Genomic DNA, 549,913 nt, shown 5'->3' on the forward strand with positions numbered 1-549,913 from the left:
TCGCCGCAACTAGAGAAAGCCCGCGCGCAGCAACGAAGACCCAACGCAGCCATAAATAAATAAGTTTATTAAAAAAAAAGAGAGAGAGAGAGAGCTAGAGGGAGATTACACAGACAGAAGAGGTGGGAGCAGTGTTGACCATGGAGCAGAGATTGGAGTGATGCAGCCACATTCTCAGGAATGCTTGCAGCCACCAGAAAAGACAAGGAACGGATTCTCCCTTAGAACCTCCGAGGAAGTGCAGCCCTGGCAACACCATCATTTCAGCACAGTGACAGTGATTCCAAACCCAGAGACTTGGGTATAAGTGGTTTGTTCAGGAAGTGATTCCCTGAAACAGAAATGAAGGAGGAAAAGAGTGGGACAGGAAAGGCAGAATCGAAACATAGGCTTGTGCTCCTTAGGTTACCGCTCTGGGTAACAACGCCTTCACTTCAGCAGGACCTCCTGAGAAGTGTACAGAACACCTCTTAGGATTGTCCGACCATTCCTCCACTGACTCCTGTCTCCAGGCCCTGAGGGTACCCCCCAGAGACCTAGGCTGTGCTGGTCAGCAGGCCAAGTAGGCTCCTGTGGTGTCGGAGAAGGCCTGGGGCAGGAAGTTCAAAGACACACAGCAGGTGCCAGAGATGCAGCTCTGTAAGTCCACTGCAATTAAAGGTGTGCTGAGGGCATCATTCAAGACACCAGCTCTTGTATCCCACAGTCTACGCAGGCACCACATGAAGTCCACGCTGCCATGATTCTTTGAGGTGAGGTCTCGAAGGTCACAACCTTTACAAAAGCCTTAATATAAGAGTGCTGGTAGAACAAGTACAGTCCCCACTGCCACACCTGCTCCTGAGGCTGTAACTAATATTGGTCATGTCCCTTCTCCTCTGCCCATTCTAGGTTTCCCTCACTGTCAGCCAGCATTTCAGCTGGTCCACATGGCTCTCCCGGTCAGGTTACGAGACCTCCATCCCTGAGGGGTCTGAGCCCTTGGCAGGCTGTGGCTGCTCTTATCAATTGGCATGGAAGCAACCAGACAGAACCAGACGAATCCTCCATGCTAGACCAACTCCTGATTGCCCCATTAAGTAGCAGCAACCCTATCTACGTCTAATAATCGGGATCTATTATCCCCTCCTTTGCCTGCTGGTTCACCAGCACAAGGAGCTCAAAGTGACCTGGTGGGATTTGCAGATTCTGCTTCAGTGGAGGCGTCCTTCCCTGGAATCAGTGGACGCTCCCTTGTGGAAGTGTTCCCTACCTGGGAACCAGGGGGTCTAATCCAGCAGAGCTCTAGGCTGCTCGTAGGTAATACAGGGTATCACAGAAGCGGTACAGCCCACAGCAATCTATACGTTGCTGTACCTTTTTCACTGTAAAATGAGTTTCTTGGTCCAAGGTAATGTTATACATGATCCCGTGTTGGTAAATCGAGCATTCTCTAGGCTGCTAGATAGTAATGCTACTCTAAGACCTTGTGGATAGGGAAGGCAAACTCATATCCAGAGCAGGTATCAATTCCAGTAAAGATGAATCAATCTCTCTCCTGGGTGGAAAGGATCTGCTGTAACGAACCTGTCACTGAGTCATCTAGGGATGGTACCATATCAGGAGCTCAGCACTAAGACTGCTAACAGGTCAGCAATTCATAGGCAGTAATAATTAGATAAGCCTTGATAAGAAAGAGCCTGTGTTGGTGGGCATAGCTTGCCACCATGGCAACTCCATTCACGGCCTCACCTTACAAGCACAAGTGTAGCCAAGGACAGAAGCTGACTGACATCTATCCATCCAATTTGTTACCCAGTGACCCCTCTGCAGTGGGTATTAACATGAGGCACAAAGATACACACACTTGTGGCCAGTGCTATAGGTCCATCTTCTTTCCCAGACCTCCTTGTCTCCAGTATTCCCCTCTTGCTCTTTCCAGGTCCCTGACCAACGAGCAAGACATCTGTCTCAACCCAGAAGTTTATGTGCACACCTTCCTTAGGCCACTATTCTGTCCACTCCCTTCCCTCCCTACAAAGTGAATATCCAAGTGTACTGCTCAAAGCTCTGGTCTCTGGAAGAATTCTCTTCATTACCGTCCTTCAGAGCCACCTGAAATGGGATGGTAGTGCAGCAGTACTTCATTTTCAGCTCACATCAACACATCAAGCTGACCCATCTGTGAACCAGACCTAAATTTTTCTTCCTGCCTGCTAAGAAGCACTGGTACAACAAGGTGGGAGATGTGCGGGGCACAGCCACCTCTTCCTATAAATGACCAGTACTCTCTGGACAGACTGGGGTCCAAACCTTTTTCATTGGGCAGTGAATTGCTACTGACCCTGGTGGATTTGCCAGTATCTAGTTTAGGACAGGCAGATTTGGTCACATGATCATTTGATGCCCCATAATCAGGCACCCAGTCTCTACTTGGGCCCCATAGTGTGCCAGACGCTGCTTTCAAGTGGTGAGTAGTTCTTCACTGTAGCTGGCATGGTCTTGCTTCAGAACCCTCTGGGTGAGCATTCCACATCTCCTGTTGGAGCCTACCAAAGGTGCCTCACAGGGTCCCTATCTGCCACAGATAAGCCATAACCCATTGGTTCTGTTAAGAGACAGGGGAACCCATCCTCCAGTGTGGATCTTCACCAGAGCCCTCCTTTGCTCTGGGACCCATTCAAAACCAGCAGTCTTCCAAGCCACCCGAAAAATGGGTCAGAACAGTATTCCCAAGTGTGGTACATGCTGACTCCAAAATCCAGAGGTGCATGGAGTGGTAGGCCTCATTTTTCATGTTACGGATGCAAGATGCAGTAACTTGCCCTTATCTCAGAGGTGATGGCCTGGTTTGCCCTACAACACTGCACCCCTGGAAACTTCACTGATGACAGGCTCCAGAACTTCTGAGGGTTTATCTCTCATCCTCTGACACGCATTGTCTTACCAGGGACAGAGCACTTGGCACTTCCTTCCTCACCGTGTCCAATTAGCATAATTTCATCAGTTTTATGGAGAATGTCCAGATGATCAAGGTCTCAACGATTACACTGTGACAGAAAGCATGACTTAAAACAGACTTGAAGTAAGACAATGTATATGCTTGGCTGTCCTTGCCATATAAAAGTGAACTGCTTTTGGAAACTTACTCTTTACTACTGGAAATTGAAAGGAATGTTCACCACATCAATTGCATTATCAGGTGCCAGAGGTGCATTAATCAGTTCCAGTACAGATACCTCACCTGACACAGCTGCTGTGATTAGCGATACTAATTGGCTAAGTTTGTGGTAGTCCACCATCATTTACTTGAATCCATCTGGATTTTGCAGGGGCCATTCAGGTGAATTGAAGGGGACGTAGTAGGGATTTATGTCTTTGAGAGTAAGCAATCTCTGCAATCCCACACGGAATGCAGCATTGGAGAGGGTGGGGGAGTTCCAGAGGCTTCCACTTCGCTCTTCCTACCGTGACTCTTATTCCACAGGTCAGGGATCAATGTACAGGCTTGCCCCACTGCTAGGTATAATTACCCCAGGTATGTACTGGGACCAGAGAAGTGACCTCAAGACTTGGGTCAGGACTCTGTTTATCATCTGACTTCCACAGCCTCTACTCAAACCAGTGACTCATGATGCTTCATGTACCCTGGCACACGTGTCACCTCAGATCTTGTTATCTAACAGCCCTTGAAAGGTCTGGATAGTCTCTTTTCCAAAGTAAATGTGTTACTTTGTTAGGAGGCGCTGGGTCCCTTTGGGGAAGGGTTAGAGGAATATTTTTTTATGTACTTATGGTGGCACTGTAGGATCCTTTCTGTAAGAGACCAAGCCTCCCTTTCAACCAGTGGACTCCAGGTCTCAGAACTGGCTCAGACTTCAATACAGAGTGAGGGATCATGATTTCCCATTGCAGTAACTGACATTCGCTTTCTGATCACCATTTCTTGATTTCTTTCTCGTTATTCAAATCAAACACCACTCAGGTCAGCTGTCCATCTATTTCACCCCAAAGAACACCATGGTCCAACAGTGCCACAGATCCCCGTGGATCAGGTCTTCCTGGTCGCCACTCCAGCATGGGGCACAAGAAATGCAAGGAGGCATTTCAAACTGCTGCGGTGGGACAAGGAGACGTGGTGCAGCCCCAGGTGCCTGCTCCAAGGTGTGAGCCTCTCCTCCTGGGCTTGATTTTAGGTCTGGAGGCAAGAGGGGCAGTGGAGCAGGACATGAAGACAGTGGTTTCAAGCAGGGTAACAATAGCGGCGGGCTTCAACTGACAAGGGAGTCTCAGCGGTGAGGAGGGATTTAAGGTTACGCATCCACAAATGTTTATTCGGCACTTACCAGGTGCCCCACACTCTCTCCCTTTCCCCCACACTCAGGACTCGCCACACTCATTCAACGGCCCTCTTCCTTGCCCAACTGCCCCGGGGGCCAAATCTGTCCAGTGAAGGGCTGCCGCCGCCGCTGCCCGCGCTGCCCTGTCCGCTCCCAGACCCTGACGAAGGCCCACCTCGCCTCACGGGCACTTTCCCGGTAACACCGCCCTTACGCGCCGGACCGGCTTCTCAGCCCGGTACGCGCCACCCGCCCACGTGGTTCGCCCACGTGACACGCCACTGCGCCGTGGGCCCGACCGCTCAGGACGCTTCTGATTGGCCCGCGCCATTTCCTGCTTCCGGGTTACGGTCCAAACAGCACTGTCTTTCGAGCGGCCCCTCCAAGAGAGAGAGGCCATTGGTCTTCGCTCTGAGCAGGGGCGGGGCACAGCCTTCGGAACTAGCACCCGGACGAGGGTCTCCGAGACGGCCGAGCGGCGCCGCAAAGAGCCGAATAGAGCCAAGGAGACCCGAGTACGACCGGAGCAGCGCAGGCTGGCCGGAAGCGGAGCCGAGCGCAGCCGGAAGGAGCCGAGCGCGCCCGAAGGGTCTGTGCGCGGCGGGGCGTTGGCCGGGCCAAGCCCCAGCCATGGCGGCCGAGGGGACAGATGTGGCCGGAGGCGGGGCTGTTGGAGGCCGCCTGGCCAAGGACAGCTTGCGGCAGGCTATGTGCCCCGACGCGGCCCCGAACCGGAGGCGCGGCTCGGCGCGGTCGCGAGACGCCGAGCGCCGAGCTTACCAGTGGTGCCGGGAGTACTTGGGCGGGGCCTGGCGCCGAGTACGGCCGGAGGAGCTGAGGGTTGACCCCGTGAGGTGGGAGGTCAGGGGTCAGCCCCTCCTGTGCGCGGGCCGGGGTCAGGCTCAGGCTCGGGCCCTCGGGACACTCAGCGTTCCTGGGCTGGGGCCGGGGGCGGGGCAGGGCCGGGAGCGACGGGGGAGTGCGGGGCGCGGGGGCTGGACGCCGGGCCTGTGGAGCGAATGGCGGGCTGAGCGCGCCCTGCTGTGGGTCTGCAGCGGAGGCCTCAGTAACCTGCTCTTCCGCTGCTCGCTGCCTGACCACCTGTCCAGCGTTGGCGAGGAGCCCCGGGAGGTGCTGCTGCGGCTGTACGGGGCCATCCTGCAGGTGAGGAGGGAGTGAAGGCCGCAGTGGCCTTAGGACCTCTCACCCAAGTGTGGCAGGAGGTATGGTCCCCACTAAGCAGTTGAGGACACTGAGCCTTAGGGGCTAAGTATTTTGTCCATTATGATACTAATGCCTGCGCTCTGGAGCCCCCGGGCAATAGAACAAGAAGTCCCAGATGTGGTGGGAGGAGCAAGAAGACCCTCGCGTGTGTCAGCGCCACTTTGCCTCTGGCCCCTTGTGACCGTGGTCCCTTCGCTGTCTGTTTTCCTTCAGGGAGTGGACTCCTTGGTCCTTGAAAGTGTGATGTTCGCCATCCTTGCAGAGCGGTCACTGGGGCCCCAGCTCTACGGAGTCTTTCCAGAGGGCCGGCTGGAACAGTACATCCCAGTACGAGCCCGGCCCCGACCTCCCCGAAGCATCTCCTTCCCCAGCCCCTATTCCCCTTCCCAATGTCTGCCTTCACATCCCTCACCCCAGGTAGGGAATTTTCCCCAAGCCCTGACTTCCCCCACCTCCATTGCCCCACCCTTCCCCCCTCCTGCCCCAGCCCCTTCACCACCCTGATAGGTTCCTGGGTGCAGAGCCGGCCACTGAAGACGCATGAGCTTCGAGAGCCTGTGTTGTCCGCAGCCATCGCCACGAAGATGGCCCAGTTCCATGGCATGGAAATGCCTTTCACTAAGGAGCCCCACTGGCTATTTGGGACCATGGAGCGGTGAGTCGGGGGCCTCCTCAGGGCTCCTGCACATAGGCTGAACCCTCATGTTGGCAGTTACTACGCTGGGCTGTGACTGAATGCATCTAGTGCTCTGTCCAGCTCTCCAGTTGAGTGGATCAAGTGTCCCACTGTCTAGCATGGTTTCTCACGCAACAGGCTTCCAAATGATTGCCAGACAAGTCATTCGGTGACCGAACGGGTAGGACAGCCTGGCCTGGGGTAGAGGAGAGGGATAGCAGAGTGAGTATATCCTATCCTTTGGGCTTCAGGTATTTAAAGCAGATCCAGGACCTACCCCCCACTGGCCTCCCCCAGATGAACCTGCTGGAGATGTACAGCTTGCAGGACGAGATGGGCAGCCTCAGGTGAGGGCAGGCAGGATGGGGCGGGGGTGGAGGGGTGGGGACAGAAGAGCACAGGAGATGTGCCACGCACCTAGTGGGGTCCTACCCAGGATCTGCTGAAGGCTGGGGTCAAGGCCTAGCCCATGCGGGTGCCTCTGACCCTCCTTTTGTCACTCCTGCTCAGGACCCATGCCCCTGTTCCCCTGCAGGAAGTTGCTAGACTCTACCCCATCACCAGTGGTCTTTTGCCACAATGACATCCAGGAAGGTAGGAGAAGGCATCTGAGTCTCCCAGCCTCAGGTGAGGGGGGCCAGAGGACCCTGCAGTGACCAGAGCCTCACCACATTCCTCCAGGGAACATCTTACTGCTCTCAGAGCCAGAAAACGCTGACGGCCTCATGCTGGTCGACTTCGAGTACAGCAGTTATAACTACAGGTGAGGGTAAGAGGATGGCCTCCCATGGGTCTGTTCCCACAGTGCCGTGGAAAAGCAGACCAGGCCTTCATCTCTGCATCCCAGCTGCCCAGCGTATTTGGGGATTGAGTGTCCACCTTATTCCCTCAGGGGCTTTGACATTGGGAACCATTTTTGTGAGTGGGTTTACGATTACACTCATGAGGAGTGGCCTTTCTACAAAGCGCAGCCTGCAAACTACCCCACCCGGGGACAGCAGGTATGTGGGCCAGAAGCTGGGGAGCAGGACCTGGCTTAGAAGGGAGAAGGAGGTTGAAGTCTGGAAGGAATAGCGAGCAAGGGTGTTAACTGGGAAATGCTCCCCAGTCTCCCCATTTCCTGACTCTTGTCTTTTGATCTCAGCTCCATTTTATTCGCCACTACCTGACGGAGGTAAAGAAAGGTGAGACCATCTCCCGAGAGGAGCAGAGGAAACTGGAAGCAGATTTGCTGGCAGAGGCTAATCGGTGAGGAAAGACATGTGGGGCAGGGGTAGAGCAGGGTGCAGAGGCAAGGGGCAATGTGGCAGGTAGACTCACTGGGCTGCAGGTTAGGTGTCAGTGCAAATTGGGGGCAGGAAACGAGCATGGGGTCTGAGGCTGACGGGGAAGAACAGTTTGAGAGTGGGAAGAGTCAGGACAGGGTCGGGGTTAGGACGATAGGGGAGAAGTTAGAGCTTTGGGGCTTGACCAGCCTGGGGAAGGGGGTTCAGGCAGTGCCAAATGTGCTCTGAACCCCCCTTTTCCTGCCCCCCTCAGGTATGCTCTGGCATCTCATTTCTTTTGGGGTCTCTGGTCCATCCTCCAGGCATCCATGTCCACTATAGAATTTGGTTACTTGGTAAGTAACCAGGTTCGGTGAGTTAGGTGTGGGGGTGGGGAGTAGCAGAGGCCTCGGACCCTCTAGGCCATCTGTGGGCAGACTCGGGGGTGTGGGGTGCTGGTCCCAAGCCTTCTCACCAGTGTGCGGGGTTCCTTCCCTAGGAGTACGCCCAGTCTCGGTTCCAGTTCTACTTCCAGCAGAAGGGACAGCTGACCAGCTTCCACTCCTCATCCTGACTCTCCACCTCCCAACTCCTTGGATTTCTCCGGGAGCCTCCAGGGCAGGACCTTGGAGGGAGGGAGGGACAAAGGGGAGGCCCTGGGGACTGGGCTGAGCCCGAGTGAGACTGGGGTTCAGGAGGCTGACCTCCCCCACCCACCCATCCCGAGTTTGAGCAGGTCCCCACCGCAGGCAAGTGGGCAGAAGCCCTGGGATGTGTACCTTAAGACAATAAACTAGCTTCTTCCTTCACACCGTCCTAACCCTGCTTGGGTGCGGCGGAAAGTACCAACCAAGGATTGCACACAGATTGACAAAGGGACCACTGCTAGGAGCCTCAGTTTCCCCTCCTGAGAAGCGTGGCTGTTGGGTGATCTGGGCTTGAAAGTGGTTAGGGGTCCATTCTGCTCTCCCCCACCCCGGCTCCAGCTTAGAAGTGATAAATACTCAGAGGACGTGGGTCGGGCAGTGGGGAGTTACGGGGTACAAACAGGGCCCGGGGGTGGGGCTGCCCAACCCTGAGCCCTGGAGATCAGGGAACAGGAGGCACAGCTGACACACTGGTGACCTTTTCCCTACATTCGGCTATTTTTAGCTCTAATGCCACCATCCTCACGTGAGACCCGTTGGGCGCCCCAGGCTCTCAGACCTTTGAGCCATCTTCAGCTTGCAGAAACCCGGCTCCCCCCCACTCCTGATTCCCGCCACGGAGCCGGGGTGATTCTGGTTGCTGCCCCCCCAGCTGTTCTCTCAACCCAAATTTGGGAGTGGGTGTCAGGTTCCCGGTGAGGGCGGGACTTAGGTGGCCAGGCCTGAAGGACGTGGGGACACGGGCCAGAGTGTCCCCACAAGCGGACAGGAGCACACCCGAGCCGTGAGTGGAGTTGGGGGGTGGCTCTAGGCTGCCGGCCTGGCCCGGGGCTCTGAGCCGGCAAGGGGGGCGGGGGAGGGGGGTAGAGGCTGGTGCCAGGGTCCCACGTGGCAGTGCTGGGGGTACGCAGACCCCCGCCTCACTCCAGACCAGACCGACTCCGCTTCCGGGGCCCCTCTAGCCCCCACCCCGAGGCTGCCCTTCACTGGGATTCCTGACGTTTTCAAGGCCCTGACCCCCTTCCGATCCCCGCACCATTGCGCGAAGGTTCTGCGGCGGTTGGCAAGGCTGGGGGGCCAGGGGTGGGGCCTCGGCGCTGCGGGTGGCCGACCCAGGGCGGATGGGGAGGGGGGCGCGGCCAGTGGCCGGGGGCGGAGCCTCGGCGCTGCGGGTGGCCGACCCAGGGCGGAAGGGGAGGGGGGCGGGCTGGGGGCGAAGCCAGTGGCCGGGGGCGGGGCCTCGGCGCGGGCGGCAGAGCTGCCCGCACACCCTCCTGCCACCTCCCAGGTGCCCAGCAACTCCCAGGTGCCTAGCAACCCACAGGATGGCGGAAGCGCACCAGGCTGTGGCCTTCCAGTTCACGGTGACGCCAGAGGGGGTCGACTTCCGGCTCAGTCGGGAGGCCCTGAAACACATCTACCTGTCTGGCATCAACTCCTGGAAGAGACGCCTGATCCGCATCAAGGTGGGCGCAGGTGGTTCTGGTCTCTTCCAGCAGGTGCAGAATCGAGCCTTCCAGGGAGGCAGAGGCTAGGTGTCAGCTGCTGCCCTTTGTCAAGGTCCTCCACCCCCACCTCAGCTGGCAGCTCTACGGAGTGACAGGCTCCAGCAGTGCAGAAATCAGAGGGGTGCTCAAGGCGTGGAGAGGAGATGGGTGTGCAGGAAGCGTCAGTGGGACACAGTAATCCGGTGCTGCAGGTGTGGGAGTGTGGAGGGGGGGCCACCAGACGTGAAGGAGAAGTGAAAACAGGCAAAGACTTCATAGGCGCCTGCTTACCCCAGTCCTTGCTCTGTGAGCATGCCTGTTTCTGCCCACAGAATGGCATCCTCAGGGGTGTGTACCCTGGCAGCCCCACCAGCTGGCTGGTCGTCGTCATGACAACACTGGGTTCCTCCTACTGCAACGTGGACATCTCCATGGGGCTTATCTGTTTTATCCAGAGATGGCTTCCTGAGGGGTAAGAAGTGGGGCCATGAGAAAGGGCTGGGTGGGCTCCAAGGCCAAGGTTCCTGAGCTGGGCAGTTACAGGACAACAGCCATTGGAGGTAATAGGGGCAGCCCTCCCCGGGGGCGACCACCATCTCAGTCCCTACTTCTGTAACTTTGCGTGTGATGCACTCAGAGGCTCAGATGTGAGTGTGTCCAGGGAGTTTTTCCTCCTTTAGTGTCTCCCCCAAGGTGGCTCACATACATCGGGACTGCAGGGTCAGAATCTCCCTGAGGTTGGTCTCGAGTGGACCCCCCTGCAGTCCTCTCCCCTTCTCTGATAGATGTGGCCCCTACCGGACCCCACAGACCCGGACACTTCTCAGCGTGGCCATCTTCTCCACGGGGGTCTGGATGATGGGCATCCTCTTCTTCCGCCAAACCCTGAAACTGCTGCTTTCCTACCACGGTTGGATGTTTGAGATGCACGGCCAGACCAGCCACTTCACCAAAGTCTGGGCTGTGAGCAGAAGCTGGTGGAGGGGTCCAGGCATCGGGTTTGAGACCCCAGGGCCTCACTTTGGGTTCTGAGCTGGAGGGGACAGTCAGGCGGGTCACTGGTGCCTGGCGGGGTTTGTCCCGGTTCTGAGGGTCTGGGGCAGCCCCTCCAGTGGTTGCTAGTTTCCATTCTTTCCCCCGGCTTCCCCCTCAGCATTCTCCACTCTGTACCCCCAGATGTGTGTCCGCCTTCTGTCCGGCCGGCGGCCCATGCTCTACAGCTTCCAGACATCTCTGCCCAAGTTGCCCGTGCCCAGCGTGTCAGCCACAATTCATCGGGTGAGGGCCTGGGTCAGACATCCCAGTGGGCAGGGCAGGCCGCACTCAGAGGACTTATCCAAACATAAGGGACTGTCCCCTACAAAGAGTCGGCTTGAGAGGGAGCAATGGGGCTGGGCTTGGAAGAAGGTCAGGACAGAGGCAGCTCTTGCTGACTGGCCCTCACACGGGCAATAACTTGGCTGGACAGTACCTAGAATCCGTGAAACACTTATTGGATGACAAGGAATATTACCGAATGGAGATGCTGGCCAAGGAATTCCAGGAGAAGACTGCCCCCAGGCTGCAGAAGTACCTGGTGCTCAAGTCATGGTGGGCAACCAATTATGTGAGTTCTACCTCCTGGGCTTACCCTCACCCACCCTGTGTCCTGGCTGCTCACACCCCACCCTCCTCCGCCCCAGCTCCAACCTCCCACCCACCCACAGGTGAGCGACTGGTGGGAAGAGTACGTCTACCTTAAAGGCAGGACGCCCCTCATGGTGAACAGCAACTATTATGTCATGGTAAGGGCTAGAGCCACACGGGCTCCTGTGTGCTCAGCTCTGTCCCCGGCTCTGGCCTCAGGGCAAGGAACCTGGAGGACAGTTCAGAGCCCTAGTGGTGGTTTCTGTAGGCAAGTGGGGGTTCTGAAGTGAGGCCGGAAGGAGAGGGAAGATGCGGGGTGGTCATATCCTGGAAGCATAGTCAGGAAGCAGCTCACAGGCGACGGGGATACTGAGGATGTGGAGAGCCCGGTAGACGCCATAGCCTGATACTGTCACTCCCAGAGTTCCTCAGGCTCAGTGTCCTGCCCAGCTCAGGCTCTCTCACTTCCTTCCTTGTTCCCTCGCTGGCTTTCCAGCCACAGCTTCCCAGCCGTCCTGATGCCATTACCAGGAAACTTCCTTAAACGTGTCTTAAGCAGATCCAGAGCTGCTTCTCATAGAGCTCAGGGGGTCACTGTCGATCCCTATCCCACGTGACTGGCCCTTTTCCTGCTCCTAGTACAAGACTGTGCACAGCCAGCTGGGAGAGGCTGCCCAGCCACTGCCCTGTGCACCTCTTTGCTCTCCCACTTCCAAAGCACGTTTCAAGTAGCATGCTGGCATTCCCTTCCTCCACAAAGCTGTCTTTCCAGAAACCTATATGCAACTTGTCTAGACCAGAGATTTGAAGCTGTTTTATAGTGCCAGAACTCCTTCCTCAAAGAAAAATAAACAAAACATCAACAAATATCATGGGTTTGGAAAAGCAGCTCAGGTCGAAGCCAGGGCAGGGGGTTATCTGATCAGTTGTGCATTTCACCTCTTGTACTCGGTTCTCAGAGGGTGTGCAGGATGGACTGGGTAAAGGGGGCAAGACACCCCAGACAGAGAGATGCCACTGTGCACACCTGTCGCAGCCTCCTTGCAGGCTCTGCTCTCTCCCTGTAGGACTTAGTGCTTGTCAAGAACGCAGACGTGCAGGCAGCCCGCTTGGGAAACATTGTCCACGCCATGATCAAGTATCGCCATAAACTGGACCGTGAAGAGATCAAGCCTGTGAGTTGTGTTGGGGGTGAGGGCGTGACCGGGAGAGGAGGCCTGCGTCTGAGCCGTGCTGGGCCTTCCTCCTAGGTGATGGTGCTGGGCATCGTGCCCATGTGCTCCTACCAGATGGAGAGGATGTTCAACACCACTCGGATCCCGGGGAAGGACACAGGTACTAGGCCGTGGCTGGGCGCCCGCGCTGGGGCCACAGGACGGAGGCCGCTCCTTCCCAGCTGTGGGCCCACCATGGCCAGATGCCCTACTGCCTGCTGGTCACCAAGCGTCCTCAGTGTCTCAGGGCCACGTAACTGCGAAAAATAGTCAGTTTGTGGCCGATACTAGACACCTGCTGTTTACAGGCACGGTGCTAGTACTGGGACCCTGGGAGACCCAGGTCAGAGCCCCTCCCCTGCAGGGGCTCACAGTTAGGCAGTCTCCCGCGCAAAGAGCAACAGGAGACCTAGTGGAGCTCCCCGCTCAAGGAGCCTGTAGGGGAGGAGGGGCGGGCTCGCCCAGGGCCCCCAGGGCCGCCAAGCAGCACCCGCATTTCTGATGCCAGGACAGTCTGTGGGATTTCCTAGAGCTTTGGTTTCCTCTTCTGTGAAATGCCTCATGGGACTGTGGTTGGCATTAAATGACAGACAGGGAGGCTCAGGGCATGGGGCCTGGCTTGGTGCCAGCAGATTCTGCCCAGGGAAGGGGCAGGGAGGCCAGGCGGAGGGTCCATGCGGTCACCCGATGTGAGGCTGGGGGGCCATCCTGAGTGGCATGGGGGGAGGGAGGAGCTCCCTACCTTCCCGCCTGAGCCCACCCATGGCCTCTGCCCCAGATGTGCTACAGCACCTCACAGACAGCAGGCACGTAGCTGTCTACCACAAGGGCCGCTTCTTCAAGTTGTGGCTCTATGAGGGCTCCCGCCTGCTCAAGCCTCGGGACCTGGAGATGCAGTTCCAGAGGATCCTGGATGACCCCTCCCCGCCCCAGCCTGGGGAGGAGAAACTGGCGGCCCTCACCGCAGGGGGAAGGTATTGGGGCCCAGGTTCAGGCGCCGTGAGGAGAGGAGTTGGGTCCTGTGTGCCACCCTGGAACTCGGCCAGAGCCCTCACCAAGGGAGGAGCGTGGGCCCCAGCGTCCTCTGCGTAAACCAGGACCTGCGGCCGTGAGGGGCGCTGGTGGTAACGGCAGGAGGGTAGCTGCTGTGACCTCTAACTGCTGGTGGCTAGATGGGGGTGTGTGGAGGGGGGGGACACAGATCCTGGGAGGTGCCCTCATGCCCACAGGGGCCCCCCCGCTCACTCTGCCCTCGCGCCCTCAGAGCGGAGTGGGCTCAGGTACGCCAGGCCTTCTTCGGCTCCGGCAAGAACAAGGCTGCCCTGGATGCCATCGAGCGCGCTGCTTTCTTTGTGGCTCTGGATGAGGAGTCTCACCGCTATGACCCCGAAGACGAGGCCAGCCTCAGCCTCTACGGCAAGGCCCTGCTGCACGGCAGCTGCTACAACAGGTACCGCACCCCCAGCTCCACTGCACGGCCCACCCCACCCACCCCCGGGCTCCTCCCCCTGCCCCCGCACCGCTGCCCCATCTCCTCCCGCTGCAGGTGGTTCGACAAGTCCTTCACTCTCATCGCTTTCAAGAATGGCCAGCTGGGCCTCAACACAGAACACGCGTGGGCAGACGCCCCTATCATAGGGCACCTCTGGGAGGTAGCAGGCCCTGGGAGGGGTCCCGCAGGGCAGGGGCGGGGCGGGGCGGGCACGGGGGCAGCCGGGCAAGGACGGCCTCTCAGCCTGACCTTGCCCCTGCAGTTTGTCCTGGGCACCGACAGCTTCGACCTGGGCTACACAGAGACTGGGCACTGTCTGGGCAAACCCAACGCTGTGCTGGCCCCCCCCCAGCGGCTGCAGTGGGACATTCCTGAGCAGGTGGGGGCCGAGAAGGGCCGGGGTGGGGGCGCGAGCGAGACAAGTGTCTGAGATGCCCTGCGGCCCTCCCCTCTGCCCCAGCCCCACCCCCACCCTCAGGGGAAGGGTCCAGACTGGCTACAGGGAGAATAGAGATCCCAGGACCATTTCGGGGCTGGAGGAGGTCATGAGGTGTGAGCTCGTGTCCGGGGAGCACCTGTCAGCGCCTTCCTCCCCGACAAAGCCCAGCCAGGCATCTGTGCTGATGCCCCTGGCTTGGCCTTTGCGTCTCCTCCTCCTGAGGATGTCAAGCATACTGAGGCCTACCCAGCCTTGCCTTCATCCGTTGCTAACCCTCAGGCCTCCTGGACGTGACCCTGGAGTCCTCCTGGAGAGCTCTGCCCCAGCTGACCCCTCCGTGTCTCGGCAGTGCCAGGCAGTCATCGAGAGCTCCTACCGGGTGGCCAAGGCGCTGGCTGACGACGTGGAATTGTACTGCTTCCAGTTCTTGCCCTTTGGCAAAGGCCTCATCAAGAAGTGCCGGACCAGCCCTGACGCCTTCGTGCAGATCGCCCTGCAGCTGGCACACTTCCGGGTAGGAGCCCCAGGCCACCGAGCAGGCGGGGGTGGCACCAGGGCACACCTGCAAGATTCACCCCTCTGTGTTCCCTAGGACAGAGGCAGGCTCTGCCTGACCTACGAAGCCTCGATGACCAGGATGTTCCGGGAGGGACGGACGGAGACCGTACGCTCCTGCACTTGCGAGTCCACAGCCTTCGTTCGGGCCATGGCGCAGGGGCGCCACCTGGTGAGCCCCCCACGGCCTCGTGCTGACGTGCCCGCTCGGCCTCCTGCCTGCTCGAGGGTCAGGGCTACTCTTCACTGCTCCATTTCTGCCCCCAGAAAGCAGACCTCCAAGATCTGTTCCGGAAAGCTGCTGAGAAGCACCAGAATATGTACCGCCTGGCCATGACGGGGGCTGGGATTGACAGGCACCTCTTCTGCCTTTACGTGGTCTCCAAGTACCTGGGGGTCAAGTCCCCTTTCCTGGCCGAGGTCAGTGTCGATGGGCGTGTCCTCTGTGCTCAGGCCCTCTCCCGGTGGGTCTCGGCCTGTCTTCTGTCTGGACAGCTGGGGCCGGTGTTCCCGCCCCACACCGCACCCAGGCCTGTGGACTGGCGCCAAGCAGCAGCCTCCCCCTCGTAGAGTTGCTGTTGGCGCCAGGGGGGAGGGACAGACAAGCACGATGTGTCAGGTGGTGGCAGCGCTCGTGAGAGAAGGGCAGAGGCTCCGGCGAATCGGGGCGTCCAGGTGGAGGGAACCTCCAGTGCCCGGACGCTGACACTGAGGCAGGGGTGTGGGGTGTGGGAGGGGCAGCAGGAGGGGTGGGGGGCGGAGCCAGGGGACGGACAGGCAGGTCCCCTGATGGAGGGTTTTGTGCAGAGGCTGTGATGGTGAGAATAGCCTAGGGGACCGTGGAGAGCAATCAGGAAGGTCCTGCGTCCTGTCCCTTCTGCATCCTTAGCCAGGACAGTGCCAGGCTCACGCACCTGTCCGCGGGTGTGCGTGGCACCTGACTGCCGGGCCTCCCTGTTGCAGGTGCTCTCAGAACCCTGGCGCCTCTCCACCAGCCAGACTGCTCAATTCCAGATCCGCATGTTTGACCCAAACCAGTACCCCAATCACCTGGGCGCTGGCGGTGGCTTTGGCCCTGTAAGTGCCCTTGACGGTGGACAGGTGGGAAGGGCCAGGGGCCGGGCTGTCAGGGGAGAGTGCAGGGCCTCGAGGAGGTCAGACCAGAGGCAGGAGCACAGCCCTGGACCTGCCCTGCCTGCAAACAGGATCGGTACCTGTCGACCCCAGCAAGAAAGGTGGCTGGGACCCCACCCGTGTTGACACCCACTGCTGAAGTGACCCTGCCTGGGGCTTCTGTACCCTCTGAAGTGGGCTTATGGAGAGAGTCCAATCTCCCACTGAGACACTCACGTGGGCTAGTTTGTCGGGGAGCTAAAGACCCCCTGCCAATGTGAGGGGGGCCTCCGGAGGGAACCTGAGGTGGGGTCTTCTCTTCTGTTTTCATACTGTTTCCTGGGGATGGGCCCTTCCTGTGAATCTTGTGGGCAGAGCAAGGATAACATCAGCTTGGCTTCCAGATCCTCAAGGTTCAGTTCACCTCTTCTTCTTCACCCCTTGTGCTGCCCTCAGGTAGCTAATGACGGCTACGGGGTTTCCTACATGATCGCGGGTGAGAACACCATCTTCTTCCACGTCTCCAGCAAGTTCTCAAGCTCAGAGACAGTGAGTGTCTCCTGCTCCCACTCAGCCTGAGGAGGGGTCGCCCCCCAGGGCATGTCTGGCGGGGGAAGAATCCTTCCCTGTGGGGACAGAGGGGCGGGGGCTCACCTGGAGGTTGGTCTGAGCTCTTGACTCCCACAGAATGCCCAGCGCTTTGGGAACCACATCCGCCAAGCTCTGCTGGACATCGCTGATCTTTTCCAAGTTCCCAAGGCTGACAGCTGAGGGCTGGAGAAATGCCAGCTGCCCTTCTGTCCCCACATTGTGGAGGAAGGGGCCTGTGGTCCACTTGCAGGCACAGCGGTGGCCGTGCACAGGTGCCCAGGCCCCAAGGGCACCTCTGGAAGCAGGTGCTCCCTGGGCAGGCGCTGCTCCCTGAGGGATCAAGTGGTGGAGGTAGGGCTGCAGCAGGGAGGGGATCTTCTTTTTTTTTTTTTTCTTGCTAGATGTTAATAAAAATAAGGCTGTATAATTCTATTTTAGCCCTTAAGTACCTGTGTTTTTTGGTGGGGGAACTAGGAGGCCCTTCCCCTGCTCCGGCCTCAGGCCAGGGATGTGGCAAGGGAAGGTCTAGGGCTGGAGACTATTTGTGAGAGGTTCTGACCTGCTTTGAAAGGTGGGTCTCTGCTGTCCACACCCACATACGCACTTGGAATAAATTCTTGCTTCAGAACCTCCACCTGTTCCCTGGGGCCATTTCTGTTTGTCTCCTGGAGAGTGGGGCCCTCTGTGTACGGACATGTCCTCTGCACCCCCTTGGGCTGGAGCACAGCTCTGTAGAGGCCCTCGGCATAGGGAGGAGCTGCAGTCCCAGGCCTGAGGTCTGGGTGCCAGGTGGTCATGTCTGTGCGAGGGCGCACAGGATAATCTGGAGCAACAGATGCTCCTTCCCTTGGGTCGGCTTTTTGATTAAAATAATACTACGAGTAAACAAAAAGTTATTATGGAAAGTCTAAGCAGGTACTCGATTACTATTGCTGCATGCCTAAACGAATCTACATCTCATTACTCTGCTAGGCGCTGAGAACCGGACATGAATTAGATACACTCCCAGGCCTTCTCTTATTAACCAGTGTTTATTGAGCAACCACTGTCTACTTGGCTCCGTGCTGGGGATTCAGTGGTGAACAAGGCACCCCCTGCACACGGGGAATTCACTACTCAGTGAGGCAAGCATGGATCAGGGGATGGAGCCGGTGGCAGGGAATCCAGGCTCTTGAATAATCCATTTAGCAAATACTTACTAAGTGCTACAGTGTGCTAAGCTCTGGGATACAGCAGTGAACAAAACTGGCAAAAACAATCCTTCCCTGTGCGGCTTAGAGTCTAGTGAGGGAGACAGGCAATAACGAAGAAGAATGAGCAAATGACATAGTAAGTCAGAGGGCAGTAAGTGCTAAGAAGAAAAGTAAGGGGAGGGAGCAATGGAGGAGTGGATGGCAATTTCAGACAGGGTGGCAGAGGCAGGCCTTCCTGAGGGGGGCCATTTGACTCAGACCAGCAGGAGATGAGGGTGCAATCCATGTATGTACCTGAGGGCGGGGTATTCCTGGCCAAGGGGGCAGCAACAGCCAATGCTTCGGGGTGGGAGGAGCTGCCGTGGTGCAGGAACAGTACCCGAGGGCCTGTGGCTGGCGTGGAGTCGGGAGCAGCAGGAGGGGAGAGGTGGGGCGGCGCAGCGAGGGCCTCGGAGGCCAGGCTCTGGGTTCTCCAAATGGCGGGGGAAGCCGCCGGGGCTGGAGCAGAGGGTGACATAACCTGTTGTAAATTTTTAATGGGATCACTCTGGCTAACCAGAATGATATTAGAACAAAGTCGGGTGCAGTCAGGATACAAGCAAGAAGGCCTAGCAGAGGGTACTGCTCATGGTGGTGGCAGAGTTGGGAGAAATGACGGGACTTAAACTAAGGGATGGAGATTCAGGATGCTAGGGAGCCCTCGAAGATAATTCATGTTTTCTATTTGGGTGACTGGGTGATTAAATAAGATTTTTAAATGTTGAGTTTAACATACCTATAAGAAATATTTGTGAAAATGTCTCATAGACTCTTGAAAATATAAATTGAAAGAAAGGAGATTTAGGTTCCTGATAATAGCTTTGAAGGTTGTTAGAACACTGAGAACATGAGAAGATTCCCAGGACAGAGGCTTCTAACCTCTTTTGAGTCTCTGTGAGAAGCTTATAAAAATAAATCTATGCTCACAAAATGGTACATTCCGTATCAGAGCTTTCCTGGGCTTCCAAAAGTATCATCACAGACCTTTGCCTCTCTGGTGCCTGCGTGACCTACCCTGGGAAACTGTCTGGGATCTGGTAGGCTTCTGGGAGACATCAGCTTGCCCAGGCCTGGGAGAACAGTGAGCAGAGATTCCAACAAGCTGGCTTTTAATTAATGTTAAAATTCAGTCAAAATTCTTTTATCTGATTTGTTCTTGGTTGAAATAAGAGAAGAAAACACAGTGCCAAACCAGGGTATAAACTTCTGGTGACCACCCACCAAATGCAAATCTGCATTAGTACCCCAGAGGTGTGCAGATCTGCATTAGTTAAGGCTAGTAGCCATAACAGATAAAGCTTGAAATCTCAATGGCTTAACCCAATAGAAGTTTAATTCTTGTTCACTTGGCTGAGAGGAAGACTCTGCTCCATGCCATTATTCAAAGACTTGGCTGTTAGAGGTCCTACCTTCCTCAGGTAGCTCCCAATTTGCCTTGGACATCAACATCCCGCAAGTACACGGAGGAGAGAGAGGGCTCACTCATGGGGGGCTTTTATGGACTCAGCCTGGTAGTGATACAGAGCATTTCTACCCACATCCCACCAGCCAGGACTCATACTGCAAGGGAGGCTGGGAAATGTAGTCTAGCTGTGTGCCCAGGACATAAAGGAAACATTTGATGAACAGTTAGCCAGTTTCGGATGCACAAGGGTATGGGCAGACCAGACAGATGTCTCTGGACTCCCTGAGGGCCCATCCTTCTTGGCCTGGGCTCTGCAGGGTGTTTCAGACGCCCACCTCCACCTGCTGGGCCCTCACATTCCAGACCAACTGATCTTCTCTGAGTCTCTTTCGCTCCCCCACAAGAACCCTGAGCCCCAGCTTCACTCTCCATTCCTGAAGGAGGCAGGCACATCCACACCCTTGCCTTTGCCGAACCTCCTGCCTGGAATCCTGTGCCGTTGTTTCTCAGCCTGGTAAACTCCTACTCTTCCCTGAAGCTGCCTTCATTACCCCTCAGAATTATTCCTGATTCATGTTTTTCTGGGGTGCTGTAACAGAAATCAGCTCTAGAAAGTCTAAGCAAATGGTGGAATGATTGGAAGTGTGCAGGTGGCTCACAGGTAGGAAGCAACAGCTGGAGAACCAGATTCAGAAGGGGAAGGAGCCTTGGAGAACCAGATTCAGAAGGGGAAGGAGGCCGGCAGCTTGGAGAGGGGACGTGGCCCAGACAGCCGACTCCTCAAGAGAGAGACGAGTCCGCGCTCTATGCCCAGAACTGTCTGGCTCAGCTCCAGCTGTATTTCCTACTCTGCGATCAGTTTGCTAAGGATCGGAATCCCTGAGAGAAAATGCAGTGGGTCCCAGGTTTGTCAGGAATCTCAAAGAGTTCAAGGTATTCAAAACCGAAGTTAACAACCTCCCAAACTGGCTTCTCTGCCACTCTTCCCCGTCTCAGCCGGCGGTGTCACCCTCCAGCGACTCAGCCATTCCTTCTTTCTCCCTCCCTTCCCACATTACGAAGCTTTGTCAAGGCGACCTTCTAAATGGCTTCTGACTCCGTGTACTTCCCTCCGCCACGACCACTGCCTCCCTGTCCCCACCTCCACCATCATTCACCCAAAAACCAGCAACAGCCCCATTTCTACTCTCCCTCTGGCAAGAGAGACTGCTTCGCCATGCCCCTCCTCTGCTTACCAACCTTCTAAGGTGCCCATCGCCCTCCAAATAAAGACCGAGCTCCCTGGACTGACCTATAGAGGCCAGAGTGATCTCTTTAGCCTCCTCTTGACCAGAGTTTTATGTGCAGCCTCTAAGGGTCGGGCAGCACGCTCACCTGGCCTTGCTTGGTGATCTGTGCTTTACTGCCTGGAGGCCAGAGCGCCTGGCAGACCTCGGCTGTAACCAAGGCCCGCACCTCCCAGGCGCATGGACCTGGGCCCCTGCCTCATCTCCTTGGGCCTCAGCGTCCTCTTCTGTGAGACAGCTGCAACAATGTCGGCCACCCACGGTAGCTGCGAGACAAAATACTTCGGCATTCAGCTACTCACTCAACAATGGTTACTAGCACTTGCTGTCCAGTATACTGGAGACACAGTGGTCAAGCAGACGCCCCGCCCCCCCCACCCCCGCCGTGCACGGATTTACGCTCCAGGTGCAAGGGGGAGAACACTCCCATAAGGACGGGGGCGTCCCCCCTCATCTCAGCTCTACCATCCCTCAACCTCAGCCACTCTTCAATCCAAGCACTCGGCCCACCTGAGACGGAGAAACCCAAGTGCGGGACCACGTGGGACCAGCCGGGACAACACCGCCCTTTCCGCTCCAGGCGACCAGCCAATGAGACCTCAAGGCCGGGACTTGGGACCAGCCTGAGGCGGGCGTAGTCAGGTGCTCGCAGCACCGCCCCTTCCGCTCCAGGAGACCAGCCAATGAGGGCCAGAGGCCAGCTCCGGGGGCGGGTCTGGTAACGGAAAGGGGAGGGGCGTCATTCTGAGGAGCCGCCTCAAGCCTCAGGCTGCGGAGGAGGAGGGCAGCCGAGCGGGAGCCCGAGCGCGGGCAAGCTGGAGGTGAGCGAGGCCAGCCCGCCTGGGGGTCCCGGACCCTCCCTTGGCGCCCCGACCCCCGAGTCACGGCGTCCCCAGGCGGTGCCCACCGCCTCACGCCAGACCGGTGGGGCGCCTACCGCTTCCTCACCCACCCGGCCCTCAACCCGGTCTCGTCACGCCGTTCTCCTCACGCCGCACCCCCGGCCCACCCCCGGCCCCTCACCCGCACGTCCTCCAGACCCCTCCCACCGCACATCCTGAACTCCATACACCTGAACCTCGCAGCCTCACGCCCCACCTGGACTCACATCACACACGTCGAATTCCCTCACATCTGCACCCCAGGCGTGGTCCCAGACCCTCACACCGCTCAACTGCAGGACCACCACCCCAAGCATCACACGCACACTCTATTCCCGTGCCGTTCACACCACGCGCACGCGCACGCCTCGCAGACTCTCCGGTCCAGGTGCCCCTCTCAGCCTCTCACATTTCTCACCGCAGGAAGGACCCCAGCCTCCATGACAGCTCTTCGTACTGGGCGAGCGAGGCCCTCAGAGCACAGAGAGGGCCCCAGGCCCGTGCATTTCTCATGCCTCTGAATTCCTCCGTCGCCAGCACCTCAGACCTTCACACCCTAGGGCGACCCTCCCACCCCCGCTTTCCCTTGCCCACCTCACCCCACAGGCAGCCGTTACCCTCATTCCCTTGGCTCTGGCGCTGGCCCAGGCCTGCTCTCCGTCCTAACCCTGCGGTCAGCCTCGGCAGCCTCACCAGGAAAGAATGCCATGGACCTTAATGCCGTGGTCTTCCTCCTGCGCTCCAGCTCACACCCCTTCCCTGGATCTGCTTTCCAGGCCCATCCCTCCTCTGAGGTCCCAGGGTGCCTTGCCACGGCCTCCATCCTTCTGGGTGTCTCGTGCTCCATCCCCCAGCCGACCCGCCCCTCAACTCCATGTCCCTCTAGGCCTCCGCTTTGTGTCCACCTCTCATCTTACACACGCCTTCGTTGTGCCTCCGCCGCGGGCACGTTTCTGCTCCCAGGCCAGTTGCACTCCGTCCATGTTGCCTGTGCCACCCCAGGGTCCTGAGAATGCCGTGCAGCCATGTGGCCTCAGCCATACTGCCACTGCTTCTCGGCTGCACCTCTGCCGAACGTCGGTTCTTAGGAAAAGACCTTTTCATTGCCGTTCGTAGGCAAGCTGGAGACCTCAGACTTGAACAGGGACTTACCTGGACCTTCACCTACCTGACGCCACCCGTACCTCTTTACCTTCCCTTCCCTTCGTAGGGTAAGGTGACCGTGCTCCTGTCTGAGACCAGTCCCTGCACCATCGGCAACGCTTTCTCCTGATTCTGCAGCCTTTTCTGTACAGCTAACCCTTTCCACACAGACCAAAGACAGGCAAGTCTCTGCCTTTGTTAATTTAAAAAACAAAAAACTTTTACTCTGTACCACCTTCTCACTATCTCCTGTTTTTTTCTACCCTCCTCGTCTAAGTCTGTATGCCCTATCTATTTTGTCTAGTGATCCATTAGTTCTTTTTTTTTTTTAATATTTATTTTATTTATTTATTTGGTTGTGGCAGGTCTTAGCCATGGCAGGCGGGCTTCTTAGTTGCAGCTCGCCGGCTCCTTAGTTGAGGCATGCATGTGGGATCTAGTTCCCTGACCAGGGATGGAACCCGGGCCCCCTATACTGGGAGTGCGGAGTCTTAACCACTGCGCCACCAGGGAAGTCCCTAAATAGGATTATCTTATTCTAAACTTTTAATCTTATTCTAGGTCTAGCATATTTTTAATAATAACAATGTTTTTGTTCCATTTACAGACTTAAACTTTTAATTATAAACTTAATGTATTCTACTTCTTTAAGTACCTCAGTTGTCTTAATAACAAACCTTCCTACCTTCTTATATAATTCTTTTTTTTTTTTTAATTAAAAAAAAAAGTTTTTTTGGCTGTGTTGGGTCTTCATTGCTGCTCGTGGACTTTCTCTAGTTGCGGCGAGTGAGCGCTTCTCTTGTGGAGCACGGGCTCTAGGCGTGCGGGCTTCAGTAGTTGCAGCACGCGGGCTTCAGCAGTTGTGGCTCCCCGGCTCTAGAGCGCAGGCTCAGTAATTGTGGCGCACGGGCTTAGTTGCTCCGCGGCATGTGGGATCTTCCCAGACCAGGGATCGAACCCGTGTCCCCTGCGTTGGCAGGCGGATTCTTAACCACTGCACCACCAGGGAAGTCCCCATATAATTCTTATAAAAATCATAAGTAAAACTTATAAATATTGTAAACCTCAAGTTCTCTTAAATGTCCTAGAACTCCTATAAACTTACTAAGACTGTGACTTAAAATTACAACCCATAATCAATTTCACATTTTAAACTCCAATGACAAAGCTGAGCTGCTACTCCGGTAGACCAAATTCTCTTAAACATTCAAATGCATACAATACCAGATAGTCAGGACTTCCCTGGTAGCGCAGTGGTTAAGAATCCACCTGCCAATGCAGGGGACACGGGTTCGAGCCCTGGTCCGGGAAGATCCCACATGCCGCAGAGCAACTAAGCCCGTGCGCCACAACTACTGAGCCTGCGCTCTAGAGCACGCGAGCCACAACTACTGAGCCCGTGTGCCGCAACTACTGAAGCCTGCGCTCTAGAGCCCATGCTCCGCAACAAGAGAAGCCACCGCAATGAGAAGCCCGCGCATCACAATGAAGAGTAGCCCCTGCTCGCCGCAACTAGAGAAAGCCCGCGTGCAGCAACAAAGACCTAACGCAGCCAAAAATAAATAAATAAAATAAATAAATTTGTAAAAAAAAAAAAATTCTCAATACCAGATAGTCATAGTACAGGTATCCCCTGCTTTGTGAAAGTTCACTTTACATCACTCCACTTTTATGAAAAACCTACATTAGTACCTGTTTCACTAACCAAAAGAAATATGAAGAGGATTTTTGCTTTTATTAAAAAAAAAAGGTAAAAAATGAAAATAGCGTCCAGCATTTGTTTTGCAGCGAGCCGTATAGAGGCAGTGTGCACCCCAGCACTGAGAGTAGCACCGCCAAGCTCATTCCCGGGGACCTACACTCTGCATCTCAGCATCAGGCTGCCACAGCTTTGAACTTTGTCTGTGAGCATCTGTGCTTTATCTTGGTTTATTTTGTGCGTTCATTAGCAAGATGTGTCCTAAGGTAATTGCTTCTTTGCCTTATGCCATTTTGGCTTATGAAAGGTTTTATACAAACACTCTACTTCTGGACAGTGGGGAAACCTGTAATTCTAGTTTTTATGCTCTTAATATTTCCTATCTTAATTCCCTACCTTCCCAGAATTATAAGTTATTTACCCATATGATTTTTAGAGTTTCCTTCTCTTGTACTTTTAATTTTTATTTTATTTATTTATTTTTAAATTGAGGTATAGTTGATTTACAATGTCGTGTTAGTTTCAGGTGTACAGCACAGTGATTCAGTTTTATGTATGTATATTTACATTCTTTTTCAGATTCTTTTCCTTATCGGTTATTACAAAATATTGAGTATAGTTCCCAGTGTCTTGTGCTTTTTAGAGTTGTCTTCTCAGCTTGCTGAGATTTCATAATGATCAGAGGACATTGGCTGGGGTTCAGTGACTCTGTAACAGTCTGCACTTGACTTCCAAAACATGACCCTCCTGGTTCTCCTTCTACCTCTCTGGCCCCTCTTCCTCAGTCTCTTTGGCTGGTTCCTTTGCATCTCCCCAGTCTTGATGTTGGGCCTCTTCTCCATCTGTGTTTTCTCCCTTGATCTCTCCCATTCTCATGTCTTTAAATATCGCCTATATGCTGATGACTCCCAAATTTCTATCTCTAGCCTACCTTCTCCCCTGAATTCATTTAGTCAGCTGCCTACTCAACATTCCCACTTGGATGCCTCATAAGCATCTTAATATGTTAAAAACTGAGTTATTTCTTTCCCATGCAAACTATCTTCTTCCAGTCTTCCTCCGTCTCAGTTAATTGTACCACCATTTCTGGTTGCCCAGTCAAATACCCTAGCGTTGTCCCTCACTTCACATTGACTCATCAGCAAATCTTGTCAGCCCTGCCCTCAAAATGTACCCTGAACGGTCCTCCTTCACACTACTTGCATCAGTCCTATGCTGATCTGAGCTGTTATTATCTCTCACCTGCATTATTCCAGTGATCTCCTCCTAACTAGTCTCCCTGCCTCCACCCATGTCCATATACACTATTTTCAATCTAGTAATTTATTAACATGTAAATCAGATTATCACCCTCCAGGCTCCCATCTCACTCAAAGAAAAAGCCAAAGTCTTTTCAGTGGTCTCTAAGGCCCACCTCAATTTCACCCACCAAGTTTTGACCTTATTTTCTACTACTCTTCACTTCACTCTCCCTACACCAACTATACCACCCTTATTGCTCTTCCTCCAGCTCATCCAGCAGACTCCTAGCTCAGGGCCTTTGTTCTTACTATTTCCTCTGCCTGGGATGCACTTTCCCAACATATACTGTATGGCTCACCATTCTCTCACTTCCTCCAGCTCTCTAGTCAAAATCACTTCAGCAAGGCCTTCCCTGCACCTTATCTGAAGTACAGCCACTACCCTGTGCATACTCTCTCCCACCCTCCACCTCCGGTTGACTTTTTTTCTTTAGTACTTATCCCCTCCTTATATTTATTTCACTCATTAATCTTGTCCAAGGATTTTAATGTTTTGTTCACTGCTGTATCTTCAGATCTAAAATAGTACTCAATAAATAAGTGTTGAATGTATGGATAAAATAATATAAGTGGAACTTCATAACTTAATGAATTGAGCAAGCAGTCCACACAACTTAGGTATGAAGTATGTGATTACCTATTTCTTTGCCTTCACGTAGATTTTTGTAACCACCCACATGATAGAATTATTTTACTCCATTTTGTACTTCCTTAGCTCTTTTGTAAGAAAACTGTAGAGATTTTTAACTTTCCAGAGTTTTGTGTTATTTTCATGGATATCTTTTCATTACATCTCTTGTAAATAATAATCTCCATTTACAAGAGATTATTATTATATTTAATAATATCTCATTACATTTTGGATCTCTTAAGGCTTTCAGCTATTTGGTCACATCTTGGAACTAGATGAGAACAGGGGCAGTCGGGAGCTAGATTATGAAGGATCTTATATCTATAGTAAAGAGATTGTATTTTATCCTGAAAGAAATAGGAGCTATTGAAGGATTTCAAACAGTGTGACATGGTTAGTTTTGTATGTTAGGAAAGGTCACTCTGGGAGTGAATTGGAAAATAGATTGGACAAGAGGAAGCTACAAGCAGGGAGACCAGTTAGGAGTCTATGACAATAGTCCAAGTGAAAGATGAAGAGAGCCTGTACCACTAGTTCCAAACTTTATATTTTTAGCTTCAACCTATCTCCTGAACTCCAGGCCCATGTATTCAACTGCCTATTTGTATCTCCAATTGGAGGCCTAATAGGCATCTCATAGTAGTAACATGTTCAAAATAGAGCACCTGGGAATTCCCTGGCGGTCCAGTGGTTAAGACTCCGAGCTTCCACTGCAGGGGTCACGGGTTTGATCCCTAGTCCAGGAACTAAGATCCCACATGCCACGCGGCACGGCCTAAAAAAAAAAAAAAAAAAGAAAAGCACCTGGTTTACCTTCTAATCTGCTCCTCTCCTACTCTTCCCCGTTTCAGTTAATAACACCACCATCCATTAAGTTGTTCTCACAAAAATTAGAAGTCATTTCACTTTCTCTCTTCCCATAACTTGCCCCTGCAAACCTTGACACAAGTCCTCTACCCAATTCTGTTGGCTTATCTTCCAAAATATAACCAGAACACTTCACTTCTCACTATTCATATTATCACCGAAGTCCAAGCCACTGTCATCTGTAGACCACTTTAGTGCTCTCCTGCGTAATTGGTCTTCCCACTCTTTCCTCCTCTCAACCTTCTGCAGCAGTCCATTTTCCAAACAGCAGCTGAAGTCTGCTGTCACCTTAAAATATCATCACATAATCCCCTGCTCTCTCAACCTCCAGTGGCTTTTCCGCACTCTCAAAATAAAACCAAAGTTCTTGCCTACTTAGTTGATCTCATGTCCTACCACTCTTCTCCTCAACCCCATTCTCTATTCCTTAAAACACACCAGGGACACTCCCACTTTTTCTTGAGCCATTCCCTCTGTCTAGAACTCTTCCCCTAGATCTTCACATGACAACTCCTTTTTGTCATTCAAATGGCAATTCAAATGTCACTTCATTAGAAAGGACTTCTTGGACTTTACAAGCCAAAGCATTTCTCCCCATGAAAAATCTTTATTACACCATCCTTTTTATTTTCTTTGTAGCAGTGACCACAAACTGAAGGTATCTTTATGAAACTGTTAAGTTGGCTATTATCAGTCTCTCTCCCTGGAATGGAAGCTCCATGACAGCATCCAGTCTATTTGGATCCTCAGATACACTGCAGTGTCCCCAGAGCCATAGTAGATGTCTGGCACATAGTAGATGCCCAGTAAATCTGTAATCAATGGTGGATAATGGAATGGACCTCAATTAAAGCAGCAACCTTGGAGAGAGGGAGGAAGGCACTGATAGGAGAGACTTTAAAGAGCTGGGCCAGGCTATGATCTCCACAAGGGCAGGATTCAGTTCACTGGTGGCTCTCAAGCACTGACCCTTCCTGACCCATAGATGATTTAATGTTTATTCCATAAACAAAACTGGTGAGTTTCAGTGACCCTTTAGGTCAGGAAGATAAGAGAAGGAGTTAAAGATGACCTAAGTTTTCTGGCTTGGGCTACCCAGCTGTGAGTAGTGGAGCTAGAATTGAAACACTGGTCTGTCTCACTGCATCTTCTTTCTGTGCACTGCCTAGATGGCTGATTCTGACCCTGGTGAAAGAAACTATGACAACATGCTGAAAATGCTGTCAGACCTGAATAAAGACTTGGAAAAGCTATTGGAAGAGATGGAAAAAATCTCAGGTAGGATGTTTTCCCAGACAGGGTACCTTCACCCTTCTTTCCAAGAGCTCAAATCCTCCCTACACTTCTAAGCTCAAATCAAGTGCCTTCTCAACCAGGTCTTCCCTGACTACTTTTCAACTTCTACACCATATAATTACTGTACCACAAGATTTTACACTAACCGCTGAATATTGCCTTGACTCGTTTTCTGATTATTTTATGTGCGTTTGCATCTTATTTCTGCAAATGGGCTGTTATCTTTTTGAGGGCAGAAATAGTGACTTCTTCTTTTGTAACTGGGCACAGTACCATACCCAAGCTCAAGTACTCAGCAAATGACAAATGATGTTAATATAACACCTGTGAACAAAGTTGGAACACACTTTCTGTGAATCATTTAAATAAGAAGAGTTCAGAGTAACAGTGCTAAGACTGGTGAGGTGCTGAAATGGGAGGTACAGCCAGTGTAATGAAGCAGCAGCAGAGTTCAACAAGTTTCTCCATTTTTGGAAAAAAAGTTTTTGTCTGTTATTTTATTCAACATGTTTCCACTAAGCGGTAACTAGCAGTGGTAGTGATACCATTATAATTCTTTAATTTGTTCTTTACTAGTTCAGAATATGTGTAATTCTTATAATTGTGTGAGCCTAAGTTTTGCTAGAGGAAATCATAATGTAAAACAAATTTTAGAAAGCCTGCATACTCTACTCAAACGAAAACAAATTATTTTTAAGGACATTATTAGTTTATAAATAATCTCCATTTATTACAACAGTCTTCAGAAAATTTCTGCTTAGAAATGTTTGCAATTTTGTGCCCATGTACTTGAAAGTCTTATATATACCTTGCTAAAAGGTTCTATAATTCATTTTCCACTATAAGTTATTTAATTCCTTCAATCTAATTAAATAGTATCTTATTTAACAGCATTTACTAAGCACCTACTATGTGCTTTTCTAGAATACAAAGTTGAATAGAGATGCTCCTTCATTAGAAGAAATGGGCAGGGGCCAGAAGCAGACATCAAGATGACTAATTATAATTTAAATATATAAATTAAAATTAAAGCACATTTTAACTTTATGTTAAAATTATAACCTGGGAAATGCTAATAATGGTGTATACCAAGTACCAGGGAGGGAGCAGAGAAGAAGGAGAGGCTGACTGCCTGGGGAAGCAAGTGAGGCTTTGAACAGAGCAGAGCACTAGGGAAGGAGCAGGGATTGGACAGATGGGGTAGGGCCCGTGGGTAGGAGGAGATAGGCAAGGCTGTGTGCCCGTGAGGGAAAGACTGGCATAGTCAAGAAGTCATATTAGTGCATGAGATTCACAAGGAGGCAGGCCAAAGAAAGAAGAGGCTGAAAAGGTGAGAAGAAGGGTCTTCAGTGCCAAGCTAAAGAGGTTTACCTTTCTTGTTCAGGTGATAGGGAGCCATTTGGGATTTCAAGGAAGACACTTGCCTTTTGAAAAGATACCTCTGGTAGCAGTGTGAGAGATGGTTCGGAGAGGGAAGACTAGAGGCAGGAAGGCCAGTTAGGAATGTTCTGCAGAACTAAAGGCTAAAAAGGAGCTAGCCTTACCTCAGGCTTGGCACTGAGAACAATAAGAGAATAACAGATTTCTGTGATAGCATCTCATTGATTTGTAAGAGCTCTTTATGTATTAAGACTTGTTCAAAATTGTAGTAAATATTTTTCCCAGTTTGTTATTTTCCTTTAATTTTGTATATGAAGCTTTGGTAAACAGAAGTCATATGTAGTAAAAATGTATCAATATTTTCCTTTCTGATTTATTCCCATTGCTGTGATGCCTAGAAAATCTTTCCCTAATCCAAGATCAGTGAAATAGTCATTTATATTTTCTTCTACTTTGTGTTTGGTCTTTCTTTTTTTTTTTTATAAATTTATTTATTTATTTTTGGCTGCGTTGGGTCTTCTTTGCTGCACGCGGGCTTTTTCTAGTCGTGGCGAGCGGGGGGCTACTCTTTGTTGCGGTGCGCGGGCTTCTCACTGCGGTGGCTCCTCTTGTTGCGGAGCACAGGCTCTAGGCGTGTGGGCTTCAGTAGTTGTGGCACACAGACTCAGTAGTTGTGGGTCGCGGGCTCCAGAGCAGAGGCTCAGTAGTTGTGGCGCACATGCTTCGTTGCTCCGCGGTATGTGGGATCTTCGCGGACCAGGGCTCGAACCCGTGTCCCCTGCATTGGCAGGCGGATTCTTAACCACTGCGCCACCAGGGAAGCCCTGTTTGTTTTTTCAAACATTTAATTCTAAACTATCTGGTGTGCCAAAGGAACCAGGCTGTGTACTGCGTTTTTGTTTAGATTCACTAGAGTCTCTCTTTTTGGCAAATAATTCCAACAGTAATTAAGGTAATAGTTAAGTAATTTATTAAGTAATAATAAAAGTTAATATTGCTAAGATGATATTACTAAGGTAGTAGTGTTGTGAGAAAATGCTCTCTCACCTTAGAGACAAGGTTGACAGGTGTTTATATGGAAACAAGTCACATAAAAGACTTAGCTTTAACAATTTTAAAAATTTGTCTTTTAAGTTTTCTAAGTAAACCTGAAATTGTTTGATAGATTCAACTATTGTATTTAAGCATCTGCACATCCTGGAAGGCTTGTGTACTTCCTTTCTCACAGAAATAAAACAAATGTAGCCTGCATCTACTTGGCATGAATGAGGCTTCTGTTGTGCATGATTCCACATCCCCTCCCCTTGGTGCTTTTCCACATCACATTCCTTGAATTGATGGAAGGTCCATTATTTCCCCTTTAGCTTATTCTTTCCTTCATTTTAGTTGCACATATTTTCCTCTTTTTATTATTCTATTTTTATATAAATGTTCTGCACAGTTGTCTAATTTGGGGGGCAATATACATCTTTCAGAATTTTTCTTTAGCAATTTATCAGCTGGTAAAGATATGTTTTTATCAACATATAAGCGACCACAGGTTAAATAGTATTAAAATGTTTTGTAAAATTTACCTTTTGTAATTTCTTAAGTAAACAATACGTTCTTGGGCCCACGGACTCAAATCCAATGGTTGAGAACAATAAAATATTTTTCTACCTGAAGTGTAAGCAGCAGAACTATTTTGTCATAGTGTCCCTAGGTCAAGTTAGGACAAATATTGTTGACAGAAGTAGCATGGTTTTGGGCCATGATGAATCTCACACCCTTACCCTTTAGGTTAAATTTAAAGTGAAGCCCAACATGTAAGTTCTTGGCCTCTGTTGCCCCTGGGAAGGCTCTTGCCCAATTTTTCCAGTGACCACACAGGGCAAGGAAAATCACCAAACAAGCAGTCATCAACTATCAAAAGCACCAACCAGCAAATAAATGTAAGTGTGCATATTTATATGTATTTATATAAATATATATGTTTATTTTAAACTATTAAGTATATATGCATAATTTAAGCAATATTAAAAAGCCAAATCATCTTGACTCCAAGGCTTAAAGTTTCTCTTTCTGTTCTCTTGAACTTAAGTCAACTCATGACCTAGGATACAGTACAAATTTAGCTGTAGAATGCCTTATGGGGGTGAGCCTTGAGAATGTAAAATTTCTCAGGTAGAAGGAGAGATTCTAACTTGGTTTCCCCCATCCCCAAATCCATCCCATCCTGTCCTATTAGTTTAGAAGTGATTTCTTTATTACTCATGAAGTTTTTATATATAGTAGAGCAGAGATAGCTAACCTGTTATATAATATGTTAGGTTTTATGGCTTATCACACTGGTTTCATTATTATTAATCAGTGAGTTCCCCTTCATTATTCTTTTTTCTTTTTTTACCTTTTCTCACATGTTTATTCTCCAGATAAATAATAGATTCATTTAATATTTTATTTGGAATTGTGTTAAACCTATACGTTAATATAGAAAGAATGATATATTTTTAACATTAAACATTCTCAGGTAGGAATGTGGTATTTCTCTCCAATTATTCCAGTGTTCTTTAACATGTCTCAAAGGGTTTTGCAATATTTTTCTCCAGATTTTTTTTGCCTTCGATTTTATTTTATTTTTTCCAGTTTTATTGAGATATAATTGATACATAATATTGTATAAGTTTAGATTGTATAACATAATGACTTGGTATATGTATATATTGCAAAATGATTACCATAATAAATTTAGTTAATATCCACCACCTCACATGGTTACAAGTTATTTTTTCCCTTATGATGAAAACTTTAAAGATACTATTCCCTTAGTAACTTTCAAATATACAATGCAGTCTGGTTAACTATAGTCATCATTGCTGTTCATTACATAAAAATGTGAAATACTTCACAAATTTGCATGTCATCCTTGCACAGGGGCCGTGCTAATCTTTTCCGTATCATTCCAATTTTAGTATATATGCCGTCAAAGGGGGCACTCTCCAAATTTTTCAATACATTTACTTCTGTGTTTCTGTTCCTATTATAAATGGGGTGTTTTTCTGTTTTATTTACTAAATAATTAATACTAGTGTACAGGAAGGCTGTAGATTGTTGGATATTTTGTATTATTCTAATAATAATAATAGTAGTAATTTTATTATTCATAGCTTATGTTTATTGTTTACCACGTATTGGTCTCTTTACCATATGTTTTACACACATTATCTCATTTATTCTTCCTAACAAGTTTATGGGGGAGAGACACTATTATTATTTCCACTTTACATATGAGGAGGAAATTAGAGCTTACAGAGTTTAAATAACTTGTTCAGGGAATTCCCTGGTGGTCCAGTGGTTAGGATTCAGCGCTTTCACTGTCAGGGCCCGGGTTCAATCCCTGGTCAAGGAACTAAGATCCCACGGGCCGTGCAACACGGCCAAAATAAATAAATAAATAAATAAATAAATAACTTGCTCAAAGGCACTTGGTCAAACTGTAGTAATATCCAGTTCTACTCAGCCTCTAGAGTCTTCTGTCTTTTTCTGTATTCTGAAATTATACGTATAGTATTTGGAAACAACTCTTTATTGAACAGTTAATGGTGAAACTACTAGAGATAACTTCTGATAACTTTTTCAGTGTCTTCTTTGGTTAATGCTTTAAGATTGTGTAGTTTGTGTATTTAATTTATCCTCCCACTTCATCCATTTCATCAGTATTTTCTAATTTATTAGATTACTGCTATATACAGCATTATTAGCATTTGAAAATAAATAACTATTATTAGATAATTATAATGAATAATCATGTTTATTATTTAATAAATATTATTAATAATTTGTAAGTTGATAATTATTAAATAAACAATGATTTTTAAAAGAAATGTTGCATGTACATTGTTTTTAAAATCCAAAGTAAATTCAATTAAAATAGAAAATTACAAGAAAAGTTTAAAATCAGCAAAATCCAGCCACTCAGAATTAACTACTGTTAACACTGGCAAACATGATTCCAAGTCTCTCTCTATGCAAAAACAGAATAATGGACCAATACGGGATGCATAGAGGAATCTTTTTTTGACAGATACACTTTAATGAAAATGGAATCATACTATACAAGCTACTTTTAAAATAAAGAGTACTACCTTTAATTTTACTTAAGACTTTAAATTGAAGTGAAACTGAAGAAATTCTTTACTTAAAATAAATATTTCTTCACCATAAAAACTATACTATAATTAAGAAAGTTTGTGGGGAAACATTAAGGAAATTAGTGTTATTTCTTCAGTTGTATCTTTTATCTTTATTCAGGATCTAATAACACTAATCAGTAATATTTATGCCTTACTTATTAATTGCTAGATCCTATACTAAGCACTATATGAATTTGTTCATTTAATCCTCACAACAATTTTTGAGATATAGGGATTGTTATTATCCCTATTTACAAATAAAGAAACTGAGGCACAACTGTCCTTCGTTATACTATTACCTGTATTTGTATATTATCAAGTACAAATAATGTTTACATCAACAATAACATTTACAACATTTACACTCTATTCTGTAATCATAATTCCTAAGGTTGTTGACACTCACACATTCTGTATTCAAATAATTCAAAGAGTTAAACCTAGTAACTATAGCTTTGGACATTGTATTCCTTGAATTCATAAATGCTTAAGAATATATCTATGTTTATAACTGGATGGTAACTTGGTTAGGTATATAATTATTTTCTTTATAACTTAAAAATATGCTTTCAGCATTCAGTGGCACTGTGAAGATGTGTGAAACACTCTGCCTCTTAAAAGTGACTTTTCTGCCTGTAAGATTCTTTCTTTATTCTTGGAGTTCTGTACTTCACCAGCATAAGATTGGTGTTAATACCCTCTAACATATTTCCTAGGACATGTTAGATCTCTAGAGCTGTAGATTTGAGTATTTTTTATTTATTTATTTATTTTATTTATTTATTTTTGGCTGCGTTGGGTCTTCGTTGCTGCGCGCGGGCTTTCTCTAGTTGCAGTGAGCGGGGGCTACTCTTCGTTGTGATGCGCAGGTTTCTCATTGCGGTGGCTTCTCTTGTTGTGGAGCACGGGCTCTAGGCTCGCGGGCTCAGTAGTTGTGACTTGCAGGCTCTAGAGCGCAGGCTCAGTAGCTGTGGCGCACGGGCTTAGTTGCTCCGCTGCATGTGGGATCTTCCCGGACCAGGGCTCGAACCAGTGTCCCCTGCGTTGGCAGGCGGATTCTTAACCACTGAGCCACCAGGGGAGCCCGATTTGGGTATTTTTATAAGATCTTTTTCATTTATTGTATCTTTGGGTACTTTTAATTCTATTTATTTGGTTTATTTCTTCAGAAATTCCAGTTATCCATATTGTCTTGTCTCTTTTTGTCTTATCTTCATCATCATCTCTGTAATCCATTTTATTTCTTTGTTATTTTCCATTTTACTTTGTGTCAGTGCCTCAAGACTGTCCCCCTATTCCCTGATTATGCTGTTGTATAACAATTTTCTTGTCTCTTTATTTTCAACCTCAGATGTAGAGAATTGATTTTATCCTACTCCTCAGTTTGTGATACATTATGATCATTGGTCCATGCAGGGCACTACTAGTTTAATTTTTTTATTTATCCCCTTCAGTCCCCATGCTCCATTCCCTTTCCTCTCTCCACCTGTAGGCAACAATTCTAATGTGTATTTTTTGTGTGTGTATGTTCTTGTGAAATGTATATTGCTGTTTTATACATTTATTTGAAATTTCTATAAATGGTAAATTTATGTTAAATTTCTATAAATGATTATATGTTTTTCATACTATTTCCTTTTTTTTTCATTCAGAATTATGTGTGTCAGCTCTTTCCAAGGTGCTATGTATACATCCAATCTATTGCTTTTAAATGTTGCGAAGTATGCAGTAGTGTACATCATTCATGAGTGGCTAGGCTAGGCCACATGGGTGATAATATGGACGTTTAAGCTCAGCCCATCTGTAGGACCTGTGGATGAAGACAAAGTCTCAGAGAAGGGCATATGGGCAGGGAAAGCATCTTAATATGCATTTGTTTTTCTACATTCTAAATTAATTGGATTTCTGGGCTTTTTTCATCCTGCCTTCCCTAAAATTTTATTATTGTTTTATTAAAACTTTGAGTTGAATGCTTTATTCATTTATTTTTATTCCTTTTTAAGTTATGAAAACATTTGGAGCTGTGCATTTATCTCTAGATATGTCATTGCAACCCATAAGTACTGATAAATAGTGTTCTTGTTTTTTGTTTTTAAGTCACCTTTATTTAGGTATAAATAAATAATAAAATAAACATTTTAAGTGTAATGTTCACTGAGTTTTGCAAAATGTATACACCAGTATAACTAACACTATTGTCAAAGTATAAATTATTTATATCCCTCCACAGCATTTCCTTTTGCCCCTCCCCAGTCAATTCCCACTCTTCCTTCCCCAACACCAGGCAACAACTGATATACTTGCCTAGAGTTTCATATAAATGGAATCACAGTGTATACACTTGTGTCTGGCTTCCTTTGCTCACCGGGTCCAATCAGCATAATATCAATATAATGGAACAGCTTGATGTCCTGTGGAAGGGAAAGGCAACTAAGGAGCTGGAGAGTCGATATACCTGAATTAGGATAATGAAAATGTATTGTTAGCTTTGTCAGTGGAAACCAAACTGCTTTTGGTGGTGTTTACTAAGAGGTATAGAGAAAACAGCATTTTTCAGATCAGTAGCTGCACACTAGGTACCAGGGGATGTGTTCATTTGTTCAAGCAACGAAACCACATCTGGAGCAGCAGCTGCAGTTGGAGTCACCCCCTGACTGAGTTTACAGTAATCCACTGTCACTCTCTAGGATTTGTCTCCCGTACAGACCAAACAGGCGAGTTGAATGGGACTGTGGTGGGAGCTACCCCCTGCATCTTTCAAGTCCTTAATGGTGGTAATAATCTCGGCAATCCCTCCAGGAATACAGTGTTGCTTTTAGTTTACTACTTTCATAGGTAGAGGCAGTTCTAGTGGTTTCCACTTGGTCTTTCCTACCAAATAGCCCTCACTCTGTGGATTAGGGAGCAAATGTGGGGATTCTCCCAGTTGCTGAGTATATATATTTCAATTATGCATCCTGGAACTGAGAAAATTACCATAAAGTGGGTTCAGAAACCCACTAAGCCCACTGTGAGACAGACCTCAGCTAGAACTCCATTGATAACCTGACCTCCATATGCCCCTCTTCTGACTGGTAGATCACTACACTGGTAGCGATGTTTTGGGTCACCAGGAATTAATGTCAGTTCAGAGCCAGCGTCTAGTAGTCCCCAAAAGGTCTGATTATTTCCCTTCGCACAATGTGCCATCCTCCAGCTGTACTATTGTAGGGTGCCTGTTCCTGAAGCTGATGATCACGTAAAGAGGAAAAATAACTAAACAAGTAGTTACAACGGATTTCTATGAGTGTTAAGACTGAATAATCTACATGGTGCTATGGGTAGCTAAAAGTGGAACCTAATTTGATATAAGGAGCCAAGGAAGGCCTCCTCGAGTAAATTACTTCTCAGCTAAGACTAAAATATGAACATGAGTTAGCTGAATGAAAGAGGAAAGGAGAAAAGTGAAGAGATGAGAGTTTCTGAATACAGAAAGAATAGCAGGTTTAGAAGGTTGTGGGGTAGAGTGAGTTCAGTTATGGATATGCTGAGTTGGAAGGGCCAGTTTTATATAGAGGTGGAGATATTCTACACACTGTCAAAAATATAATCACAGAGCCAATGCAAACGGTATAATGTACCAATATAAACTGGTGTAGCCATTATGGAAAAGAGTATGGAGGTTTCTCAAAACATTAAAAATAGAACTACCACATGATCAGCAATTCCCCTTCTGGGTATATATCCAGGAAATTATGCAAGAAGAATGCATTCCGGAGATGTAATGTACAGCATCATGACTACAGCTAATATGATATTGTATACTTGAAATTTACTACAAACGTAGATCTTAAGTGTTCTCTCCATACCAAAAAAAAAAAAAACCCCACATAACTGTGAGGTGATGGAAATGTTAATTAGCTTGATGATGGTAATCATTTCACAATGCATACAATATCAAAACATCACATCATACACCTTAAATATATACAATTTTTATTTGTCAATTATACTTCAGTAAAGCTGGAGAAATATAATCCCAGAGCTCAAAGACTGAGGGGTTAAAGCACCGTTCATTCATTCATTCATTCGTTCAACAAACACTATTTTTAAAAAATATTTATTAATTTATTTATTTAGGCTGCGCCGGGTCTTAGTTGCAGCATGCGGACTCTTAGTTGCGGCATGCGTGTGGGATCTAGTTTCCCGACCAGGGATCAAACCTGGGCCCCCTGCACTGGGAGCACGGAGTCTTACCCACTGGACCACCAGGGAAGTCCCAACAAACACTTTCTAAATAACCACCTATGCCAAGCCCTGAGCTCAAGTTGCTTATAATCTAATGGAGAAATAAATGTACAGGCACATAAATGCAATATACTATGTTAATTGCTATAATAAAAGGATATTAAAATTTCAATGAGATTTTGGATGAGTGGCTGAAATCTGTGTAGTAAATTATGGAATTTTCTAAGAGGAGGTATGGAGCATTTCTCTGAAGTATTGTGAGGAGTTCCCCAGATAGACAGGTGGTAGGGAAGGCTTTCAGACAAAAAGAACAGTTTGTGCCAAGGAACAAAAGTATAAGAAAGCTGGTTGGACTTAGGGTTCAATTACTGTTGAATACACTACAAGTGGAAGTGATAGAGAGTAAATCTAAATGAATCATCTGGGGTCAGATCATGAAAGATTTTGTGTGCCACACCAAGAAATCATCCTACAGGCAACGGGAATAACTGAAGAAAGTTAGGCAGTGGAATGACATGAAGAGATAAGTGTTTCAGAAAGATTCTGTAGCAGTGTAGAGGACATTGGGAGCTAGCTCAGCAATGACCTAACCAATAAATACATGAGATGATAAGCCACTGTTAGTGAAAGTCCACAGAAACAAGAGTCAACATATTTACATCTCCAAGGACTATAGATGATGTCAGATGCAGCCTCCTCAAAATCCAAAATCCTATGAACAGGGAGTTTGAGGCACTTTAAACTTTCATTAATGCTCTCCTCAAAATCTTTACAGGTTTTCTAGCTTCCAACAACTGTCCCATTCCAAAGCTACTCTTACATTTTAGGTTTTTGTTACAGCAGCACCATACTCTCAGTACCAAAATCTGTATTAGTTATCTATTTGCTGCATTACAAATTAACCCAAACTTAGCAGCTTAAAACAAGAAACATTTATTATCACAGTTTCTTAGGGTCAGGAATCTGAGAATGGCTTAGCTGCGTGGTTCTGGATGTGGTTTTCATGAGTTTGCAGTCAAGTTCTAGGTCATGGCTTCAATCTCTGGATACTTGACTGGATGCTGGAGAGTCTCCTTCCAAGCTCACGTAGCTGTTGGCAGGAGGCTTTCTATGTAGCCTCTCCACAGGGCTGGTCATGTAATAACTTCCCTCAGAGCAAGCGATCCAAGAAATATTTATATATATAATAGAGAGAGAACCCAAGACAGAAGATACAGTCTTTTATCATCTAATCTTGGAAATGACATACCATCACTTCTGCCATAATCTGTTGGTCACATGGATCAACTCTGGTACAATGTGAGAGAACTACAGAAGGGTGTGACTACCAGAAGGTAGGGACTACTGGGGCCAACGTGGAGCTAATTACCGAATTTATTATGTAGAACATAAAACACATATTATTGGAAATAATAAAGCTTAGCAAGGTGGCTGAATATAAAATCAATGTACAAAAGTTAATTGCATTTTTATATACCTGCAGCAAAGAATTAGAACATATTTTTTTAAGGCACCATTTATAATAGCAACAATAACGGTAACACAAACACATACATCTATGAATTACCTTGGAAGAAGTTAAACAAGAAATATGCAAGGCCTATATGCAGAAAGTTACAAAACTTGACTAACAGATATTAAAGACCAAAATAAATGGAGCTATAGCTACCTTCATGAGTAGAAAGAAAATATAATAAATGTGTTCATTCTCCCCAAATTCCATCCAAGGCTTCAAAGTAGTTCTAATAAAAATCCTAATAGGGTTTTTCATGGAACTTGACAGGTTGATTCTAAAACATTTATTGGAGACTTGGGCTTCCCTGGTATTGCAGTGGTTGGGAGTCCGCCTGCCAACGCAGGGGACATGGGTTCGAGCCCCGGTCCAGGGGGATTCCACATGCGACGGAGCAACTAAGCCCGTGTGCCACAACTACTGAGCCTGTGTTCTGGAGCCCACGTGCCCCAACTGCTGAGGCCCGCGCGCCTGGAGCCGGTGCTCCGCGACAAGAGAAGCCACCGCAATGAGAAGCCCGCGCACCGCAACGAAGAGTAGCCCCCGCTTGCGGCAGCTGGAGAGAGCCCGCGCACAGCAACGAAGACATAACGCAGCCAAAAATAAATGAATTAATTAATTTAAAAATAAATAAATAAAACTTTTATTGGAGACTTAAGAGCCAAAAGTAGCTAAGATACTTCTGAGGAAGACAAGGACAGGGGATTCACCCTACAATTAGCAAAGTTTATGATACAACTATATAATTGACAGTGTCATATTGGCTTAGGAATAGACAAGTTGAGCAACGGAGTACAACAGAGAGCCCAGAAACGGATACACACACACACACAAAGTTTTATACGTAACGCAGGTGACATGGAAGGTCAGTGGAGGAAAGAAGGGACTATTTAACAAGTAAGCTGGAAAAATTGGTTATGAATAAGAATAAAAATTTAAAACGGATCCCTGCACACACACAAACACACAGTAGCTTCAGAGTGATGAGAACTTAAGTATCAAAAATAAATTTTAAAGTTTGGGAAGAAAATAAGGGAGAATATCTTTGCGACTTTGAAGGTTGGGTAGAATTTTCTAAACAAAAGGCAAAAAGTGCTAAATACAGAATAAAAGATTGAGAAATTGAACTACACTAATGTTAAGAACTTCTATATATCAAAAGTTAATTTAAAGGTCACTTCCTCAGTGAAGTCTTTCCCGAGCACCCTTCTTGAAATTGCAGATCCTTTTTTCCTAGCATTCTCAACCCTCCTTCACTGCTTTATTTTTCTCCTCAGCACCTGTTACCTTCTAACACACTGTATAAGTTTACTATAGGCACTATGTAAGTTTCTCGTTATTTAGTATATAATGGTCATGAGAGCAAGACTTTGTGACATTTTTTCTCACTGCTCTGTCCCCAGAACTTAAACAGGTGCTGACCCATACTAGGTGCTTGATAGATATTTTTTCAGTTGAATGATGTGTCTTAACTCCCTGACTTTTTATGCATTTTGAGAAAGCTTGTGTCTTAAGCCTCCTGGCATCTCCCTTGCCTAGTTCAGTGCTAACAGTGAAATCGTATTTGGAATGTGCTTGTTTCCCTTGGTACCCACTTGCCTGGCACAGTGAAGAGAATATAGTATGTTTTCTATATTTGTAATTGACTTTGTTCTCTTCCACGCCTGTCTGCCATAGTGGATCCCCATTTGTTATTTCCTAATGAGTCTGGTTTATTTGTTAGTTTGTTTCTCTTTATGGTTCTCTGGCAGAAAGGTTGACACCATACTTCTCAATTCATAGCGTGTTAGCGTCACTGGCCCATATAACAATCCTCACTTATTTGTTTATTTATGCTCTTTTTTTTAATTCCTTTTTTTGGTATATCCCTTTTTATGTGTTTCTGTAAAATTCATACTTTTTGTTTTATATCTCCAGCTTTTATCTTACTTTTTAAACTCAAGACTATGTTATGAAGACCCATTTGAGTAGCCATGTGTACATGTTATCTATTACTTTTAACTGCAATATAGTATTTATTCCATGGTGAGCCACTGCTGTTTGCTTCTCCATTCTTCCCAGTGATGGACACCTAGATTGCCTACAACTCTTCATCACCAAAAACAACGCTACAATGAACATCTTCACACATCTATGCTCAAGGACCTGTGTAATCATTTTAGGGGTTACCAGATGACCTCACAGAACGGCTGAGTCAGACTCTGTTCCAACCAGCAGTGTCTGGGGGTTCTTAGATCCCACGAGCTCACAGACACTTGATATTATCCAGCTTTCTAATTTTACTAGTCTAGTAGGTGTAAAGTGATATCTGATTGTTTTAATTTTTACTTCTCTAATGAATTCCAGATTCTCTTCAAATGCTTGTTAGTCTTTTGGGTTTCTTCTTAGGGAATGTAAGAAGCAGTGTACCATAAGCAGCTAAAAACATGGACACAGGTGCTTGGCTACTTGGGTAAAATCCTGCCTGTGCCGCTTGTTAGCTGTGTGACTTGGGCAAGCTGCTTAACCTCTCTGTCTGTTTCCACTTTTGAAAAATGAAGATAATTATAATATCTACATCTTATATTTAAATAAATTTTTATCAAAGTGAATTCACATAAAATTAACTATTTTAAAATATACATTCAGTGGCATTTAATACATTCATAATTTTGTGCAGCCACCAACTCTGTCAAGTTCCGCAGCATTTTCATCACCCAAAAAAGACACTTTGTACCTGTTAAGCAGTCACTCCCATACCTCTATTCCCAACCCCTGGCAACCGCCAATCTGTTTCCAGTCTCTATGGATTTACCTATTCTGGATATTTCATATAAGAGAATCATATAATATGTGACATTTTGTTTCTGGCTTCTTTCACCTAACATAGTATTTTCAAGTTTCACCCATATTGTAGCATATTATGAGTACTTTATTCCTTTATATGGCTAAATAATATTCCGTGTATTCATCCACTGATGGATATTTGGGTTGTGTCCCAATATTTAACTATTGTGAATAGTGCCACTATGAACATTTGTATACAAGTATTTGTTTGAGTGCCCATTCTTTATTGTTTGGGACACTATCTAGGAGTAGAATTGCTAGGTCATATGGTAATTCTATATTTAGCTCTCTGAAGAATGTCAAACTGTTTTACACAATGGTGCATCATTTTACAACCCCACCAGCAATGTACAAGCGTTCCAATTTCTCCACATCCGCACCAACACTTGTTATTTTCCAGGGTTTTGTTGTTGTTACTGAATTTCTTTTATTGATTTGAAGTAATTTCTTGTATATTCTAGATATTAACCCATTATCAGTTTTAAGATTGTAAATTTCTTCTATCATTTGTATGAAAATTTTGTCCATGTTGTCCTTAGTTGAAAAAAAATTTTTGATAAAAAGAAATTCACCAATATTTTGCCTTATGGTTTTTAAGAAGTCCCTAGATCACAGGTATTCTGCTAAATTTTGATCTATAAATGCTATTTTATCTTTCATATTTATGTCTTTAATCCATCTGGAGTAAACTGTCCTTTTTTCTCCTTTTTTCAGGAGACATATATTTCTGAAGGATTTTTTAGTGTTACTTTCATCATATACTAAATTCCATATACACTTAGGTCTATCTCCGAGCTTACTATTTTCTTTCATTGGTCTGTTTGTCTGTACCACACTATTTCTTTTAAAAAGGGCTTTAGGGAATTCCCTGGCGGTCTAGTGGTTAGGACTCCACACTTTCACTGCTGAGGGCACAGGTTCAATCCCTGGTCAGGGAACTAAGATCCCACAAGCCACGCAGTGTGGCTAAATAAATAAATAAATAAAACAGGGCTTTATAGGATGTCTTGATATCTAATAGGGTATATCCCCCCCTTTTAGCGGTTATTTTTTTAAGATTGACTTGACTATTGGACCTCTATTCTTTCATATACACTTTTATAATTTACAAATACTGATAGTTTTATCTCTTACCTTATACCTCTTATTTCTTTTAAATGTTTAAATTCCATTTACCAACGTCTTCAATACCCATAACATTATTAGAGGCATCCTTGTTTGATTCCCAAAGGAATTTATCCACGGTTTCTCCATTAAGTATAATGTTTGCTGTAAGTTTTTGGTGTATCACCTTTACTAGGTTAAAATGTCTCCTTCTATTCCTAATTTGTTAGTTTTGATTTTCTGAAATCACAAATAAGTATTAAACTTTATTAACTGCTTTTTTTTGCATTAACTGAGATATTACTATGATTTCCCCCCTTTTATTAATGTGGTTAATTATGCTGATTGATTTTCTGATACTCAACTATCCTTGAATTTCTTTTACAAACTCTACTTGATCATAACGTATTATTTTAACACATTGTTAGGTTTGGTTAGATCATATTATATTAGGATTTTACATCTATTTTCATGTGAGACAGACCTATAATTTTTTTTATATAATCTTTGTCTGGTTTTAAAATAAACCAGCTTAGGGAAAATTATGTTTTTATTTTTGCTTATCTCTATTCTCAAATTTTCTACAGTGTAAATGGAATACTTCTATAAAATGCTTTTCTTAAAAAGTTACACCAGGGGACTTCCTTAGCAGCTCAGTGGTTAAGACTCTGAGCTTCCAGTGCAGGGGGCGCGGGTTCAACCCCTGGTCGGGAAACTAGGATCCCACATGCCACGTGGTGCAGCCAAAAAATTTTAAAATAATAATAATAATAATAAAATAAAATTTTAAAAAAGTTAACACCAGTCCATACATACAGTCAGCTTATCAGTCTTCCCTCTTTTTCTAATTTCTGGAATCACTTATGTTAGATAAGAATTAACTGTTCTTCCAAAGTTCGGTGGAACTCATCTGTAAAACCATTTGGGACCTGAGATTTGAGGAAGTAGACCTTCACCATTTACATTTTAAAATGTTGATTCTTCTATTTTGCCAGTGACGTGAATTAGCCTGTGGGCTGTAAACTCCAGGCTTATCTTCATCCCTTTATCGCCTGGCTCAACTAGCCTTGTCATTCTTGTTCTCTGCTTCTACCTCTTCTACTGTCAGAACAAATCTCCTCACTGCATCCCTCGTTAGTCCTCCCTCTCCTACACAGATTTTTGGAACACTTTATCCTCATCCTTTACTGAACCCTGCATCTAGTGCACATCTTGACCATTTTTTAAATTTCTGTGTGAGGACCTGGCCCTACCCAGCAGGTTATCAGAGTTTGTGGGGCGAGTCCTAACTAGCCTCTCAGAATATCTGCTGTTCAGGCCCCTCCAGAGATTAGGACCTTGGCTTTGCTACTGCATAGGCCTTACCAAAAGCCCTCTGAGAAGGCCTGCCCTCACTACCTGGTCTAAAATAAGACTCTTCCTATCCCATTTCTCTGTCACAATACACGTTGCTTCGCAGCTCCTTTCACAATGTGTAATTGTCTTATATGTTTATTATCTGTCTCCTCCCACTGCAACTAGTATAGAAGCTTACGAGGGCAGGGATGTGTCTATCCTGTAGTAGACAGCTGTATCATCAGGGCTGCCTTAGCAAAACGCCGACACAGAGCAGGTGCACAATAAACATTGAATGAATGAAAAACTCAGGCGACATATATTTCCGAAGGAGTTTCAGATGATTGTGAGTCCTTCCTATTCTATATTTTCTTTTTTTTTTTTCCCCTTGGATCAGATCATAAGAGGGCTATGCACTTGATATAGTGTTTTAGTGTCTCATTGAATTGCCTTTTCTGAAGTGTGCTTTGATACTGTGCCACCAGCTTTCTTTTACCGGTGCCTACAACTGTAAACATAGAAGAATGTCTTTGTATTTAAAGCAGGGATGTTGTCAAGGACATTTTCCACTATGTTACACACCTCTCATGAAATATACCTATAAGGAAGTTCTTTCTTAGGGTAAAAATGTCTTAAACAATGGGTTTGTTTTTATTTTATGGTCACTGAATCTTATAACCGAGCATGTTTCCTTCTCTGCTTTGACCTCAGGAAACTCAGGACTAGAATTTCAGCTGCTATGTAGGACTATATGAGATTCATTTCTGTGAGCTGTTTGTTTTGTTTTGTTTACCCACCCTAGTTCTTTGTCCTGAATACCTGAATTATTTATTTTATAGTAAGAGTTTCTCCTTTCTTGAGCACCTAATATGTTGGAGACAGGTTACATACATCATCAGTTTAATCTTCACAGCAAAGCCATGAGATCCGGACGTTTTCCGTCCTTCACATAAGAGGAGATGAGGTTAGTAAGTTTAAATCACTTACTGCAGGTCACGCAGCCAGTGAGTGGAGAGCTGGGAAGCAGACTCTGCCCTGCCTTCAAGTCCATGCTCCACCTGCTGCCCAGGTGGCCTCACATGGTGGTCTGCAGGCTTCCTGCACCAGAATTACCCAGGATGCTTGTCAAGATGCAGGTTCCTGGGCACCATTCCCAACCTGATACACAAGAACCTTCTTTGAGTTCTGAGAGGGGCCAGTGGTCTACATTTTAACAGGTGTCCCAAGTGACTCTCATACTTCCAGAAGATCGAGAATCCCTGTGCTAGCTATATATCATATGCCCTCTATCTGTTGAGGTGTACTGCATGTATCTTTTCTAACAATTTTTCCCTAACCAAACAGATGCCACTTTCTATAAAACTTCAAGTCTGCCACACTGCTGACCTCAGTTGTGTGTAGACATACATGTGCATTTGTTATTAATCATTCTGCCTAGCTCTCTTTTTTTTTTTTTCATTCTGCTTGCGGGATCTTAGTTCCCTGACCAGGGATTTAACCCACGCCCCCAGCAGTGAAAGTGCGGAGTCCTAACCACTGGACTGCCAGGGAATTCCCTGCCTATCTCTTCTTTGGTTAATTTCCTGAAGGACATAGTTTCCCAAAGTATCCAGCATTTTTTAACCCAGACAGGAGAAGTTCTAAGGAGATGTATTTACTGCACAGAGAGACAACCCTGTTCTTCGTAGCTCTAAAGGGGAGAACCACACCAGTGGGGGTCGGGTGCTGCAGAGGGAAGGGGTGGAGGTGGGGCTTCTGCACACACCATTGGATTTGTACAGGAAGCACATGTTCACCTATAGGCCCAGGGGATGTGGCCCTCAAGTTGCTCTCAAAGGGAAAGAGCAAGAAAGGTGGTCAGTGCAGTGGTGAGCACCAAAGGACACCTAACATGGAACTCGGCAAACCTTCCCAGAAGGAGGAGCCCCCGGACTGGCCTTACTGAAAGCAGAGAGGTGCCAAGGTGGAGGTGGGCAGGCATCCCAGGCCAATGACCATGAGATAGCCTGAGGCTCTAGCCTTGGAGGAGTGGGAGTGGTCAGCCCTACCTGAGTATGTGAGCTTGGGCGGGGTTATGACTTCTTGGGGGTCACCCGGCAACCACTAGCTGTGAACTGCAGATAGGTAAGGACCTGTGTTTACTCTCATTTTTCCTAACATTTCATGTCAGATTGGCCGCCAACCTTTTAGTGTTGTGGGCTGGTGTATCCAGAAGTTAAGACTTGTGTGAGATTAGGGAAGGTTCATTACTGCTCTGTGTAGAGAGGAATTTTAACAGGGTTGTTATGAGCCCTATAACACATGGCCGACCCGCTTTCCCTCCTTCGAGTAATCGGGTGACTCAGCACGTCCTGTCCCCAGGATGCTGGGCACGAGCGGAGGCGCCCAGCCCTCGCTGGGGGGCTCCAGTGCTGCAGCCACTGCCTGTGGCCTGACCAGGGCCTGTCTGGTTGTTGCAGTGCAGGCCACGTGGATGGCCTACGACATGGTGGTGATGCGCACCAACCCCACGCTGGCGGAGTCCATGCGGCGGCTGGAGGGCGCCTTCCTCAGCTGCAAGGAGGAGATGGAGAAGAATTGGCAGGAGCTGCTCGACGAGACCAAGCGAGCGCAGTAGGCCCGCCCGCCCCGCGCGGCCCGAGCGGGCTTGGCAGAGTAGCAGCGACCCCGGAGCAGGGCTGTGCGCAGGGCTTGTTTCTCAGTAAACTTCTTTCCAAGCACAACCTAAGGACCCTTTCTGTCCCACTCAGCTGCATATCAGACCTTGTGGACAGCACATGAGAAGGGCGAGATGCAGAGGCTCTCGATGAAGTAGACGTACTCAGTGCCAGTGGTGCCGAAGTTAGAATAAAAAAACAAAAAAGGAGCCAGACGGGGACAAACCAGGTCAGAGGGTGGGACAGGCAGTAGTATTCAGTCAGATTTATTTACCTTCCTACAGTGAGTTCCAAAGCGAGTAAGGGGGAGCATTAGTTATTCAGTTGTGTATTTGGGGCACCAGGCTGGGCACTCTCGGGTGTGTCCTTATGTTCTCACAGCCCCGTTTCAGACAAGAAAAGCAATGTTAGATGTCTCTTCCAATCCACACAGCTAATAAGGGGCAGAACGAGGGCGAAACCCAGGCCTCGCCTAGGAAGGGGGCTGGCGGGAAGTGGGGCGGGCTTCTGGAGGGGCTGAGCCGGCAGGAGAGACCCCACCAGGCTGCAGAGGAGTATGAGCTGAGTGGTCCTGCACGGCCTGGGCTGGGGGTCTGGGCAGGGGCTAGAGCCAGCAGGGCGCTTTCACAGACAAGGGTTCTAGGCCCTTGAGGTCAGTCAGACAAAAGAGGGCTTCAGAGCTGTTCCAGGGGAGAGCCAGCCAGGCTCCCAGAGGCCTCAGGACAGGTAGAAAGTCCCAGAGGCAAGGATGTTTTCCTGGGGACTTGTTTGCTCCCTGGTCCCCCTTCCCACCCCCTCGAGGGCTCCTTGCCTGACCTGGAGCCCCAGGGACAGACCCTAGGAAGCAGAATGTGTTCTCAGCCATCTCCTTCCTCGGTTCAGGGGTTGCCAGGCTCCTCAGTGAGCCAAGTCCTGGTGCCCAGGGACACGTCAGGCTCTCGGAGCCCAGGGGTCCCACGGGCAGGTAATTCCCAGGCAGTGGGGTGGTGCTGTGTGAGAGGATCTCTGTCTGGAGGAGGGTGGGTGAGCCAGCAGAGGCGCTGGGTAACCAGGGAGGGAATTAAGTCCTAGAGGAAGGAAGCAGCTTGGGTGTGGTGGGAGGTAGGATACCAGGCTAGGGACACCCAGCGACCAGCTCCCAGGTGCAGGGAGCCTGAGCTCTGAGGGGAGAGGCTTAGGGGAGGGGAGCGGGTGGAAGGCCGAGTCAGGAGGCTCATTAGAACAGAAAAGGAAAGTTGTCCCGGGAACAACAGCAGAAAGTTCTGGATCACAGCCTCCTCCCTGTGCCCCTCCTGCCCTCAGACTCCGCCCCAGGGTCTCCCCGGAGAGCAGTGCTGAAGTCCCTGGTGTTCCAGCAGCCACTCAGAGAGCAGTCTGCAGCGGGTCCACGGGGGGCAGCGTCAGGATGAATGGGCAGAGGACCCCTTTGGCCCCCGGGGGAAAAGGCTGTAGCCCCTTGGCCTGGAACTGGGCGGTTCCCTCGGAGACTGTGAAGGTGGCTGTGACCTGGTGGTTGAGGCAGTAAATGGTGTTGCCCAGCACGGCGCAGCGGAGCGGGGCGGGGTCGGGCAGGGGCAGGGAGGCGGCCCGGCTCCAGGAGCTTGTCACGGTGTTGTAGCGCATCACCGCGGCGCCCACGCCCCGCAGCAGGTCGAAGCGGTACAGGAAGCCCCCCAGAGCCACAATGTCGCTGGACCGCCGGTGGCTGGCACTGTAGGGGCACTCGTCCCACGCGTCCTTCGCGGGGCTGTACCTGAGCAGGCGGTAGAAGAGGTGGCCGCCGGTAACATAAATGTCCCCCCGGCAGGCCACAGCTTCGTGAGCCACGGGGAAGGTGCCTGCAGGGAGGGGCGCACGGGAGGTCCAGGCGTCTGTGCGCGGGTCGTAGCGCTCCATGCTGTACAGACACTCGCCCCCGATGGCGTACAGCAGCCCGTCCAGCGCCACCAGTTTGAGCTGGGCACGCGCCTGCTGCATGGGCCGCACCTGGCTCCAGATGTTGGTCAGAGGGTTGTAGCAGAAGACCTCGTTGGAGCAGACGGCCTCGGCACCGGATCCACGGATGCCCCCCGCCAGGAACAGGTAGTTGTGCAGCGTGCAGAGACCGCAGCCCCGGAGCGGGGCCTCCTGGGGCACCTGGGTCAGGGGCCGCCACGCGTTCTCCCGGGGGTGGAACACGTGCAGGTACGTGCGGGGAGGCGGGGGCGCAGGCCGCACCGCGGGAGCCTCCACCCCACGAGGGTCCCTTGTGAGCCCCGAGCGGCTCACCCGGTAGAGGCTGGGCAGCACGAGGACCCCCAGCACCGCCTGGCCCCGGCTGGTCCGAAGGCTCAGGATGCGCTCTCGGTCAGCCCCACTCAGCTGCCGGTAGAGGCTCGGGTCTCCCAGCACGTGTAGCAGATTGTCACTCATCCAGGCATAGGTCTCCTGGGCCAGGCTGGGGTCCCCGTGCTGCTGCGCAAAGGCCAGTGCCTCCAGGCAGCTGCCCAGGTCCAGCCATCGCTGCAGAGCCGCTGCCGCCAAGGATCTGGGCTTCTGGGGCCCCTCCACCACCCCCCAGCCCCCCGGCCTCTGCAGAAACACCATGAGTTTTCGGGCCTCCTTCTGCTTCTCAGTGAGGACCTGCCCGCTGCCTGCAGGGCTGGGCCCCTCCCCGGGCTCCTGTCCTCGGCGCTGCCCTGGGGCCGCTGGGCTGGTCTCACGCTCAGAGCTCTGGGATATTTCACACAAGCTGCGTTTCCGTGGCCGGGGGACGGGCTGTGAGTCCCGCCGTGTAACTGGGGAGGGTGCAGGGCCAGGCTGCGTCTGCTCCGGTGGCCATGAGGGGGCCCTGGGTTCTGCAGCTCCAGGTGGCAGCGAGTCTGGAGGTTTCTCCTCAATACTCTCCCCTCTTGGGCCTGAGGGCGGGCCTGCGGTGGGAGCCTCGTTGGTCTCGGTGCTGCTCTGCTGTGGCCGAGCTCCAGCCTCAGCCAGGCCCCCTGTGACCAGTCCAGCCGAGCCATGCCTGTCCTCACGGCTGGGGACGGCCTCTTCAGGGGAAGAGCCAGACTCTCTGTTCTCAGAGGGTGTGGAAGTGCTGGGATCTCTGGGGCTCTCCAGAGCTGCCCTTGGGACTCTCCCTTGGGGCCTCTCTGGCCTGGGGAAGGGGTGACTCCTAAGAACCATCGAAATAAGGTTTCCCCAGCTAGTTGAGAACTGCCCCTCCTGACTGCCCTTGCAGAGAACCACACTGGGCTTCTGAGATGCAAGCCTTGACCCACTAGCAGGCCCAGGGGCTGCAGCTGTGACAGGGGACGGGCCTGGGGCAGGGGATGGCACTGCTTTGAGATTTTCATCCTCAGCAGGGCCCTGGCCAACTCTGGGGGGCAAAGAGACTGACAGAGAGGAGGTCAGAAGAGTTGGGGCTACAGGTAAGAGACCTGGATGGGGACGTGCTGTGGGTGGGAGGGGGTTAGGGGTGCGTGGAGAGGACGTGAGGGAGGGGCTCAGGGAGGGCATGCAGCTGCGAACCTCTGCAGCTCGCTTCCCTCTGTCAGAGCCACCAGCCACCTGGCCTTGCAGGGATCCTCTCCCTTCTCTAACACTGTGGCCGCCTTGCTCCTTTGTCCCTCCAGGCCCTGAACTGAAGAAAGGGTGGTCTCCAGAGCCGTTAGCCCCAGCCTCACCCGCAGTGCTGGCCTCTGTGGTCCCCTCCCCTTGGGACAAGAGTGGGTGTCCCCCCTGTGGCCCCTCTTGTGATAGGCCCATGGACCCTGGGGCCTGGCTGAAGCTCCCGGTGACAAGGACCTCCCTCCTCACCCAGGGCCAACCTTCCATGGAGGCTGGGGACCTCTGAGACTCCCTGGGGGCCAGGGTCCCAGCCTCCCTGCTCTCAGTAGCTTTGGCTCCTGAGTCCAGAGCTAGGACTGGGGCTGGTTGGGGGCTGCTCTTCCCACGCCCCCTCTCTGAGACATCCATCGGGGGCCTAGTCTTCAGGGTGTACGATGGGGGCAGCTCCTGGGGGAAAGGGAGCCCCTGGGAGCCCGCGGGGAGGCTGCTGGCTGCACCCACAGAATCCCACACACTCACCACAGTGCCCAGGGACAGGGGGTCCAGCCTTGGGGAGCGGCAGGTTCTCTCTCCTGAGCTGCGGTCCACCTGCCACCGGCGGCTGCCTGGGCCCCTCCCCAGTGAGCCAGGTGACGCCACACCTTGCGGCCAGGGGCTGGTGTCCCGTTCCACCATGTGGATGAGGGCCTGGTGAGCTGGTGCCTTGGCTTGGACGCCTCCTGCTTCTACCTGCACCTCCACATCTCCGCCAGGACTCCGGGGGGTGAAGTGTATCAGGAGGGGGACAGACGTCCCCTCTGCTTTGCTCCGACCCAGGAGGGCAGCACCTGGCCTGCGAGGCTCCCTTCCTTTTCCTCGGGGCGCTTCTGGAGTGGCATTACCACGCTGCTGTCCCAAGGCCCCTCCGCTGGCCACCTCACCAGGTGTCTTGAGTGGAGGTGTAGCTGTAGCAGCCAGACCTCCACCTCGCGGGGGCTCCTGATCCTGGGCCCCTGCTGCAGCTGGACTCCCCTGGCCACGTCCTGGAGGGTACGGCTTCCCCTGCCCTGAGCTGTGTCCCTCGACACCACCACTGACCTTGGATTTCGGGGGCAGGGCTGGCCCAGGTCCTCCCACCTGTGAAGGTCGAGGGGCTGTGGATGCTGGACCTGCCGCCTCCTGGTCCTGCCCAGAGCCAAACCAGTGCAAAGCTAGCGCCGTGGCGGCCACCACAGCCAGCGCCAGCAGGGTCAGCACGGCGCCATCCCAGTCTTCATCCCCATCCCCGTCCCAGCCCCAGCCGGGGCCGTCAGCCTCCGAGACGCCCTGGGTCATGGTCTGGGCGGAGACCCCGCGTGAGGAGCTGGGCAGCAGGCTGGGAGCTATGTGCTGCACACACCAGGTCCTGCTTCAGGCCTGGGTGCCACCTGGTGTCGCGCAGATGGCATCCGTGACGTGCCCCGCCCAGAGGGCTGCCCAGTTAAGGTGGCCCTGTGCCGGGGCCAGTGCGCCGCCCAACCTGGGAGGGGTGGGCCTCTGTGTCTGCACCTGGGCTTGGGTGTTGTTAGGAGAGTCTGGCTGGAGGTGTTAGGAGGGTCTGGCTGGAGGTATCAGGAGACAGCATAACCCACGGCAGCTCCAGGAGCTCAGGGGCCTCCCCAGGCCCCTGCCCAGCTCCTGCCCCTTCCCTTTTCCATAGGTTCCAATGGCAAATGGCAGCGTTCCTCAGCACTATTCTGGCAGCCCAGCCGACCCACTTCTGCCTAAGAGGCCCTCACACCCCCAAACTCATCCCACACCCCCGCGTCCCTCCTCTGAGCTCGGGGCCAGCCTCAGGGGGCTCTGGCGGGGAAGAGTTACCCACAGGAAGATGTTATCTGTAGCTGCAGCAACACGATGAGGCCCTGATGAAATTACCAGAAACCAGAGAAGACTATTCCACTCTTGGCCAGGGTGGGGGGGGGTCTCCCTGAGGAGGGGGACCATGGGCGCGGGGTTCCTGACCCTAAGCACTGCCTAGCACACAGATGGGCTGCCGGGAGGGTGCACAGGTGTGAAGCAGAGGCTGGCGCTTCTCCCTCCCGGACACACAGGTGCTTGGGGGCGCCGAGGCTGACTCTCCCTTCCCCTCCTCCAGCAGCCTCTGGACTCTCCGTACCCTGAGTTCGGCAGAGATGGGATGGTTGTCAAAAGGAATTTTTAAGCTATCATGAGTAAAGAGTGAACAAAGTAAAGAAAATCCAAAAGTTGTGTTTTCCTCTTTATTGGCCTGGTTTATCACAAACTTCTAGAGCCCTTGGGCCTCCCTCTGGGCCATCTTGACTGCCAAACGCCACTCTCACGCCGTGGAGAACCCTGAGCCCCTGCCAGCTCCATCTCCCATCACCGCTCAGCCCTGGGAGACTTCACAAACCCTCCTCTGGCCCCGGGGCTCTATCAGTCTGACTTCTGGTGCCTCATCTCGGGCCTCGGCCTTCCCTCGTCCACCCCCCTCCCTCCTCGCCAGGATTCAGGCCCCTCACAGGCCGGCGTGTAGGTGCCCTGCAGCACTTGGCTTCTCAGGGGACAAGCCTTGTCTCCTCCGTCTGCTTCTCACTGAAGCGGAGGAGTAAGTCTCAGGACAGGTGCCATGTGGGACCCGTCATGAAAAAGAGCCTGGAGCTCCTGGGACAAAGGCAGGCCCCCACGACATGTACTTGTTCCTTCTTCAGGGACAGAGGACTCTCCCTGACTCAGGCAGCGAGATGGCCAAGGCATGTCCCTGGCACCCAGCCTGGGTTCTGCTGAGCCTCAGGTATCTCACCCACCTGTCCCCTCCCAGCCTCCCCCCTCCCCGAGTGTATTAAGTGACAGTAAGAGGAAGGATGGAAGGGGGCCCTGCCTTAAGGTGGACCTCAAGCTGGTGGCGGGCTTTCTGGATGCCGCCCTTATTCTCTGTCCTGGTCCCAGGCTCTGCCTCTTGGTTAAGTTTGGGGTCCAACAACCTTGAGAGGATGGAGATGACACCATCATCTGCACCTCTGTATTGGCCATGTGGTGTCCACCACGCATCTCCACCCAGTACCTGAAGACCCCTGTCGTCGGTCTGAGCACCAGGCTGCGGCCAGAGAACACGTGTCCACTAGGGATACCTTAGGACACCAACTTCACAAGGTGCTGAGGACCGTGACAGGTCCTAGAGACACACAGGTGACCAAGGAAGGGTCTAGTCCCCTCCTCTGTGGAAAGGAAACACCTGACTTTGTCAAAACCCTTGACTTTGTCAAGGGCAAACCCTGCCCTTCGTGGAGAAGCTCCCTACTGGGAAGGTCACTGGAGACATGTTACCGCCCAAAATAGTGGGAATTTTGCCCTCTTTCCATAGAGAGTAAAAATGTGGCACTGCTGCAAAGGTGACTGAACTTCAGAAGCACACAGGATCACCCACAGAAATTGTGAAACATGAGTAATTAATTGTTCTGGTTGTGCTATGATGGCATAAATACCACAGATTCCCATTGAGGTAAAAATAAAGATCAAAAATATGGGTCCCGGGAAAGTCTGACCTGTAGCAGCCTCCTCAGAGCTCCATTTCCGGTTGCCTGCTGAGGCAGGACCCCTGTCCCAGTCCCTCCAAGGAATAGAGGGACTTGGGCCTATGGACCCAGAGATCCTGTTTCCTCAGAGACAACACAAGCAAAACAGGAATGGAGGCAGTCACCTGCTTGCCAGCAACCATGACCAATGGAGCTGGGGGCCCGGGAGGTGGGGAAATCCATCCACATGAGCTGATCCACTGCAGCACCCACAGGAAGACCCCCCACTAACTGGTCACAAAGCCCCAACTACGCTAGCTCCCATGGTGCCTTTCTGAAACATTTGGTGGAGGAAAAGCCTAGTGTGATGAAGACATGATTCCACATGGAGAGCTAAATACAAATGGACAGCTAATATAAATAAGATGGTAGAGAGCTGCAAACTCCATTAAATGTAGGGTTTTTCTATTATTGGAATTTTTTAAAGGCAAGAAAGATTGCATAATCAGAAATGATATAAAACAAAGAATATAATATTATATAATCATGTTTATGTTAAAAGTATATATGTACTTTTATATAGGTATAAATAAATCTAGAATAATGTTTAAGGCTTAGAAAATATAAATCTCAGATTTAATAGTTATATAGTTATACCCAACAGGGGATACCTTTTAAGGAATCCATCTGAGGTGGGGAAAGATTTATGCAGGAAAAAGTTATTTAAAAAAGACAAACAAGGGCTTTCCTGGTGGCGCAGTGGTTGAGAATCCGCCTGCCAACACAGGGGGACATGGGTTCGATCCCTGGTCCGGGAAGATCCCACATGCCGCGGAGCAACTAAGCCCGTGAGCCACAACTACTGAGCCTGCGCTCTAGAGCCCGCGAGCCACAACTGCTGAGCCTGCGTGCTGCAACTACTGAAGCCCGTGCGCCTAGAGCCTGTGCTCCACAACAAGAGAAGCCACTGCAATGAGAAGCCCGCGCACTGCAACGAAGAGTAGCCCCCACTCACCGCAACTAGAGAAAGCCCGGGCTTAGTAACGAAGACCCAACGCAGCCAGAAATAAATAAATAAATAAATAAATATTTTTTAAAAAGACAAACAATACAATGTGATTTACAATGGAAAAAATTAAAACACATAAGCATTCAACAATATGGGAATGATGAAGAGAACATGTGTTTCCACACAAATTTAAAATTTTTTTGTTCTAGTTCTGCAAAAAAAAATGCCATTGGTAATTTGATAGGGATTGCATTGAATCTGTAGATTGCCTTGGGTAGTGTGGTCATTTTAACAATATTAATTCTTCCAATCCAAGAACACAGCATATCTTTCCGTCTGTTTCTGTCAACTTCAGTTTCTTTCATCAGTGTCATCTTATAGTTTTCAGAGTACAGTCTTTTGCCTCCTTAGGGAGGTTTATTCCTAGGTATTTTATTCTCTTTGATGCAATGGTAAATGGGACTGTTTCCTTAATTTCTCTTTCTGATAGTTCGTTGTTAGTGTATAGAAGTGCAACAGACACCAGTCAGGATGGCCATCATCAAAAAGTCTACAAGTAATAAATGCTGGAGAGGGTGTGGAGAAAAGGGAACCCTCTCGCACTGTTGGTGGGAATGTAAATTGGTGCAGCCACTGTGGAGAACAGTATGCAAGTTCCTTAAAAAACTAAAAATAGAACTACCATATCATCCTGCAATCCCACTCCTGGGCATATATCTGGAGAAAACGCTAATTCAAAAAGACACATGCACCCTAGTGTTCATAGCAGCACTATTTACAATAGCCAAGACATGGAAGCAACCTAAATGTCCATCGACAGAGGAATGGGTAAAGAAGATGCGGTATATTTATACAATGGAATATTACCCAGCCATAAAAATGAATGAAATAATGCCACTTGCAGCAACATGGATGGACCTAGGGAATTCGCTGGTGGTCCAGTGATTAGGACCCAGTGCTTTCACTGCATGGCCCCAGGTTCAATCCCTGGTCGGGGAACTGGGATCCTGCAAGCCGCACAACTTGGCCAAAAAAAAAACCCAAAAAAACAAACATGGATGGACCTAGAGATTATAATACTAAGTGAAGTAAGCCAGACAGAGAAAGACAAATATCATATGATATTGCTTATATGTGGAGCATATAAGCATATGATATTGCTTTAAAAAAAAAAAGATACAAATAAATTTACATACAAAACAGAAATAGATTCACAGACATAGAAAACAAATTTATGGTTACCAAAAGGGGGGGGAGTATTAGGAGTTTGGGATTAACATAAACACACTATTATATACAAAATAGATAAACAACAAGGACCTACTGTATAGCAGAGGGAACTGTACTTAATATTTTGTAATAACCTATAAGGGAAAAGAATCTGAAAAAAATATATGTATATGTATAAATGAATCATCTTGCTGTACACCTGAAACTAACATAGCATTGTAAATCAACTATACTTCAATTAAAAAAAAAAAAGATCACAGTGAGGTGCCACTTCACATCTACTAGGATGGCTGTAAATTTAAAAGATAGAGGGACTTCTCTGGAGGTCCAGTGGTTAAGATTCCACGCTTCCACTACAGGGATCACCAGTTTGATCCCTGGTTAGGGATCCCACATGCCGTATGGCATGGCCAAAAAAATTTTTTAAATTGATTATTTCCTCAAGGTAACCAGAAGGCAAAAGCCTATAGCAGATGTACAAAACATAATGAGAAAGGAATCTAAACACTAAAGAAAGTCGTCAAACCACAAGGGAACAGAGCAAGAGAAAAAGAAAGAAACAGAGGGCTTCCCTGATGGCACAGTGGTTAATAATCTGCCTGCCAATGCAGGGGACACGGGTTCGAGCCCTGGTCCAGGAAGATCCCACATGCCGCGGAGCAACTAAGCCCGTGCGCCACAACTACTGAGCCTGAGCTCTAGAGCCCGCGAGCCACAACTACTGAGCCCACGTGCCACAACTACTGAAGCCCGCACGCCTAGAGCCCGTGTTCCGCAACAAGAGAAGCCACGACAATGAGAAGCCCGCGCACCACAACGAAGAGTAGCCCCAGCTCACCGCAACTAAAGAAAGCTCGTGCGCAGCGACGAAGACCCAACACAGCCAAAAATAAATAAATAAATAAATTTATTTGTTTAAAAAAGAAAGGAACAGAGAACTATAAAAGCAGCAAGAAAACAACTAACAAAATTTTTAAATTCTTATGAAACTTACTACAAAATATTATATTAATGCAAAGCTAAAATTTGGGTTTCTCCTTGTTAAATGGTATACTGGTTTTAGAAATTAAACTGGTCATTTATCTGGAATATAGTACGTATTACTTAAATATATTGTGTTTTTAATGAAAAAAATAAAATAAAATAAAATAAAATGTAGAAAATAAGTGAATTGGTGAGGATGTGTAAAAACTAGAATTCTCATATATTGCTGGTGGGAATGTAAAACTGTTCAACCACTGTGGAAAACAATTTGGCAAAAAGCTAAACATGAAATTACCACATGATCCAGCAATTTTAGGTATAGACCTAAAAGAATTAAAAACAGGTACTTAAACAAGTATATGTACATACATAGCAGCACAATTCAAAACAGCCACAAGGAAGAAACAGCCCAAATGTCCATCAACGGATGGATAAACAAATTGTGATCTATACATACACTGGATCAGCCATCAAAGGAAGGAAATCCGGACACAGACTATGACATGAATGAACCTTGCAAACATTATGCTCAGTGAAATAAGCCAGACAGACACAAAAGGACAAATATTGCATGATTTCACTTATATGAGGCACCTAGAGTAGTCAGATTCATAGAGACAGAAAGTAGAGTAGAGGTTGCTAAGGGCTGGGGGAGGGGAGGCGAGTTATTGTTCAACAGGGACAGAGTTTATCTCGGCAATGATGAAAGTTTTGGGTACAGATCGTGGTGATGGGTATACAGCATTGTGAATGTATTTAATGCCACTGAATTGTCCCCTTACAAATGGCTAAAATGATAAATATTAACACACAGTCCCCAAACTGTCATTATTCTGCAGCACAGGCCAGTTGTCGATGTTCTGAAGACACCATGTAAGATCCCACCAGCGAGGGTGACCGGGAGTGCTCATCACACTATACATTTGTAGGTTCCTCAAGAGGGACTAGGCATGTCTAGTTTCTCCAAGAAATGAGAAATGAATCAAAGACTGTCCAAGCCCAAGAACAGCCCTCAGGAGTGTGCCTACCAAGAACTAAGGCTGCATATGACAGTCCTGGCAGTAGGACACCAGCATCAGCCAAGGCCTTGATGTCTCTGGGCAGAAGTGCCCAGTCCAGACGGGTCGGTTCTCAGCTAAGACGCCTGAAGAGGGAAGCAACGTCTAGATTCATGACCAACAACTGAGAAATCCCATTAAGAATCAACAGGCTAACTGTTAACATCAACAACCAATATTTAATAAATAAACAAGTAATCAAGAAGTAACAGTTGAGAAGACAAAATTATTATTTATTTAGAAGCATTGAGTGCAGAGAGGGAGGAGTGTTCTTCCCATGACACTGATTATAATGTCGAAGGGAGAACTCATACCACATGGATTTGTTTTTAAATTTGTGACAAATAAGAACAAAGTAAATTGGAAAAGAAAAAAAAAAAACTTAAATTTCCTCCTTGCCAAATACTATAAAAAATTTCACCAATGATAAATCCTGAACAATAATTAGACAAACTGAGCAATGGGGTGAGGGGGCATGGTGGGTTCAGAGTGCCCACTGGAGGTGGGTGCTGAGCATGGGGTCCTCCTAAATAACGACTGGGGTTTACGGAGGTGCCTCAGAAATAGTGTTCAAATATAACCTCGATGAGGACTTCCCTGGTGGCGCAGTGGTTAAGAATCCGCCTGCCAATGCAAGGCACACGGGTCGATCCCTGGTCTGGGAAGATCCCATATGCCAAGGAGCAACTAAGCCCGTGCGCCACAACTACTGAGCCTGTGCTCTAGAGACCGTGCTCTGCAGCAAGAGAAGCCACCACAGTGAGAAGCCCGCGCACCAAAACGAAGACCCAACGCAGCCAAAAATAAAAAATAAAATAAAATAAATTTATTTAAAAATATATATATATGACCTCTATGATGTAAAATTTTAAGTAGCTATTTGAAGACTAGATTTTTTTTAAAAATAAATTTATTTATTTATTTATTTTTGGCTGTGTTGGGTCTTTGTTGCTGCACGCGGGCTTTCTCTAGTTGCGGCGATCGGGGGCTACTCTTTGTTGTGCTGGGTGGGCTTCTCATTGTCGTGGCTTCTCTTGTAGCGGCGCACGGGCTCTAGGCGCACGGGCTTCAGTAGTTGTGGCACGTGGGCTCAGTAGTTGTGGCTTGCGAGCTCTAGAGCTCAGGCTCAGTAGTTGTGGTGCACGGGCTTAGTTACTCTGCGGCATGTGGGATCTTCCCGGGCCAGGGCTCGAACCCGTGTCCCTTGCATTGGCGGGCAGATTCTTAACCACTGCGCCACCAGGGAAGTCCCTGAAGACTAGTTTATACTTGGGACTTCCCTGGCGGTCCAGTAGTTAAGACTATGTGCTGCCAATGCAGGGGGTGTGGGTTCGATCCCTGGTCAGGGAACTAAGATCCCACATGCCACACAGTGTAGTCAGAAAAAAAAATATATATATATATATATATATATATATATATATATATATACACACATCTTTTAATATACATATATAGTACAACTCAACATCAAAAAAAAAAACCAAACAACATGATTTAAAAATGCACAGGAAAGTACTGAACCACTATGCTGTACACCTGAAACTGTACAGCAGTATTATATTACAATATAATATTGTAAATCAACTATACTTTCATTTAAAAAAAAGAAAAGAAAGGACTTCCCTGGTGGTCCGGTGGTTAAGAATCTGCCTTGCAATGCATCGGGGAACTAAGATCCCACATGCCACAGGGCAACTAAGCCTGAGTGCCACAACTAGAGAGAAGCCCACGACAACAACAAAGAGCCCATGCACCGCAACAAAAGATCCTGTGTGCCGCAACTAATACCTGACGCAGCCAATAAATAACTATTTTTTAAATAAAAAAATAAAAATTAGGGTTTCCCTGGTGGCGCAGTGGTTGAGAATCTGCCTGACAATGCAGGGGACACGGGTTCGAGCCCTGGTCTGGGAAGATCCCACATGCCACGGAGCAGCTAGGCCCGTGAGCCACGACTACTGAGCCTGCGCGTCTGGAGCCTGTGTTCCGCAATAAGAGAGCCGCGATAGTGAGAGGCTCACGCATCGCGATGAAGAGTGGCCCCCACTTGCCGCAACTAGAGAAAGCCCTAGCACAGAAACGAAGACCCAACACAGCCAAAAGTAAATAAATAAATAAATATTGAAAAACAAAAATTAGAAAAGAAAAGAAAAAGGAAAAAATGTGCAAAAGTACTGAATAAACATTTTTCCCAAAAAAAGACATACGATGGCCAACAGGCAACTGAAAAGACACTCAACATCATTAATCATCAGGGAAATGCAAATCAAAACCACACTATCACCTCACACCTGTCAGAATGACTATTATCAAAAAGACAACAGTTATAAAGCAGAAACTAACACACCATTGTAAAGCAATTATACTCCAATAAAGATGTTAAAAAAAAAAAGACAAGAAATAACAAGTGTTGGTGAGGATGTGGAGAAAATGGAACCCTCATGCACTGTTGGTGGAAATGTAAATTGGCACAGCAAGTATGGAAAACAGTACGGAGGTTCCTCGAGAAATGAAAAATAGAACATATGATGCAGGAATTACACTTGGGGGTATCTTTCGGAGGGAAACAAAATAATTTATTTATTTAAAAAATTTAAATTGAAGTATAGTTGTATACTCTAGCATGTCTGTGTGCAGGCTGCACTTGTGTCTTCTCATCATTTTGTTATTTGGAAGTTTAGCTGTTTTCTTCATCAGCAGTCCCATTTCATTAGCCTCAAGAAACTGGCTTTCCTCAGCTTCTTAAGAATATTAAACAGAGACCCAACAGCTTCCTGAAATGCCCTCTCAGCCCTCACAGTGCCCCTACCCTTTGTTTTCCTTCTACCTCACTGGTTGCTGGTTTTAAAAGAGAATTTGTTAATTTCTAAGTATTTAACCCTTTTAAAAAAACATTTGAGAGATAGCCTCATCCACCAGAGGGCAGACAGCAGAAGCAAGAACTATAATCCTGCAGCCTGTGGAAGGAAAACCACATTCACAGAAAGATAGACACGATGTAAAGGCAGAGGGCTATGTACCAGATGAAGGAACAAGATAAAACCCCAGAAAAACAACTAAATGAAGTGGAGATAGGCAACCTTCCAGAAAAAGAATTCAGAATAATGATAATGAAGATGATCCAGGACCTCGGAAAAAGAATGGAGGCAAAGATCAAGAAGATGCAAGAAATGTTTAACAAAGACCTAGAAGAATTAAAGAACAAATAGAGATGAACAATACAATAACTGAAATGAAAACTACACTAGAAGGAATCAATAGCAGAATAACTGAGGCAGAAAAACGGATAAGTGACCTGGAAGACAGAATGGTGGAATTCACTGCTGTGGAACAGAATAAAGAAAAAAGAATGAAAAGAAATGAAGACAGCCTAAGAGACCTCTGGGACAACATTAAATGCAACAACATTCGCATTATAGGGGTCCCAGAAGGAGAAGAGAGAGAGAAAGGACCCGAGAAAATATTTGAAGAGATTTTAGTCGAAAACTTCCCTAACATGGGAAAGGAAATAGCCACCAAAGTCCAGGAAGTGCAGAGAGTCCCATACAGGATAAACCCAAGGAGAAACACGCCGAGACACATAGTAATCAAATTGGCAAAAATTAAAGGCAAAGAATAATTATTGAAAGCAGCAAGGGAAAAACGACAAATAACATACAAGGGAACTCCCATAAGGTTAACAGCTGATTTCTCAGCAGAAACTCTACAAGCCAGAAGGGAGTGGCATGATATACTTAAAGTGATGAAAGGGAAGAACCTACAACCAAGATCACTCTACCTGGCAAGGATCTCATTCAGATTCAATGGAGAAATCAAAAGCTTTACAGACAAGCAAAAACTAACAGAATTCAGCACCACCAAACCAGCTCTACAACAAATGCTAAAGGAACTTCTCTAAGTGGGAAACACAAGAGAACAAAAGGACCTACAAAAACAAACCCAAAACAACTAAGAAAATGGTAATAGGAACATACATATCGATAATTACCTTAAACGTGAATGGATTAAATGCTCCAACCAAAAGACACAGGCTTGCTGAATGGATACAAAAACAAGACCCATATATATGCTGTCTACAAGAGACCCACTTCAGACCTAGGGACACATACAGACTGAAAGTGAGGGGATGGAAAAAGATATTCCATGCAAATGGAAATCAAAAGAAAGCGGGAGTAGCAATACTCATATCAGATAAAATAGACTTTAAAATAAAAAATGTTACAAGAGACAAGGAAGGGCACTACATAATGATCAAGGGATCAAACCAAGAAGATATAACAATTATAAATATATATGCACCCAACATAGGAGCACCTCAATACATAAGGCAACTGCTAACAGCTATAAAAGAGGAAATCGACAGTAACGCAATAATAGTGGGGGACTTTAACACCTCACTTACACCAATGGACAGATCATCCAAACAGAAAATTAATAAGGAAACATAAGCTTTAAATGACACAATAGACCAGATAGATTTAATTGATATTTATAGGACATTCCATCCAAAAACAGCAGATTACACTTTCTTCTCAAGTGTGCATGGAACATTCTCCAGGATAGATCACATCTTGGGTCACAAGTCAAGCCTCAGTAAATTTAAGAAAACTGAAATCATATCAAGCATCTTTTCTGACCACAATGCTATGAGATTAGAAATGAATTACAGGGAAAAAAACGTAAAAAACACAAAAACAAACAAACAAAAAAACACAAACACATGGAATCTAAACAATACGTTACTAAATAACCAAGAGATCACTGGAGAAATCAAAGAGGAAATCAAAAAATACCAGGAGACAAATGACAATGAAAACACGACGATCCAAAACCTATGGGATGCAGCAAAAGCAGTTCTAAGAGGGAAGTTTATAGCTATACAAGCCTACCTAAAGAAACAAAAAACAACTCAAATAAACAATCTAACATTACACCTAAAGGAACTAGAAAAAGAAGAACAAACAAAACCCAAAGTTAGCAGAAGGAAAGAAATCATAAAGATCAGAGCGGAAATAAATGAAATAGAAACAAAGAAAACAATAGCAAAGATCAATAAAACTAAAAGCTGGTTTTGTGAGAAGATAAACAAAATTGATAAACCATTAGTCAGACTCATCAAGAAAAAGAGGGAGAGGACTCAAATCAATAAAATTAGACATGAAAAAGGAGAAGTTACAACAGACACTGCAGAAATACAAAGGATTCTAAGAGACTACTACAAGCAACTCTATGCCAACAAAATGGACAACCTGGAAGAAATGGACACATCCTTAGAAAGGTATAACCTTCCAAGACTGAACCAGGAAGAAATAGAAAATATGAACAGACCAGTCACAAGTAATGAAATTGAAACTGTGATTAAAAATCTTCCAACAAACGAAAGTCCAGGACCAGATGGCTTCACAGGTGAATTCTATTAAACATTTAGAGAAGAGCTAACACCCATCCTTCTCAAACTCTTCCAAAAAATTGCAGAGGAAGGAACACTCCAAAACCCATTCTATGAGGCCACCATCACCCTGATACCAAAACCAGACAAAGACACTACAAAAAAAGAAAATTACAGACCAATATCACTGATGAATATAGATGCAAAATTCCTCAACAAAATACTAGCAAACAGAATCCAACAACACATTAAAAGGATCATCCACCATGATCAAGTGGGATTTATCCCAGGGATGCAAGGATTCTTCAATATATGCAAATCAATCAATGTGATACACCATATCAACAAATTGAAGAATAAAAACCATATGATCATCTCAATTGATGCAGAAAAAACTTTTGACAAAATTTGCCACCCATTTATGATAAAAACTCTCCAGAAAGTAGGCATAGAGGGAACCTACCTCAACATAATAAAGGCCATATACGACAAACCCACAGCAAACATCATTCTCAATGGTGAAAAACTGAAAGCATTTCCTCTAAGATCAGGAACAAGACAAGGATGTCCACTCTCACCACTATTATTCAACATAGTCTTGGAAGTCCTAGCCACGGCAATCAGAGAAGGAAAAGAAATAAAAGGAATACAAATTGGAAAAGAAGAAACAAAACTGTCACTGTTTGCAGATGACATGATACTATACATAGAGAATCCTACAGATGCCACCAGAAAATTACTAGAGCTAATCAATGAATTTGGTAAAGTTGCAGGATACAAAATTAATGCACAGAAATCTCTTGCATTCCTATATACTAATGATGAAAAATCTGAAAGAGAAATTAAGGGAACACTCCCATTTACCATTTCAACAAAAAGAATAAAGTACCTAGGAATAAACCTACGTGAGGAGGTAAAAGACCTGTATGCAGAAAACTATAAGACACTGATGAAAGAAATCAAAGATGATACCAACAGATGGAGAGATATATGATGTTCTTGGATTGGAAGAATCAATATTGTGAAAATGACTACACTATCCAAAGCAATCTACAGATTCAATGCAATCCCTATCACATTACCAATGGCATTTTTTACAGAACTAGAACAAAAAATCTTAAAATTCGTATGGAGACACAAAAGACCCCGAACAGCCAAAGCAGTCTTGAGGGAAAAAAGCGGAGCTGGAAGAATGAGACTCCCTGACTTCAGACGATACTACAAAGCTACAGTAATCAAGACAGTATGGTACGGGCACAAAAACAGAAATATAGATCAGTGGTATAGGATAGAAAGCCCAGAGATAAACCCACTCACATCTGGTCACCTAATTTACGACAAAGGAGGCAAGAACATACAATGGAGAAAAGACAGCCTCTTCAATAAATGGTGCTGGGAAAACTGGACAGCTACATGTAAAAGAATGAAATTGGAACACTCCCTAACACCATACACAAAAATAAACTCAAAATGGATTAAAGACCTAAATGTAAGACTGGACACTATAAAACTCTAAGAGGAAAATATAGGAAGAACACTCTTTGACATAAATCACAGCAAGATCTTTTTTGACCCACCTCCTAGAGTAATGGAAATAAAAACAAAAATAAACAAATGGTACCTAATGAAACTTAAAAGCTTTTGCACAGCAAAGGAAACCATAAACAAGACGATAAGACAACCCTCAGAATGGGAGAAAATATTTGCAAACGAATCAACAAAGGATTAATCTCCAAAATATATAAACAGCTCGTGCAGCTCAATATTAAAACAAACAAACAAACCCAATCCAAAAATGCGCAGAAGACCTAAATAGACATTTCTCCAAAGAAGACATACAGATGGCCAAGAAGCACATGAGAAGCTGCTCAACATCACTAATTATTAGAGAAATGCAAATCAAAACTACAATGAGGTATCACTTCACACCAGTTAGAATGGGCATCATGAGAAAATCTACAAATGACAAATGCTGGAGAGGGTGTGGAGAAAAGGGAACCCTCTTGCGCTGTTGGTGGGAAGGTAAATTGGTACAGCCACTATGGAGAGCAGTATGGAGGTTCCTTAAAAAACTAAAAGTAGAATTACCATATGACCCAGCAATCCCACTACTGGGCATATACCCTGAGAAAACCATAATTCAAAAAGACACATGCACCCCAATGTTCATTGCAGCACTATTTACAATAGCCAGGTCATGGAAGCAACCTAAATGCTCATCGACAGACGAATGGATAAAGATGTGGTACATATATACAATGGAATATTACTCAGCCATAAAAAGGAACGAAATTGGGTCATTTGTAGAGACGTGGATGAATCTAGAGACTGTCATACAGAGTGAAGTAAATCAGAAGGAGAAAATCAAATATCGTATATTAACGCATATATGTGGAACCTAGAAAAATGGTACAGATGAACAGGTTTGCAGGGCAGAAATAGAGACACAGATGTAGAGAACAAACGTATGGACACCAAGGGGGGAAAGCGGCGGTGGGGTGGGGTGGTGGTGGGATGAATCGGGAGATTGGGATTGACATGTATACACTGATGTGTATAAAATGGATGACTAATAAGAACCTGCTGTATAAAAAAATAAATAAAATTCAAAAATTCAAAAAAAACATTTTACTGTTTGCTAAGAATTATTTTGAATTGTGATCAAATCATGTGTCCTATTATATCTCTTTATTCATCTCGTATGGACTTTTTTTTTTAATTGAAGTAGAGTTGAGTTACAATGTTGTGTCAATCTCTGCTGTGCAGCAGTGACTCAGTTATACACACAGAGACACTTTTTTTTCATATTCTTTTCCATTATGGTTTATCACAGGATATTGAATGTAGTTCCCTGTTCTATACAGTAGGACCTTGTTGTTTATCCATCCTATATATAATAGTTTACATCTGCTAATTGTATGGACTTTTTTGTGGCCCAGTACATGATTATTTTCTGTAAATATTCCATGGGTTTAAATAGATGCAAAGTTCTCTCCCTACACATAACAATTAAATCAAGCTTGATTTCTTTATTCTCGCACTTGTTTTTTGTCTGCATATCTGTCCATTTCTGGAATGGGTGTATTGAAGCCTGGGGAAGGGTGAGGGCAGAGTTCTGGTCTGTGGCACAGCCTGCAGGACGCCTGCCACAGCCATGGACTCCAAGGAGGAGAGGCGGGGGGAGGGGAGAGGCGGGGGGAGGGGAGGGGCGGAGCCAGGTGGGACGGTCCGTCCGGTTGCCTGGAGGCGCGACCTGGACACAATGGGGTCTGGGAGCTGGGCCGGGCAGGGGCAGGAATCCAGACACCCCACCCTGCCTTCCCAGCCAGGAGACACAAGAGCAGGTCAGTGCATCAACTTCGGGGCCCCCCCTCCGGCACCAGGTCCCCCACGCCGCTCCCTCGCCCCGGTATCCTCCCCCAATGTCCCTAAAATATCCCAGTTCTCCAGAACCCCGGGGAATTCCTCTCCCGCAGTGTTGAATCCAAACTTGGAGCGCGCACATACACCTCCACTGAACTCATTTTGGGGGTGGGGGACGAGAGACGGCCTCGAAGCTCTGTCCCTGCCCCGCGCCCCTCTGGAGCCGGAAAAGCTACCGTTTGTTTCCCTGGTATTTGGGATAGGCGCGGGCCCCGCCCCGGAGTCCGGCCCGTCTGGAGGGGATAGGGAGTGAGGTCCCGCGAGTCAGGGTGGAGGGGCCGGGGCCGCCACCTGTGTCCGCAGGTGTTGCCGGCAGCAAGAGCTCCCACCGTACCATGGGCTCGGAAGTCTGGGTCGGCCCGTGGCGGCCGCACCGGCCCCGCGGCCCCATCGCAGCGCTCTACAGCGGCCCGGGGCCCAAGTACAAGCTGCCAGCCAGCACCGGTACCAGCGGCGGGCCGGGGGAGGGAGGCAGGCAGGGGCTAACCCTAACCCTAACCCTAACCCTGGTGATGCTGGGGCGCCCCGCAGGTTACATCCTGCACGACCCGTCGCGGCCCCGCGCCCCCGCCTTCACCTTCGGCGCACGCCTCCCCACGCAGCAGACTTCGCGTGGCCCCGGGCCAGGTCACCTGGTGCCCGCTCGCATGACCGTGCGCGGCCGCGACGGCGCCCCCGCCTACTCCATCTTCGGCCGCCCGCGCCACGCAGCGCCCTTCCTCACTCCCGGACCGGGTCAGGACCCTGGGACCCCGGCCTCCCCAACGCCGAGCCGCCTCCAGGGACGCCCACTCGGGAACCTCCCCCACTGAGCCCGAGTCCCCCTCGGGCACCCTAACACTCCAAATTCGGTTCCCCCATCTCCGGATCTCAAAAGAGCTCCAAGCCTCACCGGGCTTTGACAAATCGTGGCTCGAATTCCCCCTAATCCCTGGACTCCAGCCCGGGCACCTATCAGGTCCCCAATGCAGTTCCGGCCCACACCCCGGTCCGCCCCGCAGGCAAGTACTTCCCGGAGCGAGCGGGGAACGCGGCGTACCCCAGCGCGCCTCGGCACACCATCGCTCCCCGAAACTGGGGCCTCCGCGCGGAGTCGCAGACCCCAGGTGAGCCCAGGAAGGCCCACCCTGCACTGGCTGCGGCGGGGAGACCGGCCGGTCCTCAAAGACCCACCCTCGCTGGCTCCCCCAGGCCCCGGGACCTACACTGTGCCCTCGCTCCTGGGCCCGCGCGTCGTCGGTAAAGTTTCGGCCCCGATTTACTCCATCTACGGCCGCAGCGCGGTGGGCAGCTTCTGCGAGGACCTCAGTAAGGTGGGGAAGGGGCTGCCCGCACCGCGCGGCGAGGGGTCAGCGGTCGACGGGCCTGGAAGCCGGACACAGCGCCCCTCCCGCCCTCCCGCAGACCCCCGGGCCCTGCGCCTACCCTGTGGTGAGCCCTGGGATCTACAAGCCCCGGGCCCCCCAGTTCTCGATGCTGGCGCGGACTTCGCTCCCCCAAGGCAACAGCCTGAATCCCGGGCCTGCAGCCTACAACGTGGACCAGGTGCTCTGCAGTTCAGGGTCAAAGGTCAGAGGCGGGGTAAAGGGGTCCGGGTCGGGATCGAGGGTCTGAGGTGCGAGGTTGGGACCCGGGAGCCCTGCGCCGGCCGGCAGCGCCAGGCCAGCGACGTCTCCTGGATCCGCAGCACCGGAAGCCTCGCGGCTGGAGCTTCGGGATCCGGCACTCGGACTACCTGGCCCCGATGGTGATCGACGTAGATGACTGACCAGCCGGGCGGGCGCGGCCCCACGAATGTTTCTTAAAACCTCTGGAGCCAGCAGCCTGTCGGCCTCTCTGTGCTTGCGGCGAGGCGGGCGGGCAAAACGGGAAGGTGGGCGGGCCCGCGAAGTCCCGGACTTCTCGAGCTCCCGCAGGCCCTCGTGATTGGCCAGGACAGAAGTGAGCCGGGTCGTCCTGCCCCTCCGAGGCGGCGATTGGCCTAAAACCCCGCCTGTCGGGAGGCCCCGCCCCTCCGCGGCTCCGGCCAGGCGCGCAGTCCCAATGTTCCCACCCTGTGGCCTCCCGCTAGACGGGACGGAAGCCGGTTGGGATCCGAAGAGGACCGGCGAGCGCCGCTGTGCAGGACAGGTACGGCCCCGGATCAAGTTGTGAGACCGAGACGTGAGAGCCAGACACGGAGACATGCACACGGGCGACACAGACACGGGACTGAGGGGCGGACACGGGAGAGAAACGAGAACGGGGTCCGGACAAGGGCACTTGGCCTCAGTGACACGGACACAGGGCGGCGACAGGTTCCAGATGTGTGTCGCAGCCCAGAGTGGTGGCGGCCCCACCTACCTCTGTCGCACCTGCTGATCTCTCCCGGGGAGGGAGCCAGAGCCCAAGCAGCTGCCGGGGCTGATCCGCCTGAAACAAGGGTACATCAGAGGCTTCGTGCGCGCTGTGCTGGACCGGACGCGCAGGGCGCACACATCCGTGCGTGGGGACGGCTGGCTGCCCCTGACCCCGACCCAGAGGTCAGGCCCAGAGACTGCCTGCCCCCAGGGACGCCACAGCGCCCCACCACTGTCACTGACACTGAGGATAACCCATTGCTGTGGGAACGCCCCCTGCTGTCTACACCACCTTACCCGTGCCTAGGGGCCATGCTCTTGGCCATCTGGCGAAGCATGAATCTGGAGGAGACCGCGGCCCTGGCCAAGTCTGGGCAGCAGCTGGAGTGGCCAGAAGCCTTGTGCCAATAGCTTGGGGACAAACATGCCCTGAGGCAGAGTCCTGGCACCTGCCCTGGCTGCCTGTGGCTGCAAGGTTAGAAGACACTTCCTCTCCAGACCAGAACCTCTGACCTCAAAAAGGCCAGCAGCCACAGGCAGCTCCTAACCTCACGCCTGACCCAGACAGAGCCCCCAGAGGCAGGGCCCAGGCTTCTCACCCCCAGGACAGAACTTAGATCTCCCTTCCCGTCAGCCCCCAATAACAGGACCAAATCATCCAGCTGCCCCTTCCCCTTCGGTTCCCAAGGGAAGAGCTGTGTACTGCTCTCCCTCCATCCCCCAGACTTGTACCCCCAGCAATAGGTACCAGCCTCCTCCCCCCACTGACACCCCCCATCCCAAACCAGGACAATTTATTTTCCATTCCCTCTCCAGCTGGACACCCACTACACTGCTCAGTAAATACTTAACTCCAGCTGAGTCCTAACCAAGGAAGGTGAGGAAAAAAGTGGGGGTGGGGAGGTGACTGTGCACGTGAACAGCATCCTTGCCTAGCATGTACCAATAGTCAGCAGACGTGGTCTGGGGCACGTGGGGGGGCACCTTGGGTAAACTTGAGTCTATTCATGGATTCACTGTCACCCAGAGCATGTATAGGCGGGCCACTGATTGGTCATTGATCTCGGTTATTGATAGAAACATTGGCCAGAATCTCTGAAGGATCACTAGGGAGGATACTGATCAGTTATTCATGGGTCATTGGGCTTTGGTCAAGATCATCAACGGAAATTTGATTGGAGTCATTAATATGGACTTGGTCAAAATAACTGATGGGCCTCTGATCAATCATTAATGGGCCATAGGACATTGATCCATATCTTTGATGGGTCATTAGTGAGGACTTATCGGAATTGTTCACGTCACTGGTCATTATTTTGGACATTTGTCAAGGTTGCTGATGAGTCCTTGGTCAGGGTCAGTGATGCAATCACTGATCAGAGGCCACTGAGGGTCACTGGGAGTCCTGATGCAGGGGAGGTTGGCCAGATGCAAGGGCTGCCAGGGCAAGTGGGCTGCTGTATTGTGGGTCAGAGCAAGAAGCTTGTTCCTGCAGACGGAATCCTGCATGAAGCAAGAGATGTGACGGCCACTGTCGACAGCCTGCCACTCATCACGTGTGACCTGACCCCAGACTCCAGGGTCCACCTCCTGCATGTTAAAGACCCCTGACCTATGAACACACACAACCACAGGTGATCTGACCCAAACCCAGGGTCAGTGTCCCACATCACAGGATGCCTGACCACCCACTCAAGAAGGTGACCTGACTGATGCATCTGTCATCCCATCACATAGGGGACTTGACCTTCCATGCTCAGGGTCCCTGACCCCTCATGACTGACCCGAGTCAGCATCCCCCGCATCTCATAGGAAGCTGCAGGATCTCCATCACCTTAGCCTCCCCCACACAGCCTTCATCCTCAGGAAGAAGGCAGTGGACAGCCTGTCTGCTCTGATGGTAGGCAGGAAGTTCAGAGAGGCCGCAGTCCTCCCCAGCCAGGCACAGGCCCCGGAGCATCTGGAGCCTGTGTGGCCTCTCCATAGGGGTCCCCATGTGGCTGTGGCATGTCTGTTGGCGTGGATCTCCTTATGTGGCCCCAACCTCCCGTTCATAACTCCAGCAGCCTTGTTCCTCAAGGTGAGCCCTGTCTCACCCTGCCTCTGCCGGGACCGGCCTCACCGCTGGCAGTCCCCCCCCCCCTACTTCTTCAACTCCCACCCAGTGACCTTATCCGAGCAAGGCTAACCTGGCCTCGGGTCTGGGGAAACCCTCACGGCCCTCCCGCCCAGGCCGGGTACAAGGTCTTCCTGACCCCCACCGCTGAAGTCAGGCACACTGCCGCTTCACGTCTCCCCCGCCCCCTCACTCCAGGGGAACTGGCAACCAAGGGTGCATCAAGGGCTGGAGTTTGCACGCGAGACGCGGGGAGGGTCCACACTGAACCGTGTCTCCGCAGGTTGGCATGGGGCAGCCGCTCTGACCGCCAGGGACAACCCCGCCGTAGGCCACGCCTTGGAGTGGAGGAAGCGCTGCTGTGCTTGGACGGCCTGGGGCCACCGGGCCTGCGGACCCGGTCACCCATCACCAGGCTCGGTGAGGGGACAGGGAAAGGGGCACCCGCTCTGGCTCAGCCCTACGCCCAGAGACCCCCCTCCCCTCCTGAGCCCGGCTCCTCACTCCCCGCCCCACCGCGCGCGCAGGCCGACACGCAGCAACGAAGCCCGAGAGGCGTGCAGCCATGCGGGTACCTGGTGCGCCGGGGCCGTAAGCCAGAGGGCGATTAGGGCCGGCGACTAGGGACAGCGCCGAGCAAAGAGCCGCCGCCGCGGGGGGCGGGACCGCAGGGAAGCCCCGCCTCCAACACGTGACCTCTGGCGGACCCGCCACCTTCGGCGCACGCGCACGGCCCAGCGCCGGCCAGCTCCATGCCAGTCTGCGCGAGCGCGGTGCCGTTGACGCATGCGTGCTGGCGTGGGGCGAGGCGGATGGCCTCAGCAGCTTCCCAGGTCGCGTTCCCAGACTCCTGGCACCGACCCCGGCGCGCCGGGGGCCTGGAAGACCGGCCCGCGAGGCGCGTTCCGGGAGGGCGCCCTGAACGGGGCTCCCGGGGGAAAGGGGCCTCCCGGAGAGGGGCCCTGGAAACGTTCGCAGGCTGCCTCCGTTTGCAGGTCCATCTCGTGCACCGCTTAGAACACGGTTTGTAAAGGAGGAAGCTGGTGTGAACAGGGTAAGGGACGTATCCAAGGTCGCCCAGCCCAGGAACCGTCGGACGGGGCGGAGGCCGGACGTTTAGGAGTCTTCCAGAGGGTCCTCCCAGCAGCAGCTGAACAGGTGAGGCGGCGGGGGGGGCGGGGTCCTAAAACCTCCGCCTAGCAAACCTCCAGAGGGCCCTGAGAAAGGCACAGAGGACACCGAAGCAACAGCAGGGCGTGGGCCACGAGCTCAGAGCTGCTGTCGGGTACCCGGCTGTGAAGAGAGTGGGCTCGAGGCAAGTGGAAACCTTGTTTCTCTTCCAGGGTGACTGCCGGCCGGAAGGTTCTACGTGCGAGGGGCTCGGGGGGGAAGGCGCTGCAGGCTGCGGTGCGGGTGGCACAGGATTTCCGCGGGGCTGGGGCCCAAAGCACCACGGTTGAAGCGGCCTCAGAGGGGAGAGGCTGCAAAAGGGCCGGAGGAGTCAGTCTTGGGGAGGTTGAAGCCAGAGACTCACCTACCTCCTTTCAAGAAATGGGAGTTTATTGCAAACAGATAAATATGCTCAGGAATCCGGGCGAGGCATGCGTTTGGAATGCTCTTGGTCAGCTCAGACGCTCAGGTGCAGGCGAGGGCTGGGCTGGTTAGAGCTGCAGGCACAGGACCGGGGGCACGGTCCGGGTGGGATGCGATAGACTGAGGCTCTCAGGCTAAAGGACAGAAGAGGTAGGGGTGGACGCTTGATGACACCTAAGCTAGAGTTTGAGGTTTCAGAGGTGAAGCAGTTCTGATCCCAGGTGAGCAGCTGCTGATAGCAGAGCCTGTGTAGGGCTGGTCCTTCAGATGGCAGCAAGCATCTCCAGAATGATGGGGTATGACCCGGGAGGCCGAGGCACCTTCTGGCTCCTGACACCCTTGCTGTTTTCTAGGAGCGTTAGGCCATGCTGTTGCTGGCTCAGGCACCCAAGGCTTGGCACAGGCTCTTTCAGCTCAAGCCTCCAGCCCTCCCTAGGACCCCAGGAGAGGCCCAGCACGTGAGGTACCGGCTGCTATCAAGGCAGGGCCCTGCAGAGACAGGAAGGCAGGACCAGCCCCAGGGCCCTGGGCTACGAACTAGGTTGCTGATCACAGCCTTGATTGGGGCTGGGCTGGGCGGGGTCTGGCTGGCCATGAGGGCCGAGAAGGAGCAGCGGCAGCAGCAGCGACGGACAGAGGCCCTGCGCCAGGCTGCCGTGGGCCGGGGTGACTTCAGCCTGCTGGATCACCGGGGCCAGGCTCGCTGCAAAGCCGACTTCCGGGGCCAGTGGGTGCTGATGTACTTCGGCTTCACTCACTGCCCTGACATCTGCCCCGAGGAACTGGAGAAGCTGGTGCAGGTGGTGCGGCAGCTGGAGGCGGAGCCTGGCCTGCCCCCCGTGCAGCCCATCTTCATTACCGTGGACCCCGAGCGGGATGACGTGGCGGCCATGGCCCGCTACGTGCAGGACTTCCACCCCAGGCTGCTGGGCCTGACCGGCTCTGCTGAGCAGGTTGCCCAGGTGAGCCGCAGCTACCGCGTGTACTACAGCGCTGGCCCCAAGGACGAGGACCAGGATTACATCGTGGACCATTCCATCGCCATCTACCTGCTCAGCCCTGACGGCCTCTTCACAGACTACTACGGCAGGGCCAGGTCGGCCGAGCAGGTCGCAGACAGCGTGCGGCGCCACATGGCTGCCTTCCACAGCGTCCTGCACTGAGCTGGGTCATTAAAAGGATGTGGTGGAGCTGTGTGTGCCTGAGATCTATACCAGCAGCCCCTGGAGGCCACGGCAGCAAAGGGGCTGGAAACGTGGTTGCTTCCTGGGGTGCAGAGGACGGACAGCCCTTTCCTCCACATGAACAGTTTTGTAAAGGTTTTTTAAAGGGATTGGCGGGATGGCAACACTTTATTGGGCTGGGCGAGCCAGGAAGCAAAGTGGAGTGAGCAGATGCATGCCCAGCACCTGCGGGGGACAGGGCTCCAGGGCCCAACCCTGGTCTCAGTGCTCCCCACTCAGGGCTGGACCATGGAGGGGGCAGCATAGGTCTGGAAGCGCTTGTGGGCCCGCTGGTACGTGAGCAGTCTCAGGGACATGGTATCCACCGCCGCCTCTAGCCCAGGCTGCTGGGTGATCTCCACTGTGTAGTCATTAGCCTGTAGAGACAGTTCGTCAGCAGAGACCAGGGACCGCTTCCCTCCCAGGCTCCCAGGCCCACTCACCAGCTGCAGGGAGGCCAGCATGGAACGACACACCTCAAAGGCAGGCTGGCCAGCCACCAACTCCGCAAAGGGACACCACTGGTTGAGCTGGCTGAACCTTGAGACTACCTGGTCCCCGTAAGCGTGGATGTCAAAGGGCACGTGCTGCTCCTGCAAAGGGGAGGGGCAGGTCCTGGGGCTGGCCCGAGGCAGGCAGCAGGAGGCTCCGGCCCTCCACCAGAGGCCCTGGCCCGGCCCACCGCACCTGCTCCTGGAGCAGGGGCTGGATGACGTCCTCCCAGTCCCTGATGCGCTGGCTCAGCTCTGTCTCCTGGACAAACTTCTGCGAGGTGGCGATGAAGAGCTCCTGGGGGAGGAGCAGGGGCTATCGCCTCTGTGCGGGGCCCACCGCCCGGCTCCCCCACCCACTCTGACCTGAGCCTACCACGTTCCTCCGGACCAGCTCCTCGTAGCTTAGGGACGCCGGCATGGCTTCCGCTTCTGGAAAAGGGCAGCCATGAGGTGCTGCGGCCGTGAGCCTCACCTTCTCCTTCCTCCCCTCAGGGTCCCCTGGCCAGCAGCCCGCTCCCAGACCTACCCAGGTCTGCGTCTTCCCCGGGCTCGGCTCCTTCAGGCTCTGCGTACTCCTCGGGCTCTAGAAAGTCACCTGCTGGGAGGGGAGGACCCGAGCAGGAGGCAGGTTAGCCCACAGCCAGCGCTGAGCCCCGACACAGCCTGCCCCCCGTAGGCGCCCACCTGCCGCTCCCAGGTCCTCCAGGGAGTCCTCCAGCCGGTCCTCCTCCGCAGGCCACGGTTCCTCCTGAGCCCTCGGCCGCCACCGCTCAGCCGCCTGCGCAGAGAGAGCATCTGAGGGGCACTGCCTCTCCCACCAGGGGCCAAGGGGGGTCCAGGCGGTGGCCGGTACTTGCCTCCCTCCTCTGCAGCTTCCGGAGGCTCTCCAGCTGCTCCCTCACGTGCCTCCAGTACAGCGCCTCCATGTCTGCACACAAAAGCCTTGTGAGAAGGGCTCCCTCACCCTGCCCAGGTCCACCCGAGTCCACCCAGGCTGAGGAGAGGTGGCAGAGCATGGTGCCATCATCCCTCAGAAGAGCCCACAAGGCCCCGGTCTCACCTGCAAAGGAAGGGCCCTTTCGCCGGGGCCTCCTGCTGTCAGCGTGGTCAGCATCTGCAAGAGGACTGGGTCAGCAGGCGCCAAGCCAAGTCCCACAGCCACACCCGGGCCCTCGGGCCCTCTGGCCCTGGCCCAGCCCCCAGGCCCACGCACAGGCAGCCAGGTACCACTGATGGAAGTCCTGCAGCTTGACAGCACCCTTCCTCTTACGCTTCTGTCCTGGAGCCTCCTCCACACAGGGGGGCACAGAGTAGGGCCTACCTGGGGGCAAACAGACGGTCTCGGAGCACAACCATGGCCCAGGGCAGATCACCGTGCCCACGGGCCCTGGAGCCCCAGCCTCCACTCAAGCCAGGTGAGCCCAGCCCCGGATGCCCAGGGGCAGTGCCCCTCCCCCAGTTACCTTTCCTGAAGGGCTTAGAGTCCAGGGAGTCGAAGGGGTCCAGGCCCTGCCAGGGGTCTGGGGTCTCCTGAGCACAGAGCACAAGCAGACACAGGAGAGTGGAGGACATGCACCCTCCCCCCAGTCGAGAGACACAGGGAGGGAGGTGCCCTGGGGCTGCAGGAGAGAGGTCCAGTTCTGGGGAAGAAGACTGCTCAAAAGACAGCCACTGCAGAGGGGCCTCAAGCATACCCTCCCTGCTGGGGGTCCAGGCCCCACCACCCCTCACCTTCAGCCGGGACGCAGGCTCCAGGGCCTCCCTTCGCTCCCGTAGTGCACACCTCCTGGGCTGGGCCGCACTCTGCAAAAAAACGCCGAGGGTTCCCCTCTCCTCCTCCACCCAAGGCTCCAGGCACCCCAGCAGCCCTGCTCTGAGGCCAGACACCAAGAACCCTGCAGGGACCTTCTCTGGGGGCAGGAAGTTCAAATAGTTTAATGACTAAAAAGTAAAACAAAAGTTCTAGGAAAAACTTGAGGAGAACATACAAATCAGTAAACTAGTGGTCACGGGGTACTTTTTCTTCTTTAAAAAACAGAGAAAAAAGAATAGAACGATGTGATACCCATGTATCTACCAGGCAAAATTGACAAATGTTAATATTTTTTCCTATATGTGTCAAGATTTTTTCTTATAAAAAAAAAATTTCTTAGCTCTAGGCTGGAGCACAGAGCTGACCCTCGGGGGTGAGGGAGGCCGCCTGTCCACTCGTGCCAGCCTGGCCTTGGGAGAGTCAGCTCTGGAGACCAGCTGCCATTCTGGGTAGTAACCTTGAGTACCAGCCGCCCCCCTCTGACAGCAGCAGCTGCTCTGCTCGGAGAGGGGAGAGACATGAAAGCTGCTGCCCAAAAGGGCAGGGTGCAGGGCCAGGTCTAGGGCTGGCTGGGGGACGCACCCACTGCCCTGGTGTGCAAGGACCAGAGAGGGGGCAGAGACCAGGGGACTGCCTTCCCTGTGTAAGCGAGACTGTCCCCGCCAGGGCTGAGGGCTAGAGCTTTGCAGGCCGGGTGGTGGGTCCCACCTGCTCTGGGCTCCTGGGCTCCTGCGGCTCCATCGGGACCTCAGGGGCTGAGGCCTCGGGGGGCTCTGCTGCCCCCTCTGTATCCTCTTCCTCACCCCCACCTCCGGGCACTGGGCCTTCTGGAGTGGTGCCTGGGCAGGGAAGGAAGAGACCAGTCAGCCCCAAGGAGCCTGAAGACCAGACAGCAGAAGGGGGGCTGCCCCTCCGGGATGAGGGGCCGACCCAAGGAGAACCTGAGAGGCCATTCCTCTCTCAGCTCCGTTTGTTAGAACCAGAGGATGCGGCAGGGCGTTTTACACTCTCGTCATACTGCTGCTCTGTTTGGTTCATTTTATTTCTTAGTAATTTTTCCTTGAAATGCTGCCACCTCTGTCTGCCCAGAGAGGAGGGGGTGGGCCCAAACCTCAGAGCCCCAGAATGGTCAGGGGGTGGTCACTGAACCAAGACAGCACGTCTGGCCAAGGTGGGCCCTGAGCACAGAGGCCTGCTCCCCACGCCTCACCCCTCCATAGGCTGTACAGCGGTGGGCAGGCTGGGGTGGCTGAGTGCAGGGCCCCATCCCTCCCCCCCCCACCCTGCGGCTCCACCTGGCCGCTCGCTCCTCACCTGGCTCCTGGGAGGTGCTGAGCGCCGGGACGGGACTCCTGCACGCAGAGACTTCCATTGGCTGCTCCTCAGCCCTCCCGGCCTCTGGGAAAGACAGGGGATTGAACAGGGTCAGCCCTGCTTCCCCCGCAGAAGGCCCCTTCCTTCCCACCAACATCCGAGCCCTCACCCTTCTGGTTCCTCGGCAGCAGTGCCCCCATGGGGGACATGCCCACCGGCTCCAACATGAAGGCTCCTCTGGGGTGGGGGGTGCACGTATTCATCCTAAAATCCTTCCGGCTGGCCAGGACCTCCCCCCGACAGCTGTGCTGGCAAAAACACAGGTGCTACAGTGACCCTTCCCCAGCACAACCCACCCTCCACCCACCAGGCTCAGGCCCGCACCTGTACAGGGGGTTACTATTCTTCTCCATCTCATCAGGGGCTACCAGGGCCATGGGCAGGAGGGGGACGATGAGGGTCTCCTGAACAGAGGCCAAGAGTGGGTGAACCATGAGAACCCACGTGGCATGACACCACCTTCCAACACCCCCATCAGCTAAACGCAGGAGAGGGGCACTCACACTGGGGGCCTGGTCACTCCTCAGATCCACGTTAGCACGGGAATCAGAGAGGTCATCCAACGACAGGAACTGCGGGGGAATGGAGAGCTCAGGAGGGTGCCTGGCAAGCACAGGGGGCAATGCCAGGCACCCAGGAAACCTCACCTCATACTCCACTTCCTGGGGGGCCCTGGAGCCGGCATCCCCAATGGGCCCGTCTTCCCGCTCACAGGAGAGCTGCTTGGCCTGCCTGAGAGAGAATCAGTGCAAGAGCATCACAGGAGGCCCTGGGGCCTCCCGAGCTGCATGCAGGCCCCACCTCCAGTACTCACTTCTTGCCAGAGATGAAATCAAGAGCCTGGTAGACCAGCGAGTAGAGATATTCCACCTGGCAACCAGAAGCGGGCAGTGAGGATGCAGAAAGGAGGGGCCCTCCCCAGAGCCTTTCGAACTAGTCGTCCGAGTACACGGAGAAGCCCAGATGTCCTCTCCAAAACCCCCAGCACAATTCCTGCCAATGTGCCTGCCAAAAATACTTGTCCTATCAAACTAGTATGTTTCCCCAGAATTACCTAACAGCCGAAGCTCCCACTCCTCCTCCTGCGCCCTCACACCATGCCGCAGCAGGTGTGGCCACCTCCACACTGTGGCACCCCGCCCTGTGCCCCACGCAGCCCTGTCTGCCTTCACTGCTGGCACACCAACCAGCCTGCCTGCAGCCCGTGTCCCTGCTGCTCCAACCAGGGCCCAACCTGCAGGAGCACCTGGGGGTCTCTGCCAGCCCGTCACAGCTCCAGCCACAACCTGTGGGGCCCCACAGTTAAGGTGAGGGTTGGGATCTTCCAGACACCACAAAGCACCCACCAGGAGGGTGCATACACGGGCTGCCCCTGGGCCATTTCCTCTGGGGTGACAGCGCCTGGTAGAAGACAGCGGTGAGCAGAACAGATGGTGGCCCCTGATCGCATGGATCCCACTCACCAGGAATAAGAAACATTAACTTTCTCAAGTGTTTGCCACATACACAGACTGTGCTTCATGCTTCATCTCACTTACTCTGTCTGAATTAGGTGCCATCACTATTCTCACTGTATACGAGATAAACGGAGACTCCGAGAATCAAAGTAACCTCAATCAGTAGTGGGTGCAGGACTTGCACCAGGGATGTAGAAATCCAGTGCTGCACCATCTAATACAGCAGCCGTGAGCCACAGGTGGCACTATCAATTTAAATGTAATTAAAAGTTAATAAAACGCAAGATGCCTCAGTCACACCTGCCCTATTTCAAGGGCTCAGGAGCCGCACGTATTGGACAGCACAGATCACAGAACGTTCCCATCAGCTCGGAAGGTCCGGCTGGACGGCGCTGACTACAGCCAACGCTCCCCTCACACCTTCCAGACTTCGTGCTAACATTCTGCTACACCTGCTTTATCACATACCTACCCGTCTACATATTTGTCTATCGGTCCACCTTAGGGTTTGTGCTTTCAAAGTTAGTTGCAGAGATTCCTTCTTAGGACAAATGCAGGACAAAAGAATCCAATTTAATTGGATCATCTAGGACAAAAACCAATGAAATCTCAGACCATCTTAATAACTTACAGTGCCCAGAGGTAGGTCCACTGCACCCTGCGCCAGTTACCCTGCATGTAGGTTACTCCCCCTCCTCTGTCTGGTTGGGACCCCGTTACTGAGCTCCTCCACACACTTCTTCTGAACCCTTAGCCTCCTGTGCACTTTTTATTTTCCCCCCTCCCACTAAACCACCAATTTGGGATCAGTGCTGTGGTCCACTTTTCCATGCTCCTCCACTAGGGTACAGCTACTGCTGCTGGAGAAGAATTTCCAGCATTTAATCTTTTTTTTTTTTTTTTGTAGTACAGAGGTTTACTAACTCAGCCGATGGGAAGATCACTTGGCTCCCCAGTGTTCTTTTACACTTAGGTGGAAGAGTCTGTGGTGGAATCCACTTTTAAAATGAACATCAACATGTCCCACAGTTTCTAGGTCTGGGGCAAGGACCCAGCATCAATTCTTGTTCTAAGGTTGAGTCTCTGAAGAGAGAGAGTTCCTGCCAGTATGAGCAGGGAAGAGAGTTCAGCCAAGTGTGTCACTCCAGGGATGCTTTGACTTTGGTTTGTTGCTGCTGCTATTGGGGGCCAGCATTTAATCTTCATTAGACTACCAATGCTTTCAATTAATCTTTTATTTTGCATTCCCCTCAGCAAATATTTTGAACTTTCGCCAAACCTCACTCTCCAAATTTCCTATCCAGTAGCTGATTCTCAGTAGCTGACTTATATGCTCCATTGTGAAAACTGGGGCCGGCATTAGGTGTGAACTCTGCAAACCGTTGGGCCCACCTTCTCTGCATCAGTGTTTCTCCCTGCAGTCTCCTGAGATGAGTCGTCTTTTCTTCTTTTCTTCTGGTTCTTTGTTTCATCCATTTTCCTCTCCCAGCTCCCCTTTCCCCTCCCCCCACCCGGCTGGCCACCCCAGCTCCATGGTTTTCAATCCTGGTTGTCAGAGGGTAGTTCAGAAAATCCTGCGACCTGCCTGCCCCTCCGCCCCACCACCCGGGGATCTTGATTTAATCAGTCTGGGTTAGGCTGAGGCACTGGTGGTTAACTGGAGTGTAGCCTGGGTTGAGAGCCACCGATTTAGTATTTGCCCAATCTCTTTCCTTCCCTTTACAATAAAATGTCTTTCTTTCTTTTTCTTCTTCTTCTTCTTTTTTTTTGGCCACATTGCACGGCATGTGGGATCTTAGTTCCCCAACCAGGAATCAAACCCATGCCCCCGGGAAGCACGGAGTCCTAACTACAGGACCGCCAGGGAAGTCCCAACCCTGCAATTATTAAATCCAAGTTTGTTCTTCGGTGTTAAAAGGTGGCGAGGAATTGGGGGAGGAGGTGGGAGGCGCTGATGAGCCTGCCACCTGCCCCGGCAGGACATCAGACCTCGGTCCCACGAGACACTACACCACCAAGACCAGTAGCCAGGAGGGGCCCACCTTCTTACTGTAGACACACGCGGAGCCCTGGATCAGCAGTGCTGCCTCAATGAAGTTCATTGTGGTTTTGCCTTCGTCAAAAGAAATGCAGATCTGGTCCAGCTGCAAGACACAACGCAGGGCAGTGGGAAGTCTATGCACCCTTCTCGCCGGCAGCCCACCCGCCACCCCAGCTTCTCCCAGTGCCACTGGCCCAAAGTACCCATCACCACAAGCAGCCCCTCAGAACGACAGCTCTGGCTCTGCTTAGGGCTCACCGGTTGTGCATTTTTTTAGAGGCAAAAGACAGGTCTTTGTGATTTTCCCTACTTCCTGTAACCTCTGAGACCTAGTGTTTTGGAAGAGGGAGGCCCCTAGAGTGTATCATCCACAAACGGCCAGAGCTACACACCACCTCCTCTCCGGAGGTGCTCACACCTCACCCATCCTAGTCGGGGCCAACTCAGCCAGACTCCAGCAGGAAGACCCCCACCCCAAGAGAAGGGCTGAGGACCCTCAGGGGTGGGGGAGACAGAGACAAAACGCTGGGGTCTCAATCCTTGGAGCAGGAAAGTCAGGAAACACTTCCAAGTACATCCTCCTCCTTCCTCTGCAACCACCAACCCCTCAGCCCCTCATGAGCCCCAATTCCTACCACCCCTTAAATCTGTGTCCACCAACCATATGCCAACAGTCCCCAAGCCCACCTAGACCAGTTCTCTCTCCTAAGCTGCAGAACTGTGTTTATAGCTGCCCACTAGGTATGTCCACCAAGACATCCAAAGTCCCCAGACCCTATCTCCATACTTAACTCAGGATCTTCCCCACAACCCGCGCCTCAGGGAACAGTACTCTGAAGCCTCCACGTGGTTTTCAAGCCCTTTGCCCTTGCTCTCCATCTGCCTGGAACGTCCAGCCCCAGCGCGCTCAGACTGACCTCTCCAGCAGGCTCCCTAGGATGTGCCTCGGGCCTCGCCACCGTTAGGGTGGTCTTGTCACACTGAGTCTCTCCTCCCCCAGCGGACCGCGAGCCACACTAGGGCAATTCCAGCCTTCAGCTCAGCGCCCGGCACCGGCGTTCAATACACGTCTGATGAACAAGGGGGGACAACGGAGCTACGCCTGAAGACAGATCGATGCTCCCCAGACAGATGACGGGAACGGCATTTTAGGAAGAGCAAAGGCACCCACACAAAGGCAGTTAGCAGACACAGGTTTCAACGATTTAGGAAGATGAGTACTATGCCAACATGTCCAAAGCAGAGGGTGTGCTGGGGAATAAGGCGAGATGTTAGGTACTATGGTGGCACAACAAAGGGGGAGAGTCTGAGAGGAGCCACCATGGCACCACTTCTGCTAATTCCTGAAAGACAGAGGAAGTTTGTGAAGAGGACAGCAACATAAAATGTGTTTTTAAAAAAAAAAGAAAGAATGTTCTGGTAGCTATGTGGAAAATGAAAGGAGGAGAAAGACAAAACTAGAGGCAGAGAAATCAGAACTTCAGGGGGCAGAGAAGGTTTGGAAAAGCAGACACATGAAGCAGGAGGGGAGCTGACCAAGCAAGTAGGTTTACCAGGCATCCACAAGCACCCTGCTCAATGTGGAAGCCTGAATCCACAGCAGCCCCACCTAGCATAGCTCTCTGAATGTTCTCAGGAGACTCTATGTCCAAGCAGAGGTCAATTGCCAGATCAAGTGTCCATTTCACAAACATTTATTCTGCACCTACTATGTGTCAGGCATTCTATTAAGCAAAGGGGAGAGAGCAGGAACATAGTCCCTGCCCTCACAGAATTTACATTCTAGGGCGGAAACAAACCATAAACAAGTTAGAGAATAGCTTACGATGAACATTCTAAAACACAGAAGGTACTATGACAGAGAACTATTTTAGACATGGTGATCAGCTGATGTTTCAACTGAGAGATAGAGGATGAGAAAGAATTAGTCATAAAAAGAACTAGGCAAAGAATTTTTGCCATTGAGTGCAGAAAATATAAAGACTCTCAGCGAAGAATGAACTTGGGTGTTGTTGACTGACAGGTTCAAAAGAACAGGTGGAGAAGAGCCTGCCACAAGGTTAAGACAGTGGGCAGGGCCAGGTTCAGACAAGGAAATGGGGATTTTCTTCTGGGAGCAATGGAAAGCCACTGAGGGGTTTCAGGCAGGGCAGTGCTGCAGCCTGATTTTAATTTTTAAGCATCACACTTGCTGCTGGGCAGAGCATGAATTGGATGGGGCCAAAAACAACAGTAGGGAGGCCAGGAAGGAAGGTTTTAGCATGAATGGGAGCCAAATTGTGGCCTGGATCAGAGAAAATGGAAAATAGATGAACTGAAGTGAAATTCTGGTGGCATGAGAGAATTCACAGGTGAACTGGTGTGGAGTGTGGGGTTTCAATAGCTCTTAGCGTTCACCTTGGTGGAACAGTAGTGCCATATACCACGATCAGGAAGGCTGGGATTTGAGCAGGAAAACAAAGAGCTCCCCTTTATAATATATTAAACCTGAGTTGCCTGTGTGAAATCTAAGTGGAATGTCAAGATGAGCAGCTGTATACACAAAATAGATTCCGAAAAAAGACCTGGAATGGAAATATAAATCGAGGGAGGGGGGAGTAAATAAATAAACCTAGGAGTTGTTCTCATACAAGTGATACTTAAAATCATGGAAATAAATTAAATGGCTTAGGGGAAATGTGTAAAAAGATGGCTCAGGCCACACCCTGAGGAGCTCAACACTGAGACTGGATAGGAGAGAAAAAGTAGGTAACGAAATCGGAAGAAAATCAGAACACGAAAACCTGTTTCAAAAAAGAGGACGTGGTCAACCCACCAAATGCTGCTGAGTTGAATAAGATGACACTTCTGGTGACCCTTGGATTTGGTAAGAGGGATATCATTATTGATCAAGACAAGAGCAGTCCAAGCGGGCTGAGGAGTGAAAGTGAAGCGCAGAAACGGAGCGGACAGCTCCTTAACGACGTCTAGACACAGCTGTCAAATACGGGAAAAAGGTTAAATGCTGACAAGATGGAACATGGCAGTAGCTTGAAACTGGTTTGAAAATCTAACATCAGATATCCCTCTTACATCGTGATCCAGGCCTCTCACACACCCACACATGCACACAAATCGTATTCTACTCTATTAGAGAAAAATGCTGGTCGCCACTCACTAAATCGATTTCAAGGCTCACTAACGGGTAGTTAACAGGAGCTGTAAGGACAACTTCAGGCTAATCTGATAAAGGATGATTTCGAGGGGCAGAGACGGGGCTGGGAAAAAAGAAACGAGCCTGAGAACGAGTGCGATCAGAGCGCCAGACGAACACACAGCAGGAGGCGGCGGGGCCCCCGGCAGCCCCTGCCCCGCGCCACTCCCCGGGGGCCGCCCTCACCTCCTCAAGATATTCGCCCAGCTGGGCCGCCACATCCACCTCCCAGTTCTTGGTGAGGTCGCGGATGGGCTGCAGGAGGTGAGCGAAGCGCGCCTCCACGTCCTCCATGTCCGGGAGGGGCCGGGTCGGCCCGGGGACCGCAGGGCCGGCTTCGAGTGGCCCAGTGTGCTCAGCCCGCCACTAGTTCTGGCGCCATTTTACTGTTCCCGCCCAGGAAAATACGTAGCGCGCAGCGACGCGCGCACATCTCTGACGTGAAGCTGCGGAATCGCACCGGAAGGGTCTCAGGACGCGCCGGAGGCGGGGCCTGCGTGGGGACGGGGCCTGCGTCTGCGTGGGGCGGGGCGGGGCTTGCAGCTGCCGCCGGCGGGGAGGGGCGGGGCGGACCGGACCCTGGTATGCAGTCCAGCCCGCAGCAGCGTAGCGGATATGGCTGGCTCCCGGCTCCCGCGGCAGCTCTTTTTCCAGGGCGTGGCCGCCGTCTTCATGTTCGCCTTCGCTTCCCTCTACACGCAGATCCCGGGTGAGGGCGCCGAGGGCGGGACCCCCGCGGGACCCCCCCCAACCCGCGCCCTGTGACCCCTCATCTCCCCACCCGACACTCCGCTGTCTGGGGGCGGGAGTGAGGGCCAGGCCTTGATGCATGGGGTAGGGGGCTGCGGTTTGTGTCCTGCGGGCCGCGGGGATGTGGGCAGTGGGAAGGCGTGCAAGGGTCCCTTTTCAGTAGGGTTCTGGGTTCTGGGTTCTGACCTGGGGCGGGGGGCAGAGCCCTGAGGGGGGTGGGCCCAGACCTGGTGGGCAGGTAAGAGAACACGCTCTGGCGTGGAGGAAGGGGGAACAGGGCCCTGCCGGGTGGAAGATCCTGACCTGGGGGAGTCGGGTAGGCCTGGGGCCTGACCTGGGTGGGAGGGTCTGGAGGGTCTGCAGGACTTGACCTGTGAACGGGCAGAGTCAGCAGGTCCTGACCTAGATTGGCGGGGGTGGGGGTGGGGGTCTGCAGGGCTTGACCTGGGGAGGCGGGTCTGAAGGCCCTGACTGGTGGGAGGAGTCAAGCCTTGGAGGGCAGTGTCCAGTGTCCGGCGCTGACGTGCCTTCTCACAGGTCTGTACGGCCCTGAGGGCATCCTGCCTGCACGGAGGACACTGCGGCCGCAGGGAAAGGGACGCTGGCCGCAGCTGTGGGAGACCCCAACGCTGCTGTGGGAGACTCCGCTACTGGGGCTGGACACAGCGCAGGGCCTGGAGCTGCTGAGCCTGCTGGGCACCCTGCTGGCCCTGGGAGCCCTGCTGCTGCACCAGCTGCGCCACTTCCTCGTCTACCTGCTGCTCTGGGCCGCCTACCTGTCTGCCTACCAGGCAAGTGAGGGCTGCCTGCTGCCCCCTGCACCACTGGGACCCTTATCTCCAGCTCACTCCAGGCCCATGCGCTCTCCACCCCACCCCTGCCTCTGCCTTGCCTGCCTTTGCAGACACACACCCCCTGTTCCCTGACAGCCCTTCTCCCTGCAGGTGGGCCAGGTGTTTCTTTATTTCCAGTGGTGAGTGACTCTTGGGTGTGGGGCTGCAGGAGGCTGGGTGGGTGGATGGGGTGGGGTGTGTTTGTCTCTCCCGGGAGGACCCCCTTAGGGGAGCAGCCTTGATGGGGAGGAGGCTCTTTGTGCTATTTTTTCTCCCCACAGGGATTCCCTGCTGCTGGAGACTGGCTTCCTGGCCTTGTTGGTGGCCCCTCTGAGGCTGCCCCCACGCCACAAGCATGCCCAGGGCAGGCTGGCAGGAGTCTTGCCCCACGAAGACCTCCCCTTCTGGCTCGTGCGCTGGCTGCTGTTTCGCCTCATGTTTGCCTCGGGTGTGGTCAAGCTGACCAGCCGTTGCCCCGCGTGGTGGGGGCTCACCGGTGAGGTCTCTGCCTGGACGTGGGGCAGTCTTGGGGGACTCTGCCCAGCCCTGACCATCTGCCTGTCACCTGCAGCCCTCACCTACCACTTCGAGACTCAGTGCTTGCCCACGCCCGCCTCCTGGTTTGCCCACCATCTGCCCGTCTGGCTGCACAAGCTCAGCGTGGTGGCCACCTTCCTCATCGAGATTGCAGTGCCCCCTCTGTTCTTCGCTCCTGTTCGCCGCCTGCGCTTGGCTGCCTTCTACTCCCAGGTGGGTGGGGTCCTTAGCCATCAGGAAGACAGGCAGGACGTGGCCTTCCTCTGCACTGCCCAGAGGGTCCCACTGGGGATGGGGTGTCTGCTGCCAGCAGTCAGAAAGGCGTCACAGGCAGAGGAGCGAGTCAGCCTGACGTTGAAGGTGTGCCTGTGGGGCAGGGCTGCAGCCTCGCTGGAGGATGTCCATCTTGGGTCAGCAGGGGCAGGTGGGGAAGGGCCGCATGAGGCGTGCCGAGCTTGGGTTTTCTCCAGGTGGTGGTGGGGAGCCGTGGAAGGTGTGAGCCAAGGGGGAGGACAGGTGGAGTGGGAAAACAGAGGCCTGCATGCGGTGATGAGGGGGGCACAGGGGCCTGCAGGAGAGATCTAGGTGGGGGGGGGGGAGGGATGGTGCAGAGGGGCCTGGAAGTGGGCTCTGAAGGGCGCAGGAAGGGAGCGGCCCCTGCAAGCGCTGAGTCCAGACCCTCGCCAGGTCTTGCTGCAAGTCCTGATTATCATCACTGGCAATTATAACTTCTTCAACTTGCTCACCCTGGTGCTCACCACTGCCCTCCTGGATGACGCACACCTGGCTGCCGAGTCTGGCAACAGCCGCCGCAAAAAGACGCCCTCCTGTGAGTGTCATCCTGTCCTGGACAGACAGCCGTCCTCACCCCCGCTGCCCGCCAGAGTGTTGCCAGCACCCCCCACGTGACCCTGCTCTAGCTCCACCCCAGCGCCCTGGCCGTAGACCCTCCAGCCCTGTTCCCAGCCGACACATGACTGTCTTGCCCTGCAGCCTGGCCCAAGGCCCTGCTGGCCCTGCTGGCCCTGCTGCTGGAACTGGCCGTCTACGGGCTGCTGGCCTCTGGCGTGGTGTACTGCTTTGGTCTGGAGGTGGATTGGGAACAGCACAGTGTTCACTCCAAAACCAGTGAGTGCCAGCTGGGGGCTCAGGGCAGAGGCTGGGCCATCCCTCCTCACACGCCCTTCCTTCCACAGCCTTCACCTTCCACCAGTTCTCCCAGTGGCTGAAGATGGTCACCCTCCCCACCATGTGGCTGGGTGCAGCCTCCCTTGCCTGGGAACTGCTGACCGCTCTCTGGAGGTACATAGTCGAAGGGGGTGGGGTAGGGCTGTGCAGAGCAGGCCTGACTGCATTTCGGTCCCCTGCCCCCCAGGTGGACCCAAGTGCGAGGGTGGCTGCAGAAGTTCTGTGCTGCAGTCCAGCTGTCCGTCTTTGGCACGGCCACGGTGGCTTTGTTCACGATCAGCCTGGTGAGTAGTCCCTTGCGGCCGGGGTAGGGGGTCAGGAGAGGGCTGGAAAGTCATTGCTGAGCCTCTGCCTACCTGTGTTTAGGTGCCATACTCCTACATGGAGCCCTCGACCCATGGGCGCCTCTGGACTGGGGCCCACCGCCTGTTTGGCACCGTGGAGCACCTGCAGCTGGCCCACTCCTACGGCCTCTTCCGCCGGATGACTGGTCTGGGTGGACGGCCTGAGGTGGTGCTCGAGGGCAGCTATGACGGGCACCACTGGACGGTGAGAGCTCCCTGGGGCCCCTGTCTGGGGCGCGTGGCGGGCTCCACGGGGCTGGGGAGCCCACAGGCGTGGGGTTGGGGGGAAAGAGCTGGGAACCAGGTCCTGCTGGCAATGCTAAATCTAACTCTGCCTGGCAGGAAATCGAGTTCATGTACAAGCCCGGTAACGTGAGCCGGGCGCCCCCTATCGTGGCGCCCCACCAGCCGCGCCTCGATTGGCAGATGTGGTTCGCGGCCCTGGGCCCGCACACGCACAGTCCCTGGTTCACAAGCCTGGTCCTCCGCCTGCTGCAGGGCAAAGAGCCTGGTGAGGCTGGGCCGAGGGGCGGGGCCGTGGGGCGCAGCCTATAGGGAGGTCTGCGGGACCTGCGGGGGCGGGGCTGCTGGAGGTGTCACGGGGAGGGGCGGGGTCGGGGGGCTGTGGGGGCGGGGCCGCGGGGAGGGCCCAGGCTGAGGGAGCTGCCGGGTGCTGAGCTAGCTCCCCGCCCCTCGCAGTGATCCGCCTCATCCAGAACCACGCGGCCAGGTACCCCTTCCACAAGCAGCCGCCCACTTACGTGCGGGCCCAGCGCTACAAGTACCGGTTCTCGAAGCCCGGGGAGCAGGGGTAAGGCCGGGCGCCGGGCGGGGTGCGGGGCCTGCGCGCTGGCGCCGCCTGAGTGCCCCGTTTCGTTGCAGCCAGTGGTGGCGACGCCAGTGGGTGGAGGAATTTTTCCCGTCCGTGTCCTTGGGGGACCCGACGCTGGACACGCTGCTCGGGCAGTTTGGCCTTCAGGTGGGAAGGCGTCAACCAGCCTGGGGTGGGCGGCAGGGGTGGGCCCAGGCCTTACCCCACCCCCCCACCCCCTCCAGGACAAGAGCCCGCCCCGGGCCCGCAGCTCCAGCAGCACCCTGGCTCAGGCGCTCCGCTGGATGCGGAAACAGCTGTCTCCCCTGGAGGCCCCTGCCCTGCTCTGGGGGCTCCTCGGAACCGTGGTGGCCATTAGGGTCATGCAGGCCCTGCTGGGCCCCCAGTCCTCCCCTCGGGCCAAGGAGGAGAAGCACAGGCCAGCCCCCTCGGAGGACTCGGTGGCTGCCAGCAAACAAGCTTCCCCAGCCCCCGACGTAAGCAGTGGTTCCCAGACCCCTCGGCGGAAAAAGTAGCCCCATTCTGTCAGCCACACGTCCGGAGAGGGTCAGGGTCCCGGCTCGTCTCTGGCCTTCTGCAGCAGGACGTGGCCCAGCCACCGTGCCTTAGCCAGCTGCCACGCAGACGCAGATTGGGGTGCTGCCCTGTGGGGCAGGCACTGGCTGCCCTTTTGCTTCGAGGGCCCATTTGTCCACCCACGCTAACCACGTCCCGTCCCAGGGCATTCTCTGGCCTGATGGATGGCCCAGGAGGCCCGTGTGTGACTTGGCCCAGGGTCCTTCCCAGGACATTGTAATCAGGGCTGTGGGAGGTCCTTCCCTTTTGCTCCCACCGTAGGGGTCCGAGCCTGATGCCCCTGACGCGAGCTCCTGCACAGGAAGGGATGAGGCTGACCTGCTGCGGGAGAGGAGGAAAGATGGCCCTGAGGTCATCTCCACAGCAGCCTGTCCTGTCATTCGGATCCGTGAACGAATAAAGGCAGTTCGTGCTTGATCGTGTGCCTGCCCGTTTCCTTCCCACTGGGGAGGCTTGAGGGCAGTGGGCCGTCCCTGCCTTTGACGGTGGACACAGCCCAGATACTGTCCGGCTGATCGCTGACCAGTCTTCCTGGGTGCCTTCGCTGTGCAGTCCTCAACATTTTCGTCTATAAAATGGACGCAAGGGTCTGAGCTGGTGCTGCCTGAGGCCCTGAGCCTCAGTGCAGCACAGCCTGGCCGACCTGTCAGCTCTACACATCAAGGCTACGAGGTTGGTGCTGGAATGTGGGGCCTGAAACCATCTTGAGGGCTGGAGAATTCACCAGAACGCAGCCCCTTCCTACTCTCCTGCTCCTGCTTCATCATCTCAGGGCAGAATTGAAGGGTCAGCACACTGGCCCTTGCCTAGGCAGGGGTGGAGGAGAGATGGGGGAGGGAATTCGTCAGGCCGCTGACAGCAGAATGGGGCGTGGGTTGGGAGAGCAAGGAGGAGCAGAGGCCCTGGGCCGGGGGCAGAAGAGGGAGGACGCATATGACCACCTGTGTTCTGACCACTTCCTGGGAGCAAGAGTTGAAGGCGCTGTCCAGGTTTCGGTTTGGAGATCGGTTGTCAATCAGGAAGTCACTGCCTCCCCTGTCCCTGGCTCTGTCCTCAGCCCCTACCCCTCATGCTCTCACCTCACAGACCCCTGGAGAGCCCCCCAGTGTGCCCAACCCTTCCCCCCAAGTCACTGAGCCCCCCCCCCCGACTGACCCAAGTAGACAGTGCTCCACGCTCAGCCCGTGCCCACTGTCAGACGTGGCTCAAGGGGACCTGTGACCTGAGCTTTCGGATGCTCTTAGACACAATTAAATGCTCTATAAGTTGACGTTTGGCTTAAGACAGTACATAACAGCCCAGGGACTTCCCTGGTGGTCAGATGGTTGAGAATCCGCCTTCCAATGCAGGGGATTCGGGTTCAACCCCTGGTCCGGACACAAAGATCCCACATGCCACGGAGCAACTAAGCCCGCACGCCGCAACTAGAGAGCCTGCACGCCACAACAAAAGATCCCGCATGCTGCAACTAAGACCCGACACAGCCATAAATAAATAAATATTTTTTAAAACGAGCAAAAATCAACGGAATAGAAAACAATAAAGAAAACGAAAAAAAAAAAAAAAGTACAGTCGGCCCTCTGTATCCTCAGCTTCCGCATCCACGGACTCAACCACCCTCGGGTTGAAAGTAATCGAAAAAAATTCCAGAAAGTTCCGAAAAACAAAACTTGAATTGGCTGCACAATCAACAACTATTTACATAGCATTTCCCTTGTGTTAGGTATTATAAGTAATCTAGAGACGATTTAGAGTGTATGGAGGATGTGTGTTAGTTTATGCAAACACTACACCATTTTATGTAAGGGAACTTGAGCATCCGTGGATTTTGGTATCGGGGTGGATTCCTGGAACCAATCCCCCTTGGATACAGAGGGACAACTGTAATATATTTAAAATTTAAAAACCTGATCTTTTTCTTAGGCTTTTAAGCTCAGTGTATGAATCTCTTTTGGAGCGGGGCGGGGGAGGTGTTTTTGTTTTCCATAACAGCTTTGAGATGTAATTCACGTGCCATGCAGCTCACCCACTTAAAGGACACAGTTCAGTGGCTTTCAGTAGATTCACAGAGTTGTGCATCAATCACCATAGTCAATTTTAAATCCTTTTTATCATCTCAAGAAGAAACCCTGTTCTGCCTAGCTGGCGTCTTCCAACCCCTCCTTCCCATGACCTCAGCAACCACTAATCTACTTTTTGTCTTCATGGAGTTAGCTGTTCTGGACACTTCATGTAAATAGAATCATACAATTTGTGCCCTTATATGTCTGGCTTTTTTCACTTAGCATAATATTTTCAAGGTATGTCCGTGCAGTAGCCTGTGTCAGAACTTCATTTTTATGGCTGAATAATATTCCATTGTATGTTTATGCCACATTTTGTCCATTGATCCATCACTAGACACTTGGGTAATTCTCACATTTTGGCTGTTGTAAATAATGTTGCTGTGAACGTGGGTGCACAAGTATCTGTTTGAGTCCCTGTTTTCAGTTCTTTTGGATGTATACCTAGAAGTAGAATTGCAGGATCGCATGGCAATTTTATGGTAGACTTTTTGAGGAGCCACCAAACTTTATCACAGCAGCTGCATCTTTTAATTTTTACATTCCCTCCAGCAGTGTACCAGGGTTTCCGTTTCTTCACATCCTCACTAACACTTGTTATTTTCCCGTTTTTGATAAAAGCCATCCTCATGGGTAAGAAATAGTATCTCAAAGTGGCTTGTTTTTGTTTTGTTTTGTTTTTTAATTTATTAATTTATTTTTGGCTGCATTGGGTCTTCGTTGCTGCGTGCGGGCTTTCTCTAGTTGCAGCGAGCGGGGGCTACTCTTCATTGTGGTGCGCGGGCTTCTCATTGCGGTGGCCTCTCGTTGCCACACGCGGGCTCTAGGCACGCAGGCTTCAGTAGTTGTGGCACATGGGCTCAGTAGTTGTGGCTCGCAGGCTGTAGAGCGCAGGCTCAGTAGTTGAGGCGCACGGGCTTAGTTGCTCCGCGGCATGTGGGATCTTCCCGGACCAGGGCTCGAACCCGTGTCCCCTGCATTGGCAGGTGGATTCTTAACCACTGCACCACCAGGAAAGCCCTCAAAGTGGTTTTGTTGTTGTTGTTGTTGTTGTTTTATTTATATTTTATTTTTGGCTGTGTTGGGTCTTCGTTTCTGTGCGAGGGCTTTCTCTAGTTGCGCTGAGCGGGGGCCACTCTTCATCGCGGTGCGCGGGCCTCTCACTATTGCGACCTCTCGTTGCGGAGCACAGGCTCCAGACGCACAGGCTCAGTAGTTGTGGCTCATGGGCCTAGCCGCTCCGTGGCATGTGGGATCTTCCCAGACCAGGGCTCAAACCCGTGTCCTCTGCATTGGCAGGCAGATTCTCAACCACTGCACCACGAGGGAAGCCCTCAAAGTGGTTTTGATTTGCATTTGCCCAATGGCTAATGATGTTGAGCATATGTTCATGTGCTTATTGGCCATTTGTATATCTCCTTTGGAAAACTGTCTATCCAAGTCCTTTGCCCCCCCCCCCTTTTTTTTTTGGCCTCGCCACGTGGTGCGCTGGATCATTATTCCCAGATCAGGGATCAAACCCACTCCCCCTGCAGTGGAAGTGTGGAGTTTTAACCACTGGACTGCCAGGGAAGTCCCTCACACTGTTTTAATTACTGTAGCTTTATAGTGAGTTTTGAAATTGGGAAGTGTGAGTCCTTCAGCTTTATTGTTTTTCAAGATTTTTTGGCTATTTGGGATCCCTTGAGATTTTAGAATAGATTTTTTTATTTCTGCAAAAAAAAAAAGTGCCATTGGAATTTTGATAGAGATTGCATGGAATAGTACAGTTGACCCCTGAACAGCACTGAGGTTAGGAATGCCGACCCTAACCAGTTGAAAATCCGAGGATAACCTTACAGTTTGCCGTCCATATCCGAGGTTCCAAATCCACAGATTCAACCTACCGAGGGTCATGTGGTGCTGTAATATGTATTTAGTGAAAAAAATCCACATACAAGTGGACCGTGCAGTTCAAACCGGAGTTGTTCAAGGGTTAACTGTATTGTCTTCTTAACAAGAGTGAGTCTCCCAATCCATGTACTTTCATTTTCTCTCTTCTATTTAACTCTAGCAGGTTTTAGCAATAACTCTGAAGGGTTCCATTTATAAATTTTAAATGCCTAAAATATTCTAAGTGCTTTACAAATTTAATTTATTTTTTAACTGTTCAGTCATCTGACGCAACACAAACTTCCCAAGCTTCAAAAAAAACCCATAAGTGAATAAACATACAAATGCAATGAGCCAGTAATTCACTTGAACGTCCCTTTACCAAGAATAAACTTACTAAGATTGACCAGAGGCAAAACCTTACCACAGCCTGGCCTGGTGAGGACGCACAGTGCCGGGACCCAGGGCTGACTCCGGAGTCCAGTGGGGCTGGGATGTGGGCCCCATGGCTGCTGGGCGAGCACCAAGTTTCTCCCCTTCTTGGCTTCCAAAAGGAAAGGTGGGAGAGGAAGTGCAGCCCAGCCTCCCACCCAGACTCATGGAAAGGCAGGGCCTCCATCCACAGGAAGAGTGCCAACACCCACCCCCTTGGGTGCCCAGGCCCCTGATGAGTCCATCTTTCTGATTCACACTCCTTCCCCACTCCCACACAACGTTCCACTAACGCAAGGCAGCCACTCTACATCCCACTCGAAACCCCTCGCTCATGTCAGGTGGGGAGGCACCCACATCACTTCCAGGCTCCAGCTGGACACCCACCCCTGAGCTCAGTACAGTCGCATCTCAACATTCTACATCTCACATCTCATTGAACAGTGAAGTTAGCCACCAGAAGATGTTTGAAGGACAGCAAGGAAAAAATACAGCTTGTGCTTGGTCCTGCAACAATCACGAGGTAGGGCTGGTCGGGCCTCCACGCTCACCATCTTGAGGTATCTGAGCCCTGGGGCCCGTCTGCAGAGGGCGCTGCCGTCTTCCACTAAGCTGGCTGCTGGACTCAGCACTGCACATCTATGGGTCTCCAGGAGCTTGTTCCCAGTCCTGGCCTCTCAGTCGTGCACCAGCAGCCCTTTCCCAGTGGAGGTCAGCACTGGTCACGCCCCTCAGCTGCCTGCTCATTCAGCGGCCGAGGTGCTCAGAAGAGCCACGTGGCTGGCCTTGCCCAGCTCAGAGGGCTGTCTGTGGGAGAAAGCACTGCTTCCTTGAGAAGCGCATTCCACATGCAGCATCACCCGGTCACTGGGGCAGGCAACAACAGCTTCTCCAGGGGTTGCGGGTGCAGGAGTGAGAGCCACTTGCCCACGTGCACCAGATGGCTCCCAGACACAGGGCGTTTTCCACAGCCCGACTCCCAGGGGCACCGTCTCCAAGCTGGCACCACGGCTGGGGCTTCGACTGGTGGCTGCACCATTCCATCAGATCACTGATTTGGGGTCGTGGGGTGTGAGTGGTAGTTTCTTGGGGGTTTACTGCAATTTGGAATCTGAAACCTTACCAGTGAGCTTTCTGTCCTCTGCCATGTGAAAATCCATGTGTGCATCTTGTACTCTGAATGGATATTTTTACTCAGGCGTGATTTTGGTGGGTCACATATTGGTCATTTGGAAAATCTTGGCTCAGTGAGTTATGCAAATCTTCCAGATGTTGACACATTCCATCGTACAGTCTAAAAAAATCACACTCGTTAATTTCACCATCCACCTTATCAGACAAATCTTTAAGTATGAGGAAGCTGTCAAGTTCACGGTGGTGGACACAAGTTTTCCCAAATCCCAATTTTTTCTTGAAAGCTAAATGTTATCATTGGCAATAAATGCTGTCATCGTTTTCCTTTGTCCATTTTTTTAACATAAATTTATTTATTTATTTATTTATTTTTGGCTGTGTTGGGTCTTCTTTGCTGCGCGGGGGCTTTCTCTAGTTGCAGCAAGCGGGGGCTACTCTTCGATGCGGCACGCAGGCTTCAGTAGTTGTGGCGCACGGGCTTAGTTGCTCTGCAGCATGTGGGATCTTCCCGGACCAGGGCTCGAACCCATGTCCCCCTGCATTGGCAGGCGGATTCTTAACCACTGTGCCACCAGGGAAGCCCTCACTTTGTCCATTTTTGAGGAAATGATCACCAAATCCCCAAGGCTGAGTGACTCGGGTGTGTTTGTCAGTTGTTCTCCCGAGTAAGACTGACCCGCTGAGCTGGCAGCTGGGGCCACACCTGCTCTCCCTAGGCAGCTGTCCTGCTGATGCCCGCACAGAGCTTCCTCTCCCCCCCAGCTTAGAAAAGAGCTGCACTCAAGGAGGAGACCTAACAGTATCAATAGCTTTTACTACTCCATCAAAGACATTCTTGGGAATTCCCTGGCCGTCCAGTGGTTAGGACTCGGCGCTTTCACTGCCGAGGGCCTGGGTTCAATCCCTGGTTGGGGAACTAAGATCCCGCAAGCCACATGGCGTGGCCCAAAAAATAAAAAAAGACATTCTTAAGTAAAACTTACCTTTTTTTAAACTGCAAGAGTGAGGACTAGAGGGACACGGCCACGACCGCTGCCCCCATTGTGACATTCTGTCACCATGGGAATGTGGGCTCAGTGAAAAGGCAACGACGTCTCTGGGTGAAAACAGCAGTGACCTCACAGGCCCCTGACAGCCTGGAGTTTCGGGGGCAGCCAGGCAGCTGCCAACCAAGCCCTAAGGGCTGCGGTCTGGGTACAGTCACAGACTGTTTCTCTTTCAGTCCAGGCTTGAGCCTGAAATTTAGGGATTTGAACTCGTTGTTGTATTTTCTTAGGCCGTCAGTGCCCGTGGAAGCAGCCACCTTCCTCTAGTGCCCGCTCGCAGTGCCCTCGGCCTGGCCAGAGCAGCAAAGGCCATAATCAGCCGCCGCGCTCCTGCAGGCCACGAACCCGCCAGAGTGTCATTACCAGCAGGCGTTGCCAACTTTCAGCCCCAAACGGGCCTGATAACAAATTCTACATTCCTCTAAGACTCTGTGGCTTGCTACCACTCTCTTAGAAGAAACTGGCTCCTTGACAGAGAAACGTGGCTAGTTAGAAGGGTGCTGGAAGGCCTGACCCAGGCCGTGGGAGTCGGCGGGAGCCAGAGTTGGCTCAGGAGCTGCCGGAGGGGCGGGTGCAGTGAGGCAGCGGGGCGGTGGCGGAAAGCAGAGCAGGCTGGAGGGAGAGCCAAGCCCCTCCTCCTCTCTGCGGGCTCCTCAGCTGCCCCAGTGCCCTGAGGCTCCCAGCGGGGCCCTGGTAGACAGAATTACGGAAGCCCTGGCCCCCGCTGCCCTTCCCCCACGCTGGGGCCTTTTTGGAGATGGCCAGGTTAGGGTCTGCAGGGCCACAGAGAGGCCTGGGGACCCAGGGGCAGGGGCAAAGGTGGCCACTCCTGCTCTGCACTGGGGAGGCTCCCCCAGGGTGGTTTCAGGGTGATAACTTCGGGCCCAGAGGGGCAGTCAAACATCCCCCTGCCCCAGCTCCGGGGCTCATGTTTCTCTTCCCCACCCCAGCCTCTTCCCTGCTCTCGGGAAGGCTGAGAGGCCCCGTTGCCCACATCCAGTCCAGGCTCAGAGCCGCCTGCACCCCACAAGCAACTCTAGGGAGGGACCCCCTTGGCGCCCTGCACCTGCCCTGCCTGAGCTCAAAGGCTGAGAGGGGGCCGCAGCTGGGAAGGCTGCCCAGGGACGGTGCGAGGGAGCCCAGGGCAGGCAGGAATTCTCCAGAAGGAAGCACAGCGAGTGGGGAAGAGCTTGGGCAAAGCCTCTTGACACACTCGAGCCCATCCTCTCCTGACACCAGGGCACAGAGGGGCTGGGGTACACAGGGAGGGCCGGGGTGGGGTTTGAGCGGAACAGGAGGGTCTGACCGTGCAGCAGCCTAGGCAAGGCAGGGAGGGCAGTGGGCAACGCCACCTTTCATGGCTACAACCAGTGGACATTCAAGAAGTGATTGGGGGGCTTCCCTGGTGGTGCAGTGGTTGAGAATCTGCCTGCCAATGCAGGGGACACGGGTTCGAGCCCTGGTCTGGGAAGATCCCACATGCTGCAGAGCAGCTGGGCCCGTGAGCCACAACTACTGAGCCTGCGCGTCTGGAGCCTGTGCCCCGCAACAAGTGAGGCCGCGATAGTGAAAGGCCCGCGCACCGCGATGAAGAGTGGCCCCCGCTTGCCGCAACTAGAGGAAGCCCTCGCACGAAATGAAGACCCAACACAGCCAAAAATAAATAAATAAATAACTAAAAAAGCCTTCCCTCTAAAAAAAAAAAAAAGAAGTGATTGGGTCTTCAGCCCCAGCACGTGGATTTGCAATACCACCTCCCACTCAGCAAAACCAAGGTTCCTTGGAGAAAGGGCCAATTCTACGTCTAGGGCAGCCTCTGTGGTAAACTGGAAAATGGCCCCCAAAGATGTCTACATCCGATCCCTGGAACTTGTGAGTGTAACCTTACTTGGAAAAAGCATCTTGCAGATATAATTATGGACCTTGAGATGAGGAGGTCATCCTGGATAGTCTGGTTGGGCACTAAATGCCATCACCAGTGTCTTTATAAGAGGGGCAGAGGGAGACAGACACACAGAGAAGGAGCCGCGTGAAGGCAGAGAAGAGACAGGCATCCACCAGCCAGGGTGTGCTGGCTGCCACCTGAGGCTGGATCTTCCCGGAGCCTCCGGAGGGGCCACTGCTGACACATTGATCTCAGACTTCTGGCTTCTTTCCAGAACTTGAGAGAATAAATTTCTGTTGTTTTAAGGCACCAAGCTTGTGGTAATTTGTTACAGCAGACACAGGAAACAAACAGTCGGGCGTCTTGTTACACCAGACGGCAAGACATCCCAGAGACCCTTGCGATCGTCAGAAGGAGCCAGGGGCCCACAGGAAAGACCCTCCCCAACCCTGTCTGAGCACCAGTAAGAATAACTCACTGAAGCGCAAATATGCTGAAATCTACACTTTCTTTATTCAAAAACAGACAACTTGATCATGTTTGAAGGATGCTAGGGAACCAGCTCTTGCAAAATGGTAAATTAAGAGAGAAACAGGAGCATTTACTTCCCTTTCCTCCATAAACAGGAACCAAACAGCACCAGGGGAGCTGTTCTTTACTGCCCGGTTCTACCAGGTGAGTGAGGATGGAACTGGAGCCTTGCTGTTCTCACTCTATCCGGTGGAGGGTGTTCTCAGACCCGAAACTGCCGCACAGCAGCTTCTCACAACACAGGAAACAGCGGGGCTTCCTGATAAAGCACAGCCCCCACCTCTAGGGCACCCCTGCCCTCAACAAGTCAAACCTGAATCTGACTAAGCCTCTAAATTTATTTACCAATTAGCAAGAAAGACCGAGGAAAGTATATTAATAGATACCATGGGGACGCAACCAGCAAATCCCAACAGGAAGTCCCTAGACACATGAGCCACTTTCTTCAAAGGAATAAACCGCTAGTAGAGGGAAGGCGGACGCTGAACTGCAGCATGAGGGGTGCACACTTGGGGGACGAAACCACAAGGAAAAGAAGTTGATTGTCGGCCAAGGTGAGGGCTGCACCTTGGGGCCCACGGAGGGTTTCTTGGCGTGTTCTCGTGGGTCGTGTTCGTGGCAGTTGACCTGAGCATTTATCATGATGTTTCCTGTAGTGCGTTCTTCTAGCTATCAGGTATTTTGTATTGCTTTCTTTTTTTTTTTTTTTTAATTTATTTATTTATTTATTTTTGGCTGTGTTGGGTCTTCGTTTCTGTGCGAGGGCTTTCTCCAGTTCCGGCGAGCGGGGGCCACTCTTCATCGCGGTGCGCGGGCCTCTCACTATCGCGGCCTCTCTTGTTGCGGAGCACAGGCTCCAGACGCGCAGGCTCAGTAGCTGTGGCTCACGGGCCTAGCCGCTCTGCGGCATGTGGGATCTTCCCAGACCAGGGCTCGAACCCGTGTGCCCTGCATTGGCAGGCAGATTCTCAACCACTGCGCCACCAGGGAAGTCCCTGTATTGCTTTCTTGAAGGGGACTGAGCCCAGAGGACTTGGTGGCTGTTTTCAGAATGTGGAGGTGGGCAGGGTGACCCCAGCTTCTGACGCCAGAGCTGGGAGGACGAATGGCAGCAGGAATGGCCGGGCACGCGTGTCCACGAGGTCACGGACTTGCCTCTCCCACCCCCGCTCCCCCAAGCGACTGCCCTGCCACGACACGCCTCGGCCTCAATGAGGGTTTGAGGGTCAGACTCACGAGCTGCTTCAAAGTCTTTATTGCAACCGGGGAGAGGGGCCAACAGGGCAGGGAATGCAGGTGGGTATGTGGGGTCCCCTAGAAAGGCCAGGGTGGGTCGTCACTGTGCCTGACAGTGGCTGTCACCCCAGGGCACCCAGCCGGGTGTGGGCAGGCCGGTCACCAGTGGAGGACACCGGGGCAGTACTTGTCAATGAGCCCCTGGTAGTAGGGCCGCAGCTTGTCCACATCTGGCAGGTCAGAGCTCTTGGTGTAGAGATCGAACTTGCTGCAGCGCAGAGGGACAGGACCTCATGAAGCCCCGAGTGCCCTCCCCCCTCCCCCCTCCCCCTCCCCCCCCACGGGCATGAGCGTACTTGAACTCCTGCACCCAGGGCAGCATGGCCAAGTCCTGCTCATTGCACAGCTGCTGGTAATCGCCGCCCGTGTGCCACGGGTAGAAGGAGTGGAACCGGATGATGTAGAAGGCCTGGGGCAGGAGGAACCACACCCCACGCTCCAGGTTGGGCTGGACTGGGCTGGACTGGGCTGCACTGGGATGAACTGGGATGGACTGGGCTAGGCTGGGCGGGGCTCTTGGTTTGGTTCCTCCCCCACACCTACCTCCGGTGGGAGGGAGAATTTGTTGAACTTCATCATCTGGTACATGTACTCTGTGGGAGAGAGGGTGTCACCACCAGGCACCCAGAGGCGTGGCCCCCACCTCGGTCCCCACTGTTCCTGTCTCTAACTGGCCTCACCGTCATGGCCCCAGGACATGAGGACATTCTCGAGCCCACAGTGGGGCTGGTACATGCCAAGCTCTGTGCTGCAGGGAGAGACAGAGGGTGAGGGGGGCTCAGGAACACCCTGCAGAGCGGAGGACCAACGGCGAGGGAGGCATACCTGTACAGAGGATCCTGGAGGTCAGGGTTGTCCTGGAAGGTAGAGTCACAGAAAAGCACAGAGCCTTGGGGACGGCAGCCAACTGGGAAGGTGTCTCCAACCACTGCCCACTGGGGAGGGACAGGCAGCGGTGGGTGGGCCTGACTGGCCTGCCCACCAAGTGGGTGTCCAGAGCCCAGAGCCGAGGCCGCCCTGGACCCCGCCCTGCCCACCCCCTCCACCCCTCTCCTCACCTGGGGCTCCCCTGCCAGAGCCAGGACCTTCCCCAGGTCGTGCAGGAGCCCGACGAGGTGGAACCAGTCTGAGGGAGAGAGAGGGGCAGGGCAGGCTAGAGGGGGTGCAGGGGCCAGGGCAGAGGGACAGCCTTGGGGCTGGGGTGGGGGGCAGGGCCTGCTGGGTGAGGGCCAGACCTCTACCCTCCCCCACCACCAGCCGGGGCGGGTGGGGAGCACACCCTTGTCGGGATGGGCCTTCCGGATGCCCTCGGCCGTCTGGAAGGCATGGAAGGAGTTGGGGAAGTCCACGTCGGGGTCCGACTCGTCCACCAGCCCATCCAGCATGTCCACAGCCTCCATGACAGTCATTCTCTTATAGGAGAAGCTCCCAAACTGGGCATGCTGGGCCAGTAAGGGAGAGGTCAGCGTAGCCCCAGGGTCGGCCCTCGGGGGGTTCGGGTTAGGAGTCGTCCAGCTACCTTCCTCCTGACGAAGTCCACGGTCTGCCACGTGTGCATAAGCTTGTAGGTGGTGAAGACACGGTCCAGGAGAGGGCCGGACTGCAAGCCAGAGGGTCCGCCGGGCAGCTCGCCAACCCCCGCCCTTCACACCCAGGGGGCCACTGCCTCCCTCTCCCAGGCCTGGCCCCACAAGATGTGAACGGGGTATCCCCAGGGTGGCCCCTGGAGCTGTGCAAGGAGACAGGTGCTGCCCTTCCCAGGGGCGGGAGAGGCAGGGGCGGAGTGGGGGGCGGCCGCAGGTGCTCACCGTGTAGTTTCGGAAGCTGCCCTTGTCTTTGGCCGCCTCTGGCTCCATATCAGGCCGGTAGACCAGGGAAGGGTCCGGGTCCTGGTTGGGTGGGGGAGTGAACCCATTTCACCACAATGTCAGCTCCATGAGGAAGTGAGGACATCCCCAAGGGGGTACAAGACTGTCAGAAGTGGAGCAGCCGCGATGCAGTGGGCGCCCCAGGGCACAGCCCCTCCCAGCACAGGCGCGGTGGATACTCCAGGCTCCTGGTGTCCTTATCTGCAGGGTGGATGCCGAGGATGCCTGCTTCCCCAGTGATGCACGGCTCTGGAAGCACCCCTACCCGGCATCTCCTTCTCAAGGCCTGGGTCCGCAGGGAGCCCAGGGGTTGGGCCGACGACCCTTGCCCCAGCTAGACCACGACAGGAAGGAGGGAGACCTTTGACCCAGATGAGTGGGCCGGCAGAAACCCGCTGGGAGAGGGCATGGTGTTGCTGCCCTTTCCCAGAGGGAGCAGTCTGTGCGGGGTCTGGGGTACTCACCACAGCCACCTTCATCCTGAGAGGGGGCAGAGCTCCACAGGCCCGGGTGCCCGTATATATGCCCACAGGTTACATAAGTGACCGGACACCACCCAGCCCCTTGGCCTTGGCCCTCGGTAATGAGTGACCATCCACCCTCCTCCTGGCCTCTGAGAGTTAATGTGTCAGCACAGGAGCAGCCCCAGCGGCCCGGCCCCCCCCACCGCCAGCCAACCTCAGCGTCCCTGGAGCAACTGACCTGCCTGGGAGGTCGAGGCTGCTCTGTAGCCAGACTCCCACTCCTGCTTCCCAAGCTTTAAACACCTCCATGCCCCAGGCGGTAGGCCCCTCCCAACACCCCATCATCCCCAAGCACCTGGGATTTGGGGCGGGGCGGGGCTTATTTCAGAAAGTCATTTTGACACGTTAAAATGGGATAGAAGACTTTTATTCACGTTTCCCTAGAGGGGAGAGGTCGGGCTCCACTCTGAACACAGAGTAAATCCCCAGCACAGTCAGCTGGGGATTTACAGCCACCAGGCAGGGCGGGGGGCTGGGGTGGGGTGGGTGGGCAGGGGTCAGGAGGGAAAATTGCCAGCGGAGACATCAAGGGTGAGGGCGCTCTTGCTAAACCCCAGGATTCTGTCAAGGGCGTGATTCTCGCTAATACTGGGTGAGGCTGGAGCCTTGGGCTCACGTTTGGTCCAGGGGGTCTTTGTCAGGCTCTTGGAGTGAGGGGCTCCATCTCGAGTCAGGGCAGAGATGAATTCACAGCACTGGCCATGTGTGGGCTGAGTTAAGCAGGGAGGACACAGCAGGGACCGCACGGCCTGGAGCTGACGGTCCCGTCATTGGAAAGAGGCCGGCGCTCTGGCGAAGGACGGGGCACTGAGTGTGGTCAGGGTGCAGTGGGACGGGAGAGGGCAGTGGGCAAGGTGCGAGGGTGCTGGGCACTCCGCGGGGTTCCTCCTGCCCATGCTGAGAATCAACCGGGCCCCACTTAAAATGGCAAAGTGCTCTCGGCCCCTGTGAGCCCATAGTGCCTCCAGCTTCCCACGTGCATGTGCATCCCTCACGCACTGTACTTTTGAAGTTGGTTTCCTCTGCCTCCTCCCACTGGAATCTCAGTCCCTGGGGGTGGGGGGCGGGGCTTATTCGCTGTTTCCACAAGTGCTCAGAAAATATTTGCTGCAAGGATGGAGAGGGGACTGGGGAGGTGGGACGGGGACTGGAGCCATCACCCCAAAGCAGGTGGTGGCTTGGACCCAGAGAAGGGACAAAGCGCCGACCAGTGGATCCGGATGAGGAGGGAGAGGGGCAGGAGCAGGGGGAGGGCAGCGGGTGGGGGAGCTGGGGGGTCTGGGGGCTGCCACCAGGCCTCCAAGCGGGGTGCCAGATAGGCAGCCAGGACACGGTCTGGAGCTCAGGGGCCATGTGGACGACAGTGTGATGCTGTGACCATGTCAGGTGACCATAAGGAAAAACAGCCCAAGGCTCAGGCAGCACCTCAGCAAGGGTACCAGGTGGTGCAATCCTGGGGGCCTCCTGGCATTCTGTGTTGCCACAAGGAGGGTGCAGTGTGGGGTGGTGTTCTGGCAGGGGGAGCATCCTGCATGGAGAACCAGACCGCAAGGGACTTTGCCCCAGGGCCAGAGCCAGGGAGGGTCTTGGCCGAGCTGAGCTCCTGACTCTCCCTGACTCGGCCCTCCTGGAGCCCTCCTCTTCCTCATCCCCCAGTCGCCCTGGCCCTGTGCCATAGCCCCCCCTCCCTGCCTGCTCTACCGACACCCCTCGGTGACCACAGGCTACCGGCTCTGAGGCCCAGCCTGCCGCCCACCCAGCCCCCACGCACACACCTGTTCCAGCCTCCCCCCAACATCCACGCCTCCCCTGGGCTCAGGGCCTGGGTGCTCTCAGCTCCTCCCCTGGGGCCCCTGCCGTCCTCAGTTCATCTCCCCAGCGGGGCAGGGACCAGCCTGAACTGTTCCCACGGGGCCTGGTGGAGGGAAGGTGAGCCCTGAGCTGGAAGAGCAAGCACAAGGGTGGGAGGCCAGATGGCGCTTCCAGGAGCCTCCCGCCCTTAGGGGGCCCCCGGGGGTCTGAGGGGCAGGCCTGCCAGCGACCCAGGGTATGGGCTGCAGGGACCGCAGGCACCTCCCTGATCTCTGGCTGCAGAGCTGGGATAAAGGCATGCTCTCTTCACAGGGTGGCTGAGAGGGTGACAGGGCAAACGTCGACAAATTAAGTGCTGTATGAACATTTGTTAAATAACGGAAACCACCTTTCTGAACCCATGAGGCATAGGGTGCCAGTACTACAGGACTAGCAAAAGGCTCTGGTGTCACAGCACTTAAAGCCCCTCCCCCTCCCCCCATCCCAGGTCGGGGCGGGGGGGGGGGGTGGGTGGGGCAGACACACATCGAGATCTCCGCCCTCTGGCTGTGGACTTGTTCCTATTTGAGGCCAGTCCCCTCCCCCAGGCTCCTGGCAAGCCTGCTCCAGCCTCCTGTTGTCCCCACGCCGGGCAGGATGGGGCTCAGGGAGTCCCTGTGGCCCGCAGAGCCCCAACCCTTGTTCGGCCATCCCTACCCATCTTGAGGTGGTGGTGCTTCTGCCTTAACTGAGACATTTGGGCTGGGAGATTTGCCCCTCCCCACTCCCACCCTGCCCTAGGGAGTGGGAAGGGTGTTCTGCCCTGCTCTGCCCCGGAACCCCTACACCTTTTCCCCAGCTGCCCTCAGGGCACCCAGGCAGGGAGTCTCCATTGCGACCTTGGGCCCAGCTGGAACAGGGCAGTCCAGCCTTAATCCTACCATGTCAGGACCAGCAGGGAAGAGGCCATGCTGGGCCAACTCCGGGCCCCTCTCTCCTGCTTGCCCAGAGATGGCCCAGGGTGTTCAGGTCCCTGGCATCTGCCCTACGTGCTTGGGCAGACCCTCTCCTCTAATGCTGCCAACCGCCTCCAAGTGTTACACTCCCCAGGGGCAGAGCCCCTGGGTGTTCAGGCTCTGCTGGGTCCACACACGTGCACTGGCTTCTGTGTCCGCGGTCATTTGAGGTTGGCTGCTGCAGAACCTGGTGGGGGTAGGGTGGGGCGGGGGTGTCCTCAGGGGCCTGCACCGCTGTTCCAGCGACTGCTCTTTGCAGCAGCTTCGGGGCTGGTTCTGGGCTGGGGGCTCAGCTGCAGCTCTGGGATTAGGGCGCAGCATCCCAGCTGGGACAGGCAGGGGTATGGCCTGCCGCGCCTCAGCCGTAACTGTGAGGGCTGCTGGGGTCCACAGGGGCTGAGTCGTGTGGGCCGGCTGAGCCGACAAGCTGCCATAGGCGGTGGCTGAGGTTCTGCACCTGGCAGGTGCCCAGCACACAGCCCACACGCAGGAGCTGGGCTCGGGGCCTGCGGGGACCCAAGTGTCGGCGGGGGCCATTCCGGAGAGGCTGACCCATAGCAGGGGCCAGGCTGGCACTCCTCTGGGGCTGGAGGGCCTGGTGCAGCTTCCAGACCACAGGCCGGGCTGCAGGGTGCCGGGACTGCAAGCCACTGGAAGGAGTCCGGGCTGGGGGCTCCCTGCAGAGGGAGATGGAGGAAGTAAGCCCGGTGGGCCAGCCTTTCAGGGACCTATGAACCCACCCACTTTCGCTTCCACACAGGCCTGGGGTCACTGGCAGGGGAAGCCCACTGAGCTCAGGGCTCAGGGCCTGGCCCTCAGCCATCTCAGTAGCCCATTTACCTGCCCCTCCCTGGGCAAGGGGCAGCCCTGGCCTCTGGGGGCCACTAAGCTCAGGACTCAGGTGACTCCCTCTCAGCCCTTCCCTTGGAGTGGGGGAAGGTGGGCAGGCCTGAGGGCCCCTCCAGCCTCGCCTCCCACAGCTGACCTTTCCTTTTGAGGGGTCTGCTTGCCAGTGGAGGAGTGGGCATGCCTTAGGAGGAGAGGCAGAGAAAGAGGGGCCTCTTGCCCTGCTCAGGGGTTGCTTAAGGCCTGGGGCTGGCCCTTGATCCAGGGAGTGAGCCCCAGCAGCAGGTGGGGGGTTTCCCCAACCAGGGGCTAGAGGGCCTGGGGAGGGGGAGGGGTCGGAGGGAGGCCTCCCCCAGCACTCCGGTTTCCTGCCCCGGCAGCCAGGGTGGTCTGAGACCTGCTCACCTGGGTCGCGCGGGCGGCCGGCTCCGGGCCAGGCCGAGGGACAGCGCGCCTGGGAGCTGCAGGTAGAGGAAGCTGATGCAACCGAGGGTGACCGTCAAGAGCCGGGCCATGAGGGCGGGGCCGGAGGGGGCAGTGAGCCGGGCAGGTGTTGGGGGCGGCCCTAGGCTGAGCCACCGCTTCCGTCCGCACCTCGGGGCGCGCGGGCTGGCGCCGGTGGGTCGGCGAGGGTCTCCAACACAAAGCGACACGAAGTGGGCGGGCGAGTCTCCTGCCGGTGGCGCGTGAACCTCCTCGGTCAGCTGGCGGTCGGAGCCCTGCTGGGGCCGGAGCCCCAGCACCTCGGGGCTAAATAGTCTTCCAGGGAGGCGGAGCCGGACGCGCCGGCGGGGCGGGGCGGGGTGCTCCCGCCCGGACCCCAACTCCGCCCGCCGCCCGACAGAGGGCGGTGGCCGTAGGGAGCGCGGGGGGCTGGCCAGGCACCCCGGGCGGCTGGCCAGAGACCCCGGCAGGCCAGCCTCACCTCCGCCACCTTCTGGTGGGGGACACTGGCCCTGAGCCTGGAGGGGTAAAGAACTGGGTGCTGCGGAGTGCGATCGGCGGGGCTGGGTCCCGCCCACCACCTCTAGGTGCCTGGGCCTCGCCTCCCAAATGTCCGCGCCAATGAGTGGCAGGGGCCTGGCCAGAGGCGATTTTGAGACCCCTCCTCAAGAGGTCCTAGCAGCTCTATTACTAAAAACTCTACCCTCCCCGCTCCCCACCCCCCACTATTACTGAAGTATTAACTGGTTTTTGTCAAAAATTTAAATAAGTAAAAAGTGAGAACCTCTCACTGCCATCCGGTGGATTCCTCTCCCAGGTCCGGATGGGTGCCCCGTTCTTGACTTTCTCTTGTGTGCATTTTGTTGAGGGGGGGTTGCATCCTGTGTGTGTGCACTATATACAGACACATATGCATATATAGGTAAAAATACACGTAAACATAGAGACTGCCATTCTTTCTTATGGTTGATCCTACACCAAAATGTAGGTGTTCTGTGACTTAATTGATCCTTTACTGGGAAGCAATTAGGTGATTTCCAAGCTTTCCGAGAGCAAGAACCCTTCTTCATGAGCTCATGGATGTGTCTCTATAGGATACTTCCGCAGACGTGGGAATTCTGGCTGAAGGTGAGCCCGTGTTTGTGTTGACAGATGGAGCCAAACTGCTCTCCACAAAGCTGATGCACTGTCCACCAATAATGGACTTGGTGCCAGGGTTCTTCATCCCTTTGTCCCTCTGAGAGGGGACAATTATCCCATCACACGCTCAGACATTTCTGATCATCTGAGCATCTCTGCACCCATTTGTATTTCCTCTTCTGTCTTCCCTGCCCCAGTCTTGCTCCCTCTATCGGGTCATCATGAGTGACCTGGTCACTCTCCGTCCCTCCTTCTGCACACGCCATGGGAGCTCAACAAACATTAGCTGCATGAATAAATCAACAAGTGGTGACCACCTGCCATGTTAAAGAGCGGTAGGGAAGCATCAGCAGGTATTCCCGTTTCTATTTGTTTATTTATTTTTACCGGAAGGAGGGTGGGTGATGTGATCACATTTATGTTAGAAAAGTGGAATTCAGCAGGGAGGTGGGTGCTGAAGGGCTGGCAGGAAGGGTGCAGTGGGGACAGAGCGGATGGGTCAGAGAAACAGAGCAGAGCGGGGGGGGGGGGGCAGATGAGGAGGGTCAGCCCACCCATCTGTTTGCTGATGCAGGGAGAGTGGGGGGAGGGGTTAGCTACCTGGGGGACATCCTGGCAGGGATGTCTTGCTGGCCTCCAGCGTCCTGGGCCTCGGGCTGAAGAGAAAGCAGCCCTGGAACACAGTCTGGGGAGTTTCGGAGCTGGCAAGGCTCTGAGAGGTGAGGAGTGTGGTGAACATCACCCACAGAGAGTGAAGAGAGAGGACAGAACCCGGCGTGGGAAGAGGGGCAGGCAAGGGACCCCAGGGGTGGACCCGGTTCTGCAGCTGCTTCTTCTCCCACCAGCACCCCCGTCCTCCCTCAATCTGCCTTCCACAGTGCTGCCAGTACCGTCCTTCCAAAACACATGTGACCGTATCACTCACCCCACCAATAAAGAAGAAATAGATAAAAATTCGCAGTCTCTTAGGCCGTCGGCCACTGCATTCTTTCTCTCAGAACACTGACTGCCACCACAGGCCTAGGGTCTCATTTCCCCGACAGCCCATGGGCAGGGTGTCCTCTGGCCTCAGGCCTCAGCCTGGGAGCTTATTTCGCCCCTATCCCTCTTGACTGGATCAGAGACCCCCCTGTGATCCCACAGCCCCTGCACAGCACAGCTCGTGGCACTTGTGGTCTGTAACTGTCCACGTGCCCCCCAGGGGGAAATCCACGGGCTTCCCGCACTGATCCTCGGCGGAGGAGCCGCTGCTGTGGAGCTACCCAGAGCACCGCTCACCCATGGAGACACACAAGAAGCAGACCAGAGGTTCCCCTGGAGCAATGCTTTAGAGAGAAATCATCGTGGAGCAGGAAAAGCGAGGGTGGCAATTGGCTGGGCAGACAGCATCTAAGGAGGTTTTTCTCGAGTGTTTTAAGGTGGGAGAGATTGAGTGTAATCCCGATGGCGAGGGTCCATAAAGAGGGCAAGATTGAGGATGGGGGCACCTAGCAAACAGCCAGAGGTGGGGAGGGGGCAGGAGGGGCAGAGCCTCTGTGGTTGCTGTGGAGGGGGAGGCGGGGCTGAGGGGGGCAGACTTCGGGTGATGCAAGTCTGTTTTCTCTGTGAAGGAGGGCAGTGGGGTCATCTCTGAGACACGGGAAGGGGGTCAGAGGAGACTGCAGAGAGAACAGAGCTGACCAGATGTCAGCAGGCTGGGCAGTGGGGAGAGTGCATCCACAGCTGGGGCCGCGGTGTCACTGTGGCTACTCTGTACCAGCTGGCGCTGCAGGCCTCGAGGAGACGGATGGGCAGGACTGTGCGTGGCTGGGGTTTGCCAGGTGAGGACAGTGAAAACAGTTAGGGGGGGGGCGACGATGTTGGCAGGATGACAGGTGACTGGAGCCACACTGGGAGGAAGCGGGCGGCAGCGAGTGCCTCTGAGGGTAACGTGGACAGTGTGGTAGCCGGGAACTTGAGTGGGGCTATCATGGTCTAGAAGTGACCCCAAACCTACCCTTGACCCTAAGGTGCTCAAGGAATGGGCTCCTTGCCAGGAGGGCGTGAGGGTGGAAGAAAATGGAGTGCAGGGTCCCCACCATCTCTGTGGAAGAGCCAGTCCTGGGCTCATGTGCTAGGCCAGAGGGCTTCCCTGGGACACCGCCTGCCCATGCACAAGCTCAGTGGTGTGGTAATGTGGCAGTGAGGACCTTTCTGGGTGTAAGTGACAAAAACCAACTCAAGACAGCTGGGGCAAAAAGGAGGGGTTCTCAGCCTATCTACCCAGTACCGTACAGAAGCAGAGGAGGCTGTGGCTGGGCATGTGCCCAGGGGCAGGGAGGGGAGCCTGGTGGTCCTCCCCCTCAGCTCTTGTCTCTGGGTTGGGTTCCACTCATTCTCCAGGCGGGCCCCTGCGAGGGGGTGGAGGAGGAACGCCAGCAGTTTGTTCCTTCATAGGTTCTTGAAGCAGCCAAAGTCACCCCAAAACAAGTTCAACCCTGCCTCCCCCTCCCAGCCTGTCAGCGAGCAGCCCTGAGGCTCCCCCTCCCCCCACCACATCTCCTCTCCTAGCGTGTTCTGCCCTAGACTCTGTGTCCCCCTTGCCCATCCCTGTGTCACTGCGGGGGAGGCCCTGGCCGGCCCCGGCCCTGAGGGTGGTGGGCACCGTCAGGGACCCTGAGTGGTGCAGCCTTCTCCCAAGCAGCGCACCCGGGCCCCGGCGCCTCACGGCCTAGTACGCGGCTCTTTACAGCAGGACGTGCAGCGCGCCTTTTAAAAAGTACATGTGTTAAAAATGAATGAATGAATGAATGAATGAATGAATAGAAATAAAAAAAATAAAAGTACATGTGTTAAGCGTTTCACCTCACTTAGACTGGGCTTCCAAGTGGGGCCAGAGCCCTCCTCAGGCTGGGAACCCCAAGGGTAGGGCCTGGGTGGGTACTCCCCCCTATCACCAGGCTGGCAGCCCCAGAGGATGGCTTAGGGCCCCAGTTTGGGAGACCTGTGGGTAGGGCCGGGCCTTCCAGCTTTCCTCCAGACTGACAGCGCCGGGGGAGAGAGCCCCGGGAGCCGCGCGGACCCCAGACAGAGCTCCCAGAGGCGAGGCCCGACCCCTCTCCGCCCTGCGTGGGAGCCGCGACGGCGAGGCGCGCCCTGACCCGGCCCGCGCCTGCCGCTGACCCGCCCGAGCCGCCGTCGCTGTCACCGCTTGAGGGTGGTGAGCGGCTGAATCCCGCCCCCGGGAACCGAGCCCGCGCCTCTGGTCCAATGAGGGAGCTTCGCTCCGGACCCCGCCCACAGGGGGGCGGAGCGAGGCCGCGCAGGCGCACGGCGCGGCCGGGCGGGCCGGCTGGCTGGGAAGATGGCGGCGGAAGCCCTGGCCGCCGCTGTGGAGCGGGCCCGAGGCGTCCGGGGTGCGCGGGCCAGGGCCGGGGCCGGGCCATGAGAGCGCCGTCCTCGCGTCCCCGAGCCGCGGAGCCCGCCCGCGCCCCTCGCCATGGTGCGGCTCGCGGACTACTTCGTGCTGGTGGCGTTCGGGCCGCACCCGCGCGGTGAGTGCCGGCGCGCGGCCGAGGGCTGAGGGCCGGGGACCGGGAGCCGGGAAGGGTCAGCCGGGGCGGCGGGGCAGCCCCAGGGTCAGCCGGGCACCTGCCGCCCTGGTTCGGGGTCCGGGGTCGGGGGTCACGGAGGGCCGACCTCCCCGAGGTGGGCAGCGCGGCGAGATGGGGCGGGCCGAGATTGCCCACCCCAGTCAGGGCAGAACCGGGCCGACAGCGCCTCGGCGTCGCCCCGGAGGTGGGAGGGCCCTGGGGCGGCTCGGCCTCCCGACTCCCAGTTGGGTGGGATGGGCTCTCTCTGCCTTGGCGGACTGCCGGGCGACTCTGCTTCCAGGGGCACGGAACGTTCACTTGCAAGCCCCTCCTCTGACCCCCAGTGCCTCTGGTCTGGAGCCTCCGGCCCCTGTGCCGTGTCTCAGGTACAGGAGGCTGGGGGGCATGCAGAAAAGGGGTGGGGTTCAGGGACTACTGCTTGAAGAGGTGGTGTTTGAGTTGGAGGAACTGTGGAGAGGAGAGAGAAGAGTGTTCCTGGCAGAGGGCCTGCCGACTTCATGCCTGCAGCCAAGCCCTGGGTGGGAGAGTGGCGTGGTGACTGGTGCCGATGGCCAGGAGGTCTGTGTCTAGGGTCAGCGCCCGTGTCTGAGAGCCCTTCAGCCCAGGGGGTAGGAGAAAACAGCCTGACAGTGACATCAGCAACAGCCGTGGAGACAGCGGCATTGGGGTGTGCACTCAGCGTGCCAGGCCCTGCACAGCCCTTTGTGTGCGTGATCTCACTTCTTCCTCCCAGCAGCCCACCGAGGTTTCCCTGTCATTGCCCCCATGTGTAGAGTGCAGTCAGGGCAGAGAGGTTGAGTGCCTGGTCTGAGCCCCCAGAGGGGCTGGGACTCGCACCCAGGCTACCCCAGAGCTAAGCTGGGGTCTCAGATCCCAAACTGCAGGAGGGCACACGTGTCATTGGGGGGGTGGGGTGGCTGTGTGGTCAGGCTGGGGCTGAACCTTGAGCCTGAGAGTGGGGTCGAGACCCCCAGTCTACCCTGCTTCTTGTCACCCCAGCTGCCTCTATGTCACCATCCAGGACCCGGACTTGCACTCCCCTTTGCTTTTCTTCTTGCTGAGCCTATACCTGCTGGACTCCACACTCTCCAGACCCTCCTCATGCCCTTTCACTCAACACTCACTCCTCCTCTCCACTCCTCCTGTCGTATCCATCCCGACACCGTCAGTCATGAGCATGTCTCTCCCTTCAGGGAGGGCATTCTTGTGGGCAAGGACCAGTTGTCCTCGTCCTGCAGTCTGCACGTGGCAGGCTCACGGTCAGTGTTGAGCAGGCCCAGAGGGAGAGGCGTCTGCTCCAAGGCCTGTGGGGAGGGGGCAGTGAGGAGGACATGCCAACTGCAGCAGCGGGGTGCACTGGATCCAGGGAGGCGGGGCTGGCCAAGGTGCTGCCCCAGCGTGAGGGCCCCCAGGCTGCGTGCCAGGGCAGGGGCTGCATGAGCAGAGAGCTTGGAGGCTGAGGAGGCTGAGGGCAGGTGGGAGGCATGCTGATGGTGGTGGCAGCTGGAGTGAATGTGAGGGAGGTGAGAGGAGGCATGGGTGGGCTCCGTGATAAGCTGGCTGGAGCCACACGGGCGGTGGGCACCGCAGGTGTGTGTGGCCTCTGAGCAGAGCCGGGGAGAAGGCTGGTGCCACAGTGCCTGCTCACCCCGTGACTGGAAGGAGTGACTCTCAAGATGTCCCCTTCAGTAGGGCTGGGGGGCCATGGAGCCCCCTAACCACTGTCTTCCGGGATTGGAGCTGGTCAGCTGCTGGCTGGCTACCCAGCCTCAGGGCCTCCCTTGGCATGACCCGTCCATCCCTGTGAGGAGCAAGCCCACGAGCTGGAATCCCGGCTGTGGGACTGAGGGCAGAGCGAGGTGGTGGGGAAGTCTGAAGCAGAGGAACCCCACGTGAGGCTCAATGGTCCCTGCTTTGCCACTTGAACCTCTGTGACCTTGGACCAGTCTTTCGGCCCTCTGCACCTCACCTTCCTCATCTGGGGTAGGGTGGGTGACACAGACCTCCCAGGCTGCCGTGAGCGCAAGGTGGACATGCGCACGTGGAGCTGTTCACACGGAAGGCTCCAGGAAGTGATGGGTGTCTCGTTAGTGCTGAGCGGCCAGTGTGTGGACACCACTTGGCACAGACAGTGGGCACCTCTGCGGGAGGTGGGGACCCCTGCGTGCTGGCAGGCCTAGGACACTAGGGCAAGACATAGGGTCTTTTGGGTTCAGTGGAGGGTGTAGGAGTGGTAGAAGTCTTGTCCTTGGCCTGGATCTGGACATCCTGTCTGGAGCTTCTGGATGCAGGGCCTGGGTGCTGAGTCCCCGAGTCCTACCTGAGGAAGTATCCTGGCTTCATGGTTACTACCTGGCAGACCTCTCCAGGCAGGAGGGCAGGGAGGGGGTTGGGGGGTTCCCTTTCATTCATCTGAGAAGGTGTAGGCTCCTCCCTTGGTGAGTTGGGGGAGCTCCTTCACTAAGGACATGGGTTTAGCCTGTATTGCATCCTGGCCCAGCTCTGGGGACATCATGGGGGCCAGAGAGACTACCTTGCCCAGTTCCTGGCCAGGGAGTGCCCTGATGGTGGTCAGCTGATTTTACACAGTGTGACCAGTGCCGGGGTGTGTCTTTGATCTGACCAGATGGCCGAGTGCATGTCTGCCAGGGAGGAGCGGCTGGACCCCTCCTGGTGCTGGGGGTTCCGCCCCCAAACATCTGAGAAGAAGACTTTCCACCCCTGGCCTGGCCTCTTTTGGTCCTGACCATGTTGAGCTGGCCACATTCCTCGGCCCCATCTACTCTCCCCACCCATATTCCTGCCCTCTCTCTGGAGCAGGTTGGGGCTGTTTGGGATGGCCTTGGCTGGCTCCCAGCCCCACCCTGGGAGCCCGAGGGTCCAAGTCCTTGGGTCAGAGCCAGTCGGGTCTGACCGGAGAGGTTGGAGAGGTTGCAGCCCCTCTGCACATGTCCCGTGCTGTGGCCAGCTGGGAGCGGCCTGTGTGTTGAGGTTCGTGTTGAGGTGGGAGGTTGGGTTTGCAGCAGGACGGTGCCGTCCTTCCTACGGCCCGGCTGGTCTCAGGGCGTGTGTGCTGGGTGTGGGGAGGGGCGGGCAGAGGAGGCTGCCATCCTCCCTCGCCTCTGCCCACAGCACATGCTGGCCTGGGCCGGCCCAGGCGTCGGAGCCTGGCACTGGTGACGGCGTTGCCAGCAGATGACGGACGTGAGCTCTGGGTTCCCCGCCCCGGGGCTGGCTGTGGGGATACAGCTCTTGTCCCCGTCTGTGTCTCAGGGGACCTCTGTGCCCTTCCTCCTAGGGCCCCCCGAGTCCCGCCCTGTGACGCACGGCTGTGCTGGTTGGATTAGTCCTGTCACCATGGGGTGGAGGTGTCCTCTCTCCTGTCTACCCAAAGGTGGGGCAGCTCTGGTGGGGCAGGGGACTCAGCTGCTGTAGGTCCCCTTCACGGCCTCAAGAGCTCGACTGGGTGGGGGACACTGGGAGATGTGGCAGAGCCCTACCCCCACCCCCAGGATGCAGGCCAGCAGCCAGATTGCAGCCCGGCCCCTGTGCCTTGGCACAGAGCTGAGGCATGGGCTGGGGTCTCAGAGAAGGGTGAGGGAGTCAGGACACATCCACGGTGCACCCTTCCAGGGAGGGCCGGCGAGCGCTGGTGTGCCTTGGGGCTCCAGAAGCTGCCCTGGACTTCCTACTGAGGAACCTGTTTGCCTGTGGGGTGCGAGCGGGGCTGACGGTGGGGGGAGGGTGGTGCCGCGGCTGTCTACGATCAGGAAGCCCTAATTAGGTGGGGGGCTGTGCAGCGCTGGACGCGGAGACGTGGCTTCTTGCTCGTGGAGCTCCTGTCTGGCTCAGCTGGCCAACAGGTGCACCAGGAATCCCAGAAGGCTGTGGTAGAGGGTGGGAGGTTCTTGGGGTCCCACTGCAGGCCCCAGACTTGGGCAGGGTGCAGAGAGCTGGCTAGAGGAGGTGACGCTCTTTGGGCTGAGACCTGAGGGCCAAGTTTGGGACCATCATGGCCCAGAGGAGGAGCTGGCGGGGGAATGCTCACCTGCCTAGCCTAGCGCCATTCTCCCCCCCGCCCCCCCGCCTCTGTAGGCAGCCCGGACACCTCCAGGAAAGCCTGCGCTCAGTTCTTTGGAGGGTGGAGCCCTGCACGTGGGAGTAGAGTAGACGTTCCACACGATGAATGGGGTAGGGAGGGTGGGCAGTGGCCGGTGGCCAGCCACTCTGCCCACTTCCCTGGGGGAGAGGCTGTGGAGAGCAGCCCCCTGAAGGCCACCTGCCCACTGGCTTTGGGAGGGAGATGGGGCAGAGGCTACTGTCCCCATCCGCACACACCCCCCTTCCTTCCTTCTCCTCCTGCCTCGTGGCAAGAACTGGGTGAGCCCTGGGTGCCAGCCAGGGCTGAGCCCAGATGGTGGTTTGGGGCTGCACACAAGTTGGCCCTGGGGGAGGAGCCACAGTTCAGGGTGAGCCAGCCTGAGCCTGTTGAGGGTGGCCCTTGGGAGTGGGCCTGGAGGGACCCTGGGGGCTTCGGGGTGTGTGTGTGTGTGTGTGTGTGTGTGTAGGTAGGTGAGGCACCAGCAGACACCTGTCCTCCCCCACCCTGTCTTGTCTGCCGCCTCCTCTCAGTGTCAGTGGTGGGAGGGGGAGGGGAGCAGGAAGCTGAGGTTTGGTGAGGCGGAGTCACGGTCCCTCACTACCCCTGCTCCCCCAGCCAGCAGCGGCCTGCCTGCTGCTGACCTTTTAGGCCTTGCCTCCGTGATCCTGGAGGGTGGCGGGTTCCTAAGATTGCAGCCCAGCTCCTCTGCCTCTGGGGGCCTGGGGAGTGTGTGCTCTTGGGCTGCTGGGGTCCGTTTGCCAGTGCCCTTGGGTCCAGGCCTGTGCCCAGGCCCCCAGCTCGGTCTGAGGCTCCTGTGCCCACTCAGGTCACAGGTGGACCAGACAGGCTGGACGTGGGACTGCATCTCACAGGTCCTCAGAGGCTGCACACGGTGGCTTTCTGGGCCTTCCCTATCCACCCCTGCTCTTCTGCTGGTGTGGGCAGCAGTGTTGAGGCTGGTCTGAGTGGAGGGCTGGACCTGCTTGTCGAGTGTGGGAGGTGAAGGTGGAGAGCTTTTGTCTTTCCTGCTTCAAGCTGCTGCCATGCTGGGTGGGAGCTGGGGGAAGAACAGGGACCCCCGTCCTTCCTCCACGATGCCTGGGTGAGTGCTTCCCCGACTTGACCCTCGTCATGCCTCCAGGTTTGTCTCCACAAAGGGTGGGCAAGAGGCAGGGGCCTCCAGCTAGCCCTGCCAGTGTGGACTGGACCTGGGAGCACTGCCCTGGGCATGGAGTGGGGGAAGCAGACCGGAGGGGGCTCAGCGGGCCAAGTGGTTTCGGGAGTGGAGGGGGGTCTCTGGGGAACACATGGGGGGCTAGCAGGCTGGGGGTGCAGGGACATGCCCTTCTCCCTGGTCTAGAGGACCCTCAGGGCTGCACATGGCGACCTGGTCTGTGGCTGTGTGCAAGGTGGCCTTTGCAGGCAGGGAGCAGGCCTGTGTGCCACCATCTTCAGGGCTCAGGAGAGCACTCCTGGCCTTCCTGCCAGCCCCACCCCTCTCTGGCTGTCTTCTGGGACCTTTGCTTGTCGCGTCTGCCTCTTGAGGCAGCGGGGACAAGCAGCAGTTTGGGGCTGTAGGCACGGGTGGTCCTTCCGCCGGCACAGGTGGCAAGTGTGAGACCTCTGCACCTCTCAGGTGGGCCCAGGGCTGGCAGGTGAGGCGGAGGCAGGGAGCAGGGCTGTGGGCCGAGTGCCTAAGCCGGGCGCTGGCTGTGGAACAGTCGGGAACAGCTCTCCCCTTGCTGGAGGGGCAGGTGCTATGCAGTTGGGCGGGCATGCTGGCATGTGGCGGGCTGGGTGTGGGTTCTGGCTGGGGCTGTTGACACAGTGGGCGGGACCCAGGAGGGGGGTAGTGGGGGTGGGAGTAGGGAGTATCCCCCCCTACTCCCCTGGGCTGGGGCTCCTGTGCCCTTTTTTTTTTTTTTTTTTTTTTGAGGCTCTCACAGTTTATTTTATTTTACTTTATTTTTTAAAATTTCCAGGTCATTTTAAAAAAATTTTCTATTGGGGTATAGTTGATTTATAATGTTGTGTTAGTTTCTGCTGTACAGCAAAGTGAACCAGTTATACGTATACACATATCCACTCTTTTTTAGATTCTTTTCCTGTTAAGTTCATTATAGAGTACTGAGTAGAGATCCCTGTGTTATACAGTAGGTCCTTATTAGTTATCTGTTTTATGTACAGTGGTGTGTATATGTCAGTCCCAATCTCCCAATTTATCCCCCCCACCCCCTTCCACCCCCCCCCCCCCACCGGTAACCATAAGTTTCTTTTCTGCATCTGTGACAGGCCTCCTGTGCTCTTGGTGCCTGGCCCAGCCAGAGGCTTGCAGGGACCCCGACCCCACAGCAGGGGCTTCTCTCCATGCCCTCTGGTGGTCCTGGGGTCTGTGGCTGCCTAGCGGCCCCTCCTCACAGGACTGTCTTTAAGGAAACCATAGGTTTGGGAGCTGGGACTGGTCTGGTGCCACGTGAGGGCCAGGATGGGTGAGATGTTTCCACTCGGACCCTCGAGGCTCCTGACCGGGTGCGGGTGTGGGAGGTGGGAGGTGCTCTGACCCCTGCTCCTGTCCTCAGGGAGTGGGGAAGGCCAGGGCCAGATCCTGCAGCGCTTCCCAGAGAAGGACTGGGAGGACAACCCGTTCCCCCAGGGCATCGAGCTGGTGAGTGCGGGCGCTCCCCCGGGGCCCGGAGCCGAGGGCTGGGGTGCTGAGACGGTGGGGGGCAGGCACCATGAGGACCCCGCTGGGTACAAGCAGACATCAGCTGCGTTGGAGAACGTGGGGCGGGGGTGCAGGCTTGGCTGGTCGGGCGCTTGGTGCCCACATCACGTCCTGTTGTCCCTCCCTCGTGATGGTGGGGACCGTGCCCTGCGTCGCAGGGTTCTCGCCCCACACAGCGAGGCCGGGGGCTCTTACTCTCCTCTGTGGGGGAGAAGGCTGAGGTCCAGGAGGCAAGGCACATGGATCGCAGAGCAGGGCGCTGCTGGCTGCACTGGAGCCCGGCCTCCAGGCCCTGGCTGTGCAGTCCCTCGCAGGCAGGGGGCTAGAGGGAACTGACTGCTGACCCCCATCCCCTTCCTCCCCATAGTTTTGCCAGCCCAGTGGGTGGCAGCTGTGTCCTGAGAGGAACCCGCCGACCTTCTTTGTTGCTGTCCTCACCGATATCAACTCCGAGCGGCACTACTGTGCGTGCTTGACTTTCTGGGAGCCCGTGGAGCCCACACAGGTAACCCTGCATGGGCCGAGCCTCTGGCTGTGGCCGACTCCCTCTGTCCTGTGTGTGTCTCCCTGTGTGTGTCTGGTCCTGGTGACCCAACCCCACAGAGGCTGAAGTTTCAAGAGGGCCAGTCCTGTCTGAGTCACCTGTGTCCCGTCCGCCACCACCCCCCCCACCCCCGCCCCGGGCCTCAGGAGACCTGCCTGAGAGGCTGGCACATGGGGCTTCTGTCCACAGGAAGGGCTGTGCACCGAGGACACTGCCGAGAGGGAAGAGGAGGCAGGTGAGGGAGGCCCAGTGGGACTGTCACCCGCAGCTCCTGGCCCGCCCGGCCAGCTGTTTGCGCCAAAGACGCTGGTGCTGGTGTCTCGACTGGACCATGTGGAGGTGTTCAGGGTGAGGTGGGCAGCCAGGGCACAGGGCAGCATGCGGGGTGCTCCCGCTGGCTGGGCCGTCATTCCCCGATCTGTGGTCCTTGCAGAACAGCCTGGGTCTCATCTACACCATCCATGTGGAGGGCCTGAACGTGGGCCTGGAGAACGTGGTTGGGAACCTGCTGACGTGCATCATCCCTCTGGCCGGGGGCTCACAGGTGGGTCAGGAGGCAGCTGCTGTCCACCTGCAGCCACAGGCCCCGCTGGTGCCTGAGGCCACGGGGTGGGGCCTGCTAGGCATTCGGAGTCCAGCCTGGGCAGAGCACGGCCCCAGCCTCGGACACTGTCCTGCGTCTTGGTGCCGCCGCCTGTCCCCTTTCCTTGGCCCTGCCTGTCTCGTGTCCCATGTCGCACCTGGCTCTCTGCCTGGCACCCTTTGGTTCCTCTGTCCTTTCGCTCCTTGGGTGTGCCTGTCTCTGGGTGTCAGTGTTGGCTTATCTGTCCACCCCCCGTCTGTGTCCCCACGTGTGGGTGTGTCTAACTGTGTCTCTCTGCCTGTCTGTCCCGTGCAGCTGGACTCTGTTGGGGACGGAGTGGTATGGATTCTTTGTTTCTTCTGCCCACCCAGGCCCCGTCCCCACCCCAGGTCAGAGGCCCGGAGTTTTCTCTGCAGCACTGCTTGGGCCGACAGAGGCCGGGCGTGGCCTTTCCCTTGTGCCGTGCTGCCCGTCCCGGCCAGTCCCGCCTCGGGGTCTGTCCTTCCCCCAGGCCCGCCTGAGGCTGTGAAGCTGGGGGTGACCCAGGTCTGGGTGGAGCAGCTGAGCACTGGTCCCTCTCTCTCCACAGAGAACCATCTCTTTGGGGGCTGGGGACCGGCAGGTCATCCAGACCCCACTCACCGACTCGCTGCCCATCAGCCGCTGCAGCGTGGCCCTGCTTTTCCGCCAGCTGGGTGAGCCTGGTGCCCCCAGCCCCAGCCCCTGCACAGTCCTTCCTCTCCCCTCCCGGGGCCGGTGGACAGACATCGAGGTTTCACTGCAGGGCGGGCGCCTGCGCCCTCTAAGCCTGTCCTCCTCCTCAGGCATCACCAACGTGCTGTCTCTGTTCTGTGCGGCGCTCACGGAGCACAAGGTGCTCTTCCTGTCCCGGAGCTACCAGCGGCTCTCGGACGCCTGCCGGGGACTCCTGGCGCTGCTCTTCCCTCTCCGATACAGGTGCTTACCTTACCGCTGCCCACTGCCCCGCGGTCCCTCCGCTCGGCCCCGGCCCTCGGGCTGTCGCACTGAGCCTTGGCCTGTTGCAGTTTCACCTATGTGCCCATCCTGCCGGCGCAGCTCCTGGAGGTGCTCAGCACGCCCACACCCTTCATCATCGGAGTCAACGCTGCCTTCCAGGCAGAGGCCCAGGAGCTGGTGAGGGCCCTGCTTTGTGTCTGCCTCGCTGCTCCAGGCTGGGCCGACCCCAGGCCCCGCTGACCGGCCCGCGGCTCCCTGACCTCTCGCTCCCTTTGGTCCACAGCTGGATGTGATTGTTGCTGATCTTGATGGCGGGACGGTGACTGTGCCCGAGTGTGTGCACATTCCACCCCTGCCAGAACCACTGCAGAGCCAGACGCACAGTATTCTGAGCATGGTGAGTCAGGACCAGGGGCCCTGGGGACGCTGGTGCCTCGGGCAGGCTGGGGTGGGGTCCCTTGGTGGCCAGAGGAACCCAGAGCCTGGGGCTCGTGTGCAGCTGACCCTGCTCCCCGCTGCTTCCACAGGTCCTGGATCCAGAGCTGGAGCTGGCAGATCTTGCCTTCCCTCCACCTATGACGTCCACTTCCTCCCTGAAGATGCAGGTGGGGGTCGCTGCCCCTCTGGGGGTCCAGGCCCACCCGGTGCTGAGCGCTCCTCCAGGGGGTCGCCAGGGCCGCGTGGGGTGGGTGTGAGCCTCGGAGGGTCCTGCACAGGAGTGGCCTTCGGCGCCGAGTCTTAGAGGAGGCACTGTGGCTTGTGTGGAGGAAGGTTGGAGGGTCAGGAGGGCGAGGTGCCTGGAAGGCTCAGGGCCTGGCACTCACCTGCCCTCACGTATGCCCCAGGATAAGGAGCTGCGCGCCGTCTTTCTGCGGCTCTTTGCTCAGCTCCTGCAAGGCTACCGCTGGTGTCTGCACATGGTCCGCATCCACCCGGAGCCTGTCATCCGCTTCCATAAGGTGGGCACCAGGCGGGGTCGGGGGTGGGCAGAAGGTGAGTGCCCGAGGGGCTGACCTCTTTGTGCACCGCAGGCAGCCTTCCTGGGCCAGCGTGGGCTGGTGGAGGATGATTTCCTGATGAAGGTGTTGGAGGGCATGGCCTTTGCAGGCTTCGTGTCGGAGCGCGGGGTCCCCTACCGCCCTACGGACCTATTTGATGAGGTGCACCCCGACCCCACCTGGGAGGAGCCGCCATCACCCCCCTCCCTGCCCCAGCCAGCCCGCCTGACCCTGCTTCCTCCCCCAGCTGGTGGCCCACGAGGTGGCACGGATGCGGGCGGATGAGAACCACCCCCAGCGTGTCCTCCGTCATGTCAAGGAACTGGCAGAGCAGCTCTACAAGAACGTAAGGCAGGCGGCACGAGGGGGCGGGCTGGCCAGGTGAGGTCACTGTGCTGCCCTGGCCCGGGCTGCTCGCCCATCCTGCCTGTGTCCCCCCCCCCCCCCAGGAGAACCCGTACCCTGCCGTGGCTATGCACAAGGTGCAGAGGCCAGGGGAGGCCAGCCACCTGCGGCGGGCGCCCCGGCCCTTCCCTCGGCTAGACGAGGGCATGGTGCAGTGGATCGTGGATCAGGCCACAGCCAAGTTGCAGGGCGCACCCCCGGCCGTGAAGGCCGAGAAGAGGACCACCGTGCCCTCAGGGCCCCCCATGAGTGCGTAACCGGGAGGGGGAGCCTAAGTGTGGCCGAGGGTGGACGTGAGGTCAGAGGTAAGCACGTTCTCTGCTCCCCAGCCGCCATACTGGAGCGGAGCAGCGGGCTCCACGGCAACAGTGCGCGCCGGCTGGAGGTGGTCCGGAACTGCATCTCCTACGTGTTCGAGGGGAAGATGCTTGAGGCCAAGAAGGTGAGGGTAACCCGGGCACAGGGAGCGCTGTGGGCTCTGGATGGGGGCGGCCTGGGCCAGGGCAGCGGCTCTCAGAGGAGCCCTGGCCCTCATTCTCCTGCAGGAGGCTGGAGGGAGCTGGGCTGGCAAGAAGGGCAGGTGGACGCCAGGTCCGCCTCGGAACAGCTGGGTGCAGCCTGCTGGGGAGGCTCAGCGGGAGGAATTTACTTCAACTTTTAGTCATCAGAATGCTCTAAAAGTTTCTACTGTTAAGTTTCTTCTTTATCTCTCACAAAAACTAGTGTAGACTCACACGTGTGTTTTTTTTACTTGCAGAAAGTGTTCATTTAGCATTCTGCCCTCTGTGATGTCCACTGACACTTTGGGTCTTTCAGGACAGCCAGTTTGAGTCTGTCTTGTGTTTCACAGCCGCGTGGTTCTCTGTGAAGCACCTAGTTCTTAAACCAGCCCTTTATCGGGTTCCTGGTTGTTTCACAGTGTGCGGTAGTATCAGCAGGACAAGGGCAGCCCTTTCTGTGGCCCGCCCAGTGCCGAGCCGGCTGCTGGCTCTGCGTGAGGCTCGTGTGTTCCAGGCGCTGGGGCCCTGGCTGGCCGTGGGGCCTCGCTCAGAGCGCTGGCAGTGTCGTGAGCTGCGTGTGGGCGGGGCTGGCTCCACTAGAGCGTTGCTCTCTCTTGGGCAGTGAAGCGCCACGTCTGGGCACACCTGACCGGATGGCTTCCGGTCTCCTCTGTGCCGAGAGCCTGGGCTCTGGCCCCCACGTCTGGGCCAGGCCTTCCCTGTGCCTCAGGGCACGGTTGGGTCCACACAGGCTCGTGCCCTCATCCCCTTGTTTCCCCGTCCGCAGCTGCTTCCAGCTGTGCTGAGGGCCCTGAAGGGGCGTGCGGCCCGCCGCTGCCTTGCCCAGGAGCTGCACCTGCACGTGCAGCAGAACCGGGCGGTCCTCGACCACCAGCAGTTCGACTTCGTGGTCCGCATGATGAACTGCTGTCTGCAGGTGAGGCCGGGCCTCACACCCTGCGGGCGCTGTGGCCACAGGGTGGGGCCGGGCAGGGGTTCCCCGGCCCACCCATAAGGGTGCATCTTCTGGTGGAGCCGACAACTGGGGAGACCCCGGTCTGCCGGTGAGGGTGGCGTGGGGAGAATCCTTGTTGGAGGCTGGTGCAGGGGTCTCCTGCCCTCAACCTCCGAGCAGCCCTGGGGAACTGGTGCAGACGGTTCAGGGACTGACGGGAGGTGCTGCTCTGTCGGCGGTGCTGGTGGGGGTGTGAATGGCACGGGGCCGGGATCCGACGCCCCCGGCCCTACCGCAGGACTGCACCTCCCTGGATGAGCACGGCATCGCAGCTGCTCTGCTGCCCCTGGTCACTGCCTTCTGCCGGGTGAGTGCTGGGGCGGACAGAGTCTCCCCAACCCCCTCCCGGCTGCACCCGCTGACTCCCTCTTGGCTTCTGCAGAAGCTGAGCCCAGGGGTGACGCAGTTTGCGTACAGCTGCGTGCAGGAGCACGTAGTATGGAGCACGCCGCAGTTCTGGGAGGCCATGTTCTACGGGGATGTGCAGACCCACATCCGGGCCCTCTACCTGGAGCCTGCCGAGGACCGAGACCCCTCCCAGGTGTGTGGGGACTCCCTGGGCCCGTGGGGTGGGGCTGGCCTGGCTCTGGCTCACCCGCGGCCCCTGGGGCAGGTTGGGGAGGCACCCGCACAGGAGGACGAGCGCTCTGCCCTGGACGTGGCCTCTGAGCAGAGGCGCCTGTGGCCCACGCTGAGCCGCGAGAAGCAGCAGGAGCTGGTGCAGAAGGAGGAGAGCACCGTGTTCAGCCAGGCCATCCATTATGCCAACCGCATGAGCTACCTGCTCCTGCCCCTGGACAGCAGCAAGAGCCGGCTGCTCCGGGAGCGCGCAGGGCTGGGTGACCTGGAGAGCGGCAGCAACAGCCTGGTCACCAACAGGTGGGGTGTGGCCTGGGGGCGGGACCTGAGCGGTACAGGCCTTGGGTTGGGTGGCCTGTGCCCACTGTGCCCCTCCCCGGCCCAGCATGGCAGGCAGCGTGGCGGAGAGCTATGACACAGAGAGCGGCTTCGAGGACGCAGAGACCTGTGACGTGCCCGGGGCCGTGGTCCGCTTCATCAACCGCTTCGTGGACAAGGTCTGCACAGAGAGTGGGGTCACCAGCGACCACCTCAAGGGGCTGCATGTCATGGTGCCAGGTATGGGGTCTGGGCCTGGAAACACTCCCCTTGGATGGGTGGGCGCAGGCCAGGGCATCAGAGCTGCTCTCCCCCAGACATCGTCCAGATGCACATCGAGACCCTGGAGGCCGTGCAGAGAGAGAGCAAGAGGCTGCCCCCCATCCAGAAGGTGAGTAGGGGCCGGGGGTGGCGGGCACCAGGACTGGGCTATGTCTGAGGCGCCGCTCCTGTCCCCAAACAGCCCAAGCTGCTGCGGCCACGCCTGCTGCCCGGTGAGCAGTGCGTGCTGGACGGCCTGCGTGTCTACCTGCTGCCGGACGGGCGTGAGGGGGGTGCCGGGGGCAGCAGGGGCGGCCCCGCACTGCTCCCGGCGGAGGGCGCCGTCTTCCTCACCACGTACCGGGTCATCTTCACGGGGATGCCCACCGACCCCCTGGGTGAGCCTTTGGACCCCTCTGCCCCCGCTCCCCCGGCCCAGGTCTTCGGGCTAGTGGGACTTCTTCTGCCTCTCCCTCTCCCCTTCTCAGGGGTTTAGGGTCTCTGTGGGAGATAGGCTGTTGTCTTTCCTCCCCACCCTCCCGGTCTACCCCATAGCTCTGGTACCCTGAGACTGTGACCCCCGACCCCTCCCGTCCCCCTGACTCTGCACCCGGCTTGTTATAAGTGGGGGAACAGGTGGTGGTCCGCTCCTTCCCGGTGGCTGCGCTGACCAAGGAGGAGCGCATCAATATCCAGACCCCCAGTGACCAGTACCTGCCGGACGGGCTGCAGCTGCGCTCCTGCACCTTCCAGGTCGGCTGGGGTGTGGGCTGGGTTGGGTGGGGTCTGTGGGCCCCTGAGTTGTGGCCCTCTCCAGGATGCAGCATCTGAGCCCTAGCCTTGTTCTCGTGAGCGGGTGTTGAGCCAGCATTGAGCCCTTTGTGATTCCTGAGTTTACAGGGAAGTCGCTGTGCCTTAGCTTGGTGTCCTCTGCCTGCGCCATGTGCCAGTCTTTGGGGCTCTCCCGTTTCCCTAGCAAGGCCCGAACCCTAGAGACCGTGTCTGGAGCGTGCTGCGTGAGCCCAGCCCAGCTGAAACCTACACAGATTAGACGAAACACAAAGACTGGGTTCCTGAGTCTCCGGCTACATGCAGTCTGGGGAGCAGGCCCTCCGCTAACCCTCTGTCCTTGGGGCGCTCCTTCAGGACGTGTCCATCACCAGATGGAGAGGCGAGCCTGGCCCTTCACAGTCCCACGGTAGACCTAGCTGCCTTTCTCAGGGCCGTCTGGCCACAGAGCCCTCACCCGTCCATCCTGTTAGAAACACCCGAGTTCCAGTGATGCAGCATGGGGCATCCCGTAGGCCTGTCCACCTTTGTGGCTAGGGCTCAGGCCCGTGGGCCTCCCAGCCTCTGAGGGCCTTATGTCTGACACAGCTGCTGAAGATGGTCTTTGACGAGGAGGTGGGGTCTGACAGCGCTGAGCTCTTCCGCAAGCAGCTGCACAAGCTGCGGTATCCGCCAGATATCAGGGGCACCTTCGCACTCACCCTGGGTTCTGCCCACACACACGGCCGGCCGCCCCGTGCCACCAAGGACAAGGGTCCTTCCTTCAGGTAGGGAGCTGGGCTCCAAGGCCATAACACCTTCCCTTCGCAGAACCTCTGTGTGTGTGTCCCCTTGCCCATCTCCTCACCTCTGCTGACCCTGCAACTGTACTCCTCGGGCCCCCCCAGGACCCTGTCCCGGAACTTCATGAAGAACGCTAAGAGGACCATCGGGCGGCAGTACGTCACTCGGAAGAAGTACAACCCCCCCAGCTGGGAGCACCGGGGCCAGCCGTCCCCTGAGGACCAGGAGGACGAGATCTCAGGTGGGGGGGTGGGAGCCGTGGGCGGTCTGGGTGAAGACCCTCATGTGGAGGGGTAAGGGACCCGGGCAGCCTGTGGGTAATGACCCCCGTGTGCCTGGCCTGCCCCAGTGTCAGAGGAGCTGGAGCCCAGCACGCTGACCCCTTCCTTGGCCCTGAAGCCCTCGGACCGCATGACCATGAGTAGCCTGGTGGAGAGGGCGTGCTGCCGGGACTACCAGCGCCTGGGGCTGGGCACGCTGAGCAGCAGCCTGAGCCGCGCGAAATCCGAGCCCTTCCGGATCTCCCCGGTCAACCGCATGTACGCCATCTGCCGCAGGTGAGCAGTGAGTGCGGCAGGTTTGGTGGCCTCCCGGAGGCCGAAGGCCCAGGGGCGCCTGGCTGTGGGTCCAGAGTGCCTTTGGCCTGCTCTTCCCCTCACGTCCGCCTCCTCGCAGCTACCCGGGGCTGCTAATCGTCCCCCAGAGCGTCCAGGACAACGCCCTGCAGCGCGTCTCCCGCTGCTACCGCCAGAACCGCTTCCCGGTGGTCTGTTGGCGCAGCGGGCGCTCCAAGGCCGTGCTGCTGCGCTCAGGGGGCCTGCACGGCAAGGGGGTCGTCGGCCTCTTCAAGGCCCAGAACGCGCCTTCTCCGGGTAGGCTCCCTGCTCACGCTACAGCCCGCCCCGCCCCCGGCGCCCCCCGCCCCCGGCGCCCCCCGCCCCCGGCGCCCCCGCCCCCGGCGCCCGCAGCTCCACTTCCTCCCGCAGGCCAGTCCCAGGCCGACTCCAGCAGCTTGGAGCAGGAGAAGTACTTGCAGGCCGTGGTCAGCTCCATGCCGCGCTATGCTGATGCGTCCGGTCGCAACACCCTCAGCGGCTTCTCCTCGGCCCACATGGGCAGCCACGGTGAGGTTGCTCGGGGCGGGAGGACCTGGGGGGTTGTGATGGCATTTATGGAGGGCAGGCCAACAAGGGGGCAGAGTGAGGTGCAGGAGCAGGTGAGTGTCCTGAGGCCCAGCTCTGACCACTCCTCTGGGGGTTTACAGAGGAGGCAGCAAGCCCAGGAGTTTGGTGCATGCGCCCAGGGGCCATCCTGGGCCCTACCACTTGCCGTCGGGGTACTGGTGCAGGGTGACCCTTAGAAGAGCATGTTGTCCACAAGCGGTGGTCTGGTCTCCTGGGGTGACAGGCGGGGACCCTGTTGTGGCAGGGTGAGCCATGTGGATGCCTGGCGCTGGGAGAGGATTTTAGAAGACACCCAGGAGGGCCCCAGGGCGTGCAGGCAGGGGAGGGTTTGTGTCAGGATGGGCAGCCTCACCCCAGGGTCTTGCTCCAAGGCAATCGCTTCTGCACCCCGCTTACCCTCCACCTGACCCCATCCTGCCCCTGCATCTCCCCCATCTCCCCCCGTGACAGCCTCTCCCCTACCTGCCCCTGTCTCCCCCTATCTCCCCTCCTGGACCCTCCGTCACTGATCTTCTGGTCCCTTTTGGTTCATCCCCTTGGCCCTCCTGAAAGCTGCTGGGCCTCCTCGAAGCCGCCATCTAGCCCATGTTGGTTCTCATGTTGGTGATCAGCGAGCTGCCTCTCAGTCCGTGCTTGGAGGTTTCGTCACCCTGCTGGAGGCATGAGGGCTGGGAGGCTGCCCGCACTGGGCCTGACCATTGCCCAGATGCTGGCCTGAGCCAACCCCCGCCTGTACCTCAGCAGGTGTGGTGACAGTGTCTACCAGGGATCCGTACACACCTGGAGCCGTCCTGGCGGTTGTGTGTGCAGAGTTGGCAGATGTCACACGAGGGTCACTTCTCTCTGTGAGACCCTTCCCCCACCCTGGCTTGTGCAGGCATCACACCAGGGGTCACTTGTCGCTCAGGCCCTCCTGATTCCCTCCCTCCCCTCACACTTGTCTGCGTTTTTCTCTGCTGCTGCTCTAGCTTCCAGATGCACTGGCTCCCAGATGCATTGCTCTAGCTCTCAGGTGGGCTTGGGGGCTGGCAGACCACCTGTGGGGCTGAACCTTCTAGAAGCCCGGGCATCGTCCTTGATTCTTCCCTCTCTGCCCACCCTGAGTCCTGTGAGCTCACCACCCGAGTCTGCAGCCATCCCCATGGCCAGCTGCCCCCACGCTGGCCCAGGCTGCTCCTGCCCGGGGCACAGGGCCTCCTGGGGCAGCCGCCAGTCGTTCCTGTAGCTGGAGGGCCTTCACCCCTCCCAAGTGAGGCCTGAGGAGCACCCCAACCGCAGGCACCTCCGCTGCTGCTAGCGCACACCAGCCCCCAGTGCCCGTGCAGCCTGTAGTTCGGTGCTGCGTCTGCAGCTGTTGTCACCACTTGCTGGGCGCCGGGGCCAAGGGGGCTGGGAACGGGGTGGCCAGGCTGTCCTCACGGTAGTTAATGGGGACGCTGCCCTAGGAAGCGCTGGACGCAGTGCCACCTTCCGAAGCGGCACAGGCCTTCCTCCTCTTGGTCCTCTGCTGGGAATACCGCTCTCTAGTTTGAGTGGCTTTTAGTTTTCCAAACAGCAGAGTCCATCACTAAGTATGTTTCATGGTTACGCTGTCTTTCTGCCTTCTGCCCCCTCCAGAGGTTCTGATTGGCCCCTGCAGGCAGCACCCTCCCCACAGGATCTTTCATCTCCTAGTGCCTGTGTCTTCCTTAGTGTTGCTTGGGCATCTCTGACTGTCCCCACAGCCCACTGGTGGTGCTTCTTGGTGTCCCCCGAGTTCTGGGCATGGGCCTTCCCCCTCATTGCCTAGGGGCGTACAGGGTCTCGGCTCGCCTCAGCCGTACACCGGTTCCGGTCCAGACTCTGTGTCACGAGGACACACCATCCTCACTGTGGGTGACCGTGCTTCTGCCTGCAGTGTAGTGGGCTGGCGCCATGCTGGCCTCTGGTACCCTGCGCCCTCTCTGTAGAGGCGAGTGAGCCCGGGTCAGAGCCAGGTGCAGGCTTTGGAATCCAGAGGCCACTGTGGAGCCGCCTCCTGCGGGCTCCCTGTGCCTCCAAGCTGGGCTGTCCCAGCCCGTAAGCCTCGGGCCTGGTCCTCACAGGTGGCTCTGTGCTGGGACTCGGGCCTGCCTGTGTCCTGGATTGAACCACCCTCCGAGGTTCCAGGCTGGGAGCTCCCAGGCTGGGCCTCCTCTTCTCTGGGCTGCGCCTCATGGGCACCTCCTGCTGCTGTGTGCTGGGCAGAGGCCGCTTGGTGGCCGTGTGTCATGAGCAGCTTAGGCAGTGTCCATGGGGCTGAGGGTGCAGAGGAGGCGGCCCAGGGTCCTGCCTGTCCCCTGAGCCTTTCTACCTGCCACTGGGTCCTCTGTTCCCTAGTTTGCCCTGGGGGCCCAGAGGACCTTGGTGCTGATCCTCACTGTCTCTGGAGCCCCCGGGGGGTTTGGTGGCAACCCAGCCCTGTACCCAGTCTCTTTGGGCCACAGCTCCCCCCTTGCTGGGCGCACCCCTGGGCCTGGGGCCAGGCCTGAGCCTTCTCTCTGCTGTGCCCCCAGTGCCCAGCCCCAGAGCCAGGGTCACCACGCTGTCCAACCCCATGGCGGCCTCGGCCTCCAGACGGACTGCGCCCCGAGGTACCGTACTGGCCGTGCAGGCTGGCTCCCCACTCCTGGCACTGATGGCCCCGTGTGACTGCTCATGGGCACTAACGTCCCCCACACCTGGCACTAACGGCCCTGTGTGACAGACCAGCATAACCCAGCCCTCCCCACAGCCCCGGGCACTAACAGCCTGACGCCCCGAGTCCCGCCCTTGCCCTCCCTGGGAGCTCAGCCCCAGGTAAGTGGTGCCCTGGCCCTGCTTCGGTGCTCACCTGGTTTCTCTGTGCAGGTAAATGGGGCAGTGTCCGGGCCAGTGGGCACAGCGGTGGGCTCAGCACTGATGTAGGCACCCGGCTAGCAGGCATGGGTCCCCCCCAGGCCAACGGGGCCCCCCCCGACCCAGGCTTTCTCCGGCCCCAGCGTGCAGCCCTCTACATCATTGGAGACAAAGCCCAGCTCAAGGTGACTGGGACGGGGTCCTGGGGCCAGGTCGGGGCACGGGGCCTGGGCGCGTCTCACCACGGCCGGCTTCCTGCAGGGTGTACGGCCAGATCCCCTGCAGCAGTGGGAGCTGGTGCCCATCGAGGTGTTCGAGACACGGCAGGTGAAAGGCAGCTTCAAGAAGCTGCTGAAGGCGTGTGTCCCCGGCTATCCTGCCACTGAGCCGGGTTCAGCCTCCTTCCTGTGCTCGCTGGAAGACTCAGAGTGGCTGATCCAGGTCTCTCCACTGCCCCTGCCCCACCGTGGTGGAGGGCTACCTGGGGGGAGGGGATGCGATGGGCCGGGCCCCCCACTTACCTAGAGCCATGGGTGGGCGGGGTCTGGGCTTGCTCTTTTGATAGCATCGGGCTTCGGGAGGGGATGATGGCCACTTCCCAGTGTTGGTACCTGGACAGGGGAGGGAGGCCAGGGCCCAGCTGTGTCGGAGACCTCTGCTCTCTGTCAGGGTGGGGCTGGGCACGTCAAGGAGAGGGGGCGCCTCTTCAGGCCCAGAAGATGCTGATAGGCGGGTGGGTGGGCGGCCGGGCGGGAGGAATCACACCAGAGCATTTCGGGTCCATTCAGGCTGTGCTGCCTCGCGGCGTGTCCCCTGGCGTGGGCCCGCGTGGCCACCGCTCCTGTGGATGTGTGGGTCCTGGGGGCCCGGCTGGGTGCTGGAGTCTTAGGCCGCGGGCTCTGGGAGGTGCTGAGGGGCTGCGGGTCCCTGCAGATCCACAAGCTGCTGCAGGTGTCGGTGCTGGTGGTGGAGCTCCTGGACTCGGGCTCCTCTGTCCTGGTGAGCCTGGAGGACGGCTGGGACATCACCACTCAGGTGCGCAGTGGCCGGGGTTGGGGGGGGGGTTGGGCCAGGTCCCCACGCCCTGCTGACCCACGGCGCTGCTGGCAGGTGGTGTCCCTGGTGCAGCTGCTCTCGGACCCCTTCTACCGCACCCTGGAGGGCTTCCGTCTGCTGGTGGAGAAGGAGTGGCTGTCCTTTGGCCATCGCTTCAGCCACCGTGGGGCCCACACCCTGGCCGGGCAAAGCAGTGGCTTCACGCCAGTCTTTCTGCAGTTCCTGGACTGCGTGCACCAGGTGAGCGGGCGGCCGTGGTGGGGGGCGCTGTGCGTGCTGACCGCTGGCCGCTGACTCCTGACGCCCCACAGGTCCACCTGCAGTTCCCCATGGAGTTCGAGTTCAGCCCGTTCTACCTCAAGTTCCTCGGCTACCATCACGTGTCCCACCGCTTCCGGACCTTCCTGCTGGACTCGGACTACGAACGCATCGAGCTGGGTACGGCGGGGGCGGGGGCGGGGGCGGTGGGTACCGGGGCGCGGCGGCAGCCGGGGTGGGGCCGGGCTCAGCGCTGTCCCCCGCAGGGCTGCTGTATGAGGAGAAGGGGGAGCGCCGGGGCCAGCCGGCCTGCCGCTCGGTGTGGGAGTACGTGGAGCGGCTGAGCAAGAGGACGCCGGTGTTCTACAACTACCTGTACGCGCCCGAGGATGCGGAGGTGAGCCGGGGCCTGGTCGGGGCGGGCGGGCCCCTCCGCGCCCTGGTGCTCACGCCAGGCCCGCCCGCAGGTCCTCCGGCCGTACAGCAACGTGTCCAACCTGAAGGTGTGGGACTTCTACACCGAGGAGACGCTGGCCGAGGGCCCCCCCTATGACTGGGAGCTGGCGCAGGGGCCCCCCGAGCCCCCGGAGGAGGAGCGGCCCGATGGGGGTGCCCCCCAGAGCAGGCGCCGGGTGGTGTGGCCCTGCTACGACAGCTGCCCCCGAGCCCAGCCCGACGCCATCTCCCAGCTGCTGGAGGTGCGTGTGGCCCCTGAGAGGGGAGAGGGGGTCCTAGCGCACCTCAGTTCGGTGGCCCTGCCCCTGCCCCCCCCCCCCCGCCCCCCGCCAACCGATGTGGACGATGCTCTGCTGGGTTCCCTCCTGCCTGGTGGTGCCCCCTTCAGAGAGAGATGGGCCTGGAAGCTTGGGGTTGATGTTCAGGCTTCTCTCACCCTCCCTTTGCAGACTTACTGGGCGTGTCTGCTTAGCCTCAGCAATCAGGATTCAATAGGACACGGGCCCCCGGAAGAGAGAAAAGAGCCCCTTGGGGTTGGGGTTTGGGGGGAGGCTGGGGTGGCATAGAGGGTGGCTGTCTGGTGGCCGGAGTTCTCCCCCGGGGCCTCAGGTCTGGACCACAGGAAGGTTTGCATGCCCCTCCCCACCCCTTGGCTGGGTGTCTCTGGAGGGATATCTAAGCATCCTGATCTTTTGCTTCCTTGTGGGGAAAGTGGGGAGGCTGATTCCTGCCTCTCAGGGAGGTGGTGAGGTGTAAACAAGCAGGTGACAAGGTTTTGACAGCCCAGCAGTGGCCCAGGCTGAAGGCACTGGCCACCCAGGGTTTGGGGAGCCTGGGTAATGGTTTTGTGGGTGAAGGGGATCCACAAGCACAGAGAACAGAGGACCGTCCTCTTATCTTTGGTACTACTCGTGGTCTTGGAGTCGGTGTCCTTAGGCCAGCGTCTGTGTGGTGTGATGTTGTCTGTAGTGCTTTCACTTCTGACTCGTCTGTGTCTTTACAGTTAAGGTGAGTTTCTGGATGGTACTCAGCATGTGGTTAGGTCTTCTTCTTACCCATTTCTATCTTTCATTGGACTTTTTTTTTTTTTTGCTGCTTTCTTCCTTTTGTTATTTTTCCTGACAGTTGAGTATTACTTTTCCATGTTATCTACTTTGTGTGGCTTTTGAGCTGTATCTTTGTGTTATTTTTAGTGGTTGTCAGTGACTGCAGTCCCAGCCCATCTGGGATTGAATTGCACACCCCCCCACGGGAACTGCCCACTCCTGTCCTTCTGCCTTTGTCATCACGCCTTTTACTTTTACCTGTGACATCAGCACAGAGCATGGATTATGGTTGTTTTAAATGGTCAACTTTGTTTTAAAAAAATTAGGGAACAAGGAAAAAGCCTTCTATTTGCTGCGCCCAGTATTTTTCATTCTCAGTGTAGATCTGGTATTGTATCATTTCCCTTTAGCCTGAAGAACTTTTAATGTTTCTTGTAATCCAAATCTGCTAGTGACAAATTCCCTCAGCTTTTTTTTTTTTTACCTGAAAATATCTTCATTTTTTTTTCCTTCTTTTAATTTCACCATTTCTGTTTTTATTGTATAGTTAATTTACAATGTTGTGTTAGTTTCAGGTGCATAGCAAAGTGACTCAGATATATATATATCCTTTTATAGTGTCTTTTCCATTATAGATTATTACAAGATGTTAACTATGGTACCCTGTGCTATTCAGTAGATCTTTGTTGATTATCTGTTTTATATATAGTAGTGTGTATATGTTAATCCCAAACTCCTAATTTATCCCTCCCGCCATCCCCTTTGGTAACCGTAAGTTTTTATTTATTTATTTATTTATTTATTTATTTGCTGCATCGGGTCTTATTTGTGGCCCGCCGGCTTCTCTCTAGTTGTGGTGCGCGGGCTCCAGAGCACATGGGATCCAGAGCATGTGGGCTCTTTAGTTGTGGCCCATGGGCTTAGTTGCCTGACCAGGGATCGAACCTGCGCTCCCTGCATTGGAAGGCGGATTCTTAACCACTGGACCACCAGGGAAGCCCCCATAATTTTGTTCTCTATGTCTGTGAGTCTATTTCGGTTTTGTAAATAAGTTCATTTATATCATTTTTTTAGATTCCACATACGTGATATCATATATTTGTCTTTTTCTGTCTGAGTTACTTTACTTAGTATGATCTCTAGGTCCATCCATGTTGCTGCATATGGCATTATTTCATTCTTTTTATGACTGAGTAGTATTCCATTGTATAAATACGCCACATCTTCTTTATCCATTCATCTGTTGCTTCTGTGTCTTGGCTTTTGTGAATATTGCTGCTATGAACATTGGGGGGGGGGTGCATGTATCTTTTTGAATTAGAGATTTTGTTTTTTCTGGATATGTGCCCAGGAGTGGAATTGCTGGGTCATATGGTAGTTCTATTTTTAGTTTTCTGAGGAACCTCCATACTGTTTTCCATAGTGGCTGCACCAATTTACCTTCCCACCAGCAGTGTAGGAGGGTTCCCTTTTCTCCACTCCCTCTCGGCATTTATTATTTGTCGACTTTTTTAAAATTTACGTTTATTTATTTATTATTTTTGGCTGCGTTGGGTCGTCGTTGCTGCGCGCGGGCTTTCTCTAGTTGCGGTGGGCGGGGGCTGCTCTTTGTTGCAGTGCGCGGGCTTCTCATTGCGGTGGCTTCTCTTGTTGCAGAGCACGGGCTCTACGCGCATGGGCTTCAGTAGTTGTGGTGCGCGGGCTTCAGTAGTTGTGGCTCGTGGGCTCTAGAGTGCAGGCTCAGTAGTTGGGGTGCACAGGCTTAGTTGCTTCGTGGCATGTGGGATCTTCCCGGGCCAGGGATCGAACCCTTGTCCTCTGTGTTGGCAGGCGGATTCTTAACCACTGCCACCAGGGAAGTCCCTCCCCTGTAGACTTTTTAATGATGGACTTTCTCACTGGTGTGAGGTAATACCTCATTATAGTTTTGATTTGTATTTTTCTAATAATTAGTGATATTGAGCATCTTTTCATGTGCCTGTTGGCCATCTGTATGTCTTCTTTGGAGAAATGTCTATTTAGGTTTTCTCATTTTTTGATTGGGTTGTTTGTTTCTTTGATATTAAGCTGTGTGAGCTGTTTGTATATTTTGGAAATTAATCTCTTGTCCGTAGCATTGTTTGCAAATATTTTCTCCCAGTTCATAGGCTATCTTTTCATTTTGTTTATGGTTTCCTCTGCTGTGCAAAAGCTTTTAAGCTTAATTAGGTCCCATTTGTTTATTTTTGTTATTATTTCTGTTACTCTAGGAGATGGATCCAAAAAAATATTGCTGTGCTTTATGTCAAAGAGTGTTCTGCCTATGTTTCCCTCTGGGAGTTTTACAGTATCCAGTCTTACATTTAGATCTTCAATCCTGTTTTTTTTTTTTGGTGGCACCATGCAGCTTGTGGTATCTTAGTTCCCTGACCAGGGATCAGACCTGTGCCCCCTGCAGTGGAAGTGTGGAGTCCTAAGCACTGGACTGCCAGGGGATTCCCTTTAATCCATTTTGAGTTTATTTTTGTATATGGTGTTAGAGAATGTTCTGATTTCATTCTTTAGCACGTAGCACCACTTATTGAAGAAGCTGTTTTTTCTCCATTGTATATTCTTGCCTCCTTTGTTGTAGTTTAATTGACCATAGGTTCATGGGTTTATTTCTGGGCTCTCTATCCTCGTCTATTGATCTGTTTTTGTGCCAGTACCACACTGTTTTGATTACTGTAGCTTTGTAGTATATTCTGAAATCAGGGCACATGATTCCTCCAGCTCTGTTCTTTCTCAGGATTGTTTTGGCTATTTGGGGTCTTTTGCGTTTCCATACAAATTTAAAAATTTTTTGTTCTAGTTCTGTGAAAAAGGCCATTTGTAATTTAATAGGAATTGCATTGAATCTGTTGATTGTCTTGGGTAGTGTGGTCATTTTAACAGTATTGATTCTTCCAATCCAAGAACACAGTATATCTTTCCATCTGTTTGTGTCATCTTCAGTTTTGTTCATCAGCATCTTATAGTTTTTGGAGTGCAGGTCTTTTGCCACCTTAGGTTTATTCCTAGGTATTTTATTCTTTCTGATGCAACGGTAAATGGGATTGTTTCTTTAATTTCTCTTCCTATGCCTTTATTTATTTATTTTTTAAAGGAATATTTATTGATCGATTGATTGCCACGTTGGGTCTTCATTGGTGCGCTCGGGCTTTCTTTAGTTGCGGCGAGCAGGGGCTACTCTTTGATGCCGTGCACGGGCTTCTCATTGCGGTGGCTTCTCTTGCTGTGGAGCACGGGCTCTAGGTGCATGGCTTTCAGTAGTTGTGGTTCGCGGGCTCTAGGAGCACAGGCTCAGTAGTTGTGGCACACAAGCTTAGTTGCTCTACATCTATGCCTTTATTTATTATTATTATTTTTTAAATTTATTTATGTATTTATTTATTTATGGCTGTGTTGGGTCTTTGTTGCTGTGCGCGGGCTTTCATTGCGGCGGCGTCTCTTGCCAGAGACCACAGGCCCTAGGCGCGTGGGCTTCAGCAGTTGTGGCTCACGGCCTCTAGAGCACAGGCTCAGTAGTTGTGGCGCATGGGCCCAGTTGCTCCGCGGCATGTGGGATCCTCCCGGACCAGGGCTTGAACCCGTGTCCCCTGCATTGGCAGGCGGATTCTTAACCACTGCGCCACCAGGGATGCCCTATGCCTTTATTTTTTAAAGGGTGTTTTCTTTGGATGTAGAATGCTAGGTTGACAGCTTTTTATACTTGGCAGTTTAAAGATGTCGTTCCAGTGTTTTCTGCTTGCATTGTTTCTGATTGAGTGTTGGTGCTCGTTCTTATCCTTATAAACCGTGTGTAACATCACCTTTTTTTCCCTGACTACCTTTAAGGTTTTGTCTTCATCTTTAGTGTCAGCAATTTGGCCATCACATGGTTTTTTTGTGTGTTTGTTCTGCTTGGAGTTCTTTAAGCTTCTTAGATGTATGGGATGATAGTTTCAATCAAACTTAGTACATTTTAGGCCATTCTTTCTTTTTTTTAGTCTGTGCCCCGCGGCATGTGGGATCCTAGTTCCCCGACCAGGGATCGAACCCACGCCCCCTGTGTTGGAAGTGCAGAGTCCCAACCACTGGACCACCAAGGAAGTCCCTAGGCCATTATTTCTTTAAAATGTTTTTTCTGCATGATCTTGTCCCTCATTTCCTCTGGGACTTTTTTGCCCAATAGGTCACTGAGGCTGTATTTGGTTTTTTCCTCCAATCTTTCCTGTCTGCAGTTTTTTTATGATTCCTATTACATTGTTTTCAACTCTACTGCTCTTTTCTTATGTTTAATGTGCTCTTAAGCCTATTTAATGAATTTTCCACTTTAGATATTGTATTTTTCAGCTCTAGTGTTTCCATTTTTTTTTATAGTTTTTCTTTTCTGTAGAGATTCCCCATTTGCTCAACCATTATGTCCATCTTTAAATCTTAAATGTATTTATAACAACTGTTTTGAACTTCTGGTATGCTAATTGAGTGTCTAGTTCATTTCTGGATCTGTTTCTTTTAACTTTTCCCCTGAGGATGCTTCTTATTTTCCTGCGGTTCTGCTTGTCTAATAATTTTTTTTTTAATTTATTTATTTTTGGCTGCGTTGGGTCTTTGTTGCTGCACACGGGCTTTCTCTAGTTGTGGCAAGCGGGGGCTTCTCATTGCGGTGGCTTCTCTTGTTGCGGAGCACGGGCTCTAGGCACGTGGGCTCAGTAGTTGTGGCGCACGGGCTTAGTTGCTCCACGGCATGTGGGATCTTCCCGGACCAGGGCTCGAACCCGTGTCCCCTGCATTGGCAGGCGGGTTTTTAACCTCTGCGCCAGCAGGGAAGTCCCTTGATTATATTTTTGATGTCTCTTCAACTGTTGTCTCCAAACACTGATTTTGCCCAATCCCTCCCCCTTGCCGCCTCCTCCTCCTCCTGGACAACAGTTATACATTCGTTAGATCTTTTCCCTGTCTCCTTTCCTACATCTTCCATCCTTTTATCCTTTTGTGTTCTAGTCTGGGTACTTTCTTCTGCGTAATCTCTCACTGATTCTTCTCCAGGAGCTGCAGCGGCTGGAGACAGAGCTGGGCCGACCCCCTGAGCGTTGGAAGGACGCCTGGGATCGGGTGAAAGCTGCCCAGCGCCTTGAAGGCCGGCAAGACGGACGTGTGAGCGGGGGTGGGTGTGGGGGGCTGGGGTGGGCTTGCTGCCAGGAGGAGGTGGAGGCCACCCCCCTGACACGGGCCCACCCTCCTGCCCCCAGGGCACCCCCAGCTCCCTGTTGGTGTCCAGTGTGCCCCACCACCGCCGCTCGCTGGGTGTGTACCTGCAGGAGGGACCCGTGGGCTCCACCCTGAGCCTCAGTCTGGACAGCGACCAGAGCAGCGGCTCAACTGCGTCCGGCTCCCGCCAGGCAGCCCGCCGCAGCACCAGCACCCTGTACAGCCAGTTCCAGACAGCTGAGAGCGAGAACAGGTGTGAGAAGCAGCTCTCTCTGCACCACGGACACCTCTGAGCTAGGGGGGCTCAACTGGGGTCCCAGGCAATTCTCAGATGGGTGGGGGGCAGGTGCCTTTGGGGAGCTTCTAGTTATTTCTTAGGTGGACTGATTTGCGGGGGAGGCCATGATGGTGGCCTGAGCCTAAGCTGTGACCGTTACTGGGGAGAAGCAGGTGGGCTTGGAAGGGGTTTGGGATATAGAACTGGTGACCACGGCCAGGCCACGGTGGCTGTGGAGGAGGAGAGGGACAGGGACCATGGGATACCTGTGAGGGTGGGCCCAGTGCCCAGTGAGGTTGGGGCAGCTTCCGGCAGGCTGCATGCCACCCTCTGGGCCTGGAGGGGCCACGTTGCCGCGGTCGCCTCCCCAGACCTGCCTGCTCCGTGTCAGGGGCCCCTGCTCTGCACGTAGGTCTGTTTCCCTGAGACCCTGAGGCTCTGGTGTGGGACCCTCCCGAGTGTCTGTGCTGTGACGGGCGTGAGGGGGACCTTTCTGGGAACAACCCCAGGCTTCTTCATGTTCCCTTGCCCAGTGCTCCGGGCTTGGGTCGATTTGGGGACAGGGACCTCGGTCTTGCTGCTGGGGCTGGCGGGGCTGGCGAGGCGGGGCTGTTGCCGGGCCTTGATGGCTGTTCTGGCCGGTTCTTCTGCAAACGCAGGTCCTATGAGGGCACCCTGTACAAGAAGGGGGCCTTCATGAAGCCCTGGAAGGCCCGCTGGTTTGTGCTGGACAAGACTAAGCACCAGGTGAGTGGTCAGTGGGCTGGCAGGGGTAGGGAGTTGAGGGAGCCCTACCCTGACCTCCTGCCCTGCTCAGCTGCGCTACTACGACCACCGAGTGGACACAGAGTGCAAGGGCTTCATCGACCTGGCGGAGGTGGAGGCCGTGGCGCCTGGCACTCCCACTCTGGGTGCCCCCAAGACCGTGGACGAGAAGGCCTTCTTTGACGTGAGCTGCGGCTGGGGGACGGGGGGTGCGGGGGGGCGGCCCGCGTGGGGCCGTGGAGTCAGTGTCCCGTGTCCCCAGGTGAAGACGACGCGTCGTGTTTACAACTTCTGTGCCCAGGACGTGCCGTCAGCCCAGCAGTGGGTGGACCAGATCCAGAGCTGCCTGTCGGACGCCTGAGCCCGGCCCTGCTTGGCGGCTCTGCGTCCAGTCGTTACAGACCACTAGGGGTGGGCAGGGCCCCCCGGCCATGTTTACAGCCCCCGCCCTTGACAGTATTGAGGCCCCGCCCCCAAATGTGTGTACAGCCCCCCACCCCTGCCCCACCCCGCCCGGCCAGCTCTAACTTATTTTGGAGCCCTGGCTGAGCACCCGCCGGGAGCAGCCACGGTACAGCCCTCGCGGTGGGCCTGTAAATATCCCTCCTCCCGCCCTGTCAGCGTGCTGGCCCCGGCCGGCCAGCCGCAGACAACCTGTTCCTAGAACCAGAGTCTATAAAGAGCGCTAATGACACACCGCACGCCTGCGTCTCCTCCGTGTCCTGGGGCCGGGGTGGGCAGCGGGGGCCAGCATCACCAGGCTTTTGCTTGGTGCCCGGCCACCCATCCCTCCAGGCCTCAGAGGCGATCCCGGGGCTGGTGCAGAAGGCGCCACCTAGAGGTGTGTTGTGAAGAAGGGGGTACAGGGGAGGTGGCCCCCAGGAAGCTGTCCGGAGTCCAGACATGCTGGTCCCTCCCTGGTCAGATGAGTGTCAGTCAATGGGATAGGATGGGATGGATGGAGGAGTGGGACGGGGCCTGAGGAGGGGGAGACAACACCAAAGCGGGTGGGCTCTCTGGAGAGCAAGGGTGCTTGAGGACTTGACATGGGGGGCTTATGTATGGGGAGGTGGGTCCCCAGGGACCCAACGGCCTCCGTTATGGGCACTTTGCTCCAAACGCCTGTCTCTGCCTCTCCCCTGGGGTCCTGACCATCCTCACCCCGCCCCAGTCTTGGCTGTAATGCGGGTCACTCTCCCATTCAGACGTGAGTCCCACCCAGGCTAGGGCCTCACTCGCAACGGGTGCCAACCAGGGGCAGGGCAGGGCCGGGTGGGCAGCAGGTGGGGTGTGTGGGGCAGAATGTGGCACCGCGGAGGCTGGGAGAACATCCCAGAGTGGTCGGGGTGGCGGCCACAGCTCCTGGTCAGAGGGGCTGGTGGTGCGGGGGGGCCCGGCCAGCAGCGGCACCCGTCAGTGGGAGCCAAGGCGGGGCTCACCCAGGTCCTCCCTGGGCCCACGGACAGCCGTCGGGCTGACATTCCTGTTGCCCAGGAACCTGTGGGTTTGGGGTCCCTGCCCAAGACTCAACCCCCAGGCAGAGCTCGTTTCACAAAGAAAAAGCAGCTCAGTCTTTACTCAGGAGTTGACTCAAAGACGGGCCCGGGGGCAGCAGACGACCCCCGCTGCCAGCCAGGTTGGGGATCCAGGGCCCGCAGCGTAACAATACGCGGGTCTGTCAGTGAGAATAACAACTTTTATTGGGAGTCGTGGGGTCTGGGTGCCCTGTCAGGTCATCAGAACAGTAACATGAGATACCCCGCCCTTCCCGGCAGGTGCAGGGTAGCCCCCAACGCCCGGGCACTGCTGGGCCCTCCGCACCCCGTCCTGCACGCCCGTGGCCAGCTCCTGCCAGGCGCCCCCCACTGCCCACTGCGGACAGCTTGCCAGGCTGTGGGGGGCTTGTTTTTTTTTAAGGCAGTCAAGTTTGCAGCCTGGCTCAAGGCCAGCTCCCAGGGCCACCGGGCAGCTAAAACCCCGTCTGGCCAGCCCAGCTCCAGACCCACATTTGTCCCCAGAGTCTAGGAGACCCTCTCCTGCGCTAGATTAAAAAGTGCAAACACGTGGCTCTATCCGCGTTTGTTAAAAAATGGATAAAAACAGGCTCAGAGCCTGTGGCGCAGGCAGAGCCCCTGTCTGAGGCCTTATTGCTGTGCGTGGGGCTGGACCCTCAAGGCCCACCCGGAGTCAGGCAGGAGAAATGCAGGCTGGGCCGTCTGACTGGTTCCAACTGCCAGCTTTACCAATGCAGCATTTATTTTAAAATTAAATTAAATTAAATTAAAAAAGACAAACTGTGTCACCAGGTAGTTTTCTTGGTTGGGGCGCCAAGGCTGGGCGGCGGCAGCATCACACGAGGCCATTTAAGGCGGCTCCCGCGGGCGGTGGCCCGTCAGTCTGCCTGCGGGGGTGGGTAGGAGTCGCTCAGGGAAAGGGTCCCCACCCAGCCCCTCCCCTGGTCCGACCTGCTCACCTGTCCTTTGTCACCATCCCCAGGGTGGCCGCTGTGGAGACAGCTGGGCCAGCTGGGGCTGCAGGGGTGACGGCCGCGGCCAGCACAGGAGAGACTGCTGGGGTGGCCGGGGCGGGGCCGGCGTTGCCTGGTACTGTGGTGGCCGTCACGGCAGCCTCGGGGAGGACGGCCCCGACTGGGGCAGAGGTCACTTCCACAGGCGCAAGGGAGGCCAGGTCTGGAGGTGTGCTGGTGGCGCACTCAGCCCTGCGTGGCAGACAGGCTCCGGTTACTGGACCACCTCCGGTGGGGCTCCACCCTGCAGGGTGGCCCAGGCCCCTCTGCCACCCCAAGTTCCAAACACGCCAGAGACCGCCTGTCAGTCCACCAAAGCGCTGAGCCTCCTTCCCAGCAGCACTCATCCCGGGCATCCCGTCCCCCTCGGCCCCCTCCAGACGGCCCTCGCCACACCCCCACCCCAGTCTGGAACATGCCGCTTAGGTGCTCCCAGCAACCCTCCCTCACCACTCTGTGGACCACACAGGCCCAGGGCCCTTCCCTGGACACCTCTCAGGCCACGTCTGTCCACAACACTCCCGCCCACACCTAGAAAGGCTGAGAGCAGGAGGCAGGCGGCCTCGGGACACCCAGCCCTGGCACTCAGCTCTGGTCTGGGGCCCGGAGAGCAAGCCCATGGTCCCCCCACCAGCCCACACCTGCCCAGCGCCTGCTTCTGCTGTGTGATGTCTCCTCCAGCCTGGCACTGACCCTTGCGAGCCAGTGAGGGCAGAGCCTGGAGACAAGCCCCGCGTGTCCACCCACAATGGCCCAAGGCTCGTGAAGACCGCAGGCTGCGTGAAGACCACCCCGAGAACCAGAAGGCTTGCTTTCAGAACATCAACTGCTTCTTGGAGCCGGGTGGGTTTTTTGGGGAACGGGGAGTTAGGAAGAGGAAAAGGTTTTAAGAATTTCGATGACTCTTAAGCTTCAAGAAGGAATCAAACCGTTTGGGAGCCTCGTGTGCACCTTTACCCCAGCGCTGAGGTTCTCCCCAGGCCCAGGCGTCAAGCTCGCCCCACCCTGCAGCGGCGGCGTGACCCGCCCCTCCCCGGACACGCACTGCGCAGCTTGACCCTGCTCCCTCCAGGCTGTGCCCACTGCCGCGAGCCCCAGCGCAGGGCGCCAGCAGGGACAGGCGTGCCCTGGGGTCCTGGGAGCTGGACTGGACCCCCAGCATCAGCAGGGACGCTCCAGGGTCACTGGGTGGGGACCTCACAGGAACAGCACCGTCACTCTCTGCTCCTCGTCCCCTCGTGGGGGTCTGGCCTGGCCCCCCGGCCCCCCGGGCCCCCCCAGCCCCTTCAGGCCTTGACCCCAGCACCACCTTCTCCCTCACGTCCCACCAGCCCTCCTGCCCTGTTCCGTCTTCACCACATGCGGTTCCTCACGCTGCCCACCCGCCCCACCCACCCAGCCAGGAGGCATGTGTCCACCAGCCGATCCCAGAGGCCTGGACCTTCCCCCTGGGCGCAGGGGTGGGGTGTGCGGGTCAAACCTGCAGGGAGGACAACCTGGGTCAGGGCCCCAAGCAAAGTCCCGAGACACCCCTGTCCTACCGGTCCAGCGTGATGGACACGTGCGTCCGAGGCGCCCGGCTGAGGTGGGCGCAAGTCTGGAACTAGGCACCCGCCCCAGGAGAGCGGCAGCTCCAAAGCCCACCTGGAACCCCAAAAGCCTGGCCATTCTCTCCGATGCGGCCTGAGATGGGCTGGCCCCATGCTGTCTCAACGACCACCCCAGCTTCCGCTTGGACGAAGCAGTGTCCCTCCTGTCCAAAGCTGGCCTCCAAGGAGTCGTGGGGCCATCAGGGCAGGAGGGTTGGCCTGCTCCCAGGCCAGCAGAGTGCTGGGGACAGCCAGACCTCCGTGTGCACCCGGGGGCCCCCCACCCAGCCTGTCCTGCTCACCTGGGGATGAACACGGGCGGTGGGGGTGCCTCCCGACCGGGGCCCATCCTAACAGCCTCCGAGGCGACAGCCACCTTCTGCTTGTCCTCACGGCCGCTGGAGGCCACCAGGGGCGCCTTCCTGGCAACACATGCGTTCCAGGCACCCGGAGCGGCCGGGCCAGCTGCAACACCGGGAGCCGGCGACACCAGGTGAGGACAGAGGAACCAGTGCGGCGCACGCGAGAACTGCAGCCTGCAACTGGCGACAGACCTGTCCCCCACACCCCCTGCCGCGTGCGTGTGACGTGCACGCGTGCGTCTATGAATTCACAGGAACTTCAGGAGGAACGGTCCTCCCTGCAGGGAGGGCCACCACTCAGCCTTGCGGCTTCCAAGTCCCTCCCCGTGTGGCCCTGATACCCTGGGGGGGCTTCCAAGCCCATCTGACAGGGAGCTCAGGGCCAGGGCCCTAAACAGGTCCGAGGACAAGCACTGGGGTGGCACGGCGCACATGTGTGATCCACACCTAGAAGGCGGCCGGGCCTGGGGAGACAGGCTCTGCCTGGGGTCCTGGCAACACAGACGGGTGTGGGCTGGTCGGACCTGTGCGCTGAGACCAGCCCAAGGGCCTCGCTGGCCGTCCTGTGCCTGGAGCCGGGGCCCCGCCCCTTCCACACACCCACTCCAGTCCCCGCATGTGGCGCAAACCCCAGCATCACCAGGGCAACACGGCGGCCCTGAGGTCTCGGCCTCCCCCTCCCGCCCCCCTGCCCCTGGGGCCGCCCCTACTCACGGGTTCTCTCTGGGCCCCGGTTCAGGCCACCCTGGGCATCGCCATGACCTCTGTCCACGGGGGAGCTGCACCTGGGCCCCGACTCAGAGCTGCAGACAAGGCCAACTCTGAGCCCACGCCCAGGAGACCCGGCCGCCAGGCAGCCGGGGCCGCCCCCCGTCCCAGCCCTGCCTCACCAGCAGAAAGGCTGGAAGTCAGCGAACTTGGCCCAGCCTCTCTCCTCTGCAGCCGAGGCGCTGGGCGCGCTGGCCGCCCACACACTGGAACCCACATCCATCGCCACTGCCGGGGCCAGGCCCGAGGCCGTGGAATTCACCGGCTCATCAGACACCGTCCACGGGGCGCCTGCTGGGGGAGACGTGGTGTCCAGGCCCCACAGCAGTGGTGCGGGTGTGCCTTCCCCCACGGTACTGGGGGACACCCGCCTCTAGCCGTGACGGCGTGGCCACGAGTGACTGTGACGGGGTGGGAGACCAAGGGCTGAGCGTCACCACAGTCAGGGGCATAGGAGCGTGTTTGAAAGTGTGTGCCGGGGGGGGTCAGTGGGCATCAGGCCCACGGCAGCCCAGCCACGCACACACACAGGCCAGGGCACCAAATCCTCTGTCCCCCATGTTCCCACCCAAGCCCCTTGCCCGGCCCGCACCCTGTGGCCCCATCATCTACCTTCTGAGCCACCCTCAACACGAGGACCTTCCTTCTGGACGGCAGCCCGAAGGGTGCCCGCCCGAGCCCCGTCCCCGTCTGCTTCCGAGCTCTCCTCCCCACCTTGACCTCGGCGCTCCTGGCCGTCCTTCTGGCAGCTCTCCGAAGCGTGAGGGCCCCCGAACCTGGGGGGAGACCCACGGTCAAAGCAGCCCTTCCCACCCACCCAGGGCGCCACGGCACGGCTGAGACAGGGCTGGTGCCCATGTGGCGCCCAGGCCCACCTGGCCCACCTGGCTCTGGTCACTCGGGCCACACAGTGTGTCTCCTCGTCCTCCCAGAGGTCGTCGTCCTCATCGAAGGGCTGGATGTGGTCACTGCAGCAGGCCTCAAACAGAGTGGCACCGGGCTGCAGGAGAGCACACGTGGGCCACATGGCCCCCACACCCGGCCACCCCCAAGGGGCACCCACGGGACTCACGCTGTCCTCGTCAGCGTCGACGCTGAAGTTGATCTCCGCGATCCTGTCAAATGGGGCGCTGCGAGGACAACAGGGACACCGTCAAGTCCCACCAAGAGGGAGAGAAGGAGGAGGCAGCCCACCAAGGGAGGCAAAGGCAGGGGCGGGGGGCCAGGGCTGCAGGCCAAGCCCGGGTGGGTGCACGGGCTCCCATCCCCCACCTCCGGATGGGCAGCCAGGGGTGACTCCCACCCGGCTGCTCTGCCTCCCCAGAGGGCGTCTCCAGGCCGTTGGGTCACACGTGGCTTCCAGCTGAGGAAGTGGTGTGATGGCCCCGAAGGCCAGGCAGGCTGAGCCACAGGCCAGGGACCTGGTCACACCAAGCAGAGCCTGGCTCCCTCCCAAAGGCAGGAGGGTGGGGCAGGTGGGCACGTCCCACTGGGCTCACTTGACGCTGTCGTCCTGCTCAGCAAACTCCTCGTCACTGAAGCCAAACTGGTCCACGAAGGTGGCCGTCATCTGCTGGACCTGGTACTCGGAGAAAGCCTGGGCGACAGGACCCCGGCTGCTCTCAGGAAACCCCCCGGTACTTCAGTGGCTTCTCCCAAGTCCTGCCCTCTCGGCTGGGTGCCCGCAGGCAGCCACGTCCAAACAGCCTGTGACTCTACCTTTCCATTCGCCTACCACGTCCCCAAGGGTCTCATCAATGTCAAGTGGCCCTGGGGGCGCCCCCTGCAGGAGCGCGGGGATGAGCGCCTCCCCCGGCCCCGCCCGAAGCTCTGGTGACGCGGGCAGGACACTCTCGAGGCCGAAGCGCTGCCAAGAGTGTGGGGATGAGGGGGCCTGGCCTCACGCACCTGCTGAAGGGACAGCTCATTAGGGAAAACGCCCTCCATGTCCTCGTCTTCACTCGAGGGGTGAAGATGGTGGGTGCTAACCTGAAACGGCCAGGGTGGGCGGGCATGAGCCGGCATCCGGGGCCGTGCCGACCCACCCTCCCGGTGCAGGGCGCACCAGGTCTCGGGCACCAGGAGTCCCGCGAGCCCAGGGCGGGCAGGGACCAGGGGGAGGACAGCGCTCTGCCCAGAGGGCCACAAGGGCCCCCACTCTCGGCCGGCCTGGGGCCTGCTCACCAGGTCCACCGCGTTCCTGCGGTTGGCCTCCATCAGCGTCTCCTCCACAAAGCTCTCCCAGCGCCCGCGGCAGTCCGAGGGGAGCCCTGCGGGGAAGGCTACCCGGTGAGCCCTTGGGATGGAGCCAGCGGCTGCATCCTGGTCCCGCGAGGGCTCACAGGCCGACCGGGGAGCCCCAGGGACACAGGAACCACGGGGCACAGTCACGTCCCTCTTGGCCTCACAGGCCCAACCCAGCAGGCCTGGGTGTGTCTGTTTCTCTGGGGAGGTCGGAGCCCAGAGACATTCACAGTCCAGAAGGAGAGAGCTTCACGCTCGCCCCCAACCCCACAGCGGGCTGTCCTGGGTGCGCACAGGTGCCGATGGGCTGGGGGCCAGACCCCAGCCCAGACACCACTGACCGAGAGCACCCCGCTCGGGTCAGAAGGCCCTGCCCCCCCCCCGAGCCTCCTGGCTCACAGCTGCTCCGGGACCACAGGGGGCCACGGCCAAGGTCACCATGGGGGCAACTAGGCAAGGGCACGGGGGCGGGGGGCCATGGAGGCCACGCCCACTGCATGACCAACTGGACGTCTGCGGGGCAGCTTCCCCAGCCCAGGACAGGGACAGACCCAGCACCTTCCCTGCCTGCCCCGGGCTCAGGGCACCACGGCCCCCAGAGGGGATGGGGACCACCCCACCTCGACAGCACACACAGCGCTCAGGGGCCCCTCAGACAGAGCTCACTCCCGTTCGCTGTTCACTGAGCACACGCGCCCCCCCCCCCTCCCCCTTGGCCAGCCCTGTCCTCAGGCCCCCACACAGCGCGGGGGACAAACTGTCTTGGCTGTGAGACCAGCATGAGCCCCCAAGTGCCCTCAGGGTCCCAGCCTCTGTGGGTCGCCACTGTCCATCACCCTCAGGCCGCCCCGAGCGCCTGCCCCTCCTGCCACCCTAGCACGTGCAGCTCCTCCCCAAGAGGCCACACAGGCCCTTCTAAGCTGCCCGCCTTCTTCCATCTGAACCGAGACCCCTCGGGCTCTCCCCAGCTCAGGCCAGAAAGCCCAGTGCCTGGGAGCTGCAGACTGGGTGCCCAGGATGTGCGAGGGCTGGGAGGGGGCATGGGCGGCGGCCCCCCGGTCGGGGCCCCGGATCGCAACAAGGAGGCCCGGGGGTATGAGGGAGAGAAGGTCTGGCCAGGGTGGCCTCTGCTCAGGCCCTGCGGCCGCTCTTAGGACACAGAGGCCCCCTCGCCAGGCTCCCCAGATGAGCCACGAGCTCAGAGAAGAGCCGGACGGTGGGGCAGGAGTGCAGGCGTTCGGGCAGGCGCGGGTGGTCCAGGGCACAGAGGAAACTGCCGCCCAGGCCCAGGCCCAGCTGACAGGACAGCCCCCGTGGGAAGGTGGGCCAAGTGCCTGGTACCAGTGCTGGTCCCGTCCACTGAGGGGCCGAGGGCAGGGGCAGGGCACCTCGGATAGCGACACCTGGGCCTGGAGGCGCTCACCTCGGAGGACCTCGCTGACCTGGGTCTGCACGGGGCCCCCCTCCAGGCTCTGCACCACTGCGTTGGCGATCCGCGTGAGATGGCCCATGTTCCCGCGCCTCATGCCACCCGCTGCCCTGAAAGAGAGGGTGGCGTCAGGGCTGCCGCCGGCCCTTCTCTGCGGTGCTTCCACCCGGCCTGGCCTCAGCTCTGCAGCCTCCCGGGGGCCTCCTCCCCGCGGCCCCCACTGCCCTGCGAATCTGTCTCGTGGCCTCCCCTGCAGACTGCTTGTTTTTGGAGCACCTGCTCCGCACCAGCGTCACTCCACTCCCCGCCTAGAAGTGAGATGGGCATTCGCTGCTCCCACTCCGCGCAGACCACAGGCCTGCAGACCCGCGCCCAGTTGGGGCTGCGAGTGTTGACCAAGCGCGCCCCGAGCCCCCAGAGAAGACCGAGGATGGACCCAGGACCCGGGAGTGGGCAGAGCAGCAGGGGCAGTGGCCTGGCTCCCGTCCACCTGCACGTCCCACACGGCCGCAAACACATGGCTCTCCCTCAACTTCTCATCTCTCCCACACAGGACCCAACAGAACAGCAAGTTTTCAGATCCCTGATGCACTAGGAAGAGCATCAGATGTAAGACTTTCGCACATCTGTTACAGAAACACAGCCCTTGAATCCCAGAGTGGACAGCACTTGCTTTCAACAGTGTTCTCTCTCTTCAGAGCCTGACGACAACCAGAGAGGAAGCGAAGGTGGTCCTCAATCGGTGGGCCCACCCGGCAGAAGAAGGGGGTCAGGAGAGACTGGGCGGAACTGGCCCAGAGGTGAAGCTGGGCTGAGGGTGGAGGCCCGTGAGCAGCTGTCCAGGTCGCAGAGAACTGCGCTGAGGCCGCGGCCTGCAGGCATCCAGGCTCACACGGCCGTCCACGGCTTACTATGGCCCAGGGACCCCTCGGTGACAGCAGTGAGCCCTCCCCTGACACAGGCACACACACGTGCACCAACACGCAGAACACACAGGAGCAGATGCGGCACAGGACCCCCTGGGCACTAGGCACACCGGCCCCATCTTGCTTGTTGCTACTTGGGAGCGGACGCAGATGTGTGGATTCAGTAACAGCAGGACAGAAGGGATGAACTAGGTGAGGTCGCAGAGCTCTCCCCACCTGCCCAGAGCAGCCCCTGGTAGGGCAGAGTAGGAGCACAGGGGGGCCAGGGCTGCCCACTGGACCCTGCAATCACACCAGGGACCTGGGCAGTCAAGACTTTCAAGCAGGAGGTGACACCACCTGCTGGTTTCAGAAAGATACCAGCTTATCATGCAACAAGAGGACAGATGGGGCAAGAAGCAAGCAGAAAGTGGCCCTGATGCTCTTTCAAGGGTTTGAGTCTTCAGTAAGAGAAGTGGCTGGAGACTGGGATGGGGACGTGGGAGGATTCGGGACACAGTGCAGGCACAGGATTGGGGTCTCCGCTGATGGACGGGCAAGGAAGAGGGTGAGGGGCCCACGGAGCCAGGGGCTGGGGTGTGCAGGCCACGAGGAGCAGGACCAGGACCACAGCCCAGGCCGCGTTACCCTGCCCTGCGCCCCGGCCCCGCCAGTAGCACTGCAGCTGCTCCCGCAGCGGTGGGACCCTTCCTTGAAAACAAACCCTCCATGGCAGCCCTGGAGCCCCACGCCGAGCCCCAGTGGTCCTTACTGTGTGTGGTCATTGGCTTCCCAGGCCTCCAGGATCCTCTGGACCAGGCAACAGTTCTGGAACAGCTGGCAGACAGGCGGCATGAGTCAGGGCCAGCAGGGCTGCACACTCCCCTCCACCCACCCCTGAGTGGGCTCAGCAGGCAGCAAGCTCACACATCAGCCCCAAGTTCGCTGTGGGCAGTGACAGCATTACAGCCCAGCCCTGTGGTCCCCATCCGACACCCAGGCCGGCACTGCTCAGGGTCGTCCACATGGAGACGGGGGTCAAGTCAGGACATTCTCATTCCCCGCAGTCTCCCGGCCGGTCGTGTACTCCCCCTCGGGCCACTCTCCTGCCTTTTCTGTCCAGGAGGAAGGCCAGCGGCCCCAGGGCTCACTTGCTTCCAGGCCCTCACCACAGGCAGCTTCCCGCACCTGGAGTGTTTGTTCCGGGCCCCAAATCGCATGCCCACCCGTGTGTGGCCTAACCCTCTGAGTGAGGGTCCCTTGCTGGCCTGCATGGCCGCCGCACACGCCCATCCCCTGTGGCTCTCAGCACTGAAACCGCCCGCTCCAGGCCATTTACCCCCTTGGCTGTGTTCCGGCTCAGGCCTGCAGGTGCGGCCCTTCACGACCCTCTCCCAGGCCTCTGACCAGAGACCTAGGGGCCCCGTGGCCAAGCCCCTCCTGTCTGAGCCTTGCAGCCACCTGGGGGTGGGGGGCAGAGCTGACCCCCAGGGCCCCGCATGCATAGGTGGGCTCCTCGGCTTGGGGACCGTCTGTGCCACGTGCTCCACCCACGTGCTGCTTCCTTCTTCCTTCCTTAGCAAACATCCACTAAGGCCGACTCCCTGCAGGCCCCGCGCGGCCGCTCAGGATGCCTCTTGCTCGCGGCCCCCGGGAAGGGCAGCCCCAGGGGGTCTCCGCACAGTGTGCTCCGGTGAGCGGGAAAGCGTCAGGGAAGATGCGGGCCGTGCAGGACACCCACACTTTCCAGAGGCTCAAATCCCAGAAAGTCTTCTTGTGACAACTGGCCATGTTCACGCCTCCCCTGGCATTTTCCCGGCACGGCATTCACACCATGACGGGGCTGCTCGCCCTCAGGCCTGGAGGAGCTGACTCGGGGGCAGCAACGGGGCTTCTTCCACACCCCTCCCGGGCCCTCCACTCGACCAGCTCTGGGGCCCTGGCAAACACGGACACCTTCCTGGTGATTTCCCACCTCACGGGTGAAAGGAGAGCAGCGCACCCGTGTCATGGGAGGATTAGAGGAGAAAACACACGAGGGCCCAAAGCAACGTTAACGTCCTTATGGTCTGGGTGGGGTTCAGCTCACGCAGCAACACACAGGATGCACAGGACACGCAGTGACACACAGGACATGCAGGACACAGCTACACGCGTGACACTGGCTGGACTTACGTGGGTCACCATCGTGCTCTCAGGGCGGCTGGCGGCAGACTGGGGGGTCTCTGGGTCCCCGCTGGAGGGCAGAGGCTCCACCCCGCCCTCAGGTCCACTGGCCATGGCCCTGTCCTCCCGGGCAGCGTGGGACAGGATGGCGGCTATGCACAGCTCCACTTGCAAGTGCAGGAAGTTATTCCAGGCGTACTTAACAAACAGGTCCTGGGGAGAGAGAGGGTGAGGGAAGCCCCGTGTCCTGGCAGGCCGAACGTGAGGGGCCCTGCTGCCCTGCCCACCTCACACGCAGCAGGGGCCACAACTGCCTGCACCCCACACCCTCTGCTGCCTACATGGAAGGAAGCGGGGTGTGCAGGATGGGGAGACGGGGCTGGGGAAAGGGGTGTAGACTCCAGCCCAGGATATAAGTCTGGACCCTTCTTTCCCGCTAGGGAGTGGGGAGCTGGATAAGGAAGGAGGCCCGTCTGCCTGACACAGCTCTCCTCCCCCACAGAAACACAGTCTCCAGTCTCGGCTTCACCTTCTCTGCCTGTGTGACTTTGGGTGACACTGGAGGTGGCTTCATCCATGCTGCCTCGTCTTCAACAGTGAGACCCACCTCCCAATAAAGAAACACCCATACCAGTTGCCTCAGGCCAAACAACCAACAGGGAGGGAACCCAGCCCCACCCATCAACAGTCAAGTGGATTAAAGTTTTACTGAGCTCTGACCACCACAGCAACAGTCAGCTCTACCCACCACCAGAGCCTCCCATCAAGCCTCTCAGATAGCCTCAACCACCAGAGGGCAGACAGCAGAAGCAAGAAAAACTATAATCCTGCAGCCTGTGGAACAAAAACCACATTCACAGAAAGACAGACAAGATGAAAAGGCAGAGGGCTATATACCAGATGAAGGAACAAGATAAAACCCCAGAAAAACAACTAAATGAAGTGCAGATAGGCAACCTTCCAGAAAAAGAATTCAGAATAATGATAGTGAAGATGATCCAGGACCTCGGAATAAGAATGGAGGCAAAGATCGAGAAGATGCAAGAAATGTTTAACAAAGACCTAGAAAAATTAAAGAACAAACAAACAGAGATGAACAATACAATAACTGAAATGAAAACTACACTAGAAGGAATCAATAGCAGAATAACTGAGGCAGAAGAACGGATAAGTGACCTGGAAGACAGAATGGTGGAATTCACTGCTGCAGAACAGAATAAAGAAAAAAGAATGAAAAGAAATGAAGACAGCCTAAGAGACCTCTGGGACAACATTAAACGCAACAACATTCGCATTATAGGGGTCCCAGAAGGAGAAGAGAGAGAGAGAGGACCAGAGAAAATATTTGAAGAGATTATAGTCGAAAACTTCCCTAACATGGGAAAGGAAATAGCCACCCAAGTCCAGGAAGCGCAGAGAGTCCCATACAGGATAAACCCAAGGAGAAACACGCCGAGACACATAGTAATCAAATTGGCAAAAATTAAAGACAAAGAAAAATTATTGAAAGCAGCAAGGGAAAAATGACAAATAACATACAAGGGAACTCCCATAAGGTTAACAGCTGATTTCTCAGCAGAAACTCTACAAGCCAGAAGGGAGTGGCATGATATACTTAAAGTGATGAAAGGGAAGAACCTACAACCAAGATTACTCTACCCGGCAAGGATCTCATTCAGATTCGATGGAGAAATCAAAAGTTTTACAGACAAGCAAAAGCTAAGAGAATTCAGCACCACCAAACCAGCTCTACAACAAATGCTAAAGGAACTTCTCTAAGTGGGAAACACAAGAAAAGAAAAGGACCTACAAAAACAAACCCAAAACAATTAAGAAAATGGTCATAGGAACATACATATCGATAATTACCTTAAACGTGAATGGATTAAATGCTCCAACCAAAAGACACAGGCTTGCTGAATGGATACAAAACCACGACCCATATATATGATGTCTACAAGAGACCCGCTTCAGACCTAGGGACACATACAGACTGAAAGTGAGGGGATGGCAAAAGATATTCCGTGCAAATGGAAATCAAAAGAAAGCTGGAGTAGCTATACTCATATCAGATAAAATAGACTTTAAAATAAAGAACGTTACAAGAGACAAGGAAGGACACTACATAATGATCAAGGGATCAATCCAAGAAGAAGATATAACAATTATAAATATATATGCACCCAACACAGGAGCACCTCAATACATAAGGCAACTGCTAACAGCTATAAAAGAGGAAATCGACAGTAACACAATAATAGTGGGGGACTTTAACACCTCACTTACACCAATGGACAGATCATCCAAAATGAAAATAAATAAGGAAACAGAAGCTTTAAATGACATAATAGACCAGATAGATTTAATTGATATTTATAGGACATTCTACCCAAAAACAGATTACACTTTCTTCTCAAGTGCGCAAGGAACATTCTCCAGGATAGATCACATCTTGGGTCACAAATCAAGCCTCAGTAAATTTAAGAAAACTGAAATCATATCAAGCATCTTTTCTGACCACAACGCTATGAGATTAGAAATGAATTACAGGGAAAAAAACATAAAAAACACAAACACATGGAGGCTAAATACGTTACTAAATAACCAAGAGATCATTGAAGAAATCATAGAGGAAATCAAAAAATACCTAGACACAAATGACAATGAAAACACGACAATCCAAAACCTATGGGATGCAGCAAAAGCAGTTCTAAGAGGGAAGTTTATAGCTATACAAGCCTACCTAAAGAAACAAGAAAAATCTCAAGTAAACAATCTAACCTTACACCTAAAGGAACTAGAGAAAGAAGAACAAACAAAACCCAAAGTTAGCAGAAGGAAAGAAATCATAAAGATCAGAGCAGAAATAAATGAAATAGAAACAAAGAAAACAATAGCAAAGATCAATAAAACTAAAAGCTGGTTCTATCAGAAGATAAACAAAATTGATAAGCCATTATCCAGACTCATCAAGAAAAAGAGGGAGAGGACTCAAATCAATAAAATTAGAAATGAAAAAGGAGAAGTTACAACAGACACCGCAGAAATACAAAGCATCCTAAGAGACTACTACAAGCAACTCTATGCCAATAAAATGGACAACCTGGAAGAAATGGACAAATTCTTAGAAAGGTATAACTTTCCAAGACTGAACCAGGAAGAAAGAGAAAATATGAACAGACCAGTCACAAGTAATGAAATTGAAACTGTGATTAAAAATCTTCCAACAAACAGAAGTCCAGGACCAGATGGCTTCACAGGTGAATTCTATCAAACATTTAGGGAAGAGCTAACACCCATCCTTCTCAAACTCTTCCAAAAAATTGCAGAGGAAGGAACACTCCCAAACTCATTCTATGAGGCCACCATCACCCTGATACCAAAACCAGACAAAGATACTACAAAAAAAGAAAATTACAGACCAATATCACTGATGAACACAGATGCAAAAATCCTCAACAAAATACTAGCAAACAGAATCCAACAACACACTAAAAGGATCATACACCACGATCAAGTGGGATTTATCCCAGGGATGCAAGGATTCTTCAATATACGCAAATCAATCAATGTGATACACCATATTAACAAATTGAAGAATAAAAACCATATGATCATCTCAATAGATGCAGAAAAAGCTTCTGACAAAATTCAACACCCATTTATGATAAAAACTCTCCAGAAAGTGGGCACAGAGGGAACCTACCTCAACATAATAAAGGCCATATACGACAAACCCACAGCAAACATCATTCTCAACGGTGAAAAACTGGAAGCATTTCCTCTAAGATCAGGAACGAGACAAGGATGTCCACTCTCACCACTATTATTCAACATAGTTTTGGAAGTCCTAGCCACGGCAATCAGAGAAGAAAAAGAAATAAAAGGAATACAAACTGGAAAAGAAGAAGTAAAACTGTCGCTGTTTGCAGATGACATGATACTATACATAGAGAATCCTAAAAATGCCACCAGAAAACTACTAGAGCTAATCAATGAATTTGATAAAGTTGCAGGATACAAAATCAATGCACAGAAATCTCTTGCATTCCTATACACTAATGATGAAAAATCTGAAAGAGAAATTATGGAAACACTCCCATTTACTATTGCAACAAAAAGAATAAAATATCTAGGAATAAACCTACTTAGGGAGACAAAAGACCTGTATGCAGAAAACTATAAGACACTGATGAAAGAAATTAAAGATGATACCAACAGATGGAGAGATATACCATGTTCTTGGATTGGAAGAATCAATATTGTGAAAATGACTATACTACCCAAAGCAATCTACAGATTCAATGCAATCCCTATCAAATTACCAAATTACCAAATCATCTTAAAATTTGTATGGAAACACAAAGGACCCCGAATAGCCAAAGCAGTCTTGAGGGAAAAAAACGGAGCTGGAGGAATAAGACTCCCTGACTTCAGACAATACCATAAAGCTACAGTAATCAAGACAATATGGTACTGGCACAAAAACAGAAATATATATCAATGGAACAAGATAGAAAGCCCAGAGATAAACCCACGCACCTATGGTCAACTAATCTATGACAAAGGAGGCAAAGATATACAATGGCGAAAAGACAGTCTCTTCAATAAGTGGTGCTGGCAAAACTGGACAGCTATATGTAAAAGAATGAAATTAGAACACTCCCTAACACCATACACAAAAATAAACTCAAAATGGATTCGAGACCTAAATGTTAAGACCGGACACTATAAAACTCTTAGAGGAAAACAGGAAGAACACTCTTTGACATAAATCACAGCAAGATCTTTTTTGATCCACCTCCTAGAGTAATGGAAATAAAAATAAACAAATGGGACCTAATGAAACTTCAAAGCTTTTGCACAGCAAAGGAAACCATAAACAAGACAAAAAGACAACCCTCAGAATGGGAGAAAATATTTGCAAACGAATCAACAGACAAAGGATTAATCTCCAAAATATATAAACAGCTCATGCAGCTCAATATTAAAGAAACAAACAACCCAATCCAAAAATGGGCAGAAGACCTAAATAGACATTTCTCCAAAGAAGACATACAGATGGCCAAGAAGCACATGAAAAGATGCTCAACATCACTAATTATTAGAGAAATGCAAATCAAAACTACAATGAGGTATCACCTCACACCAATTAGAATGGGCATCATCAGAAAATCTACAAACAACAAATGCTGGAGAGAGTGTGGAGAAAAGGGAACCCTCTTGCACTGTTGGTGGGAATGTAAATTGATACAGCCACTATGGAGGACAGTATGGAGGTTCCTTAAAAAACTAAAAATAGAATTACCATATGATCCAGCAATCCCACTACTGGGCGTATACCCAGAGAAAACCATAATGTCAAAAAGACATGCACCCCAATGTTCATTGCAGCACTGTTTACAATAGCCAGGTCATGGAAGCAACCTAAATGCCCATCGACAGACGAATGGATAAAGAAGTTGTGGTACATATATACAATGGAATATTACTCAGCCATAAAAAGGAACAAAATTGAGTCATTTGTTGAGATGTGGATGGATCTAGAGACTGTCATACAGAGTGAAGTAAGTCACAAAGAGAAAAACAAATACCGTATATTAATGCATGTATGTGGAACCTAGAAAAATGGTACGGATGAGCCGGTTTGCAGGGCATAAATTGAGACACAGATGTAGAGAACAGACATATGGACACCAAGGGGGGAAAACTGCGGTGGGGTGGGGATGGTGGTGTGCTGAATTGGGCGATTGGGATTGACATGTATACACTGATGTGTATAAAACTGATGACTAGTAAGAACCTGCAGTATAAAAAAACAAACAAACAAAACAACTAATACTAAACTTTCATTGGGTTATTTGTATAGAAATATGTTAATATAAATGTTTCAGACATTACATGAAATTTCTAAAAATCTTATATGTTCTGGTATAACATTATAAGTCATAATTCTAGTTATTACTTTAAAATGTATATCTCAGAAATTAAAAAAAAAAAAAAAGAAAAAAAAAGAAACGCCCATACCAGATGGCTTCACTGGAATTCTACCAAACATTTAAAGAAGAATTAACAACACCAATCCTTCTCAAAGTCTCCCCAAAAAACTAAAGGGAGCACTTTCTACCAAATTCAGTCTGTGAAGCCAGCACTGCCCTGACACCAAAGACATCACAAGAAAAGAAAATTACAGACCAACATCCCTTAAGAACACTGAGGCAAAAATTCTCCACAAAATACTAACAAACTGAATTCAGCAGCATATTAAAAGGTCAAATACAATATGACCAAGTGGGATTTATTCCCAGAACGCGAGGATGGTTCAACATATGAAAATCCTTCAAGGTAATATACCACATTAAAAGAATGAAGGACAGAAACCACATCATCTCAACTGATACTGAAAAATCATTTGACAAAATTCAACACATTTTCTGGATAAAAACACTTAATAAACTAGGAATAAAGGAAACTTCCTCAACATGGTGAAGGGCATCTATGACAAGAGCACAGCAAACATCATATTCAGTGGTGAGAGACTGAAAGCTTTTCCTCTAAGACCAAAAACAAAGAAAGGATGCCCCTTTCGCCACTTGTATTCAGCACTGCACTCGAAGTTCTAGCCAGGGCAATTAGGCAATAAAAAGAAGTAAAAGGCATCAAAACAACAAGAGAAGCCACCGCAGAGATTGGTTCAAGATGGCGGAGTAGAAGGATGTGCTCTCACGCCCTCTTGCGAGAGCAACAGAATCACAACTAACTGCTGGACAGTCATCGACAGGAAGACACTGGAACTCACCAAAAAAAGATACCGCACATCCAAAGACAAAGGAGAAGCCAGAATGAGACGGCAGGAGGGGCGCAATCACAATAAAATCAAATCCTGTAACTGCTGGGCGGGTGACTCACAAACTGGAGAACACTTATACCCAGAAGTCCACCCACTGGAGTGAAGGTTCTGAGCCCCACGTCAGGCTTCCCAACCTGGGGGTCCGGCAACGGGAGGAGGAATTCCTAGAGAATCAGACCTTGAAGGCTAGCGGGATTTGACTGCAGGACTTCGACAGGACTGGGGGAAACAGAGACTCCACTCTTGGAGGGCACACACAAAGTAGTGTTCTCATAGGCACCCAGGGGAAGGAGCAGTGACCCCATAGGAGACTGAACCAGACCTACCTGCTAGTGTTGGAGGGTCTCCTGCAGAGGCAGGGGGTGGCAGTGGCTAACCGTGGGGATAAGGACAGTGGCAGCAGAAGTTCTCGGAAGTACTCCTTGGCGTGAGCCCTCCCAGAGTCCATTAGCCCCACCAAAGAGCCGAGTAGGCTCCGGTGCTGGGTCGCCTCAGGCCAAACAACCAACAGGGAGGGAACCCAGCCCCACCCGTCAGCAGACAAGTGGATTAAAGTTTTACTGAGCTCTGCCCACCAGAGCAACACCCAGCTCTACCCACCACCAGTCCTTCCCATCAGGAAGCTTGCACAAGCCTCTTAGATAGCCTCATCCACCAGAGGGCAGACAGCAGAAGCAAGAAGAACTACAATTCTGCAGCCTGTGGAAGGAAAACCACATTCACAGAAAGAGAGACAAAATGAAAAGGCAGATGACTTTGTACCAGAGGAAGGAACAAGAGAAAACCCCAGAAAAACAACTAAATGAAGTGGAGATAGGCAACCTTCCAGAAAAAGAATCCAGAATAATGATAATGAAGATGATCCAGGACCTCGGAAAAAGAATGGAGGCAAAGATCAAGAAGATGCAAGAAATGTTTAACAAAGACCTAGAAGAATTAAAGAACAAACAAACAGATGAACAACACAATAACTGAAATGAAAAATACACCAGAAGGAATCAATAGCAGAATAACTGAGGCAGAAAAACGGATAAGTGACCTGGAAGACAGAATGGTGGAATTCACTGCCGTGGAACAGAATAAAGAAAAAAGAATGAAAAGAAATGAAGACAGCCTAAGAGACCTCTGGGACAACATTAAATGCAACAACATTCGCATTATAGGGGTCCCAGAAGGAGAAGAGAGAAAGGACCCGAGAAAATATTTGTAGAGATTTTAGTCAAAAACTTTCCTAACATGGGAAAGGAAATAGCCACCCAAGTCCAGGAAGCACAGAGAGTCCCATACAGGATAAACACAAGGAGAAACATGCCAAAACACATAGTAATCAAATTGGCAAAAATTAAAGACAAAGAAAAATTATTGAAAGCAACAAGGGAAAAACAACAAATAACATACAAGGGAACTCCCATAAGGTTAACAGCTGATTTCTCAGAAGAAACTCTAAAAGCCAGAATAGAGTGGCACGATATATTTAAAGTGATGAAAGGGAAGAACCTACAACCAAGATTACTCTACCCGGCAAGGATCTCATTCAGATTCAATGGAGAAATCAAAAGCTTTACAGACAAGCAAAAGCTAAGAGAATTCAGTACCACCAATCAGTTCTACAACAAATGCTAAAGGAACTGCTCTCAGTGGGAAACACAAGAAAAAGACCTACAAAAACAAACCCAAAACAATTAAGAAAATGGTAATAGACATACATATCGATAATTACCTTAAACGTGAATGGATTAAATGCTCCAACCAAAAGACACAGGCTCACTGAATGGATACAAAAACAAGACCCATATATATGCTGTCTACAAGAGACCCGCTTCAGACCTAGAGACACATACAGACTGAAAGTGAGGGGATGGAAAAAGATATTCCATGCAAATGGAAATCAAAAGAAAGCGCGAGTAGTAATACTCATATCAGATAAAATAGACTTTAAAATAAAGAATGGTACAAGAGACAAGGAAGGACACTACATAATGATCAAGGGATCAATCCAAGGAGAAAATATAACAATTATAAATATATGTGCACCCAACATGGGAGCACCTCAATACATAAGGCAACTGCTAACAGCTATAAAAGAAGAAATCGACAGCAACACAATAACGGGGGGTCTTTAACAGCTCACTTACACCAATGGACAGATCATCCAGACAGAAAATTAATAAGGAAACACAAGCTTTAAATGACACAATAGACCAGATAGATTTAATTGATATTTATAGGACATTCCACCCAAAAACAGCAGATCACACTTTCTTCTCAAGTGCACACGGAACATTCTCCAGGATAGATCACATCTTGGGTCACAAATCAAGCCTTGGTAAATTTAAGAAAACTGAAATCATATCAAGCATCTTTTCCGACCACAACACTATGAGATTAGAAATGAATTACAGGGAAAAAAACGTAAAAAACACAAACACATTGAGGCTAAACAACACGTTACTAAATAACCAAGAGATCACTGAAGAAATCAAAAAGGAAATCAAAAAATATCTAGAGGGGCTTCCCTGGTGGCGCAGTGGTTGGGAATCTGCCTGCCAATGCAGGGGACACGGGTTCGAGCCCTGGTCTGGGAAGATCCCACATGCCGCGGAGCAACTGGGCCCGTGAGCCACAACTACTGAGCCTGCGCGTCTGGAGCCTGTGCTCCGCAACAAGAAAAGGCCGCGATAGTGAGAGGCCCCCACACCGCGATGAAGAGTGGCCCCCGCTTGCCGCAACTGGAGAAAGCCCTCGCACAGAAACGAAGACCCAACACAGCCAAAAATAAATAAATAAAATAAAGAATTATAAAGTAGTATAATTATTTAAAAAAAAAAAAAAAGGCTCTCCTCCCATCTCACTCTAAGTCTGCTCAGGCTACTCAAACAAAATACTCTAGAGTGCGTGGCTTAGACAACAGAAATTTATAAAAAACACACACACACACACACACACACACACAAAAACCTAGAGACAAATTACAATGAAAACATCATGATCCAAACCCTATGGGATGCAGCAAAAACAGTTCTAAGAGGGAAGTTTACAGAAATACAAGCCTACCTCAAGAAACAAGAAAAATCTCAAATAAACAATCTAATCTTACACCTAAAGGAACTAGAGAAAGAAGAACAAACAAAACCCAAAGTTAGCAGAAGGAAAGAAATCATAAAGATCAGAGCAGAAATAAATGAAATAGAAACAAGGAAAACAATAGTAAAGATCAATAAAACTAAAAGCTGGTTCTTCGAGAAGATAAACAAAATTGATAAACCTTTATCCAGACTCATCAAGAAAAAGAGGGAGAGGACTCAAATCAATAAAATTAGAAATGCAAAAGGAGAAGTTACAACAGACACCGCAGAAATACAAAGCATCCTAAGAGACTACTACAAGCAACTCTATGCCAATAAAATGGACAACCTGGAAGAAATGGACAAATTCTTAGAAAGGTATAACTTTCCAAGACTGAACCAGGAAGAAAGAGAAAATATGAACAGACCAGTCACAAGTAATGAAATTGAAACTGTGATTAAAAATCTTCCAACAAACAGAAGTCCAGGACCAGATGGCTTCACAGGTGAATTCTATCAAACATTTAGGGAAGAGCTAACACCCATCCTTCTCAAACTCTTCCAAAAAATTGCAGAGGAAGGAACACTCCCCAACTCATTCTATGAGGCCACCATCACCCTGATACCAAAACCAGACAAAGATACTACAAAAAAAGAAAATTACAGACCAATATCACTGATGAACATAGATGCAAAAATCCTCAACAAAATACTAGCAAACAGAATCCAACCACATATTAAAAGGATCATACACCATGATCAAGTGGGATTTATCCCAGGGATGCAAGGATTCTTTAATATATGCACTCTATCAACGTGATACACCATATTAACAAATTGAAGAATAAAAACCATATGATCATCTCAATAGATGCAGAAAAAGCTTTTGACAAAATTCAACACCCATTTATGATAAAAACTCTCCAGAAAATGGGCAGAGAGGGAACCTACCTCAACATAATAAAGGCCACATATGACAAACCCACAGTAAACGTCATTCTCAATGGTGAAAAACTGAAAGCATTTCCTCTAAGATCAGGAACAAGACAAGGATTTCCACTCTCACCACTATTACTCAACATAGTTTTGGAAGTCCTAGCCATGGCAATCAGAGAAGAAAAGGAAATAAAAGGAATACAAATTGGAAAAGAAGAAGTAAAACTGTCACTGTTTGCAGATGACATGATACTATACATAGAGAATCCTAAAGACGTCACCAGAAAACTACTAGAGCTAATCAATGAATTTGGTAAAGTTGCAAGATACAAAATTAATGCACAGAAGCCTCTTGCATCCCTATACACTAACAACAAAAGATCAGAAAGAGAAATTAAGGAAACAATCCCATTCAGCACTGCAACAAAAAGAATAAAATACCTAGGAATAAACCTACATGAGGAGGTAAAAGACCTGTACTCAGAAAACTGTAAGACACTGGTGAAAGAAATCAAAGATGACACAAACTGATGGAGAGATATACCATGTTCTTGGACTGGAAGAACCAATACTGTGAAAATGACCATACTACCCAAAGCAATCTACAGATTCAATGCAATCCCTATCAAATTACCAATGGCATTTTTTACAGAAGTAGAACAAAAAATCTTAAAATTTGTATGGAGGCACAAAAGACCCTGAATAGCCAAAGCAGTCTTGAGGGAAAAAAATGGAGCGGCGGAATCAGACTCCCTGATTTCAAACTATATTACAAAGCTACAGTAATCAAGACAGTATGGTACTGGCACAAAAACAGAAATACAGATCATGGAACAGGATAGAAAGCCCAGAGATAAACCCACACACGTATGGTCAACTAATCTATGACAAAGGAGGCAAGGATATACAATGGAGAAAAGACAGTCTCTTCAATAAGTGGTGCTGGGAAAACTGGACAGCTACATGTAAAAGAATGAAATTAGAACACTCCCTAACACCATACACAAAAATAAACTCAAAATGGATTCGAGACCTAAATGTAAGACTGGACACTATAAAACTCTAAGAGGAAAACATAGGAAGAACACTCTTTGACATAAATCACAGCAAGATCTTTTTTGATCCACCTCCTAGAGTAATGGAAATAGAAACAAAAATAAACAAATGGGACCTCATGAAACTTAAAAGCTTTTGCAAAGCAAAGGAAACTACAAACAAGACGAAAAAACAACCCTCAGAATGGGAGAAAATATTTGCAAACGAATCAACAGACAAAGGATTAATCTCCAAAATATATAAACAGCTCATGCAGCTCAATATTAAAATAACAAAGAACCCAATCCAAAAATGGGCAGAAGACCTAAATAGACATTTCTCCAAAGAAGACATACAGATGGCCAAGAAGCACATGAAAAGATGCTCAACATCACTAATTATTAGAGAAATGCAAATCAAAACTACAATGAGGTATCACCTCTCACCAGTTAGAATGGGCATCATCAGAAAATCTACAAACAACAAATGCTGGAGAGAGTGTGGAGAAAAGGGAACCCTCTTGCACTGTTGGTGGGAATGTAAATTGATACAGCCACTATGGAGAACAGTATAGAGGTTCCTTAAAAAACTAAAAGTAGAATTACCATATGACCCAGCAATCCCACTACTGGGCATATACCCTGAGAAAACCATAATTCAAAAAGACACATGCACCCCAATGTTCACTGCAGCACTATTTACAATTGCCAGGTCACGGAAGCAACCTAAATGCCCGTCGACAGACGAATGGATAAAGAAGATGTGGTACATATATACAATGGAATATTACTCAGCCATAAAAAGGAATGAAATTGAGTCATTTGTTGAGACGTGGATGGATCTAGAGACTGTCATACAGAGTGAAGTAAGTCAGAAAGAGAAAAACAAATATTGTATATTAACGCATGTATGTGGAACCTAGAAAAATGGTACAGATGAGCCGGTTTGCAGGGCAGAAGTTGAGACACAGATGTAGAGAACAGACATATGGACACCAAGGGGGGAAAACTGCGGTGGGGTGGGGATAGTGGTGTGCTGAATTGGGCAATTGGGATTGACATGTATACACTGATGTGTATAAAATTGATGACTAATAAGAACCTGCAGTATAAACAAACAAACAGAACAACTAATACTAAACTTTCATTGGGTTATTTGTATGGAAATATGTTAATATAAATGTTTCAGACATTAAAAAAAAAAAAAAAAAAAGAAGATGTGGTACATATATTCAATGGAATATTACTCAGCCATAGAAAGGAACAAAGCTGGGTCATTTGTAGAGACATGGATGAATCTAGAGACTGTCATATAGAGTGAAGTAAGTCAGAAAGAGAAAAACAAATATTGTATATTAACGCATATATGTGGAACCTAGAAAAATGGTGCAGATGAACCACTTTGCAGGGCAGAAATAGAGACACAGATGTAGAGAACAAACGTATGGACACCAAGGGGAGGAAGTGGGGGTGGGGGGGCCGGGGTGTGGTGGGATGAATTGGGAGATTGGGATTGACATGTATACACTGATGTGTATAAAATGGATAACTAATAAGAACCTGCTTATAAAAAATAAAATAAAATTCAAAAATTCAAAAAAATAAAATAAAAATAAAAGGCATCTAAATTGGAAAGGAAGAAATAAAATTATCTCTGTTCACAGATGATACAATCTTTTTTTTTTTTTTAAAGGTTTGCATTTTTTTTTTAAATTTATTTATTTATGGCTGTGTTGGGTCTTCGTTTCTGTGCGAGGGCTTTCTCTAGTTGTGGCAAGCGGGGGTCACTCTTCATCGCGGTGCGCGGGCCTCTCACTATTGCAGCCTCTCTTGTTGCGGAGCACAGGCTCCAGACGTGCAGGCTCAGTAATTATGGCTCACGGGCCCAGTTGCTCCGTGGCATGTGGGATCTTCCCAGACCAGGGCTCGAACCTGTGTCCCCTGCATTGGCAGGCAGATTCTCAACCACTGCGCCACCAGGGAAGCCCCAATACAATCTTATATGCAGAAAAGTGTACAAATTCCACATAAACTGTTAGAGCTAATAAACAAATTCAGCGAAGTTCCAGGATACAAGATCAACACACAAAACTCTGTTGCATTTTTTCCCACTAACGATAAACAATCCAAAGAACTAAATCTTCACACATATGGTCAATTTATTTTCAACAAGGGTGCCAAGACCATTCAGTGGGAAAAGGATAGTGTTTTCAACAAAAGGTGCTGAAAGAAATAACAAGTGTTGGCGAGGATGGGCAGAAGAGAGGACCTTGTGCACTGGTGGTGGGAATGTAAACTGGTGCAACCCCTGTGGAACACAGTGTGAACGTTCCTCAAAAAATTAAAAATAGAACAATCATATGATCCAACAATTCCATTCCTGAGTATTTACCCAAAGAATACAAAAACACTAATTTGAAAAGATATACGCCCCTCCATGTTCACTGCAGAATTATTTACAATAACCAAGATATGGAAATGACCTAAATGCCCATAAACAGATGAACGAATAAAGATGTGGTACATACATACAATGGAATATCACTCAGCCATAAAAAAGAATGATATATTGCCATTTGCAGCAACATGGATGGACCTAGAGGGTATTATGCTAAATGAAGTAGGTCAGATGGAGAAAGACAAATACCGTATAATTTCATCAATAAAAAACAAACAAAATAAACAAACCAAACAAAAACAAACATGTAGATACAGAGTAGTGGTTACCAGTGGTAAGGGGCGGGGTAGAGAGGAGGACGAAATGGGTAAAGGGGATCAGCTGTATGGTGACAGATGGAAATTAAATCTTTGGTGGTGAGCATGCAATAGGGTACACAGAAGTAGAAATATAACCTACGCATGAAACTTACATTCAAAAAACGAAACGAAACAAATGGTGCTGTGATATCCACATGCAAAAGAATGAAGTTGGACCCTTACCTTACACTGCATACATACACACAAACTCAAAATGGACCAAAGACCCGAAAGAGCTAAAACTATAAAGTACTTAGAAGAAAACACAGGGGGAAAGCTGCATGACAGTGGATTTGCCAATGATTTCTTAGGTATACGTATGACACCAAATGCACAAGCAACAAAAGAAAAAAACAGATAAACTTGGGACTTCCCTGGTGGCACAGTGGTTAAGAATCCGCCTGCCAACGCAGGGGACATGGGTTTGAGCCCTGGTCCAGGAAGATCCCACATGCCGCAGAGCAACTAAGCCCGTGCGCCACAACTACTGAGCCTGCGCTCTAGAGCCCACGAGTCATAACTACTGAAGCCTGCACGCCTAGAGCCCGTGCTCCACAACAAGAGAAGCCACCGCAATGAGAAGCCCACGCATCACAACGAAGAGCAGCCCCCTGCTCGCTGCTACTAAAGAAAGCCCACACACAGCAACAAAGACCCAACGCAGCCAAAAATAAATAAAATAATTAATTGAAAAAAAGAAAAAAACAGATAAACTGGACTTCATCAAAATGAAAACCTTTTGTGCATCAGAGGACACCATCAAGAGAATAAAAAGACAACTCACAGAATGGGAGAAAATATTTGCAAATCATGTATCTAAGCCCTTAATATCCAGAATATATAAAGAACTCCTTCAATTCAACAACAAGAAAAAAACAAACAACCCAATTCAAAAATGGGCAGAGGACTTGAACAGACAGTTCTCCAAAGAAGATACACAAATGGCCAGCAAAAGCACATGAAAAAATGCTCAGCATCACTAATCATTAAGGAAACGCAAATCAAAACACTGTGAGATACCACCTCAGACCCATCTGGATGGCTATTATCAAAAAAATGGAAAATACGTGTCAGTGAAGAAATTGGAACCCTCATACATTGCTGGTGCGAATGTAGAACAGTGTACCCACTGGGGAAAACAGTGTGTGGATGCCTCAAAAAGTCGAACATAGAATTACTATATGACCCATCAATTCCACTTCTAGGTATGTAGTCAGAAGAAGTGAAAGCAGGGGCTGAAACAGATATTTGTACATCCATGTTTATAGCAGCATTATTAAAAATAGCCAAAATGTGGAAGCAACCCGACTGTCCACCAACGTATGAATGGATAAACAAAACGTAGTATATCCATACAATGAAATATCATTCAGCCTTAAAAAGGAAAGAAATTGTGACACATGCTACCACATGGATCAACATTATACTAAGTGAAATAAACCAGAAAGAAAAGGCCAAACACTGTTTGATTCCCCTTACATAGGAATCCCTGGAATAGTCGGGTCCATAGAGACAGAAAGCAGAAGGGTGGGTGCCAGGGCTGGGGACTGGCGGGGGGAAGAGGACCGAGCATTTAATGCTCAGGGCTGGAGAAGATGACAAAGTCCTGGAAACAGTGGTAATGGTTATACAACAATGTGAACGTTGAACCATACGCTTGTAAGTTATTAAAATGGTGTATTTCGTGTTACATATATTTTGCCACAATAAATGAAAAGCAGAAAGGGGGAGTGGGAGAGAGAGAACTTTCTCGGAGAAAAGGAAAGGAAATGAGGTCTTTCCTAGTCGCCCTCTCACCCACATCCAGGTTCTACAGTCACAGCAGAGCCCAGTGACTTCCAAACGCTGGAAGGACTCCTGAGGCAGGCAGTCCTTCAGGCCCAGGTCCAAGGCAGCTCCTGGGATTGAGATTTAAATTTAAGGATATTTCAGCTTCCTGGGAGCAGAGGCCCAAGGGCAAGGCTGAGGAGAAGGCTGGGGATGCATCAGCCGGGTGCATAGCTTGGGCGAGGTCCCCTCCCTGTCAGCACCGCCCTGTGGTCACTGCCTGCAGACCCTCCCTCAGACCCCCAGGGCGTGCTCACCAGAGGAGCTCCCCACAGGCTCTGCCTTTACTGTGGGGACGAGGAGCTGCTCTTTAGGGCGTTTTAGGCTGAAGAGCTACAAAGTTCTCTACTAAGGCAGAAATCAGAAAGGGGAGGGACCATATTACCCGCCCCCTCTGCTTCCAGGGCAGCCCTGCATGAGCCTACGCGGAGGCGGGTCCCAGCGTCGCTCAGTGCACCTCACCAGCGACCTGGCGTCAAGCCTGAGGGGCAGGATGCAGTCTTTGCACAGACTGTGCCTGTCCCAGGACCGAACCAGAGCCTCCCTTCGGGCAGGCCGTCACCGGGGTGCCGAGGCCCCAGGCCGGGCAGGTGTCGGCTCACCAGCAGCAAGCCCATGGTGTTGAGCCGGCAGAGCTCCTGGTTGATGCTGGGCGTGTGCGTGTGCAACAGGGCAGCCACGAGGCGAGCTCCGTGCAGGCGGGCGTTACCCAGGGGCTCCTCCAGCACGCCAATGGTGGTCAGGATCGCTGCTTTCTGCAAACACAAAAGGACTGCCCAGTTAGAGCCTTGCGACCAGTGTGATCACCACCCATGTGTGGGCTTCTCTTTGACCTGGCCCTGCTCAAAGGGCCAGGGCCGCTGCTGCATGATGTGGCCCAGCCGGGGAGGGGTCCTCAAGGCAACGCGGTCTGCAGGAGGAAACGAGGGGTCAGTCGGGTTAAGAGCCCCACCGCTCCCCTCAGGGCTCACAAGAGTGACTGAGGGTGGGCCGCTGCTCCTGGGTGCCTAGGGCACTCTGGTCTCAGCCTGCCAGCCGAAGGGATGTGACCTCAGCGTACAAGACGGAGGAGACTGATGACAAGGCTGGCCTCGTGAGACGGGGTGATCCCATACACAAAGCACAGTGCGTCTACCTTTTCATTAGCAGAATGTTCCAGAATCTCTGACTTCATGAGTCCTCCTTTCTAGTGGGGAAGGCAGACCACAAGCAAGCTGATAAATGTAAGAAACAGTATGGTAGACCACGGCGGGTGCCAAGGAGAGGCACCAGGAGAGGCGAAGGGGCTGTGCCCGGGGCACTGAGGTGGAGAGGGACTGGGTCTTCCTCACCATGACCACCGCCGCTCAGCTGCGTGAAGGGTCTCCCCTGGGACCCCTTGACCCCTTGGCTGGGTGCCCCCAACTCAAGAGTCCGGTTCTCCAGTGCACTCTGGCTCTCGGACACCCCACCTCGTCAGAAGGCAGGAGTTGCCTAGGGGGGTGGCGAACCGTCCAACTCCCCAAAGAGAAGATGGACACTCGGCAGATGGGGTCTGAGTGCGCTTGTCATCCTGGGCGACGAGTGGGGTCCTTGCCTTGTAAGTGACCCAGCCCACGAGGTCTCCTGAGCCCCCGACCTTTGCTCAGGGCGCCTACCTTCGGCGGGCTGAGCAGAAGCTGGTGGAAGTCCTTCAGCCGTGGCTCGATGCCACGCAGGACGCCGGAGCTGACGGCACACAGCCTGTCCAGTCCCTGAGGGCAGGAGTCCAGCAAGCCCTCCATCCTGTGGACCAGAGGCAGCTGGACACGGGGACACTGGTCCCATCACACCACACCCCCTACCGACATGCCCACTTGTTGCCTCCAGGGAGGCTGCTGACTGTATGGGGGTGGGGGCTGTGCCCAGGTGATGGCCCTGACGGGCTGTGGGCGTCACACCCCCGAACCAGCTCTGCTCCCTCCTCCCGCCTTGAAAACCTTCACTGTCGACCCCACTCCTCGGCTGAGAAACAGACAGGACTGGTCATAAAAGAATAAAAAAGGCCACATAAAAGGATAAAAAAGCAGAGAATGAACCGGCTCGTCTGTTTTCTGCATTGTCATGCTGTCCCTGCATCGCAGGCGAGGCCCTCACCAGAGTCCCCACTTCCTGCGGGAAGGGCCCAGCCTTCCTGGGCTCATAAAGATGAATAAGCAATATTCTGGTTTCTAACTACAGAAAGCGATGATAACATCATAATTCTATTTTTAGGTAATAAACTAATAAATATGTATTGGGTACCAGAGTGAGAGAAAGAAACTACTAATAATCTCACCAAGATTAAGTCAATTTCTCGTCATTTTCTGGTTGTTCTTTTTCTTTAAAAAAACGGCACAGGCTATCAGTGCTGGGGGCTACAGTGAAGCTCCTTCCAGAGCGAGGACACGAGGGAACTGCAGTCTCCTTGGGAGTCAGACCACCAGCACGGCATGTGACAGGACAGAGCAGACAGAAGTGCACACGCAAACACATACACACGTGCGTGCACGCACACACACACACGTGTACATATACACACATATACACACAGAGACACATATACACACACACACACACACACACACGTGCTGGGGGTACTCATCGGGACAGTCCTTGGGGAAGCCCACTGGCCGTGCCTGTTCTGCACACACGTCTATAAACACTCTGCAAACTGGCGACAGGGGGTGCCTTTGGGCTGAGGTGGGAATGTGATTGATGGCGAAGGTCAAAGGGGACTTCACAGCCGTAAAGTTTATCTTTTCAACAAGGAAAATCTATCCCCGTGATTACTTGCATCGTCAGAAACATTAAAAACACAAACAGCACACCCGGCCAGCCCCCTGGGCCTCGCGGCACTGAGGTGGCAGCACTCTCCCTCTCGCGGGACACTCACCCTGCCCGCCTGGGCTCAAGCAAGCTCAGTAACACCTGGGTCCCGCTGACGAGGCAGAGCTCGGTCTGGGCTCCGTCAAACATGTTCCTCAGCAGCTGCTCCACGCAGCCCTGCCTGCCGGACACGCGCAAGGTCACTGCCTGGTGGAAGGGGCTGCCCGCCGAAGGAGCAGCGCCCTGCCTCCTGGAGAGGCCCCGCTCGGGGCTCAGGCCACGCACCCAGGGTTTTTAGGACACGGCTGCCCCGGGGGCCCACGCTCTCTGAACCTGCCAGGAGACACCTCCCGTGAGAAAGACGCCCATCAAGTTAACTCTGGATCGGGGCGAGTTCCTCAGAAACGATCAGAGGAGGTGGCGGTGCCCCTGGCCCCCAGCCCAGGCCCCCCAGTGCCGCAGCCCACACTCACGACTCCAGCACCGTGAGGAGGGGGTCTGGCTCTGGAGCCTCCTGCAGCTGGCTGCCTTGCTCCCTGCCCAGCCTGACGATGTCGCAGAGCGTCTGAGAAGCGTTGGACTGCCTCTGAAAAGACGGGGACGAAGAGGGGCCTTCAGGGCCAGCCTGCCGCACGGTCAGAGCGGCTCCTGTGGCGGGTCCGCTGAGGCGCTGGACTCGAAGCCGGTTCGTCTCAGAGACGCCTGGCCTGCCTCTCACCACAGGGCGCAGATCTGGCCACCCCCAAGAGCTCCCACGGGGCCTCGACGGTCGAGCACGCCACGCAGACACCGCTCTACCCTCAGACAGACACCGCGAGTGTGCCCGTGGTACTGACACAACAAGTGGCTATTAATACACAGGGTGGGTCCTGTGAGCTCATGAAAACAGGACAGTTGCTACAGAGAAAATAAAGGACTCAACTTTTCTAGAGAAACATTAAGCCCATAAAAATTCAGAATCTCTGATTCGGTGCATTTGCCAACCATGTGGGGGTGAGTCTGTGGAGCAGATGAACAGGGTCAGAGAGAAACTCAGGCGCCGGCTCGGTGCAGGGAGCACCTCACAAGCAGCCTTGACGTGCACGCCACGGGAAACCGAGCTGAAGGAAGTGCTTCGTGACTGTTTCAGGCAAGACTGAAAGCAGCCAGGTTGCCTCCGCGGCCTCCCAGCTGCCTCGGGGACTGGGAAGGGGCCAGTCAGCTCACAGCGTCCACACTGGTGGAGGGGCGTCTCCCTTCCCCGATCTGGAGCACGGACACCCTTGCCCGGCTGCCTGGCCAGGCCCGGGGGCCAAAAGAGCCCCAAACAGCACAGCCAGGCAGCAGCAAAGGCTCAGACACGAGTCAGCACCACCGTTCTTCAAAGTGCTGAGGAGACCATGCGTGTGCAGTTGTCACGTGTAGGAAAAGGCCTATCGGGATATACCCCACACTCTCAACAGTGATACCGCAAGGAGCGGGCAGGGGCTGAGAGAAGGAGCCCCACTGCCACCCCACTCGCTCCCTCCGGAGCTCACGCCCCTGCAGACCCCACCTCCTCGAGCGCAGGCTGGAACCAGCACTCACGGGAGCGGGATGCCGCCGGCGAGGACTGTCACCTGCAGGCCAGGAGCCTGCCCCAGAGGAGGCAGCAGCAGGCTGCGAGCCGCCCTGCGGAGAGGCCCGGGGGGCGTGGGGCCAAGGGCAGCCTCAGCCAGCAGCCCTCAGGAAGCTGAGTCCTGGCACTTCCCTGGTGGTCCAGGGGTTAACTCTGTGTTTCCAATGCAAGGGGCATGGGTAGGGGGCGTGGGTTCAATCCCTGGTCGGGGAACTAAGATCCCACATGCCACAGAGCCAAGAAATAAAAAATAAATAAAAAAATAAGGAACTGAGTCCTGCAGAGCCACCGGTGACCCTGGGGGTGGACCCTCCCCTCGTTGAGCCCTGAGGTGACCATAGTCTTGTGAGAGACCCTGGGCAGAGGACCCGTGACCCCTGGCCCATAAAAACTGAGATAAATAATACTTACTGTTATAAGCAACTAAGTTTTGGGGTCATCTGTTACTCAGCCATAGATAACTAATACAATTCTATTCAGATTGTTTTTTTATAATATGTATGTATTATATTTTAGGAAAAAAAAGTCTAGAAGTCAGTGCTTGATTAAAGGAAGAAGAGCGTCTGAGGAAAGGAGGGACTTGCCCCTCAGACAGCAGTGGAGAGCGCTCTCCGCCAGCCCGAAGCGAGGGGCTCCTGCTCAAAGGTGGGGTCCACGAGCCCCATACTCACATCTTCATCCTGACTCGGATGGATCAATTCCACGAGCCTCTGGATGATCTTCTCTTCATTAAGCCACTGAAAGGGAAAAGAAGGCCTGTAAGTGACTCTGCTCACACCTGACGAAGTGGAAGGAAAGTCCTTCAGTGCAACAGAAATCCACGCGCCAGGTTCTGGCACAGAGATACTTCACCCAACACGTGCGTCCACCCAGACCCGGAAAGCACAAGAAGTGGCCGAATTCTGGAGTGACCCAAAGATTATAAAGGAGGGAATCCCCTTCCACATGCCCTAATGGTTCAGACTCTTAAAACACACGCGAGCTCTGTTTTTAGGACGTCTCCAAAGCGGAGCCTGGAGCCACCCGCGCTGGTGGTGCTCTCCCAGCACACAGCCCAGCTGCTCCCTGCAGCACCCGGGCCTTTCCAGGTCAGTCCGGCTCCTCCACGCACTTCCTTATCCAAAAACGCGCTCAGTGTAGTCAGGGCAGGCTTCCCACTAACGTTCAGCAACGGCTGATGTTCACAGCTGCTCTCACTGTGCCACATCAGTTACGATGATTAATTCTTAGTGGGAGGCTGTTCCATAATGAAGCGAGTTATGAATCTAAGAGTGACAACTGTCACCTAATTCCAGGAGCTGGAAAACTGTCAAGAAGGACCAATGGTTTACTTATTCTGTTTTAAGCTGCATTACAAACCAAACCTGCCAAACAGCAGCAAACAGTTTGTCCAGCACTGATTTCCTGGGCTTCTCTGGGTTGAGCACCCTCCCCTTTTCTGGGAAAGCCCTCAGGGAGCTACGGGCAGCCCCTCTCGCTGTGAATACTGTCAGGACAGACACAGGCACACGCTCCAGGACAAACAACAGGCCAACCCTGGTCTTCGAAACTTCTCTGCATGGAATCCTCTTCGGCGACTGTTTCCTCTCCGGCACGTGCTCGGGCACAGGACCAGCGCCCGCTGGAGACCTAGCAGCCCTGGGGGTGGGGCACAAGTTCTCTGCTAATGAATGGACTGAGGCAGGACAAGAGAAAAGGTGCAGACGCCAGACCCAGTCTCAAATACAAGCCTTGATGAGAAGCCGTGAGGGGTTCTCATCCGGAGGGGAAGGTCCTGCTGGGTGGAAAGCTGGGGTGCTGGGCACCCCGGTGCTGCTTCACCAGCTCCAGCCTCCTTGTACCAGGCACTTACTCCACACTCGGAGAATGTGCAGAACCCACGCAGACAGGGAGGGGCTCCAGGGAGGAGGGGGCCCACACACTCACATGCAGGACCTCCTGCCGGAGCCCGGCGGGCTCTACGCAGCTGACCAGGCGCAGCAGCAGGTCCATGAGGGCCGAGGTGCCGATGTGCTTCAACACCAGGCTGATGAACTTGTCCTTCTTCCTCAAGAACACTATCACCTGCAACCAGACAGCCCCTGAGAGGTGAGCAGGCCAGACCCTGACCACCAGGAGATGCTGCCCCCAAGAACTGCCATGGGAAAGATTCATTTTCAACAACAGTGAGCAGAAATAATGGAAAGACGTGGAAAGAGTTGTAAGAAAGCCCCCCCCGCCGCCCCCCAGCAATGACTGGCAGAGACCTGAACACAGGCGAGTCCACGAGGCGGTGGGGGCCTGAGAGGACCCCGGGCTGGCGGAGTTTGCCGCACACCAAGACTGGGCACCAATGCAGCCCCAGCACCCGAGTGAGATGGCACAGCAACCGCTCCACATGCACCAGCTCAAGTCTTCCCAGCAGAAATGACCAGTGCAGATGGAGCTGAGCCTGGGGTGGCCGTCAATGACAGCTCCCGGACAGGGGACACAAACCCGGAGAGCTGACAGGCCCCACAGGTGGCTGAAGGGAAAGGACTGAGGTTTCAGAAAAGCAGAGGCGGAGGGGTGCGGCTGGCTGGTGACCAGAGCCGACAAGACACGACGCAGCTGGCTGGCTGAGTGTGCAGTCACAGGGTGTGGTGCCTGAGCGCAGAGGGATGGGAGAAGCCCAGGCAGAGGCCTTCTTGGCCACGTGTCGGCAAGCTCGGTTCAGTTGGCCACAGAGATGAGGTGCCTGCGAGTCCAGGCCACTGCACAGACCCAGGAGTCTACTGGGGGCAATGGGGACACGGAAGAGGCAAGGGATCCCAACCATACTCATGCCAGAAGTGAAGGGGAGGAGGGGAAGGAGGAGGAAGAGGGAGAAGAGAGGCAACAGGGGTGGGGAGGCGGGGGTGGGGGTGGGGGGGAGGGGTGGTTCTTTGAAAAGCGTGATTAAACTCCTAGAAAGACTGAAAACAGCAGAGAAGGCTCCATGGAACATCCCTACACACCCTACAGATATAAACACTATTACAAGAGGTTATCCGGAACAAGTTTATGCCAATTTCTGTAAATTTGGAAAAATGAAAAATTTCTTTGAAAAACTCACTTAAGTAAACTGACAAGAAGAAAGAGAAAATCTGGAGTTCTAGAGCGTCAAAAGAAACAAAATCTCTAATTAAAAGCCTCCCCATACAGAAGACTCCAGGCTCTAAAGGCTTTACTAGTGAATTCTATCAAACATTTAAAGAAAAATAACCCCAATCTTATGCAGGACTCTTCCAGGGAACATAAAATGAGAGAATATGCCCCATATCATTGTATGAGGACATAAAACCTTGATTCCAAAAACTTGATGTGGGCACTTTAAGAAAAGGAAATTATATAAGGACCTACTGTATAGCACAGGGAACTCTACTCAATACTCTGTAATGGCCTATAAGGGAAAAGAATCTAAAAAAGAGTGGATACATGTATATGTATAATAGATTCACTTTGCTGTACACTTGAAACTAACACAACATTGTAAATCAATTATACCCCAATAAAAATTAAAACACAAAAAAGAAAAGGAAATTATAAGCGAATCTCACTGATGGCCACAAATACAAAAATTCTTTAAAAAAAAGCAATATGGGGGGCTTCCCTGGTGGCGCAGCGGTTGAGAATCTGCCTGCCAATGCAGGGGACACGGGTTCGAGCCCTGGTCTGGGAAGATCCCACATGCCGCGGAGCGACTAGGCCCGTGAGCCACAATTGCTGAGCCTGCGCGTCTGGAGCCTGTGCTCCGCAACAAGAGAGGCCGCGATAGTGAGAGGCCCGCGCACCGCGATGAAGAGTGGCCCCCACTTGCTGCAACTAGAGAAAGCCCTCGCACAGAAACGAAGACCCAACACAGCCATAAATAAATAAATAAATAAATAAAATTGGAAAAAAAAAAGCAATATGAAAAAAAGCATAATATATCACAATCAAGTTGGGTAAATCCCAGGAAATCAAGGTTGGTTTAACATTAGAAAACCAATCAGTGGAATTTACCTATTAACAGAATAGAGAAGAAAAATCATATGATGAACTCAACAGATACGGTAAAAACATTTCATACATTTCAACATTCATGTTATAAACTAAAAAGACTAGGAATAGTCTTATAAAAAAAAATCTACAAAAACTCCACAACAAACAACATACTTAATTGTAAAACAGTGAAAGCTTTTCCTCAGAGGCAATAAATAAAACAGAGGCCCACTATCACCACTTCAATTCAACAATGTATTAAAGGTTCCAGACAATGCAACAAGGCAAGAAAAAGAGACTAAAAGTGTAAGATTTATAAAGGACAAAATAAAATTGTCATTAATCACAGATGGTATGATCTTATACATAGATTTAAAAAAAGAATATAAGGAATTCCCTGGCAGTCCAGTGGTTACGACTCCATGCTTCCACTGCAGGGGGCATGGGTTTGATCCCTGGTGGGGAACTAAGATCCCACATGCCGTGCGGCGTGGTCAAAAATAAAAATTAAAAAAAAATTTAAAAAGAATTTAAATTATTAGAACAGCAGCTTTATTGATAATTTCCAAAAACTGGAATCAGCCCAGATGTCCTTCAACATGTGAATGGTTTAACAAACTGTGTTCCATCCACACCATGGAACACTACTCTGCGATAAAAGGGAATGCACTACTGATACATACAGCAACTTGGATGACTCTTCAGGGATGTATGCTAGAAAAAAAAAGCCATAAGGCTATATGTTATATGATTTAATTTAAGTAACAGTTTGAAAAAACAAAATTTCTGAAATGAAACAGACTAGTGGTTGCCAGAGGTTAGGGATGGGTGAAGGGATAGAGGCCAGAGGAAGGTGGGAGTAGTTATAAAAGGGCAACACAAAGGATCCTTATGGTTTAAGAACCGTTCAGTATCTTGACTGATGGTGGAGACACGAACCTACAAAGTGATAAATTGTATTGAACTTAATACACATACACACACAAATGACTACAAGTAAAATGTCAATGTCCTGGTTGTGATCTTCTGCTAGTATTTTACAAAATGTCACCACTGAAGGAAACCAGGCAAAGTGTACAAAAGATAGCTTTATATTATTTCATAAAACTGCATGTGAATCTATAATTATCTCAATAAAATTTTTCAATAAAAAAGACACTGTTTAGAATAACATGAAAATATCAACTACCTAAGGATAAACATAACGAAAAATATGTAAGACCGCTACCCAAAGAACTAGGTTACTGAGAGAAATTAAAGAAGCCCTAACTACTCAGCTTTTTGCTATAGCACAAAAGCAGCCATAGATAATATGTAAACAAACGGGAGCAGCTGTGTTTCAGTAAAGTTTCTTTTACAAAATAGGGGCAGGCTGGTTTTGGCCTGTGGGGCATCATTAGCCAACCCCAATCTATAGGAAATGCAAGCCTAATCAAAATTTCAGCAGGTTTTTCTGGGGAACAGGGGAGAATGTGGAAACTGACAAACTCACTCTAAAATTTGCTCATCCTAAAATAATGCAAAAGGCAAAGAATAGTAAAAACAACCTTGAAGAAAAACAAAGTGAGAGGACTAATTCTACCGAACATCAAAACTTACAAAGCTACAGTAATTAAATAGTGCTGTGTTCATAATTACAAACAGGACAGTAGAACAGAAACATATACACACATGATTGCTTGATTTATGACAAGAGGGACACTGTAAAGCAATTGAGAAAGAACGGCCTTATCAATACAGTGCTGGGTCAACTGGATAACCATATTAAAAAAAACACTTCAATCTTACACCATTTACAAGAATCAATTCCAGGTGGATTGTAGGTAGAAATATGAAAGGTGAAACAATAAAGCTTCTAAAAGAGAACACAGAAGAGTAGTAAGAGCATTATCTTTATGATTTCGAAGTCGGCAGAAGTTTCTTAACAAAACAACAGCAACAAAAAAACCAAACAGAAATAAAGAGAGTTATGACTTGGACTATATGAAAATCAGGATCTCTGCTCATTAAAAGATACCATTAAGAGAGTAAAAAACAAAACAAAACCCAGCAAGCAGAGTGGGAAAAGATGTTTGCAACACAAAAATCAACAAAGGGGGAATTCCCTGGCAGTCCAGTGGGTGGGACTCCTGGCTTTCACTACCGAGGGCGTGGGTTCAATCCCTGGTCAGGGAACTAAGATCCCGCAAGCTGCGTGGCACGCCGCCCCCCCACCAAAAAAAATCAACAAAGGACTTGTATCCACGAAATAGAGAGAATTCCCACAAATGAAAAAAGAAGAGACAGCCTGATAGAAAATGGGCAAGAGACTTCACACAAAAAATATCCAAATGGCCAATTAATATATGAAAAGGTTCTCATCCTCACTAGTCACCAAGGAGATGCAAACTAAAAGCACAATGCTGTTATATACACCATCAGAAGAGATAAGATAAACTGACTGATAATATTAGTAAAGGCTGGAGAGGAAGTGGAAGAGCAGGAACTGTCACGCTCTGCTGCTGGGACTGCAAACTGGCTCAACCACTCTCACTTCAGCCATTCAAGCTGACCACACGTACATCCTAGTTACGACCACGTGGCGTAATGCCTGGAGAAAAGGAAGTCCTTATATTTTAGAGATACACACTGAAATATTGACAAAAGAAATGACATGCCGTCTGGGGTTCGTTTTGAAATAGTGCCCGGGGGATGGCGAGCAGGGATAAAGGTGAAAGAAGACTGACAAGGCCGACTCCTGAAGCAGGTAACAGGCACAGGCACCAGCAAACCTCATGCCCCTTCTGTGCCATCTACGGTGTGTGGTGCTGAAGCACGCCAGGGCAGATGCGAGGCAGGAGCAACCGTGGAGCAAGTGCGGCCTCCAGGAGGCCCACGCTCCAGCTGAATGAAACGGGTTCACTCCCTGCTTTACAGAAACGTATTACTAGACATTTCCTTTTTTTCTTTTTTTTCTTTTTTGGCTGCACCGCGCGGCTTGTGGGATCTTAGTTCCCCAACCAGGGATCAAACCCACACCCCCTGCAGTGGAAGCACGAAATACTAACCGCTGGACGGCCAGGGAAGTCCTAGGCATTTCCTTTTATTTGCTTTGAAACAATAAGTGCCCTAGACATACAGGCACCCGCCACCCACACAGATGCAGCAGCAGACACCCTAATGTCCTGCCATGATGCAGGCATGTCCTGGATCTCACACCCATGACTGGTCAGTGACAGGATGAGCTGGCCTAGTTTGGGGCCCTGCGCAGCTCCCAGGGGTGGCAGAAGTGCTGCTTATTCCAGAGCCGGCCAGAGGAAGTCTCTCTTGGGAAGCCACTTTCTTAATCAAATCCCAGCTCCCACAGCAGCAGCCCACACTGCTCCACATGTGTCCCACGGACAGTCAGAAGCCTGCCCCCCACAGCCTGATGCACGGGTCACACAGCAGTGGCTGAGGGCAAGATGCGATGGCGTCAGCCACGCCTCCCTCCCACATTTCGCGGGCTTGGCGGATGAGTACCTGTTCAGTTCTTCTTGCAATGAGACTGCCAATGGTCTTGCTGAAAAAACTGGCGAGGAGAGGATTGAGAGGCGGCTCACGGTTCAAGAAGTCGTAAAGAAGGTTGAGCAAAGTCTCGTCCCCTCCCAGCCTGTCATTGATCTGCGGCACGTCACACGTCAGCAGCTCACAGGCTGTGTTTGGGTACCTGAAGGGGCACAGTGCAAGCAACTGAAGGTGAATGAGACTTCTCCACCGCTCAGGAAGCTACTTGAATAATCTGCCTCTTAGGAAGCAGATCCACAGGCAAAAACCAAACATGGCTAGACCTTGGAACAGAATAAAAATGTGATTATTCTGTGACCAACCAGCATTTTTGACTACTAGAACCTCAATATTTTTATCATACCTTTTTCTGGCTCCTCATACCCTAAACTCTGACATCCCACATTTTCTGACTCTATTTCCATTCTCTACGGAACCTTTCCTGATCTTTTGGCTTCTCCTCTGCCCTCGTACTCAGCTGCCATGTCTCTCACCTCCATCAGGTTCGTCCTCCCCTCTCCACGCCCTTCCTGACCCCACGTGTCAACAAGCACAGATCCAGCTTGTTCCCAGACTGAAGAGATGCTTCATCAGCAGTTTACAATGCAGTACCAGTTCTGAAGTGTTATGCAGGCAAATTATTATTAAGAAATACCAATATATGTAAACTATGTACTATTCATTTGATAAAAACGATCAGACAGGGGCTTCCCTGGTGGTGCAGTGGTTAAGAGTCCGCCTGCCAATGCAGGGGACATGGGTTCGAGCCCTGGTCCAGGAAGATCCCACATGCCGCAGAGCAACTAAGCCCGTGCGCCACAACTACTGAGCCTGCGCTCTAAAGCCCACGTGCCACAACTACTGAAGCCCGCGCACCTAGAGCCCGTGCTCGTCAACAAGAGAAGCCACCGCAATGAGAAGCCCACGCACCGCAACGAAGAGTAGTCCCCGCTCGCCACAACTGAAAGCCCACGCGCAGCAACTAAGACCCAATGCAGCCAAAAATAATAAATAAATAAATGAATAAATTTATTTATTTACTTACTAAAAAATAAAAAAAGATCAGACACAAAATAATCCTGATCCCATTACGTGTAATCCCATACCACTGTGCTCCCTGCCTGACCCTCTGACAGACATGGGGTCACTGCTGTGGTCCTGGGACAGGCCTACCCAATGTCCTGCTGCATCCAGGACAGAGCCCACCATAGCAGTACAGTGACAATGCCTGGTGCCACACTCAGCACATCTGGGAACACAGGTGAGGGTGCCCAGGGCCAGAGCAGGCAGGGACCTGGCGGGAGCATCCTGTGGGGCTGACTACCCTGGAGCACACCTGGCACCAAGCTACACGGGACATGCTGTGCAGCCTCAGGCTCCTTACCTATGACGTCTCTGTGTCTAGGCTGCTCTATCTGAACATGGAGGTCTGAGCGTCCGCCTTCCCCGCGAGGCTGTGTATGAAGCAGAGCAGCAGCGCCTGGCACACAGTACGCCGGGATCAAGGTCAGCCACTATGACCCTCCGGCTTCGGGTAGCCACCCACACGGCCCCAGCAAGGGCCTAACCCCAGGTGGTCACTGGTCAGCTAGGGCCTGGGTTTGAGAGTCTAGAGGGAAGGTGGAGCGCACGGCCGGCCCAGCGTGGAGGGGAGGGGACAGGATCTCAGCCTGGCTGTGGGGTGGGTGCTCCCCGTCACCCAGAGAAGAGGGCCTTCTGAAGCCAAGCGGGCAGCCGGGTATGAGGGAACGCCCGATCCACACAGAGGGGCCCAGACGAGGTGTGGCCAGCGCCCAGCTCATGGGGTCGTGACGAGGATGAGATGGGGCAGCTCCGTACCGTGGACGTGCCCCACGGTGACCAGCACAGCAGACAGTGCAGGGCCGCCAGGGGCAGAGGCCAGAGAGCCTGCTCAGAGGGCAGCACCCAAGGCCGGCACGAGGTCCCACAGGACACGGGCGGAGAGGTGTCCACCAGACTCCAAACAACAAGACTCGCCGAGCAACAAGGGAGAAGCATGCCCCAGAGAAAGGCACAGAAGCTTTTCCAGAGCACACGGAAAGGCTCCCACCCAGTCTCTGCGTGTGCGCACACGCACACACACGAACTGTGCACGTGTGTGGCAAGCTGAGCCACAAGGCGCTGCTGTACTTAGACAAGGTTGCATCTAGGTGGAGGGACTGAGATCTCTATTAGTATTTTATAATTATTCTTCAGAAAAACAGGTACTGCTCTAATAATTTATATAATTTATGCAGGGAATAGCCATTCCAGTTAAACACGGCAGATGGAACATAGAGGTTTGTGGCCATAATGCAAAGAAGAAAAGACGAGAGAGGTAGAAACTACGCGGAATGAACCTGGAGGGTGGGCAGCCAGGGAAGCAGGCCAGGCGCACGAGGCAGGTCTGTGTCTCAGGGTCCTGGGGGAGGAGGGTGGACAACCAGACACACAGCTCATGAAGCCGAGAAGGACCCCGTGGAGCCCTCCAGGGCACAAAAGCCTTTCTGTGTCCACTATTTCTTGTTTGTAGGAAATAGGCTTCATTCAGCCTCCTTGACATTCCGCACGTTCCAAAGGGCAGGTTCCAACAGTTGCTAATCAGGGAAGGGAGGGGCTGAAGAAACAAGGGAGGGGCAGTCAAGAACCAATGGTGCCGGTCCTGCTTCCTCCTCAAGGGACACACGTAAGGTATCTTTGAGCTCCTCAGCAGAACTAAGGCCTCCATCCAGGAGGAGCACAGTAACTTCGGGCTGAGCCCAAAGGTTCCTGGAACTGCGCCCTGTCACCTGACTACCAACCAGCAAGAAGAAAGCCACACACCCCGCAGCCCTCAGCCCAAATTCTCCCTATAAAACTTCTCCCCTGAAATCAGGGAGTTTGGGGTTTTTGAGCATGAACCACCCATTCTCCCTGCAGAGCCCTGCAATAAAAAACCTTTCTCTGCTCCAAACTCTGACGTTTCCGTTTGTTTGGCCTCACTGTGCTTCGGGCACACACACTTGCGTTCTGTAACACTCAGGGAGGCCTGGATGGAGACAGCGTCCACCAGGCAGGTGGAGGGTCGGGTCGGTGCAGTGAGACTCCCAGCCCCCCCTCCTTGTTTTGTTTGCTTAGTTTTATACTTATTTACTACTAATTTCTCCCAAACTCTTTGACTATAAAACTCTCCTGGATTATTGGTGCTGCTTCTGAGATTCCCCTATCTTAACCCAGGGGATAAAGTTACATTACTGGGAAATTCCAAGCAACAGGATTAGAAAAGGCCCTAAAATGCCCCTAAGGAAAGCTGCACACCTGTGGCATCAGACTTGTCAGCAGCAGGGCTGGAACTAGGAACTAGAAGATGTGAATGAAAAATGCTGCTGCCCTGTCAGTAAACAAAGGATGCTGCAGCCATCAAGCCACTAGAGCCTCTCCGGCGGCCCTGCCCCGTGAGCCCTGAGGGAACTCAGGAGAGAGAAAAGCGGCTCAGCCACAGCAGCCACCCTCAAGGATGGGAAAAGCACAGGATCCTGGCCCTAGACAGCTGAGGTGCAGATCAAAGGAATGATTTCAATGAGCCCAGACTCCTCATTTTTTTTTTTTTTTGGCTGTGTTGGGTCTTCGTTGCTGCGCGCGGGCTTTCTCTAGTTGCAGAGAGTGCGGACTACTCTTCGTTGCGGTGCGTGGGCTTCTCATGGCGGTGGTTTCTCTTTGTTGCGGCGCACGGGCTCTAGGCGTGCAGGCTCAGTAGTTGTGGCGCACGGGCTTAGTTGTTCCGCAGCATGTGGGATCTTCCCGGACCAGGGCTCAAACCCGTATACCCTGCATTGGCAGGAGGATTCTTAACCACTGCACCACCAGGGAAGTCCCGAGCCCAGACTCTTGCATCTTTCCATACGCAGAAAAGTGCTAAATTCCTTAACTTAAGATGTCTGGTTTTCTTTAATGAACAGTAAGCTTTTCAAGTCCTGACTACCTGGTCTTTGTTGCAAAAACTCCTATATATCCTGGCCCCTCCCTCACTCTTTAGAGCTGTCCCTCAGAGCGATCTGAGAGTCCTGTCTCCAGGGCTTGAAGTCCTTAGAAATTCCGCCAAATAAAACATAATTCTCAGCTTTTAGGCTGTGCGTTTTTTTTTTCAGTTGACGAAGACATCTATGGAGTCTTCAAAATTTCAGGAGACGCATGTCCAGTCTGGACTGGAAACCAGAGGGAGCTTAGAGCCAGCAGGAAGGAGAACGATGCACTCAGGCTGCGCCCCAACCTTGCCACCCACGCAGACCTCCTCAGGAAGCTGCCAGAGAATAGGATTCACCAGGGGAAGGAGACAAAAAAGAGGAAGACGAAATCCTGGAGCACGGAAGGTGGACTCAGGAATTATCAGAGCGAGGATGGGAGAGTCCAGGAACCTTAACGGCGGGGATTCATTCCCTCTCCCCTCTTCACGCCTCCCTCTGGGCCCTGCCCTGCTGCTCCCCAGGGGCTCAGCTGGGCAACTGGGCTCAGCCGTCCCCTCTGCTCTGTCCCTTAGTGCGGCAGGCAGGGTTATTTGGTGGGGGTGGGGGTGGGGTCCTTCCTGGGGTCCTGCCCTGACCCAGCACTGCTTCCCGCTGGGTGAGCAGTTCTAACTCTGATTTGGAAAGAGGAAGCCCTCCACTCAGAGCTAAAACAACATACCCCCCACACCACCGCATGAGGAACAGAAGTGGTAACTTGGCAGCCATCTGCTGGCTTTTCTGTCTTATTTCTCAAATGGTCCAGAACTCCGCAAAGTGCACAGGAATCTCAAGAAAAAGGCCAGAAGCATCCGCAGGGTTCTCAGGCTGGACCAGGTGGCCAGCTCCCGGCCCAGGGCTGCTCCACAGAGGTCTCACCTGCATGGAGCAGTCTCTGGCTTTAGCAGAACAGCTAACCACTCAGGGCAGCTCCTCTGGACCCGTGTGGCTCGGGCACACTCCCTGCTCTCGGGAAGGGTCTCTCCGTAACCAGCCTGCAGCCACGAGGGTGAAGCCACACCAGCTGTGCTGCAGAGGCACAAAGGCGGCTGGAGGAGGTGCTGCCGCCCTGCCCAGGCGGCCTGGGGCGGCCATCTAGAGGCCGAGCAGCACAGGCACTCGCTCCGCGCTCTCCGCCGTGTCACCTGCTGCTGCCGCACGCTCCTCCGAGGGCCGAGCTGAGCGGCTCGACAGAGACCTACAGCTCAAAGCCTGCAACAGGGCCTATCTGTATCTTCGGCACCTTTAAAAAATGATCTTGCTAGATGCTGTGCGGAGACCCTTTGCACCCCTGCGAACATGGCGCTGCGAGTGGCGCGCAGCGTGCGGGCCGCGATCTGCAGCCTGCGCGCCATCTCTGCGTCCAACGCGCCCTGCCCGCCGCAGCCCTGGGGACTGCGGGCGGGCGCCGTCCGGGCGCTGCGCACCAGCCCCGCTCTGCTGTCGGGTCGTAAATTCACAGACAAACATGAATGGGTAACAACAGAAAACGGTGTTGGAACAGTGGGAATCAGCAATTTTGCACAGGAAGCTTTGGGAGATGTTGTTTACTGTAGTCTGCCTGAAGTTGGGACAAAATTGAACAAACAAGAGGAATTTGGTGCTTTGGAAAGTGTGAAAGCTGCTAGTGAACTCTATTCTCCTCTATCAGGAGAAGTAACTGAAATTAATGAAGCTCTAGCAGAAAATCCAGGACTTGTCAACAAATCTTGTTATGAAGATGGTTGGCTGATCAAGATGACACTCAGTAACCCTTCAGAACTAGATGAACTAATGAGTGAAGAAGCATATGAGAAATACATAAAATCTATTGAGGAGTGAAAATGGAACCCCTAAATAAACTAGTTTGAAACAACTTAATCTAGCATAGTTGTCTTAAATTAGTGGTGGATAGATTTTTAAAAAGCAACTTTTAGCAAAAGAAACTACTTGAAACAATGTTGCCTGAAGAAAATACCCCTTAACTTCCTAATGATTTCAGATAAACACTATGCATCTTTTTCACAACACCCTGTGATTTTTAGGCTAGCCTCCAGTTATAATACTCAGAATTCCTGAAATTATCTGTGGTAAAACTAGTTATAAAAATTATGTAATTCAAGGATAACATTGTATCTTAACCTTATATAATATTGTAACTTGCTTACAGCCATCCCTGGATTTGGGTCAAAATACTCAATGAACTTGCCACTGGAAATAAATGACAGTGGAGAAAAGTTTGTTAGTTGTATAGTGTCCAGTGAAGAACATTACTATCTTAATTTTGCAATATACTGTGTTTGCTGGTGCTATTTTTATACAGTGAAGCAACAGCCTTGCAGGAAAATAACAGTTTAATAATAAAATATTCAACTTCTTAAAAAAAAAAAAAAATGATTTTGACCCCACTTCTTCCTTCAGCTACTACCTCATCCATCTACCCAGCCTATTCCTCTTCTCAAAAAGGACGTTTTGATTTAATTTTAATTAAAAGCAAATAAATTTTTAATAAAAGCAAGTTAATTTTAAAATTACTTTTTAAATTAAAACTTTTTACTTTTTTTAACAGGTGAAATGGGGACTTCCCTGGTGGCCCAGTGGTTAAGACTCCACGCTCCCAATGCAGGGGGCCTGGGTTCAATCCCTGGTCAGGGAACTAGATCCTGTGTGCCGCAACTAAGACCCAGAGCAGCCAAGTAAATAAATAAATATTTTAAAAAACCAAAAACAAAAAACAGGTGATACGCACAAATGCTTTTAAGACTCTGTATGACAGGGCTCGTGAGGAAGAGCCGCCCCCTCCTTTCCCACTCCCACATCCCACTCCTGAGACAGTCACCACAGGCTCCTGGCATTTCCTGTATTACTGATCTCCATGTTTCCAAATAAAATACAAGTACACTTCTTCATCTAGCAATTTTAGGTATTACAAATTGACTTCTTATGGTGGAAGATGAAGATGTAGCTCTCACATCTCACATCACCCTGCCCTGCCACCCCACTGCCCTTTTCCCCTCTCTCTATAAAATTATACCACAATTTCTAGTTAAATCCATGTCCCGTGTTGCCCTCTGTATGAACATGCAAACACTGTTCTATTTGCTTACTTACATACATCCTTCCCTCAGAGTTAAAGGTTTTCTCACTGCCTTGTTTGCTTTGTTTGTACTCACCCACTGCTAACCTCTCCCAAACTCTGACTATAAAGCTCTCCTGGCTCACTGATGCCACACTGGGACCCCTCTACCCAGAACCACAACATCTGCCCCAGCCCTTCTCCCCGTCACACTGTCGCCAACACCCTCCAGACAGGGAGACTCTCGACGGGTCAGCAACAGGACACATTTGGAAGTGAGAGAGTGAAAGGAATGGGGCCCACTAATGGCGATGATGAGATAAGAGGCGCTGACCAGGCACATCTCAGGGACGATGGCCTCTGATCTATCACAGCTGATCACCATGGCCCCAAGCCCCTGGCTCCTCCACAAGCAAGCCCCCGCCTCTTTCCAGAGCTCTCCTCCTCCAGCGCAGGCTGACTCCCTGTCAGAGGGGCGCGGTAGACCACCACGACCACAGCACTACTCCCCATCACCCCATCCTTCTTTATTTGCCTCCTAAGTCATCAAAGACTTTCTGTAAAAAGTAAAGGGCCAGAGAGTCAATATTTTAGAACGTCTATGTTGTCATGGCCAACGGGTCACGGGTGTGTCCAACAAGACTTTACAACGAAAATGACGGACAAGGAAATGTGAATTTTGTCATTTTCATGTGATATTATTATTTTTCTATTTTTTCCAACCATTTAAAAATGTAAAACCATTCTCAGCTTGCAGGCCTCACAAAAACGGAATCTGACCTCAGGCCATAGTTTCCCAACTAAGACTTTACCACCACACGCCGACTCCCTGTGGGACACGTGAGCAGCTGAGGGCACCCTGTCTGCCCTGAATCCCTCTGCATCACTAGCCCCAGCTCCCCCGCTTCCCAAAGCCTGCTCGGGCCCAGAGAGGCACCCTCAGAGCCAGAGGCCGGCTCTGCTGTCCTTCCTGTCACCCGAGGCCCGACCCGTTCACACTCTGTCCTCACTCCAACCCTTGTCCCAAGTACTTGCCCTGTCCCCTTTGTCATCTCCTAACATCCCAGGCCGACTGTTGAATGGAACATTTTAGGAAAAACTCTGAGAACGGTCAGGATCACTAATGACACAAAATATGTCCTCCAGGCCCAAGACCCCACAGTCGAGCAGTCAGATGCCGCCTGTCTCTGGGGACTGGCTGTGTCACCAGTCAGGCCGAGGCTGCACCCATCGGCCTGTCAGGGCTCAGCCTTTCTTCAGCACATATTCACCCAAAACGCTCCAACACAGTGCAGCTCGCTATAACCCGGAGTGAGGAATCACACACAGGAGGTCCCCAAATCTTCAACATCACAAAGCAAAGCCCACTGGAGGGGCCTTCTCGCACGTCAGGCGGGGCAAACGTTTACGGTCAGCCACTCTGTCAGAAAGCCCGGCTCTGACCATCCTCCAGCCCTGCCCGCTGCCACCCTGCACACTGCCCAGCTCCAGGCCACTCAGAGCCGCGGTACGTACTTGAAGCGGACCTTCTCTTCCATGTCCGGGGCCGGGTCCTGGGTGACGAGGCTCACCAGCTCCTCCATGCTCTGCTGCCTGCACAGGAAGTCCAGCAGCTTCCGGTTCTGGGCCTTGCACTCCTGCAAGATGTCATCTTCGTCCATTAACTCTCGCAGCGTCACGTCCTCCTTATCCAGCAGCTTGTCGACGTGGGACGTGGTGTTCAAGTCAAACTTCCAGAACATGGTGACGGCCACAGAGCTGCAAGCAGACAAGAGGGTCACTGCCACCACGTGCGAATCCGCCTCAGCAACCCCCGCACCCAGGTCCCAAAGTCCACCCACAACGGGGCCTGGGCTGCAGGGGGCGCTCCCCCACGTACGGCAGGACAGCTCGGCCTCCTGTCCTCCTGGGGGGCCCCCGGAGCTCTCACCACTAGCCCCTTGGCTCCGAGGCCAACACATGCCGGTCTCCCACACGTCAGACGGGGGACGCCCCTCCACCCAGAAAGCGAGACTCGCAAACCTCCTCCCCAGTGCCCAGCCCCTCCTCAACGAACACTGGACATCTCTTCCCCAGACGTCTCTGTATCGTATGCATTTTTAATTTTCTGTATATTATGTTTTGACATCTTTAAAAAACTTTCTGATTGAGGAGAGACTGCCCCTCCTGGGCGGCCAACTCCTACAGATGGCAAAGGGCTCCCAGGAGCACTCCCGTGACCTGCAGGCTGACCCCCCGGAGCCCTCCTCCTCCGTGGGCCCACACACACCAGGGGACTCCATTCCACTGCCTTCATTATCCCAGGGCCAGGGGCCAGGCAACCAGGAGCCACCCATATAGCTTAGAGCCCGCCGAAATCATCCAAGCAAGCTGACCCGAAGCTGTGCACCCTGCCCAGCCTTGCCTTCCGCATGGAAACCCCAGTAAAAGCCGCAGCCTCGGCTCTGCCCTGGCTCCTCCCCCTTCTGCCTCCTGCCCCCCTGGGGCTTCCCGCACGTGGCCCGTGTGAGGTCGGTGCCTGCGGCCTCCAGGACCGGGGCGTGTAACGAGCTCTGCTCCCCTGTCCCTCCCACGCCTCCTCCCGCGGCCGCCCCCGCCAGGCCGTCCCCCACAGGACGCAGAGCAGCGCGCAGACCAAGCTCAGCACGAGCCAGACTCAGGGCAGCTCCTTCTGCTCGACGCTCTGCCCCTCCGCCGCCCCCACCTACTCGGCCCCTCGTTTCCTTGCGTCACCTTGCTGCGTGAGCCAGGGCTGTCCCTGAGGCCACCACCTCCCTCACACGCACACACCGAGTACTGGGTCCTGTCACGCCACCTAAGGACTCTCGATCCACCCACCCCTTCCCCTGCACCCCACATCACCCTCTGCGGGCTCCCGCTGTCTCTGCCTGGACTCAACAAGGTCTGAAGCACTCAGTGAGTCTCATATGTCAGTCTGTGGGCCTAGGTTGGTTTGCAACAAAGTTTTCGCTGTTGGATACAAAATGAAAAACACAAAGCCTGCATCTTCAACAAAGTTACACCTGTATCTTGAGATTATCTTTTCAATGTTACACAGATCACTATGTGCAAAATCATGGTAATAGTAGATGGGGCTTACCTAATAGTTTTACTTAGAAGAGCAAAGAACTTCCCACATGACGTGAGCCCCAGTGTGTCTGTGCATGAAGCCCAGCTGCCCAGGAGTCCCGGACACAGGCCCCTCAGCTATCCAGCCACACCCTCCACAGCCTCTTGTCTTTGCTGCGTCAAACTCACTTTCCCAAAACGCAGACACACGTCTTCACGTCCCTCTCACGGTGGTTTAAAGCCTGTGCTGGCCCCAAATGCCCACCGCTCACCAGGCCGCCTCTCCCAACGTGCCTCCAGGTCCTCTGGGCACTTCCCGCTGCCTCCCCGACCCCGAGGATGCCGTGTCTCTCTTCCCACACACACCGCACTCTCTGCCTTTGCCCTTCTGCGCACACTCCTGTGCTCAGTCCCTTCGCTGACAAAATCCCACCTGCCCCGCCAGACTCAGAGGTGGGGCCGCTTGGACTTGCAGCGCAAGGGACTCCACAAGCTGACCTGCACTCAGTTTCCATCTAGGTCCTAATATCTTCCTTATTTCTCTCGTGAGGAGTGCAGATGGGTATTTGCCGGTGTTAGTTACAGACTCTGGGGGACCAGAAATAATGATTACTAGATGTACCTTCAGGAAAAGATGGATGTCCCCACACACACATCAGGTGCCCTCTCTCCTAAGGCCCTACAGAATGACTCATGTGCTTGGATAACATACAATCCAGGGAAAGAGGGGAACCAGAGGGAGGACCCCCACCTAGCCAAGGCTTTGTTTCCAAACAAGAACTTGCCAGACATGGCAGCTAGAGGTGGCTTCTATGCGTCCTGTTTTCAGCGAGAGTGGGTGAGTGTCTTGAAGTGAATATAGAGTATCTTGAAGTCTGCCTTGTCTGACACTATTGCAGCATACCATTCTTGTGGTTTATATTTGCTATATCCTTTAACATCCTTTTACTGTCAACCTATTTGTATTTTTATATTTAAAGTGGTGTGATGAATTGGGAGATTGGGACTGACATGTATACACTGATGTGTATAAAATGGATGACTAATAAGAACCTGTTGTATAAAAAAATAAATAAAATTAAATTTAAAAAAAAAGTATGATCCTCAAAAGAGTCACATAATTCTAAAAAAGACTTGAGACAATATTTTATAAAATATTTAATTTTACTCATATGCTTTGTTAATTCATTGAAAAGCATGTATTTAGTACCTATTATAAGCCAGAACTGCATTATATATAGGAGTTATAACAGTGAGCAAAACACATAGTCTATGATTTCACGGAAAATTCAGCCTACTAGGGGAGTTTCGTAATGATTATATAATCGTGCAAATATATAATCAGTTATACAATATTTAAAATTTTATGTACAATAGGTATAGAGAGCTATGGAAATATATGATACAGGGGCAGAACTCAATGACTAATTGGATGTGGGAGAAAAAAGATCAAGGATTAATTTTGGTTCTTGACTGCATACATAGCTGGAGACGTTCACAGATATAAGAATCTTAAAAGATCATTACATTGCACAATTTCACAGGGCATCATTCACACGTTTGCAGTGAAAATCATTAACTTCTTTGGCTTTGTACACAAGCTTGATATTCATTTGAAAGACCTAAGAAAATCTGGCATGTAGGCAATTACATGTATGCATGGTAAACTCAGGAAAACAGTTTGAGGTGGAGAAATAAATGAAGCCACAGAGAATAAATGAAGCCATGATATTGTAGAGAAAAGATGTAGGATGAGAAGAAAATAGCACCTGTGAAGCTAAAATATTTTAAGGCCTAATAGTGGTCCTGAGCAAAGAATACAGACTAAGAATAGCCAGATAAATAAAATGAAAATCAAGACAGTATGCTAATTAGCTTAATAGTGGTAATTATTTCATGATGTATACATATATCAAAGCATCAGGTTGTACACCTTAAATATGTACAATTTTTATTTGTCAATGATACTTCAATAAAGTTATTCTTAATTAAAAAAATAAAAATAAAAAAAATAAAGTGTTTCTTTTTAAACAGCAAAGACTGATAAGGTCTTGCTTTGTTATTCCGTCTGTTATTCTCTGCCTTTTAACTAAAATATTTAGGTCATTTACATGTAATATGGTTGGGTTTGAGTAATTTGAAAAAAATGCAACACACTTTCATGACACTCTCAATAAATGAGGAATAGAAGGGAACTTCCTGAACCTGATAAAGGGCATCTACTAAAAAACCTAAAGCTATCAGCACACTTAATGGTGAAAAGACTGAATGCTTTCCTCCTAAGACTGGAACAAGAAACTCTAACCACTTATATTCAAGATTGTAGCGAAGGTCCCAGATAGTACTATAAGACAAGAAAAAGAAATAAAACACATACAGATTGAAAAAGAATAAGTAAAATTTTCTTCACTAACAAATGATATGATTGTGTAAGCAGAAATGCCTAATAAATCTACAAGGAAAAGAGCTACAAGAATTAATGAAAGTGAACAGCTAGCTTACCAGTTACAAGGTCAATATCCAAAAAGTAATTGTATCTCTATATACTAGCAATAAAAATTGGTAAATAAAAAATATTTAACTTCTGCTAACAACAACATTCAAAAACGTGAAATACTTCAGGATAATTTAATAAAATATGTGCAGATCTGCACACTGAGGGACTTTCCTGGTGGTGCACTGGTTAAGAATCCGCCTGCCAATGCAGGGGACACGAGTTCAATACCTGGTCTGGGAAGATCCCACATGCCGCGGAGCAATTAAGCCCGTGTGCCACAACTACTGAGCCTGTGCTCTAGAGCCCGCCAGCCACAACTACTTAGCCTGCGTGCCACAACTACTGAAGCCGGCATGCCTAGAGTCCGTGCTCCGCAACAAGAGAAGCCACCACAGTGAGAAGCCCCCACGCAGCAACAAAGAGTAGCCCTCACTCACCACAACTAGAAAAAGCCCAAGCACAGAAACAAAGACCCAACACAGCCAAAAATAAATAATAAATTTATTTTTAAAAAAAGATCTGCACACTGAAAACTACAAAACGCTGCTGAGAGAAAGTAAAGAAGACTTAAATAAATGGAGAGATATACTATGTTCATGGATGAGAAAATGCAATATTGTTAAGATATCAGTTTTCCTTAAACTGGTCTACTGATTCAGTGCAACCCCAAATAAATTCCAGCAGATTTTTAAAAACAGAAATTGACAACTTGATACTAAAATGTATATGGAAAAAGACCTAGAATAGTCAAAGCAATTTTGAAAAGGAAGAACAAACTTGGAGTGCTAACACCACCTATTTCAAGACTTACTGTAAGGTGAGATTAATCAAGACAGTGTGGTTCTAGTGGTTCTAGTGGTTCAACAGAACAAAGTAGAGAAGTCCAGAAACAGATGAACATATATATGGTCAACTGACTTTCAATAAATGTACTAAAGCAATTTGATGGGGAAAGTATAATCCTTTTCAACAAAATGATTCTGAAAAACTGAATATCTATATGTAAAATGACCTCAACCTTTACCTCACATCATATATGGATTCACAGGCTTAACCATAAAAGCTGACACTAAAATTTGTAGAAGAAAACTTAAGAAAGAAATATTTGTGGGGACTTCCCTGGCAGTTCAGTGGTAAAGAACCCACCTTCCAATGCAGGGGACACAGGTTTGATCCCTGGTCAGGGAACTAAGATCCCACATGCCGCAGGGCAACTAAGCCCACACGCCACAACTATTGGGTTCGCACACCTCAACAGAAGATCCCGCATGCCTCAACAAAGATCCCGTGTGCCACAACTAAGACCCGATGTAGCCATAAAAAAAAAAGATTAATTAATTAATTTAATTAAAAATAAGATTTGTGAACTTGTGGTAGATAAGATACAAGAAAAGACAAACTAAAAAAAAAAACAACTTATAAACAGCCAGTCCTGGTGTCTGAGGGATTCTCTGGGCCCAGCAAAGGGACCAAGTTTCCAGAGCCCTGAAGACAAGGGGTAACACCCCAAAATATGGACTCATTTTCCACTCTACCTTCATTGGCCGCATCTCCTAATACCTGGCAAGCAAATGCAGTATTGCCTCACAAATTGATTGCTTCTCTGAGGTACCCACCAGTGTATTTGGGGAGAAGCTTCGAGAACAAGTTGAGGAGTGGCTGTCCTTCTATGAGACTGGAGAGATTCCACGAAACAATCTGCGTATCATGAAGGAGGCGTTCAGGCAGAGGAAGCAGCTGCCGCGATTACTAGGAGGTTGGAGAAACAGGAGAAGAAATGCTTGAAGAAGGAAAACAAACAGCTGGCTGCGATTGCCCTGGCATCTTCAGAAAACAGCAGTAGTACTCCGGAGGAGTGTGAGGAGACAAGTGAAAGACCGAAAAGGAAGCAAAAGCAAAAGCCCCAGGAGGCTCCTCAGGAGAATGGAATGGAAGACCCATCTGTCTCCTTCTCCAAACCCAAGAAAAAGAAATCTTCTTCCACAGAGGAGCTGGTTAGTAGTGATCTTGAAGAGACAGCTGGCAGTGGAAGTCCTCCCAAAAGGAAGAAATCTTTCCCCAAAGAGGAACCAGTAAGTGACCCTGAAGAGTCAGGAGACAAGAGTGTCCCCAAGAAAAAGAGGACCTGAAGAGGCTGCTGCCAGCAAAAGCAGTGGCTCCAAGAAAACGAAAAAGCTCCGAAAGCTATCCCAGAAAAATTAGAAGGGACATTTCCCTAGTGGGGCATAACTTGTAGAGATATTTCCCAATCCATCCCTTATAGCCCAATAAAAATTTTAAAAAAAGAAACAAAACTAATAAACAGGATTTCATCAAAATTGAAAACTTCAATTTTGAATGATACCATTAAGAAAATAAACAGATAAGTCACAGACCAGGAGAAAAGTATTTGCTGTCTATATCTGACAAAGCATTCTTATCAAGAACGTGCAATGAACTTTTACAAAGCAATAAAAAAAAAAAATACTCCACTAAAAAAAACGGACAAAAAATTTGGACAGACACTTCATAAAAGAAGATATACAAATAGCCAATAAGCACATGAAAAGATGATCAACGTTGTTATCAAGGAAATGCAAATCAGAACCACAATAAGGTACCGCTAGAAGGGCTAAAATTAAAAAGCTATCAATACCATGTGTTGATGAGGATGCTGAACTGAAACTCCCATACACTGTGAGTAGGACCATAAAATGGCATGACCATGATGGAAAACACTTTGCCAGCTTGTTATAAAGTTAAGCATACACTTACTGTGTGACCCAGTAATTCCAATCCGAGGTATTACCCTAGAGTAATGAAATCATAAATCTAAACAAAGACTCCTTGTAAATGAATGTTCATAGCTGCCTTATTCATAATAGTCAAACACTGGAAACAGCTCAAATATCGATCAACAGGTGAAAGGATAAACAAAGGATGGTATACCTACAATGGAATACTACTCAGCAAAAAGGAACAAGCACATATGTAATAACAGATGAATCTAATAAACGTGGTAAGTAAAAGAAGCTGGACACAAAAAAGTAAAACTAAATGATTCCATTTATATGCAATTCTAAACAAAGCAAGATGAACCCATGGTGACAAAGAGACTAGTGGTTGCTTAGGATCAAGGGCTGCAGCAGGAGGGAGTGACAGGAGGGAGTTTTGGGGGTGATGCAAATGCTCTAAATCTTGATTGTGGTGGTATATTTGTCAAAATACATAGAACCACAAATATAAAATGGGTCCATTTATTGTATATAAATTACACCTCAATATTATTATTATTTTTTTTTTTCTGGCCGCATGGCATGCAAGATCTTAGTACCCCCACCAGGGACTGAACCCGTGCCTTCTGCAGTGGAAGTGCAGAGTCTTAACCACTGGACTGCCAGGGAAGTCCCTCAATATTACTTTTTAAAAAACATACTGTAGGGCTTCCCTGGTGGCGCAGTGGTTAAGAGTCCGCCTGCCAGAGATTGGTTCAAGATGGCGGAGTAGAAGGATGTGCTCTCACTCCCTCTTACAGAACACCAGAATCACAACTAACTGCTGAACAATCATCAACAGGAAGACACTGGAACTCACCAAAAAAGACACCCCACATCCAAAGACAAAGGAGACGCCGCAATGAGACGGCAGGAGGGGCACAATCACAATAAAATCAAATCCCATAACTGCTGGGTGGGTGACTCACAAACTGAAGTACACTTATACCACAGAAGTCCACCCACTGGAGTGAAGGTCCTGAGCCCCACGTCAGGCTTCCCAATCTAGGGGTCCGGCAATGGGAGGCGGCATTCCTAGAGAATCAGACTTTGAAGGCTAGCGGGATTTGACTGCAGGACTTCGACAGGACTGGGGGAAAGAGAGACTCCACTTTTGGAGGGCACACACAAAGTAGTGTTCTCATAGGCACCCAGGGGAAGGAGCAGTGACCCCATAGGAGACTGAACCAGACCTACCTGCTAGTGTTGGAGGGTCTCCTGCAGAGGCGGGGGGTGGCTGTGTGTCAGTGTGAGGACAAGGACACTGGCAGCAGAAGTTCTGCGAAGTACTCCTTGGCATGAGACCTCCCAGAGTCTGCCATTAGCCCCACTAAAGAGCACGGGTAGGCTCCAGTGTTGGGTCGCCTCAGGCCAAACAACCAACAGGGAGGGAACCCAGCCCCACCCATCAGCAGACAAGTGGATTAAAGTTTTACTGAGCTCTGCCCACCAAAGCAACACCCAGCTCTACCCACCACCAGTCCCTCCCATCAGGAAACTTGCACAAGCCTCTCAGATAGCCTCATCCACCAGAGGGCAGACAGCAGAAGCAAGAAGAACTACAATCCTGCAGCCTGTGGAACAAAATCCACATTCACAGAAAGACAGACAAGATGAAAAAGTAAAGGGCTATATACCAGATGAAGGAACAAGATAAAACCCCAGAAAAACAACTAAATGAAGTGGAGATAGGCAACCTTCCAGAAAAAGAATTCAGAATAATGATAACGAAGATGATCCAGGACCTCGGAAAAAGAATGGAGGCAATGATCGAGAAGATGCAAGAAATGTTTAACAAAGACGTAGAAGAATTAAAGAACAAACAAACAGATGAACAACACAATAACTGAAATGAAAAATACACTAGAAGGAATCGATAGCAGAATAACTGAGGCAGAAAAATGGATAAGTGACCGGGAAGACAGAATGGTGGAATTCACTGCCGTGGAACAGAGAAAGAAAAAAGAATGAAAAGAAATGAAGACAGCCTAAGAGACCTCTGGGACAACATTAAACGCAACAACATTCGCATTATAGGGGTCCCAGAAGGAGAAGAGAGAGAGAAAGGACCAGAGAAAATATTTGAAGAGATTTTAGTCGAAAACTTCCCTAACATGGGAAAGGAAATAGCCACCCAAGTCCAGGAAGCACAGAGAGTCCCATACAGGATAAACACAAGGAGAAACACGCCGAGACACATAGTAATCAAATTGGCAAAAATTACAGACAAAGAAAAATTATTGAAAGCAGCAAGAGAAAAAAGACAAATAACATACAAGGGAACTCCCGTAAGGTTAACAGCTGATTTCTCAGCAGAAAGTGTACAAGCCAGAAAGGAGTGGCATGATATACTTAAAGTGATGAAAGGGAAGAACCTACAACCAAGATCACTCTACCCGGCAAGGATCTCATTCAGATTCGATGGAGAAATCAAAAGCTTTACAGACAAGCAAAAGCTAAGAGAATTCAGCACCACCAAACCAGCTCTACAACAAATGCTAAAAGAACTTCTCTAAGTGGGAAACACAAGAGAAGAAAAGGACCTACAAAAACAAACCCAAAACAATTAAGAAAATGGTCATAGGAACATACATATCAATAATTACCTTAAACGTGAATGGATTAAATGCTCCAACCAAAAGACACAGGCTTGCTGAATGGATACAAAAACAAGACCCATATATATGATGTCTACAAAAGATGTACTTCAGACCTAGGGACACATTCAGACTGAAAGTGAGGGGATGGAAAAAGATATTCCATGCAAATGGAAATCAAAAGAAAGCGGGAGTAGTAATACTCATATCAGATAAAATAGGCTTTAAAATAAAGAATGTTACAAGAGACAAGGAAGGACACTACATAATGATCAAGGGATCAATCCAAGAAGAAGATATAACAATTATAAATATACGTGCACCCAACATAGGAGCACCTCAATACATAAGGCAACTGCTAACAGCTATAAAAGAGGAAATCGACAGTAACACAATAATAGTGGGGGACTTTAACACCTCACTTACACCAATGGACAGATCATCCAAACAAAAAATTAATAAGGAAACACAAGCTTTAAATGACACAACAGACCAGACAGATTTAATTGATATTTATAGGACATTCTACCCAAAAACAGCAGATTACACTCTCTTCTCAAGTGCGCACAGAACATTCTCGATAGATCACATCTTGGGTCACAAATCAAGCCTCAGTAAATTTAAGAAAATTGAAATCATATCAAGCATCTTTTCTGACCACAACACTATAGATTAGAAATCAATTACAGGGAAAAAAACGTAAAAAGCACAAACACATGCAGGCTAAACAATATGTTACTAAATAACCAAGAGATCACTGAAGAAATCAAAAAGGAAATCAAAAAATACCTAGAGACAAATGACGATGAAAACACAATGACCCAAAACCTATGGGATGAAGCAAAAGCAGTTCTAAGAGGGAAGTTTATAGCTATACAAGCCTACCTCAAGAAATAAGAAAAATCTCAAACAATCTAACGTTACACCTAAAGGAACTAGAGAAAGAAGAACAAACAAAACCCAAAGTTAGCAGAAGGAAAGAAATCATAATGATCAGAGCGGAAATAAATGAAATAGAAACAATGAAAACAATAGCAAAGATCAATAAAACTAAAAGCTGGTTCTTTGAGAAGATAAATAAAAATGATAAACCTTTAGCCAGACTCATCAAGAAAAAGAGGGCGAGGACTCAAATCAATAAAATCAGAAATGAAAAAGGAGAAATCACAACTAACACTGCAGAAATACAAAGGATTATAAGAGATTACTACAAACAACTGTATGCCAATAAAATGGACAACCTGGAAGAAATGGACAAATTCTTAGAAAGGTATAACCTTCCAAGACTGAACCAGGAAGAAAGAAAATATGAACAGACCAATCACAGGTAATGAAATTGAAACTGTGATTAAAAATCCTCCAACAAACAAAAGTCCAGGACCAGATGGCTTCACAGGTGAATTCTATCATACATGTAGAGAAGAGCTAACACCCATCCTTCTCAAACTCTTCCAAAAAATTGCAGAGGAAGGAACACTCCCAAACTCATTCTATGAGGCCACCATCACCCTGATACCAAAACCAGACAAAGATACTACAAAAAAAGAAAATTACAGACCAATATCACTGATGAACATAGATGCAAAAATCCTCAACAAAATACTAGCAAACAGAATCCAACAGCACATTAAAAAGGATCATACACCATGATCAAGTGGGATTATCCCAGGGATGTAAGGATTCTTCAATATACGCAAATCAATCAATGTGATACACCATATTAACAAATTGAAGAATAAAAACCATATGATCATCTCAATAGATGCAGAAAAAGCTTTTGACAAAATTCAACACCCATTTATGATAAAAACTCTCCAGAAAATGGGCATAGAGGGAACCTATCTCAACATCATAAAGGCCATATACGACAAACCCACAGCAAACATCATTCTCAATGGTGAAAAACTGGAAGCATTTCCTCTAAGATCAGGAACGAGAGAAGGATGTCCACTCTCACCACTATTATTCAACATAGTTTTGGAAGTCCTAGCCACAGCAATCAGAGAAGAAAAAGAAATAAAAGGAATACAAATTGAAAAAGAAGAGGTAAAACTGTCACTGTTTGCAGATGACATGATACTATACAGAGAGAATCCTACAGATGCTAGCAGAAAACTACTAGAGCTAATCAATGAATTTGGTAAAGTTGCAGGATACAAAATTAATGCACAGAAATCTCTTGCATTCCTATATACTAATGATGAAAAATCTGAAAGAGAAATTAAGGAAACACTCCCATTTACCACTGCAACAAAAAGAATAAAATACCTAGGAATAAACCTACCTAGGGAGACAAAAGACCTGTATGCAGAAAACTGTAAGACACTGATGAAAAAAATTAAAGATGATACCAACAGATAGAGAGATATTCCATGTTCTTGGCTTGGAAGAATCAATATTGTGAAAATGACTACACTACCCAAAGCAATCTACAGATTCAACGCAATCCCTATCACATTACCAATGGCATTTTTTTACAGAACTAGAACAAAAAATCTTAAAATTTGTATGGAGACACAAAAGACCCCGAATAGTCAAAGCAATCTTGAGGGAAAAAAACGGAGCTGGAGGAATCAGACTCCCTGACTTCAGACTATACTACAAAGCTACAGTAATCAAGACAATACAGTACTGGCACAAAAACAGAAATATAGATCAATGGAACAGAGATAAACCCACACACCTATGGTCAACTATGACAAAGGAGGAAAGGATATACAATGGAGAAAAGATAGTCTCTTCAATAAGTGGTGCTTGGAAAACTGGACAGCTACATGTAAAAGAATGAAATTAGAACACTCCCTAACACCACACACAAAAATAAACTCAAAATCGATTAGAGACCTAAATGTTAAGACCGGACACTATAAAACTCTTACAGGAAAACATAGGAAGAACACTCTTTGACATAAATCACAGCAAGATCTTTTTTGATCCACCTCCTAGAGTAATGGAAATAAAAACACAAATAAACAAATGGGACCTAATGAAACTTAAAAGCTTTTGCAAAGCAAAGGAAACTACAAACAAGACGAAAAAACAACCCTCAGAATGGGAAAAAATATTTGCAAACGAATCAACAAAGGATTAATCTCCAAAATATATAAACAGCTCATGCAGCTCAATATTAAAAAAAAACAAACAACTCAATCCAAAAATGGGCAGAAGGGACTTCCCTGGTTGCGCAGTGGTTAAGAATCCACCTTCCAATGCAGGGGACACGGGTTCGAGCCCTGGTCCGGAAAGATCCCACATGCCACGGAGCAACTAAGCCAGTGCACCACAACTCCTGGGCCTGTGCTCTAGAGCCCGTGCTCTGCAACAAGAGAAGCCACCACAGTGAGAAGCCTGCGCACTGCATCACTGCCCCCGCTCGCCGCAACTAGGGAAAGCCCATGCAGCAACGAAGACCCAACGCAGCCAAAAATAAATAAATTAAAAAAAAAAAATGGGCAGAAGACCTAAATAGACATTTCTCCAAAGAGGACATACAGATGGCCAAAAAGCACATGAAAAGCTGCTCAACATCACTAATTATTAGAGAAATGCAAATCAAAACTACAATGAGGTATCACCTCACACCACTTAGAATGGGCATCATCAGAAAATCTACAAATGACAAATGCTGGAGAGGGTGTGGAGAAAAGGGAACCCTCTTGCGCTGTTGGTGGGAATGTAAATTGATACAGCCACTATGGAGAACAGTATGGAGATTCCTTAAAAAACTAAAAATAGAATTACCATATGACCCAGCAATACCACTACTGGGCATATACCCTGAGAAAACCATAATTCAAAAAGACACATGCACCCCAATGTTCACTGCAGCACTATTTACAATAGCCAGGTCACAGAAGCAACCTAAATGCCCATCGACAGACGAATGGATAAAGAAGATGTGGTACATACACGCAATGGAATATTACTTAGCCATAAAAAGGAACGAAATTGGGTCATTTGTAGAGACGTGGATGAATCTAGAGACTGTCATACAGAGTGAAGTCAGAAAGAGAAAAACAAATATTGTATATTAACGCATACATGGGAAACCTAGAAAAATGGTACAGATGAACCAGTTTGCAGGGTAGAAACAGAGACACAGATGTAGAGAACAAACATATGGACACCAAGGGGGGAAAGCGGCAGGGGGGTGGGGGTGGTGGTGGGATGAATTGGGAGATTGGGATTGACATGTATACACTGATGTGTATAAAATGGATGACTAATAAGAACTTGCTGTATAAAAAAATAAATAAAATAAAATTCAAAACAAAAATTTGCTTTGAGGAAATATATAGTGCATACATTCGGGGCTAACTCTCCTTGTAAGGAGATATTTAATACAATCTTTAGATGTACTAATGTATTTCACGCTATGGGGTTCTGTCTGCTTAGCATTTGTCCATTTTTTTAAATAAAAACATTTTGCATTATTCAAACCAGAAAATAAACAATAGTTCAAAAACAAACAAACAAACAAAAAAAGAGTCCGCCTGCCAATGCAGGGGACACGGGTTCGAGCCCTGGTCCAGGAAGATCCCACATGCCATGGAGCAACTAAGCCCGTGTGCCACAACCACTGAGCCTGCGCTCTAGAGCCTGTGAGCCACAACTACCGAGCCCGCGTCCTGCAATTACTGAAGCCCGTGCGCCTAGAGCCCGTGCTCCGCAACAAGAGAAGCCACTGCAATGAGAAGCACGCGCACTGCAAGGAAAAGTGGCCCCCACTAGCCGCAACTAGAGAAAGCCTGTGCGCAGCAACGAAAACCCAACGCAGCCAAAAATAAAATAAATAAATTTTTTTAAAAAGTAAAGCTTTATTTAAAAAAAACAAAAAAAAACATACTGTATACAACAACAGAGAGAGAGAAAGAAATCAGTAAAACAAATAATTAAGGCTAAATAATTACGGATGAAAAGCTATGGAGCTAAGTGCAAGATTCAGAAAGAATCCATAAATTGGAGAGGCTTATTATAAAATAATCTGCAATTTAAAATCTACAGGATTTCAGTAACAACAACACAACAGAAAACAGCCTGGTCCAGTGCCCCCCTTCCGCTTCTCCGTCTGCAGCCTGACCTCAGTCTTCACACATATCCCACCAGCTTTCCTCAAAGTGGCAGCAAACCTCCACCTTACCACTCCCATCCAGAATCCCTGTTCTATTGCTATTAACAAGCTTTGTGTTATCTAGTAACGTGATAAGGAATCCTAATATATCCTTAAATCACTAATCAAATTTTTAAATAAAATAGAATGGAGGTCAAGAATTCTGTGGCATATCAATCATCAGGAGAGGAGCATGCTAATGTAGTTGTCTTACTGAAGGAAAGCAGAGATACTGTTACGCTTGAAAAGTCAGAGAAGAGATACCTGGGACTTTCCTGGTGGTCCAGTAGGTAAGACTCCGCGCTCTCAATGCAGGGAGCCTGGGTTCGATCCCTGGTTGGGAAACTAGATCCCGCATGCATAACGCAACTAAGAGTTTGCATGCGGAACTTCCCTGGTGGCACAGTGGTTAAGAATCTGCCTGCCAATGCAGGGGACATGGGTTTGAGCCCTGGTCCAGGAAGATCCCGCATGCCGTGGAGCAACTAAGCCCGTGCACCACAACTACTGAAGCCGACGTGCCTAGAGCCCGTGCTCCACAACAAGAGAAGCCACCGCAATGAGAAGCCCACGCACCGCAACGAAGAGTAGCCCCTGCTCACTACAACTAGACAAAGCCCACGCACAGCAACAAAGACCCAACGCAGCCAAAAATTTAAAAAAAAACATAACCATTATTAAAATTAAAAAAAAAAACAGTTCACATGCCACAACTAAGAAGTCAGCATGCCGCAACTAAAGATCCCTCATGCCGCAACGAAGCACCTGTGTGCCACAACTAAGACACAGCGCAGCCAAAATAAATAAATACATATTAAAAAAAAAAAAAAAAGAAGAAGAGAAGAAGAAATACCCATGACAAAAGATCTTAAGTTCAGGGAGGTCACACACACACAAAAAAATTAGAATGTGTAATTTTAATCAGCAGTAAAACAAAAACAAAACAATCTACCCAACGGAAAACAGAAAAGGGAGAAATAAAAGCAAAAGGAAAGTTTAGTAATTGAAAATGTGAAATAAAATGATAGAAATTAGTACTAATACACAACATTGTAAATCAACTATACTTCAATAAAAATAAATTAAAAAAAAGAAATTAGTACTAATATAATAATAATTTCAACAATTGAATATGGGATAAACTAATCACTGCAAAAGAGTTTTCTCAGATTTAATTTTTAAAAAACAATATCCAACAGAAGACACACTTTAAAAAAACTGAAAAAGGTAGAAATGAAAAGACTGAAAAACATACACAAGGCAAATGTGAACCAAAATAAATTTGAGCCACAATCTTTATGTCTGACAAACTAAAAGTTAAGATAAAATGAGATGCAAAGGATGTTATAAACAGGTAAAAGGGACAATAGGACAAGAATATATAACCATCACAAACACAGAGGCATTTTATAGTATTGTTCAACCTCTATAAACTTTATTGCAGCAATTGAGAGAAATCCATAGGTGAAAAATGCCTTGGCCCTGGGCATTTATTCTAGAGAATTAAAAACAAGTTCAAACAAAATCCTGCACATGAATGCTCACAGGAGCTTTATTTGCAAAAAGTCAAAAACTGGAATAGGTCCAGATGGTCCTTGACACATGAATGCTAAAGTGTGGTCCATCCATACCATGGAATACGACTCAGCAACCAAAAGGAACAAACTACTGATACGTGCAACAACTTGGATGAGTCTCTACGGCAGCAGTCCCCAACCTTTTTGGCACCAGGAACCAGTTTCGTGGAAGACGACTTTTCCACAGATTGTGGGGGGGTTGGTTCAGGCAGTAATGCGAGCAATGGGGAGCAGCGGGAAGCAGCAGATGAAGCTTTGCTCACTCGCCCACCGCCGCTCACCTCCTGCCGTGCGGCCCGGTTCCTAACATGCCATGCACTAGTACCGGTCCACAGCCCCGGGTTTGGAGACCCCCTGCTCTAGAGAATTATTGCTGAGCAAAAAAAAGCCAATCCCGGGGACTTCCCTGGTGGTCCAGTGGGTAAGACTCCATGCTCCCAATGCAGGGGGCATGGGCTTGCCCTGGTCAGAGAACTAGATCCCGCATGCACGCTGAAACTGAGAAGTCCACATGCTGCAACTAAGAAGGCTGCATGCCGCAACTAAGAAGTCCACTTGCCGCAGCCAAACATGCCACAACAAAGATCCCTTGTGCCACAAGTAAGACCCGGCACAGCCAAAATAGATAAATTTTTTTTTTTTTAAAAAGCCAATCCCCAAAGATTACATACTGTATGATTCCATTTATATATAACATTTTTGAAATTAAAAATTTTAGAAATGGAGGACAAATTAGTGGTTGCCAGTGGTTAGGCATGAGGAGCAGGTAGGTGGAGAGAGGGAAATGAGTGTGGTCATAAAAGCGCAACAAGAGAATCCTCGGGGCTTTGGAACTGTTCAGCATTTTGTCTTTGATGGTGGATACACAACCACACAGACGACAAACTATAGAACTAAACACCTGCACACACAATACAAATGCAACTCAGGAAGTATGAGTAAGATCAGTGGACTGTATCAATGTCAATTTCTGGTTGTGATTTTTCTACTATAACTCTGCAAAATATTACCACTGGGGGAAACTGGACAAAGGGTACAAGGGATATCTCTGTATTATTTCTTACAGCTGTAACGTTAAAAAGGTGAATACTATTAATAAGCTCAAGCTATAAAAGAGACACAAAATTCTACACCCAAAGGACAGAGAATACAAATTCTTTTTGAAAACACCATGTAACATTTACAAATACAAACCAGATATTAAACCAATAAAGGAAGCCTCAGTAGACTCCAAAAGACCACTGTCTTGCAGACTGTGTTCCCCAAACAATAAAGTATAGAAATTAATATAACAAGGATAGTTTTTAAAAATCAGTGATAAGCTGATCCTAAAATCCATATGGAAATGCAAGTGGCCCAGAACACACAAAACAATCTTGAAAAGGAACAAAGCTGGAGGACTCATTCTTCCTGATTTCAAAATTTACTACAAAGTTTCAGTAAACAATACAACGTGGTACAGGCCTAAGGAATGACATGTAGATTGATGGAATAGAATTGAGACAAGAAATAAACATTCATGGGCTTCCCTGGTGGCGCAGTGATTAAGAATCCACCTGCCAGTGCAGGAGACATGGGTTCGAGCCCTGGTCCGGGAAGATCCCACATGCCGTGAAGCAACTAAGCCCGTGCGCCACAACTACTGAGCCTGCACTCTAGAGCCCGCGAGCCACAACTACTGAGCCCGTGTGCCACAACTACTAAAGCCTGCGCACCCTAGAGCCTGTGCTCTGCAACAAGAGAAGCCACCGCAATGAGAAGCCTGCGCACCGCAACGAAGAGTAGCCCCCGCTCACCACAACTAGAGAAAGCCCGTGTGCAGCAATGAAGACCCAACGCAACCAAAAATAAATAAATTTAAAAAAAATAAACACTCAGATTTACAGTCAACTGATTTTTTTTTTTAATTATCATTTATTTATTTATTTTTGGCTGTGTTGGGTCTTCGTTTCTGTGCGAGGGCTTTCTCCAGTTGCGGCAAGCAGGGGCCACTCTTCATCGCGGTGCGCAGGCCTCTCACCATCGTGGCCTCTCTTGTTGCGGAGCACAGGCTCCAGACGCGCAGGCTCAGTAATTGTGGCTCACGGGCCCAGTTGCTCCGCGGCATGTGGGATCCTCCCAGACCAGGGCTCGAACCCGTGTCCCCTGCATCGGCAGGCAGATTCTCAACCACTGCGCCAACAGGGAAGCCCCTACAGTCAACTGATTTTTGACAAGGGTGAAAAAACAATTCAATGGGGGTTAGAATAGTGTTTTCAATATATGATGCTGGAACAACTAGATATCTGCATGCAAAACAATAAATGCGGGCTTCCCTTGTGGCGCAGTGGTTGAGAATCTGCCTGCCAATGCAGGGGACACAGATTCGAGCCCTGGTCTGGGAAGATCCCACATGCCGCGGAGCGACTGGGCCCGTGAACCACAGTTACTGAGCCTGCGCGTCTGGAGCCTGTGCTCCTCAACAAGAGAGGCCGCGATGGTGAGAGGCCCGCGCACCGCGATGAAGAGTGGCCCCCACTTGCCACAACTAGAGAAAGCCCTCGCACAGAAACGAAGACCCAACACAGCCATAAATCAATCAATCAAAAAAAAAAAACCAATAAATGCAGACCCTTATTTATACACTATATACAAAGATTTACCAACATAGATCAAAGACCTAAATTTAAGTGCTAAAACTATAAAACTCTTAGAAGAAACAATCATGTATTTGCCAATGGTTTCTTAGATATGACACCAAAAGCAACAAAAGAAAATATAACTTGGACTTCCTCAAACAAATTTTTGTGCTTCAAATGACACCTTTAAGAAAGTGTAAAGACAACACACACAATGGGAGAACATTTTCACAAAAGAAAATTTTTGCAAATCATCTATCTGAAAAAGGACTTGTACCTAGAATATATAAAGAACTCTTACAACTCAATAATAAAAAGACAAATTTTAGAACGAGTAAAGGATCTGGGCTTCCCTGGTGGCACCGTGGTTAAGAATCCACCTGCTAATGCAGGGGACACGGGTTCGAGCCCTGGTCTGGGAAGATCCCACATGCCGCAGAGCAACTAAGCCTGTGCGTCACAACTACTGAGCCTGAGCTCTAGAGCCCGGAAGCCACAACTACTGAGCCCACGTGCCACAACTACTGAAGCCTGCGCGCCTAGAGCCCATGCTCCGCAACAAGAGAAGCCACCGCAATGAGAAGCCCGCGCACCGCAACGAAGAGTAGCCCCCGCTCACCACAACTAGAGAAAGCCCGTGCACAGCAACGAAGACTCAACACAGCCAAAAATTAATTAATTAATTAATTAATAAAGAAAAAAATGAGTAAAGGATCTGAATAGACATTTCTCCAAAGAAAATATCCAAATGGACAAAAAGCACACAAAAAAATGCTCAGTACCATTAGCCATCCGGGAAATGCAAGTCAAAACCACAATGAAGGGACTTCCCTGGTGGTGCAGTGGTTAAGAATCTACCCGCCAATGCAGGGGACAGAGGTTCGATCCCTGGTCCAGGAAGATCCCATATGCCGCGGAGCAACCAAGCCCCTGTGCCACAACTACTGAGCCTGCGCTCTAGAGCCTGCAAGCCACAACTACTGAGCCCGTGAGCCACAACTACTGAAGCCCGCACGCCTAGAGCCCGTGCTCCACAACAAGAGAAGCCACCGCAATGAGAAGCACGCGCACTGCAACGAAAGAGTGGCCCCCGCTCACCGCAACTAGAGAAAGCCCGCACGCAGCAACGAAGGCCCAAAGCAGACAAAAATAATAAAATAAATTAAATAAATAAAATTTTTTAAAAATGTGGTCTATCCATACAATGGAATACTATTCAGTAATAAGAAAGAACGAAGTACTGATAGGCCCCCACGGAGCCTGGCTGGTTTCACCGCAGCAGCACAGAGGCGGCCTCAATGTGCCAAGCGCCTACACTATGCTGCTCTGCGTGATGCCAGCACTGCACACCAGGCCTGGGTCTGCACACGCCAGCCCACAGGCCACAGGTTCCTTCATGGTGGGGATGGTCATACATCTTATGTGTTCCACCAGACAGCACCGGAGCACACACAGAACAAATCTTGACCAACAGATAAAACCAAAATTTCACCCAAATAATCATCATCATGCTACTCACTTATTCATACCTTTTATAGTTTGAAAGAATAAACTAAGTTAACATCTACTTATTTACCCCTAAATCATAAAAGAGAAAGTCTAGGCAGGATTTCCACCCTGTAAAGAAGAGTGAGACACTCAAGGGCCTCTGAGAACCCACACCATCTGCAGAATCTGGTGCACCACCTTACCTACCCCAGGGCCCGTGTGCTGAAGCCAGCCCAGCTCAGCGTTCCAAGACACGGGGATTTCACAGGCTGGTTAAGTTCTTTTCTTTTTGTTTTTTTAATAAATTTATTTATTTATTTATTTTATCTTTGGCTGCATTAGGTCTTTGTTGCTGCGCGCAGCTTTTCTCTTGTTGTGGTGAGCGGGGGTTACTCTTCGTTGCAGTGCGCAGGCTTCTCATTGAGGTGGCTTCTCTTGTTGCGGAGCACAGGCTCTAGGTGCGCGGGCTTCAATAGTTGTGGCACACAGGCTTAACTGCTCCATGGCATGTGGGATCTTCCCGGACCAGGGATCGAAGCCGTGTCGCTTGCACTGGCAGGCGGATTCTTAACCACTGCGCCACCAGGGAAGTCCCAAGTTCTTTTATTTTAATTTAGAAAACTAACAGGGTTGCCAACTTTTTCACTCTGCCAAGGCAGGAGGAGGGAGGGAGGGAAAGAGAGAGAAAGAAAAGCAGACACAAAGGGGCTTCCCTGGTGGCACAGTGGTTAAGAATCCACCTACTAATACAGGGAAGACGGGTTCAAGCCCTAGCCCGGGAAGATCCCACATGCCGTGGAGCAACTAAGCCCACGTGCCATAACTACTGAAGCCCAGGCGCCTAAAGCCTATGCTCTGCAACAAGAGAAGCCACCACAATGAGAAGCCTGCTCACCACAACGAAGAGTAGCCCCCGCTCGCCACCACTAGAGAAAGCCCGCACGCAGCAACGAAGACCCAACGCAGTCCAAAATAAATAAATTAAATAAATTAAATTTTAAAAAAAGGAGGAAAGGATAAACTGTCATCTACAATCACCTTCAATTCAGACAACAATGGCTTTTTCAATATCAAAAGAAGAAAGCCATAATAACTGGATTGAGGATTATGTCTCACTTTAAAAAAATAGTTTTAAGAAAAGCTCACCTTTGCTCATCTCACCAATATTACATACAGACCAGCATCTGAGAACCTCTATTTACATTCCCACTGACACCTGAAATAAAAATAGGTTACTCTCAAAGTCATTCACTTAGACTGACTGTGTGCCTCACCAGCTCACACCTAGGCCATTAAACCAAAAATCTCTGTAGCAACATTTCTGTGCTTCCGTCAGCTATCCATGCATTTTAAGAAATACGTAATCTCATCAGTGGCATCCCTTAAAGAGTTCATAGCAATGGTACTGGTTTAGGTGCAGCTAATTTCACTGCCTAAGGAACTGGTTTAAACTGGTTCTAGAACTGTTACTCAGGTAATACTGCATACTTCTTTTCCAAACGTTTCAAGATGACTTTACTTTTTTTTTTAATATTTACTTATTTATTCATTCATTCATTCATTTTTGGCTGCGTTGGATCTTAGTTGCAGCACTCAGGATTTTTCATTGCGGCGAGCAGGCTACACTCTGGTTGTGGCATGTGGGCTTAGTTGCTCCGCGGCATGTGGGATCTTAGTTCCCCAACCAGGGATCGAACCCGTGTCCCCTGCATTGGAAGGCGGATTCTTAACCACTGGACCACCAGGGAAGTCCCTTCCAAACGTTTCTTGTATCCCAACAACTATGCACTATCCTCCAAAGAGATGCTAGCATCCTCTTAATCGGCCCTCACCTACAGGAAGGCTAATTTTCCTTCCTTAGATGACCTAGAGGCCCACCACCGACAGCATATCTTTAGAACAAGCTACTGGCTCACAGTACTGGCGTGTTGACTTGAGACGTCTCTGGTTATACGTGAGATGCAACACAGCACAAGGATTCCCGTCACATCCTGACAACAGCCTCCACAGTCTGTCTGGAATGCCAAGCAAAGTATTACCAGCATCTTCTAGACTCTTATCCAACAGCCAAATGAGAGGAACTTCAAGTTCCTCTTGAACTACCTCTCATTTACTTCTTCTGGTTAGTATAACCATCAGACACAAGGCAGCTTCCAAAGAGAAATGTTGTCCATACGATCATGCAGTTCCATGGACAGAGCCCTTCAGAAAAGAACATTCTGCAATAGAGACTGTTGCTAAGAGAAAATGAGAATCTGAAATGCACCCTATACTTGTCTGACCAATCGCTTTTTAAAAAAGTTTCACAACCAAGGTCCTGGCTCTGCTATGTGACCTGACCTCTTGTGCCCTAGTGTCCTCACCTGTAAACTGGGGACAAGGAGCACCCTCCACGTAGAGCTGCTGTGAGGATGAACTGAGCTACCCCGTGAGGAGCCCAGAACAGGGGCTGGCACACTTCCTCCTCAGTCTCCTGACTGCAAAGGAGAGAAGGAAACAGAGACAAGGTCACCCTGCCACAGAGGACGGGCTCAGCAGTGGCTGGGGAGGCATGACTTGCTCACGGGAGCTGACCGTGAGCCTCTCCCAGTGCCACCTTCAAGTGGCATCACACTGGTAGCTCAAGTTGGACATGACAGAAGCATTAGCACTGTAGAAATCGACAAATGCTACAAGCCAGGAGATTTTTGTGCTTTTGTTTTTTGTTTTTGACTTTAAAAAATTTTTTTCATTATTATTTTTATTTTTGGCTGCATTGGATGTTCTTTTCTGCACACAGGCTTTCTCCAGCTGCAGCGAGCGGGGGCTACTCTTCATTGCGGTGCACAGGCTTCTCATCCTGGTAGTTTCTCTTGTTGTGCAGCACAGGCTCTAGGCGCGTGGGCTTCAGTGGTTGCAGCACGTGGGCTCAGTGGTTGCAGCACTCGGGCCCTAGAGCATGTGGGCTTCAGTAATTGCGGCACGCGGGCTCTAGAGCGCAGGCTCAGTAGTTGTGGCTCACAGGCTTAGTTGCTCTGGGGCATGTGGGATCTTCCTGGACCAGGGATAAAACCCGTGTCCCCCACATTGGCAGGCAGACTCTTAACCACTGCGCCACCATGGAAGCCCCATGGCCAGGAGGTTTTTGACTCTCCCAGAGAGCCAGATATTAAACATTTACCAACACACCACTGGAATTCTATTGGTCTGGAAAAAAGCGACAATGTGAATCCATGGAGAGCAGTGGATACTTGCACAATCAGTCAAACAACAAACAAGACCATGTCTATACTGGGCACAGTCCACTGGGGGTGGCGGGGGGGTGGGGGGACCAAAAAGAAGGGGGTGGGGTGGGAGGAACAGATGAACAAAAATCTAAAATCAGAAGTGAAAAGAATAGCCACAGGACGCCCCTGGTGGTGCAGTGGTTAAGAATCCGCCTGCCAGGGCTTCCCTGGTGGCGCAGTGGTTGAGAATCTGCCTGCCAATGCAGGGGACACGGGTTCGAGCCCTGGTCTGGGAAGATCCCACATGCCGCGGAGCAACTGGGCCCGTGAGCCACAACTACTGAGCCTGCGCGTCTGGAGCCTGTGCTCCGCAACAAGAGAGGCCGCGACAGTGAGAGGACCGCGCACCGCGATGAAGAGTGGCCCCCGCTCACCGCAACTGGAGAAAAGCCCTCGCACAGAAACGAAGACCCAACACAGCCAAAAATAAATAAATAAATAAATAAATTTATTAAAAAAAAAAAAAAAAAGAATCCGCCTGCCAATGCAGGGGACATGGTGGAGCAACTAAGTCCGTGTGCCACAACTACTGAGCCCATGTGCCAGAACTACTGAAGCCTGTGCACCTAGAGCCTGTGCTCCGCAACGAGAAGCCACTGCAATGAGAAGCCCGCGCACCACAACGAAGAGTAGCCCCCGCTCTCCGCAACTAGAGAAAGCCCGTGCACAGCAATGAAGACCCATGCAGCCAAAAATAAATAAATTTATTTAAAATAAGTAAATAAAAATAAAAATAAAGAGTATGCTTATTTAATAGTCTGTTTCTTTTTTTAAATATTTATTTATTTATTTACTATTTATTTTTGGCTGCGCCGGGTCTTAGTTGCTGCACGAGGGATATTTAGTTGCAGCATGTGGACTTCTTAGTTGTGGCATGCAGACTTCTTAGTTGCGGCATGCAAAGTCTCAGTTGCAGCATGCATGTGGGATCTAGTTCCCCGACCAGGGATCAGAACCCGGGCCCCCTGCACTGGGAGCGTGGAGTCCTACCACTGGACCACCGGGGAAGCCCCAATAGTCTGTTTCTGATAATCCCCAAATCTAAAATCTCGGAGGGCTGTTTCTACTGGTTTTCATGCATGGTGCCTTATTTCCTTGTGTGCTTGTCCAGTTTTGTCTGTGTACTAATCAACATCCTTAAAAAATATTCATAGGTGTTTTTTGCATTTTAGGATGATGGTAACTTCCTCCAGAGAGGTTTTATGTTTGGTCCCACTGCTGCCTGAAGGCATTACCAAACCAGAAAACCTTAAATTCATGCTTCATTTCCCTGAACTACCAAGTAATATGAACCTGGGCTACAAATCCTCCCAAACGCCAATCCACAGCCACAATTTTCCCCCTTTTTTCCTGCTACATTTAGTAAAAAGGTGGGGGCAAAGATGGAGTTACGCAGGTACGCTTCTAGTTCACCCTGCCTCTGAGGGCACTGACTTTCAGAGCCCATTTAATACGAGGAGGGCCCCTTTTAGGTTCTCTACCTTGAGAGGACTGCAGATCTTCACTTCAGAGGCCGGCAAGGACTCAGAAATCAAAGCCCCACTTTGTCCAAATCAGCAGATGTCCTTAAGGCAAAGGCAGATTCCATCCTATGGTGTTTAAATTACCTTTCTGGGTTCTTTCTTTGTTATATTTTGGTTTAAAACTTCCTTGCAATGTTGTCAGTCTTTTGATTTTTCTCTTTTTTTTTCTTTTTGGCTGCGTTGGGTCTTCGTTACTGCGTGCAGGCTTTTCTCTAATTGCAGAGAGCGGGGGCTACTCTTCGCTGCAGTGCACGGGCTTCTTATTGCAGCAGCTTCTCTTGTTGTGGAGCATGGGCTCTAGGCACTCGGGCTTCAGTAGTTGTGGCACGTGGGCTTCAGTAGTTGTGGCTCACGGGCTCTAGAGCACAGGCTCAGTAGTTGCGGCACCCAGGCTCAGTTGCTCCATGGCATGTGGAATCTTCCCAAACCAGGGCTCGAACCCGTGTCCCCTGCATTGGCAGGTGGATTCCCAACCACTGCGCCACCAGGGAAGCCCTTGATTTTTCTCTTTAATCCAACAATTTTAATTGTTTTCCATAGGGTGGGGGATGGGAGGATAGCAGGTAGTCCAAACAATCTAGCCTAACAATTACCAAATACATAAAAACACTGATGTTTTTCTGTAAAATATATCTGATACACAATTCTATACTGAAATTTATATTCTCTCATCACTTTGAGGAGATACTCCACTCTCTAGTGGCCTCTATTCATGCTAATGAGACATCCATTGTCAACCTAACAGACATTCCTTTGTAGGTAATCTCTCTTACCTCTGGCTTAAGGTCTTTTTGTCTTTGTTGCTATACAATTTCAGTGTATGGGTGTGGGTTTCCTTTTACTTATACTGTTTAGGACATAGTGTGCTTCCTAAATCTACAGATTTATCTCTCATTAGTTTCTGAAAAGTCAATACTATTAACACTTTGAATAACGCCTCTCCTCCTTCTCCCTACTTTTCCATCCTGGGATTCCAACTACACAGTCACAGCACACTTTTAACCTACCCTCCACTTCTCTAGTCTCACTTTCCATCTCCCATCTCTCAATGCTGCACACTGGATAATTTCTTCAGGTATATATTCCAGTTCACTAATTCTGCCTTCAGCCACGTTTATTTAATTCACATTTATTGTTTTTAATTTCAACTTTTTTTCATTTCTGAAAGTTCTACTTGGAATCATTTTGATACCTTGGTTTTCATTACTAATTATTATTCTATTTTGTATTTCTTCAAAAATTTCATACATTATTATATATACTGCATCTGATTATCCAATACCTGCAGACCTTGGGGCATCTAATTGTGCCAACTCCTCACAATGGTGTGTGTCCTGAATATAGAATGAAGCTTGCTTGGGACTTCCCTGGTGGTGCAATGGTTAAGAATCTGCCTGCCAATGCAGGGAACACGGGTTCAAGCCCTGGTCCGGGAAGATCCCACATGCCGCGGAGCAACTAAGTCCATTCACCACAACTACTGAGCCTGCGCTCTAGAGCCCGCGAGCCACAACTACTGAACCCACGTGCCACAACTGCTGAAGCCCACGAGCCTAGAGCCTGTGCTCTGCAACAAGAGGAGCCACCGCAGTGAGAAGACCGTGCACCGCAACGAAGAGTAGCCCCCGCTCGCCGCAACTAGAGAAAGCCCGCGCGCAGCAACGAAGACCCAACGCAGCCAAAAAATAAATTCATTAATTAAAAAAAAAAGAAAAAAGAATGAAGCTTGCTTAAACGTAATCTACAGAAATCCCGAGGGCCTACAATGAGTATGCTTTGCTCTGAAAAGGATTTATCTTCTCTTCAGCAAGGAGCAAAAGAGTGCTATCATAATACTCACTTTTTCTTTTTCTCTTTTGGCTTATGAAGAGTTAGCTTAATTTTTAAGCACCAAAGTGCTCCCAGGAAGTTGTATCTACTGTAATTTATCCAGCATCTAATTGGATTGCAATGGGCAAACCTTTTAGGGGCATCTACTACAACTGGAGGCACAAGCCCCTCCCCGCCTTTTCAGCTTCTACTTGGAATGTGTTCTGACAGCGGCCATAACACATATAAGCCTATCTCACCTATTCCCCACGGGTGAGACACGGCATGTTCCTCACTACATATGCATGACTGTCCCTGTTTTATTAGGATTACCCTTTGGCTTGGAGAGACCAAGTAACTTTTCCACAACACAGCACCTCAAAACCGGACACAGGAGGGTCAAGAATCCCTAAAAGTCAGGACACTATATGCACATCTTCAAAACTAAAATTTTTGCTGTCATCCATCTTTGAATGTCCCCTTATACAGTATATTTGCATAAACTACACAATAAAACAGAATCAAAAACAATTATCTTACCTTCTGTGGAAACTCCTTGTTTAAATTTTGTATTTAGGCAGAATATAAAAACATTTGGGATTTTCTCTTGGAGTATATGCAACTTTAAGAAAAATTTTTTCATTCAGTAGACTTATAATCTCTTCACCTGAAAAATAAGAGGAAAAAAACTTATTTTAAGTTCTACTTCTGTAAAGTTAACTCACCAAAATGATAGGGAAAAGGAAAACAAAAATCATTAGCTTTACTTAGTATTTAAATTATCAGAACATTTCATGATTAAGGATCTAAAAACTCCCTTGTCCATGCTTGTTCTACAGAGATTGGTACCAATGATACACACCCATTTTAAATCTGGTTAACTAACTCAATGGTTGGAATTGAAGGACATGAGAAGGATCTCTGTGAAGTCGTCTAGTTTCATGCCTACACACTATAACTATCAAGAGACACATATCCTGGTCACAAGATGACTGGACGGCTCACTGATGATCCATCACAACTTCTAGAAGAAAAGTGTTCCAAAGTGCTCCAGGTGTGATCCCTAACACCATTTCCAAATAACGTGACTCGCGTTCCTTGGCAAAAGGACTGACTTCAAGGCATGCAGCAAAAACACAGACCAGGGGGCTTCCCTGGTGGCACAGTGGTTAAGAATCCACCTGCCAATGCAGAGGACACAGGTTCGAGCCCTGGCCCGGGAAGATCCCACATGCCGTGGAGCAACTAACCCCGTGCGCCACAACTACTGAAGCCCACGCGCCTAGAGCCCGTGCTCCACAACGAGAAGCCACCGCAATGAAAAGCCTACGCACCGCAACGAAGAGTAGCCCCCGCTCACCACAACTAGAGAAAACCTGCGTGCAGCAACGAAGACCCAACGCAGCCAAAAAAGTAAATAAATAAAATAAATAAATTTATTAAAAAAAAAAAAACACAGACCAGCAGAGCCCAGGACTGTTCATTCTGTATTTGCATGGAAGTCATGATTTTACCTTTTTTTAAATAATTAATTATTTTTAAATTTATTTTTTTGGCTGCGTTGGGTCTTTGTTGCTGTGCGTGCGGGCTTTCTCTACTTGCGGCGAGTGGGGGCTACTCTTCGTTGCACTGCACAGGCTTCTCATTGCAGTGGCTTCTCGTTGCAGAGCACGGGCTCCAGGCGTGCAGGCTTCAGTAGTTGTGGCTTGCGGGCTCTAGAGCTCAGGCTCAGTAGTTGTGGCGCACGGGCTTAGTTGCTCCACGGCACGTGGGATCTTTCCGGACCAGGGCTCGAACCTGTGTCCCCTGCACTGGCAGGTGGATTCTTAACCACTGAGCCACCAGGGAAGCCCAATGATTTTACCTTTTGAAAATTATACTTTAGCAATAAGGAGGGGTGACTGTTCTAGAATATAAGAGCCCTAAGAGACCTAATCATCAAATATAATATTTAGATCTTGTTTGGGTCCAATTAAAACGAATCAACTGGAAGAGTGTATTTTTGAAGCTATTGGGGAAATCTGAATATGGACTGGTATTAGATGGTATTAAGGAATTACTGTAAATCTCTTAGTTGTAAAAATGACATGACCACTATGTTTTCAAAAATAAAAACTTTCCTTATCTGTTAGAGAGAAAAAGTGAAGTATTCATGGGTGAAATGACATTATTTCTTGGATTTACTTTTAAAACACTCCACCGAAACACAAGAACGAAACAAATTTTAGAAGTGTGAGAGAGATATTACTCAGCCATAAAAAGAAACGAAATTGAGTTATCTGTAGTGAGGTGGATGGACCTAGAGTCTGTCATACAGAGTGAAGTAAGTCAGAAAAAGAAAAACAAATACCGTATACTAACACATATATATGGAATCTAAAAAGAAAAATGGTTCTGAAGAACCTAGGGACAGGGCAGGAATAAAGACACAGAAGTAGAGAATGGACTTGAGGACATGGGGAGGGGGAAGGGTAAGCTGGGGCAGGGCAGAAATAAAGACACAGAAGTAGAGAATGGACTTGAGGACATGGGGAGGGGGAAGGGTAAGCTGGGACAAAGTTAGAGAATGGCACTGACATATATACACTACCAAATGTAAAACAGATAGCTACTGGGAAGCAGCTGCATAGCACAGGGAGATCAGCTCGGTGCTTTGTGACCACCTAGGGGGGTGGGATAGGGAGGGTGGGAGGCAGACGCAAGAGGGAGGGGATATGGAGATATACGTATGCATATAGCTGATTCACTTTGTTGTACAGCAGAAACTAACACAACACTGTAAAGCAATTATACTCCAATAAAGATGTTAAAAAAAAATAGACGGTTCACAACATTAAAAAAAAAAAGAAGTGTGAGAGAAAAAGGGACAGATTAAAAAATAATAATAATAACTGGCAAAGTACCAATCACTGATAAAGCTGGGAGACGAGTACATGGGTGCTCATTATCTTTTCTGTACATTTGTGTATTTTTAAATTTCATATAAAAGTCAAGCAAAAAAAGGCACTCGAAGTTGTGCTACTAAGCCAGGAATAAGTCAGTGTTATCTCCTAAAATAGGAAAATCTTTTTACATCTGTGAAACAGAACAAAGGAAACTTCGTTTACAATAGAGTCAGGAGGCCAGAAGGGGAGCCCGCATCCACTGCTACTCAGCCTCAACCACAGACCCCCATGGAGGAAGGTTTCCTGTTTGCCCAGCAACTCAGCCAGTGAGAAACCATCACCACCCTGAACTCTCACTTTCCTCCAATGGACTTTTGTTCAAAATAGCCCCTCCCAACTTCCTCCTTCTTCTCTACAAAGTAACCTTCCTCTGCTTTGTTCGTGAGACATGCCTATGGCTTTTGCTATTGCTTGTTTGTCCTGAATTGCAACTCTCTGCTATTCCCAAAGAAACCCATTTTGCTGGTAAAATAACTAACTGGCTGTTTTACTTTTAAAGTTGGCACATCTAACATTTCAAAATTATTAAGTAAATAATTCAAAATTGGCTTTTCAGCACTTTATACACAGTTTCAAAATAAGTAAGTATCTCTGTAAGGGCCCTAAGACCTGTTTATTCTGACTTTGAACCAGTGCTTTTATAACATACATCTTCTTGACAAATTCTACTTAGTCTGAGCTGGAGGAAGCCCGAAACAGCCGGGACATCACGGGGGACATGCAGCCAGGGAATGAGTGACACCTTCTCCTCAGCGGGCACATAGCCTGAGCATCCTCCCCATGCTTGCACTCCCTGGCAGCGTCACCCTCTCCCACGTCCTCCCACTGCAGGTACGAGCGTTCTGTCACCTGTATCCTCCAGCCCAGACCCCGCGGGTTCTTCTTCTCAGCAGGCCCTCAGGATCTCATTCTGTAGCCTGGTTCTCCTGTGACACCTTTCTCCCAAGCCCTATCCCCACCTCCTTCCCTAAACACATGAATTCCCTTCATGTCCACCCAGGTAAGGCCACCTCTGCTCTCCCACCCAGGCATCCCGAACTAGAAAGGGGTCAGCATTCTCATAGGTCCCATCACTATCTTCTATGCTTCCTAATACCTTCATTCAAATACCTGTTTTTGATACTTTTGCTTCTGGCCAAGACAAAATAACAGGGACCAGATTTACAAATGAAATGGTTTTCAAGACACTGGCTATCCTGCAGTGAAGAACAGTGATCCCTGACAGGAGGGAAACAAGAGGAGCCCCTTAACTGCCCAGCTTCCTGCCTGACAAGTAGTTCTGGGTAACAGCGGAGACACCAGGTGGGGTCCAGCAGTCCCCCGAGGTGAAGAAACAGCACTGGGAGTCCAGGAAGGCCAAGGCGCTAGAGTCCACAGGCAGAGCACTGGAAGGGACAGAGTCGTAGACAGCGCTGAGGATCTGCTGGCTCCAGCCAGGTACTGATCAATGCAAGTGTGTAAGAAAGGCATCCAAGCCAGGGATTAGTGGGAACCGCCCTCCAAGTTCACAGGGGGCCAAGGAGAGTTACTCTTCCTCCCAGTCACAGCGGAAAATTTCCTAATTTCGGGGCACTGGACAAAGTACTCAGAAGACTTTTGCCTCAGTGGTGGGGCAAAGTGACAACACTGGACTCAACATCACTCTGGTCCCACCTAACAAAGCCTAAAAGCCAGACCCACAGAATCAAACTGTTTCTAAGTAATTTAACAACATTCCAGAACAAAGGTCAAGAATATTTATAGAAATACAAAAATACCCAGCATCCAACAATATAAAAGTCACAGTGTCTTGGCATCCAATCAAAAATGACCAGACATGCAAGGAAGCAGGAAAACACAAACCATAATCAACCTAGAAATGACACAGATGATAAAATTAATAGACAAGAATATTTAAGCAGTTGTTGTAACCATATTCCATATGTTCAAAAACCTAGAGGAAATATTAGACGTGTTAGAGACATGAAAGCTATATGAAGACCCAAACAGAATCATAAATATACTCTTAATCCAAAAAAAAGGCAGAAAAAGAGGAAAAGGGAACAGAGAGCACACTGCCAGCCTCGACACCAGGCCACGTTAAGTGGGGCCACCACTCGACACGGTCTCGGTTCTCTTTCCTCATCCCCACCCACCTCCCCAACCACACCAGCACCCACTACTTCTTAAATATGCTGCGAGTCTCTCATAGCTGACACCTTGGCACATGGGTCCTCTCTGCCTGGAACACCCTTCGTCCCATCTTCCTACTTGGCAAATTCCTCTCTGTTCCTCAAGTCCGAAATTCACCGAAAACCACTTTTGTCAGGTCACTGAGTCCCTCCTCAGTGCTCTCACAAGAGCACTTCCAGAGAATCAACACACTATAATAATCTGGTTTTACGTATTTTTATTTATTCTGAATTATGAAAAAATTTAAAATATAAAAAGGTCCAGAGAAGAATATAACAAATACCCATGTACTGAGATTTAATAAATGTTAACATTTGCTCACATATGTCACCTACTTAAAAAAAAAATAAATTGTTTCTAATACACTGAGGAATTGACAACCTATTCAACTCCCTTCGTCCACAGAGATAATCATTAATTTGCAGTATCCATAACTTCATTCTTTTACTACTTATATAACTGTAAGTAATGCATTACTTTAAGAGTATATTTAGGACTTCCCTGGTGGCACAGTGGTTAAGAATCCACCTGCTAACGCAGGGGACACGGGTTCGAGCCCTGGTCCGGGAAGATCCCACACGCCATGGAGCAACTAAGCCCGTGCGCCACAACTACTGAGCCTGTGCTCCAGAGCCCGCGTGCCTAGAGCCCGCGCTCCGCAACGAGAAGCCACCACAATGAAAAGCCCGTGCACCGCAACAGAGTAGCCCCCCCTCGACACAACTAGAGAAAGCCCACGTGCGGCAACGAAGACCCAACGCAGCCAAAATAAATAAATTAATTAATTTTAAAAAATAAAAAATAAAAACAAGTATTTGGAGGTACCGGAGACCAATCAAGAACATGCAGAAACTGGAGGGAACACAATCACTGGAAGAAGGAGAGCAAGGAGGAAAGAGGCCAGAGTTCAGGGCTACCAGCATGGCTGAAAATCGAACAGGAAAACCAGAAAACAAGGGAGCCCCCCAAACCTACATTAAATTCCTCCCAAATCCTTGGCTGACTCCTAAACAGCAAGTGGTGGGATGAGACACCAAGAAACCAAGCAGAAAAATAAGTCAAACTCAAAGAAATAGAGAGTAGAAAAGAGGCTGGGGGGCAGGGGGGTGCAGGGAGAGGTTGGTAAAAGGGAGCAAACACTCAGCTATAAGATAAGGTCTGAAGATCGGATATAAGAATATGGTGACTACAGTTAATAACAATGCATTGAAATTTGCTAAGACGAAACTTAACTGTTCTCACCAAATGTATATGTGTATGTGTATATATATAGCTCTAGCTGTGACAATTAACTAGTTAATTGTATACTTGCATCAAATCATCACGATATACTTTAAATATCTGAAAACAGCTATGTGAGGTGAAAGAGCTGAGCCAAGACTCAGCAGCCGTCCAGCACTGTGGAGACAGACTCTGGAGTTTAAGTTCTGCCAAACTAGAAGGATTTTCTATTAAAACCCCAGAAAGGCCATGCCTTAGGAGTAAAAAACATGTTCCAGAATTAAAAGCTATACTCTAAAACTTAGTACAAAGCCAAAACAGATCTACCCTAGAAAAAGCTCCTACAGGATCGAGATCATCTTCCAGTCATTTAACAGCCTGCCCTAACAAAACTCAACACTCTTTAAGGACAGATAACCTAAAACAGAGTTTCTAGAATATACTATCTACAATGTCCATTTTGCAATAAAAAATTATTACACGTGCAAAGAAGAAAAATATTACCCATGATCAAGAGAAAAAACAATCTACAGGAACCAAAAATGACCATACATTGGAACTGGCAGATGAAAACGTCAAAACAGCAATTATAAATATTTTTTAAAATTTTAGGAAAAGGGAACAGAAGAAATGAACAGGTGGAGAATATTAGCAGGGAAATGCAAACTTGAAAGAAGAACCAAAAAGAAATTCTGGAACTGAAAAATACAGTATCTGAAATTAAAATGTCACTGGACGGAATTAATAACCGAATGAGCACAAAGAAAAGCAGGGAATTTGAAAATAGATGAAAAGAAAATATACAAATATAAACAAAGAGAGAAAGAAGAATTTTGAAAATACCAACACATTCGAAACCTGTGGGACAACATCAAACAATCTAAAATAGATATCATTGGAGGGACTTCCCTGGTGGTCCAGGGGGTAAGACTCCACATTCCTAATGCAGGAGGACCAGGTTCAATCCCTGGCTGGGGAACTAGATCCTACATGCATGCCACAACTAAGAGTTTGAGTGCCGCAACTAACAGTCCGCATGCTGCAACTAAAAAAAAAAAAAAAAAAATCCTGTGTGCCGCAACTAAGACCCAGAGCAGCCTAAATATATAAATATTAAAATAAAATAAAATATATATCACTGGAGTCTCGAGAGAAGACAGATGATGAGGCAAAAGAATTATTTAAGAGGCAATGGCCAAAAAGTTTCCAAAGTTGATTAAATACATCAACCCACAGATCCAAGCAAATACAAAAACAGCACACCTAGAAGATTACAGCCAAATTGAAGAAAAGTTTTTAATAAAGAATTTATTTAATAAAAATAAATATACCTCGGAAAAAGGGTATCAGGTAAACAAAAGTAAGAATGATAGCTGATTCCTCATCAGAAACAACAGAAACTAAAAGACAACAGAATAACTTTTTCAAAGTGCTGGGAAAGAAAGCTGTCAACCTAGAACTTTCCAGCAAAAATATCCTTCAAAACTGAAGGGTAAATAAAGACTTTTTCAGACAAACAAAAGTTGAGTGATTCTGTCCCCAGTATACCCACAACATACAAAATACTGAAGGAAGTGCTTCAAGCCAAAGGAATATGATCCCATACAGAAATCCAATCTACGAAAAGGAATGAAGACCTGCCCAACTCACTCTCTGGGGCTGGTAGTACCCTGATACCAAAACAAAAGATATCATACGGGAGGGACTTCCCTGGTGGCACAGTGGTTAAGAATCCGCCTGCCAACACAGGTTCAAGCCCTAGTCCAGGAAGATCCCACATGCTGCGGAGCAGCTAAGCCTATGCGCCACAACTACTGAGCCTGTGCTCTAGAGCCCGTGAGCCACAACTACTGAGCCCGTGTGCCACAACTACTGAAGCCCACGTGCCTAGAGCCCGTGCTCCACAACAAGAGAAGCCACCGCAACGAGAAGCCCGCACACCACAATGAGGAGTAGCCCCCACTCGCCGCAACTAGAGAAAGGCCGCATGCAGCAACGAAGACCCAACACAGCCAAAAATAAACAAATAATTTTTAAAAAAAGATATCATACGGGGAAAAAAGTTCATACACAAATATCTCATGAATATATATGATACACGCAAAAATCCTTAACAAAACACTAGTAAACCAAATCCAGCCACTTTTTGTTTTGTTTTGTTTTGTTTTTTGGCTGTGCCACACGGCATGTGGGATCTTAGTTCCCTGACCAGGGACTGAACCCGTGCCCCCTGCAAAGGAAGCGTGGAGCCCTAACCACTGGACTGCCAGGGAATTCCCCTCAGCCACATTTTAAAAGGATTATACACCCCATACTAAGGGGATTTATCCTAAGAATGCAAAGTTGCTTTAACATCTGAAAGTTAATTAATACAACACATCATATTGATAGGATAAAGGACAGAAAACAAATAATCATCCCAACAAGTGTAGAAAAGGCATTTGACAAACTCCAACACCCTTTCATGGTAAAAACTTTCCATAAAATAGAACCAGAAAGCAACTTCCTCAACCAATGAAGACCCACTATCACCACTTCCATTCAACATTATATTAGAGGTTCTAGCTGGTACTACAAAGAAAAACAAATAAAAGGCATAATAATTGGAAAGAAAAAGTAAAACTGTCTTTATTCACAGATGATATGATTATACAGATAGAAAACCCAAAGGAATATACAAACCTACCATGAGAACTGATAAGTGAATTGAGCAAAGGTGCAAGATACATGATAAGCATACATAAACCAACTGTGTTTTTGTACATTAACGTTGAGGGACTTCCCTGGTGGTCCAGTGGGCAAGACTCCGAGCTCCCAATGCAGGGGGCCCAGGTTTGATCCCTGGTCGGGGAACTAGATCCCTCATGCATGCCACAGCTAAGAGTCCACATGCCACAACTAAGAAGCCTGCATGCTGCAACGAAAAGATCCCACATGTTGCAACTAAGATCCCACATGCCACAATTGAGACCCGGTGCAGCCAAAATAAAATAAATAAATAAATAAATATTTTAAAAAATACTTATTAAAAAAACAAGTAGTTGAAAAACAATATAAAAATATTTTAAATAACATCAAAAATATCAAATACCTACAAACATACTTAATGAAAAAAGTGTACTTTTCACACTGAAAATTACAAAACATTGCTGAGAAAAATTAAGGAAAATTTAAATAAATGGAGAGATATACCATGTGCACAGATCAGAAGACTCAAAGTTAATAACTCAATTCTAAAACTGATCTATAGGGCTTCCATGGTGGCGCAGTGGTTGGGAGTCTGCCTGCCAATGCGGGGGACGCGGGTTCGAGCCCTGGTCTGGGAAGATCCCACATGCCGCGGAGCAACTGGGCCCGTGAGCCACAATTACTGAGCCTGCGCGTCTGGAGCCTGTGCTCCGCAACAAGAGAGGCCGCGATAGTGAGAGGCCCGCGCACCGCGATGAAGAGCGGCCCCCGCTTGCCGCAACTGGAGAAAGCCCTCGCACAGAAACCAAGACCCAACACAGCCAAAAATAAATAAATAAATAAATAAAATTAAAACTGATCTATAGATTCAACGTAATCCCAACCAAACTCCCAGCAAAAATTCCTATCCAAATTGAAGAGCTTATTCTGAAACTGGCAACATAATTTTGTAGAGGAATAAAGGTGGAGGTCTCACACTACCTGATTTCCAGACTGACCATAAAATTACAGACATTAAGACAGCATGGGGGGCTTCCCTGGTGGCACAGTGGTTGAGAGTCTGCCTGCTAATGCAGGGGACACGGGTTCGAGCCCTGGTCTGGGAGGATGCCACGTGCCGCGGAGCAACTAGGCCCGTGAGCCACAATTACTGAGCCTGCGCGTCTGGAGCCTGTGCTCCGCAACAAGAGAGGCCGCGATAGTGAGAGGCCCGCGCACCGCGATGAAGAGTGGCCCCCGCGTGCCACAACTAGAGAAAGCCCTCGCACAGAAACGAAGACCCAACACAGCCAAAAATAAGTTAATTAATTAATTAATTAAAAAAAAAAAAAGACAGCATGGTGCTGGCACAGGACAGAAAAATAGACCAATGGAACATAACAGAAAGCCCAGAAATAAGCCTGCATACACATGTTCAATTAATTTATAACGAAGGCTCCAATGCAATTTAAAGGAGGAAAAAGAGTCTTCTCAACAAACGATGCTAGAATGATTGTATATCTCATACGGGGAAAAGGTGTACCCTTTTTCCACCTCACACAAAAAATCATGCAAGATAGATCATTCATAAAGGAGATCAGTATTTGCTTGGACGTGGAGGAGCAAAAAAAGGGTGTAAAGGAGGGATCCAAAGGGGCATTAGGAAATTTGGGAAATGATGGATACATTTCCTATCTTGACTGTGGTGATGATTTCACAGGTGTACACATATGTCAAAACTTATCAAATTTTACACTTTAAACATGTGCAGTTTATTGTACGTCATTTGTATCTCAATAAAGCTGTTTAAAAGAAAAAGAGCGGGACTTCCCTGGTGGTCCAGTGGTTAAGACCACATAGCTCCCAATGCAGGGGGCCCGGGTAAGATCCCTGGTCGGGGAACTAGATCCTGCATGCCGCAACTAAGAGCCCACATGCCGCAGCCAAATAAATAAATAAATACAAGACCCGGCGCAGCCAAATAAATAAATACAAAAATAAATAAATAAATATATTTTTTTAAAAATAGGGCTTCCCTGGTGGCGCAGTGGTTGAGAGTCTGCCTGCTAATGCAGGGGACACGGGTTCGAGCCCTGGTCTGGGAGGATCCCACATGCCGCGGAGCAACTAGGCCCGTGAGCCACAACTACTGAGCCTGCGCTCCGCAACAAGAGAGGCCGCGATGGTGAGATGCCCGCGCACCACGGTGAAGAGTGGTCCCCGCTTGCCACAACTAGAGGGGGCCCTCGCACAGAAACGAAGACCCAACACAGCCAAAAATAAATTAATTAATTTAAAAAAAATAAAAAAATAAAAAAAAAATAAAAAATACAAGAAAAAGAGGAATCATAAACCTGAATACCAAAGCTACCACTATAAAGCTTCTACAAAGACAAAACATTGGACAGTGTCTTCACAATTCTGGTACAGGCACAACTGTCCTACAACACGTAATAAACATAAAAATAAAATATGGACCAATTTTGACTTCATCCAAATTAAAATTTTCTGCTCATAAAAAAATACCATTGGGGGGACTTCCCTGTTGGTGCAGTGGTTAAGAATCCGCCTGCCAATGCTGGGGACACAGGTTCGATCCCTGGTCCAGGAAGATCCCACGTACTGCGGAGCAACTAAGCCCGTGTGCCACAACTATTGAGCCTGGACTCTAGAGCCCGCGAGCCACAACTACTGAGCCCACGTGCCACAACTACTGAAGCTCACGCACTCTAGGGTCCACGTGCTGCAACTACTGAGCCCGCATGCTGCAACTACTGAAGCCCGCACGCCTAGGTCCCGTGCTCCGCAACAAGAAGCCACCGCAATGAGGCAATGAGAAGCCCGTGCACTGCAACAAAGAGTAGCCCCCACTCGCCGCAACTAGAGAAAGCCCGCGCGCGGCAACAAAGACCCAACACGACCAAAAATAAATAAAATTAAAAAAAAAAAAAGATACCATTAAGAAACAAATAGGCAGGGGCTTCCCTGGTGGCGCAGTGGTTGAGAATCCGCCTGCGAATGCAGGGGACATGGGTTTGAGCCCTGGTCTGGGAAGATCCCACATGCCGCAAAGCAGCTGGGCCTGTGAGCCACAACTACTGAGCCTGCGCATCTGGAGCCTGTGCTCCGCAACAAGAGAGGCCCGCGCACCGCGGTGAAGAGTGGCCCCCGCTTGCCGCAACTAGAGAAAGCCCTCGCACAGAAACGAAGACCCAACACAGCCAAAAATAAAGAAAGAAAGAAGCTTTCATTAAAAAAAAACAAAAAACAAATAGGCAAACCACAAAATAGGAAACATTCACCCCTCACTTCCTCTCCTCCTCCCACTCCCTCACTGTATATGTATGTATGTACATACACACAAATATCATAAAGGACTTAAAACCACAATATTTTTTTGAATTCCTAAAACTGAATAATAAAGACAATCCAACAAAAAGTGGACAAAAGACCTGACACTTCGCAAGAGATACACAAATGGTCAAAAAGCATATGAAAAGTTGCTCACCATTGTTATTAAAACCTTAATGAAATACCACTACCACCTGAATTAAAATTAAAAAGACTGACAATAACAAGAGTTGGTATGCATGTGGAGAAACTAGAACTATCATACATTACTGATGGAAGTATGAAATGGTACCAGTTTGGAAAACTGTTTAGCATTTTTTTTTTTTTTTAATTTATTTGGCTGCATTGGGTCTTTGTTGCTGTGCACGGGCTTTCTCTAGTTGCGGTGAGCAGGGGCTACTCTTCGTTGCGGTGTGCAGGCTTCTCATTGTGGTGGCTTCTCTTGTTGCGGAGCATGGGCTCTAGGTGCGCAGGCTTCAGCAGTTGTGGCACGCGGGCTCAGTAGTTGTGGCTCTTCGGCTCTAGAGCGCAGGCTTAGTAGTGGCACACGGGCTTAGGTGCTCCATGGCATGTGGGAATCTTCCCAGACCAGGGCTCGAACCCATGTCCCCTGCATTGGCAGGCAGATTCTTAACCACTGTGCCACCAGGGAAGTCCCTGTTTAGCATTTTCTAAAAACAAATTAAACATATATCTATACTATGACCCAGCAATTCCACTCTTAGATATTTACCCAAAAGATATAACACATGTCCACAAAAGAACGTACAATAAACTCAGTGACTTTACTCACAACAGCTAAAAAGTGAAAGCAACCCAAATGTCCATCAGTAAGAAAAATATTTTCACACAAAGGAGTACTACTCAAATAAACTATAAAACTATAAAACTACAGACACAGGCATCAAAATCAATAAATTTCAAAAACATTATCTGAGCAAAAGAAGACAGACACAAAAGAGCATATACTTTATGACTCCATTTACATGACGTTCAAGGACGTGCAAAATTAATCTGTAAAAATAGAAATCAGAACAATTGTTGCCTTGCGATTTTGAAGGATGGCTTTAATACCTGAAAAGGGACACAAAGAAACTTTTAGGGATGACAGAAATGCTCTATATCTTGACATGAGTGATGGACACACGGGTGTATACATTTGTTAAAATTCATCAAACTTATATACTTAGGATCTGTACTTTGCATTGGGTGTAAAATACTCTTCAATAATTTTTAAATGGTGGAATATTTTTAAAGAAATAAAAGACTGCACATTCTGTGTTAAAAAGAGAGCTGCTTGCTGTATATGGACATGACATGATTTCCAAGAGGAAGAGGACAGCTGATGGACAGGGTGAGAATGATACACATTTTGGTGCCCTTTGAATTTTATGCTGAGTTCAGATTACCATGTACATAACCACCCACTGGAGTCTGACCACATGAGCTGAGTCCTGGCTCTCCCATTTATTTACCGCTACCCTTGGGTACATTACTTGTTTGTGCCTCAGTGTTCTCACATGAATATTAACAGGAATATTAAGAGTAACGACCTCATTAACTTGTTTTTAAGAATTAAATGGACTTCTCTGGCGGTCCAGTGGTTAAGGCTCCGTGCTTCCAATGCAGCAGGCGCAGGCTCGATCCCTGGTCGGGGAACTAAGATCCCACATGCCGCGTGGCACGGCCAAAAAAAAAAAAAGAATTAAATGATTACTGGGTTAGATGTCAAAATATAGAATTTAGCACTGGTTGCACTCTCCGGTCTATAGTAAATTCTGCACAAGTCACGTACTCACTTTATGTCAAAATGTTATGTCTCATGAAAATACAAAGCTAACAAAAGGTAAAGCACTTTGTTTAAAAAAAAAAAATCGGGAATTCCCTGGCTGTCCGGTGGACTTTCACTGCCGTGGACCCAGGTTCGATCCCTGCTCAGGGAACTAAGATATCACAAGGCGCGGTGCGGCCAAAAAAAAAGTAAAAAAGATTAAATGAGGCACTTTATTTTTTTTAAATGAGGTACTTTAAAAAGTGGCTGGGCTTGTTTTCTAAATGAAGTTTTACTGGAACACATATGTGCACGAACACCAAAGTGCCTAATACATAATCGATTACCATTATTATTCAAAAATGTAAAAACAGTACTTTAAAAGTTAGCCTTTTCCTTAACCAAAAAAAAAAGGGGGAGGAGAGGCTTTAATCAGCTAGTCTGGGATGCAAATCCTGGCTCTACCACCTATTTGTTGTATATCTTAGTCTCTTCATCTATAAAACAGGAAAATAATAGTTCCTATACCCTAGGGTTCCTGTGAGGATTAAATGAAATAATTCATATTAAGCATTTAAGACAGCAGCACACAATAAATGATCAAAGTGTTCTGCTGCGTGTGTGTGCAAATAAATAGCCATTTCCTAGGCTTCAAACATTATCCTGTGCTGAGGTCGTATACCTGCAGCCTGACCTCTCCTCTGGGCTCCAGATTCTTCTGCGAGATTCCTTCTCCCTAACGACCCTTTCACTTGTCAGACTTCTCCCACTACTTTCAGCCACAAGAAAGCCTTGCTTTCCGCCTCCAACCTAAAACAACTCCCCTGCAACTGCCACCACCATCCCCAGCTTCCCCATCCACCCATCCAAAGTGCCCCAGTCCACCCATGTATGCCATCAATAAGCCTAGAAATCATCCTGAGTCCTCTCTTTCCCTCACACCCCTCTCCTAATCCATCAGCACGTCCCAATAGCTCTACCTCCAAAATCACTCCCTCAGTCGTCACCAACGTCTAAACCACAAACACACTCACTCCCAATGCCTTGCCTCTCCTCCTCTTATTCATGTGTTGATGGCCCTCCCCAACTCAATCTCCAGCCGGGGTCCCTCAAACTCAGACTCAACAGCCTGCAAGGAACAGCATGATTGGAAGGCCAATGCCCCAACCAAGGCTCTTGTGTGTCTCCCCCTAACCCTGGCCACATATCAGTCTTATCTAGGTTCCTGGAGGTCCACCTCAGGGCCTTTGCATGTGCTGCCCCCTCGGTCTAGAAGTCTCTGTCCCCCACTCTTCTCATAGCCAGCTGCTTCTTGCCTTCTAGAGCTTAGCTGACATGACAGTCTGAGATGCCAAAAGGGAAGAGAAGCCAGAAAGGAAGGGACATGAAGAAGAGGTGAACAGCTGAGAGTGCCAGTGAGGGCCTGGGCACTGAGAGGCCAAGGGCATGGCAGGAAGAGGCCATGGGGGGAGGCGACAGGTGGGTGAAAGAGTAACAGGCTGGAAAAGGCCCTAAGGACAAGACAGGTGGGTACAGGGACAAAATGGGGGAGGGAGTACAGTGAAACGCAGGAACTAAGCGGAAGTGACAGACTGAACGAGCCGGTGGTGACAGGGCAGGGGCAGTAGCAAAGTGGGAGCGGTCAGTAACAAATGGGTGGACGATGCAGGTAGTCAGGCGGTAAGGACACAAAGCAGAAGTGGGGGTGTGTGGACGACGTCACAGTGATGGTGGGAGGACATTCAAGGGGCCCGTAAAGTACACGGGGGAAGGTGACAGGTGTGAAGGGAAGAGGTGATGGAGATGAAGGAAGAAATGGGGCTGTGAGGGGTAAGGAGGTGACAGAATGGGGGTGGGTGACTGGAGACACAGGAGCCCACATGGTCATGGAAAGGGGACAGTAGCAGGGAGAGGAGCCAGTGAGTGGATACGGGGACTGACGACAGCGGGCAGTGGGGAGGGGAGAGTCCCACGTCGGCAGGCAGGAGAGCGGCCCTGGAGGGCACTGCGAGGGCCAGCACTGACAGGTGGGTCAGGGCGCTGACAGGAAGGGTCCCTAACAGAGAGGCGTGAGGGAGCAAGCAGCGAGGAGGGGAGTGGGGACACCGGCAATCGTGGGCGGACTGATGGGGGATCTCGCCTTGGGGGGCACGATGTTGGAGGCATTGGCAGCACGGGGGGAGGAAGGACATTAAGGGGGAGGTTACTGACTGGGAGGAGGGCACCTGGGGGGTCGCTGATGTGGGAGACACTGACCGGAAGGGCACCACAGGTGGGGGTGAACACCGCTCTGGGGGACTCTGAGGGGGTAAAGGAGGCGGGAGGGCACTGACATGGGGCACGAACGGAGTGGCGCGGTGGACGCTGGCGGGAGGTCACTGGTGCGGGTGGACCGTCATGGGAGACACTGGCGGGGGACACTGACACGACGTCACTGTCGGGGTGGGCACTGCTGCAGAGGACACTGACGGGGCGGGCACTGCCACGGGGGAAACTGACCTGGGGGACGCTGACCAGGGTGGGCGCTGACAAGGCGAGCATCACGGCGGCAGCGACGGGCGGGGCGTGGACGCTGACAGAGGGGTGGACACTGAGGGGGCAGCGACAGGCGGAGGGTGGACGCCGACATGAGAACACTGACGGGGTGGCCCCTCCGGGCCCGGCCGGCCAGTACCGCCGGCTCTGAGCGGCGGCCGCACTCACCTGCCCCGCGGGCCGGGCGTCGCGGCGGCTCCTCGGAGGCCCGGGTGGAGGCCAGGGCGCGGGCGGAGGCGAAGCCCGGGCGGCCTGGGGCGGGCCGCGCGCACATGGGCCCGGCCGGGCGAGGCGCCCACGGACACGGCGCCCACGGACTCAGCGCGGCGGGCCGGCGGCTCGTGACCGGCTCGGGCCGCGGGCGGCGCTCCGGTCACCCCAAAATGGCGGTGGCGGCGGCCGGGCGCGCGCGCGAACGCCGGGGGGGCGGGGCCTCGTGCGGGGGGCTCGCGCTCGCAGCGGGGCGGGGCCTCTAGGTGGGCGGGGCCTCTGTTGGGCGGGGCTGCGCGGGGTGGGGCGGGCGCGGTTTCCTCCTCCGCTGGTCCCTCTGAGGTATCGCAAAATTTCTGGACGAGCGTAAGTAAGTTTTGATGGGATAATGCGTTTGCGGTGATAAATTTCCTAACGCAACGTCAGCAACAGAACAACCCCTCCGGAGGCCTGAAACGATTTGAGGATCACACATCGGGGGCGGGGTATCCCTGCTCCCTGGGAGCCTTCCTCTAAGGCTGAAGGCCTCTGCGACTGGGGCAGCTGGGTGTCTCCTGAACTCCTTGGGCACGTGGCGTGGACACGGCCAGAGCAACAGTGAGCAGTGGTCAGCTCTCCGTCCTCTCTGCTACCCGGACTGGGAGCGTCGGAGCAGCAGCCACCAGACCCATGGTTTTCTAGGTGCCCCCCAGGTTCTTGTAGTATTTTGCACATTAAAATATGTGCCCATTTGGCATTTGTCGAAGTTGTTTGACTCAATCAAACTGATCTCTAAAATGAGAATTGTTATTTCAGGTGGCAGCGTGAACCATGGGAGACTTTGGAAAAAGAAATGGAACACGTAAGGAACATCTAACGCTCTTGCCAGTCATCCCCTTACTGCCTCTCGGCTTCCAACGCACGTGGTCCGTGGCCGAAACGGATCTGACCCCTGGCCATGCTGAGCCTTGGCGGCAGAGGGCGCGGGAGAGGTTGTTGGAGAGGGTTTGCTCTGGGGCTGCTCGGCGGGCGGGAGGCGCCCGCTTCCCCACGGCCGGCTCCTGCGGAGACAGCTTCCCTGAACGTCTTCCCCAGGCAAACGGCAGGGCAGATTTCTGGCAAGTTCTGTAGGATGAACTTTCAGGAAGTGGGTATAAAAAAAGCGTCAAGCTTACAGCCGAGAATAGATTACAAGCCCTGCAAGCGCGGACCCCACCCCCAAGGCTGGAGGTGCGGTGGGTAGAGCTGCAGAATAGGGGCTCAGGGCTAGGAGGCCCAGTGCTTGAGATCCTCCCACCGGTTGTCCTGCTGTGAGTGCCTGCAACCCTCGTCCTGATCGTGATGTTCTTCTGGGGTCAGCCAGGGCGCCTCCCCTCTCCCACCCCACCCTTGGTTCATCGGCACGTCCCTCAACTTCTAACTACAGCCAGCTCTCCTCCTGCAGCCCTGGTCCAGGTTTCTCTCACCTGACTCACAGCAGCAGCCTCCCAACAGGCTCCCTGCTTGTATCCTGCCGCACTTGCTGGAGGCCAGCTTGTCGCAGTCAGCAGAGCACCCAGTGAAAAGAAGGCCAATCCCATCCCTCCCCCAGGGGCTCCCGTGTCACACAGCACGAAAGCCAGTCCTTGCTGCCACCCGCAGGTCCTACACAATTGGGTCTCATTTGTGCTCTGCCCCTTGTTCATCTAGCTCCAGTCAGGAGACCCTCCTGCCGCAGGCCATTGAATGTGCATCCTGTCACACCCTCTAATTGTCCCCATGCTAACTGACCTCCTACATCTTACTCCATTGTCCCCTTCTCCGTGAGGACTTCCCTGGCCTTCCTATTTGAAATCTCAAACCTACATACATGCTTGCACAGACACGCACATGCATGCACATGGGCACACTCACAGCCCCTTTCCCTGTTTGGTTTTTCCTCCTTGTGTCAGTAGTCAGGGTTCAATAGGGGACAGAGAGCACACAGTGACTTCAGAGGAAGTTTGATATAAAAATTACTGAGGGACTTCCCTAGTGGTGCAGTGGGTAAGACTCTGCGCTCCCAGCTTAGGGGGCCCAGGTTCGATCCCTGGTCAAGGAACTAGATCCCACATGCATGCCGCAACCTAGAGTTCACATGCCACAACTAAGGAGCCTGCCTGCTGCAACTAAGACCTGGCGCAACCAAATAAATAAGTAAATTTTTTTTTAAATTACTGATAACGGGATTAATTATAAAGGAGTAAAGAACTCTATATTCAAGAAAAGACAAAACATTCCCTGCTAAATGCTTCTGGGATCCAGCTCCATTATTGCAGAGCAGGCAGAGAAGTGGATTTGGAGCTGAGGCAGTAAGTGGAAAATGGGCAGAGTCCGACCTTCTGGAAAGTCAGCTTCTGTATGCAGCCTTTCAAGCATATTTGAACTTCCATACAACAACAAAACAATGCTATATTTTCACCTAACAAGGTACATCCATCCTTATTGCAAGTGAAGAAATTCTCACTTTCCCCCAAATGAGCATAGGTACAGTCCCAGCAGTCATTTTATCTGTCACTGGCTACATTCATTACTCCTCAAATTCTGTCACTGTCCCACTGAATACTCTCTTATGCTCTTAAAACTAAATAGTAGGGCTTCCCTGGTGCCGCAGTGGTTAAGAATCCGCCTGCCAACGCAGGGGACACGGGTTCAAGCCCTGGTCCGGGAAGATCCCACATGCCACGGAGCAACTAAGCCCGTGTGCCACAACTACTGAGCCCGCGTGCCACAACTACTGAAGCCTGAGCGCCTAGAGCCCGTGCTCCACAGCAAAGAGAAGCCCCCGCAATAAGAAGCCCGCGCACCGCAACAAAGAGTAGCCCCCACTCACCGCAACTAGAGAAAGCCCACGTGCAGCAAGGAAGACCCAACGCAGCCAAAAATAAATAACTAAAATAAATTTAAAAAAAAACTAAATAGTAAAGTTAACTTCTGACAACTTGTATATTTTTTAAAGTAAATTTGTTATTATTCAGTATAATATATTATTCCATCTCACTCAAATTTTTTAAAAAATTGGAGTATATTTGCTTTATAATATTGTGTTAGTATCTTGCTGTACAGCAAAATGAATCAGCCATACATATACATATATCCCCTCTTTTTTGGATTTCGTTCCCATTTAGGTCACCACAGAGCATTGAGTAGAGTTCCCTGTGCTATACAGTAGGTTTTCAGTTATCTATTTTATATATAGTAGTGTATATATGTCAATCCCAACTTGTATATTTTTAAAAAATGGAAAGCAGAGGGGACAAAATGGTTAGTTTATATATTATATATGCAAAGAGAAAATGTGCAAAGCTACTACAATCCTTTTTTCTGTAATTGGTCACAAGAAGTAGTTGATAGTTACGGCTCTTTAACAAAAAGATGAGTGGGTACCAAGGGGTAGGGGTTAGGAGAGATACACAGGTAGAGCACAAAGGATTTTTTTTTTCCCAAAGGAATTCCTTTATTCTTATTATTTATTTATTTATTTTTGGCTGTGTTGGGTCTTCGTTTCTGTGCGAGGGCTTTCTCTAGTTGCGGCGAGCGGGGGCCACTCTTCATCGTGGTGCGCGGGCCTCTCACTATCGCGGCCTCTCTTGTTGCGGAGCACAGGCTCCAGACGCGCAGGCTCAGTAGTTGTGGCTCACGGGCCCAGTTGCTCCGCGGCACGTGGGATCTTCCCAGACCAGGGCTCGAACCCGTGTCCCCTGCATTGGCAGGCAGACTCCCAACCACTGCGCCACCATGGAAGCCCAAACAGTGTTCTCTTCTAAACTGCCTTATAGTGTGCACAGAACAGTTAGAACAAAGCAGGCTGAGTTCAGTGTTTCTGACACAGAACGACCAAATAAAATAAATTCTATCACTACAAACACCAAATGCGAAATTATTCACCAGTCAATTAGAAAATGTAAAACTCTGATATAAAATGAGTGTGCCCTTGGAGCACCATCAGAACAGGAGGAACTGTGGCTCTGTCCTGTTCTTCTCTTCAAGAGCCCCAACGGTGCAGCGGGACACAGACTGGGACATCAGAAGACTACTGCTCCATAAACCAAGTAGGATCAACACAGAGAAGTGGGCTTCCCTGGTGGCGCACTGGTTGAGAATCCGCCTGCCAATGCAGGGGACACGGGTTCGGTCCCTGGTCCGGGAAGATCCCACATGCCGCGGAGCAACTAAGCCCATGCGCCACAACTACTGCGCCTGTGCTCTAGAGCCTGTGAGCCACAACTACTGAGCCCGCGTGCCACAACTACTGAAGCCTGTGCGCCTACAGCCCGTGCTCCGCAATGAGAAGCCCGGGCACCACAACGAAGAGTAGCCCCCGCTCGCCGCAACTAGAAAAAGCCCGTGCACGGCAGCGAAGACCCAACACAGCCAAAAATAAATAAATTAAAAAAAAACACACACAGAGAAGTCCACACCTATATACACCATAACCAAATTCCTGCATGCCAAAGACAAAGAAAACCATGAAAGCCACAAGAGAAAAGTGACCCATCACATAAAGGGAAAGAATGATACAATGAATAGCTGACTTCTCCCAAGAGATGATGGAAGCCATAGGCAGTAAAATGGCATACTGAAAGTGTTGAAGGAAAAAGCAAACCTATCAATGAATAAATTCTGTACTCAGCAATACTATCCTTCAAAAATGAAGGTGGGAGAAAAAATGAAGGTGAAATAAATACATTGCCAGATAAACAAAACAGAAAATTTATTGCTAGGAGATTTGCCTTACCAGAAATACTAAAGAAAGTTCTTCAAGCTGAAAGAAAATGACATAAGATGGTCACTCAAGTCAACAGGAAGGAAGAACCAAATTCAGCAACATGTAAAAGGCTTATCTACCAAGACCAGTGGGCTTTATCCCAAGAACACAAAGTTGGTTTAGCATCCAGAACTCAAATCATGTAATACACTGTATTAATAGGATAGAGGATAAAAACCACAAGATTGTCACAATAGCTGCAGAAAAGGCATTTGACTAAATTTAATACCTGTTCATGATAAATACTCTCAACAAATTAGGACTAGATGGGAAATTCCTCGACTTCATAAAAGGTATGTAGGAAAAATCTATAGCTAACATCAGACTTAATGGTGAAAGATGTAATGCTTTTTAAAGATTGGAAATGAGGCAAGGATGTCTGCATTCACCACCTCAATTCTACACTGTAGGATTCTGCATGCAAGGAGCTTGGAAGTCACCAATCCATCCTAAGAAGTAAAGGGCTAAACAGACTGAAGAATCAGCAGCTCTTCTTGGATCTATAAGAGAAGGGAGGACACAGAGCAAACCACTGCTCCCAAGGTAGGAGAGACAGGCAGGTGAATACATCACAGCTTACCAGAGCAAAGATTCATGAGAGAAACCGGCCTGAGAACCTGTGTGTGTGGGGGAAGCGGGGTGGCGGGGGACTGAACTGTAATTGATGAATTTCTGGAGGCTCAAAGTCAGCAGCTGTGAGAGTTAAAAACTCCGGGGGACCCAGTCATAAGGGAGCCCACACAATACTGTGCGATTTACCCCTGGAGCATGAGCAGGTTCCCAAGTAAATGTCAGAGCCACGTCCCCTCACGCTTTCTGCAGGGGGAGGGAAGGAGCCATTTCCTAATGTGACAGAGCACCCTGCTCTCCTTAACAAGGCTGCTCTCGAGGCAAACTCGTTAACCAGAGCCTGACCTGCTGGGGTGTTATCAGAGCCTAACTGACCAGGGGAAGCGAAATGCCCAGCTCCAGCCTCCTCTGGGCAGCCTGCCCCAGCCAAGGGGAGATAAAGGACTGAGAAACACTTGTGAAGTTCACAGTCCAGAGGCACAGGCTCAGTAAAAGAACTGAGGCCTGATCACAGGACCATAGAAGGCATCCCCTCTCCCACACCTCACCTCCACATTATTAAGGCCTACTTGTAGCAGTTCCTTTCACCCAGTACGTCATGTCTGGCTATCAGGAAAAAATTACAAGGCAAATTACACAATTAAAAGGCAAAAAAAAACACAATTTGAAGAGATAGAGCAAGGTTCAGAACCAGATATGGCAGAGATGTTGGAATTATCAGACTGGGAGTTTAAGCAACTATGATTAATATGCTAAGGGCTCTCATGGATAAAGAAGACGACATGTAAGAACAGATGGGCAATGCAAACAGAGAGATGGAAATGCTAAGAAAGAACCAAAAAGAAATGCTAGGCATAAAAAACGCCATAGCAGATATGAAGAATGCCTTTGATGGGCTTATTAGCAGACTGGATAACACTGAGGAAAGAATCTCTGAACTGGAGGATATCTCAATAGAATCTTCAAAAACTGAAAAGCAGGGGCTTCCCTGGTGGCGCAGTGGTTGGGAGTCTGCCTGCCAATGTGGGGGACGCGGGTTCGAGCCCTGGTCTGGGAAGATCCCACATGCCGCGGAGCAACTGGGCCCGTGAGCCACAATTACTGAGCCTGCGCGTCTGGAGCCTGTGCTCCGCAACAAGAGAGGCCGCAATGGTGAGAGGCCCGCGCACCGCGATGAAGAGTGGCCCCCACTTGCCACAACTAGAGAAAGCCCTCGCACAGAAATGAAGACCCAACACAGCCATAAATAAAATAAATAAATAAATAATTTTTAAAAAAGAAAAAAACTGAAAAGCAAAGAGAACAAAGACTGAAAAAAACAGAACATCCAAGGACTTTTGTTCTACAAAAGGTGTAACATACACATAATGGGAATATCAGAACGAGAAGAAAGAAACAGAAGAAATATTTGAAATGATTCTACATTGCACTAAAGGTTCTAGTCAGTGCAATAAGGCAAGAAAAAAATTAAAGGCATACAGATTAAAAGGAAGAAGCAAAATTGTCTTTATTCACAGATAACATGATCATCTATTTAGAAAATCCTAAGGAATCTATCAAAAAAATCTGCTAGAGATAATAGTTTAACAAGGTCACAGGATACAATATCAATATACAAACAACAGTTGTATTTCTACAATTAGAAACAAACAATCTGAAAATGGAATTAAGAAAAAAATTCCAGGGAATTCCCTGGCCGTCCAGCAGTTAGGAATCGGCACTTTCACTGCTGAGGGCCTGGGTTCAATCTCTGGTCAGGGAACTAAGATCCCACATGCCACACGGTGTGGCCAAAAAAAAAAAAGAAAAGAAAAGAAAAGAAAAAGATTCCATTTACAACTGCATCAAAATGAATAAAATACTTAGGAATAAATATAACAAAAGAAGTGCATACAGAAGAGTCAATGCAGCAGGCTAACAACTTATCAAAAAACAAAACAAAATCAAACAAACAAACAAATAAAACCCCTGCTTACACAGTTAGCCCTTGACTGACATCTGAGAACCTGGATTTCGGGAAAGTTCCCACCATCCCTGGAAATGATCAGAGTGGCTCTTTGAGCCAAACAATATGACTTATGTTGAAATCTGCTTTCTTTCCGGGTGCCTGGAATTTTGTTAGGCACCGGGCAGAGACTGCCTATCTGGCCAGCCCTGCAGTGGATTGAACAGTGGCCCCACCCAAAAGATATATATCTACCCAAAACCTGTGAATGTGACCTTTGGAAAAAGGGTCTTTGCAGATGTTATTAAGTTAAGATCTCAAGATAGATCATCCTGGATCAGCGTGGGTCTTATATCCAATGACAAGTATCCTTCTCAGAAAAGGAGAGAAGACACACGGAAGAAAGTGATGTAAAGACAGAGACAGAAATTGGAGTGATAAACCTACAAGGATTGCTGGAAGCAACCAGAAGGTAGCATAGAGGCTTGAAATGGATTGTCCCTCGGAGCCTCCGTAAGGAACCAACCAGGCTGACACCTTGATTTCAGGCTTCTGGCCTCCTGAACTGAGAGAGAACAAATTTCTGTTGTTTGAAGTCTCCAGGTTTGTATCAGTTTGTTACAGCAGCCTTAGGAAATAAATATAAGTTCCCAATAAAACCGTGGGTGCTGAGTTTCTGATGAACTTACCTGGTTGGCAACATTTCACACCCATTGTCACAACTCCCTGGGACAAGTAAGTTTGTCCTGTGTAACTACGTGACGACACTGGAAGCTGGCACCTGGTCTCCCCCAAACTTAGCCCCATGAGCCTTTTCCCTTTACTGATTTTACCTTGTATCCTTTACCTGTAATAAATCATGGCCATGAAAATGACTCTATGCTGAGTCCTATGAGCCCTCCTACAAATCATCAAATCTGGGGGTGGTCTTGCAACTCCCATGCAATAAAAACTACAAAACATTGCTGAGAAGAATTAAACAAGGCCTAAATAAATGGAGAGACATGCTATGTTCATGGATTAAAAGACTCAGTATTGGGCTTCCCTGGTGGCACAGTGGTTAAGAATCCGCCTGCCAATGCAGGGCACACGGGTTCGAGCCCTGCTCCGGGAAGATCCCACAGGCCGCGGAGCAACTAAGCCCGTGCGCCATAACTACTGAGCCTGTGCTGTAGCGCCCGCGAGCCACAGCTACTGAAGCCCGCGCGCCGAGAGCCTGTGCTCTGCAACAAGAGAAGCCACTGCAATGAGAAGCCCGCGCACCGCAACGAAGAGTAGCCCCCGCTCGCTGCAACTAGAGAAAAGCCCACGCGCAGCAACAAAGACTCAACTCAGCCAAAAATAAATAAATAAATAAATTTATTTTTTTTTAATTCCTTAAAATAAAAAAAAAAGACTCAGTATTGCCAAGATGGCAATTCTCCCCAAACCTGATCAATAGATTCAGTGCAATATCGGTGAATTTTTCAGCAGGTGGTCTTTTTTTTTTAATAGAAACTGACAAGCTAATGCTAAAATTTACACAGAAATGCAAAGGATTGAGGTAGCCAAAACAATTTTGAAAATTAGAGGACTCACACTTCTTGAATTCAAAATGTACTATAAAGCTAGAATAATCAAGACAGAATAGAATTGGCATAAGGATAGGCATATATATCAATAGAACAGAGTAGTAAAAAAAAAAACCCTCAAAAATATGACCAATTGATTTGTTTTATAAAGGTGCTAAGTCAATTCAATAGGGAAGCAATATCTTTTTTTTTTTTTTTTTTTGACCACGCTGCACGGCTTGTGGAATCTCATTTCCCTGACCAGGGATTGAACCCAGGCTGAAGCAGTGAAAGCCCGGAATCCTAACCACTAGGCCACCAGGGAACTCCCAAGCAATATCTTTTTTTTTTTTTTTAAAGAGACAGTCTTTGACTTATAACGATTTTTTAAAAATATTTAGTTATTTATTATTTATTTGGTTGCACCGGGTCTTAGTTGTGGCATGTGGGCTCCTTAGTTGTGGCATGTGAACTCAGTTGCGGCATGCATGTGGGATCTAGTTCCCTGACTGGGGAACGAACCAGGCCCCCCTGCATTGGGAGCACGGAGACTTAACCACTGACCACCAGGAAAGTCCCCGAAGCAATATCTTTTTAAAAAATGATATTGGAAAAATTGGTTATCCACATGCCAAAAAAAAAAAAGTTAAACCCTTACTTCACACCATACACAAAAATTAGTTCAAAATGGATCACAGCCCTAAATCTGAGAGGTGAAATACTTCTAGAAGAAACTTAGGAGAAATTATTTGGGTTAGGAAAAGATTCGATAGATATGAGACCATAAACATACTACCAAAAAGAAAAATATTCATAACTTAGACTTCATCAAAATAAAAAACCTTTGCTCTTCAAAAGATGCCATTAAGAAAAATAGAAGACAAGCCACAAACCAGGAAAAAAATTTTAAATCGTATGTCTGATAAAGGACTTGATTCTAGAATATATATTTTTTAAAAATCTTATAACTCATAAGACAAACGACCCAATTTAAAAAGAGGCAAAAGATTTAAATAAACATTTCACCAAAGAAGGTAATACAAATGACTTACGGGCACATGAATAGATGCTCAAGGGACTTCCCTGGTGGTCCAGTGGTTAACACTCTGCGCTCTCAATGCCGGGGGCCTGGGTTCGATCCCTGGTCAGGGAACTAGATCCCACATGCATGCCGCAACTAAGAGCCCGCATGCCACAACTAAGAGCCCACATGCCACAACAAAGATCCTGCGTACTGCAACTAAGACCTGGTGGAGCCAAATAATTAATATTAAAAAAAAAAAAGATGCTCAACATCAGTCATCATTAGGGAAATTCTAAATTAACCCACATGTCACTACACAACCCCTTGGATGGCTACAATTAAAAAGGCTGACAACCTCAAATGCTGGTGAGGATGTGGAAAAACTGGAACCTTCATACATTGCTGGTGGAAACGTCAAATGGTAAAGCCACTTTGGAAAATAGTTTGACAGTTTCTTATAAAGTTAAACATAAACTGAACATACAGCCCAATACTTTCACTCCTAGGTTTTTACCCAAGAGAAGTTAAAACAGGTGTCCACAAAAAGACCTGTACAGGAGTGTACATAGCAGCATTATTACAGGCAAAAACTGGAAACGTTCCAAACATCAATTGGTGTGTTGACTCTAATAACATAATAGCCAGTTGTTTCACCAGCAAAAGCAAGTTTATTCAGGAATAGCCAGAGGAACTGTAATTCATGATGTGGAAACTATGGCAGACTACAAGTAAATCCAAAAAACACGAAAAGGGAGTTTGCTTTTATAGGGAAAAGGGGTCAGTTGGGAGGTACTGTGATAACTAGAGTCCGCTGGCGGAGCATGGAGGCTTCCCATTGGTTGGGCTGTGACAGTCTCTGATTGGCTGGGATGTCCTTGGGCCGGAGGGATTTCTTCTTCCTGTTGGAGAGAGAGTAGAGGCACCTGTCTTCCTGTTTCTGGTAATTGAGGATGCACGGCGGGCATGACAGAGCCCCCTAACGACCTGTCCTGGCTCCATCTTCAACTGAGGTTTCTTTAAATAATTCCACTGTGAAAGGTTAAAGAAAATGTCATGTATCCAGACAATGAACTACTATTCATATAAAGGAACAAACTACTGATATATACAACATGGATAAACTTCAAAAATATTATGCTAAGTGCAAGAAACCAGACAGAATAGGCTGCATATTGTATGTATTAGCGTCCATAGGGCTGCTATAACAATTACCACAAACTTAGTGGCTTAAAACAATGCACACTTATTATCTTACAGTTCTGGAAGTCAAAAATCTGAAATGAGTCTTATGGGGCTTAAATCAAGGTGTCAGCAGAACCGCATTCCTTCTAGAGGCTCTAGGGGAGAATCGTTTCCTTGCCTGTTCTAGCTTCTGGAGGCTGCCTGCATTCCTTGGTTCATGGTCCCTTCCTCCATCTTCAAAGCCAGCAGTGTGGCAACTACCAGTTTCTCTCTCTTATTCCCTTATCACATTGCCTTCTCTGACTCATTTTGGCCTATGGACTGTAGGCAGAAGTGCTGTATATATCACTTGTCGGCCAACGCAATTAATAGCTAGCAGGCCTCCATTAATCTCTTTTCCACTGCCAGTGACCTAGGAGGCCATGTGTTCCAGAGGTAAGTCAAGGAGAGCCACCTGACTCTCCCACCAGTCCATGCACAGTGAAAATCCTGCTGAGGACTTGAGGGTTGTTACTCCGACCTAGCCTAGCCTAGCCTAACTTTGGAGTGGGGAGCTTTAGTTTAAAAAAAAAAAAAAAAGTAAAATATATATAGCGTGTCAGTTAAGTTATTGTCTCAGCTCCAAAGTCGCCCTTCCATGATCGGCTGTGTGATGCTGGGGGGTGGGGGGGACTCTGCGGCCACATTTCGAGGAGCAAGGGCTGGTGCCTGGCTCTGCCAAGAGGAATGCTGGAGGGAGATGCGACGTCAAAGAGGGAGGGGGACTTGCCCCACCCCCCCAGCCACACTTCGCCGCCGCAGCAGAAAATAAAACGGCACAGGTGGCTCGAATTATGTGTGTTATACGCTGTGTCTGGTTTCGACAGACAGGTCTGGGACAGTGTGCAAGGCAGCCCAAGAGGGGGCCCGGAAATATCTGGAAGAGCGCTGGACGCAAGAGGCGAGAAGGGGACTGGCGCGGGCGGGTCTGCACGCACTGACGACCAGGCCATTGGAAACAAAGATGCCCCAGTGGTCAGACACGAACCCCGGACGTGACAGCCCTCTGCAGGACCCCATATCCGGAGGCGACCCCAGGGAGAAAACTCGAGGGACTCCCAGAATCGCTGGAATCTGTGTGTGATAGTTGGTAGAATGGGAGCTCGTAACGACGAAATCCCGTTAGGAAAGCTGGCCGGGTAAGGTACCCACCAATCTCGACTTCGCCCGTCCTCACGGTGTCCCCGGGGGCCGCGACCCCGCCCTAACCCGTCTTCCCCCGGGCTCACACGCCCCGCCGGAAGTCCCTCCTCCAGGCTTGGGGCCGCTCTGGCCCGAGCGGTCCCTTCTCTTTGGTGGGCTCGGCGCTGCTCCGCCGCACGGCAGTCCTCCGGCCGCCAGGGGCGTGCGAGGCCGCGTCTGGGCCGTTCTGGTCCGCGACGGCCGCTCGACTGCTCCGCGGAGCGGTCCGGGCGCGCCCAGGCCACCGCCTCCAGTCCGTTCCCCCGGCAACGCCTCGGGCCGTTCACCCGGCAACGCGCGGCCGTTCTCAGTAGCCGGGGCCATGGACCAGGGGTCGGGCGCCGGGCCCCACCAGGCTCGCGGCCGCCTCGGCGCGCCGTCCTGCGGAGCGCGGGCTCCGGGGGCACCCTGGGCACGCTTCTCGGCCTGGCTGGAGTGCGTGTGTGTGGTCACCTTCGACCTGGAGCTGGGCCAGGCGCTGGAGGTGAGGGGGGCAGCGGGCCGTGGGGAGGCCGGGGAGGGCGGGTCCTGCTCTGTCGCCGCCGGCTAGTGTGGCTCAGGCATCGCCGAGGGGCGGCGGGAATCCCTCCGCAGGTGAGGTACCTTCAGGCAGACAGACCCCCCAGGTGGCTTCTTCCTCCCCAGAAACCCTGCACCTGTCACTTCCTGAAAGGTGCGCTCCCAAGCAGAAGAAAAAAAGTTAAGTTGCCAAGACCGCCCTTTGGGGTGGGGGAGCGAAGAGCCCTGCACTTCGGATACCCAAAGTGGTACTCTTGATTTTTCTCCCAGTAAAAAGCTGTCTCCTCTCCCTTCCTCTCCCCCGCCTTTCCCACACTATGATACCTTCTCCCCTCATTTACTCTAGCCAGAATCCCAGGGGTCACCCTTGACTCCTCCCCTCCCTCCACCCCACATCCCATCCGGGGACAAGGCTGACAGCTCCACCTACAGCAGGGCTGTCAGATTCATTACCATTGCTACTGTACCCCCAAGTCCAATATTTGTGGCTCTCTTGCTTAAATCTTTGGAAATCTCCTTGTTCACTTAGAGTCTGATCCAGACCCCTTGCGGGTCACAACCAGACCCAAGAGCCATCTTTCTGTTCACTGACTGCCCCCAGCCCACCCAGCCTGGGGTGTCCCCACTACCTGCAAGACCCTTCCCTACCCCCACCCACGTGGGTGTAGATGAAAACATGACAGACTCAGGGAGGAAGGCCTTCTGTAGTAATGCAGGCCTGGGGGGATGGTCTTCTCCAGGCCCTGAAGGCCATGACATAGACCATGGAGCTGATCAGGGCAGGGGAGGCTGGGAGGTACGCTTCAGCACGCTGTCAGAAGGAACTGTCTGAGAACCCAGGAGGTGGCGCATCCCATGACTGCAGTTGGCTGAGATGAGGCTGATCAGCCATCGTTGGAAAGCCAGCGTCAGAGTGAGAGGGTGTTTTCCAAGGCCTTGCTGAACTCCATGAGGCTGTGGGAAGCCCAAGTCCTAACAAACGGCAAGGGCTGACACTGCCCAGCTTGCTGTGGAGACCCCATTCCACCACACCAGTCCCCACGTGGCGCACCAAATTAACTTGACGCAGGGACCTGAGCACAGAGAGGTGAGGTGATTTGCCTAACGTCACAGAGCCCACATTCCTGCTGGTGCCCAAATTGTTCCCAATAAAATCACAAGAGAGTCGACTGTTTCCGTAAGGCGTTCTCGTGTATAATTTCCTAGGACGTAACCATTCAGGCAACAGCTGTTACAGGCTCCATGTGCTGGGGCTTCTGAGCTTTGCTGAGGCTGCATAGCTCAGGGAGGGGGCGTTGGGGGGGCCCACGGCCCCTCCTAATCATCAAGTCTGTGCAGGAATCGGGCAGTGCAACCACACGATGCTCATCAGGTTTGCATCTTGTCTTTCTTCTCTCCCCTGGAAATCATGGGGAAGATCAGGGGTCATTTCAGCTGCGTCCACAATCACTCACGGAGCATCTGCCCTGCGCTCGCTTATTCCGGGCTTGGCCTGGCCGAGCACCACAGAGGCTCTGGCACTGCGCTTGGCACTGGGACATGATGGAAGACCCAGGGACTGCCTTCCAGGAGCTCATGGATCACGGAGACTCCATGGACAGACGCAGCTCAGAGGAAGGAATGGGGGTTTGGCCATATCTTGGAGGATGAGAAGGAGGCAGCCGGGCGGGGGAGAGGGGGCTGTTTCAGGTAACCCCTCCCCCAAAAAAGCCAGCGAAAGCAAAGGCAAGGAGCCGATCATTCACTCATTCAATAAATCAAGTATTGGGCAACTGCCACCAGCCAGGCCCCACGGTACTGGTGCTGGACACATGGACACAGAGCTGAATGCGATGACAGGGCCCTGCCCACCAGGAGTTCACGTTCTGTGCTAGAGACGCAGAGAGTAAGTGGTTCAGGACCCCCTAGAGCGCAATGGGTATGTTGAGGGGGGGTCCCACCCACATGGGTGCACTGGAGCCTGCAGGTGAGGCAGGGATCAGACACGAGGGGAGAGCGGGCAAGGCTGTGCACATCAGCTGAGCAAAGGGCCTGGCTCTGCTGCCTCAGCCCTTGGAAACTCTCCTCTCGGCATCCCCGCTGACCCGAGAAGCCCATGCAGCGAACCGCGGCCCGGGGCCCAGAGGGTCCCTCCTCTCCCAGGTGTCCGCGTCCTCCCAGCTGCAGCTCCTGCACTGCCCAGTCTCAGGACCCTTTTAGTCTTCAAAAGTACTGAGGGTCCCAAGGGGCTTTTTATGTGGGTCGTATCTATCGATGTTTCCTATACTAGAAGTTAAAACAGAAAAATTAAAAATGCTTATTAATCCATTTTAAAAAACAACGGATACCATGTGTAAACAAGAGAAGCCACCGCAATGAGAAGCCCATGCACCGCAACGAAGAGTAGCCCCCGCTTGCCTCAACTAGAGAAAGCCCGCGCGCAGCAGCAAAGACCCAACGCAGCCAAAAATAAATAAATAAATAAATATTTATTTATTTTAAAAATATATATATTTCCACAAAAATAACCATATTTTCAAAAACAAATTCAGTGAGGAGAATGGCATTATTTGACACTTTTACATCCCTTTTTAAAGGCCAAATAGAAGGCAGCTGTATCTTCACGTCAGCTTCAGTCAGTTCCCCTTGATGGCCTGTGTCACAGCCTCTGGAAGCCTCACTGCACACAGTGAGAAGAGAGTGAAAAAGGCAGCTTCGCCTCTGGGAGCCTAGGGTACCCACACCACCCTTCGAGAAGCACTTTCCTAGAGGTACCTTCTCCAGCAAGGCGAGGCTCGCTGCATCTGTCTTCCTCAGGGACGACTGGGTTACAGGAGCTGCAGCCCCTGCAGACTGGCTCCCGTGGAAAGGACGAGACCCCTGTGGTTCCAGGGCACAGGGTTCATCGTGCGGCAGACTCCTCGCTCTCTGCCCCTCTCTGAGGGTCTGCTCCATTCCTCTCCTCAATCAGGCAGGGCCGTCCCTCCAGCTCTGCTCCCAGCTTGTGAACAGTGAACTTGGAGCCCTGGGCGTGGCTGCGGAGCCTGCTCAGATGCTACAAAACTCCTGACCCCTGACCTCAGCACCGAGGGCCCGTCGTGGCCCTGCCCCAGCTGCCAGGCACCCGCCTTTCCTCTGCCCTTCTCAACAAGGACACGCAGGGGCCCGAGTGGTCCTGTGGCCCCTCCTCTCTTGGAGCCATCTCAAGGTACCTCTGTGGGTCCGCCCCACAGACAAATACTGTTTGGCTGGCTCCCCTCCCTCCTCTTGGCCCTTCCTTCTTGGTGCCTCCTTAGCTGACATCTCCTTGAGATTTCCACATGCCCCACCTGTTCCATTATTCTTTGGAGACATGTTTTCACGCACTCCACAAATACAGGCACACCTTGGAGATGTTGCAGGTTCGGTTCCAGACCACTGCAGTAAAGCAAGTCACACAGATTTGCTGGTTTCCCAGTGCATATAAAAGTTATGGTTACACTAGACTGTCGTCTATTAAGTATGCAAGAAATACCATAATATCTTAAAAAACAATGTAGATACCTTGATTTCAAAGTACTTTACTGCTAACAAGTGCTATCATCTGAGCCTTCAGTGAGTTGTTAATCTTTTTGCAATAGTAACATCAAAGATCACTGATCATAGGTCACTGTAACAAATATAATAATGAAAAAGTTTGAAATATTGTGAAAATTACGAGAATATGATGCAGAGATGCAAAGTGAGCAAGTGTTGTTGGGAAAATGGCACCTATAGGGTTGCTACAAACCTTTATTTTGTAAAAAATGCAACATCTGCGAAGCACAATAAAGCAAAGTGTGATAAAACGAGGTGTGCCTGTACAGTATTTGGTGAGGGTCTACTCCCTGCCAGGGGCTGGGAGGCAGAAGTACCAGGGAACACGGTCCCTGTCCTTAGGACACTTGGTGGCAGCGGAGGAGACAGAATAGGCCCAGAGCAGCGAGCCCAGAGCAGCGAGCCCAGAGCAAACAAAGATAGAAGCTACATTATTACAACAGTGCAAGTCCCAGGGCACAGTACCTTACCATATGGGGGTTCAGGGCACACCCCAGAAGAAGCCTCATGTCAGCCAAAACCCAAGTCCTCCTCCGCATGGGAGTTTGGCCAACAGAGTGAGGAGGGGGCCACGCATGCAGGCCCTCAGCTCCTGGCTCCCGGCATAGCCGCTTCCTGGGAGAGCCGTCCTGCTGCATCTGAGCACGGGCCAGGGCAGCAGTGATGCCCAAGGCGCACCAGGTCCCCAGGAGACACCTGGGGGCCTGCAGGGAGTGAGGGCTCTGGAGGTTCCCTGCCTTTTTCGTTTCCTGCAAAGAAATCCATTCTGGCCATTTGCCTGTGTACAGGGCTACTGGCTCCCCTAGAGTGTGGCCTGTCTCCCAGGTAGAGCCTGTCCAGCTGGTCAGCTCACTGTACACTCCAGGGGCCTGGGTACTCCAGGGGTCACACTCCAAGCAGGGAGCAGGCCGGAAGCTCCCAGACCCCTGAGTAGCAGGGGTTGGAGTGAAGATGCTCAGAGGCAAGGGTGCCAGTGTCAGGCAACGTCTGAGTTAAGACGGGATGGGGAGGCTGGCCAGGCCGTCTGGAAGAGCAGGCCCAGAGGAGCCGCAGAGCCTAAGACCCTCTGGCTGGGGGTGGGGGGGGGGTTGGGTTTGGAGTGCTGAGAGGGTACAGGAGGTGGGGGCCAGCAGGCAGGGCCCTGCAGCCGCTCTAGGCGGGAGAGGAGGCTATGGGGACAGACTGTCGGGACATGGGGGCAGGGAGGCCCAGTCTGGGCGAGTGGCCTTGAGGGCGAGGGGTGTGAGAAGGGAGTCGAGGAGCTCACCCAGTTGTGCGCTGGCCAAGAAAAGGGAAGGATGGAGGCCAGGAGTGGCCTCGGGCCGAGAGGGGCCTGGGGAGGCGGGGCAGGGGGCTGGAGCCCTGAAGGGAGGAGGAGGGGTCAGCAGGGAGCCAGAGGTGGGGAAGAGCCAGAGGGTCTGACAGTACTGGGAGGTGGGGGGGGGGGGGGAGGACACACCTGCAGCCCAGCACCAAGCCTGCCAAGCCCACGTCACCGAGTGCTCTGTGTCCCCCGCAGCTGGTGTACCCCAGCGACTTCCAGCTCACGGACAAGGAGGTGGGTCCCAGCCCTCCCAGGAGCAGCCCTCACCCGGGGAGCAGGCCCTCACTGGCTTTCCTGTGTTTCAGAAAAGCAGCATCTGCTACCTGTCCTTTCCCGACTCCCACTCAGGTAGGCCACCCCGCCTCGCCCCGGCCTGGGTGTCTCTCTGGGGCTGTGGGGAGAAGAAGAAGGAGGGAGATGAGGCTGCCCAGGAGCCCCTGCAGCCAGGCCTGCACAGCCTGTAAGCCCCGGTCCCGCTTCCCGCTCCAGGGAGACAGCCAGAGCCCCAGGCCGCAGCAGCCAGTTTCCCCGGTTCCCGTGAAAAGAGGTGTCTCTGGGCAGTGGGGTCTCCGGCCTCCTTCACCCCAGCAGAGGGGTCACCAGGAGCTGGGTCCTGGCCTCTGCTCCTCTCCGGGGCTCGGGTGTCTGGGCCGGCCTGGTTTTCCGCCCCGGGCAGGCTACGGCGGGCCACACGCGACCCCCGGCCTCTGCTTGCCCACAGTGCGTGCGCTGCGGGGCTGTGGCTGTGCTTCTCTGTGTGCCGAGTTTAAACCCTTAGGTGCGGGAGTCTAGGACACAGGGACCTCTGTCGGGAGACACAGAGCCGGAGGGCTGGGCTTTTCTGAGGCATTTGCAGCCTGGCAGAGGCTTCGCCCCCTCCCTGGCCCCCCGCCCCACATGCTGGCAGGAGAGGCTCCAGCCCAACCCGGACACAGCGTGAGGGGACCACCTCCTCCCCAGGCTGCCTCGGGGATACTCAGTTCAGCTTCCGCATTCGTCAGTGTGGAGGGCAGAGGCGCCCCTGGCACACGGATGACAGGCACTGTGACAGTGGGGCCCCCGTGTCTCTGCAGGTGAGCCGGGCTGCCTCTCCACCGCTCCTCCCCTCCCCCTGCAGGCCAGGGTCAGGCGGGTGTGAGCGGCCCCTTCAAGGCGCCTGGCCAGCCCCAGCCAGCAGGGTCTCCAACTGCCGCAGGCCCGGCCCGGCACCCCAGCCTCGACTGGGGGTGGGCCAGCGCTTCTGAGGACTTGCCAGGGTCCCTGGAGCTTTTCCTGTGTGCCACGTGCGCCAGGGCGTGGCTCGGTGTGCAGAGGCCGGTGCACGCCTGCGGGTGCTCTCGGGCCCCTGAACCGCTGACCACTGTGTCTGCGGAGATGTCCCTGGAGAGCGGTTGCCTGCCTTCCGGGCCGTGACTCCCAGGCAGACCCCAGCCTGCGTGGGGGTCCGAGGGGGCAGGAGGGAGTGTGAGAAGTGGGCGCGGCCTGGCCGATACCCCTCCTTCCAGAGGGAGCCTGCACACTACTTTGGCTACGTGTACTTCAGGCAGGTGAAGGACAGCTCCGTGAAGAGGGGCTACTTCCAGAAGGTGAGCTGCTGGCTGCTCTGGGGTGGCCCCGCTGAGAGTTGGGGGCCAGCAGCCATCGGGAGAGGCTGATGGTCTGGGGGTGGGTCCTGAGCCTCCAGGAGCACCCACCCCTCCGCAGCCCTAGCCACTTGGCCCTGGGCGGGGGCCACCGCACCACCTCGGGGCGGGGGCGGCCTCTGGGGAACAGGCTCCGCTGCCCCTCCCTCGCCCAGCCCGGTCTCTGGCTCAGGCCTCCCTGCTCCTCGCTGTGGGAGGAGGGGGGCCCTTGTCACACTTTCAAGATTAGGACGACTTCAGTCTTGAACTCAGACACCAAAAGCAAAAGCTGCTTGAGCCCCGGGGAGACCATCCCATGATCCTGGCCACGTGCATTTCCCTCTGAAGGCCTGGGGTCCAGCCCTGCCCTGCTGCACCTGGGGTTTTCTAATAGCCTGGAGTCCCACGTCAGGCCATTCCTGGGAAGTCGGTGGGACACCCTGCCCTGGGCGACCCTGGATGAGCCAGGCCTCAGGGGTCCCCGCAGGGTCCCAAGGGGCTGGGGCGACATCTCACCGGCCCCGGGCCCTGCAGTCTCTGGTGCTGGTGTCCCGCCTGCCCTTCGTCCGGCTGTTCCAGGCGCTGCTGAGCCTGGTCGCCCCCGAGTACTTCGACAAGCTGGCGCCCTGCCTGGAAGCGGGTGAGTGGCCGGCAGGCGCTGCCAGAGCTGCCTCGTCGTCATCCCAGCTGTAGCTCCTGGTGGCTCCGGCGGGCAGCTTTCTCCAGGACAGTCTTCTGACGCTGGCCACCTGTGTTCACAGTCTGCAATGAGATTGACCAGTGGCCGGCCCCTGTGCCGGGGCAGACCTTGAACCTGCCTGTCATGGGAGTCGTCCTCCAGGTGAGGGCTGGCTGGCTGGGGTGGGACGGCCCCAGTGCATGTCGACACCCCACCCGGCCCCACTGGCAGCTGCTTCCTTCATCCATAGGTGCACATCCCATCCAGGGCAGACAAGCCTGAATCCGGTCCTCCAAAGCAGTGCAGCCACGAGGTGGGCGCCCTGCTCCCAGGCTGGTGGCCCCATACCTGCCTCAACCCTCAACCCTCCCACCTGCCTGGGCCTCCCCACCTCACCTGCTGGGGGCCCTGGGGGTCGGCCAGACCCCAGACACAGGGGCCCGCGTCTCCGTGCAGGGCCGTGGGGTGCGGGGAGGCATGCGGGTAGGGACTGCGGCCCCCGGGACTCTCCCGGGGTGACTGGTGCTGCTCGGGGCTTCTGGGGTGCCATCCTCCCCCTCGGCCTGACCCCACCCACCCTTCCTCTCAGAACCTGCTACCAGCCCCGGTCGTCCTCACCAGTGTCCATGAGCTGGACCTGTTCAGGTGAGCCCGGCAGGCCACCACCTGCTGCCCCGGTAGGTGATGAGTGATCCCACGAGGCCCATGGGGGCGGGGGCGCTGGGGGCCGTCAGGAGTTAGCCCCCAGCCCGTTCTGAGAGGGAGAGTCACGCAGAAGAGGAGCCCGGTGCCCCGATGTCTGCCCCCAGAGGAAGTGAGCACCGGGGGCAGGAAGTCAGGTCCTAGCAGGCAGGTGCAGGGAAGGGAGCAGCTGTGGTGGGAGATGCTGCCAGAGGTGCCCTCTGTGGGGGGCCAGCAGAGGACCCCACCTTTGGAGACCCTCTGGCCCCGTGCTGGGCCCAGCGGGAGCCAGGGCTGTCGGTTTCAGGCATGGCCTGGGCGCGAGGCCAGGCAGCACAGGTGGAGGGTCAGAACCGGGTGGCGGGGGAGTGCCCTGGACACGCCCTCGGCGTCTTCACAAGGCCTCACCGCCGCCTTCCCTCTGGAGTGAGGCCCAGCCTTCACCCAGACAGGGCCTGCCTGGGCCTGGGTGGGGGCAGGTGGGCAAGGGCTGGGGAGCCTCCCACCCGGCCTCCCCAACGCCCCCGCCGGCCCAGGTGCTTCCGGCCCGTGCTGGCCCACGTGCAGCTGCTGTGGGAGCTCATGCTCCTCGGGGAGCCCCTGCTGGTCCTGGCGCCCTCGCCCGCCGTGTCCTCGGAGATGGTGCTGGCCTTGACCAGGTGGGTCGGGCGGCAACGCGAGGGGCCGGGGGCCCTGGACCAGCCCTGCGAACTCACTGTCCCTGCGGGTCCCTCCCCACAGCTGCCTGCAGCCCCTCAAGTTCTGCTGCGACTACCGCCCCTACTTCACCGTCCATGATAACGAGTTCAAGGAGTTCACGACACGCACGCAGGCCCCGTAAGTGCCGCCCTGCCCACCTGCCCGCCCTGCGCCCTGCGCCCTGCGCCTGCGTCTGCCTCTCCTCCCTCCCTCCCTCCCTCTCTCTCTCTCTCTCTCTCTCTCTCTCTCTCTAGACCAAGCGTGGTCCTGGGAGTCACAAACCCTTTCTTTATCAAAACGCTCCAGCACTGGCCCCATGTTCTCCGCATCGGGGAGCCCAAGATGCCAGGTGAGGCCCCCGGCCTCCGCCCAAGGGTCCTGGGAACACGGGGCCTCGCCGGGTCTGAGCCTGCGGAGGCAGAACTGAGACCCTGAGGGCCGGCCATGGGGCGTGTCTCGTAGGGGACCTTCCCAAGCAGGTCAAACTGAAAAAGCCCTCAAGGCTGAAGACCCTGGACACCAAGCCAGGTCTGTGCCCCTCCTCTCCTCCCGGGACCCAGAGACACGCCTTGGGGCGGGGTGGGGCGGGCAAATGTACTGGCACAGCTGAAGGGGGTGCCCCGCCCCCGAGGAGAGCGCGCTGCCATTCTGCCCTCCCCAGGCCTCTACACTGCGTACACGACCTACCTCCACCGAGACAAGGCCCTGCTCAGACGACTGCTTAAGGTACCGCTGGGGGGCGCTCCGGGGGCGGGGAAGCTGGGCTCGGTGTGTGAAGGGGGCGCAGCCGGCCTGCTGTGGCTCAGCCCTCGCCCCCCAGGGCCTGCAGAAGAAGCGGCCGTCGGACGTGCAGACTGCAGTGCTGAGGCGGCACCTCCTGGAGCTCACGCAGAGCTTCATCATCCCTCTGGTGAGGCCCGGCCGGCGGGGAGGAGGGGGCCGGGCTGGAGGGGCAGGCAGCAGGCTGTGCCCCAGACTCCAGACTCACTCCCCTTCCCCCCCAGGAGCACTACATGGCCAGCCTCATGCCCCTGCAGAAGAGCATCACGCCCTGGAAGGTGTGGTCCAGGGAGGGGCTGGGAGGATGGGCCCTATGCCGATCCTTTGGTGGGGGGGGTGGGCAGGAGCCCCTGGGGCCAGCCCGTCCCCACCACACCTGCAGGTGGCCCTCACAGGGAAGAGAAATGCGGGCCACACGGAGGGGGGAGGGGTTCGAGGCCCTCTTCTCTGGGAAGGGTCACCCTGGGATCTGTCCCTGCAGGGTGGGGGCTGGGGGACACACAAGGGGTGTGTCTGCCAAGTGCCCTGGGGAGGGTCCTGACCAGCCAAGGTGCGGGGCCTGTGAGGCCGTGCCCCCCCCAGCACCCAGGCTCACCCAGCCCCTGTCTCAGACCCCTCCCCAGATCCACCCCTTCCACCAGGACGACTTCCTGCGTAGCCTGGAGCACTCGGGGCCCCAGCTCACCTGCCTCCTCAAGGGCGACTGGCTGGGCCTCTACAGGTGGGTGGACAGTAGGTAGGGTCCTGGGGCTCCTGCTGCTGGTGGCCACGCCCATCCCTCAACACACAGGGTCAGCCCACAGCTGCTGCCCCTTGCCCCCCACAGGCGGTTTTTCAAGTCCCCCCATTTTGATGGCTGGTACCGACAGCGGCACAAAGAGATGGCCCAGAAGCTGGAGGCCCTGCACCTCGAGGCCATCTGTGAGGCGGTGAGGGCGGCGCCTGGCTGCAGGAGAGCACAGAGGGCTGCGAGCCCCGAACAGGGGCTGGAGGAGAGTGCAGGGAGGGGCGGACACAGGCCCAGAGCTGGGCGAGGGCCTTGGCGACGGATGGCCTCATCTTGTCCTCGCAGAACATCGAGATCTGGATGAAGGACAAGTCCGAGGTGGAGGTCGTGGATCTGGTCCTGAAACTTCGGGAGAGGCTGGTGAGATGCCTCCCAGCCCTGCCCTGCCTCGGCCAGCCAGATGTGAAGGTCGCCTGCCCCTGACCACCGCTGCCCCTGCAGGTTCGGGCACAGGGCCACCAGCTCCCCGTGAAGGAGGCGACGCTGAAGCGGGCGCGGCTGTACATCGAGACAGTCATCGGCTCCCTGCCCAAGGACCTGCAGGTCGTCCTGTGCCCTCCCTAGGATGGGGCCCATGGCCCGGGGCCAGGGTCTGGCTGAGCTTCCCTCCCCCCAGTCAAGCACGAGCTCCCCCACCCAAGCTCCCGGCTGCCCCTGGCCCTGGCCCCCCACCTGGCACCACCATCATCCCAGCAGACAAGGTGGCATTTGGAACTACAGCCTGGCCCCTGACTGTTGGCGGATCACGTGCTGGCAGAGCCTCCCCTCCCCCTGGGCCCCACCTGCCCTCTCCAGGGTCTTAGGCAGGGGTGGGGGGCAGGCTGTGAGCCCTGCTGATCTGATCTGGGCCAAGGCCACGCACCCCTCCAGGAGCCCATCTGCCCGAGCCCTGCAGACCCAGGCGTTGCATCTGATGCGTCCTTTAGACCCACCAGGCTGCCCAGCTCAGGACGGAAGGAGGCGGCTGACAGGCAGACCCCTCTCCTCACACAGCCCGCCCCCCGCCTGTCTTGCCTGGGGGCTGAGGGGGGAACCTCACCTGCGGTCATCGCTTGGGAGGGGAGAAGCCACTTTGCCCGGAGAAGAGCTATGCCCTGTGGTTCGCTGGGATGCCGCCAGGACCCGCGTGGCTGCCAGGCGGGTCCAGGGCATTGTCTTTGTTCCACTCCAGGGACACCCCACTGGGCACCTTCTCCGTTCGCTCTGCCCTGCGCCGCTGCTCGGCTGGCAGGCCCCTCGAGTCGCCCCCGTGTCCATGCAGCCCCACAGGCAGCGAGGGGCTTGGACTCTAGCCTGACCAGGCCCCTGCAGCCAGAGCCCTTCACAGCCACCGCGGCCTTGGGGCACCAAGCTCCTCGGCAAGGAGTGAAAGTCCCTCAGAAGGGATCCACGCCCCCATGTGACACCTTGGAGCGCTGGGCCAAGCAATCACCGGTGCTGCCATCAGCACCATCAGAGCTCAGCACAGAGTGGCAGCACTGCCAGCTGGGGGGGGCGGGGGCAGGGGGTGAGGCGTGGACCCAGAGCTGCAGGCCTTTGGGTCAGTCCCACCGTATCCAACCCCAGACGCCTCACCTGAGGCACAAGGCCTCGTAGACGCCCGCATGGGCTCGGCGGCAACCTGAGCTGAGTCCTGGCTGCCCGAGGTGGTGCGGGAGGCAGGCCGAGCAGGGGGCTTTCCCTTCTCTCCTGAATCCCCACAGTCCATGTCCCGGGATGGAGCAGTGACGCAGCCACTCCTCCCAAGCGGGCTTTGGTGGAGCCGCCAGATGACAGCAGGCGCTGGCCTCAGAACTGCCAGTGTCGACTTGTCCGGCCCTGACCACTGCCTAGGACAGCCCGGCGCGTCCCCAGCCCGCAGACAGCTGAGCTCGGCCTGGTGTGTGACTGCAGTCAGAGGACAGAATCGAGGCAGCAGAGGGAGAGACGAGCTGGAGGCCCTCAAGTGAGGAAGGACTTTGTGGCCCCAGTGCCGCTTTGGACAGCCTGCCCTGCTGTCTGGCCTGGAGGGGTGGCCCACGGGCCGTGAGGGGTGTGCCCCAGCACATTGCACGGTCCCCTCCCTTGGCTTTCTGAGGGTGACTGCAGGTGATGGAGGGCTGCAGGGGAGGGGCAGCAAGGGGGCCTCCGCAAAGCCCTCAGGGACTTTTGCCTCCATCAACCCAGGAAGGCACAACCAGATTCCCCTGAATCCCTGCCATCTCCCTCGAGGACTCTGCCTGAGTCCACGCAGCAGCCCCTCACAGCGGCTTGTCCTCAGGAACACTGGTGCAGGGGGATGTCGGGGGAGGGACGCCTGGCAGGGTGGGCAACACTGAAGGGTAGAGGTGGGAGGAGGTCCCTCCCCTGGGGTGCCTGGGGCTGTGGAGGGGCCTCCTCCTCACAGCCTGACCCCCCTGCCCAGACGAGGCCTCTGAGTACAGCGTAGCCTGCGGGTGCGGGCCGGGGGTGGAGTCCTGCCAACTCCATCGTCTCCCCCATAAGCCCCCGGGTTCCCTCTCAGGATCAGGTCAGCTCCGGCTGGGCTGAGCCTCTGTCCCCCCACCAGGCTGGGGACAGGCAGTGAGGAGGGAGGAGGGGCAGGAGGGTCAAAAGAGGCAGACCCACCACCTACCAGAGCCCCGTGGACAGAGGGCCTGGGCGGGCAGGAACCAGTGGTCCAAGAGGGCGTTGTGGTCGGCGGCCAGTGTGTGAAGCCGCCTGCTTTTGGGGGTTGTGTGTGGGCCTGGTGTGGTGGCCGGGATGGGGGTGGGAGGGCAGTGGGCTGACCCAGGGACAGGAAGGACGGTCTTCACCCCCAAGCTTCCTGCGCTCTATTTAAAGACTCCGCTTTAGTCTGGGATGGTGGACTTCCCACATCTTTGCTATTAAAATGTCCTTCTGTGACACAATACTTGTCTTTTAACTTCCTTTTCTGATAAAAAGTTGGCATCCCTATCAGAGCCTGGTAACTTTAGGGTTCTCTTGGTGGGGCGTTGGGTGGGCCTTGGTGTGGATGGGTTCAGGGCTAAAGGGGTGAAGGTGTGGCCTGGCTGGTTGGGGGTGGGGGGGTAGCAGAAAGAACTAGTGAATTGATCCTCTCCAGTGGCTTCACCTGAGTGGGGCGTTCCTGAGCATCGGGGGCAGGTCCCAGGCCCGGGCTGGGTGGGGTGGGCAGGAGCAAGTGGGCTCTCTGCCGGGAACGGGAATGTCTGGGTGGAGGGCAGGTGCCCAAGGAAGGGGGGACCCAGTGTGGGAGTGCAGGTTAGGGCTGGGGAATGGCCCCACGTCCTCCCTGGGTCCCCAGTTGCTGCTTGGCACAGCGGGGCTTGTGACTGCAGACTGTCCTGCGGGGAGCAGGAGCGCACAGGAGAGCTGGCCCCATAGGGGTCCCCAACTCTGCTCGAGTTGTGGGGGGAGCGGCCAGGGGCGTCAGGACCAGGGCTGATGGGGGCTGGAGCGGCCAGAAGTGGGGCAAGCTCTAGTCCAGAGCTGGACGCCCCAGGGAGAGGCTCGGTCTCACCACCCACCTCCAAGCACTTCACCAGGGGTTGACGGGTCCTGGGTGTGGGGGGAGGGAGGTGGGAGGGAGGCGGGGGAAGGAGGGCGCTAGAGGCCAAGGACGGCTTGTGAGGGGACTCAGGGCAGGCGTCCTCTTCCCCTTGGAGGTTGGGGGACAAGGCCCAGCAGCCCCCAACCGCCCAAAGGGTAGGGGTGTGGCCGGCCTGTTCCCCAGTCGGAGGGTCGGGGTGCCGGGGACCTCGGTCTTGCCGGCGTTCTCCCCTAGAGCCCAGACTTGGGCTCCTCTGGCGCGAGCCTGGACGCGGACCGGGCCGAACCTCCCCGGCGACGCGGCGCATCCGCCCACTGCGGCCGCCAGGCGCCGGGGACGCGGGTGGGGGGGCGCGCGGGGGGCGCGCAGGGAGCGCTCAGCCCGGCGGGCTCCCCTCCTCTCCCTCCCCACCCCCGCTCTCCCCTCCCCCTCCCCCTCCCCCTCCCCCTCCCCCTCCCCCTCCCCCTCCCCCTCTCCCTCCCCCTCTCCCTCCCCCTCTCCCCCACCGGGGGCGGGGCCGCTGCTCCCGCGCGCTCCGGCCCCTCCGCGGCCACACAAAGGCCCGTCTCCATGGCAGCCGCGCTGGCCGCAGCGCAGCGCCGATCGCGGCACGGGCGCCATCGAGCCTCGGCGGCAGACGAGCAGGTACGGGAATGGGGTACGGAGCCCGCGGGGCGGCCGCGCCAGTGGGGGGCTTCGCCGTCAGCGCCGCTCCGCCCTGGCCTGCGGCGCTCGTGACGCGGGGACTCGGGCGGCTGCCGCCCCGCGGAGAGAGACTCGGGCTTCGGCCGCCGTCCGTGCGTCCGGCCGGCCGGGGCCGGGCCGCTCCCGCCTCGCGCTCTTCCAGGTGGCGGGCGAGGCCCGCGGGGCCGAGGGCAGCGGGCCTGGCCCGGCAGAGGGTCCCCAGCCGGGCGCCGCGCCCTCTCCCGCCGCCCGCGTCCCTCCGGAGCCGCTCGGACCGCTTCTCGTTCCCGATCCTCCCTCCCTGCTCATGCCCGCTGCCCCTCCAGCCACCGGGATCCGTGCACAGGGCGGAGATCGGCCCTGTTGTACAAGAGCTCCAGGCCCGCGCCCACCCAGCCTTGGTTCCTGGGGTGGCCGAGCCCCGGCTTTCCCTAGGGAGCTGGGCCCGCAGTCAGGCCTTGGCACCCACCAAACCCCTTGGGGACTTGTGAGGCGGGCATAAGCCAGGACCACCCTGGGAGCCCCTGGTCTGCACCTGGCCGGGCTGGAAGGCGGGTGCAGGGTTCCCGGTTGGGACTAGGGGTGGCTTGGCACCAGCACCAGCACCTGGCAAGTCCTGGTGGCCCTGGGCCTGCTTCACCACAGAGCCGGCTCCCACAGTTCCCAGTGTTTGTTGGTGTGGTGTTTGGGTGGACACTCTGGGACCCAGGAAGTGAGTACAGGAAGTCTCTGTACTCACTGCCAGGCCCCTGCCCCTCTATGTGCAGCCTCCTGCGGGAAGCCCTCCTAGATGGGCCCTTCCCACCCATCTGTGCTCAGGGTGCTTGGCAGATACGAGGGGGGTCCCTGAGCCCAAGAGCCTCAGCGCTTCCTGCCACTCATTGGCCTCCTCTTCCCAGCAACTTGGAAAAGGAAGGAAGGGGTCTATCCGTGCCCTGGGCCTGTGGTGGGGGTCAAGACTAGGGGTGAAGCTTGACTCCAAAGCCAGTGGAACGTTCTGGAGCTCGGAGGGCTCTCTGTGCCTGCCCTGGGGAGCCCCTGTCATGTCTAACTGCAGCCCCTGTGTGCCCCACACACGCCCGGGCCGGGCCCCGTGGAGATGGGAGAGCACGGCCCCCAGGGGTGGGAGCTCTCAGCCTGACCCCGTGCGGGATGTTCCCCGGGGCACAGAGGGGAGAGTCTGAGAGCTGGACAGCTGCCGGGGTGTGTGTGGGGGGGAGGCGTTCTTCTGCTCTGAGGTGAGGGTCCTGGGAGGGTAGGGTCAGCATCGGCCTGCCTGAGGCTCTTGGGTGTTTTTTATGGCATGTCAGCTTTTAGAAATCCCCAGAGAAGACTGAGGACGAGCAGGTGGTCTCGGCAGATCTGAGCCTGTCACCTTTTCCCACCGTACCTATAGGGGGCCCACCTCCGTCTGCTGGGTAGGGGGAGGCTTGAGGTCTGGCCAGGGGCTCCTTGCCCCAAGAAGGGAGGGAAGTTACAGAGAAAAACAAGGGTTTGGAATGCAAGTCCCCCCTCCCCCGCCGGCCGCCTGCCAAGAAGGAATTATTTTGGATTATCCAGCCGTGTCCAGCCACCCAAGGGGGGAGGCTAGAGCTGGGGGAGGCTACAGCCGTGGGAGAGAGATCCACTTCCGGGGCCGTGGGTTGAGAGCCCCAGAAGGGAGGGACGGGCAAGTCTGGGCAGCTCCACCACCTCCCATGGCTGCTCAGACCGGTCGGGGGCGGGGTGGGAGGGGATGCGTCACCCTTGAGATGGAGAACGCCCGAGGTCGGCCCCAGCAGGCCCTGCCCAGTGAGCCTGGAGTGGGCCCAGGCCCCCTGGGGGAGGCCGTGGGGCAGGAGGAGTCCTAGACTCCTGTTCTGGGGGCCCAGGGAGTCCTGTGTGGCTGCCCTCCAGCTCTGGGTTCAGGGACACACCTTGGGCTGGTTACTTACACCTGTGTGGCGCTTCCCTGGGGTGGCAGGGCAGGTAGGGGTGTGACTTAGGCTGCTTAGAGCGGTGGGGCACTGGGGTCTCCCTTGGGCCGGATCTCTGGCCGTTCTCCTGCCTCTTGACTGACTCACTAACCAGCAGCTGGCGGAGGCACCACTCCCCTCCAAGCCCCTCGGACAGCCCAGCCCTCACCCCCACGTCCCCACCCAACTTGGATGTGGCACCTGTTAGTCCGTTCCGCAGGCGAAGGATCCCATAGGGGAGGGGTCCCACAGGTGAGGAGCCCAAGGCCAGAGATGCAAGGAGCCGTCTGGGATGCTGCCTCTGCCGCGTGGGCTCCCAGGGTCCGTGTAGGCATGTGTGCAGCCACCCACCCAGCGGCCCCTGTAGGGGCCACGCTGCGAGGCAGAGCTGGCAGCTGGGGCAGCGTGCAGGAAACCCAGGGGCCTGGCCTCAGCCCAGGTGAGTAGAGCAGAAGAGATTGGACTGGAAGGCACTGGCGTGGGCCGGCAGCCTGGGGACGGGGCCATATGGCACGAGCCCCTCTCCCCCAGCACAGCTTGCTTGCAGGCACTTGAGCCGTCCCAGGACCCGGGCCATTCTGGGAACATCGTGATGTCCTGTTCCCTGCCTTGAACTTGCATCCTGGGGGCCGGAGCTGGTGAAGCCCTGGGACCAGGGGAGTGAACTGGTGGGGACAGGCCGTGGCCTCAGTGCCCTCCCACATGGCCCCTTCTCTGGTCTGGGCAGATCCGCGCTGAGGTGCCAGGTCCTCTGGTCCTCCTTCTGTGTCCTTCTTACTCACGTCAGGCCTCAGTCCTTTCTGCTGCAGCAACAGGCAGCAGCCTCCTGCCTTGGCTTCCTGGGTGGGGGGAATACGCTTTTCTTCCCTGCTGAGGAGTCTCTTGGGCCCAGAGCCTGCCCTGGACCAGGGTGTGGGGAAAGCAGTCAGGGGAGGAGGTGAGCTATCAGACCTGCCAGAACTCAACCCAGGCTGGTCTCCCAGGTGAGCTGGATGCAGGTTCACTGGGGGCCAGTCCCTAGTTGGCAGTGGGGGCTGGGCAGAGTCCCTCCCCCTGAGGCTAATGGCTGTTTGTGTTTGGGGTGGGGTGGGGTGGGTGGGGCCTCTAAATGTCTTTGGTCTCAAATTACAGGCTGGACCAGTGGTTGGTGGCCTGTAATTGGTGGGGGGCACTGGGGTGCATGGGGGCTGGGGGAAGCACTGTTGCTTCCCTTTTTCTCTCCAGGCCACATGTGGTCCCTTCATGGTTTTCCCTTCCGTGATTTCACATCCTCTGATGGGCTCCTGCTTCCCTCTGTCCCTGGGGCTTTGAGGACCTCGTTGCCCCTGCTGACCAGGCAAGAACCCTGCCCTTTCCTGGGCCCCCGAGCCAGACCGGGGCACAGCTGCTCCCAGCCCTTCCCTCCCATCCGGCAGGGCTTCTGAAGGGTGGGGCAGGGCCTCTGCTGTCCTGCCCCCAGTGCCTACCCCTGTGGTATTCACGAACCTGTGACAGTGACTGGACCCAGAACCCCAGACGGAGCCCGTGGTGGCCAGGGGCACACCTGTCGGTCTGCCCCTCCAGTCACAGGGAGGAGCCCAGGGCTGGCCCCCCACCTGGAGCTGGGGTGCTATTTCCCACGCTTTGTCACTCTTTGGTCCCCCATCTGCAGCTCAGCGCCCCCTTCACACGGAGAGTGGCTCCCCCGGCACTGCTCCCACCGTGACTGGCAGCTTTCCGCCCTGTGGGCTGGCCGCTGGCCCACCCGAGTGCCTGGTGCCCCTGTGCACTAGGCGGAGGAGGTGCTCTCCTGGGCTGGGGGTGGGGCATCTGGGAAGAGGGCTCAGCTTGGTTCCTCCGTCCTCAGCCCCTAAGATCACGTGATTTCTGAAACCTGGCAGTTCTCCATCCTGGTGCCAGGTGAGTCCTGGCCTGGGGACCATGGGAGCAAGAGTGAGGCCTTTGGGTGCAGCCTGGATTCTGACCCCAGCGCTGGCATCAGCCCTGCCCTGCACTCGTCCCTTCCGGATGTGGAGACCAGAGCCCTCGGTGCAGTTGGCCGGCAGTTCCCATGGGGGGTTCTGGGAGGAGGGGCACCGTGTCGAGCTCAGATCTCGAGCTCAGATCTCTGTGACGCTGCTCTCGCTGGACCCCCTCCACAGGAAGAGCAAGAAAGAGGAAAAAGGTTTGATGTCAGCCCTGCAGAAGGCCACCTGTGTCAACACAGAGTCTGGGCAGGGGCGTCTGCTCCCGAGGCAGGGACAGTTCCGGCTGCTGGCCTTCTCCTCTGGGCCCCCTGAGCCAGCATGCCACCTGTGCAGGGCATGGGCCCTGGGTTGATTGGGGCTTTTCTGGGGGGTGCCATCAGCTCCCCTCCAGGCACCCTGCCTGGCGCCAAGTTGGTGGCTGAAGGCTGAGGCGGCTCCTTGGCCACAGCCGGACGTGCAGCGTGGGTGACAGTGGGAAGAGGATGACTGGCTTGGTGCCCACCTGGGTCCTTGAGTGCTGGAGGGGGGGGGTGCTGGAGGGGTCTGGGGACAGCCCTGATAGGTTAGGGAGCATGGGTCTGTCTTGGGGTACAAGGGGGCCTGTGGCACGAGCGGCAGGATTAGGGTGGCTAGGGGGTGTGGACCCGGCCATGGGAGGTAAGCTCCCGGACCATTAAGAGGTGTGGGCTCTGGGCCTGAATGTGGATTCTAGCCCCCAGCCCCAGCCCAGGGCGTCCTCAGAGCAGGGGGGCCTACTTTGGAGAAGGGCCAGGGCCCAGGACACTGCCGCAGCGAGGCTGCTGCCCTCCCCAGGGAAGGTGGCTGCTGTCCCGCTCGCACCCAGTGGTGGGACCAGAGCTGGGTGAGTTGGCAGGGGCGAGGGCAGGTGGTGGGAGGGAGAGGCCCCAGCGCAGCCCACCTGCTCCCTCTGAGCCTTGGAGTTGCTCCCCCAGACTGGCCAGGGGACATGAGGGGCTGGGCCTCCCCCCATCTTGGCATCGGTCCTGATTCGGGGGCCACCGTGAGCCGTCTCAGGACCCGGGGAAGGATGTCAGGAGGGGGGATGGGAGGCCAAGGAGGAGCAAGAGGGGGAGACCCAGGCAGGAGACCCAGCCACACTTCCTGCAGGTGGCCCCTGGCCCTGCCCCTGTGTGTGACAGCTCCTTGCTGAACTGAGTGAGCCACTGAGGGGGTGGGTGCTGGGCCTGGCCCCGGGGAGCTGTGGGCTACTTCCTGGGTGTGTGGTCACAGGGAGGCCGGGTGCCCGCCTCCCCCCATGCAGTCCTGGCCACCTCGCTGCCCCCTGACCCCTGCACCATTGTCCCACTCACCACTCTGCCTTACCCTGAGCTGGGGTATTTCCTCGCTGGAAACTCCCAGTCCCTCTGCCCTTCTAAAGCCTAACCCTAACCCTGACCACTGCCCCACCCTGAGCCTGCACTCCTCCAGACCCTACCCAGCCCCCCAAGCACCCTGCACCTCACCAGGCCCCGACCCTGCCTGGACAGAGACCGGGCCAGCGGCCTGGAGCCATCCCCCCGCGCAGATGGCCCTGGCCCACCTTTCCCACACAGGTCCCTCGAGGCCAGCTCCAGGCCTGCCCAGCTCCTCCAGGCCCCTGGGCCCTTCTGGGCGTGCTGGGCAGATGCAGTGCTGGGGCTGCCCGAGGCTCACCCAGCCCAGGTGCTCGGGTCTGGGGTTCTTCGTCCCAGAAACACTCTGGGCCTGGGGCAGACGTGTGTGCCTGCACATGTGTGCTCACGTGTGTGAGTGGTGGCTGGCATGCCAGCTGGGCACAGCGCCTCAGGCAACTTGTGGGGTTCGGCTGTGATGGAGGAGGGGGGTCGGGGTGACCGCTGAGACGCTGACAGACTGACTGGGAGATTACAGGTCTGGCTGGCTCCTTGCTCGCTCGGGCCCTCACCCGTCCGCCCCCATGCCCCACGCCTGCCTCCTGCACACGGCCTGGGAAAGGAAGGGGGCTCCAGGCGGGCAGCATCCAGCCAGCTGTGGGAGGTGAGCCTGGAAAGGGGAGGTGAGTGCGGGCAGCTCAGCGGTGGGCGCTGGCAGGCGGGGGCCGACCTCAGAACCAGTGGCTGCTGCCTGCGTGGAGCCCGACGCCCCCAGCACTGCTCCCAGCCTCTCCCGGCTGGGACTGGGGGACGGGGGCGCGGCTCCTCGTCCAGGAGCCCCTCTGGTGCTTGGGCGGCTGGGCCGCTCCCGTTGGCCTCATCTGTGCTCCTGACGCCCTGCAGTGCCCGCCCTCTCTCAGCCGGCCCCAGCCCACATCTGGCCTCTCCCAGTATCTCACCCTGTCTTCCTGTCCCTCTCAGCCTGACCGTGACAGGCTGTCCACTGGAGAGGTGGTCTCTGGAGGATGTCTACACTTAGGCGCCTGAGTGCCAGCCCCGTTCATCTGTTCACCGGGTGTTGGCTGCGGCCGCTGTGTGCCAGGGCCGACAAGCTGCTGGGAGCTCCACGGGGGCTCCCGGACCCTGGAGGGTGGAGACTTGTCCCTCTGTCCCCAGCACACAGCACCGTCGTGGGGCACACAGGAAGCGCTTGGGGGCTTCGGGCTGAGCAGCTGGGGCAGGTCAGCGGGCCCCTTTGGGGGGTCCCCACGAGCATGGGGAAGTCGATGGAGGCGTTAAGCTGCAGGGTGTTCTGACGGGAAGGACTGCTCTGCAGAGGAGGGACATGGGCGAGCCTGGGGGGGATCAGAAAGGGGGCCCAAACTGAGTCCAGGTGGGACACAGTGGTGGCTGGGACTCAGGGGGGCGGCCAGGAGGAGAGGTGGGTCTTGCATCATGGTGGGGCGTCTGGGCGCCAGAACCTACTGAATCCCACCTTCTGTCCTGAGTGTCTGGGAGGCCCGGGAGGCTGTGGGCTGCTGGCGGCGCCCGGGCAGGTGTTCTTGAGGGACCGTAATCGACTGAAACCAAGTCGTCCTAAGCCGTCTCTCCACGAGGCTGGGCACTGCATGGTGAGGCAGTGACTGGGACCGGAGAGGGGCCCGACTGCCAACAGCGTGGGGCTCCCAGTCTGGGCCAGCGCCCACACGGCGGGGTCTGCAGTCATGGGGGCGTGCGAGGCTGCGGCTGCGGCACACACCCTGGGGCTTTGCCGGGGGAGCCCCTGAGACGCCTGAGGGCTAGGGCTGGATGCAGAGACACCGGTCACGGTGACCTCGGGTATCAGGGTATCAGACGGAGCGGCTGAGAGGCGGCCTGGGTGCACAGGGCGGGAAGGGGTGGGAGGCTATGGACTTGGCTGGGGGGAGGCCCATGGGATCGGGGGGGCGGGCCCGGAGACCCCAAAGGCAGGTGGCAGAGAGAGCCCTGGGTTTTCTCTGCGCCCACTCCTCCTTGGCCTGGGGTCTTGGGCCTTTGGCCTTCTCGCGGCCACCAGGCAGGGGTGATTTTCGTGCTGGGACCCGGAGCCCAGGCTGCAGGGGGAGGCTGATTAGCCTCCCCGGCCCTGGCGGGGATGGGCACTCTGGCCCACAGCCTCTGCTGGTTGACGGAGGAACCGGGCTGTGAGCCGGGCTGGTGGGGAGGTGACACCCTATACCTGGGAGGGGTCCTGTGGGAGGCTCTCCCAGCGCTGACGCAAGGCTCAGGCTAGACGTCAGGCTGTCCCTAGAGCCCGGCCCCACCCATGCCTGCTCCTAGGTGGCTGTGCGGGGAGCTCGGCCTTTGCCCGGTGAGTCTGGCGGGATGGGGGTTGGGAGCCATGCCGGCTGCGGCTGGGGCCTCGGCGGATCACTGGCCGACCGCGGAGCGGGGGGCCTGGCCACCGCGCCTTTCCCAGCCAGAGGACAGCCTGACGCCCCGCGAGGCTCCTTGGGGACGGGTCCCCGGGCCCACGTGGCCGCCGCCCTCACGGCGACCGGAGGTCAGGCTCCCGCCGACCGTGCGCCCTGGGTCCCCTGGGAGGCTCGTCAGAGGCCCACTTGTTCCCCCCGGGGGCGCGGGGTGCGGGCGGGGCTTCCGGAGGGGTCGTCCGCCGGAGCCGCGCCGCCACCTGGTCGCCTGGGGTTAGGAGGCCAGGGCGGCCCTCCCCGTCGGGGGACCTTCCCACCTCCCGGGCTGAACTCAGACCCGGGGCCCCAGGCGGGCGCGGTGGGACCGCGGGGGCTCCCTCTCGCCCTGGCCCGGGGGCCCCGACGCTCCCCCCGGTCCCATTCGCGCCCCTCCCTCGCACTTGTTTTGAAAACGGCGGAGGCGGAGGCTCGGATTTGCCGGCGTCTCGCCTGTTTAGTTTCCTCTGATTTGTTTCGCGCTCCCGGCTAATTGCAGATTTGCATTTTCGCCTCGAGAACGGAGCGGAGGCCGGTCCCCTGCAGCCAGCTGCCGGGCGGGGGAGGGGCGGCGCCCGAGGCGGGACAGCCACCCTCGCTGCCTCCTGGCCTGGCCCCGGGGCGACGCGGCCCCCACCCTCTCCGCCGGGTGTTGGCGCCTCCACCCCCGCGTTGGGGATCCGTAGTGCCCTCCACACGGTGCTAAGACTCCCCCCGCCCCAACATCTCAGGGTGTCCCTGCCTTGCGCTTGAGCCTTTGCCTGAATCGTCCGTTTCTCCGTGTCTGCCCGAGCCTGAGTCCCCATCCTGGTCTCTGGGTCCCCCTCCTGAGCCCACAGGCTGCCAAGGGCCTCCACAGACCTGGCTGCTGTGCATCGTTTTGACTTCAGCTTTCAGAAATTGCTCAGTCTGTGTTTGCTTGAAAATAGTGACAGGGAGGTCTAGCCGGCATCCCAGGGCCCTCCCCCCGGGGGGCCAGGACGACGCGAGGGGGACCCTGACAGCCCTGGCCTGGCCTGGAGTGAGGACCCTGCCCTTCCCCAGTGGGCACCTCTTGTTTACCTTTTCCTGGTGTGGGGGGCAGCTACTGCTTAGAAGAAAGGACTCCGAGGAGGGGGAGCCTCAGGGGACCCAGTGGCCGAGGCTCCTTCCTACTGCTTCCCACTCCTGTGGACGTGCGAGGAGAGGCCTGGACCGCCCGCAGCCCGGTCCCCATCAGCACCCTGGCTGGGGGAGGACACACCACCGTGTGCGTGAGGCTGAGGGACCAGCTGTAGGAGCATATGTACTTTCAACTTCCTCTGCTGTGTGTCACCCCCTTGCCGGTTCACTGGACTGAGACCCACCTACGGTCTCAGATCCTGTGTTCAGACCTTGCTCACCAGTGAAGACCATAGACCACAGCGGAGGAGTGACGGTCCTGCAGGGCCAGGTCAGGATGGGCGTCTCAGGCTTCTGAGGGATGGGCAGGAGTTTCCCAGGGGGAACAGCAAAAGCAGAGACATGGCGACATCATGGCATCACCCCGAGTTCCTCCTCCACTGAGAGGACAACCGAAGGATTTCTGCACACGGATTCACTTACACCTCGCGGCAGCCCACTTGGGTTGGTGCTGTTATTACCCCCATGTCACACCCGGGAAATTGAGGCACAGTGTAAGTTTGTAAAGAGCCCACATAAGCCAGGTAGAAAGAGACAGACCTGGGGTTTGAACCCAATAGTGTGGCTCCAGAGCTCAGGCCCTGAGGCCCCTCTGGGCAGCAGCATTGGGTGTGTGATTGTGGGGTGGGGGGACACCCATGGCCTCAGGGACCTGTAGGTGTTCAGGAGAGTGGCCTTCATCTGAGCTAGAAGGAATGACCCTCGAGAGCAGAGGCAGGATGGACACGCTGGGGCAGCTGGGGGCCAGGACAAGGTGGCTGAGGCCGGGTTAGCGAAGGGGAGGGGGAGGGGGAGGGGGAGGGGATCAAGTTTCATTCTGGAGGAAGTGCTGGCTGGAGGAGCCTGATGGGAGGAGAAACTGGAGGGTCTGAGAGGTGGGTCCACCCCAGTGGGTCACTTGGGGCAGGTCTGTCATGGGGTGAGGTGGTGGCTGTGGAGGCTGGGTGTGTGGGCTCAGGAAGAGGGTGTCCCTTGGAAGAGGCTAGCCTCCCTTGGCGACACCTGCAGCACGCACACCCCCGGCCAGGGAGGGACCTGGGCCAGTGGAGGGCGGTGCACAGGGCACATGGAGGCCAGAGTGATGTCCCTTCAGGGTGGCAGGTCTGCATGCCCTGTGCCCTCGTGTGCTGTGGACCCCGAGCTCAGCCTCCACCTGGACTGGATGCAGCCTCGAGGCCAGGCCCGGTCCGGATTTCTCATGCGGCTCCATCATCCTGACGCCCTGTGGTTTGGCCCCTGAGTTTGCCCCCTTCACAAAGGCTGTGTTGTCGAGTGCCTAGAGCAAAACACACCCCTCACCCTCACACCTGGAGCCCTGAGCCCCTCTTCCCGGGTTAACCCTTCACTGCTCAGCCAGGGGCTGAGGGCACCAGAGGGATTTCCTGCCTGGGTGCGCAAGTGTGGCACCCACCTCCCCGCAGGCCTTGCCCCTGCTGGTCTCCTTTGGACCTGCCGTGGGTCCTCCCAGGCCTGGGCCCTACTCGCAATGTTGTTCCCCACGTCGGGGGAGTGCCTGGGGGGGTACAGGGGGAGCAGGGCCTGACCCTGGTGGAGGAGGTGTAGGGGGCACGCTGCTGGGGAGGGCAGCCAGGCAGGGAGGCAGGGAGCCAGTGGGCCATGGCCGAGGAGACCTGGGATAGGCCCGGAGAGATGGTTGGGGGGTGGTCACTGAGAGCCTGGAAAGCCGTGTCCTGAGGCAGAGTGGAGCTGGAGGGGGGATGATTATTATTATTACACATACCTCTTTTTACTTAGACAAGTAGTACGTAAATACATTCTTCTAAAATTTTTTTCCAAAACTGGCAAATGAAGTTGCTTTGCTGTCCCAGCCCCCTCCTCCCTGCCTGGCGCCGCCCCCCCCCGCCCCCCCCCCCCCCCCCCCCCCCCCGCTTCACCTTGACTTTCAGTTTGGATGAAGGCTTGTAGAACTTCTCAGTTAAACCATGTGTCTGTATCAACACCCACGTGTGGCGATACCTGGAGTTCTGCACCACAGCCGTCCCCAACAGGTCTGGGCTCCGTTGGGTCAGCATGGCCCACCCACCTTCATCAGCACCATGGTTTTTCAGGGTCCTCTGGTTTCATGCTGGGTGGTTGCCAAATTTTCACTATAATGAACCGTGCTGAGAAGTATCCTTGGACTAGTCCTCCCTGTGGATACACATGGGTGTTTATCCAGGAGAGGATACAATAGCAAGTGTTGCTGAGTGCTACAGTGTAACAGGCTCTCCAGAGGCTTTTCGGGCAGGAATAATTTAGTTCTTACAAACCCCTGGGAGCTCACTATGACTGTCTCCACTTCACAGATGGGGAAATGAGGCTCAGAGAAGTTAAGTAATTTGCTCAAGGTCACACAGCTAGTAAGTAGAATTGCGGGGTCGTGTGTATGCATGTTTTTCAGAAAGCAAGTTTATTTATTTTTTTTTTTTTAAAGATTTTATTGATTGATTGCTTGCTATGTTGGGTCTTCGTTTCTGTGCTAGGGCTTTCTCTAGTTGCAGCAAGCGGGGGCCACTCTTCATCGCGGTGCGCGGGCCTCTCACTATCGTGGCCTCTCTTGTTGCAGAGCACAGGCTCAGACGCGCAGGCTCAGTAGTTGTGGCTCACGGGCCCAGCTGCTCCGCGGCATGTGGGATCCTCCCAGACCAGGGCTCGAACCCGTGTCCCCTGCATTAGCAGGCAGATTCTCAACCACTGTGCCACCAGGGAAGCCCCGCAAGTTTAATTTTAATCAAAGTAATACATTTACCTAGTTTAATAAGCAGACAGTACCAAGAGACTTAATGAGAAGCTGTTCACTACCCTTTTCTTCCTCTTTTTTTTCTTCCTTTTTTTTCTTCCTCCTGTTCAGCGCAGCTTGCAGAATCTTAGTTCCCCGACCAAGAATTGAACCCAGGCCCTCGGCAGTAAAAGTGCAGAGTCCTAACCACTGGACTGCCAGGGAATTCCCTCTGCCTGTTTTGAGCAGAGGCAAGAGGGGCGGTGTCAGGCATACACACCAAGTGGACATGTGTGCACTGGGGTGCTGGGCTAGGGGCTGGGAGGCCAGTGTCTGAGGGAGGGGCTGTGAGGGCGGGGTGGAGGAGGCTGGAGTTGAGGTTCTCCTGCTCCAGGGTGGCAGAGGCCAGCTGGGGTCCCATGGGCTGTTCCTCGCCCCCCCAGATGTGGAGCAGAGGAGAGATGAGGCAGGGGCCAGGCTTGTGGTGAGACCACTGTCTCTCCTTTGCTTCCTAGAGGATCTCCATGCTGGCCTGGAGCAGAGACTGAGCTGGACCACTGGAGCCTGGGTGAGTGAGGGCTGGGCACCAGCAGGGGAAGGCAGGGGGGCCACAGCCACGCAGTGAAGGCGTGGGGTGTCCCCAAGGCTCTGGTCCGGCCGGGCGCGGTGTGCAAACGTCTGCCCGACCCCAGGTGCCCTAGCTGTGGGGGCCGCTGCCAGGCCCCCCGGTTCTCTGATGGGGGGGCCAGGATTTGCTTGGGAGGGGTGGGCTCTGCTGCAAGACTGGGGCGGTGTTTGGGCGCTGACTGCAGTGCTGGAATCTGGAACGTTAGGGCTGGAATTTGGGCTGGGGGAGGGGGCGCCTGTCCAGACGCCTTCCTGGCCAGCAGCGGGCTGGAGTTTGTGCGACTTCTTGGAAGTGCACCTCCGGGCTTTGGCCAGGAAGAGGCGTCTGATGCCCCTGAGGAAATCCCCGCTGGCCTGGTGAGCAAGCGGGGGTCCCAGGCTGCCTTCAAAACAGGAAGCGCCCGTTCCAGGAACGCCAGCCGCAGGAAGCTTTGCCGGCTGTGCCTGGCACCTCCCGCGAGGCCGGCCTGAGCACTGCCTCTGGTCAGGTGGTTCACCCTTTGCCCCTGTGGGCCTGGCCAGGCAGGTCACCTGAGGCTTTGTTTGTCCAGGAAGTGGAGGGAGCTGCTGCCTATCATTGTCACCCAAGTCCCTCCTGCCAGACCGCGTGACCTGGGCTCAGCGTGAGGGGCCCTTGGAATCCTCGGACTTGAGGCTCACTCTGCCCACCACCCAGAGGGGTCCTGGGGCAGGGAGCCCAGGTCTGGCCCTGGCCTGCTTGAGGCGGGGCGGGGCAGGGGCAGCAGCACAGTATCTGGGCCAGTCAAGACCTGGTCCCGCTCCGTGACCGCGCACGTGGCTTTCACGGGGCACTTCTGGTGTGCCAGCCCTGGGGGCCCCTGGGGCCGAGGACAGGGCTGGGCTTCTGCCCCAGGGGCTCAGTCAGGTGGACCTTAACCAGAGGGAGACCAGAGCATTCTTTTTTATGCACTGTGACCCTTCCACCTCCTGGGTCCTGTCGCGTCTGTGAGCTCAGGACTGAGGCAGGGCTCAGGGTCACAGCAGAGCTCTTTCAGAAGGGGAGGGGGCGCCCCAGGAGTTCCCCCGCTTGGTCGGTTCTGGATTCAAGTCCTAGGCGCGCTGCCGGCCGGCAGAGAGGCCTGGACACGGGTCCATCGGGGACCAGGGGGCCTGCTTCCAGGGGTGGCCTGGGCTCGGGCGGCTCCAGCTCCGGCCGCGGCTCCGCCCCCGCCCGCCCGTCTGTCCGCGCCCGCAGGTCCGCCCCCGCCCGCCCGCTCCCTCCCTGGGCTCCGGGAACATTCCATTCATTCCCCGCTTGCCGCGGCGGCCCTTGGCCGGAGCCGCAGCCGCCGCCAAAGCCGAGCGGGACCAGGGTCGCGGCGGGGACTCGGGTGAGCGGGGCCGGGGCGGGGGGGGGAGGGTAGGGCCAGCCTGGGCTCGAGGCCGAGGGCCCTGGACGCCCCCCCGCCTCCGCGGCGCCGGGGAGCGAACTTTGGGCCGCGGCGGGCGAGCCAGCGAGCGCGGGGGCGGGGCGGCCGGGACGCTTGGGCGGCGGGGCCCTCCAGCCTTGCCCTTCCCCGCCCCCTCTCCCCGGGCCCTGAGCAAAGGTACCAGAGGGTGCCTGAGTGCCTGGGGCCTTTCCTGGCGCGCCCGGTTCTGTGCAGTCCTGGCGTCGCGGGCGTCCCAGCTCCAGCCTGGGGATCTTCTGAACTGCGCCCTCCTCTCCCCTAGACGGCCTCAGTTGCCCGCGGAGCCGAGCGGAGTCTGCGGTGGCAGGGGCCCGCCTCCGCCCAGGATCTGCCCAGCCTGCGCACGGTCCTGTGAACTCTTCCTGTCTTTGACCAAAGGCACCATCTCCTCCCCAACCTGATCACCTCGTCTTGGTGCGGCCTGGGGTCACCCTGTCTCCTCATTCCACCGCCTTCTCTTAGGCCATTTTCACCTCGTTCCCAGGTCCCTACTGTCTCCTGGACACTGTCAAGCCAGCCTGTGGGTGGCTCCTCTCCCAGCAGCTTGTGAGGAGGCCTGTGGGGTCCCCAGGGGCCCGGCAGGAACTGAGCACTCCAGAGCAAGGGGCTTCTGTGCTTCAGTGCACAGCTGAGGGGCACCTTCCCCAGTCCTGAGACTTGCCCCTGCCAGTGCCCTGTGGTGATTCTGGGGTGCAGAGGGCTTTGTCACTTGGTTGCTTCTTGGTTACGCTTCCTCGAGGGGCTTGAGGAATGTTGTGGAGACTCAGAACAGAGGGATGCGGTGGGGGATGGAGAAGAGCCACAGCCTGGCCGGGGGGCTTCCTAGTGGCTCAGGCAAAGAAGGAAGCTGGCTTGATGTGAGAATCACAGGGTTCATGAGAAGAAGCCACCCTATTCCAGTCAACACAGCTTTGCGCAAAACCAGTGCCCCCAAAGAAACGTCTCCCCTGGCCATGGAGCAGAGCAGACAGCCTTCTGCCTTCCTGGAGGAGAAGGACGCAGAGCAGGGCAGGGCAGGCTGTCAAAGGGGCGCAGAAAAGTAATTGTTTCTTGAGGGAATGAGAGCATATCCAGGTGTTTGAGGTGGCCGTAGGGGGCATGTCAGCTCCTCTGTAGAGGTGCAGCGGGCCGTGGGGGGAGTCTGGGAGGCCAGGGCCTGAGCCCCTCATGACCCTCTGCCGTTGGGGTCAGTTTCCACTCGGCCACGTGGCATGGACAGCTGCCCTAAATGTCCTGCCGGGCACAGGCCCCCTCAGGGAAGGTTCCAGCGGGCCCAGGAGTGAGGGCTCACGCACAGATTGTGAGAGGGTGGCCGGTGGGGGTGGCGGCCAAGACCACTTCAGGGGATTCTGATCAGGGTCCCGAGGGCGGCGTTCGTGCTGGACCACCCCAAGGTGGGAGGGGCCTCCATGTTGGGGACCCTGAGCCCACCCTTGGCCTTAGCAGCTCGCCCCCGTACACCCAGAGACACGCACAGGCGCGCACACATACGCAGGGACGTGTGTGTGCTCGGACGGACACCCGCACCCTGACGTGGCCTGCCCTGGCCCTGCACGCAGCACCCCCCGCGGCCTCCGGGGTCCCCCCTCAGAGACCCGGTGGACCCCAGAACCCCCTCTCAGGACCTCCTCCGGCGTGCCTGCGTCCGAGGGTCTGCCCTGGGTGGGGCACAGGCAGGGCGGGTGGATTGCTGGGGCCCTTCCTGCTGGTTCAGCAGGGGAAGGGGGGTTGGAGGGAGGGTCCGGAAGGCTTGGGGAGGGGGTGGGGAGGCAGGCCCACCAGTGGCTCTGCTGTTTCCCGTCAGATTACACCGTGTGCCGAGAGTCAGGCATAGAACAGGCGTGTGGCCCACCTGTTTGCATGTTCAGGGCCTGTCGGTCAGCTTGGGTCTGTGCTCTGGAGAGTGTGGTCTGGGGGCGGTGCCTCCCAGACCACCTGGAGCTCTTGGGGTCATGGGATGTGAGGGTGGGCACACACGTGAGTGTCTGGGAGACTTTCTGGAAGAGGTGCTCTGTTGCCTTGGAGGTGGGCCTAAAGGTGCTTTGGGAACCTGGGGGCAGAGGCCAGGGCGCAGTCCTCTGGGGGCGGCCGCACCCAGGCCTGGAGCTGCAGTGCTGGTGGCCTAGCCTGTCAGCGGTTAGGTTACAGGTGCTCCTTCTTGAGGAGGGCCGGAGATGATCTCCTTGGAGATGAGAGTGGGTGTGTCTGGCCAGATGGGTGGGAAGGCAGGGAAGGGATCGGGGAGCTCAGGCGGGCTGGGCAGGGTCAGGCACCGGGGGCTTCCTGTGGGTGGGGTGGGTCCTCCAGGCTGGGGCTCCCCTGACCCTCCTCTCTTCCCACAGGGTGCCGGGGGCAATGGCGCTGCACCTCTGGACCCTGACCCTCCTGGGCCTGGTGGGCACAAGTGCGAGCCTGCGGTCCCGCAAGCTGGACTTCTTCCGCAGCGAAACGGAGCTGAACCACCTGGTGGTGGATGAGGTGTCGGGCGTGGTGTACGTGGGGGCGGTGAACGCGCTCTACCAGCTGAGCGCCGACCTGCAGCTGGAGCAGCGGGTGGCCACGGGCCCGGCCCTGGACAACCAGAAGTGCACGCCGCCCATCGAGGCGAGCCAGTGCCACGAGGCCGTGCAGACTGACAACGTCAACCAGCTGCTGCTGCTGAACCGGCCCCGGAACCGCCTCATCGAGTGCGGCAGCCTCTTCAAGGGCATCTGCGCCCTGCGCTCCCTGAGCAACATCTCCACGCTCCTCTTCTACGAGGACGGCAGCGGCGAGAAGTCCTTCGTGGCCAGCAACGACGAGAGCGTGGCCACTGTGGGGCTGGTGAGCACCGCGGGCGTGAGCGGCGAGCACGTGCTCTTTGTGGGCAAGGGCAACGGGCCCCATGACAACGGCATCATCGTGAGCACGCGCCTGCTGGACCGGACCGAGGGCAGGGAGGCCTTCGAGGCCTACACGGACCACGCCACCTACAAGGCCGGCTACCTGTCCACAAACACACAGCAGTTCGTGGCTGCCTTCGAGGACGGCCCCTACGTCTTCTTCGTCTTCAACCAGCAGGACAAGCACCCGGCCCGGAACCGCACGCTGCTGGCGCGTATGTGCAAGCACGACCCGTTCTACTACTCCTACCTGGAGGTGGACCTGCGCTGCCTGGGCCCCGGCGACACCCGGGTCCCCGCCTTCGGCACCTGCCTGGCGGCCTCCGTGGCCCGGTCAGGCGCCACTGGGGTGCTCTACACTGTCTTCAGCACAGATGGCCGGGGCGGCGGGGGGCCACGGGCGGGCCTCTGCCTGTTCCCGCTGGACGAGGTCCACAACAAGATGGAGGCCAACCGCGACGCCTGCTACACGGGCGCCCGGGACGCGGGCCGGGACACCTTCTACAAGCCCTTCCACGGCGAGATCCAGTGTGGTGGCCACGGGTCGGTACGTGGCCTCAGCACGTTCTCCCACGGGCTTAGACCACACGCGTGTGGGTCTGCGCGTGGCACTGCTTGCCGTGTCCATGTCCCACCTGCTTGTGAAGGCCGTGTGTGTGTGTGTGTGTGTGTGTGTGGTGTCCCTGCGGGCAGGTCAGCGTGAGATGTGGGTGCCACTTCTCCCAGGTGTCAGCCACGCTGGGCGTTGGGTTTTGGAGCAGTGAGCACGTGGGTAGGGGCCCTGCCTGCCTGGGCCGGTTCTGGGGGACGTGTGTAGGGCCACGAGTGCTGGGAGCCGTGGTGGGGAGAGGCCTCGGGCGGGTGTCTGCACCCACCGTTGACGCCATGGTCCATAGGGTGCCAGCGAGAGTTTCCCGTGTGGCTCGGAGCACCTGCCCTACCCGCTGGGCAGCCGAGACGGACTCTCAGCCATAGCCGTGCTGCACCGTGGAGGCCTGAACCTGACAGCTGTGACAGTGATGACCGAGAATGGCCACACCATCGCCTTCCTGGGCACCTCGGACGGCCGGGTCCTCAAGGTGAGGCCCAGGGCTGGGGCAGGGTGGTTTCCGGAGGGGTCCTCAGTGCACGAGGCCCCCTGCCCTCACCACGCACCTGCCCTCGTGCCCACAGGTGTACCTCGCTCCAGATGGCAGCTCTGCAGAGTATGGCTCTGTCCTTGTGGAGATCAACAAGAGAATCAAGAGGGACCTGGTGCTGGCCGCAGACCTGGCCAGTCTGTACGCCATGACCCAGGACAAGGTTGGCCTGTGGAGCCTGGGAGGAGGGGCCTTGGTGGTCCAGCCCCTAGAGACACGCAGAGCATGCTGGGAGGGGGGCCAGCTCGCATCTCCTTGGGTCCTGACAGTGTCTCTCGAGCACCTTTCCCGTCTTTGAAACCGTTTCTCTCTCTTCTGTGTCTCTGGCCTGGCCTTCGGCTCCTCCTGACCAGAGGGTCAGTGCTCTAAGTGGGCCTTCCCCAAGTGCAAACAGGGAGGCGAGGGGCCCCAGGCAGCTTCTGTGAGCTCAGACGGTGGGGGACATGGGCCCTGGGATCCTGCGCCACCCGATCCTGGGTCAGGTCCAGCCTCCCGGCCGGGTCCCACAGAGCCTGGCCCAGCAGCTGCTGCCTGGAGCCCTCACTGCCCAGCCTCGAGTTGTGTTGAGGCTTCTAAGGCTTAGGGGTAAAGGTAGGATCAAGCTGGCGATCCCAGGAAAGTCTGGCGTCTGAGCGAGGTCCTTTGTGGCTGCTGGCCTGACACCTGTGGTGGCCGTAGTCCCGCTCACTGCCCCGGTGCCCCCAGGTGTTCCGGCTCCCCGTGCAGGAGTGTGAGAGCTTTTCCACCTGCGCCCACTGCCGCAGCTCACAGGACCCCTACTGCGGCTGGTGCGTCGTCGAGGGACGGTGAGCACCTGGGAGTCTGGGGGGCTCGGCCCCAGCCTGGGTCTGGGGGTGCCGCCCCACCCTGAGGGCTGACGGGTGCCCCCTGCCCCCGCAGATGCACCAGGAGGGCCGAGTGCCCGCGGGCCGAAGAGAGTGGCCACTGGCTGTGGAGCCGCAGCGAGTCCTGCGTGGCCGTCACCGAGGCCCAGCCGCAGAACATGAGCCGCCGGGCCCAGGGAGAGGTGTGTGGTGAGGGTGGAGGCAGGGCCGCTGCTGGCCTGGGGCTGTGGGGACGTCAGGAGACCCGCGTAGTATCTTGCTCCTGGCCTGGACGGCGGTGCTGAGCCTGGGGACAGGGACCCCATCCTTTGTTGGGTCCCCTGGCCCCTTTGACCCAAGGGGCTCCTGAGAATCCAGGGCAGACCCAGGCCCTGTCCCAGGAGCGGCTTAGGTGACCACAGAGGGGCCCATTCAGATGAAATGGAGCCAGGTTCTAGAGGGTTCTCCAGGGGGCAGGGGTACACATACAGGAGGGCGGCCAGGGAACGGCCAGAGGACCGGGGCTCAGGGCGGGAGCGGGAGGTCGCCTGCACCCTGAGGCTGGGCAGAGGAGTCCTGCTGTGAGCTGAGTGGCCCTTCCGCAGGTGCACCTGACCGTCAGTCCGCTCCCGGCCCTGAGCAAGGAGGACAAGCTGCTGTGCCTCTTTGGTGAATCACCACCTCACGTGGCGAGCATGCAAGGGGGCGCCGTCGTCTGCAACTCCCCAAGCAGCATCCCCAGCACGCCGCCTGGCCAGGGTGAGGCCCCGCCCGAGCCTGTCCCCTGAGCATTCGGGGCCAGCGGAGGACGGCTCACTGGTGAAGGTGGGGGCCACGCGGTGACGTGGCTGGGACCTGGCAGGCGCTCTGGCCCAGATGCCCAGGAACCACGGCCCTCGGTGCCTGCAGGGACAGAGAGAGGGCCTGAGCCCTGGGGAGCGACACACAAGCCAAGATCTGATAGCGGCGGCGGGTCCTGCTGAGCCCTGCGGGGCCCCGCTCAGACCAGGGTCCCCACACGCAGCCTCCCGTTCTCTGCTGGGTCGCCTGTGGGGAGCTCTGACGGAAGGAGGAGTTGGGGCCGGGGGGCCCCAGTTCCGGCTTCCTGTTCCCCCCCAACCCGAGCCAGCCTCCCCCTGCATCCTGCAGCCCCCCTGACGCTGTCCCCGTCTGCTGTCCACAGATCACGTGGCTGTGACCATCCAGCTCCTCTTCAAACGTGGCGACGTCTTCCTGACCTCCCACCTGTACCCCTTCTACGACTGCCGAGTGGCCATGAGCCTGGAGGAGAACCTGCCGTGAGTGCAGCCCCTGTCTGTCTCTCCCAGCCCCCGCTGCGGACCCCACACTCCTCACCACCCTCTCCCCCAGGTGCATCTCCTGTGCCAGCAACCGCTGGACCTGCCAGTGGGACCTGCGCTACCACGAGTGTCGGGAGGCCTCGCCCAACCCTGAGGACGGCATCGTCCGTGCCCACATGGTGAGGGGCCGTGAGGGCACGCGGGGGCCAGGCTGCTCGGCTGAGGCCAGGCCGCACCTGACCAGCCCTGCCCTCCCCAGGAGGACGACTGCCCCCAGTTCCTGAACCCCAGCCCGCTGGTCATCCCCATGAACCATGAGACGGCTGTGACCTTCCAGGGCAAGAACCTGGACACGGTGAAGGTGCGGGGGGCTTGCGGGGCCCTGGCTAACCGGTGAGGTCAGGCCTGGGGGTCCCAGCAGGGGCCATGATGGCTGGTGGAGAGGCATAGGCTTGTTCAGAGCCATCCTCCTGCAGACCAGAAGCTGAGCGCCGGGGCCCATCCAGCCTTCTGCGGCTCAGGGCCCAGCACGTGAAGGAGGCAGAGGGGTCAGGGTGGACGTGGGGACATCTGGACGGGCCTCGAGGGTTTAGGGTGTGCAGGGGCTGGGCAGCCGAGTGCCGCCCAGGAGGCAGCAGGGCGGTGAGTCCAGGTGTTGACCGTGGCGGGGCCTGTCTGTGAGTGGCCGGGTGTCAGTTGGGATGGGGGTGCCCAGGCTGGCCCGGGAGCTGTGTGGGGCACGGCAGGCACCGGGGCCCAGGGCGGGCATGTGGGACGGGCTGGCCCGCCTCGGGTATCCTGACTGGCCTGTCTGGCAGGGCTCCTCCCTGCACGTGGGCAGTGACCTGCTCAAGTTTGAGGAGCCAGTCAGCACACAGGAGCAAGGAACCTTCTCCTTTCGGACCCCAAAGGTACGCCTCCCGGGGTGGGCGGGCCAGGCTGGTGGACCCAGAGGGCTGGCCCTGCGGGGGCAGCCCAGTTACCTCCGGGGCTTGAGGGGTGGGGCGGGGGCAGGCTCGCCACCTGCCCTGCTGAGGAAGCAGGGCCGGCAGGCAGGTGTGGCCTCAGAGCACCCTTGGGCCTCCTGTCTCCCTGGAATCCAAGTCGTCCTCCGTCTCTGAGCCTCCAGCTTCTAGCCACCTGGAGGCCTCCCCTTGCGGCCCGTCGGCTGTGAGGGGACACACGGTGGTCACCCTCGGGGGCTCGGGTGGGAGTCGGGGGTGCAGCGTGTCCCTGTGTGCCCCCAGCTCTCCCACGATGCCAACGAGACGCTGCCCCTGCATCTGTATGTCAAGTCCTACGGCAAGAATATTGACAGCCGGCTCCAAGGTGGGTGGGGTGGGCAGCTGGGCTGGTGGGCGGGCAAGGGGAGCAGGGCGGCCCTGCCGACGGCCAGCTTCTCCCTCCGCAGTGACCCTCTACAACTGCTCCTTCGGCCGCAGCGACTGCAGCCTGTGCCTGGCCGCTGACCCTGCCTACAAGTGCGTGTGGTGCAGCGGGCAGAGCAGGTGTGTGTACGCGGCCCTGTGTGGTAACGCCACCTCCGAGTGCCCACCGCCCGTCATCACCAGGGTAAGCCCCCTTACCCCCCACCTCCCTGACAGGAGGGACTGCAGCCCGGCCCTGGACCAGCTGCACAGCCTGGCCTGCCCAAGCCGCCAGGTCAGCTGGGCTCTGCCAATTTCAGATCCAGCCTGAGACTGGTCCGCTCGGCGGAGGCATTCGCATCACCATCCTTGGGTCAAATCTGGGGGTCAGAGCAGACGACGTGAAGAGGGTCACCGTGGCTGGCCAGAACTGTGCCTTTGAGCCAGAACGGTACTCCGTGTCCACCCGGTGAGTGGGCAACCTGGGCCCTCAGAGCTGGGCCAGGCCCTACCCTGGGGGGCCAGGGGACTGGGGGGATGGAGAGGAAGGACACGGTCCAGGTGTGTGTGGGTGCCCAGGGCTTGCACACCCACAGAGTGTGCCCACCTGCCTGCCACCCACGCAGGATCGTGTGCACCATCGAGGCTGCAGAGGCGCCCTTCACAGGGGGCGTCGAGGTGGACATCAGCGGGAAGCTCGGCCATTCGCCTCCCCATGTCCAATTCACCTATCAGGTAAGCACCTGGCAGGTGGCTCTTGCAGGTCAGGACAGATGTGGGTGGGATCTGGGGGGCCACGTGCTGACTCGGGGTGAGGCGAGGCTGTGCCCCTGCCTCTTTCTGACAATGGTCATGGCCCAGTAGAGGCCCGGGAGGGAGGGCCACAGCCCTGCCGCCCCAGCCCTGAGTCAAATGCCCCCGCTCCTCTTCTAGCAGCCCCAGCCTCTCAGTGTGGAGCCAAAGCAGGGGCCACAGGCGGGCGGCACCACGTTGACCATCAATGGCACCCACCTGGACACAGGCTCTGAGGAAGACATGCGGGTGACCCTCAATGACATCCCTTGTAAAGTGTGGGTGTCACCCACAGGCCGCCAAATCCTGGTCTGCCCTGGTCCTGGGGACAGGGTGAGGGCCCTCTGGCCGTGACCCTGTGTCTATCCTGGAGGGGGCAGTGGAACCAACCAGACCCATTGACCCACTGGCCTGGGGCTGCGGGTGGTCCCAGGGTGGGGTTGACATTGACTGGCAATCCCCACCCCCAGGACGCAGTTTGGGGCACAGCTTCAGTGTGTCACCGGCCCCCAGGCGGTTCCGGGAGAGCTGTCCCTAAAGATTTACTATGGGGGCTCCGAAGTGCCCAGCCCTGGCGTCACCTTCACCTACCGTGAGAACCCAGTACTGCGGGCCTTCGAGCCGCTGCGAAGCTTTGTCAGGTGTGACCTCTTCCTCCCGCTGTGGCAGGTGCCCCCCACTCCCACACTGCTGGCCACACCCACCCCATCTAGCTATTTCCCAGGTGCCCTCTTCTCACTGGGCTTGTGAGGATGTGGCAGAGCTGGTCTGGGTGACAGGAGGAGGCCTCCAAAAATCCCCACTGTATCCCCAGGTCGGGCAGGCCCGACATACCGCCTCCACCTCCCCCCGCCACCCAGCCCAGCCCTGCTTCTGACAATCCAGGGCGGCGGTGCTCAGTCACGTGCTCTGAGCACACACCCCCCCACCCCCCCACCCCCCCCACCCCCGCCCCTGCTATTGCAGCAGGCCTGTGCTTGCACACACCTGTAAGAGTATCCAAAAGCAGGGTGGGGTCGGGGACACAGCCTTGCAGGGCACCTGCTCTGGAGCTGGCTGGGCACCTCCCTTGCCCAGGTGTGCCCACTCAGGCACCATTCCCTCCCTGCCCCCCAGTGGTGGCCGGAGCATCAACGTCACAGGACAGGGCTTCAGCCTGATCCAGAAATTCGCCATGGTGGTCATAGCCGAGCCCCTGCAGTCCTGGAGGCGGCGGCGGGAGGCCGGACCCCTGCAGCCCGTGACGGTCAGTCGGTGCCCGCTGCTGGGGACACGCCAGGGCAGGATGCAGCCTGTGCCAAGTGGCCTAACGGTCCTGCCTCGGCTCCTAGGTCGTGGGCAGGGAGTACGTGTTCTGCAGTGACTCCAAGGTCGTGTTCTTGTCCCCGGCCGTCCCCGAGGAGCCCGAGGCCTACAACCTCACAGCGCTCATTCAGATGGATGGGCACCAAGCCCTGCTCAGGACTGAGGCTGGTGCCTTTGAGTACGTCGCCGACCCCACCTTCGAGAACTTCACAGGGGGCGTCAAGAAGCAGGTCAACAAGCTCATTCACGCGCGGGTGAGGACCCGTGCAGCCCCGGGGGTCAGGTCCTGAGCGGGTGCGTGTAGGGGAGCAGCCCAAGGTCTGGGCTGAGCCGGTCGGGGCATCCCTGAACCCCTCCTGGGCACTGTGACCCCATCCCCCGCCCCCTAGGGCACGAATCTGAACAAGGCGATGACGATTCACGAGGCCGAGGCCTTCGTGGGTGCTGAGCGGTGCATCATGAAGACACTGACGGAGACCGATCTGTACTGTGAGCCCCCAGAGGTGCAGCCCCCTCCCAAGCGGCGGCAGAAGCGGGACACGACCCACAACCTGCCTGAGTTCATTGTGCGTGTAGGGTGGGGGCAGGGAGGGGACAGGGCACCGGGCGCTCCTGGTCTTGGCCACACACCTGTCCTTGCTGAGTCCGCCTCTCCACGCAGGTGAAGTTTGGCTCCCGGGAGTGGGTGCTGGGCCGTGTGGAGTATGACACGCGTGTGAGTGACGTGCCGCTCAGCCTCATCCTGCCGCTGGTCATCGTGCCCATGGTGGCTGTCATCGCTGTGTCTGTCTACTGCTACTGGTGAGCCCCTCCCCCGGCAGCCTCAGCCCCTTGGCCACACCCACCGGCCAGCACAACCCAGGCCAGGTCCCAGGAGCTTCCCTGTGCCCCCAGGAGGAAGAGCCAACAGGCAGAGCGCGAGTATGAGAAGATCAAGTCCCAGCTGGAGGGCTTGGAGGAGAGCGTGCGTGACCGCTGCAAGAAGGAGTTCACAGGTAGGGGCCGCCCTGCAGGTCCTAGGGGAGGAGGGCTTGGAAGAGGCTGCATTGGGAGGGACGGAGGGAGGGACACGGAGGAGGGCGGGCTGCCAGCGGCTGATGCCTCACCCCGACCTCCCTGCAGACCTGATGATTGAGATGGAGGACCAGACCAACGACGTGCACGAGGCAGGCATCCCCGTGCTGGACTACAAGACCTACACCGACCGCGTCTTCTTCCTGCCCTCGAAGGACGGCGACAAGGATGTGATGATCACGGGCAAGCTGGACATCCCTGAGTCACGGCGGCCCTTAGTGGAGCAGGCGCTCAACCAGTTCTCCAACCTGCTCAACAGCAAGTGCTTCCTCGTCAACGTGAGCGGGGCGTGGGGCGTGGGGCGTGGGGCGTGGGGCGTGGGGCGTGGGGCGGGGCCTCTGGGGCGGGGGGCGGGGCCGTGAGGGGGCGGGGGCTCGAGCGAGCGGGTGGGGCTGGAGTGGGGCTGGGGTGGGGCTGGGGTGGGGCTGGGGTGGGGCTGGGGTGGGGCGGGGCGGGGCTCTGACCGGCCTCCCCCACAGTTCATCCACACCTTGGAGAACCAGCGGGAGTTCTCGGCCCGCGCCAAGGTCTACTTTGCGTCGCTGCTGACGGTGGCGCTGCACGGGAAGCTGGAGTACTACACGGACATCATGCGCACGCTCTTCCTGGAGCTCATGGAGCAGTATGTGGTGGCCAAGAACCCCAAGCTGATGCTGCGCAGGTGTGTGGGCAAGGGCAGAGGCAGCGGTGGGGGGTGTTAGGGGGTGGCAGTGGGGCAGCACAGGCTTGTTCAGGCACCTGGTTTGCCAGCAAGTACAGCCAGTGCCAGTGAGTAGGGCGGAGGGACGGCAGGGGGGGCATCGTTGCTAGCAGGTGGTCTCTGCTGGTCACTTAGCTGCTCCCCCTGTCATCAGCCCTTTGTAGGATGGGGTGGAAGATGAAAGGCCCACCCTGAGGGGGCTGGGAGATTGGTCACTTCAGGCTATAAATGTACAGCCTGACGGAGACTCTGGCCTGGATGGAGGCTGGGCTGCTCTGAGGGTGGTCTGGGTACTTGGAAGACCCAGCTGATCCTAGGGGCACTAAAGGGTCCCTCAACACAAGGCCTTTCTGCATCTCCAGGTCTGAGACAGTGGTGGAGAGGATGCTGTCTAATTGGATGTCCATCTGCCTGTACCAGTATCTCAAGGTGGGTTCCACACAGCCCTACCAGGGGGTGGGGAGGGACGAGGTGGTGCTGTACCCCCCAAATGTCCACCTCCCTGTGGCCCGGCTCCACCTGGATGGGTTTGCTTCCCACCCTGGCACGATCAGTCCCACCCATGGCTCAGCCGCCCTGTGTTGCTCTAGGACAGCGCAGGGGAACCGCTGTACAAGCTCTTCAAGGCCATCAAGCATCAGGTGGAGAAGGGGCCGGTGGATGCTGTGCAGAAGAAAGCCAAATACACCCTCAATGACACAGGGCTGCTGGGGGACGACGTCGAGTATGCACCCCTGGTGAGCCCCTGGGGCTGGGCGGGCTGCTGGGAGACCTCAGGGGCCGGGTTCCAGGCCAGCCTCAGGACCAGAAGCTGATGCCACTCGCCTCCTTCGTGGACTTGCATTAGAACCCATTCCCCGTGCTGGGCCCACCCGTGTTCAGGGAGGGGCCTGGGTCACGGGTCCTCAGCAGGCTCATGGGTCACTGGAGAGAGGCACTAAGTGTCATGACCCCAAGCCAGCTGCCTCCTGGGTGCCCGGGCCTGCTGCAGGCGTTTGAGGGGCCTGGGCACACCAAGTGAGTGGTGGTAAACCCGTGTGCGTGTGGCGGTGGTACACGGTGTGTGCCCCCGTGACGCCTGTGTGTTGCGTGATACCTAGAAGCGAGCAGTCCTCTGCCCTCTGTCCTGCTGAGCCACGGCGTGCAGGAAAGGGTGGGGCCTGGGTGCTGAAGGGGCTCAGGACCCCCCACCTCCACTCCTCCACCTGAGGGTGTCGCCACTGGGGGGAGGCCCAAGACGGCTCCCAGTTTGGGGTGAGTGAGGGCGAGGGCCCCTCCCCAGCTGGCCCTTCGATCTGTGTGCCCTGGCAGACGGTGAGCGTGATCGTCCAGGACGAAGGGGTCGACGCCATCCCTGTCAAGGTCCTCAACTGTGACACCATCTCCCAAGTCAAGGAGAAGATCATTGACCAGGTGTACCGCACACAGCCTTGCTCCCGCTGGCCCAAGGCCGACAGTGTGGTCCTCGGTGAGCAGCACCCTCGCGTGCCTGGCTCTGCGCCCGTGGGAGCCCGGTCGGCCAGGTCGGGTGGGCGGTAGCGAGAGGGAGCCCGGACAGGGTGGGCTGTGGCCGGGTCCCAGGAGCTGGGCTGTGTCCTCCCACAGAGTGGCGTCCTGGCTCCACAGCCCAGATCCTGTCAGACCTGGACCTGACCTCTCAGCGGGAGGGCCGGTGGAAGCGCGTCAACACGCTGATGCACTACAACGTGAGTGTGGTGGCCGGGCGGGCCGAACCCCCTGCCGAGAGTGGGGCCGGAGGCCCTCCCTCACGACGCTGTTCCCCAGGTCCGGGATGGAGCCACCCTCATCCTGTCGAAGGTGGGGGTCTCCCAGCAGCCTGAGGACAGCCAGCAGGACCTGCCTGGGGAGCGTGAGTCCCTGCCTCTCGTCCGGGCCCTTCTGGCCTCTGGAGGGCATCATGAGCCAGTGTCCGCCCCGTGCCGCCATCTGGGGGGAGCTGTGAGCCCAGCGTGGGACCCAGGCCCCGGGCTCCGGTCCTCGTCCTTCAGCGCCCCCCTTCCCCACAGGCCACGCCCTCCTGGAGGAGGAGAACCGGGTGTGGCACCTGGTGCGGCCAACAGACGAGGTGGACGAAGGCAAGTCCAAGCGTGGCAGCGTGAAGGAGAAGGAGCGCACCAAGGCCATCACCGAGATCTACCTGACCCGCCTGCTCTCAGTCAAGGTGGGCCGCGGAGGGCGTGTGGGAGGCAGACCTGGGACGGCACCGGTGGGATGCGCTGAGCCCCGCTCCCTCCCCGCAGGGCACGCTGCAGCAGTTCGTGGACAACTTCTTCCAGAGCGTGCTGGCGCCCGGCCACGCGGTGCCGCCCGCAGTCAAGTACTTCTTCGACTTCCTGGACGAGCAGGCAGAAAAGCATGACATCAAGGACGAGGACACCATCCACATCTGGAAGACCAACAGGTGTGGGCTCCGTCCCGCCACCCGCCACGCCCGCCCTGCTCCAGGCCTCGGCGGCCCCTCACACCCTGTCGTCCCACCTCAGTTTACCTCTCCGGTTCTGGGTGAACATCCTCAAGAACCCCCATTTCATCTTCGACGTGCACGTCCATGAGGTGGTGGACGCCTCCCTGTCGGTCATCGCACAGACCTTCATGGACACCTGCACACGCACAGAGCACAAGCTGAGCCGCGTAAGTGCAGCTGCGGGCAGCCCAGCCTGCTTCCTGGCAGCGCGAAGCGTCAGGGGAGGGGGGCTGCGATGCAGGTGAGGAGGTCAGTTTGGGGCGTGGATTCGCACAGCAGGGGCTGGAGCTCAGTAGAAAGACAGGTGCAGGGTACCTGGGGCGGAGGGAGGCCCCCTGGGCAGTGGACCTGTGGCAGCCTGGGACCCCGAGCTCCTTCCCCTTTCATGAGAGAGTTTTACTATTAATCACAAAATGACGAAAACACTGTCAGGTCTGTGGCTGGGCAGGGCAGCTACCGCTGTTGGACCCCCATCCCCCGCATACCGCTCTTTCTCTGGGTATCCTGAGCGCGTGCAGGTGTCTTGGCTTGAGTGTCACTTGGCTCCGACCCCCACAGGACTCTCCGAGCAACAAGCTACTCTACGCCAAGGAGATCTCCACCTATAAGAAGATGGTGGAGGAGTGAGTGCACCCCCCACCCCACGAGGCCAGAGCCTGGCTGCCCACCCTCAGCCCCCACCCAGCGGGGCCCCCGGGCGGTGCGGGCCTGTGCTCAGGAGGAGGGCCCCATGGGTAGCTTCGGGTCTAGTGTCTGGGAGCCACCGCCCTCCGTTCCGGTACCCGCCCCCCGCGGCCCACCCTGTGTAACTCCCCCTCCCCCCACAGCTACTACAAGGGGATCAGACAGATGGTGCAGGTCAGCGACCAGGACATGAACACACACCTGGCAGAGATTTCCCGGGTAAGGGCGGCACAGGGGACACACAAGCTGAGCCCCCCCCAGGATTAGCCCTCCACCCCTCCCCGGAAGGCCCTGCTGAGCGGGCCAGGAGACTGCACTGGGGGCGGGCGAAGTTGTGCCCACGGGGTAGAAAGGAGAGGCGCAGACGAGGGGGCATGGGAGGCGGCGGGGCTCACGAGCAGCTCTGAGCCAGCCCCGCCTGCCGTGGGTCTGCATGGGTGGGAGGCTCTCTGTCTGCGGTGTGCCGTGGCTGTGCGTGTCGTGACCACCGGGGGGACCCTTCGTGTCTGCGTGCTCCAGTGGGAGACAGCCTCCTGCCCGTGGGTCACGCAGCCCTTCCGCCACCCTCCCAGGCGCACACGGACTCCCTGAACACCCTCGTGGCCCTGCACCAGCTCTACCAGTACACGCAGAAGTACTACGACGAGGTAGGGGTCCGGTCCTTCCGGGACAGCCGTGCTCACCCTGACCCTGACCCTGACCCTGACCCTGGCCTGTGCTCTGACGTGACCCCTCCTCAGATCATCAACGCCCTGGAGGAGGATCCCGCCGCCCAGAAGATGCAGCTGGCCTTCCGCCTGCAGCAGATCGCGGCTGCGCTTGAGAACAAAGTCACGGACCTCTGACTCCGACCTCCGCCGTCACGGTCTCGGGACACAGGTGTGTGACACCCACTGCCGGGTGCTGGGCGGCCCCGGGGGAGCAAGGCCAAGCGGGCAGGACTCAGCCCTTCTCTCTCTGGCAGAGGAAGAGCCCCCGGGCTTCCGAGTGCGTGCGTGGCAGGGGGGCCCCCACCTCAGCGTTTGTAGCCTCATAGCACCCTTCTCCGGAGCAATAGCGCCGGGCGGCCACCAGCACCAGTTCCCTCCTGCAGAACCAGCATCGGGGGTGTCTCCTTCAGGCCTCCTGAGCGATTTGAAAACGTGCCTTACGCCCCCGGCGCCACGCTGGGTTGCTGGGGGCAGTCGGGCCTCAGCCCCCCTCCCCAGGCACCAGCAGCCGCCTCAGATACCTGGGTTGGGCCTTTTGGGGTGAGGTCTGAGTGCCCGCGGCCCCCAGGACCTAGTGTCCAGACTCTGTCCGCCTGCCCTGCCTGGACTGGGGCGGAAAAGTGGTACGATGCCTTCCTGACCTCGCTGGCCTGCCCTGCGGGGCACTGGCACTCCCGGGGGACTCCGTGCTGCAGGCCCCACCTCAAAGGTCAAGCTGGACGTCAGACGTCGAGGCCCAGGCGGCCAGAAGGGACCCAGCAGACTGGGGGTCGGGGTCCCGGCCTGTCAGACAGGCTGACCTGGAAGCCCTGCCCAGGTCCGGGGGGCCGGGAGCAGCTCCGCCAGGACACCCGCAACCCTTTTTGTAAATCTTGTTAATTGTCAATCAAATACAGCTGTCTTTTTCACTCTGCTGGTTGGCTGGGTTCTTCCCGGGGCTGCCGACCTGCCGTCCCTACACACCTGACCCGTTTTGGTACTGGGCCTGTCCTGCCCACGGCCTCCCTTCCTGTGCGCTCCTGGCCGCAGAAGCTCACCTGAAGGTGGGCCCGTGTGGCCTCGCACACCCACCCCACAGTCCCTGGCTCCTCTGGGCCAGGCCTGCTGGGTGTGCTGAGGCAGTCCGTCCACAGCCATCAGCTTGGCTGAGTCCACGCCTTCCTGCTGCCGCAGCAGGACAGGATGGTGGTCAGGGGTGGGAGGTGAGCGCTGGGGTGTGAACCTCTCCCAGAGGCACATCCTGGTGCACCCCAGCACTGAAAGTGATCCTGAAGCAGGTGGAGGTTCCAAGGGCACAGTGCGGCGGCCCCGCCCCCCACGGTGTGGGATTGGGCCCGCTTGGGCGCCATCTGGTGGCAGGGGTGGGCGTGGCGCAAGCTCTCAGGGACCTGTTTTCTCCTTCCTGAGGTGGGGTGCCTCACAGGTGTGGTCCACCCAGCACAGGTTTAGTAAGCCCCTACTGTGTGCAGACCCCACTGGACACGGTGGTTCCTGGAGGGAGGCCCTGTATCCCCCTGCTCGAGGCTGTGGGGCCATTAGGGTCAGCTCCTCCTGGGGTCCCAGGCACCTGAGAGCAAGAGGCACCTTTGTTGGTGTAGGAAGGAGGGGCTTGTCCCGGAGGCAGGCGATGGGGGAAGGCAGATTGCTCCCAACCCCTGTGTTGCACACAGAGCAGGAGCCATGAGATGCGCTACTCTGTGGCCAATCAAGCACACGTGCCGTGACCACACAGGCATGCGCGTGTGCACACACACGCAGCACCAGTGTGTTGGGCCCCTCATTCGTTCTTTCAACACGCGTTGTCCTGGGCACTAGGGACACAGCAATAAAGGGGGCAGAAAAGGCCTTCCTTGAGGGAGCCCTTGTGTTCCAAGAATACCAACCCTAGCAGAAAAGGGATTTAGTGGCTCCATAAAGGCAAGTGAAGGGGTCCAGCTTCAGATACGGCTGGATCCAGGTGGTCACATGTCTTTGGGTTCTATCTATCCGACCCTCTTCCCAACATGTGCTACTTTATTCTCAGACACCTGGGACGCTGGTGGCAGGCCACCCCAGCCTGTGTCTCCTCCACTTGGGGCACACCACTGCGGCTGAGAAGGCTCAATGGGCTAGGCCTTGATCATAAGCCACTTCTGTACAGGGACGGCCAATTTTGAGCCACATGGAACAAGAGTGGATATCTCCCACATGGAAGGGGTACTAGGCAAACAACTGACATCCCCCACCCCAGGGACCCCTGAAATGATAGTGTACTATGGTCAGGACCAGAGACCCAGATGGGCAGGAGAGCTGAACAAGGTACTGCTAAACCAGAGCAGGGGCGGCATAGTCTGGGAGTGTTCACCCTGGGGGGAGCGGGGGCAGGGGGAGCAGGAACCTGGAGGCCTGGCTTCTAGACTGGACCCCTGTGGGCCACTTTCTCCTCAGGCATGAAATGGAGAGGAGTCAGTGAGCCCGCCTTTTGCTGCAGGTCCAACAGGTGGGGTTCCCTTCCCCCTCGGAGGACAGAAGTGTGAAGGGATCCAGAGGCCATCCTTTCATGGGGCCAGTGAAGAAACTGGGCATGGATGTTGGGTGCACAGGGGTGGGCAGGCCAGCTGGAGTGGTCAGGAGGCTGGCAGACCAAGGGGTGACCCAGCCTTCTGTCACTTTCCACTTCCCACTTTCCTCCCAATGCAGTGGGAGTGGGGAGATGCAGGGATGGAGGTGACCAGCGACCTCGATGACCTTTCCTTCCAAATTGCAGAAAACAGCCCAGGACCACACCCCACTTGCTTGTTAAGAGCATGAGACCTCACCTAAATCATGGGGCCCCTGTGACAGGGCCAGATAGCATTTTAGGAAGCTCGTTCTGACCTCAGGGAGAAGTGCAGCCAGGAGACCAGTGTGGGGCTGAAGAGGGGATGGCCTGGACCTGTGGAGAGGGGACAGTGCACACGGAGGGTGGGGGCATCTCGGTACTTAGGGGTAGCTGTGAATTACAGCAGAGAGTGGAAGGAGGCCAGGGGTGGGGTGCCGGGGACCCAGGGCTCATAGGAGGCTATTCCGTGCCGCCCCATCCGTGCCCCATCCTCACACCCACTGGCAGGGCCTGCCACTCCTGGCTGCCCTCCATCCGCACCACCCTCCCTCCAGGCTCAGTCCTCGACCTGCCGGCTGGGACGACGCTGTGAAAACACACAGCACAGTGCGAATAAAAATCTGAAATCCTGTCGGTGCTCCCTGCCCAGCCTGCCACGGCCCTGCACCCATGGCCACCACTCTCCATTCTGGTCCTCAAGTCAGGCTAAGTCCTGAGAGGCTGGACTGTCTGGAAGCTGGCCCAGCATCACTGCTGTCACCTCTGGGGGCTCTGACTGCGCTCTCCCTGCCACCCCACCACCACAGGGAATCCTCCCTGGTCATTCCCCTGCAGTATCATAGCCCCCTCCCCTCCAGAGGGCAACTTGGCTGAGACTGATCTGCCCGGGCGGCGGGGCACACTGCGGGCGCCCCTGTGCCAGGGCAGGTTTGCTGAACGCTGAGGGAGGGTCTCAGCGCGGTGTGTGACCGCTGAGCAGGGCAGTGAGGCTGCTCCCCTCTGGTCAGCGCTGACCACTCGCAGCTGGGATTCCGGGTCGACAGACACCCCTGCCCCCGTGGAGGAGAGAGGACAAAGGCCGCCCCTTCCTGCGGCGCGCAGCCGGTTCCCACGGCCCGCTGCTCCCTCCCGCCTCCTCTTCCCCTGCTTTAGCTGAAGCTCCATTAACTCCGCACAAAACCTCGGCTGCTTCGCCCGGCAGGCCGGGAAAGTGCCCCAAGCGTGAGGCCCCGAGGAGGCCCCGGGTGGGGCGGCTGGGGGAGGGGACACCGGTGTCCTCACCCCATCCCCGCCAACCTCCGCTGGCTCCCAGAGAGGGAACTGAGGCCGGAGCAGCCGGGCCTGGGACCCTGCTTCCTTTCTCACTTTTGGGCTCCCCCCAGGGTCCGGATTTGCCAGGCAGAAGTGTCCGTTTGCCTGGTACTGTGTTGACATGTTTTATTTTAATTTGGTTATCAATATTTAAATATCAGGAGATTTCACATAAAAACTCAGGTTTTAGTTTGTTTCAAAAAAGTGGAAGGTTGGGACCTCAGCCTGATTTCCCACTCTCCTGGGAGGGGGCAGCCCAGCCTCTTACCCACTGCTTCCGCAGGGTGGAGGGTCAGGAGGCTATTTATATCCCAGGCAACGTTCTCTCCGAACCACTGTCACTTTAAGTGGGAAGTAGAAGTAATCGCTCTGGCCTAGAGCTCTAGACAGATGCTGAAATAGGGAACATACCCCTTCACAGGTACAGCCGCCTGTGCGAACTGCACCTTCCAGGTGGAGAGAGGAAATGTGCAGTGCTGGGCAGAGTTCACCCGATCTCGGGAACTATGGTTTCCAACTAGCGGAGCCCCCGCAGTACCTAGGAAAGTCAGGGTGGGCTTCCTCGAAGAGTTGACAGCTGAGGGAGCTGTTTCAGAAGGAGGAAAGGTACCAGGCCCCAAAGAGGACCCATTTGGGGAGAGCTTCTTACGGGCCCAACACCCCAAAGGCCCCTGGTGCCGCCGCTGTCCCTGGTCCTGAGGGCTGGTCTCCGGGCCTGGCCCAGCAGTCACGCTTCTCCCAAGGGGCAGCTGGGCCCAGCCCTGGAGCCAGCCCGTGCAGGATGCCACACCAGACTGTGGAAGGGTTACCGGGAAGCGAAGCACACCGCCAAGGCCGGATGGCCTCCACGGGGGAGGGAAGCCAGGCTGACCCAGGATCCAAGGCACTTCCAACTGCCCACGGCGGACGGGCCCTATCCAACCAAATGCCTAGCTTTTATTAGGGGGTATTTTCTCTTCTGATAAAAAATACCTCCCATGGTTTGTCCCTGGCTTCTTTGATTTAGAGGATTCTATCTTCATTTCTGTGGGAACACGCTGGGGGAAGAGGTGCAGGGCCCGGAGCAGGTGAGAGGAGAGAAGGGATGCACGGACCAGAGCAGGTTGAAGGGGCGTTAAACGCAGGACCCGGACTAGGCGGATGGCGGGGTGCGGAGACGGGAGGTGAACAGCGGGGAGGTGCCGGCATCTGTGCCGGCAGGGGAGGGTGCGGGGAGCGGAGTCCTGAGAGGTGGTGGCGGCCTTGGTCCGGGCAGTGCCGCGCCGAGGACCCACGCGGCGGATATTGGGGAAGTGCGTGGACCCCGGGAGGTGGGCGGTAAGTCGTTCCACGGCATCCCCCCACCCCCGCACCCCCCCCACCCCGCCCCGGGAAGGCCGGTTTCCGCTCGGCCGCCGCCTCGGAGGGGCAGGAAGCCGCGCGTTCGTCTGCGGGAACCCCCTCCCCGGCCCCGCCCCGCTCCGCTCCGCCTCCGGCCTCCGGCTCGGGCTCCGCGGGGCGGGGGGCGCGGGGCGGGGCGCGCGCCGAGCTGCGGCCGCTCCGGACATGTCGGGCCCGCGCGCCGGCTTCTACCGGCAGGAGCTGAACAAGACGGTGTGGGAGGTGCCGCAGCGGCTGCAAGGGCTGCGCCCGGTGGGCTCGGGCGCCTACGGCTCCGTCTGGTAGGGGCGGGGCGGGGCAAGGGCGGGGGGGACTGAGCGCGCGCCCCCTCCCCGCCCGTGCGGGGTTCCCGGCGTGGGGAGGGGCTCGCCCTGCCTCCGCCCCCGGGCCTTACGCGGATCCGAGGAATGAATGGGGGGTGGGGGCGTGAGGGAAACTTTCCTACCCGAGCCTCTCCCCGGCGGGAGAGGGGTCGTCCTCCCGCCCCTCCAACCCGGAGTGTCCCCCTCCAGGCCCGCATCCTGCGGCGTCACAGCTGGCGAAAGGGCGGGCAGGTCTCCCGGGCCCCTGGATGTCTGAGCATGCATCTGGGGTGCCCCCGGTCAAGGGCCAGGCAGCCCTGGGCTCTGGCAGATACCCCCGCCCCAGGGTGGGTAGTTCTGTTTGAAAAAGAAGAGCCCAGATTGGGGGGTGGGGGGCAAGACCCCTCACCTGAGAACAACCTCAAGCTCCCCCGTGGGTCCAGTCCACTGCCCCATTTTCCAAGGGATCTCAGACTCCGAATGGGGCTTAGGCCTGATCAGAGACGCCTACCATCCCCCCTAGGGGGCGTCTACACCCCACCCCATTTTTGCCCCAACCAAGAGAGCTCACACCGCAGCCTGCAGTTAGGCCCTGGAGCCCAGACAGGAGGGAGGGTGGGGACGGGGGAGGCCTCTGGACCTGGTGGGGTGGAGGCTGGAGGGGGCTTTGGGTGGCAAGGGGCTTGCAGACAGTCCAGGTTGCAGTTGCAGTGTTGACAGTGAGCCTGATTGTGGATGTTGAGAGGTGCCCCCCCAGAATCCAGAACCCGTGAAGTGCCAGGTGACTGCGGGGGTCATGGGTGTGGGGAGGCAGGGCCCCTGGGGGCAGGGTGTTGCTCCAGGATCCTGCAGAAGGTTAGGAGTGGGACTTCTCAGACCCCCTTCCAAGGCCCAGCACTGGAGCCTGGAGCAGGGGTTTGGGGTCCCCTGGGCCTCAGATCTCACTCTGCCACTGGCCAGCCATCAGGAACCTCAGTCCATTCCAGCCATTCCAGCCACAGGCCTCTATCTTCATCTCTAAGACCACAAGGGCAGGAAGAGGGTGTGGGCCAATGTGTGAGTGGTCCCTGGGGGATCTGACAGAGCCCTTGCTGGAAGTGCCTTCTGGGAACTCATAGGGATAGTCAGGCTCCCCAGGGGAGGTCTCTCTCCACCACTTAGCTCTGCAGGGCCCCCATGCCGGTGATGGGCTCCTTCCCTCCTCTGATGTCTGAGGAAGCTGGTGACCCGGTGCCAATTCCCACAGTCCTTTGTTGACTGTGCAGACACAAAAGGATCTGCTGCGCGCGCACAAGCACACACACACACACACACACACACACACGGGCGCACACCCCGTGAAGAGCCACTCCCCTACTTCCCACCCCAGCAGTGGCTTGGATGGGGGAGGGGCTTTCCTCCACCACCGCCTGGGCCGTGAGCACCCCAGGTCCTGCAGGAGCTGCTCCCCGGGCCGCGTGGGCATGGGAGGTGGGCTGAGGCTCCACTCACTCTGGAGGGAGGCTGGATCCTGGAGACGGGAGATCAAGTGGGAGGGAAGGGGCGAGCAGCAGCCAGAGGGAACACTGGGCGAAGGCATCCCTTCCCGAGGGGCAGTGGGGCCACTGGACGACCCGGCCACTTGTGTTTGAGGATGATGCCCGTGAGTGTGGCATCTCCTGTGAAGAATAGCTGGGTGTGGGGCTTGCGGGTCTGGACCTCAGGGGAGTGGGGTTGCACGAGGGGAAATGTTCTGTGGGTCCAGGCACCACCCTCTGCTGGGTATTTCCTACTGTCCAGTTTCTCATTGTGAAAAACAATGATGCAATAAACCCCTTTGGTCAGGTTTTCCTCCATATTTTGAATATTTGGGGGCTTTGGAGGTGACTCTGGAACCCCCTCAGGGGGCCTCCCAGACCCCCTGGCCTATGGGGGAGCTGGAGGACTGCCTGCTGTCTGCCGCTGGCTGTTTCCCTGGGCTGTTATTTCCACCCTGAGCTGGGGGCAAGAGTCACTGGGGCCAGGAGACAGGAGAAATCCAGGTCCTGCCCTGGGCTGCCAGGTGGGCTGGGAAGGCTGGGGGTCAGAAGGCCGGGTGGAGGGTGAACTGCCTCTGGAGGAAGGTGCAGGACCCCAGGAGGGAGGGGAGAGGCTTGGAGGGAGTGTTCAGACCGCCTCCTGGTGCCGGAGGCCTTCTGGCCTGTGGGGACCACGCGATGGAGGCTCGGCCTCACAGGCCGCCTTGCAGCTCGGCCTATGACACGCGGCTGCGCCAGAGGGTGGCGGTGAAGAAGCTGTCGCGCCCCTTCCAGTCGCTGATCCACGCGCGGAGGACGTACCGCGAGCTGCGGCTGCTCAAGCACCTGAAGCACGAGAACGTGAGCCGGGGGCGGCCGGGCCGGGGGTGGGGGCGCCCGCGGGCCGCCGAGCCCTGACTGCCCTCTGCACCCAGGTCATCGGGCTGCTGGACGTGTTCACGCCGGCCACCTCCCTCGAGGACTTCAGCGAAGTGTGAGCGGCCGTGGCGGGGAGGGCGCGGGGTCGGGGTGGGGACTCTGTGCTGATCTCTGCCGCTACCCAGGTACCTGGTGACCACGCTGATGGGCGCCGACCTGAACAACATCGTCAAGTGCCAGGCGCTGAGCGACGAGCACGTTCAGTTCCTCGTGTACCAGCTGCTGCGCGGGCTGAAGGTGGGCGCGGAAGCGGGGGGCGGGCGGGGGCGCAGGGGGCAGAACCTGACGCCCCCGCCGTCTCCCCCTCGCAGTACATCCACTCGGCGGGGATCATCCACCGGGTAGGTGCCGCGCGCGAGGGGTGGGGCGTGGGGCTCCTGCGGCGGCGGCTTTGCCTGCGCTCACGCCGCGCCCGCCCTGCAGGACCTGAAGCCCAGCAACTTGGCTGTGAACGAGGACTGCGAGCTGCGGGTGAGCGGCTGGGGGAGGGGCTGGCGGGTCGGCCGGCGGGGAGGCGGAGCCCCGGAGGCGCTGACAAGCCTGGGGGTGCCTCTAGATCCTGGACTTCGGGCTCGCGCGCCAGGCGGACGAGGAGATGACTGGCTACGTGGCCACGCGCTGGTACCGGGCCCCTGAGATAATGCTGAACTGGATGCACTACAACCAGACAGGTGACGTCAGCCCGCGTGGGGCCGCCCCGTGGGGCCGGCGGGCCTGGGGAGGGGGTGGGGCCGGGGCCCAGAGGCCAAGGACCCTGGGGGGCAGGCCAGGTGTGGGACCTGCGTTCACGAACAGACGTTAAGACAGGCAGAGCACGGTGGGTCCTGGGCTGACGCTTCCCCCTGCCCAGGGTTGTGTCTAGAGAGGAGGGGCTGCTGGCTTTGGGCCTGAGCGTGAGCGCAGGGCCACTGGGCTGGCGCAGTGCAGCCAGCCCCCAGCTCTCTGAGGAGGGACTTGGGGTGGGCAGACTGATGGAGACGCCTCCTCCCACAGTGGACATCTGGTCAGTGGGCTGCATCATGGCCGAGCTGCTCCAGGGAAAGGCCCTCTTCCCAGGAAATGACTGTATCCTTGGCGCAGGTTAGGGGTGAGCCAGGGTCTCCTGCTGCGCGGTGGGGGTCGAGGGGGGTGGGCTCTGCCCCGCACCGTGCCACCTTGGGCTCACTGTCCCCAGCGGCAGGAGAGCAGGTTCTGGGCGGTGACCCAACGTCTGGGGTTTGGGGTCCCGGGGAGAGTCCATGCCTGGCCGTTGGGCATTTCCTGAGCCAGGCAGACATCGACCAGCTGAAGCGCATCATGGAGGTGGTGGGCACACCCAGCCCTGAGGTTCTGGCAAAGATATCCTCAGAACATGTGAGTCATTGGTCACCAGCCCCCTCTGCTGACCAACCACTCCCCCGCCCGCACTCTGGAGGAAGGGGCGCTGTGGGAATAGATGGGGCACCACGGGGGGAGCATGGGTCACAGTGGAATAGACTCCAAGGCAGGCGCTGACCCCTTCAGGGGGAAACAGGTGAACTGGGGAGACATTCCGGGCGTGAGGAACAGTGAGGGTAAAACCTTGGCGCCTGCAGCGTCCCGGCCATGCACAGTGGAGTGGCACCAGGCCTGTGACCTGCAGGCACGTAGGGCCAGGCAAGGTGCTGGAGCCGCCACATCCAGAGTGGGGAGGTCTCTGGTCTGCGCATGCCCTTGCCCAGGCCTGCTGGAGTGACTGAGTCTGGGGGCTTCTCCTGGCAAGCCTCTGCCTGGCTTAGGGCCACGGGAGGCAGGCGTTGAACAGCCCCCTCAGGCCCTTCCGCTGTGCTCCTAGGCCCGGACCTACATCCAGTCCCTGCCCCACATGCCCCAGAAGGACCTCAGGAGCATCTTCCATGGAGCCAACCCCCTGGGTGAGGATGGGCCCTAGGTCCTGGCTGGGCTCCATGTCTAGCCCTGGCTGTGGAGCTGACCACCCCCGCACCCCGCCCCTCGGCAGCTGTGGACCTCCTGGGAAGGATGCTGGTGCTGGACAGCGACCAGAGGGTCAGTGCAGCCGAGGCCCTGGCCCACGCCTACTTCAGCCAGTACCACGACCCCGAGGATGAGCCCGAGGCCGAGCCCTACGACGAAAGCGTTGAGGCCAAGGAGCGCACGGTGGAGGAGTGGAAGGGTGGGTCTGAGGACTGCAGCCCCCAGAGGCTGGGTGCTGCCTGTTTTCTGCAGGAAGTGCTCCAGTTCCTCTTGAGAGTGGTCTGAGCGAGGCAACAACACGGCCCCTCAGCCCCGCTCTAGGGGGGGCAGGTAGAGCTGGGGTTGGGTGTGTCCAGCAGAGGCTTGGGGGCAGCACGGGGCAGGCCCAGGAAGGGGCCCATGGGCCGAGGCTGCTCTCAGAGGGTGGTGGGCCTGGGCTGCTGAAGGCCTGAGCTCACCCTTCACCCTCCCCTCGCAGAGCTCACCTACCAGGAAGTCCTCAGCTTCAAGCCCCCAGAGCCACCGCAGCCGCCTGGCAGCCTGGACGTTAAGCAGTGAGGGGAATGCGGCTCGCCAGCTGCACTCGGACCCGAGGAGGGGCCTGAGGCCGCCTGCCCTCCCGCCTCGGCCTGCCAGACTCCCACGAGGGGCACCTCCCAACACCACTGCGGCCAGCAGCGCCCACCCCTGGCCTGGGACCCTTGTCTACATGCCGCTCCTTGTGGGAAGCCTGCACGTGTGTGAGCCACGGGTGTAGGAGTCTGGATAGAGCATCCTGGACTTCCTTGGTCCTCCTACCCCCTCCCAGCAACCTGGGTCTCCTTTGGGACCTCGCTATGGGGGACCTGGGTGCCATAAGAGCTCCCCCCTGGGGAGTGTGTCTGTTTCCAGATCTCCTGGCTCGCAGAGGGCTGTCTGTGGGGGGCGGTGCCTTGGGGCTGGAGCCTCCTGGAGACAAAGGAAGGGGTCTCGATGGTCAGAGCTGCTCAGCCTGGAAGTGGGGGGCTACCCTGGAAAGTGCTGAGACTCAAAGGATCTTCCATGGGGGTGGCAGAGTGGGGACAGCTGCCTGGAGCCATGTGTTCACCTATGCTGTGTGGCACATACGTGCTCCTGGAATTCACATGTCAAAGCAGATGCAGGCGCATGTGAACCTGAGGGCACCTGAGGGCCAGTGGCCATGACCAGCAGGAGGCCCAAGTTGGGGTGGCTCTACTGTTGCCTCCCCTCCTCTCAGTTCCTGGTGTGGGTGGGGACGGGGCATTGCTGAGATCCTGCTGGGCAGCATGCAAGGGGCTCAGGTGGCCGTGGGCAGCCATGTGGGCAAAAGCCCCCTGCTCCTTGGATGTGAGGGCTGCAGCAGGGTTCTGAGGCATGAGGGCACCGTGCCAGCTGGGGGGCTGGCAGGCACGGGGGCCTCCAGCCTTGAGGACACACACGCCGATGTGGATCCGGATCCTGGACCTTGGCCAGAGCTGATGAAGAAATCTCTGCCCACTCTACCTCTGCCCACGCTCTGGCCCTGCAGCCCGGCGCTGGGGTGCTCAAGTCTGTGGGTCAGCCCTTGTCCTCTTCCCGCCTTCCAGAGTGGAGCTGACCTGGCGACCTCTGGAACAGGGCCCTGCTCCAGGCGTGTGGGAGGTGTGGGTCCTCCGTCAAGGGGCGTCTGTCAGGTGGTGACCTCTCACCTTGCAGGACCAGGGAGGTCTGAATGCCAAGTGCCTGCCCCAGGGTTTCGCAATAAAGTTCCCCTCTCACTCGGCTTGTGTCTCCGGCTCTAGGTCCTGCTCCCCCGCTGCCCCCACTGCCTGGAGAGGGTGGCCATATCCCCCTGGTCCCTGGCCAGAGCAGCCATCTTCACCCTCCCTGTTCCCTGAGGGCCAGTGGGATCTGAGGTGGACAGGGCGTGATGTCCACCAGCAATCAACCCACTGCCCTCAGAGGTTCATTGGTCAGGATCTGGCCCAGATCCAGACCTGCCCCTTCACTCAGTGGTCAGGGAGGACACGGGTGGGGGCTGTTGAGGTCTCTGGGAGCAAAGGCCTGCCCTTCCCCAGGGTCAGGGAGACAGCTTTCCTTTCCTTCCTGGTTAAGGGGAAAGAGGGCTGCTTCAGCCTTCGGGACACACACTGAGCTACCAGCCCCTGCTGCTCACTGCAGCTCAGGCTGGGAAGGCAGGGTATCCCCAGGATAGGGACCTTCTATGCCTTTGCCCTAGGCCCTGGGGGTGGGGGTGGGGATCATCTGGGAGCTGGGCCTGCAGAGGCCTGGTCAGTGTGGGTGCTGGTCCTCAGGTCTTGGAGAACCCCTGGAGACCAGGCTGGGCCAAGTCCTGTGGTGGGGTGGATGGGAGCAGAACTGGGACACACCCCATCTGGGAGCCTGGCCTGATGCAGGACCCTTCTGGACCCCTGGACCCCATCACAGGGAGTAAGGGGGCCAGCTGGGGGCTTCCTGGAGGAGACAGGTGGAGTGCCACAGGCAGCCCAGGGCATGAAGGGCACGGGGATGGGCGGCTGTGGCTCCAGTGACAGCAGGCTGCCCCCACTGACAAGCCTGCAACTCCTGAGCACCCCGATCAGATCACTGCGCAGCCCAGCTGTAAAGCTGCTCTGGCCAGGCCGGAGCTGCTGAGCTGCTGATTCATGGCACAGGGCACAGAGGGCGGGGCAGGGGGCCCTGGGGATCTTATTACCCCACTCTCAGGTCTGGGCCACGGGGCTGGGGGCTCTGTCGTCCAGCGGCATCTGGTCCAGGATGGGGCCAGACCCATGAAATGATGATGCCCCCACCTAAGGGTAAGGGGGCACCCACCGAGAGAGCCCCAGTAGGGCCCCCCTTCACCCCTGGGGTCAGGCACACCTCCCTGGAGAGAGTGGAGAGGCTCGGGCTGGGCTTTGAAGAGCAAACCTGAGGGCCTCAGCTGGGCAGGGGTGGGACAGGCAGAGGGACGTGCAAATTTCTGGAGCAGTCTCCACCCAGACGGGTGCAGCGAGGAGGAGCCTTCAGAGCACAGGGGCCCAGGGGGACCTACAAAACCAACCCTCTCTGCTTCCGGCTTGGTAGGCAGCCTGAGTTTGGGAGACAGAATCAACTTCTTTACTGGGAGAGGGGGATGGAGCCAAGACAGGGGCCGGGGAACCCCGTACTGGGGGGGTGGATGGGTCAGCCCCAGGGTGAGGGCGTCCTGGGGGGCGGGGAGTTGGAAGTGGGCGGGACTGGTGGACAGTGGTTTGCGGTTGGGGGTAGCAGTCGACAAGCTCAGGCTGCCAGGACGGGCCAGCGCCCTGGGGGCGCGGTCGTGAGGAGGAGGCGCGAGCCCCACGGCGCCCCGCTGACACAGCCTCCACTCGGGTCCGCGTAGTTCATCCCGAGTGCGGAGTGCGGAGGCGGGCCGGGGTCTCGGGCGCCGCGTCTGGGTCTAGGCTGGGACAGAGCTGCGGGGCGGCGCTCCCCTCCCCCAGCCTTCGGCCTCCCCGGCGGCAGCCGCCGCCTCTTGTTTCCGCAGGGGCCGAAGGGCGGAAGGGGCGTCACGTGCGCGCGGCCCGGGGGCCGGTTGGTCCGCCCGCAGGGGAGGGGCCGCGCGCTACCCGGGCGGGGGCTGGGCTCGGGCCGGGGTCGGCGGCTCCGTAGAGCCCGGACGCGAAAGCCGGCAGCAGGGTGCCCCGGCGGCGGCGCGGAGCCGGCTCTGCCCGCGCGGTGGCCCGGGGTGCGCGCCAGGTCGTCTCACGGATCCCGGGTCCCCGGCCCTCGAGGCGAAGCGTCCGCGGGGTCCGCGGCGGGGGCGGTGCCCGGCCAGCCATGAGCTCTCCGCCGCCCGCCCGCAAGGGCTTTTACCGCCAGGAGGTGACCAAGACGGCCTGGGAGGTGCGCGCCGTGTACCAGGACCTGCAGCCCGTGGGCTCGGGCGCCTATGGCGCCGTGTGGTGAGCACAGGCCGGGCGGGGTGGCCGGGGGTGGGGTGGCCCGGGCCTCCCGCTAAGCGGTGCGCCCCGCAGCTCGGCGGTGGACAGCCGCACGGGCGCCAAGGTGGCCATAAAGAAGCTGTACCGGCCGTTCCAGTCCGAGCTGTTCGCCAAGCGCGCCTACCGCGAGCTGCGCCTGCTCAAGCACATGCGCCATGAGAACGTGAGTCGCGCAGCCCCCAGCTCCGGGCCCGGCGTCCATCACCTCACCTCTGCTCATCTCCCTCCTCCCCCCAAATCCTGCCCCGAAGACCCGGTCCCTCCTACCCAGCCCCTGGGCTGCTCCCCTGGGTGGCGGGGCGGGCGGAGGCGAGGGGTCAGGCAGTGTCCCCGGGGGTGGGGGTCACAGTGGTGAGGGCCGAGCCCCGCCTCGTCCTAAGAGAGCTGCTTCCCCGGGGTCTAGTCCGCTCCGCCTGGGCCAGTCCCGGGAAGGACTTAGCTCTTTGGCGTCTTCCCGGAGCCGCATCTGGCTCCTCGGCCCAGGGTCTGGTCAGGGGACGGCCACTTGCCCAGGCCGAGGGGATCCTCCAGGTCTCACTCCAAACCCTGCCTCCAGCCAGGAGCCCCGAGGTGAGAGAGGACCTCAGGTGGGAGGAGCGGTTTTCCTGGAAGCGGCACATAGCCTCTCCCGGGCATCCCCCTGCCGCCCCACCCGGTCCCCCTCCTCCAGCCCCTCTCCTGACCCCACTCCGCCTCCTGAGCCTCAGCAACCCCTCAGCGGCCGGGTGCCGCCGCCTCCCTCCAGCGCTGCCTTTCATAAACCCCTTTTTCTGGAGGAAGTAGGCTCTGAGAGGCTGAGGTCCCAGTCCTGCCCCTTCTGTGCCCGCTTCAGGCCTCCTCCCCCTCCCCCCAGTCCAGGCCGCCCTCTGCGCTGCGGAGGCCCAGAAGCCTCCACCAACCTGGTGGACCCCCGTTTAACTTCCGGGATTCTTGCTAAATCCTCCTCCCGATGCCCGGGCATCACCTGCCTCCAGGCTCCTCTCTGGACGTCCCACTGTTCCCTCCTCCCGCCCACCCACGTGTCTGGCCCTGGTGGCTGCGTTGGTCATCTAGCTGTCCCTCCACCTAGTGTCCACTCTCACCTCACTCCGGTTTGTCCCCGTATAGCAGCCAGGGGACACATTCAGCATCACACCTATTTAAACTCTTCCGCTGTGGCTCCTAGGATTAAAGCAAGCCTTCACCTGGTGTCGAGGGCGTGCTTGGGTTTTCTTCGGCTTCTCTTTGGCTGGTCCCTGGCCTGGTTCTCGGCCACCTGGCCTCTCTCCCCGTATTCCTCAAGTGCTCCGAGCGTTCTGCCTCCTGCCCAGCCACCATTCGCATGGCCTCTGCCAGGTGTCCCCCTGCCAGCACATCCACCTGTCTCTCCAGCCACTCTGATGTGCAGGCCTCCTGGGGTCCCTGGAGGCCCTGTCACCAGAAGCCCCAGGTGCCAGTTGTCACATTACCTGTCTGCTGTCCATCACCCCCGACCAGAGGGCTGCGGGGCCGGGTCTGGCTGTCGGTTTGGTCATAGTGCTGCCTGCCTGGACCTCTCTGGCAGAGGCATGGCCCCTGGAAGGGCCTGCTAGATACTGGCTGTCCCCACACTGTTCCTGGGTCTTCAGTGGGGATAGGAAGAGTGGGAGGAAGGGCCAAGGGGCTGGAGCTCCTTGGATGGCTGGGAGCTGACCCAGACTTGGGGCTGCCCCTCCCCCAAAGGATCCCGGCTGTCACCATCCAAAAATAGCCCTTGTTTATGGGCATGTGTGCCAGGGCAGGGTTGAGCTGCCAGTGGGCAGAGCTGGGCCCTGTGGGCAGCGGGGGGAGACCAGGACAGCTGCAGGGGCCTTTCCTGCCCAGAGCAGGGTGTGCTCTCCGCTGTATCTGTGTCCCCAGCCCACCTGGTGCTCTGGCCTCCTCCCCAGGTAATTGGGCTGCTGGATGTGTTCACACCCAATGAGACCCTGGATGATTTCACAGACTTGTGAGTGCCGGCCTGGGGCTGGCCGGGCAGAGCAGGTGGTGTCGGGTGGCTCTTGGGTGTCCGCTTCAGGTGTGGGGTTGGCAGGTGGGCCGCTTGAGGCAGGCCTTGCCTTGCAGCCTGGATGGGGGTCAGGTGCACACTGCCCACCCGCTCACCACACCACCGTCCACCCCCTGCCGCATGCCCCGGGGACCCACGGTGCTGGTACCACTGGGTGGATCTGGGCCTCCTCCTCCAGTGCTGGAGGTGTGAGCCTTGTACCTGAGTGTTTGTTAGTGGGTCCCGTGCTCTGGAACCCTGGCGCTAAGCGTGTGGCCTGTAACTGGAGCTGCTGACCTTTGCCGGCGGGCAGGGGGGACCCAGTGCTGCCCTGCGCCTGCCCGGGTGGCCACCCCTGGCCTCACACTGCTGTTGGCCAAGAGCCAGGGGCCTGGCCCGGGAAGGGTGGGGCAGGACAGGCTCCTAGTTGCCTGACCTGGCAGAGGTCAAGGACTCATGCTGGCAGGGTGTCCTGGCAGGGTGCTAAGCATCTCTCCCTGTGTCTCCGTCCACCTGCCCAGCCTGCCCCTCTGACCCAGATGTCCTGCTGTCACACCCCTGCCCGCAGGCATTTCCCTCCTTTCTCTCGCCCCCTTCCCTGCCTATGAGCCTTGGTCTCCCAGCCCCTAGGCCACCCTTCAGGAGTCCCCAAAGCGCAGTCCCGACCTGCCTGGCATCGCAGGGCCCGGTGGGTGGTTGGAGGGTAGAGCCCAGTGCAGTGCTGTGGGAGGTGGGGACCGGGTGCTGCGGGGTGACAGGGTCTTCCAGGGCCTGAGCCCAGGCCCACGGGCGTGACCCCGGCTGTCTGGCCCCTCCCTGACCCCACAGTTACCTGGTGATGCCGTTCATGGGCACCGACCTGGGGAAGCTCATGAAGCACGAGAAGCTGAGTGAGGACCGAATCCAGTTCCTCGTCTACCAGATGCTCAAGGGGCTGAAGGTGGGGACATGGGGGGGCCGCCAGAGTGGGTGGGGTCCCCCTAGGCGGGGCCGGGGCTCTGACGTTCCTGCGAACTGACTGCTGCTGACCTCTCTGTGTCCCCACAGTACATCCATGCTGCTGGCATCATCCACAGGGTGAGTCCTGGCCAAGGTGGGCGCTTCCCCTGGCTGTGGGCGCGCGAGGGGCTCCACCTTTGGAGCTTGCTGTCTCACCCGCGAGGGGGCACCCTGCCTGCACACAGCCTGGGGGCTGTGCACCTCCACCCTTCCTGGAAGGGCTGCGGGGTGGCCCGGCCTAGCCCGATGCTCCCACATTCAGTAGCTGCCCGGGCCCGGGCCCTTGCGCCCTGGCGGGCGGGGCTGCACGGCCACCTTTCTTCTGTCCCCAGGACCTGAAGCCCGGCAACCTGGCCGTGAACGAGGACTGTGAGCTGAAGGTGTGTGCGGGGTTGGGGGCTCGGGGCCCCCCCCACACCTGCCCATCGGCCCGCCGGCCCCTTGGCCCTCAGGCCTGGAGGTGGACTGGCCCAGGCCCAGGCGGAGGGACAGACCACAGCCATCCAGGCAGTGGCCGAGCAGCTGATGGGCAGATGGGCCCTGGGGAGGCACTGGGTGGGGTGGTATGGGGCACACTCCCATACCTGCTTGAGGGGAAGGGCGGGCGGTGTCCCCAGCTCCCCGTGCCTGAGCCAGGGCAGGGCTGAGCAGGCCTTCCCAAAATCGCTGGCTAGGGCCCGGCGGTTTGCAGGGAGTGGAGGAGCAGGGGCAGGAGAGCCCTCCGGGGTGCCTGTTCTAAGGGTCGGGGGCAGGCATGGTCAGTTGGGCTGGGTGCACTGGCTGTGGGGAGGAACCCGCAGGGAGGCTTAGGGGTACCTGGCTGCGACCTCGGGCCCCAGAGGGTTGGCAGGAGGCCCCGGTGTGCCCAGTCCCCTTGGGGTCTTCTGGACCACGGCTGGCCCACCCACTCCCCAGGGACTGCTTTGCCCCACCTTCTGATTCTGGCTGTAGATCCTGGACTTCGGCCTGGCCCGGCAGGCAGATAGCGAGATGACTGGCTACGTGGTGACCCGGTGGTACCGGGCGCCTGAGGTCATCTTGAATTGGATGCACTACACACAGACGGGTGAGGAGCTGCCCGGAGACGCGGCCCCGCGGCGCCGGCTTCCTCGCCCGCCCCTGCCCGAGCTGCTCTGCCGGGAGGCTGCTGAGCTGGGCCGGGGCTGGGCAGGGCGTGGTAGGCTCGATGGCTCCTGGGCCCATGCCCCCCTCCACCGCCCCCACTCCCGCGTCTGTGTGTGCCCCCCTCCCCAGCCCACAGGGCCCTGATGGAGGGGCTTCTGTCTCAGTGGACATCTGGTCAGTGGGCTGCATCATGGCTGAGATGATCACAGGGAAGACGCTCTTCAAAGGCAGCGACCGTATCCTACACCTGGAGCCGGGTGCGGGGGAGGCTTAGCCTACACCTGCGGGGAGCAGGCCAGGCACACTGCCCAGGCTGGGTGGGTAGGTGAGCTCTGCTCTCTGGCCCCGCACTGTGCTCCTGACCTCAGCCAAGACCTAGACCAGCTGAAGGAGATCATGAAGGTGACGGGGACGCCTCCCCCTGAGTTCGTGCAGAGGCTGCAGAGTGCCGAGGTCAGTCGGGAGCCGGGCGTGAGCTGGAGGCCTGGGTCTGGGCCTGGGGGCCGGCGCCTCACCCTTTCTTCCCACACAGGCTCAGAACTACATGAAGGGCCTCCCCGAGCTAGAGAAAAAGGATTTTGCCTCCATCCTGACCAACGCGAGCCCTCTGGGTAGGGTGGGACTGCGGTGGGCATGGGGTCAGTGACATGGGTACTGGGGCCTGGGACCCTCCCCTCGGCCTGGCCTGATCCGCCCTTCCCCCAGCCGTGAACCTCCTGGAGAAAATGCTGGTGCTGGATGCGGAGCGGCGGGTGACGGCGGCCAAGGCGCTGACCCACCCCTACTTCGAGTCGCTGCACGACACAGAGGACGAGCCCAAGGCCCAAAAGTATGATGAATCCTTTGATGACGTGGACCGCATGCTGGACGAGTGGAAGCGTGAGTGGGGGCTCTGGGCAGGGCCTGTGGCTGGACCCCACCAGCCCCGTGCAGGTGGCCAGGGCTCAGAGTCCTGGGTCCCCCCACCCTGGGATGCAGGTTAGGTGAGGAACACAGTGGAGATCGGGGCAGCTGGGCTTCCGGGCCAAGGCCACCTGAGCACTAGGCCTCTCCCGGCCCCCAGGCCTGCCAGCGTGCCTCCCCACGTCTAGGCCAGAGGCCGGGCTACCCCGGAGGCCCTCAGCACCCACTCCCCCAGGCCTCTGCTCATACCTCTTGAATCTTCTGGCCTGTGTGCACCCCTCCTACCTAGACAGCTGCACACCCCTCTCGTCCTGCCAGCAGGATCAGGTCCACTCCAGGCAGCCCACAGCACCTCCCCTTTCCTCACTACCCCTCGCCCGTCCCCTCTAGCCCCACTGAGCACTTCAGACCTCCCTTTACCTGTGCTCTGCATCTCCAGGCTTTGCATTGGCCTGGAGACCGAGGGCCCCTCTCTTCATCTCTGAGGGCTCCCGGCACCTGCTCAGCCTGAGGCTGGGCTGGGACGCCTGCCCAGTCCCCGGGCCTCCCTCTGCTGGGGCCCTGACGCCCCATGCTGGAACGGGCCTTGTCTAGCTCCACTCCGGCACGGCAGGCATCTTCTCTCGGTGGCTGCGGGACCCACCTGGGGGAGCAGGGACGTCTGAGGGCAGCAGTTAGCGCCGACGGAGCTGTGGCACTGGTCGCCACTGTCCTAGACCCCGTCCTGGCTGTGCCGCAGACCTGGGGCCACGGTCCTGGATGTGGGGGGTGGGGTGGGGCTGGACGCGTTGTGCTTCTCAAACCACATCTTCAGGGTCATCGGGGACCCCCGGCAGGGGCTCTGCCCTTATCTGTGCTGTGTTTTGTGCTTGTAAGTTCTCTGTTGCTAGAAAGATAACAAGAAAACCGAAAACCATGGGCCACAGGATCCTCTTTGCGGTCTCCGCCACAAACTGTAGTGAGAGCTTTTGCTTTTACTACAGACCATGGTGGACACGTGGTCTGTTTGTGGTTGAGCCCCTGGTCAGGAATGCAAACTCATCACCTCCTGTTTCCCTGGGAAAAGCCAGCTTTATAGCAAGGACCTCTCCACACAAACCTTCCCTGTGTGGATGGGCCCCTGCACCAGGGTTAGACGAGGGCCTGGGAGGCACCCCACGGGGTAGGAATACAACTGCCGTGTGCTGGGCAAACCACACAGACCACCTGCTCTAAAGGCACAGTCCTTCCTGAACTGGGCTTGTGGAGTACCAGTGGTCCCCCAAACGGGCGTTCCTGTGGCCAGGTGAGCGTGGGCACCCTGGGGTAGGTGGCGCGGAAATGTCCTTTTTCTGGCTGCTCAGAGGGGAGGCGGAGCAGCACCCCCCTTCCTTTGGGACGGCTTGCTCTGGGCATGGTGCAGGGAACATGAGCACTGGTGAGGAAGCTGGATGCTGCAGGTGGTTGGTGGGAATTCCACACTCGTTTATAAATTTATTTATTTATTTATTTATTTCTGGCTGCATTGGGTCTTCGTTGTTGGGTCTTAGTTGCTGCGCGTGGGCTTTCTCTAGTTGCGGCGAGTGGGGGCTACTCTTCGTTGCAGTGCGAGGGCTTCTCATTGCAGAGCTTGGGCTCTAGGCGCGCGGGCTTCAGTAGTTGTGGCACGTGGGCTCAGTAGTTGTGGCTCGCGGGCTCTAGAGCGCAGGCTCAATAGTTGTGGCGCATGGGCTTAGTTGCTCCGCAGCATGTGGGATCTTCCGGACCAGCGGTCAAACCCATGTCCCCTGCGTTGGCAGGCGGATTCTCAACCACTGCGCCACCAGGGAAGTCCCCACACTCGTTTAAACCTTTATAGATGTTCTGGATCCAGAAGCTGGGGTGTGCCCTGGTGGGACCCTGAGCAACTCCACTCAAGTGAACACATTGGTTTACATTCCTCAGATGTCCTCTGTTCACTGAGGCATGCTGTGGAGCCAAGGCCACCCTAGGGGCCGTGGGTGTGGGTTACAGGAGCCCTGTCAGGGTGGACAGTCCCTGTGGATGGACACAGGTGGACTTGCACATGTGGGACAAAGGAGCCCACCTGGTGCCTGAACCCCAGCGGTGATCTCTGACCCTGTCATTTTGGGGGGCGGGCGGGCCCCCTAGTTCAGTGACTAACAGCCTGTGCTCTGGGCCTCCTCTCTCCACCCCCACCCCAAGTGGAATCTCATGGGACTTATCGCTGGTCCCCACGACCACCAATGAGCTGGGCCCAGTGCTTCGTCTTGGTCACTGGCGTCCATCCTTGGTGCGCACTGTGGAGCTGTCTTAACAGGTGATGGGCCCCTTCTCCCATGACTCTGTCTCTCTCACCCTGCCCCAGGTGTCACATATAGAGAGGTGCTCAGCTTCAAGCCTCCCCGACAGCTGGGGGCCAAGGTCTCCAAGGAGACGGCCCTGTGAATACCCCTGGGCCCTGGGCCTGGAAGGGAGATCCTGTTTGCCACTGGGACCTTGGCTGGGGCTTGCATCCCAGGAGTCCCCTTGTTCCATGGAGCCTCTTCTGGAAGCCTGTTCCCCTGCTCTCAGACCCCACCTCAGCCTAACCTTGGAGGAGCATCTGGACTTTCTGGACAGGACGCCCCCCTGACCTGGGGCTGGGCTCTGACCCCCTGAGCAGTGGTCCCCTCCCCCAGGGTGCAGCAGAAGCCTCAGAACCTGTGGGGTGGGATGGGGTTTGGGGTCAAAGCCTAGTCTCTGACCCTGCCTGCTCTGGACTGTGCTGGAAAGGAAGGACGGCAGGGTGCAGAGCACTGACTCGGGGACACGTCTCCTGGGGGCGTTGGTGTGGACGCTCCTGCACCACCCCCTTAAATGTACATTGGCCACGTGGTGTGGCCACACGGCTGGAGGAAATAAACCCTTTTGTAGCTCCCACTCGGCTTCACTTCCTGATTCCTGGGCTGGATCTCCACCTTTAGGCTTTTGTATGGAGTAAGGGGGCTGGCCTGGGAGACTCGGCCCTGTCTTGAGCCACTGGGCCTGGGCACCTCCTCCCTCCCAGGTCACAAAGCTGGTGCCCACCTACCCCCCACCCCCTGTTCTGTGCCAGTGAGCCCCAAGTCTGGAGCCCCCCACATTAGGGCTTGGCCCTGCCCCTCTTGTGGGGTGGCCTTCCTCTAAGCTAAGACCCTGGACCTAGACCCAGGGCAGGGCCTGATGGGGGTGAGGGGGTTAGGGTCCAACTTGGGTCTCAGTCCCAGGTGTTTGGGCTCCCTGCACTCTCCAAGGCCAGGTTCTTGGGGAGGTGGGGTCACGCTAGACACCTCGAGGCACCTCAGGTGTCTCTGAGACGCCTGTGCCTTAGCATAAGGGTGGTTTCTGTGCTCTTTTTCCTGCCCCTCCGCCATTGGCGAGCCCGCGGAGCCCTCTGCCGGCCATTCGACATCTCCGAGGACTGGCAGCTGGGTCAGGGGCCACTCTAGGGCTCCTGCGCCCGCCCTGGCTCCTCCCACCTGTCCCCCGGCGGGCGCGCCCAAAGCGGGGCCAGGCCGTCACCCTTCTCCCGGCCTGGGGCTCAGATGGACGCGCCCAGTTGGTCCAGCCGAATACGGTCAGAAGAGGTGCCAGAGTGGATACATGCCTTCTCTGCCCAGGGGCCCTCCCGCGCCTCTGACGGAGCCCCGCCCAAGCCCTCCGCTCTCAGCGATCCAGGCGGGGCGGTCTGGCGCAGGCCCCGCCTTCGCGGCCACGTGCCCAGGACGGCCAATCAGCACGCCGTTTTCCAGCCGCCGTGATTGGCTCAGGGGCGGGCACGTCTTCCCAGAGCCCTGCAGGCCGCCGGCTACCCGCGCCAGCAGGTAGTTTGGCCAGGACGGTGGCGATCCACGTGGGGCTGCTTGCCGCGGGCAGCGGGGCCCTGTCAGGGCCTCCCTCGCATCCATCCCACCTTGGTGATCGCCCCCGAACGGCCGGGGCGACCAGAGAACGGGACTGGGGCACGCCCGCCCCAGGGCCCCACCTCCTAGATTTCAGGGCCCCTGCTCACTTCCCGCCTCCAAGAGACCCGCCTCCAGGGCTCCGCCTACAAGACCCGGGACCCCACCCGCGGCGGCCCCGCCTCCAAGATGCCCGCCTTCCCAGACGCCCCCCCAGGAACCGCCCCCCCATCCAAGCCCTGCCTCAAAAAGGTCCGCCCGGGCCCCGCCTCCAAGACCAGATCCCGCCCATGTCCCCGTCCCCAAAGACCCGCGGGGTCTTCAGTCCCCAGAACCTCTCCGTTTGAGGCCGGGGGCTCCCTGTTTCCTCCCCTCTTTGGCTATCTTGTTCTTGGCTGGGCCCGCGCCTCTTCCTTTACTGGCCTCATTCGTTCACTCACTCATTCATCCCTCGCCCAGACACTCCCTCTGTTGGCCTCCGCCCTGCCTCCCCCGACGCTGCGTCCCTCCTGTCCAGCTTCTCTGCCACAACCCTGACCCTCCGACTCTTCCGCTCTTCGGTCAGGGGCCTTCCTGGAGCTTAAATCGGATACTGTCACTCCCTTCTTGAGCCTTGGGGGCAGCGCTGCGCTGCGGCCCAGCCCGGGCTAAGCCAGGACCACCGTCCCCGGTCGAGGCTCTCTCCTCCTTGTGGCCTTGCCCCTGAGGACCCTTGGCCTCGCGCTCCTTCCCGCGTAGCTCCTCCCTGAGCCCTTGCTGGGGGGCCTCGGTCAGCGCTGGGCGCGATGGGCTACTGACGCGTCTGACCCGTGGCCTGCGGGGTCAGGGTGGGCCTGGGGGAGGCTTTGGGCGGAGGGGCACGGACCCGCGTGGCTCGGCTCATGGCACGCAGGTGGGGCCGCCGTGACGGTCCGCAGGAGCCTGGGCACACTGGCCCTCCGTCCTCGCACCCGTCCCCTCCGACTTACGCAGGGGCGCCGAGGCCGGCGACCCTCTCCCAGCTCCGGCGAGAGTAGGAGGTGGAGCCGCAGCTGGAGGGAAGGGCGGCGTGGGCAGAGCCCCGAGGGGCCCAGTCTTCGGCCCGCCCCGCTGCATCGGGGCGGGGTTTGGGGCAGCCGGAGGCGGGTCCATGCCAGGTCCGAGTTGGAGGAAGCCGGAAGCCAAGCCCCGCGAGCCACCCTATCGACCCCTGCCCAGCTCTGGCGCCAGCCGGGCCTGGGGCCTCCTTCCTGTCCGGGCTCCGCGCCCGCGCCCCCGGCTGTGCTCCAGGCGTTGGGCTGCTCCCTGGGGCTGCCAAGGGGGGCGGGCAGTGCACTCACCTGCCTGTGAGTGGTAGTGTTTGGGTCCTGCCCACCCTGAGTGGCCCAGGACCCACGGTGAGGCCATGGGGACCGCACTTGTGTACCACGAGGACATGACAGCTGCCCGGCTGCTCTGGGACGAGTAAGTGGGACCTGGCAGAGGCAGAGGCGGGGGATGAGGAGGGGCTCTGGACTCTGAGCTCTCTGTCCATTCAGCCCCGAGTGCGAGATCGAGTGCCCGGAGCGCCTGACCACAGCCCTGGAGCGCCTGCAGCAGCGTGGCCTGGAGCAAAGGTGTCTGCGGCTGGCAGCCCGGGAGGCCTCGGAGGCCGAACTGGGCCTGGTGCACAGGTCAGACTTGGGGCGGGCCTCCTGCGCCTGAAGCCGCGGTCCAGGACCTGGGCCTGCCCCAGCCTGCTGGTGCCTGGCAAACGAGCCTCCCCACCAAGCCTCAGTTTCACCGTTGGATGGGTGGGTGAGGGAGCAATGAGGGGGGGCGGTCCCACTGGGGGTCCAGGCCCTGTTTCTCCTCCACCTGCTCCTCCAGGTGACCCTGCCTTGCCTGCCTGCCCCTTTGCAGCCCGGAGTATGTGGCCCTGTTGCAGGGGACCCAGGCCTTGGGCACCGAGGAGCTCCAGACCCTGTCTGGACAGTACGATGCCGTCTACTTCCACCCGGTGCGTGCCCTGGGGACACAGCCACCCACCCAGTCACACATCCGGGTACTCGTGCCTGTTCACGGGCAATGTTCCTGTGTGCCAGTGCCCTGCCGGCTGCTGCTGCAGGCACCCGGGACTGGCCTGGCCAGTTCTGCTCAGTGCTTGGTGCCCTGCAGCCTGGCACAGGACTTGGTAGAGCCTGTGAGAGGTAGTGGGCAGGGGGCTTACCTGCACCCCTGCCCTGGCAGAGTACCTTCCACTGTGCCCGGCTGGCCGCGGGGGCGGCGCTGCAGCTGGTGGATGCAGTGCTGGCGGGAGCTGTGCGCAACGGGCTCGCCCTGGTGAGGTGAGAGCTGCCCCCTCCCCTGGCCGCCCCGACCTGTGGGTGGCCCTGTGAGGACACAGGATGACCCCGACACGCCCCACACCCCACTCCCACCCCCAGGCCTCCTGGGCACCATAGCCAGAGGGCTGCCGCCAATGGATTCTGCGTGTTCAACAACGTGGCCATAGCAGCCAAACATGCCCAGCGGCAGCACGGGCTGCACAGGTTTGTGCCAGTCTGGCTGCAGGGTGAGGCCCAGGCCAGAGGGAAAGGGGGTGGAGGGGGCCTTTGAGGGACCCTACCCAGCTCCTTCCCATCCTGGGCCTGGCTCCTGGCCTGGAGGTGGGAGGCCCTGCCCTCAGTGACCCCAGAGCTGTCTGTCCCCAGGATCCTCATCGTTGACTGGGATGTCCACCATGGCCAGGGCATCCAGTATATCTTTGAGGATGACCCCAGGTAAGCTGGGGGTGGGGACAAGACCCTCCCCTGCGACCCTACTTTTCAGGACGAGCACAGCCCGGCCTGGGAAAATCTGAGGGAGCAGACGTGGCTGTGTGCTCGGTGGGGTGGGGTTAGGCTTCTGCAAGGAGCCCTGGGGCTGAGGGGCCTGCCCTCTGGCCCCGGCTGACTGTCGCAGTGTCCTTTATTTCTCCTGGCACCGCTATGAGCACGGGCGCTTCTGGCCCTATCTCCGAGAGTCAGATGCAGACGCTGTTGGGCAGGGCCCGGGCCTTGGCTTCACTGTCAACCTGCCCTGGAACCAGGTGCTTGCCCCTCACCCCGGGCCCCCCACCCAGAGCCCCTCCCCCAGCCCACATTCCCCCCTCCCCCGAGTGCAAGCCCAGGGCGTCGTGCCAGGATCACCCCCAGAGCCCGGGCCCCAGGGGTGAGGACCCTGCCGTCCTCCTAGGCAGGGCCAGCACTGATGCCCCTTGGCCACAGGTCGGGATGGGAAATGCTGACTACGTGGCCGCCTTCCTGCATGTGCTGCTGCCCGTGGCCTTTGAGGTGACCGTGTGGGGGGTGGAGGCGGTCTCAGTGGCAGGGGGGTGGGGGCGATGCGGTGCCCAGAGTGGAACAGAGCCCCTGGGGTGAGGAGGGTCTCTCTGGAGGGGCCTCCCCTCCGCCTCAGCTCCAGCTTCTTTTCTGCCTCTCCCCACCGGGCCCTGCCTGCAGTTCGACCCTGAGCTGGTCCTAGTCTCCGCGGGATTTGACTCAGCCATCGGGGATCCCGAGGTGAGGGCCTGGCCTGGCTGGGGCGGGCTTCTGGAGTCCTGGGGCCAGGTCCTCATCACACCTGGCTCTGGTTGCAGGGGCAGATGCAGGCCACGCCAGAGTGCTTTGCCCACCTCACACAGCTGCTGCAGGTGCTGGCTGGTGGCCGAGTCTGCGCTGTGCTGGAGGTGATTGTGGCGAGCTGGGAGGGTGCATGGGCTGGAGGCTGAGAGGTGGTTGGAGGGGTCCTGCCTCGTGGGGCAGGGCGTCCTGCCTGGGACCCTGACACCCTTGCCCTTCGTGTCTCTGCCCCCTCCTCATCCCAGGGTGGCTACCACCTGGAGTCACTCTCGCAGTCCGTGTGCATGATGGTGCAAGCGCTGCTGGGCGACCCTGCCCCGCCCCTGTTGGGGCCCATGGTGCCGCATGCCAGGTGCGAGGGGCAGGACGGAGGAGGGTGGGAAGGGCCAGGGGTGGGAGGCCAGGCCTCACTGATCCTGCTTCTCCTCGCAGCGCCCTGGAGTCCATCCAGAGTGTCCGGGTAGCCCAGGCCCCTCACTGGATGAGCCTCCAGCAGCAAGGTCAGCGTGGCCTGGGTCGGGATGGTGCCTCAGGCTCTCATGCAGTGGCTGTGACACTGAACCGACCCCTAGGTGTGGCCCCTGTACTGAGTCCCAGCCCCCGCTTCCCAGAGGGGAGGCCCTCGCCTCTGCTGCTGCCCGGGGGACCTGAATTCAAGGCAGCAGCGACCCAGGACGTGGCTGCCCTGAGCTCCCTCCTGGACCAGATGCGCCTCAATCCCACGCCCCCTGTACGCACAGCTGTTGCCTTGACTGCGCCAGATGCTGCTCTGGCCCTGCCCTCTGACGTCCTCTGTGAGGAGGGGTCAGCCCCACAGGAGGAGACGCAGGCCTGGGCCAGGTGGGCAGGGTGGGCCTGGGGAGAAGCCCGGGACCATGTCTGCACACGTGCCTATGTGACTCATCTGTGGTCTGTGTGTCATTTTGTGTCCTCGTGTCCTTCTGGTTTGTCCACCACAGGCCACATGAGGCCCTGGCCCAGGACAGGGCCCTCACTGCACTCGGGAAGGTCCTGTACCTCTTGGACAGGATCCTGGATGGGCAGGTAGGGGCACTGGGGAGGGGCTGGGGGGTGGCCATGGAGTCAGGGGCAGGGCCCAGGACCTGCCTGCGACAGGTGGCCTGTCCAGGGGAGGGCTGGGTGGTACAGAACCATGTGGACATGAGCATTGCCTTGTGTCTTGTGCCCAGGACCCTTCCCAAAACAGCCCCCAGGGACAGGGTTCAGGAACACCCCCCCTCAGTTCCCTCAACGAAATGCTCTTTGGCAGAGAAGTGAAGGGGATGATTTATAGTTTTATGCATCTTATTTTCAGAAATGGAGCAATTTGACCTCAGAGTGCACAGGTGACAGCCATGTAGACACGGGCCAAAAGAAGGGACAGATGGGTCTGTTTATGTGGTTTGGGAGTTACCCTCTACACCTGTTATCCACTCCACAGGTGAGCAGTGGCATTGCAGTCACCCCAGCCTCTGCTGCAGCTGCCACCCTGGATGTGGCCATTCGGTGTGGCCTGTCCCACGGAGCCCAGAGGTAAGCCTCACATGGCTGGTCTGAGGCTACGAGGCAGGGCCCATGGGCACTCCCTGCCCTGGCTGGCCACGTGGCAATGGCTCTGGGAATGGGCTCCAGGCGGGGTGAGTGCAGCTTATCCAGGAGCCAACTCTTCCTCCAGGCTGCTTTGTCTGGCTGTGGGACAGCTGGATCGGCCCCCAGATCTCACGGATGATGGGTATGACTCTCAGGTCATGTGTATGTCCGGTTCTGCAAGTAGGTGGGTGGGCACATCACCCTGGATCCCCAGGGGTGACAGGTGGGTGGGGCGTTCCACAGCTGGAGTTTGGCAGAAGGGCCCCTGGGAGCAATGCCAGGAGGGTCTCCAGCACAGAGGGTCAGCAGTCTTAGCATCCCTGCCCCCTGAGCTGTCCTTCTTCTGTCCGGGCTCTGGACAGTGGGCGGCATCTCACACACAAGCTCATGTATCCATATGCTTGCTCTCCCCTGGAAGGAGGAATCTATGGCTGAATATTGGGGGCAAGGAGGCAGCTGCCCTGTCCATGTTCCACGTCTCTGTGCCACTGCCAGGGGTGAGTGGTGGTGTCACAGGGCAGGGCAGCTGATGCTCACTGGCATCGGCATGAGGGCCAGACCCCTGGCCTTCACCTGCCCTTCCTGGCGGGACTGTGGGTGTGTCTGCCCACCTGAGATTGGGAAGTGGGGTGGCCTGAGCCAGCTGGAGGGGTGTTCCCTAGGTGAGGGGTTGGGCTATGCTGCTGTCCCTCCCATAGACGACTGGAGGGTTTCTGAGCTGTGTCCTGGCCCTGGTGCTGCCCCTGGCCTACAGCTTCCAGCCTGACCTGGTGCTGGTGGTGCTGGGGCCCGCCCATGGCCTGCGGGATCCCCAAGCTGCACTCCTGGCTGCGCTGCTTCGGGGCCCAGCAGGGGGCCGAGTCTTGGCCCTTGTGGATGAGGTGAGTTGGGCGGGGTGGACCTGCTGTGGGGTGGGAGGTGAGGCGAAGCCAGCAACTCACTGCTTCCACCTCTGCTGCTGACTCAGGAATCCACACCCCAGCTTGCGGTGGTCCTGGCCAGGGTGTTGCATGGAGAGGCAGCCCCTAGCCTGGGTCCCTTCTCCATGGCCTCCCCAGAGGAAGTGCAGGCCCTGATGCAGCTGAGAGGGCAGCTGGAGCCACGGTGGAAGATGCTGCAGGTGGCCAGTGAGGCTGGGGGGCCAGGCTCAGGCTGAATGCTTGGGGCCTTGGGCGACAGCTGCCTTAGAGCTCTGTGGCGAGACGGGCTCACGTCCTGGGGAGTGGGGTGCTGCCCTGAACCAGCTCATAGCCGCGTCAAGCAGTTGTGCACCTCTTCCCAGCTCCTCCTTGAGTGCTGTGACCTGGTAGCTTGCAATCGGTCAGGGTGGGAGTATTTGCACCCCGGAAAAGACACTACCAACTAGTCCCCCAAGAGCCTGTTGTTAACCATTCACCAGCACACCTCTGCGCAAGGCCTCTTTCCTGAGGGCTAGGCTACGGGGCTGCCCAGGACACTGGCTCAGGGGCTCTGCATTCCCCGCCCCAGCGCAGACTCCCCCCTCCGGCGACCCGCCTCTGCACGGATGGCCCCTCCCTCGCTCCCTCCCCGCCCAATCAGTAAACGTCGGTTAAGCGAAAGTCTGACTCCGTCTCCCTTATTGAGCCCGATTTAGTTAACTCAGTTGATTCCGGCCCCAGTTTCCCCTCCCGTAGAAACGAGGCTCCAGGCCGGAAGTGCCCTTGGTAGGCGGCCTCCAGGCTCTGCCCCCTCCGCGCGGGCCGCCCGCCTCCCGGGTGACGCAGTTCCGGTGCGCTTGCTCCGGTTGTCTAGCTGGTCGCGTGGTGGTGACGCGGTGGCAGGAGCTGGGGCTGCGCGCTGTCCGCGGAGTGAGGGGACCCGGCGGGCGCGCGGGCCTGGCCCACGCTCCGTCGTCGGCGGTGCCTCTGCCGGCCGTCCCCTCTCCGGGGCCCCGAGAAGGCGAGCCAGGCCGCGCTCGAGGGCCCGGCGTGAGGAGGGGGCATGGCCAGCGTCCCCCAGCTGGTGGACGACCTGTGCGAGGCCCTCCTGCCGGCCGCGAAGGCTCACTATGGCCAGCGCCGCGGGAGCCGCAAGAAGGCCAAGCAGAGCCTCAAGAGGGTGGCCTACAACGTTCTGTTCACGAGCCTCTTTCAAGATGAGACCCGCAAGCTGCAGCCCGGCTTCCCGAGACTCCCGGTGAAAAACAGGATCCTCATGCTGTCCTTCGACTTGCGAGTGAGCGGCCTGGGCGCTGAGGCCGACCGCCTGGAGGAGTTGGTGGAGGAGCTGGAGGCCGCGCATCGCCGGCCGCTGGCGGAGCTGGGATCCGTGCTGGACCTGCTGGTGCGGCTGGCGGGCAGCGGGCCCCCGCGCATGCTGCGGCGCCGGCGGGACTTCTTCCTGCACAGCCGGCCCGTCGGGAGAGACGTTCCCTACGGCGGCTACGACTGCGGCGACCTGAGCGGGTTGGAGGCGGACGTGCGGTCGCTCATCTCCGGAGAGGAGTATCTCTGTCGGAACCTGGTCCGGAAGACGCTGCAGGTGATGGAGGCGGCGCCGGGCACCGGCCTGCCCGCTGTCGGGCTTTTCTCGTATGGCGACCCCTGCGGGGACAGGTTTGAGAGGGACACCCGTGTCTCGCTCTTCGGAGCCCTGGTGCACAGCCGCACGGCCGACCTGGACGTCCGCCTGGACCTGCCCCCGGTGCCGGACAGCGCAGACCTCTCCGGACTGGCCATCAAGGTAGAGTGTTTGCTTCCTGCCTCCGGCTCCCCGGGCTTGGGAAGGGCCTCGTTTGACCTTCCTTCCATCGGGGCAAAGGGAGGACAGCTGGAGTCCGGGGCACTGGCGGCTGAGCCGTGGGGCGGGGCTGCCGGTGCGGACCCCCACCCCACCCCCCTCCCGCGCAGCCCCCGGCCACGTGCCGCTTTTCTCTTCTATTTAGTGTTCGTTCATTTCTGTTCTCGAGTTGATGTTTAAATTCAAGTTCATGAAAATGAAATAAATCCGGTTTCTCCCTGCGTTTCAAGTGTTCAGTAGCCGTAGGTGGCAAAAAACATTTGTCCGTGCTGTTCGTGCAGTGTTATATGTTTTTTTCCCGGTAAGGTGGGATTTTTCCGTTATTAAGTAAATTGTCGTTTGCCTTTGCATTTTGCGGCTTTGCTGAAAGGGTGCTCTGTCATCGTTCAGTTATTCCCTTACTGTGAGGCATTTAGATTGTTTTCAACCATAATGCTATAACAAACATCTTGGCGGACGTGAGTTTTTCTGTGTCTATATGATTTTTTTATGCTGGGTTCCCCAAAATGGAATTTCCAGATCAGAGACATCTTGTGAAAAATGTCATTGTAAGTTATTTTGAGGCTCGTAAGCCTCAACAAGCCTGTGTTGTGTGAAATTGGGAATTGGTAATGAATTAGTTTAATTCCTTAAATGATTCCCTAGGGGTGAAAACATGGTGTACTACTTATGTGCTTGAGAAAAATAGAAGAAGCGTTCTGTCGGGTCTTTCCCATAGAGGAAATGGAAGCGTGTGGAAGCGCCCCTGGAACTGTCATCCCACTCGGGTGAAATCTAGACACCACGTACAGGTGAAATGTCCTTTTCCCTTGGCCTCCAGGTCCCTTCGAGCGTGGATCAGTCGGAAGATGAAGGGTTCCAGTCAGCATCCAATCTGACTCCTGATTCCCAGTCTGAGCCGGGCGTGACTCCAGACATTGACCTGTGGGACGCTGTACTCACCTACGAGGCCAGCAAGCGGAGGTGCTGGGAGCAAGTTGGATGGTTCGTGAGCTTTGCCTTAAAATGCACAGTGCCCTCCCCCCCAACCCCCCGACCCCAGGTGAACCTGGCCTTTACTCGGAGAGCCCAGGTGGCTGGGATTAGGAACTTGGAAGTTTCAGTCAAGCTGTGTACAAGTTGTCTGCATCCTAGGGGTTGAGAGAAGTGCAGGGGGAAAGGGCTCTTGGGCCTATGGAGGGTCCCACTGAACCAGTAACTTCTGCACATCACACTTCACAGTGTGGTCAGTTGGCAACTGAGTTACATCCTGGCCACGGTGGCTCCCAGTCAGAGGTGTCTGAGGGCGGCCTGGCAGGCTGTGTGGTCAGTGCCGGGCATGGGGTGCTGATGAGGGAACGTTCTTCACGTCTAGAACGACTGAGGGTGGTCCTCTGTGGTGAGAAGTTCGGTCATCGCAGTGTTTCCCTGATGGGTGCTCTTCCCGTCCACGGCCTCTGCACACAGGACCTCTCGGTCTGTAGTGTGCTGGTGTGTCGCAGCCTCCCAGGGTGGGGGTAGAGGACACATTTCCCAAATGTCTGGTCATGGGATACTCTTGTTGCATCTCATCTGCAGCATTTCTGTGGGATGCCAGTTTGGGAAGCGCTGAGTGAAAGAGGTGGGGTTCACAGGGAGCCGAGCGCCTCCTGTTGCAGCCTTGGCTCCTGCAGGGTCTCCCAAGGACGAGCACGCACTCGGGGATGTTGTGTGGGCCCTGCTCCTGCTGGGGTAGCTTTCCTGGCGTGGTCATCTTCCCCCACGTGGATTCCTCCAGGCAGGGCCAGCTTCCTGCTTCCCCAAGCACTGTCGGTTTTGGTGGTTGTCTTGTCTTTGAGGGGCTTCTCTGCCCTGTGACTTCCTGTTAAGTCTTCACCCTGTCTTGTGTGTACAAAGCAAATCTAATCACTCCGCTGTTTGCTCACCCCTCACAAGTCTAAACACTGGCCATCAAGCAGCTACTACTTTCTTTTGTAAATATTCGCTAGTGGTATTTCATTTAGCAGTTCCCACTTTTCTAGGTTCAGTTTTGCAGGTCACTGTTCAGGAGACATGGTTGCTCAGCTGGTCAGCATCTTCGTCCCTTTTTCTGAATGCGCTTAATCTCCTCAGTGTCCCCCGAAAGCAGAACTGACCCCACAGCTCCAGCGTGAGGAGTACCTTGCGGCGTCCCTTCCAGGAGGACGGCAGCCCGTGCGTTGGCCTGTGCCCCGCGCTCCCGCAGGAGACGCCCGGCCGCCTCGCGGCTGGTCACGGCCTGAGCTCACTCCCCCCAGGCTCTTCCACTGCCTGCTCCATCATAACCTGGTGCCCCAACCCCTGAGGCCTGTCACTCAGGTTCATTTGGAGAATCTTGGGAACTTGTTGCAGTGAAATCCCAGCCGCCTGCTGGTTTCCTGCCGGGAGCTCTGACGAGCGGGCAGTGGAGGCTCCCTGCCCACCTGCAGCCCCTGGACTGTGAACTCTGCCCTCGCCTCGAGAACCCCCAGAGGGCCCCCGCCCCTGTGCTCCAGCCTGTGAGCCAGCGTCGGTCTCCCTGCTGCCAGGAGTCCTCTGCGTCTGTCGCCCTTTCTGGGGAAGTGGTTTCGTTGATGTTAAAGGCCAAGTTCTCTGTGGGGACAAGTGTGAGTTTGTTTTCCTTCACGGACTCTCCTCCCTCAGCTCTGAGCCACCGAAAGGCTCATGTGGCCACAGTGGTCGGGAGTTGACCCTGGAAGAGTGGGCAGGAGCCTAGCACTCAAGTGCGCGGTGGGATGGCGCCCGCAGCACATGCACCCCCCCGGGGACCCCCTGGAGGGCCGTTCGGAAGGACCCTGGAGCTCCGAGTCTCCTCCTTTCCTCGAGCTCTTCCTGCCCTGAGGGAGTGTGGGCTGGTGTCGTGGCCCGGCTGGGCCCCACCTGCTGATCGGGGCACTCAGGACTGGCCTGCCCGCTTCTCCTGCCCACTCGGCTGTCCTCCACTCGGCCAGCACCACTTTCCAGGGATGGAGATCAGAGGTGCGCTGCCACGCCTCACGGCCTCCCCATCTGGACTGTGGACCGCCGGCCCCTGCCCTCGCCCTCCCCACACTGAGCCCCAAGCACCTGGCCCCTTTCTCTTCCTGTCTCTGGGCTTTCACACAGGCCGCTCCCTCCGCCAGGGGCGCTGCTGCCGGCGTGGCCTTGGTCCCGGCGTGGCCTTGCTCCCGGGGCCTTCCCTCCGGGACCCGTGTCGTGGGCGGTGAGTCGCGCCTCCTCGTAGCTTGTGTCTGCGCACCTGCCCCGTGAGGACTGGGCTTGTCCTGCTCTGGCCGCTGCTCTCAGACACTTGCTCGATGAGGGAAGGAGCGCATTATGGTGCAGTGTTCGTTAAAAAGCATTTTTGGTTTTAACAAGTTCTGAGATTTTTCCTGGGCTCCTTTTATTAAGAAATTACTTTTTCCAGTGGATTTTAAAAAACGATTCTTTCATACTTTCAGTAGGGGTTGATGGTTTCCAAAGGAATATTTAAGAAGTGATACTGTCTTTTTGGCCTCTTTTGAACAGTGTGACTGGGCTGGGCAGACACTGGTAGTTCCTGAACTTCCTACAGGACCCCCATAGGCAAAGACCTCAGGGGTGGACGTGTGCCCAGAGCCACCCTCTGTGAGACCCAGCCCCCCTGATTTCTCCTGGAATTGCAGGAGACTTTTTGCTCTGTACGTTCTTTGTGCTTTTCTGGGGGGAGGGTGATAAAATGCACGTGACATAAAATTTAACATCTTAACCCTTTTTAAGTGTACGGTTTAGTGGCATTAAGGACATTCATGTGGTGTGACCTTCACCACCATCCGTCTCCAGAACTTTTTCATCCTCCCAAACTGAGACTCGGTCCCCATTACACACTCACTCCCCCCTCCCTCCCCCAGCCTCTGGCCCCCACGCTTCTCCTTTCTGTCTCTGTGGTTGTGACTACTTTAGGGACCCCACAGGAGCGGGGTCACTCAGTACTTGTTCTCTCGTGACTGGCTTGTGTCACTTAGCATCACGCCCTCAGCGTTCCTCCATGTTGTAGTATCTGACACGTTGTGTCAGAATTTCCTTTCTTTTTAAGCCTGGGTAACAGTTCCCTCGTGTGGACAGATCTCGTCTTTATCCACTCCTCTGGCGATGGACACGTGCGCTGTTGTTACTGTTCTGCTCCGAGCTTGGGTGTTGTTTCCCACGTAGAGGCCATCGCGAGCGAGTGGTCAGCCGGAGGACCGCCGTGTGCCCGGAGGCGCTGGGCGGTGCGGGCATTTGCTGCTGCTTCTGGACCCTTTCTGCGCGGCGCTGTCTGACTGCCTGCCGCACGCTGCTGGGGGGCTGGGGCCGTGGGGAGTCACACCTGGTCTTAGACGTTTTATGCTCTTGAACCGCTGTTTGTCCCGCCTTCTGTTCACGTCCACTCGCTGCCCCCCTCTGTCCCCCACAGCCCGCCTGGCCACCGAGAGGAGCCCTACCTCACCGAGGCCGGAAGGGCCGCCTTCGACAGGTCCTGCCGGCTCTGCCAAGCGGGGCTGCAGGTGCTGGGCGGCGGCCTCCTGCAGGCCCCGCAGCCCGTCCTGGTGAAGGAGTGCGAGCTGGTGAAGGACGCGCTCAACATCCTGATTGGGGTCGTGTCCGCCACGTTTTCCCTCTGCCAGGTAAGGACACGCTCACACGCGATGTACCTGGGCGCTGGGTGAGGCGGGGGGCAGCGGCCACAGAGTCCAGGGTGGCGTGTGGTTGGGAAGCCGACTTGGCCGCCTGCCTGGTGATCGTCTTCTCGTTTCAGTTCTAAAAAGTATTAATTCATTAACATCCTTTTAAAAACTGAATAAAAGGTGTTTCTTGCCGTCAGTGAAAGAAGAGAAATATACCTGTTTCCGCGGATCCTCGAGAAGTGCTGGGGTTGGGGGGCCCTCTGAGCCTTCCCTGTCGCTCTCTCCTGGCCGCGGGGGGCCTGGCTCAGCTGGGCAGTCGCTGCACTTTATCCAGCCTTTGCCTCTTGCTGGGTGTTTACTGAACAAAAGATATGTTTATGAGAATGAAGCCTTTTTTATGTGTTGTTCTGCAACTGCTTCTTTTGTCCTGTGCCCGGTCTCTGTCTTCAGTGTACTTCCCAGGGCTGTTCTCAGGTGGAGCGTGTGCTAGAAGCACATCCTGGGCTTGGCTCAGACGCGCTCCAGCCGGCTCCAGGCGGTCCTGGTGCTGGTGCGGGTGCTGGTGCTGGCGCTGGCGCTGGGGTGCCCTCTGGGACGCTGTTCCAGACTCCGTGTTCATGGCCTCATAGTGTTCTGTTGTGTGAATGGCCCTTCTCTATGGAGTGGAATCAACCCTCTCCACCCTTTTTAAATTGTGGTAAAACAGACGTAACTTAAAATTTACCATCTTACAAACTATTAAGTGTACTATTCAGTAGCATTAATTACATTCACAATGTTGTGTAATCATCCCACTATTTCCAAAATTTTTCATCTTCCCAAACTGAAACTCTGTCCTCGTTAAACCCTGACTCCCCATTTCCCCCTCCCCCAGCCCATGGCACCCACCTTTCTACTTCCTGTCTCTGTGATTTTCCTCATATGAATGGAATCATACAGTGTTTGTCCTTTTGTGTCTGACTTATTTCATTCAGCATAATGTTCTCAAGGTTCATTCATGTTGTAACCAGTGTCAGAATTTCCTTCCTTTTTTAAGGCTGAAAAGTATTCCATGCATACATAGACCACATTTTGCTATCCATTCATCAAGTTGATGGACACTTGTGTGGATTTCACCTTTTGGCTATTGTGACTAGTGCTGTGTGCACATGGGTGCACAAGAATCTGTTGGAGTCCCGGCTTTTAGTTCATTTGGATATATTCCTAGGAGTGGTATTGCTGGGTCATACAGTAATTCTATGTTTAACTCTCTGAGGAACCAACAGATTATTTTCCACCATGGCTGCACCCTTTTACACTCCCTCCAGCAGTGTCCTGGGGTTCCAGTTTTTCTGCATCCTTACCAATACTTGTTATCCCCCCCACCCCTTTTTTGATAAATAATAGCCATCCCAGTGGGTGTGAAGTGGTATCTCATTGTAGTTTAGATTTGCATTTCCATCATGACTAATGATGCTGAGCATTTATTTTTTTTAAGATTTTTTTCCCTTTTTGTTTTTAATTAATTAATTAATTAAGTCTCGGCTGCGTTGGGTCTTCGTTGCTGTGCGCAGGCCTTCTCTAGTTGCGGCGAGCGGGGCTACTCTTCGTTGCGATGCACGGGCTTCTCATTGCGGTGGCTTCTTTTGATGTGGAGCATGGGCTCTAGGCGCACGGGCTTCAGTAGTTGTGGCACACAGACTCAGTAGTTGTGGCGCACAGGCTTCTTTGCTCCGTGGCATGTGGGATCTTCCTGGACCAGGGCTCCAACCCATGTCCCCTGCATTGGCAGGCGGATTCTTAACCACTGCCCCACCAGGGAAGTCCTGAGCATTTTTTCACGGATATATCTTTTTTGAAGAAATGTTTATTCTAGTCCTTTGCCTTTTTTTTTTTTTTTTTTTTTGGGGGGGTTTAGAGAATGGAAATGTATTTTCCCATAGTTTTGGATGCTGGAGGTACAAGGTTAAGGTGCTTGCAGAATTAGTTTCTCCTGAGGCCTTTCTCCTTGGCTTTCAGACAGCTGCCTTCTTACTGTGTTCTCACATGTCCTTTGCCCATTTTTGAATTGGGCCGTTGAGTTGTAGGAGTTCTTTATACATTCTGGATATTAATCCCTTATCAGATATATGATTTGCAAATATTTTCTCCCATTTTGTAGGTTGTTTTTTCACTCTCTTGATAGTATCCTTTGAAGTACAGAAGTTTTTAATTTTGATGAAGTTCAGTTTATTTATTTTCTTTCTTTCGTTGCCTGTACCTTTGGTGTCATATTTAAGAAATCACCAAATTCAAGGTCTCTATGTTTCCTTCCAAGAGTTTATTGTTTTAGCTTTTAAGTTTAGATATTTGATCTATTTTGAGTTAATTTTGTGTATGGTGCAGGGGGAGGGTCCAACTCAAATCTTTTGCATGTGGATGTTCTGTTTACCGAGCACCATTTGTTGAAAAGACTGTTCTTTCCCCATTGTATGGTCTTGGTATCCTTAGGCATTAATTGACCGTATATGTGAGTGTTTATTTTTGGACTCTGTTCTGTTCCACTGGTCTTCATGTCTGTCCTAATGTCAGTACTACACTGTTTTGTTTTTTTGGGGTGCCGTGCCGCGCAGCTTGTGGGATCTCAGTTCCCTGGCCAGGGATTGAACCCGGCCCGTGGCAGTGAAAGCGCCAAGTCCTAACCACTAAGGTAGCAGGGAACTTCCCAAGTTCTACACTGTTTTGATTACTGTAACTTTGTAGGAAGTTTTGACCTTGGGAGGTGTGAGTTTTTTTTAAGATTGTTGTGGTTATTCAGGGTCCCTTGCAATACCACTATGAATTTTAAGATGGCTTTTCCTATTTCTGCTAAAAACACCATTGGGATATTGATAGGGATTGCATTGAATCCATAGATCGATTTGGGTGTATTATTATTATTATGTTTTTTGGCCACACCGCACAGCATGTGGGATCTTAGTTCCCTGACCAGGGACTGAACCCGTGCCCCCTGCAGTGGAAGTGCTGAGTCTTAACCACTGGACCGCCGGGGAGTCCCTGGGTGTATTATTACCCCAACATTATTAGACACTCCAGTCCATGAACATCGGATGTCTTCGCATTTATTTAGGTCTTTAATTTCTTTCAGCAATGTTTTCTAGTTTTCACTGTAACAAGTCTTTTGCCTTCTCAGTTAAATTTATCTCTTAAGTATTTTATTCTTATATTACACTTGTAAATGGAATTGTTTTCTTAGTTTCCTTTTTTTGGATTGTTCGTTGCAAGCGTATAGAAATACAACTGATTTTTGTATGTTGATTTCATATCCTGGAACTTTGCTGAATTCATTTATTAGCTCTATCAGGTGTTTTGTAGATTCTTTAGTGTTTTCTGTATATAAGATCATGTCATCTGCAGACAGATAATTTTCTTCTTCCTTTCCAATTTGGATATTAAATTTTCTTTTTCTTACCTAATTGCTCTGGCTGGGACTTCCAGTATTATGTTGAACAGAAGTGGTGAAACAGGCATCCTTGCCTTGTTCCTTATCCTAGGGGAAAAGCTTTCAGTCTTTCACCACTGAGTGTCATGGCAGTTGTGGGTTTTTCACACGTGACCTTTATCCTGTTGAGAAAGTTCCATTCTTTTCCTAGTTTACTGAGTGTTTTTATCATGAAAAAGTATTGAGTTTTGTCAGTTTTTTTTGCATCAGCTGAGATGATCATATATAATTTTTTCCTTCGTTCTATTAATGTGGTGTATTACATTGTTTTTTTAAAAATAAATTTATTCATTTATTTATTTTTGGCTACCTTGGGTCTTCATTGCTGCGTGTGGGCTTTCTCTAGCTGTGGAAAGCCGGGGGCTACTCTTCATTGCGGTGCGCGTGCTTCTCATTGCAGTGGCTTCTCTTGCTGCGGAGCATGGGCTCTAGGCGCGCGGGCTTCAGTAGTTGTGGCATGCGGGCTCAGTAGTTGTGGCTTGCGGGCTCTAGAGTGCAGGCTCAGTAGTTATGGCGCACGGGCTTAGTTGCTCTGCGGCATGTGGGATCTTCCCGGACCCGGGATCAAACCTGTGTCCCCTGCATTGGCAGGGGGATTCTTAACCGCTGCGCCACCAGGGAAGTCCCTACATTGATTTTTGTATGTTGAACTACCCTTGCATTCCTGAGATAAAACCCACGTGGTCATGGTGTATGATCCTTTAACATGCTGATAGATTCAGTTTGTTAATATTTTATCAAGGATTTTTGCACCTGTATTCATAAGGGATGTTGGCCTGTAGTCTTTTCCTCGTAATGTCTTTATCTTGCTTTGGCATCAGGGCAATACTGGCCTCTTAGAATTAGGAAGTGTTCCCTCCTCTTTAATTTTTGGAAGAGTTTAAGAATAACTGGTGGTAGTTCTTTAATTGTTTGGTAGGATTTACCAGTGAAGCCATATGGTGTTGGACTTTTCATTTTTGGGTTTTTGTTGATTTTATTTTCTTTAAATTATAAAATTCACATGACGTTAACAGTTACCATCTTAACTCGTTGGGAGGTGTTGTGCTGGTCCCAGCCTATTTTTTTTTTCAATCAATCAATTAATTAATTAATTAATTTAAGGCTGCGTTGGGTCTTCGTTGCTGCGTGCAGGCTCCCTCTAGTGGTGGCGATCGGGGCTGCTCTTCGTTGTGGTGCGCGGGCTTCTCGTTGCGGAGCATGGTGTTTGTGGTGCGCAGACTCAGTAGCTCCGCGGCACGTGGGATCTTCCCGGACCAGAGCTCGACGCGTGTCCCCTGCAGTGGCAGGCGGGTTCTTAACCACCGCGCCACCAGGGAAGCCCCTCTATTCCCTTTTTTATTGTTTCTCTTCTTCTGTTAGCTTTGGGTTTCATTTGCTCTTTGTCTGCTTCATTAAGGTGTACGGTGTGGGTATTTATTTGAGACCGCCTTCCTGTTAATGCAGGTACCTGCAGCTATACGTTTTCCTGTTCACACTGCTTTCACTGCATCCCACGAGTTTGGTTGCAGTCAGCCCTCTCTTAGGTTGTTTCCATGCTCTGCGGTTGTCAACCATATTGTGGGGAGCATGCCATGACAGATATTTGTGTGCCTTTTCCATTATTTCCTTGGGACAGGTGCCTGGGAGTTGAATTGCCAGATCTAACGGCAAGCACTTTCTTACAGCCTCAGCCCCAAGCAGGTGTTTGTGTGCCCTCCTCAGGTAGCTTGGAAGGCCTTCTGTCTCCTGCGCCCTCTCCTGTGCGTGTCTCTGGGTCGGGGCACCTGGTCTTGGGGGCGCTGTGGGCAGCGCTGTGGTTGGGTGCAGGGGTGGGATGGGATGCAGCACCACGTTGGGCTCTGGATGCCCGGCCCCAGCGACCTCCTCTCTGTCCTGCGCAGCCAGCTCCAGCCTTCACGGTGAAGCAGGGCGTCCACGTCTCGGGAGCGTCCCCCGAGAGCGTCAGCGGCCTCCTCTCGGAGGTGGCCGAGTGCGGGACCCACTACGCGCGCCTGAGCCACTTCTCTCTGCAGCCTGTGCTGGACACCTCGTGCAGCGAGGGCCTCGTGTTCCAGGTACGGCCCCGCCTCACGCTGCTGCAGGCGTGCCTGAGAGCTGTCCGCAGGTCCTGCACCAGGGCCTCTGAGTACAAACGGTGTTCTCCTCGGTGACGTCCAAAACCCGTCAGTTACCCGTCAGGAGTGGGGTGGCCGGCGATTACGCCTTACCTGGCCCGTCACTTCACTGGAAGCCTGGGGCAGATGTGTTGGGGCCACGAGAGAGTGCGAGGCAGGTGTGGCCAGTGCTGGGGGCCCCAGGGGCAGGCCAGGTGGTGTGTGGGGGGGCCCATGCTGCCTGTTCCCCACTGGGTCCCTGGCGTGGGGCTGAACCAGGTCCTCTTGAAAGCCTTGTCTTTGGCCCATTCGCGGGCCACAGCCCCCAGGACAGCGGGGGCAGCTGCGTGGGAGGGGCATCCAGACTGAGAAAAGGGCGCGGGCACCGCGGCGGGGTTGCCAGGGTGACGTGATGAGGCTCAGGTTCTAGGACCCACAGGGCTGGGAGGGCAGAAGGAAACCAAGACAGGACTGCTGTGTCGGCTCTCTGGGGTGTGAGGGCGGGACAGCCGTCTCCTTGCTGGTGGGTGCCTGACGTTTGTTCTGGAGTGTTCCACGCAGACCTCCTGGAACGGCGTGAGCTGAGCTGGGGCCGTGCTGCTGTGGTGCTGCCCAGGACATGTGTGTCCTCGAGACCCCAGTGATCTGAGCAGCCAGAGACCCTCTGAGGGCTGGCGTCTGTGCGCAGAGCCCAGCTGGTTGGGATCCGCAGGGTCCGATTTCCCAGTGCAGCTGGCCCTGGCTGCGGGGACAGGATTTGCAGTAGCCTCGGGCTCCCGGCCAGGCTGGGTGTCTGCACGTGACCCACAGATGCCCGTTCCTTGGAGCACGGAGCCCCAGGGCTGGGGGTGGAAGCCCTGCCTTTTGCCTGCACCGGCTCGTGCTCTGGTTCTGAGCTTGGTGGCAGTGCCCCAGCGCCTGGCCGCCCTCCTCCCAGCCCCCTGCCCCCTGCCCCCTGCCCCGCAGGCCTTCACCAGCGGCCTGAGGAGGTACCTGCAGTACTACCGGGCTTGTGTGCTCTCCACTCCGCCCACCCTGAGCCTCCTCACCATTGGCTTTCTCTTCAAGAAACTGGGCCGGCAGCTCAGGTGAGCCTCAGCACGGCAGCCTGGTAGCTGGACAGGGGCAGGTGTGGGGCTTGCTGGGTGGTGGGCAGCCATGAAAACAGCCCTCCTGGCGGGCGTCTGGACAGCCCCTTGACCCAGCTGAGTTCACGAGGTGCTGGGTGCTGTCTGTTGGCAGCCCACCATGCGGGCCCTGCCCAGGATCGGGGGCTCCTGCCTGACAGGCACACAGGGTGCCTACAGACAGACCCAGCCCCTGGCACCCAGGAGCCAGTTAGTAAACGCCAGGCCGAGGCCCGCTGGCAGGTGCCACCTGGAGAAGGCAGAGTGGGGGGCTGGGGCGGGCTGAGGGGTTCAGTGGGAGAGGAGGTCTTGCAGGCAGAGGGGAAAGAGTGTGGAGGTCCCGGGGCTGGAGATGGGAGCCTGGGGGCATCTGGAGGGCGCTGTCAGGGGCCGCGCTGCCATGTGGAGCACGGCCTGAAGCGGGGTGTCGGGGGCGAGCGCCCCGAGTGGGACTTGGCAGCCATCCAGGGCAGAGGAGGTGGCAGCCTGGGGGAGGCGGGAGAGTGGCAGGTTCGGGGAAGGGTGGTGGACTCAGGGGAATTTAGTCTTGGCCAGACCTGGGAAGGAGGTGGAGATGCGTGGGGCGCCCTGGGAGGGGCCCGGCAGGAGGCTCACACCTGAGGTCCTTGAGGTGCAGGTGGTTTTAAAGCCAGACCATCTGGACAGGCAGAGGAGGGCCGGGGACGTGTGCTGCTCACCTGGTCTCACCGGCCTGTGTGTCCAGGTACCTGGCTGAGCTCTGTGGCGTCGGCACTGGACTCCTGGGCGCTGGGCGCGAAGCGCCCGGGGCTGCGTTCCCCACTGTGAGTCTGGGTTCCTGCTGGGTGTGGGCCTGGCCGGCTCCGGGGGACGGGCAGGGCTCCCCGCCTGCTGCCTGTGCCGTGTGCGCTGAGCCCTCCCCTTGCCGCCTCCAGGGGGTGAAGCTGCTCTCCTACCTCTACCAGGAGGCCCTGGACAACTGCAGCAACGAGCACTACCCAGTCCTGCTGTCTCTGCTGAAGACCAGCTGCGAGCCCTACACGCGGTGGGCGCCGGCACGCGCGAGCTCGTCCTCGCGTCGGGGCGCCTGCTCAGCGCGGGGATCAGAGATGGGGGTGGCGCGGGGAGGACAGGATGGGGGGTTCGGACTGTGGGCACCGGGGCGCAGCTCTCTACCCCCGTGGGTGCCACCCGCCTCACCACTGGCCCACCCGCCCTGGCAGGTTCATCCACGACTGGGTGTACAGTGGGGTCTTCAGAGACGTTTACGGCGAGTTCATGATCCAGGTGAACCATGAGTACTTGGGCTTCAGAGGTAGGTGGTGGCCGGCTGCCGGCTGGGACCCCACACCCTCAGGCGGGTCAGGGCCGTGGTGGGACGCAGACCCGGCTGTCCCGTCCCGCACGTAGATAAGTTTTACTGGACCCACGGCTACGTGCTCATCTCCAAAGAGGTGGAGGACTGCGTCCCCGTGTTCCTGAGGCACGTTGCCCACGACGTGTACGTCTGCGGGAAGACCATCAACCTGCTGAAGCTCTGCTGCCCCCGGGTGAGGAGGGGCTGGCGCGCGCCACCCGCAGCGCACTGCCCACCTGTCGCCTGCTAGCCTCGGCCCCCTGAGGCCTGGCCATCTGTCCTTAGCTCTGGGTCAGCTGTGTTGGAGCAGGGGTCGTGGTGACCTCTCCCTCAGTTTCCCTTGAGAGTTTCACGAGCTCAGCTTCAGTTGAGTTTCTGGGCACTTGTTCACAGACGGGAGGAGAGCTGAGGGCATTTCAGAGGCCAAGGGGGCAGTGGGCTCCTCCCCCCCCCCCCCCGCATTGGAAGCTGCCCCGGCAGGACAGGGGTGGGCTGCGTCGCCAGGAAGGTGGACCCAGGGAGTCGTGTGCAGGGGTCACAGGGCTTGGCTGTGCTCCGTGCGGCTGAGGCTCTGTGGAAGATGGCCAGGTGGCAGTGGTCACCTGGTGGGGTGTGGACCGGCAGCTTCTGCCTGGAGGCGCTGTCTGATGTCTGAGCAGGCTGGCCAGGTGTGTGGACCTGGGGGTTCCTGGCAGTGGAAGCGCCGGGTGCAGGCCGGATCGGGGGGCAGCAGCCGGCTGAGTGCAGGGCTGAGATCAGACTGGAGCGGCCAGGACAGGTTCAGGGCTGGGTGGGAGCGGCCCATGCAGGGGAGGAGACCCATATTGGTGAGCCCCCAGGAGCAGCCTAGAGGTTGGCTGCGGGGAGGTGGGGCTCTGGGGAGGGCGGGACTACATGGTGGGCTGGGTCCTGGGGAGAGGGCTGGCGGCTGGGGCAGTCCCGTCTGAGCTGACCTTAGGAAGTGCGTGTGGGTGTGTCCGGCTCTTGGCAGCTTCTTCTGAAGTGTTATTTGTGGGAGCCAGACCTGGCTTCTGCCACAGGGCAGCCTTGGCCTGGGCGGAAACCCACCCAGCCTGTGACGTCCCGGAGCCGTGGAGGATGTCAGTGAGGAGTGCGGTGTCTCTGAGGAAGCAGGCTGTCCGCGTGGGTCGCCAGAAACAGGGAGGCAGAGAGGGGTGTGGGTCTGAGTGCCTCTGGGCTCATGGCAGGTCCTCCCTCCTCGGCAGCATTACCTCTGCTGCTCCGATGTCCCGGTTCCTCGCATCTCGGTGATATTCTCCCTCGAGGAGCTGAAGGACATCGAGAAGGACTGTGCCATCTACGTGGGCCGGATGGAGAGGGTGGCGCGCCACAGCTCCATCAGCAAGGAGGAGAAGGTGAGGGGGCACCTTGGGCCACGGGCCTTGCCTTGCGCCTTCCTCTCCTCTCTCCTCCCAGGGTGGGCTGGACAGTGGGCTCCCCTCCTGCTCAGGAGGGGCAGGTGTACTGGGGCCCAAGCTGTGCGCCTCCTGTGGGCTGGGGAGGGGTTTGATGGAAAGTCCTTCCTGGCCTGGCACCTGGTGGGCAGCAGGGAGATGTGGGCCGGGCAGACCCCAGAGAACAAGTGGTGGGGTGGCGGGGAGCGCTGGAGGTGCAGGAGGCTGTATACCCCGCTGGAGCGCCCTGGCCTGGCCCTCCGTCCCTGCAGGGAAGCCCGTCCCCTTCAGGGTGGGCATACAGGCCTGGGGCCTTGGCCCCAGATTGCTCTGGGAGAGTGTGTCGACTGCCTGGGAACCAGCCTCACCACTGTGTGGGGCGGGCACCGTGCCCCCGGAGCCCACCCGGGGTCTGAGCGGACCCCTCTCCCAGGCCGTCCCAGGGGCACAGGAGGGAGGATTAGATGCATCAATCACTGGTGGTCTTTTTCAGGAATTACGAATGGAAATTGCAAAACAAGAATTAATTGTCCAGGCCCGGGAAGCTGCGTCCAGGGTCCTGAGCGCGCTCAGCGGTGCGTGTGGCTCGGGTCCCCCTCTGTGTCGGGGGGCTGCCTGCTGGGGCTCCTCATAACGTGCCCCTTACTCTCTCGTCGCAGATCGGCAGCTGTCTGAGCGGATGGCCTTGGATGCCCAGAAGCGAGAGCAGTTTCAGAGGCTGAAGGAGCAGTTTGTGAAGGACCGGGAGGTGAGTGGGGTTGGCCCGGGGGTGGCACAGGCTCAGGGAGTCGGCCTCACCAGCGGGGCCGCCGGGGGGTGTTGTGCAGCGCCGCCGGGCGGCCAGGCAGGAGGAACTGGATGATGACTTCAGCTACGCCCGCGAGCTCCGGGACCGGCAGAGGAGGCTGAAGGCCCTGGAGGAGCAGCTGGAGAGGAAGGCCAGGTAGGCGGCCGCGGGTGCAGAGGCCACTCCGGGTCGGCCTCCCTGGGGTGAGGGCACCGCGGGGACACCGTGGCTCATTTGATCTCTGTGATGGCCCTTTACCTTTTATTTTGAAACCTTTCAGGTGTACGTTCAGGCCAGAAGAATAGTGGTCTGAACTCAGAATGTCTTCTTGCGGTCGGTTTGTGTGGATTGGGATTCAGGATCGGTCCACACACTGTGTTCCTGTCGCCTCTCTGTCTCTTTGTTTCTTTTAAGTTAAACAGCTCCTGTTTTTCTAATTTATTCTTAAACCTGTTAGCAGCTTGACAGAGAGAGGAATTTCTCCAGCACAGTACCTGAGAGTCTGTCTCTTGCTGTGCCAGCAGCTTGTCCCGCCCTCCTCTGCATTTCCCATAAGCTGGCAGCAGAGCTGGCATCTCGAAGGGGGGCCCTTTGTGGGAGGGGCTGTCCCTTCCTACTCATCGTCTCGGGGTCTCAGTTGTCCTGACCTTGGGGATGGTTTATGGAGCTGTGACGGAGCCAGCAAGTGATGAGTGCATGTGCCTCCGTGCTGTCTTGTGTGTACACACGTGTGTGTGCATGTGAGTAGATGTTATTCACCTGTTTACACGAGGAGGAAACTAGGTGTAGAGGCTGTGTCCCTGGCCTGTGGCAACCGAATTAAAAATGGCCGGCCCAGGTTTGAAACCAGTCTCCTGATGGCGAGAGGATCAAAATCGTTGGGTGTTAACGTGCCAGGCCAGCTTTGAATTAAGCAAATAAAATGCTTGCACTGCATCCTGTGTACCCTTTTGCATTAACAGTCAGTTCTCTGGGGTTTGCTTCAGCGGAACGGGAAGTTGCCTTTTATGCAGCTGAGGAAGCGAGGCCTTGCCTCCTAGAGGGCCTGGGCAGCCCCCGGCCCCTCGCCCGTCCCTCTGCCCCGGGCTGTGTAGGCGCTCATTCTGGTGTTCACTCAGCAGAGCGAATTCACTGGGCCTGCCCGCTGGGGGCTCCTCGTCTGGGGGCCAGAAAGACCTGCCCAGCGAGGCCCCTGCAGGTGTTGCGGCACCAGCTGCCTGGCCGGGGAAGGCGCTGGGCGTGTGGCCTGCCCATCGGGGGCCTTTGCCACGGAGAGCATCCAGCCCACGGGGCACTGGCTGGACGGTGGGGTGACCGTGGTGACCGGTCCCCTCTCGGTGGCTGCAGGCAGGCCCTGGTGGATCGGTACAGCCAGCTGTCCGCAGAGGCAGCTCGTCGGGAGCAGAGGGCGCTGTGGAAGGTCCGGAGGCACAGATTGGCCGGCGCTCGGCTTCGTTTTCTCTTAGAAGATCAGACACGCGTTCAGGTAGCGCTGCCGTTCACCTGGGAGCTCTTCCCCGGCCCCCCCGGGGCCTCAGAAGCCCCTGAGGTCGCACGCAGACCTTCCTGTGCGCCCGCTGGAGGAGGATGAGTAAGGCTCTCATCACGTGCTCAGAGGGGTCGTGACCGGGAGAGGCCGTGCTGCCCTCAGACGACACAGGTGGTGCCGGGCGCCAGCCGGGCTGCGAGCCAAGTGCCGCGTGAGCCCCGCCGCATCGCGGTGCCCGACAGGCGCGGGCGGTGGGGCTGTGGCTTCCACCCCCACGGCTGCCGCCGCACATCTTGCTGGTTGAATTTCAGGAGCTGCTGGACGACATGGCTGAGGGGAAGCCCCTGGAGCCGCTGGCCGTCCTCCCGGGTGCCTGCTCCCAGGTGAGTGCCCGCTCCCGGGCGAGGGGCCGGGGCAGGATCCAGGGCACGTAGGGTGGGGCTCGGAGCTGGCTGCCCCGTGCCTGGCCTGTGTCCCCACTGCCCCCCTATCGTGGGTTTTGGTGCTGGTTGCAGAACTGAACTTGGGGGACAGAGCCAGATAATGGGAGGGATCAACGCGCACTTGTGTTCTAGGCTTCCTTTCTGGGCCCTGAGCGCCCAGACGGAGGCTGCAGCTGCGATTCTGGGCGTGAGGAGCAACACGAGGCCGCCCGGGACAGCCCTGACAGGCAGAGCGTGCTGACGCCGCAGCCCCTCGAGTCTCCAGCAGCGGGGGCCTGCGGCTCAGGGCCAGGTGCAGGCCCGCCGTCAGAGCAGGCGGAGGAGCCGGGGCCGTTCTCTGTGGGCCTCAGCATCCAAGACTTCCTGCCCGCGGCCCAGGGGGCTGAGCAGCCTGTGCTCACCAGCGCGGCCCCCGTCCTGGACGAGGCGCTGCAGACCATCGGCTCGGACCTGCCTCCCCTGGCTCCGTCCGCAGCAGCAGACACGGGGCCCTCCGGGCCACAGGAGTACGATTTCAGAACCATCCTGAGGCCGGCTGTGGCCGCCCCAGCTTCCCCAGGGGCCCTCCAGACTGCAGGAGGAAGCTTGGGCAGTGAGGGGCAGCAGCTGCGGGAGGACACTCACGTGCAGCCGGACACGTGTGTCCCAGATGGGCGGGTGGCTCTGCCTCAGGCGCACCCCCCCCAGCACCCCTCCCGCCAGGAGGAGAGCAGCCAGGCCACGGGGCAGCTCTGTGGGCAAGTGGCAGAGCCTGGTGTTCCCACAGAGGGTTATGCTTCTGGAATGGCTCTCTCCCGGCCACGGTGGAACGTCCACGGACACGTGTCTGATGCCAGCATCAGGGTGGGGGAGAACGTGTGGGATGTGGCCCCCTCCCGGCCACGGTGGAACGTCCACGGACACGTGTCTGATGCCAGCATCAGGGTGGGGGAGAACGTGTGGGATGTGGCCCCCTCCCGGCCACGGTGGAATGTCCACGGACACGTGTCTCAGTCCAGTGTGATGCTGGGGGTGCTCTCAGGGGAAGCCGAGCCCAACGTGCCTGGGCCCCCCTGGGCGCCCCCTGACCATGGGTCCCAGTCAGGCCTCAGCTTGGGAGCCCAGAGCCCTGCCCGGGAACAGGAGCCACGGCTGCCTGCAGAGACGGCCTCAGGTGGCTCCGGTGCACAAGTGGCTGGACCTGGCTCTGGCCGTGGGGAGGAGAGCGGCCTGCAGGCCTTGCTGTCTGCGGAGGCTGCACCCACTGCTCTGGAAGACAGTATCCCTGAGGAGCCAGGTCAGTGGGGCCCCCAGGGCTGTCCTGTGACGGGGGGCGTCCGTGAGCCCACGGGGGGCGGGGGTAGGGCGGGTGAGAAGCTGGCTGCCCTGGGGACTTGGTGGGGCGCTGCCCTGCGGCAGGTGCTGGGCCCTGATGCCCCCTCCCACCCCGTTTGTTCCGCTCAGGCCCGGGGGCGAGTGGGGACTCCCAGGATCTCTCTCCAAGTGGCCCTCCGAGCTCACAGGTCAGGGCAGACGTGGTCAGGGGTTGGGGATCGGGAGTCGGGGGAGCGTCTGCTGCTGGTGGGCCCGCTGCCCCCACCTGGCCTGTCGTGGGCAGTGAGGGCTCCGTCCTGGGACTGGGCGGCACGTGGGGGATTCCCGCCGCCCCGTCCGTCCTCTTCCACACGAGGGGAACAGGCGGGTTCCTTGAGGCTGGGTTGTTTCAGGAGGGCGTGGACACCCGGAGCAGCCCAGGCCCTGGCGAGGAGGCGGCCCAGCGCTGGGACAGGGAGCAGGCGTACTTGGCGGGCCTGGCGGGGCGGTATTGCCTGGAGCAGTACCCGGACAGCTACGAGGCCATGTGTGAGTGGGCTGGCCGTGGCGGGAGGGAGCCTGGCCGGCGTGTCCCTGGTGCGGGACCGGGGTCCGTGTCACCCCTGCAGCAGAGCCTCCCGTCGCCCGCCTCCTGCACCACGGGCTTCCCCGAGCTTTCGCCCTCCCCGAGGACCCCGGGGCCCGGTCAGACGCGGACGAGAGCGCGGTGCAGCTGAGCGAGCTGCTGCCACTGCCCGTGCTCATGAAGCACTCCATCACGGCCCCGCTGGCTGCCCAGTGAGTGCCCGCCCGGCCCTGCCCCGCCCGGCCCTCCCGCCCAGCCCTCCCTGCCTTGCTGGCCAGTGACGCCAGGCCCCTCCTGCCAGTGTCTCCCTGGTGAACAAGGCCGCGGTCGACTACTTCTTCGTGGAGCTGCACCTCGGGGCGCACTTCGAGGCGCTGCGGCACTTCCTGCTGATGGAGGACGGGGAGTTTGCGCAGTCCCTCAGCGACCTGCTCTTTGAGAAGGTGAGCCCCGGGTGGGGCGAGCACAGGTGGGGCTGCGGGAGGGGGTCCGGAGGCCTCGGGACGCCTTGGGACACCCGTGCCCTGCTGCTGCAGCTCGGGGCGGGACAGACGCCTGGGGAGCTCCTCAGCCCGCTGGTGCTCAACTCCGTGCTGAGCAAGGCCCTGCAGTACAGCCTGCACGGCGACACCCCGCACGCCGCCAACCTCTCCTTCGCCCTCAAGTTCCTGCCCGAGACGTTTGCCCCCAATGCCCCGGACGTGCTGAGCTGCCTGGAGCTCAGGTACAAGGTGAGTAGGGCCCCCTTGTGCAGATGGGCGGGGGACGGTCCCGGGACGCAGGGCGTGCTAAGTCGGCTTCCCTGGCAGGTTGACTGGCCCCTCAACATCGTGGTCACTGAGGGCTGCTTGAGCAGGTACAGCGGCATTTTCTCCTTCCTGTTGCAGTTGAAGCTCATGATGTGGACACTCAAGGATGTCTGCTTCCACCTCAAGCGCACAGGTGAGCCTCGCAGGGCCCCGGTGTCCCCTCAGCCTGTGGCCGTAGCTCAACACCCCCCCCACCCCATCCCCCCCACAGCACGGGTGAGCCACGCGGCCGGCTCGGTGCAGTTCCGCCAGCTGCAGCTGTTCAAGCACGAGATGCAGCACTTTGTGAAGGTCATCCAGGGCTACATCGCCAACCAGATCCTGCACGTCACCTGGTGTGAGTTCCAGGCCAGGCTGGCCTCGGTGGGCGACCTAGAGGAGATCCAGCGTGCCCATGCCGAGTACCTGCACAAGGCTGTCTTCAGGTGAGGCGTGGGGCCGGGGCCGCGTCCCCCGGGTCGGGCGCACTCACCGCAGCCCCCGCCTCGCTCCCCCAGGGGCCTGCTGACAGAGAAGGCGGCGCCCGTCATGAACATCATCCACAGCATCTTCAGCCTGGTCCTCAAGTTCCGCAGCCAGCTCATCTCCCAGCCCTGGGGCCCGGCCAGCGGCTCCCGCGGCCCCGAGCACCCCAGCTTCGCCCTCATGCAGCAGTCCTACAGCACCTTCAAGTACTACTCCCACTTCCTCTTCAAAGGTGACCTCTCCCTTGGGCCAGGCAGGGACAGGTGGGGCGGGGGCGGGGCTGCGCTGCTCACGGACCCCCCCCTCCCTCCAGTGGTGAGCAAGCTGGTGAACCGCGGCTACCAGCCCCACCTGGAGGACTTCCTGCTGCGCATCAACTTCAACAGCTACTACCAGGACGCCTGAGGCCTGTGTGGCGTGGCGGGTGCCTGGGCTGGAATAAAGGTGCTGCCCGCCCCACTCGTGCCTCTCTCTACCGGGCGGGGCCGGGGCGGGGCCGGGGCGGGGGCAGAACGAACACACGGAGGCGACCGAGGGAGCTGCCGGTTTATTTAGGAGCTGCGTGCCCCGCCAGGCTGGCGAGGTGGGCGGGGGCCGCGCGTCCGCCGGTCCCCTCTGCTGAGCCGTCCTGGCGCAAAGCAGCCTGTCGCTGGGGGAAGAGCCTGGGGCTGGGCGGTGCTGCCGAGTCGGCATCGGACAGAGACGGGTCGGGTCCTGACTGGACGTCTCTGCCGTCATGGAGAGACGGGTGGGGTGGGCGCCGCCTCGTGGACTCACTCAAGGGCTCGGGCCTCGGGGCTCCTGCGTGGAGGCCTCCAAGGCGGTTACGACGATCACGTCACACACAGCTCCGCCGCCCAGAGCGGGGGCTTGCTGCTGTACGAGTGCCGCCGGCCGGCTGCCCCGCCGGCCTCCCCACTGGCCTCCTCGGGCTCGGCGGCCTCGCGGGCCTCGGCGGCCCCCCCCTCCCTGCGGTAAGGGGTCTCCAGCAGCTTCAGCACCCGCCGCACCTGGAGGAGAGCAGAGGGTGCGGTGTTTGTCGGGGGCCGGCCTCGCCCGCAGCGGGAGGGGACCAGGAGGGGAGGGCCGGGTGGGCTGCTTGCCTCTGAGAAGTCTCCGCTCTCGGCAGCCTCGATGGCGCCCTGCGCGATGTAGTTCCTCAGGACGTACTTGGGGTTGTTCGCGTGCATGACGCGCACGCGCTCGGCCTGCCAGGCAGCGGTGTCGCCGGCGGCCTCCTGATCCTTCTCCAGCCGGGCTCTGGAGTCACACCCGAGCCGAGCGTCAGCAGAGCCGCCCCACCCCGCTGCCCTAGGGTCCCCGCGGGGGGAGGGGGCCCACCTGTACTCCAGGAGCCAGTCGGCCCAGCAGCTCCTGTTCCTGCCGTGCAGCTCGGCCGGGCTCAGCTGCTCCAGCCGCGACAGCCGCTCCACGCGCTCCAGCTCCCGCGCCAGGCTCGCCCGCGTGCCGATGAGCGCCAGAAGCTGCGGGTTCGACTGTGCCAGCATGAGCATCATGGACAGCTGCCTGCGTGGAGCGGGCGCGTGAGGGGCCCCAGGCCACGTCCTCCCCACCGCTGCCCTGCCGCGCCCCTGTCCCCAGCCCCACCCCCACCAGGGGTGAGCCCGGGTCCAACGGACGAAGCAGATGTGGGACCGCTACCAGCCGTCCGCCCTTGTTCTACCGCAAACCCCGCACGTGACGGGGCACACGGACGCCGCAGGCTGACCCGGGCCGGCCCCGGCTCCCGGCTGGCGGCCACCCACTGACATCCGACCCAGGACCCAGTCCCTCTGGGAGAGGTTCACTGCTGTCAGCTCCTCCCACGGTGATCACAGGGCTGGACGCTTCTCCACCTCTGGGGGCACCTGGGGGCAGGGTAGCCCCTGACACCCCCTTCCCCAGTTACCCTGGCTCCATGCTCAGCAGGTCCTGCCAGCTTCAGCCCCTCCCCACACTGCTGCACTAGAGTCCTGTCTGGCACGGGATGGGACAAGTTGGTGATGGGTTTTGAGCGTGGGCTGCACCCTCAGGACATGACATGATGGTGCAGAAAACGCGGTCTGGCTGGAGACTGCGGGCCCACACCCAGGCTCTTCCTGGGGAGCCTCCCCAGAGCAGAGACCACCGTGCCCCAGCCTGTGCCGCCTGGCCTCCCCATTCCAGTGTCAGCATCTCCATCCTTTCCTCTGGCCAGCGGGCCTCAGTGCCACAAAGCCAGGGTCTGACCATCCCACTCCTGGGAGTGGAGCAGCCGCCTGGGTGTGCTGTCTCCAGCGTCCTCCCAAAGGCTTCGTTCTAAATGTTCCTCCCTTCCCGGAAACAAATGCTAGGGAAGCAAGACCCAAGTACCCACCGGGGATCCATCTGGGGTCGGAAGGCGCGCCTCAGCTCCTCCAGGGAGGCACACTGTGCAGTCAGCGTGGCCAGGAACTCGTCCAGGTCCTCGGCTGGGAAAGAGCTCAGCAGGTAGAAGGAGTTTGTGAAGTCAGCACCTGTAACACGCAGCTGCTCAGGGCACCGTGCCGTCACCAGAGGACCATACGTGTTCATCCACCACATGTGCGGCGCCCTGCTCAGCCTCAGGCCGGCGACTCCTGAGCCCTCCCCTCAGTCCTCCCAGCTCAGTCCCCACTCTGAACCTGACGAGTCACTCAATCTCTCAAGGCCTCCAGGCCTGGTTTCTTCATCTGTAAAATGGGTAAATACAGTAAAGGCACCGAGGCCGGGCCCTGGCCCTCATCACTGTCACGGCAGTTAGCACCGCCTGCTTCAGGAGCTGCAGGGTCGAGATGGCACAGGACATGAGCCACGACAGACACTGTGAGGGCCTCAGCCTCACTTGCTGAAACACTGTCACCAAAACCCCCAAGGAAACATCCAAAAAACAGACACAAGGGAAAATGAGAAGGAAACCAGAACGGTATACTGCAAAAGATCACCTAAGCACGAGAGCAGTAACAGAGAAAATAAAGGACAAAAATGGTGTAAGACAGAACACAAAGAACAAAACAGCCTAAGTCCTCCCTTATCAGTAATTACTTTAAAAGTAAATGGATTAGGGAATTCCCTGATCCAGTGGTTAGGACTCTGTGCCTTCACTGCTGAGGGCACGGGTTCAATCCCTGGTTGGGGAACTAAGACCCCGCAAGCCAAAAAAAAAAAAAAAAAGTAAATGGATTAAAGTCTCCATTCAAAGAGCAGAGACTGACAGAATGGATAGAAAAACCATGATCCGACTACAGTAAGATAACTCGCTGTAGACTCGTAAGTCAAAAGCGAAAGGATGGAAAAAATATCCCATGATTTGCATACTGACAGTAACCTAAAGAGAGCTGGGGTGGCTACGCTGACGTCAGAAAAATAGACTATGTAAGAACTTGACAAAGAGGAGCATTATATATTGATGAGTCAGTTCAGCAAGAAGATGTAACAATTACAGACTTGCACCAAACAAGAGCCCCCAATACACAAAGCAAAGACTCATAAAACTGAAGGGCGAACACATTTCAAATCAACTATACTCCAATTTAAAAACAAACAAACAAACCTGAAGGGTGGACTCGAGCAGTTCTGTAAGAGTTGGGACGTCAGCACCCAACACCTGGACAGAAGGTCAACAAGGAAACAACGTGAACAACAGACACAACACTCCACCCAAGCTCTCAGGTGCACGTTCTCCAGGACAGACCACGTGTTGGGCCATAAAACCAGTCTTAATACGCTGGAAAGACCGGTGTCTTCTGCAACCACGATGGCATGAAGTCACAAATGGAAGGACAACTGGAAAATTCACAAGTAATGTGAAAATTAACTACTGGTTCTAAAAAGAAATCACAAGGGAAATTAGAAAACACTTAGAGGTATGAACCAAAAGCAGCAGTGCTCAGAGGGAAGTTTATAGCTGTAAATGCCTGCGCTAAAAGCGCAGCTCTCTCATCACCAGAAAAAAATAAATTTGTCACTGTGTGGTGATCATTTCACGTTATATACATACAGCAAATCATCATGTCGCACACCTGAGACTTATATAATGCTATACGCCAGTTACTTCTCAGTAAAAAAAGATTTCAAATCAATAATCTAATCTTACATCTAAAGAAGTGGAAAAAGAACTAAATAAGACCAAAGTTAGCATAAAGTAAGGAAATGAGATTAGAACAGAGATAAATGAAATAGAGAACAAAAACAAGAGAAGATCAATGAAACCAAAGTTGGTTCTTTGAAAAGGTCAGTAACACTGACAAAATTTTAGCTACACTAACAAAAAAAGACACAAGTAACTAAAGAAAATAAAAGGGGGACGTCACTGCAGACTGTACAGAAATAAAAGACTTAAGAAAACACTATGAATAATAATTTAGATAACATAGATGACATAGACAAATTCCCAGAAACACATAAATTACCAAACCTGACTCAAGAAGAAATAGAAAATCTAAATAGTCCCATAGCAAGTAAGGAGACTGGAAACTTCCTAACACAGGAAATGTTAGGACCAGACGGCTTCACTGGTGAATTCTACCAAACATTTAAAGGAGAATTAACACCAATCCTTCTCAGACTCTTCTGAAAAATAGGAGGGAACACTTCCTAACTCATTCATGAGATCAGCACTGCCTCGATACCAAAGCCAAACAAAGATACCACAAGAAAAGAAATCCACAGACCAGTATCCCTTGTAAAAACAGATGTAAAAGAAACCTCAGCAAAACATTAGAAGGAGCAAGTAGGGTTTATCCCCAGAATGCAAGGGGTCTGTGTGTCCCCTGCCCGAATCCATATATGGAAACCCAGCTCTGCAGGGTGATGGTATTTGGAGCTGGGGCCTTTGGGAGGTAGGCCACGAGGGTGGAGCCCTCACAGTGTGCTTCGTGCCCCTGCTCCCTACTCTGCCGTGTGAGGACACAGCCAGAAGGCGGCACCCTGATCCTGGACCTCCAGCTTCTACACCGTGAGAGGCAGTTTAAACTAAGGCAGGATACGGATGAAGAAGTAAAACCTGGCAATCACCTCAACTGAGGCACAGTGTGAAAACACCCAATGAGGGACAGAAGGAAACATCCTCTACTTGAGAAAAGCCACGTGTGCACAGGCCAACAGCTCACATCACACTCGTGTGAAAGACAGCTTTTCCCCAAGAGCAGGAACAGTAAGTGACGCCTGGTCGGCCACTTCTGTTGAGCGGCACCAGGCGTCCTAGCCAGAGCAGCCAGGAAGCCCCAGGCACACCCCACAACGGCACCCTGGAGAGGATGGGAAACAGGAACGCAAAGACACGGTACGTCTGTGTCCACAGCAGCGTTATGCATGGTGGCCACAGGGTGGAACAGCCCAAGTGTCCAACAGACGATGGACGAGCAAAAGGCAGGCCATCCGCACAGACTATTCGGCCTTAAAATCCTGACACACGGACAACAGGGATGACCACTGTGGAGGACGTCATGCTGAGTGGGGTGAGCTAGAAGAAGAGCCGCGTGAACCCCTTGCCTGAGGTCCCTGGAGGAGGCGAGTTCTTAGAAAGCAGGCGTGAGGTTACCAGGGGCGGGGCGAGGGGCCAGGGAGCTAGTGCTTCGCAGGTGCAGATGTCCGTCTGGGAAGACGAGAAAGTTCTGGAGACGCTGGCGGTGGTTGCGAGACAAGGTGAATGTGCTTAAAGCCCCTGAGACGTGGCTACAGGTCGGTTTCACGTTCTGTCTCCGCACGACGTGGTGCGTGCACCCCCCCCACTCACCGGTCAGGTGCATGGTCTCCAGGAGCCCGGCCACCAGGGCGCTGTCCTCCTCCCGCTCAGCCCGCACGAGGCCCAGCTTCCAGCGCATCTTCTGCAAGTAGTGCCTGCGGAACTCAGCGTCGAACTCCTCCGCCAGGATGGCCTCGGCCAGCTCGAGGGGCAGCGCGGGCTCCAGGGCCTCGGCCAGCTTCTGCAGGTTCCACTTGCACACCTCGGGCTGCCTGCTGTACGAGTAGCGCCCGGCGGTGTCGGAGGCATTGCACACGTGGTCGGGGTCGTACCTGCCGCGTGGGGAGAGCCGGGAGCTGCCTGAGGGGACCCGCCGAGCGACAGTGCAGGCCCCGGGTGGCTGCCGCTCCCCTGCCTGTCCCACGGGGCCCCGCAGCCGCTAGAGCAGGGAGGCCGCACTCCAGCGCGGCCCCCTCGCCCGCTCCCTGCCTGGCTCCCGCCCCCGCCCCTTCAGCCCACTCTCCACCTGGGAGCCGAGGGGGTGCTGTTTAAAGTGCTTCTGTGCTCAGAACCCTCCAGGGATTCCTGCACTGGGGATGGCTGGCTGACCAGGCCTTGCTGAGAATTAAACACCAAACAAAACATTAACAAGAGCAGCCACACAGGCCTGCAGGTCCTTCCCGTTGCCTTGAGATGCCCGCACTGTCATGTGCCTCCCCGCCAGGGTTCCCTGGCAGGCGGCGGGATGCCCACCTGTCCAGGAAGCCGAAGGGCCCGTAGTCGATGGTGAGCCCCACGATACTCATGTTGTCCGTGTTGAGCACGCCGTGGCAGAAGCCCACGCACTGCCACTCAGCCACCAGCTGGGCCGTGCGCCGCGTCACCTGCAACAGTGCCACAGGACGGCCGCTGGCTGCTCCCCTCCGCGCCCCCCCCAACCAGCTGTGCCCGCTGAGCCGGTCTCGCTCTGCAGTGACTCCCAAGGGGCCCGACCCAGTGTCCTGTCCTGTCAGCTGACGCTCAGCTGTGGGGAGAACATCCAAGGACAGTTAAGAAGGAAAAAGCATTTTGGATGAGTTGATATGAGTGGCTCTGATCCTCACATACACCATCTATCTCTTTTATATACTCACTGTTTTTTGGCTTTTATCCAAACCAGAAAAATCAGGGAACCCGGACATTCCCATGACTCACGCCCCATAGGATGACTACGTGGAAACAAGGAAGTTACCACATTCTCAGGCGAAAACTGCCGAGGTCCAGACACTGTGCCCAGGGCCCCGCCTCGCCCTGGGCTGCAGGGAGCGAGGCTCAAACAGCCCAGCTGCCCAGCCCAGAGTCCGGCTGCCAGACCTGCCGCCCCCTGCCCCCCGGCCGGGGAGCAAGAGCCCTGCAAGATGCAGGGCTGCACCTGAGGGCCCCCGGCGGCCCTCAGACTGGTCCGCACGCACCACGCCTCCTGAGGCTGCAGACGCTCCTGGAGTTGGGTGGCACCACCCTCTCCACTTCACTGACCAAGAGACCCAGGTTCAGAGGGGGGAGCCCGGGCCGCCCACTTCGGGTGTGAGCTGAGCCCCAAGACTCCCCTGGCATCACCCACGTGACAGACGGGAAGCAACAGTGTGGCTGAAGTGGGGTCCGGGGAGTGACAGGTGCAGGACAGTGCCCACTTCTGGTGCAGAGCGCTGGCCGCGGGCCTCCGGCCCTCCGGCAGACCCCTCACCCTGCTGCCCGTTTCCCTGGCTGAGGCTGCACCACCTCCCACAACTGTGACTGTCGTGTGGGACGACGCCTGAGAGTTCTGGGGGAGATGGAGAGGCCAAGGGGTGTGTGTTTGGGGCCACCGTGAACACACGCCCCACGCGGGAGGCCCAGCACCCACCAGCCCTGATTCCCTCCCAAGCTCTCCGTGTGGCCCCTCGATGCCGCTCAAATAGTGACCCGGCGGTCTGTCCCAGGACCCCGACCCTCAACGGTATCTGAGAAGTTGCCCCTGGGCCAAGCCAGTGGGTGGTGACTCAAGAGGGCCGGGCACCCATCGTCCGCCCACGGGCGGGCAGCTCCCACCGACCTCCCGGAAGAAGGCGGCGTGCCTCTGCACGCTGTCGCTGGCGTGAGTGGCCTGGATCTCAGGGTAGAAAGTGCTGATGACGTAGTCAAGCATCTGCACTCGGATGTCGTTCCTCCCCACGCTGGGGCCTGCGCGCCCCGTGTGCTCGTCCGAGGACTTGAAGATCTCAAAGGATCCGAACCTGGAGGGAAGACCCGTGTTGACAACAGGTTAAACGTGACGCCTCCCCCTCACGAGTGAGGAAGGAGGGAGGGTGCTGCTAGCCCTCGTGGCCGGGCGGGGGGGACAAACCACCAAACGTAGCTGGTCGTTCAGTGACTCAGGCAGACACAGGGCACTTCCCGGGGTGCATGGGGCCGGGACTGCCACGGCCGCCCTGCAGGGACGAGAGGGGTTCTGTGTCCGGCCTCCCACACCGAGGGATGCGCCCGTCACCGGCGTCCTGTAGTGGGGTGACCCGCAGGGTCAGCGGTGGGGCAGTTATACCCCCCAGGGGGCAGGGCAACGTCCGGAGGCATTTTTGGTTGTCACGACGGGGGTACTACCAGCAGCTCGTGGGTGGAGGCCAGGAACGCTGCCTGACACCCTATGAGACACAGATCAGCTCGCAGCAAAGACGACCTGGTCCAAACGCCACTAGTGCAGCTGTGCCCAGAGGCCCCGGGTCTCCCAGGACGAGGCCAACGCCTGCCCCGACACCTCCACCCCCGGAGGACAAAGGGAAAGCTGGTGACAGCTGACGCACAGGGTTGGCTGGGGTCACCTGACCCCGCCAGACTGCCACAGCCACCTCCTGGCGACTCTGGGTTCAGGTGGTCGGTACCGAGCACCCGATGCCACACAGCGTGGTGACGTCGAGGACTAACAGGCCCCGCTGGAGACAGCAGCCAGGAGGCTTCCAGTCAGTGAACAGGGGCCAGAGGAAGCGGGCACACCGGGCGTCACGGCCGCTCGTCCAGCAGCACAGTGAGGCCGTTTTCTTGGTGCATCTTACGTAGCTCCTGGTCATAAACTCCAGGTCCACAGCTCTGGACACGCCGCCCCAGGCCCTGCACCCTGGCCGGGCAGCTGCACTCCGGCCACCGGGGCAACACGGGAGCACGAGGACGGGCGTTACCTGAGGAACGTGGGGGCCACGCGCAGCACGACCGCGCACTGCTCGGGCCTGGGGTTGCCGTCGTAGAACACGTCCCGCTCGACGGAGGACTGGGACGTGACGCAGGCGCCGGCCCGCGTGGTGGGGATGCCCAGGTGGAACATGGCCTCGCTGCACAGGAACTCGCGGATGCTCGAGCGCAGCACCTTGCGACCGTCGGCCTGTCTGAGGTCAAGCACAGAGGTCACTGCCGGGCTCCACTCAACACCAAGGTGTGGTCACAGAGGGAAGGGACTGGAAGAAAGCCTGCTAACGGCTTTTTAAAAACAACCCACGAGCAGCTCTGACATCACTGTAAAAAGAGTCTGTTTTGGACGATCCCAGGTGCTAAGCCCCTGACCTCCTCCAGGTCTGGAACTGCAGCGCAGGGTGCCTGGCCCGCGGCAGGAGGCCAAGCCCATGCAGAGGTCAGGGAAGGCTACTCCCAGGGTCACACACACGCTCGCAAATCCGCAATTCTGTTTTTATGAATTTACTTTGTGAAAATCCTTTTACAACAGCACAGACACAGAGCATCATCTGCAGTGGGGGGAGGACCCCAGTCTCCCTCGGGCAGCTCTGAATGACGTGGATGTTTTCCTCTTATGCTAAACCTTCATTATTACTATTATTTTAAATAGACTTTATTTTCCTAGGCAGTTTTAGGTTCACAGCAGAACTGATCAGAAGCCAGAGAGATCTCTCATATACCCCGCCACCACACACACACAGCCTCCCCCAGGATCAGCATCCCCGCCAGGGGAGACGTTTGTCACACTCGATGAAGCTATGCCGACACGTCGTCATCACCCAGAGTCCACTGTCTACATCAGGGTGCACTTTCAGTGTTGTCCACTCTGTGGGTCTGACAGAGATCCACCGTTACAGTGTCATACAGAACACTTTTCACGGCCCGAAAAACCCTCTGGGCTCCACCTGGTCATCTCTCCCCTCCCAACCCCTGGTCTTTTACTGTCTCCATAGTTTTGCCTTTTCCAGAATGTTATAGAGTTGGAATCACACTGTGAGACCTTTCAGATTCACTTCCTTCACTTACTGATATGCATCTAAGTTTCTTCCATGTCTTTTCATGGCTTGATGGCTCATTTCATTTTTTTTTCTTTCTATTCTTTTGCTGAATAATATCCCATTGTCTGGATGGGCCACGGTTTGTTTATCTATTCACCTTGAAGGACATCTTGGCAGCTTCCAAGCTTTGGCAACTATGAATAAAGTTGCTGTGAACATCCATATACAGGGTTTTCGTGTGGACGTGTTCTCAACTGCTTTGGGTAAATGCTGAGGAGCACAATTCTTGGGTCATATGGTGAGAGTATGTTTAGTTTGGTAAGAAACCACCACACTGTCTTCCCAAGTGGCTGCACCGTCCTGCATTCCCAGCAGCTGTGAATGGGAGCTCCTGTTGCTCTACATCCTCGCCAGCATTTTGTGCTGTCAGTGTTCGGGAATTTGGCCATCCTCCTAGGTGTGTAATGGCGTCTCCTTGTTAATTTGCATTTTCCTGATGACACATGATGTGAAACATCTTTTAAAGCGCTTATATGTCATCTCTGTATCTTCTTTGGGGAGGTGTCTAACAAGGTCTTTGCCTCATTTTAAAATCAGTTTGTTTTCTTATTGTTGAGTTTTAAGAGTTCTTTGTATATTTTGGATATACGGCCCTCAGGCAGACCCCTCACCCTGCTGCCTGTTTCCCTGGCTGAGGCTGCACCACCTCCCACAACTGTGACTGTCGTGTGGGACGACGCCTGAGAGTTCTGGAGGAGGTGGAGAGGCCAAGGGGTGTGTGTTTGGGGCCACCGTGAACACACGCCCCACGCGGGAGGCCCAGCACCCACCTTTATCAGATGAGTCCTTTATCAGATGTGTCTTTTGCAGAGATTTTCTCCCACTCTGTGGCTTGTCTTCTCATTTCTCCTGAAATTGTCCTTCACCGAAGTTTTAACTTCAATAAAGTCCAGCCTACCAATTATTTCTTCATGGATCCTGTCTTTGGTATGGTACCTAAAAAGTCATTTCTATACCCAAGGTCATCCAGATTTTCTATTTTATCTTCTAGGAGTTTTACAGTTTTGCATTTTGTTTAGGTCTGTGATCCATTTTGAGTTAATTTTTGTGAAGGGTGTCAGGTCTGTGTCTAGATTTTTGTTTGTTTGTTTGTTGATATCCAGTTGTTCCAGTACAATCTGTTGAAAATACTATCATTGCTCCATTGGATTGCCTTTGCTCCTTTGTCAAAGATCCACATCTATGCAGGTCTATTTCTGGGCTCTCTGTTCTGTTCCATTGACCTATCTATTCTTTGGCCAAAACCACTCTCTTTTTTTTTTTAAATTTATTTATTTTATTTATTTATTTTTGGCTGCATTGGGTCTTTGTTGCTTCGCGTGGGCTTTCTCTCTAGTTGCAGCGAGCGGGGGCTACTCTTGGATGTCGTGCGCGGGCTTCTCATCATGGTGGCTTCTCGTTGCGGAGCACGGGCTCTAGGCGCGCGGGCTTCAGTAGTTGCAAAACCACACTCTCTTGATTGCCGAAGCTTTATGGTAAGTCTTAAAGTGGGGTAGTGTCAGTCCTCTGACTTTGTTCTTCTCCCCCAGTATTGTGAGGGCTATACTGGGTCTTTTGCCTCTCGATATAAATTTTAGAATCAGTTTGTCAATATCTACAAAATAACTTGCTGAGATTTTGATTGGGATTGCATTGAATCTACAGATTGAGTTGGGAAGAACCAATATCTTGACAATATTGAGTCTTCCTAGCCATGAACGTGGAATATCTTTACATTGATTTAGTTCTTCTTTGATACCTTTTATCAGTTTTGTAGTTTTCCTAGTAGACGTCTTATATTTTGTTTGTGAGTTCACACTTAGGTGTGAATCTAATTTTTAGGATTGCTAATGTAAACAGTATTGTTTTTAATTTCAAATTCCACTTGTTCACTGCTGGGATATACTAAAGTGATTGACCTATGTAGTAACTCTGTATCCTGCAACCTTGCTATAACTGCTTATGAGCTCATTTTTTGGTCAGTTCTTTGAGATTTTCTACATAGATGTTCATCTGCAAACAAAGACAATTTTTATTTCTTCCATCTCAATCTGTATGCCTTCGATTTTCTTCTCTTGTCTTGTTACATTAGCTAGGACCTCCAGGGATGTTGAAAAGCAATGGTAAGAGGGAACATCTTTGTCTTGTTTCTAATCTTAGTGGGAAAGCTTTGAGGTTCTCACGATTAAGTAGATTTAGCTATAGGTTTTCTGTAGATACTCTATCAAGTTGAGGAAGTTCCTCTCTATTGCTAATTTACTGAGTTTTTATCATGAATAGGTCTTGGGTTTTGTCAAATGCCTTTTCTGCTTCAATTGATGTGATGATGCGAGTTTTCTTCTTTAGCCTGTTGATCTGATGGATCACATTAATTAATTTTTGAATACTGAACCAGCCTTGCATACCTGGAATAAATCCCATTTGGTGGTGATGTATAATTCTTTTCAAACATTGTTGGATTTGATTTGCTAATATTTTGTTGAAGATTTCTTTATCTATGTTCATGAGGGGTTTTGGGGTGTAGTTTTCTTTTCTTGTATTGTCTTTGTCTGGATTTGGTATTAGGGTAATGCTGGCCTCATAGAATGAGTTAGGAAGTATTTCCTCTGCTTCCATTCTCTGAAAAAGAGTGGAATAATTTCATCCTTAAATGTTTGGTAGAATTCACTGGTGAGTCCATCTGGGCCTGGTGCTTTCTGTTTTGGAAGGTTATTAATTGTTGACTCAATTTCTTTAATATATATAGGCCTATTCAGATTGTCTTATTTTTTCTTGTGAGTTTTGGCAAATTGTGTCTTTCAAGGAATTGGTCCATTTCACCTAGGTTATCAAATTTGTGAGCATAGAATTGTTCAGAGTAATTTTACTATCCTTTTAATGTCCACATGATCTGCCTGATTTCCCCTCTTTAATTTTTGGTATTAGTAATTGTGTCCTCACTTTCTTTCTTAGTTAGCCTGGCTAGAGGTTTATTGATTTTATTGATCTTTTCAAAGAACAAGCTTTTGGTTTCACTGATTTCCTATTTCAATTTCATTGACTTCTGCTCTAATTCTTATTATTTCTTTTCTTTTGCTTACTTTGGATTTGATTTGCTCTTCTTTTTGTAGTTCCCTAATGTGGAAGCTTAAATGATTGGTTTTAGATCTTTCTTCTTTACTAACATATGCACTCACTGCTATAAATTTCCCTCAAAGCACTGTTTTCACCGTACCCCATACATTTGGTGTTTTCATTTTCATTTAGTTCAAAATACTTAAAAATTTCTCGAGATTTTGTCTTTGACCATGTGTTATTTAGAAGTATGTTGCATAATCTCCAAGTATTTTGGGATTTTCAGTTATGTTATTGATTTCTAGTTTGATTCCATTGTGGCCTGAGAACAGACACTGTATGATTTTTATTTTAAAAAATTTGTTAAGGTATGTTTTATGGCCTAGAATGTGGTCTCTCTGGATAAATGTTCCATGTGGGCCTGAGAAGAATATGTATCCCATTGTTGTTAGATGAAGTAGGCTATAGATGTTCTTTATATCCAGTTGATTGATGGTGTTAACTGAGTTCAAAGATGGCCTTACCAATTTTCTGCCTGCTGGCTCTGTCCATTTCTGATAGAGGGGTGTTGAGTCTCCAACAATGACAGTGGATTCATCTGTGCCCCTTTGAATTTCTGTCAGTTTCTGCCTCATGGTACTCTGATGCTGCTATCTGGCACATACACAGTAAGGATTGTTTTGCCTTCTTGACCCCTTCATCATTTTGTCACGCCCCTCTTTATCCCTAATGACTTTCCTTACTCTGAAGTCCACTCCTTCTGAATTAATATGGCTACTCCTGCTAACTAGTGTTAGCATGGTATGCTTTCCTCCATCCATTTACTTTTTTTTTTTTTTTGTATTTTGGCAGCATGTGGGATGGTTCCCCAACCAGGGATTGAACCCAGGCCTCCGCAGTGAAAGCGCCAAATCCTAACCACTAGGCCACCAGGGAAATCCCCCATCCATTTACTTTTTTTTTTTAAATTAATTAATTTATTTTTGGATGTGTTGGGTCTTCATTGCTGGGTGCAGGCTTCCTCTAGTTGCAGTGAGCGGGGGCTACTCTTTGTTGCAGAGTGGGGGCTACTCTTTGTTGCGGTGCGCAGGCTTCTCATTGTCGTGGCTTCTCTTGTTGCGGAGCATGGGCTCTAGGTGTGCAGGCTTCAGTAGTTGTGGCACGTGGGCTCAGTAGTTGTGGCTTGCAGGCTCTAGAGCTCAGGCTCAGTAGTTGTGGCACACGGGCTTAGTTGCTCCACAGCATGTGGGATCTTCCTGGGCCAGGGATCGAACCCATGTCCCCTGCATTGGCAGGCGGATTCTTAACCACTGTGCCACCAGGGAAGCCCCATCCATTTACTTTTAATCTACATGTGTCTTCATATTTAAAGTGGATTTCTTACGGACAACATACAGTTTGGTCTTGTTTTTTTATTTATTGGCCTTGCTCTTTGTTTTCTCTTTCACTCTTTTTCTGCCTTTTGTGGTTTTAACTGAGCATTTTGTGATTCCAATTTCTTTTTCATCAGTTCTCGCCTAGTGTATCAGTTATACTTTTTTGTTTTGTTTTGTTTTACTCTTTAAAAAATGGTTGCCCTAGGACTTCCCTGGTGGCGCAGTGGTTAAGAATCCACCTGCCAATGCAGGGGACACGGGTTCGAGCCCTGGTCTGGGATGATCCCACATGCTGCGGAGGAACTAAGCCCGTGCGCCACAACTACTGAGCCTGCGCTCTAGAGCCCATGAGCCACAACTACTGAGCCCGCATGCCACAGCTACTGAAGCCCGCACGCCTAGAGCCCATGCTCCGCAACAAGAGAAGCCACCGCAATGAGAAGCCCGCGCACCACAACGAAGAGTAGCCCCCACTCGCCACAACTAGAGAAAGCCTGCACTCAGCAACGAAGACCCAACACAGCCAAAAATAAAATAAATAAATAAATTAATTTTTTTTTTTTTTTTAAAAAAAGGTTGCCCTAGAGTTTGTAATATACCATTTACAACTAATCCAAGTCTACTTTCAGGTAACACTATCCTGCTCCATGGGCAGTATGAGTACCTTATAATAACAAAATAATCCTAATCCCTCCCTCCATCCCTTATTTGACTGGTGTCATTAATTTCATTTATACATAAATGCATCGTTACTATTATTTTAAACAAGCTATTACCTGTTATATCAATTAAGATGAGGAGAAGTAAAGGTTTTTATTGTACTATCACTTCTTTCTCCTATGCTCTTCCTTTGTTTATGTGGATTCAAGTTTCTGACCTACATCATTTTCATTCTCTATAAAGAACATCTTTTAACATTTCTGGCAAGACAGGTCAACTGCTAACAATTTCCCTCAATTTTCATTTGTCTGGGGAAGTCTTTATTTCTCCTTCACTTTTGAAGGATAATTTCACAGGGTACGGAATTCTAGGTGGGTGGGTTTTTTTTTTCCTTATCACTTTACATACTTCACTCCACTTTCCTCTTGCTTGCCTGGCTTCTGAGAAGTCAGATGTAATTCTTATCTTTGCTCCTCTGTAGGTGAAGTGTTTCCTTCCTCTAGCTTCTTTCACTTGTTTTTCTTTACTTCTGCCTCTCTGTAGTTTGAAAATTATAAGCCTAGGTGTAGTTTGAAAATTATAAGCCTAGGTGTAGTTTTGTTTTTGTCTCTTGCTGGGGGTGGGGGAGGCATTCATCCTGCTCGGTGTGCTCTGAGCTTCTTGGATCTGTTTGGTGTCTAACATTAATTCAGGGAAATTCTCAGTCATTTCTTCAAATATTTCTTCTGTTTCTTTCTCTCTTTCTCTCCTGGTATTCCTATTACACATGTGTTACTACTTTTGCACTTGTCCTACAATTCTTGGTGAGTGTTTGGTTTTTTTCAGTCTTTATTTTTTTTGCTTTTTATCTTTGAAAGTTTCTCCTGAGATATCTTCAAGCTCAGAGATTCTTTCCTCATCTGTGTCCAGTCTAGCAACATGTCCATCAGAGGCATTCTTCATTTTTGTTAGTGTTTTTGCTAGAAATCTCTAGCATTTCCTTTTCGTCTTTCTCAGAATTTCCATCTCTCTGCTTACACTGCCCATCTATTCTTTTTCTGTTTTTATTTATTTATTTATTTATTTATTTAATTTTTGGCTGTGTTGGGTCTTCGCTGCTTCGCGCAGGCTTTGTTGAGGTGCCTGGGCTTCTCATTGCAGTGGCTTCTCTTGTTGTGGAGCACAGGCTCTAGGCGTGAGGGCTTCAGTAGTTGTGGCACGTGGGCTCAGCAGTTGTGGCTTGCGGGCTCTAGAGCATGGGCTCAGTAGTTGTGGCGCACGGGCTTAGTTGCTCCGCCTGCCCATCTATTCCTTTTTTTTTTTTTTTTAAAGGTTTTATTTATTTATTTTTTTGGCCATGCCGAGCAGCTTGAGGGACCTTAGTACCCCGACCAGGGACCAAATCCAGACCCTTGTCAGTGAAGGCCTAAGTCTTAACCACTGGACCACCAGGGAATTCCTCTAGTCTCCTCATTTTATTTATTTTATTTTTATTTTTCAAATAAATTTATTTATTTATTTATTTTTGGCTGCACTGAGTCTTCGTTGCTGTGCGCGGGCTTTCTCTAGTTGGGGCAAGTGGGGGCTACTCTTCGTTGTGGTGTGCAGGCTTCTCATTGCAGTGGCTTCTTTTGTTGCAGAGCATGGGCTTTAGGTGCACGGGCTCAGTAGTTGTGGCATGCAAGCTCAGTAGTTGTGCCTCGCGGGCTCTAGAGCACAGGCTCAGTAGTTGTGGCGCACGGGCTTTGTTGCTCCGCGGCATGTGGGATCTTCCCGGACCAGGGCTCGAACCCGTGTCCCCCGCATTGGCAGGCGGATTCTTAACCACTGCGCCACCAGGGAAGTCCTGCCCATCTATTCTTGAATGCTGCCTACTTTATCCATTAGAGCCCTGAGCATAGTAATCACAATTGTGTTAAATTCCAACACAATTGGAATTTTGTTGGTCTGACAATTCCAACATCTCTGCCATGTCGGAGGCTAGTTCTGATGCTGGCCCTGTCTCTTCCAACTGTGTTTTCTGCCTTTTAGTATGTTTTGTAATTTTTTCTTGATAGCCAGGCATGATGTATGGGGTAAAAGGAACTACTGTAAGCAGGCCTTCAGTGATGTAGAGGTGGGTTACAGGTGTCAGGTGGAGGCCTCAGACTCTGTGACCCTGTGCCTCTGGACTGAGAGCTTCCATATGTGCTTTTCAGTCTCCTCTCCGCCAGAGGGCGCTGGAGCTGGGCATTTCCCTTCACCAGGTCCGCTGGGCTCTGATAACAGCCCAGCAGGTCAGGCTCTGGTTAATCAGCTTCCCCCAAGGGCAGCCTTGTTCAGAACAGAGTGCTCTGGTGTACTCCACACAGCTCCTTTCCCCGCTCCTGCCAGAAGCACAAAGGGATTTTCCACCAATATTCACTGTGAGAGGACAGCAGAGCTCCAGGAGGTAAAACTCACCAGAGTGCCGGGCTCGCTTACGACTGGGCCCCGAAATTTTCAACTGACTCGTACACACTGAGCCTCCAGCAATTCACCAATTACAGGGCAAGGATCTGTGCAGACTTCCGCTCTGGTAACTCATAATTCTTTGTATTTGCCTGTCAGTCTCTCCAATTTGGGGGGTGGGGCAGCAATTTGCCCTCTGACCTCACTTTTCTTGCAGATCTAAGAAGACTTGTTGATTTTTCAGTTTGTTCAGCTTTTTACTTGTTAGAATGAAGTGATGATTTCCAAGGTTTCTTACATGCTGGACTGGAAACTGTATTATTTTTTAAAATTAAAGGAAAGTGGTAGCAGCATACGAGGACAGCTGGCCTGCATGAGCCACGTCCTCAGCCCCTCCTTGTAAGATGAAGGGCGCTGGACACTCCGACCTCCAGGAGCCCCCACCCAGCAAACAAACGCAACAACAAAGTGAGCTTGGATCTCTGCCCTTCAGGGTCGGGCCTGGCTTCCTGGCCTGGCCCAGGGCATGGCCGTGTCCCAGCACTCTCCCAGGCAGGAAGGCACCTGAAACAGTTCGGAAAATTCTCTAGGAAAGAACAAAAACTGGTGGGAAGACACTGGGCTCCCTTCCGTCTCACCTGCAGAAGGACACCGAGGCTGAGTGAAGGTGCCCAGGGTGCACGTCTGCCCACGTCCTCTGCCGGGAAGAGGCCAGAGCCGGGCTCAGTGTCAGTTTGGGGTGCTGGGGCCTAGGCCTGGAGAGCGGGGCCAGGGAGGCCGGGAGTCGGTGGAGATCTCTGCAGGCCTCCTGCCTCGCCCTCACCTGGGAACCTGGGTGTGGCTCATTCCAGGTGTGAGTGACACCTCTAGAAACCCGGCCTGACAGTCACCCCGGGGCTGTCTGCAGGGTGACTGTGCCTGCCTCTGGCTGACGAGACCCTCAGTCCACAGCTGCATTCCACTCACCCCTTCTAGTCTGTAATCCGTCCTCAAATGTCACTCCACACCCGCCCCCCCCCCCCCCCCGCCTGTTTAGCAGGAAGCCAGTACAGTCCAAGCTAATTGTGGATCTGGTAAAAATGATCCAGAAAACAAGCTGCCTATCTCCTTGCCCGGGGCAAAGTGCCCGAAGCAGAAACCAGAACTGAATAATGATTACACAGCAAGGGTACAGGGCCTCAGGGTGGCCCTGCCCCCAGAGAGCCACATGGACACGTGACAACGGTCCCTTCTCCTGGGTGCCCACGTCTGTTCCCAGCCAAACTGCCGGGGTGGACCCAGCTGAGGACAAGCTCTTCTGCACCTGGCAGGAGAGGCCGTCCTGAAATCCCAACCCCCATGGGAGGCAGAAGCAAGAAGCCACACCTGCGCACCCCCCAAAACCCACGCCGGGGGACTCGAGCAGCTGCTGGCCTTAAGCCACTCACACCACTTCAGATGTTAGCCTCAAGCCTTGTTGAGGCTGGGGACCCCAGGAAATGCTGGGGGTGCTGGGTGGGTGCACATCTGGTAAGGGTCAAACAGCCCCTTTCTTTTAAAGGACCTCAGGTCTGGAAACACTGACTTACAGCTCAAGTCTTCAAATATTAAAAGCAACTTCCAACAGCAGATTACTCTCACAAAAATGTTTTTTATAAATGGCAAAAACAAATGATTAAAATGAACACATAAAGTTGAAAGATGCTCATACAATGTGCAGGCCCCAGGGCAAGACACATTTACACGTGACCCCAAGGAGAAGAAATGCTTCTGCCGGCCACGAGTGCAGACAGCTCTGAGCAGGTTGTTCCAGGCGGGTGGGGCGGGTGCCAGGCTGCACTCGGGACATTTCAGAGACACCAAGGTTTGAAGACTGGGGGATGAGGAAGGACCAGTTATCCTGAGGATCTGAGGTGGAGCTGCTAGAGGTGGGGGCCCGGTTCAGTCCCTGGAGGGAGGGGAGGGGAGAGCTCATGGGAGGGGCCAGACCAGAGACACACCCTCGGGATTTCTTGGAACATAAAACGCCAAGTTAGGTGTGATTCTTTCAGCCATTCAATAAGCGCTTAACAACTATGGGCTAAATACATGAACTTTTTTAGTGAAAAGGAGCAGAAGAGACTATCAGCACCGTGTGTACAGGAGAGGCCTGACAGCTGCGGGAAGGGCGCCCTGCTGGGTCAGGCTGTGCGCATCTGGACCCCGGCCCTGGCCCATGAGCCCCCCCCTCACTGCGGGGTCGGAACATGGCTGGCCCCCAAGTGCTTGGAAGCCCGGGCCTGGGAGAAGGTCCACTGGGCCGAGGATCTGTCCCGGTCCAGGGCACCGGCTGCACAGTAGGCATCTGCGGTGCCAAAGTGTGCGGGAGGGAAGCTGACTGCCCGATCAGCATTCAGAGGAAGCCGGAGGCGAGTGCGCCGAGCAGGCAGCAGGGCTGGGCACGCGGTAAACATGAGCGTGCTGCACGTAGAACTGACTCCAAACTCTCTGGATAGTTCATGAGAACAGAGCATGGGCAGCTGCCAGCGCTGTGTGATCAGACGCTCGGCCTGACCTGAGGGGCAGCAGGACCCTCCCCTCCCCCCTCTTCCAGGCAGACGGGGCAGGGGCGCTCCGAGGCGGCCAGGAGCCACAGAACCTGCTCCCTCGCCTCCTGTCCTGGCCTCAGGGCCTTTGGCTCGGGCGCTGCTACCCACCACGTTCTACGTCCCCACGTCACACTTTTCCGTAGTTAATCTCACCCCCAACCGCCCCACCGGGGAGGACAGCTCCGCGGGTACGGGCGCAAACACACCTGGAGAAGGGCGTGGGGCCGGCGCCCTTGAGCTGCAGCTCCCAGCGCTCGCTGGCCGCCGTGCACACCTCGCCCAGGTACATGGCGGCGCCGTCGCCCAGCTGCCCGGCGAACTGGCCGAACTGGTGGCCGCAATAGCAGTGCGCGGCGGGCTCGGCGCCCGGCAGCAGCGCGTTGCCGCTGAAAAAGAGCGCGGCCTCGGCCTCGCGCGCCTCGCGGGCGGCGGCGTCGGCGGGCGGCGCGCCCAGGCCCAGCAGCGCCAGCGCGGGCTCCGACAGCGCCACGACGCGCGGCTGCCGCAAGGGCGCGGGCCGCACGCGGCTGAAGCAGGCGCCGGGCACGGGCCGCGGCGCGGACGGGGCGCCCTCTGGGCCAGGCGGCGGCGTCTCCACCGGCAGCGCGCGCAGGGCGCGGTTGTCGAAGCGCAGCCCCGCCAGCCAGCGGGGCTCAGGCTCCATGGCGCCGGCCGAGGCGGAGCAGGGCGCGGGCGGCGGGCGGCGACCGAGGGGCGGCCGGGTGCGGACGGCCGCGAGCGAGGCCGCGAACGCTACCCGGAGCACGGCCATCCGGGGCGCCGCGGCGGCGGAAGTCCCTCTGCCCCGACCGGAAGCCCCGCCCCTCGCTCCGCCGCCCAATTGCCGGGGGCCGCGCCCGCGAAAGCCTGGCTCTGATTGGTCACGCTATCTATCTGCTTCTGCTCCAGGTCTCGCCTGGGGGACTGCGAGGTCCCGGCCCGCTCGGGTCCCGGTCCGCGGGGCTGCGGCTGAGGGCCGGAGCGCGCGGCGGAGACTGGGCCGTCCGGAATGACTGCCCTGCGCAACAGCGGCAGGTCCCTGGAGGTCCGCCCCGGAGGCACCGGCTAGTCCGGGCTGAGCGCTCCGGGCCGGTGGCCGTGACGAGTGACGTCCCCAGGGGACCTCCGGGGTGCCGCCCAACTCCGCGGTGAAGCCAAGGTCAGACCCGGCCCCACGCTTTGCTGAGGTTTGGCCCTGGATTGTCCTTTGCCCACTGCGCACAGGGCAGGAGGGAAAGAGGACCTTTGTCCAGATCTGGCCGAAAGTCGGGGGACAGTTATCGGCCAGGAAGAGCCCCAGGGCGAAGCCAAAGCCGAGAGCCTGCCAGCCTGGAGCCCGGCGACTCCCTCGTGCAGGGCCTTTGCTCCTGCCCTTTCCCCGCTCCAAGCAGGGTTCCTCACACGCGGGCTGGATCCCAGGCCCACCTCTCCTGCCTGCCTCCTGTCACCCTGTGTTTTTCCTTGCACTTCTCTCTGAAATTAGTTCATTCCCTTATTTTCCTGTTTCCTGTGTGTCTTTCTCCTCACCCACGCTCTGGAAGGGCGGGAGCCTTGATGATCTGGGCACCAGTTCCCCCAGAACAGCGCCAGAGAAACCCCCCATAGATGCCCAGGAGGCCTGGGGTGGGCGCAGGGCGGGGAGGGCCAAGCCTGGCCTTGAAGGGCCCGCCCCCAGGTGAGGAGCTGGGGTCAGTGTTGCAGAATGACTCAGGGGTCCAGTTCAGAAGAGCCTTGTGGAGGGCCCCCCAGGGGACCCCGCTGATGCCTGCGTGGCGCGGGTGGTCTTTGCAGGGTTCCCAAGCCCCTGCCCGCCTGGACCCAGAGTCACACCCGAGACTGCAGACAAACTCGCGAGCTCGCCCGTGGCCGGGGCTGTTCCGTTCCCGCCGCCCCGATTCCACACCAACTTCAGGGAGACGCCTCGGAACCTCCTGCTGGGGCCCCAGCATGGTGCCCCAGACCTCGTGTGAACCAGCTCCGCCCCTGCCGGCGCTGTGACCTCGGGGAAGCCCTCACCCCCCTCCAGCTCAGGGTCCTCTTCCCTGCCATGAGCAATGACACTGCCTTCTGTGTGGGGTGGGGGGTCCCACGGACAACGGGGACAACGTGGCGAGGGCCTGGTAGGTGCTCGGCGCCCTGGAGCCCCCTCCTGCAGCCTGACGGCTTCCCTTCCACCTGGACCCACCTGGGGTCTTCCCCACGTGGCCTGCTGGCAGAGCGGGCCCCTGTTCCCAGCCTCCTTCCCAGCTACCTGGGAGACCTGACCTGAGCCTCCCCTCTTCCCCAGGCCCAGGCCCTCCTGCCCCATCTCCTGGCCGCCTCACCCCACTGTCCTACCCCTACTCTGGAATCTGGTGGGACTGGGTGTTTGAGGGCCTGTGAGTGCCGGGCTCTGTGCCCTGCTGCCTGCCCTGCCTGAGCTCACAGCAGAGGGAACATCTGGTGGGTTCCAGTGGTTCAGCAGGTCAGTGCGGGAGGGTCAGTGGCCCTCCCAGCCCTGGCAACCTTGCCTCTGCCTCACTCTTGGGCTGCGTGGCCTCCTGGACCTCCCTAGGCCCATCCGGTACCTGCAGGTGCCGCTGGAGCGCAGGGTCCACGTGGCCCTGATGCATGGGAGCTGAGCTTGGCCCCTTCCTGGCCCCTCCCTGCAAAGAAGACTCAGCCGACAGCCAGGCTGCACCATCCTTGCAGGGCGGGCCTAGGCCCTGTGGGCCGCAGTGCGAGTGCGCAGCCCGCTAGAGCGCAGGGCCGGCCCACGGTCGTCCAGCGCATGCCTGAGTCGGCCCTGGTGCGCTCCGGCCTCGGTGTGTTGAGGTTGGCCTGGCCGCCATCGCTGTACCACCAGACGGTGCCTGAGGGCTCGCGGCTGCAGCTGGCAGAGGTGTGGGCCATCGGCGCAGGGCGTTCAGCCATCGGGCGTGTGGTGCAGCGTGCTGAAGCCACAGCCCTCCTGGTTGTGGGCGCCGCCAGAGCCCTGGAACGTGTCCCCTGTACGGTGTCCCCTGTGCAGCCCTTCAGCCGCACCCCCATCATGGATCCTGGCCATCTGGGCCCCCCGGCAGGTAGTCCAGGAGGAACATCCTTTCCCGGAGAGCTGAGGCTGGCAGAAGTAGGCTGAGAAGTTGGGGACTCTGGGGTCCCAACCTTCTCCCCAGCCCCTAGCCCGGGAAGCATGTCAGCAAACCGCGATGCTTGTGGGCAGGGGGTTGGCACGAGAGCCCCCAGCCCTCCCAGGCACTCACCTGTGGCCCTGAGTACAGGCCGAGAGGTAGAGCCAATAAAACCGGTCTCCCTGGTTCACGCGGAAGCTGTCAGAGCGGGCCCGCAGCGAGTGGTCACCCACGTCCCGCAGATCCACCGTCAGCTCGGTGGGCAGGCCAGGCTGGGAGGTCAGGCCCAAGATGTGTTCCAGCCCCGGCCAGTGGTCACCTGCGGGGAGTGGGGCACCCAGGCTCAGGCCTGCCCTGTGTTCTCAACAAGGCCCTGGGGCCCTGGCTGCACAGCCTTCCTACCTCCCCCGTCTCCAAAGCCCTCTTTGTACTCCTGCCGGCACCTCTCAAAATCCAGCAGCCTCTCCCCGCCCCAGTCTTGACTCTGAATCACCGTCCAACCACTGTCTGCGCGCTTGTCACAGAACCTGGGGTGGGGTGGGCACGTCAGCGCCTCCTGTGCTGGCTGTGCCTGGCGGATCGCAGGGGCCTGCCTCTCCACGGTCCAGGGGGGAGGGATGTCCGCTCTCCCCTAAGCACTCTTTATATGTTTGAAAAATGAAACCTTGGTTTTCTGCTTGTCAGTGTAATACAAACTTGCATTGGAATACGTTTAAATTCTCAGAAATAGGGTGAAGATTTAAAGTAACTCTCCAGGCCTCAGGCTGATGGCTTCAATTTAATGGATGTTATTTTATACTTAACTTGTATTCTGGGCATCTTTCTTTGTTCCCCTGGAAGTAGACTTCTCCTCTCCTTTCCTGACTGTGGCCAGCGCTCAGAGAGCATCTCTGTCTGGCCTGGCGCGGCCCTTCCCTCCCAACCGCCAACGGTAACATCTGTTTTTGCCAAAGTGATACACGAACTGCAGGCTGCTCTCCTGGACGGGGCACTGGGTGCTCTGGCTGGCTGGCGTACACACCACTGGGGCCCTCTGGTTCTCCACCCAGATCTGAGAGCAGTCCCTCCCTGGGGAACACTCGGGCCAGGAGGGGTCGGAGTTCTCCAGGTGACCAGACCCAGAGCCTGAGAAGGGCCCATGGACAATCCAGCAGATGACTTATAACCTTGGTCCTGGCAGACGGGCAGCCACTGTCCTCTCACCTTGGGCCACACCTGCCTCAGGCCTCTTCCCTTCTGGAAGTGGCTGGCCTTCAGGCTCCTAGCATTTGCTGGCCCCCAGCCCTCAGTCAGACCCTCGATTCCTTCCGCTGCCCCTGGACACCACCTCTCCCTGTGGGTCCAACATGGCCTTCACCTGCTGCCCTAGGAGGGTCTGCCTTGGCTTCCCCGCCTCCCTCCCCCGGCCCAGCTGGCCCCCCTAACACCAGCCTGGAGGGGGCCTGGTCCTTGTCTGCCCCTCCCCCAGGCTGTTCAGGGCAGGTACCCAGGTGGGTCCTCACGGGGAGTGAGAAGCCTGCAGGGTGCAGACCTGTGGGTAACAGCTCAGAGGCCACCCAGCCAGCATGCACCGGGCCCCTCCCACTGCCCCACACCCGGCCAGACCTTGGGGTTCCAGCAGGACCGCCTGGACCTGTGGAGAGAAGACCGCGGGCAGAGGGAAGTTCAGTAGCCCCGGGAGCCCCTGGCCCACCATGGGCCTGCCACCCACTCCTACCGGCCTTTGACAATGTACCTCAGAGCTGGCCCAGGGCAGAGGGACGCAGAAGAGCCCCGAGACCCAGCGCAGGGCGGCGGCCATGCTTCCTGGGGGGGCAAACACTGTGGAGAAGCGCCACCCCGCCGGCCTCCTGCCGTGCCCCCGGGGCAGCCCACACGCCTCTCCATGCTCAGTCGCCTTTCTGGGCAGATGTGAGCCGCTGGTCCCCACTGAGTTTTGTTCAAGCTGCTGGGCTCGCTCCCACCTCCTCCCCTCCGGCGTGCCAGGGTGGGGGGCTGAGCAGGGAGGGGAGCCCCAGGGTGTGGACTAGGAGGGCAGGGGTCCACAAGGGATGGGTGGGTGCCACCAACATCCTGATGCCCTTCCCCATCCTCCCTGTACTTGAGTCCCATTCCCGCACATTTCACAAAACAGGCTTCCAAAATTAAATTTTATTTCAGTCTCTAAGGGACGTGTACACGAGCGTGTGAATGACAAGGACATGGCCCAGCCCAAGGCTCCCCGGCCCAGATTGTGGCCGTGGGTTTCACCTGATTTAGACACTGAGTCAACACAGACACAACCAAACGTGGCCCTGGGCCCCTGACGGGATGCACAGATGCTACGTCGAAAACAGGTGACCAGGACACGACGCAAACAGGTAATGACCGGGGTCAAGTGCTGTGTGGGGCCAGCTTGACCTTGGGCCCGGCTGTACCCAAGGCGGTTCCTGCGCAAACTGGCGGGCCCTGGAGGACAACTGCCACCCATCCACTGAGGGTCGGGGTGACCCCCAGGTCCCACCACCAGCTGCACAGGAAGCAGGTTCAACCGCCCGCGGGCCAGGCAGGTTCCACCCCGAGACGGTGGCGGCCCTGGGCCCCCCACGGCTGGAGGTAGACCACGGGGGCAGCCGGACGGGCAGCGGTTGGAGGTCAGCCTGGTTGCCCATGGCCGAAACTGACCCTCGCCACACCCCTGTCTTCCTGGGACCGAGACTCCAAGAGAAAGATGTTCTCTGTCCCAACCAGATTTAAGGCTAGTATTTCCTGACATTTGTTTCAGTTTGTTTTAAGTTAAAATTACCTGAGTAGAAAAGTTTCAGACGCTTTTAAGAGCCAGAAACACACAACCTCTATAGGCACAGCTGTTGCTGGCGCTCACCCGGGGCCACCGCCCCCTCAGGGGGCGCCAAGGAGCCACGCGAAGGGCTGCACGGGCCAAGCTGCCCTTCGCCAGCGTGCTGGCCCGGCACCCCCGCGAGGCGCCCCCTGCGACGCGGAGAGAAGGCACAGTGAGGTAGGGGCTGGCCGGCTGCGGCCCACCGCGCCTCACCCCTCCCCCGCCAGCTCATCCCGGGCCGGTGAACTTCCTAGCGGCCCGCAGGGAGAGGGTGGAGGGGGGCTGCTGGGAAGCCCGAGCTCAGACAGTGAAATAATTCTTTATTTGGGCGGGTTGGGAGAGGGCAGGCGAGGCTAGGCTGGACCCCCATGGGGGGTGGCACCCAGGAGCTCCTCAGGGGGCCGGCCCCCCATGCCCCTCGGCCGTGTCACAGGAGCAGCTGTGGGCAGCCCCCTGGACGGACGTGGTGGCTCCCTCTGTCCTTCCTACTTGTGTGGCCAGGCCTCGGAGGCCCTCTGCAGGCAGTACTGGGCGGCAGGCAGTGACAAGACCAGGCTGCTGGCACGGCGCCCCATCCAGTACAGGCCGTAGCCCAGGAGGCCCAAGAAGGTGGCCTTCACGGCCAGCCAGGACACTCTGCTGGAGATGGACGGCGGGGGGACACTGGGGGGGGAGGGAGGGCGGGCTGGGCCTGGCTGGGGGACGCACGATCCCCCAGCCCCCAGCCCGGCTCTGCGTGGGTGGGGTGTGTGGGGCGGAGGGGTGGGCGGGCGGCACTCACGTCATTATCTCCTGGATGTTGAGGTCGGTGGTCCAGTTCTTCTCGATGCCAGGGACGTGGCCCATGCCCACGACGCCCACCACCACGGAGGGGACGCACTTCCTGGGCTCGGCTGCAGGGGGGAGTGACGCGTCAGCACCGCCCACCCGACTGGCCCCGGCGGGTCCCCAGGGACTGCCCGGCAGCCCGTCCTCACCGTCAGAGGCGCGAGGCAGCTCCAGGCGCCGGGCCGCCTGCCTCAGCATGTAGGTCAGGTAGACGTCCCGCTCAGACACAATGGTGCGGTGCAGGTCGGGGAACTCGCCGATCATCTCGGCCATCATCTGCTCCAGCAGGTCTTTCTGCTTGCACCGCTCCACGTCATCCTTGCTGGGGGAGAAGGGCGTGCCGCCAGCCCGGGGCACGGCTGACCCAGCGCGGGCACGGCTGACCCAGCGCGGGCACGGCTGACCCAGGGCGGGCACGGCTGACCCAGCGCGGGCACGGCTGACCCAGGGCGGGCACGGCTGACCCAGGGCGGGCACGGCTGACCCAGCGCGGGCACGGCTGACCCAGGGCGGGCACGGCTGACCCAGGGCGGGCACGGCTGACCCAGCGCGGGCACGGCTGACCCAGCGCGGGCACGGCTGACCCAGCGCGGGCACGGCTGACCCAGGGCGGGCACGGCTGACCCAGGGCGGGGACGGCTGACCCAGGGCGGGCACGGCTGACCCAGGGCGGGCACGGCTGACCCAGCGCGGGCACGGCTGACCCAGGGCGGGCACGGCTGACCCAGGGCGGGGACGGCTGACCCAGGGCGGGCACGGCTGACCCAGCGCGGGCACGGCTGACCCAGGGCGGGCACGGCTGACCCAGCGCGGGCACGGCTGACCCAGGGCGGGGACGGCTGACCCAGGGCGGGCACGGCTGACCCAGGGCGGGCACGGCTGACCCAGCGCGGGCACGGCTGACCCAGGGCGGGCACGGCTGACCCAGGGCGGGGACGGCTGACCCAGGGCGGGCACGGCTGACCCAGCGCGGGCACGGCTGACCCAGGGCGGGCACGGCTGACCCAGCGCGGGCACGGCTGACCCAGGGCGGGCACGGCTGACCCAGCGCGGGCACGGCTGACCCAGGGCGGGCACGGCTGACCCAGCGCGGGCACGGCTGACCCAGGGCGGGCACGGCTGACCCAGCGCGGGCACGGCTGACCCAGGGCGGGCACGGCTGACCCAGCGCGGGCACGGCTGACCCAGGGCGGGCACGGCTGACCCAGGGCGGGGACGGCTGACCCAGGGCGGGCACGGCTGACCCAGGGCGGGGACCCCGCACCTTCTGCCTGGGATCCTGGCAGAAGGAAGGGGTGGGGAGGCCCTGCGTGAAGGAGGCTCAGCCCGAGAATGAGAGGAGCGTGCCGCATGGCGGGCTGGGCCAGGCCAGGTGTGGACCGAGTGCTCTGTGGGCATCTCAGGCCACTGGCCACTATTCCCGGGCCGGGAGGCCGAGGGGCCCTACCTGATAGGGTCCGACAGGAAACACAGGCCCCAAGCCAGCTTGATCTTCTGCCAGAAGGAAAGGGCGGCGATGGCCCTCTTGAAGGTGACGGGGATAGGCCGGTCGCCCAGGTGGAACTTGCAGAAAGGCACCTTGCTGGCCTGGGCAGAGGCTGGGTGTTGGCGGGGGAGCCTCAGGCCCCGGACAGCTCCCAAGCGCCGAGCCCCCTCCGCTCCCCGGCCGGGCCCGGGCCCACCTCCTTGAAAGCCTCCCTGAACTCGCCGCCAGGGGCCATGCCCAGCTGCTCAGTGATGTGGGCGGACACCTTCAGCAGCAGCATCTGCATAAGTCCCGACATGACCCCGTTCTGCAGGGAGAGGCCCGGTCAGCCGGCGCGCGGCAGAGCACGAGGTGCCTGCGGCCCTGCGGGAGGCCTGCCCTGTGCTCTGGGGAGGAGCGAGGGCCAAGCTGACGTCCAGCAGGGCCTCACGGTGGGCGCCTCACCCACGGTGCACGCTCAGAGGCCCCTCCTGGCCCTTCAGACAACCTTCCCAGAGCAGGCCCACCGCAGGCCGCGCAGTCTCGGACCGGCTGCCTGGCCTCTGCCCCACGGGTGCCCCCTTTCCCCCTCACCCCTCCACGCCAGACCCCCAGCTCCTCTGCCCACATCCCCCTTGGGGCACCTGTCAGTGTGAGTGGACTTGGGTCCTGTGTCCAGAGCCCCTGAGCGAGGCGCAGTGGGGTCGCAGCTCTGGGCCACGTGACACGCTGAGGCCCCCCACCCCCGCCCCTGGTGACCTGCCAGCACACTCCCAGGGCCCTCAGGGTCCCTGACCAGCTCCTGCCTTGGGGTTGGGGCCTCAGCCGCCTCTCCTCACTGTCCCTCGGGCCAGGGTGAAGGGTCCCGGACCAGAGTCCCCACGGGGCTGGCACGCGCACCTGCCTGACGGCCTGCTGCAGCTTCTCCAGGCTGATCTCCTTGGCCTCACGCAGCAGCGTGCGCTCGTCCATCTTCAGCATGGACACGCGGTACTGGCACAGCTCCACCACCACCACGTCGGGCTGCACCTCCCGGATGGTCTGCGACGGACACGCCAGCTCACCGCGGGCCCCACGGGCAGAGCCACGCCGGACCCGGAGGCCCACCCCCAGGGCGACCCCACCGCCGCTCAGCCGCCGTGGAGACAGCTCGGTGCTGGAAGCAACTACGGAGGGAGGGACGACCCGGGTCTGCGTGTCCTGCAGCAGCAGCAGTGGCGGCTCACGGGCCTCACCTTCACCACGTCCTTCTTGCTGTCGTCGCTGAAGTGGGCCGTGCCCACCACGTACACGCGGCTCCCGTCCTCGGCCACCAGCTCGGTCACCGTGCGCGGCAGGTTGGGCCGCTCTTGCCGCCTCTTCAGCTTCATCTCCAGGAGCAGGTTGAAAGCGTCCACGTCGGCTGCAGGGATAGCAAGGCCCAGCTCAGGGCCATCCTCCCGCACGGGCGGCCTGGGCCTCCGGGGCGCAGGGACGGGGGTGCGTGCTGCCCCGCGGAACGCGGACGCACATGGGGGCCTCTCCCGGCCTCGAGCCACTGGTCCTTGCTCACCAGGACGTGTGGCCAGGCCCCACTCCGAGGGGAGCCCCCAGGCTGCCGAGGGGCCCAGGACGGGGGGGCTGTGCAGGGCACCCGGCCTCCCCACCTGAGGAGGGGGCTCCTGCCGCAGCCCTGCTCGCGCTCAAGAGCCCCCCCGCCAACACCCCAGGGTGGGCCAGGGCCCCTGGTCCACCACAAGCTCTGGAGATCACCCAGCCCAAGCCCCTCCCGCCCGGCACGGTGACCCCAGGGAGCACGCACACAGGTTCTGGGGCTCTCCGGGGAGCACCCTGGGCACCACCTCCGAACCCCCTGAAGTCACGATGGGCTCTGTGTTGGCCTGCAGAGGGAAGGGGAGCGTTCGAGTGGTGGTACTCGCCTCTCCGGGGCCTGCCAGGACTCGTGCGGTGGCTCCATCAACCCCCGGGACTGTCAGCCACGTGCCCCGCAGACAATCTCCTCACGGGCGGCCCACCCTCAGGGCGCCCTGCCCCGGGCCCCTCGGCTGACTAGCAACATCCCAGGAAGACCAGTGAAGGGCTTCTCTGCACAGAGGCCAGGGTGACCCCAGGGAGCCTCACGGAGGGGGGAGCCCCACACTCCACGGGGTCGCCCTGGCCCCCAGCCCCCAGCCCAGGGCTCTGACCTCGCGAGGGGGCTGCTCCTCCTGCCCCTCCATGGCGGGGCGGCGGCTGCCGGCAGCGACGAGTGAAGCCTGAGGAGACACAGGAGCCGCGTCTTCACCTGGAGCCCCGGGGCCAGACACAGGGGTCAGCGCCCCGTGGCGCCGCGTCCGTCGGGAATGATCCGCGGGCAGGACCTCGGCCCCAGGCACGGGTGATCTAGGGATCTGCGGTGCGGGGCTGAGAGCAGGGTGGGGACACCCGGGTGGTGAGCCTGAGTCACCCAAGGGCAGGACGTGCCGCCCGGCCTCCTGCTCGCCCAGCAGGGGGATACCCCGCGGGGGCAGCTGGCCAGACCTGGATGCCTCCTTTTTGACTTTGGAATAAAACACAATTTATAAAATTCCCTAAAAAGACAAAACCAGGCGGCAGAAGGGAACCTGTGTGCTGGGCTGGCGCGGAAGGCGGTGCGGCTGCAGCCCCGCTTTCAGGAGCCACATGTGGTGACAATACATGTCACCAGCAGCGTCACACAAGCGTCGGCACAGACTCAGGAGGAGGAGGGGGAGGGATGGCGAACAGCACAGGTGTGTCGGCCTCACTGAGAACCGAGACTTCTTCTGGTTGAAGAAAAGAGGCACAAACTCCAAGAAGCTGAGCTAGGAGCCGAGCCCCGGAGGTCACACGGGAGCCGCTTGTGCTGTCCCTTCTGGAGGGGAGACGGGGTGCAGGAGCCCAGCAAGGCTGTTCTCACCAGAGAGAAGATCTGCGCTGGGCCCGGGACACGTTGTCCTGGACATCTGCCACATGGACGTCACCCGAACCTCCTAAAATCCTGCCGGAAACTCAAACCAGAGTCTGACAGAGCCTCTGGTTCCAGCTCTGAGTTTAGAGCCGGGGTCTGGCCGCCAAAGGACAGGGGGCTTGGCACCCGCAGGAGGGGCCCGCGGGAGAACCTGACAGGTGACTGGAGACCGTCACGTGAGGAACGACTCTAATTTGGTTTCAGTCGTGGGCGCCGTATCGTGGGTTTTTAGAGTCCGTGTCTGTCACACGTGAACAGATGGGACGTGCCGGGAGGCCCCATGCGGGCAGTGGGACACCCCTGGGGCGCCTGTCAGTTTCACTGTTGCACTTTCACAACAAAGAGGAAAAACAAATAATAAATAAACATGACGCTAGGTCAAGTTCCTTCCCCCTTGCACCCCGTGACCCTGAGCCCAACCCTAACCCGGGCTCTGTTCCCGGCCCGCTGGGAGCTCCGCTTCCTCGCCTGCGGCCGGGAGGACCGGCTCGGGCAGGTGGCTCAGCGCAGGGCAGCCTATCCCAGGACGGCTGTGCCTTCTGGAAGAAATGAGGCTGGGGGAAGGGTCTGGAAGAGAAACTGGCTCAGGACCAAAAGGGGGCAGGCCCGCCAGCGGAGAAGGGTGGCAGGCAGAGCCGTGGCCTCCGCACGGGGCAGGGGAGCCGGCTCTGGGGTCTGAGCCCGGCCTGGGCCCCCGGGCGCCCCACCATCGGGGAAGGAGCAGCAGCTCCGGGGGCGCCCGGTCCCCACGGGCAGCGGCTCACCCGGCCTCACCACTCCCGGGGCCGCCTCCTTCCCACTTCACAGACGAAAGCGCTCCACTGATGCAAGGCACCGACCGAAATAGAAACAGGAAGCTGTGTCTGTGGCCGAGCTGGGGCCCGCCCGCCTCTCAGGTTCCCAAGCCGGCCCAGGAGAGCATCCCCCCGGTCCGCTTCACACAAGGCTGCCAAAGTACTAGAGAAACTTCTTAAGGAAGCATCCAGTGCTGTCCTGGGAAACCTGTGTGACAGCCGGTAAGAGGAGGGCCACTGAGGCCTCAGCCTCCCTCCCACAGGGGTGGGGGTCACAGGTCTGGGTCGGCCCTGCCCTTGCCCTCCCTGCATTTGGCCTGGCCAGGCCAGACGCATCCTCTGTCCCCAGGGGGCAGACGAGCCTTGAGCCCCGAGATGGCTGGGCCACCAACCGCAGCACCAGGACCCAGGTCCCCTCGAGCTCGCCGGGGTGGGCGCCTGGCCTGGGAGGGGTCAGGCAGGAAGGCCACCGAGGCCCCTTCAGGGCCAAGAGCCCGTGATTCTGAGAAGCGTCTCTCTGATGTTATCACATGCACACACTTCCCAATACCCTGGTTTCCTGCAACCTCAGCCAGGGCCCCTGCTGATACCCTTGTAGGACGTATCAGTAAGTTCAGTGGGTCATCAATCCCTCCTCCCCTAGGGAGCCCCACTCACCATGATGCACTTTCAAATATTTACGACTGGGACCCGAGCCTCTCTAAATATTTACGGGAGGGGAGCAAAGGGCCCAACGCCATAGAACCCTGGGCCCGGCCTCCATCTCCCACACCCGCACGCTGTGTTTCTGGCCACAAAATCTCTGGACGATGGGTCATGGCAGCTCATCACACCACCACAGGCTGCAGCGACCAGCAGACCCCAGGCTAACACCCTCGCGGGGAGATCGATGTGCCCCCTCCTAAATCCAGGTTCCAGCGCCCAGCTCCCACCAGCCAGCACAGCCCCAGGGAGGCCGGAACCAGGCTTCCGCCCGGCAACCTGGCCACGCCGCGGCCACCAACGCCGAGACCCTGGGGAGCCCGGCACAAAGCAGACCCTTCTGCCCAGTGCAGGTGCTCACCGCCCCCAACAGGTGTCACTGCTGAGCCGGACTGTCTACGGAGCACGGCCTGGGGAGGCACCAGGCTCAGCGGTGGGAGAGGCCTCCGGAGCCTGGCCACCGAGGCCGGTCCTCTAGGCGGCTGCCAGCACCCGTGCTGCGGGGCACGGCTACAGGGTTGGCCAGATCTCAGGCTGCCGCTTGGCGCGGTGCGGCCTCGGGCAAGTCGTTCCAACCCGCCAGGCTCTTAGCTCCTGCCTTTAGGGCCGAGGTGGTTAGAGCAGCCACCCAGCCATCCCACGAGCAGCACGAGGCGTGCCACACTGAGATGTCACCTCCGCTTCCCTCTGCCGGGGCATGAAGAGAACCAGCCACCTGGTTTCAGGAGACTCGTCCACAGAGAGGGACACCACCCTTATCTGGCTCCACGCAGATGACACCCACACGCTTCTAGGAAAACGAGCTCCAAATCCGAGGGAATCCCTGACCCCCGTGAGGACCTATCTTGTCGGGTTCACCAGAGAATGCACCTGCTCACAGGGCAGGGAGAGCCCCACCTGCATTAGGGACCCCCAGGGAACGTGTCAAGGTGCTCTTGCTGGATGGGGTGTTAGCACAGGAAACGGTTTGCTGGGTGCCCCTGGCAGGACAGACCTGAGGACACCAGAGAGTGCAGGCTGCGTGGCAAGCCACAGCTCCCGCCTGCCCAGCCCAGGCAGCTGTCCCCTTCCAGGAGCAGCTATGGACTGAACTGTGTCCCCTCATAGTTTGAAGCCCTAACCCCAGTGGGGGTGAAATTAGGAGGCGGGGACTTTGGGAGATGGTGAGGGTTGGGTGAGGTCATGAGACTGTGCCCCAGGATGGGATCAGAGCCTTCCTCGGAAGAGACCCGGGAGAGCGGCCCGGTGAGGATACAGTGAGAAGGCAGCTGCCTGGAGGCCGGGAAGAAAGACCCCTCACCAGCAACCAAATCAGCCAGCACCTTGATCTTGACTTTTCTGTCTCCAGAACTGTGAGAAAACCGTTAAGCCCCCTTCAGTGGTATTTTGTCATGATTGCAGAGCAGGATGAGACAGCCATTCTCTCTCATTCACCCCTGTAAAAATTAGGAAGCCAGAAACTGCCTCCCAGACCCAGAGCTGATGGAGTTCCCAGAAAAACCATCTCCCAACCAACCCACTAGGCCTGCTCACAAAGCCAAGGGTTCCAAACTGGACAGACTAGCGGGCCGGAGAACTGGGAGGCAGCAGGGTGTGGCCCAAAGCCCTGACCCCCTACATCCATCCCCACTTCTGAAGCCTGGGCACCTTGGCCACCGGAGACCCTCCTGGGTCTGGCAGGCTCTGCTTTATGGAGGTGTGGCCGAGAGTAGGATGGGGGTAGAGGGCACATGCCAACTCACACCTGAGCTGGAAGCCTACCACACCTGGCCAACCCTCTTGGAACCTGGACTCTACCCAGTGCTGGGTCCCCACACTGACCTCCACTGCAGGGCGCTGGGTAGGGGCCTGCCCGCCCACCGTGCCAGGCCCTCTCCTGGCTGCAACATCACCGCCATCCTGTAAGGCTGACCAGTGGCCCCAAGGTCAGGGCTCCCTCCCAGCCACACAAGGGGGCAACAGCGGCAAAAGGGAGAGGCCCAGGGAGAGTGGAGCCTGCACAGGAGGGCGCCGAGCTGGTGGCCTGGACATCTTCCTCTCCAGGGGACCCCGAAAGCCAGGAGGATTCAACCTGAAAACCATCAATCTCCTGACGAGGCTGCCCTGACGCCCAAAGTCAGCCGAGGACTTCTGAGCGAGTTCCTCGCTGTCTTCGGTATGCTTTGGTTTCCTTTCTCGGGACAGTTTTCACAAAGACGCATACGTGAACTCTGTGGTGCTTTATGGCATGTAAGTTATGTCTCAATAAAGCTCTTCACAGAAACAAGGTAAGTAAAGACCTACAAGGCCTCGGAAGTTTGGTCTCCTTTGCCCATATGGCAGCCCTGCTTGCTCGGCTTGAAGGGCAGAGGCCTCCAGCACGCAGAAGGGCCCAGGGTCTCCACCGAGACCCTGCCGCCGCCGCCTGGGGAGGAGGGGACCCTGCCCCTCACGCCTGGTCCCCCGCCCCGGACTCCGGCCGACCCCGCCCCCGGCCCCGACCCCCGACTCCGGGCCCCGGGCCCCGCCCCCCGGCCCCGCCCCCGGCCCGCACCATCCAAGCCCTCGAACCCTCGCGACCCTCGCCGTCGACTCCGGCCCCGCGCGCACTCCTCGGAGGTCGGGGCTGATCCTTCCGGCCCGAGACCTCACGCTGGGGGCTGGCTGGGCCCGGCCCGGCCCGATGCGGGGCAGCATCCGACCTGGACCGCGGGCTGACCTCGACCCGCCGGGGCCCCCGCGCGCCGCCCCCCGCCCCAGGCCCGTGCCGCGCGGCGTACCAAGGCGGGGCGGCGCTCCTCAGCCGGCCTCCATGCGGCTCGTCGCCCCACCAGACGGGGCGGACCGCGACAGCGGGGCGGGGCGGCCAGACGGGCCGGGGCCGGAGGGCCGGGCGGAGCGCGGCATGCCGGGAAGCGTAGTTCCGCGCGCCTTCGGCCCGCCCTTGCAGCGAACCTGTCCCGGGCCCGTGGACTACAGTTCCCAGGGGGCCGCGCGCGAGCAGCCGCGGACTTCACTTCCCAGGAGACCGCGCGCGAGAAAGCACCTCCTCGCCCCGCCCCGCCTCCAGCGTCGGGATTCGAGGATTCAAGCGGCGGCTAGCGCCCCGGGTTCGAGTCCCTGGCCTGCCACCCGACTGGGGCGGCGTTGCGAAGCGCCCCAAAATTCTCTGGCCGCAGCTCCCGGTCAGTAAAAGGGGGTTGACGTTCATATGGCCTGCTATGATACAGAACCGTCAATCCTGCCCGAAAGGGTCAGCGATAGTGCAACGCGAGGAGCAGAGAGTTCGGGTCGTGGATTGCACCCATGTGGGCGCCTGGGCCACCCCTCGGCCTGGCAGCTGGGGTCCGGGGAGGCGCGGGCGGGGGCGGTGGGACGGCTGGAGGAGAGGGAGGCACGGGGTGGGGGCGGGGCCCCGGGGTGGGGGGCCCGCGGTCGCCCCCGGAGTGAGGGATAGCCACGTCCGACCCGGGCCTGGTCTGGGCCTGCCGGGCCGGCCCACCAGCGGTCCGAGCTGGGTGCCGGGCCTCCCCTCAGGTTCCAGGAAGGGGGTGCTGGCCCAGCCCTGCTGTCCTGCGCAGGTCCCAGGTTCCCACATTCTGAGTCTGGGGGTGGCCCTCCTGTGGGCTGGCTGACGTGGGAGGTGATGGCCCGTCCACTCTGCGGGGCAGGCTCCTGGTCGGCAGGCGGGCTCTGTTAGGCGAGAGGCTCTGGGTTGACGTTTATCTGCCCGGCTCGTGGTCCAGGACCCCTGTCCCGCCCTCTCTGTCTGGTTCCTATTGTTCATCTCCTTCGTGCTGGCACAGATCGCTTCTGCCCGCCCCCCACCTTGGCCACCCACACAGGAGAGCTGGAGCGAGGGCACTGTTGTCCCCTCGAGGCACCAGACCCAGGGCCTAGAGCCAGTCTGGCTGAGATGCCCACGCTGGGCTGTGTGATGGAGAGAGGCCTGGGTTCCAGGCCTGGCTGTCTGGGGTGGGTCTGAGCTTCTCCCACAGCCCCTCCTCTTGGGAGAGGGAAGGCACCTCCACCTGCCCTGCCCGGGGCTGGAAGGAAGGAGCAAGGAGGCAGGTGTGGAGGGTGTGTCAAAGGAATGCTGATGCCCACGGTGCGCCCTCTGCCCCCTCCGGGCAAGGTGGTATCCCTGGCACCTGCAGGAAGAGGTCTGCTTCTGTGGGACGCTGACTCCCTTCTGTTCCCCAGGGCAATGGGTCAGGTCACACACCAAGGAACAGGCCGCTGGAGGAGACTGGTCTGAAATGTCCTGCCAGGCCTTGGCTCAGGGGGCAGGGCTGGGCACAGCAGTCCCGCCGAAGACAGAGACCGGGGGCGGGGGGGGCGCTCAGTGGCCGGTGTGCCTTAGCCCCGCCTGGACGCATGTGCATGAGGAACTTCTGTGGCCTCCGTGGACTCAGCGCACGGCCAGGCAGCGTGCCCCGCGGGTCTCTGGGACTGTCTCCACTCTGAGCAGAGCCCCTGAGTGTGCACGGGCAGGGGTGGGGAGCCGGTCTGGGCTCCAGCCCCGCTCAGGGATTGCCAGGGGGCCCGTGGCAAACGCTGCTGCCTGAGGTGAGTGGGAATTGGACTCCTGGGTGGGCACAGCAGCACCTACCCCTGCAGGGTCACCTTGGCCCCAGTGCCCGGCTCACCACCACCACGGAGCTGGCTGCCCACGTGGGACCGAGGGGCCAGGGGCTCATCCCACCCTGCAGGACCTGGTCAGCCTGCCTGGGTCCTGTGGGGTCCCTTCCCCAGACGAGTGGAAATAGTGAGTGCCAGCCCAAGAGGCAGCAGGCCATATGACCTGGGATGCTGGGCTGGGGAGAGTGTCCTGACTCGGGTGAGGGTGAGTGCTTTCTGGGGACAGGGGCTATGAATTGTACTGTTTTGCCCTCTGGGGCCGTGCTGACCCTGGAGAGACTGCCCCTCCCAGAGTCAGCCAATTCCTAGAGACAGCAAACAGTTTCACAAGCAAACCAGCCATCCACAGCCCCAGACCATCCCTCCTCCATGGGGCACTCTATGTCCTTGGGGCCACCCTCTGCCTGCCCCAATCACCTGGGCCAGGCACTGACAACTAGGGGCAGCCCCTCCGCCCTGAGCCCACCGAGATTATTCACGCTGGCCGGTCCTGAGCCTGCTCACCCTGCCTTGCATCTCTCCCTGCGGAAACCCAGTGAAGGCTCCTGCCCACGTGTCCCCTCTCCCTGCCTCCTGACCGGCCCTGGGGCCCACTCCTCTTGGGACCTGTGATAAACTGTCTTTGCAGTGGCGGTCGTCTCCTGATCTCTTGGCTTCACCATACCTGAGTGATGATAAAAACCTACATCTAAAACCCAAGTTGGGGGACATCCCTGGTGGCGCAGTGGTTCAGAATCCGCTGCCAGTGCAGGGGACACGGGTTCGAGCCCTGGTCCGGGAAGATCCCACATGCCGCGGAGCAACTAAGCCCGCGAGCCACAACTACTGAGCCCGTGTGCCACAACTACTGAAGCCTGCGCGCCTAGAGCCCATGCTCCGCAGCAAGAGAAGCCACCGCAATGAGAAGCCCGCGCACCGCAACCAGAGAAAGCCCACACGCAGCAACCAAGACCCAACGCAGCCAAAAAGAAATAAATTTATAAAAAACAAAAACAAAAACACCCAAGTTGGGATGCAGCCCCGGATGATGGATCGACCGCACTCCCGGGAAGCCCAGCCTGCCCAGCTCAGGGCTGCTCCAGGGAGGGGCCTGCGGAGGGGCTTCGAGGAGGCCAGGCCAGTCAGGCCTCCACACGGTGCAGCAGGTGGTCCCACCCTGATCTCGGCTGAGCCCCCTTGTGATTGAGGCCCGCACCCCACCTGCTCTAGCCCCCAGAGGTTTCTGGCCCAGCTGCCCCAGCCACCTGCCTCCAACGAGCCTCTCTTCAGACCCTCGGGGTCTCCTGCTGTGGCCTACGGGGTGTGTGACTCCTTGGTGCACGCCTGGGACCAGCCTCATCCCCACCTGCATGCTGGGCCTGGTGAGGAAAGACGCCCCCCGCCCGCGATCCCCGTGACATGAACATCTCCAGAGCACATTAGGGGCACCCTTTCCAGGAAGCCCTCCTGAGTCCTGCCAGTTCTTGCTATTCCCCCCAAGTGTACCTGGCAGTCCCTGCCCTCAAGCGTCTGATGGAGGGGGGCCGGCTTCCTGGGGGGGGGCTCACACCATCTCCACTGAGTCTGTGTGAATCACCCTGTGGCCCAGAATGCACGCACGTTAGCTGGAGACCAGAGTGTGTCAGCCGCATGACGACTGTGTGTTCTCATTCAGCTGTGGATGCAGCAGGGCCCCCAGGCGACCTGGAGGGCATCGGGGCGCCTCCCACGGCCCTGCCGTCCCCCGCCCCCAGCACCTCCACCCCGTGCAAGTTGGGTGGAGGCCCTGGACACAGGAGGCCTCAGCTGGACCACAGGCCTCCGGCAGGATGGACCACTCAGGACTCAGGGGTATCAGAATAATCTTTATTGATATGCTCGGTGCTACCTTGTTAATACTGTCACGTTGTCGCCGTGGCTGAGGTAATAGGGACAGCCCCGCCCAGCGCCGGCCCTGGGCTCCCACGGAAGCGTCGTGGACCCTTGGGCGGGGGGGTGCTGATGGCCTTGGAGGGGACGTGGTTATTGCGTTGGATTCCTGCCCTCGCTGGCACGCTGGCGCCCTCGCCCAGCCTCACCCCGTGCCCACTCACGCACACACTCGCACGCTTACCCGCTAATGCACACACCCACTGGCACGCTGGCGCCCTCGCTCTCTCGCCCGCACGCTCCCACACTCACACACACAACATCCTTTGTTTTGAATGCGTCTGAAGCCTCCTGGTAATAAATATACTCGCTAGTTACAGTAATCATAGTAAAATAAAGTACAGGTTTGTCGGGATACGAGGAGAAAGTGCACGTTGACCTTTGACTGGAGAGTGGCCCCTCCCACCGAGGGCTCCCGGTCCCTGCAGGGGGCAGCCCTGAGGTGCCACCATCCCCAGCTCCCTCCTGAGTTGTCCTGCCACCGCCCGGCCCCTCATGGGCCAGCATCCCAAGCCCAAGACAAAATCAACTAAAAAAATAAATTCTTCATCTCACAGCCGAGCGCCTGATGCAGGGGAGGGGGGTGGCGGCTCTGGGCCTTTCTGGCCACGGGCCCTACGGGGGTCACGGCCAGCCCCTGGCCCAGCCAGCGCCCCGACGATGCCATGTGAGGGGCCGGGTAGGCGAGGCGCTGAGCCCCGTGGCATGCGGACAGGAGGCCGGGGTGTGGGCAGTGCCGGGCGAAGCGGAGGCCGCGTCCACGGGGGGCTGGGGGCAGTGGCACACTGCGGGCATGCAGGGGGGCCTGCGACGGCCTGGGCAGCCCTGTCCCCTCAGAACTCCACAGTACTCACTGCTGTCCTGGGCTCCTCAAAGGTGGCGATGAGGATCTGCTGCGGGGGAGGGATGGGGATGAGGCTGCCCACATCCGGGGGCGCTCGGGGCGCCCCGTCTTCCTCCTCCCGTGCCTCATACAGGGTGCTGATGTGCAGCAGCGGGTGGGTGGCGTTGCGGCTCAGGATGGCGAGGGGATCAGGCTTGCCCAGGCTGGCTGGCGACAGAGGGGCCGTGGCGGGGGCGGCGGAGGGCGAGCAGACGTGAAACGGGCCCCCCGAGGGCAGCGCGGCCCGGGCTGGCTCTGCTGGGAACAGGACCTCCTTCTCGGGGAGCGGTGCATCTGCAAACAGCCCAGAGCACAGAGCCTCTGGAGGCCCCTCTCCCCACCTGCTGCCTCCCCCCTCCTCCCGCCTGGCCGGCTGGAGCTCTGAAGCTCCCGCACACAGCGGCCGGCCTGGGGGGACTCTGGCCGCCCCAGGAGCAGTGGCGCCCGTTTCCAGAAACTTCTTCAGGTGCCGAGCAACCTTACCGTGTGTCCCCGCCAGCCCTTCATCCCGTGTGCTTCACAGGGCCCTCGAGTGAGGGTCCCGCCTGTCGTCACCCTGGCAGCTGGCTCCCTTGCCCACCCCCTGCTTCCATCCGGCTGGTTCAGTCCTTAACCCCTGTCACGCCCCTCCAGCCCTGCCCATCCCTACCTGTGGTGGATGCCGCGGTCAGGCCCAGCCCACACTCCTCTGCCTGGGACAGGAAGCCCCCTTCCTGGCTCCGGGAGGCCGGCAGGGCGGCAGGCATGGCCTCGGCCTTGGCCTTCTTGGTGCCCAGAATGTAGGGATGCACGTCCAGGGAGAAGTGGCGGGCATGCTTCTTGTCGGGGGGCGGGCCCGCGTCGCCCCCGCCGCCCTTGTAATGGTGCGCGGCGCGCGCGCCCGCGTCCAGCAGCGGCGCGATCAGCGTGTCGGTGGCCGTCTTGCGGCGCACGGGCTTGGGCTTCTCGGCCTTGCTGTTCTCCACGCGCATGATGGCCAGAGGCTCCTTGAAGGGCTGGGGCAGCGGGTTGCTGGTGGGGATCCACTTCATCTTCTTGCGGGGCCGCTTGACCACGGGCGGCTCAGCGTCGCCCTCGGGCTCGGCGGGGTTGGCGCTGGGGTCCACGGTCTGCACGGCCGCGTCGCGCACGGTGGGCGTGGCGTCGTGGTTGGACTGCGCAAGCGCGGCCAGCAGCTGCCGCACCACGTTGTCGTACATGAGATCGCTCTCGTTGGTGATGAAGTCCAGCCGGTTGAGCGACTTGATGTGGTCGCGGTTCTCGTTGCAGAACATGGCCAGGATGTTGATGTCGCAGAACTGCGAGCGGCGCCACTGCCGGCGGGTCTTGATGCCCACCTTGTGCAGCTTGTCGAAGATGAAGTTGCTCTTGCGGAAGATGAAGAGGTGGACGAGGTTGACGAGGATGGTGAGGTTCATGGAGCAGAGCAGCACGATGTCCACGCCCGCCACGATGCGCTGCAGCTGCACAGACGGCAGCTTGCAGGTGACACGCACGGCCGGGCCGCCCCCCGGGGCCGCGCCCAGCGCGCAGGTGAACTCATTCTGCCTCTGGGTGGCGTAGTAGGTGCACAGGTAGGAGATGGGCGCCACGCTCAGCAGCAGGATGAGCAGGTGCCGCGCCAGGTAGAGCTTGGCCAGGAAGTTGCTGCGGCCGCGGCGCTCCAGGTACTTCTCGAACAGGTTCTGCTCGGGGCTCTTCTCCTTCTCCGCGTTCTCGATGATCTCACGCCGCTCGCGCTCCGTGATGCCAGGCCCCTTGGATTGGATCTGCTTCTCGATCTTGGGCGCGCGGCCCTCGGCAGCCCGGTGGTAGCAGTTGTCGATCTCCTGCAGCAGGAAGTTGAGCTCGGAGGTGAGGCGCGTGGACGCCAGGAACTCCCAGCCCAGCGCGGGCACGTACATGATGGCCGCGAAGGCCAGCAGCGAGTAGGGCAGCAGCTTGTGCTCAAACAGCGACGGCCACAGGCTGGCGTCCACGCCGGGCAGCGCGTCCCGCAGCTCCGTCCAGCAGTAGCCGCGGGCGTACAGCGCCTGGTCGCGGGTGAAGTTGTGCGGCGTGTAGCAGTAAATGGGCTCCTCTGGGGGCAGAGAGGAGAGGGGGCTGGGGGCAAGCCGGGCATCGGACCCCTCCCGCCTGCCCCGCGCTGAGCCCCCTTCTGCACATCTCAGCGTGGTGGCGTGGGTCTCACCCCGGGTACCCCGCCCCTCACGTGCAGCAGTCAGCTGTGGCACAGACAGAGGTGGGTTGGGGGTGGAGGGTACAGCCATGCCCACCCCGCCTTGGGGGGCCTACCTGCACTTGGAACCTCAGGCCCCCCTCCGAGTGCCATAACGTCCCCATGTGCACACAGGGACAAGTCCCAGAGAGAGCGGCACAGGCCACACCACTCAGCCGGGGCTTCTCTTCCAGTGGCACAGCTGGACCAGCCCCCAGCCTGGCACTGCCCCGGGCTCCATCTTGAGAAGGGCAGGAGGTGTCCTGGCCAGGTCCTACCTACCCAGAGGCAGTTACGGTGGCACAACTAAAGAACAACAAAAGTGGCCCTGCCTGCCCTTGAGAGTTGAGGAGTGTCCCCCCAAGACCCACTGTCCTGGGGGAGGGCAGGCCTGGGGTCCCTGGACACTGGGTGGGCAGGGGCAGCCACCCCGGGGATCCGACAGGGAGGATTCACCACCCAGCCCGCCATGTCACGCAGGAAAAACGGTTGTCACTGAGCTGTCTCTCCCCAGGTGAGGAGAGGCACAAACCAACAGCGGAGAACGTGGGACGCTGCCCCCCCCCTCCCTGCCCTCCAGCTGGGCCTCCCGGTGAACGCTTCTCAGAGGGCAGAGCTTGGCCGGCTTGGAGCCGTCCTCAGGGCAGGGCGTCACCGTTCACGGCCCCTGAAGGCCGGGCCACTCGGCCGTCAGGCCAGGCTCCAGTCCTTGTCACCACAGACCGGGCGCGTGAGCCCTCTTGCAAGTGGCAGAGCCCAGGCCCCCCGCCCAGAGGGCAGCGTCCCACTGACAGGAGGTCAGTGGCCCCAGCCCGACCACAGCTAGCATACGTGCCAGCCCGCCCTAGCCTGGACCCTCCCTCGCAGCCCGAAGAATGGCCCCCAGGGCGGGTCCGCTGAGTCTCCCTCTGCTCCAGCTTAAGCCCCTCACCCCACGAGGCTTGACACCAGGAAGCAGTGGGGACCAACGCACCTGTCTGTCTGTCTGTGCAGGCCCCTCCCAAGGCCTGCCCCACGTTAAGCCTGGCCTTTGAGGCTGGGAGAGGCAGACAGTCACTGCTGGTGCCCCGGCTACACATCTGGGCACGGAGACCCCACAAGTGCCTTCGGTCCCAGCGCACGGAGGTCACCTGGCCTCTTACATACATACGCAGAGCCCCAGCCATTGCCACCAGCGTGACAGCCCCGCACCATCCTGAGGGTTGAGGGGGGCTTGAGGTGGGCCTCAGGATCACCGGAGTGGGGCCCACAGCTCGTTCCAGGTGGTGTGGTCCAACGGCCATGGCAGCAGGACCTGGGGCTCCACATGGCAGGCACTGGGGAGTCACGGAGGGCCTGGGAGCAGAAGTGACGGGCGGGTGAGCTTTGCTCGGCTGTGGTGGCAAGGCCAGGGGCTCCATGAGGAAGCTGTGCCATGGGCACACGAGGGATGGGGCTGGGTCAGGAAACGCTGGTACCCACAGCCCAAGGCCCCTGACGAGGACACAGATTTGGGGCCTAGTGGTGAGTTGGGCTCAGAGAACATGGAAAAGGCACAGGATCCCCCCTCGTGGTTGAGAAGATAGCATTTTATTCACTTGCTTTTTGTCCTCACAGCCAACTCCAGGCCAAGGAAGGGCAGACGCTCTTCTCTGGGGGAAAAGGACGGTGGGGAGAGGTCCCCGGGACTCCCAGGCCCCTGGTCCAGGCCCCAGGGGAACTGGGAGGGTGCCGCGGCTCTGGGGCACGGAGGGGGCCTGTCCCCTGGCCGTGAGTGCTGCAGGCACAGGGGAGCTGGGTCACCCGTGGATGGAAGCAGGGCCCCCATGGGTCCCCACATCCTCTCACGTCTGCCACCGCCCCCTGGCTGCTGGGAGGGGAGGAGGGATGAGCCCTGGCTCAGGAGAGGCCCAGCTCCAGGGCCCCTCGGGCTCTACACCGGGGTCTCTGTCTTTCCCTGACCTGCAAAGCAGGTCCAACAGCCCAGCAGAGACCGGGTGTGTCATGCAGGTGCCTCAGGACACACGTGTGCAGTGACCCTGGCCCGGAAGAGCTGCGGCCGCATGTCCTGACTTGAGCTGCAGGGGCCTGGGTCCTGGGCCGGACTCTGGTTGGGGGTGGGGGCGACCGCTGAGCCAAGGGCCCTGGGCACCGGGCGCTCAAACACTGCGGTGCCAGCACGGGTGTCCGACGGGGACACGCAGACCCAGCCAGCTCACCCAGGGCACCTTTCCTGAGGATGGCACTGTGGACTCTGGACCCGAGCACCCCTGGCTATGCCCCGAGAGGACACCGGGGCCAGGGTCCTCGCAGCCCCGGGTGCTCCCAGAGACCCCGTCGTGGAGCGCGCAGGGCCGACTGCGGTGCCGTGGAGAACATCGAGCCAGAGCAACAGCCAGGGCTTGCGAGGCCGCTTAGGGGAAGAAGCCGTGTGTGCGATTCCGAATTCGCTGCAATTCCGGGGCTGCTCCCGGTCCCCAGGCCAAGCCCAGCCCTCGACAGCGTCCCCTCCCAGCCCGAGCGCCCCAGTTCCCTTGGAGACCCTGCCTGACTGGGGGTAGAAGAGGCACACCCGTTACAGGCATCTCGGAGATGTCGAGGGTTTGGTTCCAGACGCCAGCGATAAAGCGAAGATCACAATAAAGCAAATCACACAAATTCTTTTCTTTCCCAGTGCATATAAAAATAATGTTTATACTATACTGTAGTCTATGTCTACATGCTGTATGTATGTCTAAAAACCAATGTACATACCTTAATTAAAAATACTTTATTGCTAAAAAATGCCACCCATCGTCTGAGCCTTCAGCGAGTCGCAATCTTTTCGCAATAGTAACATCAAAGATCACTGCTCACAGGTCACCGTAACAAATGTATTAATAAGGAAAAAGTTTGAAATATTGTGAGAATTACCAAAATGTGGCATAGAGACACGAACTGAGCAAATGCTGTTGGAAAAATGGCGCCAGGAGACCTGCTCGTCGCAGGGTTGTCACAAACCTTCAAATCGTGAGAAACGCAATATCTGCGAAGCACAATAAAACGAGGTCTGCCTGTGTTTGGCTATTTTAGGAAAAAGCAGCTGTTGGTCCCCTCTTCCCAGGGCCCACATAACATCTGGAGAAACCGGTAACCCTTCAACGCCCCGCTCCCCCGCCATCCTCTCTTTTGGCCGTGCGCCTGGCTGACCCTCCATCCACCACTGAACGGGTCTGCACAGTGGGGGTGTCTGTGGAGCCACGGGGGCCTTCCCGCCACCTGCCACCCTCCAGCCTGGGGATGCACACAGGCCCCGGTGTTCAGGGAGGTCCCCGCCTGGCTGGCTCCTCACCATGAGCCCAACGGCCAGCATGTGCTTGCCCACGTGTCACCAACAGGCAGACACGTCGGACCCCCATCCCCTGCGCCAGGGCACCAGGTGAGGATCTGGGTGCTGGGTGGGCTGGTGGGGGTGAGCGCCGGGTCCCCTCGAGCTGAGCCGGGCTCCAGTGGATGGGACGTGGATCCTTCCAGCAGTGGCAGGACATACCCACACCCCTGGGCTCGGAACCTGAAGGTGGATGGTGACCCAGTGCTGAGGGGATGGCTCGGGTGTGCTCCTGTCTGGGGGCGGGGGATGCAGCTGGAGAGGCCTCCAGCGCCCCTTGAGGGTCAGAGCTTCTGACCTCGCTTCCTCTTGCCCCCCTTTGGTCCACTGCAGTGGTCCCCTACTGTCCTCAGATCTGGAGAAGGGACCCGGGGACGATTCTGAGCTCTGTGAGGAACGCCAGGTAGACGGACCCTGATCCAGGCGAGCAGGAGAGGCAGCCGCCACTGCCCCGAACCGCGGGGGGAGCAAGGGGACTGCGCGGCCTCAGTCACTCAGCAGCGGGAGAGCTTGTGGAGCCACTGCCACCCCCCATTTGCTCTGTGACCTGGAACAGGATTACCACGGGGCAGACCTGGGCCCCGCGTGCCAGACACGCTCCACCGGGTGGGTTTTGGGTCACGGGATGCTGGGCCGCAGGACCGGCACCCGCCTGCCCTGGCTCAGAAGGCCGGCCTCGCCCTCGCTAGGGAGGCACCGTGCCCCTCCTGACCAGCATCGGGCCCAGGCGTGTCCCCAGACACACGCAGGTGGGTGTGAAAGGGCAGGTGGCACAGGGAGGCCAAGGGTACCGCCAGGAGCAGAGATGAAGGACTCGGGGAGACCCAGAAGCCCAGCCTGGCTGGATGCAGAGGTGCTGAGGTCCCCCGACATGGGGGGAGCTGGTTCACAGCAGAATATCAAGGTGGTGGCCCTGTCCCAGGAGGTCGCCTGAGGGCGACTGAGTCCTGAGCCTGCCCCACCGTGTGCATCTGGAGTGGTAGGATTGTTCCCCCAAAAGATGTTCTAGCCCCAAGCCCTGGTACCTGTGAAATGTGACCTTGTTTGGAAAGAGTCTTTGCAGATGTGATCAAGTTGAGATGAGTCACGCTGGATCAAGGGAGCCCCGATCCAATGACTGGTGTCCTCATAAGAGGAGGGAAATTTAGACAGACACCCAGGAGGAGGTGTGAAAACGCAGGCAGAGATCAGGTGATGCAGCCACAATGAAGCCAAAGAAGGCCCAGGACTGCGGAGCCTCCAGAACTGGAGAGGCAAGGAGGGACCCTCCCTGGGGCTTCGGGAGCATGGCCTGCCCACATCTGGATTTTGGACTTTGGACCTCTGCACTGTGAGACAATAAGGCTCTAGTGTTTGGAGTCACACGTTTGTGCCAACCTGTCAAGGCTGCCCCAGGAGACACCTGTGCACAGCCTGACTTCCCCCCCAGGCTCCTGGGGAGCGTGCTGACCCCGGGAGTGGCCCCACCCGGGGGTGGGACGAGGCAGCCTGGACAACGTCCACCCTCAGGTCACAGGGACCCCTAACGGGTGAGTCCTTTGTGCAAGGAAGTCTGTCCACGTCCCTCAGGGGAGAGTCGCCCTCTGCCACGGGCTGGTGGGCTGCGGAGGGGCCTCCCTGGACATCTGGGCCCTGAGACTGCTTGCCAGCCAGACCCTGCGTGGGGGGCCGTTTCCTGTCTCCAGCCGCCCACCCACCTGCCTCGTGTGGACCCTTGGGCCCCGGGAGCCCACTCCTCCTTCCTGCCTCACCTGGGGTCACCTCTCGTTAAGAGGCCCTCAGGTGCTGCCCAAATGCGCTGAATCTACTCAGGACCACGTCTGTTGACGGGAGCTTCAACCTCTCATCACGTCCACGCTGCCGTGGTCGCTGCCGTGGTCACTGCCCTTGTCTGGTTTCTTCTTCTACCCGCACCAGCCTCAAAGGGGCTGGGCCTGCTGCTCCTCCAGGCCCTGCCTGGCCTGGGGGGCCTCTGCCCAAGACCTGCTCAGCCTCCCAGTGCCCCCCCCCAACCAACCGACCAGAATCTGCCCACTTCTCAGGGTCTTCATCCCGCCACCCGCCCCAGGACCCTGCCCAGAGGCCGTGCTTTGGTGTCCGCTGTCCCCATCACCTGTAACTTCCTTTCTTGGTCCCCACCTGGCCACTCCTCCTTCCCTCAGACCCTGCCCACTCCCCCTTCTGGTCGCCCCTCTTCCACGCCAGACCCCACGTCTCCTTGATGCCTGGGACCGCCGGGTCCGCCCGGTGTGAGCCAACGGAAGGTAAATTCAATACATCGGAAAAGAGGGGTCAGGGAAGCAGCCCCGGCGACACATGCAAGGTTGGGGGAGTGTTGAGGGTCTGCGGGGAGACCCCGGGGCACCGCCCACACTGCCGGCCCCAGTGGGGAGGCCCGCAGCGGCTGGCGCAGCGAGGGTGGCCCGAGAGGGCACGCGCCCCTCCCGCCGCGCGCCTCCGGCCTCACCTGCGAAGTTCTTGGTGAAGACCAGGGTGACCAGCAGGATGGGGACGAGCACGGTGCCGATGGTGACCACGCGATCGAACGGCAGCTCCAGCTTGAGCTGCAGCAGCAGCGCGGCCAGGGCGCCCGCCTTGTCTTCCTGCGCGCCGGGCAGGATCAGCTCGCGCAGCTTCTCGCCGGCCAGCAGCGCCGTCGCCATGTCCGCGGACGGCTCCAGGAGGTGGTGCATGGGCGGCGTGGGGGGCGCGGGGGGCCCAGGGCGCGGGGCCCGCGCTGGGGGCGGGGGGCGCTCCGCCGCCGCCCCCCGGGGCAGGGGTCGGGCCGCCCGGGCCGGCGCGGGCTGCGGGGGGCGCAGGGGCCGCCGCCCCCGCCTCGGCTGCAGCCCCGGCGCGTCTTTCCGGCGGGGGCGGCGGCGGGACCCCCCCCCCCCCCGCCCCGAGCGGCGGGCGGCGGCTGCGGTCCCGCCGCGGGGAGGGGGCTGTTTACCTGCGGCGACGCGCGGCGTGGCTCCGCCCCCCCGCCCCGCCCCGCCCCCACCCACCCCCCGCACGCGGATGCGGCGCCGGCGATGACTTGGCAAAAAATATTTAAATTAAATAAAATGAATGAACAATGCCTGGTTCTTCCTCTTCCTCAGGGCGGGGAGGAGGGGGAGGCCGAGTGGGGGGCTCGCCTCCCCCGAGGCGCGGGCGTGGCTGCACGCGGTGGAGATGCGGCGGGGCCGGCCGCGTCCTGGGCCCCCGTCCTCCAGCCCCGCGTCCGGGAGCCGCCCCGCGGAGAGGGGTTCCTGGTCCGCCTCCCGCACCCGCTCTCCGCTCTCTACCGAAGCCTGGCTGCCACCGTGGGCGCTGAGGCTCCCACCCACCCGGGCTGCTGCGGACACAGACGGGGGACCGCCACCCCCCACGCGGGGCAGCCGGCCGGCGGACGCTGCGGGGCGTCTCCTCACGGCCTCTGCACTGCAGCCGTCGCCCCGGTGCCCTCCCCCCGCCCCCCCCCCCCCCCACCACCGCGTCGCCTCCACGCGGTCCCGCGGCCTCTCTAGCCCTGCACCTCCTCCCCATCACCCCATCCGTTTGCCTTGGTCAATGGCATTCTCCCGGGCGGCCTGTGCCCGCATCTTCCTGACCCTTACCCCCTCCACTCCGACACCCCCGTGCCCACCCTCAGGCACCACCCCTCTCGCACCCTCCTGGGTTCGGTCTCTGGCGCAGAGCCCAGCTGCCACCTTCATGCCGATTGACTGCAAGACTCGCTGTTTCATTTCTTATTCTTTCATAAAAGATCCCCATTCTACTGTAATAGGATATACACGTGCTCTTTATAAAATATTTAGCATAGTTGGAGTTTCAACTTCACTCAATAATTCATCCAACTATGTCTTAAGCACCCATATTTGCAGGCCTTGGGTCACTGCTGTGAGCTAATTTCCCACCCCCTGCCAGGGGGGCTCAGAGAGGGGGGATGTCCTCTACAAGCCTGAGCTTCACACTTTTTTTTTTTTTTTTTAAATATTTATTTATTTAGGCTGCGCAGGGTCTTAGTTGCAGCATGCACGGGGAATCCAGTTCCCCCACCAGGGATGGAACCCGGGCCTCCTGCACTGGGAGCGCGGACTCTTAGCCACTGGACCCCCAGGGAAGTCCGGGGGTCGCTGTGCTTTTGAAGACTCACCAGTGTTTCTGAGCGACGACGCCCACCCGTTCTACCTGTGTACTGCTCACTGAGGGAGTCGGGCTGCTTCCATCCCCAACAACCCAGACACCTCCAGTCAGGGGCTGGCCTCTCCCCTGCAGCAGCACGTTTCCGTGATCCCGCATGCCGATGGAGGTCCCCCACATTCTCCTTTTCCCTTATTTAATGGCTTAGGTATTCATGGCCTTTCCTTTTCCGTATACATTTTGGAGGATGGGGAAGGTGGAAGTCTGCACTGCCTTAGGCTGTTCCATCGGTGAACAGGGCACACCCCTCCATTTACTTACATCTTCTGTGCCTCCTGTAATAGAATCCTTATTTCTCTGTAACGTCTTGTTGGTTCTTCAGGTTACTTCCTAGACACCCTGTAATAGCTCCGCTGTAAACAGCCGCCACTTTCTGTGGTGTATTTCAGTTGGTTAGTCTGGTTAGGAGAAAAACCGCTGGTCTCCGTGTGCTCTCAGAATTGGCAAGTGGCTATGGCAGGTGGCAGAGTTGCCACTGGAGCACAGCGGGTGTGCGGTGGATGCTGGCAGGACGAGCGCACGGGACCCACAGGACAGAGGGCGCAGCCGGAGCTGGCGGCCCTGCACCCCTACCCCCACATTACGGCAGCCCCTCTGACACTGTCCTCATCCCAGAGAAGGGCCTGGGTGGGGAGGTGACACCTGGTTAGGGGCTCCGATCCTGCAGAGGCTCCGAGCTCCGCCCTCCCTGCCCCTTGGGCAGGGGTGGACAGCAGGGGCTGCGCTGGTCCTCACCCCCGGCCGGCCCAGACTGGGTGGCTACCCTCCCCAAATCCTGTCTCTGGGGCAGGATGGCATTAGGGGAGCAGCCTGCCCTTCCTCGTGCTGACCCATTGACATGTGGCTTTTGACACATGGAAGGACTTTGGAAGGTTGAGGGACATTACTACAGCAAAACCTTCATTCTCATCTCTATTTAGGTGACGTTTTATCAGCTCGCATATCAATGAAGACGAAAAATAGGAAAAAGCCTAACGCTGAACCCTGTCTTATTACTTGGGCGAACCCCAAGTAATGTTCGCCCTTGAAGATGGGCGGCTCATTAACTGACGCATTTCCAATTCTACTTCGACGTTCAGTTACGAAAATTTGCAATGTCTGTGCCTCGTGTTGATTGAGTACGTACCTAACGATTCCGAGAACACAGGAAGTTCTTGTTCCCAGGTCTGGCCGCATGGTCTCACAGATTAGGACAAACGACCCCCTCGATGTACTGCAGGTATTTGTCTGGGAGCAGCCGAGGGTGCTGGATAGGACAGGCCATGGCACAACACGGCGGAGGGTCATCTCACCCCACACTTGGACAGCAGGTGGGCTGGGAGCTCTGCCCCACCGGCCCCCTCACTCTGGAGACTGGAGCCACCGCCCTGGGGTGCCCAGGCACCTGGCGGAGGAAGTGGAGCTGGTAAGGTGGTCCACTCGAGCCCTGTGGCACTTCTGTTGGCCCTTCGTTGGCCAGAGCTCTCAGCTGGCCCCGCAGGGCTGGGTGGGGAGGCAGGTCACAGCCCACCGTGTGCCCGGGAGAACAGACCCTCTGTGACGCCATAACTTTCAACCCAGCACATTCCGCACTGGGGTGCAGTTCTGTAGGAAGGAGGAAAAACATGATGTTTACAGCTGTGAAAGGACAGCTTGCTGGGGTCCTTTTTAAGTGGACGAGGGCGAGCGTCAAATTGCAATGGCATTTTGAATCTGTCGGAGATGCTGAAAAGGCTGCTGGAACTGTTCTACTTTAAAATGATAACATTTACAACACGCTGGGCATGAGCAGCTTTAAAAAACGAAAAGCTTGGATAACTTACAAACGAGGGGCGGGACACACAATTTCCAAGTTTCATTTAGGGGATCTCTGTGCAGCCACACCTACCCACGGTGCTTTTTTTTTTTTTGGCTGTGTTGGGTCTTTGTTGCTGTGCGCAGGCTTTTCTCTAGTTGCGGCGAGCGGGGGCTACTCTTCGTTGCGGTGCGTGGGCTTCTCATTGTGGTGGCTTCTCTTGTTGTGGAGCACGGGCTCTAGGCACGCAGGCTTCAGGAGTTGGGGCACGTGGGCTCAGTAGTTGTGGCTCACGGGCTCTAGAGCACAGGCTCAGTAACTGTGGCACATGGGCCCAGTTGCTCCGCGGCATGTGGGATCTTCCCGGACCAGGGCTCGAACCCGTGTCCCCTGCACTGGCAGGCGGGTTCTCAACCACTGCGCCACCAGGGAAGCCCCTGTGGCCTCCTACCTCTGCTCCACGAGGCGTCCATGCTGGTCTAGGCGGCTCGGCCTCCCACAGACTCTGACCCCTGGAGGGCAGGCACCGTGTGCTTCTGCCCACAGGCAGCAGAGGTCCCCGCTTGGGCACCGGCCCCCATCCCCATCCAAAGGTCACATGGGGGCTCCTGCCTGTTCTGGCCCAGCCAGGCTGTGCAGCGCCCTCCTGCCCTTGGCACACAGGTGTGCTCTAAGTACTGCCACCCCAGACACACCTCTGGGTCCCTGCTGAGATGTCCCCTGGCCCACCCAGCCCCTTACTGCCCCTTACTGGGATGCCCGCCCAGCCCCTTACTGCCTGCAGCTCCTGCCCTGGCACGTGGTGGTGACCAAATCCCGCCACTCGCCACCGAGGATGGAGAGTGGGACCCAGCCACGTGTGCTCAGCCAACACTGGCTCCCCCCTGGAATTTCTAGGTCTCCACTGTCACCGGTTGGTGTCAGAGGCCCGGCCCCCAAGACCCTGCTCTGGAGAAGGTGGCATGGCAAAGCAGAGTGGGCTGCACTGGGACCCGGTCACGGAGAAGACCAAGGGGGCAGAGCCAGGTGGCAAGTGGGCAGGAGATGCAGACCGAGGGGGTTCAGTGGGACCCTGACTTCCACTCAGACTCTGCCAGGTGGGGCTCCAGGCTGCTCAGAGTGACCTGGCAACTGTCCTGGCAGCCCACGCATGCGGCCAAGGCCAGAACCTTCTCGTGTCCTGACAAGCTACTGGCTCTGTTTCTGAACCCAGCCATTCCCCCACCAACTGACCCACAGCAGCCATTTGTGGTGTGTCCGCAGTTAGGAGAGCCCAACCCCAGGCCTGGGGGCCCCAGTGGGCTCCGGGCTGAGCCACCGGGGCCTCAACTTCCCCACCTGTGAGCCAGGAGACGGCATTTCCAGTGCTCACAGCTGTCGACAAAGGGACAAGGCCCTGAGGAGCAGGGGTGGGGGCAGCCAGTCATGGGGGGTGCTAGGGTCCTGGGGTGGCCTTGGGACCCCTGGTGCGGACAATGTCCGCCCTGTCCCTCCCGCCACGCCCTCCACCTCTGCAGCACTCACGGGAAGGTCTCTGTGGCCCCACCTGTGACCTCCAAAGACTCGGATACAGGCCCCGCCCAGCTGCACCAGGATGCAGGCGGGGGAGGATGCTGACCCCCACCCCTGCCCTGCCGGCCCAGCCCTGGGCAAAGACCCCCAGAGCCCCCAGGCTTCACACAGCTGGCGTGTGAAGTGAACGTGGCTCAAGGGCCTGGAGGCCACGTGAAAGCCCGACCGCCACCCCCAACACTGGACGCGGAGGCCACGCAAGTGTCCCACTCAAGCGTTTATTTCGGTGACAGCTGCAGGGACTGCCCAGGGGTGGGCACAGGCTGCGTGCAGAGCTGACAGCAGCGAGAGCAGACGTCAGACCAGGGGCCCCAGGCCCGTGGCCACGGCTGGAAACCAGGCAGGCCGCAGCCCAGATGGCGTCCCTCGGGGCGTGGAACGCGGCCTCTGGCCACCGCTTCTCAGCAGGGGCTCTGCTGGGCAGACAGGGGCGGCCGCACACCCGGCCATGGCAGCAGACTTGGAAATGCGGGGTCCAGTGAGTGGGGCTCCCCATGACAGCTCAGGCTCGCGCTCAGGGACCACCGCGGGGGGCTGGCAGCCCCCTCTTCCCAGGGTGGTCTTACGAGGGGCACTGAGGTTTGCTCATTAAGCTGTGAAAGGAAGGAGGCGCTGACCCCAAATGTCATCCCAGGACGGGGTGGAGGGCGGCCACAGCCCAAGGGCAGGGCCCGCAGGGGCAGGAGACGGCAGTGCTCACTTCTGCAGGGGCTGCAGCTCGGGCGGCAGGTTGCATCCCGTGTAAACCCCATTCGTGATGCTGTACTCCAGCAAAGCCCCGAAACACGGATCCTGATGACAAAGGGGCGGGGCTTGTACCTGACAGCCATCCCGCTGCCCCACTGGGCCCCTCTCCCTGAGCCCTGGGCCGCAGCTCACCCTGACAAGAACATGAGGATTTCCCACCACAATCAGCAAGGCTTTGGGTCTGGTGATTGCAACATTAAATCTTTTTGAGTTGGACAAGAATCCCAAAAAATATCTATCATCTTCAAATATGTCTTCATTTGACCGCACCTAAGAAACAAAGAGATGGATAAAAATAGTGTTTAAAATTTTTCGGTGTGGAAAGAAACTCAATATATAAAAGCATTTAAAAACGTTAAACATCAGTATGACTCCATCTGTGGTCAAAGAAGAGAAAGACAGTGGGCAAGGAGTAGGCCTCACCGCGTTCTGTCTATACTCAAGGGGATACTCCAAACACCAAGGGGTGACCTCCGGGTGCGGGGTTTGAGGCAACGCTGCTTTTCCTCCTACCTGAACTCCCCAACCTGCCTGCAGTTAACACGCACTGTTCATAAAGGGAATTTTAAAGAGAAGAACAGACTTCCGAGAGCCGAGCCACCCTTCCCGGCCCGCAGGCTCCTTGCCAATCCCGCCCCTTCCACATCCCAGCCCTCCTTCTCCAACATTTAACTACTTCTTCCTGGGTTTCTGTACTTCTTCGTTTTGTTTTTTTAAAAAGAACACCCTACAGTTAACTGCTCGAGGTGACGGTCCAAGGCCCCTCCTGCCCCCGGGAGGCCCCGCACAGCAGCCAGCCTGGTGCAGGCCCCTGGGACGGGGATACCTACAGTTGAGATGATGATAACCAGATACTCTTGTCCTTGAAACTCCTCCACGGATCCAACCTTTATATCCATCAGATCAACATTTCGCAAAAGAATTTTGATTTTCTCCACCTTTGAAGGAGGTGAGATCAAAGATAAAATTTCACAAATCTGACCATTCTTTACATAGTACAGCGTAAGCTGAACGTTAACCACTGAGCACCCGTGGCCTTTCAACCCCCGATCTCGGTTCATCAACTCTACGCTGCTCACAGCACAAACCCTGATCTCAGGTGGGGTGTACGGGGCCGGGGCAGCACCCCCCAGGAGCAGGGCTTTGCGTCAAGAGGTGAGGACTCCCTGTGCTGAGAGTGGGGGCGGGGCCAGAGCGCCCCCTGGGGTTGGCAGGGAGAGAGCGCCCATCCAGGGGATCCCACCCCCGGGGCCTGAGTGGTTATGACAGGAACCAGGCTGTGTGGCCACAACAGGAAAGCCAGGAGGAAGAGGACGGGGGGACGGTCCTGAAGGGGGGGCAGCTGATGAGCTGAGCAAGACTGGGGGTGTGTGAAGATCTCCAGAGGGTGCTAGTGAAGGAGAAGCAACTTGAAATTGTGAAAAGGAACATAGAGTACTTGGACAAAAGCTCAGCTCCTACCAGCACAAGAGGCTGGAGGGCGGGGACCAGAGGCGGCTCCCTCAGCACCCAGGGGATGGGTCTTCTCACACCCAGAGACCGCATGCGCGCCGAGGTGAGGTCACCACGTGTCCCCAGCCCCTGCCCCCCACCCCACCCCACCCCACAGATGCAGAGAGAGCCGTGTCCACCTTCCTTCCTCAGACCCCAGAGGAAGGCAGGAAGGCGCAGAGGAGCTGGCTGGAGCAGACCCACACCTGCTTCCGGTAAGGCGTGATCACGCCCATGTCGCCAGCGGACACCTGGCTGGAGATGCTCCTGGCCAGCAGGCAGCAGTAGCGCATGACCTGGACGGCCTCGGCAGGGTTGAACCACGACGGGCTTCGCCCCTCTCGAGCTTCGTCGCCCTGCATTAGCAGGAAGACAAGAGAATGGCACGTCCGTCACAAAACGTCCTTTTCTCCACAGGAGTTTGTGAAGGGCCTATGAACTAGGGGAGACGTCAGGGTGGTGACTCAGCAGAGACAGAGGAGCCCTGCTCTCGTGCAGACTTGTGTTCCAGCAGGACAGACGGACGCTCAGCAGTAAGGACTCGTCCTGGATGCACAGATGCCGGGGGAGGAGGGTTGGCTGGGCATGTCTGTGAACTGGGACCCCACCCCCTGCCAAAATGCCCCTGCGTCCTGGCGAGAGCAGACCTCGTGGCCTGGGGAAGGCGGCCGGCCGGCTGATACCTATTTGGCCACAAATTTTTAAAAGCAGAATTTACAGGCCCTCGTTCTTGGTCAGAACCTAATAAAACTAGAAGTAAAATATAGGTCACCCAAACATTCTTAACCACGTGGAAATATACTTCTTTAGAACTCCTGGGTCAAAAAGGAAAATAAAGTCACAAGCGTCTCGACAGACACGAAGACACACGTGGAAGGGCAGAGCTGGGAGGGCATGGCCACCCGAGCCCCTGTGAGGAGGACACGGAGCACAGGGGCCGAGCGTCCGTCTCACGGGAATCACGACAAACGAAGTCAAGACGAGCAAGTTAGCGAGGGGAAGGGGTAAAGAGAAAGCTGAAATTAATGAAGCAGAAAACAGGTGAAGGTGAAGTCCAAAGCTGGTTTTCCAATTAGACCAAAGGCTGGTGCCTCTCCTGTAAGGGGCCAGACGGTCAGAACCTGAGGCTTGGCTGCAGCCACGCTGCCCACTCAGCCCTGCCGTCTGGGCGCAGGCTCCCGGCTCCCGGCCGCACTTCCTTTAGGACAAGACCCCGGTTGCCTTGGGCCCGGCCCCCCTTGGGCGCTCCTGGGGCTCAGCTGCCCCCTCGACTGGGCCCCTCTGCGAGATGCCCTGGGCTGGGGACAGAGCAGTGAGGCAGATGGGGGTCTTTCTGGAGCTCTGGGGGAGGGGCTGACGAGGGGAGCATATAGGTGACACCTGGAGGTCTGATTCCAGGGATGGAGTGCCCTGCAGGGGAGCGAGGGCCCTGGCAGTGCAGCAGCCTTGTCACAACAGACGGCAATGCCCTTTTGCTCCAACAGTGGGAGTGGACCCCGCTGTTCCCTGCGAGCCAGCCCCAGAGGCCTCACCCTCATTTTCTTCTGGGGGCCCAGAATGGAGCCAGTACACAGTCAGGCCCCCGAGAAATACCCACTAAATAAGGTAACCTTTCTGGACTCTCTTCTTTTCACACCGAGCACCTCCATCTCCACAGCTCCATGGTAGGTTATCCAGTGGATCTGGAGTCTCCATTTCCTTCTACACAACGTTTTTGCCACTCCTTTCTACACCCAGTTTTTGTCGCGAATGAGCCTACTGTGACCCTTACGTAGTTTGCAGGAAACACATGGGTTGCTGTGGGCAGAGCTGACCTCTCCTCAAGGCCGTCCCTCCACCGGGAGCGTGGGTGCTCTCAGGCGGACCTCCCCTCCTTGGCTGACTGCTCTGCTGCCCCTGAAACCTGGGAAGCCTTCAAGCAGAGGCTGGGGGAGCGGCATTCCTGGAGGGGCCTCGTGCCGAGCGACCACGCTGGTCTCCCCACAGAGCCCCCTCTTCCTCCAACTTGCCTCCATCCAGAGGATGGACACCCCAAGCCACACCTGGACACACGAGCCCACCGCTGACAGAGCAGGTCAAGCTAAACGTCGAGGGGCCAAGCGCTGTCCCCGGAAAGGCAGGCTGCTGAGAGGACGGGCAGACACCGCTCCAGCCCCAATTCTGCAGGAGAGTTTGGCGGGGGAGGGGGTCACGCCAAACCTGACTTCTGGTTCTAACCACCAAACTCCCAGTACAAACTCCCTGGTTTTAGTGAGCGCTACCGGGCATCTAACACCTCCCTCTGGGGACCCCCCGACCCAGTGAGGTCTGGGGGAGGGCAGGCTCTGTCCCCAGGATTGGTCCTCCCACTCGAGACCACTGACTCACAGGGGGAAGGGGTGGGGCGGCAGCCGGAGCTTCCTCAGGTCTGCTCACCTCCCAGCCCCCGATCAACCCTGTCAACTCCCTCAGGATGCCCCCCTTCGATGCCCACCTTGGGCCAGCCCCCTCCGGGGCCTGCCGTGCAGTCACCCGAGTGCCAAGGGGCTGGTCCTGCGGGGGCAGAGCCCCCTCCTCACTGGCTTTTCTCCCCCGGGACCAGCAGGGAGCAAGCCCACCACAAGCTCTCAGGAGATGCTGGGTTAATGACGCCGGGTTAACAACCAGATTCAACATGGTAACCAGGACACGCGTAACCGTGGGTAGCACTGAGGGTCGCCCTCCTGCCGAGCCTGGCCCACACTCACCCTCACTCCGTGGAAGATAAGGGGGAAGCCCTTCCTGAGTAACTTCTCCCAGCCCAGCAAGGAGGTCACCACCCTGGGGTCTGCGCAGACTTCCAGCTCTCGGTGGTAGAACAGTCTGGACGGTAGGGCCAGCAGAGCTGAGTGGGACCTGTAGTTCTTCACGAGCTTCGTCACCTGCAGGTAGGAAGCAGGGGCAGGTCCAGGGCCAAAGCCAGCACGTGCACCCGACGTGCCTCCAGGGGAAAGGTGCCTGGTCACCTCGAATCACACCCGGGCGGCCCTGCCTGTGATGCCCGCCCCCGTCACCTCCACTGGACTTGGAGCGCTCTTGGCACCTCCACCTCGGACGACTGGGCTCTGACAGAAAAGAACAGGACAGAAAGTGTCCCTGTGTGGGGCTGCAGGCTGTCTGCAAGCTGCACCCTGATTCCCTGTGTCGCGACCCCGGCCGTTAGAGCAGCCCGGGGAGCCGGGCCCTGGGCCCCGAGGCAGGATGGCTACCCACAGCCAGCCCCCCGAGGCGCCGTGGGATGAAGCACCAGGACGGGGAGCAAGGACAACTTTGCTTCCTGCCGCCAACTGGCTGGGAAGTTCATCCTAGTCTTTCTTTTTTCCTGGGGTGAGAAGGCCAGAGGCCCGGGACTCTCCTGCTGACAAACTTCAACTCAGTCACCAAGACGGGTCCAGCCTCTGAGACACTAATCGAAACCCCAAATCCGACTCAGCAGCACGGCTCCTCCCTGGGCCGGGCTGGGCTGGGCCGGGCCCCGCGGTGCTGGCCTGGACACCTGCCCGCCGCCCCATCCGCCCTGTGCCCACGTGCCCTCCCTGTTCTCCAGGGGGAAAGGGCCCGGGGCTGACAACCTGGAACGTGGAATAGGCCCCAGGTAGTTGCCCTGACCATCTGCCCACCATCACCGCACCTGGCTTGCTGTTCAAAGTCCAGAGGGGAACCTCTCCTTGTCTCTGTACTGGGGGAGCCCAGAGGATAATGTTATTGGCTCACCTCAACAGGGGACCCCATGGACACAAAGCTCCCGAGCTCCAGGGTGCTGGGGGTCCTGAAATGCAGACCCTGAGGCCCATCCCTCTGTGTCATCAGAGGTCGGCTGAGAACCCAGGAACTGGCACTTCCACCAGTACGTCGGGAGACCGCAGACACGCTGCCTTCTCTTCCAGGTAAACTTCCAGAGCTCCCTCCCGTTTCCCACAGTGACACAGACTGAAGCTCTCTTACTGAGGGGCTGGCGCTGCCTGCAAGGGCCGGCCCCACAGGGAGCCCCTCAGCAAACCCTGGAAGCAGTTCCTGAGTTCCTGGGACCGTGGAGTTGGTGCAAGTGCCCCAGGTGCACTTTGGGGGTGGTGGCAGAAGGAGGGTGGGCTGCTTGGGCCCTGCCCCTGGGTGTGGCTCGGGGGACACAGGGTGGTGAGCTCCCCCGTGGGCCCCTCTGCTCGAGTCCCACCAAGGAGCACATGGGGTCCAAGCTCACCAACAAGGGGTTGTAGGCACCACAGGCTCCAAAAGCATCTTCGTCTCGCAGATACGCTGGTCGGGACATCAGTCTCTCCAGCATAGAGACGTGCAGCCCATAGGCCATGGCAAGTCTGGACTTGATGACCGGTCCGAGCTGCATGGGGTCTCCGGCCAGGACGATCTGTGGCACGAACGGGATGGCTCTCAGAGGGAGTCCCCTGGTGTGTGGCGGGCAGGGGCCAAGGTTGGGGCGACCGCAGCGCGTGGGCCTCACCTGGCCGCTGACGTCTGAGACCAGCCCCAGGGGGATGAGGCACTCGGGCTCACTCGCCTGGCCCGCTTCGTCCACAAACACGTGCGTGAAGTGTCCGACTCTAGAGCAGGCACGTTCCCGGGGTCACTCTCGTCCACATGTCCTGCCCAGCAAGGCCTCGCCTCGCTGCCCGGGGCGCCTGCCCCCCTGCTCCTGCCCGTGCCCGCGGGCACCTCCCGACTCCCCGCGAACACACCACCTCCTCCTCCCCGCCTCCGCCCGGGACGCCCCAAGAGCCCACCTCAACCCTATCTGGTAGAAGAGCCCTGCGCTGCTGCACGTGGTGATGACCACCCTGAAGCGAGAGGCCTTCCAGATGTCTTCCCCGTCTCTGCAGTACGGCCTGATGGTCTCTGTGATGCTCTGTGGGGGGCAGGCCACCTGCCAGGTTACTGAGCATTTCTTTAAACTGGACATAATCACAAAGCTGAATGGAATTCTAAATGATAACCTCATCCTGCTGCCACTTCTTAGTTGTGACTCAGTATTGATTTAAGATTGTTTTTTATATCAAAACGTCTTATGTTTTCCTATCAATTTAGTCGTTTTACAGACTCTAGAACCATGAATATAACAGAGAATCCTGCAGATCCTTCCCCAAGACAACCACATACATTTTCTAGATTCAATCTCGTCTGTTAACCAAACTGGGAGCTTTTACAGCAAACCAACAGAACCAAAAAGCAACTGTACCTTTGGGGAAAAATAAAAGAGTTGCAGCAGCATTTAACAAAGCTGGGAACGCCCAGAACGTCACTAAACGTTCAGGAAGGAAAGAGTCCTCGTGTTCCGGTGTGGTGTCGGGACAAGGTCCGGGGAGGACGCTCACCTCCTCGAACCTGCAGGTGGCGTTCACGCGGACCATGGCGCCCAGCCGCAGTGCCTGGCTCTCGTGCAGCCGCAGGCACACGAGGTCGGTCGCGCTGTTGGAGGGCGCGCACACCAGGATCCGACTGTCCGGCAGAGCGTGGAAGACCTTCCCCAGGACACACGGGAGGCAAAAGGGGACGGGTCAGCGGCCAGTGCCAAGCCCACCCGCGAGGGCTCCTGACATGGACTCGCTGCGTGGGCCCACATCACCCCTCACACGTCTGAGCCTGGCCCTGCCACTGTGTGCAGGTGGCGGAGTCCCCATCTCCCAGACCCTAAACTGCCCGGGTCTGGGTACCCACGGGCGACCCGAGTCCGCAGCGACGCAGGACACCGAACACACCATGTCCACAACTCCATTTAAATCTCGACGGAGGCGCCAGACGCTTGTGCAGTTCCTGTTCTGAAGTGGAGTGATTCCTGTCTAAACCTGGGAAACGAGCTCTCAAAGTCCTGTAGCCACATAACAAACTTTGCTAAATATGAAACAACTGGGATTTTTCAAACTCTTTCCAACGTTCTCATCTATGGTTTAAACCGATGCTTCCCGATGACAGGAGCACACAGCTCTGTTTACCGCGACCCCGTCCCCGCCCGCCATTACCTGTAAAACAGCCTCTATGATGGTCACCGTCTTCCCAGTCCCAGGAGGCCCGAAGAGCACATAGGGGATCGGGCGGCAGTCTCCACTCAGGATCCTCCTCACCGCCAACTTCTGGTTTTCGTTGAGCAGGGGGTTGAAAAACTCCTTCTCTCTCGCTTTCGGGGCTCCGCTGACTGCGTCAAAGGGGAGAGACAGGGTCGGCGGAGGTCACGGCTGGTCCCCTCACGACCCGTCCCAGCGTCACTCGCATTCGGGACAGTTGGCTGAGAGCCAAAACGCAGGCCACCCCGCCCGCTCCCCGCGTCACCTGTGCAGTGTCACCGAGGTGTTAAGAGTGGTTGTTAACAGGTGGACAAGAGCAGCCCACCATCAGGAAGGTCAGAACACATGTCCCCTCGGCTGCCCGAGATCCCCCCCACCAAGTCCTGCAGGAGCTGGCTTGGTCCCCAGACTCACCCAGCCCGTCGGTCTCTGTGGCGAAGGCCCATGGCCCTGGTGTGTCCTGGGCACCCGCCCGCTGTTCCTCTGGGGTGTGCTTAGTTTGGTCCTTCAAGGCTTTCCTATTCTAGAAAAATCATGCAGAAAAATGGCTTAAAAAGAAAGCTTTGGGACTTCCCTAGTGGTGCAGTGGTTAAGAATCCGCCTGCCAATGCAGGGGACATGGGTTCAATCCCTGGTCCGGGAAGATCTCACATGCTGTGGAGCAGCTAAGTCCGTGCGCCACAACTACTGAGCCTGCGCTCTGGAGCCCGCGTGCCACAACTACTGAGCCTGCGTGCCGCAACTACTGAAGCCCGTGTGCCTAGAGCCCGTGCTCCGCCACAAGAGAAGCCACTGCAATGAGAAGCCCGCGCGCTGCAAGGAAGAGTAGCCTCCACTCGCTGCAACTAGAGGAAGCCCATGTGCAGCAACGAAGACCCAGCACAGCCAAAAAAATAAAAAATAAAATAAATACAGCAATACCTTGGAGGTGGGCTGTCCGTGGTTTTTGATGTCTTGTGCGTGTTTCCAATTCCATGTCACTTGGGGAGACTGTAAAATGATTTCTTCTGGAAACAACACTTTTAAAACAAGAAAAGCGAGGAGGTAGACATTACTGAAAAGCTTAAGAAAGATGAATAGAGGCAGCTAGTCCTGAAGAAATTCATGTCTGTGTATTCCTGTCCTCTCTGGCCCTGTGCACTGCTTCTCACCTACAGCATGGTGCCAGCACTGCATATTCTTTGCAACAAAGCCATTTACTTGTCTATTTGTAAGTACAAAAATGAGTTACGTTTAGGCGGGAAAGCAGAGTGCAATCATTTTATTTTTAATAACTTAAGCATGCCATTTCTACATAGCTGAAATTGTAAGGAAACACTGAACGTCCCCAACAGAAAGGAAAACACTGGGTATCACATAGTTTTACTTCTACTGTATGAATGAAGAGACCGTGGTTTACACGAAATTTCACGGGACGCTTCTAAAAATACTCCGGGAAGATATAACACCGTCGCCCCACAGAAGTTAGTACCTTTTACGCCCAAGTAGACAGCTTGCTCAAGTGCAAAGTGACACCGTCTGCTGGCGGTCCTGTGGGAGAGAGTGACGCGGGTCAGCACCCTGGGACCCTAACACACACTCACACGAGACCGGGCTGGAGGCACCAGCAGGAGTTTTACGAGAAAACTCTCAACACCTGTCAGGACAGCAGGGACGCCTTCCTTTCTGGGAATATTCCTGTTTTAATGTATAAAGTGGACAAGTAGAAAAAAGAGAAAATAGAGCCTGTGAAGTGTCAGAGCTGCATCAACAGGGAAGTAACTTTGATGGTAAAGATTCACTCCTGTGAAATTTACTCAGAACAACAGTTAAAAAATAAACTGAAGCATGTTAAAAACGCTAAGTATTGGGGCTTCCCTGGTGGTGCGGTGGTTAAGAATCTGCCTGCCAATGCAGGGGACACGGGTTTGAGCCCTGGTCCGGGAAGATCCCACATGCCGCGGAGCAGCTAAGCCCGTGCGCCACAACTACTGAGCCTGCGCTCTAGAGCCCACGCGCCACAACTACTGAAGCCCGCACGCCTAGAGCCCATGCTCTGCAACAAGAGAAGCCACCGCAATGAGAAGCCCACGCACTGCAAAGAAGACCCAACGCAGCCAAAAATTAAAAAATTAAATAAATTAAAAAATTATTAGACAAGCAAAACAGCCGGAAAATAAGAAGCATCCTCAGGGGAAAAGTTAAAAGAAACAGACCCAGAAATGAACTACATACTCAATTAGCATACAAGGAGTTCAAAACAGTTGTTATAAATACATTTAAGGTTTAAAGATGGACATAATGGTTGAGAAGATGGGGAATCTCTACAGAAAAGACCCAACACAGCCAAAAATAAAATTAAAAAAAAAAAAGTTAAGTTTATTAAGGCAAAAATTGATTCGAATCAGGCAGCAAAGCAACCCATTAGCAGACAGAAGAGCTCTGAGGGGATGCTCGGAACGCAAGCCTTCTGCAGGCAGGAGGGGGCGGGGACAGGAAGTGATTCAGGCGAAAAGGCGGGCTGGCTGGGGCAAGGTCACTCTCCTTGAGTGGACGGCAGGGGTCATTCAGGGAGACGACCCCCCAGTGCTGATCACGGGGTTCCTGGCTGACTGGTTCACGATTCCATTTCTGAGACAGCCGAGACTGCAATTCAGTGAAACCTCAGTTTGGTGACGTGGGGCTCAGTATAAGCGACTCCACTGTGGGCCTGTTCCCCTTTTTTTTTTTTTTTTTGGCTTTGCCACACGTCAAACGGGATTTTAGTTCCCTGATCAGGGATAGAACCCCCGTGCCCCCTACAGTGGAAGCGTGGAGTCTTAACCACTGGACCACCAGGGAAGTCCCTGTTCTCTTGTATTTTAACACAACAAAAAGAACAAAAAATGGAAAATAAAATTCCACCTTCAATGGAACAAGATGACCAAAGCTCCAAAGCACAAAAGAAGAGAATGCTCAGTAAGGAGCATCTGGCCTCAAACAAGCAAAGGCACGAGAGCTGGTTCACGCCACCTCAGAACTCTGGCCACAGACGGATCTCCGGAAAATGCAGGTCACCGTCAGGACCCGTTCCCACAGCGCAGCGTTCTGGGGGCATGTATGGGGCCAGAAGGAACGGGAGCCTCACCTGCAGGGCCCCAGGCTCCAGGCAGCCCCATCACCCCTGGGATACAATAAACTCCACTCAAGAGGAGCAGCAACCAGAAAAGACCCTCCTAGGACTTAGCAAGGCTGACTCTAGGAAGAAAAAACAACTTAAAGCAGATCAGTTACAGAGGAAGAAACCTTCCAGTGGGAAGTCACCATAATGAAGACTCTAAAACACCCAGGAAACCAGACACCCCGTCAACCTGCAGCCCAGCGCTTTACCCCTAACAGCATGAAAACAGCATGAAAACGCGAGCCAAATGTTTCCCAGTAAATCCTTGGAGCACATTACAGAAGGAATTCACCACACAGAACACCATGTTTTTCATCTTGGGCCTATAAGAAAGGTTCGATAGAAAGTTATCCAGTCGAAATTTATCCATCCATTTATCCAGAAAGTTATCCATCTCCTGAATAGGCTGAACAAAAAAATTATTATCTCAAGAAATGCCAAAAAGGAAATGAACGTAATAGCTCAGAATAGAAACTGACGCTTAAAATTCCTTAACACAATTAATCCGAAGGACAGCAAGACACTAGATGGTAAAATACTAGCAGTATTTACTAAAATAAAAAACAAGACAAAGACACAGGAGATGGAAACCATGAGAGAACAGTAAAGCAGCTGGGTGGGAACTAACACAACAACAGACAAGGATTCCAAAGGACGACAAAGAACGGAAAGAAAAGAGGAATTAAAGGAAACTTTCCTAGGTACAAACTGTTGTCCAAGAGGAGACCCCATACGGCAAAGACGACAATTCTCCCTGTATTTTAACATCATGGTACAAAGATGTAAGAATGTTTATTGCTTCACTGTCTGTGATAGGAAGAAGCTTAGAACCTAAAGGTCCAGCAGGGGTAATAAAGACCAGAGCAAAACCCAATGGACTGGGAGTGCCCTGGTGGCCCAGTGGTTAGGACATGGGCTTTCACTGCCATGGACCCGGGTTCGATCCCTGGTTGGGGAACTAAGACCCCACCAGCCATGCAGTGCAGCCAAAAAAAACCCCAAAAAACCCGATGGACTAGAGACAGAAACACACGAGAGAATACTGATGAGGCTGGAAGTCCGTCCTTCGATGAGATCAGTAAAGCCGACAAAGCTCTAGCCAAACCGACAGGAAAAGAAAGGGCAGACGTGTTGCCAGTCCTGGGAACGAGAGTGGTAATGTCAGCAAAGACTCTACAGACACTAAGCGAACAATAAGGAAATATCATGAGCAATTTCACACAAATACATTAGATAACTCAGATGAAAGGCACAAATCCGTAAAGACGCACACACTACCAGAGTCCATGCGGCAAGAAACTAAGGGTTCTCAATCTCTTAAAGAAACTGAATTTGTAGTCAGGAAGCTTCCCGCAGAGAAAACTTCAGACCTCGAAGGCTTTACTGGTAAATTCTACCAAGCATTTAAGGAAGAAGTGATGAAATTCATATTTTAAGGCAGGACAAGAAAAATCTAAACATAAACTTGCTCTCTGCCCTTTGGCCTCCTCCCTCCTCACTCGTGCGCGTCTGCGTCTGCGTCACGTGTTAACCTGACCTCCCCCATGGCAGAAATACCTGCTCAACCAAAGACTGATTTTTCTCCTTCTGGAGCCAGCCACGTAACTCCTTAGAAGATAACACTCCTTTCTCAGTCCTGTGAGGGGTCACGGTGACCCACCACTCACCTTGTGCACCTGCAGACATTTTGGTGGACTTTATGGACAAGGCAATGTGTCGTTTCCCTTAAAGACAGTGACTGGTGCAGAGCAGACAGGTCAGATGACCTGGGGAGACTCTGGGCTGCAGTGAATGGGAGTTCTCAGCTTAAATACTTATGACCTTATTAGTGTGACCAGCTCTATTACTTGTATTCTTCCTATTCTTCCTAACAACAAGATTATTGTTTCCTGCATTACCAAATGTGTGACTGAGCCCCCGATAAAAATAATGATGACTAGGTGACCTGAAACAATTGACCAAATACATAGTTCCATAAGCTCAATGACTGCAACAGAGTAACTCTAGATGTGGGAAGAAGCAACCAGAGGGAACCATTTCCTGGACCATAAATGACGAGAGGGACAGGTGGTCCAGAGGCTCTGGGCTACTGTTAACAGGGCCTAGGCCAGCACACTGAGTGGCCCAGCAATGAAGTCCTCGTCTGAGCTGGGAATGAGCAGTCCCAGCACCGTGGGACCCAATGGTCACCAAGTGCCTCCCAAACCTTGGTTGAAGTTAAGACTGAAAGGGAGGGGACTGTAACGTAAAGAATGTTGTCCACCCTCCAGTTCTACAAGAATCAAGTCGTTAACCACTGCACAGCACATCCCAAAAGGAATTCAGGGACGACCAGGATGAAGCATCTGTGCTCTGGGAACACTGGCAGAACTGGTCCTCAGACAGTTAGATGTTTTCAGGAGAAACTTTATAAGCCCAGTATTCTGCTTCCTCCCATGCTTAGAAAAGCACTAAACCATTAGCTAAGGCATCTGTTCCTTGCGAATAGCCGTGTGCTTGGCTGCACGCACCCCTTCAAAATCACACCTATACTGGTCTCCTCCCTACCTCTTGGGAACAGTCCTCAGAGCCTCTGAAAGACTGTCCCCCAGGTTAGAATCCTCAGGTTAGCTAAAGTAAAATTCTTCATTTGTTTCTTAGACTGACTACTGATGAATATTGTTGTCAACATAAGTAATACCCATTCTACACAAACTGTCCCAGAAAATGGAAGAGGAGGTGACACCTTCCAACGTACTGTGAGGCCAGTGTTACCTCGTACCAAAATCAGAAAGAGATACTTCAAGAGACTAAAGACCCATATTCCTCATGAACACAGACGAAAAAATTAATACAGTTTTAGCAAATCAAATCTAACAACATATAAAAGGAAATTACATCATGGCCAAGCGGGGTTTATTCTAAGAATGCAAAGTTGATTTTACAATCAATGTAACTATCTTAATAGACCAAAACTGAAAACCCACATGATCATCTCAATAGATACAGACAAAGCATTTGACAAAATCCCATATCCATTTTTGATTAAATAAATCTCAGCAAACTAGGAGTCTATCTCCTCAACCTGACAGGGCCAACTACAAAAACCTACAGCTCACACAGCACTAGATGCTTCACGACTGAATGCTACTGGCCTAAGATCAGGAACAAGGCAAGGACGCCACTTCCCGCCACTTCTACTTAACACCATTCTGGAGGCTCTAGCCAGTGCGAGGCGAGAAAAAACAAGATGCATCCAGATGAGAAAGGAAGCAGCAAAACTGTCTTTATTTGAATACATGATTTTACTGTATACACAGTAGATCCTATATAACCTGTAAAAAGCTACTAGAACTATTAAGTGAGTTTAGCAAGCTGGCAGGATACAAGATTAATATACAAACATCAATTGCATTTAAAGGGTCAGGGACAAATTTGACAAAAGATATACAAAACCTGTACAGTGAAAAGTACAAAACACTGCCTAAAGAAATGAAAAAATGCCTAACTAGATGGAGAGATATACCATTTCCAAGGGTTAGAAAAGTCAATAGTAAGATGTCAATTCTCAGAATACCGCTCAGCCATAAAGAGTGAAGTAATGCCACTTACAGTAACATGGATGGACCCAGAGATTATCATACTAAGTGAAGTCAGACAAAGACAAATATTATTTGATATCACTTATATGTGGAACCTAAAAAATAATACAAATGAATCTATTTACAAAAAACAGAAACAGACTCACAGACATAGAAAACAAACTTACGGTTACCAAAAGGGAGAGGGGGGAAGGATAAATTAGGAGTTTGGGATTAACAAATACACACTACATATATACATAAAACAGACAGCCAACAAGGGCCTACTGTATAGCACAGGGAACTATATTGACTATCTTGTAATAACCTATAAAGGAAAAGAATCTGAAAAAAATATATACTGTATATAACAGAATCACCTTGCTGTACACCTGAAACTAAAACAATATTGTAAATCAGCTATACTTCAATTAAAAAAAAAAAAGATATCAATTCTCTCTTAAGTGGACCTAAAGAGTCAATGTCATCCTGATCAAAATCTCAACAGGCTTTTTGTAGAAACTGACAGGCTGAGTCCAAAATCCACATGGGAATACCAAAGACCTGGAATAGCTACAACTCTGCAGGAGAGGGACACAGTGGAGGCCGTCCCCTCCCTGATTTCAAGACTTATCACAAAGGCACAGTGAGCGAGACTCTGTGGTGTAGGCTGCAAGACTGACAGACGCACCAGTGGAGCCAAATGGACAGCTTAGGGATAGATCCACACGCGTAGGCCAATCGGCTTTCTTTTCTTTCTTTTTTTTTTGTTTTTTATAAACCTTTATTTTAAATGTTATTTTAATATATGTATTTTAATTGGAGTATAATTGCTTTACAATGTTGTGTTAGTTTCTGCTGCAGAACAAAGTGAATCAGCTATATGTATACATATATCCCCTCAACTGGTTTTCAAAAAGGTGAAAAGGTCACTCACTGGACAAAGGACAGTCTGTCTTTTCAACAAATGGTGTGGGACAACTGGACAGCCCCCGCCAAATCAATCCACACCTTGCATCACTTGTAAAAATTAACTTGAAATAGATCACAGCCCTAAATGTAAAACTTAAAGCCACAAAATTTCTAGAGGAAAACGTAGGAGAAAATCTTTGTGACCTTGAGTTTGGCAGACTTCTTAAATGTGTCACCGAAAGCATGATACATGAAAGAAAAACCGATAAACTGAACGTCATCAAAATTAAGAATTCCTGCTCTTCAAAAGGCACTACTAAAAATGAAAATACAAGCCACAGTCTGAGAAAATATTGGCAAAAAACATACCTGATAAAGGACTTGTACTGAGAATACGTGAACAACTCTGAAAACTCAACAATAAAGCAAACGATACAGAACGTGAACCACAGACCCGAGCGGGCACCTTCCCATAGGCCAAGTGCCGGCCAGCGAGCGGAGGAGGCGCTCGGCGTCGGGCATCACAGCAAGGTGAGCCCCCACTGCACACCTAACACGGGTCTGAGGAGGAACCACCGAGCACCGCAGGGGCTGTGCACGTGGGCAGCACGGTGGGAACACAAGCAGTGCAGCCACGTGAGGAGAGTCTGGCAGTGTCTCAGGAAGCTGAGCGTACACCTGCCGCCGTGTGCAGCCATGGCACTGCCAGGCGCTTACCCAAGAGAAATCAAAATGCCTGTCCACACGGATGTTTACAGCAGCTTCATTTCTAACAGCCAGATCTGCAAACAACCCAGCGTCCACCCACAGGTGCCTGGATTAGTAACCTCAGGTATGTTCTTATAATGGAGTATTAATCAGGCACAAAAAGGAATGAATTCATGCAAAAGCAAGGCTGAATCTCAAAATAATTAAGCTGAGTGAAAGATGCCAGGCAAAAAAGAGTAGGTCCTCACGTAAATTCTACAAAATGCAAACTAATGTGTGGTGCTTGGGAGCTGGGGCGCAGAGAAGGAATGACAAGGGCAGCAGGAAACATCTGCGGGGCCAGATCTGCCCGCAGTCTTCACCGTGAAGCTCGTTTCACGGGGTATACAAATGTCAACACCATCAAGCCGTATACTTTAAACAGGTACAGATTATTTTACGTTCATTACCTCTCAGTAAACCTACTTTCTTAAAAAGGAAAAATACCTGCAAACAGCATAAAGGTGCAGCCGTCTGCCCATCCAGAGGGCCCGGCCTCTTGGCTCTGTTCCTCCTGCTGCACTGCGGTGCTGCCCAGTCCTCCCGTTTGTCAAAACAAGTGGTAAATACAGATTTTTTAAAGTGTGAAATCGCCTGATTTTAGGTAACTTAATGCAAAACCACCGAAAACTTATGTGGGGCGAGCAAACCCTCTGTGCAGCAGAAGTGGCCACCGGCCCTCGTTCCCGCCTTGCTCCCCACTTGGATGGCTGCAGACAGCATCCCCTCTGAACTCAGATTCCGACATCCTGCCTCGACCTCAACTTCCCGTCTTTCCAACACTCTGGGTCAGGAAACTGCCCGGTGGTCTTCAGCCCCACGGCCCTCTGGCTTCTTCCTGCTCGCTTTCTTCCTAGGCTCACGTCCCACAGCGCATCCGTCCGCCCACCTGCCCGTGTACTTCAGTCGGGCGGCTCTTGCACCGACTGCAGCAGTGTTTCCCCTGCCCCCGCCCCCGCCCCAGGTCCACGTCCTCTTCTTTCTCTGCGAACACCCTCCCCTCGCGTCCTAGAGCGACAACGAGCCCTTACAAATTCCCACTCACCATCGGCTCCCATCTCCTGGGTGCCCAGCACAATGGAGGACGTGCGCCTCCGCCAAAGACCACAGCCTCGGCCTGAGCCCGCGTCCCCACGCGTCACTCCTGCTGCCCGGTCACCACACCCACCTCGTGGGCTTCACACGAGCGGTGCTGGCTCCTCTCACCGTAAGCAGCAAGCCAGGCAAGGCCACCCGGACCCTGGGCGCCTCCTCACCCACTCGTCTGTCTGTCCTGCCTTCTCTGCTTTCCCAGCCAAACACCCTTCAAAAGGGCCAACTCCACGCCTGCGCCATCCATTCACCCGCAACACCTTCCAACCTGGCTGCAGCCCAAACACTGAAAGAGTTCTTAAACAAGACACGAAAAGCACTAGTACACAAAAACCCTGATAAATTCCACTATCTTAAAACTACCACCTTCTGTTACTCAAAGGATATTTTAAGAAAGTGAAAAGACAAGTAACAAACCCAGAGAAGTTGTCTGTAACAGGTGTACCTAAGAATGATCTAGCAAAAAGAATACACAAAGGACAGCTACAAATAATTTAAAAAATCAAATTATAGTCAATAAAAGACACGAGAAAGCATTTCACAGATGAAGGAATTTTACGGCCAATAAACAGGGACTCTCGACCTTAGAAGTAGTCAGAGAAACATACATCAAGACCATAGCGAGACACAGCTCACACCTACCAGGCTGGCACGCGCCCAGGAGTTTCACAAAATCAGGTTTCGGGAGGGCATTACAGACCCTGACCCTGCGGGGCACTTCTGCCACGTGTAAAGCTGGAACATTAGCATCCCCCAAACCCCGACCCCACTCCTAAGTGCGCAGCCAAGAAAACCTGGGGGTGGGTGTGCACGAGGAGATAGCGGGCGTCCACAGCAGCCACCAGAGCGCGGGCAGCGCTGTGCCCACCGGCAGGAGGGCAGACACGCGCCCGGTGGGGCACAAGTACGCTGCGGACACGGCCCGCGGACCTTCTGTCAGCAAACCCACACCTCCAGACCACAGGCGGCAAGTGCAGAAGAGCTGCAACTAACGCAAACACTTTCCTGTGTGTGTGTCTGTGCGCAAACACACCAACTTTTGTTTTAAAAAGCAAAGGAGAGAGAAACACAAAATCCCAGCTAATGGTGGGGGCTTGGTGGAGGAGGGGGAGAGACAGCTGGTGGTGGCGTCCCCGCCTCGTGACATGTGACAAGTGAGGTGGAGGAGGAGCGGCTGGTGGTGACGGCGTGTGAGGAACCATGGATTCTCACTTAAGATCCAAAAAGGAACCAACATGCAAACGTTTACCAAACGGCTGGTGACAAAGCTATGATCACAGAGGCATGTGACACGGGTGCAGGGCGCCCACTCACAACCCGCGAGCACGCATGCCGCCACCTAGGTATCAAGGGACTGAGGGAAGGGGAGACAGCCGCCCACCCAGAAGGAAGAGTCCCTGGAAGCGTTACCTGTTGTATGTAAATTCCACATCCATAGGTTCAGAGTTATATGCTTGTTCAAACTCTGGATTAAGTTTAAGGGTTACATCTTCTTCGTGAATCTAAAAATAAACAAATCATTTACTTTTTATACTTTGTACTTGATTTCTTGGGACAATCTTCTATCCATATTCAGCAACTCATCATGAAGCATTCATTCTACAGACCTGAGCTGAAATCTGGCATCTGAAATGAGTGCAGGATGATGGGAAAGGACTCAGTCACCGCGCTGTTCCGCCCCCACCCGCCACAGCACACCTGCCGACGCTTCCGCCGGGCGTACGGGCTCGCGAACACAGAGTGCGCAAGACAGGCCGCCACCTCTGAAGGAGACACGTGAACGACCGCGAAGAGCAGGCGGTGCCGGCCACGAGACCCCCTCCCCCACCAGGACAGGGAACCAGACGTTCAGGGACCCTCCAGCCAAAGCTAGGTCCCGCGTAAGAATCCTCAGAGGAGCAGGAAGGAAACCGCACGCTGAGAGGAGCTGAAACAGGACGGGAGCGCTAGGCAGCGGGGCCTCCCAAGAGCTGGGGGCCAACAAGGGCAGAGGCTGCGACGTGAGGCTCACGGTGCCCCCTGCCCTCGGCAGAAGCACACACAAGCCCCTTAAAAGGAAAGCAAGCCCAGCACAGGGTCCTGGGTTTCCCAGAGATTAAGACAAATGAAAATGAATCTGTAATCACAGACCATCAGGCACACAAGGAAACCACCAGCAGTGAGGGTCGACTTGAATTGCCAGCAACAGACTGAGGCCCCGAGGACATCATATACTGATGCTGTCATTTACAGAAATTTGAAAAACTATGGGGAAAAAAAACTGGGAAAACCAAGATAAGCAAGCATAAGATAACATAAAACAACACAACAGGGCAGCTTTAATGAGTCAAATAGCGTTTAGAAACGAAAACTCCGCATACGGAGCTAAACTCAGAGAGAAGGGAACAAGTGACCTGTTTGCTCCCAGCAGACAGGGAGGCCCTCTGCGGATGTGCGGGGGGGCCAGGGGCAGTGCTGGCTCAGCCCAAGGAGCCTTCCGTCCCCCCGCCCCCGCACCACCAGGCTCTGCCCACCCCACCACCCGGGGGCGCTCCTGAGGGCCCCGGTGCCTTCACGGTACCCAGGCCACTGCGCTGGCCACGGGGTTCCGGAGAATCACGTAAAGCAACGGCCAAGACCCGAGACAGCACAGCTTTAGCGGGCACCCATCACTCAGGAGCGGCCAGCTTCACGGACGGTCCCGCGGGAAGGTCGGCAGGGCAGCTTCAGCTCTGGACTCGCCAGCCTGGGAGTCGGGGCCAAGGGGGCCTCAGCCCTGAGATCCCTGGCCCTGCTTCTTCTGAGGTTTAGTCCACAGGGCAGCCCCTAGGGGCACAACTGGTCTACTCTCTGGAAGCTGAGAGGGTCACTTGGCCGTTCTGGGCTCCTCACGCCCTTGCCAACAGCCAAGGGGGCTCATGCTGGTGAGGGTGATGGGCCCTCTAGCTGAGGCTGGGCGGCTCCTGCCCTGCAGCGGAGGGGGCACCCGGCCAGGCCGCCTGTCACCGAGGAGAGCGAGCTCCTGCCCCAGGAAATCCCGGCTCTGGTTTCACAGGCGACAAGGGCTGAGGCTGTGACCATCTTTCTACAAATGCCCCGAAGACCCCCTACCCAACCTCCCGTGCTCTCCCTCCCTTCCCAGACGTGGGCCCCTGTGGCCACGGCCACGGGCCCTGAGCACGCCCTGAGGAGCACAGGGACAGGGGTCCCGAGACGCGGCCCGGGCCCTGTGCGGGGAGTGCTGAGTGAGGGACTGGGACCGCCCCCTCGGGGGGTGAGAACCTTGTCTGCAGAGCCGGGTCAGTGCAGGACGTCAGTCAGGAGCAAGATGCTTCCGCAGGGAGAGGGTGACGCGGATGCCCGTGTGCAGGTAGGGAGGCTTCCGGTCCCCAGGACCTGCGCCCTCCAGGGCAGCGACTTACTCTGGCTAAGCCGCAATACGTGAGGCCTGAGGGGCTCGCCCGACCTTCAGGCCTGGTCCAGCGGCCTGGGCCGCGGACACAGCGCATCCTCTGTCTCGAGGGTGGTGGGAGCACCTGCGCCCGAGCTTCTCTGATTTGGTGGGAGCCAACACTATCATGAGACCAGGCGGGGGCACATTTCTGCCGCGGACCAGCCTGCACCCCGACCTTGTTCTCCAGGCACAGCTCGCCCACCTGAGAGGCCCACTCGACTCAAAACACCGCCTCTTCTGCTTCCACCAGCCCCAGCGGGCTCATCTGATGCTGCGGTCCTGGCTGGTGCCCCGGCAGCCCGTACGGCGAGGTCTGTGGTGTTCGAGTCCCCAGCCTGGAACGGCAGCCCCTGTGATGTGCTCACGGCCTTCTCGCCTTCGGAAAGGCCTTATGGGCCCTTTCCACTAACAACACCCTTTCTGTCTTCTACGGTGATCAGATGCCACTTCCTCGTCTTCTTGAGGAGATGAACGAGCCGCCACACTGGATTATTCACGCCCGTCTTCCCCTCGTCCCCGGGGGCACACCGCCTGCTGCCCCAGCGAGGGCCCAGCCCCATCCTCGGCGGAGACTCTGCTGGTTCTCGTACCCCCCAACCCCGGCTCAGGGCTTCGGTGCCCTAGTTCCCACATCAGGCAGCGTGCGGGCTTCACGGGTCCCTCCACATGGCCCCCGAGCTCCGTCCCTGCGCTGTGCCCGGCAGGGAGCAGGGAGACTAGCTGGAGAAGCCCTGAGCGTGCTTACAGCCGGACGGGCACAGGGCCTTAAACCAACACAACCTTCCCCGTGGAGACACCAGAGTATTCAACGTGTAGGTGTGTTTTTCCTTTGCAGGCTCGCTCTCCTAGAACATATTCAGAATGCCCGAATCTGACTAAATGCACGCCTTACATGTGATGTACTTAACAGGTAAAGTGTGTTTTACACGGCTGAAAGTGGTAAGATTTCTTTACACGTCACATTTATTTAAATATTCACTTGATCCTCAAATTTTCCAAACTACCATCAACACCAGGGGACCCCCACCCCGAGCTGAGGCAGGAAGTTCACCTCTGCAACCGCCTGCTGGGCTAGCCCAACGTGAACTAACAGTGGCCTCTCACCTCAGTCACATAGCCGACGTACTCGATGACGTGTCCGCTGTACTCTTGAGTTTTTAAAATCAGTTTGTCACCTAGTTAAAAAACACATCACCACACGTAAAACTACAAACTCAATAAATTTTGTTGCTGTTCTATAAAATCAAACACTCTGAAGAAGCGGAGTAAGACAAAGACATTCCTGGGACCAACAGCTTAAAACCACGCCAGTGCGATGCGAGGGGCTGGCCAAGCTCTGAGTGGAATTAGAACCCAAAGCAGAGAAGGTCAGGGCGGCTACGGTGCTGCCAGTTAAGAGCGTTCTTCTTCCTGCCTGTGGTTCAGCGTTTCTAGCCCACCTAGGAAGACATGACGCGCAACAAGCCTACCTGCGTAAAGAGAAGGCCGACTCTCAGCTAACCCTGGGACCTCCAGGACCAGCAAATCCCCGTTTCTTTTCAAGGTGACCCCACTCATATTATACTCTTTCAGTTCTATTTCTGCATGAATCTCCTCAAGCCAGAGCAAAGTTGAAAACTTCTCCTTGTGATTTGACATGTTCAAAAGCTGAAAAAGAAGCCAGCAGGTTAGCGAGAGCCGAGGAACACTCCACACACACCCACATCAGGAAGCCCGCAGCTCTGGGGTGGGTAAGTCCCACGGACAGATGAGACAGCCTTCAAACACTGACGACTGGGCAGCGCAGGGCAGTGGCCCTGAGATGGGGAGCCATCTGAGTGAGCCCCCAGCCGCCCAGCTCCTATCAGGCAGAGCCTCCAGGCTCAGCTCAGAGAGAGCCCGGGGCAGCCCTGTGAGCCCTCAGCTGCGCAGCGGTCAGCACACGCGCGTGAGAAACTACATCAGATGGGGAGACGCATGTGATGGGAGCAGAGCGGGGCTCCTCCGCCTCGGCACTTCCGACACTGGGGCTGGGCCGGTCTCCGGGGCAGGGCTGTCCCGGGCTCTGCACAGTGCTTAGCAGCATCTCTGGCCTCCACCCGCTGGATGCTGTTCACACTCTCAGTTGTGACAACCAAAAATGTCTCCTGGGGGGGAAAGCTCACCTGTTGAGAACCAACGGGTTAGAGGTAACAAATCCCAGAACTCACACAGGGCTGAGAATGCTGTGGGTCCCACCAGCCCAAATGGAAAGGCTTCAGATAAAGGGGCACTGGGTAGGGTACTCAGAAGGAATCAGCCCTATACTAAAAACAACTCTGGTCCCTCCTAACGAGGCTTTAAAGCCAGGCTTAAAAATATCTGGCCATTTCCAAGTAACTTAAGTGCATCCCAGAACAAAGTTCAAAAATATTTTCAAGAACGGAAAAATACGAAATACCCAGCAAGGTAAAATCCAGAATGTTTAGCGTGCAAACAAAGACGACCAGGCACGGAACTCAGCACAACCCGTAACGAGGAGAAAACCTATCAACAGAGACAGAATCAAAAATGACACCTGTGATGGAATCAGTATCACAAGAACATTAAAACACTTGTTGTAACTGTACTATATACATTCAAAAAGTTGAGGAAAATAAAAACTGAAGGAAAAAAAGGTGAGGAAAGACTAAGCATATTAAGTAGAGACAGAAAATATAAAAAAAGACCCTAATTGAACTTGTGGAGATAATAACAACAACGTCTGACATAAAAAAATACACTGGATGGGACTGCACACTGCCAAAGAAAAAATCAGTGAACTCGAAGCCACAGCAACAGAAACTACTCAGAATGAAACACAGAGGAAAAAAGACCGAAGAGAAATGAACGGAGCAGCCGTGAGCTGTGGGGCAACTTCACGTGGCCTCATACACATGTAATGGGAACGTGGAGAGCGGGGCAGAAAGAATACTTGAAGACGGAATGGCCAAGAACTTTGAAATTTGAGAAGAACCGTAAATTCACTTTCTCCAGTAAGCTCAAAGAACCCAAGCCACGGAACGTGAAGAAAACTACAGCAACTCACGCTGTAAATTAAATTCCTTAAAACTAGTGAAAAAGAGAAAATCCTAAAAGGAGCTAGAAAAAAACACAGACTCCGTGCAAAAGAACCAAGGTGAGAAGGAAAGCAGAGCCTCTGGAGAAACGCCAGGAGGGAGGAGGTGTGGGGCAGCGTCTCTGCAGCGCCTGCCCAGAGGTCAAGACCGGGCGAGACCCGCAAGGCTGACAGACCAACCACTGCAGGGGATGCTCAGGTCCCCCAGAAGGATGGGAGGAGCCCCAGGAAGGGGACCTGCGTAGGGGGGCGGTTACAAGGGCACAGGAAGTCAGGAAGTACTGGGGTGACACATGCGTGAATTAAAGAATCACAAAGGGGCAAGTACTCTGGAACCTTAGACCATACAGCACTTTTTCATGACCATTACCATCATACTATTATGAATGCTGAAGACACCCACTTTCTTCTGGTAACTGCTACGCTCAAGAGGGGGTCCCTTCCCGGCACCCAGGCCGCGTTACAGGAGAGGTGCAGGCGCACTTCCTGCACACGATGGTCCCAGAAGCTGCATTCGCACCGGCATCAATTTCTCAGCCCCGAAGTTCTTCTCTAAGGTGTTTTAGGGCTGGTTGGCTGCTCTGGCCTCAGTTCAGGCCCTACAACCATCACTGCAACAACTGCCTGGCGGGTCTCCCTGCTTCCAACCCACAGTCCTGCCCACATACCCTCCTTGGTGCTGCTCCTTCGGTGTGGTCGCGCCGCCCCTGGACAGCGCCCAGTGCCCCTGCGGCACCCTCCCCGCTGCAGGACGCCAGTGTGGCCCTGGGGTGGGGCACCTCGGGCCGGTGGCACAGGCAGCATCGCAGCACCAGCACCGGGGGCAGCTTCTGGCCCAGCCCTACCGCGGGCCCAAGGCCCAGAAGACAGAGGGCTCTGTCCATCAGTCCCAGGGCAGGCGTGCTCCTCGGTGCCACCCAGCTTCCTCCCAAGCCTCCTTTCCTCTCCGCCTGCCACACCAGCTCTCCCAGCTCAGGGCTCCCTCACCCTCCACGAATCTCTGGCGAGCCCCAAGTCTCCCTCCAGCCACCGTCCAGTCTCCTCCCTCCTTCTCGCCCTGATGCAGGCCCCGGCCCCCATTCCACTCACCCACTCCTCAGCCAACAGACACCCAAACCTTCGGGAAAGTGCCCTCCTGGAAAAGGGCCGCGCTCCCCCATTGCTGCCAGCAGAACAGACACTCTCCCTCCCTCCCTGGACCCCTGCCTCAGCCTTGCTCAGCGCTGCCCCTGCCCTTGGCCTCCTCTGGCAGGTCCACCCCTTCTCACAGCTCCGACCACCACCTGCCACAGCGGGCAGGCTCAGACCAGGCCTCCCCCAGAGGATCTGAATAAGCCTGAGACCAAAGAAGCAGACGAACAGCCCAGCCAGGGAGGGTGACAAGGAGATGTCCTGGCAGAGCAGCCCTACGGGAGGCCTGGCCTCCTCCTCCTTCCGCCCCCCCTCCCCCCGCCCCACTGGTCTGTGTGGCTACAGGCCTTTTCCCAGCTCCCCTGCTTAGCTGCTCAGAGCTCTGTCACAAATGGAAAGCTGCTGAGAGGCTCGGCCACGGGGTAGAAGAGAGGCCGGGCCGGGGGCAGAGGGTCCCCCCAGCCCCCAAAGCGCCGACAATCTGCAGAGGGACACAGCGGTGGGCCCCGCCGCTCGTGATCCTCCCGCTCCCAGCTTCCCGGGGTGAACACAGCCCACATGAGGTCTGAACCCAACAAAGGTTCACCCTGAGTTTGTTCAGAAAACAACTCGGGTGTGGTGAAGAATCAGTACTTCACATGAGACACTTTTCCTACCTCTGCGAGTAGCGGCTGAAAGGTCAGGATGTCGATTTTCTGCCCCACGCATTCTTTAAGCCTGTCTGGTATGGGGTACTGCGGGAGAAAACTCGGAAGCTGTCGTCTCAGGTTCCTTAAAAGGAGATTCGCAAGTTAGAAACAGCCCTTCAGCACCAGGCACTTCACCCCAGACGTTTCCACTTAAACATCCTTTCCTATTTCAGAAAGACAGAGGTTCAATCACCAAAAACAACTGGTACGTGAACTGCTGGCCTCAGGCAGTGGTTTGCAAAGTGCTATTTAGCTTTGGGGCCGCTCTCCCGGGAGCTGCTTTGCCTCCCGCGGAAGAACATGCCAAACTCCCCAAAGCCCCTGGGACCGGTGAGCTTGAAAACACTGCTTCTAAGCTTCCAATAAGCTCAACTCTTATGCTTTATTTTTTCCTTCCAGTTTCACGGAGATATAATCGACGACAGCACTGTAGATATGTAAGGTGTGCAGCATAATGATCTGACTTACATGCGTCATGAAATAATGACCACGGTAAGTGTAGTGACCACCCACCTTCTCATACAAAGTTAAAGAAATAGAAAAGAATATCTCCTTGTGACGGGAACTCCCAGAATCACTCTCCTGACATCTTTCACATATAACACACTGCCATGTTCATTACACGTGTCACGCTGTACATTACATCCCTAGTACTGATTCATCTTATAGCTGGAGGTTTGTACCTTCTGACTCCCTTCATCCAATTCCCCCTCCCCCAAACCTCACCTCCAGTGACCACAAATCTCATCTCTTTTTGTATAAGTTTGTTTTTGAATCGACCTACAACAGTCATTTCCTGTTACACAACACAGTAATTTGATATTTCTGTACATCTCAAAATGATCATCACAATAAGTATAGTTATGATATGTTACCACGCAAATATATTACATTGTTATTGACTATATTCCCCACAATGTGCATAGCTATCTATCCCTCCATCTATCCATCATCATCTATCCATCCATCCATTCATTCATCTATGGTTATTTAAGTTGCTGGTCTCTTAAGTTCAAATGCATTTTTTTAAAAATTAATTAATTAATTAATTTTTGGCTGTGTTGGGTCTTCGTTTCTGTGCGAGGGCTTTCTCTAGTTGCGGCAAGCGGGGGCCACTCTTCATCGCGGTGTGCGGGCCTTTCACTGTCGCAGCCTCTCTTATTGCGGGGCACAGGCTCCGGACGCGCAGGCTCAGTAGTTGCGGCTCACGGGCTTAGTTGCTCCGCGGCATGTGGGATCTTCCCAGACCAGGGCTCGAACCGATGTCCCCTGCATTGGCAGACAGATTCTCAACCACTGCGCCACCAGGGAAGCCCTCCCAAATGCATTTTTAACAACCCTGCATTTTCACTCTCCTCCCATCATGATTATTGTTTTTTTAAAATTATTTTAAATTTTGGCTGCGTTGGGTCTTTGTTGCTACATGTGGGCTTTCTCCAGTTGCGGAAAGCAGGGGCTACTCTTTGTTGTGGTGCACGGGCTTCTCATTACGGTGGCTTCTCTTGTTGCGGAGCACGGGCTCTAGGGGCGCGGGCTTCAGTAGTTGTGGCTCACAGGCTCTAGGGCACAGGCTCAGTAGTTGTGGCGCACGGGCTTAGTTGCTCCGCGGCATGTGGGATCTTCTGTAGCAGGGATCGAACCCGTGTCCCCTGCATTGGCAGGCAGATTCTTAACCACTGCGCCACCAGGGAAGTCCCATGATTATTGCTTTTGACATCATATTTTACATCTTCTTGTTCTGTGTATTCCTTAACTGCTAATTGCGGATATATATGATTTTACTACTTTTGTCTTTCAACCTTATTACTAGCCTTACACAAGGCTGGCTTTACTACCTTTACTGTATATTTCCCTTTTCCTATAAGCTTTTTCTTTCATAATTTTCATGTATGTAGTTATGGTCTTTTCTTTTTTGCTAAAAGAAGTCCCTTTATCATTTCTGGTAAAGCTGGTTTGGTGACTCTGAAATCTTTTAGCTTTTGCTTGTCTGTAAAGCTTTTAATTTCTCCATCAAATCTGAATGAGAGCCTTGCTGGGTAGAATATTCTTGGGTGTAGGTTTTTCCCTTTCATCACTTTAAATATATCATGCTACTCCCTTCTGGCCTGCAGAGTTTCTGCTGAAAAGTCAGCGATTGTCTTATAGGAGTTCCCTTGTACCTAACGTGCTGCTTTTCCCTTGCTGCCTTTAATATTCTCTATCTTTAATTTTTGCCTTTTTAATTACAGTGGGTCTTGGCATGGTCTTCTTTGGTTGATCCTGTTTGGGACTCTATGCGTCCTGGACATGGATGTCTGTTTCCTTTTCCAGGTTAGGGAAGTTTTCAGCTGTTATGTCTTCATGTATGTTCTCTGCCCCTTTCCCTCTCTCTTCTCCTCCGGGACCCATTTGATGGTGTCCCAGTGCTCTCTCTCTTTTTTTTTAAAAATATACATTATTTGCATTTTCTTTTTTTTTTTTATAAATTAATTTTTTATTTATTTATTTTTGGCTGCGTTGGGTCTTTGTTGCGGTGCACGGGCTTCTCATTGCGGTGGCTTCTCTTGTTGTGGAGCACGGGCTCCAGGCACGCAGGCTTCAGTAGTTGTGGCACGCAGGCTCAGTAGCTGTGGCTTGCGGGCTCTACAGTGCAGGCTCAGTAGTTGTGGCGCATGGGCTTAGCTGCTCCGTGGCGTGTGGGATCTTCCTGGACCAGGGATCGAACCGATGTCCCCTGCATTGGCAGGCGGATTCCTAACCACTGCGCCACCAGGGAAGTCCCGAGTGTTCGTTTTAGGGACGCTCCTGTACAGTGACAACGTATTAATATTCAACGGGGAAAAACTTACCAGAGGATTAAACACTTGTGCTGTTGCTCTATCTCACTCCTCTAGTTAAGCCAAACTGTAACGGGAAAGTCGCTTGGTGCACCACAAACGACAGCCAGAGGTTCTTAAAAGCTCCTGTAACTGGAGTCCAGCCATGTGGACCTGCCGCCCGCAGGCCACGTGACTTCTTGCTCCTGTGTTCAGGTTCCATCCCTAGAGCCACTCAACTACTGTTTACATGCCCAATGACTGTTATTACTTACTGATTGCTGTTGACTGCTCACTGCCAGAAATGGCACGTGTCGGGCAGGGGGGGACTAGCACTTTACAAATGAAACTAAGGCTCAGAGAGGTTGAGAAACTGGCCTGAGATGGCACAGCTTCCTGGTGGCAGTGCTGGGATTCAAACAATGGTCTAACCCCAAAGGTCAATAGGCACACAATACTTTAACAGATTTCCCTTCAGCCCACGAATCAGTGGAAGCCCACAGTACCTTATCTTCAATTGGTCCCAGGTCAGATGTGATCTGAGATTCAGGACTTCCCACCACAGAAAAGCAGCACGTGCCATCCCAGTGAGTTCTGGGCAGCAGCTGAGGGGGCGTGTCCACATGACTAAGTTGTGGAATGTCTTCCAACCTATAGGTCATGATTTTTTGGCACCGAACTTAAAAAAACAAAATCTGCTTTTCAGAGCTTTTGGGATTTATAACTGCAGACGAGAAAGCGTGGACGCGCAGCACTTTCTCCAGACGACACCCCAGATACAGTCAGGTCGTCCCCAAGCCCCCAGCCACGCGCCACTAGCAGATTACATGCTTTTTTCTTAATTTCATTTTTCAAAGGTGTCACATTTTCAAATGGGCTTCAAACAGCCAAGCAACCCTGCTGCCCTCGACAAGCGATACTCGGGTGCTGTGAATGGCCCTCAAAAGCCATGCCAACCACGTCTCACTGACCCCTCGCTGCTCGGTGCCCTGGGTGCCCATGTGGGACACGGGCTGTCTTGGGAGGTGGGCAGGCTGGGCTGATGGGAACACGAAAGGTGGCAGGAGCCGAGGGCAAGGGTCAAATCACATCCTGCGTTGTGAGTCACCTTGAGACTAGCTGGGGTGCTGCAGCCCCCCCCACGCTCGCCGTCCTCACAGTGTGTCCCCAGGACAATGGAGAGCGCTGGGCCGCAGCTGCACCCCTTTATCCAGGACGTCCACCTCCCTCCGACAACAACAGCTGCGTGCATCCCTCACACAGTGAGCCCGAGATCTGGGCTTGCACTGTCATCTGCTCATGGTGGTACCTTTTCTGCATGGTCACGACAACTGTAGTTTTGGTGGAAGCTAACACTTGAGAACTTTTAGACTTCTTCCATGAAAAGGGTTCTCGGACAGCTATCAGTGATTCCTCCTCACTTATGACATTCACTTCAAGGAATCGCCCGATTATGAAATTGGAGAAGCAAAGCAGAAGGAGCTCCTTGCAGCGGCCAGAATTCCTGGAAAAACAAGACACAATTTAGTGTGAGTTGTAAGTAATAGAGGCAGGTTCAACACAATCTCCCTTCGTTCACACAGGGAAAGTCACAGAGCTAGCAAACCAGTCACCCTTAGCTTTTTTATTATTTGTTTAAAATTAATTTATTTCTTTATTTTTGGCTGCGTTGGGTCTTCGTTGCTGTGCACGGGGTTTCTCTAGTTGTGGCGAGAGGGGGCTACCCTTCGTTGCAGTGCATGGGTTTCTCATTGCGGTGGCTTCTCTTGTTGCAGAGCATGGGCTCTAGGCGTGAGGGCTTCAGTAGTTGTGGCACGTGGGCTCAGTAGTTGTGGCTCGCGGGCTCTAGAGCACAGGCTCAGTAGTTGTGGTGCACGGGCTTAGTTGCTCTGCGGCATGTGGGATCTTCCCGGACCAGGGCTCGAACCCGTGTCCCCTGCACTGGCAGGCGGATTCTTAACCACTGCGCCACCAGGGAAGCCCACCCTTAGCTTTTAATAATTCTATTAGAGGGAAAAAATGGACATTCTAAAATAAGCAATGTTAATGTTTTCCCAAGCTAAAATCACACACTTGAAACGGTATTGTCTGTAATTCTCACGCTTAAGAATGGAAAAAATATTTCTAGTATCCCCCAGTTTAAATCAGAGCAGTGTAACATGACCAAAGAAACGCCCGCTCCCACTCTGCCTTCTGCCCACTTTCGGCTGCTGCGCGAGTCCGGCCCCACTGTCACACGTCACGGAGGGCACCGCGGGGGCTGCATCACCAACCACTGACTCGAGGACTGCCCTTGGCTCAAAGCGTCACCCGCGGCCTGAAGCAAGGCGCTGATTTAATCAGAGCCACCCTCTGACAAATCTAAAATCAGCAAGTGTAGATGAGATGAGGGAGGGAAGAAGGGCTGCACCAAAGCGCCCAGCTGACAGGGGACCAGCAGGCAGAGCCGGGGGTTCTGGACATGGGGAAGGAGTCAGGAGAGGGAAGGGCCCACGAGGGCTCGGGAGCCCGTGTCTGGCCAGGCTGCCCGGGTGGAGGGAGAAGGGCAGGAAGGTCTCAGGGCCAAGCTGAGGGCAGGCCTGGGGAAGAGCAGCAGGGGCCTCGGGGCCCCGGCTTCCCAAGGCTGTGGGGGCTTGGCCGTGCCCGTCCTCCATAGTCAGGAGTCAGCGTGGGTACCCTCACTCAAGCCACTTTCTCCACTAGCGCTTTTCCTCATGATTTCGTCCCATCAAAATAGTTACCAATACTTTTTACAACATCCAACCTAGAAGTACCATAAGCGAAACCGAACAAGACAAACGCGCAGATGCCCGCAAAGTCAACTGCCTCCATATCCCCCAGCCACGTACTTTGCATCACAGGTAACCACGATCAGGGTTTTTCCACCTGGAGGGATGAGCCCACCGGGTTCGGGCTTCTGTGACACATTCTTCTCCTTTTCTCCTTTACAGGCATAGTCATCTGGGAGATGAAATTTAAATCCAAAATTAGACCAAAGGTGAACTGTTCTGACAGTGGTGGTGCTGGTGGAAGGGACTACCACACACAGACGAGTGGCTGACGCCGACAGGTGAGCGACAGGCAAGGGGGCGGCAGGCATCCTCTCCCCAATTTAGAATCATTGCAGGAAGCGGCTCGTGTAAAGCACGAAGCAGCTCGTGTAAAGCACGCCGGGCATTTCTCCAGCTGTTTTAGCCCCAAGTATCAGAGAAGGGTCCAGACCAAAGAGCCCACAGGGTAAACACTGCCACTCGCCTGCCCAGACCCTGGAGCAGCTGCACCAGTTCCCGGACCCGACTGGGCTCGCGCAGCTGATCCAACGGTAACAGCTGAAACGGCTACCTGGAGAGGCTTCTCTGTTGTTCACCAGACTGCTCTCCAATGTCTGATAGGTTCTGTTTTTCCTGCAGCTGTCTAATGAGTTAATATTTTCATCCGCAAAATTCTTCTCCTTCTCAGGAACGGAAACAAGAGACACTTCGGGGCACGTCTGGATTTCATCCAGCATCTGAAATCTGAACTGTTTAGCTTTATCCCAGCCACCCAACTTGCAGCTGACTAAGTTTTGAGGAATGTCTCCTTTATTCCTGGAAAAAGAAAATTAGCCATGAATAGAGACAGGATTTCTAAAGCTAAAATACTGTTACCATAAAACAGAATTCAATCTAACTAGTGAATGGCGATTGCAAATACTTTCATGAGTATAAGTAAAAAGGCTATTTCAGGGTGGAAAATCTAGAAAGATATACATAAAGGAAAAAATAAGCAAGCAAAATAAAATTGGTTCTACAGAAATTCTTAAATCAGTCTGTACTTTTGTTTGAGTAGCAAACTTACTCTATCCAGATCACCACATTTTTGCTTTCTCCTTCTTTCAGCGTTCCAAAATTTGTCATCCTCGTGACTTCAATGTCACCTTTGTTTTTCAGTAAAAGGGCTCCACAGGCCTCGTCAGCAGTCTCCTCGACCGCAGAGGTGCCCCTGGATAAAGCAGCCACAGGACAGTGTCGGGGTCAGTGTGGGCGGGCGGGGCGTCCTGAGGCCCCGCCTGCCTTCCCTGCCCCTCCAGGCCGCACCAACCACAGGGCGAGGGGATAAGGAGCCAACCCCAAAGAGGCGACCAAGTAAGGACGACACTTAGAACTTCTGAGCAAGACAGCAGATCACCCTGAAGAAGAAACAACAAGCCCTGCTGAATCCAGAGGAGAGGAGGGCCCTGGTGGGAGCTCTGGGGATCTGAGCACACGGGCGGCCTTCACCAGCTGCGCATCCCCCAGAGGCCCGGGACTCCTCAGCCCCCGCACCCCCAGCCCTGGTCACAGAGGGAAGGGTGTTCAGCGCTCCTCCCCAGACCCTTCCTGGCTGCCGCGAGGGGCTTCGCTCGTCAGGGACCCACTACTAAGCTTTCATTTGGAAAAAGAGTGTGGCTTCAAAATATTTGAAACTAATTAAATGAGAATTTTTATCTTTAGAAAATGAGCAGATTCCACCCTCCTGTGAGAAGGGCCCATTCGTCCCCCTTTGTCCTCCTGACGCTGCCGTGAAGCCCGGGTGCTGTGCCCACCGCTCACTCTCAGCTCCCGCCTCCCCTCCCTGACCCTCCCGCAGTGCCACCCGGAAACAGGCTCCTTCACGCCTGGACCCTGTCCACACACCCACCCAGAGGCACCCTCCACCACAGCAGCCACGCCCTCTCAGCCAGCCGCCCTTAACTCCCTGCCGGCCACCCGCTCCCCACCTTCCTCTCCTCACCCACACGGCCAGGGCCGCCCCGAGATGGTGCAGCCGTGCCTCAGCCCCAGCCTGGGGTGGCCGTGGGAGCGGTCATCTGTCCTTGCAGATGGCCAGCCGTAGCGGCTTATGGACAGGTGGAGGAGCACCAACCAAGACGGGAGTCAGGAGCCACCTGCGGGTTCTGGGCGGAACCCACCCAGAGCCTGGAGGGGGCACGCGGGACGCCGCTGCAGGCCTGGCCCGGAGGAGTGCAGGGCCCTGCTTCGCACACGACACTCTGCTGTCCTTCAGACCCTTGAGCGGGCAGCTGGACGGTGTGTCTGCATGCAGGGCGGCATCCTCCACTTGGGGCTAAGGCCGCGGAGCCGGGACCAGGACGGGAGGAAACCACGGTCAGGATGCAGCACAGGGACCGCAGCATGCGGGGCACCTGCTGGGCGGACAAGACGCGGGGCCTGACTGCTCACCGGGCCAGCGCCCCCTCCACCGCTCACCCCAGCCCTGCACTGACGGGGGGATGATGAGGGGCTGCACGGGAGCTGGGGTTGGCTCACGGCCAGTGTCTGAAAATGAAGGTGTGACGACTTCCCCGGCCCCGTGAAGACGGCCGCTCGAGGCAGACGCGTGGAGCTCGGGGGAAAGTGCCCGATTGGTCACCCTTCCGGGGACCAGCTCCCCTCACTGGAGGGGCCAGAGTCCACTGCAGCCAGGCCACCCGGGGAGGCTCACCCGAAGCTCACCGCCCACGGCCAGGGAGCCCCCCGCTCCTGCCCCCACCCGCTCCATTCGGCAGACGCGGGTCCTCTGGAAACACGGTGAGTCACAGAGCAGGTTAAGGGAAGTGCTGCGAAGAATCAGACAGACAGGGCAACAGGGACCCAGACTCCCTTCCGACGAACACACTGGCCCTGCGGGCGAGATGGCAGCTGTTTCTCTCGGATGGTCAGTTTGCACCAGTCCTGGCCGCCCTCCCACGATCCGCCCCTGCCCACGGCCATCAGGAGCCCAGTTAACTGTGCTGTAAAGACAACAATCAGGAAGCCCGCGTTTCAACAACATGGTGCTTCCTTAAAGTGGCACAAGGTTCCGAGTGACGATACCTAATGTGGGCAGGGCCGCTGGCTTCTGCTCCAGGTGGCCGACGGCCAGCAGGGTCACAGAGCCGGCAGGGAGCCGAGGCCCCGGTTCGGCCTCCAAGACCCCGGCACCGATGCTTGGCAAACAAGCGCCTGCTTGGCCTCACGTCCGCACACCCCTGGGCCCATCAGACGGACTGAAGCCAGAACTCCCGGGCCTCCTGGGCCTTCCTGGTGGAGGGGGTGAGGGTATGCATCTCCCGCACTTCACTGTTCCGAGGACGGGCAGAGTCATTCTCCAAAAGGAGAGCAGGTCCCGTGGGGCAGGAGGACGTGTCCACCAGACAGTCCGGACACGGCAAGGCCCACCTCACCATGTTCCCCTTCTGCCCACACCCCGCCCCCAGCACATCCCTCCCAGCTGTGCCGGGCAGCTCAGTCCTCCTGAGATGGGGCTCCCCTGCCTGGCTGCCCTGTGGCTCATGAGACACTCCTCCCTGCACGCAATCTGCTCCACTGAGGAGATCAGACAATAAACAGAACGACTTCGGAACCATGTACCGAGCTCCCTGAGACGAGCACTACGGAGAGAGAGCAGCAGAGACGGGGCGGGAGCCCGGGAAGGCCTGTCGTGTTGCACAAGCACGCGTGTCGGAGGGAGGAAGTCACGGGCGCACAGAAGGAAGAACCGGATACAGGAAATCCAGTAATTTTAAGAACCGACCAGGACCTCCCTGGTGGTCCAGTGAGTAAGACTCCACGTTCCCAATGCAGGGGGCCCGGGTTCGACCCCTGGTTGGGGAACTAGATACAGCATGCATGACGCAACTGGCATAGCCAAAATAAAAAAAAGAACTGACCACGTCCAACGTGTTCTACAAAATGCCAACATGTGTAAGAACACAACACACAAAATCCACGAAAATATGAAGATCATCAACGTAAGATTAAGGATCAAGAGGCAACTTTTCACTCAGCCTTCAGTCAACTGTGAAGACCCCTAACCCCCAGGAGAGCTCTCCTTCCAGCCCCGCCAGCTCAGGACCTGGACAGTCTGTTACCTGCCTTGGTAAACCGGCTCTCAGATGCACCCCAGGCCCCCGTCCCCCGAGCCGCCGCCTCCTCACCGCCTCTGCACTGGGGTCACGCACAGGGCCCTCCACACGTAGCAAGACTGGCTGCTCTCCACCACCACCGCGCTGACCACGTCGTGCCTCTGCGGCACGTAGCCTTCCGGGAGCTTCAGGGAGTCCAGGGTGAAAAAGATGTAGTCGTTGATCACCCCGTTCCTCCCACAGAGGCTGGACACGCAGACCTGCAAGCACAGCACCAGGGGCTGGCAGTGTACATGGGGCCGCCGCAGCCAGTGAGGCTCAGGCCTGGTCTCGGAGGAGGAGCAATGCCCCCAGCAGTACCAGCCAGGCAGGGAGCGGGGCCCAGCACACACCTCCACCTCCACCTCCATCCGCGACCTCAATTCCCTCCTCTGTTCCAGTGCCCACTCCCCAGACCACACCCATTGCTACGAGCAAGGGCAGAGGCCACACCCCACTCCACGCGTCCCCACCATCAGACGCTTTAACACTCCTCGTCCCTCTGTGACCTAGAATTTAGCTATGTGAGTGTGCAGGCCGGCCACCGGTGATCTCAGGAAGACATCAGGGTCTTCTCTGCCCGAGACGGACCTTCATTCATCCTGACCTCCCATCGCACCCAGGACCCCGGGCCGCTCGAGGCTCAGCACCTACCCGGTCCACGCGCTTGTACCTCAGCGGCTTCACCGAGACGGCCTCACTGCTCCACGTGCCCGGCCGGATCCAGTACTCGGCCTCCACCCAGTCCCCCTTGCAGGGCTTGAAACCTCCAAGGCAGGGAAACCGGGCATGTTACTTGGTGACGTAAACTTCAAAGTGTACAATTCACTCTGCAGTTATGCTTCTGTTCTGAGACACACATGACTGGTTGAGAAAGGGGCTCTCTGTTTCCGTTAGGAACCAGCGTATCCACCTGGATTCTCTTCCAGATTTACCCACGCCAACGGAGCAGAGGCTGTTACAGGCCAACCTGTCTTCCTGCCTACAAGGCACGGGCGGGGGACCTGGTCTGCACAGTCTCAGGACCCCATCTGATTTCAGATACTCCCCAAAGTTCTTACAAAGAAAAAAGTAACAAAGTGTCATCAACAACTGCAACAAAGTGGGCAGAATGGCAGCCCTCTACCCACAGCCCTGGCTCCAGGAGGTGTGGGTATGTGTGGCACTCCTCTGCCAGCTCCTTGCAGACACTGTGAGTACCCTCCCCATCAGGGACACCCAGGGTGCACGGTGACACAGGGACATGTGCTCAGACCTGAGGCCTGGGTGGCTACGGGCATCCCAGCTCAGGAGAGGGAGCCCCTCGGTGTGCCAGGGAGCTGGCGGGGTGGCCGGGAAAGCGGGGAAACGGCAGGGGCAGTGACGTGAGGTGGCAGCCGAGCCATCCTGACGTGAAGCGGGGAGAGAGTGGTCTGGACAGGTTGGGCGTGGCACACGGTGTAGCCACAACCGGTGATGACCTTTTGGTTGTTTTGTGATAAACGTTTTTGCAGCAGTTAAGCTCAAAAAACAACAGCGCCTAATGAAATATGGAGTTTGTTTCTCAAGAAAGCTGGTGACGAGCACACAGCAGTCCAACCATCTGCGGACAGTGCTACCCAGCAGCGGGGCCGGGCGGCACCACGTGCGGCGGCACAAGACCACTGGAGACAAAGCTCCTGAAGCACCAGCTTCCAGGTCGGGGGGTGTTTTAGGCAGACTGACAGATGCACGAAGGCAACCCAGCTACAGAGCACTCACAGCAAAGCCAGTGCTCAAACTAACAGACCAGAAGGGAAAGGGCAAGGCTGGCTGGTCCATACAGGGCAGGCCTGGGGGCAGAGCAGGGGGGCATCTGGGGTAAAGAGCTCCAGCCTCAGGGTGGGGTGGGGTGGGGTGGGATGTCAGAGGCCTGGGATGAGATCCAGATAAGGGGAACCAGATGTTGGGCAGAGGCTTTAAGGGCAACACTCGGAGGACCTGGCAGATGAAAACCAGTCCCTGGTCCATCTCCAATCTCGTTATGAACATTTAAAAAAAAAACTCACAAAACCTAATTTTAAACATGAACTAGAAACGCATTCCGCGTACCTTCACACACACTCTCCAGGGAGAAGTACGTGGTCTGGTTGATGTAGCCGGCGCCGTCCATCAGCGAGGTCACGCAGCCGATCAGCACACGGGGGCTGGAGTCGGAGAGCCCTCTGCCGTGGCTCTTGCTGTTGTCTTCCCACTCATCTGAGATGGCTTCCACCTGCAAGACAGGCAAACTGCTACTTAAGACATACTGAGGACTCCAAGGAAAGCAAACTTCTGGCCGAGACCCCCTTATGAACACTAAGGCAAAAATCCTCAATGAAATACTGGCAAACTGAATGCAGCTGCATAAGAAATGCGTTGCACACCACGATGGAGGGGGGGTTTACCCCAGAATGCAAACGTGTTCAACAAATGAAAATCAGTCAGTACCATCCAGCACACTGGTAGAACAAAGGAAAAAATATATGATCATCTCAGCTGATACAGAAAAAGCATCTGACATAACTCAACACCTTTACACGATAAATACACTCAATCCAATAGGAAGAGACTGGAACTTCCTCAATAGGATAAAGGCCACGTATGAAAAACCCACAGCTCACACGACACTCAGTGGTGAGAGACTGAAAGCTTTCCCCCGAGGATAAGGAACAAGGCAAGGATGCCTGTTTTCACCACTTCTGTTCAACATAATACTGGAAGTCCCAGCCAGAGCAATTAGGCAAGAAGAAGAAATTTTAATATCCAAATTGGAAAAGAAAAAGTAAATTATCTATTTATAGATGACATGATCTTATATACAGAAAACGCTAAAAAATCTACAAAACACCTCTTAGAGCTAATAAATGAATTCAGCGAAGTTCCAGCATATGAAATCAATATACAAAAATTAGTTGTATTTCTATACACTTAAAATGAACAATTCAAAAAAGGAAACTGAGAAAACAATTCCATTTATGATAATATCAAAAAGAATAAAACACTTAGGAATAAATTTAACCAAGGAGGTGGAAGACCTGTACACTGAAAACTACAAAATGTGGCTGCAAGAAGCCAGAGAAGACACAAATAAATGGAAACACATCTCACATTCACGGATTAACATTAAGACATTAATACTACCCAAAGCGATCTATGGATTCAATGCAATCTTTATCAAAATCCCAATGATGGCTTTTGCAGAAATAGAAAAACCCATCCCAGAATTCATATGGAATCTTGAGTAACCTTGAATAGCCAAAACAATCTTGAAAAGGAAGAGCAAAGTTGGAGGACTCACACTTTTTGATTTCAAAACTTACTACAAGGGCTTCCCTGGTGGCGCAGTGGTTAAGAATCCACCTGCAAATGCAGGAGACGTGGGTTCAAGCCCTGGTCTGGGAAGATCCCACATGCCGCAGAGCAACTAAGCCCATGTGCCACAGTGACTGAGCCTGCACTCTAGAGCCAGAGAGCCACAACTACTGAAGCCCACACGCCTAGAGCCCGTGCTCCACAAGGAGAAGCCACCACAATGAGAAGCACACGCACCGCAACGAAGAGTAGCCCCCGCCTGCCGCAACCAGAGAAAAGCCCACGTGCAGCAACAAAGACTGAATGCAGCCAAAAAAAATAAATAAGTAAAAAAAAACCAAAAAAACCCCCAAAAAACTTACTACAAAGCTACAGTAATTAAAAGAGTGTAAAGACAGACAAAATACCAATGAAATAAAGAGCCCAGAAATAAACCCTCAAATATATGGTCAAATGACTTTCAACGAAGGTGCCAAGACCCTTCAACAGGGAAAAGGTTTTCCCTGTTGTGCAGTCTTCTCAAAAAACGGTGGTGGGAGAACTGGCTCTCAGCGTGCAAAAGAATGAAGTCAAACCCTCATACAATACCATATTCAAAAAATAATTCAAAAATGGGTCAAAGACTTAAATTTAAGAACTAAAACTATAAAACCCGTAGAAGAAAGCACAGGAGAAAATCTTCATGATCTTGGATTAGTTAATGATTTTTTAAGTGTGACATCAAAGGCACAGGCTATTAAAAAAGGATAAATTGTACTCCATCAAAATTTAAAACTTTGGTACATCAAAGGATATTATTGATATTAAGAAAAAGTTAAAAAATTCACAGGATGGGAGGAAATATTTGTAAACCACATATCTGATAAGGGATTAATATCCAGAATATATAAAAAAAACTTCTACAACTCAACAAGAAAATAAACAACCTGATTAAAATATAAGCAAAGGAACTGAAAACACATTTCTCCAAAGAAGATATATAAATGACCAATAAGCACATGAAAAGATGCTCAACATCACTAATTATTAGGGAAATATAAATCAAAACCACAATAAAACACCCCTTCACATCCACTAGAGTGTCTACTATCAAAAAAATGGAAAATAATTCATGTTGGTGGAGATGTGGAGAAACTGGAACCCCTGTGCTGCTGGTGGGAATGTAAAATGGTGCAGCCACTGGGGAAATTTTGGCGGTTCCTCAAAAAGTTAAATATAGGATTACCATATGACCATGCAAATCTACTCCAAGGTATAGACCCAAAAGAATTGAAAACTGGGACTCAGAAAGGTACTTTTCACGGCAGCATTATCCACAACAGCCAGAAAGTAGAAACAACGCAAGTGCCGATAAACAGGTGAGTGGAGAAACAAAATGTAATCTATACATAACAGTGAAATATTATTTAGCCATAATAAGGAATGAAGTTCTGATACATGTTACACGGATATACCTTGAAAATATTATGCTAAGTCTAATAAAGCAGACACAAAAGGACTAATATTATATGATTCCACTTACATGAGGTACCCAGGATAGTCAAATTTATAGAGACAGAAAGTAGAATAGTGGATTATTATTTAACGGGTATAGAGTTTATATTTGGGATGATAAAAAGTTATGAAAACAGACAGTGGGTATGAGTGCACAGCAACGTGAATGTACTTAGTGCCACTGAATAGCATTAAAACATTTAAAATTAAAATTAATTTTATGTTATGCATATTTTACCACAATAAAAACACCTGAATAAAAAATGAGCAAACAAATCCAGAGGGTAGAGCAAATGAGCCAACTCCACAACTCTCACAATGGAAGTCAGCTACTACTGTTTAATGTTGGTGAATCAAGTGATTCAAGCATCTTGCAGAAGAGCTAAAAACAACAAGGACAGCACTTTGCCTGAGGAGCCCAAGCGCAGGGGGAGAGCAAGGAGGAAGCGCCTGCTCCTCGCTGGGGGCACGTTCCCGACCAGAGCAGCCCTGCAGGCCCTTCAGCCACCAGAGACGTTCTACATGCGTGCCGTCCAATTTGGTGCCACCAGCTACCTTCAGTGCTTGGAATGCGGCGTGTGAAACTGAAGAATTAATTCCAAATTTTATTTAATTTTAATAAATTTAAATTTAAATAGCCACACATGGCTGGTAGATGGCATTTACTAAAATGTAATAGTAACAAACTATGTCTTGACCATTTTAAAAAGTAGTGGAGCTCAGTAAGTTGGCCAGATACCAAATTACATAACAAAAAAACAACAGATTTCCTAGAGGGAAAGAAAAAGATTAATTTGAAAATACAAAGAAAAATTATATTGATAATGGAACAAAAACATTACAATTCTCAAAAATAAACTTCACAAGGAATCTGCAGAACTGAAGTGAACAAAAAGAATGCAAAGGAAGGCTTAAATAAGTGGACGGACATAATCTGTAGCTGGAGAAGACCTGCTATGATCCACATGTCACTTGACCTAAATGGATCCACACACTCAGTGCTGGTCCAGGTGAGTCTGAGCCGAGGAGGAGAAATAGCAGGATGACGCTAACGTTTATCCACAGCGAGGGGAGAGCCCAGAGAAGTCCATCCACCAAGAAGAGGAAGAGAGAAACCAGCCTGCCACTCGAGGACCCAACCATGCCACGTGGGCCACGTGCAGGCAGCAGAACCGACAGGGAACAGACAGGGTCCAGACAGGGTCCCAGGCAGGTGGGATTCTGGTGTGTGAGAAAGGGACCGTCCCACTCAGTAGGAAAGAGTGGACCACTCAGCGGATGACCGGTGCGCTACCGGGGAAGGAACGTCTGGCTCCTTCTTTCAGTCTGTACATCCACTAAGTTCCAGGTAAATTAAACATTTAAATGTCCATAAACAATTTTCACAGGAAAACCTGAGTGCATGTCTAATGAAAAGTGGGAAAAGCCTCTCTAAGGATTCGTACAGAGCCCGAGAGCCACATGGAAAAGACAGACACATTAACTACATAAAATGAGACTTTATACAACAAAGTCAAAAGATGATCTGGGGGGGGAAACATTTGCAACACTTTCATATAATAATTTTGCTTAAAAAAGTCTAATTTCCATAATGTAGAAAGTTTAATTTTAAAAAGTTGAACCCAACAAAAAAATGATAAAAGGACACTAAAATAACTCAGAGAAAAAATTTGAAAATTTAATCTACTTTAAGGCTTAAGTGCAAATTAAAATTATAAGATCCCTTTTTAAAGTGATTGGTGCAGATTTCCAAGATCAATAATGTCCACATCCTTTTGCCAATGTGGGTAACAAGTGTCTCATCCTGCTCCTGAGTATAATTAGTGCAGTGTTACTGAAGGATAATTTGATGACAACCATTAAAATATTAAATGTGCATACTCTCTGACAATTATACTTCCAGGAAATCAGAGTACAAAAACACGATCTTTTTAAAGAAACAGTTGCTGAATAGTAGAGTTCATTAATTATCTTTGCTAACTGGATAACAAAGGATAATAATAGTTATTTTTATAATAGTTATTTTTAACAATACTTTTTTAAAAGACTAGAAGAGTGGATACAGAAGTGGTAACAGTGTTTCTCTCCATGGCATACAACTACAGGTTGTCTCTGAGAGGTAACTGAACAGGAGGACAGCGGCGTGAAGCCCAAGGTGAAGAGGGGCTTCCTCATGAACTCAGGCCTTACCCGGATTGCTTTCAGTCCATTCGACACCTTATTTTCTTCCACAACCGCAATAACTTCCTGTCCAACATGCAGAAGCACTTTGCTCGTCAAAGCCTCATTGGAGAAGTAGATCAAATCATCAATCATGCCATAATCGCTGCAGTACCTTGTCACGACACCCTGGACAGTTTTCAACTCTGTGTCACCTAAGATGGGTAAACAGAGAGGTTATATTGACCACAAATCAAGTGCACACTACAGTTAAGCCCCCCAGAGCATCCTCCCTGGACACTGGGGTGCTCAGAAGGCAGGGTTTTGGAGGCAGACTGCCCAGCTTCCTCCCAGGGGCACAGAGAGGGGGCTCGGTGGGGCGAGGCTGCCTGCGTCTGACGCCCAGCTCTTCCCCAGCCATTCGTGGAACCCTGGGCTAGGTCTTCAACCACCCCGTGCCTGTCCTCACTTGTACAACGGGGACAGTTGTAGTCTCTGTCCGAGAGAGCTGTGTGAGGGTTATTACGTGACAGAAACGTGCAATGCGTAGACCTCTGAGTGGCTGGCATGGGTTGGGGGCACCGTAAATTGCTGTTAGCGTTACAGCAGCATCAGGGGAGTGGCTACCGTGCATCCTTATTACCGCTGTTATCAACACCACCAGCAGCAGTGTCACGAGATTCTGTGTTATTTCACCAAACCAGGCGCTGGAAGACATTCTGGGCCTGGGGGCAAGTCTGGCGTAGAGCAGGGCCTGCCCTCATCCACTCAGAGACCCTGGCCAGAACCCGTGCTCCGAGTCTGCTCCTTCTCAGACACAGAAGACACCCAAGTGGGCACGGCCCAGCCACGGAAGCCCGCGGAAGCCTGGCTGGAACTACGACTGTTGTTGAAGGGCCACATTTTACAGGCAAGATCCACGCGGACGGACGAAGCGACTTACTCCAGGTGGCAAAGTTAGCTAAAGAGGCATGAACAACTCTGGGTAGAGATGGCTTTTAGCGTGCTGCCTTAACAAGTAACTCCACGGCTAATGTTCTGGCTTCTCTTGCGGAGAATTTCGTCTTTTTAGAGGTTAGAGAAGGCAACTAGAGAATCACTATCCGGCGTTCAAGTCTCAGATAGAAAGAGGGATTGGGAGGAAATGCCAAAAGCCTTGGGGAAAAGCAACTGTGTAATTCTGGGCGCAGGGAGGGACGATGTGGCAGAAACAGAAGTACGGTTTGTACTTCAGGAAGATGGGTTCGAAAACAATTTCAAGAAAACAGGAGGAGGATGCCACGAGACTCTAAAACGACAGTTTAAGACAGCTGGATTACACTTTTCAGAGCTGTCGAAGCACACAACCGCAAGGGACACTGACACAGAGAGAACGGGAAGCCGTGCAGCGACGACGTGTCAAGGCGCTCCCGGCGCATGAAAACACAAAGCGCAAACACGGAGGCACAGACCCCAAAAGCCGTAAAATGCTATTACGTAGTGAGAAGGCCTGTTTAAGTTACACTACAAAGAAGAGATCATCACGGGACAGACACGCGTCAGCTTCGAGTTAGAAAACAAGCAAAAGCGCTCAAATCCCGATCTCGTCACACTAACGCCCTGGGACCCGGCGCGGACCACGCTCCTCCCCGCCCCGCCCCACCAGGCGCAGGAACCAGGCTTTGAGAGCCTCAGCGGCTCTCACCAGGTCACCAGCCGCCCCCCGCCCCACCCCCGCGCCCGTCCACAGTCCACGGTCCACCGTCCGGCTGGGCGGCCTCGGGGGGCCGCGCGTACCGGCCCTTCCCGCGAGGCACCTTCTGCGAGCTCAGGCCCCGGCGGCCCGGCCTCCTCCTCGGGTTCTTCCGCCCTCCTCCAGAAGAAGGCCACCAGCTTGCCCGCGAGGCGCAGCATGGCCCGACCGCTCGTCTCCGCCCCCGCCGCCACGCCCTCCGCGGCCCTAGGCGCCCGCACGCGGCGCGCCGCTCCCGCCGCCCTCAGCCAATGGGGTCACCGCGCCCGAGCCTGCGCCTGCGCGCCCTCGAGCTTGGCCAACAGGGTTGTGGCGCCCGCGCCTGCGCCCACGCCCGGTTGAGCTCGGCCAATGGGGGTGTCGCGCGCGCCAAGCCTGTTAGCTGCGGGTGGTTGGCGGTTGCTGACCGTTAGTGCGCAGTGTGGGAGTGACGTCATGCCTGGCGCTTAAGGCGTGCGCTGGTGGGCAGGGCTTCGCGCAGATGGGCGGGGCTTCGCGTAGGTGGACCTCCCTCCCTCCATCTGGGGAGGGGGGAAGGCTGAGCGTTCACCGGTCTGTACTGTTAGGTGTAGCTTTGGCAGATATTCTTTATCAAGTTGAGGAAGTTCCCTCTGTTCTTATTTTTCTGAGAGTTCTTATCGCGCTTGGGTGTGGAATTTTCTCAAATGCTTTTTTCTGTATCTATTGAAGTGATCATGTTGTTTTTCTGTTTTAGGGTGTTAATGAGAGTGAATCATACTGATTGATTTTTCAAATGTTAAGCCACCCCTGCTTTTCTGGGAAAACTCAACTTGGTCATTGTTTATTATCCTTTTTGTGTATCGATTCAACTTGGTAATGTGTGGTCAAGGGTGGCATCTTTGCTCCTGAGTGATGAAGAAATTTTCACATATTGAGGTGTGGGGAAGTCCTTCTGGCTTATACCTGATTTGGCTTGAACGCTACGCTAACTAGAACAGCCTGCCTTGTGGACTATCAGACATACATTGTACATCTGCTTTAACAAATTCAATAAATTCAATAGTTAAAGGGCTATTTAAGTTACCAGTATTGAGCAATATTGCATAAACTTTGGTAATTTCATCTTTTACGGGATTTGTCCATTTCATCCAAGGTGTCAGATTATTAGCATGAATTGTTCACAGTATTTCCTTACCATCCTTTTTATGTCTGTGTGATCCGTTGTGATGAACCATCTTTCATGCCTGATATTGGTAATTTATGTCCACCCTCTTGTTTGTCTTCATCAGTCTAGCTACAGGTTTATCAGTTTTATTTGTCTTTTCAGAAAACACCTCTTGGTTTCATTGATTTTTCTCTATTCGTTATTTCCTGTTTTTGTCTTCTTCGTCTTCCCCCACCCCTGCCCCCCTCTACTGCCTCTCTCCTCCTCCTCCACCTCCTTCTTCTTCTTCTACTTTGATTTGTGCTTTTCTAACTTTTTAAGGCGGAAAATTAGATAATGAATTTTGGAACTTTCTTCGTTTTTGATATAAGTGTTTAAAAGTATACAATTTCTGTAAGCTCCGACTCAGCTGCATTGTACAAAATTTGATGTGTTGTATTTTCATTTTCCTTCAGTTTCTAATTTCCTTTGTGATTTCTTCTTTGACCCATGGGGTTATTTTAGCGGTATATTGTTTAGTTTCTAAATATTTGAGGATTTTCCAGATATTTTTCTGTTAATAATTTCTAATTTAATTTTGTCACGGTCAGACAATAAAACTTGGATGAATTAATTTAAAAAAATGTATCGAGGCTTTCCTCCTTGTCTCTTCACAAATGTTCCATGTGCTGTTGGAAACCATGGGTATCCTGGTATTGTTGGCTGGGGTCCAATTTAGCTTTGATGGGCATGTTTTTGTTTTACTGGGTCAGATCCCTCAGTCTGATCGACAGCCTGGGCCTGGCCTCTCCGTAGATGCACAGTGTAATTACAACCCCTTCCTGAGAGGTGGGGAGATACTCGTTCCTTAAATGATACGAAGCACTGCTAAGTCCCTGTCTTGGGCTCATTGCTGGGAAGTGGGAAAGACCCTGGGGATTTATTGGATAGGTGGGGAGAGACGTCCCAGAACAAGAGCGTGCAACACGGGGGGCTGGGAGCTGGGCCGGGCTTCCTGCAGGGTGCCAGAGCCAGGGTGACGTGCGTGGGAGCTTCCACGTCACAGGGCTGCCCCTCCCATCCCACAGCCCAAACCTCCCCTGGATTCTGGACTCTTCAACTCCGCCTCATCAGCAGATCCACTTGACGTCCAACAGACACCTCAGCCTCATCATCAAAACGAAACTCCTGACCTCTGTCTTCTCCATCCCAGGTGAGGCAGCTCCAGCTGCACCGCTCAGGCCGAGAACCTTCCCGTCTCCCAAACTCCTGCCCTCCTCGCCCCACGTCGCTGGGACGGCAGATCAGGTTGGCTTGTGAAAGTCTATTGAGAATCCTGTCACTTCTCACCACCCCCACCGCTCTACCTCCATCCCCACCAGGACCTGCTCTCACCTGCTGCCCCGCAGCCTGTGCTCCTCCCAGCTGGACTCTTCTGCCCAGAGCCTCCGAGCAAGTCCATCTCAGAGTCAAAGCCAAGCCTGTCTCCATGTCCACAGGTGCCTCGTCCCTGGAGGCCTCACCTGCACCTTACCTCACGTGATCCTCGTGCCCACCATCCTCCAGCCTTGCCACCTCAGGGCCTTTGCACCTGCAGCAACTCTGCTCCCTGCCCGCCTCGCCTCCTTCCCAGTGGGGCCTGTCTTGACTCCCCAGGTAGCACCTTCATCCCCTCCCTGGACTTATTTCCCGTCACAGAGAGAGTCAAGTACGTCACCGTAGAACACACCCATTTATTCTTCTCGTGTGCGCCTGTCCCCCCATTAGATTGTGGACTCCATGTGAGAAGGACCGTGGCCTGCCCTGTTCACTTTGCAGATGTTCGCTGAACGGCGAGGTGAATGTTGAAGCATGAGCGGGACCTCGGCAGTGGAAGACAGAGGAAGGCTCTTGAGGAACCATAGTTTGTATGAGGGACCGGGGCTTGTTCTAGAAACTAGTGTTGCCGCCAGAAACGAGGAAGTTCTTCCCAGGACGCTTTGGGCGGTGTTTGTCCCACGATCTCTAATTCAAGGCAGCTTGTTTGATTTCTTAGAGAACAACTTTGGAAAGGCACAGAAATGGTGAAACCTGCTTAATGCTTTTCTTCAAACAAAGAGAGAAGTGAAGAGTTCCATTGGTCGGACATTTCCTGCTAGTTCCACTTACTGCTTTAAAAGACAGTTAATAAGGAGGTTTGGGAGGTTTTTCAATCTATTTAAAATCCCTTCTTGACTTCACAGTTTGTGAAAATTAATTCTAATCCTTCTTGATTGGTTGAAAAACGAAGACAACAGAGCATCCCATGATTGGAAACTGAAGCCTTTGCTCAAGCCTGATGTGGGCTTGTGGTCTGAGGAGCCCGCTTTGCAGAATGCTTTGGTTTGAGCCCTTTAAGCGCTCCTGTGAGCACAAAGACTGGCGCTGTAATTGTGGGGTGCCAGTGTCTCTGGGCGAAGTGCCCTCCCGTCCTTCCCCTCTGCTTGGTGAGCAGAAAGAAAGGGCACAGCGGGACCCGGCGCTGCCCACAGGAACCCGCGGGTCAGAATCCCGAGCAGTTCAAGGGCCAGGTCAGCTACGTTGAGCGCAGATGTGTGTGAGACCTTGTGAAGGAGGTGTTCCTTGTGTGATCACAGGGGATGGAAAACGGCTGCCAGAAAGGATGGAGAATAAGGCTTTGGATAAAAATGTGTTTGTTTCCAAAACAGGTACCCGGCCCTCCGGCCCGCCAGGATCCTGTGCTTGGTGCAGTTCTGCGCTTTTCTTCCGAGATGCCCACCCCAGCCCCTGCAACCTGTCTGCCTCCAGTGGACCTGACGAGGCCCCTCTGCTCCTGGCGGGGTTGGCACAGGACGGAGCGGAGCTCTGGGCCAGCAGTTATACAACCACCAAGAACCTTCCAGGATCCCTCGCTTCATGTCCTCATTGAAATTCAGGATGCGGTCCTCCTTGCCTGGCTGAAGTGCAGTTCTGCCGGGCTTTTGTTTCGTCTGTGAATAGTTCTTGCTGGACGCCCAAGGCAGGGTGACTCGGTAACAGGAGCCCCTCACCCAGAGACCGGCGCTCCCACACCAGAAGCACCGCAGAGGTAAGTGTGCAGACGGGAAACCCTCGCGTGAAGCACATCTGTGATCTCTTGTCCGATTACCACCCTGAGTTTGGAGTAGCCAGCACATCATGGGACTCAAAAATGAAGCTGCCAGTGGAAGTGAAATTGAGGGGGGCGGGGGTAGGGCGAAGCACTTAAAGCCTAAAGTCCTGCTGTGAATCTAGACTGTTCGGGTTTGTTTTCCTGGGAAAGTGATTTTATTCACTTGTGGAATTAACTGCTTATTTTCTTCTTACAGTACTTCTATACAAATGATATCTCTTTTACTGAAAATAACTTAAAAACAAGTATTTATTGAAAATCACTTCTTTGGGAGTTTTTTCAGAGTGATCAGAAGTGAAATTTGTAATCTTATCACAAATCAATAAGTGGCGGCGTGGTGAGTGCAGCGCTGCGGCCGCTAACGTCAGCCTTTGCCCCCCGGCAGCGCCATGGCCCGGGAGGAGCAGTGCCGGGAGGGGCTGGGCTACGACCGGGTGCCCCCACTGGAGCGCGGGCGGCCGGACGCGGGGAGCTACGCCCCGGACACCAAGCCCAGTGACCTTCAGCTGTCTTCCAGGCTGCCCCCGTGCTTCAGCCACAAGACGTGGGTCTTCTCCGTGTTGATGGGGGTGAGCAGCTCTGCGCCAGGCCCACGGAGACACCGTCCCGCTCCGGGGCCCGCTGCCGGGGTGCTGGTCCCAGATGGCCCGGGGAAGAGCGGCCCCGGGTTACTTCTGCCTCTGAGAGACTCGTGGGTGCTGACGTGCTTATTTGCTGTGCTCTTTGAGTTATTTTCCTCAGCTGGCGAGGCTCTGTCCTGCTGGCCCTGCCGGCCTCTGGGCCGTGGCTGCTCTGTGTCCCGGCAGGGGTCGGACAGCCCAGGGCCCACGCCAAGCCTCCGGCTCACGTGTTGTACCAGGGCAGCCTCCACGACCCTCGCCTCCTGGGGGTCTGCAGAGATGGGGAAGAGGGGCCACGCTCACAGGATGGGCCTCTGGCGGGGTGGACAGCAGGACGGCGTCCTGAGGCAGGAGGCCAGGGCCATGGGGCCAGGGAAGGCGGAGGGGCCAGGGGCCAGGGCCAGCAGGGAGGAGGGGGCAGGCCTGAGGGGACCTGGCCTGGGGTCCCGGGACGTCTCCCTTCCGATATGCTTGGATAAGCACTTGGACGACAGAAGAAGCCCTTTTGGCCCGAGCGGGCGCGGTCACCTGGGCTGGCCACTGGACGCGCCTCTCTGTGGGTGGGAGCTCTGGGGTTGGCGTGCCGGGGGCCAAGATCCAGGATCCGGGCTGGGGCCTCGCCCCTCCCTGGGCCCCGGGCTCCGCGGGCCAGCCCCGCGGCACCCCGGTGGTCCTGCCCGCCCTCCCCCCAGCCGCTACCCTGTGCCACTGAGACGGGAACTCCCACCATGTGGGTCGAAGAGGACGCTCCTCCCTCCAGCCCCGGGGTGGGCGGCGGGCGGCCGGTCAGCCTCCTCTCATTCCCAGCTCCTGGACTCTGTTGCCCGCAGCAGCCCGCGGCCACAGCCCTCTTCTCCCTGAGGGGTGCGCCTTGGCCTCCCCCGCCCCCCGGGCCCGCGGGCCCCAGTGCTCCCATTCTGTGGGGTGCGCACGGCCCTCTGCCCCTACCCGGGTCTGAGTGACCTTACACCAGTGCCCTTGGCCCCGTGGCCTCCCCCTGTGCAGTGAGTTTCCATCTCCGGTGCCTTGAGCGGGATGGGGTTGTGTGCTCGGCTCTGTGCCTGGACCGGGGGGCCCCGAGGCCCCTGAAATTGCACATGTGGGGTGAAGGCGTTTTCTGGGGAGTGGAGCCGCTGTTTCTTGCTTTGAATTTTGACAAAGTCTCCTGTCCCCCAAATAAGTGTTGATGCCCATAACCTGCCCCTGGGGGAGGGTGGGCGGCTGCCGTCCTGCAGGGAGGAGTGAGGTCCGGCGGGATCCAGGCGTGGATGTCGGTGTTGTACAGAGTTAAGTTGTAGTCAGAGGGCTAGTTGTTCAGCCTCCTGACCTTCAGGCCTGACTGTGTTGTCACCCGAATTCGTGCTGCTGTTTTGCAGAGCTGCCTGCTTGTGACCTCGGGGTTTTCCCTCTACCTGGGAAATGTGTTTCCTTTGGAGATGGATTACCTACGCTGTGCTGCAGGTTCAGTGAGTAGCAGTCCTGTGTCAGCACTGAAGTTTGAGGTTATGCCCCTGGGTGTTTTGCTCTGAGATTTACCCGTTGCTGTCACTCGCCCCTCATTCAAACTCTCTTCCTGTACTTTGGCTGGGAATAGCAACTGTTGCTTTTGAAAATGATCAATGAGGCAAGTCTACCACAGACTCCAGAGCAAGAAACGGCACTTTGATTTCCAACACACAGGTGCATGCTGCTCTGGGCTGCCCCATGAGCCGGCAGGGAAGCCCCTCCGTGGTTTGGGGGCCACACCCCCACCCCTCCCCGAAGCTTGTACCTGCTTCTGGACTCAGAGCCGAGGCCTGGGGAGCCACCAGTCCTCATGGGGAGACGACCAGTGACTCCCGCCAGCTGAAGCACAGGGCACATCCCCTGGGGTTTGGGGAGCCCTCTCACCCATCTGCTCTCCTGTTCCAGCCCTGTCAGCATCCCCAAATGTCTGAAAACACAAGACAGATGCAGCTGCCCTTACCCTGTACCCTCCGCCACAGGTTGCCCAGCCTCCACTCCCTTAGAAGAAAACCCCTTGAAAGAATTTGACCCGTTTCCTGCCCTTCTCTCTGGAACCTCCTAGGTGGCCCTTTGTGTTCACCACTGGAGCAGCCCTGGTTGGGGGTCACAGGGGCCTCTGACCTCTGACTCAGATGGCTCCAGGGCCACGCTGACCTAGGCCGATGTCCCAGCAAAATCTTCGGTTGCGTCCTTCACCCCCAGGGGTGACGGGCTAGGGGGACCAGTCATGTGGTCCCACTGGCTCCTCCGTCGGTGCCCAGCCCCGATCCGACCCCTGCTGGACTCGCCCACCCCCCCCCCCCCCCGCCCCCGCCACCAGCTCCCACTGCAGGGTCTGGGCGGGGAGGTCCCGTTGCTGCAAGAGCGAGACCAGCACGGCCCACGGGGCCCAGGCTGGCCCCCCAACTTCCCCCCGCCCTGACCCCAGGCTGGCCCTCTCCCTTGTCCTCGGCTCCGGGGACGCAGTGGGGACCTCTGACAAGGACCCCAGGGGCTTTGGGGCCCCTGAGCATTTCTGCTCCTTCACACGCAGATGGTTTCCCCTTTCTGTGTGATTCTTACCAAGACGCGCCTGGTCTCGGGCCACAGGAAGCTACATCCGCTTCTAAGCGCGTCCAGCTAGGACAGTCTTCATTTCGGTGTCTTTTTCATCATCAGAACAATTAAAACTCTTTCCAGAATAATTATTTTGAAAGACCCAGGACCCTTCAGCGTCGAGAGGGACCACTGCGTCTGATGGAGGGGGACATGTCTCGGGCCATGTGGGTTTTCAGGACACAGAGTGACCAGCAGGGACGCTCACCTGCTCTCTCTTTTCAGTGCATCCCCTCAGCCATAGTGAGCTTCGCTGTCTGGAGGAGAAACGTCAGCGCGGTGAGTCCAGCCTTCTGTCCGCACCCTCTGCAGCCCTGCACCCGCTCCGTGGGGCTTCCTTCATCCCCCCTCCCTCTGCCCCCAGGAGGGCGGAGGGGCCCGAGCTCGCAGGCATCCCCCCAGCTGACTCTAGGTGCCCTATCCTTGGGATGGGTGATTAATGCCCGGCTATGTGGTTGAATGTCACTTGGTTTCTTTTTTCACACAAAGGAGAACGAAACCCCTCCTGTTTTGTTTTCCAGATTCCCAACTTCCAGATACTGTTTGTGTCCACGTTTGCTGTCACCACGACGTGTTTGATCTGGTTTGGATGCAAACTTGTCCTGAACCCATCAGCAGTAGATGTGAGTCCCTGGAAAGCCACGTGGGTCCTCCCGGGGTCACAGGAGCCGAGGGCTCTGGTCCCACTGGGTCTGCTGAGGCCTGTGGGCTCGGAGCTGGCGTTAGTGAGCTATCTGCTGGGTAGTTACACCGGAAATGTGTATCGTAGCTCTTGAGTTTGAGAATTTCATTTAGGCTTCTGAAGAAAACAATTGTCTTTAACGCTTTCACTGATTTCAGTGGACGAATTCACTGATTTTTGTATCTCTTTCACAACAGTTCTTAAACATTAACAGTAATGTAATAACATCTTTCATCAGATCTGCGATACTGCTACGTAAGTTGCCCTGTTACTTTATGTTCCGTTAAGAAAAATGGAAGAGTCTTGTCATTTAAATTACAATGCAGCAGAAAAAAAATCTCTAGGAAACAGGACCTGATCAGAGATACCTCTGCTCTGTGTTCAACACGTTTTCTTTAAGATCAGGGAAAGGATGTGGTGGCCCGAGGACGTCTCAGCCAGGCGTGTTAGGGCATGAAAAACGGACAGACACGCGGATCTGAAAGGAGCACCTGTGCTGCCATCTTCTGCAGAAGAGACGATTTTCTGCTTTCTTGACATTTGGATTATTAAGCCCACGTAGCAAAGTTGCTGGATGTGAAAATCAATGTAAAACAATTGTTTGTGCCAGAAACAGAGATTTTGGAAAATGTTATTTAATTACAGATATCATTTTATAAAGTGCCCGGGAATAAACCTAACAAGAGGTCTGGAGACTCTTTTGTAGAAAATCATAAAGCCTCGCTGAGAATTACGATGCTTCTTTACCAAAGAAACCCTACGCGGAAGTGGGCGCCTGTCCCATGGGTCCAGAGCAAGTGTGCCTGCAGGCAGGACCCAGCAGGTTTAGGTGGTGACCAAGGGCCGGGGTGGAGCCCCCTTGAAGAACATGTTTGGGGACTCACCCGCACCCCACAGCCGTCCCAGCAGGACAGGAGAGCCGCCCCGGACCAGTCGGCCCAGGCCGCCCCACGTGCACGGCCGCAGCCCCAGCCCGGAGCACAGCAGTGACCAACCTGGGGGGGCCCTGCCCCCGGCCCGCCCACCAAGAAGCCGCGGCCAGTCTCCCGCAGACACAAGGAGCACAGTCTGTACGGAAGGGGACACGTTCTCTTGGAGTGGCCGGCCGGTCCCAGGGTACATGAGGAGCCTTGGGAGAAAGTCAAGGGCAGCAGGGACTGCGCCGGGCGCTCACCAGCAGGAAACCACAGCGCCAAGGCGCAGCTCGGAGGAGCCACACTAGTAATCAGAGGAGGTCAATGAAAGCCACAGGAGATGCCGTTTCCAGCATCGGGACAGGCAGGAGCCCAGGGTGGTTCCCTCACGTCCGGCAACTCCTACGCGCTGCTGCAGGCTCTATGGAAAAGTCCGGAATTTGCAGGTCCTTTCTGAAGAAGTACATACACTGGGAAGCCCCATGGCACAAACCCTGGAGAGACACGCACACATGTGACCAGGCGGTGTGTTCCTAGCAGCGCTGTGGATCGTGGCAAAAACCCCAAACCAAAACAGATAATCCAACATCCATTACTAGGATGGTGCCCCCCAAGTGCACAAAACGGATGAAGAAATTGTGAAAGATGCGTGAAGCTTCGTGCTCACAGCCTCCTCCTACTGGATGGCCTCCCCTGGGGCTGGACCTGCATCGTCCCCCAACCCAGGCCCCAGCACCAAAGCCCGCCGTTAACCAGACCCTCAGGCTCCTGCCACCTCGAAGGTCCAGCCAGGCCGCGTGGAGGACACGAAGCTTGGACACCTAAACACATGGAAAGACCCCAGGACCACGATGTCAGGACCACCGGTGTCCAAACACAAGGTCACAAATGGTGAAACAGGAAACTCTGCAGCGTGAGGCCGCTCAGGAAAGGGGCTGCTCCCCTCCCCTGTCTCCCTGTTGAGCCGGGCTCTGGACTTGAACCTCCGCCCTGGGGACAGCCACGCGGGGCTTCGCTGTAGGGTCCCTGCTCCCTCTTTCCCACCCGCCGTCCCTGCCTTGGCTGCAGCATGTCCGCCGTGGGCACCGCTTTCTTTAGGGAAGGATCCAGCTCCACGGTCTCCGACGCTCCCCTTCCACAACTGGGCCGACGTGGGCACATATCTTCGGGGTCCTCGTAGGCCAGGGAGGGGCGTGAGTCCACCTGGATTCAGCTAAGCCCAGGACACACCCTCACCACCAGCGGGAGGCTGCCAGGTCCCATAGCCTTTCCTGCACTTGGCGTCCCCAACAGCCCCCGTTTTCCCGTCTGATGATGGTGCTGTGGCTTGCTGTTACCTCAGGTCACACTCTCTGATCACTAGTACTTTTGAGCCCCTCTTCCTGGGTGTTTGCCCTCTTGGGCTTCCTTCCCGTCCTTGGCTTGTTCTAAATCAGGGGTCTCTTCCTGTGAGCCGCAGCACTTGCTGTCACACCGTGTGTCAAGTTTCCCCGCGAGCTGCTTGACACCACGCTTTTTATTGTGGCTTTGTGACTCCAGTTGTCTTCCTTCTTCAAAGCTGACAGCTCTTATTTCAAATATATTTCAGGATAAGTTCATTGAGTTCCTCAAAAAATACAGCTGGGATTCTATTGCGATTACTTGACGTTTACAGAGTAATCTTGTGAGAATTGACATCTTTATTGTGTGGAGTCATCCCACTGAGAGCATGGACTGTCTCTCTACTTACTCACATCATCTCTGTCCTTTATTAGGGTTGGAAAGTTCCGTGTATTCTTGGTTAGATAATCCCTAGATGATTCACAGATGTGTTGCTAGTATGAACGGTGTCTTATTTATTAAATTATATTTTCAGATGGCTTATTGCTAGTGCAGAGAGAGGCTACTGATTTTCATTTTTTCTTTATTTTGAAATATTTGAGACTGGAAAGAATTTGCACAAATAGTACAGAGCATTCCTGTGTATCCTTCATCCAGTTTTCCCCAATGAGAGCATCTTACGTGGTCAAATCAGGAAACTGACATTGGCACTTGTTAACTTAGACCCTATTCATATTGTACCGGTTTTTAAAAATGGATTTTTATAAGTGGACTTTGTGCCTGGAAGCTTTGCTGGACCCGTATCCTCCGAGTTTTCTGTAGGTTATGTTGGTTTCTCTATGTAGGTCACTCTATCGTCTGCAAATAACGACAGTTTAAATGCTCCTGTTCAGTCTAACCCTCTTGTTCCTTTTTCTCTATCGCTTTGGCCAGGACTTCTGCTACCGTGGGCCTCTCTGTCTTATTCCTGATTTTAAATAGGTTGTATCTAAAGAGTTTCCAATAAGCTTTTTGTTTTTTTTTTTAATTTATTTTTGGCTGCTTTGGGTCGTTGTTGCTACTCGCGGGCTTCTCATTGCAGTGGCTTCTCTTGTTGTGGAGCACGGGCTCTAGGTGCACGGGCTTCAGTAGTTGTGGCTTGTGGGCTTTAGAGTGCAGGCTCAGTAGTTGTGCCGCACGGGCTTAGTTGCTCCGTGGCATGTGGGATCTTCCCGGACCAGGGATCGAACCCGTGTCCCCTGCATTGGCAGGTGGATTCTTAACCACTGTGCCACCAGGGAAGGCCCCTTTGTCTGGTTTTAGAACCAGGGTTATACTGGTCTCATAAAATGAACGAGGTAGCTCTTATCTCTTTTTTGTTTTTTGCAAAACCTTGATATGATAAGAAGTCACTGCTTCTAGAAAGTTTGGTAGAACTCACCTGTAAAATCGTCTCCATCCAGGGCTGTTGGTGAGGGGAGGTCTTTCATTATTATTGTTAAAGTTTTCTGTCTCTTCTTGTGTCAAATTTTGGGTTTTATATTTTTATCAAAAGTTTATCCATATCATGCAGGTTTTCCAAATTATTAGTTTATAGTCGTTCATAATCTTGCTCACTATTCTATTTTTAATTCAAGCCAAATATAGTTATTTCTCCTTTTCATTCTGAAATATAATTTATATCTCTATTGTATCTCTTATTAGTCTTTTCGAAGAACTGGCTTTGCTCTGTTAACCTCACTTTGTATTTCTGGTTGTCAGTCTCTGCCTAGAACCCTGATGAAACAGACATGTGGGATTATCTTAAAAAGTCACCCATTTATTATTGGTTTCTAATATCACTACATTAGGGTCAGAATGTACAACCTATAATGTATTGATTGTTCAGAATTTACCAGGGTTTGTTTTGTGGCCTAATAGATGGTCAATTTTTGTTAGTGTTACACAAATGCTACAAAAGAATGAAAATTCTATATTTTATTTTGCATGTACAGTTCTGTAGATCCAACTTATTAGTTGCATTTGTTTTTAAATGTAGAATTTTAAAAAATCATCATTGAGGGTATAGTGAGGCCAAGAGATCAGGAGACGACCGCCACTGCAAAGACAGTTTATCACAGGTCCCAAGAGGAGGGGGTCCCAGGGCCGGTCAGGAGGCAGGGAGGGGGACACGTGGGCAGGAGCCTTCACTGGGTTTCCGCAGGGAGAGATGCGAGGCAGGGTGAGCAGGCGCAGCACCGGCCAGCGTGAATAATCTCGGTGGGCTCAGGGCGGAGGGGCTGCCCAGGTGATTGGGACAGGTGGCGGGAGAGGCCCATAGAGGCTCTCGATTGGTTGGTTTTATTTTATTTTATTATTTTTTTGGCCGCGCTGCACGGGATCTTAGTTTCCCGACCAAGGATTGAACCTGGCCACGGCAGTGAAAGCGCCGAGTCCTAACCGCTGGACTGCCAGGGAATTCCCGATTGGTTGGTTTTATATCACACAGTTAAATCAACTTTGTTGGTGTACTGTCCTGTGGATTTAAACACAGGCATGGATTTCTGTAACTGCCAACAGTCAGGACATGCAACAGCTCCGTAACCCCCAACCCCCTGGTGTTTTCTCTTTGGGACACTTACGCACAGAGCTGCTATAAACGTGGGCAGGTTTTGGTGTGAACGTAAGTTTTCATCCCTTTAGAGTAAATACCCAGGAGAGACACACCACCAAGGAAGGCTGAGATCAGGGCAGACTACCACCCGAGGGCCAAATCCAGCCCTTGAGCCAACAATAATTTAAAATCAAAAACCCACCAACCGACCAACAAAAAGATATACGTGAGTCAGAGGTGGTTTGCGTGCCTGGCGTCTGGCTTTGGACAGAAAAGTTGCCGAGACTTTGAGGAGGCATCTAAGCCCCTTCGTGGGATTGTCCCCGTTTACGGGATGAAAGTGGAGACGCCGGTTTTACAGACGCATGTGTTCTCCTTGGCAGATCAATTTCAATCTGATTCTACTGCTTCTGCTGGAGCTTTTCATGGCGGCCACGGTGATCATCTCTGCGCGGTCCAGCGAGGCTCACTGCAGGCAGAAGGTCGGTCCAGCCTGAGGCACGGCTGCACCGCAGACCTGGCTGCGGAGCGAGGGGCCAACGGCCCCAGGGAGGCAAACCTGGGGATGCGGCACCACCTCCTCCGTAGCCTGATCCTGATCAAGTAACACCACCCCCACCCCCCAGTAGTGTTACACGCAGAGACCAAGTCCGCCTAAAGTATCACCTTGTAAACTAGGACTTCAGCGATCAAACACATTTTCACATGCCACGAGAAGGTCCGTGTTTGAGCTTTTGCGCTGAAGCCTGAAGATCCAGGAGCGTCTTCCAGATGCTCACGTTTCAGACCATCGCCCGAGCGATGGCCTGGACGGACGGCCACCCCTGTGACGTGGTTTTGTTTCTTTTCAGGGCTCCGTCTCCGAGAGCACCAACATTCTGTATGAAGTGACATTTCCTGCTCGGGTCCTGAAATCCTATTCCGTAAGAAAAGCTTTTCTTTTTCCTTATTTTATTTCATTGTGGGGGGAGTACTTGATAAATATGGTGTAGGCGTGTCCCTGGTACACGAACTGTCCTGGTTGACAGTACACCCCCTTTTACTCTCAGTGTGTCCATAAATTATATGTTAATTGTGTTTTCACTCGTTTATGTCCTCTCCAAAATTTTTTAGTCTACTTGTTCTATTACTGAAAGATCTGTTAAAAACCTCCCAATCTGTGGGCATTATCGATTTGTCTTTGTAATTCTGTAGCTTTTCACCATAGAGTTTTGGAGCCTGGGTTTTTAGGTACACGAAAGTTTAGAATTCCTTCCTTCCTTCTTTCCTTTTTTTTTTTTTTTAAATCATTACGAGCAACTCTCTTTAGTAATGGCTTTTGCCATAGAACATATATGGTTAACTACATCAGTATCTCTTGGTTAATATCTTCCCAGTGTATCTTTCCCTCTTCTTCCACTTCTTTCTGTCCTTACATTTGGGCAGTTTCTGTACAGAGTGTTGGTGCTGTTTGAACCGAGCTGGTTCACTCAGAGCGCAATTCCTGACACTTTCATATTTATTTCTCCATCTTTTTGTTTCCTATTTTCTATGCCTTTTCCCACCTTCCTTTGAATTGACAGGAGCTTCTTCCTTCCCTTTCCCACAAATTTGGGTTGGAAATATACGTTTTCCATATCCCCTTGGAGGTTATCCTCAGCATCTCAGCACGGGGCGCCCTGATGCTCTGCCCTGAACTCACAGGACCCTCTGCACCCCCGCCCCCTTCCAGGGACCCCAGGGAGCCTGCCCGTTCCCCTGGGTGACACTCTCTGCCCCCAGGTCATCGAGGTGATCGCCGGTGTCTCCGCCATCCTTGGAGGGGTCATCGCTCTGAACGTGGATGACGCCATCTCAGGCCCGCACCTTTCGGTGACGTTCTTTTGGATCTTAGTGGCCGTGAGTACACCCTGGGTGGCCCTCGTCAGTGTGGCCGACCTTTGAGCTCGGTTTTGGGGCAGTCAGGCAGGAAAGCGGAGGGAGGAGGGGCGGGGGTGGGGAGTGGGCGCTGGTGGGCCGAGCAAGATGCTTCCCAGGTCCTCGTGGGCCCCAGACCAGGGCGATTTGGGAGCCAAGGATTAAATGAGTCAGGATGTTAGCTGGTATTATTATTATTATTATTATTTTAAAACTGGCTTGAGGATACCAGCACCTCATACAGATGTATTTCTGTAATTATGATACTATTTACTCTCTCAGATTAGCTATTATTTTTTTAATATAAATTTATTTATTTATTTTTGGCTGTGTTGCTGCACACGGGCTTTCTCTAGTTGCGGCGAGCAGGGGCTACTCTTTCATTGCGGTGCACGTGCTTCTCATTGTGGTGGCTTCTCTTGTTGCGGAGCACAGGCTCTAAGCGCGGGCTTCAGTAGTTGTGGCTCGTGGGTTCTAGAGCGCAGGCTCAGTAGTTGTGGCGCACGGGCTTAGCTGCTCCACGGCATGTAGGATCTTCCCGGACCAGGGCTCGAACCCGTGTCCCCTGCATTGGCAGGTGGATTCTTAACCACTGCGGCACCGGGGACGCGGTAGCTGCTATTAGTATTTTATATTTTTTGTATTAGTTTCCCTGAAAAGTACTTGTTTTATTATTTTATAACATATAACATTCATATTGTTTTATAATACGTTTTAAAATGTAATACATTTATATTATTTTACATTGAATACGACTACCGTCAATGCCTAGCACCGCACCTGGTGCTTGGTAAGTGCTTACTGACTACACGGTCACTGTTTTAAACATGGGCCTTTCATCCTTTTATAAGTAAGTCTGAGTTGACTTACGTAATTTAATGTTGTTTAGCGTTTGGCTGAAATGCGGCCCGGGGAACACACGGCCCCCAGGCTTCGGCCCCCCTTGGCTGTGCTCCCGGCTGGGTGTGGGCCACACATCCGCTTGGAGCAGCTGCGATGGGCCCCTGCACACCCGAGTTTCCACGTGTCACGTGATGCCCCCAAACCCCAGGCTCCTGTGCTTTGTGCTCCCACACCAAGGGCCTGGGCATTTCCTTTTCCTTTGTGGGAGTGTGGATGGGTAACTGGGGCCCGGACACACTTGGGCCCAGCAGGCTGTGCTGGGCTGGGGCGGCGGAGGGTGCTGGGCGCCTGGACCCCCAGCGGGGGGCAGGTGGATGGCAGGGGGCTGGGCCCAGCACTCAGCAACCTCGAGGAAGCCTTGTGCCCCCCTGAGCTTCCCTCTGCCCGAATCGTGTAGAACTAAATCAAGCTCCTTAAAATAAGTGGGAAAAGGCATTTATTGATTACAAAGGGACAGGAGTGCTGGTCCAATGGAGGAGCCCCCAGCGGTCAAACATGGTGGGCAGGGGCACGGTGTCTCCGGGGGCCCTGAGTCTGATAGCCCAACCGAGCCCGCCAGCGGCCAGCTGGTGCTCCCTCCAGAAATGCGGCATCGTGAAGGTGGCACCGCTGAGGGTCAGCTGAGGCCTCCCCATCAAGGAGGCCAGTGAACTGACAAGAAACACGAAGCGTGATCATCCATTGGGTCCTGAGCTGGGAACAGACCCAGCTGGACCAGGACATCATCGGGATAATTGCAAGTCCGAACACAGACCCTGCCTTGGACAAAGCTGTTGAGTCTGTGTTACATTTCCCCGGTGCGGTGCTGAATCGAGACGGAGTAGGAGACATGCACACAAGTATTTAGGGGCGGGTGCCACATCTGAGAGAGCAGGTGTGAGGGTTCCAGGGTTCTAGACTCTCTTTCACGGATCCCCGGCTCTCCTGGAGACCAGGATGGCCCAAATCAGAATGGGAGGGCACATGTTTGGGATCTGACTTGTTGGGCTCTCATCTCTGAAGCCTTTCTTTTTCCTTTTCTCTTAGTGTTTTCCAAGTGCCATTGCCAGTCACGTGACAGCAGAGTGTCCCAGCAGATCTCTGGTAGGTGAAGCCCGGCAGGGTTTCAGGCACCCGCGGAGCGATCTGCCGGGCTGGGCGGGGTGGGGGGCGAGCATCTGAGGGGTGTCTGCAGGCTGCGGGCTTGAGGGGGGCCTTGCGACTGTCCGAGGGCTGGGCTGTCTGTGGAAGTAAGCAGAAAGGGCCCATTTGGCATAAGAGTCGGGAGAGATTCCTGGGACTCAGCAGAGGCGGCGTCCTGTCCGGCTGTGGATGTCGGACAGTGACAGTCGCTAAACCGGCCCAAAGGCCCTGCGGCGTGAGCGTCCGAGCTGGTGCTGAGCTCAGCCGACACCTGGGCCTGCGTGGCCTCTGAGCTGGTCCAGGCATCGCTCTCCGAGGCGGGAGGGCCTTGGGAGGTCACAGGAGCAGGTCGGAGGGCACTGGGAGGAGGCCATCAATTCCTAAGTGCTATTTTATCAACAGAGCGAATTGCGCATAAGTTGAGAAAACTTGCGGGACACGTGGTGAGCTTTGAATTAACGGGCAAACCGAGCACAGAGACTCAGCAGGTGCCCCACGCTGGACGCAGACACACGTCAACTCATAACTCCCGCTGTGTGGTTGCCAGGCTGCACCCTCTGTCCGGGCAGTGGCTCCCAGACCCCGACCTCCCACTCTTGTCTGCTTCCCACCAGGTGGAGGTGCTGATAGCCATCTGCAGCCTCGCGGCCCCGCTGCTGTTCACGGCCTCGGGGTACCTGTCCTTCAGCGTGATGAGAATCATGGATGTCTTTAAAGATTACCCGCCAGCCTTCAAGGTGGGTGTTCTTTTATTTTATTTTAAACTCTATAGAAACACGATGCCGCTGAGCAGCGCTGAGCCGCTCGCTGCCCACGTCGGGGCAGATGGCCGGAGCTGGCTTTGCACACGCCTGACGTGCACGGAGCCGGTTCTGCTAACTGGCTTTTCTCCGCGGACAGTGACGCGTCTGTGCACCGTCCTCCGGTGCCCGTTCCGCCCGGGACCGCTCCGCTGCTTCTGTTCTTCTCCTCTGGGCTGCTCTGCCCCGAGCAGCCCCCCAGACACCCCTCTTCACAGGCGCCTTACATTTTCTCGGCCCTGTTCCCATCCACTTGCGTTTAAGAGTCACCGTTTGTCCAGTTTCATGAGAGACCCCATTGGTTCCTGGGTAAACTGAGGGGAGTGAGAGCCTCCCCGCTAAGGGGGCTTCTCGGGGGTCCAGCGTCCTCCCCGCAGGCTCGGGCTCCAGGCGAGGTAAGTCTTCAGACGCCCCGCGGCGTTTCCAGTGTAGACAGTGTTTGCCCCCAAATGTTTATCATGAGAAATTTCAAACATACAGAGGAGTTGAAAGGTTAATGCAGTGAACACTGAGATTCCCTGGTGGCTTACGTGTGTGTCCGTGCACGTGTTTATGCTGACGGGTGGGTGGAGCACACACACGGCCATCGTTTTCCAGAAGCATCTGAAAGCGAGTGGCAGAGGTTTGAGGTGACCCCTCGCCCTTAGATGCTCTGGCATCTCAACAGTAAGGACAGTCTCCTGCACACCTGAGGTGGCTGACGTACTAGGTGACAGCACATTGTCCCCTCAGACCATCCCGAGAAGATGCTTCGTGGGCTGAGGTTCTCAGAGCTATGAGGGTCACCCCTTGCGCTCCGGTCTCTTTGGATCCGGGACACTTCCCACTTCTCCCCCAGGACACTGACCTTTTGGAGTCCAGGCCAGTTGTCCGGGAGATGGTCCCACCTGTGGATCTGTTTGCAGTGGCGGCAGCGGGAGCGAGTCCAGGAGCACTGGTGTTGCCAGCCTGGCCGGCTTGCAGCGGCTGCCAGGGTGCCTCTCGGAAGGCAGGCGATCCCTCGCAGGACGGAAGCGCCTGTGGGCAGCACTGAGGGCTGCTCGCTGCCTGGGCCACAGGGGAGGCCGGGGCGCTCACACCTGCGCCTGCCCGAGAACCCCACGGAGGACGTGTGCTTGTCATTGTCAGCAGAGCGCTGCATCCTTTGTTCCCTGACGCTCAGGGTGACCCAGCCCTGGGCTCCCAGATGCCAGCACATCATCCTCTCCCATCAGACGCTTGAGATGGCCCGGGCTCACCTGGTCCTGGTCCTGCCCTGTCTCGCCCTCGCCCCTGGAGGGGAGCCGTGTACCCATTCCTGTGGGGGCATCATTACGCCTGAGCCCTGTCAGTGGACAGAGCTGAGAAATATGTGTCTACTTAAAGATCCCTAACGTATCTTGCTATTTCCAATTCAAATTTTACATTCTAGGGGTTTTTTCCCCTTAACCTCTGTTATTTTTTATTTGCATCATTTTTCTCTTAGTCCAAAAATCCTGGTAACATTGAATATAGTTACTGCTTAATTTTGCCTGACAACTCACACGTGTTCACAACTACAGGACCCATTTTCTAGCAGCAGCGCCCCTGCTGGGTGAGGGAGGGCTCCCTGTACGGACTCGGAGGTACGGTCATGTGCTCCGTGAAGGAATCCCCCTTCTGTGAGGGGTCCTGCTACACAGTCAAGTTTAATGGTTTCTCTTTGTATTCAGTTTTAGGCTCTGATGCTTTTTTTCCCTCTTAATAGTATTTTTGAATATATAAAACTTTCACATGGTTAGAGTCAAATCATCCGAAAGGCAACCTCAGAGGAGTTGTGGCCCCATCCACGGCTTCCCCGATTCCTTCTACAGGCAACCGTGCATAGTATTATTTTCCTTCTTTCCTACAAAACAGGTCACTCTAATCACGCTTCTACACCTTACCTTTTTTTTTTTTTTAAACTTAATTTCTCCTGGGGGCTCCCGTGTTCCCTCCCACCTACGGTATGAGAGCACCTGCTTCTCCGTAGCCGGGGAGGGTTGACACACTGGGCTTTGTAACACAGGTGAGAGACAGAGCCTTGGGTGGGGCTGTTACGTGCATCTCTCTGGAAACGGGTGACCTCTTACTGTGTCTACGGTGTGCACTTCTCCAGCAACCTCCGTCCGTGTCTCTTGACCATTTTCCAGTGGGCTTTGAGAACGCTGCTGACACAGGGAGCCCAGCGCTCCGTCAGACGCAGAAGATGCAAAAGCAGCCTCAGCTTGGCAGCAGTTTTCACTCTGCTTGTTGTGATTTTTGTCATGTGGAAGCTTTGTTGTCGTTGTTGTTTTTACATAGTTAAATTTGTGAATATTTTCCTTTATTGCTTCTAGATTTTAAGTCACAATTAGAAAGGCTCGTACATGTGTTTCCGCTGGAGTTTAGCCTGGAGTGCAGCACAAGGACTGGGCCCCATCGGACTTTTCTCAAATGGCTCGTGGTTCAAACACTGTTTATTAAAAAGCCCACCTTTTCCTCAGTCGTCTGAGACTCTGCCTTTATCACGCACTGAGCTTTGGTCTGCTTGCGTCTCTTTCTGCCCTGACTGTCCCTCCCTCGGCCGGTCTGTGCCACTAGGTGCAACCCAGAGGTTTGCACCGGGCATCGCCACCTGGCCTGCTCGATGCCTCGCGGCCGGCTGCCCTGCGTTTCAGGGCTGACTCACTTCTGTCGCCTGCTAGTTCTTCTATAGGAACGTTTGTTTGTTTGTTTATTTATTTATTTATGGCTGCGTTGGGTCCTCGCTGCTGCACGTGGGCTTTCTCTAGTTGCGGTGAGCGGGGGCTACTCTTCATTGTGGTGCGCGGGCTTCTCATTGCGGCGGCTTCTCTTGTTGTGGAGCACGGGCTCTAGGCACGCAGAGCTTCAATAGTTGCGGCACGTGGGCTCAGTAGTTGTGGCTCGCAGGCTGTAGAGCGCGGGCTCAGTAGTTGTGGTGCCTGGGCTTAGTTGCTCCGCGGCATGTGGGATCTTCCCGGATCAGGGCTCGAACCTGTGTCCCCTGCGTTGGCAGGCGGATTCTTAACCACTGCACCACCAGGGAAGTCCCTATATGAGTTTTAGAATCACCCTGCCTGGCTCTAGATAGCCCAATGTTGAATTTTTTTAAAAACTGGACTCATGGTTAAATGTGCACATAAACTTGAGAGGTGTTGAGTCTTTTTGTTTTGTATTTCTGAGGCTGGAAGGACACCCCTGCAGTGTGGGGAGGGGCCAGTGCTTTGTGGATGTCTTTGCGGCCACTGGGGCTTCCTCTGTGCTGGTGGAGGGCCGTTTCCCGAGGCGCCCCCCGCACCACCCCGCTCCCTCTACTCCCGGTCAGACTCCTCCTCCCCAGCAGCCAGTGCCGGACCCTCCAGCCTCGAGACTGATCTGTCCCGCCGCCCCGGACCCCGCCCCTCTCTCTCGTCCGGCTCGGGGCCTCCACAGCAGACCTCCGCCCCATCTGGGCACCCTCGGCGGGGCCACGGGTGGTTTCAGTGGCTCCGCTGTGGACCCGAGTGGTTGTTGGGAGGCCTGCACGACTTGACCCGGGCAGCGGCACCATCACAGCGCTTGGCTGCCTGCGGGTCATCTTTGCGTCCCTCCGTTAAACCCAGAGCAGAAGTGATTTCCTCACCTCTCTCTCACTGAGACAGAATGTTGCTGCTCAGGCTGGTGACATAATAGGGCACAGGGGAGCGAGAGCCTGAAACCGCTCCACACAGGCTGCTGCGGGGCTCACGGTCTGTGCTTCGGGGCCACGGCCTGGGAAGCCCGCGCGTGGCCTCCCTGGGCGGCGGGCCCAGGCGGTGGGGGCCTGGGGGCGGCCGAGAGCCGGGAGGAGGGGCGCTGGGCTGCCCACCGCCTGTCTCCACCCCCAGCCGTCCTACGACGCACTCCTGCTGCTGCTGCTGCTGGAGCTGCTGCTGCAGGCGGGCCTCAACACGGCCACGGTCATCCAGTGCGTGCGCTTCAAGGCGGGCGCGTCCTGGGACGCCGCACGGACCGGCCCGCAGGGACGCCCGGCCGGAGAGGTGAGTGGCCTCCGAGCGAGCGTGGCTCCCCGTCCCGTCCCGTCCCGTCCCGTCCCGTCCCAGTGGGGCTGTCTTCCCAGGGCCCTGGGCAAAGCGACGCCCACCTGCGCTGACTTCTTTCCAGACCTGTTGGGTCGCTTCGTATTTTTTAAAACACCCCAGAAAAATCTTGGAAAGGTACGATACGTTATACGCTTTTTAAGCCAGCCAGGCAAACGCAAATCCATTTCTGGAAAGGTGTTATGGACTGAATGCTTCCAGTTCTACTCTCACAAACGTAGAAGAGAACTTGGCAAACATCTGCATGGATCACAGAGCTTTCCCTCCTGCGGCTCGTCAGGGTGCCCACTACAGACGTGGCGTCGGCGACCCCTGGCCGGCGGGCTCTGAGGGGCACGCCAGCCCCTCGGCCGGGCTCAAGGCCGCTGCACTTTCCCCAGGCCCTGCCTCTTGTCCCCCACAGCTGACAGGCTCCTCCCCGTGAGCTGCCCGCTGTCCTCCAGGGGCACGATGCTCCGGGTACCAGCGAGGCTGCTGCAGGGCCCTCCAGGGCCACCCCGGGGGGACCGGGCACTCCTCCCGCCCAGCCACCACCCGGGCCCACCCCGTCTCACGTCCTGCTCTCCTGCTCTCCTGCAACACGTCCAGCGCGGCCAGCCTCCTGCCTCCGTCACCCTGTCGCCCCACGAGGCTGCTCCCGCCCTCCCTGGGGGACGCAGTCCGGCCGTTGGCCCTTCCTCAGCCACCCTGCACGCTCCACCTCTCCCTCCGTTGCACTTCTCATATGGCGTCATTTGGTTGTCGTTTTTACCCGGGTGTGGTCAGTCCCCGGCAGGGTTGGCTTTGTCCCTGGGTCCCACGTGAGGCCCCCCTGGTTCTGTGTCAGGACGCCAAGGTGCGGCGTCAGGCCGATGAATCCTCCGCCCACGTTCCAGAACTGCCAGCTCTGGGGGCTCGGCCGGGCAGCTGTCCTCCCTGTTTGGTGACCGCTGCCTCAGGCGTCCTCCCTCCCCTGGTGTCATGCCCTGGAGATGCCTTCACAGCCTCCGGGGCCAGGTCAAGACCCCTTCTCTGTGGCGTGTCCAGCCTCTGCCCCCAGGAAGAGCTTGGAGGGACTTACCCCTGCACCCTGGTGTGTATCATTCCGCAGTCAGCAGTATTAACTGAGCACCTACTGAATGCAGACGCTGCTCTGCCAGGTGCTGGGATGCAGACCCACAGGAAGAGGCCTCACGAGGCAGGGGCAGGTTCCACCCGAGCCCCCGGCTCCCCGGCTGTTGGGAGGATGCCCACTCACGGCAGCCTCCCACCCCCCATCCAGAGCCCACCCCGCAGCCCAGGCCCCGCCCCTGTGGAGGACATGTGCTCTGGGTCGTGGCCGGAGGTGCCGGGGCTCTGGGACAGCAGAGTAGTGAGAGGGAACTGAGCCTCCTTCCTGCTTCCTGCCGCCTGGGTGGCCCGGGACAAATAACTCTTTGCCTGTCTCAGTCACAGGTGGCCAGAAGCCCCCTGAAGGAGTTTGACAAGGAGAAAGCGTGGAGAGCCGTCATGGTGCAAATGGCCCAGTGACTGCGGACCCAGCTCGTTAACTTAACGCACAGACGCTAGTTGTCCCTGAGCCGCGACCTTCCAGCTCGCCCTTCCCCTTTCGTAGGGCAGGCTGGGCTGCAAGGTGTTTTCATTTCTTACCGTAGTTTAATTTTGAAATAGGCAAACGTTGACTATTTTGCGCTGACTGCGGGGGTTGGAATCAGTTCAGTGCTCCCAAGGTGGTCTAACCGCAGGAGCAGTGGCACGGGGCCCCCAGGTGAGGGAGGGGCCCACGCTAGAGCTGAATTCTCCAGGCACTGATATTTGGGCAACCACGGGTCTCCGGGTTCCCGGTCCAACCAGTGACCGGCTGCCGGTGTCTGCTCCTCCGAACCTCGCCCGGCCTCCCTGCCCTGCTTTTGTTGAGCACCTACTGTCCGCAGCCAGCACACACACCGTGCTAAGCCGTGCGTGGATCTCACCCATTTCGGCTCTTCTCTTCTTGGGGGCCCAGCCCGCTGAGTGAGCATGGATTCCTTGACGAGGGCAGAGCTGCTTCCGCCCTGTCTCGAGAGCCCGTGGAGCTACCTCCCCCAGAGCCGGGGGTGCAGGGCAGCCCCCACCCCCAATGCGCAGCTTTCCCCACGTGAAACCCACCTGCCTGCATTTCTGCTCTCTCCATATTTAAACCCACTCTTTCTGGAAGGGCCCCCGTTCAGTGGCCCTGGTCCATGTACGGGTGTCCTAACGGCTAGTGGAGACCCAGCTCAGCAGCGGTCAGCCTGCAACCATCCTGAGCCCTCTGTCAACGATGCTGGGGTCGACCCCGTCCACTGTGGCAGCTCAGTGTTCTCTGGGGTGGGGCCATTGTCCAAGGCTCTGAAAACTGACAGCTCACATCTCCACGTCTCGGTGGCCTCCGTGTCCCGGGTGGGCCAGGAAGACAAATGCCTTGGTCAGGTCCCCAAACAAGCACGGGGTCAGCAAGGTGGCTCTCACCTGCACACGAGCAGACCCCACCCAGCCGCAGCCCACGGGGCCACCTCCCCTTCCTGCAGCTCCCCAGCCTGGACGGGAGCCATGGGGACAGGGCAGGTGATGCTGATGTCTCCTGGGGGTCCAGAAAGTCTGAGCCTTAGAGCTGGAATGAGGTGCCTGGGGAGTTAACACAGGCTGCACTTTCTTATTTCAGAGAGAGCTTGAAAAATCCACACAAATGGGGTTTTAAAAGTATATAGTCCTGTCTCTGTCAATTTACATTTTTGTGTGATATAGTTTAATACTGCCTGAACAATAAATGCTAACATGTCCTTGTGGCCAAGTGGCCTATTTAACTCTGGGTCTCTGGGTATTTCCATGCCCAGGTCTGAAACAACTGAGAGGTAAAGCATAGGAGGGGGATGGGGGCAAGGGCCACCTTTTAATTTATTCATGATTTATGTTGCCCTGAGCCAGTCTGCAGTGGGATCTGGTGGAGACGGGAAAGGCACTGGGGCCCACCCAGGGGAATGCCCACCACTCCTCACTGAGTGGGCGCAGAACCTCACTTTCGGGTTATCTTGGGAAGTTAAATGCAAAATAAAGATTTTTAAACCAAATAAAGATGACATCTAGATTTGGGAAAGTTACCAGGAGGAAGGCACTGATGGGGTGGGTGGATCTTTCCTACTCACCCCTCCCTCCACAAAGATGCTGGACCAGAGAGGCGGGACATCTGGGTGGGGTGGGGCACTGGCCGATGCTGGGAACCCCCGGGGCGGCGGCTCAGGCCCCACGAGTGACCCTGGGGACACCAGAGCACACTCCCTGGTGCGCTGGGGGCGTTCTGCTGGGGGACATCGGATGTTAGGTGCGGAGGGAGGGCCGAGGGTCCCAGGACAGAGCCTGCCCTGGACAGCCCGGCTGGTTCCGCAGGGGCGGGGGCCTGGGTGTGGCCCTCGGGTCTTTATGACTTGGGGGGCTCTGACTGCCAGGGCGGGTCTGTGTGACCCTGACACCCGGAGCGGGGCGGGACCGCGTGATCCCAGGCGGGGCGCGCGCCACTCGCGGGCCCTCCTCTCCGCGGACACCATGCCCGGACCCCGGCGCCCCGGCCCCCGCGCGGGCCGTGACCGCGCCTCGGACTGCAGTCCCTGCCGGGGGCCCCGCCTGGTTGCCCCCGACCGCGGCCTGTGGGACCCCGCGCCCCCCGCGCGCCGTCGTCCCCGGAGCCGCACTCTGAGCCACTCCCGGAGCCGCTCCCGCCGCCCGCTGCCGCCCGCGCGCCCGCGCAGCCCCACGCCCCGCGCCGACCGCCGCCGCGCCGCGCTCCCCGGGCCTCGCTGCCGGCGCCCCGGTGCTGCACAATGCGCGGCGCGGCCCGGGCCCGTCACCCCGGGCAACCGGAGGACGCAGGCCAGCGCGACGGGGGGCGAGGGCACGGGCCCCGGCCCGGGTGAGCACGGGGCCAACCGCCCTCCGCCCCTCCGCCCCTCCGCCCCTCCGCCCCTCCGCCCCTCCGCCCCTCCGCCCCTCCGCCCCTCCGCCCCTCCGCCCTGGGATTCTAGACCACCCCCGCGGAGTCCCGGACCTACCCTTCGTTCGGAACTCCTGACCGCCTCCCTACTCCAGACCTGCCCAGCCCTCCACCTCTGGACCCCGCCTTCGGCCCCCCCACCCCGACCCTAGCCTGCGCCCCCCTCAACCCCAGACTTCCCCCTCCACCCCAGCCCTGCTCTCGCCCCTCTGAGCTCCCTGCTTCTATCAGCACTGAACTGATACCCCCTTGCAGGGGTCCAGGCAGTGGAAGGGAGGAAGGGCGAGGTGCCCGAGGCCGAGGCCGGAATGGAACCGTCCGCGTCATCGGAAGGGGAGCAGAGAGGAGAATCTAGTCAGTATTGTCCTGCGCCCGCCGCCCTGGGTTTCCTGAAAGGGACCGCCGAGCTCAGGCTCGGGGAGGGGGCATCCGTCTGTTCTGTTGATCTGTCTGCCCGTCCTTATTCCGAAGTACCTGCTTTAATTCCAGGAGCCTCGTAATAAGTCTTAATATTTCTCTGACTTTGTTTTTTCAAGATGTGCTCAGGTTTTCTTGCATTTTTAGAATCAATTGTTAATATAAACCCCCCCCAACACACACACACACACACACACACACACACACACACACACACACACACACGAGTCCTGCTGGGATTTTGTGATTCCATTGAATGTGTAGATCAACTGGGGTGAGAACTAACATCTTAATATCCAGACTTCTGACCATGAACAATAGCTCTTTCATTCTTGTCAGTAAGGTTCCCACTTTTAGTTACAGGTGTGCAAGACCTTTTGTTAGAATCACTCCCGGATAATCCATGCTTAACACTGCTGTAGGTGGCATTTTTGAGTTTCATTTTCTGATTGTCTCTAGTGTATAGAAATACAGTTGAATTCATTTTCCTGGCTTGGTGGTTGGTGACCTTGGTAAATACACTACTAACTCATATAATTAGATTTGTTACATACACAATCATCACCTGCAGATCTTTTCAGTCTTTGTACCCCTTATTTCCTTTTCTTGCATTATTGCATGGGCTAGCACTTTTGAGTATAATGTTGAATAGATATGATATAGCGGACATCTTTTTTTGTTTCCACACTCAGGAGGAAAGTGCTCAGTGCTTCACCATGAAATATGATGTATAAGGTTTTCTTTATTTTATAAACATGATTTTTTTTTCACATTTCTTTGACTGTCAAGTTTTCTTTGGCAAATTTATCTAAAATATTAAATTTTCATTTTAGAACCTAGTTTATAGTTATATAACAGAGGCCCTAAACTGATCCAGGTTCACCAGAATACCTTTCTGTAAGCCCTAATGGTTAATATTTTCCCTATAAAATGTACAAGTATCTTTTAATTAAGTTGTCATTCACAAAAATTATAAATTAAACACCTATAAATTCTTGTTGCTATAAGTTTTAAAGGAAGTTCCCTTTATTCCTGGTTTACTGAGAGTTTTAAAACAAATAGTTATTACATTTTATCGTATGTTCTGCATATTTTTTCCTTTAGTCTATCAAATGATTATGTTATGGATTTTCAAATATTAAACAAACTTTGTATCCCTAGAACAAATACCACATGGTCAAGTGTACTGTTTTATGTCACTGGATTTGATTTACAAATATTTCAAGATTTTTGTGTCTATTTTTATGAGCAAGATTGGCTTGTAATATTTCTTTCTTTTAAAAAGGTCCTTGTCAGATTTTGGTGTTAAATGTATGACCTCATTAAAAAAACTTGAAAAAGAAAAAAAAAAGAAAGGGTTGAAAAGGCTTTTCTACTTTCCTCTTTAGTGAAAGGGTTTATATGGGGGTTCTTTTGGGGTTTTTTTTTTCTGAACTATTTGGACAGATTGACCTGTAATGCCATCTAGGCCTGGCTTCATTGTGGGAAACATTTTAAATATGGAGTTAATTTGTTTAACAGAAGTAGGCCCATCTGGATTTTCTATTTCTTTTATGTCACTTTTGATAAGCAGTGTCGTTTAAGGAAAATGTCCATTTCATATGAATTGCCAAATTATTGACATGTGGATGTTCATAATATCTTTTTTTATTGAAGTATAGTTGATTTACAATGTTGTGTTCATTTCAGGTGTACAGCAAAGTGATTCAGCTATATATATATGCTTTTTCAGATTCTTTTCCATTATAGGTTATTACAAGATATTGTTCCCTGTGCTATACAGCAGGTCCTTGTTGTGTATTTATTTTGTAGATAGTAGTGTGTATCTGTTAATCCCAAACTCCTAATTTATTCCTCCCCCCCACCTTTCTCCTTTGGTAACCGTGAGTTTGTTTTCTATATCTGTGAATCTATTTCTGTTTTGTAAGTAAGTTCATTTGTATCATATTTTTAGATTCCACATATAAGTGATATCAAATGATATTTGTCTTTATCTGATTTACTTCACTTAATATGATAATCTCTATGTCCATCCATGTTGCTGCAAATGGCATTATTTCATTCTTTTTTGTGGCTGAGTAATATTTCATTGTATATGTATATATATATGTACCACATCTTCTTTATTCATTCATCTGTTGATGGACATTTAGGTCGCTTCCATGTCTCGGCTACTGTAAATAGTGCTGCTGTGAACATGGGGGTGCATGTACCTTTTCAAATTAGAGTTTTCATCTTTTCCAGCTATACACCCAGGAGTGGGATTGCTAGATCATATGGTAACCCTATTTTTAGTTTTTTAAGTAACCTTCATTCTCTTCTCCATAGTGGCTACACCAATTTACATTCCCACCAACAGTGTAGGAGGGTTCCCTTTCCCCACACCCTTTCCAGCATTTATTATTTGTAGACTTTTTAAAAAATATATATATTTATTTATTTATTTTTGGCTGTGTTGGGTCTTCGTTTCTGTGCGAGGGCTTTCTCTAGTCACGGTGAGTGGGGGCCACTCTTCATCGCGGTGCACGGGCCTCTCACTGTTGCGGCCTCTCCTGTTGCGGAGCACAGGCTCCAGACGCGCAGGCTCAGTAGTTGTGGCTCACGGGCCCAGTTGCTCTGCGGCATGTGGGATCTTCCCAGACCAGGGCTCGAACCCGTGTCCCCTGCACTGGCAGGCAGATTCTCAACCACTGCGCCACCAGGGAAGCCCCTATTTGTAGACTTTTTGATGGTGGCCATTCTGACTGGTGTGAGGTGATACCTCATTGTAGTTTTGATTTGCATTTTTCTAGTAATTAGTGATATTGAGCATCTTTTCATGTGCCTATTGACATTTGTAAGTCTTCTTTGGAGAAATGTCTGTTTAGATCTTCTAAATCCCATTTTTTGATTGGGTTGTTTGTTTGTTTGTTTGATACTGAGCTGTTTATATATTTTGGAAATTAATCCCTTGTCAGTTGCATCGTTTGCAAATTTGTTCTTCCAGTCCATAGGTTGTCTTTTCATTTTGTGTATGGCTTCCTTTGCTGTGCAAAAGCTTTCAAGTTTAATTAGTTCCCATTTGTTTATTTTTGCTTTTATTTTCATTACTTTAGGAGATGGATCAAAAAAATATTGCTGCAATTTATGTCAAAGAGTGTTCTCCCTATGTTTTCCTCTAGGAGTTTTATCCAGTCTTACATTTAGGTCTTTAATCCATTTTGAGTTTATTTTTGTATACGGTGTTAGAGAATGTTCTAATTTCATTCTTTTACCTGTAGCTGTCCAGTTTTCCGAGCACCACTTATTGAAGAGGCTGTCTTTTCTCCATTTTATATCCTTGCCTCGTAGATTGATTGACCATAAGTGCATGGGTTTATTTTTGGGCTCTCTATCCATTGATCTATATTTCTGTTTTTGTGCCAGTACCATACTGTTCTGATTACTGTAGCTTTGTAGTATAGTCTGAAGTCAGGGAGTGTGATGCCACCAGCTCCATTCTTCTTTCTCAAGATTGTTTTGGCTATTCAGGGTCTTTTGTGTTTCCATACAAGTTTTAAAATTATTTGTTCTAGTTTTGTGAAAAATGCCATTGGTAATTTGATAGGGATTGAATTGAATCTATAGATTGCTTTGGCTAGTGTGGTCATTTTAATATATTGATTCTTCCAATCCAAGAACACGGTATATCTTTTCATCTGTTTGTGTCATCTTCAGTTTCTTTCATCAGCATCTTATAGTTTTTGGACTACAGGTTTTTTGCCTCCTTAGGTAGGTTTATCCCTAGGTATTTTATTCTTTTCAATGCAATGATAAATGGGATTGTTTTCTTAATTTCTCTTTCTGATCTTTTGTTGTTAGTATATAGAAATGCAGCATATTTCTGTATATTAATTTTGTATCCTACAACTTTATACTGAATTCACTGATGAGCTCTAGTAGTTTTCTGGCGGCATCTTTAGGATTTTCTATGTATAGTATCATGTCGTCTGCAAACAGTGACAGTTTTACTTCTTCCTTTCTAATTCGGTTCCTTTTATTTCTTTCTCTTCTCTTACTGCTGTGGCTAGGACTTCCAAAATTATATTGAATAAAAGTGGTGGGGATTCCCTGGTGGCGCAGTGGTTAAGAATCCGCCTGCCAATGCAGGGCACACGGGTTCGAGCCCTGGTCTGGGAAGATTCCCACATGCCGCGAAGCGGCTAGGCCCGTGAGCCACAATTGCTGAGCTTGCGCGTCTGGAGCCTGTGCTCTGCAACGGGAGAGGCCGCGACAGTGAGAGGGCCGCGCACCGCGATGAAGAGTGGACCGCGCGTGCCACAACTAGAGAAAGCCCTCGCACAGAAACGAAGACCCAACACAGCCATAAATAAATAAATTTATTAAAAAAAAAAAAAAAAAAAAAAAAGTGGTGAGAGTGGGCATTCTTGTCTTGTTCCTGATCTTAGAGGTAATGCTTTTCACCACTGAGTATGACATTAGCTGTGGGTTTGTCATATATGGACTTTATTATGTTGAGGTAGGTTCCCTCTAAGCCTGCTTTCTGGGGAGTTTTCATCATAAATGATGTTGAATTTTGTCAAAAGCCTTTCCTTCATCTATTGAGATGATCATGTGGTTTTTATTCTTCAGTCTGTTAATGTAGTGTATCATGTTGACTGATTTGTGGATATTGAAAAATCCTTGCATCCCTGGGATAAATCCCACTTGATCATGGTGTATGATCCTTTTAATGTATTGTTGGATTCAGTTTTCTGGTATTTTGTTGAGGATGTTTGCATCTATGTTCATCAGTGATATTGGCCTGTAATTTTCTTTTTTTGTGATATCTTTGTCTGGTTTTGGTATCAGGGTGATAGTGGCCTCATAGAATAAGTTTGTAATGTTTCTTCCTTTGCAGTTTTTTGAAATAGTTTCAGAAGGATAGGTGTTAACTCTTCTCTAAATGTTTGGTAGAATTTACCTGTGCAGCCATCTGGTCCTGGACTTTTGCGGGTTGGGAGTTTTAAAATTACTAATTCAATTTCAGTACTGGTAATTGGTCTGTTCATATTTTCTGTTTCTTCCTGGTTCAGTCTTGGGAGAGTGTACCTTTCTAAGAATTTGTCCATTTCTTCTAGGTTGTCCACTGTATTGGCATAGAGTTGCTTGCAGTAGTCTCTTATGATCCTTTATATTTCTGTGGTGTGGGTTGTAACTTCTCCTTTTTCATTTCTGATTTTACTGATTTGGGCCCTCTTCCTTTTCTTCTTGATGAGTGTAGCTAAAGATTTATCAATTTTGTTTACCTTTTCAAAGAACAAGATTTTAGTTTCATTGATCTTTTCCATTTTTTTTTTAGTCGCTATTTCATTTATTTCTGCTCTGATCTTTATGATTTCTTTCCTTCTACTAACTTTGGGTTTCCTTTGTTCTTTTTCTAGTTGCTTTAGGTGTAAGATTAGGTTGTTTATTTGAGATTTTTCTTGTGCCCTGAGGTAGGCTTGTATCGCTACAACTTCCCTCTTAGAACTGCTTTTGCTATGTCTGATAGAGTTTGGATTGTCGTGTTTCCATTTTTATTTGTCTCCAGATATTTTTAAATTTCCTCTTTGATTTCTTCAGTCACTCATTGGTTGTTTAGTAGCATGTTGTTTACCCTCCACGTGTTTGTGTTTTTTGCAGTTTTTTTTCTTGTAGTTGATTTCTAGTCTCATAGTGTTGTGGTCAGTCTATTTAGAGGTTTATCAATTTGAAAAAAAATGTTTCAAAGATCCAACTTTTGGTTTTGCTAATTTTCTCTATAGTACATTTGTGGGTTTTTTTAAAAAAATTATTTATTTTTAATTTTGGCCGTGTTGGGTCTTCATTGCTGCACGTGGGTTTTCTCTAGTTGAGGAGAGTGGGGGCTACTCTTCGTTGCGGTGCCCGGGCTTCTCATTACAGTGGCTTCTCTTGTTGTGGAGCACAAGAGCTAGGCACAGGCTCAGTAGTTGTGGCAGGTGGGCTCAGTAGTTGTGGCGCACGGGCTTAGTTGCTCTGCAGCATGTGGGATCTTCCCGGACCAGGGATCGAACCCGTGTCCCCTGCATTGGCAGGCAGGTTCTTAACCACTGTGCCACCAGGGAAGTCCCCCCAAAAACATTTTGTTAATGTCTCCTCTGGTAATATCTGGTATTGATAATTTGTTTGGGTTTGAATTTGCTGGTAGTTTTCTGGTGATTTCTTTGGGTTTGACTTTGAGGTGATCTTTCTAATATCTGAGATGGATGCTTCACTGACTGTCCTTAGCCTTTATTATTTTCCACTATTTGCATCTACAGCTAAAAATCGCTTTATAAACAGAACCTAGCTACAAGATTCGATACTTCGTATTTTAGCTCTCATTTAGTTAAGAAACATGCATTACTTTTTATCCTGATCTCCTCTTTGACGCGGGTTATTCAGAAACACATTTGTGAAATGTGTGTTAGTCTCCCGTTGTTACTTTGTCTTCTGATTAAACTCCCTGACTTCACGGCTCTGTGATCAGGGGACATGATCTATGTGGCTACTATCCCTTTGAAATTGGTTAAGAACATCTCCGTGGTCAATTTTAATAAATGTTCCCTGTGTCCTGGAATGAGCAGGATGGCGGCCCCTGAGCGAGGTGTTCTGTGTGCTCGTGAGGTGAGGGTTGGACAGTCACATTCAATCCTCGTCCTCGCTGACCTTTGTGGTTGTGTCAGTGACTGAGGGCAGTGCCTGTCACTATCTGCAGCTGAGGCCACTTTGTCCTCCTGGTGGTCCTGCCAGCCCTGCTCTGGTTTGTAACTGACTTTGTCCAGAACTCCCCACGTGTGGAAGCCCTCAGATGCACCCTTGGTGTCTGCTTTGTTGGTTGAATGTATTGTATTTTTTTTCCCCCAGTCTAGGGTTTGCCTTCTCGTTTTCTTAGCCGAGGAGAACATTTCAATTTTGATAAAGTCTGATTTGCCCATTTTAGCTTCGATGGTCAGTGCTTTTGTGGAGCATCTCGGACTTGCTGCCTTGCCCGAGGCTCTGAGAGCCCCTCCCGGCTCCTGTGCACACTTTCACACTCGCGCCTGTGACCCACGTCCGGTTACCGTGTGTCCCCAGGTGGGGCGAGGGCTCCCCTCTCCGTGTGGACGGGCCGCTGCTGCAGCCCCACCCCCACTCAGGGCCTCGGGGCTCTCCCTTGCCTGCATCAGTTGGCTCCGTGGATGTGGGTCTCTGGGGTCCACGGGGTGGAGGGAGCTGCAGGAGGAGCAGCTGGGTGAGTGGCCGGGGTGTCCACTGCCTGCCTGCCCACCTGGGATGCTCTTTGGACGTCCAGGGACCGTGGGTCCAGGAGGCGTCGGGAGGTCGGATGGTCTGCCGGGGTGTGTACGCTGCAGGAGCATCTGCCCCGTGGAATTCAAGCCACCATCTGGGATGAGATGGCCCAGGGTGGGCGGGGAGGTGAAGCACAGATGTCTGAGGTCCGGGCCTGGGCCCGGCCACAGTTAGGGCGTGGGGAGAGAGAAGAGGCGGCAGTGAGGGAGGGACAGCGGGGCTCAGGGCAGCAGGGGCTGGCCGGCTGAGTGTCCAGCGCTGGCAGAGGCCAGGACGCAGGGAGTGACCATGGGATTGGCCTGTGCGTGTGTGACCTTGGCCCGAGCTTGTCTGTGGTGGAGCCAGCAGACGGGCTGTGGAGAGAGGAGAGCCGAGAGGTGGAGGAGGGAGTGGGCAGGGTGCAGGGACGAGGGTTTTCATTTTAATGTTTATATGGACGCTGCTACACTTGCTCTGTGCTGATGGGAGTCTGGTGGCCAGGGTCCAGAGAGGAGCCCAGAGGGGCTGGTGGCTGGAAGGCTGGCCCAGGCAGAGGCTGAGGGCTGACCGAGTGCCATGGGGGGCTGGACATGGGGATTAGGCTGGTGTCTCCTGAATCCGAATGTCACTTGTTTGCTCTTTCCTTTGCCTTGATGTCTGTTTCTCTTTTGTAGAATTAAAACGAGGAATTTCCCAAGACTTGATTTCTTCCCCCAAATTAGACATATACAAAATAGCAAGACAATTAACGGACAAGGCAATCAAGGTAAATGCTCTTTGGGGCTCGGTGGGAGGGGTACTTTTTAAGAACAGAAATTCGTTTTGGAATTTGGAGAGTGAATTCGTTGCCTCTGATGCCCCCCCACCCCAGTTGATGCACCCCCCGCAGTCCTGGCCCCCGTGTGGAGGCTTCTGCCAGAGTTACTTTATGTTTCAGCTGTACTTTAGAAATAGGTAATGCTTTCAAAATTCAAAAAACGCAGACACATACACGGTAAAAATCTCTCCTGCAGCCATGCAGTTGTGTGACTGCAGCTGTGGACACACATCCCAGACAAGGGACAGACTCCTAGTGACTCACAGACCCCCTCCCATCCGCTCCCCCCGCCCCAGGCCCCCGGGTGACACGGTTAGGACACTTGCATGTGAGAGGGGTTTGTGCCCAGGAGAGGAACTCTGGGGCTCGAGTGGGGCAGCTGGCATACCCACCCACTTCCCCAAGGGGGAGGCCTACCTTTCACCAGAACGGGAGAATTTGGGGGAGATAAAGGAGGACAAGCGTTCTTCAAATGGGGGCAGATGGCTCCACGGCTACCACTCTGAGAACATGATCCTCTGTCCTTATCACGCGTTCGCGTTGCTCAGGCCGGGACAGTGGGGAAACGCTGACAAATCCAACACACATTAACACGTGGAAATGTGCTCATTCCCGTAACTTTCTTCTGAAGCACAGCACACATGTGCGAGTGTACAGATCATAAATGCACAGCTCAGGCTGTGATGGGCTGGATGTACCTGGAGAGAGAAGCACAGCACAGGTGACGTATGTAATCAGCATCAACCCCTGCAGACATGACAGAGCACCTCTGCCCCCTTGGAAGCTGCCTCTTGCCCCAGTTATTCCCCAATCCTGGCAACCATGGACGTGCTTTCTGTGCTTCCTATCACGGTCCTTTCTGGGACTTCATATAAGTAGAATTTAATTTTCAGAATTTCTTCTGAGGCCTTAAAACATATAAACATTCAGGGCTACAAGCATCCCTCTAAGTACTGCTTTAGCTGCATTTCAAAAGATTTCATTTTGTAGTGTTTTTTTTTTTGTTTTTTTTTTGTTTTTGTTTTTAAAGTAGAGGGAAGGATTTTTTTTTAAATTTATTTATTTTTGGCTGTGTTGGGTCTTCGTTTCATGCGAGGGCCCTCTCCAGCTGCGGCAAGCGGGGGCCGCTCCTCATCGCGGTGTGCGGGCCTTTCACTGTCGCGGCCCCTCCCGCTGCGGAGCACAGGCTCCAAACGCGCAGGCTCAGCAGCCGTGGCTCACGGGCCCAGTTGCTCCACGGCACGTGGGATCCTCCCAGACCAGGGCTCGAACCCATGTCCCCTGCATTAGCAGGCAGATTCTCAACCACTGTGCCACCAGGGAAGCCCCTGTAGTGTTTTTGATGAGATTCAGTTCAAAGTATTTTATAATTCATATTATTGCTTTTCATTGATTGTGTGTTACTTGAAACTATAGTTCTTAATTTCTAAACTGGTGGCTATTTTTCTAGTTATTTTGTTATTGGTTTCTAGTTTGAGTGCCTGTGGTTGAGAATGTAATGGGTACAATGTTATTCCATTGAAATGTGTTCAGACCTGCTTTATACCTAGCATTTTGTTAATTTATATAAAAGTTGATGTAGAATGCTATATTCACAGCCATCAGGGTAGAGCTTGTTATTTGCGTTGTTGAAGTCTTCTAGCCTCATTGAAATTTTTTGTCTCTGTGTTCTCTAATTTACTGAGAGAAGCATGTTAAATATCCTATTGTAATTGTGGATTAGTCTACTTTGTGTTTCTGCCAGTTTTTGCTCTGTATAACTTATAGCCGTCTTAATGGGTGCAAATGTATCTTTCTGGTGAATTGAATGTTTTCTTTAAATTATGGGATGATTTTCTTTACTTTAGTGATGTTTATTTGTCCCAAAGGGTATTCTGTCTCATATACAGATCCTTTTATTTTTTATCTATCTGTAGGGTTGTGCTTTTGATTTTCTCCTGTAAACAACATAGATTTAGATTAAAAAAAGATATAGTCTGGCACTCTTTACCTTTTAACTGGAGCATTTTGTGTATTTATCTATAATTAAACATTGGTATATTCCCACTGTGTTTCATTCATTTGGTTTGTGCTGTCTGCTCAGTTTTCCTCTCCTTTCATGCTTCCTTGTGGACTGATTACTTTTTATTATTCCATTTTCCCTCTCTTATGTTAGAAATAGTGTACTCTTTTTTGTCCTTTTGTAGTTCCCTTATGTATTGTACTGTGCTGACTTATTAAAGTTAATCAGATTTTCTGAAGTCATTCAGTTCAACTCCAGTTAAGGAGAGGATTGGGGGCGGCTGGGAGGTCTTGCTGGAGCTGCAGGGCATTGACATTCCTGCTGTCCTACTCCCTGCCCGCCTCTCCTCACAGTGGCCCCTGTCGTGGTGCACGGCCCTGTCGAGGGTGAGGCCAGGCTTTGGACTGAGGTTCTGATTAGAAGGGGGCTTGGAGGTCTTTCATGTGGGCACTGGGACTTGAGCTCTCAGAGTCTGGCCACAAGCCCACACGTTCTTGGCATGTGTTCCCAGTCCTCTCACTGGGACCCATGTTAGCTACCAATGCTGCTTGACAAATCACCATGAATTTAGCTGCTTAAACACACCACGTATTATCTCCTGTGGGTCAGGGGTCCAGGCTGGGTCCTCTGCTCAGTGTCTGTCAAGGGTGAAATGAAGCATCAGCCAGGTGGGGTCTCATCTGAAGGCTCAACAGGGGAAGCTTCCAATCTTCCTCAGCTTGTTGGCAGAATTAATTTCCTTGTGGCACCTTCTTCAAAGCCAGCAGTGGAGAGAGACAGTCTCTGCTATTTTCAATCTCTGACTTGAGAGAATCCTAGACCCCCTTTTGATTAGGTCAGGCCCACCCAGGATAATCTGTCTTTCAAAATCAGAGTCTAATTAGGGACCCTAGTGAGTCTGAGCCGCCTCCCCCTGCTGCCCTGGCCTTCTCTCCTGCTCTCACAAGCTAATGAGGCCCTAAGCTCATGAGGCCCTAAGCTCACTGCTGACCATACCCTTGTTCCCTGACCCTGCCCTGCAGCTGCCGCCCTCTGACCCTGTCCAACGGATATGTCCAGGCTGTGTCCTCAGCAGCATGGGCCCTGGGGCTCCAGCATGACCGTCACTCTCCTGCCCCCTGTCCCTCAGCTGGGAAGGCAGAGGACACCAGCTACCAACTCCCTGCCTGGCCCCTGGCAGCTGGGCTCATTCCCACAGTGATGGGCAGAGTCCCCAGCTCCCCTGGTGCTGGCCCTGGGCAGTTCACACTGCCCTTCCAGCCATTGGTGGGCATTTGTTCCCCCCTCTCTTCTCAAACCTCGGGCAGCTCCCCCACCCCAGGCGTGAGGGACGGTCACCTTTGCAGAGAAAAGAAAGCCGCAGAGCACAGACCCTCGGGCCCTGTCCTGCATCCCACCTTTCAGACCTGGAGCTGCCCTGAGCTGGGGTCTGAGCCTCAGGAAGCACCGAGGTCCTGGCTGCGCTGTGCCTCCTGGCCTCCATGTTTGGGGCAGCAGGCACACACGCGGCGGAGTGGGCCTGCCCGGGGGCTGCCCGGCCCCAACCCGTCGGCTGTGCCAACGCTCCTGGGTGATTTTCTCGGAGCAGAGCACGGGTGTCTTCCCGCTGGTGCGGCCGCTGTCATCCTGATAGTAGACTCCTCTTACAGAGACAAAATTAACTTGTTTTCCATTCTTTCATTTCAAATACACTCTTGCAATTCAAGGAAAAGAAGATCTTCTCCATCTACGGACACTACCCGGTGATCCGGGCCGCCCTGCGGAGGAAAGGCTGGGTGGAGAAGAGGTTCCACTTTCTGCCCAAGGTCATTCCGAGTGTCGAAGACGAAGGGGAAGGAGTGCCAGGTAGAGTATCGGAGGTGTCTTGTGTTTCGGTGTGAGACGTTTGTGTGTATGTCACGAGGACCCAGACGTGAGTCGATTCTGCGGGTCCTGTGCTGTGGCCTCACCCCTGGGGAAGGAGTCACCTCCTGGCCCCCGCCCCAGGCGTCCAGGCACTGGCGAGCCCTTTCAAACCCTGGTACTGGTCACTTCTTGGTGTCCCACCGTCCATGCCCAGACCTCCTCCTGTGTCTGGATGGTGTCCATCGTCCTTTAGCGGCCTGGCCCTGACTGTCCCTCCTCTGGCCCCAGCTCCCGATTGGTCACTGCTTGGCCCCCTGCAGTGCCCGCTGCACCCAGCCCCTGGTCACTGGTCCTCCCTGACCCCACCCGTGCCTGCCCCCTGCTCTACACAGAGTCTGCATCCTCTTGGCTCCAGGGTCTGCGCTGGGCCCCGTCCCACACGGTGCTTGAGACCCAGCTCACGGCCCTGCCCACGTCCCGGGTCCCCGACCCTGGCACGGCCCCTGGCAGGGGTGCCATGCGGTGGACTCCCGAGCCTGACTCGACCCTGCTCCTTTCGGGACCCACGGGGGCACCTGCTCCGCACTGGGCCCTGTCGTGGGCCCAGCTGTGGTCACGCCTTCCGGCCATGATGCACTGACATCTCCTGTGTGTTGTGTTTGCAGAAAACAAATGTGCTGAAGGCAAAGAAAATCAAGAAGTGGCTTTGGAGAAAACAGAGGACATCCACGATGTGATGGTAGGTCCCCGTGGGCTCCGGAGGGGCCTCAGCTGACATTTACCTGCCTTTGTGCCGCGTCCTGGGGGGGGAGATGTGGCAAAGCCACGGTCACGCCCGGCCTCGAGGACATGCGTGCGGGTGCATGCGTGTGCACGTGTGTGTGTCCGTGTGCCCCGTGTCTCTGAGTGTCCACGTGTGTGCCTCCACATGTGAGCAGGCACGCTGGGCCTGTCGTCTGTGGAAACCCCGTGGGACAGGATCAGAACGGCCCCCAGGCGGCAACGGCGGAGGCGGAGCCTGCTGGACGCAGCGCCTGCCTGCGGGGCGGGGCAGCCGCCACAGGGCCCGGCTCCCGGGCCGCGATGCTCCCTGGTGGCAGGTCAGCCGTCAGGGACGGGCTCTGCAGAGCTGTGCTGCCCCGGGAGGGCTCTGCTGGCCGGTAACAGAGGGTCACTGCGACTCAAGGGGAGGGAAGAAAGTTAAAACAAGACCGAACAGCGTCCACCGCGAGCAAGCGTGACGCGTTGACCACACTGAAGAGCTCCTGTCTCTCATATGACCCCGTGAACAGAACGAAAAGACAAGCCACTCAGGGAGGTACTTGCAGGGCTTACGAGTTAAAAGATCTGATACTCAGAACATGTGACGCGCTCACACGTCAGGAGCAGATGACGGTCAAATAGAAACGGGCAAAGACCCGACAGGCCGGGGAGCCCATCACTGCAAGTTCCCAGAGCCGATTCCTTTCTGTGAAAGTCGGCCGTGAGGCTGGGGGGGCGCCCGCGGGTAGGGGGTGTGGGGAGTCGGCAGGGGTGGGTCCAGGGGGCCGGGCCTGCGCGGGAGCGTCAGCTCTGGACCGAAGGCTGTTTCTCACCCCGGGCACCCGGGTGGCCACCAAGCTGCTGTCTAAACTTCCGTGTACGACGGTTCATCTCACACTGTGACAAATGACAGTGGCTCTCCTGGGCCCCTGCATTCTGAAGGTGCGGGGGCAGCGGAGGAGCTTGTGTCCCGGGGGCCAGGGAGGGGGACTCTCCCAGGTCCACACGTGGTGTGTCCCCGCGGCCGGCGTGGGCACCACGGGGGGCGCAGCTCAGACCCCACTCGGGGCCCCTGCAGCCCAGAGCCCGAAGCCCCCCACCCCTGTGCCATCGGAAGCCCTGTGTGGTAGCTGCTCCCACGTGAGCCCGCGGGAGACCCTCGAGGAACGTGCGAGGCCGCAGTCAGGATGGGAGAGTGACAGAAATCACACACCGCTTCTCACCTAAACCCTGGTTCCTTGAGTCCCGGCGTGTCCCGTTGTCAGAGACGTGAGCCTTGGGGGCTGGGTGTGGATAAAGGTTTTTTCCTTGCCAGTCCAGGTTGGTAAAAAACGAAACACCGTACTTCCTCTGGACAATCAAAAGGGACATCATTGACTATCACAGTCTGAGCTGCGACCAGATGCTGAATCACTACGGGAAGACGGCGTCCTTCACCACCAAGGTGAGTGGGAGGGCTGGGGGCGCAGGCGGGGCAGCACCCTGCCTCCTGAAATGCCAGCACCTCCGGAGCTGGGAGAGCCACACGGGGACCGGTTCCTTGGGGGCTCCTCTCCAGGACTGGAGCCTCCTGCTGGCCTGGCCCGGCATCAGTGTCCAGAGCTGCTCAGCGCTGCTGCCCGCAGACCGCCCCCCGAGAGCCCCTGTGCCCCTCTCCCTGTGTCCCTGGGTGGCCCCAAGGCCACAGAAGCACTGTCCTCTGGGCGCACAGGCCAAGCCCAAGACAGGGCAGGTGACGGCTGCCACCGCAGCCCGACCCAGCCTCTGGGCCCTGGAGGGGCTCTGGATGCCAGGGGGGCCGGACCACCCTCACCTGCGCTGTGACTTCCAACTGCAGGGGGGCATTGCCACACGGGCACTTCCTGCCCTCACCCCCTTTCAGCTGCCAGCCCCTCCAGGCAGCCGTTCCCCATTTACCCTGAAGGCTGAGGTTAGGGGCGGGGCCAGCCCGGGACGGACAGGCCTGTGTGTACCCCCTGGGAGAGACTGGGTAAAGGGGCTTCCCTGGCAACAAGGGCACCATCCCCTAAACCCTCAAGGGTGACAGAGGGGCAGGGACGAAGTGCACGGCTGCCCCTGGGGCTCCCTGTAGGGCTCTGGCCCCCCACGCATCCTCGCCAGGCCTTGGGCCGCTGGTGTCCTTCCGGGTGTGGGCGATGCCTGCGGACGGCCCAGTGGGGCTGGGCTCCCCGCAGAGACCCCCGGGTGGGGCTGGCACCAATGCTCCCAGCAGCCGACAGGTGCTACGTTTCCCGGGCACGTGGCGCTTCTCTTCAGAAGCGTTGAGGAGTGGCCCCGGGCCTCTTTAACGAACAGTGGTGTCCAGGGGGCAGAGCGGGGGCTGGGGGCCGGGGGCCGGGGGCGGCTGCGATGTAGACCCGTGAGCTCTCGCCTCCACCGCTCCTGGGCCTGAGCCCCAGCCCTTCAGGGACCAGGAGGTGGATGCAGTGCCTTCCACTCTGGGGGCCCCCAGACGGCCCCGCCTGCCCTTGGGCCTGCCGTGCCTGCCACCAGCCAGAGGGTGAGCCCGAGGCCCCGGCCTGCACGTCGGGTCACGCGGCTGCTCGGCCAGCTGGCCGGGGGGTGGAGGGGCCGGGGGGCTGAGGGGCCGGGGGGCTGGGGAGGGGCCGCTCCAGGAGGTGCCCTCCCAGGAGCCCACTGGAGCCGGTGCTGCCCAGCCAGCCTGCGGGCACTGAGACTGGTCCGAGCTGGCCCGGCGCGTGGCCGGCGGGCCTGACGTGCCGCTGTCTCTGGAGATCGGGCTGTGCGTGAGCCTGCGGAGCCTGCCGTGGTTCGTCCAGGCCAACCCCGCCTCCTTCTTCCCACGCTGCTACGGCCTCTGCACCGAGAGCCAGAAGCAGGAGTTCCTGGGTGAGTGGCTGGCGGCCGGGCCGAGGCGCCTGGCATTGAGTGCTGGGCCAGGAAACCCAGCGGGGCCTCTTTCTGGCCCACCTTCCTGCAGGAGGGGCCCCAGGGCTGGGGCTGGGGGTGGGGTGATGGGGGAGGGCCCAGTCCCATCCCAGCACCTGGGAGAGGCCGGCGTGGGGTTGGTGCTGGGCCCGGGTCTGGGTGCCTGGGGCACACGGGGACGACGGGCTCTGGGCTGGGGACAAAGGCTGGCCCCTGGTCCGATCTGCCTGGAGGCACAGGAGAGAGAAGGAGAAGGTCAGGGCAGGCAGGGAGGGGGTCGTTCGGGGGGGACCCGTGTTTCCTGAGCACCCATCTGGGGGGCTGTAGAGAGCGGCATCTGCCCAGCACCCCTGCCCTGTGCCCTGACCCCAGGCCGGGGCTCCCAGGAGCCAATGGCCGGATGCAGGACAAGGCAGGGTCGGGGGCAGGGCAGAGGTGAGAAGTGCAGTGGGGGCAGGACCGTGAGCGGGGACCTCGCAAGATGGGGCGCTGCGTGGAGACCCAGAGGAGAGGGAGGCTGAGGGCAGCCGGCTGGGGAGCTCCAGGCCAGCCCTGGAGCAGGCAGTGTGCCTGCATGTCCTCGGGCAGAGGGGCTGGTGATCTCAGGAGCATTTGTTCTGATGGATGGAGGAGGGTGGGTGAGGGGTTGCGTGGGGGGCTCAGGTTCTGGATGTTTCCAGGGCAGCAGTAGCTGCCAGGCAGGTGGATGCCGGGTGGGGTGGCCTCAGCTGAGGTGGGGAAGGAGCAGGTTTGGGAGAGAAGTTGCTGGAATATCCAGCAACTTGGGGTGGGGAGCAGCCTCGCCTCCCAGGCCCCTCACGGAGGCGAGGCTCCCCTGGCCGCTGCCCCTGGCATGTGACAGGCGCTCAGAGGCAGCCTGGCCCCAAGCCTGGGTCTGGGGGACCCTGAGCTGCCTCTGCACTGGTGGATACAGCAGGGCCCCCAGCCACCCACAGTTAGAGTGGTGGGAGCCAACAAACATGTCCAGGAAGGTCCGGAGGGGCTCGTGTGATGGGGAAGGTCCCGGTGCTGTCAGCAGGGGGCTCTTCTAGAAGGATCCCTCTGTGCAGGGCTGAGGACACGGGGGCAGGGAGAGGTGGTGACGGTGCCCACAGACCGTGGCCCTGGGGGTGCAGGAGAGGGGCAGGGAACGGGGTGCGTGGATTCTGCCTCTGGGCCTGTAGGCAGGGTGGATGTGCAGCTGGGGTGGAGGTCCTGGGGTGGATGAGACTCCCCTCCGCAGAGGAGGGAGGATGAGTGTGGAGGTGGAGGGTGTGGGCAGGGCGGGGCAGTGGGGGAGCACCCGGCCCCCGGAGGGCTCTGAGGCAGGAGTGAGGCCCCCACACGCAGTGGGATGCCCGGGCTGGGAATGGCTGGCGCTGGCTGAGTTCCCGTCCCCAGCGCAGGCAGGGGGGCGAGGCCTTGGTGTCCTTTCAGACGACTTCCGGTGCACGGTGGCCTCCAGCATCCTCAAGTGGGTGGTCAGCCACCAGAACTGCAGCAGGAGCACACCCAAGGGCTGGAGGGAGAAGGCCAGTGACAGTGACCCCAGCAACAGGCAAGGTGTGTGCCGCCTTGGCATGGCCAAGGCCATGCCACCCCGGGAGGACAGTGGCAGGAGGGGCCATGGAGCTGTGCATCCAGGGCAGGGCTGCAGCTCTGCCCTGACCCCCAGTCTCTTCCAGCAGAATCCCATGGGAATGGCGCTCCTGGGTCATGTAGGGAGTTGTGGGCCACCGTGGGTTTAGGCCTACAAGACCCAAATAAGTCCTTTTTGTTGTTATTCACTTTCATAGAACAGTTTTAGGTTCACAGCAAAGTTGAGCAGGAGGTACAGAGTTGTCCCATGTACCCTCTGCCCTTTCCTCCCCTGTATCAACATCCTCCTCCAGATGGTACATTTGTTATAAGTGATGAACCTACACTGACACATCATCATCACCCAGACTCCACAGTTTACGTCAGGGTTCCCTCTTGGTTTGGACAAATGTATAATGACATGTATCCACTGATATAGTATCTTTCAGAGTAGTTTCACTGCCCTAAAAATCCTCTGTGCTCAGCCTGTTCATTCCTCCTTCCCCCCAACACCTTATCTTTTTATTGTTGCCACAGCTTTGCCTTTTCCAATATGTCATACAGTTGGAATCATACGGTATATATGATTCAGGCAGGCTTCTTTCACTTACTAATGTGCATTTAAGGTCCCTCCATGTCTTTTCATGACTTGATAGCTCATTTCTCTTTAGCACTGAGTAACATTCCACTGTCTGGATGGAACAGAGTTTGTTCATCCAGTCACCTGTTGAAGGACATCTTGGGTGCTTTCAAGTCTTGGCAGTTATGATTAAAGCTGCATACAGGCTTTTGTGCAGCTGTAAGTTATCAACTCACTTGGTAAATACCAAGGATCACGACTGCTGGATAATATGACAAGAGTATGTTTAGTTTGGTAAGAAACTGCCAAACTGTGTTCCAAAGTGGTTGCTACACCATTTTGTGTTCCCATCAGCAATGATGAGAGTTCCTGTTGCTCCACATCCTGGTGAGCATTTGGTGACGTCAGTGCTCTGGATCTTGGCTGTCCTAATAGGTGTGTAGTGGTATCTCATTGTTGTTTTAATTTGCATTCCCCTGACAATATATGATGTTAAACATCTTTTAATATACTTATTTGCCATCTGTATATATTCTTCGGTGAGAAGTCTGTTCAGCTTCCCTCCAGTGTTAAATTGGGGTGTTTGTTTTATTGTTGAGTTTTAAGGGTTCTTTGCATATTTTGGATACCAGTACTTTATTGTATGTGTCTTTTGCAAATATTTTCTCCAACTTTACAGCTTGTTTTCTAATTCTGTTGATGATGTCTTCCACATAGCAGAAGTTTTAAATTTCAGTGAAGTCCGACTTATCAATTATTTTTTTCATGGATTGTGCCTTTGGTGTTGTATCTAAAAAGTCATCATCATACCCAAGTTCATCTTGGTTTTCTCCTATGTTATCTTCTAGGAGTTTTATAGCTTTGTGTTTCAACTTAGGTCTATGATCCCTTTTCAGTTAATTTCTATGAAGGGTGTAAGGTCTGTATCTAGATTCATTTTTTTTTTTTTTTTTGCATGCAGATATCCATTTGTTCCAGCACCATTTGTTTGAAAAGACTATCTTTGCTCCATTGTATTGCCTTTGTGCCTTTGTCAAAGATCAGTTGACTATATTTATGTGGGTCTATTTCTGGGCTCTCTATTCCACTGATCTATTTGTCTCTTTTTCACCAATACCACACTATCTTGATTATTGTAGATTTATAGTAAAGCTCACATTTAGATGGTGTCAATCTTCCAACTTTGTTCTTCTCCTTCAACATTGCATTGGCTGTTCTGGATTTTTTGCCTCTCCATATAAACTTTAGAATCAGTTGGTCAATATCCACAAAATAACTTGCTGGGATTTTGACTGGGATTGCTTTGAATCTATAGATCAAGTTGGGAAGAACTGACATGTTGACAGTGAGTCTTCTCTATTCATGACCGTAGAATACCTCTCCATTAATTTGTTCTTCTTTTATTTAATTAACCAGAGTTTTGTACTTTTCCTCATATAGATCTTGTACATATTTTGTTAGATTTATTTAATTATGTATTTATTTCATATTTGGAGTGCTAATGTAATGGTATTTTGTTTTTAATTTCAAATTCCAATTATTAATTGCTGGTGTATAGGAAAGTGATTGACTATAACCACTTACTAGTTCCAGAAGTTTTTTTGTTCTTAATTCTTTCAGATTTTCTACCTAGACAATCATGTCATCTCTGAATAAAAACAGTTTTATTTCTTCTTTCCCAATTTGTATACTTTTCATTTTCTTGTCTTATTGCATTAGCTAGGATTTCCAGTATGATGTTGAAAAGGAGTGGTGAGAAAGGACATCCTTGCTTTGCTCCTGATTTTAGTAGGAAAGACTCTAGTTTCTCACCATTAAGTATAATGTTAGCTGTAGGTTTTTTGTAGATATTCTTTATCAAGTTGAGGAAGTTCCTCTCTATTCCTAGTTTGCTGAGAGTTTTTATCATAACTGGGTGTTGAATTTTGTCAAATGCTTTTTCTGCATCTATTGATATGATCATGTAATATTTCTTCTTTAGCCTGTTGGTATGATGGATTACATTAATTGATTCTTGAATGCTGAACCAGTTTTGCATACCTGGGATAAATGTGACTTGGTCATGGTGTATAATTCTTTTTATAAATTGTTAGATTTGATTTGCAAATATTTTGTTGAGGATTTTTGCAAATATGTTCATGAGAGATTTTGGTCAATAGTTTTCTTTTCTTGTGATACCGTTGTCTGGTTTTGGTATTAGGGTAATGCTGGCCACAGAGAATGAGTCACTAAGTATTCCCTCTGCTTCTATCATCTGAAGAAGATTGTAGAGAATTGGTATACATTTTTCCTTAAATGTTTGGTAGAATTCACCTGTGAATCCATCTAGGACTGGTGCCTTCTGTTTTGGAAAGTTATTAACCATTGATTCGATTTCTTTAATAGATATAGGACTATTCAGATTGTCTATTTCTTCTTCTGTGAGCTTTGGCAGATTGTATATTTCAAAGAATCAGTCCATTTCACCTAGATTATAAAATTCGTTGGCATAAAGTCATTCATAGTATTCCTTTATTATCCTTTTAATGTCCATGAGATCTGTAGTGATGTCTCCTCTTAGTTTTATGATATTAGTAATTTATGTCATCTATCTTTTTTTGTTTTTAGTTAACCTGACTAAAGGCTTATTAATTTTATTGATGTGTTCAAAGAACCAGCTTTTGGTTTCACTTATTTTCTCTATTGATTTCCCATTTTCAATTTCATTGATTTCTGGTCTAAGTTTGGTTTTTTTCTAATTTATTTATTTTATTTATTTATTTTTGGCTGTGTTGGCTCTTTGTTGCTGCACGTGGGCTTTCTCTAGTTGCGGCAAGTGGGGGCTACTCTTCGTTACGGTGCACAGGCTTCTCACTGCAGTGGCTTCTCTTGTTGCGGAGCAGGGGCTCTAAGCATGCGAGCTTCAGTAGTTGCGGCACACGGACTTAGTTGCTCCGCGGCATGTGGGATCTTCCCGGACCAGGGATTGAACCCATGTCCCCTGCATTGGCAGGTGGTGGATTCTCAACCGCTGCGCCACCAGGGAAGTCCCTGGTCTAAGTTTTATTATTTATTTTCTTCTGTTTATTTTGAGTTTGATTTGTTCTTCTTTTTCTGGCTTCCTAAGATAAAAGCTTAGACAATTAGTTTCAGATCTTTCTTCATTTCTAATATATGCATTCAATGCTATAGATTCCCCTCTAAGCACTGCTTTCATTGCATCCCACAAATTTTGATAAATTGTATTTTTATTTTCATTCAGTTCTAAATATTCAAAATTTTTCTTGGGATTCTTTTCATTGACTCATGTGTTATTAGATGTACGTTGTTTAATCTCCACATACTTGAGGATTTTTCCAGCTATCTGTATCTTTTGATTTCTAGTTTAATCCATTGTGGTCTGAGAGCATATATTTTATGATTTCTATTCTTTTACATTTGTTAAGGTGTGTTTTATGGCCCCAAAGTGGTCTATTTGGGGAACTGTTCCAAATGAGCTTGAGAAGAATGTGTATTCTGCTGTTGTTGGATGAAGTACTGTATAGATGTCCATTGTATCCAGTTGATTGACGGTGCTATTGAGTTCACCTACATCCTTATGGATTTTCTGCCTGCTGGATCTATCCATTTCTGAGAGAGGGGTGTTGAAGTCTCCAACTCTAATAGAGGTCATCTATTTCTCCCTGAAGTTCTATCAGTTTGTGCCTCATGTATTTTGATGCTCTGTTGTTAGGCACATACATGTTAAGTATTGCTATGTCTTCTTGGTGTATTGACCCCTTCATCATTATGTAACGTTCTTTTTATCCCTGATAGTTTTCCTTGCTCTGAAGTCTGTTCTGTCTGAAATTAATATAGATACTCCTGCTTTCCTTTATTAGTGTTAGCATGGTATATTTCTCTCCATCCCTTTGCTTTTAATCTATATGTGTCTTTATTTACAGTGGAATTCTTGTTGAAAACATACTGTTGGGTCTTATTGCTTGATCACTGTATAATCTCTTTTAATTGATACATTTAATCATTGACATTTAAAGTGATTACTGATATGGTTGGAGTAACAGCTACCATATTTATTACCGTTTTCTATTCGTTGCCCTTGTCCTTTGTTCCTATTTTTTTGTCTACTCTTTTTCTGCCTCTTGTGGTTTTAATTGAGTATTTTGTATGATTTCATTTTCTTTCTTTTCCTAGCATAGCAGATATATATAGATATATATAAATTTTTTTAGTGATTGTCCTATAGTTTGCAATATACATTTACAATGAATCGAACTGCATTTTCAAGTAACACTGACCACTTTACAGTAATGGGACTATTTTATAACAAAATGTTCCTAATTCCCTCCTCCTGTGCCCTGTATCTTTGCTGTCATTTATTTCACTTATCCATAAGCTATAATCTGGATACATTTCTGCTATTTTTATTTTTAATAATAATTATTAAATTATTATGTTCTGTCAGATCAATTAAGGATTAAAAAAGTAAAGTTTTAATTTTCCCTTTATTTATTCCTTTTCTAATGCTCTTCCTTTCTTTATGTGGATCTGAGTTTCTGATTTATGCCATTATTTTTCTCTCCTAAGGACTTCTTTCTTTTAACATTTCTTGCAAGCCAAGTCTACTGGCAAAAAAAATCCCCTCTTTTTTTTTTTTTGTCTGATACAGTGCTCTGTAGTCCTGTGATCAGGTCTCAGTCTTTGGTGAGCCTGTACCCTTGGACTGTGAACTTCACCACTGCTTCTCCTTTTTTCCCCCCTTTGGTGGGACAGGATGGCTAGAGGCGGTGGACCTGGGTATTTTCCTGCCCCAGCGTTGATTAGGCCCTGATAAAACCCTGGCAGGTCACACTCTGGTGACTATTTCTCCTGAGGGCAGCCTTGTTAAGAACAGAGTGTTCCTTCCCTCCTCTCCCTGCCAGAAACACAAGGGGATTTCCCTCCAATACTCACTGTGACCCCCAGGTCAAGCTCTTGGAGGTAAAACTGACAAAAGTATGGGGCCCCCTAAAAATGACCCCTGGGGTATCTAACTCTCAGGATTGTCCGCACTGAGCCTCCAGCAATCCGTCCATTGCGGCAGGTGGGTTTCCTTCCCTGGTGCTGGCTCCCACAGAGGTTTCTGCTCTGGTCACTCTCTGTACCTGCCCATCCGTCTCTCCAATTTGGGGCAGGCTTTTGCCCTGTGACCTCAGTTCTCTGACAGATCTAAGAACAGCTGGCGATTTTCCGGTCTGTTCAGCTTTTCACCTGCTGTTAGGGTGGAGTGGCAACTTCCAGGCTCCTTACATGCTGGACACCAGAAGTGAACTTTCACTTTAAAATGGTTATTTTTATATTTTGTGAATTTCACCTCAGCACATTTAAGAAATGCATGTTGTAATCTCTGCGGCAACCGCAAAGCTCGAGCGCTTTCTCCCGGGTCCGCGCTCGCTGGCAGCCGCTGGGTCCATCAGGGCTGCCATCTCAGCGGCTGTGCCTGGGGCTTGTGCAGGTGTCTCTGTACACCTTCCAAGCAGCCTTGTTCTGCAGGCTGCTGCCCCATAGCCCCACGACAGGGTTCAGCTCTCACCCCGTCTCCGCATCCAGCCTGGGGACCGCGGGCTTTGTGTGGGGGGCAGGCCGCCACGTGAGGTGGGGGCCGGGTGCATGAGGTCTGCCTTCACCTGGGCGGGGCCTCCCTGTGTTCAGTGCTCCCCAGACCAACAGCGATCTTGGCTCACGGGCTCCAGAAGGAGACGGTGCTGCGTGGGAGGTCGGATGCGCAGGGCCACAAAGCCCACATGGGCTGGGGCTCTGAGAAGTGCCGGACGTACAGGGAGGTGTTCCTCCCAGCCTCCCACAGGGCTGGCAGGCATCACTGCAGGGCTGTCCACAAACACCTGTTCTTTTCTCACTGAGGACCAAGTATGTGCTCAGAAGCAGAGGTTTTGTGGAGAGCTCATCAGAAGTGCTGTTTCATTCCCACCCGAGGGGCCGAGAGTCTAGTCGGAGGGTGGGGGGCACGGTGCAGTGGGGGGGCAGCTTCGGGAGGGGAAAGGTTACCTGCCCAGACCCAGGTGTGGCATCCAGGGCGGCTGCCCAGAGAAGCGAGAGCCCTCACCGTGAGGCCCTGAGGCACAGACAGGTGGGGTGGCCTTTGCCTGCGACCCCAGTGGTGCCACTGCATGGGGGCGGGTGGTGGCCCAGGCTCCACGTGCTTGTCCTTGGGTTTCAGTTCCTGAGAGCACGGGATCGAGGCTCACAGGCCTCTCAGGGCAGCTGGTGGACGTCGCGTGCAGGGTGTGCGAGGCCTACCTGGGGCGGCTGGAGCACGAGGACATCGACCTCTCTGAAGACGCCGCCAAGGACCTCACGGAGGACGAGTGGAAGGACCTGACCCAGCAGTACTACATGCTCATTCAGTAAGACGCCTGGTCGGCGCCCTCTGGGGCCTGCCCGAGGCTCGCGTTATCCAGAGGACGCCGGGTGGACTTTAGGGGTTGTCTGGGGACGTTGGCCCCTGGGACGTCTGGGGCGCCTGTCTGGGAGTTGGGGTGCCTTTTTGGGTGCCTGCCCAGGCCCCTGTTGGCTGATAAGAGGATGACATGGCCGGGCGAGCCTGTGGCACCTTGAGCACCCTGCGTGTCCTTTGTGTCATTTGGGGCCACAGCCGCCGTGGGCGTCCCCTTTGCGGCCAGGCTGCCTGGCTGGCTCTGGGTGGTCGGGACTAGCGGGGCCGTTGCTCGGCCCAGGCCTCCTGACTCCACGACCTTCAATTGCCCCTCACTCCCCGGGGGCCCTCTGCGGAGGGCTGCGACCTTTCACAGTGGCCGACAGCGCGGAGCTGGGGCAGAGGCGGGCCAGCACCCGCGCCGGGAGCAGCTGTCCGCCGAGGGAACAAGGCAGCAAAGCTGGAGCCCTTGTTTTGGAGGGTCTGCCTGCAGCCCACACGCACCATCCCAGGGTCGTTTCTGTTGTTTTACTCCTTTCCTTCTTCGGATCAAGTATCTTCTTTTTTATTGGATGTAAATACAGTAAAGGGCATGCCATGTGCTGATGGTATTTCTCCAGGTGGATGAAAGTCTGCCTATGTGCTCACGGTGTAGCCACCGCCCAGATCAAGGTAAAGGACATTCCCAGCCCCCCAATCCCCCTGGTAACCCTTCCCAGGCAGGACCCCACCGAGGCCACACCTCCTCTGATTCGCACCGCCTCCACCAATGTTGCTGTGGAATCTCCTATTCATGGAATCACACAGGCCGGGCTGTCTCATCTGTGACTTCTGCTCAACACAAGACCGATGAGATTTATCCAAGTTGGTGCAGAAGCTCATTCTTTTCTGTCGCTGTGCGGAATCCCATCCTTTCAATAGACCACAGAGCCCTTACTCCTTCCGCTGTGGATGGGCAGGTGGGACACCGCCAGTTTTAAACAATTCCCAGAGTGGCTCTGCAGCTTCATAAGCCAGCCGTGATACGTGTCCATGCACCCCACTCCCCGCGCCGTGGACAGCCCTCGGCATTGTCACACTTTTTCATTTTCCCTTCTTCGTCGTCTCATTGTGGTCTTAGTTTGAGTTTCTCTGATGACCGATGGTGATGAACATAGTTTCATATGCTTACTGGCCATTTGGCTATGTTCTCTCGCGAAGTGCTTATTCAAATCTTTTGATCATTAAAGAGAAAGAGGTTGGTTCTCTGTTTATAAAGTTGATTTCTAAGAGTTCTCTACATATTCGTCACCAAGTCCTTTGTTGGAGATGTGCATTAAGCATACCTTCTCCCAGTGCATGACTTGTCTTTTTACCTTTCAATGGAATTTCTTGATGAGGTCCACTGTTTTCATTTTTTCCCTATTATGGTAGGTCGAGTGCTGGTTAAGAAATCTTTGACTATTCAAGGTCATGAAGATGTTCCCCTATGATTTCTTCTACATGTTTTACGTTTTTCCGTTCACTTTTAGCTTTTCATGATTAATTAATCTTAACTTTTGTGTAAGATAAGAGATATGGATCAAGGTTCTTTTTTTGTATACAGATATTCACTGTGAATAAAAAATAAACATGAATTTTGGTGGAACTTGCTTTCAGCCCTGATCAGCACTGATCTGTTTTGGTAACTGTTTCATGTACACTTGAATACAGTGTGTATCTGCATTGCTAGGTGGTGTGTTATTAAAAGTGTCAATTAAGTCAAGTTAGTTATTCAAATCTATATCCTTACTGATTATTTTGCCTGCTTGTTCTCTGAGATACTGAGAGAGCCTAGTTAAAATCTCCAACTGTATTTGAGGTATTAATAGACGTAAAGAGGGTATTTCATAATAAAAGAATCCAATCAAAGGAATCAAAACAATCTGGACTTGGATGTAGTGAATACTGCATCAGAATATATAAAACAATCACAGAATTAAAAAGAGAAATAGAAATGCAACTGATTTTTGCGTGGTGACTTTGTATTCTGCTACTTTAATGAATTCATTTATTAGCTGTTCAATTTTGGGGAAAAGTTTGAGAAGGACTTGTATTAGCTCTTCTTTAAATGTTTGGTAGATTTCACCAGTAAAGCCATCACGTCTAGGGCATTTCTTTGTTGGGAGAGTTTTGATTACTGACTCAAGCCCCTTAGTTGTTATAGGTCTATTCATATTTTCTGTGTCCTCATGATTTAGTCTTGGTAGGTTTTGTGTTTCTGGAAATTTGTGTATTTCATCTAAGTTATCCAGTTTGTTGGTGTACAACTGTCCATAGTACTCTCTTATAATCTTTTTTTAGTTTTGTAAAATCAGTAGTAATGTCCCTAATATCATTTTTGATTTTAGTAATTTGAGTTTTCTCTGTTTTTTCCTTAGTCCATCTAGCTAAAAGTTCATCTACTTTGTTGATCTTTTCAATGAACCAACTTTTGGTTTTATTCATTTCCTCTATTGTTTTTCTATTTTGATTAATTCTGCTCTAATCTTTATTATTCCTTCCTCCTGCTAGCTTTGGGTTTAGTTTGTTCTTCTTCTTTTTCTAGTTTCTTAAGCTGTAAAGTTAGGTTATTGGTTTGAGATTTTTCTCATTTTTTAATGTAAGCCTTTATAGCTCTACATTTTCCCCTTGGTACTGTTTTCACTACATCCCATAAGTTTTGACATGTTGTGTTTTAATTTTCATTTATCTCTAAGTATTTTCTTTTTTCTTTAAAATTTATTTATTTATTTATTTAGTTTTGACTGCACTGGGTCTTCATTGCAGTGCACGGGCTTCTCATTGTGGTGGCCTGTCTTGTCACGTAGCCGGGGCTCTAGGCGCACGGGCTCAGTAGTTGTGGCTCTCAGGCTCCAGAACGCAGGCTCGGTAGTTGTGGCACACGGGCTTAGTTGCTTCGCGGCATTTGGGATCTTCCCAGACCAGGGCTTGAACCCATGTCCCCTGCATTGGCAGGTGGATTCTTTTTTTTTTTTTTTTTTAAACATCTTTATTGAAGTATAATTGCTTTACAATGGTGTGTTAGCTTCTGCTTTATAACAAAGTGAATCAGTTATACATATACATATGTTCCCATATCTCTTCCCTCTTGCATCTCCCTCCCTCCCACCCTCCCTATCCCACCCCTCTAGGTGGTCACAAAGCACCGAGCTGATCTCCCTGTGCTATGCGGCTGCTTCCCACTAGCTATCTATTTTACATTTGGTAGTGTATATATGTCCATGACACTCTCTCACCCTGTCACATCTCACCCCTCCCCCTCCCCATATCCTCAAGTCCATTCTCTAGTAGGTCTGTGTCTTTATTCCCATCTTGCCACTAGGTTCTTCAAGACCTTTTTTTTTTTTTTCCTTAGATTCCATATATATGTGTTAGCATACTGTATTTCTTTTTCTCTTTCTGACTTACTTCACTCTGTATGACAGACTGTAACTCCATCCACCTCATTACAAACACCTCCATTTCATTTCTTTTTATGGCTGAGTAATATTCCATTGTATATGTGTGCCACATCTTCTTTATCCATTCATCCGATGATGGACACCTAGGTTGCTTCCATGTCCTGGCTATTGTAAACAGAGCTGCAATGAATATTTTGGTACATGACTCTTTCTGAATTATGGTTTTCTCAGGGTATATGCCCAGTAGTGGGATTGCTGGGTTGTATGGTAGTTCTATTTTTAGTTTTTTAAGGAACCTCCATACTGTTCTCCATAGTGGCTGTATCAATTTACATTCCCACCAACAGTGCAAGAGTGTTCCCTTTTCTCCACACCCTCTCCAGCATTTATTGTTTGTAGATTTTTTGATGATGGCCATTCTGACCGGTGTGAGATGATACCTCATTGTAGTTTTGATTTGCATTTCTCTAATGATTAATGATGTTGAGCATTCTTTCATGTGTCTGTTGGCAATCTGTATATCTTCTTTGGAGAAATGTCTATTTAGGTCTTCTGGCAGGTGGATTCTTAACCGCTGCGCCACCAGGGAAGTTCCTATCTCTAAGTATTTTCTAATTTCCCTTGTGGTGTCTACTTTTATCCATTGGTTGTTTAAGAAAGTGTTGTTGAATTTCCACAGATTTGTGAATTTTCCAGTTGTGCTTCTGTCATTGATTTCTAACTTCATCTCGTTGTGATCAGAGAGGATACTTTGTATGATATCTATCTTTTTGAACCTATTAAGAGTTAATTTGTGGCCTAACTTATGGTCTGTCTTGGAGAATGTCTCATGTGCACTTAAGAACGATGTGTATGTTGTTGTTGGGTGGCGTGTTCTGTATGTTTCTGTTAGATCTAGTTGATTTACTGTGTTAAGTCATCTATTTCCGTATCTTCCATCTTGCTCCTTTATTCATTATTGAGAGTGTGGGGTATTGAAGTCTCCAGTTATTGTAGAACTGTCTATTTCTCCCTTCAATTCTGTCAGTTTCTACTTCATGTATTTTGATGGTCTGTCATTAGATGCATAAATTTTTATAATTGTTATGTCTTCTTGCTGAAGAAGATATAACCTTTATTCATATATTATGTCCTTCTTTATCTCTGGTAACCTGTTTGACTGCAAGTCTATTTTGTCTGATATTAGTATAGCCACATCTCCTCTCTTTAGTTACTGTTTGCATGGAATATCTTTTCCATCCTTTTACTTTCAGTCTATTTGTGTCTTTAGATCTAAAGTGAGTCTCTTCTAGATAGCATATGGTTGGATCATGTGTTTTTAATTCATTCTGCAGATCTATGTCTTTTGATTGGAGAGTTTAATCCACTTACATTAAAAATAATAACTGATAAGAAGGGACTTCTTTTTTTTTTACAGCTAAATTTTTTTTTAATAAATTTATTTTATTTAGTTTATTTCTGGCTGTGTTGGGTCTTCGTTGCTGCACGGGCTTTCTCTAGTTGTGGCGAGCTGGAAACTCTGGAAATCAGATTCTCCTCCTTCTCCAGGGTTTGCTGTTTCATGTTATTGTTTCTGTTTATTGTTTTTGGTTTTTTGATTTCTGTAGTCTGTCTCTGTGCCTGAGGTGTAAATTTAAGGTCTTCTTAGGTCTTTTCTATGCCTTTCTCTGGGCATGCACAGTCACTTTCTAATTTTCCCTTTATATGCAGTTGTTTTTAAATGTCCTGGTCTTTTAATGTCTGGCTCTCCAAAAGGGAAGAAGAATAAAGGGAAGGGGAGGGAATGGTGCTGGCCCTTTACATCCCCTGGAAGGCACTTCAGCTGGAGGGGGTAGGGCTTATAACACTGCAGGGGAGGTCCAGCAGTAATGGCTGCCTGTCTTATTTGTCATCAGGAGGAACAATCAGTGATCAGAGCACAGATCCCCAATATCTGGAGGACAGGGTCCTTTCTTTCCCTGCCCTGGCTGCTGCAAGCTGTGTGCAAGCTGCTCCAGGACCCATGCACAGCTGCCTGCCACGGGGGTGGGGGATGGGGAGCTGCTACGGTGCTAAGAGCTGGCATTGACCAAAATTAACTTCAATTTACGGTCTAAGGCTTCCCTCGGAGGTTGCACACCTTTAGTAGACTCCAGAGTCCCAAAATAGTTACATGAGATTCTGCCAGTGCAATTGTTGTCTAGGTGGGGAGACAGATTCCTGGTGCTTCATATTCTGCCATCTTCCCAGAATCCTCCCTTCTACACATGTTTTAATTACATGTGAGGTATTTATTATTGCTTTAAATAGTCAGAAATTTTGTATTTTCCTACATATTAACCTTTTTAAGGGACCTTCATTCATCTCTGCAGTTTCATTATTATTTTCTTTCATCCTAAAAAACGTCTTTCAGTATTTCTTCTAGTGACAATCTGTTGGTTAAGAACTCTCTGATTATTTTGTCTGAAGAAGAAGTAGAATTTTACATTTTTTTTTAAAGTTAAGCATTTTTAAAAATTAATTAATTAATTAATTAATTTTTGGGCTGCATTGGGTCTTCACTGCTGCGCGGGCTTTCTCTAGTTGCGGTGAGCAGGGGCTACTCTTCGTTGCGGTGCATGGGCTTTTCATCGCGGTGGCTTCTCTTGTTGTGGAGCATGGGCTCTAGGTGTGTGGGCTTCAGTAGTTGTGGCACGTGGGGTCAGTAGTTGTGGCACACGGGCTTAGTTGCTCTATGCCATGTGGAATCTTCCTGGACCAGGGCTTGAACCCGTGTCCCCTGCATTGGCAGGTGAATTCTTAAACACTGCACCACCAGGGAAGTCCTTACATTCATTTTCAAAAGATATTTTCACCTGAATAAAATTCTAGCTTTGCAGAGGTTTTTGTTGCTTTTGCATTTTAAGATATTATTCTATCATCTTCTGGCTTTCATAATTTTTATTTACAAATCATCTGTAGTATTGTTTTTGTTCTTTGAAGGTAGTGTCTTTATCTGGGTGCTTTAAGATCTTCTTTTTATCTTTGGTTTTCAACAGTTTTGTTACAATGCTTTTAGGAGCAGTTTTCTTTGTATTTATCCTGCTTTGGGTTTGTGGGACTTATTTTATCTGTTAGTTGGAACTTCCCATCAAATTTGGAAAATTCTTGGCCATTAATTTTTCCGATATTGCTTCTGCCCCATTCTTTCTCTAACTTTTGTCTGGGATTCCAATTACACATATGTTAGACTGTGTCCCACATGTCTCTTACACTGGTCTCATCTCTCATCATCATCATGACAGTCTTTCTAATATCTTTGAGTCTAATTCTAAACTATATATTCTCTTCCACTGACCTTGCTATCTTTTACCCTAGTAATAGTACTGTACATTTTTAATTACTGTATATTTATGATTTAATTCATGGTAGAAATAGTCCATTCTCTTTACTCTCTTTTCCAGAAATTTTCTATTTATTCTCACATATGAATTCTTCTAGATTCATTGCCCTGGTAACTAGTGCAGTTTATCATCTTTTCATGTTTATTAGCCATGTGGATATGCTCTTTTGTGAATTCACTATTGAAGTTTCTTGCCCATCCTTCTATTGTCTCCCATTCTGTGGATTTTTTTCATTCTCTTAAAGATGTGTTTTGATAGAGTGAAAATCTTTAGTCATAATAGAGTCCAATTATCTTAGTTTCTCTTCATGATTGATGTTTTATAATACTATTCAAAAAGTCCTTGCTGTTTCCAAGTCATGAATTTATACTCCTATGTTTTCTTCTAAAATATTGATTATTTTACCTTTCATATATTTTTACACATGCCCGTTTGGAGTTGATTTTCTTGTATGGTGTTTGGTAGGTATCAAGATGTATTTTTCCATATGAATATTGGAAATGACTTATAATTTATTGAAAAGTATTTCTTTTCCCACTGTATGGCCTTGTCATAAATCAGAGTAGCATTAATGTAATTGAAATGGAACTAACCCCTTCATCAGCAAACAGTCTGGCCTGTTCACAGCAGGACAGTCTTTGCCACCATAGACCTTCGTAATCATACAGGAGGAATCCAATTTTTTCCACTTCTTCCAGTTCAACTTTTAAAATACATTTATTGAGTTATAATTTGAATGCCATAGACTCCATTAATTGTAAATGTACAATTCAATGATTTTTAGTAAATTCACAAAGTTGTATAAAGCCGCAATCCAGTATTAGGACATGTCCATCACCCCATAAAATTCCCTTGTTCCCATCTTCAGTCACTCTTTGTTCACAGCCCCAGTCCTTTCCAGCCACTAATCTTTTTCTGTCTCTATGGGTTGTATTTTCTGGTTTTTAATAATACTGAGTCTTCCAATCCATAGATATAGAATGTTTCTCCACTTGTTTAGGACTTTTAAAATGTGTAGCAACAATGTTTTATAGTTTTCAGAGTTCAAAATTTATACTTCTCTTGCTAAATTTATTCCTGTATGTTTTATTATTTTTAATACTATTATGAATGGAATTAATTTCTTAATTTTAATTTTAGGATTTTTGTTGGTAGCATATAGAAATGCAATTGATTTTTGTATATTGATCTTGTAACTGTGACTTTTGCTGAACTCATTTATTAGTTCTAATAGTTTGCAGTGTGTGTGTGTGTGTGTGTGTGTGTGTGTGTGTGTGTTCCTTAGAATTTTCTACATACAGGCTATGTCATTGTAGAAAACAATTTTATTTCTCCATTTCCAGTCTTGAGTTCCAGGAACTCAAGATTGGTCTAACATTCAAAAGTTGATCAGTGGCATATTCTTCAACCTTAAAAGGAAGGAAGTTCTATCAAATGCTACAACGTGGATGGACCTTGAGAACATTATAATGCGTGAAATAAGCCAGACACAAAAAGATAAATAATGTATGATTCCACTCATATGAGGTACTCAGAGTCATCAAAATTACAGAGACAGAAAGTAGAATGGTGGTTGCCAGGGGCTAGGAGTTAATGGGTACAGAGTTTCAGTTACAAGATGATGGTGGTGATGTTTGCACAACGTGAGTGTATTAATGCCACTAAACTGTACGCTTAAAAATATTTAAGGTAGTAAATTTAATGTTGTATGTATTTTACCACAATAACATTTTTGGAAAAAAAAGTAAATTGGTAAATTTCGTCATGTTTACAGAATAAAGAAGAAAAACTGTATGAGCATCTCAATAGATGCAAAACACTGATGGAATTCAACGTGTCCATGTTAAGTTTTGTTGTTGTTTTTAACAAACTAGGAAAAGAAAGAAACCTCCTTAATTTGATAAAGTTTATCTACAAAAATCCTAAAGCTAATGTATTTCTTAATGGTTATGAACTGAAAGTGTTCCCCTAGAAATCAGAATGAAACAAAAATTCCCACTATCATGACGTCTAGTCAGTACTGACTGAACAATCTGTTGAGTTTAATAGTACAAGAAAAAGAGAGAAAAGGCATAAAATCAGAAAGGAAGACATAAAACTCTTTACTTACTGATGACCTAATTGTGCACATAGAAAATTTTAACAATCATAAAGAAAGTATCATAATTAAGTCAGTTTAGCAAGGTCACTAGGTAACAGGTCAATATACAAAAGTCCACTGTATTTCTGTGTACTGTAACAATCATAAAATGAAATTTTAAAAATGAAATTTATAATAACATCAAAACCCTACAAATATCCAGAAAAAATATAACAAAATGCTAGGAAAACCCTAAACTGAAAATTATAAAACTATACAGAGAAACTAAAGACCCAATAAGTATGTGTGTGTGTCGTGTGTGTATGTGTGTGTGTATAAAACCACATTCATGAATTAGAAGACTCAGTGGTATAGAGATGTTTGTTTTTCCCAAACTAATCTATAGATTCATTGTAATCCCCATCAAAATCCATGCAGGGATTGTTTTTGGTGGTGGGTGATGGGAGGAGCTGACAAACTGATTCTGAAATTTATTTGGAAATATAAATGATTTACGAAAAACCAAGACAACCTTGATTAAGAAAAACGAAATTAGAGGACTTATGCTCCATATTTGAAGACAAACTGTAAATCTACAACAATTAAGACAGTGTGGTTTGGGGATAAGGTAGGTAAATAGGCCAATGTCACTGGAGAGTGTAGACATAGCTCCTCACATGTCTGATCACTTATGATCAAGGTGCCACTGCAGTTCAGTGAGGAAGGGTTAGTCTCTCCACTAAATGGTGCTTGAGCAATTAGTATCCTTATAAAAAGAAAGTGTACCTTGAATCCTGACTCACAAATACACAATAATTAATGTGAGATGTGGCATGTGATATGTGAAAGTTTAAAAAACAGTAAAACGTTGGAGTGTGTCTTCATGACGACAAGGAAGGCAAAGGTGTCTTAAATAGTTCTCTAAAAGCACTAATCATAATTTAAAAGTTGATAAATTGTACTTTATTGACATTAAGAACTCTGTTTATCAAAAAACACTACAAAGAGAATGAAAAGACAGGCCACAAACTGGAGGAACATATTTACAACACGTATATCCAACAGAGGTCTCGGATCTAGGATCTTTAAAGAACGCCCATAAATCAGTAAGAGAAACAATCTCATTGGAACTGTCACATAAGAAGACAGCAAATGGCCAATCAGCACATGAAGAGACGCTTAGCATCACTGAATTCATAATTCACGGGTGAATTAAAACCACAGAGATGCCACTGCACACCCACAAGAACGGCTGAAAGGTCAGCTGAGATGTGGAGCGGCTGCAGCCTTAATCTGCTGCTGGGGTGGGGGCGCGGGGGTGTCTGGAAATCGGTGCAGCCTTGTCTAGAAAAGCCTCAGGCGTTTCGTATAAATTGAGGCATCTACATACCCTATGACCCAGCTCTGCCGTGCTTGGGGCGTTTGTCCAAGAGAAATGAAAACACATCTGCAGAGGGTCTTCATTCATAACCTGGAAACCACCAACGGTGTGGAGAACTCGCTGCTGACGCCTGCAACACCACACGTGGCTCTCAACGTCGTTCTGTTGACTGAACGAGCCACTGGTGTGAAGTTCAGTGGCAGGAGGCGTCCACACAGGGGTGGGGAGAACAGGTCAGAGGCAGAGGGGTCTGGCCGATGTGGTCTCCAGGGCAACATTTTGAGGGGTTGGAAGTGTTTGCATCTGGACCCGGGTGGCACCTGCATGAGAGTACCTGTGCGAGAATGGTCAGCTCTCCCAGCAGGGCTGTGCCCTTGGCTCGAAGTCCCAGGTGTAACCAGGGGTGGCAGCAGAAGACCCCGCAAGGGCCGCTGTGGCACCTTCCGAGCTAGGAAGCTCGTCAGGGAACCAGAGGGCGGTTAGCTCGGTCTGTCCCTGTTCCTTCCTTGTTGAGGCGCCCGGGGTCCCCACGCGGGGTGTGCGTGTCGTCAGGACCAGAAGGGTAGGTGCTGTGTCCCTTTCTTTCTTATCATCAGCATCTGGGGGGAGAGTGCTTGTTCTCTGGCGACTATGGGGGTGTCTGGGACCGGGAGCTTGGCCAGGCCTCCACCTTAGGCTGGGGTCCCGCCTCCTCCCGACCGTCCTCTGCCCCCAGGGGGAAGCGACAGTTTTCCTATTGTGATGCACAAACTCACAGGGGACTCCATCCTGCCTGGATGCCGCTGCGAGGGGCTGAGGCCTCGTTCCGAGCCCCAGGGCTTGGACGCCCTGGGGAGACTGTGGGGACCCTTCCCCGAGGGAAGATCAACCCCTGTCTTCTTTCTGAGCCCAAGTGGAGATTGCGTTTGCTGGTCTCCTGGGCAGCTCTGCCCCTGGCCATCAGGCTGGGCTCTCGGGGACCTGCCTCATTTCGCACGGCATCCGGGCCGGTCTCTGCTGCCGGACGGGAGGGTTACAGACAGCTCGGGACTCACACCTGCTTCCGCCAGGTCCTGTCTTCTCCCTGGGGTCAGGTAGAGCGTGTGCACCGCCAAGGTGGGCCAGGGGGCTCTGGGGGCTCCCCTTCTGTGTGTCCTGTTAGAACCAGGGGGCGAGGCCCTGTCTGACCCGTCACCCACGTTCCCTGCACCAAAGGGGGCGCCTGCTTTCTCATGCCCCAAACTCGGCTCCTCGGTATGGGGGCCTCACCCCACCATCAGGGACCCCACTCATCGCTTCTCCCTCCCTGTTGCCCCCCATTCCCAGCAGGGTGGGCACAGCATTGTGCACAGACGTCCGTGTCCCAGAAAGCTTTCTCCCCGAGCCAGGGCCATCCCCGCCGGTGGTGGCAGGTGGCCTCGGAGCCCAGCGTAGTGCCCTCTGCGGCAGTCCACCCTCGCGTGGGGTTGCAACGTGGCCCGGGCGTGGGTTTCCCAGTCCCAGGCTTCAGGGACGCACCAGCAACCGAGCTCTGAACCCACCCAGACAGCTATGCCGTCTGCCTGCCTTATTCCCTTAAGTTATTGTGGCTTCCTGGGGTGGCCCCATGGCCAATCTGGCAGTCAAGCCCACGGGACACTAAGCTGGCATCCAGCCTGCGTGAGCTGCAGGACCCTGGGTGCTGCCGGTGTGGGCAGTTCGGCTCTCCCACACGGGCCTGCAAGGGCCACCCTGACTTGGGTCCGGCACAAGGACCCTGGCCTTCATCTCCTGGCCCCTTTTCTGGGCCCAGGCACAGCGCCCCGGGGTGTCCTCAAATCGGGGGTCCCCACGACCCTACAGGCCACGTTCCCGGGCACCCGTCGGGCGGGCAGCAGGATGCTCTGCGCCTGCCCCTCGCCCTTTCCTCGGGCGGCCACTTGCTGGCACCTGGGCACCGCCCTCGGAGTCTCACGGGCTTTCTGGATCTTGCTTTGTAGCGGCGAGGCGTTCATCTCCAATTCAAGAAATTACTTTCCGCAGTGCCAAGCTCTGCTGAACAAAATCACCTCTGTGAACCCTCAGACGGAGATCGACGGGCTTCGGAACATCTGGATCGTAAAGCCCGCGGCCAAGTCCCGGGGCCGAGGTGAGTCCCGAGCGGGGCGCCCTGCGGGGACAGCCAGCCGTGGCGGCGGGGGTGGGGCTGGGTGCCAGGCCCCCTGGGGGGCTCAGGACTCGCGGGTCCCGGGGAGCGGGCGTCCCAGTGACCCTGGTCTTCATGGCTGCTGTTCCAAGTTTTGCTAAGTAATTAGGATTAATTAGGAAGTTCCATCTCTAGTCCTCAGTTAGACTGTCTGTAGTTTTCTTTTTCGTATTTGCTCACTCGCCAGCCACTGCAATTGAATGAGGACTCCGCATCCAGCAGCAGTGGGGGCCCTGGGCCCAGGGTGGTTATAAAACCCCCAGAGGCACTGGCCTCTTGCAGGCACATCCTGAGTGCCCTGTGAGCTCTGTCCCTGGTGACCCCGGCTCAGGTTTTCTACTTCTCTTTGCGTCACATACTGTGGGTTCTTCATTTAAAAGCAGGATTTCAAGGTGATTTTCCAATCTTATGAGTGTTTCCAAAGAACCAACTTTTGGTTGCATTTTTTCAATTTTCCTGTGAGGGATTGTTCCCTCTTGGTGCTGACTTAAATGCTAAGCTTATTTATTCCCCAAACATCCTTGTGCAACCGTAGAAGCTTTCAGGCTATGGAAATGTCCTCCGAATACAGCCTTCCCTGCATCCTCTTGTTTATGTTATATGATGTTCTCTTTTCCCTGAGTATCTTAATAGACCTTACCTTTTGTTTGCATATTCTATTTGCCCCTTGAGTTATTTGAGGGGTTTTATTGTTGTTGTAAATTCATAAGTGGTTACTTTTTATGTGATTTTTAAAAAAGCTTTATTAATTTGTGACATTCCTGCATTCGGTCCTGGATATCCTGCATTCAGGATGTCCTGAAACATTCTCTTTCCTGAGCTTCTGCCTGCTCTCAGCAAGCACCCTTCTGGGCCGGGCCAGTGTCCCCCCCTGGGCTCTCTCCTGAGCCCAGACCTTCCACCCAAAGCCGACACTGCATCCCCGGGGACGCTCCACAGGCACCTCAAACCCACCTGTTCAAAACCGAGTGCACGCCATTGTGCTTGGTCACTGGCTGTGCTCCCACCGCCTGACCCCCAACCCAGTGCCCCCGTCTGCTCTTGGCCCAGGGGTTTGCAGCTTCGTTCTGGACTTTGGTCTCAAGATGGCAAGGTATCCACTTGCTGTAACTGAAGAGCGGGGTCCTGTGTTTTGTGAGGAGAGCTCCCTCGTGCCCCGTGCTGTCACTGCCCCTGGGCCTCGCAAGTGGCACCCCCCCACCCCGTGCCGGCCAGGAGAGCCAGACCGCCCCGCATCTCGGCCTCTCCTCACGCTTGTCCATCGCAGGTTGGCAGGGAGGATGGCGAGTCCCCCCACCATCTTGTGACACAGTTCAGGCTTCCGGGGTGTCACGGCAGAGAAAGAGAGGGCTGGGGGGGGTTCTGTCAGTGACATTAAACGTTGCAGCCCAGGGAAATGCACGTCACTTTGGCTCAGATGTCACTGGTCACCACCAGTCACACGGCTTAACTTTGGGGCATGCAAACCCTCCTGTAAAGTGGAGGGGTGCAGACGTGGGGGAAGAGTCATGCACCCCAACCCCGCCCTGTTCACCCCCACTTGTCCAGTCGCCCTGGGTGTGAGGCCTCACCAGCCCTTGGAGCCGCCCATCACCCCGCCTGCTGATTTCCTGAGGCTGCAGAGCCCGCCCTGCTTCCCTGCTCCCCCCATACCCGGGCCAGTGCTCAGCTCGCTGGCTGCCTCTTCACGGGGCCTCTGTCCCCATCCCCGACCTTCCCCATTCTCAGTCCTCTCTGAAGCCCCGCGGTCGGCCTTGTGGTGGGTGAGCCTGGAGGGCTGCCCTGGCTGCGGCCTCGACCCCGAGGGCAGAGCTTTTCCCGCGCAGACCCCCGGCGCCGGACGGCAGGCGTTGTTCTGGGGCTGGGGGCTGAGCGGCGGCCTCTTGCAGACATAGTGTGCATGAACCACGTGGAGGAGATCCTGGAGCTGGTGGCTACAGACCAAGCGCCCGCCAAGGACAACAAGTGGGTGGTACAGAAGTACATCGAGGCGCCGCTGCTCGTCTACGACACCAAGTTTGACATCCGGCAGTGGTTCCTGGTCACCGACTGGAACCCGCTGACCATCTGGTTCTACAAGGAGAGCTACCTGCGCTTTTCGACGCAGCGCTTCTCCCTCGACAATCTGGACAGGTCAGTGGGGGTCAGCTAGGTGCCATCGAGGGTGGGCTCCCACCAGCACCTGGGGCGCGAGGCAGTGTGCCCGGTGGGGTGCTGTGTCGTGCTCGGGCCTGGGGAGGCTACTCGACCTCCCTCTGCAAGAGGCGGACCCAGGCCCCCTGCCCATCAGAGCCAGTGCCTTGCGCCCCCATGGGATGTGCATCTTCTCCAGAAAATCCTAAAAGCGCCGTCTGCCATGTGCTCGTGGGCACCAGGCACCCTCTGCTGGGGAGGCTGGGTGGCCGGCCGTGCCCCTCCGCTGACCACACGGGCCGGGCTCGGGGTGCAGCTCTGCGTGCTCTCTCGGTCCCCTCAGCATGGGGAGGGAGGGGACAGGTAGGGCTCCTTTGGGAGGCTCCTGGGGACCAGCCCCGCAAATCCTGCAGTAGACCCTGCAGGGCCTTCGCTTTGTGAGCCCCCAGAGCCCTGGGTGGGGATCGTGCAGGCGGGGAAGCTGCTGGAGTGTCTGGGGAGGTGGGGGGGCGGCTCCCCGACGAGGCAGACTGTGGGACGTGAGGGTGGCCTGAGGGGTCCGCTGAGGATGACCCCAGCTGTGCGGGGTTAGGAGGGGCCAAGACGATGTGAGCAGTACCCAATACAGGGTGCAGGGGGTGCCGGGCAGCAGCTCAGACCTGCAGGAGTGGGTGCCCTGGGGTGGGTGAACCCAAGCCCACCAGGGTCCCACAGCGGGCAGGCCGGGTGTGTGTCAGGACGAGAGCCCACCAGCGAAGTCTTCAGAACGTGCCATTCTCTTGAGAGAATAACTGCCACCTCTCTTTCCAAATGGAGGGCCTCCGTGGCTCTGCTTTGTGACCACACGCGGGGTGCCCGCTGGGTGCCTAGGCATCTTGGCGGGGGCTACAGGGGAGCCCGTCAATATCACGAGGACTGAAGGTTGCTTAACAGAGACCTTGAGGGGGTTCACTGTGCTCAAGCTGGGGGCTGTGACCACACCTGGGGTCACACCTGGCAGGTGACACCTGGAGTCACACCTGGCAGGAGCAGGCAGCTGGGACAAGTCCTGGCCAGCAGCTCAAGGAACACATTTGTCCCCACCAAGCCAGGAGGGCCTGGAGGATGGGTCCTGGGCTGACGGGTCAGTGAGAAGCCCACGGAGCCCCTTCCAGCCTGCCCGGCCCTGCCAAGCTGTGAGCTGTGTGCCTGGCAGGTCTCTTACCCTCTCTGAGCCATTTCTCCATCCGGGACCATAACCCTCTCCCCAGGCTGACAGGAGATTCTCTGAAATTGTTTCCGAACTGTGTCAGCTCCCTAACAGCACTGTTTTCAGCTTCCAAAACTCTTCAGTGTGCCTGTATCTTGTTTCTTGTATCTGTCTTACGGGAGTACAGCTCCCTCATGGTCACAGGGGCGGTATCACCACCCAGAACAAGATGGCAAATCCCCAGGCCCACGGACACGTTTAAATGAAAATGACTTTGAACAGGACCCATGTATTTTATAATCTCCTAGTAGATGCTATTCAATTTAAATCCTGTTTAGAACAATGCCAGAGTATAAACGAATTAATTGTAAATTTCACTTAGCGAATCTTTCTCGCCTTGGGGGGCTCCGGCTCTCCTCCAGGGACAGGTGGGGAAACAGGCTCAGAGGGTGGTACTTGCTGGAGGCCCCTAGTTGGTGGCCCCAGGCTGGCTGGCTTCTGCCCTGCCCTCCCCTCCCCACCCCATGGTGGTCCCAGGCCGGATGGGAGGGCTGTCCTGAGGTTGCCTAGGAGGATTAGGAGGATAGGGAACCCGTCAGAACCTCTCCTGTAGCGGCGGTGCGCCGGGGTCAGGGCCCACGGGGGCAGGGTCTCGGGGGCGGAGCCTCGGGGCGGGGTCTGGGCAGGGCCTCAGGGTGGGGTCCCAGGGCGCCCGCTGGGAGGAGAGACACCTGCGCGCCCGCCCCCGACCCTGACGGCGGCCTTGCCTCGCAGCGCCATCCACCTGTGCAACAACTCCATCCAGAAGCACCTGAAGAACGACAAGGACCGGAGCCCCCTGCTGCCGGATCACAACATGTGGACCAGCACCCGGTTCCAGGAGTACCTGCAGAGGAGGGGCCGCGGGGCCGTGTGGGGCAGCGTCATCTACCCGTCCATGAAGAGGGCCATCACCAACACCATGAAGGTGGCCCAGGACCACGTAGACCCGCGGAAGAACAGCTTCGAGCTGTACGGCGCCGACTTCATCCTCGGGCGCGACTTCAAGCCCTGGCTGATCGAGATCAACTCTAGCCCCACCATGCACGCGTCCACGCCGGTCACGGCCCAGCTCTGCGCGCAGGTGCAGGAGGACACCATCAAGGTGGTGGTGGACCGCAAGGTCGACCGAAACTGCGACGTCGGCAACTTCGAGCTGCTGTGGAGACAGGTGAGGGGGGCGGGGCGTCCCTCTCCCGCCGGCCACCTCGGGGTGGCCCCTCCCCACGCCCCGGGGGGGGGGGTCTCACCCAGCTGGCCTTTGCCGTCCAGCTTTCCAGTCTCTCCTCCCCAGCCAACCCCAACTCTGTGGCCACCAGGCAGGGGGCCCTCTGGCTGGGCTGGCGGGATGTCCGTGGCCTCCAGGACCCTCTAGGCTGTTCCTTTTCCGATCTGCAGTGTCCTCCGTCCTCCTGGGGTGAAGATCCAGCCTTCCCTCAGGGGTGTTTCCGGGGGCCTGCTCCCCCAGGAGCCCTCCTGCAGGCCAGGCAGCAAAACCCTGCAACCTGGCCCCCCTGGAGGGGGCACCCAGTGGGCAGCCCAGCCATCAGGAAGTGTGGCCGGGGCTTCTCCCTGAGGCCTTACACCTGACCGGCAGGCCAGGAAAGGGCCAGCCAGCACCCCTCACCTCATCCTTCCCTCCCCAGCCTGCAGTGGCGCTGCCCCCCTTCCCGGGGTCCGACCTCTTCGTGGAAGGGGTGGGTGTGGGGAAAGCCAAGAAGCAGATGCCGCCCATCTCCAACTTTGACTTTGCATCTCCACTCTTGGACATTCATCCACTAAGAGAGAGGTGCCCCTCGGCCATGCCAGGCCTGGCTCCGGGACCCCCACGAATGGCTCTCCAGCAAGACTTGAAACTGAAAGATGGAAAGGTACTTCCTTGCACCTTGCCTGTGCCCTTAAAGAGGCTGGCGGAGAGAAGTGCTAAAGTAAAGTGCGGCCACAGGGAGTCTGGCGGGAAGATAGAGCCCCCCACCTGTACCTTTCAGCGCCTAGACAATAAGGCCCTGAGCTCTGCTCTCTCCAAGGCCGAATCAGACGAACACTTGGATCCAAACTTATTAAATGTGCACCCGCTGCCGTCCCTTCTGCCGAGCGTGAAGACAGCGGAGAGCGCTCAGTTTCAGCCGCCCAGACCACCAGGTAACAGCGCCATGCTTGTGCCCGTCTGAGCCCCGGCTCTGCTTGGGGCTACCTGCTCTGCGTCCTCTAGGGCAGGGCGGGGCCTCTGGTCCAGGCACCGGCCTGAGCTCAGAGCAGGGTTCAGGGCGCCCTGGCCCCATCCTGGTCCCGGCCAGTTGTCGGGATAGTGGGGGGCCTGCTGAGCGCCGGGTCCCCTGCACAGGACCAGGTGGGTAACAGCCTTCGTGTCTCTCCCCTGTGGGGTGTGGCGCCAATGGGGCGTTGAGTTTGAGATCTGCATAGGCGCCAAGTGCCGCAGGCAGGAGTGGGCTGGCGATCCCTGGACCCTTGCGCTGTTTTCTGAAGCTTCTGATGGAGCGGGCCGCACGTGGCCCGGGAGCCTGGCCTGGGCTTGGCCTCCGAGCACAGGTAGGCAGGTATGGAGCAGCCCCGCGTCTCTAGGGGTGGCCCGGCTGTGTCTGCACCCCAGTGCCGTCTCCAGTGGTCTGGCACCCAGCAGTGGCCAAGAGAGTGACACCAGCCAGGGCCACGCCCCCACCTGCTCTGCCCCAGGTGCACCTGTCTCCCTGAACTCGCCAGAACACCTGCACCTGCTGTGCCCACCCCCCCCCCCCGGGTTCTCAGTGTGTCTGTCTGTTGGTCTCTCTTTCTCCCTGGCCCTAACAGCCTCTTTGCCTGTCTGTCTGTGCCCCCATGGATCGTAAGCTCTCAGGGGCGGGGCTCTTGGTGCACCCCTGCACCTGGGGCCATGCCTGACACATAGCGGATGCTCAGTGCATGTCTGTTGCATCAGCACGTGTGTGGACCGCCCCCCAGAGTTGCCAGCTCCAGGCACGGTGAGCGTGTGCTTTCAGAGCTGGCAGGGCCCTTGGAGGCCACCTCCAGTCCGGCCCGCCATCCTCACCCCATGTCCAGTCTGGCACCAAGGTCTGTCAGCCCCACAGCAAGGTCTGTCAGCAGCTTGCCTCTCCATGGGGGCAATTTCCAGGTTCTCTTCTGTAATGCACTGTGCAGCTTCCCCCAGGCATCTTCCTAGGAGTGGGTGTCAACAGGCCGCACACAGCTTCTGCCTAAGTAGGTGTATTAGCTGCTGTAACAGAGTACTGCAAACTTGGTGGCTTAAACCACAGACATTTTTTCTGAAGGCCAGAAGTCCAAAACCAAGGTGTTGGCAGGGCCAAGCTCTCAGAGCCTGTAGGGAAGAAACTTCCTGTCTCTTCCAGCTTCTGGCAGCCTCTGGCAGTCCTCGGTGTTCCTTGGCTTACAGACGAGTCACTCCAATCTCTGCCCTGCTTCACACGGTGTTCCTTCAGTGTGTCACTGTGTCCAAATTTCCCTCTTAAAAGGACACCAGTTGTTGGATTGGGTCCCACCCTCCTCTAGTAAGGTGACCTCACCTTACCTTGATTACATCTGCAAATAAGGTCACATTCACAGATTCCAAGTGGACATGAACTTGGCGGTGGCGGGGGGTGGGGTATTAAACCTGGTGCACTGGGCACTGCAAGCGTGGCCAGAGGGACTGCACTTTGACCGTGGTCACACCGTGGCTACACTGTGGCCATTGCTCCCATTGGTGCCAATACTTGGCGTTGACAGGGCACCTTGTTTGCCTCTGGAGGGAGTGATGGCGCTCGTTTGCATTTTCCTATTTACTAATAAAATGGCCTATTTTCAGACATGCGTTGGCCAATTAGGTCTCCTGTCCTGAAAAGCACATCTTTTGTCCGATCGTCCTTAGAATTGCACATCTTTTTTGCTGATTTGTAGGGGTGACAGCCATCTATTCTGGATTCTCCTCCTTTTTCAGTTGATTTGTGTGGCAAACACTGTCTGCCACTTTGTGATCTGTCTTTTCACTCCTTTATGGTGTCTTTGGATGTAAAGCTACCTTAATTTTAATAAACTCCAATAGGTCAAGCTTTTCCTCGACAGTTGGTGATTTTTATGGCTTGTGGCCTTACCCTGAGGTCGTGAAGCCCTCTTCTTCTAGGAGCATTGCTGTGGCTCATACATTCCAGCCTTGAATGTTCCTGGAGCTGACTTGGCACGTGGTGTGAGACATGGGGGCCCAACCGCCCCTCCCCTGCTCACCTGCAGGCTGGCATTGTTGCATGTTGGCACCTCTGGACCTTCTGGTCAGCTCCACCATTTTGTTTGTCTGCCCTGGGACAGTGCCACAAGGTCTTCATTACTACAGCTTTGTAGGATGTCTTTGTGCTAGTCAGACAAGTCCTATAAGCTTGTTTTCCTTCCTTGAAAATGACTCAGCTGTTCTTGACCCCCCTACACCTCCATACAGGTTACAGAATTAGGTTGTCAAGATCCACCAACATAATTTTTTATTAAAATTAAAAAATTTTTATTGCTATTAAATTCATCAGTTTGGGAAGAACTGACTTCTTTACATTATTGAGCCTTAGAATCTGTGAACATGGTATATCTCTCCATAAATAAATCCTTTAAGATCTTTCAATAAACTCCTAGAATTTTCTTCGTAATGGTCTTGCACTTTTTTGTTGGATTTAGACATATATTTTTTATTTTTTATTCTATTGTAAATAGTATCAAATTAAAAAATTTTTTTCCTACAAATTGTGGCTGGTTGATAGAAAGGGAATTGATTTTTATGAATGGATTCTTTTTTTAAAAAAATAATTTATTTATTTTTTTATTTTTGGCTGCATTGGGTCTTCGTTGCTGTGCGCGGGCTTTCTCTAGTTGCGGCGAGTGGGGGCTACTCTTTGTTGCAGTGCGCGGACTTCTCATTGTCGTGGCTTCTCTTGTTGCAGAGCACAGGCTCTAGGTGTGAGGGCTTCAGTAGTTATGGCACACGGACTCAGTAGTTGTGGCTCGCGGGCTCCAGAGGGCAGGCTCAGTAGTTGTGGCACGTGGGCTTAGTTGCTCCGCGGCATGTGGGATCTTCCCGGGCCAGCGCTCGAACCTGTGTCCCCTGCATTGGCAGGTGGATTCTTAACCACTGCGCCACTAGGGAAGCCCTATGAATGGATTCTTTAAAAAATCCATCTGGCTATCATTTCTATCAATTCGTTAATATGTTTGAAGATTCTTTTGGTTTTTCACATACAGTTATATCAACTAATTTGTTTTCCTTTCCTTGCAATCATTATACCTTTCATATCTTTTTCTTACTTTTTTGACTGTCTAGGACCTTGTTTATTCATTCATTTTTCTCATCCCATTGGATCTCAGGTGCATACATTCTGATTAATCATAATTCTTGGTTCATGACGTAGTTTCATTGTTTGTCCTTGCATGGCCTACTTTTATTTGGATCGTTTTAGTAGTGTAATTAGAACTTGCACACAGGTTTTAATCTGGTTTTTAATGTGGCTAAAGTTATCAATCTTTTTCTTTTAGTCAGTGCTATTTTGTCTTAAGAAATTTTTCTTTACCCTGAGGTTTAAAAGATTGTTTACCTACAATTACTACTAAGAGTTTTACGTTTTGGGGCTTCCTTGGTGGCACAGTGGTTAAGAATCCGCCTGCCAATTCAGAGGATTCGGGTTCGAGCCCTGGTCCAGGAAGATCCCACATGGCCCCGTGCGCCACAGCGACTGAGCCTGTGCTCTAGAGCCTGCGAGCCACAACTACTGAGCCCACGTGCCACAACTACTGAAGCCTGTGCGCCTAGAGCCTGTGCTCTGCAACAAGAGAAGCCACCACAATGAGAAGCCCAAGCACCGCAACGAAGAGTAGCCCCTGCTCGCTGCAACTAGAGAAAGCCCTCGCGCAGCAACGAAGACCCAATGCAGCCAAAAATAAATAAATTTAAAAAATAAATTTATTTTTTAAAAAAGAGTTTTAAATTTTGTTTTTGACATAAAAGTCCTAATCCATTTGGAGTTGACTTTTGTATATGGTGTGAGTTAAGAATCGAATTTTATTTTTGTTCATGTAGAAAAATTTTTCAGTTATTTAAAAAAAAATTTATTTCTATCCCCCTGTGAACTGGTATCCCACCTGTGTGTATGTGTGGGTCTATTTCTGGAGTCTCTATTCTGTTCCACTGGTGAGTTTGTCCCCCTGCACCAGTGCCACACTGCCTATTGTATCTGGTAGGGCAAGTTGCCTCTCTCTGCTCATCTTCATAAGGGTCTTGGTCCTTCCTGACCTCATTCTTTTCTATATAAATGTCATAATTGTTTTATCGAGTTCAACAAAAAAAATCCTATTGATATTTTGGTTGGATTTGCATTGAATCCATGGATCAATTTGGGGGAAATGGATAAATTAATGAAATCATATCTTTCTACCCATGAACATGACATATCTCTCCATTTACTTAGATCTACTTTAAATTTTAGAATTTTCCCATCAGAGATCATAGACATCTTTTATTAGATTTATTTTTCTTACTTGATATTCAGATACTACTGCACATGGTGTCATCTCTATATGAATTTTCTCATTGTTTGCTGCTGGCATATAGAATGAAACTGACTTTTATATATTAATTTTCTGCCTGCCACATTTCTAAACTCTCCCATTATTCCTAAAAATGTGTATGTATCTTCTTTTGAGTTTCTATGTAAATAATTATATCCTGTGTAAATTGCTTTATATCTTCCACTCCAGCCTTCTTGCCCCTATTGTCTTGTCTTACTGTACTGGCTAGAACCTCCTACACAATGTTAGGCACCATTGTTGAATTCCTGATTTTAAAGAGAATGTTTCTAACATTTTCTCATTTATAATGACATTTTCTGTAGGTCTTAATAAAGCTATAGATATGATATATAGATATAAATGTATAGATACTCTAGCATGTTAAAGTAGTTTCTTTCTAATCCTTACCAAGAATTTTTATTACAAATGTGTAGTGAATTTTCTCAACAATTTTTTTTGCATCTATGAGACTATCTTAAGTTTTTTCTTCTTTATACTATTAAAGTGGTAAATAACATCAATAGGTTTTTCTTTTTCTACGAAGTTGCCTGTAGCACCTAACATCAATCAATTTTTGAATGTTAAACCAACCTTGCATTCCAGGAATGAACCTAACTTGGTTTGATGTTGAGTTTGATATATGTCTGGATGTGGTTTCTTGCATGTGGTTAAAACTGGTTCTCAACCACAGTTTATTTACATACTACTGTGGATAGACATTTACATTGTTTCTAGTTCAGACTATTACAAATAGTGCTGTTGTGAGCACTCCTGAATTTGGTGAACATGTATACATCTTTCTGTAGGAATGGAGTTGCTGGGTCATGCATTCAGCTTTGGTAGACACTCCCAAGGAATTTCCCAGAGTGACTGTGCCAGTGTAAATTCCGCCACAGTGTATGAGTCTTCCAGTTACTGCACACTCTTACCAACACTAGATATTCTCTGTCCTTTTGTTTTAGCCATTCTAGTAGATGTGCAGTGGGTTCACATGATAGCTTCAATTTGCATTTATCTGATGACTGAAGAAATTCAGCCCCTTTTCATGTCAACAGTCCATTTCAACATACTCTTGCAAAGTACCTTTTTTGCATTTGGGCATGTTTTTCTGTTCCCTATTCCTGTCAACTTGTAGGAGTTCCTTATATATTCTGGATACAAGTCCTTTGGTGGGTATATGTATTAAAGATACCTTCTCTCATTCTACGATTTGCCTTTTACTCTCTGAATAGTATCTTTTGGTGCACATACATTATTAATTTCAGTATATGCCAATATCAATTTCTCTTTAATGATTAGCATTTATGTTTTCTGTTTGTGAAATCTTTGCCTACCCCAGAGTCATAAAAATAGTCACTTCTGTTCTCTTCTTAAAGTTGTACGGTTTCACTGTTCACATTTAGAGCTATGTTCCATCTGGAACTGTTTCTGGGTGTGGTGTGATGTAGGAGTTAAGACGCACGATTTTTGTACAGACGTTCAGGTGATGCAGCGTAGTGCATTGAAGACACTACGTCCTCTTTGCTGCGTTGTACCATCGTCGCAAGACAGGTGGCTAGGTATGTTTTTCTGGTTTTGGACTCTACAGTGTCCCAATTGTCTATGTTCCTGTCTTTATCAAGTCAGGTTTTTGCAGCAATAATGCTGCATAACAAAGACAACCCCTCCCCAACCTCAGAGGTACTTATTCGTCAAGCCTCTGTTTCTCACACATCTTCAGGTCGGCTGTAGCAATGTTGGGTTCTACCAGGAAGGCTGAGCCAGGCTCCAGGCTGCAGGTTGGGCTGAGATCCACCTCACGTGTCTCCCCTTCTGGGGCCAGTGGTTCCCCAGGCATCATCTTCACGAGGCAGATGGTATCAGTATGAGAGGGCAAGTCAAACGGTGCAGGCATCTGAAAGCTTCTACTCACATCACATCTACCCAGACTCAAGTTGGTGGGCAACGAAGGCTATTCCTCAGTGGGGGAGGAGGAGCGGAGTGAATATGTTCTGAACGATAATCAAATATACAACAGTCCAATCTCCAGGTCACTGGCATTCACTTACCTTCTGCAAACAAACTACGCTCACCGCCGCCCCCCACCCCACTCCAAAAGTCTCCACAGTCATAGAACCAGACTCCGAGTCTGGGATCTTGTGATTCGCCATCATTCCTCTTCACCTGGATAACTGTGAACCAGAAAAACAAGTTGCCCAGTCTGGGATTTGCTTTCCCTTCCTTACGAGCTGTGAGCTTAGCTGTGGCCGTTGCGTGGAGGCTGGCAGAAGACACGCGACTCCTGGGTTGGAGACGAAGGACTTTATCATTCTCATCTCAGGAAGCAGCGAGAGCCTCTGCCCATCTGTGAAGCCACGTGGGGTGATGCACTGTGGCCCAGATGCCTGCTACACACGCTGAGTTTGCATCACAGCTGAGGAACACTGAACCTCGGGTGTCTACCACTTTTGTAGCAAGCAGTAAGCAAGCCTGCTCTTGTCCTGGAGGGAAATAGCACCTCACCCCCCAGGACTGCTCACTGCAAGCACGATGCTGAGAAAGGTAAATGGGTGATCAGGGCCTTGCATTCTTGGCACACCCCACAGAATATGTAGGGTGCTCGGGAGACCCAAGGAAGACCTTCTCTCCCAGTGATCCACATCCATCCTGCATCATCTGAGCCTCTGGCCAGTTTTCACATGCCACTCTGACCTGACCAGTAGAGATGGGCACCAAGTCCATTTGATTTGTCTCATATGCGTTTGTTTAAGACAACCGTCATCAGGTCCACCAGCTGCGCAGACCTCAGCCACGTTCTCTGGGGCCCTGGACTCAGCACTGTGAGTCCCAGAGGCATCCTCACTGCCAAACTGCCAGGACTGGGTTTGCTTTCCCCTCCTTACAAGCTGTTGGCTGTGAGCTTAGCTGAGGCTGTTGCGTGGATGCTGCCAGAAGACACGCGACTCCTGGGTCAGAGATGAAGGACTTCATCACCCGTGGTGACCGTGAGCACCAGCTGATCTGGGACGCACAGTGGGCCCATGTCACGGTGGGGGAACAGTGAGCTTGGGGCACTTGCTGCTTTTTCAGGAAGCTCTTTGTCCTGGAGGGAGACATTACCTCACCCTGAGACGTGGCCCAAGTGAAGGGTGGTCAGGGCCTTGCATGGACGGAGCGCACCTCGAAGGACACGTAGGAGGGCACAAGAGACCAAGGGCTGTCTCTCCCAACACGAGGTACCTGCGTGCATGCGTGCTCGTGAGCACGCACGGGCACACACACATGCGCACACACGCACACATGCACGCACACCACATGGGCACAGCACAGGGTAGCTGGTCCACAGCACCCTGGATCCCCCTGGCAAACACTGTGCCCCCTTTCCAGGGGGAAAGCTCTGTGCCATGATTACGCTCCTTAACCCATTTTCAGCAAGTCTTGGCTCTGCCCCGAGAGGCCCTTTTCTCGTCGTCCTCCTCGGCCGCATACAAAGGAGAAAGTGGGGGACACGTTCCCCTTGGAGGCTGGCCATTTCCTCCACGGCTTGTAGCCTTAGGAAGCGGGGCTCTCAGGTCCTCACAGCACAAACGGGCACTGCCTCTCCCGGCCCGGGCTGGCGGTCCTTCTGCTAAAGTAACCCTTCTCCCCAAAAGCTGTGTTTCCGTCCCGCCAACTCTGTGCATCAAAATCCACTCCCACATTCGTCTTCAAGATATGTCCTTCTCTCCACCAGCGCTGGGACTCCGGGACCAGACCCACGGCCTCCCCGGGAGCCTCCTGTCCAGCCGAGGGCAACTGTCAGCCCCTTCCGAGCGCCTGGCAGAGGGCAAGGCAGCCTCGGCAGCCTGGTCGGAGGCTGAGCCCCTGGAGGCCTCTCTTCCTGTAAGCGTCTCGATTTTGTCTGTTGAACCTGGTCCACGTCGAGTCTCTGCGGGCTCAGTGTTTCCCCACCTCCTCCTGGTGGGCCACCTTCCCACACTCAGGTCCTAATGTCCCACGCCCGGCCAGTCACAGGGAGGGACAGGAGCACAGCTGGTCCGCGGCTGTCCTCTCTGGGGCCCAGGCGGGTGCAGGGAGGTGACTCGGCCAGGCTTAGGTGCTTCCTGCTCGTAGGAGCCAAGGTTACTCCCGAAGCCACTCCAGACGAGGTCGGGGTCCGCTCAGGGTGCACGCCGGATTTCGAGGGTCCCTCCAGGAAGGTGCCCGGCTGCGCCACACTGGGCACGCGTGACCCTCCAGCCAGTCTCCCTGCCGTGTGCGGCGTCGCTGTCATTGACGTTTGCCTCGGTCTTGGTGCCCGTGGGAGAGGGCGAGAAGGTCAGCCTCCTGCGGCCGCTCTTCGCCCCCCGCTACTGCTTCCCAAGTCGACACCACCTATTAGGGTCTCTCTCAGTTTCAGGGACCCCCGGGCGTGTCTGAGTGGGTCTGTGCTGCGGTGACCGCGCGTGGCGCTCACCTCGGAGTGAAGCAATGCGTGATGGTCACGCGGCTGTGGCCCCGAGGGTCCCGCGGGGTTAGCTGCGCTTGCTTCCAGGCTACCGGCTATGTTCAGTCCAGAACCACAGGATCCTCAGCCGCGAGCCAGCAGCTGCCCAGGGCGCGTTTGTCTCACGACAGCTGGGCAGCACGCCAGCGCTTGCAGCCTTCACCGCACCGTGTGCAGGTGAGGGCAGGTCACCCGGCCCGGCCCAGCCGGCGGCTCGGGATGTACACTCCGCACCAGAGGCTGTGCTCAGCCCTTTGCGTTTCCATACGTATGTCAGGATCAGCCTGTCCTCCTCAAGAGAAAGCAAAGAAGAAAGAGACAGACAGACAGACAGACGGAAGGGAGGGAGGGAGGGAGGGGAGAAGGGAGGGGAGGAAAAACTGCCAGGATTTTGATTGGGATCACCTTGAATCTGCAGAGGGGAGAATTGACATCTCTTTATATTGTCTTTCAAATCAAAATCATGATCTACTCTACTTAATTGGGGCGTCTTTGATTTTCTCTGGATTGTGTCTTGTGGCTTTTCAGGGTAGAGGTCTGGCACATCTTTCATTAGATTTTTTTTCTGGCTCTTTGGTGGTTTTTAATGCCACAGTAAATAATATCTCTTTTGACACAATGTTCTTCAGGCGCAACTTACAAATGGCAAGGACAGGTCTCCAGCAGACACGGTGCGATGTGTTTGCCTTCATGACCACCACCCGGACGGAGAGAGGGGACATTTCTCTACAGAAAGCTTCCCGTGCCCCTTCCCACCCTGTCCTCCGGCCATGCGATGACCACTCTCTGACTTCAATCAGCCCAGGCTGCCGAGCCACACGTGGACCCACACGGCACATGCTCGCCTGTGTCCGGCCTCTTTGGCCTTGGGCAGCCATGCTGAGGGCACCTGCGTGCACGTTTTCCTCGCCGAGCAGCGTCCAGGCTTGAGTGTGCTGATGGGAGGGTGGGTTGCTTCCCGCTGGGGACTGTCACAAATGGAGGTGCCCGATCACTCCAGAGCAAGCCTCCACGCGGACCTGTGCATCGTTTCTCCCGGGTTTGTACCTGGGAGTGGATTGCGGGTCGCGGGGGATGCTTAGACTTTGCTTTAGAAGAAACTGCCCGCAGCCTTCTACGGTGTTTGCGGTGTCTCCACCCAGCAGATCATGGGAGTCCTGACTGAGCCACATTCCCGCCACCACTCGGCAACGTAAACTTCATATTTTTAGCCATTCTGGTAGGTGTGTTCTACTTTGTGTTTCCCTGGTGACTAGTCATGCTTTATGTTTACTGGCCGTTCAGATGCCTTTCGCTGTGAAGTGCCTGTTGAAATCTTTTACCCATTTTAAAATTAGGTCATTTGTCCTTTTGTTATTTATTTGTAGTGGTTTTTAGATAATCTGTATATTTGTTTCTCAGATATGTGTACGGGTAATATTTTCTCCCAGTCTGTGGTTTGCCTTTTCACTTTCTTAGTGATGCCTTTTGAAGAGTAGAAATATTTTATAAAGGGCAATTGATCAGTTTTCCTTTTGTGGCTAGTGCTTTTGGCATCTGGCCTAAAATAACTTTGCTCCCCCAAAGGTCAGGAAGATGTTCCCGTATATTTCCTCCTAGAAGCTTTACGGTTTTGACGTTCACATGTGGTCTCTGATCCACCCTGAGTTAGGTTTTGTGCGTGGTGTCAAGTCTGTTTGCTTTCATCTGGACGTCCAGCTGACCCCACCCCACCCCACAACACCATCATCGAAAATACTCGCCTTCTCCTGTTGAGTTCCTTTGGCATCTTTGTCAAAATGGACTCTCCAGAATGAATTCTGGTTCTCTGTTCTGTTCCATCGATCATTTGCTTATCCTTATACCAATACCACAATTAAGTCTTAATTAGTGCAGTTTTGAAATAAGTTTTGAAAAGCGATAGATAAGTTCTCCAACACTGTTTCCTGCCCAGGATCTCCTGGACTGTTCTGTCTTTTCAATTTCCATTTAAATTTTATTTATTTAATTTAATTTTATTTTTCTGGCCGCGCCACATGGCATGTGGAATCTTAGTTCCCTGACCAGGGACCGAACCCATGCCCCCTGCCCTGGAAGCATGGAATCTTAACCACTGGACCGCCAGGGAAGTCCTCCATTTAAATTTTAGAATCAGCCTGTGGATTTCTAGAGACAACCTGGTGGGATTTTGATGGGGATCGGGTCAAAGCTATCGATCATTTCAGGGAGCATTGACGCCCTTACCACACTGAGACTCCCAATCTACGTGCATGATGTATCTCGACATTTATTTAGGTATTCTTTAGTTTTTCTAAGCAATATTTTTAGCATGGGTTTTTTTCATCAAATGTATTCCTATGTATTTGATGTATTTTTGGTACTTGTATACATGTATTTTTATCAATAAACTTTGATACTTTAGTAAATGGTGGGGTTTAATCTTTTTCTCTTTTTCTGGTGAGGACATTTCAGATCCACTCTTAGCAAACTTCAGTGATGCAACGCATGGTTATCAACTGTGGCCGCCACGTCTTACGTCTGGTCCTCAGGCCTCGCTTGCCTTACAGCTGAGTGTTTTGCTCCCCTCCACCCCACCTCCCAGACTCTGGCAGCCGGTTTTCTACTCTCTGTTTCCATGAGTTTGACTTATATTTTTAAGATTCCACATATGAGTGATATAAATGGTGTTTTAAATTTTATTTTCCAATTATTTGTGCTAATGTGTAGAATATCCCCATGGCTTTTGCACGCTGACCCTGTAGCCCACAGCGCTGGTGAATTGACCTCCGGGTCCCACACTAGTTTGTAGATGCCTTGGATTTTCTATGCAATCCCATCACCTCGAATGACGTCCATCCTCCTTTCTTTCTGGTCTCTCTGCCTTGTCCCTGTTCCTGCCTCACTGCACTAGCTGGAACCTCAGTAGGGAGGGGGCAGGAGTCAGCGGTAAGGTTTTCGCAAACACACGCTCTCAGATCGAGGACATTCCGGCTACTCCTTCCTTGCTGAGAGGTGTCTTCTTTTCTCTGTTTATCATGAATGACATAGAATTTCTCCACTGTCTCCCCTGAATCTAATGAGATGGTCGTATTATTCTGTTCATGTGAGTGGCATCAATTGATGCAGGAATGGGAAGCGGACCTTGTCTTCCTTCATTATCTTTCTAACGTCTGCAGAATGAGAGATGACGTCTCGCTTTTATTCCTAATATTGTCCCCTCCCCCCACCCCGCCCCCGCCGCCATCAGTCTCTCCACGGTCTGTCACTTTATCCAGCTTCTCAGAGAACCAGCCTTAGGCTTTGTTGAACTTTCTATTTGCTTACTTTTGCTCCTACATGTGTTATTTGGGTGTATTCTTTTTCTAACTTCTTGAGCTAGATGGTTGGTTCTTAATTTTCAGCATTTCTTCTTTTCAATACGTACATTTAAGGATGACAATTTCCCTTTATTTTCTACTTTAACTGCATCTGAAAATTTTTGAAATGCAGTATTTTGGGTATTATTCAGATCAGTATTTTTTAATTTTCATTACAATTATTTCTTTGATCTCTAAGTTATTTAGAAATTGGTTTCCTATAAATACATTTGCATCAGATTTTGTAATTAGCTTGTATTTTCTTGTTAGCATAATCGTATTTGATTGGAGCTGTGTCACTTCAACACCCAGACACTTGTTGTGAGTTGCTTTACGTTGTCAGTGCTCGCGGTGCCTGAATATAGTGTGTGTTCCACGATTACTGGGTGTCAGAAGTGGGGTTGAGCTTGTTTATTGTGTCTTTCCGATCTTTTATATCTTTCTGATATTTCTTGTCTGCGTGTCCCATCAATTACTAAGCCAAGTAGGATAACAATCTTTGGGATGCATCACCTTCTTATAATCCTGACAATTTTTACTTTATATTTCTTCAGCCTCTGTTTTATTTTGGTTAGAATTTGCCTAGTATATCTTTTCTTTTCAGTCATTCTCTAATCTTACGTTTTAGACATTTCTCTGCATAAAATGTGATTTTTTTTTTTTAAGTGAAAGCGGGTTTATTCAGGGAGATGCACACTCCATAGACAGAATGTGGTCCGTCTCAGAAGGCAAGAGTGGCCAAAATTTAAATTCAGATTGACCACACTCTTTTAAACAGCGCATTTAACATTTGCATTTTATGTGATCGTATATACACACAGATACATGGATTCTGCACAACAAATTACTCCAGACAACAAATACCTGTTATCCCACATATTTCTGAGGGTCAGGGACCCAAGAGGGCCTTAACCTTGAGGTACTGGCTCGAGGTCTCACACGAGCTTCGGGCAAGACATTGGCAGAGGCTAGGCTGGGGCAGGGATCCACTCCCGTGACGGCTCACCCACACGGTGAGGGGGTGGAGGCCTCACTTCCTCCCCATGTGGACCCTCCAGAGGGCTGCCTGAGCGACCTCACCGCGGGCGGAGCGTCCTCAGAACAAGGGGTTCCTGACCAACCACTGGAGACACACTTCCGTGGCCCGGCCTGAGAAGTCAGGCTCCACCACTTCCGCCGTGTTCTGCCGGCCACACAACCCATCCTGATGTGACGTGGCGGGGGGGGCCTGCCCACGGGCCCGGAGGCCGGCTCTTGGGGCGTCTTGGAGCCTGATGACCACAGTACCTCTCATCTGATTGCATTTGATGTCTGTCTATTCTCCTCCCTTTCATGTCCCCCTTTCTCTTTGTTCTGGCCTTATCTTCAGTAACTGTTTTGTCATTTCGGTTTTTCCTTCTTCTCGTTTGGAGGTTACACACTCTGTCCCTGGGCTTTTAGTGGCTGCCTAGAAATTGCTTGTTGCTTCCTGAGGTTATCAACGTCCGCAGTGCGAGAAAATCATACTTTTACTCGCACCCAGACGATACAGTGACCTTCAGTCTCGGAGACACGAGACGTGAGCATCGTGTGTTTAGGCTGCACCCCTCGCTCTTCTCCCCGCACCCTCCCCGTGTCTCAGGCTTCCAATACGGGAGCTCTTCTTTATTCTCTCTTTTGCACACTTATCTTGAAAGCGACGGGCTCTCGGCCGTGGGAGTCCAGCCGTTTTCTCTCAGCATCTTTCTGCTGTCCTGGCTTTCACTGCTGCTCTCAGAGATACTCAGCCAAGTCCACGGCTTTCCAAAAGTCAGCTGTCTTACCTGCCTGCGCCATTTACGACTGTTTTAATAAGACAGGTCTGGGTGTGGGATTTTATTTGTATTTATTCAAACTGGGAATCTTGGGACATCTTTATCTCACACTCGTGTCATTAATCGTTTATGAGAAACTTTCAGCCTCTCTCACTCTATGCACTGCCTCCACCCCATCCTCTCTCTCCTGGCCTTTGGGGCTCAGGTGTGACGTTGCCCCCACCTTCGCCGCCCCTCAGCCCGTATCACTGCGTCTCCTGTTCACTGTCCGGTTTCCTGTGCTGCCATCTGCAGTCTCCTCACTTGTCTTCCAGGTCATTCTGTCCTCATCAGTGTCTAGAGCCCTGTGAATCCCATCCATTGAAACTTTAACTTTAGTTATTATAGTTTCATTTTTTAGAAACTTTACTTTTCAATAAAGTTGGTTATTCTTTTTTTTAAAAAATTAATTAATTATTTATTTTTGACTGTGTTGGATCTTCATTTCTGTGCGAGGGCTTTCTCTAGTTGCGGCAATCGGGGGCCACCCTTCATCGCGGTGCGCGGGCCTCTCACTATCGTGGCCTCTTTTATTGCGGAGCACAGGCTTCAGACGCGCAGGCTCAGTAGTTGTGGCTCACGGGCCCAGCTGCTCCGCGGCACGTGGGATCTTCCCAGACCAGGGCTCGAACCCGTGTCCCCTGCATTGGCAGGCAGATTCTCAACCACTGCGCCACCAGGGAAGCCCTGGTTATTCTTTTTTTTTTTTTTTTTTTTTTTTTAATGAGGTTAAGGATTTTTTTTTTTTCTTTTTAAGACAATCAGATGTTTTTATTTATTTATTTATTTATGGCTGCGTTGGGTCTTCGTTTCTGTGCGAGGGCTTTCTCTAGTTGTGGCAAGCGGGGGCCACTCTTCATCGCGGTGCGCAGGCTTCTCACTATTGCGGCCTCTCCCGCTGCGGAGCACAGGCTCCAGACGCGCAGGCTCAGCAATTGTGGCTCACGGCCCCAGTCGCTCCGCGGCATGGGGGATCCTCCCAGACCAGGGCTCGAACCCGTGTCCCCTGCATTGGCAGGCAGACTCTCAACCACTGCGCCACCAGGAAAGCCCCCTGGTTATTCTTTATAGTTCCTTTCCTTTGCCTAAAACCTCTAAATTGTATGAAATTGCACAGTTAGCTTATATTCTGTGTCTGATAACGTCTGATAATTCTATCAGCTGAAGTCTTTGGTCACGTCTGTGCTGCTGTTTCTGCCGGCACTCTCACATTTTATTAGAGACGGATCATTTTCTTTAAAACATAAGTTGTGAGGATTCTTTGCACCCCTTCCAGAATGCAGGTGAGCCCCTCAGAGGGTGGTGTTTGCCCCAGGCCCCTCATCTCCTGCCTCCTGAGGAAAGCTGCCCGCATCGCTCTAAATTCATAGGTTGATGCTTTGTGCCCTCCCCGTCCTGCCTGCAGCCCAGGGATAAGAAGTCGTCACTCAGACCTGTTTGGGACTAGCTCGGGACTCCAGTTTCTCTGGGATTTCCACCCACATTGCTCAGCACCAAGAACACGCCTCGCACTCCCTGGGGCAGGGAAGGTGGGTTTTGGCCTCACCCCTGCACCCGGGGTGTAACCTTTTGGCCTTGCTGCTTCTTTGAGGGGTGGGGTGTCTCTCACCCCTCTTGGGGGTGGTCTTCTGCCCCCGCACCCCTAAAGCCTTGGCAACTCGAGCCTCGAGTGATACTGGCCTGCAAAGCCTCTGAAGGAAGGGCTTCCCCACAGCCTCGACCTGATCATTCCTTGCTCTTTGTTGCTTTTTGTTGCTTTTTGTTGCTTTTAAGATGTTTTTCATGTTTTATGCTCGGGTTTGGTGTTTTTCCCCAGAAGGGCTGGTCTGGATCCCAGAGCACCGATTCCTGAGCGGACACCCCGTCCGCTTTGGTGATGCCCCCCGTCCCTGGTGCACCTTAGGCCTCACCCCCTCCTCCTTCACCCCCAGGATGCACGATGCATGGCTCTCCTGCTTCCCAACCCCTCATGCCAACCCCTAAACGGATGGCTCAGCCCCTCCTGCCTGCCTCACGCTGCCCCTCTGCCGCAGGGGCCTGGCCCTTCCTCAGCTTGGAGCGGGCCCAGGGCTCTGTCCCGTCCAGCCCTGCGCTAGGCCTGTTTAGGCCTGGGGTGCATTGGTGGGCAAAGCACTGCCGGCAGAGCTGCCCCCTTGGCCACTGTGCCTGCTCACCCCTGAAGATTTGGCCTCCCCACCCTGTGCCCAGGCCTCCGGTCTCCCACACCCTCATATGCCACGCAGGCCCTGGCATGTCCTGCGGGTCAGGCTGGCCCCAGGCCCTGGGGAAGGCCCCATTCCTGGGCTCTGGCTCAGCCTCCGCTCAAGGGTCCAGGAAGCTGTGGGCTGCTTTGCATAGGTGCTGGGTGGCCCCCACTCCTGCCCACCCCACCCAGACCCACCCAGACCCCGGGGAGGAGTGACTCAGCCCAGGGCATTGGCAGGAGTGGTGTGTCAGCCCGTGGCATTCCTGGGCTGGGCCATTGCTGGCTGGGCACTGCCCTGGGCCCAGGGCCACTGCCCGGGGTTTGCTCATTCCCCCTGACTGGGACTGCGCCCCCTTGTGGGTAGAGAAAGATGAGCAGGGCCAAGGGGACCTCAACCCTCGGCTTTGAGTGGAGGTCTGGGCTTTTCTGAGAGCTGCGGAAAGCCGGGTGGGTTCTGTGTGGGAGCAGGTGGGCTTGGGAGCCAGCTGGGACGGAACTTCCAGCCAGGTGCGCGCCTTGCAGGGGGGGAGGGCCGCCGCGAGGTGGGCGAGCCCGAGGTGGGCGTGCTGCAGGGAGCACAGTCTCAGGGACCAGTGAACATGGCCAGAACGAGGTCTTGGGGCAGCAGGCATGGTTTTTGGTACCAGTGGGCCTGGTCTGGGGTGGTGGACATGATTTCATGCACTGATGGACGCAGTCTGTGGGCTGGTGGGTGGCCTCAGTGGGCGTGGTCTGGGGTAGGTGGGCTCTGTCTGCACAGGTGGGCGTGGCCTGGGGCAGGTGGGCGCGGTCTGGGCACGTGGGCTCGGTCTGGGGCCGTGGACGCGGTTTCCGGGTGGGTGGGCACCGTCTCAGGGCCCTTCTCTCTCTCTCTCTCTCCCCCAGGGCTGCCAAGGGCCCTCCCAGCGCCGTGCCTAGTGTGCCGTGGCTCGCTGCCGCCCGCTGGTCCCTGCAAGCGCTGCCGCTCGTTTTGCGCCGCCGTCCTGCAGGGTGCCTCCGTCGTGCCCCTCGGCAACGGCAACGGGCCGGGCGGCGGCCTGTGCACCCCGTGACGCCAAGGACCAGGACCAGAGAGACGCGCCCAGGCCCCGCGGCCTCCAGTGCGTGGCGTGTTTCTTTGGAAGCCTAGACATAGATGAGGGACCTTGTACACAGAGCTATTTTAGCAAAATTGTGCAATCTTCACCATGGTATTTCTTGTGGAGCCTCGGTCCCCACCCTTTCCCGGTGCCTGCACCCCATGCCCACCCGCATCCCGGGCCCCTCGCCCTGCATCCCGCGTGCCACACCGCACACCTGTGTCCCCAAACCCACACGTCTCTCCTCACCCCGCAAACGGCACCCCTCAACCCGCACCCCTGCCCTGGGCAGGTGAGAATGAGAACCTCCTGGTGTGCGGGCTCCCCCGCAAGACACCCCTCCTCTGGAACCCCTCCCTCCTTGCTGGAGGGCTCCGGCCAGCTCCCCAGCGGCCCCTTGTTCACTCATTGATTCAACAAAAGTCTGGCTGTGCTGGTCAGGGTTCTTTGCACCCAAGCGCCTCCTTTCAACCTGGGCTGAGCGAGGGGGTGAAGGAGGTGCCTGCACTGGGTCAGACCCCTCAGATCGTACTGCAGGTGGACTTTCGGGCCTCTGGCTCTCAGTGGGCCGTGCAGGCTGTGGAGACCAGAGGTGGGGGAGCCCCTGCAGCCTCTCTGGGCTCAGGCTGGGGTGTCCCAACCACCCGAGCCTACAGGGGACAGGGGGCCTGCGAGGGGTCTCGAGGGCCGGTTCTTTGTGGACATTGGGAGGGTCTGTAGCCCCCAGCCCTCAGAGACAAGACAGGAGCCCCAGGGGACAGGGGCCCGTCCCCACCATGCTTCTTCCCCATGAAGTCATGTGGTTGGATTTGCCGTCCACTTCCGATCACCTGCATCCCCTTGGCCCTGGGATGGCGTGTTCAGCACACCAGGTGTGTCACCTGGTGGGTGGGCCTGTCCTGGGGCGGCCCTGGAGAGAGGGCCACTGCGGTGCCTACTGGGCCACATGGGGCCTCTTCGCCGCTCCGGGGAGAGTCACTGAGTACGGCCGTCCCCACCTGTCCCCTGGGTGATAATAAAACAGGTTGTGGGGCTCGCTCCCTGGCCTGGCCTGGAGGGCAGCGCCTGGCCACGCAGCCTAGCTCCCGCAGCACGTCCTCTCCTGACTCACGCCACCCGGCTGACCTAGGGGCCCAGGGAGCTCCTGCAGCTCGACTCAGAGAGGGGGCCAGAGCGGGGGCGGCGGGAGGACTAGCGCCTGACTTCCCTGCCACCCCGAAACACGCCAGCCTGCTGCTGACCGCACCCCAGGCCAGGCCCACAGGTGAACGCTGCCGGGCAGGCGCCATCCCCATCAGCTCTGCCTCACTGACAGTGCAGAGCGGCGGGTGGGGACCAGAGCCCCGTGGTGCCCACGCGTGCTCTGGGCCTGGTGGGAGCAGCGGTGAGGTGCCGGCCCGGAAGGAGGGAGGCTGGGCCGTGGGCTCTGGTGCCTGGGCAGGCGTGGGGGGTGGGCAGGAGGGTGGGGCCCATGGTCTTGGGTGCTGTCTGCCTGTGGGTCCCATCCTCTGGGGCTGAAGCTCCATCAGATGTTTCCCAAGTTCGTTCCTGCCTCGGGCCTGAGCCCACTTCACGGAGCACTCGGGTCAGACAAGGGTGCAAGAGACGGGCCGGCAGCCAGAGCAGCTGTGTCTGCACTGGGGCCGCCCCAGGGACCCGCCTGCCCAGGGTGCCAGCCTGGGGATGGTGCCACTCCGGGTCAGCTTCTCTCCACACTTGGGGTGCCCTGTTGTGGTTTCAAGCAGAGCCCCAGCCCCCAGGGCCAGCACGACGGGGGCGGGGGCGTCCCCGAGCTCTCCAGCCGTACACCCTTTTCCACGCCCCCTTCACGGGACAGTGCCCTCCCAGGCCGGAGGCGCTTACGCCTGCCCAGCGGGTGCAGGAGGAGGGCGGGGCACAGGGCACCAAAGGGCCCCAGAGCCACGCCTTGGCTTCTGGGGCTGGACAGGTGCTGGGAGCCGCTGCCCGGAGACGTCTCCCCTGCCAGGAAGATCCGAACGGGAGAAGGAGCAGAACGGACCTCCGCCCCCAGCAGAAGCCAGGCCCAGAGTTACAGGCCACGGGGCACTGCCCTCTGGGGTGAGGGATGTCTAGGCAAGGGCTCAGCAAAGGGGGGGCAGCCTCTCACATACAGGCGAGTGATGGGGGCACTCGGGGTGTCCCCAGGCTTGCGGGAGTTGGGGCTGGCGCCAGCGGCCCTGGGGGGCTGGCGCCTGGGATGGCTCCCACCCCTCTGCCAGCCCCGCTGAGCTCGACGACCAGGGCCACTGACCACCTTCCATCCCCCAACCGCAGGATGGGGGCCTGAGAGACAGGGGGACACCCGGGAGCCGTGGGGGAGGCAGGGCGGCTCCCTGATCCCACAAGCCCGCAGCCAGCCCTGCTCCAGCAGCCAGCCCCAGGGGAACCCGGTTACCTGAGACCCCAGAGCCTCAAAGTTCCAGGAGGTCTCCTTTGGCAGCCTGGAAACTGCAGGGCGTCTGGCCAGAGGCCGGGCCGCAGCGTGAGCCTGCAGGCGGAAGCTGCGGGCTGTGCCCTGCCCACTGGGAGGGGGAGCACCTGCCCCAGGGAGCGAACTCACTCCAGACTCTCTCCTGCTTGTCTCTGGGGCTGAGCTGCGGCCAGGAGGGCGAGGCGCAGCCACGGGGCATCCTGCTAGCCACTTCCCGTGTCCAGATGCTGGCTGGGCGAGCCCTCGCCTTCCTCTCCCTGACCTGGAGCGCTTACCAGAGCCTGGCCGTCCCCAGGGTCGCGGAATGTGGCCTCTCCTGTTCCCAGGTGAGCCCTGCCCCCCAGGCTCTCCTCTTGCCCTGGTTCCCCTCGGTGGGCACTAGCCGGCCCCACCCCAGCACAGGCCAGGGAAGCCGGCCTGGGGCGGTCGGTGGCGGGGGCCTGGGATCCCCACGAGGTGGTGGCCTAACCCCGCAGCGCCGCTCTGGGAAACGTTTGCCGGGAGCCTGAGGGGCAGGGGCGCTGATGCACCTGTGACCTGTCCCTCTCCGAGGAGCCACGTGGTGGGGGGCAGCCCGAGAGCCCCTCCTGCGTTCACAGACCCCGATTCATCATCCAGGGCGGCGTCCGGGCTTGTGTGGACGCTCCGCTAAGGAAATGCCGCGGGCACCAAGCTAATCCTGGGTGGGAAGGAGCCGCGGGGCCAGGACGCGGCTCAGAAGTGGTGGTGGTGTCCCAGAACTTTCACTGTCCCTGGGAGGCGTCCCATCCGGCAGCACCTGCCCGCAGAGTGTGCCCGCGTCCCGGGAGGTCCCCCAGTGCGAGACTGGCAGGCCGGCCCGCTGGGACAGGGGCTGGGGTGCACCCGTTATGTGCACCCCTCCAAGTGTGGGCACAGGAGGGACCTGGGGAAACGCACATAAAGCAAGATTAGGTGGTGGTGACTGCTGAGCAGAGGGCAGCCTGGCGTGCGGGCTCATAGGCCTCTCAGGGGCAGTGGCCGGGCCCACCGGGGGACACTTGGGGACACCCGGTTCCCAGTCAGGAGGAAAGACAGCTCCGCGAGGCCTGCGAGTGTGTCCAGCAGAGGTTCCAGGGAGCTCACGGATAGACAGAGCGGGCTTGGGTGGCCGGGCGTCAGGCTGGGCTCAGATCCGAGGTGCAGGGACCCCTGGAGGGGGGGGAGGTCCGTCTGGCTCCTGGTGGGAGCCGGTGGGTGCAGAGGAGACAGCTGGGCCCAGGTGGGAGGGGGTAGTGGCCTGGACCCTCCCCACGGAGATGGAGGACGGGACGGGGCCACTTTGGGGTGTACTTTGGAGGTGGAGCTGGCAGGGCAGGGGACCCTTGACCTTGAGGGAAGGAGAAATCCAAGATGGACCTTAAAGTGTGACTGTAGCCCCTGGGCCAGTGGAGGAGATGTTTCCTGTGATGGGGTCAGGGGGGCAAGTGTTCAGGGAGGAAACTCATTTTTGAAATATGGGATTTGAGAAGCCCGTCAGACATGAGAACTGGCGTTGGTGCAGCTGGGTGTGGGATGGGACGGCCCCATGTTGAGATGGGCCCGGATGTGGGGAGGGCTGCGAGGAGGAGGAGGGATCCCGGGCAGAAGGAGGAGGGCCAGGCCAGGGGAGGGAGGCAGGGAAGGAGGGTCCCCCCACCCCGCCGCTGCCCCCCCACGGGGAGGGCCAGGCCTGGGCCCCACTTTGGACTTGGCCATGGAGCTCCAGCCACTGTGGCACCCGTGGGATTACGGAAGGAGGGGCGGAGGAGAAGGGGACGACGGAGAGCCTGCAAGGCCCGGGGGCTGCTGGCAGCTGAGGGAGGGGGTCGGAAAGAGAGAGTCACAGCTCGGGAGGAGGGGTCTGAACGGGAGGGGCTCAAGAGGCCCAGGGCGGCGGGTGGGGCTGCCTCTGGGGCGAAGCCAGAGGACCGCTGGCACGGCTGGTGCCCCCCGCACCTGCATGGAGACCGCTGCAGCCCATCCTCCCCCAGGAGGGCTGTTCCGGGCCTTGGCAGGTCTTCAGTCGGGGCAGAGGGTGGGGTGGACAGGAGCAGAGGACCGCAGGGTGCCTCAGGGCAGAGTGGGGCGGCCGGGGCCCCTCCTGCAGCATGCAGGTCCCCGCCCTCCGCACCCAGTGGAGCCGCAGGGTCAGGGCCCAGACCCCACCCTCGGGTCCCTCCCCACAGACCCCCCCACGCCTGCCCCCCTGGGAAGCCCCAAGAAGCCCGACGGAAAACCCCAGAGGCGGGGAGGGGGAGGGGGGCCACCACTTCTCCCTCCCAGCCCCGCCCCACAAAGGGCCCCAGGGCACCAGGCCAGCCTCTGCCGGGTCCCCACCCCCAGCTCCCAAGATGCCAGGGTCCCTGGGCACCGGAGTCCACAGGTGCTCTCTGACCTCAACCTTCGCCCCCGCTGGTCCCCAAGGCGGGAGAGGGGTTGCGGGCACCGAAGGGCCAACTACTAGACCGTGCCCACCCCCGCTCCACCGGAAACCCAGGGGCCACAGCTGCGTGGTCCTCAGGCACAGGGGCAGCAGGAGGTCCCCAGTGGGCGGGCAGTGACCCAGGGCCAGGACGCAGCTGCCCTCCAGCCCCTACCAGCTTGGGAGGGGGACGGGCTCGGGCCACAGGACGGAGGATGCCAGGGGGTGGCTCCAAGCATCTGGGGCTGTGTCAGGGAGTGAGGGTGGACCAGGACCCAAGCCACTGCCCCCCTTGTCCACTCAGGGCTGCGGCCCAGGCCCAGCTGCTGCCCTGCCTTGCTGGGTCTGCCCGGCTCTCTCCACTGGCTCCTGGGCCCGCTGCACCGGGCTGCCCTGCCCTCTGCCCACCTGCCCAGTCACCTTCTGGGCGCGGCACCCAGGTGGGTGCAGCCCCTTAGTCCAGCAGAGCCCTCCTGCCACCCTGGGCCGGCCCCGGAGTCAGGCTCCTCACCCCTGAGGGCCGTGGGCAGGGCTGCAGGGTCCCCTCTGTGGGGTTTGTGCGGCTGGAGGCCTAAGGGGGCGAGTCGGCATCTCGGGGAGATGTCGTGGTCAGAAGACAGGGTGGACGCGGGGTGACAGTTAAAAGGCTGGAGCGGAAAAGGCACCTGGGTGGAAACGGGCGAATCCCGGAGTCTGGGGCTCGCCCAAGAGTGACACCCACTTACCCGAGATATTAACATCGGGCGTCACTGGGTAAACCTCAGTGCTATCTTTGCAACTTTTCTATACATCTAAAATTATTCCAAAATGAAAAGGCTATTTAGAAAGGGGGGTGGAGCTGGAGCTGGAGCTGGACCCACCATAGTGCCTGCCCTGCAAACCCAAGGCACAGGAGCAGACCCCCTTCGCCCCTCCACCTCCCCACTTGTGCCGGCAGGGTCTCTGCCTCGGGCCCCCAGCTGTCGGAGCTCCCTGGGCGCCCCCAGAGGGCCCGCACTGCGGCGGAGCTCGGGCCCAGGGCAGCGACCCTCCTGGCTTGTATTCCGCCGCTTCGGGTGCCCGTCCCCGGGCTCCCAGAACCCTGCTTGCCGACCCCATCCTCCCAAGCTTAGCGTGGAGCCCCTCGGCCCACCCACCAAAGTGGGGTCCACGGGCACGGCCCTGGCGCCTTCCCCCACCGACCCTGTCTGAGCCTGGTCCCTGGTCCCTGGCCCTACCCCGCGGGAAGCTGTCAGTCCAGCGGGAGAGGCAGTGTGCATGGGCTGATCCCTGCCCTTCCCCGAGGTCCCCAGGCCAGACCCAGCGAGGCCACCCCCGGCAGAGTCACAGCTCCCACCCTCCTGACCCCTCGGTTATCTTCCCACACACTTTTCAACAGCTGACATTAAATGTCATTTTCTGACGTCGTGCGGCTCCCCCAGCTCAGAATGTAGGCTCCTCCAAGGCCGGGATCTTTGCCCATTTTCTTTTCTTCCTGAAGCCCAGCACGCACCCAGCACGGGCACAAGGGGGCCGGGGGAGCTTCGGATGCCAGCACGGGAAGTCGGTGCGGTCAGGGGGTGGGGGGCCTGAAGGTCCACAGGGTCCAGGTCACACTGGGGCGGGGGACAAGAGGTGGCCAAGCTGACCTCTCACCCCCTCTCATTGTTCTGTCCCCAGGGCTTCACCTGCAAGAGCCGCATAAACCGTGAGTACATCTCAGGCCGCGGGGGACTCGCTGCCCTTCTGGTCCTCGGTCAGCCTGCCCTCCCGGGAGCCAGGTCTGCCTGGCAGCCAGGGTCTCCCTCCTGTGCAGGAAGAGCTGCCACCACTGCCACTGCCCCTCACCTAGCAGAGCGCCGCCCGCCTTCCCTGCCCACCGCCTGGTGCAGGAGGGCAAGGGCCCTGTCAAGCCCAGTTGTGGGCTTGCTGGATGTGGGAATCGTGCGTTCCTGTTTTAATGGAGTTTATTGCTTTGCAATAAATTTCTCTTATCACACTTTTTCATTTTTTCCCATTGTAAAATGATATCCCATTTTAAAAATAGCTTTATTGTCTTTGCAGACACTTTATATTTCATTAAAAGGGGCATAAGAGATGCAAAATATATACGGAGGAAAGTTCAAATAAATCTAGCTCCAAAGCCCCCATATAGAAATAAATATTGTTTACATTAGGAAAACATTATTCTAGACATTTTTGTAGGCAAATATACTGTTCGTGTGATAAACAGATAACAAATATTTTATAAAGGTGAAATTACCTTATGCCATGTAAACTAAGTATTTTATTTAATTTGACTTGACTTTAATAGGAAAAACTAAAGAAATGGTTAAACTTTAAATGTTTCTTCACCTCAAGAGGTGTTATTTCCTCGAGGACCCCTGCAAGGTTAAGGAGTGAGATTATGACATAGGCTGCTGACCCCCGAGCCGGGGACATGCCCCCACCCCAGGCAATACCCCCTGTCACTGGTTTGTCTGACCAGCGGTCAGTGGTTGTGGGGTGTTGAATAGCATCAGGTCGCCTCAGCGGCAGTTCTGTCCCTGGACTCTCCCCAGAGGGTTAGGAGCCTGAGGCCACCCTGGCATTTCTGCCGAGGGGCCTGCAGCGTTCTCTTCCGCCCCCAGGCCGTCCCTCATCCAAGCTGGGCTCTGTGATGCCCGTTCTCCCATCTGATCTGACTTCAGTCACCTCCGCCTTCCATCACCTGCTTCCATTCATTTTTCTCTTTCTCAACGGCTTTTGCCATGATTATCTCAACCGTTCCAAGCCAGCAATTTAATTTCCAGCCACGTCTCCTGATTCCTGCGTCTTCACTGTACTTATTTGTCCTGAAATTGGGTTGTCCGGCTCCTTGACTGCTCCTCGGTCGGCACGGCTCCTCTGAGCCTCCGCTGTGTGATCCCCTGTCGGATCCCTTGTCTCACTGAAGCTGTGTCCTTGTCACGGTGGAGGTGCCTGAGGAAGAGTCCCCTCTATCCCTCCATGACGTTTTCTTCCCTCCCACGTTCTGTATTCCTTTTCCCCTCCTTTCTTCCATGTCTTTCTTCTCCTCCATCCTTATTTTAATTTTTCCTACACTCCGTCTGTGACATGCTTTCCGTCCTGGTCACACTTCGGCAGCTCCCTACAGACCCCCGGTTACTCAGGCTCCCTTCTCACTCTCTTTTGACCGCAGATCCACGGTGTTCCCCCCACGGAGCTGTGTGAGAGGGCTGGGTGTCAGGATGGCCCCGGGCCTGGCTGGGGAGACGGGGAACTCGGCAGGCGGGTCCTGAGGGCTGGGGAGAGGTGTGGGGAGGCGCCCTCGGCTTCTGGGGAGCCCTGGGGCCTCCACAGTCTCGTCCCTCCCCGTCCTTCCCCCGCATGCCAGTCGGAGCGGTGACAATACAGGACACCCACTCGGCCTCCTTCTCTCCGGACTGTGGGGAGAGGGAGCTTGTCAAGAATTCCGAGGCTGAGTCATCCCACCAGCAGGGCTTCTGGGGAGCGGGGTCGCCAGGCAAGGATACACCACGGCATCTGGGGTGATGCTCTGGCCTGTGCCCGGGTGCTTTGCCTGCTGCGGGGGCCGTTCTCTGGCTCTGTGCCATCTGTGTGCTCCGGCAGTTATGGGGGAGGGATTTCGTGAGGCCACAGCTTCCCCACCCCCACTCCCGTCTCAGTCTGTGTGTCTCTGACGACGCTGAGGCCCGTGTGGTCTCCTCCTGTGCCCGACCCGCCCTGGGCCAGCGTGCCCTGGGCCACTGTGTGGAGGTGGTCGCCCCACGTCACAGAGAGTCCTTCCACTTTCTCAGTCTCAACCTCATGGTGTGAGCCACAGGTTTCAGTTTTGATGCAGCCATGTCTACAAGCCTCCCCCTTCATGGATTTTGTGGATTTGGGAGGATCTTTTAAGAAAGTCTTCCCAATCCTGAGGTCAGAGAGATTTTCTCCCTGTATTTCCTATATTTCTATATTAAAGTTTTGTTTTTCAGATTTAGGTCTTTGATTCATCTAGAATGCATCTCTGTGTATGGTGTGAGGTAGGAACCCAACTGTGATCTTTTGCTACCTGGAAATCCGGCTGTGGCCGCACCACGTACTGGACGCCCCCCACCCTGTCAGATTTCCACTCTGTGTGCCCGGTTCCCTGACCCACCCCTATCCCTGAGCAGGTCACACTGAGTCCATATGGATCTCAGCTAGATACTGATTTCCGGTAGGGCAAGCCCCTCTGGTTCCTTTCTTTCCTAAATTGTCCTGGGAGATGATGGTGTGGTTGTAGCTTACCTGAATCCTCAGACCCAAGAGCAAGGAGGATGTAAAACACAAATGGGGTCCACGCTCCCAGACCCCAGAGACGAGCACCAGAGCCCCAGGCGGGAGGATCAGCGGGGTCTGTGCAGCAGGGGGTGGAGGGGTGTCTGAACCCCACAGACGGTGAGAATCGCTGGGAAGCACACGACCCCCTGAGGGGCTGCCCACCACTGCGGCAGCTGGGTGCAGGGACCCCTTGGGAGACGGCCCTGCACAGAGAAGCTCGGAGTGGCATCAAGGACAACAGAGGCAAGAAAAGAGCAGCTTCAGGTAGATGAAGGCAAGGGGGGAAAGAGCTAAGAAACTGAACAGCGATCCACCCTATTTTTAAACACTACCCAAAAGTGACAGCAGAGGGAGCTCTGTGCAGTCAGGAAAGCAGAACCAAGTCTGCTAAGAGCTCTGGGAAACTGAATCCACGTAAATGTGGGCAACGGAAGACTGTCAAGTTCCAGACAAGTTATGATAATGAAAAAGAAAATATGGAATAGAATAATGTGCCAACAGGCAAAGGAAGTGCACCAGAAGAGCATCCTGAAAACCCACAAGTGTAACATTTCATTTCAAAATGGCTTAGAATATTCAAGAAAATGATACAAGACGTTAAAGAACGACATGAACAAAATTAGAAATGTTCGGAAATGAGGTGACAAGAAATAAAGGAAAAAATCATTGTATAAATGAAGACTGCGTTGGAAGTAGTGAATAGACCCAATATTAAATGCCTTGAGAGAAATAGCAGGTGAAAAGGAGATTTTTTTAAAAATCAAAAAGCAATGTCCTACTGTATAGCACAGGGAACTAGTCAACATTCTGTGATAAATCATAATGGAAAAGAATATTTTTAAAAAAGAATGTATCCATACGTATAACTGAATCACTTTGCTATTCAGAAGAAATTAACACAACATTGTAAATCAACTATATTTCAACTTAAAGAAAGAATACGAGTAAAATTTGAAAGGAAAAAAATCAAAAAGAAATGTAAAAAGAGATAAAATGATGTGTGAATAATGGTAAATGTTACAGATAGGCAAAGAATGTCCAGAAGGCAGATGATATGAGACCCTAAAGAAAACCAAAGCATCAGAACAAACACTAAAAACTACAGTTCAAGGAGAACAAACATTTTTTTATCTTGACAGTAGATATTGAAAAGGCAAACCATGAATCTGAGAATATCAGTCCTGGATACCACATCAAAAGTTATTCTAGGGCTTCCCTGGTGGCGCAGTGGTTGAGAATCTGCCTGCCAATGCAGGGGACACGGGTTCGAGCCCTGGTCTGGGAAGATCCCACATGCCGCGGAGAAACTAGGCCCGTGAGCCACAATTGCTGAGCCTGTGCGTCTGGAGCCTGTGCTCCGCAGCGGGAGAGGCCGCGATAATGAGAGGCCCACGCACCGCGATGAAGAGTGGCCCCACTTGCCGCAACTAGAGAGAAAGCCCTCGCACAGAGACGAAGACCCAACACAGCCATAAATAAATTAATTAATTAAATAAAATAAGTATTTTTTTTTTAAAAAGTTATTCTAGTAAAATGGCTGGATTTTAAAGAGAAAGAGAAAAATCTTTGGGCCTCTCGGCAAAAAGAGCTTTACAATTTATGATGGAAAGAAAAGTATATCAGACTTTTCAAAGAGCGACATTTTAACACTAGAAGAAAATGGAGAGCAAAACTATAATGCAGCTATGGTGCATATAGACACAATACTGTATTATAATCACCAGACTTGCTAAGAGGCTAGATTTTAATTATTCCACAAAAGAAGAAACGATAATTATGTGACTTGATGGGGTCCCTTTGCTACAATGACAATTATTACAACATATAAATGCATCAAATCAATATGTTGTACTCCTTCGATTTACACAATGTTATACGTCAAATATGTTTCCATAAAAGAAAACTGACCTTCAGGTATAAAGGTACAACAGACAATGACTCACGGACTATTGTCCCATGTCCCCTCCTGGGGACTCTCGGGGGAACAAGCCTCAGGCAGCCAGACTACAGGAGGGTCAGATCAGAAACGGGTGAGAATTTAATACAGGGCTATTTGCAAAACTGAGACTACCTGTGGAAAAGGAGACAGTGTGGTATTCACAGCTGTACACTGATGGTGGAGACAGGGAACAGCTGTAAAATGGGGAGAGACTGAGAAAAGATTACTAGAGGTCTGGGGGGTGGGACTGAAAGTTCCAACCCTCTAATCCCATGGTTGGTTCCCCTGGCAACCAGCCCCCATCCTTAGGTGCTTCTAAAAATCACCTCATTAACAAACTAGGTGTGGTTGAAACAAGTTTGTTATAGATAACAAAAGACACTTTTATCACTCATCACTTAGGAAATTCCAAGAGCTTTAGGAGCTCTGTACCAGAAATGGGGACCAAGACCAAATATATTTTTCTTAATATAAATCACAATATCACACGTTTTGCTTGGAATTGCATTGAATTTATTGACCAATTTGAGTCAGAAATGACATCTTATCAGAGGTGAGTCTTCCAACCATGAACATGGTATGCCTTTCCATCTTTGAGGAAGTTAGGTCTTCCTCAAAGTATTTATTTATGCCCTTCAGAGGTTGAAGGATTCATGAATGGTTTCCTTATTTTATTACATTTTCTAGTTGGTGTTTGTTGGTGTAAAGCAATGCTAGTTTTGTATATTAATCTTGTATCCACACATTTGTTATACTTTCTTTGTTATTTCTAGTAGATTTCCCACTGAGTCTCTTAAGTTTTTGTATATAGATGATCACATACTCTGCAAATAATAACAGTTTATAACCTACGTTTGTTTTTGTCCTTGTGGAAGTGGCTCAAATCTCCAGGACAATGTTGAATGGGAAACCATTGTCTTAGTCCTGATATTAAATAGCAATGATTCCCAAAAACGTACCATTAAGTATTAGGGTTATTGGGCATTTGGAGGAGATGCCCTCCATCTAGACAAGGAAGTGTCTTTCTTTTCCTAGTTTGATAAACATTCTTTCTTCATGAGTAGGTGTTGAATTTTATGAAAATTTTCTGTGTCTATAAAGATACGCATACAATTTTCCTCCTTTAATCTTTTTAATGAGGTGATAGATTGCCTAATGTTGACCACACCTGCAGTCCTAAAACAACTCCTATCTGGTCATGTTTAATATATTATTAAATCAATTTGCTAAAATTTTATTTAGGATTTTGCAGCTATATTCGTAAGTGGGGTCAGCTTATACTTTTACTTTTGTGTAAGCCTTAGAAAATTTAACCATCATCTCAGATATTGCCTCTGCCCCATCCTCTCCTTTCCTTCTGGAACCTCGATGGACACACCTCAGGCATTTCACGTCTTTCTTCCTATTTCTCAGTCTCCCTTCTGCGTTTTCCATCCTTTGTCTCTTTGCTGACTTCCGTATCATTCACTGTGATCTTTCTCCCACTAATTCTCTCTTCAGTGATGTCCAACCTGCTCTCCAAACCATGTATTGCATTTTTAATTTCTGTTTCTGTGGGTTTTGTTTCTAGAAATTCTATTTGTTTCTTTCAAATGTGCTAGGTCCCTCTTTATAGTTTTTCCCCCTGCACATATTTTCAAGCTTGTCCTTTTAGCAGGTTGGTCTGCAGTCTGTGTCCGACCTGTTGTAGCACTCCGTGGACCCATCCATGGCGTGTCTCTGCTGGTTCTTTCTCTTTGTGCTTTGTTTCCCCAGCAAGTTTGTTTATCTCTAAATATGTCTGCTCCAGGGAATTCCCCGGCGGTCCAGTGGTTAGGGCTCTGTGCGTTCACTGCCGAGGGCCCGGGTTCGATCCCTGGTTGGGGAACTAAAATCCCACAAGCCACGGGGTGTGGCCAAAAAAAAAAATGTCTGCTCCATGCCCCTGAGAAATGGTGCCTTCCCCACAGCCTAGGATGTAGGCACCTTCCCCCAGACCAGGTTCCCCTTTGTTTCTGAGTGGCACCCAGGAGTGACATGTGACTATCAGGACCATTTCTAACTAAGTCATAGATTGAAGTTTCTTGGATCTTCCTGGGGGTGCAGACCAGGGCCGGGACCCAGCACCCAGGCCCACGGAGGCTGTGGGTTCTTCAGGAAGCTCCACTGCCCCTGCCCTCCCACCATGCCCCAGGATTCGGGGAGGGGGCAGGTTTCTCCTGATTCCCCTCACCGTGACGGGGCAGCCCTGGGATCCCCTGGTCTGGGCCGCACACTTGGAGCCTTCAGCGTCCAGGCTGGGAGACGCCCAGGAACGCGGCTTCCTGTGCTCTGCGTCCCTCCGCCCTTCCTCAGGTTTTATACTGATGATCCTGATTCTTTATCAGCTCTCACAGGTTTTTAAGAAGTTTTTTCACATGTATGTTTTTTTCTCCAGCATTGTTAGTTGTTTTCAGCAGAATTGGTCCAAACAGCGTGGGCTACCGTAAGGTGGGAAATGGAACTCCCAAATTGTTTTTAAACAGACAGGAGTCCTTCTTTCTCCTGCTGCCCTCCCAACACGAATTTAAATTCACCACCGTGTTCTACCCATTCCTGTGTTCACTGTTCCTTTCATAACCCACTTCTTCCTTTTGAGTTCATATTTCTCCTTTTTAAAATACAGTTGTCAGGTCTTCTTTTAGGAAGCCTCTGTGATAGTTCTAAATCTTTAAATAAGACCAAATATATTTACTTCTCCGTAAGTATTTATGATGAGTTTTTGGTTCACAGTTCTTTCCACACAGTAACAATGAATTATTTTCCCCATTTTGAACCACAAATAATTTAGTGTTTCTGCCTCACTTTTTTTGGGGGGGGCCACGCTGCACGGCTCACAGGATCTTAGTTCCCCAGGGATTGAACCCCAGCCCCTGCAGTGGGAGCGCGGAGCCCTAACCACTGGACCGCCAGGGAAGTCCCCTGCCTCACTTTCTTCTATATACTCTCTCCTGTTTTGTGAGCTTAATTTGGGACAAGAGCCCGTTCTTATTTTTATTCATTTATTTACAACAAGCGACTTCTCCTTTGCATCTATTACACTTAACTATGTATTTCATCATTTCCCATGGTCACCATGCTCTTCTATGGCTCTACCTTTTTTTTTTTTTTTTTTTTTTTCTGGCTTTAATCCTTTCCTTGTTTGGCTGGAATAGGTCTTTGTTTTTTTCCAGAAAAGGTCAAAAGTTGCAGACTTCTCATTTTCTGCATAGAGGAGGAAGTTTTCACACACATGAAGGACAACTTAGATGGAGAGAGAATTCTAAAGCACAATCGCTTCTCTTGAGAAGGCTGCACACCAGGCTCTAAGGGTGACCCTCAGAGCAAGGAAGTGTCAGGCTTGGGGACGCAGTCCTCCTCAGCCCCCATGTTACGTGACTAACCCACCGGGCTTGACCACGACCCCCTGTGGCCAGACAGGGATTCAGCTGCCTCCTGCAGGTGGCCTCTCCTCCGATTCCAGCCACTGCCCTGGGGTGCTGTCCCCCTCTGAGTCATCCGTCTGACCCCACACCTTAGGTACATCAGCTCCAAGATGACAGTGGGCGAAGGATGCAGTTGGGGGCCAGGCCGGGGGCAGGCCATCATTTAGATCTCCCACCAACGGGGAAGATTTTATCACCAACGCTGTTTAGAACTGCCAGCTCATGTTGATAAAAAAAGGCAGACCCACTACTCGCTGGTTTTATTATTTTTTAAATCTCCATCAGTCTGGGGGGAGGATGGTGGAAGCCTGCGGCCTCCCCCAGTCTACCCCTCCTGCGCTGAGGACAGGCAGGCACCCATTTTATATTGCGTTGTTGGTTTCCTTATAATTGAATTTGGAAAGCTCTTTATAGATTCTAAACACAAGTTCCTTAGCAGGTGCATGATTTGCAAATATTTCCCCCGATCTCTGACTTGTCTTTTCACTCCTTACCAGGGTCTTTCAAAGAGCAGAAGTTTTAAAGTTTGATGAAATCCAATTTATTCATTTTTTTCTCTTATGGGTCACGGTTTCAGTGTTGTATCTAAGAATTTTTTGCCTTACCTAAGGTCACAGAGATTTTTATTGAATAAAAATGTGTTTTCTTTTAAAAGTTTTATAGTTTTAGGTTTTACATTGAGGTTGACAGTCCATTTTAGGTGAACTTTGTATGTTGTGAAAGGTGTGGACTGAAGCGCATTGTTTTGCCTGGGGACACCCAGTTGATCCAGCACCATTTGCTGAAAAGACTACCCTTTTCCTGCTGAGTTCCCAGCATGTTTGCTGAGAATCAGTCATGCATATGTGGGCAGGGATAGGATGCTAGGCTGGTGGGGTTTGTTTCTCAGTCCTGGAGGGTCTTTGTCCCCATCATCTTCTCACTTGCATTGCTCCCAAAAAGAATTCTGCACCTTCCTTACCTTGGTTCCTCTGTACATCACATGTCTTTTTTCCTCTGGTGGCTTTTACAGTTTTCTCTTTACCACTGGCTTTGAGCAAACTGATCGTGGTGTGCCTTGTAATTTCTTCATATTTCTTATCATTCATCAGGCTTCTTGGATCTGTGAGTTTATAGTTCTCACCAAGTCTGAAAACTTTCTATCATTTTTTCAAGTTTTTTTCATTCCCCCATTCCTTCTGGGACCCTAACTACACATACATTAGGTCACTTGAAGTTTTCCTACAGCTCCCCAATGCTCTGTTCTATTATTTCCTCACCATTGTCACTACCACCTTCACCATCATCAACACCACCGCCATCATTCTCATTATCATCATCATCATCACTGTTACCATCATCATTATCACCTCATCATCACCACATCATCATCATCACCACCACCACCACCATCACCATCACCATCATCACCATCATCACCACCACCATCATCATCATCACCATCATCACCATCATCATCACCATCATCATCACCATCACCACCACCACCATCATCATCATCACCATCATCACCATCAACATCACCATCATCATCATCATCACCACCATCATCATCATCACCACCATCATCATCATCACCATCATCACCATCATCATCACCATTATCATCATCATCACCATCACCACCACCACCATCATCATCATCACCATCATCATCATCATCACTATCATCACCATCAACATCACCATTATCATCATCATCACCATCACCACCACCACCATCATCATCATCACCATCACCACCACCACCATCATCATCATCACCATCATCATCATCACCATCATCATCATCACCATCATCATCATCATCACCATCACCACCACCACCATCATCACCATCACCACCATCATCATCATCACCATCACCACCATCATCATCATCACCACCATCATCATCATCACCATCATCACCATCATTGCTATCATTGTCATCATCACCATCATCATTAACACACCTTCACCATCACCACAATCCCTCTCCACCTACTTTTGGATGTTTTCTATTGCTATGTCAAGTTCTCCAGCGGTTTTTTTCCAATGGCTAATATGTTATTAAACCAGCTGTTGTATTTTTCATCTCAGACACTGTAGTTTTCATCCCTAGAAGTTGGATTTGGGTTTTTTTAAAATATCTTTCATGTCTACAATTAACTTTTTGAACATGTGGAATACAGTTATAATGACTGTTTTAATGTTCTTGTCTACTAATTCTAATATCTCTGTCAGTTTTATTTGATTTTTCTCCTCATTCTGGGTTATGTTTTCCTGATTCTTTGCATGGCTTGTAATTTTCTATTATATGGTAGACATGGTGATTTTTACCTGTTGTGTGCCGGATATATACTTTTATCCTTACAAATATTCTTGAGCCTTTTCTGGAATACAGTTAAGTTACTTAGAAACAGGTTAACCTTTTGGGGGTCTTTCTTTCAAGACTTGTTAGGCAAGGCCAGAGCAGTCCTCCGTCTAAGGCTAGTTATTCTCCTACAGAAGCAAGACCCTTGCATACAGGGTACCCGGGGCCCCGTGAATCACGAAGCCCCCAGTCTGGCTGGGAATGGGGATAGTCCTGGCCCCGGGTGCGGACAGGACGCTGTCCCCACAAACCCCCTGGGCGTCTTCTCTTCCTGCAGCTCCTCACGTCCACGCGCTCATCCGGGCTCTGCCGAACACTCATTCCCCTGCTCCCTCTGCACCACCCCTCCTCCTGTGCTCATCCTGCAAGCTCTGGCTACTTCCATCTGTCCCATTTCTCCACTTTGGGGGGGTACCAGGGGTCCCAAATACCCCCTCCCTCTGCCACTGCCTGGAAACGCTCTCAGGACAGCAGGGCACTCGTTGGGCTCCCCCGTTTGTCCCCATCTCTCGGGCATCACCGTCCTGTGCTTCCTCACGTCCGGTGTCTTGAGACTGTATTTTGTCTGGTTTCCGGGCTGCTTCAGGCTTGAGGGAAAATCTGATCCCTGTGACTCCATCTTGGCCACAGCGGGATCCACAGTGCTGGGTTTCTTTCCCAGGAACATTTCAGACCTCGTAGTTCCTGCTGCCTCTTTGAGTTGTTTCTGATACGGTCCAGTCGGGGCTCTGTTGAGCGACGGGCCAGTGCGTCCGTCCGTGTCTCAGCCGCGGTGCCTCTGCCCCTCCTTCTCCAAGGTCTCAGTGGTCAGCCACCGTGGTCCGTGGGGATCCCTCATTCCTGCTCCACTTTCCCTGCAGCGAGGAAGCCTTTGGTGCGCCCTCGGCCTCTGCTTCCCCCCATCACGTGCATTCAACAGTTCCACCTGGTCCCACCTGTGTCCCCTCTCCTCCCGGCGTTTTCGTCCTTTACTTCCCTTTGACTGTCAGCCCAAGGAGCTGGTCTTCCTGATACGCTCCCGGCGTTTGCCTGGGGCCCGGGCCTCCTGGAGGCACCCCTGAGCACACACACCTCCCCTTCTTGGGCGCACTGTCCCGCCCAGGGTTACTCCCCAGTCTGACACATCACCAGGCGTGAACGCCACGGTCCTGAGTGCGGCAGAGAACCTGGGCTGCCAACTCCATGGGGCGCGGGCCCCCCTGAGGTGTGGTGGCTCCCGTGGAACCAACCCCCCTCCCCGAACTTGAAGCGTCCGCCTGCAAATCTGGCAGAGCCAAGGCCGAAAATACTGCTCAGCCCCAGAGCCTGAACGTGAGAGCCCAGCTCCCTGCACAGCACTTGGTCCGGCCGCAGTTTCCGGTGCCCTGACCGAGGCCGTCGGGGCCAGGCCCACCTGGGCCAGTGCAGCCGCCCGCCTGCGGTCAGGGCCTTAGGCGGCAGTGCCCTTGAGGTCAGGCCCCACGTGCCCCCAGCAGACCTTTGCTGTTGCCCATCTTTGTTGTCCGTGGGGCCTGCCAGCTTGCCGAGGGGGGCTCCTCTGCCCCCTTGCTGGCCAGGCGGGGGCCCACTCCTGGCACCCAGCGGCCATCTCTGAGCGTGGCTCAGGGTGGCCCACCACTCACCGGGGGCCTGTTTCCCTGACTGCACTGGGGCAAGTAGGGAGGACCCTCCCCCCGACTGTGCAGCCCCAGAGCCCCCCTCCCCCACCCCCACCCAACCGCCAAAAGAGCCTTATCGAGGCCCTGGGAACCGTGGTGCTCACCCTCCTTCTCCCCTCCCCAGGAAATATTTTCAACAGCTTCTGCCGGGAGCCCCCCACGTCCATGTCCGGGTCCGTCCTGGAGGCCCTGACCCTCTCCACCGCCATGAAGTGTGGCCCCCCCGACGGCTGCTCCCTGCTCCTGCGCATCAATGCCTCTCTCACACTGCACGGTGACTGTGATGGCGGTGACACCCCGGAAGTGGGGTGGTGGGCTCAGGGCTCCTTTAATCCCCATGACATCCCGGGGGTGGGGTGGGCCAGGGAGACCCTGCTAACTGCCCTTCACAGAGGAGGGGAGGGAAGGGCTCTGACAGCCCTGCCGGCCCCTCCTTCCCCCCAGAGGGCCTGCGGGGCCTGGAGGCCTGCTCCATGAGCCTGGACACCCAGGAGACACAGTGCCAGAGTGTGCGGGTCCCCAGGGCCTCCCGCCGGCTGCAGGTGGGGCAGCAGGTGAGACCAGGGTCTGACCCGGACTTGCGGGTCCAGCCCCAAGCCGGTGCCGGCAGCTGCACCTGTCCCCTGGCCTGCTCCCGGCTGCCCTCCCCTCTTGGCCACCTGATCCAAAGCCCGTCCTGGGGCTCTGCCACCCAAGGCCCAAGGAATGGGTGCCCCTCCTCTGCCCCAGACCCTGGGTTCCAGCTGTGCGGGGTGGAACTGGCCTGGCCAGGGGTGGGCGGACAGAGGCCCCAGCTCCACCAGCTCACACCCGTCCCTACGCAGCTCCAGGTGCACTTTGACTGCTTTGAGGTGCGCGTGGCCCAGAGCCTCTACGTCACCCTGAGGACTGTCCCCCACTTCTGCGGGGTCCAGCTGGGCCAGCGGTACCGTGTGGAAGGTGGGCCGGCGTGGGCACAGCTGCCGTCCAGCTTCCAGGGGCTGATTCAGGGCGGGACTCACCCAGGGCAGGGGGCAGGGCCCCACGCTGGACAGCTCCCAGCACGTGCATTTGGCTTAATTCAGCGTCTCCGTCTCCGTTTCCCTGGAGAGGAAGGCCTTCTGGAAACCACGCGGGCAGAGGCCCAGGTGGGGGCGGCCCCTGGTGCAGAGCGGGCTGGGCCCAACGCTGCCTCTGTCATTCACAGACTGCGCAGACGAGGACGTGGCGAGGAACGTGCCCGACTGCTTTGGTGAGGCCCCCTCCCCAGGTGGGACCTGGGCCCCATCGCTCCTGGGAAGACTCTCAGGTGGTGGCAGGCACCCACGGGCCTCCCACTGGGATCTTCTGCCCTCCCCACTCGGGAAATCATGATGGGTCCTCAGGTGGGCGACTCCCAAAATGCCTGGGTCTGGCAGGGGTCACCACCTGGAGGCTGTCAGCACAGGTGGAGCCCTGTGCCTGGTGACCTCTGGCCCCAGCGTGACCTCACCTGCTGCCCTTCTACAGCTGGGAAGCTCTCCTACTGGGTGGACCGCAGCCGCAAGGTCGTTCTGGTACAGGTGCCAGAGTCAGGGGGCCCCGACTACTACGTGCGGCTCTGCCTCAAGTGGTTCACCTGCGAGGACGCGGGCGCCCCAGTGCGAGTGAGCCCCAGCCCTGGCCCCGCCCCACGGCCCCAACCCCACCCACACTGGCCCAGGCCCCGCCCCCACCCCACCCACACCTCTGGTCCTCGCTTGCCGCCCCCCCACGGTGCCTTCACTCCCCTGCAGGTGACAGCGAACAGGGTCTCCCAGAGGGTCTCTCTGCCCTACAAGCAAGAGTTGTCATGCCTGTGCCTTGAGGTCAGTAAGGATGTGGCCTTGACAGCCCAGCCGGGAGTGGACAAAAGGATGGGCAGACCCTGCGCTGACCCCAGTCCTTCCCGCAGGGCTGGTCTGCGACGCCTGACGCCGTGCGGATCCAGACCTGCCCCTTCGAAGATGGCAAGTGCCCTATGGTGCCAGGGGAAAGGAGGGGGAAGCGAGGAGAGAAGGGTGGGAGATGGGCGGGTCAGAGGTGCCCAGCAGGGTAGGGGCTGGCCTGTCCAGCTGGGATGGCTGACTTGAGGGGGGGGTGAGACGGGGGGCAGGCCCAGCCTCAGCCCTTGAGCCTGCTTCGGATGGCAGGCAGCCAAAAGTGTGTTCCAGGCAAGCCCTCCAAGGTGGCAGAGCCTGTGCGTGGACGTGAGCGTGCACGAGAGCGCGTGTCGGCCGGCGCACAAGCACACACGTGTCACAGCCAGGCCACCTGGAAGAGCCAAGGCTGCTGGGAGGGGCTCCCGGAGGGGTGCGGGGTGCTCTTGGCTCTGCTCAGCGACAGCACACACACACAGACTCGGGCCAGGGCCCAGAGACCCTGAGAGAAGGCACCTGAGTCCTGGACCCAGCCCGATGGTTACTCTAGCAGGTGCTCAGTCCCGTGGCCCATTGGCAGCTGGGGTAGCGCCAGCTGACGCCAGCCCTGGGGGAGGGTCCCTGCAGACACGGAGACACTGTGGGACGCCATCCACTACCACCCGGGGAGCCAGGCGCTGAGTTGGGAGCCTGCCTGTCCCATGAGTGGCCGTGTGAGTCTGTGCTGGCGCCCAGGGCCAGGGCCCCAGTGCCTGGAGCTGGAGCACTCCGGCCGGCCCGCACACAGCAGGGTGAGTGCCCCCCAGCAGGGATGGGGCGGGGGTGGGCGGCCAGGGCCCTGACGTGAGCGCCCCTCAGGTGCAGTACCCTCTTGTGGACACCCAGCCCCAGCTCTGCCTGAAGGTGAGTGCGCCAGTCCGCAGCCCGCCTCGTGCACTACCAGGGCTTGGGGAGGGGGCCGAGGAGCCAGGGGAGGGGCCCCGGGCATTGGGGCAAGGGGCCCGCAGCCACATGTCCCCCTGTGCCTTGCCCAGCCCTGGGGCCCAGCTACTCAGTGGCCCCTCTGACCCCCTCCTGGTCCGACGGGGGCGGGGCGGGGGTAGTGTAACCAGTCCCAGAGGGCCACGAAGGAGGCCCGCCTGTGCCGGGCCCCCCGTCCCTGCACACACGGCCACACCCTGTCCCTCGGCCTCCCTGCAGTTCTCCACGAGCCTGGGCTTCCCGGTGAGGTGCCCTTTTGAGCAGCCTCGCTTCCCAGGTGAGCCCTCCGCGGGGCGGGAGGGAGGCTGGCTGGGGCTTTCGCAGGGTGGCCGCAGCAAAGAAGGCCCTTTTCTTTGCTTGTGTAAATGCCTCTTGGTCCGGGGGGCAAGACGACAGGGTGCTGGTCACTTGTGGGGTGGCGTGCTGGGCCTCACCCCTGCCCCCCGCAGCCTGGAAGATGACCGTCCAGCTGGCACCCGCTCCGGGCCACCTCCGGGTGGCCTTCTTCTCGCCCAGCCCTGCCCGCTTCCAGGTGTGCCTGTGTCACCGAGGGAAGACGTGGCCCCCCGCGTGCCGCCGAGTGCTCCAGGCCACCCCCATCCCTGCGGTGAGCTGGGTGTGGTGGGCACCGTCTTGGGGACCTGGGGGGGCGGACTGACCCCTTCACTTCCCCGCAGTCCCCAAGCCAGTCCTGGCAGGGAGGGTGCTGAGAGGGCTGACTCGAGGGCTCCGCAGGGACGCAGAGGAGCCTGGTCTGCACCCCCGCTGCCCGTGACCTACCCCTCTCCCGCCCAGGGCGACCCCACAGAGGACCCTGCAGTGGCCTTTGTGGACATTCCCGGGGACCAGGCCTGTGCACCCGGCACCTGCATCCAGGTGGGTGGTGCTGTCCTGCCCACCTCCTCCACTCCCAGACCTCAGGGGGGCCCTGGCCTGCCCCGGGGGCCCCTCCAGCCACGCAGTCCCTCCAGCCGGTGCCTCTGGGGAATGCGAGCGGGTGCAGGGAGCGGCTGCAGGCTGTGCTGACCTGCTCTCGCTGCTTCCAACCCCCGGCCTGCAGGGCAGGAGGACCGACGTCCAGTTCTCCGCCCCCCAGCAGCTGTGCGACCTCCAGTGCGGTGAGCGCCGGGGCCAGGCCTCAGCCAGAGGGGGCAGGGAGGACAGGCCCTCGGGGGCTGCAAGAGGCCCAGGGCTGGACCCCAGACTGGCCCCTGGCAGCCCCGTCTCCCATGTCGGAGTGGGCGCACTGGGGCTTGGCAGGGGACAGAGGGGCCACCCGCCTCAGAGTCAGGCCAGGCCAGCCGGCCCCGCCCTGACTTGGGCGGTCAAGGCCCCCCCAGGGCCTCCAAGCGCCCAGCCGGGTCCCGCGGTGTCAGGTGTGCTGCGTCCTCCTCCCTGAGTGCTCCGACCCCAATCAGGGCTCTGGTTCCAACTGTGCAGGAACTCGATGTCCCCAGCCCACCCTTTGCCCAGCCAGCCACCGAGGTCCAGAATCCTGGGCCCTCAGACCTGGCAGGAGACAGAGCTAAGCCTAACCCTGCAGAGCCTGGGTGTGGCCCAGCAGGGTGGCTCCTGGGGGGGGGGGGCGGGGGGGAGGGGGGCAGGGGAAGGTGGGAGGGGTGACACCAGCGCAGGGTGAGTGAGGGGCAGGCACAGCCACCTGCAAGCACAGAACCTCTCCTGGTAGCTGTGGAGAGTGGACCCCCTGGTCGCGGGGGGAGCATTCCTGCGCCCAGGGCTCTCTCAGCCCTTTCCGCAGATGGGCAGCTGGGCAGGTCTTGAACGGCCTCCGAACTCAGCTGAGTCACAGCAATTCCAGGGCAGCCCCAGTCCTGCCCGCCTTCCCCCGGGAAATGCCCCGGGGCCTGCGGAGGCTCCTCACACCTGTACCCCCCAACTGCCCCCCACTCCCTGCCCCAGCAGAGCTTCTCAGCCGAGTCTGGGTCCCATTCCCCAGCAAAGGTCACCTCCAGCAGATCACAGGTCACAGGGGCGACGGTCACCCCTAGGGCCCTCGTGTCTGGACTGGGGTTCTAATACCTGCCAGCCAGGTGGCCCGGTGGCTGGCCTGGGGCCACGGCTGGAGCCCCAGTGTTATGCTGGGCGAGTCCCAGAGTCCCAGGGAGCAGTGAGAGTGACTGGGCCCAGCTCAAGTGGTGGGCACCTGGGGGGCACACTGCCCTTGGGGTCTGGGCGGACTCCCCCGGAGACGGGACACTTGCCTGCTGCACGGGCACTGGCTCGGCTGGACTGGGCAGTGCACCCTGAGCGACTGGGGTCTCGGATCCTTCTCCTTCCTTCCACCGCACAGTCAGGGCTGGGCTGGGGGCGGGTGTGCCCCCAGACAAGGGTGGCACTGGGCCACCTGAGCCAGCCCCCCACTCCTGTCTCCCCAGCTGCCACCCAGGGGACAGCAGCCTGAGGCCAGGTGTCTCACCAAGAAGAAGCAAGTGCCAGGGCCTGATTGCTGGGATGTGGTGAGGGGGCAGCTCACGCCTGGGCACGCCAAGCCTCTGACTGTGAAGGCTAGGCCTCAGAGCAGGCGGTGGGGCGGGTCTCACCTGGGCCCAGACCGTGGCACACATGTGCCTCAGCTCTCTAGAGACCTGCGGCTCCCGGGGGCCCTTGGGCCATGCCGGGGCTTCCAGTCAAAGGACCTTCAGCCCCTCTGAACCCCCTGAGTGGGGGCCAAGAGAACGGCTGGGTGGGATGCGCCCTTCCCCGGATGGCCCAGCCCCTGACCTGCCCCGTCGCAGCGTGGTCCCGGCTCCCTCTGGACAACTGGGGGCCACGGCCTGCATCCCTGGTCCTGAGGATGAGGTTCTCTGGAGTGCAGAGTGTGCCCGCACCCCTTCTGTAGTTGGCCAGGTCTGGGGACCAGGACACACCCACCATGGCTGGGCTGCACATACTGGGTGGCCCCCTGCTGCCCAGGCTGGGCCTTCACTAGCCCCCCAGGCTCCCTCACACAGCTCTCCCTCGACCCTTCAAAGACTCTGCTAAGAGCTCGAGGGAGCCCACGGCCCGAACACCACCCTGCACCAGCCCCCTGCAGAGCTCAGACCACCTTCCACTCCCCAGGCCCCCAGCGAGGCCAGTCCAGTGAGGGCTGGCCGCTTCCATCGGCCTCAGGGGCCACGTGCCAGGACGAGCCATTCTCAGATGGTCACACTCCCTGAGGGCCACTATGTGCCATCTGTGCTCAAGGACCACAGGGGGACCCTTGACCCTGCAGCGTCACTTCCGTGTCCCAGGCCAGGGGTCACCCAGCAGTTGGCCGGCTGGGTCTGCCCTCCCAGGACCTTCCTGCCGGCTCACAAGGACCACCGGGCCACGCCTCCCGAGCTGTGTCTGGAGTCACCTCCACGAGACCACGGTGCATCCAGGCCCCGCCCTGGATGTCAGCTGTGCTGCATCTGCAAATGCGCCCCTACCCCCAGGCCCTGGATGGGCTGTCCCTCCTTCAGCCAGACACAGGCCACCGGGCCTTCTCCTCATCCCTCCCTCAACGGGGCCTGCTGCCCCCAGCCGACTAGGGGGGCGGGCAAAGCCAGCATGGCCCCTCGCTCAGTAAACACTTGTCCACCTGGCTCGCCTCTTTCCTTGAGGACAGAGGTGGGGTCTGCAGGGCAAGGTGGCCCTTAGGGTGGGGGTGGGAGGGCCACGGGCCTGGGTATACCTCCTAAAACGGGATGGAGGTCATGACTGCAGCTGGGGCGAGGGTGGAGCCACGGACACGGGTGGAGCCTGCCACCCTCCACCACGTACAGCCCCGCCTGTATCGGAGGACATCCCCAGGCTAGGAACACCAACAGCCCCACGGCCGCCCCCGTGAGTGGGGGGAGAGTGGCGCCCACGGGTGGGTCAGGGCCACCCCGCGCCCACTCAGCCCGCAGGCCCGCCCCCTGACGATTGGCAGGGGCTGAACCACCCCTCGAGCCCCAGGCTCCCACTCCCCTACCCCAGCCAGGCCCGGTCCCCCGCCCACAGGCTGGGGCTTTGGGCTCATGCGAGTACTCCTGGCGGTCCTCTGGAGACCCCTGTCTGCCCCAGGTGTCCCCTCCCCATCAAGGCACACGGGAAGGTGGGGGACCAAGGTCCCAGCTCTGGCTGAGGCCCCCTCTCCCCGTGCCACAAGTTCCTGCTTCCCATGCCTGGACCATCCAGGGGTCCCCTGGTCCATGCACAGAGACCCCGGCCGGGACCTAGGGCCACCCTAGGAATCCTTGCCCGCCTGGAGGTGGGATGGCAGATTTGCTGGCAGGGCTTGCCGGGAACTGACCAGATGCAGGCTCCCCCAAGACTTCTCAGCAGCCCTGGCCACCCCAGATGGCGGAAACAGAGGCCCACACAGAGGCAACGGCTGTGCTCCTCTCCAGGACTAAGGACGCGCAGGGCTACAGGGGATGGGGAGGGGAGGGACACGCTCTGGTCCCAGCTGCCCGCTGTCCAGTGTGTGCTGCTACCATGTCGTGGTGGCACTCGGCACCCGGTTCTGAGCTGGACCTTACATCCCACCTCCACATCCGGATCCGGAACCACACCCAGAGCCCCATGGCCCAGCAGGCCCACTGCCTTGGCCATGGACCAAGCAAGACTGGCCCCCCCACCCCGCCAAGCAGGAAACCCCATCCTCACTCCTGCCCAGGAGAAACGTGCTGATGCACTCAGGCCCCGGATGAGGGATGACTAGGGTCACCCCGCCAGGGCTCACAGCTTAACTGGGATGAGCCTTTGGACATCTGTGTACCTCATTCATTCACTCATTCATTCCTTAAGCAGGTACTGAGCACCCACTGGGTGCCACCCTATCCCAGCACTAATAACAAACGGCACTGGCCCCGGAGCTGGGGACAATGCCTGGGTCTGCCCTGAACTGCGGGGCTTCTCACGTCAGGATTTTCAGCCCTAAACCCCAGGCAAACAGGGCCATCGGTCACCCTACCTGGAGCTGACCTTTGCATGGGGAAGACAGACCACAAGCAGCTGAACATGTAACTTATAATGGGGTGCCCAGTGCCAGTGCGAGAAGAAGGAGGCCAGGAAACCACATAGGAAGCGTGGAAGGGGTGCCGTTTAGAGGAGTGTGGTCCCGGCAACGTGTGAGTCTGGTTCTAACAGGATGGACGGGTAAGGGGGTGTGGCAGGCAGGTGGGGCCATGGGGTGCTCTGGCTTGGATACGGGGGTACGAGTCAAATACACCAACGTTCCTCAGTGTCGAGGGTGGGGCTCCGTGGGCTGGGATGGAAATGTAGCAGCAGGAGCTGGCGTTTGCACGTGGTAAGTTTGAGCTGCCTCTGTTTGCCAGTGCTTCTGTAGTGCCTTCTGGGTATCACTCCCTCAGTGAACAAAACAGACACAGATCCCTGCCCAAGGCAGAGAAGAGAGGCATAAACATTAAAAAAAAAAAAAGTAAATTATCTAGGACATAAAAGGTTTATTCAGAAAGAAAAATCGGAGCAGGTTAAAGGGAAGGAGATGGTCTTGGGGGCAGAGTGGCAGGCTGGGTCTCACGCCAAGACAGGAAGGAGATGGAGTTGGTGGACAAACAATTAAAACCCAGTGAGTCGGGCTTCCCTGGTGGTGCAGTGGTTAGGAATCTGCCTGCCAACGCAGGGGACACGGGTTCAAGCCCTGGTCCGGGAAGATCCCACATGCTGCGGAGCAACTAAGCCTGTGTGCCGCAACTACTGAGCCTGTGCTCTAGATCCCGCGAGCCACAACTACTGAAGTCCGTGCGCCTACAGCCCCTGCTCCGCAACAAGAGAAGCCACTGCAATGAGAAGCCCACGCACCGCAGCAAAGACCCACCGCAGCCAAAAATAAATAAATAAAATAAATAGATTTATAAAAAAACCCCAAAACCCAGTGAGTCCTTCCACAAGGTAGAAAGGGATGAAACAGTTTTATTATTGGATGAGCATTAAGAGATTGCAAAGACAGAAATCTCACCCTTTATATGATCCAGGCAGGTACAACCCATTCCATACATGATCTCAAGAAAAATAACTGTCCTCAAGCCTATTTTGTGTGATAATAACATAGCCACCCCAGCTTTCTTTGATTCCTATTTGCATGGAATGTCTTATTCCATCCTTTTACTTTCAACCTCTTTGTGTCTTTGTATGTAAAGTGAGTTTCTTGTACACAGCATGTGTACAAAGATGGATCATCTTTGCCAATCTCTATCTTTTAATTGGAGAGTTTAACCCATTTAAAGTTTTTAAAATATATATATTTTTAATTTATTTATTTATTCATTTTTGGCTGCGTTGGGTCTTTGTTGCTGCGCGCGGG

General features: G+C 54.7%; 28 protein-coding genes, 1 long non-coding RNA gene and 1 other non-coding gene across 77 annotated transcripts; 19 read left to right on the forward strand and 11 right to left on the reverse strand.

Moving 5' to 3' along the window:
* Positions 1–4,723: 4,723 nt before the first annotated feature.
* On the forward strand, positions 4,724–8,293 carry CHKB (choline kinase beta). 3 transcript variants are annotated; one of them, XM_061206247.1, is made up of 11 exons: positions 4,727–5,173; positions 5,375–5,483; positions 5,757–5,960; positions 6,065–6,198; positions 6,471–6,566; positions 6,755–6,813; positions 6,901–6,982; positions 7,112–7,220; positions 7,364–7,467; positions 7,759–7,840; positions 7,984–8,293. In XM_061206247.1, the coding sequence occupies exons 1-11, from the start codon at positions 4,950–4,952 to the stop codon at positions 8,056–8,058; spliced, it is 1,278 nt and encodes a 425-aa protein (XP_061062230.1). In that variant the 5' UTR covers positions 4,727–4,949; the 3' UTR covers positions 8,059–8,293. The 3 variants fall into 3 exon arrangements, with proteins under 3 accessions (XP_061062232.1, XP_061062230.1, XP_061062231.1); XM_061206248.1 differs by having other exon boundaries at positions 5,757–5,870; XM_061206249.1 differs by lacking the exon at positions 7,759–7,840 and having other exon boundaries at positions 4,724–5,173.
* A 94-nt stretch (positions 8,294–8,387) lies between these two features.
* On the forward strand, positions 8,388–17,080 carry CPT1B (carnitine palmitoyltransferase 1B). Of its 2 annotated transcripts, none has more exons than XM_061206245.1 (19): positions 8,388–8,915; positions 9,420–9,597; positions 9,951–10,090; positions 10,404–10,581; positions 10,795–10,896; positions 11,087–11,224; positions 11,301–11,402; positions 12,312–12,419; positions 12,495–12,579; positions 13,237–13,432; positions 13,723–13,908; positions 14,005–14,110; positions 14,213–14,329; positions 14,739–14,903; positions 14,982–15,116; positions 15,212–15,364; positions 15,908–16,021; positions 16,514–16,606; positions 16,745–17,080. In XM_061206245.1, the coding sequence occupies exons 2-19, from the start codon at positions 9,457–9,459 to the stop codon at positions 16,826–16,828; spliced, it is 2,343 nt and encodes a 780-aa protein (XP_061062228.1). In that variant the 5' UTR covers positions 8,388–8,915; positions 9,420–9,456; the 3' UTR covers positions 16,829–17,080. The 2 variants fall into 2 exon arrangements, with proteins under 2 accessions (XP_061062228.1, XP_061062229.1); XM_061206246.1 differs by having other exon boundaries at positions 11,325–11,402.
* Positions 17,081–21,300: 4,220 nt separating this feature from the next.
* On the forward strand, positions 21,301–47,669 carry SYCE3 (synaptonemal complex central element protein 3). Of its 2 annotated transcripts, XM_061205603.1 has the most exons (4): positions 21,304–21,392; positions 22,663–22,776; positions 28,263–28,371; positions 47,406–47,669. In XM_061205603.1, the coding sequence occupies exons 3-4, from the start codon at positions 28,263–28,265 to the stop codon at positions 47,561–47,563; spliced, it is 267 nt and encodes an 88-aa protein (XP_061061586.1). In that variant the 5' UTR covers positions 21,304–21,392; positions 22,663–22,776; the 3' UTR covers positions 47,564–47,669. The 2 variants fall into 2 exon arrangements, with proteins under 2 accessions (XP_061061585.1, XP_061061586.1); XM_061205602.1 differs by lacking the exon at positions 22,663–22,776 and having other exon boundaries at positions 21,301–21,392.
* On the reverse strand, positions 32,638–32,744 carry LOC133101894 (U6 spliceosomal RNA). Its single transcript, XR_009702780.1, has one exon. It is a non-coding gene; the product is annotated as a U6 spliceosomal RNA (small nuclear RNA).
* Positions 47,670–48,965: 1,296 nt separating the features above from the next.
* Positions 48,966–52,466, reverse strand: KLHDC7B (kelch domain containing 7B). Its single transcript, XM_061205981.1, has 2 exons — positions 51,413–52,466; positions 48,966–50,977 (listed from the first exon to the last, which is right to left on the reverse strand). Exons 1-2 carry the CDS (start codon positions 52,464–52,466, stop codon positions 48,966–48,968), a joined length of 3,066 nt encoding a protein of 1,021 aa, XP_061061964.1.
* Positions 52,467–67,563: 15,097 nt separating this feature from the next.
* On the forward strand, positions 67,564–70,880 carry CIMAP1B (ciliary microtubule associated protein 1B). Of its 4 annotated transcripts, none has more exons than XM_061204534.1 (7): positions 67,564–67,663; positions 68,046–68,186; positions 68,274–68,477; positions 68,744–68,848; positions 68,934–69,050; positions 69,147–69,311; positions 69,430–70,877. In XM_061204534.1, exons 1-7 carry the CDS (start codon positions 67,582–67,584, stop codon positions 69,504–69,506), a joined length of 891 nt encoding a protein of 296 aa, XP_061060517.1. In that variant the 5' UTR covers positions 67,564–67,581; the 3' UTR covers positions 69,507–70,877. The 4 variants fall into 4 exon arrangements, with proteins under 4 accessions (XP_061060517.1, XP_061060516.1, XP_061060519.1 ...); XM_061204533.1 differs by having other exon boundaries at positions 68,934–69,055; positions 69,430–70,876; XM_061204535.1 differs by having other exon boundaries at positions 67,580–67,663; positions 67,946–68,186; positions 68,934–69,055; positions 69,430–70,876.
* TYMP (thymidine phosphorylase) lies at positions 69,728–72,520 on the forward strand (the record flags this gene model as incomplete). Its single annotated transcript, XM_061205982.1, is given in 6 exon segments — positions 69,728–70,512; positions 70,514–70,556; positions 71,018–71,056; positions 71,058–71,113; positions 71,485–71,715; positions 72,481–72,520. Coding segments are annotated over 5 exon segments (1,131 nt in total), but the record flags the coding sequence as incomplete, so codon positions are not given.
* Positions 72,521–72,976: 456 nt separating this feature from the next.
* Positions 72,977–74,980, forward strand: LOC133100360 (protein SCO2 homolog, mitochondrial). Of its 4 annotated transcripts, none has more exons than XM_061204353.1 (2): positions 72,977–73,355; positions 73,541–74,980. In XM_061204353.1, exon 2 carries the CDS (start codon positions 74,156–74,158, stop codon positions 74,951–74,953), a length of 798 nt encoding a protein of 265 aa, XP_061060336.1. In that variant the 5' UTR covers positions 72,977–73,355; positions 73,541–74,155; the 3' UTR covers positions 74,954–74,980. The 4 variants fall into 4 exon arrangements, with proteins under 4 accessions (XP_061060336.1, XP_061060335.1, XP_061060338.1 ...); XM_061204352.1 differs by having other exon boundaries at positions 74,144–74,980; XM_061204355.1 differs by having other exon boundaries at positions 72,977–73,220; positions 74,144–74,980.
* A 143-nt stretch (positions 74,981–75,123) lies between these two features.
* Positions 75,124–85,774, reverse strand: NCAPH2 (non-SMC condensin II complex subunit H2). 3 transcript variants are annotated; one of them, XM_061204350.1, is made up of 20 exons: positions 85,572–85,774; positions 82,194–82,295; positions 79,509–79,564; positions 79,342–79,426; positions 79,198–79,266; positions 79,019–79,098; positions 78,804–78,937; positions 78,635–78,718; positions 78,029–78,159; positions 77,239–77,310; positions 76,971–77,037; positions 76,721–76,828; positions 76,568–76,621; positions 76,365–76,435; positions 76,192–76,285; positions 76,034–76,102; positions 75,881–75,936; positions 75,701–75,802; positions 75,457–75,606; positions 75,124–75,390 (listed from the first exon to the last, which is right to left on the reverse strand). In XM_061204350.1, the coding sequence occupies exons 1-20, from the start codon at positions 85,677–85,679 to the stop codon at positions 75,250–75,252; spliced, it is 1,833 nt and encodes a 610-aa protein (XP_061060333.1). In that variant the 5' UTR covers positions 85,680–85,774; the 3' UTR covers positions 75,124–75,249. The 3 variants fall into 3 exon arrangements, with proteins under 3 accessions (XP_061060333.1, XP_061060334.1, XP_061060332.1); XM_061204351.1 differs by having other exon boundaries at positions 75,701–75,799; positions 76,034–76,105; XM_061204349.1 differs by having other exon boundaries at positions 76,034–76,105.
* A 171-nt stretch (positions 85,775–85,945) lies between these two features.
* LMF2 (lipase maturation factor 2) lies at positions 85,946–90,863 on the forward strand. Of its 3 annotated transcripts, none has more exons than XM_061205416.1 (14): positions 85,946–86,094; positions 86,673–86,926; positions 87,080–87,108; positions 87,250–87,464; positions 87,540–87,718; positions 88,193–88,334; positions 88,499–88,633; positions 88,702–88,807; positions 88,881–88,977; positions 89,060–89,242; positions 89,380–89,548; positions 89,737–89,848; positions 89,920–90,016; positions 90,707–90,863. In XM_061205416.1, the coding sequence occupies exons 1-14, from the start codon at positions 86,001–86,003 to the stop codon at positions 90,860–90,862; spliced, it is 1,968 nt and encodes a 655-aa protein (XP_061061399.1). In that variant the 5' UTR covers positions 85,946–86,000; the 3' UTR covers position 90,863. The 3 variants fall into 3 exon arrangements, with proteins under 3 accessions (XP_061061399.1, XP_061061398.1, XP_061061400.1); XM_061205415.1 differs by lacking the exon at positions 90,707–90,863 and adding an exon at positions 90,094–90,635; XM_061205417.1 differs by lacking the exons at positions 88,499–88,633; positions 90,707–90,863 and adding an exon at positions 90,094–90,635.
* A 9,777-nt stretch (positions 90,864–100,640) lies between these two features.
* MIOX (myo-inositol oxygenase) lies at positions 100,641–103,092 on the reverse strand. Its single transcript, XM_061204902.1, has 10 exons — positions 103,037–103,092; positions 102,513–102,593; positions 102,224–102,304; positions 101,984–102,146; positions 101,763–101,830; positions 101,530–101,639; positions 101,385–101,452; positions 101,248–101,297; positions 101,001–101,113; positions 100,641–100,912 (listed from the first exon to the last, which is right to left on the reverse strand). The coding sequence occupies exons 1-10, from the start codon at positions 103,049–103,051 to the stop codon at positions 100,804–100,806; spliced, it is 858 nt and encodes a 285-aa protein (XP_061060885.1). The 5' UTR covers positions 103,052–103,092; the 3' UTR covers positions 100,641–100,803.
* A 3,025-nt stretch (positions 103,093–106,117) lies between these two features.
* On the reverse strand, positions 106,118–107,458 carry ADM2 (adrenomedullin 2). The gene is made up of 2 exons (XM_061205894.1): positions 107,155–107,458; positions 106,118–106,580 (listed from the first exon to the last, which is right to left on the reverse strand). Exons 1-2 carry the CDS (start codon positions 107,262–107,264, stop codon positions 106,262–106,264), a joined length of 429 nt encoding a protein of 142 aa, XP_061061877.1. The 5' UTR covers positions 107,265–107,458; the 3' UTR covers positions 106,118–106,261.
* Positions 107,315–111,758, reverse strand: LOC133101327 (basic salivary proline-rich protein 4-like). Its single transcript, XM_061205983.1, has 6 exons — positions 111,359–111,758; positions 110,014–110,139; positions 109,821–109,875; positions 109,475–109,583; positions 107,427–107,711; positions 107,315–107,383 (listed from the first exon to the last, which is right to left on the reverse strand). Exons 1-6 carry the CDS (start codon positions 111,756–111,758, stop codon positions 107,315–107,317), a joined length of 1,044 nt encoding a protein of 347 aa, XP_061061966.1.
* On the forward strand, positions 111,676–140,096 carry SBF1 (SET binding factor 1). 5 transcript variants are annotated; one of them, XM_061206019.1, is made up of 41 exons: positions 111,676–111,866; positions 118,608–118,693; positions 119,121–119,258; positions 119,487–119,645; positions 119,731–119,841; positions 120,470–120,575; positions 120,705–120,837; positions 120,927–121,035; positions 121,142–121,255; positions 121,386–121,463; positions 121,704–121,817; positions 121,890–122,018; positions 122,104–122,202; positions 122,306–122,510; positions 122,591–122,703; positions 123,549–123,698; positions 124,015–124,083; positions 124,159–124,317; positions 124,390–124,655; positions 124,741–124,913; positions 124,991–125,064; positions 125,137–125,332; positions 125,560–125,687; positions 126,312–126,490; positions 126,611–126,747; positions 126,856–127,063; positions 127,182–127,378; positions 127,493–127,630; positions 130,225–130,302; positions 130,559–130,731; positions 130,808–130,987; positions 131,480–131,581; positions 131,657–131,842; positions 131,914–132,040; positions 132,127–132,257; positions 132,328–132,558; positions 138,412–138,519; positions 138,615–138,826; positions 139,510–139,597; positions 139,668–139,799; positions 139,878–140,096. In XM_061206019.1, the coding sequence occupies exons 1-41, from the start codon at positions 111,812–111,814 to the stop codon at positions 139,974–139,976; spliced, it is 5,670 nt and encodes a 1,889-aa protein (XP_061062002.1). In that variant the 5' UTR covers positions 111,676–111,811; the 3' UTR covers positions 139,977–140,096. The 5 variants fall into 5 exon arrangements, with proteins under 5 accessions (XP_061062002.1, XP_061062001.1, XP_061062004.1 ...); XM_061206018.1 differs by having other exon boundaries at positions 124,159–124,655; XM_061206021.1 differs by lacking the exon at positions 130,225–130,302.
* Positions 140,097–141,233: 1,137 nt separating this feature from the next.
* Positions 141,234–232,268, reverse strand: PPP6R2 (protein phosphatase 6 regulatory subunit 2). Of its 7 annotated transcripts, XM_061206393.1 has the most exons (25): positions 232,176–232,268; positions 215,886–216,012; positions 209,894–209,963; positions 188,554–188,796; positions 179,980–180,166; positions 174,424–174,561; positions 173,169–173,234; positions 171,374–171,486; positions 170,968–171,081; positions 169,712–169,838; positions 168,677–168,829; positions 151,615–151,818; positions 150,212–150,276; positions 148,529–148,644; positions 147,046–147,131; positions 146,770–146,850; positions 146,361–146,458; positions 145,934–145,991; positions 145,737–145,861; positions 145,474–145,637; positions 144,984–145,155; positions 144,808–144,896; positions 144,034–144,196; positions 142,089–142,334; positions 141,235–142,016 (listed from the first exon to the last, which is right to left on the reverse strand). In XM_061206393.1, exons 4-25 carry the CDS (start codon positions 188,778–188,780, stop codon positions 141,965–141,967), a joined length of 2,844 nt encoding a protein of 947 aa, XP_061062376.1. In that variant the 5' UTR covers positions 188,781–188,796; positions 209,894–209,963; positions 215,886–216,012; positions 232,176–232,268; the 3' UTR covers positions 141,235–141,964. The 7 variants fall into 7 exon arrangements, with proteins under 7 accessions (XP_061062380.1, XP_061062376.1, XP_061062377.1 ...); XM_061206397.1 differs by lacking the exon at positions 209,894–209,963 and having other exon boundaries at positions 141,234–142,016; positions 170,968–171,077; positions 171,385–171,486; XM_061206394.1 differs by lacking the exon at positions 209,894–209,963 and having other exon boundaries at positions 144,984–145,152.
* On the forward strand, positions 185,258–185,938 carry LOC133101096 (glycine cleavage system H protein, mitochondrial-like). Its single transcript, XM_061205704.1, has one exon. The coding sequence runs from the start codon at positions 185,283–185,285 to the stop codon at positions 185,802–185,804; it is 522 nt and encodes a 173-aa protein (XP_061061687.1). The 5' UTR covers positions 185,258–185,282; the 3' UTR covers positions 185,805–185,938.
* A 12,441-nt stretch (positions 232,269–244,709) lies between the features above and the next one.
* DENND6B (DENN domain containing 6B) lies at positions 244,710–257,863 on the forward strand. 5 transcript variants are annotated; one of them, XM_061206719.1, is made up of 20 exons: positions 244,710–244,958; positions 250,068–250,106; positions 250,178–250,220; positions 250,833–250,945; positions 251,378–251,458; positions 251,843–252,134; positions 252,256–252,335; positions 252,424–252,486; positions 252,763–252,818; positions 253,391–253,513; positions 253,596–253,691; positions 253,808–253,902; positions 254,016–254,081; positions 254,215–254,279; positions 254,374–254,463; positions 254,558–254,611; positions 254,945–255,054; positions 255,160–255,262; positions 255,406–255,480; positions 255,562–257,863. In XM_061206719.1, the coding sequence occupies exons 1-20, from the start codon at positions 244,797–244,799 to the stop codon at positions 255,682–255,684; spliced, it is 1,929 nt and encodes a 642-aa protein (XP_061062702.1). In that variant the 5' UTR covers positions 244,710–244,796; the 3' UTR covers positions 255,685–257,863. The 5 variants fall into 5 exon arrangements, with proteins under 5 accessions (XP_061062702.1, XP_061062704.1, XP_061062703.1 ...); XM_061206721.1 differs by having other exon boundaries at positions 254,975–255,054; XM_061206720.1 differs by having other exon boundaries at positions 254,383–254,463.
* Positions 257,864–259,189: 1,326 nt separating this feature from the next.
* PLXNB2 (plexin B2) lies at positions 259,190–289,170 on the forward strand. Of its 7 annotated transcripts, none has more exons than XM_061205608.1 (39): positions 259,190–259,297; positions 271,453–271,505; positions 273,257–273,408; positions 275,337–276,423; positions 276,773–276,955; positions 277,050–277,178; positions 277,721–277,821; positions 277,916–278,042; positions 278,445–278,598; positions 279,023–279,137; positions 279,211–279,319; positions 279,400–279,501; positions 279,959–280,051; positions 280,388–280,469; positions 280,552–280,712; positions 280,828–280,976; positions 281,134–281,242; positions 281,441–281,577; positions 281,770–281,940; positions 282,416–282,545; positions 282,631–282,858; positions 282,994–283,170; positions 283,266–283,405; positions 283,499–283,599; positions 283,727–283,956; positions 284,158–284,339; positions 284,741–284,807; positions 284,969–285,115; positions 285,690–285,846; positions 285,984–286,084; positions 286,164–286,248; positions 286,406–286,560; positions 286,640–286,800; positions 286,883–287,030; positions 287,422–287,486; positions 287,691–287,766; positions 288,120–288,194; positions 288,288–288,426; positions 288,512–289,170. In XM_061205608.1, the coding sequence occupies exons 4-38, from the start codon at positions 275,350–275,352 to the stop codon at positions 288,390–288,392; spliced, it is 5,526 nt and encodes a 1,841-aa protein (XP_061061591.1). In that variant the 5' UTR covers positions 259,190–259,297; positions 271,453–271,505; positions 273,257–273,408; positions 275,337–275,349; the 3' UTR covers positions 288,393–288,426; positions 288,512–289,170. The 7 variants fall into 7 exon arrangements, with proteins under 7 accessions (XP_061061591.1, XP_061061589.1, XP_061061594.1 ...); XM_061205609.1 differs by adding an exon at positions 270,525–270,578 and having other exon boundaries at positions 259,191–259,297; positions 288,288–289,170; XM_061205606.1 differs by having other exon boundaries at positions 288,288–289,170.
* A 4,487-nt stretch (positions 289,171–293,657) lies between these two features.
* MAPK11 (mitogen-activated protein kinase 11) lies at positions 293,658–299,981 on the forward strand. Of its 3 annotated transcripts, none has more exons than XM_061206415.1 (12): positions 293,658–293,810; positions 296,047–296,188; positions 296,263–296,321; positions 296,392–296,503; positions 296,578–296,607; positions 296,690–296,737; positions 296,823–296,937; positions 297,260–297,331; positions 297,540–297,619; positions 298,080–298,158; positions 298,245–298,418; positions 298,698–299,981. In XM_061206415.1, exons 1-12 carry the CDS (start codon positions 293,695–293,697, stop codon positions 298,775–298,777), a joined length of 1,107 nt encoding a protein of 368 aa, XP_061062398.1. In that variant the 5' UTR covers positions 293,658–293,694; the 3' UTR covers positions 298,778–299,981. The 3 variants fall into 3 exon arrangements, with proteins under 3 accessions (XP_061062398.1, XP_061062399.1, XP_061062400.1); XM_061206416.1 differs by having other exon boundaries at positions 296,059–296,188; XM_061206417.1 differs by having other exon boundaries at positions 296,123–296,188.
* Positions 299,982–301,443: 1,462 nt separating this feature from the next.
* MAPK12 (mitogen-activated protein kinase 12) lies at positions 301,444–310,115 on the forward strand. Of its 2 annotated transcripts, XM_061206315.1 has the most exons (12): positions 301,444–302,145; positions 302,218–302,347; positions 304,092–304,150; positions 305,018–305,129; positions 305,237–305,266; positions 305,521–305,568; positions 306,140–306,254; positions 306,478–306,549; positions 306,687–306,766; positions 306,846–306,924; positions 307,019–307,192; positions 309,564–310,115. In XM_061206315.1, the coding sequence occupies exons 1-12, from the start codon at positions 302,021–302,023 to the stop codon at positions 309,641–309,643; spliced, it is 1,104 nt and encodes a 367-aa protein (XP_061062298.1). In that variant the 5' UTR covers positions 301,444–302,020; the 3' UTR covers positions 309,644–310,115. The 2 variants fall into 2 exon arrangements, with proteins under 2 accessions (XP_061062298.1, XP_061062297.1); XM_061206314.1 differs by lacking the exon at positions 309,564–310,115 and having other exon boundaries at positions 307,019–308,708.
* Positions 310,116–312,130: 2,015 nt separating this feature from the next.
* HDAC10 (histone deacetylase 10) lies at positions 312,131–317,869 on the forward strand. 4 transcript variants are annotated; one of them, XM_061204225.1, is made up of 19 exons: positions 312,135–312,561; positions 312,636–312,770; positions 313,000–313,096; positions 313,327–313,424; positions 313,524–313,628; positions 313,791–313,859; positions 314,041–314,167; positions 314,346–314,411; positions 314,580–314,639; positions 314,717–314,806; positions 314,945–315,051; positions 315,132–315,199; positions 315,311–315,539; positions 315,659–315,743; positions 316,141–316,232; positions 316,375–316,431; positions 316,708–316,786; positions 316,988–317,170; positions 317,257–317,869. In XM_061204225.1, the coding sequence occupies exons 1-19, from the start codon at positions 312,503–312,505 to the stop codon at positions 317,443–317,445; spliced, it is 1,995 nt and encodes a 664-aa protein (XP_061060208.1). In that variant the 5' UTR covers positions 312,135–312,502; the 3' UTR covers positions 317,446–317,869. The 4 variants fall into 4 exon arrangements, with proteins under 4 accessions (XP_061060210.1, XP_061060208.1, XP_061060207.1 ...); XM_061204224.1 differs by having other exon boundaries at positions 312,204–312,561; positions 315,272–315,539; XM_061204227.1 differs by lacking the exon at positions 317,257–317,869 and having other exon boundaries at positions 312,131–312,561; positions 315,272–315,539; positions 317,044–317,131.
* A 208-nt stretch (positions 317,870–318,077) lies between these two features.
* On the forward strand, positions 318,078–339,436 carry TUBGCP6 (tubulin gamma complex component 6). 4 transcript variants are annotated; one of them, XM_061206612.1, is made up of 25 exons: positions 318,078–318,992; positions 319,870–320,033; positions 323,461–323,671; positions 329,015–329,188; positions 330,194–330,315; positions 331,079–331,157; positions 331,269–331,378; positions 331,557–331,648; positions 331,744–331,883; positions 332,917–333,066; positions 333,599–333,680; positions 333,765–333,853; positions 333,933–334,048; positions 335,240–335,378; positions 335,693–335,764; positions 335,957–337,100; positions 337,268–337,326; positions 337,531–337,666; positions 337,747–337,915; positions 338,005–338,146; positions 338,240–338,434; positions 338,513–338,645; positions 338,724–338,937; positions 339,010–339,209; positions 339,291–339,436. In XM_061206612.1, exons 1-25 carry the CDS (start codon positions 318,252–318,254, stop codon positions 339,380–339,382), a joined length of 4,965 nt encoding a protein of 1,654 aa, XP_061062595.1. In that variant the 5' UTR covers positions 318,078–318,251; the 3' UTR covers positions 339,383–339,436. The 4 variants fall into 4 exon arrangements, 3 of the variants coding, with proteins under 3 accessions (XP_061062595.1, XP_061062596.1, XP_061062594.1); XM_061206613.1 differs by having other exon boundaries at positions 338,591–338,645; XM_061206611.1 differs by having other exon boundaries at positions 337,268–337,666.
* Positions 339,437–339,506: 70 nt separating this feature from the next.
* SELENOO (selenoprotein O) lies at positions 339,507–359,778 on the reverse strand. The gene is made up of 9 exons (XM_061204890.1): positions 359,207–359,778; positions 347,849–348,052; positions 346,732–346,912; positions 345,414–345,544; positions 344,712–344,992; positions 341,334–341,472; positions 340,319–340,504; positions 340,081–340,237; positions 339,507–339,987 (listed from the first exon to the last, which is right to left on the reverse strand). The coding sequence occupies exons 1-9, from the start codon at positions 359,770–359,772 to the stop codon at positions 339,802–339,804; spliced, it is 2,031 nt and encodes a 676-aa protein (XP_061060873.1). The 5' UTR covers positions 359,773–359,778; the 3' UTR covers positions 339,507–339,801.
* Positions 359,779–359,872: 94 nt separating this feature from the next.
* LOC133100607 (uncharacterized) lies at positions 359,873–365,571 on the forward strand. 2 transcript variants are annotated; one of them, XR_009702502.1, is made up of 3 exons: positions 359,873–360,159; positions 360,792–364,470; positions 364,607–365,571. It is a non-coding gene; the product is annotated as an uncharacterized LOC133100607 (long non-coding RNA). The 2 variants fall into 2 exon arrangements; XR_009702503.1 differs by having other exon boundaries at positions 360,792–364,021; positions 364,271–365,571.
* TRABD (TraB domain containing) lies at positions 364,247–374,534 on the reverse strand. Of its 4 annotated transcripts, none has more exons than XM_061204891.1 (10): positions 374,448–374,534; positions 369,411–369,479; positions 369,026–369,104; positions 368,460–368,626; positions 368,125–368,265; positions 367,442–367,552; positions 367,207–367,346; positions 365,909–366,081; positions 365,713–365,824; positions 364,247–365,594 (listed from the first exon to the last, which is right to left on the reverse strand). In XM_061204891.1, the coding sequence occupies exons 2-10, from the start codon at positions 369,441–369,443 to the stop codon at positions 365,417–365,419; spliced, it is 1,134 nt and encodes a 377-aa protein (XP_061060874.1). In that variant the 5' UTR covers positions 369,444–369,479; positions 374,448–374,534; the 3' UTR covers positions 364,247–365,416. The 4 variants fall into 4 exon arrangements, with proteins under 4 accessions (XP_061060874.1, XP_061060876.1, XP_061060877.1 ...); XM_061204893.1 differs by having other exon boundaries at positions 369,411–373,759; positions 374,448–374,528; XM_061204894.1 differs by having other exon boundaries at positions 369,411–369,627; positions 374,448–374,527.
* A 4,273-nt stretch (positions 374,535–378,807) lies between these two features.
* On the reverse strand, positions 378,808–387,356 carry PANX2 (pannexin 2). The gene is made up of 3 exons (XM_061205324.1): positions 387,131–387,356; positions 379,749–381,179; positions 378,808–379,393 (listed from the first exon to the last, which is right to left on the reverse strand). The coding sequence occupies exons 1-3, from the start codon at positions 387,354–387,356 to the stop codon at positions 379,050–379,052; spliced, it is 2,001 nt and encodes a 666-aa protein (XP_061061307.1). The 3' UTR covers positions 378,808–379,049.
* A 5,060-nt stretch (positions 387,357–392,416) lies between these two features.
* MOV10L1 (Mov10 like RNA helicase 1) lies at positions 392,417–436,798 on the reverse strand. Its single transcript, XM_061204903.1, has 27 exons — positions 436,702–436,798; positions 434,936–435,120; positions 430,010–430,172; positions 428,594–428,706; positions 427,973–428,160; positions 424,873–425,016; positions 424,378–424,622; positions 423,885–423,996; positions 422,345–422,539; positions 418,208–418,322; positions 414,814–414,991; positions 414,449–414,519; positions 411,322–411,413; positions 401,933–401,991; positions 401,383–401,480; positions 400,876–400,984; positions 400,420–400,592; positions 399,775–399,921; positions 399,187–399,308; positions 398,907–399,006; positions 398,649–398,813; positions 397,159–397,332; positions 394,639–394,788; positions 393,772–393,879; positions 393,074–393,211; positions 392,895–392,986; positions 392,417–392,787 (listed from the first exon to the last, which is right to left on the reverse strand). The coding sequence occupies exons 1-27, from the start codon at positions 436,796–436,798 to the stop codon at positions 392,757–392,759; spliced, it is 3,564 nt and encodes a 1,187-aa protein (XP_061060886.1). The 3' UTR covers positions 392,417–392,756.
* A 4,490-nt stretch (positions 436,799–441,288) lies between these two features.
* MLC1 (modulator of VRAC current 1) lies at positions 441,289–459,890 on the forward strand. The gene is made up of 12 exons (XM_061205376.1): positions 441,289–441,441; positions 442,869–442,958; positions 444,319–444,372; positions 444,615–444,716; positions 449,965–450,063; positions 450,297–450,299; positions 450,433–450,504; positions 451,343–451,459; positions 453,407–453,463; positions 454,117–454,239; positions 458,169–458,321; positions 459,816–459,890. The coding sequence occupies exons 1-12, from the start codon at positions 441,436–441,438 to the stop codon at positions 459,888–459,890; spliced, it is 951 nt and encodes a 316-aa protein (XP_061061359.1). The 5' UTR covers positions 441,289–441,435.
* Positions 459,891–461,921: 2,031 nt separating this feature from the next.
* TTLL8 (tubulin tyrosine ligase like 8) lies at positions 461,922–505,443 on the forward strand. The gene is made up of 16 exons (XM_061206025.1): positions 461,922–462,285; positions 462,622–462,720; positions 470,730–470,821; positions 474,581–474,719; positions 475,385–475,458; positions 476,797–476,925; positions 478,238–478,352; positions 479,829–479,954; positions 486,746–486,932; positions 499,165–499,313; positions 501,260–501,503; positions 503,467–503,902; positions 504,378–504,873; positions 504,944–505,081; positions 505,219–505,281; positions 505,355–505,443. The coding sequence occupies exons 1-16, from the start codon at positions 461,922–461,924 to the stop codon at positions 505,441–505,443; spliced, it is 2,940 nt and encodes a 979-aa protein (XP_061062008.1).
* A 19,433-nt stretch (positions 505,444–524,876) lies between these two features.
* On the forward strand, positions 524,877–547,151 carry IL17REL (interleukin 17 receptor E like). The gene is made up of 21 exons (XM_061206026.1): positions 524,877–524,978; positions 528,734–528,761; positions 540,882–541,031; positions 541,202–541,311; positions 541,582–541,696; positions 541,944–541,988; positions 542,246–542,382; positions 542,512–542,583; positions 542,670–542,724; positions 543,262–543,425; positions 543,493–543,537; positions 543,835–543,892; positions 544,065–544,231; positions 544,411–544,491; positions 544,676–544,852; positions 545,056–545,165; positions 545,375–545,501; positions 546,012–546,092; positions 546,187–546,483; positions 546,697–546,717; positions 546,870–547,151. Exons 1-21 carry the CDS (start codon positions 524,877–524,879, stop codon positions 547,149–547,151), a joined length of 2,424 nt encoding a protein of 807 aa, XP_061062009.1.
* Positions 547,152–549,913: the final 2,762 nt, after the last annotated feature.

The sequence above is a fragment of the Eubalaena glacialis genome, chromosome 11 (assembly GCF_028564815.1).
Source record: "Eubalaena glacialis isolate mEubGla1 chromosome 11, mEubGla1.1.hap2.+ XY, whole genome shotgun sequence".
Classification (NCBI taxonomy): Eukaryota; Metazoa; Chordata; class Mammalia; order Artiodactyla; family Balaenidae; genus Eubalaena; species Eubalaena glacialis.

Excerpts from the sequence above, each read along its gene's own strand:
- SYCE3 (XM_061205602.1), top strand. The coding sequence starts at position 28,263 with ATGGCTGATTCTGACCCTGGTGAAAGAAACTATGACAACATGCTGAAA. Across the intron at positions 28,372-47,405 it reads AGAGATGGAAAAAATCTCAG|TGCAGGCCACGTGGATGGCC; the intron begins GTAGGATGTTTT and ends TGGTTGTTGCAG.
- NCAPH2 (XM_061204349.1), bottom strand. The coding sequence starts at position 85,679 with ATGGAGGACGTGGAGGCGCGCTTCGCTCACCTCCTGCAGCCCATCCGC. Across the intron at positions 76,286-76,364 it reads GGAAGCTGCAGAGGAGGGAG|GCGGCTGAGCGGTGGCGGCC; the intron begins GCAAGTACCGGC and ends CTCTCTGCGCAG. Across the intron at positions 75,937-76,033 it reads CGGGGAAGACGCAGACCTGG|AAGCGGAAGCCATGCCGGCG; the intron begins GTAGGTCTGGGA and ends GCCCTTTTCCAG.
- LOC133100360 (XM_061204353.1), top strand. The coding sequence starts at position 74,156 with ATGCTGTTGCTGGCTCAGGCACCCAAGGCTTGGCACAGGCTCTTTCAG.
- PLXNB2 (XM_061205606.1), top strand. The coding sequence starts at position 275,350 with ATGGCGCTGCACCTCTGGACCCTGACCCTCCTGGGCCTGGTGGGCACA. Across the intron at positions 283,957-284,157 it reads GCAAGTGCTTCCTCGTCAAC|TTCATCCACACCTTGGAGAA; the intron begins GTGAGCGGGGCG and ends CCTCCCCCACAG. Across the intron at positions 286,801-286,882 it reads CACATCTGGAAGACCAACAG|TTTACCTCTCCGGTTCTGGG; the intron begins GTGTGGGCTCCG and ends GTCCCACCTCAG.
- MOV10L1 (XM_061204903.1), bottom strand. The coding sequence starts at position 436,798 with ATGCTGCGCCTCGCGGGCAAGCTGGTGGCCTTCTTCTGGAGGAGGGCG. Across the intron at positions 398,814-398,906 it reads TCTCAGACGTCAGCGGCCAG|ATCGTCCTGGCCGGAGACCC; the intron begins GTGAGGCCCACG and ends TTCGTGCCACAG. Across the intron at positions 393,880-394,638 it reads TCACGCCTTACCGGAAGCAG|GTGGAGAAAATCAAAATTCT; the intron begins GTGTGGGTCTGC and ends CCTCCTTCAAAG.
- ADM2 (XM_061205894.1), bottom strand. The coding sequence starts at position 107,264 with ATGGCCCGGCTCTTGACGGTCACCCTCGGTTGCATCAGCTTCCTCTAC. Across the intron at positions 106,581-107,154 it reads CGGCCGCCCGCGCGACCCAG|GGAGCCCCCAGCCCGGACTC; the intron begins GTGAGCAGGTCT and ends CTCCCTCTGCAG.
- IL17REL (XM_061206026.1), top strand. The coding sequence starts at position 524,877 with ATGCTGGCTGGGCGAGCCCTCGCCTTCCTCTCCCTGACCTGGAGCGCT. Across the intron at positions 542,584-542,669 it reads TGTCATGCCTGTGCCTTGAG|GGCTGGTCTGCGACGCCTGA; the intron begins GTCAGTAAGGAT and ends TCCTTCCCGCAG. Across the intron at positions 544,492-544,675 it reads CACCCGGCACCTGCATCCAG|GGCAGGAGGACCGACGTCCA; the intron begins GTGGGTGGTGCT and ends CCCGGCCTGCAG.
- TRABD (XM_061204891.1), bottom strand. The coding sequence starts at position 369,443 with ATGGAGGGGCAGGAGGAGCAGCCCCCTCGCGAG. Across the intron at positions 368,627-369,025 it reads CGGAGAGCCCCAGAACCTGT|CCGACGTGGACGCTTTCAAC; the intron begins GTGCGTGCTCCC and ends CTATCCCTGCAG. Across the intron at positions 365,595-365,712 it reads AACATCCAGGAGATAATGAC|TGTCCCCCCGCCGTCCATCT; the intron begins GTGAGTGCCGCC and ends CTCCCCCCCCAG.
- MLC1 (XM_061205376.1), top strand. Across the intron at positions 450,505-451,342 it reads GGGTCCTGAAATCCTATTCC|GTCATCGAGGTGATCGCCGG; the intron begins GTAAGAAAAGCT and ends CTCTGCCCCCAG. Across the intron at positions 458,322-459,815 it reads AGGGACGCCCGGCCGGAGAG|GTGGCCAGAAGCCCCCTGAA; the intron begins GTGAGTGGCCTC and ends TCTCAGTCACAG.
- LMF2 (XM_061205415.1), top strand. The coding sequence starts at position 86,001 with ATGGCTGGCTCCCGGCTCCCGCGGCAGCTCTTTTTCCAGGGCGTGGCC. Across the intron at positions 88,634-88,701 it reads CAGTGTTCACTCCAAAACCA|CCTTCACCTTCCACCAGTTC; the intron begins GTGAGTGCCAGC and ends TTCCTTCCACAG. Across the intron at positions 90,017-90,093 it reads TCGGGCAGTTTGGCCTTCAG|GACAAGAGCCCGCCCCGGGC; the intron begins GTGGGAAGGCGT and ends CACCCCCTCCAG.
- HDAC10 (XM_061204224.1), top strand. The coding sequence starts at position 312,503 with ATGGGGACCGCACTTGTGTACCACGAGGACATGACAGCTGCCCGGCTG. Across the intron at positions 313,860-314,040 it reads ATCTTTGAGGATGACCCCAG|TGTCCTTTATTTCTCCTGGC; the intron begins GTAAGCTGGGGG and ends TGACTGTCGCAG. Across the intron at positions 315,540-315,658 it reads GAGACGCAGGCCTGGGCCAG|GCCACATGAGGCCCTGGCCC; the intron begins GTGGGCAGGGTG and ends TGTCCACCACAG.
- CPT1B (XM_061206245.1), top strand. The coding sequence starts at position 9,457 with ATGGCGGAAGCGCACCAGGCTGTGGCCTTCCAGTTCACGGTGACGCCA. Across the intron at positions 15,365-15,907 it reads AGTCCCCTTTCCTGGCCGAG|GTGCTCTCAGAACCCTGGCG; the intron begins GTCAGTGTCGAT and ends TCCCTGTTGCAG. Across the intron at positions 16,022-16,513 it reads CTGGCGGTGGCTTTGGCCCT|GTAGCTAATGACGGCTACGG; the intron begins GTAAGTGCCCTT and ends TGCTGCCCTCAG.
- PANX2 (XM_061205324.1), bottom strand. The coding sequence starts at position 387,356 with ATGCACCACCTCCTGGAGCCGTCCGCGGACATGGCGACGGCGCTGCTG. Across the intron at positions 381,180-387,130 it reads CTTCACCAAGAACTTCGCAG|AGGAGCCCATTTACTGCTAC; the intron begins GTGAGGCCGGAG and ends CTCTGCCCCCAG. Across the intron at positions 379,394-379,748 it reads GACCGCGGCATCCACCACAG|ATGCACCGCTCCCCGAGAAG; the intron begins GTAGGGATGGGC and ends GGCTGTTTGCAG.
- CIMAP1B (XM_061204533.1), top strand. The coding sequence starts at position 67,582 with ATGGGGTCTGGGAGCTGGGCCGGGCAGGGGCAGGAATCCAGACACCCC. Across the intron at positions 68,478-68,743 it reads CTTCCTCACTCCCGGACCGG|GCAAGTACTTCCCGGAGCGA; the intron begins GTCAGGACCCTG and ends TCCGCCCCGCAG. Across the intron at positions 69,312-69,429 it reads TCTGCAGTTCAGGGTCAAAG|CACCGGAAGCCTCGCGGCTG; the intron begins GTCAGAGGCGGG and ends CTGGATCCGCAG.
- CHKB (XM_061206247.1), top strand. The coding sequence starts at position 4,950 with ATGGCGGCCGAGGGGACAGATGTGGCCGGAGGCGGGGCTGTTGGAGGC. Across the intron at positions 5,484-5,756 it reads TGTACGGGGCCATCCTGCAG|GGAGTGGACTCCTTGGTCCT; the intron begins GTGAGGAGGGAG and ends GTTTTCCTTCAG. Across the intron at positions 6,567-6,754 it reads GACGAGATGGGCAGCCTCAG|GAAGTTGCTAGACTCTACCC; the intron begins GTGAGGGCAGGC and ends GTTCCCCTGCAG.
- LOC133101096 (XM_061205704.1), top strand. The coding sequence starts at position 185,283 with ATGGCGCTGCGAGTGGCGCGCAGCGTGCGGGCCGCGATCTGCAGCCTG.
- TUBGCP6 (XM_061206611.1), top strand. The coding sequence starts at position 318,252 with ATGGCCAGCGTCCCCCAGCTGGTGGACGACCTGTGCGAGGCCCTCCTG. Across the intron at positions 329,189-330,193 it reads GCGAGGGCCTCGTGTTCCAG|GCCTTCACCAGCGGCCTGAG; the intron begins GTACGGCCCCGC and ends CCTGCCCCGCAG. Across the intron at positions 331,158-331,268 it reads CCGGGGCTGCGTTCCCCACT|GGGGTGAAGCTGCTCTCCTA; the intron begins GTGAGTCTGGGT and ends TGCCGCCTCCAG.
- PPP6R2 (XM_061206393.1), bottom strand. The coding sequence starts at position 188,780 with ATGTTCTGGAAGTTTGACTTGAACACCACGTCCCACGTCGACAAGCTG. Across the intron at positions 171,487-173,168 it reads ATCCGAGTCAGGATGAAGAT|AGGCAGTCCAACGCTTCTCA; the intron begins GTGAGTATGGGG and ends CCGTCTTTTCAG. Across the intron at positions 169,839-170,967 it reads CTTGAGCCCAGGCGGGCAGG|GATGGAGGGCTTGCTGGACT; the intron begins GTGAGTGTCCCG and ends TCTGGTCCACAG.
- MIOX (XM_061204902.1), bottom strand. Across the intron at positions 101,298-101,384 it reads CATGTCCTGGGGCCATGACG|AGTACATGTACCAGATGATG; the intron begins GTGAGGCCAGTT and ends TCTCTCCCACAG. Across the intron at positions 101,114-101,247 it reads AATTCTCCCTCCCACCGGAG|GCCTTCTACATCATCCGGTT; the intron begins GTAGGTGTGGGG and ends CTCCTGCCCCAG.
- DENND6B (XM_061206719.1), top strand. The coding sequence starts at position 244,797 with ATGGACCAGGGGTCGGGCGCCGGGCCCCACCAGGCTCGCGGCCGCCTC. Across the intron at positions 252,819-253,390 it reads CATGAGCTGGACCTGTTCAG|GTGCTTCCGGCCCGTGCTGG; the intron begins GTGAGCCCGGCA and ends CCGCCGGCCCAG. Across the intron at positions 253,692-253,807 it reads ACGACACGCACGCAGGCCCC|ACCAAGCGTGGTCCTGGGAG; the intron begins GTAAGTGCCGCC and ends CTCTCTCTCTAG.
- TTLL8 (XM_061206025.1), top strand. The coding sequence starts at position 461,922 with ATGCCCGGACCCCGGCGCCCCGGCCCCCGCGCGGGCCGTGACCGCGCC. Across the intron at positions 474,720-475,384 it reads CGAAGGGGAAGGAGTGCCAG|AAAACAAATGTGCTGAAGGC; the intron begins GTAGAGTATCGG and ends TTGTGTTTGCAG. Across the intron at positions 476,926-478,237 it reads CGGCGTCCTTCACCACCAAG|ATCGGGCTGTGCGTGAGCCT; the intron begins GTGAGTGGGAGG and ends CTGTCTCTGGAG.
- KLHDC7B (XM_061205981.1), bottom strand. The coding sequence starts at position 52,466 with ATGACCCAGGGCGTCTCGGAGGCTGACGGCCCCGGCTGGGGCTGGGAC. Across the intron at positions 50,978-51,412 it reads GTCCCCAGCCTCCATGGAAG|TCTCTTTGCCCCCCAGAGTT; the intron begins GTTGGCCCTGGG and ends CCTCTCTGTCAG.
- MAPK11 (XM_061206415.1), top strand. The coding sequence starts at position 293,695 with ATGTCGGGCCCGCGCGCCGGCTTCTACCGGCAGGAGCTGAACAAGACG. Across the intron at positions 296,189-296,262 it reads AGCACCTGAAGCACGAGAAC|GTCATCGGGCTGCTGGACGT; the intron begins GTGAGCCGGGGG and ends CTCTGCACCCAG. Across the intron at positions 297,620-298,079 it reads CAAAGATATCCTCAGAACAT|GCCCGGACCTACATCCAGTC; the intron begins GTGAGTCATTGG and ends CTGTGCTCCTAG.
- SBF1 (XM_061206018.1), top strand. The coding sequence starts at position 111,812 with ATGGTGCGGCTCGCGGACTACTTCGTGCTGGTGGCGTTCGGGCCGCAC. Across the intron at positions 126,748-126,855 it reads CCAGGAGGACGAGATCTCAG|TGTCAGAGGAGCTGGAGCCC; the intron begins GTGGGGGGGTGG and ends GGCCTGCCCCAG. Across the intron at positions 131,843-131,913 it reads TCCTGGACTGCGTGCACCAG|GTCCACCTGCAGTTCCCCAT; the intron begins GTGAGCGGGCGG and ends GACGCCCCACAG.
- MAPK12 (XM_061206314.1), top strand. The coding sequence starts at position 302,021 with ATGAGCTCTCCGCCGCCCGCCCGCAAGGGCTTTTACCGCCAGGAGGTG. Across the intron at positions 302,348-304,091 it reads AGCACATGCGCCATGAGAAC|GTAATTGGGCTGCTGGATGT; the intron begins GTGAGTCGCGCA and ends CCTCCTCCCCAG. Across the intron at positions 306,255-306,477 it reads GATGCACTACACACAGACGG|TGGACATCTGGTCAGTGGGC; the intron begins GTGAGGAGCTGC and ends CTTCTGTCTCAG.
- LOC133101327 (XM_061205983.1), bottom strand. The coding sequence starts at position 111,758 with ATGGCCCGGCCCCGGCCCTGGCCCGCGCACCCCGGACGCCTCGGGCCC. Across the intron at positions 109,584-109,820 it reads CACCTCTGGCTGTTTGCTAG|CAGCGGCTCCTCCGCCGAGG; the intron begins GTGCCCCCATCC and ends GTAGCTCCACAG. Across the intron at positions 107,712-109,474 it reads AGCTGTGCTGTGCAGGGGCT|GCTCAGGGCCAGTGTCCCCC; the intron begins GTGGGATCACAG and ends TTACCCCTCCAG.